General features: G+C 38.3%; 7 protein-coding genes across 17 annotated transcripts; 2 read left to right on the top strand and 5 right to left on the bottom strand.

Annotated features, from left to right (window-relative positions):
- Positions 1 to 1,015: 1,015 nt before the first annotated feature.
- On the bottom strand, positions 1,016 to 11,627 carry CAVIN4 (caveolae associated protein 4). The gene is made up of 2 exons (XM_019729237.3): positions 10,859 to 11,627; positions 1,016 to 4,404 (listed from the first exon to the last, which is right to left on the bottom strand). The coding sequence occupies exons 1-2, from the start codon at positions 11,264 to 11,266 to the stop codon at positions 3,721 to 3,723; spliced, it is 1,092 nt and encodes a 363-aa protein (XP_019584796.1). The 5' UTR covers positions 11,267 to 11,627; the 3' UTR covers positions 1,016 to 3,720.
- A 141-nt stretch (positions 11,628 to 11,768) lies between these two features.
- Positions 11,769 to 122,653, bottom strand: LOC109446118 (myb/SANT-like DNA-binding domain-containing protein 3). Of its 5 annotated transcripts, none has more exons than XM_088793231.1 (11): positions 122,374 to 122,612; positions 108,640 to 109,090; positions 60,757 to 60,866; positions 52,471 to 52,600; positions 49,293 to 49,319; positions 47,367 to 47,463; positions 35,488 to 35,636; positions 33,580 to 33,645; positions 22,617 to 22,740; positions 16,369 to 16,527; positions 11,769 to 12,885 (listed from the first exon to the last, which is right to left on the bottom strand). In XM_088793231.1, exons 2-11 carry the CDS (start codon positions 109,055 to 109,057, stop codon positions 12,801 to 12,803), a joined length of 1,365 nt encoding a protein of 454 aa, XP_088649357.1. In that variant the 5' UTR covers positions 109,058 to 109,090; positions 122,374 to 122,612; the 3' UTR covers positions 11,769 to 12,800. The 5 variants fall into 5 exon arrangements, with proteins under 5 accessions (XP_088649357.1, XP_088649358.1, XP_019584795.1 ...); XM_088793232.1 differs by lacking the exon at positions 122,374 to 122,612 and adding an exon at positions 122,086 to 122,295; XM_019729236.3 differs by lacking the exons at positions 108,640 to 109,090; positions 122,374 to 122,612 and adding an exon at positions 81,963 to 82,715.
- A 42,804-nt stretch (positions 122,654 to 165,457) lies between these two features.
- Positions 165,458 to 207,656, top strand: TEX10 (testis expressed 10). Its single transcript, XM_019729232.3, is given in 16 exon segments — positions 165,458 to 165,653; positions 169,040 to 169,228; positions 170,745 to 171,457; positions 171,847 to 172,090; positions 176,613 to 176,725; positions 184,589 to 184,827; positions 185,590 to 185,725; positions 186,936 to 187,111; positions 188,402 to 188,579; positions 192,319 to 192,407; positions 194,065 to 194,198; positions 199,524 to 199,604; positions 201,222 to 201,403; positions 206,077 to 206,287; positions 207,440 to 207,548; positions 207,551 to 207,656. Coding segments are annotated over 15 exon segments (2,814 nt in total). The 5' UTR covers positions 165,458 to 165,653; positions 169,040 to 169,048; the 3' UTR covers positions 207,580 to 207,656.
- A 547-nt stretch (positions 207,657 to 208,203) lies between these two features.
- On the bottom strand, positions 208,204 to 325,567 carry INVS (inversin). Of its 2 annotated transcripts, XM_019729229.3 has the most exons (18): positions 325,371 to 325,563; positions 322,484 to 322,613; positions 309,942 to 310,108; positions 267,375 to 267,548; positions 263,664 to 263,831; positions 259,866 to 260,046; positions 257,301 to 257,410; positions 255,337 to 255,508; positions 250,293 to 250,448; positions 249,652 to 249,881; positions 245,704 to 245,810; positions 239,307 to 239,519; positions 227,617 to 227,903; positions 218,823 to 218,930; positions 218,216 to 218,312; positions 211,982 to 212,211; positions 211,141 to 211,215; positions 209,028 to 209,310 (listed from the first exon to the last, which is right to left on the bottom strand). In XM_019729229.3, the coding sequence occupies exons 2-18, from the start codon at positions 322,587 to 322,589 to the stop codon at positions 209,162 to 209,164; spliced, it is 2,730 nt and encodes a 909-aa protein (XP_019584788.3). In that variant the 5' UTR covers positions 322,590 to 322,613; positions 325,371 to 325,563; the 3' UTR covers positions 209,028 to 209,161. The 2 variants fall into 2 exon arrangements, with proteins under 2 accessions (XP_019584786.3, XP_019584788.3); XM_019729227.3 differs by having other exon boundaries at positions 208,204 to 209,310; positions 218,216 to 218,930; positions 325,371 to 325,567.
- Positions 325,568 to 325,754: 187 nt separating this feature from the next.
- On the top strand, positions 325,755 to 385,860 carry ERP44 (endoplasmic reticulum protein 44). The gene is made up of 12 exons (XM_019729225.3): positions 325,755 to 326,004; positions 348,570 to 348,642; positions 350,328 to 350,367; positions 354,728 to 354,843; positions 364,947 to 365,131; positions 366,795 to 366,910; positions 367,198 to 367,255; positions 368,341 to 368,457; positions 371,836 to 371,947; positions 372,861 to 373,002; positions 382,758 to 382,860; positions 385,273 to 385,860. Exons 1-12 carry the CDS (start codon positions 325,948 to 325,950, stop codon positions 385,372 to 385,374), a joined length of 1,221 nt encoding a protein of 406 aa, XP_019584784.1. The 5' UTR covers positions 325,755 to 325,947; the 3' UTR covers positions 385,375 to 385,860.
- Positions 385,861 to 392,429: 6,569 nt separating this feature from the next.
- On the bottom strand, positions 392,430 to 446,250 carry STX17 (syntaxin 17). Of its 4 annotated transcripts, none has more exons than XM_019729223.3 (8): positions 446,170 to 446,250; positions 438,602 to 438,787; positions 428,632 to 428,697; positions 416,858 to 417,083; positions 408,774 to 408,889; positions 408,642 to 408,692; positions 399,653 to 399,739; positions 392,430 to 398,900 (listed from the first exon to the last, which is right to left on the bottom strand). In XM_019729223.3, the coding sequence occupies exons 2-8, from the start codon at positions 438,722 to 438,724 to the stop codon at positions 398,661 to 398,663; spliced, it is 909 nt and encodes a 302-aa protein (XP_019584782.1). In that variant the 5' UTR covers positions 438,725 to 438,787; positions 446,170 to 446,250; the 3' UTR covers positions 392,430 to 398,660. The 4 variants fall into 4 exon arrangements, with proteins under 4 accessions (XP_019584782.1, XP_074186870.1, XP_019584783.1 ...); XM_074330769.2 differs by having other exon boundaries at positions 398,523 to 398,900; positions 438,602 to 438,725; positions 446,170 to 446,188; XM_019729224.3 differs by lacking the exon at positions 446,170 to 446,250 and adding an exon at positions 445,466 to 445,603 and having other exon boundaries at positions 398,523 to 398,900.
- A 26,138-nt stretch (positions 446,251 to 472,388) lies between these two features.
- On the bottom strand, positions 472,389 to 511,329 carry NR4A3 (nuclear receptor subfamily 4 group A member 3). 3 transcript variants are annotated; one of them, XM_088792742.1, is made up of 9 exons: positions 510,833 to 511,329; positions 507,855 to 507,980; positions 507,474 to 507,647; positions 504,123 to 505,096; positions 500,343 to 500,472; positions 499,698 to 499,870; positions 489,581 to 489,780; positions 487,273 to 487,451; positions 472,389 to 475,638 (listed from the first exon to the last, which is right to left on the bottom strand). In XM_088792742.1, the coding sequence occupies exons 4-9, from the start codon at positions 505,092 to 505,094 to the stop codon at positions 475,391 to 475,393; spliced, it is 1,902 nt and encodes a 633-aa protein (XP_088648868.1). In that variant the 5' UTR covers positions 505,095 to 505,096; positions 507,474 to 507,647; positions 507,855 to 507,980; positions 510,833 to 511,329; the 3' UTR covers positions 472,389 to 475,390. The 3 variants fall into 3 exon arrangements, with proteins under 3 accessions (XP_088648868.1, XP_019584781.2, XP_074186868.1); XM_019729222.3 differs by lacking the exon at positions 507,855 to 507,980; XM_074330767.2 differs by lacking the exons at positions 507,855 to 507,980; positions 510,833 to 511,329 and adding an exon at positions 509,110 to 510,424.
- Positions 511,330 to 576,716: the final 65,387 nt, after the last annotated feature.

The following is a 576,716-nucleotide window of genomic DNA, read 5'->3' on the forward strand; positions in this document are numbered from 1 at the left end:
ACAAATGTGTGATCAAAATTCTGTGTAAACATCTTCCATCTCTACAGTGCCACCATCTTATACACAGCACTGGTTCCGTTGCTGAATTTCTGCTTGACTGTCTCCCAGAGCGCTGTGAGCCTGAGATAAGGGTTGGGAGAGGAGGAGGGGACAAGGACAGTGGTCTGGGTCATCTTTGAATCCTCAGTGCCTCACACAGAATCTGGCATATAAAGGTGCTATATAGATTCAATATATAATTAATCATGCCCTTCCCAGGGGGTGGGAGGTGACCAAGGAAAGCTAAAACGACAAAATTGACATTATCACTGAACTTGAAAGTCAACTCCCAGAATGAAAGGGAAACAAACGGAATGAGCAAAGGAGAAGCATCAAGTGGCAGGGCAGTCTGGAGCGCTTGACGAGACAGCTGATTTTAGGAAGATGCTCAAAGTACATTCAAAGCCTGAGGCTCTCCTGCTACTCCATTCCATCCTCTTGGGGATCCTCCAATGTCCTGAGACACTCAGTGAAGAGGGAGTTCTCCTAGATCTTCTGTCTACTTACAAAACACAGAGGGGTTCCGACCTGGTAAGGACAGCTACCAATCCTCAGGCATCACATACCTCGGAAGTGGTCACGAGAACAACACATGAAACTCAGCACTGAGACTTCTTCATTTTTCATTCACTACAGACCAGGTCCTAGCATGCCCCCAATTCAAATAGAACTGAGGGTCACACCATCGTGATCATTCCCCTAGTCTAGACTCAAATATGCCAGAGTCATTTATTTGGGGATCATAAAATATATAATTTTTAAAAACAGGTTTCGATAAACGCAGCTCTAGAAAACATGTCTCAGAAGAAAAAAGGCCCAGGAATTTCATATAATGGAACTGCACCGTTAATTATTCTGTGTAATATTTTACATGACATGACCCATGCTTTTCAGCTGACAGAAGCACAATAAACGTCAGGCCTTGGTCTAAAGCAAACCCTTAAATGGGGGGTACAGGCAAAGAACGAAGTCAAAATGAAAACACTGTATTTTGGTTTGTACTTTTAATCTATGAAAACTCGTTCAAAGGAGTTTACACACCACAAACACAATCCCAGCAGTTGAATTTTCACGCACCTCTTATCACTGTTTCACATTTGGTCTTCTCTCTCTAACCTATGAGCCAGAACCAGGCCACCGTAAACTCCCAAGAAAGCTCTGGGCCATCATGTGCAGGAGAGTTGCACTTCCAGACTCCACTCTGCCCACCCTATGGAATAGCAGCTTAGCTGGGAGTGGGCTCCCTGCCCTCAGTGTCTATGGGTGTCTCATTTTCTGCCTCATACAAAGAAAAGGGGGTAAACCGTGCTAGTAGTTTTATTTGAACAACTTGTTTAAAATCTAACGTGTATAATTTCAAACACCGAGAAGATTAAAATAAGCATAAAATCTGTTCTGTGTCATCTGAAACTTTTAAAATAAGGAATGCTGATTAGAATATTCCTTGCATTAAGTGGGAATGTGTGATTTGGCAGCCCATTATAAATAGATATTCTTTACATCGAGAAAACGGGGAAAGGAGAAATAAAATATGAATGCAAAATTAGGAAATGTCCTAAATATGAGAACTATTGAGAGACAGAAGTGACATGAGGGAAAAATCCTAGTCCAAGAGAACAGTACAAGGTCACCATGAACCTCTGGGGACATGACATTGTTGTAGTGTTTCTGGGTTTGCATAAAGTCTACCATGATGAAAAGCTGACCAGGCTATAATTCCTTCCTCCTCAAAATTCAAATATATCTATATGGGAAATGTTCTATAACATGTCAAGTCTGGTTATATAATGGGTCAGTAAGCAAACAGACATGACAAAACTTCCTTGACCGTAATATTTGCAGAAAAATATTTTTGCCCAATTGATATTTACTCCGCATAGGGCTAGAAATAAAGAAAAAGCTTGTAACTTCTTTACCTTCTTAATCTAGAAACATACCTATTATAAGAAAGGTTACTGTATCAAATTCACACCATACTATTTGTATTACTAGTAATAATATTTACAAATAGGACACTGACGTCAAACTTTGTAGTATCTTTTTTAAATTCAATTTTATTATGGCTTTAAGGAAATATGTGATTAGGCATCCAAGCTCTTTTTAAATGATAGTAACATTTTCTAAATTACTCATTTCAAAGTATTGTTCAATGCTGTCTACACTTCAGTTTTCAATATAAAAAGATGAAATGAACCATTTATGACTTTATGCATCATGCAGAGTGAAGAAGAAATGATGCTGAATCAAATGTCCACACTCGAATAAATATCTGGGTACCTGGGTCAAATATTTGAAAGTTGATTTGCTCTGTGTGTGTGTGTGTGTGTGTGTGTGTGTGTACAGTTACTATAATTAACTACTACATGAGCACCCAAAACTGATCCGAAAGCTTACTGTTGTCCAAATTCAATAATTCCATCATTTCTTCCCTATTACAAAACTAGAAGATTTAAACATTACCAGAAGTGCAGACCTTGTATGACTGTTTCTCTCTTTAGCAAGAATACGTACGTCCGGATGGGCTAGACCTAAAGCTAACAGGAAGCTGGCTCCCTCCCAAAGCAGCTATGATGAACTCCTATGAACACTCTTTGGCCAGATGAACCCTGAGGGGTTCACGCTCTAAAATAGAAACATCTGAGGTCATTCCCAAACCTACTGTTGAGCTGACGTTAGGAAGGCCTCATGAAGACACAGTTTCATGCTTCACACTGCTCAAACAAATGTTGCTCTAGTCCACCCTAGATCTAACTCGAAAGAAAATTAGGAAAGAATTTTCTAGGAAACCTTTTACTATTAAACCCAAGGTTTGGTTTTAGTCTTTGACAAAAAAAGATGTCACCCAAACATTTATTTTTCATTCCTGATTCTGTGAAAAGGCTTCTGAAGACCAACTGTAGTTTCTGGCCAACCTACGTCCTCACCAATTGATGCTCAGGGCTTTTTCAAAAGGTGTGATTATTTCGATTCCATTTTTGAGGAATCAGCGGGGCTTGTTTTCTCTGGATGTGTTGTTTGTTCCCCCAGAATGGACAAAGTCTCCTTCAATCTCACAACAGTCCTCTGAAACTTTTTCCATTTTACTGATGAGCTTATTAGCACACGATTTGTCAAGTAGCTCACTGTTGGGTAAAGCTGATGACAGAACCAAATGCTCAAGTCCAGAACTTCAATATTTTGTATACAAAAACATCAAAAGGGTATGTGATTCCTAAATAACAAACACATCTGTTGATTTGAACATATGGATGATATAGTCCACATGTGAGGAATTCCCCCCAGCAGTTGGCCACATTTATTTAGACCAAAATTGAGAGTTCACTTGCAGATGATGGCCAGAAATTTGCCCTTTACTTGTTTTAGATTACTAAACACCTCACTGACCCTCACTAGGAATCTATTTTTCTGGTGGGCAAGAGAAAGGAACTTAAAAATCCACACCTCCTGTTAGAGTGGCTTGAGAGAAAGCTGCTAGAATCTTATAAGCCCCAGGGGAGAAAAAAAAGAATTCCCAAGGAAGTTACTAGGAAATGTACATAATACTTGTATTAAGATTTTAAACAGAAGAAACAGTCGTGCCATTTATTATTTCCTATGTAGCATATAAATGTAAATGACTATACTATTTAAACTAGACCAGCGTGATTCAAGTTTATACTTAAAAATATATTTAATTCCTCTTTATGATGACTGCTTTAAATCTAGCAAAAGAGATTCATCATCATCTACTTTCACCTGGGGTTTAAAAGTAACTTTTAAAGGCTCGGGAGTCGGGATTTCCCCTCCTTCTCGGGGAGGACACACGGCCCTGGCTTCTTCCTGGTCTGTTTCACTGAACTCCTCAGTGTAGAGCTCACCGACCGGCCCCAGAGGCTCGCCCCTGGCAGTGATGTCCACCCCCATCTCCCTGACCTTCTCTGGGCCTTCCGCCACAGTTCGGCCTTTAGCTTTCTGAAGGCTTCGCATCTTAAAAGTCTCCCTCGAGGGAGCTGCATTAGAAATAGACTTCTTAAATCTTTCCCCTGACTGTTTCAGCCTCTCCCCTGACTGCCTCAACCTCTCCCCTGACTGTCGTAGCCTCTCTCTCCTCTCGGGGGTCACTATTCTCGTCCTAATGCGATTAACTCTCTTATCCAAGTTCTGCCGTGTCTTCTCCATGTTTTCTTTGGAAAACGCCTTCTTGATATTATCGATGCGCTCCTTGCCTGACTTTCTAAGCCTGGCAGATCTGCTTTCTTCAATGTAATATTCTTCATCCGAAGACAGATCGATTGGGGGATCAAAGATGACGTCATCCTCCTCTTGATTCTCCGTTAAGTTCTTTTCTTTAACAATAGAGAGGGATGTGGGACACTGCATCTCCTCCTAAAGGAGAGAAAAAGAAAGTACGGTAGAGATGCGTTCTTTTACCTTTTGCCACACCTTTGCAGTCTCCTCCACAGGTTGTTCCTCCTCTGCCCACTCCTGAAGTGTTGGTATTTTCCCGCGTTTTTCTCTCCTTGGCCCTTTTTTCTTCTTCATTTCCCACGCTCACCCTCAATAACGTTATGCAATCCTCTGCCTTCAGATCCAATTGCAAGCAAAACCATAAATATTTTCTCTTCAGCCTTCTTCTAAGGTGAAAACACAATTTTAAATAACAGACATTTTAGATAAATAAATTTGTACTAACCAATGCCACCACATTAAATTAGAAAAACAAAAACAAAAACATGATGATACAAATGCACATTAAATCTGATAAAATTTAAAAAACATAATCACGGCCAGGCTTCTCTCCATGTAGATGTAACACAGGCATCTCAAACTTACAGGTCCTAAACTCCAGGCCCATCCATCCTCCTCTCCACAGCTACTTCTTTTCCTGGACCTGTCAGCACCACGCCAATACCCATCCAGGTGCCACCCAGCTGGGAACCTCAGAATCATCACCCCAAATATTTCCTCTCCTTCCCATCCCCTACCCAACTGCTGAGTACTGTCGATAATACCGCTTAATAACTCCTCTGTTCTCTCCTCCTTGCCTCTACCAATGTCTTAATTCAGGTCCTTGTCATCTGAGGCCTGAACTTGTGCAATATCTTTACCTCCAAAATATCACCTAAGCATCTCCTAAGAAATATTTCTAAAGCATACCTCTGATTACATCCTTTCTCGATTTTAAAACTTGGGGGAGCTCATCAATACTCGAAGGATAGAGTTCAAATTCTTCAGCAGGATTAGAAGGCTCTTCAGCTTGAGCTAAGCCACTTTCCCACTCTTCCAATCCAATAACACATGAGCACTCTCAATTCCTCAAACACACAAGAAAACATTGTATATGTGGTTCTTGCTCCCTTAAGTGCCCCTTCACCATTTTCAGCTTTGTAAAAAGAAAATTTTCCTTCAAGAACAGATTCAAATGTCCCCAACTTCCCCCAAGCGGCTAATTCTGTCTCCAATTTACACCAAAATGACATATGCATACCTCCATTTATAGTATTTATCAGTGTTTGAATAGAATTGGAACTCTGCTTATTTATAAATGTCTCCCTGAGGCTTTCACTTGATGATAATAAGTTCCATGAAAGCAGACATGTGTCTTATTTGTTTTATGCCCAACACAACTGTTGGATCAAGTGAGAGGCTTATGCCTTCATCCAACAAATGGTTACTAAGCACCGACCATGCACCAGTCAGTGGTCTAGGAACTGAGAACCTCCTGCCAAGAAGACAGAGCAAAAGAGCTTATAGTCTTGGAGAGAGAGAAATAAACATGTTCAGTGTATAATATGTTGGACGGTGATAAGAGGTAAGTGAAAAACGAAGCAGGGAAAGGGTGCATACAGCGATTGGGGAGGATGCTTGTTAGACCTCACTAATACGGTGACATCCCAGCCTAGACCTGAAGGTAACGCATGTATCTGGGAGGGAAGGAGAAACAGCAACGCGGGCACTGTGGCTGGAGCAGAGTGATCATGGGCAAAAAGAGAAGGAGAGAGGGTCAGAGAGGTAGCAGGAGGGCCAGATCACGTAGGGCTCTGTATCCAATAACAAGGACCAGGGCTCTTATTTTGAGTCTGAGAGGAAGCCTGTCAAAGAGTTTTGAGAATAGTTAACATGATTTGACCCGTGTTGTCAAAGAATCACTCTGTTGAAGACAGGCTATGGGGGCAAGGAGGGAGACCACTGAGTTAAGTCAAGTGAGAGATGGATCAGGGTGTTGGCGGGGTAGCGGTGAGTAAAGGTCTGATTCCCACTTCACTCTGAAGGTAGGAGCCAACAGGATTTGCTGCCAGGTTTGGATGTGGAGTGTTAGACAGTGTCAAGGATAATTCTCAAGTACATGGCCTGAGCAACTGAACGACAGATTTGCTATTGAATGATATGAGGAAACAGCAGGAGGAAGCGACTGGAGGGGAAGGATGGGATCTAAACATGACTGTGAGATGCCTGCCCACTGGACATCCAAGCAGAGATGTCTAGTAGGCAGCTGAATACCGTGTTTCCCTGAAAATAAGACCTAGCCAGACAATCAACTCTAATGTGTCTTTTGGAGTAAACATTAATATAAGAACTGGTCTTATATTATGTAAGACCGGGTCTTACAGTAAAATAAGACCAGATCTATATAATATAATATAATATAATATAATATAATATAATATAATATAATATAATATAATATAATATAATGTAATGTAATACCAGGACTTATATTAATTTTTGCTCCAGAAGACGCATTAGAGCTGATGATCCAGCTAGGTCTTATTTTCAGGGAAACACGGTAGGTAAGTCTGGAATTCAGAAGGGAGATCTGGACTAGAGAGAAAAGTTTAGGAGTCATTAACATAAAGATGAAATTAAAAATCATGAGACTAGATGAAAGAGATCTCCAAGACATTAAGGAATGGGTCTATACTTCATTATTCAAAAATTGTGACTATTCACTCTGAGGCGGGATAAAGACTATACACTGCCTTGTGCTATTTCAGATCAGGTTTGCCACCAAGAGTTCAGGTCAAGCTAGGTCTGCTGCCAAATAAGTCATAAAAAAATTTACTTTTAGAAACTTTTGGATTTTGGTGTTACAGGTAGATAAGTGGATTTTGGACTTGTAGATAAAAAGGAAGAGATGAGAAAGACCCCAAAGAAGAAAGAGCAGCCAATGAGGCAGGAGGAAATCCAAGAGAGAATAGCATCCCCCAGAAGCCAAAGGAAAAGAAGTTTCAAGAAAAGAGGGAGGGACCAACTGTCAAATGTGTCACAGGATAAGGATGAGAATTGGATTTGGGAACGTGACAGATACTGGTGACCTTGAAACTAGCCCAGAAACACAGCTGCTAAAGGAACCCAACTCACTATTTAGGGATTATTTCTAAAACTAAACAGGAAAAACTTTAAAGATCATGAGACTTTTCATTGAACCCATGAGTTAAAATTTCTAAAAGAAATTTTCTCCTACAGAGATCGAGATTAAATCTGTTCAAAAAAATAAATAAGTATGAAAGAAATATATTTACACGTATTCCAAAACCTATCAGCCTGATAGTTAAGAAGGTATCCTTGGAACCTTATTTCTTTGGATACATATTTAAAATTAAAATCTTTGGCCACAGGATTGGAGCGTGTAGGAGCTAAAAACAAAACAAAACAAAAAAAAACAGGCAGGGTGGGCGTCTCATAGCTTTCTGATGAATCAGAAGCAGCAAAATTATTCCTCTTTTCCTGACACCTGCTGCAGGGAGTAGCTTCAACAACCCTGAGTGGGTTGGCATGTTCTGAGAAGGTTTAGTTAGAAAAGGGAGGAGCCAAAGAATCATTACTGCTGGGTAGGGGGAAAACCCCTGACAATCCTGCTGTGAAATCAGATACAGCTTACCTCAGGAATCACAGACCCTTCTTCAGCTGCAAAACAAACTATCCAAAAGCAGGCTTTAAAACAAATCAGAACAGAGGTCGAGTCAGAGAAAGCACTTGTCATGTCGATCTATTTGTTGCAACTCCTGTGAGTCACAGACAGCATGAGTCAATGGTGAATACACGGTAATAATAATTGAGGATCATTGGGTTGAATTACAGTTCATTTCCAAATACAATTATTATATATCTTTTTATGTGAAAGTCCAGGTAAAAAGAGATGATTTTTAAAACAAGTTCATTGGGTAAGAGTCAAGTGGCCTTGACTGAATACCAGCAATATAGCTAGGGGAATGTGGACTATGTAAAGTCTGTGACTTATCATTAGGAAATGGTCAAATGTCTCACGTGGTAACCACAAGCATGTGGTTAGTAATCAAAGTGTTAGAATGGTAAGATATGGTAAGACTCCTGGCTGGCATAACAAGAAGGTCATCAAGGTGAAAGTATGCTCAAAGAGAAATAATTGTGTGAGAAGCACTAGATAATTTTTTTAATACCAATGTCCAGGATTAGATGAAAGCTCCGCCATACACAACGGTGCGAGATAAAATACCAATAAAGAATGCCACCAAAAGATAGATCCAGGGAAAACTTTTTGAGGAAAGACCCAAATGGAAATGAACATGTCCTATAGCTGCATTACGCAGCTGCAACTTAATTTTAGTAGAAGGGGCATTCTCAATATAACCACAGATACATATTAAATATGAGGACAAATTATAAGAATCTCACTGCTAAGAATAACTGTGTGAATATTGTATAGTGTTCTACCATGGAATGAATCATCAAATCCGAGTTCTATGTCCATTGTTATTTGCCTTCATCGTTTCTCTACAAGCGCTCCCAGGAACACAGACAGCAACTGGTTGTTCACAAACGGCTACTGACCCTGAACAATTTAACTACACAGAAAGTTCAGAGCACTCTATCTTCTTACCAGGAAAGAGATCTGATCTAACCCAGTGCCTTTCAGTTGCCTTTTTGTACTATCGTCTATTCGTTCAAGTAATGATGGAGGCTCAAAGAAAGGGGAAAAAAATATAATAGCAAGTTTCAGGGAATATAGAAACATCTTAACTTTACAAACAAGAATAATGTTAACAGGCAATTAGAGGAGGAGGTAATTAGATGTCAGGAGGCAATTAGAACTTTTCAGACACTTCTTTGCTTTAGTCTGTAAATCTTGACTGGGACCTGGTTCACTATTGGCACAAAGGTTCTCAGGAGAAATGCTGGATACCAGAAATATTTGCTGGCCTGTCCCATGCAGGCGGAGGGTGATATATACACATTAGTGCGAATGCCCTTGGAGAGTGAATTGAAGAATGGATACTGCCTTCTCCAACACCAAATCTACATCCCCATTACACACACTGACATTGGGACTGGCCTCGGAGAGTAAGGGGACTGAATTTTTTTTCAAATTTTTAAGTGTGGAGGAGGGCTTCTAGGGACCTGGAAGGAAAGGGAGATGGTAAAGGGCTTCAAATGGAATCGTCCAGACTATCTACCTTTGAAATAAGGGACACTTCTCTCTCCTCCCCATTCTTCTTCCTAAATAACCAACAGGCTCTTAAAAACAGATCCAAAATACCACTCTGTAAATTTATCAGTCAACATGGGGTGTGGAGAATTGACTAATGTATAAAGAATTCTGTGGGGAGTTACGGCCCACATAGCTAGTATCTTACAAATATCTGCCTACATAATCCAACTGTGTCCCTATTTTATTTTGTTTTTATTCTTCTAGGTTTTTTTCCTATGCATATGGACAGCTATCCATTTTAAAAATACAGTATGTTAACACTGCGTATGTGCAACAATGAACATTCCCGAACACAACACTGATTTTATACTTAGAACAAATTCTTTGACATGAAATTTGGGGGCCAAAAGCTTTGTGAATTTTTAAGGTTCTTAATACAAACAAAACTCCCCTCTAGAAATGTTGTACCCATTAACACTCCTACCAGCAGAATATCCAAGAGTTTGTTTTTTCTACCCTTAACCTCTGAGTATGTTTTAGTAACTGCAAATATTTAGAAGTGAAATTCTGCTCATTCATTTTGTCTTTTGTGAACTGTCTGATCATGATGTTCCCGTTTTTCTACCATGGGAGGAAAGTTCAACTTTTTCCTTCTGATTTGTAAGAGTGTTAAAACATATTATAGATATGATGCAGTTGCCATGAATGATCGTATTTCAAAAAGTGAATGTCAACTGGATAGCAATATAGGGACTTAGCTCAGCATACAATGCCACACACAAATTATTATATGAAATCAGCAAAGCGTATTTGTAATCAAATGTAAGCAATCACTAGCGTGACTCCTACATTTATAAAACTATACTAATAAGAAAAATAAGAACTGCCTGATGCATTATGAAATATAGCTTTTCTTATTATTGACTCATATGTAAAAGTTTCAACAGACAGATTATATTCTGAAAAGCTGACATTTTGCTGTTTAGGACTTCCCTGGCTCTCCATAATACAATAAAAACCACCACACTGTGGGGTCACTGGTCCTCAGTTTGTTTGTTTATACAATACAGAGGTGTTACACTTAAAATACAGACTTCTAATATTCTAAAGTCTACAAGACTTCAGCTAATATGGCTAATAAGCTGAAAGAGCCTTACCAATATTAAGTTTCAAGGGCAAAAAATAGCCTCAGCTATGACCCACAGTTCACATTACACGAAATGGTTGAGAGGCTCAAAATACTGATCCGATCGTATGTTAGTGAACAGGGAAATGCTTTTATCCTGAGATTTCTGCCGATACGGAATTCCACTACATGAATAGATACAGGAGTCATGATGCAACCCTGGAAACCTCTGACAGGACTTGGTGGCAATTACGGGAGGCGAGAGATTACAGCAGTAATCAAGGTAAACCCGACTGCACGCTTACCTGGAATATCACCACACGGAATTTGTTTTTCTTCATTATCTCCTCTTGCTTTGTCTCAACGTTTTTCACGTGAATTTGTTGCTTCTCCACCCGGGCCTTCACGTCCTTAATGTGAGCACTGACTTTTTGGGTTTTCTCAAACAATTTGTTAATGGCATGGCTTGTATTGCTGTGTGACTGGGACAGCTTCAACAGGTCAATCTGAACAGACTTCACAGTGTTTCCCATCTCCCGGTGTCTCTCTTCTATTCTCTTCTGGCTGGCCTGTACACTGTCCACAATGGCGGCAACTTTGTCCAGCACTGTCACAATGGTAAGAGCGGCATCTTGGTCTTCATCTTCTGTTACACCTGACAGGCGATTCTGGTGGATCTTATCGGCATTTGAAGCAGAGCCATTATGTTCCATTATATTTATTTCTCAGTGAAAGACGGCCTATCACGATCACTTCTGGCACTTAGAGCAAAAAGTTCGCTTGATAACAGGCAACGGGGTTGTTTAAAGGGTTGGAAGCCCCACCCCTGGAGACTGGTCAAGTATTTATAACTACAAAAACCCATACGTGACTGTTCTGCAATATGAACCTTTGCAAAGCACTGGGGACTGTTCCAAACATGCTTAGTGACTGACTAAGGGACTCAAATAAGACTGTGGACAGAAGAGGAAAACTTTTTTCAAAAAAGTTCACTAAAGCTACTAAAGTGTTATTAAGCCTAGAAGTCAAATGACCAAAAATACAAACTCCAAATCTTGTGTAAAGCTCTTGTTTTGAGATAATTTCCAGAAGTATTTGTAAAAGCAAAGGGGAATTTTGAATCAAAACCTGCTTTTTCTATTAATTTCACATATTTGTGCAATGACATATCAATCTCAAAGAATGTAGTAAATAAACACACCAAAACAAAGGCCATATAGTGAAAACATTATATTATAACATGCTTTTCCAAATCAAATATTAAAATTAATATTTAATTTTGAACATATTCTTAAATTCTACATGCATACTTCTGAATATCTAAACTACATGTTAAATGGCTGAATATATTCTACTCACACTTCAGATCTTTAAACACCAACAATCTATTAAGATAGCTACTACTACAGGACAAATTTGGATAGAGGTCTTAGGTAATTTTTAAGCTCACTTTGAGAGCACCAATCATTAACATTTTTGTATTTTATTCACAAACACTGATACGATTTATTCATGTTAAAACAAATATTTTCTTTAAAAATTAATGTGTATTAAAATGGTTTAACTGATCGAGTAGGCTTTATTCCCATCTGTTTGTTAAACAGACTATTTTTACCATATCTAAATCTACTTTTCAGTGATTTGTTCCATCATTACTACCAGATATCTTTTTGAATTACCAGAATTACTTTTTTCAAGAGAGGAATAATCAAATTCCAGTCCATACATCTTATAAATATTTTACATCTAACACACACAGCTTTACAGTTCATGCGATAGGCAGTGTCTAAAAAAATCTGTTACTAAAGCTCAAAAACATTTTAATGTCTATTTAAACACAGTGTCTTCTAAATTTTTGTTTTGTAAGAAAAGTAATCTGTAAACATCTTTACCTTTAGTTCATGCTTGGTCATTTGCTGTGGTCATTGTGGAAGAAGTGAGTATGACTTTATAACCATTTGTGAAGGTGTCCATCTTTGCAAAAATATTACATTCCATGGGTAAAGAACAAGTCTTAGAATTACCATGTGGTACAAATTTGTGAAATCAATTTTTGCATTTAAAAACATAAAACAAACACTGCTAAACAGTCCAAAACTGTTGTAGTTGAATATTCTAAATACGAGCCAACAGTACTACACTAAAAATGTCCAAAAATAAGGCCTCTGAAATAAATATTTCCATTCTTTAAAAAAAGACATAATAAATGTATATCACATGGTCAGTGTACATATAAAAGTCATCACTTTAAACCATTCTGGATGACGTATCTGAAGTAAAATGACCTAGGTTTTGCTTCTGTCGTCGTCCTCTGTTGTTTTTAGGGCATTTTCTGTTGAATTAAAAAAAAGAAAAAAGAAAAATGTCATTTTGTTTACGATATTTCAAATGGTTTCAAAGTAATGTACATTTCACACATAACATCATATTGCATACAATCACATGAGAGGGAAACAGGATACTTATTTGATGCAAGACAAGGTGAGAACCAACACATCAGACAGTTGTTTTCCCAACAAAGCTGGGAGGTCAGAGGGTTAGACACATGATGCAGGTATGGAAATAAGCAAAATTCATTTCCAGGGTCTCTACTGCTGACTTGTATCCCCAAGAGGAATCCTCACCCTTCCTCTGGCCCAGCAACGCCCCCTGCTACAATGACTGATAACACAGAAGCCTGTGACCGTAGAAAGGATCCTGGCCTATGGACTGTCCCTGAGTGTTAGGCCACTCCCAAGATCACAAGGACAGCTTCGATGAAGGGAGACATCAGGAAGAAAAATGCTTATTTAACCTCTGATAGGAATACACAGGAAATGCCTAAAGATTTTAGAAAGTGACTCAAAAAAGTCTGCTTGGGCAAACGACAGAACGCAACAAAGAACAGCCATGCTGGGGATGAGGGATATTCCTAGACTGCTCTCATTTTACCATACATGTTGCTCCACGGTGGTATAAGTCTCCTCGCGCTGTAACTGTGCTCGTGCCTGCCCACTATATGCAAGCATATGCGCTCTCACTGCGCACCGAGTGCCGTGCTACGCAACATGGAATAAAGGAACTGGGATGAATTCTGGTCATTTTGAGCTTGGCTTCTGCTAAAAACTCGTTGTGCGACCTCCTTTCCCTATATGTAAAATACAGACTGACCTCTAAAATTTCTGCCAGCAAGGATTTTAGGATCTAATGGAAATAAAGTCCGGCAACAGTGAGTACGCCTACTCTAAAGTTCCATGTTTTTATTCAATTTAAAAGAGCACTGCTTTGCCTTAACTTCATAGCCTTACGGTAACACTTCCATTTTATGCATTGTTTTTCACAAATTTTCTCTCACTAATCCTCATTAAAAACATTCTGAGGAAAACCGTGCCAGAATCATCTCTATTTCATAAGTGGGGAAACTGGCTAAGAAGTCAAGCAACCCTCTTTAACTGTCACTAATTCACCATGACCTTGGAAAAGTTACAACTTCCTGGAGCCATGGTATTTTTTTATCTATAAAATAAGGGCTAGATGACGTTCAAGGACCCTGACAATCTATTATTCTATGAGTCTAAAAACATGAAAGATTCCAAACATAAAAGAAGAAAAGCTCCCTCATGCAGTCTTGATAAGTGAGTCAGCGGGAACATCCTTTTAAAGGAAGATTCCCCAACAAGTCACCACCACCATGGGATAAGTGAACAGCTGTCCCATAATGGACTGCGTGGGAGAGGCACGCCTTAAAAATTCATAATTATCATATTCTAAATTCGAGAGAGCAAGACATTCTAGGGGAGAAAATACCACAATAAAAAGACAGGCCTCAACGAGACATCTATGACTAAGTCAATGAGAAGCACCTTCTTCAGTCATGGAGAGGGTAGGCAGTGAAGATACTGTAGCACAGTTAAAAATACACTGATTTCTAAGGGCCTGCGATGTAGCAAATGGGTATGGAGTACACACTGGAGGGTACTAACTTGGGAACTACCAGGTAACTTTGATTTAGTACTTGAGGATTATAGCACCTGGGTACAGAAGCACAGAGCTTGATAAAAGGCTGGATTAGGATTTGTAAAAGGGCTTAACTCTCTCTATGATCTTGGGTGAGGTAATTTCCATTCCAGAGCTTGTTTGCTCATTTCTCCAGAATGAAGGAGTTGAACTCAAGGTTGCTTCCCGCTGACTCTAACACCCTTGGATATTCTTAAAGATGTCACGATCACATGGCCTCAAAATCTTCCCTTACCTTTACCTTATTTCTTTCTTTCATCTTCCAAATCATTTATCACTCCACTCCTGCTTTACTCCAATAATGTCCTAAATGGTTTCCCACGACCTCACATTTTCTCTCCTCCAATGTTTTTTGCAGATGACCTTCAGGTTAACGTTTTGAAAAATCGTTACATACCAAACCCCTCCCCATGTTCACAACCCTGAACTGCTACAAAATCCAATTCGAACCTTGCTCCTATGCCATGGTCATACTTGGCAAATATATTAATATTTCCCAAGATGACACAACATGGGCCCTTCTTTCGTTCGATGGAAAGAAGAATGGTTTGGGAATCAGGCACTTCCATTTATTAGTTTGGATGACAACAGGCAAATTCCTTAACCTCTGAGCCTGTATTAAATGGCTATAGGCAGGCCTGCTGTTGCATGTTTTTTTCTATCTTCTCTTTCTCCTGTCATTACTTTTTATATCATTATGTCCCTACTTGAATCTAGTGCCCAATTTTATACTCAGTAGTCTTGCCTAAGGGCAGATCATCTGTTCTATAAAGTCCACTGACTTTAGTGCCTGAATTTCATGAAAAAATATGTTACTTAGAGAATAACTACTTTTTTTTTTTTTTATCATTTCTACACTTATCATTTCAGCTCCAGATGGCTGAGACTACTGAAGGTCTGGCTTCTATCCATACCTTGGATAGAAGAGCCATAAATCCTTTATGGCCTGCCAATATCTGTACTCAACACGCTCCAATCCCCTGCTCAGAATAATGCAGAAAAGTATACAGATGATGTTTACGGGGCTTCTGACCCAAACCTTAAAGGACGTAAGGAAGAGGCGAGCAGGAAGAAAAGACAGGAAACTGGAAAGCATAAAGACAGTATGAACTTCATTTGCTTTGACTTTTCTCAAGCCCAGTCCAGTTCTGACTTAGCTATTTTCACTTGGTGTGGAAAACATCCACTTTACACCAACTGCACTCTAAACAGTCCTTTAATTTGGAGTTTTGTCATGATAAACTCCAATGGTTTTAGTTATAAGAGAATATTAAAGCTTAGTAGCTATGACTGTATTCCAGAAAATAAAGTGACAATAAGGCTGTGATATAGTAAGAAAAGCAGTGTTCTTTAACCTCTGGTTTCTTCCTTTCTTATTATATTATATTTCTTATTATAGTCTTAGGGTATAAAAACACCCTGCAGTTCTTCAGGGCTTAAAAACTTTGGGCGTGGCTTTTCTGTGCATGTGCAAACCCTTCTAAAAATTCTGTCACTACCATTGTTGTGCCCGACTGCAGTGCTTAGAACTGGCACACGATTCTAGATCCCTATATTCCTCTATACCATTGAATACTCTCAAGCTCCCTCTACCTGCAGCCCAGATAGACCTGTAACCTTGGGAATGAGTTCTTGCCCACCTTCTAAAGAAACAAGACAGGGAGAGGTCAGAGCCCCATGGAAACGTCAGTGAACTGATACTAGGATTTTTTCCTGCTAGAATGGTGGACGGAAAATGCCCCTATCATTGTGAGTGCGCTTCAAGGGTCCTCTTTAACACCTCTAGTTTAATGATGGGATTTCTTAGGGCATCACCTACCTTGTTATGCACATGACAATTGCTACTATAATGGCGATCTGGACAGCTCCAATAATCGCTGCAATGAGAACATGAGTGAGCTTTTGCCTACTTGGCACTACATAGAGGATACTAAAGTCTGTCTTTTCACAGTGCTGTCCTGTGTAACCAGATTCACACCTGAAAAGAGAAACAAAAGAATTCCTATGAGAATTACAAATTTCAATAACTCCAGGTTTTAAAATTAAAAGATACCGTGTTTCCCCGAAAATAAGACCTAGCTGGACAATCAGCTCTAATGCAACTTTTGGGGTAAAAATTAATATAAGACCCAGTATTATATTATATTATATTATATTATATTATATTATATTTTATTTTATTTTATTTTATTTTATTTTATTATACCGGGTCTTATATTAATTTTTGCCCCAAAAGATGCATTAGAGCTGATTGTCCAGCTAGGTCTTACTTTCGGGGAAACACGGTACAAAAGAATGATACATTTAAGCAGAATAGAAAATCAGGCACTCTCCACCCTCTGAAAAAAATTGCCATTAGGGTTATGTCCTTACATTCTTTTTGATGTGTCTATTTTACATAGTGCTTCTTTTCCCTATCACTATATCACATTAATTTTGAAGTTGTTAAATAGTCTTTATTACCTTCATTCAAAAACAGATATATAATCTTCTATTCAGTGGCTATATTATAGCTAACTTATTTATTCCTTGTTCTTAGACATATCAGTTATTTTCCATTTTTCACAATTGTGCATTAGGTGTGGTGTACATCCTGGTGAATGTGTACTTTTCTATATTTAGTGTTATTCCTTGGGCTAGATACTTGGAAATGGCATTACTGAATAAATAGGCACGAACATTTATAGTTCTTTGACTATAGCACCAAATGATACTACTCTTCAAGACACTCTTCAGTGTACATAATATAATAATTTAAGATGCAGGCAGGAGATGAAAATAAGTTATTAATGACAGAAATGAAGACAAGACAAGCAGTCAAAGTCGGTGCTAATCTTAGAAATTATCTGATTCTAATTAAAAGTAAATAAAAAGGCAACAACATCAGCTGATGATATGACAGGTGAAACATTTAAGATATTTAACAGGAAATTCACAATTTTAGCTGACAGAAGTGAAATGTATAAATTAGCCAGCCTTCAGTTGGAACTGATTAATAAAAGATCTGAATGATAAGGATAGTGGTTTTATTAATGCCTCATACTTCACTACAAAAAATAAGTTTTAATAAAGCACATGTAACAACAACAGAGAAACCTGGGGGCAGGGATGAAACAGGGGAAGCCAGGGGTGATGTGCGTCTACCAATCCCATCCCTGAGGTTCCTAGAAACCTGACAGAAAGAAACCAACGCTCTCATGCTGAGGAGAAAGGTCTGGGACTTATGTAAAGCAGGAATCGGCAGCATGTGTCCTGTGAAACCTTGAGACTCGATGGAATCATGAAGGAAGAGGACCCTGGAGCACATCAACACTAGATGGTCAGGGAACAAAAGAGGAACCAGTGAGGGAGAAGAAAACCAAGGGACGGTAATCCCTGAGGCTAAGTGAGGAATGTGTATCGCACAGGACGGATCAATCGTGTCAAATGCTGCTGATCAAATGCTACTGATCATTCAAAAGAGTGAGCGGCGCCCTCCACGACTAGACTGAAACAACTACTTGACGTGGAGCTGATGGGTCCTGGAAAAACACACTTCAAATAAGTTTTTAAAAAAAAAGTAATTTAGGACTAAGAACTGACTATTGAAGTTAACAACAAAAACAGCCTCCGGGAAGTACTGGGGGCAAATACATCCTGGGTAGATTTAAGAGAGATGGGAAGTGAGGAACTAGCGACTCTTTGGAGTTCTTCTACAAAGGAAAGAAATGGACCGGTAGCTGGTGGGAATGAGAACAAGGGTTATTTTCCAAGGTAGAAGAAATAAAAATATATTTGTAAATATATTAATAGAAGGATATATGATATGAAGAAAAGGGGGAGAATTGATGGTAGGTGATAGTGAAAAGTATATGGAAGTTCTCTTCACATTGCTTCAGTTTTCTCAGTGAACTTAGAAACAAGCTCATCAGCCAAGAGTGAGGATGAGAAAGGAGGTACTGACAATCTGAAGAGAGGAGTGATGGCATAAAGCAGATATCTAGGACAGAGAGAGAATAAATGGACTACAGTTACACAATTACTGTCTGGCAGCACGTAGGGCCCACTTTGAGCCTAAACACTAGTGACACAAGTTAACCTGATGGTTTGCTTTTTATCAACAGCCAAGTTCAGCTGTATGAGTACAGATATGCAGTAGGTGGGAAATTAGAATGGACCACGATTACAGTTTTGTCAAGTAAGTATGATGAAACAAAATAGGGACTACAGTGATCGACCATGGTGTTTAATTAAGCTGAGTGAGGAGCGGGTAAGGAGATGCAGGGGAAGAGGGATGCTGAAAAGGCAACAGCATCAACAAATTGGAGGCCTAGAGGTATGGAAGGACTGCAGGGTAAAAACTAGAACAGATATGCCAGAGATGGAATGATTCCTAAACATGTGTCTTCAACCTACATCTGTCTCAGTTCTAAAACCAACATATATCCCATAGCCTACTAGACATCCATAAGTGGATACCCCCCAGAGGCACCTGGAACCAAGCATTTTAAACTGAATACACCAGTCCCTCCTCCACACACACACAAACCTCTTTTCTCTTCCCATTGTATTTCCCCACTCAATTTTGCCTTAGTCCAGGAAACGCTCTTGATTCTTCCTTCCCATCCTCATACCCAACTAACTGGTCACCAAAACCTATGGAGTCAACCCCCTTATTGTCTCTTAGTAATGCATGGCTTATCTCAGTCGCACTACAACTCCTTTGCTGAATTCAGGCTCTCACTTCTTACTAACATATAGGCTCCTAACTTTCAGTCTTCTAATCTATTTTCCACAAAGCCACCAGGGTGGCTTTCAGATCAAATCACATCTTTCTTACTTAAATCCTTAAATGGTTTCTCGCTGCCTTTAAAATAAAGGGACGAGCTCCTGGGATGGCACAAATGGTCCTATAAGACCTGTCCCTCCTCTACAATGAGATTGCAGTGCTTTATGTGAAGTCCCAAATCATCTCATGTAGTTCTATATATGATAGCATTTTTCGTATTATCTTTTAATTGCTCATTACTTGTCAGTCTCTCCTATCAGACTGCATGTGTTTTTTTTTAATAGGTTCCCTGGATCCGTCACATTCAAATTTAAAACCCCAGTGCCAGGTAAAATTTGTTACAAAGTAAGCAAAAAACAAACAAGCAAATGGCAGGATAATGCTAGAAGATTCTAACCTAATAATAGGACTGTGGCTAAGTTTATTCACCCCTGCCCATTTACTGCTGCCCCAATACACCCAACTACTAATGAAAATGCATGTGATGTTATGGCCTCATTCTTGTAGACACTATAAATATTTAAACAAAAGAAAATGGTCAACTGCTTTTTAGGAGTTATGAAGTATGCAGAAAGAGATTCTTCAGCATTTAAGAAACACCTCTGCTCTGGAGAAAAGGGAAAAGTTGATCACCATCATCACTCAAAAAAAAAATGTACTGAGGAGCGGCTGGACTGAGTTGTATGCTGGGCACTGGGAACACAGAGTCCCTAACCTAATGGTGCTTACAGGCAAATAGCAATTACTGTTTATTAAATACACACCGTGTACCAGGTATTGTGCTAAGCACCTGACACATTATCTAATTTAATTATAACAACACTAGGAGACAGGTATTATTATCATCATTTTGGACATGAGGAAAATGAGGCTTAGAAATTTTAAGTAATTTCCAAAGGGGATAGCCAATAATTGGCTAATCGGGTGTATCTGATTCCAATGCTTTTAACCACTGTACTGTTCAGTCTTCTTACTCTCAATTACTAAAATACTACAAAGTAACCTGGTATCACTTCATTATCAGGACGTCTAGTGCTCTCATCCCTCGCTTAGTTTAGGTATCTTGAAAGATGTTCCATCCGAAGAGGACAACATGATCTGAACTTCTATTGAGATACGCATTCCAGTACGAAACAAATGAGGAATCCACTGTATGGTTTTGTTTTAAAACTGGCCTAATGTTCTGCATCAATTCTCTCGCTCTCTTTTTTTTTTTTTTTTAAACAGTACAGAGGTCTTTTATTTTTTTACACCTATGCCATGCATTCATAGGGAATGGGTTCTAGCAGCTCAGGCTCCTTTCCGTGGGGTCTCACATTTTAAATAATGATTTTTAAAAGCTGGCCTGTTCTTTCTTATATAGCTGCATTTTTTAATGTCAGGGGAAAGGTGGCGGGTAGGGGGAGCTAGCCCCTTCAAAGATAAGGAGAACTTTCAATCAGGAAAAAGCCAAACGCTTATCCTCAACAAAGAATTATATAACCATTAACAATTGATAGTATTTTGTTGTGTGTTTTTTTAAGCCAGAAGAGAGGAGGGAAAGTGAAAGAGTCAGGAGAGGGGAGCGAGAGTAGAGGAAAGGAGACCTGATTTCAAACAGCCTCTTTTACTTGGAGAGAAAGACTCACTGGCTTCTAGGTTAACAGAACAAAATAAAAGCACACTATTTCTATATCTTTTGATGTTTTGACTAAGAAAGGAAAAAGAGATTCTGGCCAAACTGCAAGAGGCAGGATTGAGCAGAATAACAGCAATCTCCCCTCATCTATAGCAATAGTACCTGGCTGACTAGACCAGGTTAGTCATTCTATGACGGAGCGGATGAGCTCCCAGCAGCAGCAGCAAGAAGTGCAATCGGTAGGCAGATAGAACAGCAAAAAGCACCAAGATCATTACGTCAAGTATTAGGACATCTGAGATCTAGTTTTGTCCTAACTCCAATTCCAACTTGTTGCTGACCTCGAACAAGTCACATAAACTCTCTGGAATCAGACAAGTTCACACCCTTTTCCATTTCCATCTCTCACCTCACACCTGGTTCAACAGCCTCATCCCCTTATTTCAGAAATTTATTTTGGTATATACAAAGTCTGATCAAACAATATGGTGAATGTTTAAATTTAAAAAAAAATTATTACAGTAAAAGACACGTTGCCATTAATCCCCCTCAAAATACTCCCCCTCATTTTGAACACACTTATCCCATCATTCTTGCCACTTTCTGAAGCAGTTCTGGAAGCCCTCTTTCATGAGTGTCTTTAGTTGCACTGTTGTGGCTGCCTTGATGTCCCAAGTCATTTTGATTTTTAAAAAAAGCCAGAAGTCACACGGTGCCAGATCCAGTGAATAAGGTGCATGAGGACACACTGTAATGTTTTTATTTGACAGAAGTTGCTGTACCAGAAGCAACGTGTGACACGGAACGTTGTCATGATGGAGGATGATTTACGGCACATTTTAAAACACACCTTCTCTCAACCGTAGCTCATACCTGACTGACTGAACCGAACAAGTTGAAACTTGTCACACACTGTTACGAAGGTTCGATGCACCACTTCCCATATTGAGGATCCCTGCCTTTCCGTTGGATGGCACTCGGCAGAAGCATTCACCGTATTTTGTGATCACAACGGAAAGGGTCCATGTCACACATCACGGCAGTTTCTGTCAAATAAAAACATGTCCTCATCCACCTTATTCACCAGATCTAGCACTATGTGACTTTTGAATCGATTCAGGACATCAAGGCAGCCACGACAGTGCAACTAAAGACACGCATGACAGCGGACTTCCAGAACTGCTTCAGAAAGTGGCAAGAACGATGGGATAAGTGTGTTTGAAGCAAGAGGGAGTATTTTGAGGGGGATTAATGGCAATGTGTCTTATACTGTAATATTGTTTTAATGTAAACATTCACCACACTGTTTGATCACTCCTCGTAATTTGAGTTACATGTTCTCTGTTCTTATCATGTTCTTTAGTCCCTCATCCACCTTGCGACAGACTGCTGAAAAACCAAAATAGTTTTGAAATACGGCATATTTATTGTTTATATTAAAAATATATATTATATTTAAAATGTTAAGTCCATAATCTCAAAACCCTAATACACTGTCTTCACACATTATTTGCCAATTTTTTCCCAAAGGATGCTAATTTATTTTTTTATATCTCTACTGTACTCATAAATAAACACTGCTTTTTAGTAATATTTAATCCATATTTCATTGCCTTCTATAGAGCAGTGAGTACTGATATTAAAAAAATGTCTCACCTCTGATATGAAGGTACTAACTTACCTACAAGAAGCCTTCTGAGTAGCATAGATGAATTCACATTTTCCATGGATGCAGTAACCATTGAGGTTTTCAGGGCAAGGCATGTGGTTTCCAATATAAACATCCTCTCTTTGATCACTAGCATCTTAAAAGAACAAAAACCAGGTCAATAAATAGTGAGAAGCAAATTGAGAAATATGGACTTTTCAAAGGCTCTGAGACAACAAACAAATTCATCCCCTGCTGGGTAATTTGGAAAGGAAATTTCGCAGATAAGGGGCTGGATAAGAATCAAGGTCCCATTATGCCATAAACACAACAGGTAGATTGTTTAGACTCAAAGCATTTGAAAATATTTATAGGATGTGAGCACTGTGAGCTACTGTAGTTTAAAAACAATCTGCAAAAAAAAACAAAACTTTAAAACTTTGTTAAAGAAATAAATGCTATTTCGAGAAGAAAGCTTCTGTGACAAAGAGATGGTATATACAGCACTGGCTTTTGGAGAATTGACTTACTCTAATCATTTACCTGGGGGCTATGAAATTGAGGTAGAGAGCAAGTTATGGGATTTTGAAATTTAGGGGTGAAAGGTTTATTTTTGGAATGAAAACTAACAAGCATATTGATTTTTTTCCAAATGAGAATAGCTTTGCTATTCATTTTATACCATTTTTCTTAGTAGATGTTAATGTAAAAAAATTCAAGTAATATAGAAAACAAAAAAATAATTTTTAAATCCGCTGAGATCCCTCTATCCAAAGATAACCATTGTAAATAGGCTGATGAACATCTGTTCACATTTAAGTATACTGATTTGAACTGAACTGAGTTGAAGTGAAGAAAATGGAAGTGTGGTGAGTAATTCCACTGTCAGAAATGGGAAGAGGATCAGGAAGGAAAGATAGAAAGGGGCAGGAAAGGTGAAGACATAGAAACCCAGTCTTCAAAATCATTCATTCATTCATTCATTCATTCATTCATTCATTCATTCATTCACTCTGTCTCTGTCTCTCTCTCTGCCTTTCTCTCTCATATACTTACATATGCACATACTTATTCACATGTTTTAGAATGGATTTTTGTACTTCTTTCCCCAGCATATACACTAATACATTAATCCTCAACTCTATGCACCCAGAGTTCCCCAGTGTTTATAGGCTTGCGCACGTGTTGGAAAACTTCCCAGGCTTCCTGCCATTTCTATCTACAGTTCCAGCTTACAGACTGTGCGCATTATTAGCTATGTGACCTTGATCATAGTACTCGCTCTAAGCCTGAGATTTCATAACTCTAAAATCAGGATTATAATAGGACCTATACTTCAGGCAGTTTTGAGAGGATTATGTGAGATGAATAATGCATGTACGAGACCACTAAAACAACCAGCTAGCACATCATACAACGGCAAAGGCTTATCTGCCCCAAATACAAATACAGTTGCTAATATAATTTGAAGAATGTTAATGGAAACAAGAAAAGGAATGATATAGGAGGGTGTGTGTGTGTGTGTGTGTGTGTGTGTGTGTGTGTGTGTGTGTGTGAAGGGGAAGAGCAAGAGAGAAGTGGGAATAGAGGTGGCAAATGTGGAAAAAACTGACAACTGAAAATGCAGATCTTCTGGCAATCAAAATTTACATATAAAAGGAAAAAGTTTTAATGATTATTAAGCTCAGTGATAGGATAATTAGAGAGATCATGTCATCCCTAACAAGAACAAACTGATGCCATTTCACCTCAGAATTTATTTATTTACGTTGTACTAATTTATGCCTAGAAAAAGAACTGTACTAGAACTCAAGAAATCCACAATGTAAATTCTCAATTCTAAGGATAGCTCTGCTATTTTGTGATCACTTCTCTCTAACGGAGTTGAATAAGACCAGCATTGTCCAACAGAAGTACCACACGAGACACACATACAGCATTTTTTATTTTGTAGTAGCCACCACATTTTTAAAAGTAATAAAAAATAGGTAAGTTAATTTTAATCATACATTTTATTTAATCTAATATATCAAATAAATATTTCGATATATAATCAACATTTTATCTTTAAATTGTGGTATTTTACACTCTTTTTTTCTTCAAAATCTGGTGAGCACCTTATACTCACAACACATCTCAGTTTAGACGAGCCACATTTCAAGTGCTCAACAGCCACATGTGGCCAGCAGCTACCACAGAAGAGATGACGTATTTATCATCTACTGATCATCTTCCATATGTCAGGCACTCTGCTAGGTGCTGGGCATAGAAAAATAATTAAGACATATCCTGACCTCAAAGGGTTCAGAAGGTCTCCTCCAGCTCCCAAACTGTAATTCTGCTGTGACAAAAGAAATCAAGCCCTCCTTTGGGGGGTTATATGCCTGAGCACCCACTAGTCTACTATAATACTCATGATAATGTCTTGTAACTATCTGGGTTTTTTTAATCCCTCTCTACCATGAGACTGTGGGCTCCTTGGAGAATCTAGATGTTTGTATTATTCATTTCTGTATAACTCCTAACACGTAGAATGCAGTACTTTTCTTGCTATGGTTTCAAAGTAAGAGTGCTATTCTATGCTTGCAATCAAGGCGTAAGTGATTCAAGGAATGCAGCTGTCTCCTGTAACACTCACCATCCTGCAACTTCTTAGAACATGGTACTTTCATGGTGTGACACAGCATGAGGTATGTAATAATGGGACTATAGAGACTGAAGTTATGTACCAACCTATAATAACAAAGTCCTATAATGTGTATAATAATAGGATTGTATAGGTCTCCAGACGCTGTGGTAACGTACTAATCTAACATAAGAAAGTCCTGTATACAGCAGGAAATTTCAAAAATAATGTGAAGGTGAAAGCTATCAGAGAATTCTGCTACATGACAGCATAAGAAAAAGGTAAGTAATTTAAGAACATTAATTAACAGACAAACTATGGCACCAACAGCACTTACTGAATGAAAGAAAGAAATGTGGCCATCAAGCTCTAGACAAAGCTACAGAAGATACATATTTTTTAAAATGTATGCATGATCCCTGCCCTTAAAAGGCTTATAATCAATTTAGGGAATCAACACATACACACAAAAAGCTGAACAATACAAGGGTCCCACATGGCACTTTATAATTAAATGCCAAACGGTTTCACAACATTAGATGCTATGGAAGTTCAACTTCAAAGGATAACTCAGGAAAGGATTCATAGACAGGGTAGGACTAAGTTAGGTCTCAGAGCATAGATAGATTTAGATGGCGGAACAGTGGAAACCAAAGGGAAGGCATAACACACAGCATTCTCAAGAACAAGTAGTAGATGAACCTACAAAGAGCTGTACATTCAGACTGGAGAAGAGGGTATAAGTCAAAATTGGAGAAATAAGGTGAAATCAGATTATGGAACAACTTGAACTCCAGGTGAGAAATGTTCTCTTAATCATATGAACATGGAAGACACTAAAGGCCTTCTAGCTGGAGAGCAATACCATGAAAGCCATGTTTTACATAAAAAATTACTGAGAGTGGTTGCCTAGGGCTAGTGGTTAGGGGGAATGGGGAATGACTGCTGATGGGTATGGGGTTTCTTTTGGGGATAATGAAAATGGTCTAAAATAAGATTATGGTGATGCTTGTACAACTCTTTAAATATACTAAAAATACATCAAATTACATACTTTAACCAGGTGAACCTTAATGGTATGGAAAGACTCAAAAAGCAATTGAAAAAATTAATTGGATACCTGCATGCAAGATAAAGAGGCAGGAGAACTAGAAAGACCAGGTTACCAATTAGGAGGTTACTACATAATCCAAACTTGTGACAATGAAAAGTTAGCTAAAGCTCAGCAGTAGAAATAGATATTAGAGATGCAGAAAACAATAAATACAGCTTGAAGAAGCTTTGGAAAGTAAACGAGCTCAAAAACTCAGATCTGGAAGGGTCCTTAGAGGCCATCTTTAGTTATAACCCCGAAATCCTCCTTCTACTTGAGCACTTCCAGCGGTACGGAACTCAACATAATACAGTTAATTCCAATATTGCCAAATTTTCCTTCTGTTAAATCTCTCTTAAACTTCATGTAGATTTCCCATTGTCTGTTCACCACCTAACTCACTGCCCACCAAATTTTTTTCTTAAGATCAAACTTCCCCAGTCCTAGCCTTTAGTTTGCAACAACCATCTTTACAAGTGGTGCCCAGGACTAACCCCATACCTTCGAGCATTTAGTAGAAGAGAACTGCCCGCTTTGTTAAAGGTGCTCTTAATACAGAATTATGTAAAATTACTCTGCTCCAAAGACGATGTACAAATGGTCAATAAATACATGAAGAGGTACTTAATATCACTAATTATTAAGAAAATGCAAATCAAAACTACAAGAGAACACCTTACCCATTAGGACGACTACTATCGAAAAACCAGAAGATAAGCGTTGACAAGGATGTGGAGAAATTAGAACCCTTGTGTACTGTCAGTGAGAATGGATACTGGTACAGCCACTGTGGAAAACAGTATGGTGTTTCCTCAAAACATTAAAAATAGAACTTCCATATAATTCAGCAATTCCACTTCTGGGTATATAACCAAAACAACCAAAAAAATGGAAACCAGGGTCTTGAAGAGGTAGCTATAAACCCATGTTTGTAGCAGCATTTTTCACAATATCTAAAACATGGAAGTAACCCAAGTGCCCATCAACAAATGAATGGATAAACAAAATGTGGTATATACAATGGAGTATTATTCAGTCCTAAAAGGAAAATAAATTCTGACATATACTACAAGATGGATGAACCTTGAGGACATTATGTTAATTGAAATAAGTCAGTCACAAAAAGACAAACATTGCATGATTTCACTTACATGAAGTACTTAGAGTAGTCAAAATTGTAGAAACAAAAGGTAGAATGGTGGTTGCCAAGGCAGAGAGGAGAGGGTAATGGGAGTTACTATTTTATGGGTATAGTTTCACTTTTACAAGATGAAAAGAGTTCTAAAGATGGATAGTGGTGTGCTTACACAACACCATGAATGCATTTAACACCTCTGAACTGTACACTTAAAAAAAATGGTTAAGATGGTAAATTTTATGTATATTTCACCACGATTTTAAAAGTTGGGGGAAAAAACTAAATGTGAGCCTTAGTGAACCTCCTAATAATAGGCGGTTCAGTAGGGAATGTAGTAGGCTGAATTCAAATTTAGGCGTCCAGTCATCCAAAAAGTATTTATTAAGCACTGTTATGTTCTAGACACAATGGAAGTTCTTGCAGTTTCAGGCAATGTCAGGACACACAAAATGTAAGTACAAAGACTCACTAGGCAACCTGAATATATAAAACTTGTGCTTAAAGAAAGATCAAGGCTGGAGAACAAATTTTCACCAATCTGATAGCTAAGAGTAGGTTAAATATCCTAAAGGAAATTAAGAAAACAACGGGGACAGAACAGACTTCTGGAAGAGTTGTAACACAAGAGAAAGCGCATCAGGGCTGAAGGTCAGAAAGTCTGAATCCAGTCCTTGCTCTGCTGTTCTACATGAGCCACACAATCCCAGTGTCAGCTTCTGCAGCTGTGATGAGCATTACATAACAACACAAATATGTGAAAGCACCTGGCACATAGTAGGGTGCTCGATTGATATTGCTGAATGGGTGAATATCCTACTGATGTTACTCATAAATCATATTCAATATGCTATAGATAAGAAGACCTTTGAGCACAGCCAGGCTACCAACACTGAAACTAGAACACAAAAGTATCAACACTCACCATGATAACATCAAAAAAGGAATTCAGCGACATAGCATTTAATATTCAGAGAAATCCTAGGCAATAGATATTACTGCCCCACTTTATAGATGTGATGATTGAGGCTCAGAAAAATCAGGCCTCTCAGCCTTTAAGTGTAGACCAAGTCTGACTCCAGAACACAAGCTCTTAACCATCACACTATTTTTTCGCCAAGCTTCCCTGGGAGATGTGTAGGGAATGGACAAAAGCAGAATGTGCCAATACCTGCTCTCTAGGCCAAGTAAATTAATAACTTCAAAAAGGAAAAGTGAAAAGGCTTTAAAGATATCATAAAGCACGGTTTCAGAAACCCAAGCAGAGACGCAGCCTCGCTCAGCAAGAACTGGGCACGGAATGGTCCCGTCTAAACAATGCCCTCAGGGAAGTGGTGACAGGCTCCAGGAACAACAGCTGCAACTGCTGGTCTCTGAACAGTGTTTGTGTTTGTGCAATACACACAGTGGACTGGTCACCCAGTGGCTCCTTCCACCACAGAAGCATTCAGAAACAAATCCACCACCATAAGCAGTGTTTACAGTGCAAAGCAGAGGCTGGTCTAAGTGATGATGTTATGAGAAAACCCCGCACCAGATGGCATACCTGCAAAGACATGTCCCACTGGCTCTTAGTCCTGGTCTCTCAGTGTACAATCCAAATAAAGCAGGAGATGTATTAACAGCCAAGACATGGACCTAGAAGGCAACTGCTGAGGCCACAACTATATCAATTCTGCAGCAGTAACTCTAGGGCTCATTATTTCTACAAATCCCTACAGTTTAAAAATTCAACATACTCTTTCTTGCTTCCCCTATATTACCCTGCACCCCAAGCTTCATCACTAACATATCCCTCTATTCATGCTTCCTCACCCCAATCTTCTCGGACCCCATCATAGAATTATCTACCTAGTATAAACTCCTACCTACCCTCCAACACCTCCCACTCTCTCATTTCTAAATCCCGCTGTTTTCCACACCAACACTAATTCTTCCTTTCCTAGGCTTTCCACTTTTTTTTAACATGAATGAACTCATCCACCTCTTCAGCTATTCCTTTAGAAAATCCTCCTTTCACCTCCAATTACCAAGATCACGTTACTTCCTACAAACCCTTTCCTTCCACCTTCCCCTGCTGTGCTCACCACCTGTCATCTGCAGATCAGAATTCCACTCTCTCCCCCAACAACCTTCCTCTCTTGGGGGTCTTTGCCATCCACTCACACAGCCTTCTAACCATCCTCATCATCACCTTCACCACGGTCCACAACGCACGCCCTAAGACGTCCTCCAATGATTTTAGCAACTGGCTCAGTCTTACCTCCTGATGAAGCAGAATTTATCAATACCGTTTTTAAAAGGGCATATTTAAAGAGCTGTATTAAAATATACAAACAAAGATCACCAAATAATGGAAACCACACTATTTGGTATCTCGGTATCTCTAGTATGCCTGGTCAGCTGGAATAGAAACTATTGAGACAATGAGGACATAGGTGGGGTGAGGTGAAGCTCAGGAAAGAAGCAAAAATGTCTTGGTAATTAAAAGGTGTTATGGTTAAACATTAGACTGTATGAAAATATCTTTCGATAAAAATGGCCACATTAAAATGTCACATGCCATAAAGGAATCTTCTGGGTAGGTGGAAATGTTATAGGTTGTGTGGTATTCATGGGGTGTATCCATTTGTCCAAACTGATAGCTAACATTTGTGCATTTCAGTGTATGTAAATTATACCTCAAAAAAAAACACCTGCACAATAAGATAATGATTATCAAGTGGGTGAAGGTATACAGACAAAACAAGAATGCTGATTAACTGTTGAAGGTGGGTATTGGGGACATGATGGTTCATTACACTATTCTGTTGTTATATGTTTGAAATTTTCTATAATCAAGGTTTTTAAATGGCACATACCCATCTCCCACACATCTCATGCTCAACCTTACATCCTTATGACTTCAGCATCTACAGCAAAGAAAGCTTCTAACACTACAATTTCACTATTTACCGACGGTTTTCCTACAGCCCAAGAAAAGCACTAATTCAGCCACCGTACTGGACATGCAAATGCTCCATGTCACGCACACTCTTCTCCAAGAGCTCAATTTAAAAGACCTTTCTTGCTCAGCACTGTCTTACAATTTTCCAGCTACTTGCTGATGCTGTGTTCCTGCTTTTCACTTTGTAGCCTCCATCCCTAGGTCCTTGGCTACCTACCTAGTCTTGGCTGTGTACTGGGATCAGAAATATTTACTGAGGGCCTCCTATAAATGCCTTCGGGAACAAAAAAATAAAAGCAAAGGGGGTAAAAATACAAAATAGTAGTACCCTTTGACCTCTGATCCCTTACTATTAGAACATATCTTAAGTCTCACAATCTGGATTTTGCCTTCATAACTATAGAAACTCCTTGGTCTCCTTGTCTTCAAATTCAAGGCTCATCCTCTAAGCAGTTTCACCTACTAGCCTACCTTTCCTTTGGCTTCTGTGACACTGTTCTTCACAGTTTCTTCCTCTGGATCCTCTTTCTGCTTCATCCTAAGTAAGACCGCCTCAACTTTCTAAACAGCAGTGCTGACAGAATTTTCTACAACGCTAGGCATGATCTGTATCTGTGCAGCCCAATACGTGGCTACTGAACACTTGAAATTAGGCTAGTATGACTGAGAAACAAAACTTTCATTGTAATAAATTTGAATTTAAATAGCCACTATACTAGACAATGCAGCTCTAGAATCTCTCTCACTCATTCTCATGACTTTAGTTATCACCTCTAGTCCCAAGGACTGACTCATAAATTTATGCGGAACAAAGTCACCTGGATGATTTCCACAAGTAATTCAAACTCTAAAATAATCACCTTCACCATTAACTCTTCCCTTACCTTACCCCAAACACCTTTCTCTTCCCACCCTCCTTAGTTTGATAAACAGAATCCCTCATCCTAGTCATGTGAGCTTGAACTCTTATTCCTCATATTCAAGCAGATGTCTATTCTTTTTGAGTCTATCTAAATGATCTCCCTGACTTCAGTCCAATGTATGTAATGAGCACAATGTTCCTGTCAGATATCACTCATTCAACTGGCTAACTTTGTAGCGTTGCCTTTTTCAAATATATTAATGATTCTCCACTGCCTACAAATAAAGTTCAAATTCCTAAAGTTCTAGGCTAATACAATATTCAAGACACTACGCAATCTGGCACCAAGCTATCTTTCTAGTCTTGCCTTCTACTTCTACCTCTTAAGCACCCTACTAACCAGCCAAAAAAGGATTCCTTACCATTCTCCAATACATCTTATCATGCTTGCATCCATATTTCTGCTCATGCTCTTTCAACCTCCTTAAATATCCGTTTACCTCTGTCTAAATCCTAATCATCTTTTAAGGTTCAGCTCAAATTCTACCTCTTCCATGAAGTTTCTCAGATTTTCACTATCCTCCACCAAACAGTAATCTCTTCTTTTCTGAATTCCCATTCCACTTTTTAATCACACTACATTTATGACAACAACCAATTTCAATTTCTACTTTGTTAGAAGTGGGTTGTATTCCTTTGTTATGTCACAAGCTCTTTAAAGATGGATGCTGTGTATAAGAGGGTACTATGCTAAGTGAAATAAAACATCTTTCTATCTACCAATAGTGTCTGGTAAATGACCACTATAAAGTAGGCACATAATAAACTGTATCTGATGATTATGATCATTTCATTTCAGTTACAGATCAATTCTTATGTGTAAAAATGTTCAGTATTTCAGAAGTAGCCTAGGCACTAAATTATCCGTGTGATTTTTATCAAGGGCAGACAAGTATTTTGGGCATACACAATTCCCCAAACTGCCTAAAGTATGAGCTTCTACCTACTGAAAAATAGCTTTCCTATTATGGACAGTATAGAGAATAAAACTGGAGCTGACCTATTATGTCTCTTATGGGACTACAGGAGATTTCCTACTTTAAATACAACACTTTGTATCAACACAGGAAACTGATATTGCAGGGGCTCATGGGATATAACTGATTCAGGTCTGACATGATTCAAGTGAGGGAAATAAATTATTCAATGATAACGATGGCCACCATTTTATGGAGCACTTATGAGTATGTCAGAAAATTTTTATGTAACTCTATGAGATAGATACTATTACTATCCTCATTTTACGTATTTTTTAGAAAGTAGACATACAAGGTAGATCACACATCTAAAAAAAAATTGCCCATTAGTATAACCAAACAAATGAGTAAAAGATGCATATGTGAAAATGCAATTATATAGAAGTCCTGGACCACGAGCCCCAAGGTCTAGACCTGCTTCAGTTCACTTGATATAACCTCATTGAACCTCAGTGTTCCCATTGGTCCTTAACCCTCAGAGTAGGTGTGAGAATCAAATGAAATAATGGATATGAAAATGAGAAGTGAAGATGTATTGGACTTGAGATCAAGGGACATGGAATCGAATCTCTGCTCTGACCTTCACTACATGTAAGACTTTGTATAAATAAATCCTACAGCTTCTTTCAGCTGCATCCATTCCGTTATGATAAATATGGGCACCTACGTATGTGTCAGACATTCTGCTAAGTGTTAGGAACACAAAAGTGAACATGATACAGTCTCCTGTCCTCACAGAACTCATAGCCTAGAGGGAGATACAAATGAGTAAAAAAGACAATTATAATTCGAGTAGGTTAAATGCTTGGGTAGGGTAGTATATAAAAGGGGCACCTAGTCTAGATTTAAGGGTCAAGGAATACTTCTCAAAAGGAAATGACTTATAAAGCTAAGCCTGAAATTATGAGTATTAGTCAGGCAAACAAGAGTTCCAGGCAGAGGGAACAAGGCTGAAAGACCTGTGCATAGAGGGCCAGTGTTAATAGTAGATTCTAGAGAAGTGAAGAGGATTTAAAAAGCAAATATGAGGGATATTTCTATATTTCTTACAACTGCACGTGAATCTACAATTATCTCAATAAAAATTTCAGTTGAAAAAGCATATCTGAGAATATTCTGTAAATTGAGAAGCACCTGAGCTATTTCAGTTAATAGTATTACTAATAATCAACTGCATCATGTATATTGCTACAGAGAGCAAAGTTGGAAGGGCTGTTATAAGGGACATGGAACTAAGGACAGCTAGTGACCATATTTCAGTAGTTGGCCCAAATTTGGAAAATCATGATTCAGTACCTTTGACATCTGGTCGATATTGTAGTCCATCATCTTTCTTTCCCAACAAACTAGTGTCATCTGTGTCTATAAGAGAAAACAGTTTTCAAATTAAGATACACAGGTTTAAGTCACACCATGAAAACTCCCAAATATTCCAAATGCTCAAGGTCCTTTCCAACTCTGTCCACTTATCCTGCTCACATTTTCCACCATTCTCTTGATCTATTGTGCCACTTCTATCACAGGCCTCAAGGCATCCCAGATATATATCCGTGCTTTGCATGATGAGCAGTCTAATTTCGTGTAGACTTCAGCTCAAATGTCATCTCCTTAAAAAGTCTTCCCTGTGCAAACTAAAATAACACATACCCTGAAGAAAAAGGATTAATCATTTCTCCACTAGACAATGGTCTCAAGATTTACCTTCTACTACTGTTTCCCTGGAAATATATCAGATTAAGAAAAATGCGGAATCTCAGCTGTGTTATCAGACAAATTTACTATCAAAATGACCCCTAATTGGAGAATTGTATTTGGACTGGGATGACTGTAAATGAACCATAAGTACCTGTTGGGAAGCGCAAGCTTGGGGTTCCCAATGCACAGTGGGGGAGGAAAGAACAGGCATAGTTAGGTTGGATGGAAATATTATAGAAGGGACCAATACAAAAGTTAAGGACCAAGTATGCCAAAGGATTCTAAATCTGTATGAATTTCCATTAACAAATTTTTCAAGCTTGGCCAACCGCTCTGAATCTGAAATTCCAAGTAGTACCATTCAACCATGCACCAGTTCTTTTGAAAAAATACTCTTTCTCTAAGCTATTCTTTCAACTTAGCTTCTAAATGCCACCCCATGAAAGAAAACAAACCATGCTACTTCTTCGTGATCAAAGCTAAGTGGACTGTCTACCTACAAGGGGTCCCTATCAGCAAATGGCTGCCTCCACCAGGCTCACAGCTGACCCCTACCTGGAAATCCTCAGATGAGTTTTCTGGGTATTCTTTGGTAGCTGAGACCAGAAGTATTGCAATCAGTTGTGCAATATTTCACAAATAATTTGTTACTGATATAAAGTAGTACCAAACTTTGGATTATGACTTTTTTCCCCCATAGTTTAGATAAAAACACACCCCTTTAATAAGTCTAAAAAAGGCAGGGGGTTGAGAGAGGGTGATTAGACCTGGTAAGCAAGAACGATGTACAATCCTAGTTCATGAGAATGAGCCCGGCCCTAGCGTGTTTTACGAAAAGATACATTATCCTAGCCCGTGTGCATATTGCTGAGGAAAGGTTTGAGAACCTCTGCCTTTAGTGACTGGATATTTCTACTAGGGATGGAAAACAAAAACTCATTCTTAGTTGGTATCATAGCTTTTAAACTATACAAAAAGCAAGAAGGGCAAAAAAGAAAATTTAACTGAAGGTAATAATTTTTCCTTACATTCTATAACTTCACACCAATAGCTCTAAAAGTAAATAATATGTAGTGGCGAAAACTACAGAGAGAATGTGAAAACAGAGTAAACTATTATGCTCTAGGAAAAAAAGATGAAGAAATACATGGCAATATTTATAGTTTTACTATAATTAACATAAGTTGACTAATTCTTAAATAGCTATAATAATTACAAATTTGAGACAACCTTTAAGAACTATAACTGTTATCTACAAATACATGTTAGAATCAGCTTATTACCTAAATAAACAACCAAAAAGCCTGGTTTGAGTCTTGAGAAGATGAAAATAAATGAAAAAAACTTGAATATAGTAACAGAACAAAGAAATTCTAAAATGTAATAAAAGAAAATAAAGCATCAAAGATTTCTCATTTTACAAATTTGGAACACTACCAAAATGTACAAATAAGGTTAGCAACATATAATATTAAAGACAGATCTCTGGATCAGCAAAATGGATTTTACCTGTGCAATGACCAAGATGCCTTATATCAATTTGTTCTTGCTTTATACAAGATGCTTCTCGAACAAAACAGGGATTATTATAGGAACTCCCATCAGAAGCACACACAGGATTAAAACTGTATCCACTGCAATCTATATTACATACACACCTGTAGGAAAAAATTGTTTTAAGTCACTGATAAAAGTTGAAACAAAACAAATGCTCAGTTAACAATTTCTTTCAGGTGAGAATTTATAGATTAGTTCATCCAGATATTAATTAATCCAGTGGTTTCTCTAGAATTTTCATATCTAGATACAATAATCGGGAGATGTCAAATGTCACCAACATTAATTAAAAAGTAACATGGTAGAGTAGAAAGGACACAGAATTATTAGTCAAAAGTCATGAATTGAAATCCTAGCCCAACTAATCACCAGATTTATGGCCAGATTCTTCTTCTAAGACTTAGTTTACTGATCTGATGGAAAAAAAAAGTGATAATAATATACCTACCTCATCAAACAATTGGGAAGATTTAAAAAATAACAGAACAACTAAATTTAGTTGGGAATATAAAAATAATAAATGCAGAGACACTCTTGTTTCTAGCAACATGGTGGACTAGCAGTGTGGACTAACTCTGCTACTGAAACAAAAAATACCACATAAAATATTTTTAAACATTTTCTCCAATGCATTCATACATTGGCAAGAAAGCAAGAAATATGCAGGACAAAAGTTAAATGAAGACAGGAACAGAGAAAGGTCAATTGAGGTTTGTTAAAGCTGATTTTTCACCTTGAAGGTATTTGCCAAACTGGGTATATTCAATTACAAACTTTTTTGGCTGTGTTGACCTCTGGGAACAGAGACAAAGATTATTGACCCAGCTAAGGTGGAGAGTCTAGAAACCCAAGAAAAGCTGGTATCTCAAAAAGCTACTACCCTAAGCATAAGGGTAAACTACAAATGAGTTACCATATTTTAAACAGGGGACTGATTAAAGGGGGGAGAAAAGCACTGCCCTGAGCCAAAGCATTGAAGAGAGGAAAGAAAAACATCTCCCCTGAGAATCCAAAACCATAAGCCAGCCTCACATGGGTAATCACAACTTGAAATACGACTTGGGTGTTCTAAAAAACCTCAAGCTCAGAATTTATTTCAGGAGTCAAGGAGTGAAAGGGGCCCTAGGCAACTGACAAAGCAAATGCAATGTCCTCTGGAGAAACCCAACTTGATTATCCTAGACCTCAAACATTTTCCAAAATACAGTTCTGAGAAAAATCGGCATCTCACACACGCACACTCACTTACATACCCACAACAAACAAGGAATTTAAACACCATGAGCACAGCAAGCCAATTTAAAAAAAAAAAAAAAAAAAGAACTTCTAATAAATAATGTATTATTAAAAATAAAAAAAAATCAATGGGCAGATTTTAACAGCAGATTAGATCAAGTAAATGTAGATTAATGAACTGTAAGACACATCAGAGGAAATCACCCAGATCACAGAAGAAAGTCAGAGACAGAACATACAAAAAAAATAGCAAGAGACCTGGAGTTAAAAGAAAGAGGCAAAGGCAATATTTTCAGCAATTTCTCATCAAACGTTCTAAAATGATAAAAAAGATAATCTAAATATCTAAGAAACCTAATAAATTCCAAACAGGATTACTGAAAAGGAATCTAGACACGGAAATATCACAGTGGAATTTTATAACAATAAAAAAGAATATTTTAAAAGCAGCCAGAAAAGAGAAAGATGACCTTCAAAGAAGCAACAATAAGGACAAGTGTCTTCAAAAACAATACTGAAGCCAGATTGTCTATTTAAAGCCAAAAGACAGTGAAATAATACCTACAATATTTTGAGATAAAATAGAATTCTGTGTCAAGGGAAATAGCTTTCATGAATGAAGGTAAAATAAAACTAATTTGGAAGAAGTAAAAACTTAAGAGAGTTTGTCACCTGCTGTCAGTAAAAATAATTCTAAAGGCAGTGGCAAAATGATCCTATAAGGAAAATCTGAAACGCAAACAAAAAGGAAGAACAAAAGCATAAATATGTAAGTAATGTTAACGAAATACTGACTATATTAAGAAAACAACAATGCTCTGTGCAGCTAGATTTTTAAAAACAGTAAATTAAAATACATTATAATGATAGTATACAAATTTGGAAGGACTGAAATTATTGTGTTTTAAAATATAAAAGCCAGCTACATGCTGCATACAAGATACAATATAAATATAATAATGACATAATAGATGGGTCATATGGTAATACATTATAAAAGTATACAATACCACTGAACTGTACACTTAAAAAGAGTTCAGATGGGAAATTTTATGTTATGCCTATTTTTCCACAATAAAAAGATTGGAAACACATTTAATGACTCAAAAAGTTGAAAATAAAAGGATAGCAAGAGATATACCACACCTGGTATGAAAGAAACCTCATACGGCTATATCTAATATCAGACATAAGAGACTACACAGCAAAAGGATTATGAGAAAAAAAGGCCCTTCATAATAGTAAAAAGTTTCATTCATCGGGAAGACAGAATAATTCTAAACATTTTAAGATAGCCTCAAAATCTATAAAGCAAAAATTCATAAAACCACAATGAGAAACAGCCAAATCCACCATAGATTTTAACATGCCTCTCTCTACAGTGATATATCATGCAGATAAAAACACCAGTAAAACTGTTTCGGGAATAGTAAAAGGCTCAGCAACAAGGGCAAGATAGCATTCCAACCCAATAAGGAGAAACAAGCGATTCAGCAGCAGTGGGCACTGCAGCGCAGCCAGGACCCGACCACCTGGGTCACATGTTTGGAAGAAGTGGGCGCTCCTCAGTGGCATGGTACCATTGCATGAAGACCAAGAACTGTGAGAACCAACCATCACTACTGCTTTCAATGACACACGAAGAAAGAAAATGAAACTCCCATCTAAAGAGGAAAGTCTAGTTCAGTGAAAGACTGAGCAGAGGAGGAAAATATCAAACTCCAGAGGCCACTGATACCGCTGATTACAGCAAGTACAGGTTTTTGCAGATTGGCGACAGTTAGCAGAGGCCTGGATGCCCAAAGTACTATAGTAGAAAGAAGTATTTCGGTAAACATGACAAATTCAAAACATTAAGCAACCATTTACTCTGCACCTACTGGAGGGTATAGTCAGTCATATTTGCCTCATTTACGCGAGGCTACAACAAATTATGAACAGGGAAACTAATTATAAAGGAAATTAAAAAGCGCAAGATCACAAACTAATAATAAGTGGCTGAGACTGTGTTCTCTCTTCTCGTCACAGCTGTTACATAAAATAGGTATCTGCATAGAAAGTGACAAATGAAAGAAGATAAGTATTTTCCACATTTATATCATGAAAAATCTTTTCACTAAACTGATTTCGCTTTTTTCTCAAATATGCTAGAGACACTCCTGCCCCAGGGTTTCCCCTCCTTCACTTTTTCCTCAAACATCCACCTGGCTCGATCCCTCACTTCTTTCAAGTTTTTCCTCAAATCTTAAAAGAATGGTTGGAAATTAAATCTCTAAGGATCCATTTAATAACTAAGAAAGGAACTATGGAGTAAATCCAGTGAAAATAAAAACAGGGAGGGAGTGAATATAAATGACATGGCTATGAATATGGGTATAGATATAGCTCAGCAGAAATAGAAAACAAAGTTACAATGAAAAAGATCAATAAAGCCAAAAGTTGCTCCTTTGTAAAAGGCTTTTAAATTGACAAAGCAGGATGAGAAAAAAAGAGAGAGAAAAAACAGTATTAGGAATGAAAAAGACTATAAATTCAATGGGAATTATGGATTAAAATAAAAAGTTATGATAACTTCATGCCAGCAAGTTGGAAAACTTAGGTAAAACAAATAACTTTTAAAAAATATTAACTATCAAATTTTACCAAAAAAGAAATAGAAGCTGAATGTACTATAACCATTAAAGAAATCAAATCAGTTTTTTTTGTTGTTGTTTTTTTAAATCTCTCAAAGACAGTATCAGATCCAGGTGTTTTCTTAAAAAGAAAATTCATGAACATATTCATTCTAATCATTCGAGAAACAGATAATTCTATTATTACACAAAGGTGTACAGAGAATAAAAAGAACACTCCCTAATTTATTTTATAGGGCCATATAGCATTACAGAAATAAACAAAAATACAGATTATAACTTATTGAATAAAAATGAATAAGAGAAAATCTCATCCTTACTGCGACAGAATACCAACTAATAAGGCACAGGCACAAAAAAGATATTGCAATCATAAAACAACAATGGGATGCCATAAAAAACAATGACCATATGAACAAAAATGAGCTCTTGAAAATGAAAAATTACAGCAGAAATGAAAAACCCGAAAAAGTACTAGAAGATAAAGCTAAAGAAACCTTTCGGAAAGCACAGCAAAAAAATTTTTAAAGTATAAAATAGGAGAGCAAAGAAAATTAAAAGACTAATCCAGATGTCCAACATCCAAATAATAGAAGCAAGCAGAAAATAGAAAAGCGAGGAAAAGAAATCATCAAAGAACTAACTGGAAAATTTCTCAAATCAGAAGTCACTAAGTTTCTAGGAAAGGGCATAACACTGTGAAATTTCATTACACTGGGGACCAAAAGAAGATGCTTCGAGAGAGAAAAATAAATCAAAAGGTTAGAATCGGAATAACTTCAGGCTTCAACAGTAATACTGGAAGCTAGATGACAACAGAGCAATGCTTTCACAATTCTGAAGGAAAACTATCTCACCTAGATTTATGTACTTGCCAAGTTACAGTGTTAGGTATAGGGAAAAAACACTTTCAAACATTAGATCTCAAAAATGTTTTACATCTAGAACACTTTTGCAAGAAGCTACTAAAAGATACGCGTATACTAAAATAGGAGAGTAAAACCAGGAAGTTAAAGGCAAAACAAAAACAAGAAACAAGAGTGTCCTATATGGGACAGAGGTAAAGGAATTTATAGAATATTTCTGGTATAACAAAAATATACAGTGCCTACTGACTTCCCCAGAAGGGAATCTTGTAAACTCTCTGGGAAGCCAAAAGCCAGGCTCTGACCCAAAGATTGTTCAATGTATTATCTTCTGTAAGTCTTGACGTAATAGTGGCACTACTGCCGTTTCTTTCCATGTCTGAGTTAATGCTTGGTACAGGTAATATGGCAATATTCTATTGTGTACCCCAGGTGTTAGGTACATAGGTGTAGTACTCTTTAAATTGCAGTTATATACTTTAAATACTTCTGTATGCAATGTACATTTGACAATAAAAGTTTTAAATAAAGCATAGACCAGTATGTACACAGTGCTGTCATTAGCTTTAAAAAAGGAAAAGAGAGTACATGTACCTGTTTGCTTGCACATGCATAAAACATCTCCAGGAGATTAAATAAGAAACAGATCACAGAGACTGCCTCTAGCAAAGGCAACTGGCTGGCTGGGGAACAGGGTGGAAAACAGACCTTTCATTGCAATGCCTTTTAAAGTTTTTGAATTTCTAACACTGCAGATTTCAAAGGCATGAATGCATACATAAATAAATGATTCAATTAATTCTATGATTTAGCTCTATTTTGGCAAATCACTACTCTGTCTTTAAAATAGGGATAATAACTCATAATACTGGTGAAAGAATCTTTTGCTTTTGTAAAAAGCCCTTTGAAATCATCAAATACTATGCACATCTGAAGGTGTATCATCAACATCATCATCATTATTACTGAAAAATATCTATCCTTTCCCTTCCTTTCTCCTTACTCTACATAAAAAGTGCCATTCTTCTCGATATGGTAAATTTATTTAGCAATTAGGAAAACTGGCTTAAAATAAGTCATGTGAAGTTCTTAAGATTTAACAAACACCTAATAAAGCCTGCAACAAGTTCGGTACAATAGTAGTCTTTTTCACATATTAAAGCCTCAAAATGACCCTGTGTGCAGCTCTAAGTGAATAACAAAGCCCCAGTGTGAACTGCCATGAAATCACTAAAGACGTATGGAGGGACCCAAAGATACCCAACCTTATGGCAAGTTCATCCGGTATAAAAATCAGCAAGACAAAGTCCCCGTCCTCAGGGAACCCACAGTCTGCTAGTGATTCCAACAGTATAACAGGTGCTATGCAGAGGTTGCTTTTTAAGACCAGGGAGGGACACAGAATAAGATCACCTAACTCATAGGGACTGTGGGAGAACAAGGGACGCTTCCAAGAAGAGGTACTTGCGGACTTCTGACCTAAGTCACGCTTCATCCAAGTCTAGAAGGAAGAGTAGGAATTAAACAAGTAGATAAACAGGAATGGGACTCCAGGCAGAAGAAATAAGAGACAGTATCAAAGAGTAACAGAGCATTCAGAAAACAGCAAGAGGTTACAGGGAAATTGCGTGTGCAAAACACACCTCTCAAAGGAAACCGTTATTGGCAGCTGTGTAGAGCTGTAAGAACACAATTTTGGACAAAGGAGCCTGTCATTGCTAACATCCAATTTATATTTCACATAAAATAAAGTTTGATGGTGTTTATTTCCTGTTATCAGAAGGAAAAGAACAGCATACAATTACTTTTCCATTATAATCTAAGGGGCCCTGGAAGGAATTTATTAAACCTAAGTCGTTTTAAATGTCTGCTATCCTATATTCCCAGAGTAAGGCAATGCTAAATGATGAAAGTTATTGTCATCTCTGATTAGGAGGAAATAAGAATAGAAGAGTAGATAATGGTAGAAAGGGTACCTCTTTGGTTCTTTTTTTAAAAAAAGTGTATGTGGCTCCCAGAAAACAGACCATAATGGAGAACACAGATTTTCTCTGCTTCAACGGGAAAAAGATTTCACTGCACCTTCTGAGGGAGAGACTCATCAGACTGTGATACTGACCAGCAATCTGTGTCAAAACTGAAAATGGTCACTAAAAAGGGCAGAGCTGTCCAGCAGGTGGGTTAACTGCTTATCAACGCTGTCTGTCATACGGCACACTTACATGACTCTCTGAGCAACTCAGAGGTCTTCCATTCCTCAGGAGACAAAATGGAAAAAGTATCTCCAATGAGACTGACATCAAAGAGGATGAAAAGCAGGAACTATTTCCATAAAATGCAGGGCAGACAAAGTCCAAAGAAATAATTTGAGGATTTTTTTATACCTCACCTGTGATGACATTATGCCTGATGATTCTATAGACTGCCTCCTCAAACCACTCGTAGGCACGGAATTAAGACAGATATTTCAAAGGTACTGAGGTGAAGGAGCTCTGTGATTACTTGGCCCCACTGTCCAGACAAATGGCTCATGACTATCTTGCAGCAAAAACGTCAGCATTGGACAGATTAGAAATACTGTTCAGAAAAAGAGGGGTGGCTAAGAATATATGGTTTAAGAAATACAACTTCTTATAAAGCAGGTACTGTTTGCAACTTTTAAGACTAAGTAGAGAGTCTATCCACTGTGTTTCACAATGGTCACCATGGAATCCTGAAACCTCACCTATTTGGGAGTCAAATTTTTTGGAACCGCAACTACCTTACCCTGAATATAAATTCAAAAGGTAAGCGTTAATGACGATAGCCATGGAAAGCCCAGTGTCACTGGAGAGACACAGTGTGCTTCAGGAGGGAAGAAGTGGAAAAGCTTTTCAGAAGCAAAAATAATTCAAATGATAAAAAATTTAAAATAGCCACTGAACAGACAAGGGAGATACAATACACGTAATTAATAAAGTTCATGAGCTTCACTCCGAAGAACCTATGTACTCTGATTTTATAGTTAGAATTTGTTCTTACATTAGATACAGTTCCTACAAACATTGTGTTTCCTATTCCAGGGAAGCAAAGAAGCAAATCAAAAGTTTGGGTCGCCTATAGTCAGGCTGACTGACAAGGCACACTGAACAGCACTCAGAAGCAGCAAAGAGCCTGACATGGGAGAAGAAAAATTATTTTTAAAAACCAGAAACAAAAATCCAAAACCCAAAGCAGAATGGAACCTTAAGCCACTAAGAACATTAGTGGCCTCTGAGAATATCATGGTGTTATCACACGTGTGTGTACAACATAACGGGTAAATCCCTCTTCTTAAGACCTGGGTTCTGGTTCTGCTGCTTAATTACAAGCCATTTACCCTCCTCTTACCACAGCCTTTCCTGTAAAAATCAGGATCATACTTCCTTGCCCTACCCACCAGACAGAACTGCCATAAAAAGCTGAAAAAATAATTCATGTAATAATGTCTGGAAACAGTAACACACTATACAATATGTAACATTAATATTGTTAAATATGTTCTGTATATTCTGTATAAGAAGACTATATTTAAATCTATTTCCATTTAAGTAGCTAAATAAAAACTTAGCACTTTTGTTACTACCATGTTTCCCCAAAAATAAGACCTAACCGGAAAATAAACCCTAGCATGATTTTTCAGGATGACATCCCCTGAACATAAGCCCTAATGCGTCTTTTGGAGCACAACTTAATATAAGACACGGTCTTATTTTCGGGAAAACACGGTAGCAGAAAATTAACCTACATGGTACCACGTGTCCCTTTCCCCAAATGCCAGATGTTTTAAAACTATTAGCAAGAAAAAGAGAAAAAGGTTTTTAAAGCTAGAGAAAGATTTTAGCTGCCCTGTGGAAACCAGATAGGTTATATAACATTTCTTCTGACAGGAAAGACATTTCAAAATGAAGAAAAGATAAAACATTTTTAAATAAATACCCATACCTAAGAGTATAACACGAAATATCATATTTATTATAGTTATATTATAGAGTAATATTTTTCAAACTGTATGTCATAATTACTAGTGGATTATGAAGTCAAGTTAGTGATTCACTACCAGCACATTTTAAGAAAATAAGATAGAAAATATTAGAATACACTACATTTAATAAAGGTAAGTATCATTTCATAGATTTTTGTTTTACTTAATGTATTATTACCATGTATATATGTACACAAGTGCTGAGTCACAGAGTAAATGTATTGCTTACATTTACATGGAGCTGTGGTCAAAAAAGTCTGAAAGTCACTGATAAAAAAACCAATAAATTGGCATGTGGTGGTCTAGATAAAAACTAAACAGAATTTAGAAGCACGTAGTACTCAGAGTGACCAGGAGATGATAAGGAAGTAAAGAATTCACAGGTGGGACCAGGCTGAAGAAGAGGGCACTGTTTTTTGAAAAATCATCAAGCAGCAGTCTACAAAGTAGGAAAAAGATAACAGCTTTCCTTCTAAGGAATAAAAAAGACAAATACAGGGAGGCAGATAGTAAGAAAAACTGTACTAGAACTTCGGAGAATCCACCTCATAAAACCCTCCTAACTTTAGTCCTCAATTTTCTCATCTGTAAAGTAAGATGATTAGACTAGAAGATAAATTTTAAGATCCTATTCAACCTTAACATTCTCTGACTCTGGTAGAGTTTATAATAAGTCATGATATGAATACCTGGTGTATAACTAAGACCTTTTGTATTTAACAACCAAAATTTTATCTTTTAATAAAAAATTATATAACATCTTAATAAAGAATAGGTCTTTATATAAAAATCAAGGCTTAATGGCTAATGTCGTATTTCAGCATCTCTCAGTTTTCTATACATAAAAAGTCTAGCTGGCTGAGTCAAAATTACCCTTAGATAAACGTGTTACTATTCACCTGGTAGCAACCATAAAAAGTACACAGAAGGTGCCTTGAAGGAATTACAGAAACTTCATAGAGCTTTCTTGGTACTATGGCCCATCTAAAAGTTAAAAAAAAAAAAAATTACAATAACCATTTAAACTGTTAAACCCAACCCCAATCGGTAATAAATGTGTTACGGACTAAAAGGTTAGATAATCGTAAAATTTCCTTTTGTCTCTCTCCATAGTAAGAACCACCATTGTCGCTTAACCCCTTATTGTCTAGGTACAGGTACCAACTGCTTTCTTAACATTCTCCTATTATTGCTTTACTTTCCTGGCCTGGACTTGGCTGCCTGTCCCATCTATGTGCTCGTCAGGTGGCTCCTCAGCCTGCATGTTCCTTACTATTGGTAAGCCCGCCCCTGGTCTGCGCTCCCCACTCCCTTATGCTTAGAGCCTGTATCTGCAAGAACCGTGGTTGCAGGCTCTCAAAGAAATAAACACAAAAAAATGAATCGAGTACATAGGCTGCCTATTATATCATGAGGAGGTGTTCGCAGAAAGGTGTGTATGTTACACATATAGCTGTCACATTTGGGGCAGCCGCTGAGACTAGATGGAGTCTGTTCTCCTTCTAAACAAAAGATCCCTTTCAATTACGGGATAAAAATGATAGCAAAGAAATGTATAAAATAGGACTGAATAGAGGTACTGTCAAAGGAATAAAAACAGATCAACAGACCAAGCCAATCAATCACTGACAGCTATTTTGACCCTGAACAGTATTATAAAACAGTTCTTAGAAAAAAGTAAATCTCTACAAAAATACACACACGCACAAAATGGTGTTTCACCAGACCGTATCATTAGTATAAAGTGAGAAGAGAGCATAGCATCTATTATCTGTCCTCTCTGCAAGTCTGTATTGCTCATTTCTCTCATCCTACACACTAATATCTACTTTGGAAAGCATGTTCTTCCAAATCAAACCACTCATTGAAATGGATGGACACATGTCAATCCAAGGACCACCATGCAGAAAGAGAGCAAATTCAGGTTTTGCTGAATTCACATTTTACTGAACTTACTGGTCTTTTGCCAATTCTCACCTACTTTGAAATATATACCAAGTAAATTATCAGACATTAATTTCACCAAGTGCCATCCAAATAGCTAATTTTGAACATTACATAATACTGAAAATGGTGTGATCTTAATTTGTAAAACCCACTTTGGGCATTAATGCTAATTGAACATATTACTACTGCTCAATGGACGGCTCCAATATGCACTTAAGGCTGAATAAAACATAGGACTGAAAAATACAAAATGAAAATACTCGTTTGTATAAATAAGGAAGAGCAAATCTTTATAAAATAAGTGTTTTAAAATAGGCACTAAGGGGAAATTGAGAAAGTGAATATCCATTTGTGCCATGAGATCCTGAAGTCAGCATTGAAAGCTTTTAGAAGCAGCTTTGCAAAAGGCAAGCACCACAGGGAAATGAAAGAAGGTTGAGACTGGGAATAAATGAACAGGAACCTGATGAATGGAAGAAACAGACATGACTGTTGACGATGTTACTGTTATTCCACCCCACACTACTATTTCTTACAGGGAGTGAATGGGAAATTGGACAAACGAGGCTGTCCAGCTATAAAACCCACCTGAGGCTGAACATGAGTGAGAAAATAAAACAATACAATGCCAGTCTGTGCAACTGGGATTTCTAGAAATAAATTGTGCTTATTATATAGTATGTACTTGCTGTAACCTAAAATTTTGAAACAGTTCTAGATGTTTTAGTACTTTGAAATATATGAGAACGTTTTTTGTAAAAACGCAGTTAAGAAGAAACTATGCATTATTCAAAGTAGTGGAAAGTATAATCGTAGGATAATTCAGAATAAGAATATTTCCGATGAATCAAATTAGCCCTTGGTATAAAATATATAAAACTATCAATTGAAAAAAAAAGGCTGAGGTATAAACCAAAAAAATTATAAATGGGTTCTCATTCTAAAATATAACACTTAAACTCACTTAAATAACTATAGTATTATACCAACTTAAGAGATAAGTCAACAGGCTAACATTAACAGAAAAATTTAGAAGAAAAACACAAAACATACAGAAGCAGCTAAATGATACCTTTCTACAGTATAATAATGCTGATGATTAGCCTCTAAATTAAGTTTATCCCTTTTCCTCCTCAGTCAACTTACCCAACATTTTCTGCATCTTCATCACACTCAGCTTTGTATTTGCAAGGTCCACATTTGGAGTGTTTTCTGTGAACTTCTGCCCCTGATCCTTCCTCTTCTGTTTAAAAAGAAAAATTAAATTTTCAACCAAAAGTCGGGATCCTTTCCCGATATGCTTCATGTTTTCAGCAGCTATTATTCTATTTCTGGGGGAAATGCACCCGAGCTCTTGAAAACAGTAACTTCCAAAATTTATCAGTGCCTGAGTCCAAAAATGTTGCCAATACATTTCTGAGTACAACATATTCTGTGAGAAAAACAAATATTGGTGCTAGCAATATAATAATAATAATAATAATCTCTTAACCTATGCACAAAGGAACAATATGGTAGGTTTTAATAATTAATTGCCTTTAAAAGAATTACTATATAACAAACATCATTTAAGAGAGAGGATAAACATAAAAATATGAGCCATAATTTTAGTCCAGTGATTTCGCTATTGCAATAGACTGTGCAATGCTGGTTAGCAAATAAGTGATTAAACACAGTAGAGTATAACCGTCACCTTTTCCTCACATCAGTTTCACCCCTGCCTTTCTAGTTGCATAACAACGAATTCCACAGTTCTTTTTTTTTTTTTTTAATCTCCAAATTTATAAAGGGGTCTCTTTACAAAGAACTTGCCCCCCTTTTTCTGCTTTGCCACAAAAATACCTGTGATGCAGAAGTGTGTGGCACGCCTATGATCCAGCTCAAAAAAAAAAAAAACACAGTGCCTACCACCAGCCCCCAACTCAGTTCACATTCCACATTTTAGGAAACCCTACATTTGTGGGTCTCAACTAGAGTGGACCCTGTTCCAATAACCTCAAACTGGGCAGGGAGATCAGTTCTGAGGCCAGTTTACGGGTTACAGTCTAGTCCAGAAATTTCTCAATCTGGTTTGGGAAAGAACACCTTGCTCAGGGGGTGTCAATCAGTAGGGAAGGTGTTAAAAGGAAAGTACACAGACCTAACATGTCTGTTTGGTAATACTTCCAAACTTCCAATTTTTAGGGCCCTGGGCTTCTCCTGTGCAGGGCAGGACCTACATTTTAGGTAGAAATCCTCCCCCAATTCTCATGAACTCCCAGACAGATTCCAGATCATAACCCTAAGGAATTGTACCTAAGGCCTCAGGAACATCATGAGCCCTTTAAGTCATACAATCACTGGGATGAGCCCACTAATGTTTGTGTATTGATCTGAGTAAACCACTCAGCCTTTCTAACTCACACTCCCTAAAAAAATCGTCAGCTTACATCTGCAGAGCAAGGCATCCAGTATTTGTGCTATATAAGCAAATCTTGAGAATAACTTCCACGTCTTTAACATAGTAACAATGACAGTTTCCTAATTGAATATCTAACCACGGGGGCTAGACCACATGATCTCTGAAAATCCTTTATAGCGCGAAGATCTAAAACTTATGATCGGATCCTTCCCACATGATCATGAAGCTTCTGCTCGAACATGTCCATTTAAATCAAATTGTACTGTTGACCATTTTAATCTTTTTTTTTTTTTAAGCCATAACTGTCATCCCTGAACTTTTTCCTCAAGATAGTGCAACCTCAAGTTAACAGGAGCTTAACAGGAGTTGTCCTCTTCATCTGACAACAAACCTTTAGTGAAAAATAACTGCATGAAACAGAATGCCCAGGTTAAGGGAGACAGAGCTAGGTTAGGGGTGATGGCAAAGGGGTGCAGGGTTTCTTTCTGATGTAATGAAAATGTTCTAAAATTGACTGTAGTAATGAACGTACAATTCTCTGGACATACTGAAAGCCATTGAATTGTACACTTTAAATGTGCGAATTGTATGGCATGTGAATTTTACCCCAATAAAGCTATTTTTAAAAAGTAAAGAAAACAAAAGCCTATTAAGGGGTACTTCAAACTTACCTCCTTCTCCAGATCCAGAGCCATTATCTGAGGGAAAAAAACAAAAACCAAGAGTAAATATGAACACTTTTCCTGCGAATTTCATTTATCAAACAGTAAAATTTTTTTATCAAAAATCAAACTGAGATACCCATTCTCATGGAGTCCTTTTCTCATTTTTTTTTTTGATATCTAACAGTTTATTTTATTATCGTTTTTAATTAAATGTATTGGGGTGACAATGGTTAGTAAAATTACATAGGTTCAGGTGTACAATTCTGTAATACATCATCTATATATCAGATTGTGTGCTCACCACCCAGAGTCAGTTCTCCTTCCGTCACCACTCGTATATTTGACCCCTTTTACCCTCTTCTATCATCCTTCACCCCCCTTACTCTCTGGTAACCACTAAACTGTTGTCTGTGTCTATGAGTTTTTAACAGTTTATTTTTATATACCTATTTTGTGCCTTTTTCTCCAAATATAAGTTCCTTGGACACATAATCATCTATACCTCATACACCACTGTAGCCCATTCGGGAAGTATCCAGGTGCCTTGCACAGAGTAAAGATCAATAAATATTGTAAAGCAAATGGCTAAATAGAAAATATTTTAATTAACTCACTTAAAAGGTAGAAGAAAAATTTAATTTTGTTAGAGCTTGAGAGGAATAATGAATAAGCTGCTTTTATTATAAAGGGAAAAAAAGAGCTTTGGGTCTTGCTCCAAAAATCTTCTTAATGAAATATATGGATAAAAATCTGAAGCCGAAAGTTTTAAAAAGCCCCCGAACAACCTCAGGGTTGAGGTTTTCATATTACTGATGGGCATCTTTAATCATTTTTAACTTCCTCTAGGAAACCGAACCAGGAGGAATCTCACCAAAATGTAGGTGGAAGACTTGTCACGAGTGAAATTAAAGAGCCTCTCTCAAAGTTCCCAGCAAGAAACCAGACTAAAATGTAATGAATGTAGAATGTTTACTTTATAATCCTAAAAGAACCAACATATGACACAGAGCATGTTGACAACAGAGTAATGCTGCAGTATCAGTAACACACAGCAGTAAAAAAGCAGAGATGGCAAGCAAAGAACTTGATGCTTTATCCAGCACTTCCCAGGGAGAGTATATCCGAGAGAACCCACTCCAGTTCTTCAAACAGAGTGGGAAAGACAACACCCATAACAGTACAGCTCCCTCCCTTCAAGCTCCTTCAGACAGTAATCAAATTCCCACGATATGGCAGAAACAGGGAGACTTGGGAAAATACATATTTTATGTAGTACGCATTTCAAAATCTTCATGGGATTGTATAGAAAGTCTTAAATTACATTCAATTTTAATTAAACAATCATAAAAAAAATATATCTTCGCTGAGTAGTAAGGAAGAAAAGAAAGACTGAAAGAGCAGGATAAAAAAGAAGGATGAATGGACTTCAACTTAAATTGTTTTTATGACCATAATTTCCTTAGGAAAACACTCCCTTTTTCCTTCTATTCACATACACTGACTGGGTTGGGTACATGTTATGTGCTAGGCAACGTGGTAAATGCTACGAATAAATTAATAAATAAGACAGTCCCAGTGCACGATATACTTACTCCCAATCTTTTTTTCAACCCATGTCCAATTTTTTAAAATATCGTATTTCACACCTTCTTTTAGTGTCATTTATAAATTCCAAAATAAATTAAATATTGTAACTGCAGAACCAGCTCAAACTGGTCTTATCCTGTTTCTAACCAAACACTGAATTGTTTTCAGCAACAACAGAACAAAACCAAAGAAAGTCATCTGCCAAAACACGTACAGAGGAGAGAATTTTGACTTTCAATAACACCCATAACCAAAGTTTCATGCTCCCCCAAGGAACCAAAGAGCTGGGATTGGACAGGACTCCATCACCGGAACCCTTTCAGAAGCAAAGAGTGTGCTGTCCAGGAGAATTGGGTGCTGAAGCCTGCCAGAGCTTCCGCAGACCAGCGCGTCCTGCCCTAACCCCTTAAATTCCACCCCAGCCCTCAATCAGGGAGACAGCTATGAGCCGGGCCTCATATGTCTCCTCGCTGGTCCACCTCACAATAAAGCCCTTTCTTTCCTCAAAAGCTGATGTCATAGCACTGGCTGCTACTCTGCATGTCAGGCAGCGAACCTTTGCTCGGTAACAGTGACTGTTGATAATGAGGTTGAGTTCTTCATGTAGATTATATTTTCACTGTACACTCACCTCCCACTCCCACTCAACTCCACTCCACCCCTGGAATTATGACAACTCCCTAGGCGGGGCGCACTCTCTTCCTATGGAGAAACAACTGATCTGGCTGGAGAGAGAGATGTCAGATAAACGAAATAAGGTATGCTACATGCATAGAAATATGCACAAAGTGTGAACAAACTTTGCCAGGAGATGCCACAGAAGACAGATTTCACAGAGGAGGAAAGGCTTAAACTCAATCATAAAGCATAAGAAAGGTGTTTTCAAGTAAGCAAAAGAGAATGTTACTTCTAGCACAGGGAACAGAACAAATCAAAGGTCAAATGACATGACCAACACTGGCCCACCCTGCAAATAACAAGATCAATATAGCACCTTATAGCTTAGCTCACTCAATCCTCCCTTAACAACCTCAGGAAATGATATCCATTTAACCATGTAGGTAATTGGGACTCAAAGAAGCTAAGTGACTTGTCCAGAGACATACAGTAAATAAGAGCTGGAATGATGTTAAAGGCCGGTCTTTTAGTCCGAGTGCCAATGCTCTTTCTAATCTACCACTCTGCCTTTTAATGTTTAACATTCACTGCCTATCAGAGCAGTTGGTGTCTCAAACATAGACGCCTCACAAAGATGCAGAATTAATGTCGGGTTGTCAAGAACTCCATATTCCTTGTTAGTCTCTAAATCAAGTCTCTGAAACGCAATGTACTTAGAGAAGTATATAAGAACCACATCAAATGGTAGTCAAGTGGCCTAAGAACACAGTAATTTCACCAAGCCTCTACTTGTTTAGTGTATGGAAAAGAACTTGGTCTTGCCAAAGAGAGGTCTGGCCTTTGTCCTCAGCTTCTGGAAGGTAATCTATGTCATACCTGATTGAAGTGTCTTGTTTAGCTGACACATCAGACCTTAGGGTGGGGCCGGCCACACTAACATTTATTTCTAACATTTATTCCGAAGAACAACACAACATACCAGAGTAGCATGGTCCTCTTGCTACTACTGTTATCTCTTTCTGGTGCTTACAAGCAGCCCTTCTGAGAAAGCATTCATTTTGATAAGTGTCCCCATTTGATCCACAGACAGGAATGTAATTTGTATGGCACTGCAAAGGAAACAAAAATAAATTCTCAGAACTAGAAATGAATACTAATAGTTTATTTCATATTCATGAATGCAATACCATAGTATTATAACATCCTTCTAATATAGAATAGTCTGTTCTTTCATTTGGTTTTAAACAAAGAAGAGTCATTTTATTTTGTCATACCTTTATTCATATTCATAATAAAAATAACTATGAACTATCCATAAAAATGAGACTGCAAATCCCTATCCTATCTACTTCATTTGCTTGCTATAAAGATTCAATGAGATAATGTAAGAGGAAATTCTTGGCAATATTTGTAATGAGTACTAATTATGAAATGTCATTTTATTATAGTCAAAATTCATGTATTCAATGCCTCTAGCACACAAAGTCCCAAGGTAAATGCTATAGAAGACACAAACAAATATATGATCTCTTTTCTCAGAGACCTTACAATCTTGTTAGAGAGCCATACAAATAGAAAGAAAAAAACACACACACATATATAGATATATATGCATATGTATGTATACATCTTAAAGCTAGTTTGTGTACTAAATCAAAACTATAAGATGATACATATAATATCTAATACCTATTACTGTAAGCTGTAGTATCCAAGAAAAGCCTTCTCAGAGAAAGTAAAATGTGAACTGGGCCTTGAAGGATGAGTAAAATAAGACAGATGAAGAAGGAAAAAAGGTGAAGTTGGAGAAATGACCCCGGACCTGTATGTTTAAAAAACTTTAAAACTTCCAAATGTCAAAAATATCATAAGCAACTGAAGTTTTAAAATCTGGGGGAAATATAACAACATAGCACAAGTTATTATCATTACTAAAAAATAGATAATAAATTAATAAAAAATGGACAAAAGACAAATTTACAAAAAAAATTACAAGTGGTCAATTAATGTATTAAAAATGCTGTCTTTCACTGGTAATCAGAGTTGTACACTAAAATGAGATGCTACTTTTAACTTATAAAATTGGCTATTAAACAGACAAAAATTTCAATTTGGTAGGCATACCAATATGCCTGTTGTGTAACCTAAATTGATTCAACGTTTTTTTCAATTACAGTTGATATTTAATATTATATTAGTTTCAGATGTACAGCATAATGGTTAGACATTTATGTACCTTACAAAATGACACCCTTATAAATCTAGTACCTACCTATCTATAAAAATGAGACTGCATATATAGTTATTACAATATTAGTTATTAGGCAACCATATATAGTTATTACAATATTATTGACTATATTCCCTATGCTGTACTTTACATCCCCCTGACAATTTTGTCACTGCCAATTAATACTTCTTAATCCCTTCACCTTTTTCACCCATTCCCCCAACCTCCCTCCCATCTGGCAACCATCAGTTTGTTCTCTGTATCTGAGTTTGTTTCTGTTTTATTTGTTCATTTATTTTGTTGTTTAGATTCCACATATAAGTGAAATCATACGGTATTTGTCTTTCTCTGTCTGACATATTCACTTAGCATAATACTTTCTAGGTCCATCCACAGTTCAACTTTCTGAGAACATATTTTAGCAATACATTTTCAAGAGTCCTGAAAAAGAGATGCAGTTTTTGATCCAGAATTACCTATTTAGGGATTTTTATGAAGGAAACAATTGTAGACAAAAGTTTATTACAGCCATTTCAAACAGAAATTTATTAACATCAAAAACATAGAAACAACCTAAATATCCAACAAGGTAATGCTTAATTAAAGCATGTTATATCTGTTCGAGGAATTAATATCGCAGCCTTTGATAATTACCTTTTAAAAGAATACCATGTGACAGGAAAAGATAGCATAATGTTAGGTGAAAATCAAGCAATACCACATATATAACTTATGAGAATTTTGCACCATTTTTAAAGGTATTATCTAGTCCACAAAACTGAATGCAAATTTTTAAAATAATATAATTATATAAATAAAAATACAGCAAAAAAATAAATTACATATATAATCTCAATTATTTAGAAAAAATAAATATTCATAAAGGAAATCCTGGAAGAAAACATCAATAAATTTTTCACATTACTTGTCATGGTTTTTTAGTTCCATGATTTTCCATATTTCTCAATTTTCTCCAATGAACAAGATTTACTTTTATCATTTAAGTGGTGGATTTACTTTATGAACCATAAATATGACATGCTACCACAGGTCAAGCACTGGTAAGAACAATTTCTAATATAATATTTTATAACCAAGTTGACTTGTTGTACATTATCAGCAGACTCCTACATCAGCTTTAATTAAAATTAAAATTTTACTTTAGGAAGCCCTCCTATATTGCTCTGATTTTTCATGGATCACATGTCTTTATTCTCTTTCCTTAAAATACACAATAACTTGTATGAAGTCTGCACAAATCAATATGTTACTTTGTAATTATATATAATGCATAACTAGCAAAGGAGACCCTAAGCTCCAAGATGTCCAGTGCTAAGTCTATGGACTTTTCATCCCTACTGTTTGCTCAACAAATGCTTAATGACTTTCTAAAGGCACGCTCTCAAAGGTGCTAACATTGTCCCCTAGGCATGGGTGCCCCACGAAGGTTCTTTTGGTTGTCACAATAAAAGAATGCTGTCATTTAGCAGATGGATTCCAAAGATGCTAGACGTACTACAAAGGAAATGACGGTTCCACACAACAAAGACAAACGTACCATACAATCCCTGACTGCTTCTCTAGCCATTCACAGAGGAACCATGATAAGACTTACCATATACAAATAAGCATGCTCAGCTATCACTTATCCTAATAGTCTAGCATCCACCATACCTCTACTTTTTTGTTTTCAAGTCATTCTAGAATGCAATAGCGCTGATCTTTATTAAATCCACGCATTCATTAGAAGTAGATATAGCATCTGATTACTATATTGTGTTCTAGTGTCATTATACATTATATTGATTTCTTTAATTATGTGTTTATGTAGGTTGTATTATCTATGAATTTCATTAGAGTAGTAAAGAAACGGAATATAAATGATTGATTATAAAAATAGGGCTGAGAATCTCTAAGATAACAGCGAACATTTACTCAAGAGTTTCTATCTGGTAAACACTGGCTACAACTTTAAATGTCCTATCTAATTTAAATATCATAACAATCCCGTGAAGCACATGACTTTGTGCTTAGAGCTAAGGCTCTGAACTAAATGTTGAGTTCAAACCCTGGATCCACCATTCACGTGACTAGGCACTAGCACCAGTGTCATTTCCCCCATCTGTAAAATAGTGATTATAACAGTATCTACCTAACAAAGTTGTGATGAGGATTAAACAAGGAAAATTCATCTTTAGTGTTGATATCCGGCCATGGCATATTTTCAATAAACATTAGCTGGTTTGGATATTCCTATGTTCATTTCTGAGTTTTAAGTAATTGCCTGGAGTCATAGCTAAATAAGTGGAAGAGCCACAATTCCTCACAAGTGATGTACTCGAACCACTACACACTCAAGTTATATGGCATTTGGTGGTAATGAGCAGGGAGCTTAAAATAGTCCAGGCGACGTCCCTGAAATTCAACCTAACAAGCACTTACCTAGGAGTGAGCATGAGATGGGACAAGTAGACCTGCTGTTCCTCAGTCAGTCTGTTTCCCGGGGTCTCTCTTAAGAACCTCTCATGCTAGGGGAAAATTAAGGGATTGGGGCAATTTTAACAACATGCAACTCCTGATGTAGGCACTGACTCTGACCTAAGGTCTGCCTCCTCTGTACCGCCACCCTTGCTGGAGGTTAAGAACTCTCTCCTATACCTTCTCTTGAGCTGGAAGAATGTGATTTGAAGTAGTTTAGAAAGGTGCAGCAGTGTTCAGCTCTGGAACCACATCCACTCAAGCATTTACTGTACCTACTGTGTGTATCAAGAACTATGCTGAATACCTAAATAAGAAAAGAAGAAGGTTGTACCGGTTAACGTAATGTGTCAATTTGACTGGACCCCAGGGTGACCAGATTAAACATTATTTCTGGATGTGTCTGTGATGCTGCTTCAGGATGAGATTAGCATTTGAATCAGTGAACTGAGTAAGTGTCCTCCCCAGTGCGGGTGGGATCATCCAGTCCACTGAGGGTCTGAATAGAATGAAAAGGTGGAGGAAGGTAGAATTCATTCTTTCTGCCTAACTATTGAACTGGAATGTGGGTCTTCTAGTTCTCAGGCCTTCAGACTCAGATGGAGCTTACTTTATAAACTCACCTGATTCTAAGATCTGCAGACTTGGACTGAAACTACGCCACCAACTCTCCTGGGCCTCCTGCTCACAGACTGTGGAACTTCTCAGCTTTCATAATTAAGTGAACCAATTCCTGATAGTAAATCAATCTCTCTCTCTCTCTCTCTCTCTCTCTCTCTCTCTCTCTCTCTCTCTCTCTCATGTGCGTATGGATGTGAGCGTACATATATGTATACACACACACACCCCTCTTGGTTCCGTTTCCTCTGGAGAACCCTAACACAAACGTCTAAGAAGAGGGCATGTCACCTAGTGGGAGTAGGCACTGATAAATTCCAGAAGAAAGAGACATAGTCCAGAGAACTCCAGGTAGAAACACAGGAAGAAAGAAAAGAAACAGGAGAAAAGTTGCAGCCACTCCTCTTTGCATATTACCCAAGTTTTAATGGGAAGATGCAATATTGATCTTTTTACTTCATACAGAATAAAAGTAGCTTTGTTTATATAATGTGGCAAGATACAGCAGCTCTTATTCACAGACAGAAAGAAACAATTTTAGACTTCATTTAAAATCCTGTTATCATTTGTTAAAATGTGTTAAAAAATTATATCCCAGGAAGCTTATATTAATACTGAAAACACACTGAATCATAAGCCAATTTTTTAAAGGAGCTAAAGATCTTGCTAAAGCATCTTCATATGTTTAATGGGCTTATGAGGTCACTGTTCTTAAACTGGCAAGAACCTACGTCTAACTCGAACAGCTTTATGAGCTTATAAGAAAGTAAAGTAATCAAAAGAAGATTCACTCAGCAGCAGGATCACATCACGCTGGAAGCCCTTGGGCAGTTTGCTCCTACAAGGCAAGGAACTTGTCTTTAAACATTTTTATATCCTCGGCATCTAGCCTTGCAACAAGTAAGCACTGGATAAGTGTCCACGGACCTCAATTCTTCAAACTTTTATTTCCCTTTCCCGCTTTCCCACAAGGGATTCAGACAGAGCATGAGAGGATTTTCTAGCTGTTCAAGTATGTTTAAAAGGTCAAGAAAGCGATTTCTTTATTATCTTAAGAGTTGCAGGGAAAGATTTTCAAAGCATGAAAAACAAAATCATAAAGACAAAAACACATAAATATGATGTGAAAATTTAAAACTTTGTATCCAAAAAAAAAATGAAAATGACACCAGGATAAGTTCTTTAAAATACAGAATTCTTTTTCTGTAATCTATATAAACAGAAAAGGAACCAGTTCTAAAGTAAGTACTATTAAGTGACTTAGTACTTAAAAGAGAAATTAAACACACATATATTTGTATAAGATATAAGCTACAAATATTTCTTAAAGGAAATACAAGAAATAACAAATATTGCCTCTGAGAAGAGCAACTGGTAGTCTGAAGTGGAACACATTTTTTTCATTACATCATATATATTTTTATATATTGTTCAAGTTATTTACTATAGGCGTAATTACTCTTTTTAAAATATCAAAACAGTACTAACATCATAGATTCTCACGAGTTTATAAATTATATAAACGTATATATAATACATATAAAATGTTTACAACAGTTAATGAATATAAAATGCTTAGCATTGTAAACAATATGTAAGTACTCAAATAATGTATTATACATCATGTATACACGTACATACACATACATACCCATATACATACATACATCTTTACAAATCAATATAAGGGAAAAAGAAAAATAATCCCAAAACAGGCAAAGAATACGAAGTATTAATTTTTAAAAAAAGTAGCCAATAATATATGGAACATTTTCAGTATCTCTGGTAATCAAATGCACATTAAAATTTTTTTTGCCTTTCAGATTTATAGAACGTAAAAAGATTGACAAAATCCACCATCAACAGGCTGAGGAGAAACAAGCAGTCTAACATATCGTCATTGGCAAATGTTTATCTGCACGTGAGTATCCCACTGACCCAACAATTCCACATCAAGGAATTTAACCTCAGAAAATATAAAACAGTTGGAAGAGGAGAAGAGTCCCAGTCTTCCTGGTACAGGGTGGCTAGAACACTAATAGAAACCCTGCAACCTTTCTGGGTTGTAGAACCAGAGGAAGGAGTTCAGGCCAACCAGGGCCACTGGAGAGTGAGGGAGAAAATCCCAGAAAGGAGCGAGTCAGAGGGAAGTCCCAGATTCTGTATATAAACAGACCACATTTCTGGCTGACTTCTGAGCCACTCATGGGGCAGACTCCAAATAGCCCAGCTAAGGCTAAAATAAATGAACTGATATTTGTGTTGCTGCCACAAAAGGGAAGACAGAATTTGCCATTTGAGTTTAGTCAATTTAACTGTTTCAAAAACGACAATACTTTTCAGAATAACGTAACAATTCAAACACTCTAAAACATATCTATCATTCACAATGTGTAGGATAATTTCAAAATTACTCAAATACAAAAAAAAAAAAAAAACACCCAAAACAGGAAAACACAATCCACTCTAAAATGAAAAGACTATCAACAAAGATGATCGCTGAGATGTCCCAGATGTTGAAATGAGCAAAGATTTAAAGCAGCACTAATATCTGTGCTCACAGAAAATATGCTTGCAATGAATGAAAAGACAAGAAATTTCAGATGAATAGAAACTATAAATTCTAGAAACAAAATATCTGAAGTAAAAAACTCACTGGATTTATTGACCTAACCTGAAGATAAATCAATAAAAATTATCTAATGTGAAAAACATAAAGAAGTAAAAGTTCATGCGATCTTGGTATATGCGCTTGCACACTACGCACATCAACACTTTCTTTTAAGGAAAGAAGCCCACTTCAGTTACCATCCCTTGTGAAAGGGTTTGGGGCAGGAGGCAGGCAGCCAGACACAACACACTGGCCAGACTACTGCATGAGTAACCGTGTAGGGGTGAGCACACGAGTGGCTAAGCCGCGCCAAACGTGGCTATTGTGAATAAATAATGGATTGTGAAGTCCCTTTTGCTCTCTGACTGGACAATAATATACCAGCTCGCCACTTCTTTTAACGAAAATAAACATGACAGTTTATAGTTTTCAAAGAGGTTTAATATGCAAGCTCTTTTCTGATTTTGATTCTCACTACAATACCGTAAGAAAGGGTAGGAAATATTCCTTCTTTTTCAGATGGATCATACAGGAACTTGACTGAGGTTACAGAGTTACTGGAAATACTGACTCTCCTATGCTTTCATCCCTGATCTGTGTACCCTTTCCTCCCCTTAAAATCCAAATGGTGGGTAAAATTAGAACACGATCACGAGTGGGGAAAAAATTCTAGTTCCTTCTTTGTCTCATCCCAAATTCTAAATCAGGAACCATCTTGTGACCAACACTCTAAAGCCAGACTATACTTCAATCAAACAAAATAAAACACAAAGAAAGAATGAAATGTAGCACATTTTGCTTCTTTTCTTTTTACTTCTTTATAGACACCAGAATCACAATGAACACAGCAGCACCTGAGAAGCAAAGCTCTTAGTTTGAGGTTCCCTTTGTGGTCCATCTCTAACCCTGACCTACCCTGAGGGACCAAGGCGGTCATGTTCTTTGGCCTAAAGAGATGAGACAGCAGCAAATAAGAAAGGAAGGGAAAAAGCCTAGTTAGAGAAGGAAAGTGTCAGCATTTTAAGTAAGAGACTCCACTGCAACCTGTACTTTATTTCCTTTCAATGACAATTATACCATATATTTGAATAGAACTTTAATACTTTTTCAAAGCATGTTCACATCTATTATTGCCAGTCTGTCCTCTTAGTTCAAGCAAAGCAGCATGGAATGTACAAATAATAGCACTTTACCTAACAAAACAAGAATCCGTGGGCTGTGAACCCAACTTCCTTGTGGGATTCAAGATCTTTTAAGGTTTTTAAAGAATGCAGAACTATAAAATATGAGAAATATGAAAATTTTCAAAATAGGTTGGGTTTCCTCACCTGAAACTGACATGCACATTTCAAACCATCTCCATCTTCTTTACAGACGCCTCCATATTTACATGATGATTCATCACAAATTCTTACATCAGACTCCCTCACATTTAATTCTGTAAAAGAAGAAAAGCAGTTTCATATATATATTTGTCTTTTTGTATCCAAATGTACAAATATAAATAAATGGGAAAAAAATCCCTGAAATATATTAAGCATCTCATCCACAAGTATAATAAGACATAAGATACAAAACACAAGTTCTATAAAACACAAAATGTTCAGGATTTCCCAATGAGACTATGCCTATAAGTAACCCAAACCAAAATAAAACTCAAAGTATCAGGATTTCACATTTCTAAAAGGTAAATCTACAAAATTTTTCTATTTTGGTCTCCTAAGATCTTAAAATAATCTCCTTACTATTGTTTTACTTAATATTTTAATTATTTTTCTAGTGATAGCTACTAATTTTAAAGATAACAAGAATAACTACAAAATGTATACAAATATTAATCATTATGTTGCACACTGAATTATGCCGTTATCATTATGTTGTTCTGAAACTAACAGAATGTTATATGTCAATTAAACTTCAATTAAAAAAAGAAAGAAAAAGCAAGTCACATCCTGAATGATGTCATTTATACAAAGCTCAAAACCATGAAAAACCAAATATTTAAAGGGTATTATTTTATTTCTATAAAATAGTATATGATAAAAAATTTTAAGCACATTCAGTTATCATTTCAGAAGTAAAAAATGATTTTTTAAAAAAGGAAAACGAATAACTAAATGGAATTTTAATTTTTTTGGTACCCAGAATAAATTTTGAGGGATCGTTATTCACTCCAGACAAATAAACTCTTTTAATTACAAAAGAATTATAAAGTGAACCTGAATTTCATACAGTATATGTGTGTGTGTGTGTGTGTACACACACACACACACACACACACACACACACACACACACACACACACACACATATATGGAGCATGTACGTGCACAAAATTAAAGAGATTCAAATCTTAGCAGACTTAAAACTTTTTAATGACTGATTTAATTTTATTTTACCCCAGGAAGCAGAGCCAATCAACAGCACTAGCATTCTGTGGTCATTTCTGCTCCTGCTCCAAGACTGTCAGTCTTGCTCTGGAAGCATCAAATTAAGTTTTCTAGGAAACCTCAGAAATTGCTTTAAGGTATCGCTAAGCAAAGCTGCCAATCACATGGGATTGGGTAAAAAACACTACAAAGCAATTTCCATATCTTCGTATGGAAAATGGGAATGACAACAAAAAATGTTTTTATGCAAAGAAATAATTGTTTACAAAACCCATCCCAGTATAGTGGTAAACACATGAGTCTGGGCACAGAGAGGCCTAAGCTAGCTTCTGACTGCTCCTCAATAACTGAGAGATTTGGGGAAGAGCACAAGGTCTCCTGCAGCTCTAGTCAAGGTGAGGTCTTGGCAAGCAGATCTCAGACAGCACTTCTTCAGCAATCCCTCATCCCAGGTTATCTACCACTTCTAGATTTCAAAGCAGGATTCCTCGGTGGCCTGAGTCAAGGAAGTTCTATATCTAGTGACATCTGTCCTAGTGACATTTCATTGCTTCTCTTTGTCCCATCTGTTCTCACTGCTCTGCAATGGTGTCTTGGGTCTCCCACGCTTAGCTGACCCTTCTAGGAGCTGGCTGTCAAGTACCTAAAATACCCAAGGCGTTGACAGTCAACAGTACCGAACACTGCATGAAGGTAGGTATATGTCTATATAACTAGAGGTTACAAAAATTTTTTCTCCTTTTTTCTTAAATGGATCTCAGGTACACAGAATTGGATTACTCTAAAGTTTAAGCATACATGTAAAAAAACAAATAAAGACATGAGCAGAAACATAAAACAACAGGAAACTAATATCCCTGCTTTGTTGTTCTCACTGTTTCACAAACTTTTCCAGGCACAGATGACCATCTTTCAATTCCTTTCACCTTGGCTATGTAGGCTTTATGCTCTTAGTTCTCCTCATCTCCCAATTTTTGCTGTCGCCCCTTTCCCCCTTGACTACTTGAATGAGCTCTTAAAGCTCAATCCTAAATGTGGGGTTTGCTTGTTTTCTACCTACTCACAGTCCTACTGGGAACTTGCATGAGGTCTGGTACCAATTACTGTCTAATGTACATCGTGAAACTCAAGGAAGATTAACTAAATGTTAATCAAGAACCTCTCTGGAAAAGAAGTTAAGAATGTATAATACCTTTCTTTGCTCAACTATAGGCTTAACCAATTTTAGGGCCACAGAAATAATAAGAATTGCACAATTTCAGAAGTAAAATTTAGTGCATTTCTCTTTTTTCTTTTCTTTGTATCCTTAAAGTTCACACTGGGTTCCAATACAACCAGACATATAAAGCAAGAATAAGTAAAGTTTTCATTTTGTCTGTGGGTCAACATCATGCTCTGAGTTACGACTTGCTATCCTGGCTTGAGATTCTTGGAGTTGTAATGTTTTACTTGGTTGTGTTTTAAAAATACAATGGGATTCGATCTAGAACCTAAACTATCCCTGCCACTAAGACTCACATATGGCTGGAGACCTAGGACTGTTCAAGTATCTGTTTGCACGATGGACTAAGGAACATTTGAAGAGAATACTTGTCCTTACTAAGGTGAGGCAGAAAAGCCTGGCCCAATAAGCAAAGCCTTGGACAGGAGACGTCCCCCAAACAGGGAGTGGTTGTCTATCGCTTAGGCTGCTCCCACAGCCCAGCCCCAAAGGCCCATCATGACAGCGACAGGGGCTACAAGGAGACTCAAGAATGGCTTTCACAAAGCTCTGAAGCAACAAGATATAAAGAGTTCTGTTTTGATGCCCACATAAGAAGATATACTAATAGGGGGAAAGGGGGTTGGGACACCTCAATAGCCCCAGCATATCAGCAATACACCTGGCAGAACAGCACAAGGCCGACGAGATAGTAGTATCAGGCACTGAGGTACCTGATATCTAGGGGGAGGTACCACTATACAACGGCAGAGGCAGCAAACATCACAATTAGAAAAAGACATGCCATGGGGCAGTGGCCAGGATACACGAGTAAGCCCACATGAAACACCCTTTGGTGAATCCAAGAATAACCTGGAGGTAAGGGGAGGCATTCTGGGGGAGCTAGAGGTCCACACTGACAGGAAAGAGTAAAAGTCATGAAATTCTGATTACACTGGTTATTAGTCATGCTTTTCTTTATGCACATCTTGCTATCAAATCCATGTTATTTACATGTGTGTTAATATGTTAAATGTGATTATTTAGTTGATCAGAAGCAATTAAGTATCTACTATGTATCTAATCCTATGCTAAGAATTTAGGATACACCAGAAAATACACAAGAGGGAGCTTATGATCTTGCTAACATATGGAACAATTAGTGATGAATTCAATAGTCTATAATTAAGAGAAGAATTGTGTTGTACAGGCTATGATTGCTCTAGGAATTTCAAGAAGGAGATAAAAATAGATTTGAAGCACAGGGTGCTGTGTCAAAAATGGCAAAACTTGCATTGACCTTGAAAACTTAGTAAGGCCTTCTTTTCTGATTATAAAATTAATAAAGGATCATTATACAGAATTTAGAAAAGACATTTAAAAATAATGTTTTAATTGCCCATAACATGTGGGTTATATCAAAATCAAGAGAAAAAAAGAGAATGTTCTTATCTAGGAAAACAGTACTAGTGAAAGTAGAGACATGCGTCATTTAATAGTACACATAAATATTAGTATCACTGATTCCCAAATCATATTCCTCAGGGAAACCTGGTGTCCTAGACTAGAGCGTACCTTCATTAAAATAAAATAAGAATTTCACTTTCTCATTTGCCATGGAAAAAAAGTCAGTGGAAGGAATTTTCTAAAATTAAGAGTTTTCTTCACTTACATTTCTTAAACTTTCAATATCTGAGATTAGTTCCTTGCTAGCTATCAACAAAACTGTTCAACAAATGTGAAAAAATATTGATAGAAAAATTCCAACAGTGTTTTATAAGAACAAATGACCATGAATGTCACAAGCTAATGAATGTATATTTTTAAATGTTTTGTTATTGTGCTAGTCACTGTTGATTGCCTACTTTGAATCTATTCTCCCCTTCTTAGTTAATAAGGAAATCACAATTTTGTTCAGGGAGACAAAGTATTCAGCTACATAACCGGTATTTCCCTAACTCCCTCACTTCATGCCACAGTTCATATATAAGCACTATCCCTTCCTCCTTCATTCCTCATTTCTTTTTCCTGCTTGGAGAATAAACCTGTGCCCAAGGTTATAGCAGCTATCTTATTTGCATGAAGATGACTGCTATGACTACAAGCTAAGCTGGTAGACCACACTTACAAGAGACTTCAGATCGAAAGACACACACAGACTGAAAGTAAAGGGATGGGAAAAGATATTTCATGAAAATAGAAATTTAAAAAAGCTGGGGTAGCAATATTTATACCAGACAAAATACATGTTATAGCAAGAGACAAAAAGGACCCAGCAATTCCACTTCCAGGTACTTATCCAAAGAAACCCAAAACACTAATTTGAAAAGATATATACATCCAGATGTTCATGGCAGCATTATTTACAATAGCAAAGATATGGAAGCAACCTAAGTGCCCATCAACTGATGAATGGATAAAGAAGTGGTACATATATACAATGGAATATTAGCCATAAAAAAGAATGAAATCTTGTCATCTGCTACAAATGAATGGGCCTAGAGGGTATTATGCTAAGTGAAATAAGTCAGACAAAGAAAGACAAATATCATATGATTTCACTTATATGTGGAATCTAAAAAACAAAATGAACAAACAAAACTGAAACAAACTCATAGATACAGAGAACATTTTGATGGTTGACAGATGGGAGGGGGTTTGGGGGGATGGATGAAAAAAGGGGAGGAATTAAGAAGTAAAAACTGGTAGTTGCAAAATAGTCATGGGGACGTAAAGTAAAGCATAGGGAATATAGTCAATAATGTAATAACTATTTATGGCGTCAAATGGATATTAGATTTGTCAGGGTGATCACTTTGTAAGTTTTATAAATATCTAATCATTATGTTGTACACCTGAAATTAATATAATATTGTATGTCAACTGTAATTGAAAAATAAAAAATTATTAAGATAAATAAATAAAAGATAAAAAGATAAATAAAAATAAAGATGGTAGACCTAAAAGACAGAAGCAAAAATGTGGAAAGAAAGAAAAATTATGGAATCACCACACCTACCCTGGATTTCATCCTTCCAGACTTACTGTTATAATAAGCAAATGTATAAATGAAACCCTTATCATTTAAGCCACTATTAGGTCATTGATAAATGTGATTAAATAACAAGCCTGATATAATGATTGCATGTAAATTTAATTGAGATAAGTATTTCTGAGCAACAATCTTGTGCGACATCACAGCCCACATGATAAAATGAATTTCTCAAGAACCTGGTGCTCTGAGTCTTTACAAATTTAAGAACCACTACCTTACCTCAAATTCAGTATAGAAGAAATTCTATTTGGGATCATCTTCTGAATGTTATTTCTTTTCAAGTATTCTATACAGTATCAGGCATCAAGAGGGTACTCTACTACCTGTCAATAATGATGATTACATACCTGCCTTCCTGAGCCCAAGATAGAAATTCAGCAAAATGGATGAGCCATTACTGAGGGCCCTCAAAAATCAATTTTCCAAATAGAAATATTTTACACAAAGAAGCACTCAAAGCAAAAAATATTTTGCTCTGGTTGCAAATCTGGCCATTATACAGTTTTCTAAATGTAAAACTTGTCTTAATTTTCATTAACATTTCAAAGCTGAGAAACAATACACACTAGGGGAAGGAACCCTACTTACTATGAACCTGAAATGCCAAAATTCCCACCTTTTGGCAGCACTAACTAGGTTCAGGCTGCAGTTCAAAATAAGACCCATTAGCCCTCCAGATTGATAAGTAACCTTTCCATTAAACAGAAGGTAGTTCTGAGGATCTTATGACTTTGCTAACATTTATGGAGAGCCAACCGTGAACAAACTTTGCAAAATGTTAACATAGGATTCAGGGCTTCTCAATCTCGGCACTGCTGCCATTTTGGGTTAGATAGAGGGCTTTGTTGTAGAGGGCTCACCTGTGCTCTAGAGGATGTTTAGCAACATCTCTGGCCTCTACCCACGAGATGCCAGTAGGACCATCCCACCTGTAACAACCATGTGTCTTCAGACATCACCAAATGTCCTGGGGTGGGGGGGGCAAAATCACTCCCCGTTGAGAACCACTATAAAAGGTGAACCAAAGGCTTTACATTTATGGTAGTTCTCTCACATAATCACTAAAGAGAAAATGAGTCAAATAAGCAGTAGTCTCGAAGATCTCTCTGCCCATTACCACAGCCATTTTTCATTTCAACAGAGGGACCTAAATACGATGAGATGTGATCAAAAAAATACAGTGAATGCTGATGCCCAGTGCCATCCAACAGAAAGGCAGGAAAGGCAGGGAAGTGGCACGTCAAACCGTGGCAACAGTGTGTGACAAGTTTCAACTTGTTTGGTACAGTCAGTCAGGTGTGAGCTAACACTGAGAGAAGTTGCGTTTTAAAGTGTGCCGTAAATCATCCTCCATCATGACAACTCTCCGTGTCACATATCACTTCTGGTATATGGCAATTTTTGTCAAATAAAAACATTACGGTGTGTCCTCATCCACCTTATTCACCGGATCTGGCACCATGAGATTTCTGACTCTTTGCCAAACTCAAAATGATTCCAGACATTGAGGCAGCCACGACAGCACCACTAAAGACACTCACGAAAGAGGACTTCCAGAACTGCTTCAGAAAGTGGCAAGAAGGATGGGATAAGTGTGTTCAAAGTGAAGGGGAGTATTTTGAGGGGGATTAACAGCAATGTGTCTTTTGCTATAATAAACTTTTTTTATTTAAACATTCAGCATATTGGTTGATCACTTCTTCTATATTGCCTCCAAGTTTATGTCAAGTCCTGGCTCACAGTGGGTGCCCCTCCTTTAATAATGCCTTAACCCCCAGCAAGCCTGGCTTCTTCCCCCTTCCTACCAAAACTCTTCTTCAAGGTCAATATGTCCTCTATTCTATAGATCCCATAGCTTTTTTCTTATTCTTCCAACTGTTCTTGACTCTTCTACAGCAGTTGATACTCCTGGCCTCTCCTGCCAACCTCATAATCTTGAGTATCCCCCAACTCTGACCAGTGCTCATTTACTCACTCTTTTTTTCCTTCTACTGTCTAGTCCATGTCCACAAGCACCCTTAGAACTTATCTCCAACTTAATCAACTCTCCAGATTAACCAGTATGCTATTCTCTGTAAAACACACAAACCAATGTCCATGGTACAATGAGTCCTCAAGGCTACTCTCTACCTCAGGTCACTCTCTAGAACAGTCTTGAATATTTTAGCTCCAACCAGGGGTGTTGCTCTTGCACTTCAAGAGTCAGTTATAGATGTAATTCAGCCTGTGTATGCCAACTGTATTTGCTATTGTAAGTATGTGGTGTCGACAGTTCATAAAAGTGAAAATAAATTGTTACTATGAAAACAAAATTGAAGGCTATGAAAAGACTTAAGAAAGGCAAGTTGCTTTTAAAAAATCGCTGCTGCATTAGGTAAGAAAAATCTAGAATTCTGCAACCACAAGTCTTTCAGTTCCTTTTTGAAGAGCTTAAAACCGTAGTTTGTAATCAATGTATTAGGAATGTGGTTTATTCAAAAAAGAGTAAATTCTCAAAGAAAAATTCTGGGCCTTCATCAAAATGCTGTTTAATAAATTTATATGTTTTTACATTAAAATGCTATATGCACTATGAATCATTTTTGTGGCTCCCACTTTAAATAACTTTCTTGATTAACCAACTAGCTACCAGAATCAAGGCACCAAGATAAGGGGGCTCCTACTATATATAAAAGCATTCTGCCCTCACCATCCCCTTGCGTCATCATGTCTTATTTCTTCTCTCTCAGCAGTCTCTTCCACTCCTACCACTTACCAACATGTGGAAATCTTTAGTTCCTCTCTAGGTGATTTCTTGACTCCCCATATGACATGTTCAAATTTTTTACCTTGTTCTTAAGACTAACCCAATATCAAAGAGTTTATACTCATTGTCTAGAGATTAATAGTGTTTGGGAAAACCTTCCCTTTTTTAGAAAAGCACACCAATCCAATCTGACAGGATCCCCGCTAGTTGGTTTCACTCCCAAAACATGCCCTGCTTGTTCCTGACTCTGCATCCAAAACTCTATGAGACAATTACACAATCTCTATATACACTGAAAACATATTTAAAATATTTAAACATGTAATATATCCCACACCAGGAAATGGTGTGGTACAGACATGGAATATTATACAGCTATTTAAAACGCTGTGTATATTTTATGTGGCAATATGGTAATATGCTGATGAATGTCAAGTCAAAAGGTAGAAGACAAAACTTAACACATTCACTAGGATTGTGTATAAAATACACATATAGGAAAATTCAGCCAAGGAAAAAAACAAAAATGGTAACGGGGACTGCGTTTACACCAATTGAACAATGGATGATTTCTTCCTCTATTCTATATGGTTATATTTAATGGGGGGGGGGGGGGAGCTCAATGTGATTTCTAACACAAGCCCAGAGACAGTGTGCTACATAACGGACAGAGCATTAGCTTGGGAGTCAATCAGGGCCAGGTTCACATGCTAGTTCTTCACCTTTTAGAACAGTAACACCTTCCCTAGATATTGTAATGATTAGATATGTACTAAAAAGCAACAGTGCCTAGAACAAGTGGGTATACGGCCAAAATTCATTTCTTTTCTTTCCCCAGACCAATCTGAGGGACACCTTTCATGACACAAATCACTGAAAAGACATTTCAGGATAAAATCAAATGATGGATTTAGTACATAAATGTTGACTTCAGTCCCAGCAAATGAGATAAATAGAAATTAAATTCTGTTCAACTTGTTTACTAAATTAACCATATTACACTAGTTATCTTCCACTAAAAGATATGGGGGGAGGGGGAAATAAACTGTACTCATATTTCATGATACAAAACCAAAAGCAGTTTACATTAACATCAAAAGGCACTAACAACAGAGAGGACTAAAACATCTCTTAAGATACATTTAACAACAGAAATTTCACATATGCCACACACTTATCTGACACCAATATTTTTCATCCCATTCTACATGCTACTGCCAAGCTAACCCTTGTTAAATACCACTTTGATGGTATCACTCGTCCACCCCCATACCTACCATCATTCCCTGCCACCTACTTCAGTTCTAACTGCCTGTCGTCAGGACCCTCAGCCAAGGTGATGGGGAGGACAACCTACTGCAGGATCGGAAAGAAAAACAGACCCAGCTCCCCAATTCGGTATTAAAGGTACTCAGGGTCTTTCTAGCCCAATGCAGTCCTAACCAAAGGTCTTGCGCTGCGATACTATCTCCCTTACCCCTATTTCTGACTAGCTTGGCAAACCGGTGTGTTTCCTCACAGATCCATAAGCTAAATTTGTTATACTGCAGTTATTGAAAAGAATGATGAAGACTCTCCACATTTCCTGACATGACAGTTTTTTGAAAACACATTTTTTTCAAAAATGTATAACAAAACTTATTTTTCAATGCCTGTTAAAAAAAATGGAAGGTATATACATCAAAATATGAACCAAAGTTATCTCTTGGTAGAATTTAAACTTTCTTCTTTAATTCTGTATTTTTTATGAACTGTTTAAGTTTTACAATGAACTTGTGAGACTTTTAAAATCAGATAAAATAATTACGTACCACACATGTAAGAATCTCACAAAAGGCCATATACGGTCTGAATTCACTCATATAAAATGTCCAGAGTAGGTAAATCCATAAAGATATAAAATCACTATGTGGTTGCCAAGAGATAGGGGCAGAGGAGGATTGGGACTGACTGTAAATAGTATGAAAATTTTAGGGGGGGGATAATGAAAATGTTCTGTAATTAGACAGTAGATAGTGGTGATGGTTGCACAACATACTGAATAAATTAAAAACCACTGAATTACTTTGAAATATACTTACTGTGTTTCTCCGAAAATAAGACCGGGTTTTACATTAATTTTTGCTCCAAAATTTGCATTGGGGCGTTTTCAGGGGATGTATTCTTTTTTCATGCACAACAATCTACACTTATTCAAACACAGTCATGTCATCTTCTTCTGGAACATCGTCATAACGTACTAAATGAGTCCATCTGGCTGACGATCTTAACTGGGGCTTATTTTCGGGGTAGGTCTTATTTTCGGGGAAACCTGGTAAAATGGTAAGTTTTATGTTATGTTATATAATGAGTGATATCTCGTTAAATAAAAAAATAATTTAAAAAATCTGATAAACCATATTTGATTTGATTTTGAAAAAAATGAACAAGCATTATAATTTGGTGTTTAAGGGACAGACCCTAGAACCAGACTACCTAGATCAGTACCCGGGCTCTCATCCACAAAGTGACCTTAGTATTGACCACTCTGTGCCTCCATTCCTTCACCTGTAAAATGGAAAGAATAACAGCACCTATCTCCTAACTCATAATATTGACAGAGGATTAAATAAAGATATGGAAAACACTCAGAGTAGTGCATGATACATAAGTGCTATATTAAGTTGGCTATTATTATTTTTTTTTTTTATTAAGACCAGTGCTGCAGAAGGTGTGGAAAAATTAACACTCAAACCAACTGTGAGAGTATAAATTGGCAGGAACTCTCAAGAAATAATGAGGCAGCATATACTAACATTTTAATTTTCTTTATCCTACTTCTACAAAATTATGACAGGTATAGAAGAAAAACACACAAAAATGTATGTACAAGATTGTTAACATCAGCATTTTTAATAACGACAAAGTGGAAAATGACCTGTGTCCATCTGTTGGGAATTAATTAAATAAATTATTGATGAAATACCATTAAGTCATTAAAATTAAAGTAGGTAGTAGAAACACGTACTGATATGGAAACATCACAATCCACTGTGAAGTGAAAAAAATCAGGTTATAAAACAATATTTAGGGTTGCAATCCAATTTATATTTTGCAACATATACATATTTACATATGTATTTTAAGATTTTGCAAGTACATTCAACACATTTTCTCCATCAAAATTTTAAAACAATAAATAAATCTAAACACAAGAATATGGCCCTCTGGCTCTATTCTAACCACTGTTCCTTAGTGTCTGCAACACTAAGTGGAATGGGAGCTTGCCAGAATCCAGGGAAGTGACCCCAAAAACAAAAATCTACAAAACAACCTGCGAGTTGGCACTGGAGAACCTGATATTAACTGCTTTTAAAGAGAACTTTTAAAGGACTTCACAAAACTGGTGCATTAGAAAGCGCTCCAGACTTGGAGCGCCAATCATTTAATTAAGTAACTCTATGGTCCTGGCCAAGCACTAGATCTCTCTTGAGAAATCCCAGTTCTTTAGAGTAAAAATGGGTTTAATAATCCCTCCTAGGATTGCCAGGACTAACAGAGATCTTTACAAAAAAACAATGGAAACTATAAAGGATACTTCTCTTTGGTTACAATAATGAAAACCTTTAAATCAACAACAACCTAAAACCCCAGCAAATTGTTGAAAAATTGTGAGGAATTAAAACACAAAAAACAAAAAACTAGGTTTAATTAAATGGTAATTAGGAAGCACTTATGGTCTGAATTAGAAGAAGAAAACAATAATGGTAAAAACAACTGCACCACCTAAAAAATATCTCAAACCACTTTAAAGAGAAAAAAAATACGATGAAAAATTAACACAGGACACTAAACAAAGACTGAACTGACTTGTGAACAACAGAGAATCTAAATATATCAATTACGCTCTAAGCAACAGAAATGATATAGAAACATCAGCAGTTTAAATTCACTTGCAAAACAATATTAGATGAAAGCTGACAAGGTGAAATAAACTGAACCTAAAAATCCCCAAAGGAGATCTGACCTGTGAACAACAGTGCTTCCTGGTTAAACAAAACAAAACAAAAAATGCCAAAGCAAACACTAGTATCAAGAAAAAAGTTCAAAATTTTTCTGGTATAAAATGAAATAACTCCAGCATAAAATTAAGTATTACAGAGGAGAATGGCAATCACCACACATTTCTTTATATTTTTCCATATTCCTCAAATTTTTACATCAAACAAATACTGCTTTTATAACTAAGAAAAAAGGTGTGGCTTTTCTTTCTTTTTTTTTTTTTTTAAACTATGAATACTTGCACTCAGAATACTTGCACAAAAATGAGAGAAATGGAGTTGTGGCTGAAAGCATAATACCTGCCAAAGTTTTTGACGGCAGAAGAATATGTTAAGAACTTTAGAACCCGACTGTTCAAAAAAAAATAATGAAACAACTGAGCCATGAAAAATACATGACACTTGTAAAAAAGAAATACATTCAAATAGTAACAAAGGATTAAAATCATCTAATAAGCTAAAAGCAAATAGGAAATTTTAAGATTTAAACATAGAATTCCAAGAGAAATAGGCCAACTCCTCATGTCTCCCACGAGAGAAGCTAATAATGGAATTAATAGTAGGAATAATGGAAATAGTTCTGTTAAAACAATGTTTCTTACCAAAAAAAAAAAAAAAAAAAAAGAGGGAGAAGGAAGAAGGGAGTAAATGGCCTGACATTATCTCCCAATCCAGCTTAAAAGGAATGGAGAATTCAAATCCAATTTAAATAAACCACATACGTATGTTCAGAATCATAAGGGATAAACAGTATGAACTTAAAAGAACAAGGTTGGTTATAATTTTAAAAAGATAATAACAAGTAATGGCTAGGATGTGGAGAAACTGAAACCCTCAGACATTGCTGAAGAAAATATAAAATGGTGCAGCCACTTTGGAAAACAGTTTGGCAGTTCCTCAAAATGTTAAACACAGAATTACCATGTGATCTGATCCAGCAATTCTACTTCTAGGTATAAACCCAAGAGAACTGATCACATGTCCACAGAAAAACTTGTACATGAGTGTTCATAGCAACATTATTCGTAACAGCCCCAAAGTAGAAACCTCCCAAATGTCCATCAGCTGACGAACAGAACAAAATGTAGTGTGTGTGTGTGTGTGTGTGTGTGTGTGTGAGTGTATTATATATGTAATGGAATATTACTCAGACATAAAAAGGAATGAAATTCTGATACATGCTATAACATGGATGAAACTTGAACACATGATGCTAAGTGAAAGAAGCCAATCACAAAAGACCACATATTGTATGACTCCATTTATATGAAATGTCCAGAACAGGCAACTATACAGCAAAAGATAGATTAGTGGTTGCCGAGGGCTGGGGGAAGTGGAGTTTGGGGAGTGACTGATAAACAATATGAAGTTTCTTTTGGAGAGAAAGAAAGTGTTCTAAATTTGATTGTGGTGATGGTTGCACAACCTCGTGGCTATACTGAAAAATACGGGATTGTACACTTCAAAAAATGATGATGATGATGATGATGATGATGATGGACAGTAGCACAAATATCATAATTACTTCATTAAATGAGTAAACGCCTATGAAAGCAGAATGGTCTGTATCAGTGCTGGGAAACAAAGCCTAACACTTAAAAACTAAAAGACAAACACAAATCCAGAAAAGGATGGGTATCATTATGACTTCAGGAGATACTTTAAATCTACGCTACACAAAAATAAAAAATACAACAAACAATGAAACAAAATTCAATGTTTCTGTTCCAAATAGAATAACAAAACTACAAGATAAACTGAAAAACTGTGAAAGATAAACCTGTATCATTGTAACTGGGGATGACAAAACAAAGGTATAGAACTGACATTAAGTATAAATTAAACCATTCCCCCCTTTGGTAGGGGCCAACTCGACAGAATCAGGTTCGGTGAGAAAAAAGGTTTAGAAGATAGATAGACAGACAGACAGACAGACAGACAGATACTATAAGGCAAATGTAAAATCTTAACAACTGGGAAATCTGGGTATACTATCACAATTTTCCTCTAAGTTTGAAATTAATTCAAAATAAAAGTTTTAAGTAAAATTAACAGTTATATAGTTAGGGGACTTAGAAGCCAAGGAAATAAGACTTTTTTTCCTGGGGTACAAGGATCTCTCACCTAATTTGTTCTCATACTAGGACCCAGAGACACACTTAGTATTAATACAAAAAGCTAAACATTCCACAACAGCAATCGTAGACCATAATACAAAATCATAAAACTATCTGTAAACATATCTAAATACATGTTTCATAACAATACTAAGAGAAGTTTTATCAGAAATCTGTACTGAAAAGGAAACATAAATATAATCTGTTTTCACTTAAGGAATTTAGAAAGAGAAAAAAAGGAAAGTTGAAAAAGGGGAAGTACTAAAACTAAGATATACAATGAATAAAGGAAAAATAGATATGATAAAAACATCATTAGAGAGTAGTTCAAAGAAAATGGTATAATCAGAGATAGCAGGGTAGCTTTCAAACACAGAGAGGTAGGGAGTGGATTTAAGGAAAGGGTTGAAAAGAACAGCACAGGGGATGTTGTTGCAAGGAGCACAGGCAGGACCAGGTACTACAGATGGAAGGATTTGCATCCAATTTGGTGATTGTGAGTAAGAGGAATGAGAGAAGAAATGGACACCCATTTGACTCTTTTCCCAACCGGCTCTCTATCCCAAATTAAGAGCATCACATTCCCCTCCACCTCCAACAGCAGGAGATCCGGAAGCCAAGGGAGAAAAAGATCAATGAAAGGCTAGCTGAGTGGGGACCGGCAATGGGAAGAGCTCATACCCCAGTATCCCAAAATATTCCCTTCAGTGCCCCCTCTCTGTGCCTGTTCTAACGCCATTCCCTCAGCCTAGAATACCCTTCCCATCTCTCCTCGGTTTCTGTGTTCCTTCAGTCATTCATTCATTCCACACACTACATTAAACATGTAAGGGGCATCTAATGTGGTGCTAGACCCTGTTCTAGGCAGTGGACACAGCAGTGAACAAAACAAAAAGCCTGGCCCTCATGCTGCTACGTAGAGGAGACATAATAAGTAACACATCACACAAGATAAGGCGCTTCGGAGCAGTAAAAAAGCATAAATGGAGATGAAGGGGGGAGAGGGGCAGAGGGGACAGAAGATGGAAAGGGCTGCAATTTTAAGGCACCATTTTGAAAGTGACATTAAAAACCTGACAGAGCTAAGGGGTAAATAACGGGACAGGAAAGTTCCCAGCAAAAGGAGCATCAACAGCAAAGGCCTCAGGCAAGTGCGCCTGGTGTTCCAAGCTCACATTCCATTCTGCCAGTAAAGGCCAGCTCAAGTGCCACTTACTCAGGCAAACTGTTTTGATGCCTGCAAATCAGAATGACTCACTGCCTCAGCACCTTCTCTGTGTCTTCCTCAGGGCACCAGGTACAGAGGAATCTCTCTTTTCAAACATTACAAAAGTAATCGCTGATCAATTCATCAAAAAAATCAGGTAAAGCAGGAAATCATTTAGAAATATAGGTACATATTTTAACCATTTTTTAACTTCAAACCGATGACAGCACCTAGACCTTTTCTTTGAGTATGTGTCTGCCACTTTCTTGGATAAGCCACAACCATAATCCATTATTTACAATGTCCATTTTTCCTTTCCTTTAAAGTAGAGAAGAGACCATAAAAAAATACTTGCAAAGTTTTCTAGGAGCAGAATCCTTTCAGAGATTTACAAGGTTTCTCCAACCTATTTGAGTTGTCTTAACCACAGTCTAATTCAGAGAACGGCAGGTCTTTCAGCCTCTTGCCTTTATCAAGTCCTTCTAAAGCATTTCATGAAAACAACTCTCTGCATTTATATCTAATCAATTTGAGTAATACTTATCAATTTATAAGTACCCTGGGTATCAATAACTTTGAGAACAAACACAACAGTCACTTTCTTGGTAAACAGAGAAATCAAATGATACACAGGCAAACCAGAGCTAACCTACCAGTTCGAGCATGTGTGTGCTGGGGAGTTGGCTAGCATGGTTTACTAAGGGCATGTTTAATTCAGAATGTTAAAATCACACTCAGTAAAAGATCTAAGTAGATGTCTCTCCAAATAAGCTACTGATATGGTCATTTATAGGGACAATAAGTACATGAAAATGTGCTCAACGTTATTAGTCATTAAGGAAATGAAAATTAAAACCACACTGATACACAACTCACCCACTAGAATGACGATAGTCATAAAGACAATCACAAGTGTTGGAGAGGATGTGGAGAAATTGGAGCCCTCAGACGCTTCTGTGAAAATGTAAAATGGTGCAGCTGCTTTGGAAAACAGTTCGGCAGTTCCACAAAATGTTTAACAGAGTTACCATGCGATCCAGCAAGTCTACGCCTAGGTATAAACCCAAGAGAATTGAAAACATATGTCCACACAAAAACTTGCACGTGAATGTTCATAGCAGCACCCTCATAACAGCCAAAACCTGAGAACATCCCAAATGTCTGTCAACTGATGAATGGGCAAACAAAACATGGTATAGATCCATACAATAAAATATTACTCGGTCATAAAAAGGAATGAGGTTCTGACACATGCTACAAAATAATCAACCTTGAAAACATTATACTGAGTGAAAGAAGCCAATCACAAAAGGCCACATGTTATATGACTCTGTTGATATGTAATGTCCAAAACAGACAAATCCATAGAGACAAAGTAGAATGGTAGTTGTCAGAGGTTGGGGGGAAAGAGGAACATGGAATGACTATTAATAGGTATGGAGGGTTTCTTTCTGGGGTGATGAAATGTTCTGGAACTAGACAGTGATGAATATATGAACTTTGTGAATATGCTGAAAACCACTGACTTGTATACCTTAAAAAATTTCACGGCTGTCAGTGTTCAATAAATGCTTATTGATGAGGGGCAAAACCCTGGATGTGTTAAATAGAAATTTCCACTGTATATATTTACAAGAGGCTTATAACCACCTCTGTTGGAAATACAAGGCCCTTATAGGTAGGGATGGCTTCTCATATACAGTATTTCCTTTAACATCTAGTATATTAGATTACACAAAATAGGTATTCATTCAATCAAGGTTCACTAAATAAAAGCCCACATGTTAGAAACCAGGGATCTAGAAATGCTCTGACCAAGATTCCATGCTAATTAGGGAAAACTCACTGTTTATTCCCCATAGTCCTGAATTGCCACCAACAAGGCACTTCTCTTAATCTAAAGTACGTATCATCTATTTATACCAGCCTTACCACCATATCACAATCTAGGACACATTTCTAACTTCCATGACATTTTTAAAACCTAGTTCAAATTCTCCACCTTATGTCTATCACCAAATGTAACTTACTGGTCTCTCACTATGTTTTTCTACCTTTCATTCCCTAAGATAGAAATATCTCACGTATTTAGCCTCCTTCTTCTCAAACACCCTAGAGCCAAAAGGGACAATTATTATTATTTTCATGTTACAAATGAGAAAAAAAGTCAATGTCCAAGGTCACCTTTCTTCAAAGTTCATCTTTCTTCACATGAATCATGTATTTCCAAACTCTTTTCTCTTTAGATGAAGAGGGAACTTTCTAATAAGTTAGATTTTCAAAAGAATAAATACAAATAAAAAGACATAAAATCAAAGCAATACGTATAAAGTCCAGAATAACTGGAGAGCGGAGGCAAGAAGGGGAAAAACAAGCTTTTTTAGAACAAGAGTTAAACAAAGGGCCCGCTGCTTAGGGAAGATGCTGTAATATCAAGAGATGACAGGGACAAATGCAGACCCATGTAGTTTCTTTGCTCTGGTTATCTTCAAGGAGCATGAACTTCAAACTGGGAAGGGTAGAACTCTGATAAAAGGAAGTTAACATTTAAGGCAAGTGGCATGGAGAGTGGACAGTGACAGGACACAGAGCTAGCTCAAAAAGAATTTGCTTTCTGATCCAAATAAATCATACTCCATGATACTGAAAAGATTTTTAGATCTGACTGCTGATTATCTGACTGCTGATTATCTAAGCTATCTTGACAAGGTGCCAAAAAGACCAGCAATGAAAGAATGAATTCTCAATTTTCAAAAAAGGAGAACTGCAAATCCAGAAAACTGTCTATGGGTAGCCCCTGAAATTCTCTAGAATGGGTACATGAGTTTTTTTTAACATAATAAAAAGAAAAAGGCACTGTAAGGTCTTTATTAAGGCAGACTATACAAGATTTGCTTCGTGATAGGATTACTAAAGTGGAAAAAGGAAGGATAATACAGACATATAGGTAACTGATTCTAATAAGACAATTTGTCAGAATCTTTTAATGACAGCCTAGTGAAAAAAATGAGAAAATGTTGAATAGCAGAAGCTTGAAAATCTGTTAAACTCTACTAGGAGGATGCATAGCTGTTTGAACCATTTGGAAGGAAGTCTCCAATAAAATATCACAGAATTCCATCCTTTTCCATGGTCTAGACAACTTCCATTAATTTAATAAAGCCACAGACCTGCTCTTCACATTTGCAAGGGCCACAAATTTGGCGTGACCCAACACACACAGCCTGACATACTCATAAAGGACAGAGTCCCCTGAAATGAGGGTCCAAAACCAAAACTGAAAATCAACAGTAAGTCAAGGCCAGCATTTAGATTTTAAAACTCAAATGCATATATACGACTAAACTGTAGTTTATGTGGGAAATACCTGAGTAATAAAAGCTACAAAAAAATCTACATACAGTCTCAAGTTGTGTTAATAAGATGCATATGTCCAGACCTGATTACTGTAGTTCTCTAATTAATTAATTTAAAAATATTTTTTTCCATATGAATCATTCCCAGATCTTCATCCTAAAAACAGTTATAACCAAAAAATCTACAAATGTCAGTTAGTTAAAACTCTAGCTTTATATTCAGTTATTCAAGTGTATCTTAGGGTTAGAAAAAATTTTATCTGACGAGCCTAATTTATGGACATTTGTATCAATATATCCTTGAAAGAAGGTTCAGATATTATTAAATCCAAGTCCACCTTTTACTACGTAGATGAGGAAACTAAAAAAATTAAGTAACTTCTTCCAAATAACATCGCTGCTTAGCAAGGGCCATGATCCCCAAATCAGTTCCCTTTTCCCACACCTCTAGGTCCTTTCTTAAAATTTGTACTATGCACTGAAGAGTTAGAAAACATACACAAAAATATATATCAACACTGTATATTGCTAAGGAAAAATCAGCTTAGCAAGAATGACCACAGCACATTAGCCAGTGAAATATTCCGACATGGTGTGACCACTTGAGTTTGATAACCAGTATGTTACCAAAAGGCACTCTAAAATACAAATGGTTTTTATTCTCAACCATTAATGTGTAATTACTTATAAAGCTTTATCCCATATCCCATTTAACATTAGAAAAATAAAGCAAAAGTTACTGCAGGGATGGAAAAGCTTTTAAGGGACATGCCATTGTTTCCTGTGCTCACAATCCCTCACCCATCATAAAACCTACTATTATGAAAATTATTAAGATTTTTCTACCTTCTAACCTAAACAGCAGGCCAAAGGTTTTCTTCATTTAGGGTAACATAAGACTCTGTGTCGAGGCCCTCATGCTCCCTCCACTCCCCCAGAAACAATGCCCCTTCAATAGCCCAAAGGTACAAAGGTTGTCTGGCAGGCAGGCTAGTGGGTCCCCTGTGGTCTAATGTCCATCCATCCCTTGTCCCTCCCACTCTTCCTCCTCTCCCCCTCCCCACCCAATGCCTCTTCTCCCACCCCCTAAAAGAAGACAAATGGAGAACTGAGAATTGATAAAAGGGAAAGTTATCAAGGCTGTGGCTCATGATCACCAGCATCTGCTAAGCGAGCTCCAGGAGGACCCATCCACCCCTAAATGAGACCTGGATGCCTCTCCTAGCCCCAGGGCTCCTCTGGGACCCGTTTTGAAAGGAAGAGGGAACTTTGCTGCCCGAATACCCTCCTCCCCAGTCTCATCCATTAGAGCCCCAGCAAGCTCTTTGTTTCCAACAGCTGTGTGTGGGGGGGGGGCGGGGGGGGGGACGGACAGGCGGCCTTAGACTGAGGGGAGAGGTCACTCCCTTGCTCCCTTGGCTGCCAATTTCCAGGCCCTCCCGCAAAACATACAAACCCCCGTACAGGATCATTCCCTCGGAACCGGTCCCCTATTTCCACAACACCTTAATAACCCAGGGTCACACCTTGCTACACAGAGGCACTCTGGACCTAATTAGCTCTTTTCTATTACCCATACCCTACAGAGGATGACTCCCTAGCTCTCTCCCTCTGAATCCACACAAACGGGGCTCGCTCCAGGACCCGTCATTCCTCCACAATGCATATCCCAGGGCATAGCCCTGAGCCCCAGGCTTCACCCAGGCACACCACACAAAAACCTAGGGTCATTTCCTGGGCCCCAGAACTACTCCTTGCTCATATCCACAGATCCAGGGTCACTCCAAGCCCTTAGCGCGCCCCCCTCTACACCCAAAGGACATATATACACGTACGTACACACACACACACACACACACACACACACACACACACACTCTACATCGCCAATCCGCGTCCTCTGGGCCTCCGGTTCCCTTTACTCACACGACCCCTTCAAGACTCCAGTTCCCTAAGGAAGAACCTCGCCAGCACATGGTCACTCCCCTGGCACTCACCCTGCCCCCCCCGTCCCTCACCATCTCACACACACGCACACACACACAGAAACCCCTGCCTGGGGCCGCCCCCCTCCCCTGAGTCTTCACAACACAAACACGCGCTCCCTAGTGCACACCCACGATCACACAGGGAGCCTTAGCAGGCTGTCTACGCCTCGATGGGTCCCGGCCTCACCACCTCCCAACACGCCGGGCCACCCTCGCCCAGCCACTGGACACACAAGGACGCACGCACGGCCACTCCCCATCCCCAATGCTGGTCCTCAAGCCCGCACCGCACGCTCTCGCCCTGCCCTCCGCCCTTGGGCCCCGTTCCCCGGGACCCCAGGGCCGGGGCCTTTCCCAGCCTGGCCCCGGGAACCAGGAGGAAAGGGGAGGCGGCGGAGGGAGGGGCCACAGGGACAGGCTCCGGCCGGTCCTACCTGAGCAGTTGATGCTCTTGCCTTTGCCGCCGGGACACTCCCCGCCGCCGCCGCTACCGCCACCCGCGGGCTGGTTGGACGCGCGGCTCCCGGGCAGAGAGAAGGTGAAGAGCAGAAGCACCGACGTGTAGCAGCAGAAGGCGAGCGGGGGCGCGGCCGGCAGCCGGAGCGCCTCAGCGGCCGCGGCGCCCATGACTGGCTCCCCTGGACGGCGGGAAGCGCAGGGAGCCACAGGCCCGGGGCATCCAGCCGCGCGCCGGGAGCCCCGCCGCTGCCTCGGCGCCTCCTAGAAGACGCGCCGCTGCGCCCGTGAGCAGACCCTCTGCATCCCCGTCCCACCAGCAGCGCCCGCCAGGCCTCGGCCCGCCGCGCTTGGGACGGAGTCGGAGGGTCCAAGCGCGTGGAGGGTCGCGGACGCGCGAGGGTGCGCGCGAGGGTGCGAGCCCACGTAGGGGAGACCAAGGCTGGGGGAGCGAGCGGACGGGCGCGCGCGCGCGCGGCGGGCGGGGGTCGCGGGGCAGGGAAGGGCCCAGCCCCTCACTAGCCTCCTTGCCTTCCCTTTGTGTCCACGGCCGTCGCCACCGCGTCACAAAGACCCCGGCCCGCCCGGTGAGGGGCGCGTGACAGAGCCGCCGGCGGGAGGGGTGGCTGCGACCCCGCCCCGCGCACACCCCCGGCGCCCACGCCGGCAGCTCCGCCCCCGCCCGTGGCCGGCGCCGCCTCCAGGGGAGCTATTGTTCCTGCGGCGGGGCGGGAGTGAGGAGGGCGGGGATCTCGGTCGCCCCTTAGTGCGGCCTCCGTGGGCTGGCCGGCGCGGAGGATGCTCCGTAGGCATTACCCTAACAGACATTTTTGCCGTCCTTTGTAAGCATTTCTGGAGCATTTCCTTCGCCCAGCAGCCCGGCTGGGAAAGAAGAGCAGGTGGTCTATTTTCTAGGTGAAGAAACTGAGCCACGGAGAGGTGAAGGTGACTTGTCCAAGGTCACATACCAAGTAATGGGCAGGACCAGAATTGGAACCCAAGTTCTGACTCCAGCTGTGTAGTTCTTAGAGATGGGGGTAAATGGTTAAATTTCTAGTATCTTCACTCCTACCCCATTTCCACATATACCAACTGAATCTAAAATACTGTCTTAAAGTAAGGAATAAAGGGAAGACATAAATGAGAGTCATTATAGTCAAGCTGCTAAATTACTAACATCAAATAGGTTGAGGTATGAGAAAATGATTCTATTGTTTTAACCAGCCTGGGAACTTACTAAACTTTTGAACTTTCCATTCCTGGGTAGGGATATACAACAAACCCACAGAAAACCCTTTGATTATCACCTGAAAGACTGACTAAGGAAAAAATGTGACATAACCTGACATCCATTATCTAGACTACTGGTCGTCTAGACGATTAGCATCAAGACCAATCCAGGACGGATTCTCAAAGATGTGCTTTTTACTATAAGAACCCTCAACTTTTCTTTCTTCTTTGGAACACTCTGGGTATTGCCTAGTAGTTGTGTTTCCAGTTTGCAAATTCTGAGACCCTTGAATAAGTCCTTTTATTTCTAGCCAAAGCGTTCTGATTTCATTTAAGCTCTGTCAACAGTATAGACTATTCTATGCTGCCCTCTCCCACTAATAATAGCTAATATATAGAGAGTAATTGCTATATAGAAGACCTGGATAAAGCTGTTTCTGTACCTGCATTCTTTCCCATTCTTTTTACAGACCTACAAGGGAGTTTTCATTCTCATCCCAATTCTACAGATGAGGAAGTTGGGACCCAGAGAGATAAAATGATCTGACCCCCAGTCCAGTTCTCTTCCTGTCCCATCCTGATAAGTGAGACCCAGCCATGGCAGTAAGATTATGGACAGGATTGTTTAAAAGTCCTTTCACTTTTTCATTCTATTATGCTGCCTCTTACCTCAGAAGGAATTTTTAAATCTCATTGAAAAACTGATAAATTTAACTCAAAATTTTTTTAACCTGTGAAGAGCCACCACCAACAAAGCCACATTAGGGAAAATATTTTCAATGTAAATAAGAGACAGTATACTTAATATAAAGAAGGAATATAAATTAAGAAGAAAACATTGACGTAACTGAAAAAATGGGAAGCTGACTTGTCTTATCACATAAAATACAGACAACGTATAAAAAGCTATTTAGACCTACTAGTAATAAAAAGCAGATTAAAACCATACGTTTTTTTTCTATAGATGATTAACAATAGAAGAATTGACAAAACCTAGCACTACTAATTTATACTTTTTGGGAGGGTAATTCAACCATGTATCAAAAACCTTTAAAAATATGTTGACCCTTTAATCTAGCAATTCCACATATTGGAATTTAACCTAAAGAAATAATTGGGTAAGCACACAAAAATGTATATATGGATGTTCAACACAACCTTTTAATAATAGTAAATATAATTTAAATGTCCATGAGAAGTAAAGTATAGTGCCCTCTTTGTACAATGGAGTGTTATGCAGCTTTAACGATGACTGGGTTAGTGTTTATGGACATGGAGAAAAGCAGGATACTAACGAGTAGGTTTAAGAAAATCCTATTTTTCTCAAATACTCATGTGTGTACACATCCATGGGAAAAAAGTCAAGAAGAATACATGGCAATATATTAACACTGATTATCTCTAAAAGGTGGGCTTATGAGTAATAGGTACTTCTTTATATTTTTCTGTATTGTCTGAATTTTTTTCAGTGAAAATTTTTATTATATTTTCAAAATGTATTTCTTTTTACATTATACTTTCATGATGCTTTTTACATAAATTCACATTTTTAACATGTTGTTAAGATACGCCTCAAATCTCGAAACTGTTAGCAGTGGCATGGCAGTTGTTGCAACCAAAATTCAACTTCTGGCTTCTGAATCAGGTGTGATCCCAGGTTCCTGACTGCTAAGCCACAGCTGAGGGCTCCCTCTCAGACCACTCCTTCAGTAACTTCTCTGGTCACCTTGACCTCTCCTGTGCTTTTTTCTTGCCCTGTGTCTTGGCTATCCCAGCCCCACTATTCTACCTTTAATTTTCATTTGACTGCTAACCATAGCCCAGGCAGAAATACTAACAGGAGACAACCCTTAAATAAAAAGCAAAACCGGTGGCCATAAATCACAAATTATTCACATCTGCATCTTTCTCCAAATTAGGTAAGACAAATTCAAGACAGATTTCTGAAAAGTTTTCAAGTTGAAAAGGACTCTACTTCAGAAACAGGATTTTTCCACCTCAATCATCCAATCTCAGAGAGGAAAAAAGATTTTACTGGTCATCTCATATCACCCCCATCACATGCTTTAATATTGGTAACCGCAAAATGTCAGACAGTAAAGAGTCTGGGACTTGCGACATAAAACCACGGAGAGTCTTTTAAAGAATGTGGATTTCTGAACACCACTCCAGACATTCTGGGGGTATCTCAAGTATCCCTTATTTATATGAAAGTTCTCTAACTCAGATGCACTGCCAATTTGGAAACCCCTGGCCTAACCTTGATCAGTCAGTCATTGAGCCTCAATAACCAACCACAAAACGTCAGTCAGGTGCCACAATAAACATTTCTTATAGGACTGGGGTTTGCCTGATCTAGGCTAGGCTTGGCTGAATGGCTGTGCTTCAAGGTCAGGTCCAGTTGGGCTTGGCTCCTGCGTGCAGGTTGAACTCTGATCTTCTCTAGTATTATTCATTTTAGTGCCTGTCTGAAGGGGCCGCAGCGACACAGGGGAACTCTTCTTACGGAAATGGCAGTGGTGCCCGGGCACATGCCCAATTGTGCAAGCACTTTTCACACTCCTGCTTGTGCATGTCTGCTACCACCCCACTGGCTAAAGCAAGTCTCATAGCTGAGCTCAAAGACAAGGGATAGGGCAGTCTGTTCTTAAGGAGATGAGTGAGAGGGAGTGAATACGGAATGAATATTTTTGAACAATAATCCATCAGAAATCCTATACTTGAACACCATTATTTATGCTGTGTCAGAATGTTTTTAGTTCCAAGTAACAGAAAGTCCAAGCCAAATTAATTAAACAAAAAGAGATTTATTGGCTCAGCTTTTTTTTAAAAGCCAGAGGTAGTGCCCTCTTGTAGGAGTTGGAAAACATTGCATTCCTCCAAGAAATCTCTGTAAGCATCAGCTGCATGCTAGGTATCTCAGTAGCCTCTGGGGTCAAGATATAATCCTGCCTCAATGTCTGGGGCAGGAAGGGACATCTGAAAATTAACAATTACAACTCAGTGTGATGAACACTAAATAGAAATGGAACGTGTGTGTGTTTGATGGTGTGTGGGAGGAGTAAACGGCAAATCCTACGCTATACTACCAGCCCAGACGAAATCCTGGCTTTTTTGGACCTCTGGCTGGAGGGTCTAGCTGCATAATAAAGCCCTGATAAATGATAATGAGACAATTTGAGACTGACAAATTCACTTCGGTAGGAGAAAGTCAGAGCACTTGAGCTCAGTCCAGAAACACTGGAATGATTTGTGGTGCAGCACGCGTGCAAGCCTGGAATTGAGCTCTGGCCCAGCTTGAGATGTTGGACCCCACTTTCTAGAGAGAGAGGTCTTTTAAAAATGGAAAGAGAGTGGATGAAAGCATTCATTCATTCAGTAAGTTTGTATTGAAGGCCTACCCTTAGTCCCTGAAAATACAATGGTAAGTATAACAGACCTGGTCCCCCCACCCCATTCCTTGTGAAGTTTACAGTCAAATATTAATCAATTATATAAATAAAAGTAAAATTGCATCAATCTTGATAAATACTATGAAGGGGAAAGTCAGGGGTTTACCTGTTTGAGTGATCCCTGTGCTAAGATCAGAAGGGTGAGTAGAAGTTAATCAAGTGAAGAGGGAGTGTTCCAGGCAGAGGGAACATGAACAAAAGGCCTGTGAATAACAGATTCTGCGTGCCAGCCAGTGTAGAGTAAGGACAGAGAGCAAGCTCACCTAGTTTTAAACTTCATTCATTGATTCAACAAATACTTCCTGAGCACCTACTATGACCTAGGCACTGTTCTAGATGTGGAGAAATGCAGTGAACAAAACGAAGTCCCTGCTTCTCATGGAACTCATAGTCTAGCAGGGCAGACGCCATAATAACAATATTGGTGGGAGAGAATCAGTGTTAGATCGAGCCATAACTATAATTCACTGAAGACCTGCTACATCCCAGGTACTGTCAGGCACTTCCTATTTTTTGTCACTAATCTTCCCACCCAGTAATGGTAGGTATTATTTCCATTTTATGCATGAGGAAAATTGAGGCTGGTGAAGTTAAGTGACCTACCCAAACCACAAAGCTGGGAAGTTGGGGTCACCTGGCTGCATCGACGCCAAATCCCCACCACATCACTAGCATAAGCAGGTAGAGGAGCATCATCACAAGATGGAACAAAGATTGGCACCAAGACTGCAGCCACCGAGGAGTATGGCCAAGCCATCCTGAGCCCCTGCCAACATTATCAGGCGACTTTTGTGGAGGCTTCTTGTGATTGCATGTAGGGATTATTATAATCACATTGCTTATAATTACAACTCCAGTTGAAGGCACTATTATTGCTACCCACATCCCCTTCGTGGTCCTCAATTACGCAGACGCCAAGGAGGCAAGGATTACCGATATCGGAACAAAAAGTGCTGTGGGAATCCCTCACTCCGCCTGAAGGAGAAAAGGCTTCACCACTATAATTCCGTCAATTTGAAAGACTTCTCGCCTAAATAGTCCCTGTGAGTGGGTAGAGAGACCGGGGCGGCATCTCTGGGTTTTCCTGCAGGTCTTCTTGTCATTCAATGGTTCGGTATTGCTCTGAATACAGAATTAAGATATTTCTCCGTCTTTCAGCAAATGGAAATTTTCAGCTGCAATTCAAAACTTTCTCCAAGGGTTTAATTGATAAGGGATTGTACCAAAGAGAGCTTCTCTGACAAAGACAATCACATATAAATGGGAAGAGGTACAGCATAGTCATTAAGAGTGTAAGCTCTGGAACTGAACCATCTGTTTGTGCGACTTAACTCTGCCCCTTGCCAGCTTTATGACCTTGGGCAAATTACTTAACTTCTCTATGCCTTAGCTTCATAATCTGTAACACGGAGATGAAAATTTTATCTACCTCATAGGGTTGTAGTAAAGATAAAAATGGGTTCGTATAGGTACAGCGCTTAAAACCATGTGTAATACATTGTCAAGACTCAATAAATAATTGGCTGGAAGTAATAGTGGCATAGTAAGTACAAAATAAATGTTAGCTATTATTAGTAGCAGTAACCATTAACTGCATGTATATAATAAGCTAAAAGCGCCACATGTGTTATCTAATTAATGCTCCCAAAAACCTAATGGGGAAGGTGCTAGTGTTATCCTCATTCTGTAGATAAGAAAACTGAGGTTTGCAAAGGTGAAGTAATTTGCCCGAGGTCACACAGTCCGTGGGCAGCAGGACTGGGACTCAAATTGAGGTCTGTCTGACTCCAAAGACTATGGTCCAAAACAAAACTCAAATACTTCAAGTCAGCAGTCAGAAGAGCTCATCTGAGCTGACGGGCTATTAGAGATGTCTGCAGGAAGGCAGCCTGGTGCTGGCAGGGGCAGCCAAACTACTGGGAGGAAAAGTTGTGACAAATTGCCAGGTGGGTCAAAGGGAAGGCCACGAGGTTACAGCCAAGAGCCTGAATACTGGAGAATGGCTTCCATTGAGCAAAGAATCACAAAAGCGAGATAAGGCAAGGAGTTAAGTACATGGAGGAATCAGAGTGAGTCAAATGGAGCTAAATAATTATATTTTACCACTGCATGTATTTAAGTATGTCAGCTTGCTTCTGTATGTATACATATGTATTGGACATATGTCATTTGCCTGTGTGTATACATATGTAATGAGTGTATCAGCTTGCCTCTGCACATATGCAATGAGTGTATCAGCTTGCCTCTGTACATATGCATAAGTGCCAAGCATATGTCATTTTACACTCTGTGTACTTATGTAACGAATTAGTATATATCAGGTTGCCTCTGTGAGAGTGTCGTATGCATGCAAATTTGAGTGTGACAGCTGGACCCAGTGTTTGTACACGCACACTAACATGTACATGCACATATTACTGTGTATAGCAATTCATCTGAACAGTACATGTAAACTTGAATTGTGTCAGCTGTTTTCTAGTTTTTCTCCCTTGGCTCCCAGTTAAAAATTATTCCCCGTATATAACCTTAAGATCAAGTCTGATGGCCTCAGGACTCAGCATTAGGGTCAATATGGTTAGACTCGGTACTTAGTCTGGGTTCCTAATTAAGGGAGTTGTAAAGGTGAAACAGCAAGACCATATTCTGAAGCTGTTCCTCTCAACCCAGAACAATAGTGGTAAGACTTGGGGCAGCTCTGGTAGTGGTGGCTTCCACAACAGTGGGAGCAGGAGTCAGGACAGGGCACAGAGAGTGGAAACAGTAGCACTATTCATCCAAAATTCATGTTACATGCCAGGCAACCATGTGAGGCAGTGAGGATGAACAAGATAGACACAATCCCTGTCCTATAGTCTAACAGGCAGACTTTAAACAGTCATTCATCATTGTGAAGAATGTACGAAAGCATCAGACAGGGAGCCCTTAAGGTACCAGGAGCTGGAGGTATTAAGGAAACTCCTCCAAAGAAGTGATATTTCAGCTAAGGTTGGAAGACTGATGAAGAATTAGAGGGGGGAGACTATTCTATGAACAAAGCTCCTCATGTAAAAATGAAATAAAGAATATGGTAAGAAACAGAGAAAAGGCACCTATAGCTGAACCCTGGAGAGTGGGGAGGCAAATGACACAAAAGAATGACGTTAGAGACTCCAGGAAACAAAGGTTGACAACACAGGGCCTTTTAAGCCAGAAGACAGATTCAGACTTGATCCTAAGGTTATATACAGGGAATAACCTGCTCAGAATTGTGTTTTTAAAAGATCATTTAGTTAAATGTGTGAACCGTAAGATATGTCAATTATATCTTAATGATGCTGTTAAAAAAATAACTTGGGCTGCAATGTACAGAATGGACTGGAATGGCAAAACGTACCCAAAACCATGGGAGAACAATTGCAGTGGTCTGATGATGATTGTGTCTTGGACTAGGGAAGATGGGGACAGGTAAATTAATTAGACTAAGGCGTTAAAATCAACAGAATTTGGTGACTGACTAGATGTGGGAGGTGAAGGAGAAGTGTCAAGCCAAGGTACAGGGGCATTTACAAAAATATTCATCTCTGGAGAAAAAGCAGGTTTGGAGAGAGGATGATGAGTTCAGTGTAGGCATATTGAGTTTGAAGGGCCAGGGAGGCATCGGTAGCAAGCTGTCCAGTAGCAGTTGGATTTATAAGTCTGGTGCTCATAAGAGTTTACACTGGACATATAAGTGTGGGAATTATCAGAGGATACATTAACTGAAGTCATGGTGTGATGACATTAATGAGATACTATAAAATTAGAAGAGGATCTAGACTGAAGCCCTGAGGAACTCCAATGGAGGGATCTATGAAAAAACTGCCAGAAAATAGGAGGAAAACCAAGGAAAAAAAGTATCACAGTGACCAAGAAACAAAAGTGTTTCAAAAAGTGGATTATATATTCTGGTCGTGCTGCTGAGAGGTCAAGCAAGATGATTACTGAATAGTGTCCAATGGTCACTTGAAGTCATTGGTGATCTTAGTGAGAGCCATTTGATAAAATGGTGGGGGCAGAATCCAGATTAGAATTTTCTGAGACATGAGCAGGAAGTAGGAAGTGGAGACAGAATGTTTAGACAGCTTGGCTGTGAAGAAAAGAAGAGAAACAAAGCTAGAGGTGATTGTGGGTGGAGGAGGGATTTTTTAAGATGAGACTAAAATATTTAAATGCTGAAAATAGGAGGAAAACCAAGACCCAGTGGGGTGGTGGGGGAGATGAATACACAACACAGGAAAAAAAGATAATCCGTAGTATACGATTCTTGAGAAGACAGAAAGGGGTGGAATTCAAAGCACAGATGGAGGGATTAATTTTCGAGTGAAGACATTTTCTTCTGTGTAACAAGAGGGCAAGTAGAGTGAATGGAGGCTGACAAAGGTGGGTTTGTGGGTATGGTGTTGAGATACTGAGGAAATTCCTGGATCCTAGCTCTATAGTCTCTGAAGAGAAAGGAGGTAGGGTGGAGTGGCAGGAGTGGGTGGAGTGAGTGGCTGTACCCAAAGGTAGCTTAAGGCAGCGTTGGCACCATTATAATCTCCATCAGCTCCCACTTAGCCTTTCCACCCCGGTCTTCATCATCATCTCTGATGTAGGCAATTGCTTTCTCTCAATCTTTTATAAAAAGTTTTTTTTTAAATAAAAACTGATTTATAACATGGACTGTACACAGAGGGTGCCAAAAAATGTATACACATTTTAGGAAAGGAAAAAACTGTATTAAAATTGTGATACTCAATATATACCGATAACAAAAGATAAATACAAGTCATGTGTGTACATTTTTTGGCACCCCAGTAAAACAGATACCATTTCAAGTATCCCAGTTCCTCCCTTTCAACCAGATTACTGGCCCTACTACCTGCTATTTTGGGTAAGAGTTGAGAAGGGTGAAAAAAATTGAAGTGGTCATTGATGATAAGGGGAGAGAAAGATTTTCCCCAGCAGAGCTCAAGAAAGATGGACAGCACCAGAGAAGACACCTGAGAAGCAACCTGGAGCAGGGGTGCCGAGGAGAAGAAAGTGAGGAGCTTTGTCTCTCAGGTGGGCATTTATCAGCATTGGAGAAAAAGCTGCCCTTCCTACTACTCACCAGCAAAGGAGTTCTAAGGGAGATGGCCTCTTAAGGAAGTTGGGGTAAAGTGGAGCGTTTCCTTTCCAGCATACCTTCTTTCCATATGAATGCTGGCAAGCGGTTAAAACTGACACAATCACCATTTTGCAATCCCTATGAAATAAGTGAGTAATGAATGAGCATCAATGGATGCTAAAACCATTGGGTGAAAGGTTGTTGGAGATAGGATATTTACAGAGTCTTAAAGTATCACCCCACAGATAACTTACTAACTATGAGTAAAAGAAAATAACTTGATAATGGAGAGATCCAGAAGATACCACCTTCACCAGGTGATGACATTTACCCTCAACAAAGGTAGGGCAGCTTTCGACCACCTGGCTCCTGACATAATGTAATGAGAGAGAGGTGACATTTGCTACATGATAGAGTCTTGCCAAAGGAATTTAATTGGAATCTAATCACAAGGAAGTAATCAAATAAATACAGAATGTAGGGCGCCTTGACAAGACATGGACTAAAAGAAATTTAATGTCATGAAAAAACAAAAAATGAGAGAGGTTTGTTTTAGATTAAATTAGACTTAAGAGACAAAACAACCAAATGCAATAAACCTTGATTGGATCCAAGAAAATAAAAAGCAATAAAGGCATTTTTAAACCACTGGAGGAATTTGAATGTAGATTACATATAGATGATATTATTGAGTTAATATTAATTTTCTTAAGTATGATAGTGGGATTGTGGTAATGTAGGAGAATGTTCTTATTCTTAGTACATGCATGTTGAAGAATTTGGAGGTGAGTGTCATCATGTCTGCAACTTTCTTTCAAGTGATTGAAAGAGAGAGAGAAAAGCAAACTGTTAACAACTGGTATATCCAGGTTGGAAAAAAAAAGATTAAAAAAGAACTCAATGCAGTCTATTTCTTCATTACTTCAAACATTTATTTTGCCATGACCTTGGATAGCTTTATGCTTATAGGATAAACTATGCTTCTTAATGTGCTAAATTAGATTGAAATTGTTAAAAGCATCATAGCAAGAAAATTGCTCTGCAAAGCTTTTTTAACATAAAAGACCTTGTAATTTGTGTAAGGGTGTAAGTGAGGGTATGGTAAAGTGGGAGAGAGAGCCACGAACTAATAAAAAGAACTTTCCCGAAGGCAGAAGATCTTTGGGTCCAGCACTTAGCCACTGGAGATGCCAGTTTCCTTGTCAGCAAAGTGGGGCTAACGGTATCCCCTTCATTAGCCTGTTGTACAGGTACAGGAGAAACAGGATGCAAAAGGCTTTATAAACTGCAATGGGGATGCAAGGGAAGCGATTTTTGTTATCAGGCCATCGTGATGTCCTATTAGCAGTGGTTCTCGAACTTCATTATAGTACCTAGCAAGCTACCGGGAAGCTTGGTAAAAGTGTAGGTTCCCATCCTGCCCTCAGAGATTCAGTAGGTCTGGGTTAGGGCCTGGAATTTGCTTTTTGAAAGCACCCCTATTCTCTGGTGGAAGGGATCTGAAAACTATACTTAGCTGCTGTGGAGGTTCCTGTGACCTAAAATCCTTCCTACTCAATGTTTGGCCCATGGACCAGCACAATCACGAGTACCAGGGAACATGTTAAGTGCAAACTCCAGCCCCATCCCAGACCTACTGTCTCAGAATCTGCATTTTTAACAACATACTCTGGTAATTCCTATGCACATTACTATTTGAGAAACACTAATGTAAAGAGCAAGACTGATGGGTGACTTCTCTTTTTTGCCTTGGTCACTGATTCTCTGCCTGCTGTCGGACGGAATTGGGGTACCACCTTTGCCATTGATACCTTTATCCTCACTTAGCTCTTCTCTCGCTCCTTTTTAGGCTGCTCAGTCCAAGCAGATCTTGATCAACATAAACAGCCAATCAAAGTGCTTATTTTCTCCCATGCCAGAAACTGACTAACCAAAGCATACTGACTCAGGATCTAAATCTAGGTAAGCCGGGTATGTGATTTGTTCTCTTTTTTCTTGTGGTGAAATAACATAAAAGTTACTATTGTACCCATTTTTAAGCATACAACTCAGTGACATTACGTGCATTCACATTGTGCTACAACCATCTCCAGAACTTTTGGTCTGTGGTTTTGAGTGAATCACTTAACCTCTCCAAGCTCCATTGTGTTATCTTTATAATATGGACAATATTACCTACTCCTGCAGAGTATTTCAAGAATGAAATGACATAATATATAAATGTGCCTAGGACGCAGAGATGATGCTGAGTAAATGCTAATTTCCTTCCTTCAATTTGAAGTAGGTTTTTAGACAGCCCTGGATGTTTACAACAAATATCGTCTACTGAAATCAAATGATAAGAACTTTTAAAGCATATACAAAAATCTACATATTCTGGGCACATTACTGCCTTAGAATGGGCAATTTGTAAAATAGAAGTATTCTATAGAATCGGGCAATTTGAAACAGCTAAAGTAGACGTCAATAATTGCATTCTGTTGGGAAAACCATATTTTAGAAAGCAAGAACCTTTTCGTGCCCATTATATAGAAATTCTTGTATTGACTATATCTAGATTGTTTTATAAACAGTTTAAGTACAATCATTATGTTAATACCAATAACTTTCACAAATGGTGCTTTCAACCTTAGGGCTGATCCACTTGGATGAAGCATTTGAATTCCATTTATATACACATTATCTTTTAAGGAGAATGCTAAATTGAAAACTTATGTTATGTAAGGTAAATTGAAAAAATTAGTATAACTTTAGAATTAGACTATTTAGAACATGGGAAGGGAATTTAGAAATCCTCTCCTCCAACATTCTTATTTTACAAACAAAGAAATTAAGTTAATATCCAGAGAGACCTAGTAACTTGGCCTCAAACACATGGTAAGTTTCTGGCAAAGCTGGGACCAGAGCTCTAGTTTCAGGAGTGCATCCTGGTGTCACTTGGCCTTGAAGGCTAGGTAACACTTCAGCAGCAAGGCGATGGCAAGGGGTTGCAGAGAGGCTGAGAGTACCCCAGCTAGAAGGGTCAACCGAAGTAATTTCAGAGCCTGGCTCTGAAACCAAGAGACTGATGCGTGTGTTCAGGGAGTGTCACAGAATGAGGAGGCTGGAAGGAGAGATTAAGCTGAAGTTTTGTGATGGGAGAAAAGAATCTTGGACTCTCTTGTAAAAGAATATTAGAAGAGAGGTTTAGGGATTTGCGGGGGGTGATTTTATACTTCATATGACTCTTCCATATTTGTATTCTCATGTAGTCATTATAGCAATCTTGGGAAGTAGATATTACAGAGATGATGGTCAAATATTCAGGAGGTCACATTCTTTGCAAAGCAAAGATCTGGACTCAGGCTCTGAGTTAGAAAAGCCTGTGTATTCTGATTCATAAAAATATTAATTTTTAATCCTGAGCCAGGCACTTGGGTTCAAATCTCTCTGGCACCATTTAGAAGCCATACAAACTTGAGAGAAAAAAATAATAGCTGAAACTTACAGGGTTTATATGCCAGGCTGTGTTCTAGTACATGGAACTAAATACATACTACTCATTTAATCCCACATCCCTATGACATATATTCTATTATTACCACTATTTTAAAGCTCCCTGCCACAATGAGAGAGAGAAAGAGACAGAGAGGAGAGAGAGAGAGAGAAAGAGAGAAGGAAGGGGTGTCTCAGTAGAAGATAAGGATATAGTAACACCTTCCCCACAGATTCCCTGTTCCTTGATTTATAATATAGTTACAACTCCTTGGTATCCCATCAGTTCTCTTCCCACTTGTGATACTGTGGTAGATTCGCTTACTGTGCAAAAATATTCACCTCCTCACCTTACCTTCTTAGGAGTCTACATCCCTCCCCTTAGCTTTGGGCTCAGCCATGAGACTTTTTGGCCAAAGAGAGATTAGCAGATACGACACTGAAACCTGAAATCTGCTTCCACAGTTGGGCTTACCCATTGGACTTACTCAGAATGAGAAGAGCTTCGCCTGGATAGCTCCTAGCGTTTTAGCGTGGGGCTAGGAGTGACCTGCCCCAGCTACCCCCCAGACTTCCCACTGGCTTAGTGACTAGAGTCACTAAGGACCCTCTAGTCCTGTAGAAAGTATAATATCAGCCCATCTAAAGACACTCTTTGGGACTCGAGGGTAAGAATCTAGATCCATATGCATTTCATCAACAGAGCACCAGCCTCTGAGTTTCCTTCTTTACTCTAGAAGCTAAACCAGGTGATGGGACAGAAAAGGAACTAGAATCTTACCTCCCACTGCTACTTAAAGTATTTCCACTATAATAAGTATCCTTTTGATTAAAACTAACCAATCTCTTAAATAATAGGATTTGGAATTTTTCCCCTAACAAACCCATTCCTATCGGTGGCAACAGTGAGAGACACTTCACACATCATCTGGGCATCTGGACAATGGAGAAATAGAAATTTCCCATCTAATGATGATAAACTGTACTGTTAGATTAATACTCAGCTTGCAAATGCAACCATTATATTGGATAACACAAGTTCAATAGATGTGTTCTTTAAAAATCTTATGTAAATCACCCTTCTATAAATTGAATCTCATTGTAAATGCACCGAAGGGCTATTTAAGGAAATGCCATGTAGAAATGTTTCACAAAGAAAATAATCACACTCTTGTATCTGTTATGGAAGTTTTCTATACGGGGTGTTCCTAAGCCATGGTGTAGCTGGGTCCTTCTCCTACAGGTAGCATCTCTACAGGAGGGCAGTCATAGCACAATGACAACAGTAATGTTAAAATGCTTTACATCACTCTTTATTTCAAAAGTGCTTTGCTAACAAAGACTAATCTTCACAACGTTCAAGGGAGGTAGATAAGTATTACATCACTTTCACAGATGAAGAAACTGAGGCAGAGATTAGTAAATTGTGTTGAAGGGCACACTGTATTGCACAATTAGGAAAAGAATGTGTTGTAATCATAGATCACTGGTGACCCTTCCCGTGACTTCTGAGTCCCACCAACACAGAAGTAGCGGATGCAGCACGGAAGCAACTTAGCGATAGTTTGGCCAGGCTAAGGCTACACTTCACCTTGTTGGTAGCAGGTGTTGACTATGCTGTCCTTTGGCAAGTATTTCCCTCACACCCATTCTCACACGACTACACTTCTAAAACGGGAGAGTGGAGTCGTCGTAGGTACAGAGGGAGGGCTTGGAGAAACAGGACCAGGAAGGAGGCAGACAGAAGGAAACACACAAATGATATGAAAGCGAAGGTGAGGAAGAACAGGGGGGACCAGCTGGGAAGCAAGCAGCCCGACAGAAAGGAAAGCCACAGCAGACAAGAAGTGTCATTCCATTTGAAAAGCTCAGACATCCAGAAATGCTATTAAAAGGGTAATTCTTAGCAATGACATTACAGAGCCACTCTTCATGGCTTTGCCAAATGTAATTATCAGGTGCTTCTGACATTCCCAGGGGGTAGAACCATTCCTTTCCCCTGGTCCAGACCAAGTGCTGATGTGATTGACCTGACACTCTGGAGGCTGCTGACAACTCAAATGCACTCTCCCACAATGCCACCTGTCTTCCTCCATTCTCTGTCTTCTTAAAAAAACGAAAGAAAAAAAGAAAAAAGACAATGCATTTTAAGAGTCAGCCTGAAAAATTCCTAGAACATTTCCTAAATTTTTGATGCATAATAGGGTAGGACTCTATGTTTGATTTTTGTAACGGGGCTGCAATAGACATACATGGGATTAACAGCCCCTTTCAGCCAATGCTCCTTTATACAACATGGGACATTAAAAAAAGAAAGAAACTGAAATTTGTAGATGCCAACTGTCTAGAAAAGAATTGGAGCTCAAGGTAAAGAAATAATCTTTTTTGATCTTTCTAGTGCGAAGTCATTATCAGAGATGGAGACCGACATACCACCAGCTGCAGTGGAAGTACTGCTGGCAGAGGCAGTACCAATGAGTGGGGTGACAAGGACCTCAGGAGGAGGGGCTAAAGTGTCAGGTGAATGGGTGGAAGAGGCAGCACAGGCAGCTGAAGAGGCAGAAGTCTGAGCAAAGAGGTGACAACCAAAGAGATGAGAGGAGGTGCTGGTGTTTGAGACTGAGTGGGAAGCAATTGCACTAGCCTGTGTCTAGGCCTCTTCTAAGACAGGTCAGAGCCAGAAATCCATCCCTTCCTTTATTTCAAGTAGCAGCATCATTCTTTCAGGCACCCAGCCTTCAAACGTTACCTGTCCTCTCCAACAAAAGCAATCAACTGCTAAGCCTGACCGACCCCACTTCTGCAATGCCCTTCACATCGGTCACTTTTACTACAGCCTCCTCTAGGTCCTCCTAGCATCTCACCCCAACCAGGGCCAAATCTTCCTACCTTGTCTCCCGGACTTCAGTCTTCCCTCAGTTCCATCATCTAATCTTCCTCCTAGAGCACAATTTTGATCACATTACTGCCCAATATGGAAACCCCCTATGTTCTCACTACCTCCCAATTATGTCTCATCATCTTGAATCTTCAGTGGCTCCTTAAATCTAGTGATGTTCCTCTCCTTTCCAAATCTCCACCTGCCAAAATGCCAACTCTAAAGACTTAGCTCAAACGCCACCTCCTCTGGGAGGCGTTCCTTCAAGTTTCTTAGCTCTTGGCTATAAGCTACAAATGCACTGCTATATGCTCTGATCAAGTACATGACAACCGTGTACAAGCCTCACGTCCTCTACTGGGCTGTCCCAGTAGATGATTTAGCAGGGTGGGGGATGGTGAACTGTGTCTTAATATTTATCTGTCAATTATCTAGTGCACCTACCAAGAAATAGTTATTGCATTTCTATCTCAGGTAATGAACTTTCTCTCTTCAAAGAGAAGTGGATTGAGATGTACCTGTTCATGAACGTAGACACTACAAATACCCTGTAGACCTGCTCCGATACTCAGGATAAAACACATCCACAATACAGTTTGACAGATGGGGGAGGGGAGCAGGCAGTTGGGACTATTTGTTTTCGAGTCCAGAGACCTGGGGCTGAGGTTCTGCTTTACCATTCATTAGCTATGGGCCTGGTGGTTCTTCTCTGAGCATCATTTCCGCACTTCGTGATCTCACAGGATTAAGGATCGAATGAAACACATTTGTGAACTTTACACCTTTTCAGGGGTAAAAAGCTGCCCAAAACTATAGCAGACCAGGCCCCTACCCAAGTCAATTGAATCAGAATCCTCCGGCAGCAGGACCCAGTGGGATTAATTATTTATAAAATCTCGTTTCTAATGCACAGCCAAGGTTGAAAACTACTGTTAAAAACTCCTAAATGCCACTAACAGTAGGACCAGGTGCTTTAGGCTGCTGGCTTAATTATCCTTGATTTGTTCAGTTAGGAAATAGTCTGATGCTTTTATAGTTCCATTATGTGTGTGAGCCGTTTTTGTGTTGTTCTACGTTGTTGTTTGTGTGCTTAAGTGGTGAATTCTTCGAGAATAATATCCAGCACACTGCTGTACACAACAATGTACCTAACTCCCCAATTTCTTTTTTAGAATAAAAACAGCACAGGGTCCTCTAAAACATTGCTACACAGTAGTGTGGTGACCAGACAAGCAAAACTGGCACAACTTGGGAGCTTATAAAAAATGCAAAATCTCAGGCCTCGCTCCTGAATCTGCATATTAACAAGATTTCCAGATGGATCAATAGGTGAAGCAAAGGCAAACTTTTCTCAGTTCATACCTATGTTCCCGAGAGGGAATGGAGAGTCAAGTTCTGTCTCCCATTAACCATTGAAGCTTGGGACTTTATCCAGAGGCTTCTTCACTAAAAGGTCCATTAGGTAAAAACCAAATTAAGAACACAAACCCTTACCAAAGGATCCTTCCTTTCAAAGAAGACCAGTCTTCTCAGGGTTTCTTTAAATAGCCAGTTCCTCTAAGGTACTTAAAAACAGGATCAATGTATAAAATAAATTGATATCCATTTAAGTTTTATGCAGTGCATAAATGACAAGTATATATGTACCTTACTGAACTGAAAGTCCCTGAAAACCCAAATTCCAGACTTATGAAGGAGGGAAGCTTAGGCAATGCAGTATACAGTTGCTCCCTGCTGACCCTCGGACAATTATGATGTCAGCGGTGCGTACCCCAGACTATGCAGACCACCTATAGTCAAGGAGTTGTAGCAGATTCTGGACATTGCCTAGGCCAACTCCCTTGCTCTATGGAGAGGAATGACCACAGGAGTTACCCAAGGTCACAGAGCACTTGAGGCAGAACCAAGCTCAGAATGCAGACCCTGACTCCTAGTCCTCCATGCCCTGTATGTGTAGCCTCTGCCACACATACTGCTCCTTCCCCGCCACGTGGCCTTGACATTTCATTCTCAGAAGTTGCTGACCTGCCTTGGCATGTAAGTGTCACTTTGCTTCTGCCAGCTACTGCTGTGCCCAACTCCCAGCTTAACCAAAACATCCATTTATCAAACCATATTTCATAATATGTTGGTAATGGATTCTTAAAAAGCCCAATGCTAACTGCATAACATAAACTACTCAGCCTTACGATTAGCTAGCACCAGGAACACGGTGAGGGAAAGGCCTTTCCATAAGTGGGTAAAGATTAAAAACGAGGGCAACCATTAGCTCAGTAGTACAAAGTAGGAAGCAAACTACGGAGGGAAGGCAAAACTGGAGCACAGTGGGGAAGGCAGCACCCTTAAAAAACATACACAGTGTGACTATAAAATTGCAAGTCTTTTCTTTTAATAAAACAAACATGACAGAAGGTAGAAATCTAAACGAACATTTCTCCCTCCCCATAGCTACATCCTTAGTTCTAATAGAGCTACCTTTGTTGCGGACATTATTTGAACTCCTCTTTGGGAAAGACCTTAAAAGGCAGTTTATGAGCCACATTAGAAAATAGCTTTCCGAATGTTGGGCTGCTTATAATCAGAAAACCCACACTTAAAGGATGCCCCCGAGAAAATGAACGAGGTGCTCAGCTCTCGTGGAGGTTTCCTAAAGACCTCTAGCAAGTGTTCTGAGCGACAGCTTCATCCCCGGAGACACATGTGGCCTCCCAACAGCCACTTTCAACAGGAGGGCATTCATTTGGATAGAAAAGTTCTGCTGTCTATTAAAAAAAAAAAAAAAAAAAAAGGAAAAAAAAATCCCCCACACTCCTTTATAGTCACACTTGCATTAAAAAAAAAAATACAACAACACTCACACATGGTTCTTGTATGAATTCTAATTAAGAGACATTACATTCAGAATTATAGCACTCATAGTGATAATTTTCAGAAGACTGTGACAACTTCTTTGCCACGTAAGGGGTACATAGGGTGCAGCTGTTTACCTGAATGTATTCTTAAATAAGTGACTACTACCGGTCTAATTTTCCTAGTTGTAGCTCTGTTACAAGTTACTGACCACAAGTTCAGGTTCCAGACTTCCTTTGCCAACACAGATTAATTACAAGGGAGCCACCCTCACAGTCTTAGGGCGAATTGGGAAAGGGCCGGTTAAATGAGGAAACAGGCCATTCCTTGGTAAAAGTTTGTAGTTTTCTTTCCCAATACATCTTCTTTTTATTGAGAACTTCCATTTTTATCCTGTGTTCCTCCTCTGCCATCTCACACTCTCGCTCTATCTGCTGGATTTTGGCCACATGCACCTCATTCATTTGTATCAGCTGCAGTTGTAAGATGGACATTTGTTGATGGTGTTCTTCCTCATGCATCTTTTTTAAAGCACCTTCCTGAGTGGTTTTGCTCCTGTAGTTTTTATTGGCTGTTATTCTGACAGCTGAACACGAGGGTTCAGGTTGAGAGGTCCCCTCACATACTGGAAAATGTATGAACTCTTTCTCATCATCGCACAGTTCTCTATTTGAAACAGCAAATGATTCTGAAAAACAGTAGCAGAAAACATACGTTCAAAGATTTTACAGGCAGAGAGGAAATCATCCTATTTCAATGACAGGGTCCCCCATTACAGGATGTATCTGAAATAGCACCTGCGTTAGCCTGCAGGTGTACAGGTACGCTTGCCACACCTGACGTTTTAGAAACCCATAAATCCAAAGCAATTGTCCCTTAAGAAGTAATGACAAAGTGTTTTCATCATGTCATTTCTAGAACTGCGAACTATAGGAACAGTGGTCAAAGACTGCACTTATCAAGAACTGGAGACCTTGTGATGTGAATGTAAATTCTAAACCGAAGCGTGCAGAACTCCAAACAAGCAGAACACCACAGTACGAGGCCAACACTGGGTCTTCAGATTAAGTTCTCCCTTTCTCCTTCAGCCATGAACACTTAGGTTCCACGTGCATAAGGGCGCCATTGCTGTTTCCTGGTCACAGGTCTTAACACTTCCCCTGGACGTAAATAAATAAATGTTTACTTATGAACATAAATATTCTTCCTTGAAATATGAGTCCACACTCCCTGGCTTAACTTCCTCAGCCTGCCATTTCTCTGCAATCTTCTGCATCTGTGGTTACCGCTAACACTGCCATCTAGGGGTCAGTATTCAGATTCCAAAGACACTTTTCAGTGTCCCTCTTAGGTGACCTCTTCCTAGCACTTGACAATCCTTCTTGAATTTTTTCCCATTAGCTTCCGAACCATTGCTCTCTCCCAAATTTCCTACAGCTTCCTTTCTGACTGCTCCTTCTCAAGTCTCCTGTCAGGACTCAGACTCTTGGTCCACCCACCCCTTACCTTTTAATATTCCCCTGAGGTTCTTATCTTTGGCTGTTTTTAATCCACCCTAAGTAACCGTCATAATCTGGATCCAACCCTCCTTTATCTTTCTTGCCTTACTCTCCAAAATGCCCCGTGCACCCTTCAATCCTACCAAAAACTACTCACATTCTTAAAGGCCATGTTTTTCCCTATAATTCTTACTCATTGTTCCTTCAGCCTTACGTTGGGCTCACTATTTGCCACCCTAGTGCCACTCAAACACACTCTTATCCCAGTCTCCCTTTTTCAACCTCCTCGCCAATTTCTAATTTTTTCAGGATCGATGCCCCTTGCTCTGTGAAACCTCAGCTCTCTCCTTTCTCTATACGTACACTTCTGTTGCAGAACTTAACACATACTGGTATTCTTTTGGGACCATGCTTTATTCATTTCTTTTATCCTTGGGACCAATTACTTTGCTTTGCACACAGTGGATGCCTGGTAAATATTTACTGGACGAAGCCTTGAACAAAAGGGGAAGAGGGCATATGGATACAAAAGGATGTCACTTTCGATGGTGCCATGTTTGCACTGCTATTTTTATAGGGCTATGACATTGGTATCAATTAGGGAGTTTCAATAAGGAAACCACTAACTCCACTAACCCATGGAGTCTTCTAGCTGTGACTCCAAGGCTTTTTTGTGAAGCTTTACACTTCCAATAATGAGAATCATCTCCTTGGAGAAAAACATCAACTTATACACAAGAGTTGATTACATTGTTACATCCACTCCATTATTCCAGAAGATGGGATGCTGGGAACGTTAATGGCTAGTGGGAGATACCTAACTCATGATACTCTGTTAATAGAAGGAAAATGGCTACTGTTTAGATTATTTCACTCCAAGGGGTTAGGTAAAAACCATAACTAGTCCTTAATTAAGGTTCAAGAAAAGGTAAAAATCTCACTTTTGAAACAGAAGTTCAAAAAGAGTACTTCTGTGGCACCCAGAGATAATGAAAATGTCTCCCTAGGAATCTTTCCCAACTCCAATGGCTCTGGCCTCAATTATATGTCCTCCCTTCATGCTGCCACTGCCTCCTGGGCCTACCTCTGGCAGAGCACTTGTTAAAACAGGCAATTTAACCAGCTCCCCTTCAGGTCTCTGAATACTTTGAAGACAGAGACTACTTCTTATTCATTGTCATGGAGAACCCAGCACAGAGCCTGGTACACTGCTGGGCACGTAAAAAATGTGTGGGGGTTGAATTGGTTGCAGTGGGTCACATCCCTCCCAACACAGCACAACTGTGTAGAAAGAACAATGCTCTGTGTGGATAGCTGAGGCATAGAACAAAAGAACGGGAAGGGCTAAGAACAGGGTCCCTGAGAGGTGCGCATTCACTGCAAAGAGGATTACCTCATCGGTTTCCTCTCTAGTCTTAGATCTGAAAGTGCCTTCTCTGAAGACTGGACACAGATCTTTTTTGGTATTGTTCGCCTCTTTCCTCTTTGATATCATTCCAGGTGATATTCCTGAGTTCATGCCCTCACAATGCTGCTCATCTCTCAATTTCTAAATGCTCGTTTTTATCTCAACAATTCTAGGCTTTAGGGACCTGATGATGATGAGGAGGAGGAGGACAGCAGCTACTATTTTCTAGGTAGTAGGCTAGTGCTTCACAAGGATTCTCATTTAATCCTTACAACAACCCTTTGAAGGAGGTATTATTATAGAATACCAAACACAATATCCAAAGTCATTTGGCCAGTTGAAAGAACCAGGATACCATCCCGGGTCTTCATCATTCCAAAACTCCAAACTCAACTCTTGCAACACCCAGCCTCTCACTACTTCACTTGCTCAGCTGATCGCTTATGTATCTTAAAATGCAGCCTCCAAGTTGTATCCACTCCACGACCATCTATTATTAAGAATATGGGTGTATATTCCAAATTTTGATCTCCAAATTTCTCTCTGGAGCTACAAACATGAAGACAGTATGTTCATGTCTGGGAGCAGAGAAATTACTGTACTTTAACACTATTATTTTTAGTTTAAATGGGTGCTATCATATAAATTTTAAAGAAAAATATCCAGGGCTCTTAAGAAGACTGGCAGAAGCTGGGACTTACGACTAGAGAAGCCCAAAATAGTAATTAACTTTCACTTAAATATTTGCTCCAATGAATGGAAGCTAGTGTTCTGATGGGGAGAATCTTCTCTTAAGCTAGTGTTCAGATGGGTAGAATCTTCTCTTAATTGGAAAAAGACCATCCTGGGAATGGCAACCTGCTGCAAACATACATCCCGTAATCTCTCTCCCAGGTAAAACAAAGCCGCCCAAAATAGAAAATTCTCAATCTTGTGCAAAATGGATATGAAGGCCTAAGGACTTTCCTGGGATGGAAGAACAGTCAAGGGGCTGTTCTTTAATTTGGATAATTTGAGTAAATTTACTATCAGCAGGAAAAACCTACTATGGCAATAAAAGAATGGGAAGGAAACTGAGTCCAGGCCAAACCCCAGCGCTCTTCAACAGAACAAAGGAAACAGGACGAGCTGGGAGAATGGGTAAGTAAAATATGGCAGATGTGTACTACAGAATATTATGCATCAACTAAAACAAATTAGATTTACACACTGCAATGGGACTAGATCTTAAAACATTATTGTAAGTGCAAAAAAAAGGCACATAAAAGAATGGTATATGACACAATTTTTAATCCACATAAATTAAAATATATGCACACAAAACAGTAACACATGCTTTCGAGAACATGTGAAAGAATACACAACCACATTAGAAGGATTAAGGTGTAGAAGAGAACGAAAGTGGTGAATGGGGATAAAAAGGGAATAAACATATAAGTAACACAAAAAGGGGAATTTTCACAGACCAAGACTGGAAATAAAGCTCAGTCTCCTGTACTCAAGTTCTCATCCCAAAAGCATAGGGTTGGATTAAATAGTGTAATAGTGGAATGCAATAAGTAATGTTTGTGTTATTTGATTATAGCTTTGAGTACCCATGATTGCATTATTCAACTATAGCTTTATAGTAGATAATAGCATATGAAATTAAATATAAGTTCTCTTAAGATACCTGAGTACTACTCGCAAGCTTAGTTTGCTTACATGTATTTGACGTCCAGTCATCCTACCCTCCTCACCACTTCTAACAAATTTTATTGGTTCCTTTAGTTTGTTTTGCAAACCTGTTCCCCAAAGATAATTCCACTTATCTTTAAAATGGGAGGTAAGTGTCAAAATTATCACATATCATAAGTCTGAAGGATATAAAGTGTTTTAATATATTTAAGGGGAAAATACAAGTTTTTTGCAAATACATTCCTAAGTGTTAAACTTACGTTTTAAAATACAGATGTGCATTTCAAGAAAGTCATTGACAAAACTAACAATATCCTGGGTACAGTGATCAAGAGGAAAAAGTTGAAATCATCTCATACAAAAACATAGTTGGAGGGAGGCCTCTAGTGGAATACTGCGAGGTTCCATCCTGGTTAAATTCCAACAAATCTCTGAGCACCTAATTCTGTAACAGGCACATTGTAAGGTGTTAGAACAGTGCAGTCCAATAGAAATATAATACAAGCTACGTATTTGATTTAAAATGTTTGTTTAGCCACATTAAAGAACTAAAAAGAAGTGACATTAATTGTAGTAATATATTTTTAAATCCAATATATCTAAAATATTATTATTTCAACATGTAATCAATATAAAAAGTATTAGTAAGGTAGTTTACATTCTTTTTTAGTACTAAGTCTCCAGGAAACGGTGTGTGGTACTTAGATCTCAATTCAGTCTACCCTCATTTCAAGGCTTCGTACTAGCTTCATGTGGCTTGTGGCTACTGTATTGAACAGCACATTGTTACAGATACTAACTAAAGTAAAACACACACACACACACACACACACACACACACACACACACACCATGTGCCAAAATACACACGATGTAATGAGAGCCATAATCCTACTGCAGATTTTCAACCTTTTTCCCACCGAGACCCAGAAGGGATGATTGATAATTCCAGCTTTCCTTTTTCTTTCTTGAAAGTAAGTTAAATACAAAATGAGTTGCGTAACGTCAAAGCTGTTTTAATGCATAGAAAGAGTTCCAGTACCTTATCTATTGGTGTTAACAAATTACTCGGACACACTTCCCAACTGACAAAGCCCCATGGTTTTCCACCGCCCTCCAGCTCTGACCTGGAAACAGGAACAGGCAGCATTTGGCTATATTTGAACAATCACCAGCAACAAGAGAAGTCTCATGTGTCATATGTGTACAAACATCCAATTTACAATAAATCTCTTTTACAAGGGAGTCTCTAGCAAATGTCACTACAATGACACTGAGAACCCTTATTTATTCCCTTCTTGCTGGAAATTTATAAATTGTGTTTATGAATAAATGGATGACATAATTTCCTCCAAAAAGAAAGAGAAAAAAATTATGGAATGAACTTTCTAGATCCTACCCTAGAATTTCAAAATGGGGAAATAAGACTATCCCCTTAGAATCGCCCTATGAAATCAATACACAATAATCTAGCTCAGAGATTTGCAAAGTGACCTGAAAGCAGTCCATACCAGCATCCTCCTCAGTAACACCTCCCAGGGAACATAGCAATTTGAAAAGCAGCCCTGTTCATTCACCAGCCTCCCTCCCCCAGCACCAGTCCCTTCGCTGTCTCACAGAGACTAACTGACTCCAACGCCAGAGGATGGAGAGTAACTGGCCCAAACTATAAACATCTCCAAAGCAAGGCCACTGTCAATCAGCAGTGAGCCCCATCTGCCACAGAAGCAGCAAGAAGGGGTGAGAGAGAGAGCTGGCGGTGCCCACGTAAACACTGTCTGCTGGTACGTACCCTGGCTTGGGAACCTATGAATCAAAACTCAGGTACAGATTTCCTACACTGGAAAATAATGCATGAGGCTCATGATATGAGCCACTATGGTTGCCCAACTGGCTCCCTGGACTGAACCTTGGTCAAATGATCAGCAAGTGAACTTTTAATCATAATTTAGGTTCCCAGAATGATCTGCCTACGGGGGGAAAAATATGCTACTCAAAATGTGTATTCAGTTCACTTGGTTATCTTTTTCACTCTATATGGTTAACATTCTTGGTTTCAGGCAGTTTCTTGTGATTTTTAATTAACCAGTCCCTCAGAGCTCAATCTACTCGGGGAACACTAATAAGTGAATGCCTCATCCTGCAAGCCACAAATCAGATTTTCTTAGGCAAATGCTTGTTGGACCCTTGGAGCACCTTATGAGCAGTCCTCTGGTCTCCCCAGGAATATTCTTCTGCTTCACGGTGTGTCCTCTGCAAACTACAATGGATCTTTATATAAAATGGCCATGCTTATCTTATTGGCAATTTACCTATATGCATTCCCACCCTCATCTTGTTGGACATATTTCAGTAGCTCCTTAATTCCAACCTTTTAAAATTATGACACACTACCATTTCATTCTTAATTATAGGACCGTCTTTTCTTTCCCTAAGAATTCTGTATGATGGATTTTTCTTTTCAATGAAAATATATAAAACAAAACTGAATTTCTTCCAGAATTTCTCAAGTTCCCTGGAGTGCCACAAACCACAACTGTGGATCACAATATCATAATGGGTAGAAATGCTTGTTTTTAATCTCGGTGAATACTAAATGGGTGTTTGCTCTTAGTCTCTGTACTTTTCTTAAGTTTGAAATAGTTCACTTTTTTAACATGGCCTTTTGAATGATTTAATGCAGTGTTTTGTACATTATAGGTCCTCAAAATTTTTTTTTTAAAAAGATTGACTGAATGCAATAAATCTTTAAACAAATCTAATATATGGGAGATAGGTTGAGATAAACAATGGAGGTACTTCATTAATAACAACTTACTAACATAGTCCTTATCTCGCCTTATTCTTAGGTAATGATAGAAATAAGAGAGCTCTAAGAGAGACAGCACAAGGCTATGAACTTCTGTTTTTATGTACTGTATGACTTGAATGTTCTATGTAATCAGGAGATTTTCAGTTGGGAAAGTCAAGTCTGATACGAAAATTTCTTTCTATAAAGTCCCTTAAAATTAAGGATTTTAAAATTAAACTGTCAACCTGGTACTCAGTGAGAACATGCAAGCTGGGCGTGGCACGGATACCTTGGGCTGCGGCCTCAGGGTGGTACTCCGGCTCTTCTTCCGGTGGGCTCTGCAGGAAGTAGAGCTGCTCCGGCAGCATGCTGGCAATCTTCTCCTTCCCTAGGACGTGGGTACTCAGAAGTGGGCTGACACTCCGTTTCACTTTCTCTCTCCTTTCATGCGCCATAATTTTTTTGGTCCGAGCCTTGATGTTCTCCCAGCACTTCTTCAGCTGTTTGAAATCCCGCAGTGACACGCTTGGCTGAGAGTTGTATTCATGGGCAAGTGCCTGCCAGGTACGTTGCTTGAGTGCAATAGTTCGTGCATCACTTTTCTTACATTCCAGCACATATTTGTACTTTTCTACTAAAGCAAGCAGGATGCTCTTTTCCAATTCTGAGAAGTATTTGGCAGGTTTTATAATTTCGTTGTTTTGCATTTTCCACTCTATTTCTTCCGGCCGTTAGCTATTCTGTAAAAGAAAATTTGAAACAATAATTATGAATGCCAGCAATAAAAATGTCAGCAAATGACTTAAACATAAACCTTGACTTGATTCCCTTGTCTGGAATACAGTAGTATGTTGTTTCCCGTTAATGCTGCCTTATGATATTCTCAGGAAAACATTCAACAGTTTACTAGGAGTGGGGTTTTACTGCAGAGGAGACGCTCAGGTAGGTCCTCTGTTGTAGGTCTTGGCCGTTCTGTGAATATCTGGTATGTAACGGCAAAAAAACAAAAGTTGAACATCTTTTGTGGAATTTCAATGTGGAACTCTTAAGTTGTTCATTTATGTGTGCTTCTTGTTAGGGAATTGATCATTCCTCAAATTCTGAATGTTAGGCAGCTTTTAAACTTAACGGCTTTCTCCATGTTTTGTCACAGCTGAAGACAGAGAAGCCACTGTATAACCAAATATAACAGATCATGTAAACTGTCAAGATATTAGAATCATCAAGAAATCACCCCCAAACATCTGACGTTTCCATCACTATGCCTGTGACCTTGGCTATGTGCACTCTCCTAAAAGAATCTCGGTTTCTTCATCTTTAAAACGAACACTTGGAGTCTGTGATCCTTAAGGTCAAAGGGCCACTTTTAAAAGTGTACAGTCCTACATAAATAATTTCTATAATTTCAGAGGTGAAAGGGCCTAGGCACTTACAGATTGAGCCCAGTACCCCTCTTTTTTTTTTCTGGATAGTTCATGTAAATGTAATTATACAATATGAGGTCTTTTGTGACTGGCTTCTTTGACTTAACATAATGTTTTCAAGGTGTATCTACCTTGCAGCATGTATCAGTATTTCATTCCTTTTTATTACCGAATATTCCATTTTATGGATGTAGCACATTCTATTTCTCCATTAATGAATTTTTATTGAGCTAAAATTGATATATAACATTGTGTCAGTTTCAGGTGTACAACATAATGATTCAAGATATACATATAGTGTATGTGAAATCACTACAATAAGTCTAGTTAACATCCACCGCACCACACAACAATGTTTTTCTTGTGATGAGAACTTTTAAGATCTACTCTCTTAGCAACTTTAAATAAACAATACAGTATTATTAACTATAGTCACCATGTTGTATACTACATCCCCAGGACTTATCTATTTTATGACTAGAAGTTTGTACTTTTTGTCCACCTTCACCCATTTTACCCACCCTCCACACTCCTGCCTCTGGCAACCACCAACCTGTTCTCTGTATCTATGAGTTTGGGTTTTCTTAGATTCCACCTATAAGTGAGACTGTATGGTATTTATCTTTGTCTGTCTGACATATTTCACTTAGCATAATGCCCTCAAAATGCACCCATGTCGCAAATGGCAGAATTTCCTTCCTTTTTGTGTGTGAATAATACATACATATCACATTTTCTTTATCCCTTGTTTCAGTTGAAGGAACTAAGGGCCAGTGAAGTGAAATGCATTGCCCAACATCACGAAGATGACAACTGGAGAAGTCAAGAACCTGGACTGTCCTAATAGTCTGATATTGTTTTCTTCCCCCATTAACACAGCAGATAATAGCCACTCTTATTATGCATATTCCTTTAAGTCTTTGTTCACATATTATACTAAGAATTACCAATCATATATTATTTTAAAAATTCAAACTGACATTACATTTACTCCAATATTATTATTACCTACCTTTTTATATTTTTAATAAAAATTATGTATGTTTAACATAACATAAATTTGATTTGATATACATATACATAGTAGAACAAATACTAGAGTCAGGCTAATTAACATATCATCTCCTCACATAATTACCTTTTTGCATGTGACGAAAGCACCTAAAATGTACTCTCTTTGCATATTTCCAATATTCAATACAGAATTATTAACCATAGTCATCACACCTATACATTAGATCTCTATACTTATTCATCCTGCATAACTTCAACGTTGTACCCTTTGTCCAACATCTCCCCACTTCTTCCACTTCCGGTCCCTGGTAAGCACTCTTCTACTCTCTGCTTCAGTGAGTTCAAATAGTCTGGTATTCTTAGTATCACTTCACAACTACCTTTTGGGCTCTCACCTTGAGTGACTTCAAACTATGACTCCATTAGGTCCTCTTGCCATCCTCCCCTGTGCGGAGCTAGCATTTTTCACACAATAGGTGCTTAGTAAATGTCTTATTCCACTGAACCTATATGCTTTTTTGTGACTCCACACTTTTCTCACATCCTTTAAACACAGGAAGTGTCCAATAAAATTAATCTCTCAAACACATTATGGCAACAGTGAGTGCAGCGATAATGTAGGTGTCGCATGTTTCCCTTGGTGGAAAGGACCAACATGCCCCAGTCCTTCTTATGTTCTCCAAGCCTCTGGTCTTTCACAGTAACAGGCAACCATTAAGATACTGATGACTTAGCCCATTTAAAACTGACCAACCTGTACCAAAAAAACTAGAAACTAACTTGAAAGGAATCCTATTGGCCAAAGATGGGACATTTGAATACCAACAAAGGTGATGGGTACACAAAAATTAGTTAAATTATCCTTTTGATATTTGTGCATGTTTGAAAAGTTAGGGGGGAAAGGGCTGTGGCTTTTAATTTATGGTACACTCGTTTAAAATCACACTATTATAAGCCAGCTATTCACATACTATGCCTGGGGAGGGTTTACCATAGATGTGAATAGCTGAAATCAGTTAGACCTGAAGCTGGAGGGGACTTAGGCCAGAAGAGAGAGCCTTGAAATTGAGGCTAAGGAGTATAGGCCTTACATGAGGGCAATAGAAGCTGACCAGGGTCTCCCACTATGTACCACATCCTCCCAAAAGGTCAGGTTAGACTGAATACTGGGTCAGTGTCTCCACATACCAGATACCCTGTCGCACATTCATCGTGGGCACATCTGGTATCAAAACTCAAGATATTTAGGTGATTTGGCCCTCAGGTCTTGGGCAAAGCTAAATGAGGGGAAATTTATCTTTGGAGAGGTGTCCCTGCACCCCTAAATTCCCAGGCCTGTGCTTCAATCATGCAGCTCTAATGTTCCCACAATGACCTAATCCAGGCCCAAAGGTCCAAAATTAATTATTTGCCTTCATCAATACTCCTATTTCCTATATATCAGTGTTCCCTAAACTGAAATTTATTAACACCCACCCCTATATCTCTTCTGCATTATCTCCATATGCCAAGATGTCTATGTCCAACTTTACTTCCTATGGTTTTTATTATGAAACCAATAGGTATACTGAACATTCTTAAACTACACAGCTCCCAGAGTAGATTCTGATCCCATTCCACACCCAACTCCTCTGCCCCAGATGTCAATATACCTACCTTCCTTCATGCCCTCACCCTTTTTAAGAATTACTTCTATATGGATTTAGAATCTGATCCACAAATGAAAAAGGGATTTTACCCCGTTTTGTTCTATTACAGGTAATGCTATTACATATAACAATATATATAATATATTGTTATAGGTATTTATATTATATATTTATATTTTATGTATATATAAAATATACATGTATATTTTTTCTTTTAAATAAATCTTTATTTTTCTATCTTTGATTATTTCTTCAAGGTAAATTGTTAGAAGAAGAATCGTTGCCACAAAAGACGAAAACACTTAAGACTTCTGTTACATCACCATCTGTCTGCCAGAAATGGTGTAGCAATTTACATTCCTACTACTGTAATAGCATATCTGTTACCCCACTTCATTTACTCTTGCTGTTAAGATTTTTAAAAATCTATGCCAACTGTGGAGGTAAAAAATGTCACTTCATTGTTTAATGATATATGAAATTCTAGCTCTCAGATAAACAAGTCACACTCTGAACAAAGTTCCTGTTATACTTGGTGGAATTCAAAATACATGGAATTAGTTCCAAGCAATTTAATAATTCTTCCTCACAATGTGTGCAGTACCATAAATTGCCACCAGGTGGTGGTGAACTCGTGTGGATTCTAAATTCACAAAGGATATTGCCCTGAAGTGTAGACAGTTGAGTCTCTACAGCAATAATAATAGCAGGCAACTTTTACTGAGCCTTATAATGTGGGTTAGGCACTATACTAAGTGCTTAATATGCACTATATCATTTAATCCTCCCCAAAATAGCTCCTGAGAGCATGATTTATAGCACTACACAATACAATGTTTTCTGTTAAAAAAAAAAAAACAACAAAAAAAAAACCCCACCAACTTTATTAAAGTACCAGATGAAATTATACAACTGCTCTCAAAAGCAAATACGCAGAATTACCAACACCTGGGGGCCATTAATAGCCTATTAACTAAACTGTTATTTAATCACTAGCTAAGTAAATCCAGAGTTACCAATTTACTTTGCTTAATTTTGTAGAACAGCAGGCCTCCCTGGGCCATGTGGTTGCACTCTGCAGGGCTATAAAGGGATTCTGGTATGAGACAGTGTATCCCAAGCAACCCCTATGGAGTCTCAGCAGCCTCATGAAGCAGGCTGTTTATCTCACTAATCAATTTTTATTCCTATTTCCCAGATCAGAAAAGTGAGGCTCAGTGACTTGCCTGTGGTCACACAAATACTAAGTGGCAGAACTTGGATTCCAACTCAGGTCTCACTCCAATGCCCTTGCCGCTGTCTGCTCTGCTTAGCTCTCTTTGTTCAGAGATAGTGACAGCCTCTAGTGCCCGCTCAAAGTACATGTCCAATTACACGGCAAGGTAATTGTCAGCAGAGAAAGGGCTGAGAGTAGAGCCACTTAGGGGCAGCTGTGCCAGCTTGGGTCAGGCCCCATTCTGGTGGCTCTTCCCCTTCCCTCCCCACCTCATCCCTTCCTCCCTGTATGCCCCAAACCTAGGACCCATAGCCCCCACCCACACCCCCATCCAACTGTACCTCTCTCCCTCCAACCAGAGTTCTGAAATAATTCCTGCTGTTGATCTGATAAGAATGTATGTTTGAAAAGTAACTGTAGAGATAATATAGAGCTTTAAAATGGGAGTCCACTCCTCAGAGGACCGCTGACATTCTGCTTGAGCACCTGACTGACAGTCCTAAGTAAAGAAGCACTTCCCAAACAGATCTCCAGGTAAAGCTTATTCTAGGCTAGAAAGCACATTCTAGCTTAAAACTACTCAGCAATGTCCATAATTGGTTATAGATGACAACATAACAAGCCTTCCCAGCAGATCAGCTTTCATTGGAGAGAGACTGGCCTTCCCTGTCCCCAACCCCGCTCAGTATGGATTATCTTTTTTGACTGTTGTTCTGCTAGACAGAGTGCTACCCATTCTCCTGCATGGTTGTGGTCCAACAAGCAGCCCCGTGACCCGCACACAGTGGGCCTCCAGCAAACATTCGATGAATGACTATATTCTGATATAGGTGTAAAACTACCTCTTGTGCACACACTGAGTATCATGTATGATAAAACATCAACACACTATAAATTGCATTAAAGTAAAAATGGTCAAATAAAATAGCAAAATCTACCTGCAATGGTAGTCCCCCCTTGACCTAGGCAACGACCCATGGACAGGACTAAATAAAAGAGCATGATTCCAATATGATAAAAGAACAAAGAGGCAACAATCAGCACAATTCCCAAAACACTAACATTGACTAAACCACCAGAAGATTATAATAAGTACATTTAATATCCACCTAATACAAAAATCCATCTGTTATAACGAAATGTTTGTATTCCCCCCAAATTTTTATGTTGAAGCCCTAATCCCCATGGTGGCTGTGTTTGGATATTGGGCCTCTAAGGAATTAAAGTTAAATGAAGTCATAAGGTTGGCTGGAGGAAATTAATGCCCTTATAAGAAGAGACACCAGAGAGCTTGTTCTCCCCATAACCCTCTAGAGCTCAGAAAGAGGTCATGTGAACACAGAGACATGGCAGCCACCTACACATCAAGAGAAGAGGCCTCAGAATAAAACCTACCTTGCCAGCACCTTGATCTTGAAGCTCCTAGCCTCCAGAACTGTGAGAAATACATTTCTGTTGTTTAAGACGCATAGTCTGTGGTATTTTATTATGACAGCCCAAGCTGACTAATATATTTTAAGTCCAATGAAGGATTATAATGCAGGGTCTCTGGTCCCACTCCCTGCACAAGAACGCAGGACATGGTGAGGCCAAAAAGGAACACACACGGAGCCATAGATATGGGGAGTCATAACTCTATATTCTCACTGGCGGCTGGGTTGGAGACATGGGAAGCAGGAGCCGCATGATCCACAACCCGCCATCAGCTTCTCTGCCAACAACCAACCCCCTAGCGCTATCATGGTGGCTAATGACTAACTGGTTACAGCTGATGGCCAACTAGTCACAGCTAATTGTCACCTACTACCCCAGCCAGCACAGTTCCACGTGAGGTTGAGAGCCTAGAAACTGCTCTCTGGGACTCTGTTCCCACAAGGATCAAACTAAGTCTCAAAATTTGAGCTAAGACTACAGAAACTTGGCCAGATTTCACTCTACTTCCCTTCCTGGAAAAGAGAGTTCTTTGAAGTCAACACTCAGAATGGGAACCAGGACTAAAGATCTGTGGCACTGAGACCTTGGACAGATATCAGGACATTAGTGAACTACTGCTCTTAAAGTGAAGTGAAATGAACCAAGAAACCAACTCCTGACTTCGGCACTCACCTAATGTGACCTTGGACAAGTCAATTAACCTGCAATTCTTCACCTGTGAAACGGGATTAATGTCGCCTACTGCTGTTTCAGATACCTAGTCCATGGTATTTTACTATGACAGCTCAACCTGACTAATATATTTGAAGTCCAATGAAGGATTGTAATGCAGGGTCTCTGCTCCCACTCCCCGCACCAGAACGCAGGATATGGTGAGGTCAAAAAGGAGCACCCACGGTGCCATAGACAGGGCTCCCTCTGCACAGCTATTCTGTATTGGGAGTAAAGAAGAAGCACAGACTACAGTTTCAATAAATTCTGTTCTTTCCACCCCTCCCACCCATATCAAACTGTTTCAAAAAGTAGAATAATAGTCTATACACAATACATAGATGCTCCTTGACGATGGGGTTACATTCCGATAAACCCATTGTAAGTTGAAAATGTTATTAGTCAAAAATGCATTACATATACCTAACCTACTGAACATCAGCGCTTAGCCTAGCAAACCTTAAATGTGCTCAACACACTTACATTAGCCTACAGTTGGGCATTTACTCTTGAGTTTCATCTCAAGAGTAATTGCCTTTCTCTTCTTCTCAGCAGAAGGACACAGATAGGTATTTTATAGACATGACTGGATGTCAAAACACAAAATACAATATCCCAAAAATGCCGGTAACACACTATACTGCAGAGTAGCAGTGGTTTACCCTCGTGATTGTGTGACTGAAGAGAGCTGCAGCTTACTCCCACTGTCCAGCATCACAAGAGAGTATCATATCACTTATCGCTAACCCAGGAAAAGATCAAAATTCAAAATCCCAAGTAGTTTCTACTGAATGTGTATTGCTTTCACACCAGGGTAAAATAAAATAAAAATAAAAAAAATCACAAGTCAAACCATCGTAAGTCGGGACCATCTGTAGACTCAAATACTTATTCGCTCTTTTATTTCATAGACACGCAATTCAACAAATACATAATACTGGTAACTCCTGCAAGAGGCTCAATACTGTCCTAAAACACGTGGGAGATACAAACACAAACAGAACCCTCTAGCCTGGAAGGAGCGCTGGCATGCATAAACTGGTAACTAAAAGGACAGGCACGCTGAAATAGACACCATAACAGAGGACAAAGCGCCTTGGGCGTTCAGAGGAGGGGACAAGTTATTTGCATTCTTAATGAACAAGAGGACATTTGAGCTAGATCTTTAAGAATGTGTAGAATATGAACAGAGTTGAAGGAGATCATTGAGATCAATAATTGATAAGAATGCGCTTGGACTCTGAGCAGTGACCATGTTCATACAAAGGAGGAGGTGCACACCAGAGACCGTGTCAAAGCAAGAATTACCAGGACATGTGTGCCCACACTCGGATCGGAGATCAAGCGAAAGGAGAGGCAAAGAGGATACACAAGGATTAACTGAGCACGAATGTGCAGGCACCAGAGATCTCCTCCTTAAGATCGAGGAGATCCTAGACCAATGAAGACACAACACAGCGGACTGTGGATGGGCTGGTGACAAGGCAGTGTGATAAGCACAGTGACAGAGATGTGCCCAGGGACACTACTCCAGGATTGGGAGGATCCAGAATAAGAATTCTTATTAGAATAGATTGGCATTAGAACAGAGCGGGACCACGACTTGGGAAAAACTGAAAGAAGGAATGTACACAAAAATAGTGGGTGAGCTGCAAAAAAATGTGGCACCCATATCCTGAAGGGAAGCCTCGCAAAGGGTTATGGGTGATCAATCTGCTCTAAAGAGATAAAAAGCTATTTCCTGTCCTCATCTGTTGACTCTGTCTCCTGACTCAGCGTCCCCCAAACAACCTTTTTGGGGAGCAACATGTATCATAATATTGCTAAAACTAAAAAGGGACCTCAGGCCAATCCTCTTGCTTTATAGATGAGGAAAACTGAGGCTCAGAGCAAAATAGGGGGCTTCCTGGGGCCCTAGTAACAGAAGAAGGCGTAAAAGTGAAACTCTTCTTTGGAAGCCTCTCACTATCAAGATGCCCTTTGGCTAGGGACCCTCAAACCTTCCCCCATTATCCCATCTGAAAACTCAAGGGCGCTGCTCTTATCTCCCACACTCATTTTGTGACATTAGGCAAGTCCCCTTTCTTCCCTGTCAATTTCTCATCTCTAAATATAAAGCTAAAGTGAGTGTTCTCTCAAGTCCCATCCAGAGCTGGCAGTGTATGCTAGCACAGCCACTACAATGGTTTTTCTGCAATCTTATTTCCACAGTTCTTAACAAAATATGCACAGATGGTATTTCTGATCATTTATAAGGCTAGTGGACCTACTAGCCAATGGAATGAGAACGTTGCAAAAGAATAAAGTGACTTCAGCACGTTAGATGATTGAAGGCCCTACTTAGGTTTAACTCTGTAGCTTAAGTAGTTCCAGGTGAACTGTCTAAAGCAGGTGATCAGATCTTGTTCACTGCTGTAGCCTCAGCTCCTTAAAGAGTGCCTGGTACACAGTAGGCACTTGATAAATATTTGTGGCATATATGTTGAAACTAACTGCTTGCCATTTGCGTTTTCTACTAATTATATCTAGATGTTCTGCTATCTTAAATTTCCCCTTTTATAAAGAACTAATCATAACAAAAATAATTTCCTGGCTTCTTCTTACAAATACTATTGTATTGTACGGCAAATTTTCAAGAGCCATACAATGCGACTCTGATGCCTTCAGGATTTCATCTCATCCAGAAGTAAGAGTAATCAGACATGACTGTTCCTATGCACACCTGCCCGTACCTGCTTTTGCATGTTCAGACCTGTCTACCCAGGATGATCACCTATGCCCTTTCATCATCTTCCTTCCCTTCAGAGGGCTTTCCAGTCTGAAACCTAGCACGGAATTTGCTTCCTCTAATGCACTGCCTCTTTTTCCCCTTCACCACCCACTCCAGGCGATCTTGTAACTTAGAAGTGTTTATTTTTACCATCTGTGTCTGAGTGTGACTGTGAGTAGAACCAGCCTTGCATTTAAGGCAAGAGCGCCCACCTCCAGATCTTCCACCCTTACACCCTTAGTTTCCTCTATAAGCCAGATGACAGTTCTTATGACCCCTTCCGCTCCCTCCCTTGCAGCTCCATGCTAAACCACCTTCCCATGTCCACCCCAGCTTCTCTGAAATTCCCTTGAAATCATTATTATTCTCCACAGAAAGCGCTTTTACAATACAGAAAGTCCCCTCATGTAGGTGTTCCCACTTCAGTCTGCTTCTCGCCTATGAAGACTCTCTCCTCTATTCCCACCACTTCAGAGCAACAGCCATCAGCTCTCAAATCTCTGGGCCCAGAACCCAAGTGTTTACTTCTTACTGCAGCACTCAAAATTACCTGTACTGCAACCTATCCTGCAGAGTCTCCCCTATCTGAGGCTGAGCTCCTGAGGTTTAGAACTACGTACTACATTTTATTTGTATCTTTAGCACGGAGTAGATTCTCAGGGTTTGTTCAAAGACAGTAGAGGTGTCAGCCTCATGCTCTCTCCTCAGCAACACACACGTTTCCAGTTGTCTACTAGCCACCTCTACCTAGCGTCCATTATGGGCACCTCAAAAATCTCCAATTCTCCATAGCCAAAAGCAAATGAATTACTCCCCTACCTCCAAAGCTCCTGATTTCTGATGATTTCAGCCACATCAACTTAGCTTCTCAAAGCAGAAACCAGTGTGCTCTTCAGTCACGTGTAACCAATCAAGGTCACTATAGGTTTTACTTCGATATCTATTCTCTTCTCTCCCGTCCTCATTGCCATGGCTAAGGTCAGGCCACCCCTAGTCTCCCAAAATGATCTCTCAAACTGCCAGCCCCTCTTCCACACAGCTATGGGGGGATCTTCCTAAAACACAGTGATCATGCCCGTCCAGCGTGTAAATCTCTGACATCTCCCCCACTGCCTACGTGACAAAGTCCACACTCCCCACATGGCAGTCAAGACCTTTTCAGATCTGGCTCCGATTACAGTACCCTCTTCCCTCCACCCCACCTTCTCCATATATTTTTCAACCCAGCCAGACCTAACGACCTTCATGCCCTTGACCCTCTGTATTCTCCTGCCTCTGTACATGGGGCTTCCTCCGGCTGGAATCCTTTACCCCAAGGTCCAAGGGCTCATTTTCATCCTTCAAGATCCAACTCCTGTGTAATTTTTGTAAAGCCTTCCTCAACTAATACTCAGGCTGTCGTGTTTATTATATTTATAACAGCTTCCTTCTAAAATGAATTTGAGGCAATTCACAAACTGCACAAACTGCAACTAGATTTCTTTTTGAGAGAATATCAGGGCAGAGATAAAATATAGGTTAAAAAGATAGAATCTAAGGGGTGGTGTAGCATTCAAAATCTCCATTATAAGGTCTCATATTCATCTTGTTAGAGGTAGATTGGCCCTGAGTTTTCTATCCAGAATGAGTTGGTTACTCCTCCATGAGATCACTGCCAGTTTCATGACTGTACCACAGCACTTCCCATATTTTTTGTAATTTGCTCTGTGTCCATCTCCCCCACTAGACTGGGAAATTCCTAAGGGAATACACAATTTCTGACTCATCTCTGTATCCTTGGCATAAAGCATATGACTCAGCATACGATTGGTGCTCAGCAGACAATTGTTCAACAAATGTCACCATGGACAGAGAAAAGCGTACTAGTGTTTGTTGAACTCCCCACCACACATTTGAAAAAAAATAAAACATTGTTTTATCCTCACAAAAAAATTACATGGCTGAGGAGTGGCTGAGCTAGGATTCAAACCCCAGACTTTCTCTCTCCAAAGCAACTGCCCTTTCCACTCACTATGCATGCTATTCCCTACCTTCACCATCACCATGTGCCTAAATACCCCCTCCATCAAGCCTGGTTTTAAAATAACCCTTCTCCAAGAATCCTTTCCTGCTTACTCAGGAGAAAAGTGAGCCTGAGTCCAACCTTGACCTTCCACAGCACTCAAGCAAGAATGGTCACAAATCGGGAGAAGAAAGGGTGCCTCGTTGGGAGCTGAGAACTGAGCAGTCTGCTTTGGTATTGTGCAGACGGTGCGGTGAAGTCAGCTCCTCCTTCTACTCTCTTTCCCCTGAGTGCAGTCCCTGGACCTTCCTGCTTTTCTCTTCCTTCTCCCCAATAATCTCCTCAGGCCCAATGTTTCTTTAACCAAGTGAACTGTGTTCAAAATGCACTCACTCATTACATCAGTTAAGTCTCTGTAATGTAAGCATCTTATCTACCTTTAGTGCTGGTGAGTGTCCCAGTCTCCTCAAACACATTAAAAGAATTTCAGGAATCATGAGAAGGGACAATGATATTTTAGGAGGCCCAATCACTTGGCTCTCAACCCATCAGAATACTTTTGGAGTGGCCTGGGAGTAAGAGACAACCTGTGTTCTCACCCAGCATCCCTCCTACTGCCTACTCCCCCTCCCCCAACACACCTCCCACCCCTGGCAGGATGCCTGGTCTCTAAGGGCAGGATGGAATCCTGATCCAGAATTCTGCTGGGGTGGTAGACCCTGGTCCCTTCCTCAACACCCTCTTTCAGAGCTTCAGAATCCTTCCCTCTCCCCCTAAACTACACCTTGTCTCTCTCTGGCACCAAACCTCCCATAGCAGCCCTCTGTCCTAACTCAGGAACTATGTTTTTGAATTAACATTCAACAATTTCCTTGGTAACACAACCAACTTATCAGACATGCTGATAATATCCTACCTCTGGTTTTTAACGTGTGACAAATATGTCCCTGCTATAACCACTCTCCTGATAATGCAGGAACATCTGTAATCTTAACTGTTACCACACCTGAGAAACACTCAACCTTCTGAATCACAATAGGGAGACTAAATTCTTCAGTTTCCTACTCCTAAATAAAGATTATGCACGCAATTTACAGTAGCCACATCATAGCTCCAGTGTGATGATTTAATTAGGTAACTCATGCCAACTGTTTAGTACCCAGGGCCTGGTACACAGAAAGTGCTCAAATTTAGCTATTATCATTTACGTACATTCTGTCTCCTACAATAGCACCTGGAAGTAGGTATGACACCACACACTCCACCCGCATCCCACTGCACCCCCATTTACAAAAGCAGAACCAAGGCTCGGAGTAAAGAAGCTTTCCCAAGGTCAGGCGGGCACGGATGTGATGCTGGGCCCTCGGCCTCCGAATGAGGGACCCCTCTCATTCATGAGGGACCCCTTGGACTGGTCACAAGGGGTTTTAAAGGGGACAAGTATGGAAAAGCGAGCCCAGCGCCCGTCTTACAGTGGGGACCCCGGGATGGGAAGATTGAGGCACTGCGGCTCACATGGGTTTCTCCCAAGTAGCTCCTCCGGGCCGGGGGTCAGAGTCCCCCATCCAGGGTGCGCAGTTAAATCTCCCCGAGGTCCGCGCCCCGGGCTTTGTACTCCGCAGGCCGGCCGACTCCCCGAGTCCCATCGCGGCGCGCCAAGGCGGCCGCCCGGCCTGCAGGGCAGGGGGAGCGGCGGCTCGGCCCGGAAGCCCGCCATGCCGGCCCGCGGCCCCCGCACGCCCTGCCCGCGCCCTGCACCCCTGCCTCTGCCCGCTGCGGCCCACACGGCTGGGAGCCTCCTACCTGCAGGGGCGGCGCGGCGGCCGCGGCGATCGGAGGAGGGGCCGGCGAGGCGCTAGCGCGGGTGGCCTCGGCTCCTCTCGCAGGCTGGGCCGCCGCCAGGAGCGCCGCGGGCTCCGGAACGCCCGGCGGCGGCGGCGCGCCCCCGGCCGGCCAGGCCCCGCCGCGCGCGCTGCGGCCACAAAGCCCGGGAGCCGCCGCCCCCTCGCGGGCCGCCAGGCGCTACCCGTCGGTCGGCGCGGAGCAGGGTGGGAGCGCGGCCCCGCGCAGTCGCCACCTCCCCGAGCTGCGGCCGCCGGCCTCCCGGGAGGCTCGGGGCGGGGCGCGGGGTGTCCCCCACCGTCCCACCCTCTTTCTCTGTGCCGACATCCTCATGCTGCTTGCGTTCCCTTTCCCACCTTTGCGGAGGAGCTCCTGAAGGGCCTGAAAAACTGTTTCATTTCCATGGACAACAAAAGAATGCGTCTGTCACAAGGGATTCGGCGACTATGGACATGAGTTAGCTCAGTCCAAGACCCTATCTGAAATGGGCCCCTTTTCTTTTGAGACTCCCTGCTACTTAGACCAGCCAACCTTCCTGTGCTGGGTTCATCACGGAGTTTTGTTTTGTTTTAAATTTGCGGGATGTGTCTCCCCCTAGGCTGTGAGCTCCCGAGGGCATAGACTACAAAACCTAAGGAAATCTGAATAGGGTATGAGCTTTAGTTCATAACATATCAGTGTTCCTCTTCCCAACCCCAAGCTGGATATAGAAGAAAAGAAAGGTACACTGACTGAAGGATGGAGAACAAATTGGGTAAAATTAATAATAATAATAATACATCAATATTTGTTAAATAATGACGTATCAATATTTGTTCATTAATTGTGATGAAGTTTTCATACTAATATAAGAGGTTAACAATAGGAGAAACTGGGTGTGGGAGTCGATGCGAACACTGTACTATGTTTAGTTCAGTGTGACCTTGACAGTTTTGAGAAGTATTAGGTATTTTATAGATGTCCCTTAGTTTTTCTCAGTATTAGGCTGGCGTTATGGATTTTGGGGAGCACAGTAGCTATTAGCATTTTTAAATGTGCAATTCTAGGTATCTAGAGAAATACTACTTGCCCATATGGAAAGAAGAGCATGAACTTTTGGGGAAAAAATTAACACGTATTGATAGAAACACAGTGCAGGCTTTGGGCTTGCGGAACAAACAGCAGAGAGTAGGCTTCTCTCAAGTAAGGAGCGGCAAGAAGTTTCCATTGCACAAGTGTTTTGTCACCCATCCATGTATTCCAGAAATACGATATGTGTTCATGACTACTATGTGTGGGGACCCACCTGGCCTGAAGACTGTCTTCCCTGGGCTCTTGAGAGACACAGCGTAACATGAGGGAGTGACAGACTGGGCGATGTGAGAGATGTTCCCTAAACCCTCCCCACACCCCCACACCTCCCCACAGACCCCAACCATCTGCCAGCCCAACATCTATAGGAGAGAATACATAATGCAGTAGGAGGAAAAAAGGGTCTAAGTCAGGGTTCATGTCTGCACCTACCAAGGAAATGGCTCCCAGGTTGTCTCTAGGCTTGCTAGTCCATTCTATCCTCCAGGGCACTTGTGCTTACCCCATCGGCATTTATGTCAGAATTATGGCAGTCCTACTTTCTAGAAGCTCACACTCTAATGGGGTTAGAACACTCGACCAAAATGTGAGGAAAAGGGGCACTCAACTGAGGGGCAAACAGCTAGCCACGGGTCTGTAGAAGGCAGACAATTAATCCTCTTGCTGGTCCCCAGGATTATCACTGATTCAACATAACTAGGTAATGACAGACCCAACATATTCAGAATATTTGAGAAAGTGAGGGTCATGGTTCAGCAAACTCACAATCTCTTTAAAAAAAAACAAGCAAAAAACAACAACTAAAGAGTAGAAACAAGAGGCTGTACTATTAACTAGGAGAAAGCTAATGAATAAAAATGAATAGAAAAGTAATGATTTTTGTTTTGCTTGCTTATTTGTGTTTTTGTGATAAATTTTTCATTGCAATTCTATTTTCTGCAAAGTTGAATAGTTTCTCAAATGTGCAGCAACCTGGGCAATTTTTGCATAAATTTCTCTTTTCTCAATGTCTACTTCATGTCACCCCTCTGCCCTCCCTCTCAATTCTTTCTCCCCATGCCTATCACCTTCCCCCAATAATTGTTTAACAAATCCTAAATTGTAGAAATGGTTTCTGCTCCCATTGTTCAGCTTTTAAACCAATACCCTTTATCTCTGGAATGTATAGTCTTTAACTCATTAAAACACAGCCAAACTTTCTTCTTCTTTTTTATTTTTTCTACTTTGCTGACTATTTTATAATTTCCCAGATCCAAAAAGGGTTTAATCCATCCAGTTTTACAAGCAAGTCATCTAGTAGATTCCTTGACACTGTTCCCACTCCCATATCTGATATATTACCATGTGTTGGCAATTTGATGTCCCCAAAATTTCTCAAACTTCTCTTTGTCTTATCACCCCCATCTACCACCTTAGTCCAAATTCTCACCTGTTTTACTGCTATACCCACCTCCGTTTCATTTTTGCCTCCCTGCCAATCCATTCTCCCCAGAGTAAACTGATTTTCTTAATACACAAATCTAATCTGTCATTGGCTGTCTAATTCCTATCAATGAATTACCTTTGTTTTAAAGATAAAAACCAAAATCCTTAATGGGACCTACAGTGTGGGCCTGCCAAAATCTTCCTCTCTTTTTCTCTGCTCTCCCCTTTTGTCTTTCCATTTGACCCACTCTGTCCTTTCAGTTCTTTAAACACTCCCTCCCACCTCAGGGACTTTGCACATGCTTTCCCCTCTGCCTAGAGTGTTCTTTTCCTTACTCGTTATAGTCTTTTTAAAATTTAAATTTTTTTCCAACCTTATTGAGGAATAATTGACAAATACACTTGTATATATTTAAAGTGTGCAATATGATTATTTTATAGACATAAACATTGTGGAATGATTATTAAGATCAAGATAACACATCTATCACCTCACATAGTTAACTCGTGTGTGTGTGTGTGTGTGTGTGTGTGTGTGTGTGTTGAGAATGCTTAAGATCTCTCAGCAACCTTCAAGTATACAATCACATATTATTAACTGTCATCACCGTGCTGTAGATTAGAATCTCCAAACTCATAACTGAAAGTTTATACCTTTGATCTATATCTCCCCATTTCCCCCTCCTCCCAAACCCCTGGAAACCACCGTTCTATTCTCTAACTCTATGAAATTCACTTTTTTTTTTTTTTTCAGATTCCACATATGAGTGATACCATACAGTATTTATCTTTCTCTGGCTTGTTTTACTTAGCATAATGCCCTCCAGTTTCACCCCTGTTGTTGTAAGTGAAAGAATTTCCTCCTTTTTTTGGCTGAATAATATTTTATTGTATATATACCACATTTGCTTTATCCATTCATCCATTAACAGATGTTTAGGTTGCGTCCGTATCTTGTCTATAATGAATAATGCTGCAATGAACGTGGGTATGCATATCTTTTTAAGGAATTGATTTTTTTTCCCTTTCGGCTATATATCCAGAATTGGGACTGTTACAGGAAAAGAGTGTTCTTGCCTTTGCACCGGAAAGAATTCAACCGTGAGCTGATATAGAGTTTAAAGTAAAAGGGAGTTTATTTAGCAGAGAGTAAGTAAGAAAAGAAAGGCCATCTCTTAGACAAAGCGGTGGTCTCTAATTGCTGGTGGAAGAGAGAATCCCTCCCTCCCCCAGGGCTAGGCTTTATATGTATTTTCTTTTTCCATGGACAATTTATTGGTATGGCGGGAAAAGAGGAAAGAAGAACAATGGTAGGTTTATTTTTAATTTCTGTAAGATGCAAGAAGAATAGATACAGGTTTGTTTTTTACTCTTGTAAAGCACAACCTGTGTTTTATTTTATGTGAGCTTAATTGCAGGAATGGCCATAATGGAATCTCTAGTCTTTGTTCTGTATGATTGATCAACATCTGCCTTAGTTTCATGTCTTACAGCATGTAGGCAGCAGGCTTGGAATCCAACCTCCTAGTTCCTTTTTTTGTAAAAATAGTCTTCATGCTCTTTTCCTACCATGTTTCCCAGAAAATAAGACCTCGCTGGACAATTAGCTCTAATGCATCTTTTGGAGCAAAAATTAATATAAGACCCGATCTTATTTTACTATAAGACCCAGTCTTATAATATAATGTAATGTAACGTAACATAACATAACATAACATAACATAACATAACATAACATAACATAACATAACATAACATAACATAACATAACATAACACCGGGTGTAATATAATATAATGTAATACTGGGTCTTATATTAATTTTTAACAGCTAGGTCTTATTTTCAGGGCAACGTGGTATAATAAGACTGCTGGATCATATGATAGTTCTATTTTGGCTGGCTGTTCCCTCAACAAAGTGTCTACTACAGCATCTATCAGGCAGGGGTCTCCACCAAGGTTTCTTTGTTTCCAGATTTAAGTAACTGCCCCCTCCTCCTTCCTCATGCCCTTAGGTTAATGCGTGCCATCAGCAATGTGGTCACATGCAGCATTATTACTTGTGGTTTCCCTAATCCCTGCTCACTAAAGGGCCTTTATAAATAGATCCTGTGTTAAACAATCCTCAAATTACTCTCTTAAAGTGTGCCATCTGTTTCCCCCAGGGACCCTGATTGAGACATTGCCTCAGGGAATTTTTCCTGTAACTAAAATTTACATCACCAGTGCCAAAACTTTTCCTGATGGCCAACAATAAGGGATTTTCTAATCCTTTATATTTACAAAATTGAACGCTCTTGGTTATTGATAAATCATGTTTTTGAGAAATAGAAACAGGATACAAGGAATATGTTGAATTTGGTCTCAATTTTATAAAACAAATGTGTGTGTATAAAAGATTCAACAAGAGAATGCTCCAACGTGGTAATAGTCACTCTCAGAGTAACAAAAATATCTTTTCTTTATGATTTTCTGTTTTTATAGTTTTCTGCAATAATACCACGTTATTATAATGAAAAATATATACATACAATGCTATTTAAAACATTTTTATTTGATCCAATTATACAAATTATAAAATCATTATGACTAATGTAAGTTAGACAATGAAAGTATATTGTCTAGGACATTACTTGGCACAGAGTAGGCATTCAATATATCAACAATAACGTATTGTTTACAAATCATTGGTTGATATGTGGGGGTTCAGAATGGGCCACCCCAAGATGTGCCTCAGTGGTATGCAGATTACTTTGAGCTAAAGGCAATTTTAGCCACAGACTCAAGAGAAACTTCTGCCCCTCCTTCTAACTACCTAGAGGAATTTGAATTAGAGACCTTGCCCATAAGACATTATCAGCTGTAACTTCTTTTGACCCAACTACAGGGCAGGGCAAACTTCCATTTACTAAATGTCTTCTACTTATCCTGCAATGACCCTTTGAAGCCCTCAAGGTACATTACCACATCCCTAGCTCAGGAAGTCTTATATACCTCAATCTCATCACCATTTCTATCTCTGAACCTCCCCTGCATGTGGGCTCTCTGACTCTCTCATGTATGTGCGGTTCCCATACATATGTATGTATTAAATTTGGTTATTTTCTCTTGCTAATCTGTCTCATGTCTATTTTAATTATTACACCAGCCAGAAGAACCTTTTGAGGATAGAGGAAAGTTTGGTCCTCCCCCCAATATACTTCTCTACCTTACAAAACAAAATATGGAGAATAGAAATTAGCCTTTTCTGAATGACTCGAATATTAATTATTACATTGTACTTTAATAGCATGATGCTCTGAACTCAGTTCAATCCTATTGAAACTGGCAGTTAACAGTACAGGAAACATGCTGTCATGCTGGAGACCCTGCTTGCTGCGCCATTTGTCGTGCGGGGCGGCCTGCGGGGTCTCTGGTCCCGCTCCCCTCATAACGCAGGATATGATGAGGCCAAAAAGGAACACCCACGGAGCCATAGGTAGGGGAGTCATACCACTATATTCTCTCTGGCGGCACTATACTCTCAATGGAGGCTGGATCCACACTGTCCACAAACCGCCATCCACACTCGCCAGCCCAGCCGCCACCTTCTTGCTAGCCCCCATTTTCTCTTCTCCTTCTCCTCTCCCAGCATAGCTACAGCAGTTATACTAGTGGCCAATGGCTCACTGGTTACAGCTGACGGCCAACTAGCCACAGCTGATGGCCATGCAATCACAGTTGGCCATTTACTACCTGAGCCAGCACCTGTCTATGTGAGGCCGAGAGCCTGCAAACTACTTTCTGGGGCTCTGCCCCCACACTCCACCCCTACAGGCTCTCGCCTCACATAGAAAGGTGCTGGCTCAGGTAGTAAATGGCCATCAACTGTGATTGGATGGCCATCAGCTGTGGCTAGTTGGCCGTCAGCTGTAACCAGTGAGCCATTGGCCACTAATATAACTGTCATGGCTATGCTAGCAGTAAATGGGGGCTAGCAAGAAGATGGTGGCTGAGCTGGCAAGCGCGGATTGCAGTTAGCACGGCGGAGTGCGGGTTGCAGATTGCAGAGAAGTGGACGGCAGGTTGCGGATAATGAGGCTCCTGCTTCCTGTGTCTCCAACCCAGTTGCCAGCAAGACTATAGTGGTATGACTCCCCTATCTGTGGCTCCGTGAGTGTTTGTGGGGGCGGAGCCCCAGAGAGTAGTTTCCAGGCTCTCGGCCTCACATAGACAGGTGCTGGCTCAGGTAGTAAATGGCCAACTGTGATTGCATGGCCATCAGCTGTGGCTAGTTGGCCGTCAGCTGTAACCAGTGAGCCATTGGCCACAATATAACTGCTGTGGCTATGCTAGGGAGGAGAGAGAAGAAAGATGGAGGAAGAGAAGGAGAGAAGAAGAATGGGGCTAGCAAGAAGATGGCGGCTGGGTTGGCAAGTGTGGATGGCGGTTTGCGGACAGTGTGTATCCAGCCTCCAGTGAGAGTATAGTGCCGCCAGAGAGAATAAAGTGGTATGACTCCCCTACCTATGGCTCCGTGGGTGTTCCTTTTTGGCCTCACCATGTCCTGCGTTCTTGTATGGGGAGCGGGAGCAGAGACCCCGCAGGCCTCCCTGCATGACAAATGGCGCAGCGAGCAGGGTCTCCCGCATGACACATGGCGTAGTCGGCAGGATATGGTGCCGGCCAAAGCTCCCCGAAGGACGGTGGAGCAGTTTGTGTGTATGAACACCCAGTCTGAGGAAGACCAGGAGGAGCAGCTGCCGGAGAGCTGGACCCCCGTGGAGGGGTGGGAGGACGTGGACGGTTCTCCCACCAGCACAGGAAAAGCCATGCAGCTGCTGCAGAGATGGAGCCCCGTGGAGAGGTGGAAAGATGTGGACGGTTCCCCAACCAGCACAGGCCGGAGAAAGCGAAGGTCGTTGCAGCCCTGTGGGCCGGGGAAGTTCCTGCTCAGGCAGCCCGGATGCAGGACTTATAGTCCCAGGAGGTAACGCTTGCTGAGTCCTCCGTGGGAGATGAGGGTGAGGTCAAGGTCATCCCTCACCCCCAGGACAGCCCTGGTGAATGACTATGGACTATGGGGAATTGCCTTCCATCCCTAATTTAATGGACCGCTTGACTGTTTGTTTGGGAATTGTTGTTAGTGGAACTGGGGGATATTTGCTTTTGTCTCTTGACTGGCCGCCATTGAGCATATGTAAGCACCTTGATTGTGAGTCGCTGTTGTTCCAGCAGGGTACCCTGAGAGGCACAGAGAGAGTGGCAGTGCCCTGAGAGCCCTGGCTGTGTCCAGGAAGTGTGGCTGTGCCCACAGAGAGTGGCAGTGCGCTGAGAGGTCTGGCTGAGCCCTGAAGATACCCTGGCTGTGCCCAGGAAGTCAGGCTGTTCCCAGAGAGAGTAGAGCCCTGGCTGAGTCCAGGAAGTTTGGCTGAGCCCTGAAGATACCCTGGCTGTGCCCAGGAAGTCGGGCTGTTCCCAGAGAGAGTAGTAGAGCCCTGAAGGTACCCTGGCTGTGCCCAGGAAGTCGGGCTGTTCCCAGAGAGAGTGGCGGTGCCCTGAGAGCCCTGGCTGTGTCCAGGAAGTGTGGCTGTGCCCACAGAGAGTGGTGGTGCCCTGAGAAGCCCTGGCTGTGTCCAGGAAGTGTGGCTGTTCCCAGAGAAAGTGGCAGTGCCCTGAGAAATCCTAGCTGTGCCCGGGGAAACTAGTGGTACCCTAAGAAGTCCAGGAAGTCTGGCTGTGCCCAGGAGTACTGGTGGTGCCCTGAGAAACCCTGGCTGTGTCCGGGAAGACAGGTGGTACCCTAAGAAGTCCAGGAAGTCTGGCAGTGCCCAGGAGTACTGGTGGTGCCCTGAGAAACCCTAGCTGTGCCCGGGGAAACTAGTGGTACCCTAAGAAGTCCAGGAAGTCTGGCTGTGCCCAGGAGTACTGGTGGTGCCCTGAGAAACCCTGGCTGTGTCCGGGAAGACAGGTGGTACCCTAAGAAGTCCAGGAAGTCTGGCAGTGCCCAGGAGTACTGGTGGTGCCCTGAGAAACCCTGGCTGTGTCCGGGAAGACAGGTGGTACCCTAAGAAGTCCAGGAAGTCTGGCAGTGCCCAGGAGTACTGGTGGTGCCCTGAGAAACCCTGGCTGTGTCCGGGAAGACAGGTGGTACCCTAAGAAGTCCAGGAAGTCTGGCAGTGCCCAGGAGTACTGGTGGTGCCCTGAGAAACCCTGGCTGTGTCCGGGAAGACAGGTGGTACCCTAAGAAGTCCAGGAAGTCTGGCCGTGCCCAGAAGCACTGGTGGTGCCCTGAGAAACCCTGGCTGTGCCCAGAGAGCCTGGCTGTGTCCAGGATATTGCATTCACCCCCAGGCTCCTCGCACAGGTCCCCTCGCGGAAGACGCTTGTCGCGTAGATTGTGAGGCGAGAGCCTGTAGGGGTGGAGTGTGGGGGCGGAGCCCCAGAGAGTAGTTTCCAGGCTCTCGGCCTCACATAGACAGGTGCTGGCTCAGGTAGTAAATGGCCAACTGTGATTGCATGGCCATCAGCTGTGGCTAGTTGGCCGTCAGCTGTAACCAGTGAGCCATTGGCCACAATATAACTGCTGTGGCTATGCTAGGGAGGAGAGAGAAGAAAGATGGAGGAAGAGAAGGAGAGAAGAAGAATGGGGCTAGCAAGAAGATGGCGGCTGGGTTGGCAAGTGTGGATGGCGGTTTGCGGACAGTGTGTATCCAGCCTCCAGTGAGAGTATAGTGCCGCCAGAGAGAATAAAGTGGTATGACTCCCCTACCTATGGCTCCGTGGGTGTTCCTTTTTGGCCTCACCATGTCCTGCGTTCTTGTATGGGGAGCGGGAGCAGAGACCCCGCAGGCCTCCCTGCATGACAGTGTTCTTTTTTGGCCTCACCATATCCTGTTTTCTTATGTGGGGAGTGGGACTAGAGACCCCGCATGACACCCTGCACGACACATGCTTAGGTATTGGATCATAATATCTAGAGATACAGGTATAGGCTTCAACTAAACGTTTCAGTTGCTTTAGTTGTCATATGGTTTATAGCCAAAGATTAAGAAAGTGTGTCAGTTATATCCTGAAGGCCTGTCTATAAAGCAAGATGCCCCCCAAAAATTATAAGTACTCTTTTTTGAGATAGTAGAAAAATATAGTTAGTTAAGCATAAAACACTGATAGCCTAAACAATAATAAAGGTCACAAGATATTTAATTTCTACTTTTTGCTTTAAAGACAACATAATGGACACATAATTATGAATTATTTTGCAGAATCTTGGTTCTTCAACCGGTAGATGACACTAGGAAATAAATGAATCAGCCTAAGGAAAACTGCTGAAGCTTGCTCAAGACTAAGCAATCAGCTCTTCCCATGACCCCTAAGCTCTAACCCTCAATCTTTCCCTTTAAAAATCTTTGATTAAAAACCATCGGTGAGCTTGGATTGTGAATGCTAGCTCACCTGTTCTCTTGGCTTGGCATCCTGCCAGTAAGCTGCCTTAATTTCTCCACTGCAAGACTCAGTGTTCAGTGTTTGGCTCTGCTGCACCTCCAGTGGGCAGACTCTCTTCAGTTAGATAACACTGTTATTTAACATACAAGAAAATCTGTAAAATGGAATCATCCCCAGAGAGATTACGTGACTTCCCTGAAGTTCATATAGAGCTAATTAGTGCTCTCAGCTTTCCTTTTCTCTCTGAAGACTTCCTCCAAGATATCCTTCTTTCCCTCTGGAGAGATACTTCTTTTCCTGTATTTGTCTCTACCTACAATTTAGGTAATCCTATTAGTCAATCCTATTACAGGGTTTTTTGTTAGGTAAGTCCATTTCTATTTTATCACTGTACATCATGTACAATTGTTTTCTCCCCTTGTCTCAGTTCTAATTTTATTCTGGAAATGGAACTACTGTGTTTCCCCCAAAATAAGACCTAGCTGGACCATCAGCTCTAACGTGTCTTTTGGAGCAAAAATTAATATAAAACCCAGTATTATATTATATTATACCCGATCTTATATTAAAATAAGATGGGGTCTTATATTAATTTTTGTTCCAAAAGATGCATTAGAGCTGGTGGTCCGGCTAGGTCTTATTTTCAGGGAAACACGGTAATCAGGTGAAATGAGTACTAGTGGTAGAACACAGTAAAAGGAAATCAAAAAGTTTCAGAGTAAAATTAAATTTAATAAAGGAAGAATGCAATCAACTCTTAGAACCCATTAATATGTCTTATACTCCCCATCAGAAATCATACAAATGTCCATTGTCACCTTTCTCCAACACTTTATGCTAACAATACTTGAGTGAGGTATAATTTATGTATTAAAAATGAACAAGTTTAAGTGTAAAGTTGAATGAATTTTGACAAACATATATACTTGTGCAACCATGGTCTAAAGCAAGATAAAAAAATGACCATCACTTCAGAAAATCCCCTCCTGTCTCCTTCCTGTCATTCCACACTCTGTACCCGCCCCCCCCAACTTCCTGCCCATGGCAAAACATGACCACTATTCTGATTTCATAGCTTGAATTTGTCTGTTATAAATGGCAAATCATATAGTATGTACTGTTATTGTACATATCAATTGTTCATTTCTTTATACTTCTATGTAGTATTCTATTATGTGAATATACCACAAATTCTTTTCTATCTATTCTTCTGTTGATGGACAATTGGGTCATTTCTAGTTTGGGCAATTATGAATAATGCTGCTATGAACATTTCTGTACAAGTCCTTCTTTGGACATGTGCACTCATTAACTTTGGTATGTGTCTAGGAGTGGAATTGCTCTGTCATGGGGCATATTTCACTTTATAAGAAACTAACTACCAGTTTTCCAAATTGGTTGTTCTATTTTATATTCTCTCCCATTACTCCACACCCTTACCAATACTTAGATTTTATCAGTCTTTTAAATTTTAGCAATTTTGGTGAGTATGTGTTGGTATCTCATAATGATTTTAGTTTGTTGAGCACATTTTCCTAAGCTTAGTAGTCCCTCAGATGTCTTATTTTGTAAAGCCTCTATTGAAATCTTTTGCCCATTTAAAAAATTAGGTTGTCTTTTTATTATTTGTTGGAGTTCTTTAGCCTACTACCTGTCCTTTGTCTGATTTATTTATTGTGAACATTTTCTTTCAGTCTGTAGCTTGCTGTTTAACTTCTTTAAAGTGTCATTTAACAAGCAGAGGTTTTTAATTTTTATGAACTTTAATTCATCAATTGTCTCTTGTCCAGTTAGTGCCTGTATTATAAGAAATATTTACCTACCTCAAGGTCATGAGAAGGCATTTTCCTGTTTTTCCTAGAAACTTTGTAGGTTTACATTTCACCTTTATGCCTCTATTAAACTTACCTTCCCTAGAATTCTGATGCACATAATAATCTTCCAATAGTATTTAAAGGCAAAGGAATGGATAAGATCACTGAGAGGGAGTATAGAGAGAGAGAGGAAGGACCAATACATGCCAATCAAATTTCCAATAGCATTTTTCATGGAATTTAACTAGATGATTCTAATATTTGTCTGAAAGAAGAATTGCTCAAGTATGGTCCAGACATTTTTGCAAAGAATAAATTGATGGGGTTTGCTCTATCAGATATTAAAATATTCTATAAAGATAGGTAATTGGAAATGTACATTATTATGGAGAAATAGACAATTTTAACAAAGGAACAAAGTAGAATTCAAGTAGAAATAGGAATGTTAAACACAGGGGAAATATACAAGTCCATAAATGGTATTGAAAAAGCTATCTATATTTGGAAAGAAAATCCTCACCATACACTAAGACAAAAATAAATTCTAGGTGGGTTGTGGAGCTTAACAGTAAGGATTTATACAAGTACTAAAAGCAAATATAAGAAATTTGTTTATGATCTTTATGAATGCCTTATGCAAATACAAAATAATGGCAATTAACTATGCAAAAATTGTCTTCTGAATGAGATCATAAACAAAATTAAAAGTCAAGCAAACTAAAACAATTAGATACCATTTTTCAGGATCAGATTAGCAAAAATGTCTTCATAAAAAAGCACCCATTATGTGACAAAATGGGGACTTGGTACATCGTTAGTGCCAATTTAAATTGATATAAACTTTTTGGAGGACAACATCTGTTAGTTGTATTTTAAATGTGCAATCCTTTCCATCTAGAAATTCCACTCCTATGTATTTATTCTAGAGTAATACATATACCTGTGAACCAAAAGACAAGTATAAGAGAGTTTATTAGAGCATTAATATTTATAAATATTAAAAAGCTATAAAGTTAACATATTATTTAATAATGAATCTAATATGACATCAACTGTAAGACCCATCATTATTTTGTGTATTGATAAAAAAAACATAATGGTGACGATCAGACCACGATACATGCTTTCTCATTATATAGAATTTATATTTTATATATAGTAAAAGATCCTTTTTACTTATTTGACCCTAGATTTACAAGTCATGTATCACTTTCATGTTCTTATAAAAAAGAAAATATGAAGGAAATAAATAGGTTAAGGAATTCTTAAAACAACTTCACACTGAGAGTCTGACTCTTCTGCATCACTTTTGATTCAGTCACCAGTGATATGCTTTCCTTCATCAAGTTGTACTGTGTGCCATCCAAAACATGGTGATACAGTATTTCTTTAAAAAAGTCCCTCTATTATAGTTTCTGAGATTTTCTACCAAGCCCCCGACACCCATTCTCAGGTTTTGATGCACATGTAAAGTCAGTTATAAGAGATGTTCACATTAAAATGTAAAGAATGAATGGAGTATGTGTGTTAAGCAACAAAGTCTTTTCTAGTACATATTAAATGAAAATAGCATGTGCAAAAAATACGTAAACTATAATTCCATTTATTAAAAAAAAAAAAAAGTGTTTCTGTGCCAGATACTCCAGATTGGCTCCCAGAGCTGTAAATCATCCTCACTTCTTTTTAAACTTCTAATAGCTTTGTTGGGATATAATTCACATACTATGTAATTCATCCACTGTAAGGGTATAGTTCAATGAATTTTAGTAACTTTATACTGCTGTGCAACCATCACCACAATCCAGGTTAAAAACACTTCCGTGCCCACTGGTGTTAGAACGCGCACGCTGGCGGGGCCTGGGAGGAGCGCTGGGAAGCGGGCAGGGTCTGGTTGAAACGGCGGTCGCTTTGGGCTTGTGGAATGATGCTCAACACAGTTTCTGTGTTGAAGAAATAGCATAAGGCTTCAGTTCCAACTATGTCTTTTTATTTCATTATTTAAGAAATATGCATGAGTGTCTACAATGTGGTGGCTCCCACCGGCAAGAGGGCTGCATTCCCTGTGTCGCCTCATCTGTAGGTGTAGAAGGGACAAGCATTGCAATGCACTTCAATAAGAGCAACAGCACAAAAATATGAGTGGGGAGTAAGCCACACTCCCTGAATCTCCACATGTGCACAATCCTGTAAGCTCCCACAAATCTTTATTTAATTTCCTTCACCATCTTCAATAGCATCCCATACTAAATCCATCAGCTCTTATAGTGTTTTCTAATTGTCAGTTTAGTTGTGAGTAATCTCCATTAGACTGTAAGCTCTTTGAGAGCAGAGACTGCATGGGAGGTGGGGAAATGGAATTACAGAATAAGATGGTGTAGGCCAAGGTCCAAACATGGCTCTCAGGACAGCCTCTAAGCAATGTCTTTTGAGTCCTCAAAGCTTTTTTTCTTTTCTTTTTTTTTGAGAGAGAGATCTTTATTTTGAATTTCTTTAATTTTTAATTACATTAATTCTTCTGTATTCCTAAGATATTTTTTTCTTTTATTGATTACTTTAATCAGTTTTCTTCATCCCAATATATGTTTTTAAAATTGTTTAATTTCACTCACTGATGCCTGTGTGGTGACATTTCTTTCTTTTTGCTTTTTATGATGCTTTTCTGCTTCAATATTAGATTATTGGTTTACTATCAAAGAAAGTAGGGACAATCGCTCAGGAACAATCAGATGGACAAGATGCATAGCGGAAAGTAAGGAGAAAGAGGTGATGAGCTTCCGTGCCCTCTGAGCGAGCCACGCTGAATCTCCACGTGTTCACAATCCTGGTAGAACCCACAAATCTTTATGTGATTTCTTTCACTAACTTCAACAGCATTCTGTACTACACCCATCCGCACTTACCATGTTTTCTAGCTACCAGTTTGGTGGTCAGTAATCTCCATTAGACTGCAAGCTCTTTGAGAGCAGAGACCAGGTCTTGCTCATAATGAAATCCTTAGCTCTAACAGAGCTCCTGGCAAAGAGTGAAAATATGATGAAGGACTAGACCCTTTTCGCAAAGGGTAGTGTAATGTGTAGCATATAAAGATCAATGAGGACTTCAGTCCTACCTTCTTGGAGTTTACATTTTGGAGAGGATGGAAGACAGATTTCTCACAATAATAAATTGAGGAAAGAAGCACTAAATGAGGGACAAATAACCAGAGATGTGCCTATAAAAGACAAGACCATTAATTCTCCTACTAGTCCTGAGGATGATCACAGTGGTCCCAAAGTAATTAGGCCCAAGATATACAGAAAATGTAAGAAAATGGAGGACTCTGCCTCAGGGAGCCCATCACCTAAAAAAGCCCAAGAGACGGTGCTACAGAAGGCTGTACTATGTTGTTAGAGCCTAATTAACTAAAGATTATATTCACATTGTAGATTGTTGCAGCAAGGCAGAGGGTGGGGGGAGTGCCCCAGAGGAACTGGAAACACCGTTCAACAAGAGGGAGGAAGGAAGCATTTTTGTAAGGTTGTAGTTCCTACTTAAGTTTCCAAGGATGGTAAAAGGGAAGTGGGGATCAGTTTGGATCGGCTGCCATTTCCAAGGCAGGATGAGAAATGGGATAAACTAGGGATTGGGTACTATCTGTTGACAGGTATCATGGTCAATCGTGGAGAGAACACCGCAAAATGACCAAACATGGAGGGGTAGGACCAAACAATGAAAAACAGCAACAAGAAACATCCTAGAAAATGAGCCTGCAAACTAAAGTTCAAAGTATAAGTGGAAGATGAACTCCTAAGGAAAGGGATGATAGAGCAAAAACAAAAAATGTTTAACATTCTCAAAGGAGTGAAGGAAGAATGTCCATAAAAGAGAACAGAATAATAAAACACTGGAAAGGAATACCATAATGAAGTAAAAATCTCAATAAACAAGGTTAAGTCTAGAATGAACATCAGGAAAAAGAGGAAAAATACTTGGGAAATACTACTGATGGATTCATCCAGAGCACCCACAAAAATAAAAACATTGTTTTCATAAGATGACAAAGCAGCAAAGAAACAGGGAGGATAGTTTGAGACATTCCAAAACATATTTAATAGTGAGTGAATGATCATGTGTGTTATGTGAACTATATCTCAATAAAGCTGTTTAAAAATAGATCTAGATCTATATCCAGATGTATAGGAGTTCCAGAAGAGAGTAGAGGGAAGGGTGATGAAGTGTTTCTGAAGAGACAGGAGCTGATAATTTTCTGGAACTGAGTAAAGTCTTACGTCCTCAGAGACAAAGCCCTAGATACACTCTAGTGAATCTGTAAAACTATAAGGAATCAGAAAAACTTAAAAACTACAATACAGAAGTATAAATTGTACACAGCTGAAGTTCTCCTTTACCTGTCCTTTCAATATCACCCCACTCTCCACAAATCATCCTTATTGACAGCTTAGTATATGGGTGTACATCTATATCTATATCTACATCTTTGTACAAATATATTGTATAGTTCAGTATGTCTGTATTTGCTTTCTTTTAATTAATAAAGGGGATCTTACAATACATTTGCTATACAACTTTCTCTTTTCATGTAACAATAAATCATATGAATCTTTACATGTAATTGTCAGATTCAGTTTTACTTTTTATTCTAAAGTTTTTCTTCTTTTCAATGTTATTTAAAAAGAATATTTGTTCATTTTTTTCAAATTCAGAGAAAAATAAAGAGGAGCCTATACCCATTGCTCATCTATTGATATTTTTAAAATAATAAAAGTAATAAACATTCATGGCTAGAGAATGGAAACAGTTCAGAAAAGAAAAACCTGGTAGCATGTGATTCTTCCAGAAAAAAAAATTGTATTTATTAACACTTACTATCTATACTATACGGTTTTCTTTTGTTTTAAAAATTAACCTGTAAGGAATCATTATAACATTGTTCCACACATGGTATTTTCACTTAATAATATAACATGGAGATCTTTCCATATCAGTATATATAAAACTATAGCATTCTTTGCTTTATAATGAATTTGCAATATTCCATAAAATGTAATATATGTACATGAGTACAACCATTTACTACATGGAATATATTTTATGTAACCAGAATCATTTATGTCCTCTAATGTTTCTTTATATTCTTCTAATGACAATTATTTAGGTTGTTTCTTTACCTCTAGAAGCATTGCGCATACTAAATATTCTTGTTCATGTATCTTTGTGCATATGAAGTTCTGACAATTAAGTTCGCGAACTCATCCTAGAAAATGTGCTACATACCTCATTGCTGAATATCAATATGGTCACCTTTGAAGTCCTCCTTTTGGGAAGTTGTGCACCGATGCCAGCGCCTAGTCCACCATTCAAAACAGTTTTGGAACTCTTTTTCTGGAATGGCCATCAGAGCTCTCGTAGTATTACCCTTGATGTCCTGAATATCATCAAAATGTCTTCCTTTCAATATCTCCTTTATCTTTGGGTAAAGAAAGAAGTTATTGGGGGCCAGATCAGGTGAGTAGGGAGGATGTTCCGATACAGTTATTTGTTTACTGGCTAAAAACGCCCTCACAGACAGTGTCGTGTGAGCTGGGGCATTGTCGTGATGCAAAGTCGTGAATTGTTGGCAAAAGTTCAGGTCGTCTAACTTTTCCACGCAGCCTTTTCAGCACTTCCAAATAGTAAACTTGGTTAACTGTTTGTCCAGTTGGTACAAATTCATAATGAATAATCCCTCTGATATCAAAAAAGGTTAGCAACATCGTTGCAACAAGTTCGCGAACTTAACTGTCAGACACATCATATATGTGAATATTTTTGTTGGACAGATTTCTAGATTTGGAATTCAGAGTTCAGGCATATGGACACTTATGTTTTTGATGATCACTGTCCAATTTCTCTCCCCAAAAGCTGTACGAATTTATACTTCCTTCAGCAAAGCATCTGAGTTCCTTTCTCTTCACTTCTCATGAATACTGGGTGTAATCAATTTAAAAAATCTTAGTCTGCATGGATAACTTAAAATGACATCTCATTGTTTTAAATGGCATTTTCCTAATTACTAGTAAGGATAACATTTCATAGACTTAATGATCATTTGAATTTCTTTTTCAAGTCCATCTTTTGGTCAATGTGTGTGTGTATGTTTGTGTTTAAATAATCTGGTGCTTGTTTTTTTTATCTCTTATGATATCTTTTTACCACATCAAAGCTTGAAATTTTTATACAATCTAATGGTCAGACTTTGCCTTATGGATTTTGGATTTAGTGGTTTTCTTATAAAAACCTTCTACGTGTCCAAGAAAATATTGTTTTATGTTTTCTTTCTAATGTATTTTTTTAACATTTAAATGTTTGGTTGGGACATAAATAAAATTATGATCTTCAAATCCATAACCAATCATCCCAACATCATTTGTTGAATCATCTTTTCCTTCACTGACTTGAAATGTCTCACTTATCACATACTAAATTCTGACATGACTTATACATCAGAGTGTGTGTAGGTGTGTGCCATATGTAGAGATCTCACTCAGATCTCTTACTGCAGGAGAGTAATTACCAGTGACTCCGGCTCTTACACTCTGAAATCCCCCATTGTTTTTGCTCTGAGGCCTCACTTCCTATGGGTTGCTCCCAGGTAGTGGTTGAGTGCAACAAAGATACTAAGGTAGGTCTGTTTCTGGGAGACAAGAAGTTCTCTGACAACTGACTTTAGCTGGAAGGCTCCCTTGAGCTTTGTTAAAAATTTCTCTATTTTTTCAGCTTTATTGAGGTAGAATTGACAAAAAAAAATTGTAATATATTTAAAATGTACAATGTGATGCTTTGATATATGTATATATTGTGAAAGGATTCCCACCACTGAGTTAATTAATACATTCATCACCTCACGTATTTACCTTTCTTTTTCTTGGGAGAACACTTAAGTTCTATATTTTCTTAGCAAATTTCAATTATATAATAGTGTTATCAACTATAGACACCATGTTATACATTAGATTCTCTGACCTTATTCATCTTATAACTGAAAGTTTGTAACCCTTTACCAACCTGTCCCTATTTTCCCAACCCTCAGGCCCTCGTAAGCCACCATTCTACTCTTCAAAATTTTCTTAGAACTGCACTGTAGGCTAAGAGCTTCCTTTTTTTATTCCCAGGGGGATCTGTATTGTGGTCTGACTGTGTGTTCCTAGTCCTCTCCACTTGCTCTCCATTTTTCTTCACAGTTATTTCCCCCAATAGATGGGAGACATCTCATCTCATCTCGGTTCTCAGAGGATCCAGACTAACACAATATATGTGGGTCTCATTTGTTTCATTGAGCTATTTGTCTATTCTAGGTCTGATATCACAATTTTAATTTCTATAGCTTTATGGTACATTTTGAAATTCACTTGAGTAAGTCCCCTACATTGTCTTTGTCAGAATATTTTTGGCTGTTCTTGTGTATGTACTTCTAGCTGAACTTGTTTCATAAAAAAGTTTTTCCTTTTTAATTAATGCATGCACATGATGACAAAAGGATTTTTGAAAAGTATGTTTCTCTCCCATCTCTGACTCTCAGTTCCAGAGGAAACTACCTTTAGTAGATCCTTCTATATCATTCCAGAAACATTCTAGATATATACAAGCGTGTTTGTGTGTGTGTGTGTGTGTGTGTGTGTGTGTGTGTTGTTAAAGATATATTGTTAAATATATATATGAATCTCTTTCTTCTTGGCTCTGATAGTAGCATATTGTGTACCTTATTCTGTACTTTGCTTTTTTCACTTTAAATCTTTATATTTAACAATATATCTTGCAAAGCTTTCAATGTCAATATTTATAGTTCTTCCTCATTCATTTTAACTACCTATCATTCTATTGTTCCTTCCCAATCACATTTATTTAAGTAGTTCCCAGTACTTTGATATAGCAAGCAATGCTACAGTGAATCAAAAGAAATTTAAAATCACCTTGTCACGTTATATTTTTTAAAGCCCCATTGAGATTTTAAATAAAGTTGCTTTGAAGTTTATAGATTTAATTTGGACAAAAGAAACATAACTATATTTAGGTCTTCTCAACCAGGCCACATAGAATCTTTTATATCCTTTGGCCACATTTCATAGTTTTTATAAATATAGGTCTTCTACTTTTTTTTAAATGTTTTCCTAAGCTTTGTTTTGTTTCTGTTGGTATCGTAAGTGGGAATTTCTTCTTGTATGATATTTTCTCTTTAGTTTTTCTGAGTTTCAGGAAACTCTTGATTTTCATATGTAATTTCTGTGTCCAGTCTCCTTTCTAATCTTTCTTATTAGTTCTTATAGTTTTTCAATTGATTATAGCAGGTTAATAGCATTATAGAGAGAAAGAACAGCATATGTGAGGATGAAGAAGAGAAAGAGAACCTCATTTGACAGAGAAATTTTTAAAAGTTCAGAAAGACGGGGAATAGTAGTAGCAAAGCTGAGATGGGCCGTGATTGTATAATTATGACATTTTGTTCAAGTTGGTGGTAGAGGCAGTAGCAAGTTAGGTGTTGTTGGTATACTATGTATGTTGGACTTTATTGTCCAGTCAATAGAGACCCATTAAAGAGCGAGTGAGCACCACTTCCACTGTCCGCATGCATTACAGACATCTACAGTAAAATTTTCATGACCATAACCACCAGCAAACACTTATTAGGTACCCACTACATGTATAACACTCAGATCCAAGTTTGAAAATATTTTCATTTTTTTTCAAGTGACAAGGCAAGTTAGAAGTAAATACGATGCAAAAGGGAAAATTAAAGGTACAAAAAATAAATGCCACAGAGTTCAAAGGAGAAAGAGAACAGTGTAAGCTGGAGTAGCTGAGGAAGGTTTCTTGACAAATTAAGGTTTGAACATGATCTTGAAGGATGGGTAGGTCTTTAAGTGTAATGCAGAAGGTGAGAGGTATTCTAGGCAAGGGGTTTAGCAAAGTGAAAAATCACATATGACACCAAAGAAAGAATTAGTAAGAGAGAAGTTAGTTGAATTGATGGGTTGAAACCAATTTATATTATTTTATAGAGAGCTAAACGTAATTAAAGATTAAAAATTTTATTTTTAGAAAACACAAAGTCATGTTTAATATGAACTTAATTCAACATTGCTTTGGGAAGGCTGCAGATTGGTGACAGAGAAAACTGCATGGCCTGAAGGAGCCATTTGTTAAGGATCTGTGAATGGCCAAACTATCAGTTAGAATTTAGGTTTTATGTTCTTGTTTAATGTGATAGAAAACTGAAGTAATGGTGGCTTGAATAAGATATTCTAGAAGAAGTTTTTATCTAGGCTGTTGAGATAACTAGGATTTCAAGGCCAAGTTCTTTTTAGTTCTCTTAGCAAAAGTTCCCATGTGCTATGAACAGAATCGTGTCTCTTCCAAATTCATGTGTTGAAGACTTAACCCATGTGACTATATCTAGAGATAGAAGCCTTTAGGAGATAATTAAGGTTAAATGAGATTGTAAGGGCTGGACTTTACATTGGGACTCAAATCTGATAGGACTGTGGCTTTATAAGAAAAGGAAGAGAGAGACATCTGTCTCTCTCTGCCATGTGAGGACACTGAGAAGGTGGCTGTCTCCAAGCTGGGAAGAGAGTACTCATTAGAAAACAACCACACTTGTACCTTGATCTTGGACTCCCAACTTCTAGAACTGTGAGAAAATAAATTTCTGTTATTTAAGCCAACTAGCTTATGGTGTTTTGCTATGGCAGCCCAAGCTGACTAATGTGCCATGTTTGTTTTCAAGTTAATTCCCATGTTTTGTTATAAATGGCTGCTATAGCTATAGCTATCATGTCTATGTTTCAGACAAACAAAGGGGGGAAAACATACCAGCTGAGTCTGATTGCCTTTTAAGATGCCTTTCTGGAAGTTCCACCCAATGACATACACTTAGATGTCACCGTTCTGTGACACACAGCCACCCTTATGTGCAAAGGTAACTGGGAAATGTACTCTTTTGGCTAAACATACTATTGTACCCTAATAAAATTGGGACTTCTGTTAGTGAGAAAGAAAAGAGAATGAATATTGGGTAGGCAACTAACTATCTCTGACATACCCAACGAATACACAGAAGTACCATCTTGATAAATATATTCAAATTAAACTAACAATGAAATATTATTTTTTTATCCCACTAGCTTAGAAAGGATTTTTAAAAGGGTGTGCCCAGTGTTGGCAAGGGGCAGAGAAGGAAACACCTTCATTATTGCTGATGGAAGGATAAATGTAACCAATCTTACTAGGTAGATCTTAAAACACGCACATACTTCGACCCACTAATTTTTATTTCCAGAAATTTATCCAAGAAGATGATGAAAGATTGGGCAAAAATTTAGCATAGTCATGTTTTTAATAGTATTTTTTGCTTTGCCGAAGTTCTCTAGATATCAAGCAATAAAAAAAAATTAAATATATTGTTGTTCATCTAGATAAAAGAATATGATATGGCCTTTAAAAATAATGTTGTAGAGTTATATTTCATGACATAAGATTACTATATATTTTTTATTATTTATTTATTTATTTAGGTTACTATATATTATTGAGGAACAATACACATCACAAAGCAATATGCAGAGGCTGCTATCATTCTTACAAAATTTTGTTTGTATATTTACATATGTAAAAAGACTAGAATGATAGATATGAAATGATAATAGGTTGTCTCTTGGTGGTGGGATTATGACTAATTTTACAGTTCTTTTTACTTATATGAATTTTTCTAGTTCAGCTGTAGCAGATATATATTAGTCACATAATGAAAAAATAAAAGGAAAAACAACAAGAGAATTTGAAATGGTAGATTGTAATAATTCATTGGTATATCGCCAAAATTTTATGAACTATCCTATATTTAAAATAGAGCTATCCTATGAAAAGACAAATAATCCAATGTTTAAAAGGGCAATTTTCTGAATAGAGATTTTTTTTCAAAGAAAAAATTGCCAATAAGCATATAAAAAGATGCTCAACATCCTTAGTCATTAGGGAAATACTAATCAAAGCCACAATGAGACAGCACTTCACACCCATTAGAATGGCTATAATAAAAAAGACATAATAACAAGTGTTGGTAAGGATGTAGAGATATTAGAACTTTCAAACACTCCTGGTGGAATGTAAAATGATGCAGTCTCTTTGGAAAATAGTTTGGCAGTTCCTCAAAAAGCTAACCATAGACTTGCCATCTGATCCAGCATTCCGCTCCCAGGTATATTCCCAAGAAAAATGAATATACTGTTCCACACAAAAACTTGTACATAAATGTTCATAGCAGCATTATTCCTAAGAGTCAAAAGGTGTAAATAATCTAATGTCCATCAACTGATTGAATACTTTAAATGAATGAGTTGTATTGTATGTGAATTATGTCTCAATAAAGCTGTTGAGAGAGAGAGAGAGAGAGAGAGAGAGAGAGAGAGAGAGAGAGAGAGAAGAAGGAGGAGGAGGAGGAGGAGGAGAAGGAGAAGGAGAGGAAGAGGAAGAGGAAGAAGAAGAAGAAGGAGAAGAAAGAAGGAAAGAAGGAAGGAACCCTCCATATTTTCCCACTGAAGCCCTACATCACCCTCCTTTTTTTATTAAGTTGGTATATGAACCGTCACCTCTGATTGTCAGTTAATTTGCAGCCCTGCCCTTTCACCTTCACTCTCCCCCAAGAATGACCAGTCTGACCTAATTACTGAACACGTGGTCTCCCTGCAGTGACCTTCTGAGGCCCCAAGGTGCATTACTTCATCCTTAGCTCAGAATGTCTTATGTTCCCTTCCTGTCTTTGAACCACTTATGCATGTGGGGTTCCCATATATATGTATGTAATAAATTTGGTTATTTTTTCTTGCTATTCTGTCTCATGTCTATTTGATTATTAGACCATCCAAAAGAACCTTGAGGGTAGAGAAAAGTTTGTTCCTCCCCTACAGTAGTATGTATATAGACTACTTGCTGTTTTGAATAGGTTGTATATGCACATGGACAAAATTCCAAAGAATGTTAAAGGACATTGCAGTCAGTACTGTTGGCACCTACCCAGGTCCTTTGCCAGTTCAGCACACCCATTCCCAGCTGCTGACTGTTGGCTACTAAGGCTCACAGCTGCATCCTTCTCTGGAGAATTGCTTTTGGCCAAATGGGAGCTACATCACGTGGTGATTACCTCCCACAACAAGGAGCAAAACACAGTCAATGACTGACCCAATGCAGTGATATAAAAAGTTGCTCCTTTGCCTCAGGTGGGACCAACTCTTTGTGGCAATGTGTGCTCCTGCTTCCACAGTGTAGAAGACAACATCCTTGCTCAGCTGCTTCTTCCGCTTTATTCTGCTTTCCTCACTCCCTTTCTCCTAGAAGAACTCCCTCAATAAACTATATGAATGCTATCTCCTATTTCCGGCTCTGCTTCCAGAGAGCTTGACTCCAAACAGTTACGCAAAGAAATGGGGTTGTCAGTAATGGAAGCAGCAACCTCTTAACTTGCTTTGGCCTGGTAAGTTGTCTCTAAGATACATTGTAAAAAGAGAAAAAAAAGAATGGAATATAACATACACATATGCTATATTAAACTGCATGTTTCAGTTTATTGCTAGACTTAGTGTACAGATTCCCTTTTGTATCCCAACCACTAAGTGTGTTGTGATGGGAAGGATTCTGAGGGCTCACAGTAACGTGGGCTTAGGGTGAAAGAGTGCTAAGTGATAAGTGCTGTTTGCTTTAGGCAAGAAATAGAGGTGTGCAGAGGACGTGGTGAGGGATAATTTTGGTGGTTTTTCTATTAAAACAAATTCTTTTCTCTTACCATTACATTTTCAGTCATATTGTTGGTGCCAAACACAATGTGGTGAATTCCTCACTAATTCAATTTCAAGACAAGTGGGTACATAGTATTTGAAAAGTACTGTACTGTAGTGGTTAAGAACACAGGTTCAAAGACAAGTGGCCTGAGATGGAATTTTGGCTCCTCCATCTGCAAATTATGTGACCGTGAACAAGTTACTTGACCTTAGTTTCTGAGTCTGTGAAACTATAATAAAAGTAGCTTTCTCATAGAATTTTATGAGACTTAAACAAATAGACTCAGGTAAAGCTCTTTGAACAGTGCATGGTACATATTAAGTACTTGATGACTATAAGCTTTTATTACTTTCATGTAATGAATTCCAAGTAGTAAAGTCCTCATCAGTGAGTGATTATTCTTAAACTGTTTTTTAAAATCAGACTGCTGGTTATTCATGCTAATTTAAGAAAAAAATCGTAAACCCTAGAATTATCATTTCTAGGCAACGAAATACAACAACTTAAACTTCTATATGAATAAATAGTTTAATAAGGCTATTAATTGACCTAATTATCTATGCTTGGTCAGCTTAAGGTTAGGGAACTTGATTCCTTCTGCTGACTGCAAATGATAATGACCTTAGAGAAGGCACTGAAGGAGCAAGGCAAACTGAAAGAGATTTAGAATTAGAGATTGCAGCTCTTAGAAATACTGATTATAAGAAAGTACTTTTTAACAAAGGTTTTCTTTTTCACCTTTGGAAGTTATTTTCAATGTTGATTTATATGATTCACTATTTTGACTGCCATTTGAACAATATCTATTTATCAAAAAATATTTCCTGAATGTTTTAATGTCAGGTATTGGTAAATATTCCATATAGAAATGCTTTGTGAGGAGCAAAAGCATGTAAACCAAAACTAATTTTAGACTGTGGTCAAGAATAAAAAGCATTTGTTTAAGTAAAAAGAGCTGCTGCCCGGGAGACAAAGACCAGGTTGCAACTTAAATTGTGCTGCACTGAGACAAAGAGGAGTCTGTCTTTTATAAAGTTCCCACCAAGTTTTTAATTTAGTGTGTTTTATGCAAATGAGGTTTCCAAATTGTGCAGTTCTGATTGGTTGGTGTAGATGTAAATGAGGATACAATTTGTGTAGTTCAGATTGGATGGGGCAGGTCTCAGTCCATTGGTTGAGAAACAAAACCAGGGGTTCCCTGAAGTGGTTGACTCAGAAGGTAAACATTCAAGGGCATAGTACAGGAGGCTGAAAACTCAGTCCGTGTCTTTTCAGGAAATGCGGAGTGTGTGAGAGGCCTCTGTCAGCAATGGCTGCTAGACTCTGGTTATGAATTTGGGCTCAGTTAACCATGAGAAGTCCATTTTGACAGATATATTTCTGTTCAGGAGTCACAAGTATATAATTTAAAACAGTTACTCTGTTTCTTTTATAAACATGTTTGTACAATGTGCAAATGACTTGAAATAATTATGACAATGTAAAAATGCTATAATATAGTTGGGTTAATGGGATTTCTAAGTAAAAAATGAAACTTTGTCATTCCCAAGAGAAACCAGAGAGAACTAGGATGCTGCTATTTTAGACAAGTGCTAATGTGGCTATTATCAGTCTGAGGAGGGAGGTACTAGAAAATTATTGCATGAATAATTTACATTTAGCAGTGTTTTTTTTCCCCCAAGCTATATTTAAAATTCCACTATGGTGAATATTTAATTGTACCAAAGAAAAATAAAGGCTATGTTTGCATTAGCATACCCCAGGTAACACCTAATCGGCACAGAAATTTCATTGAAATGCAATATTCTTCCTTCATTAACATACTTGCTACAAGAATTCTATGATAAAATAATTAACAAATTTCAAATAAGAGTTAATAGATAAGTTTATTGTGCTGAAGAGGGTTGTGGGTTGGGGACAGTTGTGGCTTCAAGAAACAGTCACAAAAGTTCTAGTTTTATAATGTGTTTTAAAAATATATCTCCTATAATCACCATTCATTTTTACACGTACCACAATTGATTTAAAAAGGAATATAAGTGCTTTTTTCTTAACTGAAGACAGTCTAAATAGTTTTTTATATTGACTGAGTTAATTGTAACAAGATCTGTAAAGTCATAGTATGCTAGTTAAATATTACAATATTAATGAGTAAATTTAAGTTTAATTTCCCTTCACACACATACAATGAATAGATAATATTTCCTACACCAAACAAGGAAATAAGCATTGTAATCGTAAGGTTAAGAGTTATATAACAAATAACTCTTGTTATTAAAGTAGACTCTCTCATGGAGTTTGGCATAAAGTATATACCCTTAGAAAATGTCAATTTAATTCCTTTCTTCTTCTCTCCTTTATATTATATTGAATTTTTCTTATTAAATGTGATATATTTTTGGTTGATCTAAAGAAGTAAAAGTTTCAGCAAGCATTGAGCACACATATGATTACCACCCAGTCTTCCAACACTCCTGGATGACCCAGGCTAAAGGGAACACAATTAAATACCTGGGGAAAGAGGAGAAGTGAACTATTAAAGTTAGACAATTACATTCGTGAGCTCATCCTAGAAAAAGTGCTACATACCTCATTGCTGAATATCACTACAGTTATCTTTGAAGTACTCCCCTTGGGAAGCTATGTGCTGATGCCAGTGCCTAGTCCACCCTTCAAAGCAATTTTGGAACTCTTTTTCTGGAATGGCCATCAGAGCTGTCATCGTATTACCCTTGATGTCCTGAATGTCATCAAAATATCTTCTTTTCAATATTTCCTTTACCTTTGGGTAAAGAAAGACATCATTGGGGGCCAGATCAGGTGAGTAGGGAGGGTGTTCCAATACAGTTATTTGTTTACTGGCTAAAAACTCCCTCACAGACAGTGTTGTGTGAGCTGGTGTATTGTCATGATGAAAGAGCCATGAATTGTTGACTAAAAGTTCGGGTCATCTAACTTTTTCATGCAGCCTTTTCAGCACTTCCAAATAGTAAACTTGATTAACTGTTTGTCCAGTTGGCACAAAATAATAATGAATAATCCCTCTGATATCAAAAAAGGTTAGCAACACCATTGCAACAAATTCACGAACTTAATTGTCAGACCTCTTAGAGTAATATAGGTACAGGGAACTGTTTCAGGCAAATTGCAGCTGAAGTACTAGACAAGGGATTTATATCCTTTCTCCAGCTCCATTTTAATATAATTTTATTATTCACGCGAGTTGATTGTATGGGGAAGGAAGAGAAAATATAGTTAAGATTTTATTTTTGAATGATATCTTTTTTGTCATTTACTGAGATCCTGAAACAACTGAACACACTTTAGAAAGCCTTAGACTAGAGAATGTAAAAATCCAGAACTTGCAGTTGGTGTATCCAGTAGTTTTTCTTTTTAATCATTCTCACTAGTAACTCACAATGAAAGCTTTGAGGTTCCAAAATTTGCTTAGTTCCAAAATATAACTAAATATTTACTATATACAGAGAAGAGAAGAAAGTAGAAAAGGATGTTTACTCAAAAGGGGCTTATAATCTAAATTCACATAAAAACATGAAAAAAATCAGAGTTGTTTATCCAAAAGATCAAAGTAATTAAGTACAAAACAAATAGATAAGATACGGAAAAGAGTCATCCCAGCAGAGTTGGTTTAGTTAGGAGAGGTTTTCTGAAATGGTAGTTGTGACCCATTTTCTCACATACTTACTCTCCTTTAAACAATTATATTTGTGTTTATTTTCCATTACAATATTTTTGAAATTTAGTAAAATACACATAACATAAAGTTTACCATTGTAACCATTTTTAACTGTTCAGTTCAATAGTGTTAAATACATTCACATTGTTATGCAATCAATCTTGAGAATGATTTTCGTCTTGTGAAACTAATAAAACTCTGTACCCATTAAACAACTTCATTCCCTCGTCTCTCCATCCCTGGAAACCACCATTCTACTTTCTGTCTTTATGAATCTGCCTAATCTAGTTTTCTCATATAAGTAGAATCATGTAATGTGACATTTCAATTAACAAAATATCTTTAAGTTTCATCCATGTTGTAGCATGTGTCAGAATCCCCTTCCTTTTTAAGGCTAAATAATATTCCAGCCTATGTATATACCTCATTTTGTTTAATCATTTATCCATTAATAGACATTTGGGTTGCTTCTGAAACCTTTTGGCTATTGTGAGTGATACTGTTATGAACATGGGTATACAAATATCTCTTTGAGACCCTGCTTTCAATTCTTTGGGGTATTTAACCAGATGTAGAATTGCTTAATCATATGGTAATTCTATTTTTAATTTTTTGAGAAACTGCCATACCGTTTTTCATAGTGGCTGCACCATTTTAAATTCCTACATAAAGTGCCCAATGTTCTAATTTTGCCACATCCTCACCAACACTTGTTATTTTCTGGCATTTTTTGATAGTAGCCATCCTAATCAGTATGAAGTAGTATCTCACTGTGGTTTTGATTTGCATTTCACTAAGGATTAGTGCTAGAGAGTATATTTTTATTTTCAATTTTAATTACTCAATTAGCACATGTTAATTTAGAAAAATAGAAAATTTTTATCTAAATAAAAATGGGGAAAAGGAAACCACCTTTAATCGCACAAACATAGATAGCTACCGCGAACATTTTGGTGAGATTTCATCCAGACTATTTTCTTCATACTCATAGAAATGAATGGGAACATACTGTGTTTTTTTTTTAAACCTTAATATCACTCTTAACTTTTCATTTGAATAAGTATTATGTACATTATAATTTGAAATGACTGCAGAATATTTCCTTGTATGAATTTACCATAATCAATTTGACCAAACCCCTATTGTTGAGCAGTTAGGTTGTTTTTAAATTCGAGGCATTATAGATAGCCCATAGCTCTTCTCTATTTGGGGTGGGGGAAAAGCAGGAAATAATCTTTAAAGAGTTAGCAAATGTCCAGTGTTCACTCACTCAAAAAAATATTAAGAGCCTACCATGTCTTTCTCCATTTTAAATCATTACTTAGGACTTGCATTCTTTTGTCCTTTATTATTATTGTTTCAACAATTGGATCTATTCTTTGTCATAAATGTCTCTTGTTTGTTTAGCATATTTCCTAAAAGTCTCTAGATTTGGAGTCCTAGTTTTTTCTTCCTTAGAAGTTAAATGTGTGTGGTTAGGTCTCTAATAATTTTTGAAAGGAAAGTTTTAGCTGACTGATGAGAATAGACGTCTTCTTGCTGAAAGCACAGTAGTGGGCGAAAGAAGTGTCAGCATTTTAAGAAATTTGAAGGTGAAGCAATCATGTTGAGTGTATTTTATAAATATCTCCATATTTTTTCTTCACCTACCTCCCAATCCCATCACAGGTTATCATCCCCTACCTGAGTTATTAAAATAGCCCTGTTTCTAGCTTCACTGTCTGTCACCCTGCATTTAATCAGGATGGCTGTGTTGAAAGAAAACAATAGACTGCCAAAATTTAGTGGCTTAAAGAACAATAAATCTTTTTCTGATCTTGTTCCAGAGTAGGTTTCCAAGTCAGCAGGTGAGTCTCCTTCATATAGTAAGTTAGGGGTTCAAAGTCCTTCCATCTTTCGTCTCTGCCATCCGCTAGGACATTTTCCTTATTTGTACAACTGAGGCAGAGTCACCATGTTCATATTTCAGCTGGTGGGAAGAGAAAGTAGAAAAAGGTTCAGCCTGGTCTGAAGGGGCTGATGTGGGAGTGGTGCACATTGGTTCCATCTTACATTCCTTTGGATAGAACACACTTACATAGCCATACCTAACTTAGGACAGGCTGGGATATGGAGTCTACCTGTGTGTTCAGAAAGAAAAGGCGTTTTGATAGACAGCTCTCAGTCTGCCACACCCTCTCAGCCTCGTCCATCCCCCACACTGCTTTCAATGCTAGCTATCTGAATCCCAACTCTGACCATGTCATTGCCCTGCTAAAAAAAATATTCAGTGGTTTTCTAGCATTGAAGAACAAATATCCTTGTTGAGTACCTACTGTGTCCTGAACACTGCACGTATGATGACAAGGAAAATAAAAATTCTGTATTTTTCCTCCTGTAACTTATAAAGGAGTTAAAATCCTGGGAATTATGCGTGGTTCTGACTTCTCTCACCACTATACCCAGTCCATCATGAACATCTGCAAACTCCACTTCCATCCATAGTACCACTCTGTACCCTTCCTCCTCTGTTTCCCAAAAGCGTCACTGTTCTAGATATTTTTTAAAATCCTAGGGTACATAGTTTCTACATAACCAGATTTAGAGGGGTTTATCAAATGATCCATGAATGTGCAGTGTGGGGTGAAATGAAACATTTAATTTTAGTTAATTTGTTGACATTACCTATTTTTATGTTTATTCTCACTCTGTTCTTGCTAGAAGGTGTGAGGGAACTTTTCCAGGAAAGCTATCAGATCTCCTTTTCCTTTGTAGAATGACTGGGGGTTTTTTGTTGTTTTGTTTTTTTAATCTATGCTTGTGGTTGATGAGATTTCCTCTTCTATTCTTACAATAAACTTCTTTTAATTTGAGTTGTTTAAATGGCTTTCTGCACCTAACCACCAAAAGATCCTTTAGTAAAACATCATTCCATTCTTTGAAAAGTGTACTTAACATCTAATGTGGGTGTTGCATGGTACTAGATGCTTGGGGGCTACCATATCATCCTTTATACAAAGTGTTTTGACAGTGCTGGTGCCTAGTTTGAAGAAGAAGACAGCCGTAATATTTTTGTATTGCTGCTGTAACAAATTACCACAAATGTAGTGGCTTAAAACAATACCCATTGATTATCTCATGGTTCTGTAGACCAGAAGTCTGAAATTGTGTCAAAATTCAAAAAAATATTTGAAAGTACATGGAACAGTGAACTCCAATTAATATGATTTGTTCTAGTTATGGAATTGAATTGTAAACTCAGTCTGAAGTAAGGAAGAGAGGATAGCATTGGAAGTGATAAGGCCTCAAACAACGTGATAAGACTTCAAACCGCAGTGACATCTTTTACTAGTTGTGCGACCTTGACTAAGCTACTTAACCTCTCCTAGCAACACACAATATATTGCTGTATACTACTACACTACTACTACTACTACTACCTAAATCATAGACTCGTTATAAAGTTATGTGCGAGTATGCGTGATAAAGTTTATGTAAAATGGCTTGGCATAAAGTAAATGATCGATAAATGTTAAACATTTTTTTTTAATAAAGGAGATGAAGTAGCTGCTTACCCCATAAAGATACAATTCTTTTTAACTTTTAAAACAGTGAAATGCACAGATCTTAAGACTATGGTTTGATAAGCTTTGGTAAATGTATGTCCCTGTATAACCCATATCCCAGTCAAGGTGTAGATGTTTTCTGTCACCCCACAAGTTCCCTTGTGCCCCTTTCAAGCCTCTTCTTCCTACCCTATTAGAGGTAACCATCGTTCAGTCTCAAAAAATTAGTTCGGCCTATTCTTGATTTCATACAAATGGAACCATACAGTGTGTAGTCTTTAGTATCTGGCTGCTTTTGATCAAAGTAATGTCTGTGAGATTTATCCATGTTGAGTGTTTCAGTTCATTCCTTTGTATTGCGAAGTAGTATAAACATATCACAATTTGTTTATTCATACTCCTGTTGATGGGCATTTGGGTTGTTTCCAGTTATGACTAAAGCTGCTATGAGCATTCTTGAACAAAATTTCTCATGATGTAAGTTTACATTTCTCTTGTCTAAATACTGCTGGGTCAAATGGTAAATATATATTAAACTTGATTAGAAACTGAAAAACAAGTTTCAAAAGGGGGCATGCCATTTTTCCATGCCAGCAAAATGTAAGAATTTTTGTTAACTCCACTTCCTTGCCACCATTTGATGGTGTCATATACATGTCAGTGAAGGAAATCAAACTATGTCACCCAAAATACGCCATGTAGGCACATTGATTATTTCTTTTCTTCCAGTTTAATAGATATAATTGACATGCAACATTGTGTGAGTTTCAGTTGTACAGCATATGACTTGGCATGCTATATATTGTGAAAAGATTATCATTACTTCACATAGTTACACAAATAGGCATGTTAGAAACAGCAGGTACAGGGACACTGTGACCCTCCTTTTTCTACCAGAAAGCAGGACGTAAAACTCCCCTGTGAAAGGTACCCTCACTGTACAGGAGAAAGAAGACATTCTTATCAGCCCAGAGATGGCACCAGACAAATCTTCAAACAAACCTTACTCTATTTACTTACCGTCCCACAGTTTGCTGACCTTGGAAGCCTAAAGCTGCTTTTCTTTGTCCTGTCATACATCTAGTGTTCTTTGTTGAAGATGCTATGTAAGCTGAACTTCAAAGCCACTATTTTGAGTTACTTTTCGTTTAGGAACACATTTATCTTGTTAATCTGTCTTTTTGTTGAAAAGTCCCATCTGAAAAACTAAGAGGAGTAGAGGTAAAATTTTGCCTCCTTTACAGCAGGGACTGTGCCCAATTTCTCTCTCTCTAAATATATATATATATATATATAATATATATATATATATATATATATATATATATATATATTTAGAGATATATTAGAAAAAAATATATATATATTTCATCCTCACAATGACCTCATAATATACTAATATCACCCAAATTTTATAGATGAGGAAACTGAAGTACAGAAATAGGAAATAATTTTCCCAGGGTCACACAACTTTCAAATTGTGGTGCAGGGAATTTTTTATCTGGTAACCTGCTTCCACCATTGCTCTCACTCTTTACATACTGATGCTCCGGGTATAGTTTATATAGAGAGAGCTATGATATATATATATATATATATATATATATATATATATATATATATATATATATATATATATATATATACATATGCCATATTTTATATTCTATTACACATATTTTATGTAATCCAGTTACTTCACTCTCATGCACAAATAGAAAGAATTGGCCTGAGTAGATAATCTTATAAATTTGACCCTTTGTTCTTCCTATATTTCAAAGCTTTGGATGCTGAGGTGTAATTTTCCCTCCTGGGTCATGGAGATGATTTCAGAAGAGGAAGGAGGACTGAAGAATAGCCCTTGCATTAGGGCAGAGTGAAACAACCCTTAGATCTTTCAACTCAAAACATCTGATTTACTGCTCTACAAAGAAAGTAGCTGCTATATAAATAGCAAATATCTGTGAACCATTTGAATGACAGGTAGCTTTCTTAATTTGTAGTTATTAGTCCCTAGTAATTACATATGTAATCATATGTAATATAAGTAATATATAATGTAACATATGTGTGTAATGTAATCATATGTGATATAAATAAATACGTAGTCATATTTCACACAAAAAGAATAAGTGGTGCAGAAAATGAAAAACATGAGTTTGAAATATTTTTTCTAGTTTAAATTGCAACTCATATAAATATAAATGTGCATACATTTGTGAGTGTATGAATGTGTGTGTATTTATTTATTTACTTAACTCAAAAAATACATTTTGCTCAAAGATTCTCTTTGTCTTCTCCTATACTCTGTGAGGACAAATGAGAGCATTTGTGTTTTCTAATATTTGAAGTCCACACTGAAAACAGAATCAAAATTTAGAATTCAGATTTAGTGATAGTAAAATAAAAACTATTAAGATTCATAAATTATGAAAATGATTTTCTTACAAAGCCTCAGAAGCTCTGAGACAATCTTATGTCTCACAATGAAATCAATTTGGTTTGCCTGAGTATTCAAAAGAAAACTTTTTCATTCCTAATTCTGGTTTTGTATAATCGTATAATCAATAGTGACAATCATATTACGGGGCAGATTTCTATGTGTGTGGAGGTGGTGGTGATTGGGATGCCCAAATAGAAATTACAAATAAGGGAAATAAAATTCCATTTTTTAGAGTTAAAGTACAAAAACAATTTACATTAGTTTCAAGTAGGGATATGTTACTTAAAAGGAAAGACTGGCTTCTAGCACTGCAAGACTGAAGCTAAATTCAGTTTATTTTCATTTATTTTTTATTTCCAGTGGAGCGTTTTCTTTATTTTCTTTTTTTAATTAAAATTATTGGGGTGACGTTGCTTAGTAAAATTATGTAGTCTCAAGTGTACAATTCTGTATTACATCATCTATATATTGTATTGTGTGTTGACCACCCCGAATCAGATCTCCTTCCATCACCATATGTTTGACACCCTTTTCCCTCTTTCACCACTTCCCCTTCCCCCTTACCCTCTGGTAATCACTAAACTGTTGTCTGTGTCTAGGTTTTTTTGTTTCTGTTTTTGTCTTGTTCCTTTGTTGCTTTCAGTTTTATATCCCACATATGAGTGAAGTCATATGGTTCTCAACTTTTTCTGTCTGACTTACTTTGCTTAGCATGATAATATCAAGATCCATCCATATTGTCGCAAATGGCAGTTTTTCATCTTTTCTTGTGACCGAGTAATATTCCATTGTGCATATTTTTCACATCTTCTTTATCCAACCATCTATCGAAGGACACTTTGGTTGTTTCAATGTCTTAGCCACCATAAATAATGCTGCAATGAACATAGGGTTACATATATCTTTACGGATAAGTGTTTTTAGATTTTTGGGGGTAGATACCCAGAAGAGGGATTTCTGGGTCTTATGGCGATTCTGTTCTTAATTTTTTTGAGGAACTTCCATACTGTTTTCCATTGTGGCTGTGCCAATTTACATTTCCACTAGCAGTGTATGAGGGTTTCTTTTCCTCTCCAACCTCTCCAACACTTATTATTACTTAGAAGTAATAGGTGTGCGGTGATATCTCATTGTGGTTTTCATTTGCATTTCCCTAATAGCTAGTGAAGTTGAACATATATCTGTTGGCTGTTTGTCTTCTTCAGAGAGCTTTCTGTTCAGGTCCTCTGCCCATTTTTAAATTGGATTGTTTGTTTTTTTGTTGTTGAGTTGTATGAGTTCTTTAGATACATATTTTGGATCTTATCCCCTTATTGAAGATGTTGTTTACAATATCTTCTCCCACTCAATTGGTTGCTTCTTTATTTTGTTGATGGTTTCTTTTGCTGTGCAGAAGCTTTTTAGTTTGATATAGTCCCATTCATTTAATTTTTCTTTTACTTCCCTTGCCTTTGAGGTCAAATTCATAAAATCCTCTCTAAACCCAACATCCATAAGTTTAGTACCTATGCTTTCTTCTATGCAATATATTGTTTCAGGTCTTATGCTTAGGTCTTTGATCCATTTTGAGTTAATTTTGGTACATGGTGACAGACAGCAGTCTAGTTTCATTCTTTTCCACATGGCTTTCCAATTTTCCCAGCACCATTTATTGAAGAGGCTGTCTTTTCTCCATTGTATGTTTTATACCTAAAGAATATGTCCATCAGAAGAGGAATTGATTGGTCTTTTAAACAAAGGAAAAGGGACATCCCTGAAGAAAATTTTGGCTGTGCTTATTTAACACTGCTCGGGGGAAGAAACTTACTTGGAAAACTTCAGAAATCACCTTCCCAGTGGCAAATCTAATCCAATTTTAAAAGTGGGTGCATCAAGTTTCTTACAAGTAATCATTCTGGTTATTTGACTTAGTCCCTTTGTTCCATTTTCATGTCCACCATTCCACCTTGTGGTCATAATTTTTCTTGTTTCCCATGGAGGTGTGCCCATCAGGGAAGAATGTACTAGGCTTATTAAAATTTAGTTTTCCGGTCTGTGTAGCAGGTATATTTTTGATATAAATCCAGACATTGACACTCGGCCTTTAAGCACCAGCCCCTTTGAGCTTGATTAATACGAGCTTCTTCTAAGTCGGCCTAGGCTAACCTTTAAGCCTTCAAAAGGTGAGTCAGACCCTGCAGACACTTTAGTGAAGTTACCAAGGTAACGGCACAAATTCCCATTATTTCCCCCCAAAAGACTTCTGCATCACTGAGCACAGTTTTCTTTCCAAACATCAACACAGTTGCCGTTCATTTCAAGGATCCATTAAGGTTATCATGAAATAATATTTATAGAGAGCTTTTCTCTCCTAGAAAAGAAAAAAGGTTGCCATTTGTTAATTTACAGAATCAAATTAATAGCAACACAAATAATTTTCTCTCTTGCGGATGGAATGACCTCTAATGCTGAAAATGAAAACGGTATCTCTAAAATGGCTCTAAAATTAGATGAAGATAAAATTGATGAAATATTCAAACTCTTGAAAACTATTTTTTAAAAACCAACAATGATATCAATTAGTTAGGAGGTAAGTTTCGAAAACTATTTAAATGTTTTGAAATGAACAGATGAGAAATATTCAAATTACACTATTCTTAAATTGCTATGTAGAAATTTTTTTAAAAAAATATGTGTTATAAGTGTCCCTAAGGATAATATCAAAATCTGACTCTGTATAATAAATCATATTCTATGTGAGAAACTATAATAGGTTTGCTTGTTGGAGAAAAAGTAAATTTGTCAGAAGCTTCCTTGAAAGTGCAATGGTAATTTCAGGTAAAATGAAAGAGGTAATGCCGTGTTAACTAACATTTAAGACTAATGCTCCCTTTGTGTCTCAGAAATTTGGTCTTTCCAATAGTTCTTATTTACAGATGAGACAGCTAGGACATAGAGAGATTAAATAAGGTTTCCAGAGTTACAATGCTGAAAAGTGGTGGAATAGGGATTTCCATATCGTCATTACAAACATCAATGATTCAGTATGTATTTCTAAAAGATAGGAACTTTAAAAAAAATTATAATTCCTTTATCATTATCCGTGATTCCTTAATATTATCAAATATCTAGTGTTCCTATTTCCCTGATTGGTGTGTGTGTGTGTGTGTGTGTGTGTGTGTGTGTGTGTATACCGGGGGTGCCAAAAAAATGTATACACATGACTTGTATTCATCTTTTATTATCAGTGTATATTAAGTATTACAATTTAAATACATTTTTTTCCTTTCTTAAAATGTGTATACATTTTTTGCACCCTTTGTGTACATATATATGTATGTGTGTGTGTATAAATAAAATTTACAGTTTCTTTGTTTGAATCAGGATCCTTGGAAGGTCCATATATTACAATTTGTTAATACATGGTTTAAGATTCTCTTACTCTACAGCTTCCTACTCAGTCTCTTATTATTCCTTCAAAACACTTTTTTAAAAGAAACAAAGTTGTCTTGCTGAGTTTCCTACATCCAGATTGGGCTGACTGCTCCTCTGCTCTTCATTGCAATAAATTGGTAGTTAGATCTAGGCTTGATCAGATTCAGTTTTGAATTTTCTGACAAGACTTTTTAAAAGGTAGTATTGTGCACTTTAATAACAAAGTACATAATGTCTGCTTCACAGTTTGTGATTTAGCAGATTGATGATTGTGTCCTAGATCTATTTATTTACTAAGGGTTGCAAAATGGTAACGTTTTAATTCTGTCATTCCTGCCTCATTTATTAGCTGGAACATTTCTACAACAAGAAAATTCCTCTGGTCTACTTTTTTGTCCAATTTTTCCACTGAAGTTTTCCCCATAACCTTAAATATTCTTTAAAAATATGATTTTAAAAGGTTTTAGTACATATTTTCTTAAGGATTTGTTGTACTTTATGTACTCATTCCTTAACCACTGGACATTTAGATTGTTTCTGATTTTTCACTCTGTAAACATTGATGGGATAAACATTCTTGTACATTTTTTATACATAAATCTTTACTTACATATTTGGTTATTTCTTTAGAATAGATGTCTACTAGTGGAAGTCCACTTTTTTAGCTTTTTACTGCATATTGAAAAGTGTCTTCCTGAAAAGCACCAGTTTATCTCTTCCACCAGTGGGAATGCCTGTTTCCCTATATGTCATTATCATTCTCTCATATTTAGTGTGTTTGTATTCCGTGTTTTATATTAAAAGTAAATTGTAGCAACTGAGTTACGAATACGTCTACTATAAACACAGTAAGAAAATTCCAGGCTCATTATTTATTTTATAGAATTCATAAAAGTAAGAAAAAACAATTGTTCACATGTGAAAAAATTAAAAATTAATCTTAGAATTTCAAAACTATGGAGAACTATTGAACTACTTGGTGGGACTCATGTTTACTCACCCATTGTTTTCAGAAACTAATCATAATTATAGCGTAGCTTTGTGTGTGTGTAATTTATTGTCTTAAAATTTTTGAGGTAATATTAAAAAAAATAAATTTCTGACCATAAATGATCTCTTACTTTGAATTTCTCTTTTTGTGAGTCAGGTTGAATATCTTTTACGTAGGGTGATTTGTATTTCTTTTTCTGTAAACTGTCTGGAAATAAACATTTTTCTACCAAGTACTTGATCTTTTTTTCTTTGTTTCTAGGAGTTCTTTATTTATTAGCACAATTAATCCTTTAGCTGTGAAATGAGTTGAAAATATTTTTTCCAAAATTGTCATGTCTTTTGACTTCAGTTTTTTTTGGCCATGCAGAAAATTTCTAAAAGGTTTGGGAAAAGCCTGTAATCAAATTTTTAAAACTTTTTTTCCGAGCATTTAAATTTTAAGTTCTAGTAGAAGTCCAAAATCATAAAATAATTCACCCATTTTGTTTTCTGGGACATTTATGGATTTGTTTTTTAAATTTATGTCTTTTAATGTAATATGTGAAGTATGGCCCCAACATTATCTTTTTCCATATGGCTCCTAATTTGTGTAAACCATTTATCTTTATACCATTGAGATGAGATGTCATCTTTGCAATATACTAAATTCTTATATTTCTTTGGTTCTATTTCTAGACTTTGTATTTTGTTCCATTGGTTTGTCTATTCTATATGCCAAAATCACATTTTGAATTTTTGAAGTTTTATATTTTCATATCTAATAGGGCTGACTCCCCCTCCCCCACATTCCTTTTCTTTTTCAAAATTTTGTTGGCCATTATTGCTTGTTTAATTATTCATATACAAATTTTAATCAGCTTGTTGTAGGTCTAGGAAAAAACCTGTTGACATATTTATTCAGATCTCATTCAATTTACCAATTAATTTAGGGAGAATCAACATCTTTAGGATTTTTTATTCAATCCTAGGAAATTTATCTGTTCTGGCTGCTATTGTAAATGGGGCCTTCTTTTCCATCGTATGTCTAACTGGTTATTGATTTTGTATGTGAAGTGTATTGACTTCTAAATGTTAATTTCATATTGCCTTACACTTTCTGAATTCTTATTGTTTGTAGTAGTTTTTAGTTGATATTTTTTCAGGTATACAATCATATCTACAAATTGAGATAATTTCACTTCCTCATTTCCCATTTTTATGTTTTGGATTGATTTTGTGGTGTAATGGTGGTTGTACTGCTGGCTATCGGCTGATCTCCTTCCTTGTTGTCTTTTTCCAAGCTTGGATGGGCAGTCTTCCTGGCCATTCATATTACTCAATATTTTCTAAATAAATTCCTTTTAATTTAAAGGCAGAACTGCTTTCTTGTTACTTTATCTAAGAAACCTGACTAAAAGTTTCATTTTGTATGAATAGGGCCCAATGACACATCATCAATAGTGATATTTGTTGTCATTTTTGGAGGACTTAACGATGCTCAAGACAGTGTGCCAAGTAATTTTCATATGTCATATCAATCAATTCCCAGAGAATGATTTGAATTTTTGTCCCTGGTTATAGTACCAAATGTCAACTCATCCTTTTCATCTTTCTTCAAAGAATCTCTGCTTTTTGTGTTAGTAATAGCTCTGAAAGATAAGGTAAGATTCAGTTTAATATGTTTATTGTTTTATTATTTGCCTTGGCATTATAAAGTCAAGTGTATTTGATTAACAGGGTTTCAATTGTTTTAGCAGTGGTACCCTATTTCCAAGTCAAATATTAATTGGAAGCCCAGTATAAAAAGACAAGCTGCAAATGTTAACTAGACTGTGTAGTAGTAAGTTTCTTAACCTAGAATCTTGGGATGCTTCCGAGCATAGACAAAAAGGAGAGGATGTTCAGATGGTGAAATACAGGCATTTCTGGACACGGATCTTAGCAGCTGTTATGGTTTGAATTGTGTTCCTCTAAATAGATATGTTGAAGTCCTAACCCCTGAAGAAGGTGAACTTATTTGGAGATAGGGTCTCTACAGAGGTAGTCAAGTTACAATGAGGTCATTAGGGTGGGGTCTAATACAACTGGTATCCTTAAAAAAAGAGGAAATTTGGATACAGACACACACAGAGGGAAGACACACAGAGAGAATGCCTCCTACAAGCCAAAGAATATCTAGGGCTGCCAGGAGCTAGGAGAGAAACCTGCAAAAGATTCTCCCTCAGAACTCTCAGAAGGAACCAACCCCGCTAACACCTTGATTTTAGATTTCTAGTCCCCAGAACTGAGAGCCAATAGGTTTCTGTTGTTTAAGCCACTACTTTGTGGTATTTTGTTTCGGTAGCCCCAGGAAACTAATATAGTGGTTTGTGTGGCCAACTGTACAGATTTTGAAGGTGGAATATCCTACAGATTCTAGAATGCATGTTCATTATACATGTTTTTTCTGGCATGGGTCAAGGACCTTGATTAGTTATATGCTTGTTATTTATCAAAGGTCTATTCTGCTCAGATAAGCAGACATTCCTTGTAATTATTTAGTTCATCACTTCGAGTTGGAAAAAGCCCATCTTCCTGTACATACTTTTTATATCTTAAAACAGAGGTTGTGAACTGGCAACCTGCTCATAAGTATTTTGTTTGGCTCACACAGTGTTTTAAAATAGGACACAAAATGTACTTGCTCACCAATCTTTAAAGATCAGATTTCTCATAAACATTTCTGAACTTGTTTTTTGTTTTTTTCCTTGAAAACGTGATTTGCATTCCCTTACCTTAACAGTTGACTATTGCTGAAGACGGGCTGCTTCCTTTAGCCAGGTCACCAGCACTTCTGTCAGCTATATCACCAGGCCCACTTTGCCACAGGCAAAAAACAAGAGTGGCTAGAGCAGAGTGCAAAAGAAGACAGTGGTAGGAGGACTGCCTGGAGGTTAAGGGACTCAAAATACAGCAGACCTTGAGGCCCTCCTAATAATACTGGCTTTTACTGCAAATGAAATGGGAAGCTATTGAGGGATTTTAAGCCAAAGAGTGACCTGACCTGACTTAGATTTTTAAAGAATCACAGCTGCTCTGCTGGTATTAGACTGTAGGGGGAAGACACTAGACTGCAATGGTGGAGGAAGGGAGACTTATTCAGAGGACTTCTACAGTGATCATGAGACGGTTTGGATAATGATGGCAGCCAGGGAGGTGGTGTTAAGTGGTGGAAGTCAGGATGTGTTTGAAGGTATAGTCAACAGATTTTTCCTGATGGATTAAATGTGAGTTGTGAAAGACAGAAGCCCGGCCCAAACCCCAAAGGTTTTGGCTTGAACGACTGGAAGGATGGAGTTGCTATTTGAGATGAGGAAGCTGGAGGAAGAGTTGATTTCAGGTGGAAAATCCGGAGTTCTATTTTGGACACGTTGACCTTGAGATGTATAGTGATATCCAACGGAAATGTTGAATAAGCTGATAAATAGGAGTTTGGAGTTCAGGGCACATGTCTGAATGGCAACAAACCTTTCATCTTCTAATCCAGTCTCATGATTTTTAATACCATACAATGCCATATAATCCTGATGATTCCCAAATGTTTATTTATAGTGGATTCAAAGAAGGCTATTGTGTGTTGCCAGGGAAAAGAGAAATGGTCATCATGGTCTGCCTCTTTATCTCTGATCACAGAATAGTCACGGTCTTAGTCCCAGAGCTTGGTTCTCTCCGTACCTCAGAAACCACTGCTCTGAATCTCTACCCAGTAACTGAGACTCATACCATTGTTAACTTCACTAAGTTTTATATCTGGTAGGCTGTAGAGACAAATTTGAATCCATACCTGGGGCTTTTTTCTCCACCCCCAACTGCCAGTCTTTCGCAAGGCTATCTTTCAAAGACCCATTCTCCTTGCTTTCTCATTCCCTTTCTATACATTTTAATCTCCTTTAATTTCCCTGGGCCCCTTTAATTTCAGTAGCAGGAATCTTAATGCTGAGAAACTGAAATATTAGGGAAAATCCTCGACTAAGAGTCCAGCTACTAGGTGTATTTTGCCCTCTGTCAAATAATTCTTAACTGCTCCATCCAGGTTAATGTCCCCAGGAATTCTATGGTCCTTGCAGTCCCAAACTTCTCCCTTTTTCAATTCAACTTATATTCTTCTTTGAATGTGCCTTTAGGTCTGAAGAACCGTGGTCGAGCGTAGGGAGAAAAGGCATGACGTCAAGCAGCTGTAACCTGGACGATATCCCGACGCAGGTCGGACAAGGTCAGGGCAGGACCCAGGACTCAGCTTTATCCTCACGTTTGTCCTCAGGTCCTGCACTCCCCCCCTCCCCTACCAGGAGCGCCATGGGCTTCCGGTGAGGGCGCTCTCCCCCTGGGGGCGGGGCCTGCCACTCCCGCCTCCCAGCCTCCCGGCCTGAGCGCGGCTGCGGGCCGAGGTCACGTGAGCGCAGCGCGGCGGAGGAGGGGCCCTATTTCCGGGCGGCGGAAGGAGACGCGGCCGCGTGAGGACGAGGCGATTTGAAAACACGCTCCAGGAGCGAGAGCCTGTGGCCGGTGGGGCACGCTGTCGCTCCGTGGGCTTCCGTTCGGACGCTCTTTTCTGCCTCTGTGCTCCAGCCCCAGCTGGGCCTTCAGGTGAGCAGCCGCCAACCATGGGGCCAGGCCCGCCCTAGGCATGGGACTGCGTGCGGAGCCGTCGCCCCCTCGTCGGGGGCCCAGGAGGGCAGGGCCGGCTGTGGCCCGTCTGCGCCCCCCCTTCCCCCGGGGCCCGGCCACCGCCCCCCGCGGAGCAGGGCTGGGGTGCTGAGCCTCCGCGGGGCGGGTGCCTGCGGGCATTTGAAGAGCCTCAACTGACTGGGCGGGTTCGAGCGGTTTCAGGTCTGAGAGACTTTCAGGCCGGTGTGCGTTGATTGGGCCCCACTTCCCCGACTGTGGTCCTGACTGAGGTCCACCGGAGTAGAAGCAACGATAGTTTCTGAAAACCCACAGGGTTTTGATTCTGGGATGCGGGACCGAAGACTTGGGGTGGGGATGAGCAGCCGTCTGCTTATCGGCCCTCTCGCCATCCAGGTGTGGAGGGTTAAGCGCTCTGTACCGAGCAGAACCCGACCACCGGTTTGTTTTCTCGAGTCGCCCCTGCCTGGGGCATTTTATTAATGGAAGTCTGGTGTCTCGGATTGGTCCCCTCAGTAGAGTCTGGGGGAATTCGTGAGCGTAAAGGGTTGGAGAGGGTATTTTTCAAAGGCTGGGTGCAGCGTGCTTTCTCCTTGATTTTTTGGGGGGAGGTGGGGGAGGGGAAAGAATTTGGAAATCAGGGTAATGAGGTGGCAGACAAATTAGCTGGAATTCGGTTAGGTTGAAATCCTGATACGCCAAGATCTCACTTTTGTTGAAATGAGAAGACCTACAGTTGGATTACATGGAGTTCAGTTTTAAAACTTTGGGGTTCACCTATGCAGGATGTCCAGTGATGAGAGAGAGTTCAGCCCTTGAGACTGGAGTACCTTCCTTCTGTTCAATACCGGCTACTGTAAGACGTGGCTTAGGCGGACTGTTTGATTTGCTGTGCTTGAAAATTTTTATTTTCAGTGAAAATAACAAAAACTGCTAATAGAACTTAAGCGTTCCTATACAAATGCTCTCTGTATACCATAAAGATAATTTTACCAGCTTCAAAAAAAGTCAAGGAAGGGCCATCTTAATTTTCCAAACGGAGGGAAAACAGTAGTATGACAAATACAAAGTGGTGGATAATATGGCATAAGCTTTGACAGACTGTGTGTTAGACACCAGTCAGGTAATCAGGTAATTAGTGGCAACAGATAGCACAGAGGATTGAAGGGTGGAGGGTAATTCATTTGATTTTTCTGATTTACTTCCATATCTGGTACTAGCTATTAATAAAATTGTAGGGAAAGCTCACAAAAGTGTGCTTGCTTAATTAAGGAAAGCCATTTTTATATTGAAAGAGGCCAGGTGAGTATTAGGTCCTTCTTTTTAGGTTTTACTTTTTTTTTTTTTGTAAGACTGGGATAACTAGAGGTGTGGGTGGGATGAAAACTTGGGAATGGCATGAATGAAATAAATTGAGCCATTTTGCCGCACAATTTCCCAGTGCTCACCTTAATTCCAGTATGTATAACATAAAACTTGTTTTGCAGACCTCTGTCATGTATATGAATCTCTCTTGGACGCCTTAATAAAGGACTGACAAACCTTCCTAAGCCACATCTTTAAATGGGTTTAGTTCCATCTTCACATGGTTTTGTGAGAATAGAGTGTTAATTTAAATAGTGCATCTAATATTGTGCTTGGTATGCACTAATCCTGAGATTTTAAGACAATATACATGTTTGTGCTTATGGGTTGTATGTTTATCAGTGTGCTAGGCACAGTCAGTTCTGAATGTTTTACAAATAGTGAACTCATTTGCTCTTCATCCTACCTTATAACAACTGTATAATGAAGTATTTTTATCCCTATTTTGTAGGTAAAAACTGAGCACAGTGGTTAACTACAGCTAGAAAGTTGCAGTCTGGATAAGAACCTGATCAGTTTGGCTCTAGAATCTGTGTAGCCAGATCCTAGCCCATGGACTCTAATGAAGTCACATGTGTTTGGACATAATTGTCATAGATCTTGAGCTGCCCAGTCTTGCATCTTCCATTTTATTACTCTCACAATAATGTAAACCTTCATTTTACTCAAATTTTTTGTACTCCTATGTATAGCATTGTGACTTAAAAAAAAAAAAAAAAAATAGCTGGGCGTAGGATAATTATGATAGGCCAGGAGAAGTTTTATTTATTCCAGAGGTACTAAACATACTCCAGTGGGTGTACAGTGGAAGGTAGAATTTATTGTTCTTGCAGCGTGTGGAAAGCTTCAAGAAGAGCTGAGCTGGTTCTACGTATAGGAGGGTATTTTTTAAATAGAAGTTAGCTTGCAGGAAGAAAAAGCTGGCGAGGAAGTTAGGAAGTACCTGATATGTCTAGCTTAGTTTACTGTAAGGGAGCACCTGAAAAACTGCGTGTTGGTCAGATTTGTGTTTAGAAAGAGCTCTCTGGTGACTAGCAAATGGGCTTCGGAGTAGACACTAGAGAGAAGGCAAGAATACCTGTGGGAAAACTTGAACAGTCTAGGGTAGAAATAAAGAACTTAAGAAGTGGCCTGGGAATGGGTAGGAGGCACAGATCAAAGATTTTGTGTGTAAGTGGGAAAATTTGGATGTAGGTTGACCAGGTTGTGCCTGAGTTATTTATTATAATAGTGGCCTAGCTGGTCTTGTTCCTTATCCCTCTGTCACACTTTATTTCCTTTTATACTGTTTTTAATCCTGTTTTTTGGAAACTTTCGTTTTTATATCTAATTTTAACTTCTGGTGTTCAAAATGCTGGCGTCTTCATTTTTGTCTGTAGGCTTATCCCCTCCTCCTGATCTGTACCATTTTCCTTGCTTGTGAATTCTCCTTGCTTGCATATCTGATTCTTACCCATTTTTTCAGCATCCCGCTTAGGTTCATGAAACTTGTCCTATTACAGACCGCATTAATAATAACATTGGTTTTCAAACTTTGTTTTGTTAGAGGTTCCTTTGGGGGGAATTCTAAGGGCCGGGAGCTTCCCACTAGATAGAAGGTATATCTCTAGCAACTCTGTGCTGCTTTCCAACCCACCCTCTGAGTCCCTACCCCCTCAAAGTTTTTCAAAAGCTTTCCATTTAGCACATTGCTTGACACAAGGTTCCATGGCTAAGAAACCTTGACAAATCAGTGGCAAGCCGGTTGCCTTATTGTTAATGATTCCTCTTTACAATCTTGGCTAAACTGATCTTTTTTTTGGCACTTCACAAAGGTATTTTCCATTTAATGTTTTCATCCTTTAGTATAGTCACTATTGGTTTTGATTCTTGATTCATTATCTTTGAATACATGGTAGAGTAATGTAAATGTTGGGAAATACTTTCTTTATTCTTTTATCATTTGTCTTTATCCATTTTTAAAATAAATTATTTTCGTTTAGCACTCAAGAATGACCAAAAAAAGAAAACGCCAAGATGATTTTCAAAAAGTGAAACTAAAAGTTGGTAAAAAGAAGCCCAAGTTAGAAAATGCTACTGTTACAAACTTTAAAACAAAGACTATACATCTGCCTGAGCAACTCAAAGAGGATGGAACACTTCCAACAAACAATAGAAAACTTAACATAAAGGTAAATCATATTGTTTTGATAAAGTTAGATTTTCTTTGAAATCATCTAGAATGTTATGTTTTTTATGAAAAGTTGTTTTAACTCTTAGGATTTATCTATAGTTGAAGTTTGGAATTCATCTGTTACCCAAATATGATGTTGCCACTGCAGCTTTCCCATCTCCTCCAGAAAGACTCGCTCAACTAAATCCACAGTGATTTCTCCCTTGTGTACTTATTTGATGATTTAATATATCATCTGGAAATATCTTGTGTTTAACTTTTTGATGTGTTTAATGTGTCAGGTTTTTGCTGTTTCAGTTTTCCAGCTGTTTTTGTAGCTCATTGAGATAAGATACTGTCTTCCTCATTTTTGAACCCTCATAGCACATAGCTTATTACAAGTTCATAGTAAATCTGTGAAGTTAATTGATGTTTGAGCAATAGTTTTGCTTAAAAATTTAACAATTTTATTGAAATGTAATTTACACATGATAAAATTCACCCATATAAAGTGTACAATTCATTGTTGTTTAAAATATTTACAGTTATGCTGCTATCATAGTGATCTAATTTTAGAACGTTTTTAATAACTTCAGAAAGAAGCTCTATACCTATTAGAAGTGATGCCCCATTCCTTACCCTCAGCTCTAGGCAGCCACTAATCTACTTTATATTTGTATAGATTTGCCTCTTCTGGGCATTTCATATAAATGGAATCAAACAATACCTGGTATTTTGTTACTGGTTTTTCACTTAGCATGTTTTTGAGGTTCATCCATGTTATAGCATGTATCAGAGCAGTATTTCATTTCTTTGTGTTGTCAAATAGTGTTTTAGTACAAGGTATGTCACTGAAGTTTTATTACTCATCATGAGTTTTATTACTCATCAGTTGATGGACATTTGGTTGTTCTCTTTATGACTTTTATGAATAATGCTGTTACAAATATTAGTGAACAACTCTGTGGGCATATACATTTTTCAGTTTTGCTTTTAAGCTCCAAAGCTTAAATAATACCGAAAAGGTATTGGCAGTCATTGTTTTTCCCCACAGATTACGTAAATTATTCCACAAATAAAGTTGTCAAATGTTATACTCTGAATAAAATACATACACACACTGAAAAACTATTTAAAATAGGCAGAAAAGGCCTGTTGGGTATATAAATGCACCTAACATATGTTTGGTACATAGTAGGTCTTTAAATAGTGATGGTGATCACTGTCATTCTAAATGATATCATGCCTAAGCCTGCATGCAGGTTATTTTCAAAAACAAAATTCTAACTGAAAATTATGTGATGTTTTTATTAAGCTAAAACTATTTTAAAGATAAAACTGTGTTTCTGATCTTAATAAAAGCTAAGTAACATTTGGAAATACTGAAGCAGTTTCCCCAAGGAGTGTGTTTACTGGCATAGTTTTTGTTAGCATTTTTATTTGAAAATGATATAATGTGTATGTGTGTGTGTATATATAAGTGTGTGTGCATGTGTATGTATACCTAAAACCTGTGTTTTTACATTTATTTATAGGATTTGCTATCACAGATGCATCACTACAATGCTGGGGTTAAGCAAAGTGCTCTTCTTGGACTTAAAGACCTTTTGTCTCAGTACCCATTTATAATTGATGCACACCTTTCAAACATATTAAGTGAAGTGGCTGCTGTGTTTACAGATAAAGATGCTAATGTACGATTAGCAGCAGTTCAACTTCTTCAATTCCTGGCCCCCCAAATACGAGCTGAACAAATTTCTCCATTTTTTCCTTTGGTAAGTGCCCATCTCTCTAGTGCCATGACTCACATTACTGAAGGAATTCAGGAGGACTCTTTAAAAGTTTTGGACATTCTGCTGGAACAGTACCCAGCTCTAATTACTGGCCGTAGCAGTATATTGCTTAAGAATTTTGTAGAACTTATTTCTCATCAGCAGCTGTCCAAAGGACTGATAAATAGAGACAGATCCCAGTCCTGGATACTTTCTGTAAATCCTAATCGGAGACTCACTTCTCAGCAGTGGAGGCTGAAAGTCTTAGTGAGACTAAGTAAATTCCTTCAGGCCTTGGCAGATGGATCCAGTAGGTTGAGAGAAAGTGAAGGACTTCAGGAACAAAAAGAAAATAACCATGCCACTAGCAACTCCATTTTTATCAACTGGAAGGAACATGCCAACGACCAGCAACACATCCAGGTTTATGAAAATGGGGGTTCACAGCCAAATGTCAGTTCACAGTTCAGGCTACGGTAAGAAGGATTTCAGTTATGTCCACACTCAGTTTTCCTATATTGAATTATAACTGCTGACCATTGATGGCTAATGATGGGAAGACATGCAGTTGTCTTTCATCGTTTTCATATAGTTACCCATGATTTGGTTTTATTTACTGATGGGAGGAGTCATTTGAAAGTATATTAACTTACTCATTTCTAGCAAAGCCTAATGAGAAGTAAAACTTGATAGTCTCTCGGCTTTGTCATCTGAGAATTTTATTTTTCTTACTAGTCTTGATCAATGTAATTATCAATTCATGGTACTTCATTTTACTGGTACTTTATATTTAAGATTTACATTAAGCAAGGAATAACAATTTTTAAGCATTGAATTTTTTTTCATTCTTACCCTTCCTTATTAGGTACCTGGTTGGAGGACTAGGCAGTGTGGATGAAGGCCTGTCATCTACTGAAAATTTGAAAGGATTTATTGAGATAATAATTCCATTGTTAATTGAGTGTTGGATTGAAGCTGTGCCTCCACAACTAGCTGCTTCTGTTGGAAATGGTATAGAACGAGAGCCACTGCAGGTTATGCAGCAAGTTCTTAACATTATTTCCCTTCTATGGAAACTCTCTAAACAACATGATGAAACCCATAAATTGGTGAGAACTAATGGGTTCTTTATTTTCTTAGTAATGCCTTTTATCATAAATAGGTGGATTAGATGTTAGCATATTACTATTAATTGGTTGTGCATTTTCCAAAAAGTTCCCAGGGTTTAACTGTAAACTTGTTTCTTTCTTTTGCCCCATACTACAAATTAAAATAGTTTTGTGAGATTACCTGAATATTTTTTTAAAAATTGAAAGTTAAATGTATAACTTAATGTGCTTGGTTTCATTTGTTTTCATCAGCTATAATTCACAATAAGGTTACAATTTGTTGATTATGGCAGGGTGATTATGTAGGAACATTGTAGTTTCTGGAGGCCTCTTATAGGATTAAAAACGTTGCTTATTAAGTAGTGTCTTTCAGTTTGTGCCACACAGCCAAGTTTAGCAGAAATGAACCAAACTGAAGAGCTCATAACCAACCCTGAGCTGTTTTTAAACTGCTGTGTTTTAGAAAAGAAGCTGCACACAAATTTGGTTAGTGTATGCTTTTCTTTTGATAAAGGATGTCAGGTCAGAAAACATTTCTAAAAGTTACCTTTACTGCAGGTAAGCTGTAGTTTAGGTAGGGTGTGAGTGAAGTTAACCAAAGTGAATTCTAAGTCAAATAGTTTTTTACTAGAAAGCTGGTAGTAAAGACATGTTTCTTAATGAGTAAATTTAACCTGCTGTTTGGGGAGAATTGAATGTTGGCATCTTTTTTTAAGTGTTGTGTTATAGCGAATATAATCTGTAGTGCATGGTACAAGTAAGGAAGAACAAGCTCTAAGAGCAATTGGTGTTAAATTAATATGGTAGCACACTTAACAAGGGCAGCTGCAGGAACAATACTTTAAAGCGAACCATCTGGTTTGTAGAAGAATTCTTGCAAGGACTTTTGACTAGGCAAGTGTGAAACCTTGAACTTGCCTACATATGTATAATAAAACTGATGAGGCAGTGTTTTGGTTTTAATTTTTTTTATTTCAAGCCGAAGTTTACATTGAGTTTGTGTGCTATATAAAATAAGACTAGGGATAAATTAAAAATAGTATTTGATCATCTTGAAAAGCATTATGTAATCATACTAAGGTGTGTGCTTAAGAGCTTGCTCTATTTCTGTTAACTACCCATCTGTAGGGATGTTTGATGAATTGTTTTTTCAAATAGGGTGGTATTTTGAGCATTTCTTAAGATTCATTGCATACATTGGCAAGAAATTGATCATGGTTAGAGGTATAGTGTATGATTTTACAAAAGCAAACCTTGTCCTTTATGGCAGTTAATCTGTGATGTAGGCTAGTGACAGTAATAATACATACAGTTTCTTAGAAAAGTATAATTATTTCCGGTCTTGAGTAGATCTATTTTCAACTGAAAGGCTAAGCCAGAGATGAAAAGTAATGATATTCAGCATGCACCTAGTCTTTCCTTCATTTTTAGAAAGCTGAGAAATAAAAATTCTAAGCATTTTGGTGTTTGGTTACTTATTGGCACTGATGTTTATTATTGCTTTAATAATAGTATTTGGTAGGACCAAATGCAAATTCATTAATTGTGCCGCTTTTGGTTCATCTCATGCACGTAACACTGACAAAGGATCTAAACACTGCCTTAATTTTATGGATATTTAAAGTATGCTTTAGAATTATTCTGTGCTATTATAACATGACTATATTTATTAGCGTTTATTAACATGAGATACTAAGTTCAGAAGACTTCTGCTTAGATTGTTGAAGGCTGTGTAGAATACTAAATTGGAATACTGTGTGAAGTTGAAATAAACTGGGGGGGCGGGGTGTTAATTTAATTAGGAATGATATTTAAAAGCACCCACTGGCAGAATTCTCTAATTTACCTTAGCAAATTATTATGTTGAACTATAGTAACTGGATATGTTAGAGACGTAGTATAAATATGTATATTGTATAAAGTGACGTGAAAATTCATTTTAGTTTATTTTTTGTTACCACTGTCCGTTCCCTTTTCTCATTCATCTTCAGTTATAGCTTAGTATAAAATATTGGATGACTGTAACAGCTCAAACTTTAGGAAGAATGAAATGGCATTCCTTGGCCTTAAACTCAAGTCATGTACTACAGGCTGAATTGTGGCTTTTTTCTCTTGGAAAATGTACAGGTTTGCTATTGATGAATTGGAATCCTAATCCAAGGTGCAATCTTAGAATCACTGACTGCTTTTAGGTTTTGCTAAATGCATTTAGTTTGTTAGTATTTGTCACACAGTTGAGACATTTCATTTTTATTCAAGTAGTATTTTTTAAAATCCTTGTTAGGAGTTTACAATCTTTGATCTCTGCTTTGAAAAGAAATCTCAAGGTACATTTACTCTTATTTGCAGTGCCTAAGGACTCAGATCCTTACTGAGCTGAGTTTGCTTATTTCTGATACAGTATGTATATCCTTAATGTATAGGTAGTTTTAGAAGTGAAATACAGTTTAACATTAACTTTTTAATTTACTTGGGTTTTTATGCTCTTGTGCTAATAGCCTTAGGGTCAGTATTATAGTTCTACACTATAGAAATTTTGTTGTGTCTTAGCTTTGTATTTTTTTTTTAACTTTTATTTAAGTGTGTTTTTTTCAGGACCCATCAGCTCCAAGTCAAGTAGTTGTTTCAATCTAGTTGTGGAGGGCGCAGCTCACAGTGGCCCATGTGGGGATCATACCGGGAACCTTGTTGTTAAGAGCACTGCGCTCTAACCAACAGGCTGCCCCTTAGCTTTGTATTTAATACTTGCTACTTTTTTGTCTATATGTCTTACATAGCTGTTGTCTTTTTCCCATGAGGATTAGAGTTTATGAAACCATGTACAATCATTTGTCAAAGATTTATTGATCATCTGTAAATGTGGCTATTTAAATTAATTCAGATTCAATTCTTCAGTCACACTAGCCATATTTTAAGTGTTCAGCAGCATGTGACTAGTGGCTACTTACTGGACAACAGAGAACGATTCCATCATTGCAGAACGGTCTGTTGAATAGCACTGCTCTACAATGTGCCAGGTGCTGGTCTAGGCTTTGGGAATGCAGAGAAACATGACTGATAAAGGGCTTGCCTTCACAGTACTTACTTTCTGGTGGGTTGATATATGGTACACAAATATATAACGTCAGTACTAGGGAGAAAGATGAAAATAAAGCAAGGTAAAGACAGACTATGTGCTGGAACAGAGTGAGGGGAGCTATTTAAAATAGGTGGCCAGGAAATGCTTTCATGACATTTGAATGTCAATGAAGGAGCAAGTCTTGTGAAGTCCTATGGGAAGAGCCTTCTAGGCATAGGGAACAGCAAGTGCAAAGGCCCTGAAGTGAGAACAAGTTAGACATATTTGAGGAGTGGCAGGAAGGCCTGTGCAAGTGACGTACTTGGAAAATGGTAGATGAGGGAGAAAAAGTGACCGTGGCCAGATCATGTGGGACCCTGTGGTCCATGGTAAGAAATTTGGATTTTAACCTGAGTGTGGTGAAAAGCATCGGATGGTTTTGAGCAGAGGAGTAGCATGATCTGAATTATGTTTATTTAACTGTAATATGTTGAATTTACAAATAGAACATTAATGAACTCACATGTGCTCACCATCCAGCTCTAACAAAATTGTGGAGCCCAAACTCAGACCATCCATCCCATGGATGACCAGCCTTGCTCTACCTACACACCTGTTCTCTTTCTCCTTTCCTGTATTATTTTGAAGCATGATTTATGTTTTAATCATGATTCTGGCTGCTTTGTAGAGAATTGACTTGTGGGGCAAGAGGAAAAGCAGGGAGACCAGTTAAGACCAGTAACCTAAGTAAGCGATAAAGGTGGTTTGGAGTAGAATAGCAGCTAGTGGTTAAAGTGGTGAGAAGCAGCTGGATTCTGGTAAAGACAGCTGGACTGCTGGTGTGCATAGTGAAGGAAAGAGGAGTAAGGATTGATGTGTTGTGGTCTAAATGACAGTTCATTTTATTTATGTTAAATGTAAGGTGCCTATTAGAAATCCACCAGGAGATGTTGAGTCTATAGGCCAGGAAGAAGAGAAGAATCCAGTAAAGGACACCAGGAAGCTGTGCGGTGACTTGCTATTTTAGCACCTCAAGTCTCACATCCCAAGAAACTCCTCAGTCCCTGGCAAAATGGAATGGTTGGTCCTCTGGATAGGAGGAAATAAGAGTGTTGTAATCTGGAATTAGACTATTTCAAGTAGGAGAAAATGATACATTCACAAATACTGCTGAAGAACGCTAGAGAAGCTCATTGCGTTCTCCCTTTTTCTCTTAAACAGTAAATAAATGCAAGTAAAAGTAATTATTTAAACGCCAAAAAGATCTGTGGGTGAAAATTGGATGTCCTAACAGTTTATTCTGGTTTTAAAATTTGTATACATACTATGTCAAAGCAGAAGAGGTAGTATAATGGTAAATTTACAGTTGAATATTGACAGGTTATCAAATTTCTGCTTAAAGTTTTATTGGTTATTTTTAAATGGTGTCTAGTAGGTTTTTCTAATCTTTGCTTATTTTAATAGGAGTCGTGGCTTCGAAAGAATTATCTTATTGATTTCAAACACCATTTTATGAGTCATTTTCCATATGCCTTAAAAGAAATAACCAAGCACAGAAGGAAAGAGATGAATAAAAGGTATCGTGATTCTTTGTCACTGTATAGACTTGAGAAGTGGTTAACCTGAAATTATCAGAAAATAATTAGCCTTAACTTAGGACTTTCTACACGGTGTTTATATCTAGATTTTGTGAAATAAAAATGAAAGCAGTAGTTTGGCTGATCTTATACAAGTCACTTTACGCCTTGGGACTGGTTTAATTTTTTATGTGTTTTCACTTTTAAAAAAAAATTTTGTTTTTTTGAAATCTGTAAAGTGACTGTTTTGTGCTAAATGAGTGTCAAAAATTATGTAAATACGAATTTAATAAAATTTGCTGAGGTGGGTGGTTTCTTTGGGAGAGGCACTGTGTAATTCTCTCTGAGCAAGAGAGTTTCTTAAAGTCGTCTAGTGTTGCTCTCATATATCAGCTGAAACTAATATCAGTATTAGTGTGTTATCAGTAACATAGCCTGAAGGAAGAATGAAAATTGGAGAAAAATAGTTTTCTTGTCTAAAATAAGCAGAAAGAAAGGGTTTTGGATTAGAAGATGGAGTTAACAAAATGTAAACCTTGAAACTATTTAAAATGTTTACATCAACTGAGAGCAGATAACCTAAAAACAAGTTATCTAGTAAAATTTGATAAGCTAGGTAGGTACAAGCTAGAGCACTAACTGCAGTTCCCTCAAGGGAGCAAACACTTGAAAGGACCTTAAAGTCTGTTAAAAGATTCTTAAATTTGCCAACAGGAAGAAAGTGCCTAGAGAATCAATGAGGCTGTTTGAGCAGGGTTCACAGGATATGCTCAGAAGTGATAAGGCAGTGTCACAGGGAGATGAGCTTTTCATTCATTTACCAAACATTTATTTTGGATGCTTACTATAAACAAAGTAGCATGGTAGAGATAGTCAGATGTCTTAAGGTATACTCCTTGTTCTCCTGAGCGATTTTATAAAATCAGTAAAAAAAAAACACCCCATAAAATTGGCAAAAGAGTGTGCCATTGCCCAGTCAGGAGGCAGAAACCACACCAGTGATTTTAACAGAATTTAATATAAAAATTGCTAACTAGGTATGAACTGAAAAGACAAGGTAACAGTAAGATACTATGGAGGTAGCAATTGCAGGAAGTGGCTACTATCTCTAGGACTCGGAGAACGGAACAGGGGAGGAAGTCTGGAGGAAAGGCCATGAGAAGCCAAAACTCAAACCTCTGGAGAAGCGATTGGTCCTCAGCTGGTGCTAATGTCTTTGAGATCAGAAGAGGGACCCCATGGAGCTGGGCTCCAGAATTCTGCAGAGGAGGTTCTGGCTGGCTGGTGCTGGTGTTTCTTAGGGATGTGAGGATTGATGCTCGTGCTGTGTCAGAAAAACTGCCAAGTGGAATCAGCTGTGGCTACTAGAATGAACTGCTGCTAGCCTGAAAAAGAGTTGTTGGGTTGCCCCAGCAGCAAAAGCTGAAGCAAACGCAGAACTAGGCAGCAAACAGAAAGGAGAGCCATCCCTTCTTCCTCCTATAGCTTTTCAGTTTTTTCTATTACCCCCTTATTGGCATAGCCTAAAAAGAAACCAGCTGCAAAAGAAAAAAATGTGGCTCAGAGTCCCAGCCCCAGGTTCATGGAGCAGAGTGTAGAAGGTTGGGTTTGAAGCTGAGAAACAAGAGCTCAAAAACTGACAGGAGGAAAAGTGAATTTACATATATAACGTAAGGCGATATATAAATGTTAGTATGCAAGAAGTGTTATAGGAATTCATAGGAAGAGACAGATCCTTGTTAGGATAAACAGACAAGCTGTATTGAAGAGTAATGGGCATGAATATGATTTTAGAAGGCAGAAATGGAGCAAGGGATGAGAAATACTACCCGGAGCAGATACCCTACAAGGTAGCTATAGGATTAGGGTAAGGGAGAACATCGGGCAGATCTGGGTCAAATCTGGTTTCTGCGGTTCACTAGCCTTGATGCGGAAAGTAATTTCTTGTCGTTGAAATTCATTTATCTTGCAGCTTTGATCCTTTTGGCATTGAAGACTTTTGGTTGGATCAAAAGTATGTTTTAGAGAGATTAATTTATGGAGTAACTGGAGATGGAGAGGACAGAGTCAAATCGGGAGAGACTTTCTTGAACAAGATGTTTTTCCCCCCACATATAATTGCTTACTAGAGCAAAATTTTTTAATCAGGTCCATAAATAAGTTTCAGAAAGTCTTTGAACTCCTGAATAGAATTGTATGTGTGTGTTTTTTCTTTTCTTTTTTCTTTTCTTTTTTTTTTTAGTAAGAGGTTCCATATGTAATTTTCATCAAAATGAGAGTAAATCATGGTTAGGATGTTTGGAATTTGGTAGACCATTAAATACAAGTAAATTATCCAGTAGTATATGGGTGTACCATCATTATTCAGCAAATTTATTGGACTCATACCGTGTTTCCCCAAAAGGAAGACCTAGTCAGACAATCAGCTATAATGTGTCTTTTGGAGCAAAAATTAATATAAGACCTGGTATTGTATTGTATTATATTATATTGTATTATATTTATTATATTATATAAGACCCAGTCTTATAGTAAAATTTTTGCTCCAAAAGATGCATTAGAGCTGATCGTCCGGCTAGGTCTTATTTTCGGGAAAACACCGTAATACGTGCAAGGCACTTGGTATAGTACTTGCTGAGCATTTATTGGTAAAGGATATAGGTGGAGTGCCAGTTCTTGTGGATTATAGTCTAATAAGGGAGACATTTACTTCTTTGATTCTTTAATCAGTGACCAACTGTGGTAAAGTTAATGAAGGAAGAGATTAGGGTAACAAAAGAGTATATAATAGGGAGCTGGTCCTGATCTTTCATGGCGGGGAGGGGAGTAGAGTCCTAGGGAAGGCTGCCCTGATCAAGTGATTTGTGCCAAGATGGAAAAGGTGAAAAGCGTTAACTTGATGAAAGAGCTGAGATGGTGAAATTGTGGAATTTTTAGTAAAAATGGATTGGTAGGGTAACTAATTCTTCATAAGGTTCCCCTGCGATTCATTTTTAGGGACTATAGGCTGCTCTTGTACTTCATAAGGAAGTGCATTGAACACTGAGCAGAAAGCCTGTGGAGGGCAACGTAAGTTCAAGTCAGTGGAGCCAACAGTGGTCTGGGCCAGTGGTCTTCACACTTACGAATGTACCCGCAGTTAAATTTTTACCTCATGTCTAAATTTTTTCATGTGTTGAAATACAGGGTTAAAAAAGGATATTTACTTTTATTGTGGTAAAATATACATAACACGGAATTTACCATTGTAACCATTTTTAAGTGCACAGTTCAGTGGCATTCAGTATGTTGTGCAATCATCACATCACCACCAGCCATCTCCAGAACTTTCTCATCTTCCCAAACTGAAACTCTACTTATTAAACAATAATTCCCCATGTTCTCCGCCTCCTATTTTCCCGGGAAGCACTGTTCTACTTTCTGTCTCTATTAATTTGACAATTCTAGTGTCTCGTGTAAGAATCATACAATATTTATCCTTTAGTGTCTGGCTTAATTTCACTTAGCATAATGTCTTCAGGGTTTATTCATGTTGTAGTATATACCAGCATTTCATTCTTGTTTTTTAATAGTCTTTATTTTTTTAGAGCAGTTTTAGGTTCATAGTAAAATTGAGCAAAAAGTACAGAGTTCCAACGTACTCCAGCTTCCGCAGATGCGCAGCCTCCCTCGCTGTCAGCATCCACACCCACAGTGGAGTCATACATTGCTTACACTGACACGTCATCAGCCAGAGTTCACAGTTTACATTAGGGTTCATTCTTAGTATACATTCTATGAGTTTTGATGTGTATAATGACATGTATCCACTGTGATAGTATCATACAGGATAGTTTCACTGTCCTAAAAATGTTCTGTGCTCTGCCTGTTCATCCCTCCCTCCCCCATGTTAGCCAGCTTACTCTTAAGCCATTTATCTAAGGTAGCAGTTCTAAAGGAGTGTGGTCTGTGACCCTTGGTGCACAAGGTGAGAACTATTTTCACAGTTATATTAAGGTATTATTTGCCTTTTTCACTATTCTGACATTTGCACTGATGGTACAAAGACAATGGTGGGTAAAACTGCTGGTATCTTAGCATGATTAAGGCAGTGACACCAAAACAGTACTAATAGACATTGTATGCTTCACCACCTTGCACTGATAGTTTAAAAGAACATGCCACTTTCACTTAAAAATGTCCTTAATAAAGCAGTGAAAATTGCTAATTTTATTAAGGCGTGACCCTTGAGAACACATATTTTTAATATTCTGTGTGCATGAAGTATTTCAGCTAGATACCAAAGAATGATGGTTGTCTGAAGGAAATACACTAGTGTGATTATTCTATTTGTGAGTATTTTCCTGTATTGGACATGGTGATTTAAATGTGAAACAGTGACTAACAGATGAACAGGTTATTCAGACTTGGGTATTTGGCAGATATTTTCTCAAAAATGAATAAAGTAAGCCTTTCAATTCCAGGAAAACCACCGATAATATCTGAGCCAATGATAAAATTTGAGTGTCCAAGCAAAAATTAATATTTTGGAGAACTTGTATCTACCACCTGAGTTCTAGCCATGTATTTCCTCCTTTATTGCTTTTGATTTTTTTCATATATCTCTGTCCATCCATCTGGGATCATTTAAGTCTGCTGGAGGTTTTTTTTTTTTTTTTAAATAATATTTCTTCTTCATTTCTAAAGGATGTTTTAGCAGAGCATAGCAGTCTAGTACTGCTTCATACTTTAGGTCTGGCAGTTTTCTTTAAGCACACTGCCAATTACACTTTACTCTCTCCTGGTTTTCATTGTTGTGCCAAGAAGTCAGCTATGAGTCTAACTGTTGCTACTTTAAAAGTTACCTGTTTTTTCTCCCCTTAACATTTTTCTCCTTGTCTTTTGTTTTCTGCAGTTTCGCAATGCTGTATCCAATTGTGGTTTTGTTTTTTATTCTCTTTGGGATTCAGTAGACTTAGTAAATCTGAGATCTTGAGTGAAATGTCTTTAAAAAAATTGTCATTTTTTAAAACATTGAAGTCCCATTTCTCTTTTTTCCTTTAAAGACTCTAATTAATGTGTACTATTTACTGAATCTTCTACCTATTTCTCTTTTATCATATCTTTCAGATTTTAATTCTTTAGTTTTGTTCAATTGTCGTTAAACACAAATCCATTGAATTTATTTTCTACGTTTTTCAGTTCTAGAATTTCTGGCCAACTGTTCCCAGCAACATTTGTTGAAAAGACTATGTTTTCTCCATTGAATTGCTTTTGATCCTTAGTCTAAAACCAGTTGACTATATTTTTGTGGGTCTATTTTGGAGCTCTTTTTTTAATTATCAGATGTGTGTTCTTTCACCAATACTATGCTGCCTTGATTACTGTAGTTGTGTAGTAAGTCTTACTGTACAACTTACTATGACTATAGTAAGTCATACTTCCTATAGAAATTAGGTAGTATGAGTCCTCTAACTTTGTTCTGCTTCAGTCTTGTGATGGGTATTCTAGGTTTTTTGCCTTTTGTTACAGATTTTAGAATCAGTTTGTTGATAACATAGCTTGCTGGGATTTTGATTGGAGTTGCACTGAATCTATATAGTATCTAGTTGGGAAGAATTGTTACTTAAATTGCTGGGATGATACTAAACTGGGATTGATTTTTATGTAAGAGCTATTTTTACTTCTAGTTCACCTTTACTCTGGGAGAGAAGAAGCCTTTAAGGGTGAAGTAGGGATAATGTACTAAAGTCCTCATGTTTGGCAGGCCCTAGGCTTTGACTTTCCCGAGTGCACTGAAAGGTTATTGCAGTTTGCAGCTTTTTCTTTCGGATTGGCAATTGCCCTTATGCCTAATCCTTGAGTGCTGGGATTTCGCTTTTTCCCAGATTTTGGGGCCCAGTAAATGTTCATTATCTTATTAGCTCTTGAATGCTTTTAGAGACTATTTAAAAAGAATTGCATCTAGCTTTTCAAGTTCTTTTCAGAAAGGGGATTAGTTCTTATTACTTACACTATCATTACTGATAATCGGAGTTTTCCCAGAGGCCTGCCTCCCTCAGAATTGACAATTGGTATGTTTCGTCTTTCAATTTTTGTATAAGTTATTGGAGGAGCAGAATGAATTTTCCCAAGTTTGCAATGTTCATTGAGGCCTTTTAGATAGTAATAGATTATGCTGCTTGAGATAAATCTGCTTAGGGTAAATCTTGGAAAGCTCTACCTGTGGTGAAGAAATACTGCAATTCAGTTTTTGGGTGGTTTAGTTAGTTTAGAATGTGCCTTGGTTTTGGGTGCTGAGCAGTTTGGCAAATAATCTAGTAGTAATTTTGGGTTTATGGCAGATTGCTAGTCATCTGGCCCAGTTTTCAGTCTCACCTTTCTTAATGATAGAATTCCCAGTTTTTAGCTGGGCATACTAGATTTCCCAGCTTCTTTTGGAGGTAGGAATGGTCATATGGGTAATTCTATTAAATAGCTCCGACTTCTGCCTTCAGTTATCAGACTTGTACGTTGAGTTGTCTGTTTGCCTTCCCTGCCTGACTTTATACCAGCGACACTTTAAGCTCAACATATCAAAAGTAGAATTAATTTTCTGGATCACTGCTCCTCTCTCTTCTATATCATTTTCATTAACCCAGTCACCAGTGTAGAGCCCTTGAGTCTTCCAATACCCACCATCCCAAAACTCACATACATGTATACATTTAAGCAAACTTCAAATCCAGCTAATTTTTATTCTTCCTAAATGTCCCCCGTTTTCCCAGTCCATGCCAGCATTGACCCTGGTTCTTGCACTTGTCATCTCTTGCCTGGATTGCTACAATACCTATATACCTGCTTCTTTGCTTATAGTCTTATAACTCGTATTTCCTGTTCCATCCACAGAATCATCCATCTGAAAGACGTTTTCAGTCATGTTACTGCTATGCCTATGGAATTAATTTCAGTGTCCTTAACCTCCACCCCTTTGTAATCTGGCCCCATTTTACCTCTCTAGGTTCATTTATCACTCCTAGCCCTACATTTGATGCTGTAATAACACCAAATTTCTTTTATTTCCTTCCCCATGTATTTGTGGTTTCCGTGTATTTGTCGGAAACCAAGATGTCCTTCCTTGTTCAGGCTTAATCCAGGATTAACATTTGCCTTTAAAATTGGTTCAGTTTGAGATATTTTTTACTTTAATCAACTTTACGTTTTTCTAAACATGAAATAAATAGGCAGTGCTGTTGAATACACTATAGTCTGAAATGAGTCTAGTCTGAGTTGCAAATACTGTTTTTATGAAGGTATTCTATTTTGAGGTTTTTTTTGACATTTCTTTCAATTTTGAAGAAATGTGTTTAATTTGGCTAGAAACAACTGATTTTTATATGTGAATTACAAGATCATGTTATTTCAGAACAGTGCTTATCTGGACCAGTCTCCTTATTTCACACGTAAGGAAACAGGTCAGGAGAAGTTAGTGATTCTGTTAAGTCATGATTAGTTAGAAGCAGAGCCAAGTTCGGCTGTGATCTCCATCAAATATTAGTATCTGCTTAAAAAAAAAAAATCTTTGTGTGTTGAGATTTTCAAGTCTTCTTATCTCCAAATACTTCTAAGATTACCAAGCAGTGTTACAGAGGCCCTTACTTTTTGTGTAAATAACAACTTAGGTAATGAACTAAGTAGTATATACTCTAATTCATGACCTCTTAACAACCCTCGTTCCGTAATGAATGGTTTATTCACAAAACAGTGTCTTAAATCGTACCTACATACCTGTCTTCTTGGCAATTTATCCTGGAAGGAAATACTGTTTGACTTATTAATAGATTATTTTAAGTATTCTAAGTGAAGCAGGCACTTACAGATGTGTATGTCTTTGTTTGTTTTTAGCATCAAGCATTGCATGATTCTCTCCAATAATGTAGATCATCTCTTACTGAATTTAACACTGTCTGATATCATGGTCTCCCTGGCAAATGCCTCAACTTTGCAGAAGGATTCCAATTGGATAGAAATGATAAGGAAATTTGTGACAGAGACCCTTGAAGATGGCTGTAGGCTAAATAGTAAGCAGCTGAACAGATTGCTTGGGGTATCGTGGAGGTTAATGGAGATACAACCAAACAGAGGTAGGTGATGCTGCTTTATCTTTATTTAGGAAAGGAGCTCTTACGCATGCTATTTAGGGTCTAGCTTTAAATGGATAACTTTCAAACATTCCATGTAGTCGAGTTAATTACCTTCAAGCCATAAAAGGTAGCTGGCATAATTATAAAGAACTGTCTACTTGAACACAAATTGTTTATGGCTCTGAGCATCCCTTTCTCAATGGATAGGTCCATTCTGAAGCAAATTGGTAAGACTTCTAGGTTAGAGAATTACTGTAAAAGGAGGTAGGTATTATTAAGAGGAAATGCCATCAAGCCTCGTGATGAAGAAATGCCCTCTTCTTACCTAGTTTGACTAGAATTTCAGAGCTTTTTCCTTGATTCTTGTAGAATGAATTCTGCTTTTCTCTTTACGTTTTTTCTAGCTTGAAGTTATGTCACATTAAGTTAGTTTTTAGTGTGACTTACTAATTCTCTCATTCAAAAACAAAGCTTTCCTATTCGGTTCCTATTCCCATCTTATTCACCTTTTTAATATTCCGATTTTTGTTATTCCTATTTAGCTTTGTTATCGCTTAGGAAAATTTATACTGTAATCTTGGATTGGTTGGGCTTTTATGTTAGGCCATTGCTATAGGAATTCCATGATAGTCATCAGTTTGTGGCTAATATCTACTTTGTTACTGGAAGACAGAAAACTACCTCTTTGCTTTTAGAGGAATTGGGGGGGCTGGTGAAGAAACGTTTTTTATTCACATGTAGTTGGTTTTTCTCTGTTTTTAGAGGGTACAGAGTCTCTCATCAAGGCAGTTTATACATTGTATCAGCAGAGGGGCCTTCTCCTTCCAGTTCGGACTTTGTTACTGAAGTTTTTCAGTAAAATCTATCAAAAAGAAGAAGTGAGATCTTACAGAGTCAGGTAAAGTTTCATTTATTTGGCATTTCTTTTTCTCACCAAGTTATTTTGCAGTCTATTTAAATAAGTTGCTAGAATGATTAAATCTTTGGAGAAGGTCACTCTTGTTGGTTGCATTTAAGAAGAGATTTAAAATTTTATGAAGAAGCATACATAATAGTGCCAGCAATCTTTATACGCATAACTGAGCAGGTAAAAGCCTCTTTGAGCATATATTTTCACTTGTCCACTTACAGCTAAAGGATAGTGGGAACAAGCTATAGCAGTATCTTTTACTTTCCATAAAAATTAAGAAGGTTGAACCCTAGCCCTTAGTGACATATTGGGGCATATGGTATGAGAATGAGGACAATAGAAGATGACGAGAGTTTGTGGCTTAGCTTGGTGTTATCAGATGAGACAGACAATACAAATGGTAGAACTAAGGAATTAGTTTTTTGATATGGTGAGTTTGAGGTTTATTTGAGACAATCAGGAAGAGGTGTTTGACTGGAAGATAGAGATTTTGGACACCTCAGCATATGTAGGGAGTTGTTGGAATATATTTGAGTCTTTACTATAAGCCAGGTGCTTTTCATAGTTTTTATCTAAATCTCATGCTCCTGCTATAAAGGGTACGTACTGTTACTCATATTTTACAAAAGGAAACAAGCTTAAGTTAAATAAATTGGTGAGTGACATGGTAGAGGTAGTGGCTAAAGTGTAAATTCAGGTCTGTGGCAACAAAGGTCATGCTGAAACCACTAAGCGTCTGGGGGACAGAAAAAGTGATCGCTGTTACCTGCGTAAGGAGACATTAGAGCTTTAGCAGGTATACTAAAGAACTGAAATGACAAGTCAAAGCCATTGAATGTGGGGACACTCTACATTGAATGCATCATGAGTTAATATAGTTTAATAATTAACACTAATAATAAGATAAGTAGTACACAAAGAGTTAAGTAGTGTCTGTGTACTTTAAGATAAAAATACAGTTTAGATTGTGCCCCAAATTACATGAACTTTTTAATTTAGGGAGTAAAACCTTAGAAAATGCTACAGCTGAATAAATGATGCCGACAATCTCAGAGGCTCTCAAATGTTTAAATGAGTAAATGTGGTGTTATTGATAAATGACTTGTCTTTTTATGGTTTACTTATATTAAAAAATCTTTAAATTTCTCTCTTGTCTTTGAAATTGTACTTTATTTTGTTCTTCCTTGGCCTTTCTTAGATATCGTAGTAAAGTGTTATCCCGTTGGCTGGCTGGTTTACCACTGCAGCTCGCTCATCTTGGCTCCCGAAACCCTGAGCTCTCAACACAGCTTATAGATATCATCCATACTGCTGCAGCACGAGCACATAAAGAATTACTAAAAAGCTTACAAGCTACTGCTCTCCGAATCTATGGTAAGAGTTGGTTTAACTGTAGGCTATCACTGGTCTACCCTGATTTAGGAAAAGTTTCTAAGGGAAGCTCTCCAGACTTGCCTTCCTTTTAAATTATTATGAATTAGTTATGTCATGATTAGATTGCTGAAACAAAAGCAAACATCAAACTATAAATTCATTTGCAAGAGTAAGTATTCTTTATTAGAATGATTTTAGGTTAATGGTTGTAGGTGCTTTTTGCATTCTTAAATTGTCTTTTAAGTTTCACCTGCTATTCACAAATTTAAAACTCAGGTGTTTAAAAACCTTTGAAGCTTTGGTGGGAAATTATTCATTTTAACATCATGGATATCTTGTATAACTTCCATATATTAATATTTATTCATCCCTGGAACTATTTAATATTTTAAGCAAAAATATCAAAAGCATTCTAGGATATATACATATATATAATTTATATTTATTATTGAGATGTAATTCATATGCCATAAAATTTGCCATTTCACAACGTGTACAATTCAGTTATTTTTTTAACATATTCCCAAGGTTATACAATCATCACCATTATCTAATTCTAGAATAATGTTATCATCCCCCAAAGGAAACTGTACCCATTAGTAGTCCCTCCCCATTCCCTCCTTTCTCAGCTCTTGGCAACTACTAATCTACATTTCTGTCTCTGTGGATTTGCCTGTTCTGGACATTTCATATAAATGGAATTATATAATATGGGGCCTTTTGAGTCTGGCTTCTTGCACTTAACATGTTTTCAGGATTCATCCATATTGAAGCATGTATCAGTATTTCTTTTTATTGCTGAGTAGTATTTCATTGTGTGGAAATACCACTTATATTTATCCATTCATTTCAGTGGTGGACATTTGGTTTGTTTTCACCTTTCGGGGTATATGTTTAAATTTGTAGTTTTAGTATTGCTTATATGAAGGGGTCTTTTGCTTTAGATTAGGCTGATACTGTTAATTGTCACTATTTAGCAAAAGTACTTGATTTTTACTGTTTTGCATTGTGTCCAATCCCTTTACCCCCATCAAAGTTCATAATTCAAATAAGACACTTGGATGTTATGAAATTAATTACAGTAAATATATCTTTAAATGAATAATGGTTATGTTTTACTTTAGAAAATAGCTTAAGCCATACATACATGCTTTATGATAGAACTTAGTCATAACAGTGAAAATAATAGCTTTAGCATAACAGTGAAAATTATCAGTCTGCTTTATTAATTTAATCTCTGGTTTGTAAATTGACTGTCGTTGAATTTAATATGTCTGTCTACCCCACTAGATCCACAAGAAGGCGCTGTGGTGGTTCTGCCAGCCGCTTCTCAGCAGTGTTTGGTCCAGCTTGTATATTTTCTGCCCAGTTTGCCTGCTGATTTGCTTTCTCGGTTAAGTCGTTGCTGTATTATGGGAAGACTCAGTTCAAGTTTAGCTGCCATGCTTATTGGGATACTGCACATGAGGTAGCATGCTCAAGTGAGCTGTATTTTAAGTGTATAATCTTTTCCCTCATCCCTTCTTTTGGCAATTTGTGAAGTACAGGAGGCTTTTAAAATCACAGTGCTACTACCTTCGTTTGCTCTTAATGCAACAGTTAAAACTGTTGATGTTATTGCTAGCTAAAGTTCACTAGAGCAAGACTGTTTTGAGTTATTTGTTCAATGATTTCAATAGATAGATTGGAAAAAGGGTTGAAATAATCAAAAGCGTATAGTAAGGGTTCCATGGTAGGTGGGAGTACTATGCTTAAAACCTTTGGTGTTAAGGAATTGTGGTACAGACCTTCCTTTCAGGGAGCTCAGAAATTAGTGTAGCTGGTGCACTAAATAAGTTTGTGGACTCAAGACAAGGAATCACTTGAAATCGTGTGTGTGTGTGTGTGTGTGTTAAAACATACTTTTAAGTGTGCAGTTAAAACTGGACAGTGGCATTAAGTTCATTCCTGTTGTGTAACTAGCACCACGATCCATCTTCAGAACTTTCTCATCATCCAAACTGAAACTCTATACCCATTATAGAATAACTTTTCCTTCACCTTGCCCCGCCCAGTGACTGCTAACCGCTGTTCTGTCTTCATGATTTTGATTATTTAGGTACCTCATGTCAGTGGAATCATACAATGTTCGTCCTTTTGTGTCTTCCTTATTTCACTCGGCATAACTCTTCAAGGTTGATCCTTGTAGTATGTGTCAGAATTTCCTTCCTTTTTAAGGCTGAGTAATGTGCCATTGTGTGTATATACTACATTTTGTTTATTCATCTGTTGATGGACACTTTGGTTGTTTCTATCTTTCGGCTATAATGCTGCTGTGAATATTGGTGTACAAACCTCTCTGAGTCCTTGCTTTTAATTCTTTTGGCTATATATGCAGAAGTGGAATTGACAGATCATATTCTGTTTAATTTTTCAAGTAACTGTCAGGATGTTTTCAACGGTGGCTTTATCATTTTACTCTGAAAGGTTTTATAACTAATAGTGTTTCATATTGCGAGTGTTCACAGAATCCTTAAACATCTTGTTTGTATCACCAGACATAGTATTTTAGTATTCAGCAATATTTATTACTTATTGTGGCTTGTGGACAGGGTCTGATACGGTTTTGGGCAGAAATTGAAATCTAGGCTGTAACTGTAAAATTTACAGACTAGCTTCCTGTAGCTTTTTGTGTAGATCCCCTACCCTAGTTAGACAGGAGCAGCTCACTTTATTGGTAGACTTTCTTTATCTTTGTTTGCCAGTCTTTTCACACCAGTATAGGACATATATTTGAATCTGGTTACCCGAAGTATGCTTCATAACTGATGATAACTTTTCCTTTTAGCAGAAGAGAGCTATTTGCAATGTGTTATATGTGAAAATTCAAGGGTTATTCTGTTGTGTGAGCATTAGAGAGAGACTTGGTCTTATTTTTAAGTATTTTAAACATCTATTAGTTTCCCGTGTTTTTTTTTCCTTAGAAATTAAAAAAAAAAGAAAACCCTACTCTTTGTCTAATGCAAACAATTATTTAACAAGCTAGGCCTTTAAAAAAAAATAGATGTTATTTCTTTTTATGTAACTCAAGTGATCTTGTGTTTAACTTCCACTAGAGGGCACTCTGTTCCTTTGATGTAACTAATGGAGGATCTGTTTTAACATTCAGTTTAAATTACCTTTTGAACATTTCCCTTTGAAATTGATTCTCTTTGGAAGGTGTATTTTTATCAACATCAGTTATGTTTATGCCTAACTTTTGTCAAGGAAGTTTTCAAAGGTCTTTTTTCTTTTTGTGGAAATGTGGGGTGAGTGTTGAGAAGATATATTAACTTAGAGATAATAGGGGTTCATGATCATTAAATTAAAAGCTGATTGTCTTTGTAGTTGAAAGTTCACCAAGTTGAAATTTGATTTTTAGTATTTACAAAGTCTGTTAGATCTCTCTCTCTGTAGCTGTATTGTTCCCATTCAAACTAATCTCTTAAAAAATAATAAAAAACTGGGATTTTTCAACTTTTCTCAGGCAAATAGCATCATTGTATCACTTTTCCTAGATTTGAATTTAAGAATAATGTTTAGTTCCTTTCAACATATGCTGGGGTTATTTCATATCTTTGGTTTTCTCTTCAAACTATCCCTTTCTGTTCTTGACCATGACGATAAACTAGCTAACTTTTTCATTATCTCTCATCTGTACTAATAGTCTTCTTAATCCCATCTATTTGTGCACTGTTGCAAGATTTGCCTGAAATATTTCTTTAATCATTTGTGATTTTTGTTTGTCACACTAATGGGACTGAAATCAAGTTCAGTTCAGGTTTGGGAGTTCTGATACCCTGTTCTATCAGGGAGTTTATCTAAAAGCAGGATACCACCAACGAATATCAGTTCGTTCCATGTGTGGAAAAACCCATCAGCTAAAAACTATTGGTGTTCATTTTGTTTTTTTAAATGTATTTAGAGTTGCTGCCCCTACCTTTTATACCACTCGCTTAGAGCTTTTTAGAGTTTGATGTTTTGTCCATACCATTATACTTGTGGTGTTCCTCTGGCCTTTGCTCAGTCCTGTTCTCTGCCCCTAGTTTGTTTATAGCTAGATTGGGGAACATAAGACATAAATGTTAGATAAAAATCTCTTAAGATGGGAGAAATTCTTGGACTAAGAAATTTGGCTTGGTTTTAAGGAGGGTGACTATATGTTCTGGCCTGTGAGGAGCAGTTCGTTTACTTCTTTTGTCCCAGCAAATTAGTACTGGCATCCCCTATCACTCTCAGAAGTGTCTGGCTTGAACAGTATATATGGGCATCATAGTTTTAAGTACAGTGTGACCTGTTGCTTGTCGTTGGTCCAAAATAGACTCTTAAATGGATTTGCGACCTCTTTTAGCCACTGGATGGTGCAGTTGATTCCTGTTTTCATTGGGTTAAATGCATTTAATAGTAAAAATGTTTATTAATTAAGTGCTTCTAGTTGAATTAGAAACTCCTAATTTTGTCTGATACTTATTCAGATATCTGTGATAAAATTTGTAGTCTCAGCGTGTTGGATCTGATCTTTCTCAGCCCCTTTTGCTATATTATTCCTGGTTGATACTTGTTCTCTTCCTTCTGAGCCTTACCTTGAATTGAGTTTTTAAAGGAGTCCCTGGAAACCAGTCTCATAGCAGGAACCAGATAATCCTCATTTAATGAGAAGCTGCTTTACATTTAGCTGTTCCCTTGAGTCCCCTTCCAGTACTTTAGCTGTGCTATTGTTAAGTAGACCTAGTTACAGCTTTGCAAAGTATAGGAACACATAGTCATCTTAGAGTGGTGTTAAATGGAAGTATTCTTCGCCTAATTAAGATATTTTGGCTTAGGTAGGAAGCTGGAGCTTGTTTAAAGTAAGCAAGAATAAGACTCCATAAAAATCCAGTAGTAAATACATAGCTACTGAAAAGCAAAACTGATTTTCAAATGGTGTGGAAATTTTCTAAGTTATACTATATACGTAAACCAATTAGGCTTTTTAACAAAACTACATAAATATAAATATGTGAGACGTTAAATTTTCCATACTATGGTACTTGAACCCCCTTATATATCAAGTAGATACATACTATGGGTTTTAAGCTATTAAATCAGACTCGTTTTCAATAAAGAAAGAATGGTTATAGACTGTGCTATTTTTGAGTCTTCAGGTTGGTCACTTACGGTAATAATAGTTCTTCCATTGTTTATTATAGATCATCATTTTCTGGATGGAAGTATTCAGTTAAAGACTGGTTGATGAGTGATGTAGACTATTTCAGCTTCTTATTTTCAACACTTACAGGTAACCACATTTACCTGCCAAGTTAAAGGGAAAAAACCTAGTATGAAGATTATCCTAAAATCTCCTGTCTTATATATTTGGTTCTAAGTTTTGAAGATGATAAATTATCTATCTTAGAATGATTTTTATTGATTAATAAGTGGAAATCTTTGAAGGAATTTTATTTGTACCCTACATTGTCAGGCTCTTGAGGTAGGGAGATGCATGATTCGTCTTTCAATCTCTCATAGTACAAGTACCAAAAACTTGGGGATTATTTGAATGTCAAATGATTATTTTTTCATTTTCTTCTTAGTCTTATTTCTCAGCTTTATTTTTATCTTTGTTTATAGAGCAGTGGAGATATTTGACTCTTATATTCAAATAGCCAGAGGACGCCCCATTGCATACTTTAAAAATGTGATGAACAGAATATCCATTTTAAACATATTTAAAATGTTCAACTTGAGCATTAGATTTTGATTAAACATTTTCTACATTCTATTTGCCCTCAAAAATTAGTAAAATGAGTCTAGAAATAATGTAAGTTAGATGTGTAACTAGTAACTATTGTTTTAAATGATTGTACTAGTTCAACATTTCAGTTTTGTAGTTGGGTAATAAAAATGAGATTCTTTGAAATTTTTTGAAGACTTGTAATTAGGAGACTTAATTAATATGTTAAGTCAGAATCCAAAAAGAACTTGACAGATTCTGATAATGAACTGAATCTTGCAAGATAAATACTACATAAAAAGATAAATGTAGACTCCTACATATTTATTTGATAGTTTCGGATATACACATTTGAGATGAAAGTGGGGGCTTTATGTTGTAATAATAGTATCTGGCAAAAGGTTTAGTGTATATCCTGTGCAGTGTCATAGTAGTACTTGGCAAAAGGTTTAGTGGTTTTAGAAATCTCATGAGGAGTCAGTGATGTGATGTGGCTGTCAAACTAGGTGATGCCTGTTCAGGAAACACAGTGATCTGAACATGAAAGCAGAAAGCTAGGCTCAGACGACTCCGCAGGTATTCTGATCATTCTGAGAGCTGTCTTTCAGGAGGGACTTCGACAAGTTTTCTGTGTCGGTCAGGCCAAGTGTAGTAGGAAGGTAAGAGAATCAGAAATTTTGTATAAGGTGTAGTTGTGAAGGAACTACATGTGCATTATCAAAAAAAAGAAAAAAGAGATTTAGGAGGGAAAGAGTAGTTTTAAAACATTTGAAGAGCTATTATATAAGAGAATATAGTTTGGTGTGTGTGTATATATATATATACATATATATATACATATATATATATATATATGAAGGAATATATTATTTTAATGTTCATTTGCTTTTTTTAAGCTACTATTAATTGGAAAGTTACTCCTTTCACTTTTTTTGGATAAAAGTGGTAAACCCCTCTATATAAGGGGCAAAAGCTATTTCTTGCTGTATTAGAGATTGGATCGACACATCATTTGTGTACATAATTATATCACTGTTACTGTCTTCATTGCTAGCTATTCATTTTTTAAAATACTACATGAGATGCAGAAATTCAGAGAAAACAAGGTAGTTTAATGAATTTAACTTAAGGTACATGTCATCTCTTTTTTATAAAAATTTGAAGACTGTCACTTGGTTTGTGATTAGTTTTTTTAATTTGACTTTCTTTGTACCTAAATTAGGGTTTTCAAAAGAGGAGTTGACTTGGCTTCAGAACCTCCGAGGAGTTCCTCATGTCATCCAGACACAGCTTTCCCCTGTGCTTCTTTACCTTACAGACTTGGATCAATTTTTACATCATTGGGATGTAACAGAGGTAATAGTGCATTTAAAAAGAAATTGATGGTTATTCAGTTCATCAGTCACCAATGGTTACTATATATAGGATTTCCGCACAGCAGATACTCTGAGTTGTGTAAGACATGATCCATGTTCTGAAGTGCTTATGAGCTTGGAAAGGAGTTGTATGTTTCTAAAAGAGAAGTGTTTCTTATTATTAGAAATTGTGCCACTAGAATACAATAAATTAGCAATTTGAATGACAGAGACAAATTTATTTAGCGTAAGATGGATACATATATGGAAAAGAAAGCTTTCATGGGAAAGGAAGAATTTCACTTAGGTATTGAATGGTGAGGAAGACTTTAGGATTTGAAATCTTTGAAGGTGGCTTTTTTTTAAACAAAAGATTGTTCAGTCTCTTTGGTTGTAAGAATTAATATGTAGTGTATTAAAGTTAAAACCCTGGTTTTTCCTCAAGCTTTAAAGTTCAACTTAAAAATATTGTTAGATAAATGTAGTAAATTTAAGCAGTCACTTTAAAAGGATTTTGATTATATTTTATTTCTTTTACAGTTAAAATTTTAAACTGTTTTAAATAACTTTTAATATATTCACTATTTGTCAAGTAGTTCAGTTTTCTGACAAACCTACACAAATGTTAAAGTAAATCTTAAATATCTAATAAATTTAAACTTAAACATGATAAATCTTAATACCTTAAGTTTATAGTGAAATAAACTAGTTCTTAAGGCACTGTTTATAGTGAAATTCAAATTATAATCAGTAGTCTAAATTAATTACTGACATGTTTTATATTGGAATTTTAAGGCTGATTTTTTACCCTAATAGGCAAAATTATCTTATATGGTACAAATACATAAATTAAATATGCAAAAACAAACATTAATACTAAGGGTGTGATTCTCTAAAACATTTCTACATTAATTAATTTCTATTATTCATTTCTTCAACTTCTTTCCCTGCATTGAAAGATACTTGCTCAGTAAGAATGTATTTATGTCATCCCAAATGATTTTGGTTTAAATCTTTCTTGCAAATTATGAGGTTATCTTCTCTGCCAGCTAATTTTCTTTTTAATGATTCGGAAGGCCTCTATATTCTCTGACTATATTCTTTCCTTGTAACTCATAATTGCCAGGCCAAAAGTCTAATTTTTTTTTTAAACCCCTTAGTCAGTGGTCTTAACAGGTTAGTATTTAGATTCAAGTTACGACCTACTTCTGTTTTGTTGTTATATCAGTTGATTTTATTCAACTGATCTATTTACTTCTTTCATTCTATTTTGTATTCTGTATACTGTTCGTGTTCTTCCCATATCTTAGACTTGTAAGACTTGTAATTAGGCGACTTAATATGTTAAGTCAGAATCCAAAAAGCTATATAGCCCTATATCTTAGGGCTGTCCCTTTTGTAGATATTAAATGCATTTCTTTCATGACTTTTTCTGACTCTGATCACAACACTTAGGTCAGGTCATGCCAATGACATTTATCTTCTCTCTATTACCTTAGTGCTTGGTACTGTGTTTATGTAGGTTCTTCAAAAATAATGGATTTTAAAAAGTGAGAAGAAATAATGAATTGGGCACCCAATCTAATTATTTAAAACCTAAAATTTTATCTTATTCCATCCGTGGTAAATGAAGAAAGCTAAGAAAGACTGAGTTGAAGGCCTTTCATACTAGATTGGGGAGTTTGGGTTTGCCAACAGTAGCAAGGGAGTCGTTTTAAAGACAGGCTATTTCTAATATATTTAAACTATCATGATGTATTAGAGAAAACATTGTGTGGGGATTAATGGGTCCCAGAATACAAGTATAGATTTGCCAGCGTCTAGTTTGGTAACTTGGACAGCTCATATAACTTTTTTCTGAAATTTAAATTTTTCGTAAGCACATCATTGTGTAAAGCCAAGACACAATATGAAAATGTGATTAGTTATATTTCTGAAGTGAACATTTGGCAGGGACATTTATTAAACTTCAGGGTTGCTGTCTTTAAAATGTTAAGACACAAATTAGGAAAAATCTGAAAGTCTCATTTTTAGTTTTTGAAGTTCTTAAGCAAAGATTTCAATTTTCTTTTGGGTAAACTTTGCTGTATTTAAGTTGACCTTTTCATGTTAAAGTACGTATTGGAAACACACAGTTTTTGAGATCCTTAGTCTAAAAACTTACTTTTCTAATTATTTCACTTGAACAAGTTACTAGCTGGTAGAGTTGAGATTTCTTAGTTGTTTTGTTGTAGTTTTATCTGCCTAGGCTGAAGTGATTTTTTTTAAAATCAGACTTTGTGACTAGGTATTATTCAGAAAGTATAATTCAGAAGAACAGAAGGAGAATAGTAAAAAGTCTTCCATTCCTTCTCAGCCACCCATTTTTCCCTCCCCAGTTTCTAAATATATTCTTTCAGATGTCTTCTGTGTCTTCACAAATGACTACATACATTTTTTTGTTTTCCTCCTTTTATAGAAATAACACTCTATACATTGCTCTGGACTTTGCTGTTAATGATGGAAACAGTAGTTAACAGGGAAAGATCACAAGGGAAAAGGAATCTCTGGACAGAGATATTTTTCCCAAATGGAGATTTCTGTTCCAGAGCCAATGAAAGATTTTAAGGTTAATGTTAACTGTCCCTTATAAAATATTGAATGGTTGTAAAAGAATATTTTTAAAATGGATAAGCTCTGAATAATAATAAATCGTAAATCCAGTTAAAGAAATAGAAACATTTTTCATTATATTTCAAACCCCTATGTGCCTTTCCCATCTCCCTTTGGAGTAACACTGTTTTAAATTTTATCATACTCTTACTTCTTCATAGTTTCACCATATTAGCATGTAACTCCAAACTATTGTTTAGTTTTACATGTTACTGAAGTTTTTAAAAGTGAAGTAATTTGCTTCAAAGTGTTTACTCTTTAACTTAACAAAGTGTACCTTCATATTATACTATACCATTTGCTACTGTAATGTAACATGTAATGATAAGTGAGGTCATTCTTTGTTTTTCTGCATGTAATCCGTCTTTCTCTACGTGCTGTTTTTCCCTACATATTTTAAAGATTTTTCCTTTTATCACTTTTATCAGCAGTTTGATTATACCGTGGTGTTATTTTCTGTGCTTTTTTCCTTAGCTTGATGTTTCCTGAATATTTTATTAGATTTATAGTTATTGTGTTGGGAAAAAATGTCAGCCATTATTTCTTCAAAAAATGTTTTTGAGCCCTTCTTTGGGACTCCAATTTATGTGTATGTTAGATCACTTGATATTATCCTGGCGGCCTTTGACACTTTTTTTTTTTAAACCTTTTCCCCTGTCTGTTTCAGAAAGTATTCCGTCTTCAAGTTCACTGAATTTTTTCCTGCAGTATTTAATCTGATCTTAAATTCAACCAAAAAAGTTTTTTTTAATTAATAGTATTTTTAGAGCAGCTTTAGGTTCACAGGAAAATTGAAGGAACAGGTATTTCCTATATCCTCCCCCTCTCATCCCCCAGCCATGCATAGCCGCCTCCATGAACATTGCCTGCCAGAGTGGGACATTTGTTAACAATAAATGAATCTACATCGATACATTGATATCACCCGAAGTCCGTAGTTCACATTAGGGTTCACTCTTGGTGTTGTACCTTCTGTGGGTTTGGACAAATATATAATGACATGTATCCATCATTATGGTATAATAGAGAGTAATTTCATTGCCCTTAAATCCTCTGCTCTGCCTATTCACACCCCACCTCCCCAAACCCAGTGATCTTTTTACTGTCTCTGTAGTTTTGCGATTTCCAGAATGTCATATTTGGAGCTGTATAGTTTAGGATATAGCTTTTTCAGATTGTATTTTTTTCACTCAGTAATATTCATTTAAGGTTCCATCCGTGTGTGTGTGTGTGTGTGTGTGTGTGTGTGTGTGGCTTCATAGCTCATTTCTTTTTAGTACTGAATAATAATTCCATTGTCTGAATGTACCAGATTTTTATCCATTCACCTACTGTAGGACATCTTGGTTGCTTTCAGATTTTGCCAGTCATGAACAAAGCTGCTTTGTATATATATATTTATGTGTATGTTTTTGCATGAATGTAGGTCTTTAACTTCTCTGTCTATAACTACTCTCCTTTTGGTGCCACCCCTCTCCTGCGTAGGTATCTTCCTCACCCCATTTGAACTCCACCTCTCAGGGACAGTCTTCCTCTGTTTATTCACGGATGGCTTGCTCTGGGCCACTATAGTTCTCCCATCCACTGTACTGCTGATGGTTACCTGGCTTTTGCCTACCTTTAGAACTGAATTGTTCAGGAAGGGAACAGGAGACAGAGGAAAGGAATTATGTGGTCAGTGGTCATTTGTTATTAAATGGGCCTATTCAAACGTGATTTACCTTTTGGTAATGGAAATACTGTGCTCATTTTGAAGTGGGAAGATGGCAGTGGAAATATGTTATTTACATTGTTACAGGTATAAAAGGTAAAGAAAATTGCCACTTACAGGTATAAAAGAAGAAAATTTGCCATGTGAAAACTGAGTGGTATTAATCCACGAGAGGTTTTACAGAAAAACAAGGCATAGAACTATTGATTTTTGAGGGTTGATTGACAGTTCTCTTAAAGGTAGCTTGACTAGCCTCTTTCTAGAGTGACGTTCTTCTTTCCGCCAGTCTTGGTCTCGCCATGAGATTTTTCTGCATATTTCATTTTTGGCACTATATGCCGTCAACTTCTGAAGTTCCGTTACGATGTTTCTGAGAACTTGATGCTTTCCTTCCCTCTTCTTTTTTTCTTGAAAACTTAGAAAATGGAAAATATTAGGTATTTGACTCCCACCTCCCTCATTATTGTTCTTCTCCTATAAACTATTCTCTTTTACCTTTGGGGAATAGGAGACAGTGTTATAATTAATTTGAACAGGGTGTTAGTATTTCCTGAATCATAAGTATTTTTGTATTTTTTCTACCGAATGGAAAAAAGACTTTAATCAGCCTTTTGTTGACATCAGTTAGATCTTTTTATTGTTGTACTTAATAGAAATATAGTCTCTGCCTTGGTAAATTAAGTAACTTGAGTGCTGTTAAAGAGAAGAGTTTCTCATCTCTCATTCCTGTACATGGCAGCGAATAGAAGAACTAAGTCAGGCTCAGTACATGTATAAGTGAATTACTTGGAAAATTAGCCCATATATGAGATAATTGTTTGACCTTTGACTTTTGCATCTTCAGAGTCATTTTTTGTTAAGTTTCCTGTAAATATGTAGAGCAGGTGGCTAAAAAAAAATCTCTTGAACTTGTTTCTGACTTAAAATGTCCTGATTTGGTTACTGGTTTTCTCCTCCTGACAGACAGTTTGTCACAGTTTATTGGTTATCCCTGCCCGAAGCCAGAGCTTTGACATCCTGCAGAGTGCCATCAGTAAGCATTTGGTAAATATACTTACACTTTTATCTGTTACACAAGAAAGCATATAGATTCGTTGGTTAAGACTGAGTTTGCCATAGCCAAGAAGAGTGAGAATCAAGGCTTAATAATAACCTTTCTCAGCATGATGCTATGGTCAGAACTGGGAGATCTTGGTGTGTTTCCTGGCTGTTGCTAATTAATTTTTGAGCTTGAGGAAACCCCCTTTTGCCAGGACCTTACTTTTTATATCTGTGCACTGAAAGACCTTAAAATTATGCCTCAGGTCCTTCTGACTTGTAATACTTTAACATGTGCTTGGTGTTAGTGTATTGGAAATCCATCATCCATAGTAGGGCGTAATTTCTACTTAGAGGATTTGGGGTCTAAAATAAGGATGTCACCTAACTGGCTCAAGGCCTGGTCACTGGAGGGAGTGAGCTCAGCCATGAGAGACTGACTTGTCTTCTGGCAAGTGGGTGTCTCCTTTTCCCATTGGTATTAAATTCACACTAGGTATGCCTGGATTTTTGTTTTTTAACTTCTTCAATGTTTACACTTGGACCTTTGGCTTTTTATAATAATAATAAGAAGAATGTAGTATAGTGCAAGGGAGGGATCCCAGATTTTATCTTCCAGGGACAGTACTTGTTTGCATAATTTTATAGGCACATCCACACCTCTTTTTCTCCTTTAAAATGTTATTGCCCTTGAATTGGAAGAATCCTGCTTTGAATTCCCAGTACTCTTTTCTCCCCTATCAAACTTCTAATCCTTATCCCTTGTGTCCCCGCCTTTTTTTTTTCTCCCATCTCCACTCCAGAAATATAGGCCCTCTTTTAATTATATTCATTGTCCTAGTAGAAGATCAACGTGCCAGTCAGTCTAAGCCACTGTTTTCAGACAGCCTGATAGAAAGGTTAAGACCTCAGAGCCTGCAGGCTTTTTAATGATTACTCAACAGGGGTTTCTAGGAGATTTAAACCATGCATACATACAGTTACAAGTTAAGAGTCCACCTGAATGACAGTTAATACAGTAGAGTCCAGATGAATTAGGATAACATGGTGTCCCTTACCTGAGTTTTGGAGCAGTGAAGCAGTCAAGTGTTTAGTAATAGCTTCCTGTCTCCATTGCAAGTATTTTTCTTAGTCATGTCTTAATGACTAGCTAAATCAAAGGGCAGGGGAAGGTTAATTGCAAAATGACCTCCTGTATAGGGGTGGTGCCAGTTATTAGAGTTTTCCAGTCTGAATAATCTAAAGATCATATAAGTGTGATTATTGGTATCAAGACTTTCTTTGGATGCATGAAGTAATCCTTTTAAATAACGGTATTTCTGACCATTAGTAGGAATTATAACATCTAGAACATTTTAGAAGACTTCGTTATGAAGGGGAAGTAAGTAGTGGATTCGGTTATAGTACTTTTCAAGTTCACATGTTTTCAAACTCATTAAACATAGGGATTAAATTCTGAAAGGAAAACAGGACCTCAAAGGTATGGCAGGTGACATGTTTATGTATATACTAGTTTTCAGTAGAGGTGATGTAGGTTAACAATCCAGTTAGTGGGGTTTGATTTTATCTTGGGGAAGAGGGCCTGTTGAGAAGAGGTCATTAATCTCGTTTTTCTCTGCCTAGGTTGGGTTGGCTGTAATTCCTGACAGCACGGCTGGCTGTGTTTTGGGTGTTATCTGTAAGCTCCTGGATCATACGTGTGTACTAAGTGAAACTCTACTGCCATTTTTGGCTTCTTGTTGCTACAGTCTTCTGTATTTTCTGCTCACTTTAGAGAAAGGAGAAGCAGAACATCTAAGGAAGAGGTAATAGTTTTGTATTCTTCAACTTTAATTTTTTTCCTACCTGTACTACTCCCCCCACCAATAATCAATAAGTTAATTTAAAAAATAAGAGTGAAAGAGAATTAGATTTAGAAATGTCCTACATTCTCTTTCAGAGTTTACATAAACCTAGTTAGCTTTTCCTGTTTTCCCTCATGAATCCTATGTGTTGTGAGAATTTTTATATTTTCTTTTAAAGCTACAAATTTGAAAAGTTAGTTTCTTAAGAGCTTCCCTTATTAACATTGCTATAGGTCTAGCAAGAAAAGAAATTCTGCCTTGAGAAGGATGTGTTTATTCGTACAAACCTTTGTGTTTTGTTTCGGCCTTCATGAGAACTGCCAGAGTGGGATTTTAAATTCTTGGACTTAAGAATATTGTTCTAAGATGCTAGTGTTTTCAGTTAGTCAGTACTTTTGCTCCTATATGAAATTCAGACTAAAGCTTCTAGGATAGTTTGGAAGACGTCACTTTAATTTTTAAAAAGTGTTCTCAGGCTTATGTTCTTTTAGGTACGCATGCTAAAATTCATTGCAGAAAGTTTTTTTTTTTTTAAATCTAACAGATGAACAAATATTTCTTATATTCACCTGTTAACATTTTGATGTTTGCTTTTCTAGTCTTTTTTGAACTTTTAAAATCATAAAAATATATCGTGCATATGCTTATACAAAACATTTGTATAGTTTAAAGAGTAAGTATAATTGGAACATCCGTCTAACCAGCCTCCAGGTGCAGAAATAGAATATTGCCAGCAGACACCACCATGCACCGTCACAGTTACGTTTCTCTCTACAACCCCCAGAGATCACTTCTGTGATCATCACTTCTTGCCTTTTTATTAAAACATTTTATGCACATTTGTAAACAGTAGCGTTTTTGTTTTTCATATTGAAAGAATTTTATATAAAAGGAAACATACTGTATGTATTTTTTTTGTGGTTTGATTCTCATCATTGTGAGAGGCATTTGTGTTGATTCAGAAATGTATTTCATTCATTTTTGTTTCTCTATACCGGGGGTTAGCAAACTTTTTTCTATAGAGTCAGGTAGTAAATATTTTAGGTTTTTAAGGCTATAAAAATCTCTTGTCAGAACTTCTCAACCCCTTCCTGGTGTGAAAGCAACAAGTAATACGTAAATGAATAGGTGTGGCTGTTTTCTAGTAAAACTTTATTTACAAATATAGGCAGTGAGCTGGATTGGCTGCGGTCTAGGACCCCTGCTTTATAGTAACACTTTGGTAAGAAGTTTCAAAGGTCTTTTGTAGTTTCTGTAGAGGAACATCATGTTTTGACTTCATGTGGCTGAACAGAACAAAATTAAGTGTATGTGATACTTTTCGCCTGTTTTAAATGCCTAGTTTTAAAAGTGTTTTATACTGGGTGTTGAAAAGGTTGATGTTTTTACATCTCTTGGGATGACTGACGTTACTTAGTCACAAAGAAATGTTGTCCGAGTCTTAGTACAGGTTTCCTCCATTATGGGAAAGTGGAGTGTTCCTATGAAAACTTTCCAAAATGGTGTCAAGTGAAGAAGCAATTACTGTTAACTTAAATGGAAAAATTTCTGAGTGTTCCCAGACCCAAAATTCAACACATGCACAAACCACAATCGATACGCTTAATTATGTTCACTTTTACACTAAGCATAACACCTTAAGAGCTATCTTAGGCTTTTCTGGTACCTTAAGACACGTCTTGATAACGGACGCTCAAGTTAAATCGAGGTAAAGCACAGGTGCTCACAGACATCGTCAGAGCTCGGGCAACTTGCTGCTGGTGAAGGACACTCCGCTGCCGGGGGTGCTGCCGCCTCTACCACAGCTGTAGTAAACCACACTGCACTCCATTCCGCTTTCTGCCTTTTTATAAAAGTGGAAATTCTCTTTGGTGATCTTTCGATTAGTGAAAACAGGTACCAAGATAGGTCTTTTCCTAACAATGAAGTGGTGTAATGTGAGCTTTCGGAAAGTGGGGTATACCTGTACTTAAACTTTACTTTTCAGGCTACTCCTACCCCCTTAGAGAAGGCATTTGTGAGGTTACAAGTAACAAGTGCCAGTCAAATGACTGGGAGCCTTTGTTTTCACAAGTGCTTGCAAAATAAATCAGGCATGACCAATTTGAGTTGTTCAAAACTGTGGCTACTGGACTTTGAAGAAAGTCCTGTGCTTTTGACTTCCTGACTCGTTAGTAATGGAAAATCTGCTGTTCGACTGAGCCCTTTTGGTTTGTAGCTAGGACTCTATTCTTTTCTATGGTTTTACTGTTTTCTCTTTATCGTTTCAAATCAGGATGTGTCCTGGTATGAGACTTTGTGTGCTCCTTTAATTTGAAGACCCAAATGCTTTTTTTCCTTCAGGTCTGGTAAATACTGTTTATTATTTCTGTTGTCTTTCCTATTGTTTGTTCTATCCTTCTAAAAATCCCTTTTAAACATAGCTTCCCTTTCTGTCCTCTATGTCTTAACATCTTTTATTTAATTCTCCTATTGAGTTTTTATTTCATCAGCTATTGTTTTGTTTTCTTTGATATAATTTGGGTTTTTATTTGGTTCTTAGTCATTCTTGCTTGTTCTTGATTTGTTGGTGTTACTTTAAAGTTCCTGTCCATTTGTTATATTCTTTCCTTTTTTCTCTGGTGTGGGAATTCTCCCTTATTTTGGGGAGCAGGTGTGGCCCTACACATTGTCTTTCATGGGGTTGAGCAAACTTGTTTTGGATGGGTACCTTTTCTCTGAGTACACCTATATGAGTTCTGTGGAGACTGCCATGGGACATTTTCCTCGCTTCCAGCTATACACAAGGAACCTAGTTCTAGCTCCCTGCCTCCCACACCTGGTGCATGAAGCCTCAGCTTCCAATACTGTTAGTGTTTGAAAACCCAGCCCTAAAATTCCACATCCAGTCCTGTACCCAGTGAGCATCTTTATATGAGTTCTGTTCTAGTTTCTAGCACTCAACAGATTTCAACTGTTCTGTCTTTTGAGCTTGGCGGTAGTATGTGTGTTTTAAGTGTAATATCTGTATTTTTCTTTGTTTGCGGTAAGAAGTTGGTATTATCTGAGCAGAATATATCAGAAGTTTGTGGAGTTAGCAGAATTCCTGGAAATTGTATGCAAAATGCTAAAATTTCATCAGTTTCTCTAGAGTGGTTTAAAACCATTGCTTTATGTTCAGCTGAAACCTCAACTTCATTGGTTCCAGTTCTGTACTATAAACACTTTATAGGATAAGTAAAATTATTCTTATATGTGAAAACTCACAGAACACCCAAAAATGGCTGTCATGTGCTATTTCCTCTTGTATCACTTGTGGTATCCAGGTCTCTTGTATTTCTCTTTGGCTTGACAGTTTTCTATAGTTGTGTGTGAAGGTGGAATTCTAAACTTGACTCACCTATTAGTATACTTATATTTGGTTTGATGTAGTATGTGTAAGCCCTTTCATCATAGTTGTGGTTAGTGAAGAAAATGAATGTATTGGAACATTTCAGGAATAACTCATAAAACCCAAGGGCTAGGAATTGTGGAAGTAGGAATTTGAAACCCAATAGGAACCAAAGTAGCTTTCTCTGTTCCTTTTCTTTTAGGTTGCGTAGTCTTTATCTCTGTGCCTTTGCCTCATTAGCTGTGTCTACAGGCTGGCTTTCTCTTCTCTTTGCACATGGCTATCCTACCCTGGCTGTGCATGAATCAACAAGCTGAATAAAGTCTCCCTAGATAAGAGGTAGAATGGACTCAGTGTCCATCTTTGATGCAATTGCTGTCTGTGAAGTTGGGGAGGTTGGTCAAATGATGAGAGGGCTGCTCCTACATCTGGAGGTGGCCAGGTTCACTTAGGAAGATTTGGGGACTGGGAGGATTATGCATTTCTGGTAAAAAACTAACAGACTGAGGTCAGAGCCTTCAGCAGCCAGTGGCCTCTTCCTTTAAAAGGTATCACATTCCATTTAATTGACATTCTTCTAGAATGTGGTTAGGCTAGCTACACATCCACTTCTATCATAAAACATTTTTATCCCTGCTGTATAATATACCAAGAGAATGATTCTTACTGAAGTTTGGGTTTACCATTTCAGGCCTTCCATGACCTGGTAGTGCGGTAATATTCTCCTTACTGGCTATCTTCTGAAATCCATTTGTTCCCTTGTGAGCACATCTTGCTTTGCAAATCTGCACTGTTCAGAAACATTGAAGAGGCTCCCAAACCAGGTCATAGACTTCTTAGAGTTTCATGAAGTTCTCTTCTTTCCTTTTTACCAATGGGATATTCTTACTCTTTTGATACTTGGTGTTACAGACAGTTGAATAATGTCCAGTGGCAGAGAATGGTATGCTTGTGTAGAGCATTCTGTTCTCTAGCTAATTCTGCCTTGTGTAAGATCACGGGGGCTTTAAGAACATCTTGTTAAGCCCAGGAAAATGCTAGTTGCTAGGCTTCCCGGAACCCATTAAATTGGGGAGAGCGGCTAATTCTTCATTGGATTTGCTTATTGAGCTCTGATGAAACCCAGTTCTTCTAGTTTTGGTTTTTGGGGTTTTATCAGAAAATACCATGTTTCTTAAAAGGACATTTTCGGTTTTGGGAAATCTAGAAAGGGTACTTTCCCTGTGTGTGTTTGGCTGACTCTCTTCTGCCTGTGTTGTTGCAGGGACAAGCTGTGGGGGGTCTGTGTCTCGGTCCTGGCTCTGCTGCCTCGAGTCCTCAGATTGATGCTGCAGAGCCTGCGGGTGAACAGAGCTGCACCCGAGGAGCTGCCGGTGGTGGGCCAGCTGCTGCGCCTGCTGCTGCAGCACGCACCCCTCAGGACGCACATGCTGACCAACGCCATCTTGGTGCAGCAGATCATCAAGAATATCACGGTAAGAAGCATGTGCTGTCAGTGCGAGAAAGGATTCCTGGGCAAGGCACGCCGCGCTCCTGGGAGGCCAGGGATCCTGTGCGAGGCCCATTCCTGCAGTGTAGCCCCGTGTGGCGATTTCCCACGGCTTCTGCCGTCTAGTACCGGTCACTGAACCGGGGCATGTCTTTGATCCCAGAATGAGCTGTAGAAGCTTTAAAGTACTCAGTCTGAATTAAGGTGGCAGGCAGCTTCGTTTGAAAAGGTACAGGCATCAGAGTCACTGCTACCTGGATTCTAGTAGACTATTGGATAACTGATAGTTTGGCAAGTTGTAAAACCTATCCGGCTTGTTTTCTTAGCTGTAAAAATGGGACTAAAGTAACTTCGTTGGGTTTTGGTGACCATTAAATGAGATCATCCAAGTAAAGTTTTTAGTGTAGCTGACATTTATTAAGTGCTCTACAAATGTTAGCTGTCATTAGGAAATTATTTAGCAGGAATAAACTTCAGGCCAATATCCAGTTAGTTCCCTGGAGAGTGGGAAGTAGTTGGAAGAAGGAAGCTGCAGGCTACAGCTTTGTCTAATGGTTGGTTCTCTGTGTTCAGCTGTGTCTGTTTTGGGGTGGGGGGCAGTTCTGTTCTCTAGAATTCCTTTGGTGTTTTCAGTTTGGGGAGAGTTAGGGAGGTTTTTTGTAGAGGTATTTGGGGGGTTATTAATTGGTACATGTAATAGTAAGTCAGAAATAAAAGGGAAGAAAATCAAGAATTTGGATTATTCCAAGGTTGGAGAATCAGCCCATCTCCGTAAGGAAGAGGAGGACAGAAATCGTCAGTTGGTCCTGTAGAATGATTCTCAGTTGATGTTAGTACAAACATCTAGAGACTCCAGAATCCTGAGGGGAGGACGTCTGAAGTGTGGGGATGGTGATGATGAAATTTCTTTAGTCCCTAATCTGAGCGGGAGGGAACAAACCAAACAAGTGGTAGCACTTGGACTTGAGGAATTTTCACTGCCTGTGACGATGCCCAGTTAGTGGGTCCCCTTTTCCTGTGGTGATTTATAGATGAGATGCTGTTGCAATGGCTCTGATCTTGTTTGGATGTGAAAAACACTTCAGGGAGCATAGCAATTTTGGTAGAATTCTCAAATTACTCTTGCTTTTCTCTGCAGACATTGAAGAGTGGAGGTGTTCAGGAGCAGTGGCTCACAGACTTACATTATTGCTTCAGCGTGTATATCACTGGGCATCCGCAGGGGCCCAGCACATTGAACACAGTGTATTAAGAGGTTCCATGGCACTTCCTGTTTGAAATTGTTTATTCGCATCTAATTTTGAAGAGAGACTGATGTAATAAATGTTTGTCATTAAAGCTGAACTTTTAAAGAAGTTGTTTATGGACCTTCTTTTGTACAAAGGTAGGAAAATAATGCAGGCTGGCTTCCTGGACTCGCACGTGCTATGGGGTAGTATATTTTACATTTTATGGGAACTGAAAATTTATATAATACAGAGTGATCATATGGTATATTATTTACTAAGAAATTAGCTAAATTTTTGTGATCGCATCTAGGCAAACCTCGTTCTTTGTGGTGTTCTCAGCTCCAGTTTACTCAGACAGCAACAGAAACCAGTTTTTTTGTTTGGTTTGGGAGTGGTTGTCCTTATCCATCATGACTTTGAGCTTCTCACTGTAGAGTTCTGTTATTTACGGAGGTTTTGGAGCCCTGTATGCAGGAGCAAGATTTCAAGACAGTGCTACCGTTGTTCTGGATTTTCCTGTACCTAAATGGTGGTTGTCTGATAGAAGTAACTACTGTCAAAGTGATTTTCTATTAATTACCCATTATAGTTCTTAAAAAATTATTAACTATACATAATTATTTCTATGACATTTTCATAATCATGTAATAATTTAATTAGCAAAGTAAAAAGCAAAGGTAATTAACATTTTATTGCTTCCTATCTCTTACTGTCAGGACAAGGGTGGCAGTAATCTTAAGAAAATGGAAGCAGTCCTAGAAATCTTTGTGAGCCTACTGTGTCACTGTTTAGGCCTCCTGTCTATATTCTTACATTAGCTTTGTCCTTAAAAATGTAAAAAAGCCCCCAGTCTCTAGATTTCGTGTTCTTATAGAGCTAGAATGTGTAGTTAAGTTTCCCCTGTCAGTAGGAATGGCATTTTGATAAGACCTCTGCGGGTCAGGCAGAAAACAAGTGGAATGTTAAGGCCTGAATTGGTACTTTGTGCGTAAATGGCTGATTCCTTGGTGCTGTGATACTAGTCATGCCGTTCACAAAGACGTGGCAGCAGCCTGTGGCCTTCCGGGATCAACCGAGGTGAACAGAGCACCTGTGATGGTCTTACAGAAATCCCTCAAAGCAAACACTGGATCATGATTCTGGCCTAAAACTGATAATGTTGGCCTAACAGGATGTGGTGTCTGTAATGAAGTTGTTGCATTAGATTCCAGAAAAGTGGCAAAATGAAGGTGGCTGCTGTAGGACAGTTTCCTCCCATCTCATTTAGGTTCTTCACTGGAGCCAAAAAACCAGGCCTGTGCCAGCTGCCTGGCAGAAATCCTAAGCCAGTAGTCCCTGTAGTACTCACATTCTTAGTTAGACTTAGACTTAAGACTTAGACTTAATTGTAAATTCTACCCATGCTGACTGAGGTGAAGGCAGACAGCGAGGCAGTTACCACGGGCATAGTCTACCCTGCACCTTCCAGCGCGGGTGAAGAGAATTTACAGAACAGTGCTGTGTGAGAGCAGAAAGCAAACACTCTGAACTTTCAGTTGTTGCCACATTTCCAGGCTAATAAGGCTTCAGGCATGGCTATTAAAGTTTCCCCGAGATGTGAAAGAGAAGCAGCAGAGAAAGAGAACTCCGCACTAGCTCTTGGAGCTGCCCCGGACTCGGTCTTCCTCTACAGGCACTCGAGGCTTTGTTTTGTTTTTTGATTGAGTAGCTGATTGCAGGTTATAAGAAAAATTCTTTGATCTTCCACAGTCAAGGAGGTGTATACATTGCAAGTTGCTCACTGTTAAAAACAAATACCAGATAGATGTTCAGGTTATTAATTTTAATGCTGTAAGGAAGAGTTCATTGGTGGTAAGGAAATAAGGGTTTAGTTTTGGACTATCCATGGTGCTCAGTAAAGTGACAGTTTCTTGTAGAGACAGAATGATTTATCAGCCTTACATCTGATAAATTGGGAGCAACAATCTTCACTCATCAAATATTTGAGTACCTGCAATGTGCCAAACAACTTCCTAAAGCTAAACAGAAGAGTGAGGAAAATCAGAAGATCGTGAGGCCCCATGGAATTCTCTAAGCAAAAAATGAATTAACATTTCCAGCCAAGGTTTGAACAAGACCAAAATTAATGATTTCTTTTTGGTTCAATTTGGCATCTGATTTCACATTGCAGAAACTTCTATATATGTTCAAGTCATGTCTATTTTATGGAAATTACAGACATGTTTTCTGCATAAAATACACAGCCTTCAGCTAAACTAGTTAGCAGTTCTTACCATCTGCCTTATTCACTGGTTAGTGGTGACTGGGGATGGGTGGGCCTAATAAAACCTTGTGTTGCCCCAAGTGTAGGTTTAGGAAAAGATTCTCTTCAGTCCTTGTCCATTTGTAAGCCAGTCACAATTATATGTGTAGCACAAACAAGCTGTTGGTTCATATGAAGTCCTAAGAAACCATTATGCATTTCTTTGAATTTATTCTTTGCTTTAACTGTGAGTCCTTTAAAAACCTTTTATGTTGCTAAATACCATTTTTAAAGATTTCTGATAGTACTGGATTTTCTTGACAAAATGCTGATTAATTTATAATATTTACTTGTCTAAATGCTACTTCTCTGGTAGTTATATCTGACAGTTCTGTTTTTGAAACTTCAAGTCACTCAAGTATAACGAGTTTTTTTACATACTAGAACCATGGGCCTTGATTCCTTTGAAAGTTTCCAATTACCCCACCAACCATTCCCCGATCAGCCTGCCTATATTACATGAGTTGCCCAACTCTTATTAAAGGTTTGGCAGTAATTACTCTCCCCCTAGCTCCAGGTCTCCCCCTCCATCAAAAACTAAATGAATGTTAAAGTTCATGCTGACAGTCATTGTTCACCTTCCCAGCTGCACTCTGTCCTGCAGGATGACGAGCTCAGGGAGGCTGGGGGGAGTGTGTTGCCATAGTCACCCATGAGAAACTGGACCTGGCATTAACTGCTGACAGCACTGAACTTATCACCCATATTTAATGCTGGTGTGAATGAAGGGGCCCTGAGTAAAACACTCTTGTTTTGCAACTGAAAAGAAAGTTCCCTGAGCTGCTCCTGTATGAGTGAAAGTTTGCAGTTGAGCCTGAGCTGCATATGCTATTAAATATTAATGTCTTCCTTATGGGGTCCTAAAAAGCAAAAGCCAGAATTTGTGGTTAAGAGCCTCTTCCCGTCCTTAGGAAAGAGGTGGAAGATCTTAACTGTGGAACCAAAATGGATCAAAAACTCTTGCGGTCTTTGAAGAATAACAGTATTTTCATTTCCCCTCCCTTTATGTGAACTAGTAAGTAAAGGTGATCATAACAGCTACCAATTACTGTTTCTACTGGTGGTAATGTTAACAATAATAGCTTCAGGTTATAAAAGTAACTTGCCTCTTCTGGAGATAGAGGTTGACTGTAGTAATAATTACATGAAAGGGGGCATGAAAAACATGCATACCTGAAACCAAATGACCATTGGAAACCCTTCAGTCTCTGTTCTAATGTCTTCTATCTTTGAGGATGAAACAAAAAGGGAGCCTTCCTCCCTGCACTGTCTCCCCAATCTGTTTTGCCAGTGCAGTGGTTGCCTTACCTGAGTTGAGACGCAGTGCAGAATGGGCTTTTGAAGATCTTGCGGGATGATGTACTTTCCCTTCTTGAGAACAACCTGAAACCAACCAACAATGATCACCTATCTTTCACCAATGACAGCTGTGGCCTGACCAGGTTCTGAGTTCCTTGAGGTGAAGGCTTGAGCCTGCAAGTGTCAGCCAAGATAAATTAGGTATGGTGTGGAAATACCATGAAGGCCCACGGTCAAGTCCTGAGATTTTGCTGCCTGGGCCCCAGATCTGTTTCTAAAGGTGCCTTGGCTCAACTTTTTTTCTATTGGGGAACTAGCCAGGCTTGTTCTCTGCTGAGTTTATTTGGATGGGCTCTTTTCCAGAGCTGAAAATGTTTTAATTTGCAGCAGTTCATCTGCTAAGCAAGTACTTACTGTAGTACTTGGGTTTGGAGCATCCCACAGATAGGTAACCTTGTACTCTCAGCATAGGGAAGGTCAAAGTGTGGCAGGCACGGTCTCCCTGTGCCTGGAGTTCTCCAAATTGATAACGTCAGGGGAAGACCCAGGTAGCAGCCTGAAGAGATTCCAATGGTGAGGCTTTCAGTTATGAGGCCCAGCAGAGAATCTCATGGCTAGAAGGCTCTCTGGGTTGAGATGCCAGGATGCCTCCTCACACCAACTCGGACCCAGAATTGCTGGAAGGGAGGCACTAAATGTGCTGAGAATTCTCTGGGTGCCATGAAGTATAATAAAGTTCCTACCTGACCTGAATGGGGTTTGCTCAATGTGATTAAATCCCATTTCAGATTCTGACGTGACACTCTGAGGGTGCTTGTTGTAAACTACAAGTGCCCAGAAGGACACTTACCGTAGATTTGCTTGAGCACTGAGTGCCTGGTGGGCTTTGTGCCCGAGCTGCTCTTGGATGGATTCTTGGCAGTCCTGCTTACTGTGATGGTCTTCGGGGGTGTTATTTCTAGTTCCTTCCTCCAAACCTGGAGGAGCAATGCCATGCACTCTCGGTTCCATCTGTCCATGTCTCTGGCTCCAAGTTGCTTCATATGCAGAAGGTAGGACAGGTGCTTCCTGAGCTGATAGCTGGTGGGGTCAAAGGAGGGGAGAGGCTTTATGATCACAGTATTGAGAAAACCACATTTCCTTAAGGTTCCTAGAAGCTATAGAAACAGTATTTGTTGAACTCTTGGGAGAGTCATTTAAGCTCCCAATTCCTAATTTCAGTGGCAATATGTTGAATGTTGAATTCTCTTTCCATCAAACACATCCTGAACTAAGAATCAGGTAAGTCCTTGTCCCAACTGGGATAGGCCAGTGTGTAAACAAGTAAATGGAGTATGAGAAGTATGTGAACAAGTAGCTATGTGGCATGAGATGGATGGGCTGATCATTTGTGGTGGTTTGGTACGGCTTCACGAGGCTGATATTTGTGCAGGGCTTTAAAGGATGGTTAAGAGCTTACCAGTCAGAGAAGGCATTCTAGGCAGAAATGGCATGAGCAGACGTGTGGGCATTTGTGCAGGAAAGTCAGTAATGAGATGTGTATGAAGCACTGTATATTTGGTGAAAGATGGAAGGCTGGGCTGCACTGGAAGGAGCCAACATTTGTTCATAGCCTGTTGTGTAACAGGCACTTACCCTCTGATTAAGCTGGAAAAGAAATCTGTGACGCAGACTGAATCTGACAAAGGCTGAGTAGAGGTGATGTCACCAAGACAGTGACATACATCATTCCTGATTTCATTCTCTTACAAGAACAACTAACAACTGGACAAGGTACCACTGAGAAAATCCTAACTACGGGGATGAAGCTGAACCACCCCCTGCACCACAGAGACCAGGACAGACCACATTAGAAGGGAAAGAGGAGCTGCTACATGAGCACAGCACCACTGAGAGGTCTACCTGAGCCTATAGTTCCTCCACTGAGAAAAGAGCCCAGAGAGGACATCCAGCTCCCCTAGCGTTGTGTGGGTTGCTTTTTGGGAGCCCCCACTCCAGTCTTGACCCTGGGGATTAGTGGGGGGAATCTGTGGTGCTGAACAACTGGGAATCTGATTGTGATGCAGAAGAGGGGAGGGACTTGGAACAACCAGCATGGGGACCTTTGCAGGCTGAATTCCTACCTGCAGAATCCAAGTAGTAGTCCCAGCCAGTGGCTTTGCTCATCTTCACAGCCAAGACGGTGCTGCAGTCTGACCAGGGAACTCAGGAGCATGCAGGTCTGCCTGATTCAGCTCCTTAAGAACCTTGCTGGCCCTGGAGGGTAGTCTGACCTCACCCAGGCAGGGGAGGTGAGTTACAGCTTGACACTGCTGAGTATAGCTCCTGGCCCCTACCTGACCAGACCACCTGGAAGCTGCATCTTCCAGCAACACTCAAGGAGAGTATGGCAGGCAGAGCTGATCGTCTGCAGAGCAAAGCCAGCACCATTCGGCCAGGGAACTTGCAAAGCAGGATGGCTTGAATCAAGATCACAAGGAAATCTGCCACCCTTGGAGACTGGTTCTTCCAATCTGCTTGGGCAGAGCAAGTAATTAATAGCCCTGGGCATTTCTGAGTACAGCCTTCAGCCTATTCTACCGATGAACCTAACCAAAGCACACCAGAAGCTACACAGCTCATCCAACAATCCTTATAGTGGCACTTGACCAGAAAGCACAGCCTGTGGCTTTCCTCATCTGCAGAGCAAAACCAGTGGCTGTGTCTGACCATGGAATTGAGTGTGTTGCCTCATTCAAGTACCCAAATGTTGTGCTGTGCAGGTCCGGGGGTCCGTCCTGCTGCCCTGCCAGGGCAGGAAAGCTAATTTGTAGTCCTGCTTATTGCAAAGTATAGTACCCAGTCCCAACTGTCTAAAAACCTGATCAGAGAACCCACACAACTACAGAGCCCATCCTACAGCCTTTCCTGGGCAGGGAACCAAGCCAGCCATCCTATCCAACAGTTCTTAGCTAGTGGCACCGCCCCACCTCTTCACCCTCACCTGACTCTTGACCTCAGAGCTTGGGCAGTGAGTGGCCTTGTCTGAAAAAGAGCAAGCCTCACCTGCCCAAGAACGTTACCATCTGACATGTCGGGAAACCTAGACTGAGATGACTGGTGAAGAACTGTCTCTGCCAAAGCAAATCTGGAAGAGGAGACTGCTTACTCCAATGCACACATACCAACTTCAGGAATCAAGGATCATGGAAAATCAGGTGAACATGACACCACCAAAGGAAGCTAAACAAGCTCTGATATCTGACCTTAAAGAAATGGATATCTATGAAGTGTTCCACACAAAGAATTCAGAATAATCCTCTTAAAGAAGTTTAGTGAACTACAAGAACACACAGACAACTAAATGAAATTAGGAAAACAATGCATGAACAAAATGAGAAGTTCAACAAAGAAATAAGAAATTACCAAAAAAGCCCCAAACAAATCCTAGAGCTGAAAAAATACCATGAACCGAAGAATTCAATAGAGAACTGAATTGAAACTAAAGAATTCAAAAGCAGACTTGACCATGCAGAAGAAACAATCAGTAACCTAGAAGACAGGACATTTGAAATTATCCAGTTAGAGGAATAAACAAAATCAAATCGAAACAAAACAAAACAGAAAAAGTAAAACAAAAAAGCCTTCAGAACTTATGGAACACAATTAAAAAACAAACAAACAACCGATATCTACATTATGGTAATTCCACAAGGAGAAGAAAAAGTATTTTTAAAGCAATAATGGCTGCAAACTTCTAGAATCTGGGAAGAGATCCCAGATCTACATCCAGATTCATGAGGCCTAAAGGACCTCATGAACCTGAACAGGGCTACACTGAAACATTATAATTAAACTGTCAAAAGTTAAAGACAAAGAATTTTGAAATCAGCAAGAAAAAAGAAGTTACATACAAGGGAACTCCCAGAAGAACACTGGCAGATTTCTCAACAGAAACTTTAGAAACCAGTATGAGATGGTATGTTCAAAATATTGAAAGAAATTAAAACCTGTCAAACAAAAATTCTATACCTAGCAATGCTGGCCTTCAGAAATTAAGGAGCAACAAAGACTTACCCAAACAAACAAGCTCAGGAATTCACCACCACTAGACCTGTCTTACAAGAAATGCTAAAGGGAGTTCTTTGAGTGAAAGTAAAAGGATACTAAGTGACCTCATGAACAGTTCAGCTTCTTCTGTTTGAGATGCCATGTGTCTTCCACACCTTCTGCTTTCCAGGCAGAGAACTCCTGGGGAGCCCAGGTGTTGGCGGAAACGGTGACAACTCTGGCTTTAAGTGGGCACAACTTCCACCTAATCTACGGAGGCCTGCAGGTCAGAGTAACAGCCTCTATTCTTCCCCCACTGAGAAACTGACACGCCCGATTGTCCTTTCAGCCCTGGGCTCAGGGCTCTATGGTCCAGCCTATCCTTGTTTATTCCCCTCAAAACATGCCGGAGAAGAGTGGGCAGGAAGGTGACTTACACGTGCCGAGGTAAAAGGAAGTGTTTTACACAGCAGCTGCTCTTAGCCACAGCAACTTTCAGGCCCAGTTTAGCTTGTTCAGTATCTGGTTTCAATCTTTAAAATAGTCAAGTCTTGACTGGTAATAAAACTCACACTTTAAGGCTAAGTTTCATTTTTTTCCGGGCCCAAGGTTCAATCTGCTCACCCGATCCCTGCGCTTCCCAGTCTGCCTTTCTCCCTCGGCGACATGTCTCCTATAACGACAGCCTGCACTGACAGGGCACTTCTGTGCCAGGCCCCGTTCGCCACTCAACCCCTCGGAGCTCCTTAGGTTTGGTGTCAGACACCACACACTGGCCCAGCACAGCTCCCTGCGGTCCTGTACTCCAGAATGGAAGATGTATAATAAGACTACAAGAGAATCACTACAAGTGTATTTACTGTCACCAGACGTGCAACTTCCCACAATGTGCAGCTTCTGGGAAGCCCTCTGGGAGTGGATGTCGCAGGTCTCAGGATTGCACAAGGGTGCAGCCAGAGGAGGCCTGTGTAATTGCCTCCCCAGGTGGGCAGACTATGAGCCCACTGTTCTTGGGGCAATGACTGAAAGCTCATTTGCTGCTATGGGCACTTATTGACAGGACCTGTCAGCTTCTGACTCTTCAAAGGAGTCAGAGAACAGCCTGATGGGAAGGCATTTCAGTGAGAGCACAGCTGCGGTGCCTGACGTGGTAAAACTCACTCGCTTATTTAGATCCCAGGTTTCAGCTGAAATACTTAACAAAAAGTTCCTCTGGGATGGTAGCCAGTGCACGTCCTGGCAGAATTCCCCGAGGAGGGGGAGCAAGTCCCAGTCCCATCTGTGGCTTCTGAGGCAGACTGTCTCAGTTCAAAGCCAATGCTGGTACTTCCTACTGTGTTTCCCTGAAAATAAGCCCGAACTGGAAAATAAGCCCTAGCATGACTTTCAGGATGACATCCCCTGAACATAAGCCCTAATGCATCTTTTGGAGCAAACTTTAATATAAGACCCGGTCTTATTTTCGGGGAAACACGGTAGCTCCGTGACCTTGGCGTGTTTCCTCATCTGAAGAATGGGATAAGAAGAGTATCTACTCACAAGGTTATTGTGAAGATTAAATGAGTTAATACTACATGTAAAACTACTTAGAACTGCATCTGGCACAAGTGCCCAATAAATGCCAACTACTAGTAATAACAGCCCCCGTAACAACATTGCTATGACGACTGTGAGCCCTTCCAGGCAGCCCTTCTCCTCCAGCCTGCTCTCAGCTGATGAGCATGAGGCCTGCTCTGCCTCCACCACCTTGACCACAGCAAACACTACCTTTACTGAGAATGTAAGGGAAAGGCCTTGGACTTGATTCAGACACAGCTTCAAGTGCTGGATCTGCACCACGAGGGCAAGTCCTGTTTCCACTCTGAGACCATTTGCTCGTCTGAAAATGGGGACACTAACCCTTATCACGATGGCTTCCTGGTGTGGTTGGGAGAACAAAGGTGTGAGACGACTGTAAACGGCCAAAAGCTTGAACAGACTTAAGGGCACACTATAGCAAAGGCTGTGCAAGCACGAAGCAGATGGCCTGGCTCTGGGTTACACAGTCTTGGGCACAGCAGACCCTGACACCTCTCCTTGGGTCTCACAAGAATCGCTCTCTCGCACTCTCTTCGTCTGCCAATGTTAGGTGCTGTCTGGCCCTTTTATCTTCTGACGGGGGCGTTGACATGCAACACTGCTGCACTCCCAGTGTCTGGCTTGCTTTGTTCCCCCATCACCCTTCCTCTCTCGAGATGGAGACCATGTGACCCCCACCTGTTGGCAATGGCCAGCCCTGGCCTGGGCACTGGTCGTCACTGTAAGGCCTAATCTGGATTTAGGCCCTAGTGGGGCCTGCAGTGTGAAGGAGATTATGAGATATGTGAAAACTTGCAGCAAAGGACTCCCCCAGCCCCCCATAATTCCTCCCTGGAGGTATCTCAGTATTCTAGGAAGCCTCCACCCCTACTCCCAGCACTTACCCCACATTCTCGGGGGCCTTGCGAGATGCTTACACAGGATTTTGTATACATTTCAGTCACTCAATCCACTGTATGTGCCCTGGTTTAGGTCTTTGGGGTTATGACTGGGTAGTGAAGGCATAAAAAGAAGCAATATAAAACACCTTGCATGTGTAGGGCTTTAGAACTTACGAAGCGCACATTACCTCATTCCACAACCTGCCATAGGAACAGGACCGGTGCAGCGACTGTTAAATCCCATTTTCCACATGCGGAAACTGAGGGTCAGGGAAGCCAAGTGACTTGCCCAAGGTCAGACAACCTGTTAGAGCGTCAGCTAAACGCAGGCTTCCAGGCTGCACACCAAGGGCTTTTGTCTTTACACCAGGCTATCCTGGGAGCTTTCCTATCTTTCTTGGCAAAAACCACCTTCCAAATAGCTTATCCAGCATAAAGTACTAGAATCTATACGTGTGAATTTCATGGGTAGGCTCAATTACATTGGCCTTGTCACGCCAGCACATGGAATTCACTGGAAAACATGGCGGTGCTCAGGGGTGTCATGTCGGGGGTAGCGGGACAACCACAGAACCAAAGACGCTGCCACTCCTTACCCTCTCCAGGCCCGCTGGATGACTGCCGCTGCCCTGTTCTTTCTGCGAAACAGCTCTTTCCTGCTTCTTTCTCTCTGGATTATCTGCAGCCGCAGCTCTACAGGGAGAAGGTCAATATTCACGCTCTGCGCAGAGAGGGGCGCAGGAGCTGGATGAGTCTCCTTGGACGTCCGAGCGTCCTCAGGCGGGGTACAGGTCCCCAGCTTCCTGGCTCCTGACCTCAACACCTCTGTGCTCTGTGGCAAATCTGAGTACATCTCTCCTTCGAGCTTGTCCTCTGTTGCTTTGTTTCTCGGTGTCTGATGGTGGAGAGGATTCTGCCCAGCATGGACCACCTCCCCCCTGGCACTGCCAGGTCGGCTAGAACCAGCTGGGGAGCACCTTCCTCCTCTGAGCTCTTGAATGCGCCTTTTCTGGGAGGTGCCCTTGGCCTTGGGTGCTGTGTCATGCCGCCTGCTGGGCTTCCGGTGGCCATCCTGCTGTGGAAGGCTTGCAGCTGCCCACCTGGGGTCCTCTCCTTTCTCACCAGGCCCAGCCACCCTGCTACAGGAGGGCTGCTTCAGGAAGCCTTTCCCCTTGTCACACCGCTGCTCGCCAACTGTCTCACCTCTGGACTTTTCAACAGAGACTCCTCGACACCTGTTTCCATCGTTGCCTTCACTGGGGTTGAAGTGGACACAGGAAGATCGGCCTTTAGAATATTCTCTGGATGTTTCTTGGGGAAACAAGGGAAAGAGGAAAGCATTTAGTGTCCAAAACTTGCATAGTAGGGCAAGTCTGCTCATCTGTTTACATAAAATATTCAGACCCATCCTATAGCATCACCTGATAGTGGTGATTATGATTAGAAAAAAATACTTTAACTTCTATTTCTAGCAGTGGTAGGTTAGATAACTTGAAAGTCTTCCCACTACAAGTACCTATAAATGCTGATGAAAGTATAGTAAGCATCCTTTTAAAAGCACCAGAGTGCCTTCAAGAAAATGAAAGAAATTCTGGGAGCCAAAAACAAAGAAAACTGAAAACCAGTAAGAAGTGTGTGAGCTGATCTAGGCAGGTAGTGACGGTGGAGTGGGCAACAGCTGGTGTTATTAAGTATCTGGTTGTGTTTTCACATCCAGGTAAGAACAGAAGATGAGGCCTTGCCGGCAGGAAGTTACCTAAAACCAAGAGCCTGCATGCAGCCGGGACTCTTGAGGTGGCACACCCAAGGGAAATAATAGTCCAGGTACAAAACTCTGCTTGCCGGTGCTGGGAGATGACAAGGAAGTCTGTCTCAGCCTGGTTCTGAATAGGGGAAAGTCTCCCGTGGGTTTGGTATTATTTTCAACCTATTGGAAAAATTAATATAAAAACTGGTCTCCGGGTGGCGATGTCATAGAGGCAAAAGACTCATAGAAGCGAACACAGTATTGCTTTCATGTGGCGTGACCTCAATTCAGGCTGCACAGAGGGGTCCTCCTGAAAATAACTTCACAGTCCCAAATTATAACACACATGAGGACACACTCTACCAGGATCGACAGTGAGCAGGTCCAACAGCAAGCTTCGATCAACAAGAACTAAAGCTAATCGAACACGGTGCGCACGCACACACACTAATTAAACACACAAAAGAAATTAAAATTTGAGAAAAGGATATATTGGAAAAAGAACTAAAAAGAACACCTAAAGTGAAAAATTTAGTGTAAAAAGCAGTGAAGGAACTTAAGCTTCTGTACTGGCAGGACTGAGGCATAGTCACCATTGCGGACAGTAGAAAAGTCGAACATAATATTACAAACCACCTGTCTGAAGGCATCAAAAATATGAAGCCAAGATCCAGGAGATTCAGAACACCAAGAGAGATGAGAAAGGCATTGAGGGGTACACATCCCGAGGGGAACCAATACCTTGAGGTTTGAGGACCATAACCTGCCCAAAAGCAATCTTTTTGCCGGGACCACGGAAGGCTGTCTTAGGAAAAAGGCTGAATTGATAGTAAATTGACCCTTGCAGGGCCTGAAGCCCAGCTTTGCATCATCTCAGCTCACCGACTAAGAAACGTACAGCTCTGGAGTAGGAAGTTAGTGGGGTGACAGGAGTTCACAGGAACTCTCTGTACTCTCCGCTCAATTTTTCTGTGAACCTAAAACTGCTTTGAAAAGTAAACTCTATTAAAAGGAAAAATAATGAAGAGATTGGTAGATATTACTAGATACTGTTGACTAATAATGATATAAATAATGTGACCCAAATCACATTATTTATATCATTAGATGATATAATAGACCAGTTGAAAGGAACAGAAAGCTAAAAATATACCCATATGTAAAAATATATAATGAAGATAACATTTGGAATTTGTGCTGAGGAGATGAGTTGCACTGAGCTCCTGGGTAGGAACCCAGAGGGGATGCTGGACTCGTCCGGAAGCCATTATTCACAAAGCCCACAGCCAGTCGCAGATCAGGAGTTTTCCATGTCTGTGGCTAGAACAACTGCTTATTGTCTAAAAAGAAATCATTAGATCCCAATTTCACTATAGAACAAAATGAGATCGTAAACATTACAAAGTACACGTGTTTATCAGATCTTGAAGTGTGGAAAACCTTTTCTTAGTATAAAACCGCAAGGAGAAAATTCTCAAAAGAAAAAAAATTAAACAATTAAAAGGCAAACTAAAAAGAGACATTCATTACATATGACAGATAAAGGTTACTATTTTTATTAGATAAAGAGCTTTTAAAAATTTTGGGAAAATTTAAGACCAATGTAAAAACTGACAGAGGATATCAGTGAACAACCCAGAAAAAAGCCAACAAAATTACGAAAAAATTCCCCGCTCCTTGGAGAAGTGGCTGAGTCCAGGGCCCTGAGTACGGGATGATATGATGACATTTCATTTTGAAGACACCATTATGTACACAGAGAGGTAAATGGATTAGGGGAGTCAGTAGGTAAGTAAGACCAGCAAGGAAACACTGTGATAGCTCAAGTTAGAGACAAAGGTAGTATGTTAGACTACGCGGGGGTTGACAGTGGTGGATGAGACAGACAAAATGGATTTGAAAGATATTTAAGAAGTAAAGGTGACAAGACCTGGTGATTGACTGAATATGGGTGGTAAAGGAAAAGAAAATGGTTAGATTTTACTCCTGGATTGAACATACAGATGGATGAGTATGTCACTAACCAATTTCGGGAGCAGGTTTACATGAAATCATAATCAGTTCTGTCTTGGAGAGGTTGAGTTTGAGATGCCTTTGGGACATTCAAGTAAAGATATAAGTAGATACTTGAATATATACAACTGTAGCAAGGAAAAGAGGCCAGGGCGTCTTGGCATGTAGGTAGTAATTTGCTGCCTTAGCCATTACACGGGTACCAAATGGAGGGCCCACTTACACTCCCACCAGTCAGACCCATTCGCGCTGGTAGCCCACATGGTGAGAAGAAGAGAACACCACGGATGGCCCTTCAAACTGAGTTTCTCCTCCACTACACTCTCCTGAAAACCACACTGCTTCAAAGACAACTTCATCCCACCACCTCCCACAAACGATCTGCTTGCTACCATGTCATCTTAATTCTACCTCGCAAGTCCACCCCATACCCATCACCCTACTGCTGCTGTATCTGGGTGTAGGCCCTAGTTGGTCACCCACATCCACCTTCCACTCAGCCACAGTGATTTTCTAAATACTATGGCTCCTTCCTTCCCCTCTTTTGAAATAATAAGGATGTTAATTATAATAACAGCTTGTATTTATAGTGCTTTGGGCACTGTGTTTAAATCTGTACATTAATGTTCACAACTTATTATCTCTTTTACAAATGAAGAAGTGGAGGCTCGGAGAGGTTAAGCAACCGGCTCAAGATTATACAGCTTATAAGTGGTAGGGTCTAAATGTGAACCTACGTTATTTGATTCCAACGCTTGTGCACTTAGCCATTATGCTCTGCACGCATCATACGTAACAAAAAGGAAGGAATTATTATGAGAGAGAAGAAAGGAATCCCTGTTAAGGGACCTTGGGCAAACCCTTCTTTCATGGCCTCAGTTTCCTGACTTATTTTGACGATCCTGTAATACATACTTTCTAATGACCCTCAAGACCTAACATTCTCTACTTCTATGACATAGGATGAAGGAGTCAAAGAAGGGGTCAATGATTTCCATCTCTGGGTTCCTGGTGGGATGTCCACCCCTTAAGGTCTACACTGCTTGAGCACTGATCAGTTGAAGCAGCTGTGACCCTTATTTATGTGGCCAAACATGAAGTGGCTTGGGATGTCCTTTGTCCAATTTATGTTGGGGTTTCCTGGGAATACTATGCTACAGAAGCTCCAGTCAATGGCTAGTCTTAATTCCTAGAAGTATCTCCCTACTGTTTTTCCCTGAAAATAAGACCTAACCAGAAAATAAGCCCTAGCATGATTTTTCAGGAGGACATCCCCTGAACATAAGCCCTAATGCGTCTTTTGGAGCAAAAGGAATACAAGACGTGGTCTTATTTTCGAGGAAACACGGTATTTTCCTTTGTACTCTGGCCTCTGAAGCAGGTGAAGTGGGGCAAAAGCTGCTCATGAAACTGGAGCTCCCTCGCCTCACATCTGAATCAGGCTCACTGGTCTCCCTTCAACTCTCCCCAAAGTCTGGGTGCTGGGCTGCTCTGAGGTTCTGTTTGCATATTTGACTCTGGTTCTTCCCAAATGTCTCTTATTCAGGATAACACTTCCTGTGCTCAAATGAATGAGGAGCTCCCCTGCTTCAGAACTGTTCTAGAACAGTAACTTTCAATTTTTTTTTACAATAACCCATAGCAAGAATTAAATCTTCCATTGTGGCCCAGTATACAGCTATACACGTACACACACACACACACACACACACACACACACACACACACAATAGACATGCAGACATCCATGTACACAGATAACTGCAACAGAACTTACTAACTTTATAATGTGCAATATACTTTGATATTTTCTATTGTAGTCTATTTCATGAAAATTATCCTGGCCCAATCCACTAAATTAATTTCATGACCTCCACATGGCTTGAAAATCATTCTAAAACCATGTACTTGATCACCTTTAAACCAAAAGTGAGGAAAGGCAGTCTTAACTAGTATCAGTGGAATGAAAGGCAGAAGGATTGGTTATTCACAACTGAAACTCCATACTTGTACAGGACGTGAGGGGACTGCCAGTATGTGATCAGGTCCACAGCAGGTCTGATTGGCCTTTCAGCACAACTGTCGGAAGGTGTTTTATAAAAGCATGAACACGATCCACAATCATGTGTAGTTGTAAAAAGTCTGAAATAACTGTGCTCCCCCTTCTCTCTGCTCTGTAGAGCACAGGATTAGGGGGAAAAGTGGTCCATTTGAAGTTGAAGGCATTAAATATAATTCTTAGGATACAGAGTAAACCCCAAGCCAATCAAACTTTGAGCGGGTGCTTTGCAGGAGGAGTCAGGTTAAGAACTATTTACATAGGTAACCAATACTGTGCTTACTGCTATAAGAAAGATGCTGCTGATATGGTCCTTAGCCTTAATTATAATTCAGTGTGGCTGGCACATAGTGTGGGCTCAAAAACATACCTGTGGAATAAATGCATACATCAGTGATTTAGTGAACAGAATAGACGCAAAGCTTTGCCATAAAAATAGATTCTTACAGAAAACGAGTATACCCAATGAACGCTTTTCCTGTCATGTTTAACAATCTGTCTTTCATCTCTGAATCTCAAGCACCCAGCTAGTACCATTCAACAAATATTTATCATATCTCTTCTGTGCCAGGAACACTGGTAGGCATTAGGGATACAGGAGAGCACACTGCTCCTTACGATAGATTGTTCAATGGCCAAAGAGTCTTCCCGTCCCAGTATGCACTCACCTTTAAAATGGGGTTTGGCAACATCTTCCATCCAGAGGTGGAGTCTATGTCTCCAGCCCCTTGGACCTGGGCTGGCCTTGTGACTTGCTCTGAGTAACAGAATGTGGTAGAAGTGATGTGAAAATTGTGGAGCCTAGGCCTCATGAGGTTTCGTAGCTTTTGCCTTCTCTTTCTCAGAGCACTGGCCTGAGAATGATATGCAAGGAAGATGGTCCAACGTACCAGAGGATGAAGGGTCATGGAGAAGAGAACTGAGACACTTTAGCCAACAGCCAGCACCAGTTGCCAGGCACATGAAGGAAGCCATCTTGGACATTCCAGCCCACCAACCTTCTAGCAGCCACCTGAATGAGCCCAGGTGATCCAGTAGAGGAACTGCCCAGTTGACCCACAAACTTGTGAAAAATAATAAATCATTGTTGTTTTAAGCCACTTAGTTTTGGGGGTGGTTTGTACTGTCACAAGAGATAACCGACACAGAAACTAATTCCTAAAAAAGAGCAGTGCTGGCCTAACAAAAATCTAAAACCATGGCACTGACTTTGGGACTGGTTGGTGAATGGAAGCTGGAAAGACAATGAAGAGACTGTGAGTGAAGCCTGGAAGAGCAAAGAAGAAATTGCTATGAAGTCCAGAGAAAGGTGAACTGTGTTATTCAGTGGCACTTTTTTTTTAAAAGATTTTTTTTTTTTTTATTGGTGAAGGGGAACAGGACACTTTATTGGGGAACAATGGTCAAATTGTTGTCCTTTCAATCTTAGTTGTGGAGGGTTCTGTTCGGCTTCAAGTTGTTGTTCTTTCAGTCTTAGTTGTGGAGGGCGCAGCTCAGCTCCAGGTCCAGTTGCCGTTGCTAGTTGCAGGGGGCGCAGCCCACCATCCCTTGCGGGAGTCGAACCGGCAACCTTCTGGTTGAGAGGACGCGCTCCAACCAACTGAGCCATCTGGGAGCTCAGCGGCAGCTCAGCTCAAGGTGCCGTGTTCAATCTTAGTTGCAGGGGGCGCTGCCCACCATCCCTTGCGGGAGTCGAGGAATTGAACTGGCAACCTTGTGGTTGAGAGCCCACGCTCCAACCAACAACTGAGCCATCCGGAGGCAGCTCAGCTCAAGGTGCCGTGTTCAATCTTAGTTGCAGGGGGCAGAGCCCACCATCCCTTGCGGGACTTGAGGAATTGAACTGGCAACCTTGTGGTTGAGAGCCCACTGGCCCATGTGGGAATCGAACCGGCAGCCTTCGGAGTTAGGAGCATGCAGCTCTAACCGCCTGAGACACCAGGCCGGCCTCAGTGGCACTTTTTATCCATATACATAGAGGACAGAATTTCAGTTTAAATTTACTTAAAAAATTTAAATCAGTAAACTTAAATAGTAATCTAAAAAGGTACAGCCTTTTAGACACAGAATACAACCTTTCTATGTTATATGCCAAGCCCTCAAGCTAAGAAAGAACTTGAGGAAATTCAACATGGCTTTCACATTATGGGAGTTTGGAGAATGCTGGCTGAATGAGTAAATGAATGAACATATAACAAAGCATCATGCCATCCTTATGGCATACATCACTGATGCACTGTTTCTGTAAAGTGGGTTATGGAATTATAGTCTAGAAGTGTTTGTGGTCATTCATGTATACTTTCATGTGGTTATTCTTGGCTCGATCAGCAGTGTGGTTTAATAGTAGTAGTTACTGAAGACTTACTATGGGTCATGTGCTATAACAAGTACTCTACATTAATTATTTTATTTCTATTCACAACTACCTTGCTGGGTAGAGAATATACCCCCATTTTATAGCTCCCGTAAAGAAGCTGAGGTTCAGAGAGATAGACTGAATTGTCCAAGCCCTGAATTATGTGACCATGAGATTCCAGAGACCCTTTCTGGGGGTTCACAAGGTCATATTGTGCTTCCCCGAAAATAAGACCTAGCCGGACAATCAGCTCTAATGCGTCTTTTGGAGCAAAAATTAATATAAGACCCGGTCTTATTTTACTATAAGACTGGGTATAATATAATATGATATAATACCAGATCTTATATTAAATTTTGCTCCAAAAGATGCATTAGCGCTGATTGTCCGGCTAGGTCTTATTTTTGGGGAAACATGGTAATTTTCATAATAATACTAAGATATTATTTGCCTTTTTCATTGTGTTGGCATTTGCACTTAGATTTCTGGAGGGTTCTCACTATTCTCTAACCAATTAGAATGGCTCAATGTGCTTAAATTGCATTGTATAAATAATACAGTTTATGCTGAATATCTGCTTTCCTTATGGGAGTCTGGAGTTTTGGTATACGTTAGGCAGAGATGGTACCTATGTGACTGACTTCTGATAAAAATCTTCAAGTCCTAGGTTTAGTTCGCTTTCCTGGTAGAAAAAGGTTATCTAACTGGTTGTCACATTACATTGCTGGAGGATTTAAGTATGTCCTGTGTGAGAAGAAGTTCCTAGGAGAGAACTCGAAGTTTGCACCTCGTTTCCTTCAGACTTCGCTCCCTGTGCCTTTTCCCTTTGCTTTGTATCCTTTTGTTATAATAAATTATAGGCATGAGTACAGATGTATAGCGAGTCTTATCAGTCCTCCTAGCAAATTACTGAACCTAGGCACGCCCAACATACTAAGTGAACTCCACACAGGATTAACTGCAAAAATCCATGCTAAGGAAGTCACATCCTATTCAACTCTTGAAAACCAAAGATAAAGTAAAAACCTTGAAAGCAGCCAGAGAGAAATGACATGTTACCTAGGCACGTTACTAAGGAACACCAATTCGAATTTGTCACAAGACAGAAGGAAGTGGAACTTTCTTTTGAAATGCTAACTCAAAAGAACTGCCAACCCTGAATTCTAGATCTGGTTTAACAATTGTTCAGGAATGAAATACAAACATTCTCAGACAAAGGAAAACTCAAAGAATTTGTTGTTAGTGGACCTATCTTTTAAATTGACTAAAGAAAGTTCTTCAAACAGAAAGGAAATGATAAAAGAAGGAAATTGGAGCAACAGGAAGGAAGAAAAAAAAATATGGGTACATATGACTACTCTTTTCCTCATGAGTTTTATAAATTATATTTGAGGATTGAAACAAAATTATAAAACTATTGATAGCAAGCAAAGATATTTAAAAGGGGGGAAGGTAAAGGTACCTAAATGGAAGTGGGTTTCCACATTTCACTCAAATGGTAAGACACTGATACTAGTAGACTCTTATAAGTCACTTGTGTATATCGTAATAGTCAGAGCAACAACTACAAAAACTATACAGATGTACTCAAAAACACTATAAATCAATCAAGGTGGAATCCTAAAAGATGTTTGAGTAACCCACAGGAAGGGAAGAAAAGAAACAGGAATGAGAACCAGAGAAAATAAATAGAAAATGAATTAAAAAATGGCAGACTTAAGTGCTGACATAATTACCTTAAATGTAAATGGTCTAAATACACCAATCAAAAGGGGCCCACAGCCCATGGGTTGGTATCAGATAACAAAAGCAATACACCTACCGTTTGGCTTTCTGGGGTCTGTTCCCTGCGAATCTGGGGACAGACGCTGCTCCTTCTGGGTGGCTCTGCTTGGAGACCCTCTGCCTGGAGACCCTCTGCAGGCTCTCTGCTCAGGACCTTGGGCCAAGATGCTGGTGGGAGGCTGTGTACTGGGGTCCCAACTCTGCCTGTGGGGCTCAGCCTGGTTGCTAGGCAGAGAGGGAGGGGCTTGGGGCCTGCCGGAATCTGGGCTCAGCCTTCCCTTCTGCTGTTCTGCTTCTCTTCGCTTGTTTTCTTCTTCTCTCTTCCTGGAAGCAAAGCCAAGGAGGAAGAGTTAAAAATTAAAAGAGTGTGTTACCTCTCAAGTCTTCCTGAACAAGATTTAAATTTTAAGAAGAACTACCACATCACAGGAGGGATTTGGAAATTCACAGTTTTCAGGAGCAGTCTTTCGCCAAGCTTTATAGCTCATAAGGTGATGGAGCTGAAAAGAATCTTAGAGGTCAGCCTTTGCCCTGTTGAGACACACACGACAGAGAATCAGGGAGCTTTTTGTGAGACAACACAATCCTAAGGTGTGTATCTGCAAGCTTGTTCTCCTATTTCAGAAAGCACATCAGAACACAACAGAATTACAGTCATAATGATAACCTTAAATCTCTATTAAAAAGACAATTGGCAAACCTTAATGATTATATGAAAAAAATTACAAAGCACCTCACAATTGATTATACCACACATGTGAGTTGCAACCCTGCCAATCGAGAGCTCTAGCTCATGAGTCAAACCCACTCATTTTGCAGATGAGGTACAGAAGGTAGGATGATTTTCAGTCTCTGGAGTCCAATTCACAAAAACACCCCTGAGACCAACGTCCAGAAGCTTAATGGTTTCTTTTAAATATGTTCACTTTTAAGAATCTGTGTTTTCTTCTAGGATAAAGGGGGTCAAATATATGGTAATGGAAGGAGACGGGATTTCTGGTGGTGAGCATATATAATTAGAGTATACAGATAGAGAATTACAATGGACAACTGAAATTTATGAGGTAAATTTGAATATTACTAAATTTATTGAGGTAACATTAAATTTAACAATACATTTAATAATAATAAAAATCATATACTAGTAGCAAGTCATATACTAGTTCCTGGCTAAGCTGAAACCTTTGGACAGCAACAGAAGAGAAAGGAGGCCAGGTCTGGAAATGAGCAGCAGTGTTAAACAGATGGCCTGAGGCAGCCCAGGTCCAAAAAGGGGCAAATGCTTGAGGATAAAGGGGCTGAGTTAAGGACAGGATTTGTTTGACAGACACTATTAATGTGTAGGAATTTCCAAGGGAAAGGAGGAAGAAAACTAGCATTTTCTGAGCCTCTCCTGTGTGGGGCACCGATGGTACAGTAATGAGGACAACAGAGTTCAGTCCTCTCTTGAGGAAACTTCTATCAGAGGGGACCAGCTAGGAAAAAAAAGACCTAACATATAATGGAAGAAATGTTTTACTAGTGTGCTTGCACAGAGGAAGCAGTGATTAATTTCGTCGGGAGGAATCCAGCACACGGTCCCAGCTGTTGATTCTCCAAGATGTGCATGCAGGGTTTTGCCAGGCAGACAGGTGGGAATGAATGAGAATTTCAGTCCAAGGGAGCTGTGTGGGCAAAGGGAGGTCGTGTGGGAAAAATAGGCCCGCTTTGCCTCTCCTGATCTTGGACCAGTGTTTGCTATTCATAGCAGGCACCCAATATGTATTTACCTCCCAGATGACTCTTACTGCTCAGGAAGAGAATCCGGTAGCCACTGAAAGGGTCAGCAGAACGATGAGGGGTGTAGTGGTGAGAAGCCTGCACTGGGAAGAACTTTTCTGCTCCTGTCTCTGCCAATAACCACAAAATGACCTCGAGTGAGTCACTATCATGAAGAGTGATATGCGGGGTCTCAGCTCCTGCTCCCCATATAAGAACGCAGGACATGGTGAGGCCAAAAAGGAACACCCACGGAGCCACAGATTGGGGAGGAGTCATATTACTATATTCCCGCTGGCGGCTGGGTTGGAGATACAGGAAGCAGGAGCCACACGATGCACAATCCGCCGGCTGCTTCTCTGCCAACCAACCTCACTTGCTAACTGCAATCCACACCTCTCTACAATCCGCGCTTGCCAGCCACCATCATCTACTAGCGTAGTCATGGCAGTTATATTAGTGGCCAATGGCTCACCGGTTACAGCTGACAGCCAACTAGCCACAGCTTATGGCCATCCGATCACAGTTGATGACCATTTACGACCCGAGCCAGCACCTTTCCACGTGAGACCAAGAGCCTGGAATTGCATTCCAGAGGACCTTGTATAGGCAAATACTTTATTATTAAGGTTGGAAACAGGATTGAGGGCTGGTAGAAGGTGAGACCTCCAGGTGGTCACTGGCTCTGAGGCTCGAAAGAGGGCTGCTCTGTCCTGACACAAAAAATGTGTATGCAGCTCCACAGGAGAGAGAAGGGAGGGGGAAGAAAGAGAAGAGGAGAGACTGGGTACCGCGCAGAGCAAGGGCCAGGGCCGAGGACCCGCCTACGGGAAGGCGACAGGAAGGACGGTGGACCTGTGCTCCTCACACTGTCATGAACTGAGTCCCCTGAGATCTAGCTAAAATCAAGGTTCTGATTTACACGCCTGGGGTGGGACTCCAGCTCCTGCACTGCTGACAAGCACCCCGGGCCTGCAAGTGCTGCTGGCTTCTGACCACACCTCGAGTACAAGGCTAGGAGAACAGGAAAGTGCCGTGCGGTCTGTTCACTAGACCATTATAGGACAGGAAATGGGATGCTCCTCAATGACACCAACTTTTTGTAAGGTCTACTACGCTCATACATGCTTTTTTTTATAAGCAACCTGACAAGTTGCAGAGCTAAGATACCAGACGAGGAAGCAAGAGCTAAGGCAGTGACCCTAAGCCCCCAAGAAGTCATAGAATTCAGATTTCCAGACTGTGGAATTTGAAACAAAACTTACTTAGATCTCAAGGGACAGAGAAGACCCAGATGATAGCTACCTGGGTCTTTGATATGAAGCCTTGTCAACTTAACTACCCCTTCCGAAGGTCTTCCTGTGGTGAAGCCCTTTATCTGGGGTCCAGCCCCACTGAGTTCCTTCCCAGAGAAAGTGGCTAACACCTGTACAGCTCTAGTATTTTTATTTGATTCTGGTTTTGTTACATGCTTTGCCAACGGCTGACACTTGTGCGTGCTGCACTGCAATTGATGGGCTAGTTGGACAGCCTGTCATCATCAGGGCTCGAGGTTCAAGCAGATGCTAGCAGGTGCCATTTCAGTGTGATCTTTCTGGAAGAAGGCTGCTTTTCAGAAGAAGGTAGAAGCATCTGGGTGGTGAAGTGCTGCTAACTGATCTATTAGCCTTTTTTTTCCGACAGGCAGAGGGAGTGCTGCTCTTTTTATTTGCATTGATGAAGAGAACTGCTTTAAGAGAATACTGGTCCTTTAGACAGACACGTGTGTGTGGTGGTCTGGCTTGGCAGCTACATGGATCTCACTGCCATTAACAGGGGCATTAAGGTGATAAACTAGACTTTGTTATATGAGCAGTCATTTCTATTTCTTTTAGGAAACCAAACAGATTTCCTTTTCAATTCTAAAAAGTCACAGTACAATCAGCCCCTGGGCAAACCTTCTTACTGTAGACCTTTCTGAGCCTGCAGCAAAGACAAACAGGGCTCCAGGCTTTTATAGAGATCAGGATATCCAGAAAGAAAGGAGGCTCTGCCTTCTGAAAACTTTTTGTAGGGGGAGGTGTGCAGGAGGTGCTTTTTTCATTTTGGTAGAACCACGTAAGTACATTTGGGAGAAAGAATGTAATCATCAGAATAAATAGTTAGACCCTCAACTTATGAATAGAAGTATATTAATGATTTTTAAAAATTGACGCATTTTAAATTAAAAAAAAATTCTTCCAGGTGGCATACAGCCCATAGTTGTACAGTTCTCCAGCGCTATGATTCTTGCTGTAAAATAGTGATCATTGGGGAAAAGAGGGGTGGGATTACTAGACCTGGGAATTATGCATAACCTGCATCCTATTTTATCTATACTGCTACCTTAAAACAAAGGCACCACCGGCACCACCACCACCACCACCACCACCACAACCACCACCACCATCGTGCGCACACACACGACATAGCTGCTGAGAGTAGCACATGATCCCACATCTACGTGTCTCCCTGGGAAAAAATGGTCCAGAACCACTGCTCATAGTCAAAGAGGCTGAAGGAACCTCAGTTTACTGAGGGCAACACTTTTATTTGGTAGATAAGGAAACTGATGCAGAGAGATAAGTGACTTACCAAAGGCTACATGGTAAACCACACACACAGCTGACACAGAACTCAGTTGCTTTACTTCTTCCTGTAAAATTCATCTAAATGACAAAATTGTTTTTAAAAATTTCACTCAATCTTTTTCCATCATTTAACAAGTTAATTGGGTCATATGAAGAAACTGGTAATATCACATCAAAGTAACCATTAACAGCATTTCAAATTAGATTCCAGTGTGGCTTTTAGTCCTAAACTCTTAGACTCAATAAATGTCCTGAAATGTAAGTGTTTTTCCCTCCAACTAATTTATTACAAAATTCCAAAGACCTTTAATCTTCATGGTGGGCTATGCTATAAACTTGACCTATTTTTGTAAAGTTTAGGAAACAAATACCAGAAAAAGAACCATTGTTATTCTAGTTTATATGAAAATGCAAAGAGGAAGAAAATATCCTGTCCATGACACAGCAAGTAACATTTTAGCAGGGAATTTATTAACATCACAGAATCTTAATGTATAAAATAGTCCCACATTTTCCCCTCCTTTTTTTTCTATTATCTTAAGGGAAACTGGCCAGACAACAGCCTTTGAGGGGCTGCCAATTAGTCTGGTTTATAGTGTCTTTTCTACAGCAATTTTTGTGGCTCCCCAGAGCCTCACAGGATAACAAGGTGAGAAAGTGAACCAGGGATCAGAGCTTTGACAGCAGCTACTTCAGGTCCTTCCTGGCAACACAGGGTGAGGGGGGTCTACAAATGATGGGCTGAAGGAACTGGGGCTGTTTTGTCCAGGAAAGAAGAGATTTAAGGGACACAAGGCTCCTTCAAATCCCCGAAGGGCTACTGTGGAGCAGAGATGTACCCCGGAGCCTCCCTACCCAAACCATATCGAAGACCCAAAGATGGGGATTTCTACAAATTAGTTGCCTAGATGACAACTGCAAAACAAGGGCCAACAAGAAACTAATCAAAAGATTGCTTGACGTGAAGGGAGCCAGATCGAGGGCAGTAACTTAAATGACTTGAACATCCAATGGCTTCAGCATCTCACCACTGGATGCAACGGCACAACATGGCACAGACCTGTATCTGGACTTGGAAAGTTTAAGTCCCAGAAGTTGACGGGGTGTTTTCTACCCTGCTATGTGGCTTCCACAGAGAGTTGTATTTGCCTAATTTTGACAAAAGAAATTAATTCTATGAGACACTGCAGAAAGAGGCAGCCTCTTTCTCATTCAATGAGTATTCAAGTTTTCATTGCCATGAATACAGGACCTAAGAGAGATTTGAGAGATGTGATTAAATGGTTTTCACAGAAAATGGAGGTCTAGTTAGTGTGTCCCGTTGTTGTATGATTTAACCTGGCTTTGCGCCAATGCCTTTCGTTCATAGTCCTGGTATAGGCTTGGGGCCAACTAATTTTCTTAACTTTCTTAAGGATTTAGGGAAATATTGGTATGCTCTGCTGTTTAGCTCTGAGAATAATAGGAACATTTTATTGAACTATGCTTCAGAATTGATGATGGTGGCTTGGCACCACTCTCTGAACAATTACTGGAAACAACAACGGCAGAATTGAATAAGCACTGGGTCAGGAGAAAAGCTGACTTAGGGGTCTGGTTCTGCCCCCAGCAGTTATACCTCTGGGTATGAGTCAGAAAAAAGAAGCCAGGGCTGTTCCATGCTGGCCTATCAGACAGGTGCTGTAGGCTGGGGACAGCCTCTAGCACAAGCATGGCTGGTGGGGTGATTCCCCTGAACCAGACAATGAGGGGGACCCTGGCTTGCGGTGGGACAAAGGTTCATGTGCCATCTCTCTCCCTTACAAGATGTGTGATTTCAGGCAAATTAACTTCAGTGTGCTGTTTTCCCATCTATGAAGTGAGATTAAGGAGAGTTAATCTGTCTTCTTTGTTGGGTTATTGTACGGATTTAATGAATTAGTGTATAAGAACTTTGTAATCTGTAAAGCACTATATAAAGTAATAAAAATAATATGAATTATATTACTTTTATCTAGAGGTAAAGCTGTTAAGATAAGCTGCCCTGTGACTGGATCTGGTTAGAAGTGGAAAAATCTGGGTGTGGGCCTACAGGGCTGGGACTAAGAATATTTTTAGAAAATGCTCCTTGTTGAAACCACACAACTAACTCCCTTTTCTGTGGAAGCCATTTTAGTTACATATCTTGAACCTCTCTTAGGTCCTATACTCGGGGCAATGGAAACTTGAATATTCATGGAATGCAGTGTCTAATAGAATTCATTTCTTCTGGGCAAATACAACTCTCTGTGGAAGCCACATAGTGGGGTCTAAGGTTCAGGTACATGCAGTGATAAACTCCTTTGTGCTTATGTTTCTTTTTAAAATCATAAACCTGTCAAATGATCGTTTGCTCACAATAAATACGGAGGGAGTTGGAAATCTAAATGCACAAATATATAAGCGCTTGCATGCGTCCTGAGGATAAATGTGTTTGCTGCCTGAGTAAGGCAAACAAGTTAAAGTAGTAAACTTACAGAGATTCACAGTATTAGGCGGAAGGAGACCTAAGACAGTCTTGGGTCCAACACTTCCATTTGACAGAGTGGAAAACTACGGCCTAGAATGACGAGTGACTTATATAAGGTCTTAGACCCTGTGTAGGGATAGTTATCGAACATTTATTATTATATGCTTGCTATATACCAAGTACTCTAAAGCACTGGAGATATGAAGATATGTAACAATCCCCGCTCTTAAGGAACTGACAATCTAGTGCGGAATCAAACCCATACATTCCTGCAGATAGTGAGTTCTAGATGGGATGAGTGCTAAAATAGAGGATGTGAGAGCCTAATTAACTAGGAAGAAAAAAAAAAAAGAATGTCAAAATGAGAGAGGAGGGAAATGAGAGAAGATTATTTGAGGCACAGAGAGAGCATGAGCACAGACACGCAACATAGCTCTCACAGAATCTTTGAATCAGAAGAGATCTTAGAGACCAGCTCTTCATATAATCTTAAAAATTCCTTATATATTATCCTGGAGAGATGATAATTCAATTTCTGCTGGAACATTTCCAGTGAGAGGAAACTGACTGCCTCACCAGACAGCAAAGGTTTAGTTCTAACCTTTTCAGTTGGTATCGCACTGTATGTAGGGGGTCTGTCAGATTCTATCTCTTCATTGTCGCTGAATAACAGGCCTACTAATATTTGGTCTTTGACTTCCTCTCAAGGGACTAAGAAAATGTCATGTGTTTTAGGACCTCTGCATTTATAGAATGTTACAGCTGGGAGGTACCTCAGATATTACTTAGTCCATTTTTTAAAAAATCTCTTTGGGACTCATGGACTTTATTTGAGAATGGAATAAAAATCTACAGGTCCCTTCCCCCTAAATTCACATGTTCTCGTGATACACAAAAAGCTGCACATAGTTTAAGGGCATTCATGGAGCCCAAGAGCCTGTCCTGGATGAAGAAATCTTTTCATCTTACTGATGGGAAACTGAGGCTCAGAGAAGGAAAAGGCATGCAGCAGAATCATGGGTCAGACCACAGTATGAGCAGAAGAGTCAGACCTATGGGTCAACCTTGGCACCGACACTGACAAACTGAAGGTGTTTGGGGAGCAGGCTGCAGTAGGATCTACTATGAGGCAAAAAGGACACCAGGGTATGAGTGGGAGTGTCATGAGCACTTTCGTTAATTATCTGAAAGTGGTTTATGGAAAAGGATTGAGACTTTTCTCTTTTGCTTCAAGGGGTAGCTCAAAACCGAAAGGTAGAAAAGAACTTCTGCCAGATAGAACTGTCCACTAATGGAATGCACTTCTTGAAAGGTACAAAATTCCTTGTCATTTGACTTTTTGAGGACACAGGACAACGTCCTGCAGAAGGGACTTAAGCATCACAAGAGTATGAACTGGGTGACCTGCACTGGACTTGACTATATAACCCTAGGAGACAAATTCAATCTCATACACTAGCCAGAAAGAAGCTAAGGTCTCCCAGAGAGTGTGGTAAGGAAAGAAAGTGGTGTGAAGGGAAGTAAAGCAAGGTCAGGATGGCCGACACTTCAAGTGGGAGCGTGTGGGAGGGTGATAGTAGTGGAGAGAAATGAGACTTGGAGATATAAGTGGAAGCAAAATGTTGAAAGGTCTTACATAGCATCATGGCTGGTATTCAAGAATGGTGGCCTGTATAGAGTGGTGGGACAGAGAATGAAAGCCAAAGGACATAAAAGTGCATTTCAAAAGAGGAATAAACAGAATCAGTGGTGGTGGCACTAGCGGGGAAATAAGGATGTGAGAAGAGAGGTTGTGGTGAGCTGTAGGTTTCACACAGTGAGTCTGAAGTGATACTGACAATAAGATATGCAAATGAAAATGTCCAGTGATCTGAAATGCTGGCAAGTAACAAAAGGAAAGTCAAGTGGAAACGCCCAGTAGGAAACTGATGAGTTGGGATTAGAGTTCCAGGAGGTCAAGATGTGAGACAGATTAAGGGGTTATCTACAGAGATGAAGTAATTTAAGTTTTAGGAGTAAATACATTTTCAATGAAAATATATAGCAGGAGTGGAAGTCTAAGGAGTTAGCCCACGGGACTGTCCTCAGTGTGGAGATGGGATAATTAAAAAGATGTGAGAAGGAAGAGTCAGCGAGTTAGAGGAGATCTGAGATTAGAGAGTGAAATAAAAACCTGGCAAAAAGGAAGCTTCAGGAAAGAAGAGTGATCAACATAAATACAGTCTTAATTTAGTGTGCATTCAACTGTGTGCTTTGGCGGGTAAATTATAGTAATGTTCATTTTGGCAACAACACAGGTGGTGCAGTATGAGTTATAAAGTGCTTTTAAATGGATTATAAGTATTCCTTAAATAGCATTTTCTAAAAAGCACGCCTTAGAAAATATGACTAAAACTTCTCTCCCAATTTTTCTATCAGTAAATTAGAAATCATTTTAAGTTTAATACGTTCCTTTCACATCCTTGCTTTAAGGAAGGTGATTTTTGCCACCCTGTCGTGAGAAATGGGGAGAGTTACATTGAGGTAACAGGATGTGCCTGGGCTCCTTTAGTTAACGAGGCCGTGGCGGCACAGACTGAATTTAACATTCTGATTTCTGTTCCTTAAAACAAAAACCAAACTAAAAATTAAACACTGACTCGGATGTTAAGAAATAACTTTTGAGAAATAAAATTAAAACAAATTCAATCAGTTTCTTTAACATTTAAATATTTCACTTGGAGAGCTATGCTACAATGACTATAGGAGGTGATAGTTAAAAGTGTAAGAAACTTGTTTCCGTCCAATAATGACACCCACTAAAGGAAAGATTGTGATTGAGAAAAAGTAAAGGAGATTATAATTTTTCAGTTTTGGCAATTTCAAATATTATCATAGTAAGCACAGCTCCAATTTAAAAGTGTTTTAAAAAATGAACTTCAGAAACTAAGAATTAAGAACAAAGAATAAATAAAGGTGAACTAAGTGTTTCCTAAATCTAGTCATTTCAGACCCTCTGGGCTGGGAATTATATAAGGGCAAGTTAGGGAAAAAACTATTGTAAACCATTATGTACTTTATTGAGGCTCATTATTTGAAACACCTCCCTCTGTAGAGGACATCTTCTGATAAATGTATTCTTAGTTCCGAGCTCTACACTGAATCCAAACTCCTGACCCCAGGTAGACAGCCTCTGGGCAGCACCACAGACAAAAGAGAGGAGGAAGAGGCTGAGCTCACTAAACATGAAGACTTGGGAGAGCGCCTAGAAATCAACTGGTCTAAGTGATCATGTTTTACACATCAAGAAACTGAGGCTGAGAGAGAGAAATTCATCACAAGTAAATATCAGAGGCTGGATTAGAACCCAGGTCTTCTTTCCATTCTCCCACAACCCTCCTATTCTGCTGGAAAGGGAGTATATGGGGGAAGGATTCCAGCGTCCCCTCTCTCCAAAAAAAAAGTGGAATGTGTGTGGATTAATACAGTTCTTTGAGGGACATACGAAGTCAGTCATGCTGCCATATTCAGGTGGATATGACTTCAAATTCTGAAAACAGATTCTCACATATTAAATTGAAGTTTATAGAAACATCAGTTGAAGGAAATACAATATTCTATCCCTTGTAGAGCATATTTACTTGCAACTCAGGATAATTTGTCATATGTGTTACCCACTGGCAGTTGTCACTCACATGCACAGAACTTTCCTAAGAAGGCTGGAAAAAGATGCATGTAGAGGCTTTAGGTTAACACTGGATTCGTTGGCAAAGGTGAAGCAAAGAGAGCCTCAATAAGAGAAAAAACAATGCAAAATAATATTCCTAGGACGCCACTTACTTTGGTAGCTTCAGAGACACAGAAAATAATGTGTTTCTGTCAATCTCGTGCAGCAAAGGCTGACATTACAGCTAGCATTCCAGTTCATCGTGGTATTTAACTTCTTACTACCATGGTTTACCCAGCATTTTATTATTATTTTTAGTTGTTATTTATCACACTTATGCTTCCCCCTTGTGGGCAAGATATGGAAGGATTCAAGAATTGGAAGAACCCAGGATTTGGAAACATTCAGGACACAGCCAGGAAGTTATCCTATAGGAAACTGCCTGTCTTTCACATCTTTATCATTAGAAGTTCTGGGATCTATACCTGCTAATGCAATACTCTCCTGCTATTTAAGAAAAGGCAAACCAAAGCAAAATCTAAAATCATTCATTTATGGTAAAATAATCACAATGTATAACAGGCATAAATGACTATTTTGCACATTTTGTATCATTATCCAGACAAGTGTGAGGTCCTTGAAGCAAGTATTTTGCTTTTATAGTTACTATTTTCTGGGTAGGTTCCATCCAATAGTTTTGTATTTATATTAAAAATTCAATCAATGTTTCTTGAATAAATTACATTTATTTAGTACATATTTGTTAAGGACGAGGTGGAGAAAAGCAAGTTATTTATACAAGTTGGTTGCTTTAATCACATCAAAACTAGACTGCGACTAATCTAGTGAAAGTAGAGTAGACATCGGTGTTAGTTACTTTTGCAAAGACAGGAAAGGCGAGAAGACCAGTTACCTCTTTGTAGCTCACTGTGGCAGCACACCCACCCTCCGACTACTTGCCATGGGTGGGGTGGCAGTGGTTTGTCCCTGGGTTAGAACATCAAGGACTAAACAAGAGGAACAGCCACAAAGTAGAGACTAGGCCTTCAGCCTTCATTTTAGCCACAGTCCTCTGAAAGACTGGTGAGCAGAAGGGTGACATGGGCACAGGGTTCAAAATTATCTCAGATTCTCTCCAGGTTCCCTGTCCTGGCCACGCCCCCCACCCCGCCCCTTCCACTCTGATTCTTAGTTGTGAGAAAACAGTCTCTCCAGCTCAAACTTACTTGGCAGCAGCATCTTTTCTCAACTGCTCATGCTTCATGAGGAGATTCTTCCGGTCCCGGAAAGCTTTCCTGACCTTGTACCCTTTGTAGACAGCTTGGATTTTGAAGGCAGCGATGTCCTGTATGGCTGCGATGGACAGGGCACCGTGCTCCAACATGAACTGGATCACCTCATGGCGTTCACCAAGCAAAGCGTAATCGAGGGGCGTGTACCTGAAGCAGGAAGAGCTTTTGTTGTTGTTTCAAGTGTTGGAATATAATTCAAGGCAGTTAAACTGGCAATATTACGCAGCAGAAGGAAACCTCATTTTAAGACGTGGAATGCTGTCAGGCAAAGCTATTTTCTGTACTCCAGGGCTGTTCCTTTTCTTCTCTGAGGGGCATAAAACAAGGGTGAACGTGGGGTCAGGTGCTTTGGGCTGCTGATCATACCCATTCCTGAGTTTTGCTCACTGCTCACAAACCAGGGCCTGTGAGAACACATGCTCACTTCTCCTCTTGCCCAGATTCCAAGTAATTCCTCGCTCCTATCTGAAAATGTACTGCAAATAATATTCTGCGAGATTCAGATGTCTGAGCCCATGATTACTGACAGTTAGCGCTTATGGGATACAAAATATACCTCCAAATGGAGAGACTTAGTGTATGATAAGGATGGCCCTTTAAATCACTGCCGAAAGAATGGATTATGAGACAGTGTTGGGGTAACTGGCTAGCCACGTGGAAAAGATCCTTATATCACATTTTACTTCAAAAGGATGAACCAAAGACATATATATATATATATATATATATATATATATATATATATATATATATATATATATATACATATATATATGAAAATGTTAGAAGAAATCATGGATGGTTTTTTTTAAATTGGGGTGGGAAGTCTTTTTTTTAAGCTACAAAACAGAAACTTAAGCATGATAAATCCAACTACATAAAAATAACAAAAATTTGCAGGGCAAAAACACCAAAGACAAAGATAAAAGATGGTTCCCAAGTAGGAAGTACTAATGGCTCCTAAACATATGTCCAGTCTCACTCATTTAAGAGAAACACAAATTAAGACTCACATGAGAGAGCACTTTAATAACTAGATTAGCAAAGATCAGAAGTTTAAGAACATACTGTGCTGGCAAGGATGGAGGGAGACAGCTTCTCTCATATACTACATTAATCTTTAGGGAGAACAATTTGGCAATATCTGTCAGAATTACTCATGCATCTGCCCTTCAACAGAGCCATTTCACGTGTAGGCCTTTATCCCACAGATCTGCTCTCATGTGTGAAATGCTTTATGTACAAGGATATTCATAGAAGCACAGTTTGAAATAGTAAAAGAATGGAAACAACCTCAATATCCATCAACAGAAGTCTGTTTAAATAAAGCACCCGCCATCCACGCAATGAAGTCATCGGTATAATGCAGCCATTACTGCGGTATATGAATAAATAGAGAACGATCTCCAGGATGTCTTGTTAAAAGAAGAAAAAAGTAAGAAACAGAACAGTATTATGGCGTGCTCCACTTGTACAGAAAAGAATATATCCCTATATGCTTTTCTGTGTAAGATGTATCTCCAGAAGTTTCCCAAGAAACTGGTAATGGTGCTACTTCTGAGAGGGAAACTGCTTGTCTGAGAGGCAGAGATAGGAGGGACATTGACTTTTCACTAAATGCTCTTTTATGCCCTTAAATTTTGTACAGTGTGTATATAGTACCTTTTTGATAAATATATTGTTTAGAAAAGATGGGTATTATTGCCATAGAGTTATATGTTTAAATCTCAACTGGTTACTTTCTAGATGTGTGATTTTAGGCAAATTCCTTCTTAAAAATGTATCTTCTATTTTTAGAAATATAAAATAAATCGGATAAATACACAGAAGAAAATAACAATTATCTGTATTCTCACCCTCACAATTAACCACTGTTAATATCTTGGCAGATATGTTTTCCTTTTTTAAAGAAAAAATGACTACTTGGTAAAAATGACACATTTTTAAGAATTCAAACAATACAAAAAGCTAAAAAATTGAAGTAAAAAAACAAAACAAATCTAAATTCTACCATCCAACAATGCTAGTGATAACTGTCACTTCTTAAACAACCTACTTGATGTTTCTAAGACCCAGCTTTCCTCATCACAGACTTGGCATGAGGAAAAAAATGTAATAAATGTAAAGAATGCATTGTATTATACATGATACAAAGGAAGGAGTTCATAAATGCCAGCTATTATTGTTATTGTTATAGGACATACATTGCAGTATGATCTATGATACCACAGTCACTCATTATAAATATTATTTCCATAGGACCCAAACTAGTATTTATAAGTGGTTATAAATGGTTTGGTCACTTCAGTAAGGAAACTCTGAATTCAGAAGGAAGCCCCAAATACTGAAACTAAGGAACCCCCATTTTAGGACAGCTTGATTTGCCCCTACTGTTCAGGGACCAGAGGCCATAAGTAGAAGTCCCTATATAAACTTTAAAATATTATTTATAAGTAGGTAGCATTTTGTAAATTTAAAAAATTTAACTACATATTCAATGGAAAAGGTTATCAGAGTCACAGAACCACACAACAGTAGAGCCAAACTGAATTTTAGAGGACGTTCAGTGTAATAAAATAAACAGACCCCGAAAAAATAAGTACCTTGCTGAAGGTTATGTAACTAGTTACCTGCAGAATCTAGACTGCAACTAAGATCGCATGACTCCCTGTTTAATAATCCTTCCACAATACATCTGTCAATTACTGAGTATAAGTCTCCTATAGAATGAAACTTCTAAAATCAACATGCAAATAACATATATTTAGTAAGCTTGATCATTTCTTCTATAATTAAAATGTAGTGTCTTTCACATAGTATACAAGCAGGATTATCAAAATCTGGTTTATGAAAGTAAGGGCCCAAACTATACCTTTACTTACAAATATGACCAAAGGAAATAACAGGGAGCATAATACACCCGAAAGAACGCAGAAGTGGGAGTCAGCAGATCTGTGGGACCCTGGGCATTCTTTTTACTTCTCTGAGCTCTGTTTTCTCATTTGTAAAAGGTGGTGAAAGGAAGGTAAGAAAAACTAGATCTCTTAGGCTGCTTCTGGATGGAAAATTTCATTTCAAATAAATATTTTTAATGAAAAAAATTATATTTTTATTATGAGAAAATTCAAACATAAACAAAAGTAGAGAGAATAATACCATAATCCTGTAAATACTCATCATCCAAATTTAACAATTAGCAAGATTTTTGCCATATTTGCTTCATCTAAGCCTTTCCTCTTTATTGTTGCTAAAGTACTTTAAAGCAAATCCCAGAACTCCTATCATTTCATATCTCTCCATCTCAGTATTCATCTATAAATAATATAAGCATAACCACAATGTCTTTCTTGTGTTAACAAAATTAACTGGAATTCCTTAGGAAGATCTAATTCCCACTCCATATTCAAATTTCCCCAATTTTCTCAAAAATGTCTTTTTACAATTGGTTTATTTAGGATTCTTAGTCAATTTTTGACCAAGGAGACACAATTCAAATATCTAGCAAGGTTTTAAGGTTGAAGTTTATACCTACAGTTTAAGCAACTGACCGTATTGTGTTTATTACTTCTGAATCTTTCTTCATCCCCAGTTCAATTTAGAAACATTCAAGTGCTGTGAATATTCCCATCGATGTCAGAGTGTAGCTGTCAGCTAGTTATTGACTGAAAGCCAGAAGTAGCTGGCAAAAATTATGTCTATGCTGTGCACATCAAGCGGTAGTGTCGATGCACCAGAAGTAAAAATTAGCTCTACATTGATGGTAACCAGTCAAGAAACAATGTAGATAAAGACAAGAACAAGACACAATTGGACCTGCCATCTGGGAATGGTCTGAGGGGATGAGCAGAATGCCTAAACTAGAATGTCAATAAACATGAAAGGCAGTGCCAAGTTCTGACATTTGCACAGCAAGGTGCACTGCTGATGAAACATTAAAGGAGGCTGGAATATTGCACTGTCTCTTCATCTGTATGATTGGCAGCACAGGTAGGAGGATTTTTCCTTTCGTCTTTAGGTCTGTAATTAACATATGCTTCCTCCAGGAAGCAGTAAGCATCTTCATTCACAGGCTTACTTAGGTCTTAAATTCAAGGCTGATTAGCATATAAATGGGAATTGAATTACAAAAAAAAATTTTTTTTACTGTTTCCTAAAAAACTAGTAGTCAGTTAACATTGTTAGAGAATAAATCCTTTCTAGAAATAAATCATTACTAGCACTTAGGATTTGTAAAGTTTCCCTTTTGATTTTTTTAGGATTTCAGAGGGAGAATTCTTCAGCTTTCTCACATATCTGCTTTAATATCAAAACCTCAGCCTTGAAGATTCCACTTGGCTTTCCAGCTTCCTTACATGTCCAACCCCCTAAATCTTCAAATCTTTTTTGTTTTGCAGTTGTCATCTGAATATAATTGCTCCTAAAGTAAGACATACTAGTCTGCTTTATCTAATTCTGCATGTGCTCTAAGAATTCCAGAAATTTCTAAAATAGATATGGAGCAGGGTCATGCTTCTAGGAGCCTGAAAACATCCACTTGTAGTGCAGGTTATTTACTGAACTGCTACTACATGAAAAGCACAGTGAGCAATACAGAGATGACCATGATCTTCAGGAGTTCTCTGCTAATACAAAGGACAGATTACATAAAATGATAACATAAAGTGAAACGTGCCACATGCTATAGAAATACACCATGTACAGGAGAAGAAAGTTTGGGACACATGACTGTGGAATCAGAACACTTTCCCTAGATGAGGCTGCATTCTAACAGAGGAATGACATGATTAACAATGACATTAGAAATATGATTTAGGAAGGCTACCTTGGAAGTAGGTGAGTTGAATGAGGAAAGATCAAAGGAGGGAAAACAGCAAGGAGACAGTGCAATAGTTCTAGAAAGAGTCAAAGAGGGCTTGATTTAGACAATGGCGCTGGTGATGAAGAGGAGATGACAGTGTGAGCCAAGGAGAGAGATATGCTGAGTCTGAAACAGAGTTTTAGAACTCAGCAGTGCCCAGGTGACTGCTGACGCAAAGGAGACAGATCCAGGCTTTGAAGAATGTTTGTATTTAAAAAATAATAAATGGAAGAGGAACCAAAAGAAATGGAGAAGAGCAGACAGAATTAGAACAGGATCAGGGAAATATACTGTCACAGAAGCTTAAAAAAGGTTTAGTCTCAATAAAGTAAAGAAGAGGAAGCAACAGAACTAGGTGATGCAGAATAAGCCAGTGAGAGCGGACAGAGAGGCCAGTGTACGATTTTTCAGTTGGGAATTTGTCAGTGACCATTTAGACACAGATTTCAGTACAAATGTGAAGATGGAAGCCTGATTACAAAGGCATGAATGGTGAGTATGAGGAAATGGAGGCAGTGAAGAGAGTCTGAGAGAAGACTTTATGGGCAGAAAAGACAAACTTCAGGGAAAAAGTTTCGGAAAATAATGGATGGAGGATATAATTAATGGGGTATGGTTCTGAAGAACTGGGGAAAATGAAGGGGTTGGCCCCAGAGAGGAAGAGCATGTTCCCACTGAGACAGCTGGCCCACAGAGAAAGTCCCCCCTTCTCCTCAAAGTTTCCCACCTCCTGACAGGAAGAAAGAATTGGTGGTGGCTAAGAAGGTGGGGATGGTGTCATTTTAGTTAGAGCATCCATGGACAATGAAAACTAAAGCACAGACCTGGGTTGGGGAAAGCTCAGGGATGGAAGTCTGACCACAAATTTAGCTGTTACCTACAAATTACTAGAATCTTCCTAGATGCAAGAACACCAAGAATCTGTTCTGCTTCAACTTCACACTGTATCTGGTCCTTTTTCACTGGGCCTGGGTCCTTGGAGAACACCCCCAGCCTAACCCTGTGGATCTCATATTATTCAAGAAATCTGTATTTAGACTAAAGTCCCGAGCTTTCATCTTAGTTTCTCCTTATTTTTTTCATGTTATATCACGGCACCTCTGTCCACTAACTGATAATATCCTCTTCATCAAGAGAAACTTCTTGAACCTGTAACACATTCCACTAAATTCCTAGTTTTGGTCAATCAGAAACCCCTGACTTGATGCTAGTCACCAGCCAGAAGAAAGGAAGTTACCTCATCTGTAAAATGTAAGCTCGCCCTAGGTAATCTCTAAAGTTCTAAATAGCTTTCCAATCCCATGAGCCAAGTCAACATGGCCTGGGCCTTTTACTCTTTTCTTCTGGTTTAGGATTGCCGTATAAATATACTTACTATTTTTGAACCAGTATTTAAACTTGAGATTTTAAAAATCTAGCAGAAAGGATGTGAGATGCACAATAGTACACACTTTTTATCAACAGTTGACTTACCTCTCTTCATTGTTTTCCATCTGATTAGGGAAGGCAGCAAAGTCTAGTAGTAATTTAATGGCATCTAGGTATCCATTGTTACAGGACCAGTGCAAAGCTGTTCTTCCCTACAAGCACGAGCAGAGATCAAGTACATCTGGAATCAGTATTTTTGGACGTAGTTATTTAGGCTAACTAAAAAATATATATAATTCTCTCCCCAAAGTACGAAGTGGAGAAGATAGACAGTACTTTAACCAAGTGATGAAAATTAGCACAAGTTAAGGGGCATCATATATCTCCAGAGGTGATCTCCGGAGAAGGATTCAATATCACTTATGTAATATTCCAACCCAAAATGAAAAACTTGAATCCAATTGTGAGGAATCATAAGCTAAACCCAAATGGAGTGAAATGCTATAAAACAAATGACCTGCATTCTTAAATAATTTCAGTGTCATAAAAGATAAAGAAATCATGAAGCATTGATAGAGATAAAGAGGGATATCTCATGGTGTTAAAGCAAAGAGGAAGATAGCACAATCCTAAATCTGTATGTACCTAATAACACAGTTTCAAAATATATAGGCTGAAAACTGACAAATTAAAAGGGGAGGTAGTCAAATCCATAATTACAGTGGGAGATTTTTAACCCATCTTTTATAATAGTTGATAGAATAAACAGATAAAAGAGCAGGAACGTTATAAAAGACCTGAACAATACAATGTAAAAATTTGACTTAAGTGATATATATAAAACACCGCATCCAAACAATGACAAAATCAGTATTCTTTTCAAGTGTACATAGAACATTTACCATATCAACCATATGCTGGAGCATAAAGACAGACTTAAAAGATTTTGAAAGACTATGATAATTCAGAGTATATTTTCTGACCACAGGAGAATTTAAAGTACACATCAGTGTGGTAGGCAGAACAATGCACTACCTAGCAAGGATAACTACATTTTAATTTCTGAAATCTGTAACTATGTTATGTTACATGGAAAGGGGGAATTAAGGTTGCTAATCAGCTGACTTTGAGATGAGGAGATTATCCTGGATTATCCAAGTAGGCCCAGTGGAATCACAAGTTTTTATAAGTGAAAGAGGGAGGCAGGAGGGTGAGTGTCAGAGTGATGTAGTGTGAAAAAGTCTCAGCTAGTCATTGCTAGCTTTGAAGATGGAGGCATGGGGCCCAAGCCAAGGAATGAGGACACCATCGAGGTGCAGGGAAAGTCCAAGAAACAGATTCTGCCCTAGAGCCTCCAAAAGGAATGTAGCCCTGTGAGACCCATTTGGTCTTCTAATATCCAGAACAGTAAGGTAATAATTTGTGTTGTTCCAAGCCACTAAGTTTGTGGAAATTTGTTACAGCACCAATAGGAAATTAATGCAATCAACAACAAAATGAGAATAAGAAAATGCCTAACTGTCTGGAAATTAAACAATACACTCCTAAATAATCTATGTGTCAAATAATAAGTCAATATAGAAATTAGAAAATGTTTGAGCTGAATGATAGTGAGGGTATAACTTATCCAAACTTGTCGGATACAGTTAAGCAGTGCTTAGAAGCAGCAGCATGTGTAAATACATAGATTGGAAAAGAATATGGAAAAAAATCAATGATTTAAACTTTCATCAACAGTATCTTTAAAAAAAACAGTAAATCAAACCTGGGGAAAATAGATGGCAGGAAATAATAAAGGTAAGAGTAAACACGAATGAAATAGTAAAACTAAAAACTTAAAATATAGCAACTCAACAAAGACAGAAGTCAGTCCTTTGAAAAGGTGAATAAGCAAAGTGGAAAATGTTTTAAAGAAGAGACAAAACACATTACCAGTATATGGAATGAATAAGAGGAAATCACTATAGATCCTACAGACATAAAAAAGGTAAGAGCATATATGACCAACTTTATGCATATCCATTTGACTTTTTAAATAAAATGGATAAAGTTCTCAAAAATGCAACTTACTAAAGGGGAAATGAAAATAATTAGAAAATCTAAATAGTTTGGTAATTGTTAATAGCACTGAATCATTATTAACAACTTTTGCACAAAGGAAACCCCTAGATGTGATGACTTCACCAGGGAATCCTCCCAAACATTTAAGGAAGAATTAACAACAATCTCACACAAATTCATTAGGAGAATAAGAAAAGAGGTACTACTTCCTAACTCTTTTAATAAGGTGAGTGTAACCTTGTTACCAAAGCCTGACAAGTACAATACAAGGAAGAAAAACTGTAGATCAAACTCTCTCATGAACCTAGCTGCAAAAATCTTAAAATATTGGCAAATAAAATCCACTAATATATATAGTTTTAAAATATATCATAAGTGGGCTTACTCTAAGAACCAAAGGGTGGTTTAACATCTGAAAAACAATGTAATCAATGTAATTCACCATATAAACAGCACAGAGGAGAAAAATAATATGATCACGTTGATAGATGCAGGAATAGTATCTGACAAAAATTAAACAGCTAATTGTGATTAAAAAAATCTTAGCAACTAGAACTATAAGGGAACCTATAGCAAACCTTGTATTCAATGGTGAAATATTTCAAGCTTTCTCCTTGAGAAGCCAGGATGAGTTAAGAACGTTAACTATCACCAATTGTATTCAGCATTGTGTTGGAGGTCCTAGCTAGTTCAATAAGGTAAGACAAGAAATGAAAGGCATAAGGATTGGAAAGAAATAAACAAAAATGTTATTATTCACAGATAGTATGATTGTTTATGTAGATAATCCAAAACAATACACATTAAAACAATACATATAAAAATAGAAATGGAAAGTGGATTAATATATACAACTTGTGTAAGAAACTGACAACTTGTAAAAAATGTAAAAGATACTGTAAATTATAAAAGATGCATTTCTAATAACATAGGTACAAGGACCACATTTTACATATTTTCATTATGTTACTTTTATATGTAGTAATAATCTTGATAAATATTTATTGAAATAATTAATATGGAATATATTTTCTGACATGGAAAACACGCTAGTATTTTTAAAGAGTTAAATTAAACTAGCAAAAAAGTCAATACTGGCTAAATTGAGAGAAATCAATACATTACTACATAGCTGGGGGAAGCATAGATTAACCCATATGTTTTAAAAATCAGTTCAACAGTATCCTCGTATATCAAAGCCTAATTACATTCATATACCATTCATTACTCTGATTCAATAATCTCACTTATGAGAAACCATTCTAAGGAAATAATCCAAAAGAAAAAAATATTAAATGCACAAAGATGACTAATGCCACATGATCTGTAATAACGAAAAAGTGTCTAGCGATAGGAAGTTACTTATTTAATTGTAAAATTTGAATCATAGGCATAGTTTGGACAGAGACTCCCTCCAACTGCCCTGCCACTGTTGTTACCTTAGGGTAATTATTTAAGTTCCATGAGCTTCAATTTCCTCATCTGTAAAATGAGGGTAATAATAGTAAATACTTTATAGAGTTACGATGAGGACTGATCTTTATGATTAAACATAAAGTTCTTAGAAGTTTAGAATGTTTAGCATCCATGATTACAAAAAAGATTACATACCAAGTGAGAAAATACTTGTGATAATTTTAAGTGAACAAAACAAAATGTGGTTTGTAAAATCATACAACTATATGTATATATATGTACATATATATACATATATATATACTCACATACATATATATACATATGCATATGCCATGTATGTATATTTTATAAAAGTTATAAAATTATTCCCATCCTATATTATGACTTTGTTAAATTACATAGACAGACCAGGACTTGAAAAGAACGTGGATAAATAAAAATCATTTTTAATTAACAGATAGATTTGTGAGCGATCTCTTCATTTGGCAAATTGTCACTTTACTCAATTTTAGTTAACAAAGTAAAACTACTCTAAACACTTAGAAACAACAGAAAAAGACCCAGAATTCCTACCTCTTTGTCTTGAATGTTAGGGTCTGCATTATTTTCCATGAGCACTGCCATGCAATTGATGTACCCCCCATATGCAGCACACTGCAAAGGGGTTCTTCCTGCGTAATCTTGCACATTTGGATTGATCTTATTTTCTATCAATATCTGGCAAACATCAGCATTTCCTCCCAGTGCTGCCCAATGGAGAAGAGAATGTCCATCTTGGTCTACTAGATCTACCCTTGCTCCACCTGAAAAAAAGCAAAAATAGAATAAAAATGTCTAATATAGAGGGCATTTATCAAAAAGAATAAAAGCTTAAAAAATATAACAACAGCTTTCGTCTCAGTGAAATACTTCCACGTATATTATCTACTTCAGATTTTTACAATAAGCCTGTTAGTTGATCAGGGTAGGCATTATTTCCCTGTACATAAAAGGAAACTGAGGATCAGGCAGATGAAGTGACTATTCCAAAAATCACACAACTAACAACAGGTGGAGCTAGGACCTCGAGTTTCCTGTTGCCAGGGGTGGCGTTCTTCCCTCCATCCTTCTACCCAGGAGGCTCTCTGTTCCGTAAGGCTGTATATTTCAAATGATGAAAGCAAGAATTCCTACCTTTTGAGAGTGACTTATGAGGAGCACTCTTAATAACTAACCTTTAATAAGTGTCTGAATCACATCTTTGTGTCCCATCTCACAGGCTCGGAAAAGTGGAGTATGTTTCATGACATCAGTAGCATCTACTTGAGCATTATTTTCCAATAATAACTTCACAGTGCTGACATGGCCAGAAAGGGCAGCAGCATGTAAAGCTAAGAGGGGAGCAAAAGAAAGTGATGAACGCTGTAATAGCAACTTTACCTCTTTATTATTCGAACTATGTCTCTTTCCCTCGTTTGACCTCCCCATTTTAGCTAAATGCAGTCTAATCTTAAGGATTCTCTATTTTTCCCTTTTATAGATTTCTATCTTCCTTCTATTCATATGTGTTACTCACACTTTCCCCCTTTCCTTCTACCTTTCTCATCTCACCGTTTTCTTCCTGTCCTGTTGGTCTGAAATGGTCCCCTCTTCTCAGTTACTAGTTTATTATCTTTTCCTCTTTATAAGAGAGCAAGAAAAAAATAAATGACAAAGAGAAATAATTTAAACGATGTAGGCAATTCTGCCCACCAACCCACTCAATAAGCACAAGCCCCTGAGGGACTGTGTGACAAGACACGTCAATCTATGGTTCCTTCACGAGCTATTCCTGTGGTTGGTCTTTGTACCCACGTGATACTGAGAGTTCGAGCACCTTACTGCATTGAGTGCATTTTTCATACAATGTGCCTCCAAAGGCAAGCCAGCTATTTCCTCAGGGCCCAATTTAAGAAACAGCAATTTGTTTCAACACTGGAGAAAACATTGAGATGGAATGTGGTCTCTTCTCTGGTGCTTTTGTGAGGGGTTTGCAAGAGTAATTGTGACTATATATGAGTTTCATGTTATGCTGATCCCTTACCTATGTTATACCACTCTAGTGCTTGACTTATGCCTTCAATCTTTAGATTACTCTTTAAATTCTATTTAAATTCATCACTCTTTAAATTCTTCTGAATTTGCCAGGATAACTATTTAGAGGTCCGGGTCAGCTCTTTCTAAGTATTATGGCTCTATAATGCCTAGAACAATGTTTCTTTCATACAGTGTGATCCATGGACCAAACCTAGGAAGCTTATAAAAATGCAGATTCCTAGAGATTTGTTGAGAATGCTATGGGCTGGGTATGAATGCAATGAGGGGAATTCAGCAGGGAACAAAATAGGTAATGTTACATTCTAGCATGGGAAGCAAAAAAAACCCCCCAAAACCCGAATATATAAACAACAAGTATTAGCTAGTAATGGATGGTATAATTGAAAGTAATAAAAGGTATTTTGATTTGTAGAATGACTGGGGGACTACTTTTGATTGGTGGTTAGAGAAAGCCTTGCTAAGGAGCTGACATTTAAATTGAGATCTGAATCATAAAAAAGAGACAGCAATGTGGAGACCTGCAGAGAGACTAGTTTGGGCAAAGGGAACAGTTAACATAAGGACAGGAATGAATCCGTGTGCTTTAGGAAGGCAAGGAAACTGCAGCACAATAGGTAGAAAAGGCCAGATCATAAATGGACATACAGGGCAGAATGTCAAAGACATTGAGGGGCTTGAAATAGGTGAGTGATATTATCTGATTTACGGTTTAAACACAACACTTTAGTTGTTCTGAGGAAAATGCATTGTAGCAGATTAGAACATAAGCAGGGAGACCAGTTAACACTATTACAGTAGACTGGGTAAAAAATGATGGCTTGAACTAGGGTGGCAGGAGTAGAGATGGAGAGAGATAGAAAGATTTAAAATACATTTTGGAGATGGAGTCAACAGGACTTGTTGACAGAATTTGAAACAGGTTCTCTGCCCATATATTCTGGAAATCTCCATTTAAACAAACACCCCTAGTAATTCTTCTGCATACTTGAGTTTGAGAGTCCTGAGCTAAATGGATAACTGTTAATTTGACCTAGATGAGATTCAGACTAGTGTGAGAGATTTCACATATTTGAAGTGTTGTCATATGGAAGAAAGCACAGAGTGGAACATTCAGTTTGACAAATTTTGGTGCAGTATAAGGAAGAACATTCTAGTAGAGTTAGTTAACCTAACTAAGAGGCAAGGAGTGGGTTCCCTATATCGGAGCTGTTCAAACACAGGATGAAAGACCACTACTGAGAATGTTATAAGGCAGATTGAAGCATGATATACCTATGATACTTCAGTGATTTTCACATTTTAAGAGCATAAGAATGCTGTTTCCTCCAAATGAAATTTTATAAAACACTCCACATATAAAACCGGTAAGAGTTGTTCTGACTAAAGCAGGGGTGGAGGGTTATTCACTTAAGCATCTGTGTCCTCAGCAACACTTCAAGTACCTCTATAGAAACCCGGTGCTCTGGAGAACATGGCCTGGAAAACCCTGAACTAGATCTAATTTTAAGGTACTTTCTAATTCTGAAATTCTACAATTCTGTGATATGACATCAGGATACAATAGATACTCTTCAGACAAATATCAATGTCAAATAAAACAAAATTAGACAAAATGTCAATTAAGCAAAAGACAGAGCAATCTTATTAAAGGAAATTATCCATTTCTGACTATTTACATTTACTTTATATTAAAATAACCTTAGACTTAACTGTTGTTGCTCCCTCTTTGAAAAAGTGCCACAAGTTTACACAGGAATGCTATATTTTTAATTTAACTTTACGTTACGGAAAATTTCAAACATATTCAAAAGTAAAGACAATAGTCCAGTAAACTCAGTATAGCCATCACCCAGCTTCAGCAATTATCAGTACACGACTAATCTTGTTTCATCTAACTGCCATCCAGCCCCTCTACTTGTGATCATTTTGAATAAAATTCTAGAGTCATATCCTTCCATTTGTAAATATTTTGGTAAGTGTATCTGAAAGACATGTATTTTGTTTAGAAACACAACCACTGTATCAGCCAGGGTCCATTTAGGAGACAGAAACCATGCCAGATACTTGAACAGGGAGAATTCAATACAAGGAATTGTTAGCTGCGAAATGAAGAACTGAAAAAAGCAAAAAGGGAACACTAAGGTATCACAGATGTAGTCAATGCAGAAAACAGCTACAAATTCTAGGACTGGGGGAACAAAAACAAGAGGATGGAATTATTAAAACTTAAAAGCTTAGAAGTGGAGCCCTGCGGAGCTCAAACTCTGACCTCTGAGGAGGGTGCACTGAGGCTGCTACTGGGACTGACGGAAAAACTGCACAGTGAAATTAACTGTTGCCATTGGAACTAAGTGTCATTGCTGTGCTGAAGAAGACTTACTAGGGTGATGCTTCCAGGAACAGGAAACAAAGACATATGGTAAGCAAACAGAAAGATGTAATCTCTTCCAGGTTTCCAGTCCCTCTACTGCCCCCTATGGGCTGGTTCGAACAGGGCGCCTGTTGGCAAAGGCGAAATGAGCTCCAGGCCCAGCACTGCAAAGTCCCACTATTATACCTAAAACATACTAACGAAAATTCTGTATTACCAAATATCCAGACAGTGTTCATATTTTTCTGATGACTTTAGCATTTTTATAGTTTATTTATTTGAGTCAGGATCCAAATAATGTCCGTATATTGCTGTTGACAAGAACTTTTTTTTTCCCAATAGAAAGGAGAAAAACAACAACAACCCTATAGAGGGATGATGCAGAGGAAGTCACTTTACTAGACGAGAAATGTCAGGAAGCATCTCTGGTATATAATAAAATCCCCATAGGAGAAAGAGCCCAGGGAATTAATGAATCTGAGAAGAATTTACGTCTGAACTCCAACCATGGTGCACATCCAAAAGACACCGTTGGTCAAAAGGATTCAAATATCCTCACCTATACTTTATTAAAATACATGAAAAAGTTAAGCTAAAATAAAGGCTAGTGATAAAGTGAAAGGGTGCACACTAATGGAAGTCAGACAAAAAATTAAATGTTCGGACCATTTATGAATTCAATGTCCTACGTGTCTGCAGTATACCTCTTAAGAAGCTTAAGGTCTGCTGCGAGGCTTTGATAAAGAAATCTTTTTGAAAGTTAAAGACTTTATCAAAATTGATATTATCTAAAAACTCTTAAAAATAATTTAGAGGGTATGGTGGTGTAGATCTCTCTCTCTCTCTCTCTCTCTCTCTCTCTATATATATATATATATATATATATATATATATATATAGAGAGAGAGAGAGAGAGAGAGAGAGAGAGATTATTAGATGTAATTTCCTCTCCACTCTTCCCCCCAGTGCTGGATCAATAGTTTGGTGGCCAAGGAAGATTGTATCCAGGACAACAGGTAGCTGCAAATGGCTCTAGTATGTTTCTACAAATAAGAAAAAAATAACATTGAGACGCTCATAGCTGAGTTTTTATTCTCTTCAGTGCTGTTGTGTGAATTTTCTTTCTTTCTGACTTGCAATTAGGATACAGAACACAGGAGAAGACTGCCAAGTTGACAGTGAATGCTAAAAAACGTGTACCTCTCTCATTAACTAACACATAGTTAAAGGGCTCTCTTATTAGAGAAAGAGATTGAAAGAAACATCTAGTAAGAGATTTTTATGCAAAGCTGACTTGAAGTTTTGAAGCTTTTAGAGTCCTGAGAGGTTATCTCTAAAATGGCAGATTCAGGATGAAGTAATGCTATGCAATTCTGAGTAAAGAGCATATTAAATGAGACTGGTGAGAACATACTTAGATGTGTGCATTCCTTAAAATAATGCTAAATTTTTGAAAATATAATCAATAACTACTAAATATGCACAGTTTTAAAGTATAGGTTTATGCTTTTTTAACAAAAGATAATCAGAAGAGTTCCCATGACCATGTCTAAGAAACAACTAAGATTTTAAACCAAATGCCATCATTCAGCAGGTAGAGAAATATACGCTAATTTTAGCCCTAATGCCTGCTGGAAATAAAGTCTTTGGAGTGATATCCTGGCAACCTAAACTGAAAAAGTGAAGATGAAAAGTCAAACAATATTAAATTAGGAACAATGATTTTAAAGTACTATTGTACAAGTTTTATAGCACCACCCACACTTCAGAGCCTGAATGAAAGCAAATTCATTATGTCTCCCAGTTCTTACCTGTACCTCCATATTTGTCTGCCATGTTAATGTCAATGTCAGATTTTAAACTCAGCATAGTCCTAAGGACATCATCACTGCCTTTCCCAGCAGCCCACATAAAAGATGTTCTTCCTTCAAGGTCTGAATCATCTTTCACTGAAGGATGTTTTAAAAAGACTTTAACTGTTTCCTGTTAAGAAAACTTCATTTAAAAATTTGAGACAAGAGAGTAGTATTTTTTTATGGTAACAAAGCCACTGTTACATGTGATTGCCACTAAGAAGCAAAGTATTTTTCCGTTTTTGAATCAAATAATTGTTTTTTTTTTTACTGTTGTTGATGATGTTTTTCAAAAAGAGAATTGCAACCTCTTGTGAAGTAACAGAGACTGAGAAAATTAAGGGGCTTCAAATTGAGCTTAGAAAATTTGCATAATTGTTAAAAAACCATCTCTGGGATTGGAAGATTATCCAAAGCAAGTATTTTTTGAATAAACATCCATATGTTCTACCATTATTTCTTACACCCATTAGCACAATTACTTAATTACTGGTATCTGTACATATGTTAAATTTGGAGCCTAAGACTTGGATTGAAGATCTTGGGCAAGTCACTTAATCTCTTGGAACCTTGATTTCATCATCTGTAAATAGAGATAACAGATCTTATCTCATAGGTTTGTGTTGAAACATGGATTGCCTTCTGATTTCCATAGATTGACTAGCCCGGGCCAACTGAATTTCTCATCTGTTTGTAAAAAGAGATCCTCTTCAAAATCTACTTTGTATTTTTTTGAGATCTTGGAAGATAAAAGATAATAGCTTGCCAAAACCCTAGGTGGTAAAATAATTTTTCATGAATGCCAGGAAGGAAGGACTATAGTTATAGTTGTTCTGAGTACCAGAGAGAATGAAGGATGGGAAATAAAATACCGGGGGTGCCAAAAAAACGTATACACATGACTTGTATTCATCTTTTGTTATCGGTATATATTATTACAATTTTAATACAGTTTTTTCTTTTCCTAAAATGTGTACACATTTTTTTGGCACCCTCTGTATTTTAGCAATCTGAGTACTCAGGTATTCAATGTTACATTTGTGGAGGTCAGGAAGATGGAATTATGCTATGCTAATGATAGCATTCTTATAATTTAATGAAACCAAGGGTTTCACTATGCACACCATGTAGAAGGCAGCAAAATCAAATGTGGTTGCTTTCATATGTGCCTCTATGGACAAGTCTGCGGTCCTTGGTGGCCACTCATACTCAGGAAGCTGAAGCAGCCTAGACACTACCACGTTGCTGGCTGGATTGAGTGACACAATGGCTGGAGTAAACTATAAAGGGGGGTTAGGAAAGAACTGCTAATGATATCCCATATCTTTGAAAATATCAATAATTCATATTATTGCTTTCTCAGATATATAATATACATACCGTGTGTTTCCCTGAAAATAAGACCTAACTGGACAATCTGCTCTAATGCGTCTTTTGGAGGAAAAATTAATATAAAACCTGGTCTTATTTTACTATAATGTAAGACCAGGTCTTATATAAGACCACGTATAATATAATATAATATATAATATAACATAACATAATATAATATAATACCAGGTATCATATAATATAATACTCGGTCTTATATTAAATTTTGCTCCAAAAAACACATTAGAGCTGATTGTCCAGCTAGGTCTTATTTTCAGGAACACATGCTATTAGGTTGGTGCAAAAGTAATTGCGGTTTTTGCAATTATTTTTAACCTTTTAAACCGCAATTAAATGGCCAGTAGACTGTATCAATGTCAATTTCCTGTTTATGATATTGTATTATACTTTTGCAAGCTGCTACCATTGGGGTAAATTGGGTGAAGGGTACATGGGATCTCACTGTTTTATTTCTTACAACTGCAAATGCATTTACAATGATATCAAAATTAAAATTTAATCAAAAGAAAAAACTGTCATGTGTTACTTACAGCAAAGTTACTCTGAGCTGCATAGTGCAAGGGTGTTGCTCCTTGGCTGTCAGATGGAATTGTTCCAGACTTATTTCTTTCTAAAAGGAGATGGACAATCTGTGCGTGGCCTGAAAGCAGACACACAAGGTAGCTGTCACATACCAAGGACATTAATTTATATTCTATGTAAAAGAAAGGGGTTAGAAAAATCACTCGTACATAATACGGCATTCAAAATGGTTTCTGAATAGCAGCCCCAGTGCAGCCTCTTCTAACTTCTCATTAAAATACTATGATAAAGTAGAACAAAGGCAGACACAATACTAAAGATTTAAATGTTCAATCAGGAATGAAACGACACTAATTATTATTAACAGATTGAGAAAAAAATGATATTAGGTATCAGCTCATTGCATTCCTTGGCTTCACTTTATAAAACTTCCCATAAGAAAGGAGGACGTTGTATCAGAAGCCAGCCCCTCTCAGCCATCAATGTCCCTTAGTCTTCAGGTTCCACTGCATAACCAATCAGGAGTGCATGGCTACTCTCTTCTACTGTTCAGGAGAACAAACTATAGTACGATCTCCTGCAATCTCTAAGGTATCCTATCCATTCCCTCTAACCTCCCTCTTCCAGTCTTTTAACATGTAGGCAGTGATTTCAAATCCCAGAAAGCAAGTGAGCAGGAATAATGAAGTGGTGGTGTAGAAAATACTCTACAGTGCATTCTGGAGGATGTGGTCTCCACAAGTGAAGAACTGTAGAAAGAATCAAAGAATGAACAAACCTGGCAGTCGTATATTTAGGAAACCTGAATTTCATAAATTCTCTTGCTTTAGCATACTGGGGAACCAGGCAATGAAGATGCCACATTAGCAGAGTAAGGAAACACTGCATGAGAGTTAGGCAGAAAAAAAGAATTTAGTGAGAGTTGTTCTCATCTACCTGCTCTCCAGCTATAGTTTAAGATCAAGTTCTCCACAACACAGATGGACAAAAGTAGGATCAAAGGCAATCTATGCCACACAGTCAACTGAAACACATCTTACCTTCTTTGAAGGATAAAGAGAAACATTCAGTAAAGGCTACATGAAAACACTCTACAGGACAGGGAAATCAGAACACCATCAGACAGATGAAGCGCATACCTCAGAAAATGATCTAGAGAAGGATCCCGAGGAAAATTCAGGAAACTGTTTGGCATCCTCAATTTAGTGCAAAGAGATGGCCTCTATGAAATGAAACAGAATATCCTAAGAAGAAAGTAGACTGAAATGAAAAGGTAATGGTAAGAGGTAAAAAGGGAAACAGACTGAGACAAAAGGAAATACGGATGAGAGAAGGAAATGAAATAAAATCTATAAGGGGTAGAAAGAAAGCAGAACTTGCGGAACAAAAAATCAATTTAGTGATGTGGAGATAAATTTGTAAAGTCCTCCCAGAATGCAAAAAAAAAGAAAAAAGAATGAAACTGCACACTGAAATGAACTCTAAGTAACAATTATAATTCTGACTATAAAACTGAATGCAAATGTAAAAATCACTTTCCAAAGAGACAATGTGTAACTTAAAAAACTAAGATCACAATAATTGGGGGAAAACCTCAGGTTATATTAACAAATAATAAAAAAGCAGTAAGTGCGCTAAATTCCTCATTTTACATAGGCAGTAACTAACAGATGCAGTTTTACTCTTGACTCTGACTCAGGCTTAACAGAGTTCTTGGTCAATTTAAAAATAACCACTAACAAAACCTTAAAAACCTCCTGAAACATTAGGTAATTCAAAACCAAATAACAAACCTAATCCACACACCAAAAGGCAGAAAACAAACAGGAAAACAAAAGAAAAATTAAAAAAACAAAACAAAAAACACAACACTCAAAGAGATTTGAGCAGAATATCAAGAAAAGAACCAAATTACATATATTTTTCTTTTTTTTTTAAGGAGGGTGCAGCTCACCACAGTGACCCATGCGGGGATCGAACTGGCAACCGTGGTATTATCAGCCATCACGCTCTCACCAACTGAGCTAACCGGCCACCCCCATATTATATATCTTACTTATAACAATGAGTTTTAATAGGTAAAACTCCTTCACTGAAAGAGAAAGACTCTCAGATTGCCCCCCCCAAATCATACACATACACATATATGCACCCTCTCACCTAAAAAAAGTGATCTCCAAAAAGGTTAAGTAAAAGGTATATCAGGAAAATATGAAGAGAAAAATCAAATATGATTGTTTTAGCACAAACATAAAATTAAAGCTTTCTTCCCTAAAAATAAAGGCATTGAATGTTAAAAAAAGGTTTATTTTACATTTGTATTTGTCAATGAATGCGCATTATTTTTATAATAAAAATTAAGATATGATGTTGAAATTAAAACTAATATATAACAGAGAATACATTTATATTACTAAACTTTAAGCATAAATAGATTCAGATATAAAACAATGTCACATAATTAAAAATTAAAATAATTAAATAGGAGATGGGAACTAGGGAAGAGCAGGCATAGTTTCCCATACGCATGCAGTTTCTCCTACTATTGATCTTTTGATTCACATTCAACTCACCCAGTAAAGCTGCCCAGTGAAGGGGGGTTCGAAATAAGTTATCATAAGATGTTATGTTGCAGCTTTCGTATGAGGTTAAGACATCAACCACTGTCACGTTCCCATCAGCGACTGCAAAGTGAAGAGGAGTTCGACCCTCGTAGTCTTGCCAGTTCAGTAAAGACTCCGTGGGAGCAGCATCCTATTTTTAAGGAACCAGAGACTTCAGACAAACAGAATCCTCAATAAATCACATTTTACATAAGTATTAACTAAGCAATTTCCTAAACTTCTATATTCTCTTTCAGCACAAGTGATAAAATTCAGAAAAAAGTATACATCAAAACCTTTAAAAATTATTTTCATACTTAACTATGAAAGATAATAAATACCATGTACTGACTATCTAGATTAAATAGGTATCAATATTTTGCAGAATGTGCTTTTTTATCTGTTATGGATTGAGCTAAAGCTGTATGTTTTGTTCTTTTGCTACATATGTATATGTCATAAACATTACATGAATTTCATATGTGTGTTTTCAATATTTACACTTATGAATTATGCTATGTATATCCTTTGGCAATTTTTTCTTTCAACACTATACTTTAGGGTATCTAGTTCATTTGTTAGACCATAATTTGGTTATCCATTCTCCTATTAAGGGATATTTAGGCTATTTACATTTTTTCCACTATTAACAATTATGCTGCAATGAACATGCTTCCTTTACTTGTCCCCTTGTAGCACATATGTGACATTTTTCTTTAGTTTAGACACCTAGAATGGGAATTGCTGGGTTGAAGGATATCTGCATCTTTAACTAGATATTGTTAAGCATTCTCCACATGGTTGTACCAATTAACAGATCCATGACAATGTGTAAATGTTTTTATTTCCCTAAATGCTGGTACAAATAAACCATTTGGTATTATCAAGCTTAGTATATTTTTCCCTTATAGGTATGAAAGTCGTTTCACTGGTGTTTTAATTTGCAATTCTTTTATAAATGAGGTTGAGATTTTTTTTTATCATATGTTTATTGGCTAGTAAGTTTTATTTCTCTGTAAACTGACAGTTCACAACATTTATTCATTTTTCTACTGGATCTTTGTAGCAGATATTATGATGCACTGCTTAGGTTCCCTTTCAAGACTAAAGGACTTATTTCCCCATCTGCTGGGAGTGCTGCCAGCAGATGACCCTCAACAGTCAGCCTTCTGGAATTGTTTCAGCTACAGAGAGCTACCTCACCCAAGGCCATGCCCCTTCTCAAATTAGGTCATATCCAAAGCCAAGCCTTCTTGCCCCAATTTGCGAACTGTCTGAAGGGTCATTCCAGATTTAGAGCTGCTTGTACAGTTAGCCGATTTATTTTACAAAAAAGAGTATGAAAGGTATTATAAAGGCTTCAAAAAAACAAAGAAATAGAATATTACCACAATAGTATTTTAGGTCCTTGAGTTTCCCAAGGACTAAGACATGTTTACAAGTAAAAAAGTGGCAAATCTGTGAGGAAATAAGATATTAAGACTGAGAATTATCCTCCAAGGACTTCAGATATTGGAATCAACACATAAAGAATATAAAATAACTATCAATGAAACATGTAAAAAAATAAAACTGAAACAAAAAGTGAACAAGGACAAAAACTATCAAAATGACCAGGCAGATTTGAAAAAACCAAATAGAACTTTTAAAAGTGAAAATATAATCACTAAGGTTAAAGATTCAATGAATACGATAAACAATAGATTGGATTCAGCTGAAGAAAGACTTAGTAAACTGGGAGACAGATCTGATTTAATTACTCAGAACATAGCAGAGAGAGACAAGATGATGGAAATGTAAAAAAGAAGTTAAGGGCATGGACAATAAAATGAAAAGGTCTAAAATATGTATAATTAGAGACAATAAAAGCAACAGTAGAGAGAATGAAAAAGAGTCAATATTTAAAGAGATAATGGCTACATATTTTCCAGAACTGAGATGCAATAATCAGAATGTATACCAAACAAGGGGGGAAAAAAAAGTCACATCTAGACACACTGTAGCAAAGCTGTAGAATGCCATATAGAGAAGAATTTAAAAGCAGCCTAAGAGGAAAGACAAATCATCTCTAAAGGAATGACAATTAGACCAATAGCAGACTCTTTAAGAGGAACAATGAAAGGCAGAAGGCAGCGCAATAATAGCCTGAAAGAGTTGAGAAAAGTAATTGCTTAGAATTGTGTGTACAGGAAAACTATATATTCGAGAGCAACATAGAAATAGAGACATTCTTAACAATTAAAAACAGAGAGTTTACTACCAATAGATCTACAGTAAAGGAAGTTCTAAGATTTATATTTCAGGAAGCAAGATAACTATAGAAGGAAAATTTGAGGTTCATAAACAAATGCAGAGCAAAGAAATTAGTCAACATGTACATAGAAATAAATAACCATTGTATACACAAAATAATATCTTTTAAAGTCTAATTTGTGTTGCAAGAAAATAGGACAAAATATGAAAATTTCATAGCACATAAGTTGGAATCTGGGAAAGGGTGATTAGAAAACACCCCTCCAAAATCTACGGATATTCAAAATTAGTAAAAAAGGATAGAAAGTTGGTTAAATATATACTCAACAAACAAAAATATTAATTGCATTTCTATACACATGCAACAACCAGTTAATATATTTGTCTGCCACAGACCAATAATTTTATGACATACATTAAAAATGAACAACAAAAAAGAACAATCCAATTAAAAAGTGGACCAAGAACTTGAATAGACATTTCTCCAAAGAAGATACACAAATAGCCAACCAGCACGTGAAAAGACGTTCAACATCACTGATCATTAAGGAAATACAAATCAAAACCACCATGACATGGTACTTCTCCCTTTTGGATGCTATTATCAGACACACACACACACACACACACACACACACACACACACTAACAAGTGTTAGTGAGAATATACCCATAGATAGGCTAAAAAAAAAAAGTTCAAAGCAGCACTGTTTGTAAATAGCAAAAACCTGGAACAGTTACAAATGGCTGTCAATAGCAGAATGAATAATGTGTGTTTTGTTTATAAAATGATACCAAATAGCAGTAAAAATTAATATTTTATAGCTAAACACAGCAATATAGATAAAATCACCAGCATAATATTGAGCAAGAAAATCATGTTGCAAAAGAATATGTAAAATATGGCTCCATGTATATAAAATTCAAAAATATTAAAGACTGAACATCATATTTTTTAGAAACATGAATATATATGGTACAACTATAATGAAAATCAGTGGAATAATAAATCCAAAATTGAGGATATTGTTTGCCTCTGAGAAAGAATGGTACTGGAAGGTATCCAGGGGATTTGAAAGGTAATGGAAATGCACTTTTTCTTAAACTCAGCGATGAATACATGAATATTCATTGTTTCCTTATTCTTTACATTTGACATGTGTTTTACAAATATTCCCTTACATCTCTTCACTAGTTAATAAACACAAGTATAAAACAAAGTCAGGGGTTGATAAGTAGAAATTCAGGAAAGTAGTTTATGGGGGACAGAAATGAGCATGGCACGGGGAGAGCATGCATTTGGAAACTAGCACATAGAAAACTTCTCTGTGGTCTTAAATAGCGGTACTAAAATGTTTTATTTCTTGAGGGATGGGTTCACGTTTGTTGCATTCTTTTGCTTCATAATTTGCTTGTGTGCCACGTACAGTATATGCTTTTGTGTATATTGGATATTTCATAGAGAAAAATGTTTTTGGAAAGGCCATCCAGGTCTAGTGGCACCACCGTACTCACCAGAATACATCGCACTGTATGCACAGCACTCGGATCCTTGTGGTTGGCTGCCCAGTGCAGTGGGATCTTGCCTTCGACATCAGGAATCCCAATGTTGGAATCATGCTTGATAAGCAGCTTCACATGCTCAGGGTTGTTGTAGTAAGCACTCCAATGCAGAGCCGTTTGCTGCAAAATTGAGCGATTTTCAGAACAACAACAGTAACAACAGTAACAGTTAACAACGCAACAAGCAACTTTCCCCAAGCTTTTACAGTGTAACAGGCACTGTTGTAAGAGTTTTATATATTTTATCTCATGTAGTCATCACGACAACTGGGAGGTAAGTACTCCTGAATTTACATGATTGAGGAGGAAACTGAGCATGGCATCTTCTCAAGAACATAACGGCAGTAAGTGGCTGAATTGAGATTTTAACCCAGGCTCTCTGACTCCACAATCTGCCCTCTTAATCATGGCAGGCATTTAGGTCAGCAGGTACTGATAAATGATAATACTGAGAAAGAGAAAAGCAGCCCAGTGATTTATGAATAATTAACAAAGTAAGTGATGATCTTGATTTTGCACCAAGTACCTTAAGAATGGGATAGAATGTTTTGAATTTTAATATCTATTAAAAAGAAGATCCATACATAGGAAATCATACATCAAGAATCTGTTTCTTACATCAAAGGATAAATTTAAGTGTAACTATAATTTTACAAGATAAATTGTTAGACCTAGTTATTGATGATACATTTTAAAAATATAGCAAGATTTGCTTTATTTTAGATAAAAATTAAAAATTAACATCCTCAACTTGTTTTAAAATTGCTTTTGTATTCTCATCAACATACCTCAGTAAGACTGGTTTCCTTACTAGGAAAGTTATTAAGGAGACACATAGAAACTGTTTAGATATACATTATCCCTTTCTAGTAGCACTGTCATCAATCCCATCTAGAAGTAGATCAATCTAGAATAAGCAGGAACCAAGCTTATTTGTCACATTAAAAATTTTAAATACTGACATATGTGGTATTCATTCAATGTGCACCTATAGGCATTAATATGAAGAGTCATTTAACTTATTACTATTTATTGAGTAATAATCAGAACAAAAAGTCACAAATAGCAATTAATTGCCTGTGATTACATTTTCAATAAATAACATACAGTTTCATGATTCTTTTCTTTTCCCATGTTATATTTGTTCTGAATATATTTACTGAAATTTATTATTATGTTTGTTGAGTCTAGGAGTAACAAGTTTGGGGTTGTACTTTCTATATCTTTGTTTTTTATTTTTCCAGTAATTCTTTTGTTTTCTTACTATGATAAAATATATTAGGCTGGTGAAAAAGTAATTGCGTTTTTTTTGCAATTATTTTTAACCTTTTAAACTGAAATTACTTTTGCACCAACCTAATACATAACATAGAATTTATTATTTTAAGTGTTTTTAAGTGTACAGTTCAGCGGCATTAAGTACATTCACATTATTATACAACCCTCAGCACCATCCACCTGTAGTTTTCATCTTCCCAACCTGAAACTCCATCTCATTTAACAATAATTACCAATTCCTACCCCCTCACAGCCCCTGGCAAGCACTGTTCTCCTTTGTCTTTATGAATACTCTAAGGTACCTCATATGTGGACTCAGACAATATTTATCCTTTTGTATCTGACATTTCACTTAGCCGAATACCTTCAAAGTTCATCTAGGTTGTATCATGTGCCAGAATTTCATTCCTTTTTAAGGCTGAACAATACAGTACTGTAGGTATAAACTACATTTTGCTTATCCAGCCATCTATCAATGGACATTTTGGTTGTTTCCATTTTTTTTACTATTGTGAATAATGTTGCTGTGAACATGGATGTACAAATATCTGTCCTACTTTCTGATTTCAATTCTTTTGAGTGTAAACCCAGAAACGGAATTACTGGATCATATGGTAAGTCTATGTTTAATTTTTTGAGGAACTGCCAAACTGGTTTTCACAGTGGCTGCACCATTTTACATTCTTACCAGCACTGCACAAGGTTTCAAATTTCTTTATATTCTCACTAACACTTGTTTGTTGTGTGTGTGTGTGTGTGTGTGTGTGTGATAATAGCATCCAAAAGGGTGTGAAGTACCATGTCATAGTGGTTTTGATTTGTATTTCCTTAATGATCAGTGATTGAACATCTTTTCATGTGCTGGTTGGCTATTTGTGTATCTTCTTTGGAGAAATGTCTAGTCAAGTTCTTGGTCCACTTTTTAATTGGATTGTTCTTCTTTTTGGTGTTCAGTTTTAATGTATGTCATAAAATTATTGGTCTGTGGCAGACTGGAAATTAAAAAACAAAGAAACTGATCCTTCCCCTCAGATATTTTGAGAATCATTGCTCTACGCTTTTTGTTTTGCTCTCTTTTCTGTGCCTGCCTGGATGGTGTAGATCCATTTTCCACCTGTCTGACTGGATAACCTCCCATCCCTGTTCAGTACAGAACAATATACAAATGCTGAAAGACAGTAGAAAGTTTCTAGAATATTTGGGGAAGATATTATAAAGTCCAAAGACATTCATAGCTTTTTAAGTAATTAAATGGGTGTTTGTGGATTTATCAAAGCGCTCTTTTCAGTAAAATATCAGCACTAGAAATGCTGTGAGTTAGGCATATTAGTTTACAGTAGTTGTAACATAAAGTTGATCACAGAACTTTGGGTCATGTGAGTGACTACTAAATAACATCTGCAAACTACATAAAGAACACTATGACAATGAAAGGATTATTGAATATAAACCTAGTGGATTTAATCATAAGAGTTTTAATTACATGGGAATGTTAGAGTTAGCAAGACTCTATAATTAAGTGCCTGGAGGAAATGAAGAGGATTATTGCATTCGTCTAATTAAAGACCACATTTTTTTTTCCCTGTAAAGAATGATCAGAGCAATAACCAGTCGATCAAAACAATGACCAATGGATACAATATGTTAAAATTCAAGGGCAGAGAAGATAGCAGATCTTAGCAACAAATGCCAGAGCAGATGTTAGAACCAAAATGAAACTAATAATAATTATTTTATAGCTAACATTTGTTGAGAGCATATTCTGCCCTGGGCATTGTGCTAGATACTTTATATATACATATATATATATTATGTGCTCAACACTTTATATACTGTATTATCTCATTTTCTCTTCAACATCTATTACCCTTTTTTAACATATGAGAAAATTGAGGCATAGAAGAGTAATTTGCCCAAGGGCACAGAACAAGTAGGTGGCATCTCCTCGATGGAAACCCAAGAAGTGTGATGCTAAAGCCCAGGCCATTCAACAGCTATGCACTGAGTACCCTGCTCCGGGTGCTGGCGCCCACCATCTAACCCCCATGGTCACTGTTCTGCCTAGCTGTCAAATAATGGGTTTGGGGGTTAGACAGGCCTGGGCTGAATTCTAGCCCTGCCACTTAATCTCAGACAAAATTTTCACTTTCCTGAGCTTCAGTTTCCTCATCTGTGTAAAGGAGATCATACTACCTACCACACATGGTTGTTAGATGGATTAAATGACAGAATTTAAGTGAAATACTTGACAGGGGTATGGAGACTTGGAATTGTCCTACCATGTATTTGAGCGGTAATTTGGGCCTTTTTTCCTTGAGGTTTCACATCATAAAAGGAAGCAATTGCTTTCTGCTCTTATTTGTCTTTGATTTGGGCAGTCGTTACCTTGTTTTTATCCTGTGTGTCTACTTCTCCTGGTGCCATAAACTTCAGCAGAAGCGCCAAACACTTGGGGCTCTTGTGGCGGGTGGTCAAGTGCAAAGGAGTCATCTCTTCCAGATCTTTCTGCATCCAGTTTGCTCTACGTGTTAGTAAGAGTTTCATGAAACGATAATTTCCCTAAATGAAAAACAAGGGACGGTAAGAAGAAACTTAGTTTGGAGCCAATTTCTTCTTTTTAAATTTTAAAACATTTTAAGTATTTTAATTATTCTGCTAGAGTCATAACATTCAGATAAATTAGTAAAAGGAAACACACTTATAATTCTGCTACTCTATCAATTGTTTCATTTTTCATGTTTCCTTCAAACCCCTTTTTATATGCATATTTCGTTGTGTTAAAGCAACATAGTTTATTTAACCCTTCTAATATTGTTTCTAATATTTTCTTTATAGAAAATGTTACAATGTACATATTTTTTGCATAGAGTTTTCTTACCTTTTTCATAAGAATAAATTATCAGGGACCAATTTACTGGGTGAAAGGAGTCTGTACATTTTATGGTTTTTGGTGTATTCTCCAAATTGCTACTTAGTAGTAGCAATAAGTATATTAGTTTCAGCACATCAAACCAATAAAGTACATATTATTTATATTAAAATACAATGACCTCGTGAAATAAGCCTTCAATATGCTTAGTACCACAGATATTTCAAAGTCAACATGGCCCAACTGTATTACATGATCAAGTTCTCTGGCTGCTTCATGCCTATTTATCTCTCCCTTTTCAAAGCGTAATGGGCAGGGTTATCTGTCCTTTTCATCTTCTGAGATCCTCTCCATCCTTAACCTTGTTGGAACTTTAACATCATAATGCATTGATGTTCTACTGTGGAGGGCTATGAGTATTAGTAATGAAGACGTTGGTTAATTAAGCAGCCCCCACGCCCCGCGATCATGAAGACTGTGAGGCTGCAAGGCGAAGGGGACTCGCTAGAACAAGGAGGAGTAGAAGGACGAGTGGGAGTTGCCTGCTTGTGCACAGGGGCAGACACAGGATGCAACTCAGCTCAAGGGTTAGGACGGAGATCAGAAAGAACGAGGCTAGAAAAGGGGCCTGAAAGACTGTGATTAGGTGGGCAGACTTAGAGTGGACTGAAAAGCAAACTGAATCAGCTCAGTTACTTCCTCTCAGAGGCTTGTCCTTGCGTGCCCCAAGTTGAACTTACTTTGTCCTTCTTTATTCTAGCTTCCTCTCATTTCGTTCATACTGCTTTTCTCTGTTTGTACTGACATGAATTTGTTTCCCTTCACTGTGATCTCCCTCATAAACTGTAAGCTACATGAGGGCAGAGATTAAGCTTTAGTGACCACTGTGCTTGGTGTTAATTCCTGGCACAAAATACGACAGGTGCTTAATAAATATTACGTGAAGGACTGAGTGAATAAGAGGAATGAAATCTCTTGTAGAGGTTTTGTTTCTATTTAAAAATTCTTATTTACAGTTGCTACATTAGATTGTAACCATTCAAGAATACTACTTCTCAGATATCTGGTATTTCGTTCCTCTTACTTTCTAATGTTCCACCTAATGTTCCATGTATCTGAGCCTCGACTGTAGTGAACATCATTTATCTGGACTTCTCATTTCACCCAGTGTCAGCTTTTGAGATGGAAGGTACTAAAATTTCCTCAAGAGGGCACCCTGCTCTAAATCTCTTGCCATCTTTTCTTTGAAAAGGAAAAAGTGCCCAGGAAAAACAAATCTATGTGGTACTTCATACCAAAAAATAACGCTTGACCTTTCTGAGTATAACATTTCAAATATTACAGAATAATTCATCATGACCTTTTAGAGGTATTAAATCAGACAATTTTGATTCTGAAATTTAGAGGAGAAGGAAACTAGAATATGTTGGAGGGGGTGACTAGTGAGTTACAGACAGAGTGCTTGGCATGTTTACATTTTACATTATTCTGAGGATTCTACCTACACAAAACACGATATATCTCAGTGATAATTTGCTCATTCATTCAACAAACATTCATGAGCCTTGTTCCGAAGCAGTAAAATGTTTGCACTTAATTTCACTTATTACAAAGCTCTTTGACATAGATTGCATCTTTGCTCCTCACAGAAGTACCACGGAAAATTTTTACAGGTTAAATAAAGTATCTTCCTGTGCCTCTACTGCCTCTTCTGTAAAATAGGAATAATAATAGTAGCTGACATTTTCATGCATGTGAAATGATAAAGATAATATTTGCAAAGTTCTTAGAATAGTGCATAAAGCAAATGCTCAGTAAATTTCTGCTAGTTTTATTATGAACAGTTTTCCAATGTGGAGGAGGCAACAAAACATCACTGGCCAAGCGGAGCCAGGAGTGGCCTATGACAGAAGGCATGCAGATAGAAAGATGTGACTGTGCATAGTCTCCATAGTTCAGCTAGTGTTTCAGGAGAGAACCAAGGTTAGGGACAGGTTAAAGTAAAAATAGTTGGAATATAAATAATGGTTTTTCTGATTTTTTTTTTCACATGGAGAAAGATGTCCATACGCTGTCTATAGATAATGATGATTACAGGGCCGACAAGGTCATACCCAATAGGAATTTGGCTGGTACCATGGGAAGGGGTCAGCTATATGATCAGGTCAGCTTCTCCTATTCCCAAGGACAGAGACACATCAGAATGCTGTAACTAGAAACAACATAATCCATTTGAACCAAGGTCAACATCCTTAGTCTCATGAATGAGCATTTATTAAATGTCCAGTGTATGTAAACTCAATTCCAGAAATAAGCGGAGGGGACAGCGAACTCTTAGAGCTAAAATCAGGAGAATATTTCTAGTGTTCGTCGACACGGGGAAGATATTAGTTTGAGGCCACAAGCTAACTGATAACTCTGTGAAGGTTGTATGACTCTGGGGACACGTGACAGGCTACTCTGCTTCCTGTAAAGCCCCCTCAATACAAAAGCAAACAAACAAAATGTCTAAACATTTCCTCACTATTGCTTCAAATTAGGAATTCTTAAGTTTTCTGGTTTATTCTTGTAACACAAATACTTGGGGGAGGATTTGGAAGTTAATCATTTAGGATCACTCTTAGGGCCACATAGAACCTGATCCTGAGCTATAGACTGTTTTAGGATCTGCTTTTATAATTTCTGACTGGGTAGAAAATAGTAAAGAGTGAAGGAGGTTACAGATCAAAAGAGTGTATGTTGTTAAGAAAACTCTGGTAGTAAGTGAGCAGAAGTGAGAGAGCTGACGTTACAGAAAAGTCCTCGTTTAGTCACTAAAAAGAAAAAAACATTAACTCTGATATGATCAGGTCAATTATGCCACTGAAATGTGAAAAATTTTCTAATGTCGCTGAAACAGTGACATTTTTTTTTTTTTTTGTTAGGTAGTCATAATCTTCTTAATCTTCCCATAATTATTAACAGCAAGAGCTTCTTTTGTCTGTAATGTAAATGATTACACCATTTGGATTTTCCCCAGATGCATGAGAAGGAGTATAATCTCTGCAAGAGTGAAATAATGAAAAAGTTCTCTGACTGACCTGGAGAACAGAACTTGAAATGAATCTGGGAAACCAACCAACCCAAAATGCTCCTTTAAACTTTATACCATAATTTTGTCTGTACAGTTCCCTAAGATGAACCCTTTTAGAAAAAACATATCGTCATTAAATCTTAAAATAATATAGAAGTTTTGAGTGAAATACCTTGATATTTTGCTTTAGATTTTTCATTTTTAAAATTGTTTATTTTTCAATTATAGTTGAAGATTTTTCATTTTTAAAGAAATAAAACATAACAGATATGGTTAACGTTCCCTTTTTGCCCTTCCCCAATTCCATTACCTTCTCTCCCTCTTTAAGAGACTACTATTTTGAATTTGTGTTTATCATTCCAGTGTTTTAATACTTTTATTTCTTACAAATATATGTATTCATTAGCTACATAGTATTGTTTTACATGTTTCCAATCTTTGTATAAATGGTACTACATGAATCACTCGCCACCTTTTACTCAAAGCAATATTTCTTGAGATTTATCCAAGTTGCCTTGGTTCATACATTCACACTGTGGAAAGTATTCTGTCATATGAAAGTATTCTGTCATATGAATTTATTTATCCTCTAGAGGAATATTTAGTATTTTTCTCATTTTTCACTATATAGACAATATTGTGATAAATTTTCTTGTACATATCTCCTGGTAACACATTTCTGAAGCTGGGTTGAAATTGCTTTCTAAAGTGGCTACTCTGATTCACATTTCCACCAGTAATACATGAGAATTCTTATTTCTCTACATCCTTGCCATACTTGGTTTTGTCAGACTTGCTAACTTTTGCCAATAAAATGCGTATACAATTGTGTTTTACCATGGCTTTCATTTTCATTTCCCTGATTGAGGTGGAATGTTTCTATATATTTGTTGGCTATTTGCTTCTGCCTTCTGTGAATAGTCTTTTTGTGTTGTTTACTCATTTCCCATCTTAGCTATTTGTTTTTTTCTTACTGATCTGTAGGAGTAATTTATATATTCTGGTATTAATTCTTGGTTGGTTTTGCAAATATCTCCTCTCTTTGTATGGCTTGTCTCTTATATCTTGTTTATGCTTTTCCACTAGTAATGAATTGAATAGCGATGTTGTTAGCTTTTCTAGCATGAGATTTCTTTATATATTTTGGAATTTTTGTTTGCATGCTCATTTTAAAGAGAAGACTGTTTGCTATTGTTTTTCTTTCTTTCTTTCTTTTTTCTCTTTGCTCACCCTGATAGCTGCTAACACCCATCTCTTGATCTGTTATAAGAATATGTTCTTACAATGATCTTTTGCAGCCCTATTTCTAGTGATATGAGGCTATCACTTATTGTCACTGAGCTTCCTGGTTCTGACACTTGATCTTTGTCCTGCTCCTGCCACTTCCCTAGACAAACAGTTCCTCCTAAAGCTTCTCTAGACAAACAGCTCCTCCTAAAGCTTCTCTAGAAAAACAGCTCCTCCTAAAGCTATGGCTTCATAATAAAGCACAGATTACCCCCCCAAATTCTAAGTATTTTTTTTTCTTTAGTGTAAATATGACCACTTTTCACTCACTCAGTGTGAAAAAAGGGAGTGTATTTCTTAACAAGAAATATCTGAAATCATGTGCTACAAAACTACTGTCTGTTCCTGGTAAGTGCCTTAATCATTAACTTCCAGACAACTGGCAGCTGATCATCAAAACATTCTAGATACCCACCTCTATGTTTCTTCCCAAAATGGCTACCATAGTTTGTACATCTGGCTCCTAGGAGCCTTTGCTTTTTGCTTCTTCTTCAGTTGAAACAATTACTTTAACAGCCTCCAATATTCAAGATTTGGTCAACCCTGACTATAGCAGCCCCCCTGGAACACCAAAGAGAACAGATATTTTACCCAAACCAATATTTTGGGACATACATGTTATCTGATTAATAGCTTTGCATTTTTGTTCTCTCTGTATCATCAGCACTTAAGAGTTATTCTCATCGTAGTTGAGAAGAAAAGCAATTGTTCACTATATATACAAATGTTCACTATATTTTTTATTCATTTATGGCTTTGTATATAATTTTGTCCTGGGAACATAACTATATCTCTAAGACCACATAAAAATATAAGGTAGGCATTCTGCCATATTTTATTGGGAATCCTAATCATATTAGGTACCAAAAGATACATTGTTTAATACTGAAATGGAAATAATGAAACATGTTATTAATTCTAATGATATTTATATAATTATATATTTATAAACTCTCAAGGCATTTACCATATTAATTTTTTAAAAGAATCACCATCCCTAGGAAGTCTATAGGTCACAAATATCAGTAATGGCTGTAGACACCAATGAGTCTTGGAAATACCACAATAGCGTTGGGAGAGGCAATGTGCCATGACCCTGAGTGTCCCTGCATGTCCTTATAGGGTATGCCAAGAATGCAAAGCCTGGACTCCTTGTTACCTGGGCCATTTCTCAGAGCTGAGTTTGCAGTGAGCAATCTTAGGGAATGAGGTAATATCACCCTTCTGGACATTAGATAAAAGCAGGCTTGCTTACTACTGACTAAAATCTGGAGATTCCCAAAATTCAGCATTCCTCAGATGTCATGTAAACCCATTGTGTGCTCAGTGTCCATCTGGGCTCTGCAGGTCAGGTTCAGGAATGAGAAGACTCCCTGAGATCATGTCCAAGTAGTGGGCAAGGTTGGGGAGGTCAGGGACCCCACTGTCTTATCTGTTCATGAGTCTGCATGGTGAGGAGTAGCATTAAAACAAGCAGCCTTAATGTCTGGGCAGAGGAAGGGATGCTAGCCTGCCAATGGGTCAGCAAGCTGATAGGCAATGCGGTCATGGCTGCTGAGCCAAGGAATCTCCGAAGTGAAAATAAATGGTGAGAGCAATGAGGACCGTGCTCTTCAAGACAGAACTCTGGGTGGACTGGAAACATTAGAAGTTCACTTGGTTGAGACACGAGTGAGCAACTACTCAAAAGCGAAAGTGAATGCAAAGCCTAGTCCAGAGCCAACTGCACTATATACCTACCCAATCGCTACCGTAGCCTGACTTGTCTAACTTGTCTGGCAACAGCACGGGGTGTATAGGCGGCCACTGTTCGAAGCAAAGCTGCTCACTTAATGGTGCCCTTGATGCACAGAGGTTCCCCTGAATGCCTCGGCCTGGTTTACTGATGGGAGGCAACCTCCATTGGGAGGCAGTCCAACATCAGTGACAACTCTGGAAGAATGTCTGTGGTTAGGGCAAGTCAGCCCGTGGGCTGAAATGGAAGCCATCATCCTTACCTTAGACCTACTCTACAGACAGGTCTGTTTCTATGAATTCTTGGGCTGTTGTCAATGCTCTGTCATGTGATCTGCCACTTGAAAGACTATAGATGGCAAATTAAAGACACCCCTCTTTGGAGACAAAAACTGTGGAAATAAATTGTAGCTGCAAATCGACCAGTCTGGGTTACTCATGTAGGTCCCACAGAAAGGGTCTATTCTCTGATAAGACTGACTGGAATCACGTTGCTGAATAAGATTACACTCCCCGGGTCACTGGCCATTTGCCACCTGGATCCATCACTGCATTGAACACGGCAATGAATCCATCATCATAGACGGGGCACAAAGTAAAAGGTGTTTTTAATATAAATTAACATTAATTTGTATTTAATATTAAAACATAAATTTTAATATAAAATGTAATTATTATCTATTTAATATAATAAAGTTATGTTTATTTCCTAAATTTATACATTTAACATAGTAAAATTTTAATACAGAATATAATTATTTAAGTATACAATGTATTTAGATACCAAACATGAACCAGACTGTGTATTCTTCTAGGGTGGCCTATTTTCCCTGTGGTGAAGGACACCACATTACACAGGGCATTGCCCCTGCTTCTTCCTGGCAGGGACTGCTAACCACTCCCTCTCAAAGCCACCTTGTGTGTCATCACTGCAGACATTTTTCAGGTTACCATGTTGCTGTTCCAGCCTGATTACCCTAACTGCCCACAGCACTGAGGCCCTGACACTAAACTTTTATATTTTGGGGTTTGATACTACCTGACTGTCATAGTCTGACTATGGTGTACCTTTGTCACAAAGACCGTCCAACAAAGAGCCAATAGCTAAGGTATCTGATGGACATGCTAAGCTTCCTGCCATGCTCAGGCATCAAAACTGTCAAGAGCTGGCATGGCCTCTGAGAAAATAAACTCAGAAAGATTTCTGACTCTATCTCAGTTGACTCCTTTTGGTCAACATACCTAAGTGAGGCAGCTTGGTTACCGATTGTGGCACCCCCAGAAAGGGTCTGTCTCCTCTTGGCAGTCTCCTGGGAAACAATCATCACAAAAGGATGGGGGAGGGGTGTCTACACACCTATTTTGAAAATTTGGGATTCTTCCCTGCCCATCTCTGGTTATGATGTTTCTTTCTTTTCCCTAACAGGCATCTCAGCTGACCTGGTTGGTACATCCCATGGGCGGCAGCCCTGCCAAAGGGGGGCTTAGAAATGCAAACTTAATTCTGGTTTAGCCATCTGGATTTGTTTTTTAAGTTGACATGGTCCTAGGTCATTAATATCCATAATAACCACTTGACTGAGCTCAATGGTCACCAAGTCCTCCCACAGGGTCCATGTGGTCTAAGGTGGGGGACAGAACGGTCTCTGTAAATTTGTCCCATAGGCACCTACCCTTCCAGAGGAAAGGTATGGATGTCAATAGGGGATGACCGGAGAAAAGATGTAGTTATAGCTATGGGACATACTGATTTTGTGGCTAAGGAGAGAAAGTAACAACTTCAGTAGCTGAAAAGGGTACCCCTTAGACACTGGGAGGTATAGGGAGGGAAACAACAATTAACGCTGCCTTTGTCCTCTGGAGCCAGTATTACATCCTGGAGTTTTTTTTTAAAAAAAAAGATATCGTTTGCTGCCTGAATCAAACAGTAGCTGAGGCTAGCAATCTGACCTGCTTCTGTGTTTGTCATCCCCATCCATGAAACAGAAAAATTAATGTGGACGTGATGGTCCTACATTTTTCTGCTGTGCTTGATGCCACCAATGGCAACTCCTGAATGTGGACCCCTTGCACATGTACAAACACAGATACTGGCACAGCCTTAGTTGAATCTGATGGATACAGATTAATATGCTTCTCCTGATGCACGAGAAGCCTTGGGTTATGCCATGTATGACAACTGAAGCTGCGACTACTTGGTGTTACTGCCTGTGGCTTAGCCAAAGCAGTGTAATGAGGGTCCAATTTTAACAACAAATCCTGAACTAATGTGACTTGTGCCTCTTCAGGTTGTATGTCTGTATATGGTGGGGAGTGGGCCATGAAATAGTCCCTCGCTGGGTTTGGATTGCTTTTTAGTCCATGTAGAGTCTCTTGGAATTATTGGCAATGACACCAAAGATCAACAAGCGAGTCAAACTTCCTTGCATGAGTCATAATAGAGAACACGCTGGCCTCAGAGTATATCCTGGTTGTATAAAAGAAGACGTACTGTCTCCCTTGATGCTTATGAATAGTTGACTTAGTCCAGGATACTACGGGGCATAGATGAAGTCAATACTCAATACTACAGGTTGTTCTCATCCTGCCGCGAGGCGTGCTAGTATTAGGTTGGTGCAAAAGTAATTGAGGTTTTTTGCAATAATTTTCAACCTTTTAAACCGCAATTACTTTTGCACCAACCTAATAATTAAATGTGGTATGAGACATATTAAACAGATTTGTTCCCAGTCTCTGTTGGTCAGATTAATCAGATTAGCTGATGGAATGGCATGCTCATGTCAAGAACATGTAGGGCTAAGGGACGGATTGTTGGAAGAGGCAATTTACCGTAAGTCCGGATCATCACTGCATGTAACGCAATAGGTCGTGACCACTCTACCTAAGCAACTTCTCAGCGTTGTGTCTGCAGCAATCAACCTGAGGGATGAGGTCATGTTTTCCTCTGGGCTTCCCGCTTACTACAAAAGCAGTAGATTCCTGAAGTTCAATGTTCCTCAGCTATAATGGAAACCCACTGGGTGTGCAGTATCCCTCTGGGCCTTCTGCGACTCCCTCATGGTTCTTGGGGGAAAGGGAAACCAATGCAGACATACAGGAGCTGATGCTTTTTGCTGTGCTGTGAGTAGCAAACTCATTAGTCTCTGACTCTGGAGTCTCTTGTTTATCGTCAGCATCCATGAAACAGTGACAGACTCCCTTCTTAGCGTACAGGGTAAAATCAAACCTCAGACTCTGAAAATAATTCTACATTACTATAATATGAAAATGTAGTATAAGAGGAAGTGAAAGCTATGATTAGAGGGGCGAGAAAATGGAAAGTTTAAAACAGAATGATAAAGAGTGTAAAATTTATTGTATGGGTAACGGGAAACCAATGAAGAGTTTAAGAAGGAAATGATATAAGTGGATTTGTATTTTTAGAAAATATCTGGAGGCTGTGTGAAGCTTTGGTTTAAGCAGAACAAATCTTTAGGCAGGGAGACTAGTTAGGGGGTTACTACAGCAATCCAAAATAGAAATGTTGAGAGCTAAATGGAAGGAAGGAGACGTTAGTGAAATATATAAGAGGACTCCTGAATTAGTACAAGATGGAGAATGGTGCCAACAACTGAAAAGATGGAAGGAAAAATAGGGAGGGGGATGAAGATTTATTAAGTTCTGTTTTTTTAACATGTGGAGTTTGGGGCATGTGAGGGAAATCTATATAAAGACGTCTAGCAAAAAAAAAGTATATATATGGATCTAAAGATTGGAAGAGATGGCTAGATTCAAGATAGAGGGTTATGAGTCATCTATATTAATAGTTGCTTCAACTTTTTTATCCAAAGACAGCAATTTCTGGAATAAATGAAAGTACATAAAACTGGAAAAATAAACCTCTACATGCTAACTGAAATATAAACATAATTTAAATATCCACATAAATAGCTCAGTACAATGCAATCTAGTATTATTGTTCTTTTACCTAGACCATGGGATACCAGTACCGTATCAAATACAGAGTATAAATGGATTGGAAAGGAGAAAGGCCTTTACTCATTATTCTTATCTGCTTGGATCATTTCCTTGTTTAAATTGGTTTAGGTGCCTGGTTGTACTCTGGTTTCTTGGTCTTTTATTTAACAGAAATCTTTATAGGAAAGCAAATAGTTACAAAAACCAAGTTTTTGAATGACATTTAATTCACTGAGCTAGAGAAATGGAACAGAATCTGCACTGCTTTCCCCAGTCATGGACATTTTCCCTCTTAAATTTCTGATTGTCAAGCCTAAATACCGTGTTTATAGCTAAAATTTCTAATTACTCAATGACTATGATGGTAATCACATGACTAATCTGCCATCTAAAGCAAATCTTTAAAAACGCTTTTTTTTTTTTTTTTTTTTAGCTATTTGACAATTCTCTAAGGAAAGGCTAAGAATGGCACGTCAAAGACAGAAAAGGAGCTTTACTTGTTACTTTCCAAGTTTAAGATGTTCATCCATCTAGCAGAACAGTTAGACAATACATCAGCTAACAACATCTTTCTGGCTTAAAACAGATTTTGGCTCTCAAAGAGGATTTGACTGAAGGAAAGGCAACATCTTTAGTTGCTCCGTGGCTGAACTCTTCTAATATTTCTCCCCAGTGCCTCCCCCAAGCCTCGGCTCTATCCACTAACTTGGTTTCCATAGGAATAGACAGAGCTATCAAGTGGCACATAGTCAAACAACACAACAGAAAGAGAAAATGTTACTGTCCAAAATAAAAAGTAGATAGGCTTTTCTCTGAGAATAGATGGAAAACTATCCTTGACTCTGAATGTTCCTTATCCAACGCCAGACTTTTAATGTGCTTTTCCTGCCTAATAGGGCCTATTTTTATGTAGATAGTTATAAAAACTTAGTCCCTCATATAAAAAGTAAATATTTTTAAAAGTTATAAAATGCTTATTTCCACAAGTACAATTCCATTGTGCTTGTGTGAGGTACGCTCATTTACTTAGAGTGCTCTTTTAAATTGTCACAGCCTTTTGGGATGATTTTAAAACGTGTTTTGTTTCTCATAGTTGGTCTTTCATTTATTGAAAACATTTATTTTATCTTAAATCAGTAGTTCTCAAATTCTAGCATACCTCAGGATCACCTGGAAGGCCTGAAAACACAGGTTGTTGAGGCCTTCCTCAGAGTTGTTCACTTCACTAGCTCTGGTGTGGGGCCCAAGAGTTTACATTTTAAACAAGTTTCTGGGAAATGCTAGTGTTGTTGGGTCCAGGAGTCCACATTTTGAGAATCACTGTTTATACAAAGAACCTAATGTCAGAGTTCTCAACCCTGAACAGCTTAAAACAACAATAACTAGAACAACAAAACAGGGTAGATGAGGGTAAAAGGGATCAAATATATGGTGATGGGAAGGAAAACAGACTCTAGGTGGTGAAAATACAATGTGATATATAGATGATGTATTACAGAATTAATTGTATACCTGAAACCTATGTAACTTTACTAACAATTGTTGCCCCAATAAACTTTAATTAAAAAACAACAACAACAAAACAACAAACCACCAAAAAAAACATTCTTGTTCCATCCCAGATCAATGAAATCAGAATTTCTGAGACTTTGGAATTAATATTTTCTAAATGCTCTGCAGGTGATTAAAAAATGGTATCAAGACTGAGAAATGCTGACTTAATTCAAGCATTCATTCAACATTCACTAGTTATTTACTATGTAATTACTCTGAATTAGACACTATGCTAAGGGCTTTGGAAGCTTTACAAAAATAATTAAAATACAGATGTACACTTGTATACAATACAATATATAGTGCAAGCAGTGGGAGGGGGTAAGTACATAACAAATACATGAACAGACCATAGAGACAGGCAGCTAGGGGATGTACTTTCAGCCTTTTGTGGTGAGGCGAAAAGGTTAGATCAGGAAAGAATCTATGAAGAAGATAGCAGCTGAGTTGGATCTTGCTTTGGAATCGCCAATACTTTAGCGCTCATCCATGTCGCCATCTTGTTCTGGCTCCCCATTTCTTTGATATGCACAATAGCTATTTTGTAAATTTTATGTAAAGTGCTAAACAAAGATAGCTTTGGGTCTTATTCCCACCCCTTCCAATTAATTTGTCCCCATAAGCTCCTCCTACACAGAAATTCTGAAGCCAACATTAGTTCTGTATATCAAGTCTCTTGAATCCACTTACTGCATACACACTGCAATAATTCCCACTATCCCTCACTTTGGCCATAAGATAGTAAATCCATCTGCAAATATTATTCACTATTGTAATATAATGAATGAGATTAGTCCTATGTAAGGACAGACAGTGACAAGATCTCTAAAGACGGGCCCCTCAAACAGATTTAGGGGGCCAGTAAAGGCTTCTTAGAGAAAACAGTACCTGTGCTGCATCTTAAAGTATGTATACAATTAAACCAGTTTCAGTGGGAAGAAAGTTGAATGTGAAAAGGCACTGTGTGTGGAGAATGAGGGTGAGGAAGAGATGATCAGAATAAAAGCTTTAAAAAGTATGCCTGACGGGGTGGCTGGTTAGCTCAGTTGGTTACAGCATGGTGCTGGTAGCACTGAGGATGCCGGTTCGATCCCCGCATGGGCCACTGTGAGCTACTCCCTCCTTTAAAAAAAAAAAAAAGTATACCTGAGGATGGAGTAAAAAGGTGGGTACATGAAGCTGAAGCCAAAAAGGTAAGCAAGGAGTTGATGATGATGAAAGGTGCCAGACCAAGGAGTCTGGACTTCTTCCTTGAAGTTTCTGAAGTAGTACTAGAGGATTTAAGTAAGTCGTCGACACGAGAGCAGTCTCAGCCAGATCATCTCCACGCAATGAATTTCTCCTCACCTCAGGTTCCTCTCACAAGACAAATGGGGAGGTTGGTTTATGATCTAAAAGCTCATACAGCTTAATGTACTTTGACTGTGATTCTAAGAAGCCAAAGGCCCACTCTTTATAGCTACGTCAAAATTAAAAGTGTTTTTAATTCTAGCTGCCTCAAGAATAACTTCATTTCTAATAATTTTTACTTTTCTTAACCACAGGGTAATAGTTTTTGAGTCTGTTTCTTTTTTCCTGATACAAAAATTCATTTTCCTAACAAAGAAGTTCAAGCTGTAAGGGAATCAGAAATGCTACCCTATGGGGAGGCAGCATGGTATCATTCAATGAGAATATATATCGGAACCAGTCAGATCAGGGTACTTCATGGGCTGTATTAACTAGAAGCATGTTACTGCTCAAAGCCTCAGGTTTCCCTTTGGTGAAAAAAGAAGAGAAAAAAACCCATAGTGACTGGTTCACAGAAAGGTCTTAATAAATATTGGTTTCTTTCTCCGATACCATTATGGTTTTTCCCTCATCATAAAAGTAGTGTTTGTAAACAAAACATTTTTTATTTGACCATGTTTGTTTCAGATCACTTCTAGTGTTCTCATTGTTTGATGTCACTTATAATCTAGCTGGTCTGTTCTCCTCACTGACCCTGATCAGCCTTCTGAGTTACGTTGCAAGCAGTTATTTTAAAAATCATGTTTAAACATTAAATTCAGAAGCTAATTTTCACAAATCTTATTTATCTAATGGTTCCTTTATCAGCACCCCAAGTCCTGTGGTAGGCTCCATCCTGAGTCTTCCAACAAGGTGCCTTAGTTTTATTGATACTAACAGGCAGTTAAAAAAAAATCAATTCATCTACTCAGCTAAGATATGTGCCTTTGGGGGAACTGTTTCAAACAACTGATTGAATCCATCTGTTGCCTTCTCTACTTCAGTTCCACAGTATGGATGGGATTTCTTAGATAGTGGAAAAGATAAATGTATAGAAAAATGTATAAATAAATTCAGTTAAACTCAGAAATTCTTAACGAATCTCATTCAGGCTATGCATTAAAGGATTTAATTAAATGCTGAGCACTAACTAATAATCTGACTTGGTAACTATTACCTACTTCCAAAATAGTCGCCAAGGCCCTTACAGTGGTAATACTTGAATCAAACCTGAGTCTTCTAGTCTCAAACCTTTTGAAAATCGCATCATAACCCACCTCCACCTACAGATCAATCCCTGAACTCTGTACCACTCCTCACCTTCCTGCCACCATTTCTATAACTTTTATCTTTGAGACAGACAGGCAACTGAATTGGTAAAGAATAATGCTAAGGTTTAGAGGTTAATGTGGAGAATCAAAGGAGTGGAGTGCAAATCAAAAGCTATTTCAGTTGTTCCGTTTTGTAACTTATCCCAAGTAGGTGTCCTGTTTGCCAGAGCTATGTTTTAATTCTAGTTTAACAGGTGTTCTAAGTTCAAGCACGTCACAACTGTTAAATCAACATTTTAGTATCTCCCTCAAGCTCTTTGGGGACCAATTGTAAATAAACAAACATATATTTTAGAAAAACATTAAAAATTAGGACTTATATATTTTATATGTATGGGAAAATGTTGAAAATTGGGAAAATAAAGTAAGAAGAAAGAGTACTGACAATCCCACTACCCAAAGTCTACCACAAGCTCTGTTAGCATTTTGGTGCAATCTCTTCCATTCCTCCTTAGCTTTTTTGTTTAACATGAGAGGTGATTTTTATAGTGTTCGTCAAACTGTACATCTAATTTTATATCTGGGATAATCAGTGATTTAAAAAATAACTTTTACCATTTGGCAACTACCATAATGACTGATTCAGGTGGGAGTAGTCAAAGGATGCTAACACTAGTGGATAAAAGTTTAAGGTGTAATAAGATATTTACATAGTTTTTAATTAGCTCTCTACAAAATACTTAGTAATCACAAAGGAAAAAATAGTATTAATAATAGTAATGTTACAATGGAGTACCAAGTGATCAAAGTTAACATCACCATGGGTTTTCTTGTATGATATGCTGAGCAGAGCACGGCGCCTGTGGTATTTTTACCAAAAGTGCATAACCTGAATTTAATTATGAGGAAACATCAGATAAATCCAGAATGAAAGATAATATAATTGGCCTGTACGCTTAGACAATGTCCATGTCATAAAGCGTGCATGTAGCATGCATGCGTGCAGGCGGGCACACACACAACACACACACACAAAACTAAGGGACTGTTGCCTGATCCTGGATCTTCTTTTACATAGATGACATTATTGGGACAACTGGTAAAATATAAATCAGGTTCATGGATTGGATAATAGTATTTATGCTAATTGCCCTATTTTTATAATTGAACTCTGGTTATATAAGAGAATTTCCTATTTTTTTAGGAAATAACGTACTAAAGATTTGGAGGCAAAGGAGTATCACATCTACAACTTACTCCAAATGGTTCAGCAGACAATGTCTACACACACACACCAAGAAAGAAGGATAAAGTACATGTGGTTAAATGTGTACATTTGGGAATTTGGGTAAAGGATATACATGGGAATTCTTTGTACTATTCTTGCAACTTTAAATCGAAATTATACCAAAATATAAAGTTAAAAGAAAAAAGAAAAAAAATACCTTAATTTTTATTGTGAAAGTAATATCATTCATTGAAGAAATTTCAAAAACAAAGAGAAATATAAAGAAGAAAACAAGAACCAGCCTGCACCTCACAAACCTGAAGTAACCACGGTTTATATTTTGATATACTCTTTCTATCTCTTACCTACAAAGAATGTTCCTTATCCTTAGATTTGCACTTAAATTGTGAGATGCTCCATAATATCATCTTAATTAATATTCAAAGTATCCCTGTTGTGAAAGCCAGAATTATTGTCACTTCATAAATGAGAAAATACAAATTCAAAAAATTAAACTATGGGTTTATTTTTTAAAGTTTATCAGTTTCCATCACACAACAGAAAAAAATAATGCCACTCAATAGCTAGTTGTGATTCACATTTGGAGATGATTTCAAGAATTTCTTCTAACATTAAAATGCTACAATTCTAACCTCTTCTATTATCATCAACTTATTTTTTTGTATACAAAATCTGTACAGCCAGCACAGTGCCTTATACACAGTAGGCCCTAGATAAACACTTTTTAAATGAATAACAAATACCTTACAAATTATAAAATAGGTAGTTATGTTGTAGAGGTAATGAGGATTAAACTATATATATACATATATGTATATACATATATACATATACGTCTATATATAAGTATTTTGTAAAGTATAACTTATAATTAATTGTTATTGTTGATTATTTGGAATAGAAAACAATATAAAACTAATTGCTTGTTCCAAAAAGAGATTAAAATGAAGATATGCTAGCCCCTTTTTTTAAAATAAAGAGATGTCATCTTTTTGTAGGAATCGAAGAAATTTACTATGAAGTTTATTTCTATTTTACTCTTGTTTCTTGTTTCAAGTATAATTCACCTTATTCTCATCAATAACCAATTTAACTGACTGTTTACAGACAGGTGGAGAGACAAATGACAAATTAGTACTCCCCAGGTTTGTGGCATGGACATAAAAAGTGAATTTATTTTTCAAATATCTTTTATAGCCATAGCCTTGCAAGTAGAAGACATCTTATCTGGTTTACTATTGATCCAAATGACAAAGCTGAGCATCAGATTAAGGATCTGTCAGAAACCTGAAAGGAGGCTTCCAATGGATGCAGCAGGATGGCAGCTTCTTTCAAAATGATCTATTAAGGTTACGGTGTTTACAAAGGCCGTTGAGAAAACACAGCACAAGATACCAGGTTGTATCAAGTAACCAGAAGGGTGCCCATAAAAACTTCTGATACTAACGAGAGCCCCCACATACCAATCGTGATACATTTTATTTTAGCAATAAAAACTATGCACAGATTTTTGATGACCAAATAGTAGACACAGAGCTTTTTCTTCACCTCACATCCTTTTCCTATTGTCACAATTTCTTTCTCTGCAAATGGTAGCATTTCTAAGAGATGATATGTCTTTTAAGACGGTGGGAGATACTATCTAATTTAAACTGCCAGCCAGAAAGGTCAAGCACAATGCAAGAACTTAATTCTAAGATATCTTCTTTGGTGACAGTGAAATATAACTTAGCTAAGTATGGTAATGACCAAAACGTATCATGTCAAAATGGAGTCCTAAAATGTAAACTTCCAAGAATGTTTCTTATAGATAGTATAATATTTTGTGAAAAAAGAAATGCCTTGGGGATAAAATACAAAGAATGCTAAAAAAAAAAAAGCAAAACAAAAGAAGAAACTTGATCAGAGAAGGGACAATGTGTCTCTTGTGATCACTTTGGGATTAGCATGACTTTAAGGAAGATCCATTACTTTCTAGATTGGAATGAATTGAAGAATTTTGTGAGAATCATGGGACTAGAAAAAGCTTCAGAAAATTCCCCTTTCAGTTGGCTTTCGACAGACTTGAACCGATTTTTCAAAACCCAGAGCGCTGTCACCAATTTCAAGGGGACAACATTTGAGACTGTTATAGACTAAAGAGATAGAATCGTAGTCTAAAACTATTTAAAATCTCAGCAAACCACAAATTTTTAGTTTGTCTCTTTTATTTATTTTTCTGGTTTATACCAGGGGTGCCAAAAAAATGTATACACATGACTTGTATTCATCTCTTGTTACCAGTACATATTGAATATAACAATTTTAATAGTTTTTTTCCTTTCTAAAAAGGTGTATACATTTTTTGGCACCCTCTGTATATACTTCATTTGTATGCAAATGGATTAATTTAATGTGACACCGGTGGACAATGGAATCTATGAGTCAGTCTATCATGGAGAGAGACAAAGTACTTTCACAGAGGAGCAATTTTTAGTAGTCTTTAAAAAAGCGGTAGGTGCCCTGATACTTTACAAGCAGAAAACTAAACAAGCCCACGGATGGGGCACTACAAAAGAGAATACACAAAATTCATTCTGTATAAAATATTAAAATGGAATATTTTTGGTATGGTCTGCACGTGAGCCATTCCTACCCTACCTATTCATAAAAGGGGAGGCTGGGTATGGGCGTAGGGTGACCTGAGCCAGAACTGGGGCTGCATGAAGTTGGGGTCTTAGAGATCTTGATTAGCAAACTTCAGGGTGTAAGATAGAGGATAAGAGTGTTGTGAAAATAACTGTTAGAGGAGGAATGAAAGCGATTTCCTCTATCGCTCTTTAGGCCAAAACTTGGCCTAGATTTGATTTCATTCCAGGAAAAAAGCTTTTCAGTATTGGTCACAAAATTCATCTTAGCTGTATGCTCGTCAAAGTGTGGTCTGTGGACCAGCAGCATTAGTTATCATCTGGGAACTTGTTATGAATGCAGAACTTCACGGCCCCCACCTCAGATCTGCTGACTGAAGGCAAACCTGCAGTTTACAAGGTCTCCAGGTGGCTCCTACATACCATTAAAGTTAGAGAAGCACTGATCTAGCTTATTGGTCTCATGTAGTATTAGTTATAGAATCATAACTGTATTTCTATGACTTGGGTGAAATTTGTGTAATTGTAGTCCTCATTGGTATTGCTTAAAAAACAATATCCTTTGTAGTTTGCCTTTTTAGCTAGTATGTAACATTTTTTACAGCAATAAAATCTATTTTTATTTATCAACAGCATAAATACTAGTGAATATAAGTTTAACTGTATTATCATTATGAAATGCTGTAGATATAAGTGTTAAGTCTTGGTCCTGGCTCTACCTAATGATCTAAACAGGAGCATGTCACTATTGAGCATCTACTTTGTGTAATGTAAGGCACTGTTTTTAGATGTGATGAGTAAGACAACTTTCTGGGCCTCAGTTTCCTCAACTGTGAAATAAAGGAATTCAATTAAGTTTTAAACTGTTAATAGTATTTACCAAAGCGTTTTTCAAATCACCATATCCTTAAGATGCTATTAGTTCATGCTAAAAAAAAAAAGTACTGCAATCAAATGATTTTGAGAAATCCTGAATAAAAAAAAATAAACCAAACAAGTTTCATTACTGCATGACTTCTCAGAGCCTTTAAGTTGTGAATATGCACTATAAATTTCCAAGAAGAAACAATCAGTATTTCCCAAACTTATTTGACCATGAGACCCATTTTTCACACAACATTTCATGAGAATATTGTTCTAAGGAAGAAGCTTTAGGAAATGCACAGGATGATTTTCAGGGTTCTCTTAAGCTTTTATAATTTATATTGCTTTTTTATAAGAAACATAGAGCTGCTTAATACCTAGTCTTATTTTTGTTGGATGGAATAAACTTGGGAAACTCTACTTGAAAAAAAAAAATTCTCACAAAGCCAAGGAGAAAGTTACTGGAGACTACAGTTAACAACAAGTCCCAGTAGTGGGTTATGGGTAACATAAAACATTGAGAATGAATACCAGAAAGCATGGTAAGAAAACAAATTTACAAAAAAAACAACAACAAAATCCAAACCTAAAACACCTGAAACAGGGATTCATTCCAATCAAGCCTCCTTTCAATTTACTTTATCAAAAAGTAACTGAATTGGTAGGTACTTCACAATGGCTCTCCAAACACTATAGATGCTAAACATCAAATATTTATTGGACTTTATGTCTTGGACTTTAGGAGATATAATTTGCCTGTAGCTATAGTGAAGTGCCTGTCTTATTCCCTCCAACAGGTCTTCAAGTCCATCACATTCCTTTTATGCCCCAACTCCCAGTCACATCCTTAACTCTCCTCTGCCAATGGATAAGAGATATTGCTCTCGCTAGAATCAGGTGGCAGAATACAGGGTTGTAAAGCTCAGAGCTTCCAAGCGCAGTCATGCACATCTGAGAGGATTTCTGGTAGCCCACAATAAATCTAGTTAGTCCAAGGAGACTAAATTTATGAATGAGTCTGCTCAGTAATAGAGTCATGTTCAAGAATGACTCCTGACGACTTAATAGTGGAATAGTCAATGGAAAGGACAGAACTTTGGAGATGAAGCAACTTCTTTCATTCTGAAGGTCATCCAATGCGTAAGCAATGTCTATAGGTGCTACTGTGTGAAACTAAAAGGTTTGAGCTATAGACAAGTGATATGGGGGAAAGAAAGGACCAGGAAGAGAGAAAGAAAGGCAATGTGAAATGGTGACACAGAAATAAAAATAATTAAGACTAGATAGGAAAGAAAGAAATTTGTACAGTAGGAAGCTCTAATCCATCTCTCATTCTCTTCTGTAATCAATGTCTGCGGTGTTTCTAAAAAATGCCATGGCTATTCCTGCCTTTCAAGCTTTGCTCACTCAAGTCCCTCTGCTTGAAATTCTATCCCCCACCTATTCTTTGTCTAAGTTTGACCATTTCACGAAGGCCCACCTGAAATTTCAGTTCCACCATGTACTGGGCAGGTTCAGTGCAGAAAATAGCAACTATTTTAGGTATTTCAGGCAGGGAGGACTTTGATACAAGGAATTTCATGCTTATAAAATAATTGGAAGAACTTTAGTGAGGCTTCGAGGAATGAGTCCCTGAACAATGCAAAGCCACCACTGTAACTATTTCAGTGCCTGTGTCTGCACCAGGAAGTCAGGATAAAAAAGCTTTAGGAATAACTGCTTCTCAACACCTAGCAGGAAGAATAACAGACACTGGACTGCTCCATAAATGCTTCCCTTGATGACTGCTTCCCTTACAGCCTGACTTCCTTACAAGGCATACATACTCTCAGCATACCAACACTGTCTTGTGAGATCACTCTTCAAGTAGAGGCCCATGTTCCTCATCTTCAGTGTAAGGCCCTTGTAGCTAAAATCATGGTGTATATCTCTAGTCTCTTCCTCTTCTGATCAAATCAAACTCAATTCCTTTGGTTAGTTGCTCAAAGTATTACTAAATTGCTAATTATAAACAGATAATGCCTTTGCAGGCCACACCTCTCCAGTTTAGTGTAAAGGAGCGTTAAGTCCAAGACTTCTGAGGTAATCCTGATTCTCAGCTTTCTATCTTGTTGTGGGATGAAAGATTTAAAAACTACTTTGGAACTTTAAGCTTATAATTAGCATGTAATTGAGATTTCTTTTTTCCTTTGCAGATAGAAAGGGGAAGGATGAAATGACCCGGGGAATAGATGAAAACATTTCTCTTACTTCTGAAATCACTCTCAAACTTGACCAAAGCTTTGTACTTTGGTCCTTGTATTTCTTTGGAGGCAATTCCCCCTCCTGTTTCTACATGTCTAGTAACTAGACTATCTTTTTAAGGATGTCTGTATAGCAAGTGACCTTGGAAGCTAAAGATAATATTTCCCTTCAGGTCAGAGGATAGATTTGACTTGCTAACCAGAATAATAAAAATAATGTCTCACTTGGGGACAAAGGTTGGATTTGTTTGTCTGAAACCCTGATGTAAGATTGGGGGTTTTCTACGCTCATGTTTCCTCAGGTGTGACAGAGACCCACTGTCTGTGCAGCATCTACCTGGACCTGTCTCCACATCACCCCTGCAGGTCTTGGGGCCAAGGAGAACCAATGCAAACATAAAGCTCACGCTGCCAACTGTACTGTGAGTAATAGACTATATAAATAAATTTGGTCCTGTGGTCTTTTTACCAGCTGAACCTCTGTGGCAAACCAACCTAACAGCTTCAATAACTTAACTGCTTGACAGTACTGTCTTTTGGGTGAGTGCTCATCAACTATTTGACAATTGAGTAAATGAGTGAATGAAATCCGGCTGCAGCATGGTGAATGGTTTGAAGAAGACAAAGACTTGAATCAGGAAGATTGATAGGCTATTTCAGTTGTTTAGACAATAGATTATGGCAGACTGGATTACAATGATGGAATAACAGATGGAAAAATGAGCCAAAGCGTGGGAGACGTCAAATGCATATAGACACCGCAAAAATACTCAGCTGACCCCTGAATTGCAAAGGCATGAGGAGACACCAAGAAGTCTGCAGAAACCAAAAAATGGAAGGTTGGAAAAGTTGTCAGAGATTTCAGCTACCACCCAATGCAGAGAAGATAGAACTTGGAGTTGAGTCCCACCTAGTTAAGCCTGGTATACCTCTCAGGATTTTCACTGAAATCTCAGAAGAGCCAGGCCTTAAAAGTGGAGACTTTTTGTTTTTTTTCTTGTAGAGAATGGACAGGTCTAAGAGATTCAACTAAAGACTATGGGAAAAACTGAAATACTAAACAGGTTCAGTGAGAATAGCCAGTTTTAACTGCCTGAGAAAAACAAAAACAAAAAAAATCAACACTCTTTAGGGGGATGATAAAAGAATGAAGAGTCACAGAATTATCTTCCAAAATTCTGAGTATATAATAAAAATTACTGTACATGCAAAGAAACAGAAAAATAGGACTGAGTGTTAAGAAAAAAAAATAATTAATATAAACAGACCTCAAGATGACCTGGATGTTGAAATTAGCACACAAGGACTTTAGAGTAGTTATAACAGTTGAACAGAAAAGATGGTCATCATGGTCACACAGATGAGGAAATCTCAGCAAATAAAATGAAACTATAAAAAAAACAAACTGAAATTCTAAACTGAAAAGTACACTATCTGAAATGTACAAATCACTGGACTTTTTACATTTGATTTTACTGCTGAAAACAAAACCTAAAGAAAGAAACCAGTAAACAACAGCCATTACACACATGGAAATAATAGGAATGATGGTGGATCAGAAACAATGGAGGCCAAAAGACAATGGAATGACATATCTGACTTAAGTTTTATGAGAAATAGTACAATACTCCAATGTGATAAGTAAAAGGTATACATTGTCAATCCTAAAGCAACTCCTTAAAAATAATACTTAGGCATAGCTAAAAATCCAATAGAGGAACTAAGATAAAATATAAAAAAATATTTGATTAATCCAAAAAAGAGCAAGAAAACAGGTAGAGAGGAACAAAAACAGATGGTTCAAACAGAAAAAATAAATAAACAAAATTGAAGACTGAAAGGCAACCATATCAACAATTCATTAAATGTAAATGGACTAACAATTCCAACTAAAATGCAGATATTGTCACATTAGAAAAAAACGAAAAACAAAAAAAACTTCATGCTGTCTACAAGAGATGCATTTTAAATATAAAGACACAGATAAGTTGAAAGGAATAGCATGGAAAAAATGTATGCCTGAAACAGTAATCATAAGAAAGTTGGAGTGACTACATTAATATCAGATAAAGTAGACAATAAAATATTTACATAGTTTCAAAGTACCTCCCCACAAAATATTTATAATTACAAAGAAGAAAGAGTACCAACAGAGTGGAGAAAAGCAAGCACTACTTTAATCAAGTGAGCAAGTTAACATCAGAAATGGGGAAAATCAAAATTGTGTGACACCTGATAAGATCCAATGAGAAGGACACAGCATCACTTCTATGATATCTCTGCCAATAGGAATACCATAAATTTAATTATGTGAACATATGTCACAAACCTAAATTGAGGGGCATTATATAAAATATCTAGTCTGTAATCTTCAAATGTGTCAGCACCGTGAAAGTTGAGGAAACACTAGAACTTTTTCCAGATTGAGGGAGACTAAAGAGACTTAGAAACTAAATGCAAGGTGTGATTCTGAACTTAATCTTTAAGGATATTACTGGGATAATAATGGAGTCTGAGGATGAGATGAGATGGTAGTTCTGTATCAATGCTCACTATCTGATTTTGATGGTGATACTGTGGTAATGTTGAGGAATGTCCTTATTTCTAGAAAATGGCACACTAAAACATTTGGAAGTGATGAGGCATCAAGTCAGCAATTCACTCACACTGTTCAGGAAAAATAAAGTTTGTTGTACTGTACTTGCAATTTTTCTGTAAGCGGGACATGTTTTGAAAATAATTTTTTCATTGAAGTCAATATGTACATAACAGATTTGAACACGACTATCAACCACATCTGCCTAACTGATATCATATAGATCACTACACCAAACAACTACAGTATAAACGTGGATTTGTACCATGCGGGTGTTTTGCACACCTGGGCTTGAAGATAGCATTTAAAGTTAGATAGCTTTATTATCTAAAGGGCTATCTAACCAAATAAAAAAGGGAACGTGTTAGCTGAGTCGACTTCAGGATCTGTTCCTTTGTATAAAAGAGCTTTCACATGCCTTCCTCCTCAATTCTGAAAACACATGGTTCCTTATTCCCTTCACCATGAATAAGGCCAACATTTGACAGCTTCACAAGGCTGACAAGGTTACCCAACAGCCCACCCTCCCTATTCGCAATCCAATTAGACCTCTAATCCTCTAGATGAAAGGCCCAACTGCTCACGTTCCTCATGACAACGACAGCTATTGATTATTTGTCACTGCAGCTAACACCTTCCCTGTCGAGGCTGCTCTGACAGAAGCAAACCTACCAAATTAGACAGCACTTTATCTGCCCTGAAGGCCAAATGGCACAACAAGTAAAGGCTAATAAATGGTATAAAAATGAACAAATCATAACATTATGACAGGTTGATCGTTGCCAGCCGCCCCCCAGCTCAAGTTTGATGTTCGGTTAGACTGGCTCCTTCTCTTGCCCCTCTGCTCCAGCTCCAACTTTGACTGAATTAAAGGCCAGAACAATTAAGGCATTTGACCAGCAAAGATAAGCCAATTGAAGTATCACCAAGGGACATAAATGTCAATAACTGGCTGCCATTTGTCAATACAAACATTCTGGAGATGCAAATGCTCAGGCCCCGGCCCTCCACTAGGCTGCACTAGCTCACTTTCCCAGGAGGGTCAGCGCCAATGGACAGTCTGTGGCTATTTCACCCGAAGGAAGAAAAGGAAAAGAAATATGCAGTCTCAAGAGAGGAAGTATTCTATGAAGAACAAGCAGGAGTCATTGGGGTGAGGGCAGAGGGTTGCATCAGAAAAAGACAGATAGCAAAGCAGAGCTATTCTTCCTTTTAAAAAAATATTCTATTAGACGACTGGAATATCATCATACATTGTTCAGTCAAGAATACATGCATAATGAAAAAATGCTGGACCTCCCGGGAAAATTAATAAAGCTGTAACGTTAGAAGTATACTCATTCATTCAACAAATATTGTTTGACCACCAACCAGGCACTGTTCTAGGCAATAGGGAGAAAGTAGTGAAAAAAACAGGCAAAAAAAACCTCTGACATTCTGGTGGGGTGAAAGACATTAAACAAGGTAAATAAGTTAAAATATATATATAGTATTTTAGATAGTAAAGGAAAAGGAAATAAAGCAGAGTAGGGGGACTGAAATGTGAGAAGTGAGGGGTATTAGATAGTATAGCCAGGAAAGGCTTTTGAGTAAAGAACTGATGACAGTGAGAGAGTTAAACACAGAGATGCCCTTTGGAATGGCCTTCCTAGCAGGGGGAAGAGCAAACTGCAAAAACTTTGAGGCAAGAGCATTCTTCGCTTCTAGGAGTAACGAACTGCACTGAGGCCAGAGCCACTTATGCAGAGAAAACAAGGGGAAGGTTAGAAATAAGATATCATATACATAACAGGGGACTCAAAACATATAGGGTATTATAAGTAATAGGAATTCCTTGGGCTTTTACTCTGAGATGGAAAACCCTTGGAGGGTCTGGAGCAGAGGAGTGACATGATTTGACCTGAGGTTTAAAGGATCATTCTGGCTGATGTGAGAGGCATAGACTGCAGGGGACAAGAGCAGAAGTCAGAACGCCAGTTAGGAGGCCCCTACAAAAATCCAAACAAGGCTCCCACATTAATCCAATCCAAGACGCTGGTCCTTATGACCAGGGTGGTGACAAAGGGGCATTGACAAGTGGTTGACTTGTAAATAAATTTCAGAATGTAGGGCTGACAAGATTTGCTGATGGACATCAGTCTTACACAAGAAAACAGAATCTTGCATAAAAATGGGCACTCAAGACCTATTAGTTGAATTGAATTCCCTGGCTGGAGTTCTGTGAAAAATGCCATGCTTTGAAGCAAGGGAGCTGTGTCAAGCCAAATTTTTAGAAGACAAATCTAAGCAAAGACTTTGGAGTCATATCTATGTTTGAATCCTGGGCTCTGCCACTTCATGAAAAATGACTCAAGCTCTCTGAGTTCCCATTTCTTCATCTACACAATGTGATATTCTATCACTCTCAGCTGGGTGAGAAAAAGGAGTAGAGATGTAAGATAGAAAAGGTTAAGTTAAAAATAAACACCATAGTCCTGAATTAGAATAGGAAGTGACAAAATCATATTTTTACGACAAAAATATTTCCAAGCAGTGTCTGCTGTAAGGCTTAGAAACAATCACCAACCCGGTAACAATGAACACCACCTAGAGTCTAGATTGTGGTCTCCAAATTCTTTTTTTGACCATAAGGAATCATAGTTCTTAAGAGAAATGGCTGATTCCAGATCTGGAACAAAAAATATAAATGAACCAAGAATATCTGGTCATAGCAGATAGCAAGGAAGTTATCAAACAATAAGATCATGTCAAAATTACCCATAAAACACCCTGAAGGACCTCTCACAACCAAAGATGGAGAAATTTGAATATCAGTTAGTTAAGGATAATAATGTTATTGGATTCATACCGTAACTATGTTAAAATGATAAACAATCCTATGCCTTGTACATTATGATATTAAAAAGGAAAAAAACATTAAGTGGTCATGATGGGAGGACACAGGAAATCAACTCATTATTTTGAAAACTGGTAAAGAGAAAGAATCAAGGATTTATTCCTCCTTTTCTATATAAACTGTACCATTGAGCAATCTAATAATAGATAAGGGGAAGTTTCTCTTCAATGAATTATTCCAGCTCATAATTATAGAAGGGATGGTGGAATTAGAATATCACCATTTTTCAACTCCCAATAAGCAACTGGCTTTAGGCACTGAACATCAGTAACTGCTAATGGCACAAACATAGAAACAATGAAGCATCATGTGTCTCCTGATGAGAAATGTATCATAATAATAAAGTAGTTTAGCTAAAAAAAGTTGAACCTGAATCAGATCAAGCCTATACAGCCAATAACTAATTTACAGAGAATACAGAAGACAGACAAGTTAACTATACCCAGAGAGAATCAATGCAGGCTAGACTGAGACAATCAGTTTAGAATTAGACATCAAGTTAGGGTAGGAGTTAAGCCACTATTACAAAAAAATTGTAAGACAAAGAAAGAAAGAAAGAGAGATGGAGGAGAAATCTATAGATTAAAAAAGACTTGAAAGCCATAAACCAATCACAATATATAGTCCTTATTTGGATCCTGATTCAAAGAAATGTAAATAAACAAATAAAAACAGTTGTTAGACAACTCAGAATTTGAACATTGATGAACTATTTTATGATACTATGATTTTAAATAATTCTTGTTAAATTTTTAGTATTACCATGGTTATACTTAAAAAGATTCATTTTCTTTTAGAAATAAATGTTCATATAATGATATAATATCTGGGATTTGCTTCAACATGGGAAGGGGAGAAGTTCTCTGTAATAAAACATTTAAAAAGATAATGAGGCTTTAGAAAAAACCTTAGTGTCAAATTCATTGACGCCTCCTCTCATTTCCATGGTCCATCAGTATGTTCAAAACGTATTTAAAACTGAACCACGTCTTATCACCTCCAACCACTGCCACTCTGGTCCAAGCCAACGTCATCTCCCAGCTTCCTAATTAGTCTCCCTTTATCTGCCCTCATCCTTTTGACAGTCTACCCTCAGCACAGCAGTTAGAATGAGTCTTTCAAAATATGTTAGATCATATTTTCTGTACTCAAATACTTCAATAACCTTCCTCTCTCACGCAGAGTAAAAACAGAATCCTTAAATATCCTACAGGCCCTACGTGATCTCTGACCTCATCCTCACTCCACTAGAGCCACAGTGGCCTCCTTGCTGACTGTTCCTTGTAAATACCACGCATGCTCCCATCTCAGGGTCTTTGAACTTGGATTCTCTCTCCCTGAAAGGTTTTTTCTCTCATCACCTTTAGATCGCTTAAATGTTACATGTTCGCTTAGTGTTACATTCATAAGCAAGGTTTATTCTGATCACCCTATTTATATTTGCAACCCCTAGGCTCCTTGCTCTAGATCTGCTTTATTTTTTTTTCCATAGGAGGTATCCCCATCTGAAATAACACTGTAGGTATTTTATAACTCTCATTCACTGATTTATTTTCCACCAACGAAATGTAAGTTTCTTGAAGACAGAGATTTGTTTTGCTTTGTTCACTGCTATATCCTAAACATGTAGGACAGTACCTTATGACTAGTAAGTGCTCAATAAATAACTATCTGTGGACTAAATGAATCCTTTGCTTTTCAGACCAGTGCTCTTTACCTATACTTCTCCAAACTGTGGGTTGAAGGGTGGAGCAACATGCTAGATGATGCCTATGTTTGTTACATACAAAACTAAGCAATTTGGTAATTCCCTTATTTGGGAGCATTCAGGAGGACATATCCACATTTGCTAAAAAACAGGAGGGGGGACATCAAAGTCGGGTAGGTGTTAAGCCACGCCCATTGTAAGCAGAGTTGGTATGGCTGGCGTTTTTTGTAGCCTAGAGCGGAAGGGCAAGGAATTCCACAAAGATGGCCTATGTTCATTGCTTTATATAGCAGTTAGTGTCCCAAGGAACTGTGGCGACACCAGAATGCCTGCCTAACATCTATGCCCATCTTCCAGCATAACAGAACCCTGATTTTTGTTGGTCCTCCTCTAAGTGCTTATGTCCCCCAGAGCTTGGACCCGCAACAAATCCATACAGTGACTTTGACTGATATAAACCATCATGGTGGTTTCATTTTCCTTGCCAAGAGAGTGGATTAGGTGTGGGAGTCAAAGAGATAGAAGGAAAGTCTGCCGCAGGGCTCTGGGCAAGATTTTCTAGCCATTCAAAAGGTGAACAAGATAAGGATGTTCAATTTTTCTGATTCTAGATATTGTGGTCTGCATGCTGTCCTTCCCCCACCTTTGGAACGTACGTTGACCCTAATTAAGGAAAATTTTGGGTCTAGCTCATTGGTGAGATCAGTGAGTCAAGCCAGCATGGATGCCTTAATGTTATGATCTAGATCATGTAACCGCGTTTTCTATCTTGCTCCTGTAATCTAGTCCCAATCTTATAACTCAAGGTCTAGCAAATTGATGCCTATATATCCATCCATCCATCCATTCAACAGTATTATGGTCTTAGGCACTGGGAATCCAATTATGCTTTTTATATACTAACTTAAAAACCTGCCTACTGGGGGCCAGCCCGGTGGCTCAGGTGGTTGAAGCTCCATGCTCCTAACTCCGAAGGCTGCTGGTTCGATTCCCATATGGGCCATGTGGGGTCTCAACCACAAGGTTGCCGGTTCAACTCCTCGAGTCCCACAAGGGGTGGCGGGCAGCGCCCCATGCAACTAAGATTGAACACGGCACCTTGAGCTGAGCTGCTGCTGACTGAGCTCCCAGATGGCTCAGTTGGTTGGAGTGCACCCTCTCAACCACAAGGTTGCCGGTTCGACTCCCACAAGGGATGGTGGGCAGTGCCCCCTGCAACTAAGATTGAACATGGCACCTTGAGCTGAGCTGCCTCCCGGATAGCTCAGTTGGTTGGAGCGCACCTTCTCAACCACAAGGTTGCCAGTTTGACTCCCACAAGGGATGGAGGGCTGTGCCCCCTGAAACTAGCAACGGCAACTTGACCTGGAGCTGAGCTGCGCCCTCCACAACTAAGATTGAAAGGACAACAACTTGACTTGGAAAAAAAGAAGTCCTGGAAGTACACACTGTTCCCCAATAAAGTCCTGTAAAAAATAAAAAAATAAAAAACCCTGCCAACTATCCAAATTTTTCCAAGTCTTGTCTTTTGTGAGTTCTTCTAGGGAATGCTATGTTGTCATGCTTCACTTGCTCTTTCAATTTTGTGGCTGAGTTCTCGGTGACAGATGACTCACTTTCCTCATCTCTACAACTCAGCATGTTTTGGACTCCAGGATCCCTTTAGCTTCACTTGCTGGGATATCACCCACTATTTCTGGTTGGACTTGCCATCATTTTCTGCCCATGCCAATGTTGTAACTTCAGTCCCAGCACTCCAAGTCTAGCCTGTTCACTGTCAACTGAATTATAAGTCCTACATAATATTCCACACTTTTTATTCACTCCAGGATATTGTTTTAAAATATTACATAAAAATATTTCTCATCACTTTTTACAGCTACATAGCATTCCATTGTGTGGAATACTCTTATTCAGTCAATCGCCTAACAAAACATTCCCTTTATGCTTTTTCTTTTACAAATAATGCTTCAATTAAATAGCCTCGTACATATATCATTTCTTATTTTTACCAGTGTATGTTTGGGAGAGGAAATGTTGAGTCAAAGGTAAATGCATAGGCTAGCTAATTTTGCAGGATATCATTAAGTTTCCCTCCATAGGGGTGGTAACTACTTTTCATTCCGTCCAGCTATAGTTCTGCCATCAGAGCACACTGCCAAACTTTTAGACTTTTGTCAGCCTGACACATAAAAAACATGTTATCTCATTGTAATTTTAACTTGCATTTCTCTTACAATGAACAACGTGAGCATATTTTCACGCATTTAAGGGCCACTTGCATTTCCTTTTCTGTGAACTATCTATTTATATCTCTTGCTCATTTTTTAAATAGAGTCATTTGTCTTTTTCTTCTCCATTTTATTTTTAGGGATAGTAATCCTTTGTTGATGATATAACTTGTACATAAATATTGATTCTCAGTTTGTCTTCTTTTTCTTTGTTTATGATGTTTTCTGAGAGGGGAAAGTCATTCTTATTTCTATGTAGCCATACTTATTAATATTTTTCCTATAGCATCTATGTTTTGATTCACAGATAAAAGGTTTTCCCTATTCCTAGATAATGTACACGAAGATTAAACCTTCATGGTATATTTAACATTTGATAATATGTATGCACATTACCATTCAATTAAATAACAGTTTAAAGCATGCACCTGTGTGCACATGGACACAAACACACACAGATTATACTAGTTTACACTCTGCACAACACTAAAATGACCAGTTGCATACATGGTTAGACGTCTACAGGAATAACTTCAAAGTATAGTCTGATATTTTAGCTCAAATTCCTAACAAATGGTTTGCAAAGAGTCAGTCTGATGAAGCACAAAGAGATAGAAAGGATTTGAATAAAAAATTTAAAAGGATATAAACCATATCTTCTGAAATCTAACATTATTTGAGATAAACTTAGTATACTCAATACATTTCTCGAAAATGACTAGTTTTATTGGCGAAATGTTAACTTCAGAATCTGAAGGACTTTAAATATTTAGACACAGATTGAATTTAATACTTCAAGACATATTGTACAATGCCTGACACATATTAAATACTAAAAATTTATTTGTTGAATAAATGAATTACATACTCATCAGAGCTGAAAGGGCGAACAAGTAGACTCTGACAGGTCATACAAAATTTTTCAAGAAGCCTAGTTACCACTGATGACATTGTATAGACAAGAACAAGGAAAGAATAAAACAGTGTTTTAAATTGGTGAAGCTAATTTTAGAAGTAGTATTGCACTGATTAAACTTTCTGCAGGCAGGATCTATTTTGATATCAAAGATTAGGATGAGAATTCTGGTGACTCATATGTGAGAGAGATGACAACTATACTGAATGACAAACTCAAGAATCAGGAGGACCGTGACAGGTTGCATGATGAACCCAATTCAATTCACCAAGCATTCACCTAGTATTTGTTAACTACTAGGCCCTGCAAACAAAAAAGATGACCATGATACTCTTCCTGATATGAAGATGCCCACTGTCTGTGGGGAAATCAAATGTGTAAACAAATTAATATTTTTCAGTGTGACAGGCGATATAACAGTGGCACACAGGTACTGGAGGGCAAAGGAGGGAATGGTAAACTCTACCCAAGTAAGTCTGGGAAGTTCAAAAAAATGATTAAATATGGATGCAATAAGATGCTACACTTGGGTCCAGAACCACAACAACATAAAAACAGGATTAATTTAAGCAGTAATAAGTATAAAGCAGACTTGGAGATTTTATTTGAAAAAACCTTAAACATGAAACAACTGTATTTAGTTCCCAAAAGGTTAATGTACATCAGACCGGCACTGCATTCTGTTCCAGGAGTCTTATTTCAGGGGAATTTAGGTAATTGTGTGCAAATATGGTAAAAGGGATTAGGATGGGGAAGAGTCTTGAAAGTACATTATATGAAGAAGGAATGAAGGAACAGATAAGAGTAAACCTGAAGAAAAATTTCTTCACTTGGCCAGAACAATTATTTTATCAAGACGTATGTCAGATCATGTCCCTCCTTTCCTCAAAACCCTCCGATGCCTCCTTGTCCCATTCAGAGTAAAACATATTCCTGATGATGGCCAAAACGCCCTGCAGGATCTAGCCACCATGTCTTTCATCGCCTACTGCTCTCCCCTGGCTCACTCATTCTAAGCACATTGGCCTTCTTGAAATTCCTCAAACATTCCGGTCGTGCTCCCATTTTAAGGTGTTCTGACTGTTCCTTCTGCCTGAAACGAAAGCAAGTTCTCCCCTCAGCCGTTCACATGGCTAACTTCCGCATCTCCTTCAAGTCTTGTTTCAAATGTCCACATCTCAATGAAGATGATTTTGGCTGCCTTATTTAAATTCACAGGCCACTGCTCTCCCCAGTCGCCTCCTCCCTGGCTTTCTTGATTCTCCCTTACTTTGGCATTTTCGTTATTTTTTTGTTATCGTATTAGTAAATGATTATTTGGCCTTTGTAAAAGCTTAACAGTCAAAGGAGGTGTAAAAAGCCCTAGGACTGGTCATAGGGAAAATGTGCCCAGGCACTGACAAAATCCAGCCTCAAAATAATAGGCCCTCCGATTCTCTCTCTCTCTGTTTTGAACAGTAAAATATGAGTAGGAAAAAAAAAAAGACGAGGAAATTATATAAACAAATATGGTCCTATGACATAAGTAGGTAATTAGAAAATTAACGCTCAAGTTTTCTTTGGAATTGATGTTGAAGGGGTTCAGAACAGGCCTCCCCAAGATGTCCCATTTTGGCATGTGAATGATTTTGAGCTGAAGGCAATGGAGACCTTGGGGGCTCATGAGAAACTTTTACCTCTCCCTTAAAGAATTTAAATTTGGGGTCTTGCCCATAATAAGAGTTATTACCAGAAATAACTTTTCATGATTTATCTATGTGGCAGGGCAAACTTCTAATTACTGAACATCTGCTCTTCTTACAGTCCTGCAAGTGACTTTCTCCCCTCTGCAGCCCCAAGGTGCCTTACCTCATACTTAGCTCAGATTGTCATATAGACCTTACTTTAACTTTCTGTCTCTGAATCTCTCACGTATGTGGGGTCTCTGACTCTCTCATGTATGCGAGGTTCCCATATAAACAAATTATGTATGTAATTAAATTTGGTTACTTTCTCTTGTGAATTTTTCTCAAGTAGATTTAATTATTTGACCAGGCAGAAGAACCTAGAAGGGTAGAGAAAAATTTGTTCCTCCTCCACAATGTTATATACAAAATTAATTTTTTAAAGTTTAAATGAAAGTAAATAGATCTGAAGTTTCTTTTTATCAGCTGAAAAAATATTCACTGGCCTTCTGCCCAGAGTTTAAAAGAAATCAGCATGAGTCTAATGAAAAACAAGCTGCAGGTCTCAGGGAAATTCAATATATAATCTTTCTTTTCCTTTTAGTTTTTGATTGGTTTCCATGGGAATCTAGGCTTGTGGGGATCTCTAATCTATTCATGGAAAGCAGATGCTTGTATTTTCATAACTTCGTAAAAGTGGGGGTCAGTGAAGAGATAAAGATGATTAGGAAATGAATATGGTTGTAGGAAATATGATCATATTCAAAACAAAATTCTTCAAGCCACAGAGATTTTAAAATCTGCAAGTTGCTCTATTTTATTTGAGAGGTATTGTGTCATAAAGAAAAAACACTGGACCTAAAAGCAGAAGCTCTTGGTTCAAATTCTGAATCTGGCCCACGAGAAAGAAACCCTTAAGTACTTCTTTGGGGGTTTGACTGGGAAACTGGATTTGGGAATTACTCTAAGATAGAAAAACCAGAGACTGAGAGAGCAAGCTGCAGAAGCGCATGTAAGTTGTCTTTCAGTGAAGCTTTATCGGGAGCACTGAGCTGAGAATCAGCAAAACAAAATAATTTCTGATTCTACAAGTGACAAAGTGGCTTTGAAGAATTCAAACTCAGTTCACTCATATAGAAAATAGGTAATATTCAACTATTCTAACTGCTATGAAGCTACTATGAAACTAAATGAAATATTTTTTCCTTATTAGAGCTATGTTAGAAAAATCCAAAATAGTGATTTCAATCAAGATTTGTTGGCATGTTGTTCCTCGTGACTGTAAATTTCATCCATGCAAGTAAAAGTACATTAAGTATAATCAAAATATTAAAGGCAGACAGGTTTTTACTCCAATTCTCAGATTTGTTTAAAAACAGACTAACTCCAGTTTTGGCTGGAACACTCATTTAAATGTAAGATCCTAAATATTTGAAATCAGTTTCTAAACTGGGAAACCAGAGGACAGGTTTAGAGGTAGTTTCTAAATACTCAGAAGAGGACAAACTTGATGCTACTTGCAATGTAAAAGTTAGAATGCAATGAAGCAAAGATTCTTTAGATTAGGACTTGGCCTACCTGGAAAAGGCAGCCGAGGTAGGGCTGAAGTCAAATGGGGTGAACTGTAACTAACATTGCCCATCTAAGTCCAGAGATTTCTTGAGAGAGCATTAAGATTCCAGAACATAAGGGTTTCTTTCATACACTCAGACCTTCATACGTTTCTAAGTAATGGCATTGCAAATGTCTTCTGGTGCTTTCTTTTAGAAGCACACCAACAGCTAAAACCTTATTTGCTTACTCTTCAGATACCCACTGGCTACACAGTTTGTGGTCAAGTGTGTACTTATTAAATTGTTTTTAAATGCACTGAGTGAATACAGCCACAGAGAAGCCTAGAAGTACCCACTAAACAACTCCAGGTGATTTTGACTCCTGTTCAAATTTGAGAACCACTGGGTTAGAGTATAGATACATGATTGCATACAGTTCCTGAGGCTAAGGCTGGGGAAATGCAACCTAAGTGCTTAAAAGCCTAGGCCAGGAACCATTCTTGATTCCATTCTCCCTTATCCTCCTACAAATCATAGTCACTGATTTCTGAAAATTTCACCATTTTTATATTTGTATTGGTGTAACATATACAATTAGAGAGTATAAATCTCAAGTGTAAAGACTGATAAAATTTTAGGTAACCAACACACAGATCAAGATATGGAACATTTCCCGTACCCCTGAAAGCTTCCTCAGGCCTTTTCAGTCAAAGCCTATCCCTTGGCTAATCACAAATCTGATTTGAATCACCATATAGTGTTATCTGTTCTTGAAATTCATATGTATTGGCATATGAGTCTGACTTCTTCCACTCAACATGATGTCTATGAAATTCATTCATGTGGTTGAATGTATCTGCAGTTCATTTTTTATTATTATGTAGTATTCCACTGTAGGAATATACCACAATTTATTTACCCATTGTCTGTTGATAAGCATTTGGGTTGCCTGTGCTATTAAGAATGTTTGCTATTATAAATAAAGCTATCATATACATACGTGTCTTTTGTTGGAAAGAAGCACTTATTTCTCTTAGATATTATTGAGGTTGGGGTGTGAACTGCAATGATGTTGGGGGTGTGTGTGTGTGTGTGTGTTTAGCTTTAGTTGAAATAGTCAGTTTTCGAGAGGGAATGCACCAACTTACATTCTCACCAAAAATAGTTGACAGTTCCAGTTGTTCCATATCTTTACCATCAATTGATACTGCCAGACTTTTTCATTTTAGATATTCTAATACAAATAGTTGTGTGGTGGTATCTCACTATGATTTTAAATTTGTATTTCCCTAATTAATAATGATGAGCACCTTTTCATGTGTATTTTGAACATTTGGATACAATCTTTGTGAACAAGGGCTGCATAGTTTCAACATGAATAAATCTCAAAAACATGATATTAAGTCAAATATGTACATATTTACATATATAAAATGTTATTTTACACACTTAAAATCTTGTAGCGGTGCCAAAAAATGCATACACATGACTTGTATTCATCTCTTGTTATCAGCATATCTTGAGTATTACAATTTTAATACAGTTTTTTCCTTTCTTAAAATGTGTATACATTTTTTTGGCACCCTCTGTGTGTGTGTGTGTGTGTGTGTGTGTGTGTGTGTGTGTGTGTGTGGTAGAAAAATATGCATGGGAATTGAAACCATAAACATTAAGATAGATTGAGGAGGCAGAAAAAGAGGGGAATGGGACTTTGGAATATAAATAAAAAACTTCAAGCTTGTTTTATTTCATTAAAAAAATCAGAAGCAAATTCTTAAAATCCAGTTTTATCGCTTCTGAATATTAGGTACACAGTGTTTTAATACTACTTTCAATTCTTATCTATATGTTTAAAATAATTAGTTCAAAAAACAAGACAAAAAACATTCTGGTATATGCAAAGGCATAGAAAACGATGAATAATGTATTAAGAAAATTGAAAGGAGAATTGACTCAATCTCCTCATCCAATGATGAATTGGACTAAGAAGATCCTCAAGGACCTTTCTATCTCTGACATCTACTGATTCCCAAAGAGCAATTTCATGTTTACACTTGTATTGCAGTATGATTAATAGCAATAACATTGATAACTTACACTCTTTTCTTTGTTTTTGTTTCATTTGATAACTTCCACTCTTGGAGAGTATATTTCCCTAACAAGCAAAATGCTTTATAGCTAAGGGTTCATCTTTTCTACACAGCAAATAGGGGAAAGTATTATCCCATTTTATAGATGAAGAAATTGAGGCATACAAGAGTGATATCTGTTGAGAAATTAAGCTTACGGAGTCTTGTAAAATCCTACTTACCAAATTATAATGAGGTGAGTGGGTAATGAAAAGTACAACTATTAATTTAAACTTCAACAATTTTGAAGACCATACCATTCATAACAAATTCATCTGATGTTCACATTTATTGACTGAGTGGTTCATTCCTTCATTCATGTATTAACAACTGAATCCCAATTAAATGGCAGGAGCCGTGCTAAGACTGGAACTATAAAATCAATAAGACATGGCCTCTGCCCTCAAATAGCATTAGAAGGGGTGAAATACAGGTAAGTGATTAGCAGTGGTAGGTAAGGAGTTATGGTAGAGGTGTACATGTACTGAGAGGGAATACAGGAACATGGAGTTGAAGGGGCCTGGGGAGCGTGGATTGCTTGGTGTGTATGTGTGCAAGTGTGAGTGTGTGTACAATAAGGAAACCTAATACTGTCACCTGGTATTAAGTTTCCTTGAGAGGTTTCAAAGGTTTTCTACGCTTCTTCATTTTTGGTAAATCATTCACATAGAAACATATTTTAACATATTTTGAAAACTGAAAATTAACATTCAGTTTTCATTGATGAATAGAGAATTCTGGTTTTGATTTAAACCAGAAAAAAACAAAAACTTAACCTGAAGTTTCTTTAATTTTTGCATTGAGCATGATCTAATTTTTCAAAGAGGGTAGTCTTAATCTTTTTGAAGCCAAATTAATAACCTCCTGGAAGATTAAAAATGCATAACTATGAACACTCAGTAAGATTGCTAAAGCTTTTGTATCTTTATTAACAAATAAATGTATCTGTGGAAGTCAGAGAAATAGTAGTTTCCCTTGAGCAAAACAATTCTAACAATTAGATATCTTTTGTAAGAACCCAGGAAAGGTATGACTGATTGCTTTCTTGGATTAAACTGAGGGTACTAAATGAAAAACAAATTAGGTACAGATGTTCAGTAGATTGAGATTAATTTTATTCTCATGGGTAACATTTCCTTAGCTGCTTGGTCTAACAGCAATTTGTTTCCAGAGAAGTGAATATGTGTCAAAAAACTAAGCCAATCACCAGAGTAGAATAAGATTTTTCCCATATATGTATTTTGAAAGTGGATAAATGTTTCTAATAAACAAAATGTCTAACATTTGTATTAATAATGACTTTCTATACACGTAGCATACCATGCATTCATTCATTCAACCAAGACATGTCAGACACTGTGTTATATTCTGGGGGATTCAAAATAAATAAAACAAGGTTCTTGCCTGGAGCTCCAATCTCGCGTGAAAGAGACAGGTGAGCAATGATTACAATACAAGATAATGGGCTCTAATAGAGACATGAACAAAATGTTATGGGGAACATGAGTTTTCCTATTAACCATCTTCAAGAAAGATAACATAGTATATAGTTCACTATCACACAAAAAAGCAAAAACATAGCAAATAACATATGAGAATGACTGATCTTCAGGTCAATAATAATCACTATTTACATGTCATGGCTGTTAATATAAAACACTTAGGTATTGTAAGGCACATAGACCAGCTTTAATCATCACTTGATATCTTTATCCATGATCTTTGTAAACAGCTTAAGAGCAGGAATCATGTCTTTCACCTTTGTATTCCAAGGTCTGGCACAGGACCTGTTTTAACATATGTTGAATGAATGCATGCATGCAATATATGTGAATATTGATGATTACATAAATAGCACACTTCTGCATTCACACATAATGGAATAGGAAATACCTGAACAGAATATTTGACATCTGATATATCAGAGGTTCACTAAACAAAGGAACTGAAGGTTAATAGGGATTGGTACTGACGGTACTTATTTATAGCAGACACATGTGATTCATTTTTCATGTTTTTTTCTAGGTATATAGTCATGACTACATAGTAGACATTTGGCAACTACTGTTTGAATGAATAGTTCTACCTCCACAATATATCTCTTGGATCCAACTCCTCCTGTCTACTGGTCTGAACTATAATATGTTTCTATGTACCTCCATTCTCTTTCTCTTCCAAAGTAGCTTTAGTTGCCATATTAGTCTGCCTAAAGTACTTGATCCTGTAACTTTCATTTTCATATTTCCTAAGTGTTTCCCTAGTAGTCAGGACCTTTCATTTAAAAAAATATAATTAATCTTGGACAGACAAGGACCAAAATACCAAATGAAACCTCAGCTAATTTTATTTAAAAGAAATATATAGAGAGAGGGTGCCAAAAAATATATACACATTTTAAGAAAGGAAAGAATTATTAAAATTGCAATACGCAATATATACCGATAACAAAAGATGAATACTAATCATGTGTATACATTTTTTTGGCACCCCTGGTATAATTTTAAAAAATAGGATAGGAATTGCACAGTATAAAACCCTGGCATTGGCCCACATCGGATAGTAAATGGCTAAAAATTAATGAGCTAGGTTGTTCTGAGAAAATTAATTATTCATATGTTTTCAAGTGAGAATGGATCCCGACACAAAAAAATCTAGTTGTTATATATTAAATGACTTAAACAGAAGAGATAATATAGGATAATTTTAAAACTATTTCTGTTTAGGTCTTTAGAGTCCCAGCAATTGTTTATTGCTGGGTTTCTGAGAGCCTTGCCCTATAAAAGCACAGTTTAGGAATTTGCTAATGATTTGTGAGGAATTTGTACCCAAGTTTTTGGGTTCCTTCTCTGTAGCCCCCTTCTCTCCAGGATTTTGCCCTGCAAGTCCCAGGCACTGCTAACTCCAAACTCCATCCAGGTTTCTCAGCCTAAGATTCCTGCTTCCTGCTAGGGTCTTATTCTTTTGGATTCCAATTTGGAAAATGCCTTAAACGAAAAAGGCCAGACGAATGTGGGGCTTCCCTTCTCTGAATGATCGTAGTTTCTTAGATACTGCCTGTGCTGATTGTTCTCAGTGTCTTCAAACAATGTGCTGTATATATTTTGTTCAGTTTTTGGAGATGTTTTTGGCAGATGGGTTATTCCAGGGGTGTCCAAACTTTTTTCAACGGTTTTCACCGAGGGCCATATGCGGTAAAATACACAAACAGCCGGGCCACTCACTTGAGGTGAAGTACGTATTGGTTCACCTGGTTTATTTAAGTAAACGAAATATATTTTTGGAATTTGCTGCGGGCCAATTAACAATGGATTGTGGACCGCAGTTGGCCCACGGGCCGCAGTTTGGACACCCCTGGGTTATTCTAAAATACGTAGTTATGGCCAGAATTTATGCCTAGTTATGAAAGTCTATTATGGATTGCTCATTTTTATGATTTCTTCTTTTATATCCTTAAACATTCCATCAATGGTTATTTATATTGTGTTTTCAATGATGCCAATATCTGATGTTTTTGATGGAATAAATCTACTTATTGTTTTTGTTCTCATTTGTGGTAGATTGCTTCCTCATGTATTTCACTGTGAGATCTTGTTTGATCTATTTTAATATGAGGGAATCCTAGAAGTTTAAGGTGAAGATGTTTTCTCTAAAAAGCATTTGTGATTGTACTGTCTGATCAGAGGCAGGGTGTGCTACACACCTGGGACATATCATCTCCAAGTATTCTTTGAAAATTATTTCTAGATCCTTCACCGTCTTGTTCCTGCCTGATCTATACTATCCTGGCTTCTTAATAAGGGTGCTTTTGTATGAAGCACAAAATCAAACACAATACCCAGGTTTGATAGGGACAGAGCACTAAAGAATTATTACCATCCTTGTTCTGGAAATTCTACTAATGCTAGTATAGCCTAAAGATATATTACTCATTTTCAATTATACCTCTACAAAACTGTCATACTGTTGATCACCAATTTAAATCCTCATTTTCCCTTCACATGATCCACTGATATTAACTTAGGTTCCTCCAACTTAACATTTTTGAAGTTGAGTTTTAAACTCAAATGAATCACAATAAAAAAATCTAACTATCAAATTCTTAATATTGAGGCTATTTCAAATATGAAATGTTTACTTTTTTATGATAGCAAGTTAAATGGAGTTACCCCTCCCGAGTGAATAATTTTAATAGCTGACAAGTCTAGGTGAAAGGTTATAGATATCCGAGAAGCAGTTAAAAGTGAGATTCAAAATGAGGGAGAGTTTAAAAAAATTACTATAATGAAATGCAAATTCAAGAGCAGTAGCTTTGGAACTAACCTGACAGATGCGACTGATAGGAGCATATAGCTAGCACATTCAGTAATATATCTTAATGTCAGTCTTTTTTTATGTACTCAACTAATGAACAGGTATTTTTCTAACCCCTCAATTAATATGCTTTATCTGGTTCACATTTTTAAGTGGGAAATAACACTAATAGTTTCTGCTGGATCTAACTAATTTCCATTGCCTTTTATTAAAAAAATATACGTCTAAAATAACAAAAAGGAAAATACCAGGCAATAACAATATATTTTATACACAGAAATTTTATGCGGGAAAATAGTTTTCAGGGAAATAAGTCTTTAAGTAAATTTAGTAAAGCTTCCCATTTCATTTTTTTGATATGTTTAATTTTAAAAATCTGAGCTCTTGACAATGCCTTTAAAAACTTGAAATCATAAAAAGCTGAAAATATATTCAGAAAATAAATTTATTTTATGCCCCCAATACCACTTATTTTAAGAGATTACAGATTTTTCTTGTAAAAGTAATACTAATTAAAGGAAAAATTTTAAACAGTGAAAAAGTATAAAAATTCATATATATTCCCAATGTTTAAACCCACTACTACTGACATCTTAGTGGGGTTTGTTTGGGTTCTTTTTTCTTTTGTCTTTACTTTTCCCCCATGCATAAATTGATTTGTAACATAGTTTAATCGTACTGTACATATAATTTTGATTCCTTTTTCCCGACTTAATCTTAGATCATAAAGTAAATTCTATTGTTCGAAGAACTTGGATAAGTGACAGTAGTCACTGATGATTGTGGTTTACTATCTTATCTGCAGCTTAAAGACTGTTTTTACAGAAAACATATGAAACTAAGAGTCATGTACATGTGATTTTTCTATCATCTGTCCATTGTACAGTTCCATTAAGCAATTGATAAGTAGCACACAAAAGGTTTATACTTCAAACTAATTTTAAATCTCACCTTTTGAGCTGCAAGATGGAGGGCTGTTCTCTGGCTATGGTCAGTTTTATTCACATCTGCTCCTGCCTTCAGGAGAGTATCTGCACAATCCAGTCTGTCAGCCAACACACAATACATAAGTGGTGTTCTCCCAAACTGATCTTCTTTGTCTTTAAGGGCAGAGTTTCCTGTGAGTATAAAAAATAGTGATATTTGATCATTGTAATTACTACTATGACTAGGAACTACGTTTACTGTTTGTTATCAAGCACTAAATGCTAAATGCATTAAATACATTATCTCATTTTGCTTACCCTATGAGATAGCTATTACCACCCGTATAATACAGGAAACTGAGACTCAGAGACGTTAAGTAACTTTTGTATATTATACTGAAAGTAGGTGGTACAGCTAAAATTCAAAATGATTGTTGACTCTTGGTCATATTCTTAACTACTATGTTATGCTAAATTAACATTTCGAGATAACGAAGCTACTCATTTTCCTCCCTCACTCCTTTCTTTTGTCAACAAATACTTAGGGAAGGGCATACACTAGGCAATGTGGTATGTTTCTGAGAGATACAAAAATGAATCATAGTTGGCTTTCCATTTTAGATAATATGGAGCAAGTGCATATTTTCCTGATTCTCCTGATAATTACAACTAAACACTCCAGACAAAATATACGAAAGGTCAAGAAAACTAGGCATACTGGCTAGGGAACTATGAAACTTCAGGAACAACCTGATGGTGAGTTCCCTGAAGGTTTATTGCCTCCCAGATATACCGTAGTCAGCCTTGGTGCTAAAGTAGCACACCAGAAACACCAATGGGCATAGACACAAAATTCTACAAGAAGCCTACTCTTTCTAGTCAAAAGATTGGCAAGAGGGTAGCCCTGCAGGTATGAACTATTTTGACTATACCGGCTCTACCCAAAGCACATATAACAAAAGAGACTGCAACTCCTTTCCTCCCTGCTGGATTCTGCAGAGAATGTAGGGAGGAGCCCTGTGAACCATGGGGCCTTGAATTAAGCAAAGAATAGCAATGAGGTGGTATCTTACCCCTTCCAAGTAGAGAATGGGGGAGTACTATGGAGAGGCAGAAGCTGGAGAAAGCAGTTCCTTAAATAGACACATGAAGTTGTAGACAACTCTGAGCAGCTCATGTGTGAAACTGATCAGAATCAAAATAGCAAACTCTCTGAGACTTGAACTCTGGGTGGAATATTGCCCAGGTTCTAAATTGGCCTGGGTATCACAGAAATGGAGCAGACCGGAAGAGCCTTACAAGTGCTTAGAAAAATAACTTGACACATGAACCACAGTTCACAAAACTGGAAAGAAATGTTCATTCAAAACCTAAATAGATTGTCAGTCTACTAAAATAGATTTAAATAGGATCCAGAGTCTCATAAGATAATACACAAAATACCCAAGATATAATCCAAAATTACTAGATAAATCAAGAACCAGGAAAATATTTACTTAACCAAGAAAAGACAATCAACAGGCACCAACATCAGGAATATACAGATATTAGAATTATTTGACAAGAATTTTAAAGCAACTATGATAAAAATTATCCAACAAGCAACTATGAATACTCTTGAAACAAATGGAAAAAGACAAAGTCTCAGCAAAGAAAGAGAAACCATAAAAATGAACCAAATGAAAATTTTAGACTAATAAACATTTAATAAATAAGTAAATAACCAAATGAAGTAACCAAAATAAAAACCTCATTCAAAAGGCTCAATAGCAGAATGAAGATGACAGAGGACAGAATCGCTGAACTTTATATAGACCAATAGAAATTATCCGTTCTGAACAACTTACAGAAAATATAGAAACAAAAATAATCAATAGTCGCAGGGTTCTGTGGCACAACAAGAATGTATCTACCATTCATATCATCACAGAAAGAGAGGAAAAGAATGAAGGGCTGAAAATATATTTGAAGGGATAATGACTGGATATTGCCCAAATTTGGTCAAAGACACAAATCTACAGATTTAAGAAGCTGAGTAAAGCTCAAACAGAATAAACCAAAGAAATTCATGCTGAGTCAGTCATAATCAAATTTTTGAAAACTAGAGATAAAGGAAAAAATCCTGAAAGCAGCCAGAGAGAAACAATACATTATTTATAGGGGAACCGCAATTCAAATTATAGTATATTTCTCATGAGAAACTATAGAGACAGAAGGGAATGACAATATTTTTCAAGTGTTAGGTGATGGGGAGAGCTGTCAACCCAGAATTCTACATTTAATACTTGCCTAGGGCTGAGGGGAAAGGGGGAGGCGAAACAGTATTTGACGGGTCATAGCTAAAGGGTCTAGGGTTTCTTTGGGGAGTAATGAAATTGTTCTAAAATCAATTGTGGATGTTTTTACAACTCTGTGAAAATACAAAAAACACTGAATTGTACACTTTAAATTGGTGAATTATATGGTATATATGTATGGTGAATCTCAATAAAGTGGTTACAAAGAGCCTCACTGCATATAAATTAAAATGGACTACTAAGACATTCAAGAAATGCAGAAGAAGATGGGGAAGGGACAAAAGAGGAATAAAAACAGGGAGAACAAACAGTAAACATATAACAAATTGGAAATCTTAAATCCTAACATTAATAATTACATTAAGGTAAATGGTATCAACACATCAGTAAAAAGATAGAGATGGATAAAAAAAGAGGATCCAACTATATGCTATTCATAAGAAACTCACTTGAAATATAACAATATAAGTAGGTTAAGAGTAAAAGAATGAGCACAGACACACCATGTAAACACTAAACAAAAGAAAGCTGAAGTGATTATATTAATATTTGATAAAGTAGAGTTCAGAGCAAAAACAATTACCAGGAACAAATAAAAACATATAATGATAAAAGGGTCAATTCACAATCTTAAATGTGTATGTACCAAACCACATAGCTACAAAATACACACAACAAAAGCTGATAGAATTGTAAAAAAAACACTTGAAAAATTCACATTTATAGTTAGTAACTTCAAGACACCTCTCTCAATAATTGCTTGAGCCACTAAAATGAAAATCCGCAAGCATAAAGAAGAACTGAATAATACCATAAAGCAGCAGAATATAACTAATATTTATTGAACATGTCACACAGCACCAGCCAGATATACAGTCTTTTAAAACACCCATGGGGCATTCACCAAAATAGACCATATATTGGTTCATAAAACAAATGTTAACAGATTTAAAGAAGTAAATCACACAATGTATGTTCTCTGACAGTAATGTATTATAACTAGAATCAATAACAGAAAGATAATGGGAAATCATTGAGTATTTGGGAATTAACACATAGATAATCCAGGGGTTAAAGAGAAAGTCCCAAGGGAACTTAAAAAAACATAATTAAATGAGTGAAAATAAAAATACTGTTTCTACCCTACACATGAGGGGGGCTTAGAAAGAAATATACAGCATTGAATACTTATATTAGACTAGAACAATAGTTTTAAGTCAATGATCTATGCTTCTACCTTAGCTCACTAAAAAAAGCTGAGCTAACTTAACCCTAAACAAGCAGAATAAGTATATAATAAAGGTAAGAGCAGAGATCAAATGAAATTAAAATCAGAAAAACACTAGAAAAAGATCAATGAAGCTAAAAGTTGGTTCTTAGACAATAGCAATAAAATTGGTAAATCTCTGATCAGATTGATCATTAAAAACAAGCACATTGAAATTTCCAATATCAGGAATGAAAGTGGGGACATCACTACAGAGCCCGCAGATATTATAAGGAAAATAAGGGAATATTATAAACAACAAACAATAAACAATTTTATGCCCATAAATTCACAATTTAAGTGAAATGGCAAAAAAATACATAGGTTAATAAAACAGAATCATGAGTACAGAAATAGACTCATACATACGATCAATTGATTTTTGACAAAGGTGCAAAAGCAAACCAATGGATAGTCTTTTAAACACACGGTGCTGGAAATTTTAGAATCCACGTGTAAAAACAAAAACCAAACAAACCCAAAACTCAACCTATACTTTTCACCGTAACAAAAATTATCTCAAAATAAATCACAAATTTAAATGTAAAACCTAAAACTACATAAAAGTTTTAGAAGCAAACAAAGGTGAAAGTCTCTGTGACCTTGGTTTAGACAAAGATTTCTTAGATATGATAACAAAGAACAATCCATTAAAGACTGATAAGTTGGATTTCATCCAAATTAAAAACTCTGTTTGAAAGACTGTTAAGAAAACAAAAAGACAAACCACAAATTTAAATATTTGCAAAACGTGTATCTGAAAAGCCTTCTATCCAGAATAAAGAATTTTTACAAGTGAATAATAAAAAGACAGATGATGAAATTAAGATGGGCAAAGGTCTGAATAAACATTTAACCAAATAGGCATATGAAAAAATGGTCACATCATTAATACACAGGGAAATGCAAATTCTAACCACTCATCTGTGAGAATGGCTAACACAACAAAACCAAAAACAAATCTGACATTACCAAATACTGGTGAGGATGTACAACAACTAGAACTCTCAGATATAATTGGTAGGAATACAAAATGGAAAACGGTCAGTTTCTTATTAAGTTAAATATACACTTACTACATGGCCCAGTAATCTCTCTTCTAGGTGTTTACTCAGAGGAAATAGAAGCATGAAAACTTATGTTCATGATAACTTATGTTCTATTTCCTTTATCTTTAGATTTCAAGATATAAAAACCTGTATGTAGATGTTTATGGAAGTTCCATTTATAATTACTAAAAATTGGAAACATCTCACTTGTCCCTGAACTGGAGAAGGACAAAAGAAACCGTAGTACATCCACACAATGGAATACTGCTCAGCAATAAAAAGAAATGAACAACAGACCCACTCAACAACGGGGAGGGGAGGGGAATCTCAAATGCGTAATGCTAAGTAAAGAACACAGTCTCCGAGAGTATACGTTGTATGATTCACTTACACGGCATTCTGTAAAAGCTTAAACTATAGGGACAGAAAACAGCGTGGTTACCAGGGGCTGAGATGTGGGAGGGACTGGTTATAAGGGGACATGGGAATTCTGGGGTACGATGGAACTGTTCTATATACCTTGTTGTGGTGTTACTACATAACTATATATTTGTTAAAATTAAATAACTGTACACAACAAGGGAGAAGTTTACAGTATTTACTGTATTTATACCTCAATAAACTTTACTTAACAAGAAGAATAACAAAAGATACCATGGCTTCTGCCATGCGCTTTAAGTGAAAACATTTTGCTACTTTCACCACACGTAATGATCAGGTGCTCATATACTAGCTGAGGGTAATCGTATATGAGTTGAGCATGAGAGAAGCCAGTTACTTTTTAGGTGTTTTAGCATGAACTCTGCTCGTGGGGGAAAAATACTGGCCAAATATTTTCTTTGGGGAAATGGAAATTTTAGATAAAGAAAGAGAAGGTGTTGCACTTCTGTCTGAGTTGTTTAGTGCCTGAAACTAAGCTACCTTTTTAGTTCTACATATTTTAATTTATATTTAAATCTTGGATATACTGGGACCCAGAAGTACTTTACAGCTGTTCAGATAACTCACTTTGCTAATCCATGTTTCCACGTAATCTGGTAATAAGGCAAGAAAGGTCATTGCTCTTGAAATTTAAAAGAGCCTTACAAATATATTCAGATTGTGTACACCTCCTGGATGAAGCAGGTGTTCCTTTTCAAAATCTTGGTTTTGAAGATGGAGGCAAGTTTTGCATTTGATGCAACATATGTGATAACGAAAGCCCCTGTGCACAAGTCTTCTGAGTGGTAAAGCAGAGGTAGGTACTATTCTCTCCATAAGGGCCTCCAATATCTAATCCAGAAGGTTCCAGAGATTCTATCGCTGCACTTACAGATAAGGACTGATTTAAACCCAAACTCCTTTACAGAACCAAAACGTATTATAGGTAGAGAATGTTCTTTTTATCGTTTGAGCCCTTCTGGAGTCAAAATGATACTTTCAGAGAATACATATGCCATAATAAGGCTTGTCTCTAGTTGTCTTTTGTGATTAAACAGCTCTCTCTACTAGCATCTTATTTGTTAGTGTTAAACAGACAGTAGTACCTAGTATTAGCAAGAAGATGGTAATTCATATTCTAATTTCCCCCTAGAGTGTGATTCCTCCTCCTCAGAAGCTTTAATAAGGGAGAGGATTTAGGAACTGTGGTCACAAGAACAAATGCTGAGAAACGGAGGCAATCATCACATACTGGGCTAATGCTAACTGATTAGACTTCTCAGGGCCAACGTGAACGCAGCACCAGGGGCTAATAGGTAACTCCACATCGAGGACACAGAGCTTTAGGCCAAATGCTATGCTCTTCCCAAGTCTGCTATAAGATACAGGGAAACTTCAACCTTCTCCTCAATACCTGATATACTTGGTTTCTTATGTAACTGGTAGTTATACTTCCCAACAGAGAAGATTGAATTGTATGTTCCTGCCACTCAATATGTTGTGCCTATAAGGTAAAATTTGTGTATTTGAGGAACCTGAAGGCATGTATCCCCTATTCGTGCAATAGCAGCATTCAGCCTCACTTGGGTCCTGTTTGGAGTTGCTCTAGGGGGACAGTGGCTTTATGGCTAGTTTCTGAGTAATGAAGGTCCTGTCAGGTTCGGAGCTTCCTGGCTAACTGAGGCTGGTGCCTACTCTATCTACCTACTCTATCCTCTTCCTTAGTTTCTTCAATTCTAAGATTCAGCCAATACCTGTCCAGCCTACACAACAGCATATTTTGATGTTCCAGTGAAATGATTTATTTTTTGGAAGTGTTTGGTAACTGCAACATGTACAAATGTAGGGCTTATAATGTACACTAATATTCACTGGGTGACAGTGCACTTAAATTTGCATTGCTGTCAGGAACAGCTAATCTAGAAAGCAGCTGGCTCGTGTGTTGTTTTAATTATTCTGGCAACTGTAGAGAGAGCCTCTAATCCCTGACCAATTGGTGCTTGCCTAGCTGGGGCTGGCATCCTGCATGCGCTCAGTCTGAACATAGCTCAGAAAGCTGAGCTGGACCCTCACTGGAAAGCCGCTGCTCTACTGCATGCAGTTATTTTAAGGTTTGCTGAACCAGAAGAGTCTGTTTGGTTAATGGACTGGTATGTGGGGAAATCAGAGCTCCAACTCCAGCAGTTATAGGAAACGACTGTCACTCCTAGTGACAATTGTGCCAGACTACACAATAGCTCTGGCATCACACTCTCCAACACAAGTAAATCCATCATTCTCTACTGACATCTTATTTGCTTGTTCTGCAATGTTACCTTCGTGTGACATCAAAGATGCATTTCACCTGCTTTCATCTACTTATGTCACATCTTTTGCATTGTCACAGTTTTGGTCATTTAAAAAAATATTTGCTTATTGTTTAAAGGCAACATGAGAACAATGAAAAAGAACACAGGATTCGTAATCAAAAGATTGAGTTTGACTCTCAAATACTTTGATAACTATATTTCAATATAGCTGATTTTCTTTGGATTCCTATACATTATATTTAAGCTCTTAAAAACATATTTCTGAGAAGGGTTCCAAATTGCCAAAAGGGCTTGTAGCACAAAAAAAGTTAAGAAAAATCTAATTTAGATAACCATTAAGTTCATCAGTCAAGGTTAAGACCTAACCAGTTTCCTTATCTCTCTCTTTCTCTCTGATTCACATACGAAGGTGCTTGTGTACGCAAAAAACAGCCCCATAGTTTAGTATTTAAAAGCATGGGCTTTGGAATCAGACTTCCAGGCTTCAGTTTTCTTCTAGTTATTAGAAAAGTTACTTAATCTCTATGCCTCAGTTTCCTCCCATAGGAAATGAGAATAATAGTACCCAAACTCTGTAGTGTTTCGCTATTAAATGAATTAATGAGATGCAAAACACTTAATACAGTGCCTGGCACGTATGACAAATTTATAAATGTTGGATAATTTTATTACTATTAGTAGTATGGATGCATACATACGTAAGTATATTGATATACACCTATGTATGTAAGGAAGCATTTATAAAACATTTAGTGACCCTGACATTTAAGGTCAGGGTTCTTTGGATTCCTATACATTATATTTAAGCTCTTAAAAACATAATTCTGAGAAGGGTTCCAAATTGCCAAAAGGGCTTGTAGCACAAAAAAAGTTAAGAAAAATCTAATTTAGATAACCATTAAGTTCATCAGTCAAGGTTAAGACCTAACCAGTTTCCTTATCTCTCTCTTTCTCTCTGATTCACATACGAAGGTGCTTGTGTACGCAAAAAACAGCCCCATAGTTTAGTATTTAAAAGCATGGGCTTTGGAATCAGACTTCCAGGCTTCAGTTTTCTTCTAGTTATTAGAAAAGTTACTTAATCTCTATGCCTCAGTTTCCTCCCATAGGAAATGAGAATAATAATAATCAGCATGGGCTTTAGTATTTAAAAGCATGGGCGTACGCTTGTGTACGCAACCCTGACATTTAAGGTCAGGGTTGAGGTAAAGGAAGAAATATCCTGAAATAATACCACTACTTACTACTTACGAGGCTCCTTGCATACCTAACTACTGTGTTCGGGAGATGTCATAAACAAGGAGAGAAAATGATACGGGAAGACTTATACTTGCTCAGAACATGCACAGGGCAACAAAAGTTGTGGTGGAATCAGCATGGTGCGGCCTGGTCACTTAACCACTGCCAATAATCCCAAACACTATTAGCAGTAGTGACAATATCAAACATTACACTGTGCATATTTACAAATGATTTAGTTTGGTTTTCACAAAGAAAATAGTATTATTCTTTGTTGTATTTAGAGCTTTTTCAATTCGAGACATCTCTGAAACTATGTAACACTTGATTATTTTATTGGAAGTCCAACCTGATACAACAATAATAGTAACAAGGTTCTAGTTATTGTCTACTATGTCAGGTGTGATGGTATTAGGTTGGTGCAAAAGTAATCGCGGTTTTTGCAATCATTTTTAACCTTTTAAACTGCAATTACTTTTGCACCAACCTGATAGATTTTTTTTGAGATATAATTGGCATGTAACATTATATTACTTTCAGGTGTACCATATAATGATTTGATATTTGTATATACTGTGAAATGATCACAGTAAATCTAGTTAACATCCACCACCACTCATCATTACAACTGTTTTTGTGATGAGAACTTTTAAGGTTTACTCTTAGCAACTTTCAAATATACAATACAGTAATATTAACGATAGATGCCCTAGATGTTTCATAGTCATTATCTCATTTAATTCTCACATAGGCAGAGTATTACAATCTATAGCATGCAGATGAGGAAACTGAGGCTCAAAAAGATTAAGAGGCTTAGTCAAGGTAGTACAGCTAATAAATGACAAAGCCAGAACTCACAACTTAGGTTTACCTGACTTTAAAAATCCATATTCTTTCTACTACACTATATTATATAGGATTAAAATGAATCTACTAAATTCTATTATCAAATATAGCGCTGGTATTCATTCAAATTATCTGAGTTTGATGTTAAGAGAAAAAGCTACATATCTATTAATGATAAACCACAGCATATAAGGATTTTACTATGCATGTTTTTACTTTTAGGTCCCAGGACTAAGCCCTAGTTCATATGAATCTAGGATGTAATAAGTTATGTTAAAACATTAGTCCACTGTATTAGGTTAAAGACTAAAAATTGTTACTAAGATGATGTCTCACTCAGGGAAAGCCTCTTCAATCCTCCTCCAGGACAATGGGCAGCACAGAAAGTGTTCGATATAATTAGTTGTGTATGTAGAAAGAGATGCTCATCTGTTTCCATGGAGTCAAACACATCACTGACATACTTCTCCATGGAAACAGAGAAGGGAAAATAGAAAATGCTAAAGTGAATGAATTCACTGAGCATTTGGTGAGCAAAGATTCAAGAAAAACATAATTCATCTGTAGTACTATGTTACTAGTTTAGAAAAGAGAAACGTGCTACATAAAAGAATATATAATATATATTGAAATGTAAGATGAAACAGTTATTATTTTAGTAGGAATATACAAATTTTGGGAAATACCACAAAGCAAAGGTATTACTGTTTTTGCACCAAAGACATAATGGCAGAATTCTTACAAAATGAGCAATGTTATAGCTCAAAATAAGCAATGAGACAAGATGACAGAATAGGGAACCAATTTATAAATAAATTTATCAGTTTTATATTGGTTTCACATCATCAATTTTCTGTTTTTAAGGATTTTTTTCCTTGGGGAATATAAAAATTATAGGAATATTTCAAGTTTTATTATGTAACACATTAGTTAATTTGTATGACTGAGCATGTGTAAGTATTTTTAATTTATAGCACGCTTCACGTTCTGTTTCCTTCAAAGGTTATATTTTTCATTAAAATAATAAAGAATCCATTTTATAAGATATTTTCTCTTAGGTATTCTGGCTTAAAAAAATTTTTTTTCCATTGGAATTTAGTCCTAACCTGCCTCTCAATTCAATTCAAGTCAATTCAATTCACATTTAATTCTGGCCTTCAAGGTGATTATAGACTTCTTAGAAGGGAAGATACTCAAAATGATTCCAATATTTATTCATTCCCTTAACAAATATTTATCATGTGCCTACCATGTGCCAAGTACTGTGCTGGATCTTGTGAATATAGTGATGAATTAAACAGACAGTCTATACTCATGGAGGCTACTAGCCTACAGAAGAGACACATGAAAATAGTCATACATATAAAAACACACAGTTAGAATTTGAGACAAGTTCTATGACAGGAAACGACAGAGTTCCAAGAGAGAACACAAAGAACAAATTTCACTGAGATTGGATGGTTAGAGCAGGACTCTTTGAAGAAGTGACCTGAATACTGAGATTTGAAGGTTGAGTAAGAGTTAGAGAACGGAGAGAACGGAATTCCAGGCAAAAGCCCTGAGATGGAAAAGGGGTTGGCAAGTTTGAGAAACTGAAAGACAGCAAGTTTTTCTAGGAACAGAGTGGTGAAAGGTGAGATTAGAGAGGGGAAAAGGTATAGGTACACTTTTAAATTAAATTTTATTCCAAATATAATGGGAAGCAATTAAAGAGTTTTGAGTGGGAAAATGACAAAACTGTATACACAATTTTCAGTCCTAGTAAACATGGAACGTTTAGCAAAAAAAGTTCAAAAAGCAGAGTGAAACTATAGTGTTTAAGACCTATACCTCGGTGGTAAAACTATAATGTAATTATTACTATCAAAGTCAAGATAGCAAATTATTCCAAGGGGCAGGGAAGGACATCTAAGGGGCTTCAGGGGAAACGATATCCTGTCTCTCGACTTAGTGGGGCTTACATGGATGTTTGCTTGCTTTATGTTTCTTTGTTAACCTGTACATGTAAGTTGTATGTACTTCTCTATACCTTATTTCAAAATAAGAAAGTATGTTTTTGTACAGCATAGGGAATGTAGTCAAGAATATCGTGCTAGCATGGTATGGTGTCAGATGGGTGCTAGACTTATCATGGTGATCATTTCTTTAGGTGTAGAAATGTTGAGTAACTATGGCGAATACTTGAAACTAATATAATATTGTATGTTAGCTATATTTTAATAAAAATCTTACAAAATATATTTTAAAAAGAGAAGTAGGAGTTCGTTTAGTAGAGAAGAGGGTAAGTGGGAAAAGGGTAGAAAAGAGGAGAGGTAACAGATGTATAAGGAAAAGTAAGAAAAATGCATGGCATATTGGGGAACAGAAAGCCTAGCCAGAGGTTAGGGTGCATGGATAAAAGTTCTTGGAGACACAGGAAAGGTAAGGGTAAAAACAAATTCTGAAGGAACAAATATGAAAGTTCAAGTATTATGGACTTTATTTTAAAGCCCAAGTTGTCAATCATGATGTAACCAGACACTGGTGTGTAAAATGGTCACAAATAACATACATTTTTATTTTACTTATTTTTCTTTGGGACTAATGACTTGTGGGTTTTACAACTCTGGAAAATTCTTATCCATCGTGTCCCGGAATACTGTCTCTCTCCCATGCACCTTGTTCTCTCTTTCTAGAACTTCTATATCTCTATACATATGATAGGTAGAACACTGAATCAATTTCAATCAGTTGAATCAATGATAGAGAGGATACTGAATCAATTTTCAATCATTAACATTTAAAAATATTTGTAAACTTTAGTATTTTTGGTATATATTAAATGTTAAAGATCATTATCTACTATCTCATTCTAGATCTTTGTTATCACAAAGATGAATTCTCTTCGCACCTTAGAGTACATATCCAGATTCAATACCAAATACGCCGATATTTCTCAAGTACTTTTCACCTAATCCTAATCCATATTTTTAAGTTTCAGGACTTAATTTCTTTCTTGTTCAAGTTCTGGAACAAAATGTAAATAATAATGTATTTTTATTAAAATGTGTAAGTACAGTGCGAATTAAAATTAAGATTAGCAAACTTCCTTAGGACAAAGAGTTATTTTTAAAGCTTCGGTATTTACAGGGACTGCTTACCTATGATGAGCCTGTGAAGAGCACTCTTATCTCCATTAATAGCAGCAGCATGAACTTGGGATGCTAATGAGGAGCCAGTAAAGAACAAGTTCTCTGACCTGTTCATAGTCTTCTCAACAACGGGACCAACCTGAAACGATGATGGAAACAATGAGCATATGCAGGAATCATTTCTGAAAGCTGTCTCATCAGTTCTAAGTAGGTCTATTATAAATGTGGTTTACTAGAATACGTGACTAGAATTCAAAAAATCTGCCATCCTAAGATTGCCATCTGTACAAGTTGTACAAGTTGCTCATCCGTAAAATAAGAGATTTTAGATGCTTCTAAGACCTTTGTCAGGAGCTATCTGAGGGAATAAAAAAAGGGAGGAGGCTCAATATTTAACATTAGGCACAGGGCCCAGAAACCACATTGATTTCTAAGTTATTTCTAATAATACAGGTAATTTGATTCCACATAACACTAAAAATTAGAATTGGTACTGAGAATAAAGGTGACAGCCAAGCCACCAACTAGGTATGATGTGACCTTAATTGTTAGGTCAGAATTAACTAGGTTTAAGTGCTAAATTAAAAAGTACCTAGTTCTTTCTTTCATGCAGACAAAAGGAGGAATTTTTATTTGTTCTCTCCTTTCCTATGTCCACCAGGGATACAAACCTAGCTTGAGATCTTGACCTTAGGATCTTACTTGGAACACCATACCCTTAGGATTAACCATATTTCATTAAGGAAAATTTTGTTCTGACTGGTAGTCAGATAGATGTGGTTTGCTAGAACCGCCTAGAAATGCATTTTCTGCATAGGAAAATAGTGAATTCTCTATCATAAGAGTATGTAAGCAGAGGCTGGATTATGTCAGAAGTGCAGCAAGAATTCAAGCACCTGATGGAAAGAGGGGTAGTTTGCATCAGTGATCTTAAACTTCTTTCCTAAACACAAGATGTTAGATCAAAGTTTCAAAGTTGAATGTCTGCAAGAACCACGGAGGTTAAAAACTGTAAGAAACACAGGGAATCATGGGGATCACGGTACACTAGAGCATGCATACTTATCTAAAGAGAGCAGCTATTAACCAGCTACACTTAATAGCTGTCATAAGGTAGTTAGGCCCTCTTCTTATTTTACCAAAAAGAGTCACTCCACTTTCTGTGACTCCCGAGAATCTGAAAGTTTTGTAAGACAAACTTATCACTATTGATGAGCTAGTACTTGTGTTGTCATTGACAAGGATTTTAGGTTCAAATTCTGCCTTAGAGGGAAAGTGTTTTCATTTTGGTCAAGGTCAGCTCTTCACATCTTTATTTTTTATGGACATTGAGAGACACTGCCGTCATTCTTAGCGTTACTGTCATGTCACAAAAAACCACTGTCATATGCAGGATTATATTAAAGTGACTTGAAAGAAGATATAAAAGAGGGATGGAGGTGGAAACACCATAGAGGAGTAATTGAACTTGGGCTCTAGGCCTGGTTAATAACAAGCAGCATGCCCTTAGGCTAACTCACCTCTGATTTTCTGTAAAAGATGAAAATGGAAAAGGTAGACAATGTTGATTCATTCAACAAGTTGAGTATCAGCTAGGTGCTAGGCACTGTTCTAAACTCTAATACATGTCATTTTAGATTCTAAGTGATCAGAGTTTTAGGCCCATCAGAATCACACACACAAGAAATACCCCCAAACTCTTGATACTCTTTGTAAATACACTAAAAATTAGATCTCAGTTATAGTTATATATGTTTCACCAACAGGCATATAGTTAGTGTTCAGTAAATATTTGTTGAATGAAAAGTTACAGGCTGAGTACTAAGTCCAGAGGGTAAGCAGGATCAAAATTTAATTTCTTGGAGTAATAAGTTCATACTCATGAGTATCGGCTCTTTTTAAATTCCTCATCTCTATCTCCTCTGTCAGAGAGGCAGGTGTGTGGTATACAGAGCAGCCCACTGGATTGGGAAACAGGAAAACTAACTAAAAGTAGTGGCTTTGCCACTGTCTAATTTTGTCACCCTGGGAAAGTGATGCTCTAAGGTCTTTTTTTTTCCAGCTCAAATGTATTTTTTTAGCTATTGTATTTTGGAAATAATATTTATAGATGAAAATCAAAACCAGTCAATTATAAAATGCTATAAAATGCAAAGGTATCATTATCATTACTAATTATAAAACAAGCTAGTGTAATAAATGCTCTAATAATTGTAACTGTACAAAACTAGTGGTGCTGTAGTCACTACCAAAGGAATAGTAAATCTGATTAGGACTAAAGGGTGGCAGCTTGGGAAGTTCTCAGAGAGTGTGACATTTGAGATGGAATTCCAGATAGAAAAGGGGTTACAAGGCCATTCCAGGCGGCAGGAGAGCTGGAGCAAAGGCAAAGCATAGGGAGAACCACAAAAAGCAGAATGCCTCCTGGGGACTTAGTGATTGTTTGGCTACCATTTGGGGCACGTAAACCTGGCTGGGTATTTGTAGATGAGGCTGGAGAGCTAACTGGGACCAGGTCAAGAGCCTCAACTGCTTGGCTAAGGAATTTCGTAATTATCTTGTGGGGAATGATCCATGCATTATTAGCAATCACTCTTCACACGTGAACTTTTCAGTTTACAACGTGCTTTCCCATCCTATCCCATAGCTGTTCCTCACACAAGCCCACAGACACAATTAGGGATAAGGGACAATCATTTACTTATTCAACTGAGACCGTGAGAAGCCTCCGACTTTATAATGCAGTAATTAGCACAGAAAGAAGAGGCAGCAGGCGAGGAGGCCAGTGATGGAGGCTCAGGCCACAGCCCAGGCCAGGAGGGCCGTGAGTCTAAGGCAGGGTACAAGCCAGTACAGATCGATCCGAGCCTCCCCATCCAGGCCCCCTCCTACTCACCCTTGCCTCCTCCAGGACTCACGTCCTGGGGGCGGCTCCAGGAGGCACGACCCCCACCGGGCCGCCCCTCCAGCCAGGACAGTACACTACGTCCGGCTGGGACAGACCCCACCGTGCTGAAACTAACAGAGCACCTCGGGAGGCCGTACGAGACTCTCAACCGCACAACTTTCTGGGAATTGTGGTTCCCACCCTCTGAAACACAGTGGTACACCCGCTCTCCGCCCTTTTTATCCCACAAGGCCCCGCGCGTAAAGGACTCTGTGGTCCTGGGCGAAGAGCCTTATGGGAAATGAGTTCTGGATGCCCGGTGACGTGCTCAGTGAGAGTGGTGCAGGACTACATTTCCCGATATGCTCAGAGGTGGGCAGGACCCGGAAGTGAGGGTTGCGAGGCCTCTCTGGAAGTTGTCCCGGGTGTTCGCCGCTAGAGCTCCGGGTCGAGAGGACGAGGTGCGGCTGCAGGGAGAAACCTCCGCTGCTGCCGGCTCCCGGAGCCAAGCCCTTTCTTAACCTAACCCAACCCTGCCCAGTCCAAGCAGCCAACGCCTGTCCCTGCCGCGGATCCCAGCGTTACCATGAATCCTGCAGTCTTCCTATCCTTACCCGACTTGAGATGCTCCCTGCTGCTCCTGGTGAGTGAGTGAAGGAATGACAGACACTTCATTAGACGCAGGGACGTTTTCCCTTACTCGCCGAGGGGGACCACAGCCGCTCCTACCCCTGCTTTCGTATCTTTCTCTCCGGTAGCAAGGAGTGCACCCTCCTCCGCTGCCCTCACTCTTGGCATCCGTCTATCCACTCTCCAGGCCCAGGGTCCCCGAGGCCTGAGAAACCATGGTCGGAGGTTGGGACCTGTAAATAGAGTTATCCTGGAGGAAGGATACATGGGTGGGTCACAGCGAGGAGCTCCCCCTTTCTCCGGAGTACGGAGTTTGTTTCAGTCTCCAGGGCTCCTGGACCGGGTGGTAGCCTGAATCGAAAAGGACGGGGGGATAGACCTACTGTCCCCTCTTACCCCCTCCTTTTGGAAAGGGTGTGAGGCCGACAGGTGCTGGGGTCGTGTGAATCTCACTCTAGAGTCTTGAAACGGTGCCCGGGTTGGCAGAGCCTCTGTTGTGGCTTGATATGATTGGTTGGGAACCCGGAACTGGAGACTGGTTTGGTCTCCACTGGGGAAATAAAGGTGGAAGCTATTATTAAGCTGAAAGCCTCAGCTCAAGGCCTCCCTCAATTTTTGTTACAACCGTTTTCCTCCCAATTTAAGTAGAGTTCTTCTTCTGTGCTCCTGATTTGAGAATGACCAGATCTTTTGTATACATAAGCATTCATTTCTTAACTCCTTCACCTGCTCAGCTCCATCCCATCATAAAGGAATCTTTCCTCTGTCTCTTTCCTCCAAAGTACATAATGAGTGTGCAACGCAAGTAAGCCAGGGGGCAAGTCAAATTGAGTGAAGGACTCACTCCAAAAGTGAAGGACTCAACTCCACATGGGAAGAAGTGACATATGTGTATTGAGCTGTTACTGTAATACAATATTTGAAAACAGTTTAATTGTAGCAGATTTTTAAAAAGCCAAATTTAAGCTAGACATTAAGTCAAAGGTACTTTTTTTTTTTTTTTTTTAATTTTGGAAACATGATTGACTCAGGCTCATATAGCTAGTTACCAGCAGAACAGGGACTTGATCAGGTCTGTTGACTTGCAGTGCTTATTTCACCATATTACATTAAATTTTTAATATTTGTGTTTAAAATAGTTTCTGTTTCTCCTCCTTTTCACTCTGTGATTTGCAAGTCATACAGTACTTGGACCTGTTCAGAGGAAAAACTGTATGAAAAACTAAAGGGGATGTCGAAGTACTTCTGAGAACTAAAGGTTGTATATAAACACGATAATGTTAATTGATAAAATGTCTTATTGACACTTCTTATACCGTAATGAAGGAGTTCTGTAAAGAGGGAAATATTCTGTATAGAGCTGGTTCTTGGTAATTTCAATATACAATGTGGCTCTCTTTTCCTTCTAGAAGTACTGGAATAATACTTATTGTTATTAGAGAGCATTCTCTCTTTTAAAGATTCTAGATAATATTCTTTTCCTTGTCCATAAAATGGCCTGAATATGGGTTGTCTGCCAGAAATTACTTTTAGGTTACCAAAACATGTGAAGGGAAAAAAATCTTAAGACATTTGAAAGAAAAGTTGAAACAATGAATAGGAAAACTACATCAGATACTCTTTTCTGGAATGGTAAGTTTGGTTGTAGAGCTAAGTTTAAGAAGGAGAAAGAATTTATTTTGAAATAACTCATGCTTTTTATAGAAAACCAAATCCTGTTAAATATAAAAAAGAGGGAATTTTTTCTAATAATTTTAAAATCTAGTTAACATTTTGTATATATAAATAAATGTAGAGGAATAGAAACTTAGAAGCTGTTTTAGAGAATACCTATAAAGATTAATGGGCTGGAAAATAAAGCCAAGAAAAGGTTTAATAAGCCGAAATTTCAAGACAAGCTAGATTCAGTTGGAACACAGTGTATACCAAAGTAGTTTTAATAATCACATACTAGTTATCACATATTTATAAAACATCTGTCTAATCATAATTTGAGTTACTTATCTAACTGGTAATTATGTCCTAGTGATGGAACCTGCTTACTCAGTATCTTTCCTGTCTGAAAAAATATCCTTTATCTTCCCCAATGTACTTTGTTCCTCCTCCCTCACTTCCCCTTTCAGACTTCATTTATTCCCTCCCACATGCAGCCACTGAATATCCAAATTCCCACCTAACTGAGGTCATCATTTTTTCCTTAAACATCCTGCTCTAAAAAGCCATTTATTCTCCTACTACAATATTTTTTTTCAGGCAAATTATAGCTCAGCTCTAAAGAACTAGATCTGTTCAGACTTAGTGATGTTCATAAGATGACAGCTGAAACATATAATCCTAAGCTTCTGTAGGCAAGTAGTTTTCCCCGATCTCAAAGGCATTTTGGAACATACCACTTTATACCTAAGAAGCCTTTCTGGGATGGGTACCTAAACACAAAAGGTTAGTGTGATATTTTTCTCCCCTGGCCATATAAACAAAATTATTAAAAATGTACAGAAGGTACACATACAAGGATATTCACTGCAAATCTCCAAATACATCCTCAGGTAACTTTTCTAGAATTATATTTCTTGGATCATATAGTATGTCTGTTATTTAGGATTCCTGATACATTGTACCAAATTGCTCTACTGAAAATATACATTGTACCAATATGTATTCCATTAACAGTGTATGAGTATGCAAACTGCCTCCTCACTTGCTAATCAATCAGTGGGTGTTTTTGTAATGTGCCAGTTTAGTAGACCAAAACTGATAATCTGATTTAAATATACATTTCTTTGATTACAACCAAAGTTGAATATTTTTTCATATTTATTAACCATTTATAATTGTGTGTATGTAATGTAAGTGTCCATGTTATTTGCCCTTTTTCAAAAAGATGATTTACTTCCTCCAGTAATTCAGAATAGATGTACTTACAAGATACAGTTTAAAAAACAATGGAAAGTGTTACTTTGTCTATTCATTTAGTGTGCCTTCAAGAGGTAGTGTAGTGCAAAGAATGCTGGACTAGATGTCAGGGCATCTATGTACAAGTTCCAAGTCTTTCATATACTTAATGCTTTCACTTTGGATAAATCACCGAAGTAAAATTTTTAGTCCAGAAGGTAAGCACACTGGATTTAATGATTCAGTGATTCTGTGTTTAGTCTGTTTTGTTTTTCAAAAAGGATATTCATCTAACTCCCCTAATAATAGACTTTTTATTTGATTGGGTATTTCCTCAAAAAAACTCTGCTAGTTTTTCAACAAGTTGCAGGTCTGTGCCCCTCACCCTTATCCAGTGTAAGGAATAGCATGGTTTGGTCACTGCTTTCCTGATACTGACCATTGCTGTGCTGTTTCATCTAATCAAGTAAGTGATTAAAAACAGTATGACTTTTCACAGCATTTATTGATCTGTAGCCTACCTTTCATTCCATAGAGAGGAACTATCTGTGGCCCAGGCTGCAAGAACTTTTAATTTCATTGGTATTATTCTTTCCTCCTGTCATTTGAATGCCTACGTACTATCTACAATGGAAGAAAAAGAATATTGAGATGCATGTCATGCTTCTAAGAAATTTATAATTTGGTGGGGAGAGAAGATGTGTATGTAAATAATTAGAATTTCAAAAGGAACGTGATAGGATGCCCTTAAGGTATTGTAGAAGTGGGTTATAGATCTTGCTACACAGAAGTGTGGTTGGGAGCCTAGGGATCTGTATTACCTGGGAGATTCTGGCATTTTCCTCCCAGGCTACTGAGGCAGAATCTGCCTTTTTACAGTGTACCTGGCTGATTCATATATGCCCATTAAAGTATGAGAAGGACAGCTTCTCATGTTTGAAAGAGACAAAAGACGTACTTCGCAATGGGAGAATCACAGAAGTCTTGAAGAAAGCTGAGAGTAGGGCCTCGAAGGGTTAAATTGATGGGTTTATTTTCAGTCTTCAATGGAATGAATAAAAAGGGTTGGATAACTTACTAAATCTAATACCTGTTTTTTTTTTTGTTTTTTTTTAAAGAAGTCTTGCTATATGGCTTGCTGACATGGCCAGATGTCAGAATTGGCCCTAAAGACGCTAGAAAATCCTTTGGCCAGTTTCCATTAGAACAGCTCATTGTTACCTTAGCCAAAATAAAAATCATGGTCTTTAGCGGATTCTCACTGGCATTCCGATTATTCCATTCAAGAGGGGAGGGAAAAGTGCACTTAGGAGAAAGAAGTCTTCGTGTGTAATGCCATGGATCTCAGGTCTTGGCTCTGTCCTTGACAGACTGAAATAAAATTCTGACTGCTTTGATTCCCTTGGTGATATTGTGGTCAGATCTCTCATTCCTCCAGCCCTGTGATTTTTCGCATTATGTTGAAGCTTGAGCATTGTGTTTTAATGTATGTAATTTTTAGTCACCTGAGTTTGTAGACATGAACATTACTAATATAATAATGAAAAGAAGGAAGAAATCATCTCAGAAAATCATTCTACCGTGTTTCCCCCAAAATAAGACCTAGCTGGACCATCAGCTCTAATGCATCTTTTGGAGCAAAAATTAATATAAAACCTGGTATTATGTTATGTTATGTTGTATTATACCCGGTCTTATATAAGACCGGGTCTTATATTAAAATAAAACCAGGTCTTATTTCTATAGGACTCTACATTAGTGTCTTGCTCAGTTTAGTAGGTGGGAAGGGATATAGGAACCATGAGTAGATTACATGCAATTGTAATGACTGAAGTTATAGTTGTCTAGAGTTGTGTTTTCAGAAGAATATTCAGTTTAGGAGTCAGAGATTTGGGCCCAAACCTTGGATCTGCTGCTCCTTACCTTTGTTTTCTTGCCTATTAACTCGTGAAGACTAATACAAGTATTATATCTGACTCAGGAGGGGTTATTTGCATGCTTCTATGATTTTGTGTACTAAAAAATGGTAAAAAGCTATCACAATTTCTTATTCTTAGATCTCAGTTTCTAGTACAATACCTTACAGAGGTTAAGTGCTCAGTAATAATTGTTAAGTGTATGGGAAGAAGAAGTGGTAGAGCTAGGGTAAGGAGGGTAAGGAATGCATAGCAAGTTGAAGTTTGTAAGAATCACTGAGAAGGTGAGCCTTGAAGTGGGTGAGGCAGTTAGTCATTTGGATTTCTTCAGGGAAGAGCCTCCAGGGAGGGTGTTAGCGCGTGCAAATTCCCTAATGTGAGACTGTCCCAGGCCTATTCAAGGAGTGGCAAAGATGGCAATGTGGTTGTCATACTGTGAATAAGCTACAGCATATTGAAAGATTAAGGCATGTCGCTAAAACATTTTCACAAAACTGTACTGATTTCTTGCTATGTACGTTGTTTGCTGATATTTTCTTTTTTTCTATTCTCTGCTTAATTTAAGTTTTAAAAGTTGCTGATCTGACCCAATAAGGTAGAACTTCCTAACAGGGTTGGTGATAATATTGATCTCCGTAGCCCATGGCCCAAATGCCTCTGCTGGGAGTAGCCTTGGCTGTTCACCCCAGCGTCCCCCCAGTGTGTCTCTGTGTGTGACAGGGTGGGTCACAACCTGTAGTTGTCACAACTTAAAATGTTAAAACAAAAGATTTCCGGATACATTTTTTGATTCCTGAAAGCAATATGCTTTCACAGTATAGGAAAGCATCATGAAGAAAAAAGCGCGTACCCCAACTATTGATAACAATTTCACGTACAGCACGGAGGTTAGGAGTGCCGACCTCCCGCACAGTTGCAGATCCGGATATAACTTTTGACTCCTCCGAAACTATACTGATACTCTATTGCTGACCGGAAGCCTTACCGATAGTACACAGTCTATTAACACATATTTTACATGTTATTTTTATTATATACTGTATTCTTAAAGTAAGCTAGAGAAAAAAATGTTATTAGAAATCATAACACAAATACATTTACAGTACTATATGTATTTATTGAAAAAAAAACCATGTACACATGGTTCAAATCCATGTTGTTCAAGGTCAACCATATAGCCTTACATTTTTTTCTGTGTATATTTGAAAGGACTTTTAATAGTAACATGTATATTTTGAACAAGGTAGGGTTGGGCTCTTGCTTTTGTTTGATCCTGGTGTAGAGTGTTAGACCACTGGTTACGTGGGAATCTAGAAGGAAAAGATGCCCACGTGTGTACATGTATTTGTACTCGTACAACTTGGAAATGACACCTAGCTTGACCACTTAATGTAAAAAAGTTATTTAACTTTTCTGAACTTCCATTTTCTCGCCTACCAAATGGGGATAAAGAACTCTACTGTAGAGTTCTGGGAAGACAAAAATGAGACTCTTTGTGAATGAGTCCATGGTACGCTGTAGGCACTTAAACTTTTCTGGTTTCTGCCACATACTACATGCTCAGCAAATGCTTAGATGAAGGAATCAGCGAATGAATGAATGAATGAATGATTGATTCCTCCCCCCCCTTTTTTTTTTGTATTTTCAAATTGTCCGTGCGTGGTATTAAAATTGTGTGCACTAACATAATGAGCTGGTGTGACTACTTTCAGGCCCTGTGCTCTTCTAATGCTGATACTGCACCATCGTTACTGTACTAACAAAAGCAGCCTATCAATGTGACTATTAAGTCAACAATTTATCTGCCTACCTGTTTTATAACTATTTAGTTTTGTACTTAAATTCAGTATAAATGATGAAAATAGTTTATGGAAATAGTTGTATTTTGTTGTATAGGCCATTGATTTTAGAATTAAAAGAGACCTGGGTTTGAACGCACTTCAGCCACTAGTTTGGACAAGTTACTTAGCCTAGTTGAGTCTTATAATTTAACAAATAACTGCACTTACTATATGTCAGATACTGCAGAGTTTCATTTTCTTCATTTGTAAAATGGGAATCAAATAATTCCTACCTTTGCTTTAGAGTTGCTATGATGATGTGAAAAATAAAATTAATATGTATGTTTGTAAACAGTAAATATAAGTTGTTACAATTGAAATATTTTTGTGTGCTTCAAGCATATGTTTGTACTTGGGATTCTTTTCCCAGAAGATTAGGTATGCAATGTACATCCCTGTCAGGGAGAGTTGATGCATTATGGAAATAGTTCTAGGATCTGTAATTCCAGGATAACTGACAATACTAGAAGGTAGAGTGACTTCAACGCCAGAAAGTCCTATTTAGTTCATTCCTGGCCCTCAAATTTCCTATTTTAAACGTGGGGGTTATTATTTCACACAGTTGTATGGTTAAGATACATACATGTATCATATATCATATAGTGCTTTATATATATGTGGTACTCTCTCTGTATACATATATGTATGTATGTATAGTATTTTGCATCGTCTGGCATACAGGACATATTTTTATTTTGTAAGGTAGTGAATAGAGAAGGAAAGCTTGGCAGCGGATGGGGTTGTCATGAAATGGAGAAAGGACCTTGGAGGAGGATAGTGCTTGTGCTGACTTCTTTCTGGGCTTGTTCTGCCTTTTTAACCCTCTGAAATGAGTAAATGAGGCTTTTTATTTTAAAAGTCTGATTCTAAATATTAGTGGTTTCTTAAAGTACATATTAAGTTGTCTCTTTCCCCGGTGAGTTATGATGTAAACTTATTTAAAAAGTGACAAGTGCTACTATGATTGATAGAAATAAAAATCTAACTTGATATGCTTTTCTGCTTTTAATGCAAAAGCTAGTAAATTCCTGTAAGTGGTATAAATGAAGGTGGGGAAACATGCTTTATGTTGTGCACATTACTTTGTACACTCAAAATCATTCAAAAATTATCTCTGACTGTTGTAACTGAATAGGTATTTGGAAAATGATGATGAGTTTTAAAAATATATAATCTTTCTCTAGCTGAATTTAGTAAGGGAAGAGATTATCACAGCCGACTTTGGTTCACTGAAAAGATGCAAATAAAAATTCTATTTGTGTAAGGGTGGAAGGTCTCAAATTGCTGGTTGTACAGCTTCATTTTTCCCTATAAACCTAACTTACAGATACCATAGTTACCCTTAAATATTGCTTCCAGTGGTTTGTAAAGTTATTTACACACAGCATGTATAATATCTACTACTTTTAGTAAGTTTTGGCCATTAAACTAAATCTGTTTATATGTTTGATGAAAACTAAGGGTATAACAAATATTTTTAATTTAGATACTGTGACGAAGGTATTTGGTAAGAACCTACTGGCATATAAGATAGTTTATGATGGGTATTTTAACTTTGATGAAAAAAAGGCCGTCATATTGCTTTTCTAGTCTCATTAATACATCTACAAAGCTCTCCCATTGGGAAAGTGGGTACTTGGTTAGAAACGAAGGGTAAATTGTGTTTTCCAGTCCACAATGCTATAAAGACTTCCTTGATAGGTAGACACTGGTTATTATCTTGAACAAAAGAGTGGTTTAAGGTATATAATAAGATGAGTCCTCAAAAAATAGTTTTAGATCTGAGAAGTATCTAATATTCTGCAGGAAAATAATCAGATCTTCGGTCTTCTCTTTCTCATTTGACGCATGAGGCAAGAGAACCACCTGACTAGATATGACTGAAGTAGTTAATTGTATGTAAGGCCGTTGTGTTTGATGCCTTAGTGAGTCTTTCTTAGCTTACTTTGTTTGGGGAATACTGATTTGTACTGTAGTACTATACTCACTTCCCGGGATCAGCTATAGTTGTTACTTCGAATGCAAAATGGATTGTGATATTGGAGGAAATTAGTAGAGAGCTTGTCTATATTCCCATATGACGATTTTTGAAGCTTATCACTTGTTTTGGAATACTACAGTACTTTGCAGTACAGCAGGTCCTCGAATAATGTCATTTTGTTCAATGTCCTTTCATTACAAAGTTGATGAGATGCAGGTAGGAATTGAACTCTTGTTTGTATCAATGAGCCTGTGGTAAAACTGGTTTCATTATATGTTGTTTCCCTTAAAGTCACAGAACCTATCGATGCCATTCGTGAGGACTTACTGTACTGAGTAAATAAATATCCATGAATATTGTAAAATAGGATAGAAGATATTTTCTTAATGGCTTAAAATGCACTTTTATTCAGGTTGTTTAAATTGTTTCTAGTTTTAGAAGGGAACAAGGGTGTCTTCAGGGTACATTTTCTTCTAAGAGAAATACAGGACACTTGACTTGTATTATTAAAGTTTATGAACCCATTATCAGGACTGGGGTAATTCATATCAGTAAGTTGTTGTTGTTTTTTAGGTAATTAAAGCCAATACCATTCAAACAAGCCAAATGTGTGTGTGAGTATAACCAATTTTTTTTTTCTGGAAATCATTCAAGAATATGAAGAGGCATTTTTCTTTAGATTCTGAAATAATGTTTGTTAATGCCCTGGTTCCTAAGTCCAGAGTGACACGTCATACAAGGAATGGCTAATTTCATCTGTTGGTGGCAGGCAGAGTCTATGTGGTTTTGTTTGATTTGCATACGTGAAAACTTTGAAGTTTGTAGATTGAAAGTTTGTAATTAGAGGAGCTGGTGTCTGCCTTACCGGAGGCTACCAAATATGACTTAACTTTTTAAAAATGATGATTGTGATGTGTTCCAAGGGTAACAGTAGCCTCTTAATTGTGAATTATATGACCCTTAAGTAAGTCTTATGCTCATAATCTTTATAGCATCTCATGCTGTTACCTACCCCATTTCTTTTTTAAATGCTATTTCCCCTTCTTCTTTTATGCTTCAGTAGTTCGTTTTCAGTTTCTTTCTGTTCCTCGCTGGTTGGGGAAAGGGAAAAGGCCTACCTTTAAGAGACAGAAGACAGTAAGGAGGTAAATGTGAATATTCTGTCATGTAGTATCTAAGAGTTTCTCTTCTCCCTTCTCATCACATCTTGTCATCTGGTCATTTTAACCCACAGCTTTTAACTATTGCCTTTTAAAAGATTGGAGTCGCTTGGGAGTCTGTTAGTGTTTTGGTTAGTACATTGGGCTCAGTTACTTTCTTGATGCTTTAGTCCTGGGTATGAAAAGTAGTCAGATACAGTTTCCAAACTCTGTGTGGCAGTTGGTAGAAAGCACCTCCTCACTGTCGGCTGTTTTCTCATTAACTGGGCAAGGCATATAGCTAGTGAAATTGAAATAGATCAGTGGCTACACACATTTTCTCCAAAATAGTCTTACTCCCCCTTTCGGCTCTGCCAGTCACCTAGGTTTATAACTTTGGCTTGTCGAACTTTTCAGCTCTTTAGTTTGTCGTCATGACCTATGTGTCTTTCCTTTGAAAGTTTCCCCAAATTTCCTCCACCCCAGTCCAGGCGCTTCTTTCCCTTCCCTGGATTATCATTGCACTCTCTTAGCTGTATAGTCTTACCTCTCCCCAGTCTCTGTCGTAAAGCGTGGAACACTAATCTTCCTTAAGCCTTGAAATCATTTTGCTCTTCCTTTACTGAGAAGTCTCCATTGGCTTGTTTTCTGCTATAGTAGATGTCAACCCCTCTATCTGGTTTTCTCTTACTCTTCTAACACTCTGCCCCCAACTTACCTAACCTTCCAACTTCATCTTCCAGCACTGCACTTGTGAACTTCCATAGTCAGGCTTTGCTACTCACCTTCATCCTTAGAAACGACTCTGCTCACCTAACCCATACCATATTCTGTGCCTTTTTCTACCTTATGTTTCTAGTATACTTTCTTATAGTACTTGCATCACACAGCTTGTGCTAACTTTTCATGCACAGTCATGAAGCTCTTGAAGGACAGAATGTGCCTTTGAATTCCCTGCAGGCCCTACCTACCTGGCTCAGTGCTTCCATCCGCATGGTTTCTCATCCAAGGACGGCCGTAAGCTTTTGGAAGAGTAGGTGGATATGTTCTTGGTGAGCTGTTCGTGATAGGGTTATGGTGAATGTGTAGAATGGGAAGGTGAACAGATGTTCAGCCCGGTAAGGTCAAACTTTCTAGTGGCCCTACTTTACAGCGGATCACAGTAAGGTAGACATTGCTGTAAGCTGTCTATCGTAGCAAGTGGTCAACCACAGACTACATGGCCATTCTGCCAGGGAAGCTGTCAAGAGGAGTTCTGCATGAGGTAGGAGGGGAATATTATACAATTAGATAAACTAGGGCTCCCTTCAACTTTGTAATTCTAAATAACTACTATTTTGACCTAATAAAGTAGAGGCCAGAGAGGCTGATGAGAATTGAGGGATTAACTAGGGTAATGATAAGAAATTAAACAATAATACTCATAATTTATAGCTGAGTGGTCTTTATAGTTTAGGGTCCTATATTTCAGTGCTCTCTTTACAGCTCATGATGTTGAACACAGAATTTGAAATTATAAAATATATTTCTGTGGCCTTCACACTTGGTCATTTGATTACTGAGAGTTCCATTTAGAAGACTGTCTAGCCTACAGTCTCTTTATCTGAAAACTATTGTTTTGAATTACTAAAAACAAAACGTTCATTGAAACTGCTGCATTCATTTCACATATTGATAAGTAGGAAAATTACGCTCATCCCACAGCAGTAGAGGATGAGAACTTCATCAGATCGAGACTTGCTGTTTTCTCCCTTTTTAAACCTAATCCAGTGGTGAGTACTGTATTTCTTTTTCTTTTCCTTTTTCCTTTTTTTTTTTTTGGTACTCACTCTGTAAATTTGATTGTAAATTGATTTGTCACGTTTTTACTTGGTAGTTTGTGCTAAGGCAGGCTAAGTATTTTTCTCGAGTCTTTTTGAGGTGGGAGTTCTCTTGAATTCTTACTGTATGATGAATTATGTTTTTTTCTATTTAAAAGTAATCCCTTTCACTGTCATAATGGGAGTTCTAGTCACCAAACAAAGATTTTAGAAAATGCCTTCTATTCTAACTGAAAAATACATGTCATTCATGGCCTCTCCCGTTTAAGTAGATTCGCTTCTTTTGTGTTCTCATAGAATTGTTGCATGTCTAAAAATGGAAGAACTTTAAGGTTAGTTGGTTCAGTCTCTTTGTTCATTTAGCAAACATTGTGGAGTTTCTACCATATGCCAAGCACCCTACTAGGTACTAAGGAAACAAATGAATAAAACAATATAAAACCTATACCTCCTTGCCAAAAGTAAAATAAAATAAAGCAAAAAGAAAGGCATTCCCACAGCAAAATAACTTTTTCATTGTAACAGTCTTAGGTTTTTCAGATGCAAGGTTATTAGCACACAACAGGGCTGTAATGGTCAGCATTTCTTGCTAGTGGTATATGTGCTTTGGCAAATACATACATAAGTGGTCGTGACTTCTCTTGTATATGGGTACCAAGGTTACGAAACCTTACTGAGCTCTTTGTACAGTGCTGCCAGTGTAAGCGCATGGTGGCAAGTTCATGAACCGAATTGCCAGACCTCATAAACGTGGTTTGTGCCTCTGTGTTAGTTTCCTAGGGTTGCGGCAACAAATTAACACAAATTTGACGGCTTAACACAAATTTATTCTCTCACAGTTCTGGAAACCGAAAGTCCGAAATCAAGGTGCTGGCAGGGTCACTGTCCCTCTGAAGACTTTACAGGAGAATCTTCTTTGCCTCTTCTAGCTTCTTGAGGATCCTTGGCTTATAGACACATCATTTCAATCTCTACCTCCATCTTTATATCGTCTTCTCCTCTATGTGTCTGTGTGTCTTCTCCTCTGCTTTGAAGGGCACCAGTCAGTAGATCTTGTGCCCACCCTAACTCCAGGATGATTTTATCTTGAGGTCGATAACTGATTATATCTGCAAGAACCCTTTTTCAAATAAGGTTACATTCTAAAGTTCTGGCTGACGTGAATTTTGGGGGACCCTGTTCAACCACGTCAGCCTATATGGTTTTTTTTTTCTCCAAATCTACATTTACCTAGATCAGTAGGCAGGAAGAAATAAGCTATTTGTGTGCATCTGTGTACATCTCAAATGTTATTCCTTAGATTAGAAAACAATAAAAGTAGTGAATTAAGTACATTTGTTACCACATGAAACTAATAAAAATAGAAAAGAAAAGAAGTACTTTTGTTACATAAAGGTATTTAGGAAAATAACTTCATTTGCATTAATAATGACATTAGAAATAGTACTTTTAAAAAATATGCTTTGTTTTTTAGAGCAATTTTTGGTTCACAGCAGTGTTGAGGGCAAGGCATAGAGATTTCCTGTCTGTTCCCTGTCCCCACACATGCACAGCCTGCCCGATTAGCAACATCCCCTGCAGAGTGGGGCATCTGTTACAGTGGGTGAGCCTACATTAACGCATCGTTATTACCCAGAGTCCATAGTTCCATTAGGATTCACTCTTGGTATACGTTCTATGGGTTTGAACAAATGTGTAATGACAGGTACTTATCATTGCAATATCATGCAAAGTGGTTTCACTGGCCTAAAAATCCTCTGTGCTCTACTGATGCATCCATCTCTCCCCTCTAAACTCTGGCCACTGATCTTTTTACTATCTCCATAGTTTTGCTTTTTCCCCCTTGTTCCTCATATAATCCCGTATAGTTGGAAACAAACAGTATGTAGCCTTTTTAGAGTACCTTCTTTCGCTTACTAATACACATTTAAGTTTCCGCTGTATCTTTTCATGGCTTGATAGTTTATTTCTTTTTAATGCTAAATAATATTTCATTGTGTGGATATACCACAGCTTATCTGTTTGCCCATTGAAGGACATCTTGGTTGCTTCCACGTTTTGGCAATTATGAATAAAGCTGCCATAAACATCCATGTGCAGGTTTTTGTGTGGACATAGTTCTCATTTCCTTTGAGTAGATACCAAGGAGTGTGATTGCTGGACTGTATGGTAAAGAGTATGTTTAGTTTTGTAAGAAACGGCCAAACTGTCTTCCAAAGTGGCTGTGTCATTTGCATCCCCACCAGCAATGAATTCGAGTTTCTGTTGCTCCACATCCTCGCCAGCATTTGGTGTTGTCATTGTTCTGGAATTTGGCCATTTAAGAAGTACGTAATGGTATCTCATTTTAATTTGCATTTCCCTGATGACATATGATGTGGCTCATCTTTTCTTATGCTTATTTGCCATGTGTATGTCTTTGGTGAGGTGTCTGTTGAGGTCTTTGGTCCATTTTCTAATCAGGTTGTTTGTTTTCTTATTGTGGAGTTTTAAGAGTTCTTTGTATATTTTGGGTAACAGTCATTTATCAGATATGTCTTTTCTTAATATTTTCAGTCTGTGGCTTGTCATCTTACTCTTTTGACAGTGTCTTTTGCAGAGCAGACATTTTTAATTTTAATGAAGTCCAGCTCATCAATTCATTTTTTCATGGATCATGCCTTTGGTGTTATATCTAAAAAGTCGTCACCAAACCCAAGATCATCTAGATTTTCTCCTGTGTTATCATCTAAGAGTTTTATAGTTTTGTGTTTTTACATTTGGGTCTGTGATCCATTTTGAGTTAATTTTTATTAAATGTGTAGGGTCTGTATCTTGATTCTGGTTTTTTTTTGTTTTTGTTTTTTTTGCTTGAGGTGTCCAGTTGTTTTAGTACCATTGTAGAAAAGACTGTCTTTTCTCCATTGTATTGCCTTTGCTCCTTTGTCAAAAAGATCAGTTGATTCCATTTCTGGGCTCTCTACTTTTTCTCCATTGATTTTGTATTCCTTTGCCAGTACCTCAGTGGTCTTGATTACCATAACTTTATAGTGAGTTTTGAAGTCGGGTAGTGTCAGTCTCCAATTTTGTTCTTGTCCTTCAATACCGTGTTGGTTATTTTGGGTCTTTTGCCTTTCCATGTAATCTTTAGTCAGTTTCTCAATAGCCACGATAAATAACTTGCTGGAATTTTGATTGAGTTTGCATTGAATCTCTAGATCAAGTTGGGAACAACTGATCTCTTGGCAATTTTGAGTTTTCCTATCCATAAACATGGAATAACTATCCATATATTTAGTTTTTCTTTGATTTCATTCATCAGAATTTTGTAGTTTTCCTCGTATAGATCTTGTACATATTTTGTTAGATTTATACTAGGTATTTCATTTTTTGGGGGGTGCCAAGTTAAATGGTACTGTGTTTTGAATTTCAAATTTTACTTGTTTATTGCTGGTATATAGAAAAGTAATTGACTTTTGCATGTTAATGTTGTCTTTTGCAACCAAAATTCCAGGAATTTTTTTGTCAGTTCTTTTGGATTTTCTCCATAGATCTTTATGTCAAAGACCATTTTATTTCTTCCTTCCCAATCCATATGTTTTATTTCCTTTACATGTCTTATTGCATTAGTTAGGATATCCAGTATGATCTTGAAAAAAAATCGAATGAGAAGACATCCTTGCCTTGTACCTGATCTTAGGGGGAATGCTTCAAGTTTCTCACCATTAAGTATGGTGTGGGTTTTTTGGTAAATGTTCATTAACAAGTTGTGGAAGTTCTTCTCTAGTCCTACTTTACTGAGAGTATCGTGAATAGGTATTGGATTTTGCCAAATGCTTTTTCTACATGTATTGATATGATTATATGATTTGTTGATGTGATGGATTATATTAAATGATTTTCAAATGCTGAACTGGATTTTCATACCTGGGATAAAGCCCACGTGGTCATGATGTATAATTCTTTTTATTCATTGTTGGATTTGATTTGCTAGTATCTTTTTGAGGATTTTTGCATCTATGTTCATAAGAGATACTAGTTTGTAGGTTTCTTATAATGTTTTTGTCTGATTTTGGTATTAGGGTAACATTGGTATCATAGAATGAGTTAGGAAGTGTTTTCTCTACTTCTGTCTTCTGAATGAGATTGAAGAGAATTAGTGTAATTTCTTCCTTAAATGTTTGGTCAAATTCAGTAGTGAATCCATCTGGGCTTGGTGCTTTCTATTTTGAAAGGTTATTAATATTGTTTCAATTTCTTATTCAATAAATATAGGCCTATTAAGATAGTCTATTTCTTCTTGGGTGAGTTTTGGTAGATTGTGTCATTCAAGGAATTGGTTCATTTCTTCTAAGTTATCAAATTTGTGGGCACAGAGCAGTTCATAGTATTCCTTGGTATTCTTTACTGTCTATTGAATCTGTAGTGATGTCCCTCCTTTCATTTCTGATATTATTGATTGCTAATTGTGCCAATGCTTAATACGTCTTTCTTTTCCTCTATCGCATGGCAACTAAGAAAAGGGAGACAGAAGTGCGCAAGGGAGATAGATTCTTAAATTCAGATTTCATTTTAACAAACCTTGGTCAATACCTGATTACTTTTTTGGTAGAAGTGCTTAGAAAGCTAAAATACTACATGATAGTGATGGAGGTCATGAGATAATGACTGTTGGTATATATGAAAGGTTAGATACTGTTACTGGGGGATTTTAGACCAAATGAGGGACAGAGAAATCCATTTGCTTTACATATTTAACTAAAACAGTATGTGGCATACGGGGCAGCATTAAAGATTCTTTTAATGACGATTTAATTAGGATAGGTATCTGAGCAAGTATGACCTTTCAAGGACTACTTCTGATTGACATTTAGAATTGGTTGGTTAAAAGTAACCAAACAAATGGTTACACAAATTATAAAAGTAAGCAGTGGATCAATACATTAGGCACATACAATAATGGAATCATTTTTGGATTCAGTAATCACAGTATTTTACTAGAATGTGTAGTATTCAGGAATAAGAAACTAGAAAACCTGAAAGTCATTCTAGAACTAAGTTAATGTGGAAAATAAGACACCAAAGATTTCACTGAAGAACAGTTTTTCATTGAAGGCTGTTGACTCACCAAAAAATAGTCAGGGTCATTTGTTAGTAGTGAAATAAAGGCATTCTTTGACATGTGTAGGAGATATTTTCTTCACATTCTGCTGTGTAGAAATGCATATGCCACCTGGAGAAGCTGGTAATAAGAGAGTTAAAGAATTTAAATTATACAATTTAAGAGATATCACAGTCTACTTGGTATAAACCTTGAAAAAATTTTTAACAGTGAAAACATTGGTATTTTAGTTCACTCTCTTATATGGTATGTTGGCTTTCTTCCCCATTTCTCTATGAGTACTTCCTTTTTCTCCCAAATAAACTGGTTGTATTCACGGGTTGCTTGTCACGGGATCCACTTCTAGAGGGAGCCCCAATGAAGATAGGCTGTCATTTTTTCTATAAAATTTTCTGTATTTTAACATGGCTGCTTGCATCCTCATGGTGTCATTTTACATGTTCTTCTGTATTCATTGTTTTCTATACACTAGTTCTTAGGCTTGATTAGATTGAGATCAGGTTCAGTTTTGGGGGGGTTAAGAATACGTCACAAGTAGTGCTTTCTATTTCCTATTGCATCTTATCAAGAAGCATTAATATCTGGTTGTCCCACTTTTAGAGATATTAAGATTGTTCAATAACTGTCAATGCATTTGTTCTGCATTAAGATTAACTCAAAGTTTTTTTAAAAGCCTAGTCAAAAAGGAAGTATGACATATATGTAATTCTCATTGTTCAGTGCCCAGCACTTTTCTTCTTTTAAGAATAGATAATAACTTTGCTGGAATTGTGGATGACTCTTAAAATGCTTGAGAGAATCTTCTCGCGATTGTAATCTGAAAGTGAAATTGTTAAATTTGATGATCTTGCCAGATGTACTGCAAACATCTATATATATTATTCACACCCCTATCTCCAGTGCCTAGCATGTAATAGATGACTCAGTGAAATATTTGTGGGACGAATGAGTGACCTAACAAAAGAATGTATGTACTGACATGTATATAGATTCTCTTAAAGGAACTCACTTTCACTATGCATCCTGGGCAAGCATTACAGTGTAGCACAAAGAGCAGTCGTAATTTTTTCCTGGCATCCACTCGTGTGTATTTGTTCTGGACTGCTACTTATAAGATCCAGTGCAAGGTACTAATTGGGAAACCATGACGAAAGAAACAATGTCACAAACATGTATTCTTCCCCCACCACCCTCAGATTCCAGAGTGTGTATAGAAAAAGAAGTAAACAATTCTCACTTGAATTTTCTCTCAGTTCCCATGCTTTGTTAGTACCGCCATTGCTAGAAGTTTGGATTTCAGAGGAATAGTATGGGGTGAATTTAAGAGAAAAGTCTTGGTTCATTCCTGGTTCTGAAAATCTTTTTATAACAAGACCATTCTTCTCTGAAGGTCAGAGAAGTACAGTGTCTATTCCAGGTAGATTAGTTCATCCCATTTTTAGAATACAGTGAAGAACAAAACACAGATGGCTTCAGTTTTTAATGGAAATCCATGCATGATCAAATAACTGATATGCAGGCGAAAGTATGAATTGCAACAATTTATTTTTATTTTCTATGGTTTTTACTAGCAGAATTTGAGTTTAGGGATTATATTATCTATATTTGACTTATTATTATTTTTGCATAGAATTTGTTTTACCAAACATGTCTGCGCTTACCATATTTTGAGTTATTTAAGGAAGAATGTTGTTAATTCTAATGGTTCTTTACAAAGCAGATTAGTTCTGACTTGTTTTAAATGGGTTGCACTGATATTATAGGAAGGTTGGTCGTATCACTGAGCAATGTAAGGGTTAAAGAAGCTTCCCAGTGTTATTCTGTACTTAGTCCTGTTTTCCCCCTCTTTGAACTTCTAGTTCATTGTAATGCCTCTGGGAACACTAACAGTGAGATGTGCCTTGACTGATACTCAGCTGCGAGGCTCTTACAGTGCCTGTCAGCCTCAGCTTCTTTTCTCCCGGCACCTTTCATATCTCTCATCTCTGTGCAGCCATCTGCAAATCTCTACGCTTCTGTCGCTTGCCAGCTTGATGCACAACTGAGAGGGAGAGAAGTGGCCCAGGGAGGAGAAGCAGTCTGGGTCCCGTGTGTTGGAACTTCAGGTTGGAGGCTGATTTGTCAATCCGGGTTAGAAATGGAAGGGAGCTGTTGCCTGGTACCTTACTTATTTCTTACTGTAGGAGACACCTAGTTCGTAAAGGGCTTTGAGAATCTTCCAACAGAAAAAAGCAGGTAAAGGAAAGATTTCACAAGAGTACACTAAGCTATTACTGAAGAATGCCCTGCAGGTGTAATGCCAGTGGAGAACAGGAATGCCACAGGGAAGGAAACATTCTCTATTGATGCTTCTGTTTTATGCCAATAATTTTGATGTAGAAGTGTATTCAAACAGAAGGCAGTATACTTTCAAAAATTAACATACATGTAAATTTCCAATAAGATCGAATATTCCACATATTTCTAAAATCACAGTAATTTGCATTTTAGTGCAGAATTCTCACATATGAGTTTTACTTGTTCTTGTGTTCATATTTGAGGACCAAAAACATGGTACAGAGTTTAAAATGAGTTCACATGCTTGTTTGTAGAGTAAAACAAGCCTACGTTTACCCTTTTTCTATCTTTATGGAGTAGGCGAGGCTTTTCAGAAAGAGAAGGCATTTTCTACCAGGAAAACCACACCGTGCTCTTTAGAAGAGAGAATCAGAGCTGGAAGGATGGATTATGCAGTAGTGGTAAAGAGGACTCCAGGTAGAAGAAACCATGTACGCAGAGATGGAAGCAGAAAAATTGTGGGACATGTTTTGGGGAAAAGCAGCTGGCTGCTAGGTGGCTTCAAAAATGCTATGGAAATAGCCCTAGTGTACTGGCATCATCACTAGGCAGCCAGGTGGTCATGGAAGGGACGGGGAAATTTCAGAAAAGAGAAGCTTTTTAGTTCCCAAAGATACCGCAATATTTAAAAACCATCTAATGGAAGAAAATATTCTTTACTTGCTGAAGAAGTTCCTGTTTAAAGCTAGCCTGTCACTTTATTTTTTTAAAATCAATTTGGATGCAATATTTACTATTTCACTGATGTACCTTTCATATAATATATCACTAGACATATCTCATTGGAGAGCTGTTATAAACATTGGAATGTTTAATTTGGTACAATAAATGCATGTGGAAGGAATTATCTAATGAATTATAGATGACTGGAGATGCCTCTTAGTTTTCTTGGCAAGAAAATAAGCTAATGAACTGAAAAGAATGACCAATTTGTAAAATAGTTCATGTTTATGTCTATATTTTTATATATTGTCTGAATATTCCATCATTAGAGGCTGTATTCTCTCTCCATGACTAGTAGTAAGGTCTCTATTCAAAATTTCTGTGTAGGTTTTTGTTGTTTCTTTTTAAAAATTTTTAAATTACTTCAAGTCTAAATTAAAAAATTAAATTAATGATTACCCTCTTCTTGGTTTAGAGCTACTTTTATTAATACTTAAGCACTATAGCATTTGACACATAAAGATGTTTCCCCAGGAGAATCTTGTTTCTGCCCAGGGCTGACATGAAAAGAAGCAATTTGTCAGACTCGTGGAGCTTGCTAACAATTCAAATAAACAACCTGTCTTTCCCTTCATACTGCATATTAACAGAAATGGTAATGATAAAACGCCTCCTTTACACCCTATGGGGAGGAGTGATTATTGGGTCAGAGACAGTTTTCTTGCTGTAGGCCTTCTTAAACACAGCGTTAGCTGGCTAGTCTTATCAGTTGCATGCTTATTAGTACAATGTTTCTTAAGTAATTGTTATCCATTTAATATAGGCAAATTGATGGTTGCCTCATTTTTGTCATTACCTAGCACGTAAAAAGAAGTTAAGTTTAGAGTATAGTTCTCTGTGAACATATTTTGATAGGTAATAACTATTCAAAAATGGGCTTCCTTGGATTATACAACTGAAAACCATTATTATATCTTCATTTTCCACGTTTCTCCCCTCATTATGCCACTTCTAGTTTGAGAGCTCCTTGAGGTAGAGCACACCTTGCCTAATACATTTGTGCCCTCAGTGCCTAGTAGCTACTCTATAAATGACTATTGAGTTATTTAATGACTTGACTTTGATAATGACCAACTTTGTTGCTTTGTGATACTGTTTTTGCATCATCGTCTTGAATTTTTCTTCAATACACAATCTACTCTAAAATCTTGATGACCAATAAATCTTGATGACAACAGGCCCAAAAAGGAGTCACTTATGTCAAGCTCCACATCACCAAACTAAGAATTACAGTTTCAGTTCTTCTAGAAATGGAATCTTAAACCAGTCAATCAGGAATTGCCTAATCAGCATTAGTTAGGTCATCTGCCTGGTAGATCCCTGCCATGCCCTAAAGGAAAGTAAGTTTTCAGTAACCAACTCACTTGTTTGCCTAGTATAACTTTCTTGTTCCCACTCTCTTCTCCCTATAAATGTCATTTTGTACAGCTCCTTGAAGCTCCTTTCTGTCTACTGGACTGGATGCTGCCTGATTTGAATTGATATTTGCTCAAAATCAGCTCTTAAGAATTTTAATATGCCTCAGCTTATCTTTTAAAGGTTAAACAGTTATCTGGGGCTAGTCATACACTGATGAGGGGAGGATCTGTTAATTGAGATGTGGATAGTAAGTAAGGACTAATGAGGGAAGTGTGATCTTTACAATTAATTTTTGAGGTATTGAGAATAATGAAATTAGTTATGTAAGTCAAATATTCAGGGATTTTAAGTTCTCTATCTTTTCGGAGAGTATAATTTATTAGTTGTTAGAATACTATTAGCTACATTATTATGGTAACTTGAAAATAAGATGTTATTTTTAGGCTTTTTCTAAGAAACAAATAAATTTATAGAAATATTTAAAATAACTAGTTGGGCTTATTTACATGCTAGTATCAACGTATCTCTTTATATCATTTAGAAATGGAATTGTTGGTGAATTATAAAATTTTTGAGTTGTAACTGTTACGAGTACTGAAGTGACCATGAAATGGGTAGACAAGGGAGGAGTCTTTAATATTAATCTTAATCAGGGCCTGACATTAGTTGTCAATCAATACCAATGGTTCAGTGAATAAATTTCCACATGCAAACTCTGGCTTGAACAAAAACTGTGTAGGCATCAAAAAACACATAGTGTGTCAAAGATGGAAGCTAAAGATAAAATACACTAAATAGTACTTTTAAAAATAAATTAACAGTTGCTAGTTTAGTTTTAAAATTTTATCTTTTCTTTGTTTTGCAGGTAGCAAACTGAGATTTTCTTTGATAAACTTGAACTTTGGGTAGACAAGTTAAAGTGAGAGCAAAACATTCTTATTCTCTTTTTTAATAGCCTCTCACTTAACACATTGTTACCACCAGTAAGTGAAGATGAAGCGAGAAGGGCTTTTAGGGTCACAATTTGAAAGACTTTCTTGAATTCGCTTCATTTTGTTCTGTTTTAGAAACAAGGTGGGCTAGAACCAGCAAACTTAGCTTTGCTTTTATATTCCTTCAAAACTGATAATCATCTGGCACATTTTTTCTTATGGTGCAGTAGAGATGAAGTTGAAAGTATTAAAACAGTGAGTGAAACTCTCAATTCACTTGTTTAGAAACAATCTCTTTTATATATTTGGAAGTATAGGAAGTCTTATTTGACCAGTTTTCAGGCTTGAGAAGTTGTACTTCTCCAATTTCATTGATCTAGTGAAGGGTTTGAATCCATAATAAAGATTAAAACCAATTGATGGATGATTTTGTGACTAACAAATGGAACCAACTTTATTAATACATTTTCTGTTTAGACTTTCGTTATTTGCCTTTGGTGGAAACATTTATTAATTTCATTGTTTTGAAATTTCCAGGTAACTTGGGTTTTTACTCCTGTAACAACAGAAATAACAAGTCTTGATACAGAGAATATAGATGACATTTTAAGTAAGTACTATGATATTTTTAAAGTACACTTTTTTCTTTATAAAGAGTTTATATACAAAAACAAAATAAAATCTCAATCATCTAGAACAATTGAGGAGCTGGTGTTCTGATTAATTCCATGGTTTAACAGCACTGAATCAACAGCACTTTTGGTTTTAATTTTTAGGATAATTTCTTAAAATATGTAAGTCTACTTTCCTGTGTTACAAGTAAAAACTTGTAGTCTTGTTTTATTTCTTTGCCGTGCCTGAAGTACCATTCTTAACAATTCATAAAGTATTTTGCTAAAGCCTTCGTAGAGGCCAACATTTGTCACTATGCAGTATTAAATGTTAATGACTTTAGGACACAGCTAGAATTTTCTTTTTTAACTTTTAGCTAAATCACTTATTCTGATCTCTTTTATTGTCATTGGTCCAATTAAGTTCAATAGAGTTTTACTGAGCGCTTTGTTCGCAGTGCCCTTGTAGATACAATTAACTTTGGGGAACACATTTCTTGTTCTTAAAAGTAGTAGAGGAGAGGTGAAGACATGGTTGATGGAAGATCACAACTTGGGAGAATTTAAGAAAATGTACAGTGTGTATAAATTGTTTTTTTAAGCACTCCATTTCAACCCACTGATTTGAGCATTAAAAAAACAAAAATAATAGAAGTAAGAGGAGTTTATTCATTGAGCATCATACAGTGTTTTGTGTTTTTGGAACTTGTTTTAAATGCTAAAAGTCTATTCTCACATTATGGGGATATCTTTAAGGCAATGGTTCTACAAACTATAGCATATACCAGAACCACCAGGAGGATTTATTAATATCTGTACTGCAGACCTAGCCCCAGTTTCTGATAGGAACTGCTGGACTCACCCAGGAATTTGCATTTCTGTTAAGTTCCTACGTGATGCTGGTGCTTCTTGGTCTAGGGACCACTGTCTGTGAACTTAGAGTGAATAAGCAAGTGGATAAAAAGTGCTTTGAAGGTTAAAAAAAAGAAGAAGAGAATTGAAGCTCACATAGTCTCATTTCCTTTAATCTTCCAAATTCTAGAATATCTTTGTGTTTTATTTTTGTGAGTACCTGAGGAGTTTCTGTTTGTCTGTATTAGGTTTAGGGGAAAGGAACATAACTTTCTCATGTCTTCATCCTATGCAAATGATACTAAGTTATTTTTGCAACAGAGAATAACTGTTAAGTGGATAGGAACCAAAAAAGGTAACATTTTTACCCAACACTATTATAGATTACTTATTATAACCAAGTGGGGCATCTCAGTTTCATAATGGAGGTCTCGTCTGTGAAATAGGATTTTACTTGCAAAGCTAATTTTGTTATTCATAAATATAGAAGGTCATAAATAGATTATTAAAATCCAGATCATCTTATTTCACTTTATAAGAGTAGGCTGTTTAGTAGCTCACTTGCCTTATCTGGGTCTGATTCCTCTTTTGTTTTACATTCATTTCAGGAAGGTATAAAGATGGAGGATATAGAGTAAAGGAATAGGGACTCCCACAAATTATAAGGCATCCATGTATGGGTTTTTGAGCAAGAGGTAACTTAATTGCTATTGTTTATTTTTAATGGATCTTTACAATGGAAAAAGACCATGATGAAACCATATCTTGAATTATGTCAAAATTATGTAGACACAAATAACTTAGGTTGTTTGGTTTTGTTTTTCAATTGCAGATAATGCTGATGTTGCTTTAGTAAATTTTTATGCTGACTGGTAAGTAATAATCTTATTTTTGTGGTTTAACTTGGTAAAAGTGAATTTTTCTTTGCTTCCTAGGAAGGGGTGAGTGGGGAAGCCTTTTTCTTTTGTGAGACAGTATTCCATCCACAGAATCACTTTAGGTTCATTCACAATTTGAGCATAATTTGAGCATTTGTGTTTTAAGCAAGAAATATACCTGATTGCATTATCCCACATCTTAAAGTAAAAGCAGGTAACAACACAAAGATTCAAATCTCTCTCTCTCTCTCTCTCTCTCTCTCTCTCTCTCTCTCTCTCTCTCTCTCTCTCACACACACACACACACACACACACGTACATGTTTCAATTCTGTATTTTTCCTGACTGTGGCGATAGGGCAGTGTTTGGCAAGTTTAGAAGGAAAAAGAATGTTGAAATTTTTATAATATATGGTGATGGAAGGAGAACTGACTCTGGGTGGTAAACACACAATGTGATATATAAATGATGTATTATAGAATTGTACACTTGAAACCTATGTAATTTCACCCCAATAATAATAATAATAAAATAAATTTTTAAATATGTACCATCTACTACTACTTCTAGGAAGCCTTTATTCATTCTCCTGTCTGCATCACATTCTGTCTTCTGTGTTCATATAGTACCCTATGTACTACTTTCTTTTCCTTGCTACATTGTTCTGTCTTTTATCTTTGTTTGTGTCCTAGCAAGCAAACTCTGAAGGCAGAGATATCTTACTTAGTACTCCGAGCATCTAGAGCAAGGGCATAATATGTGATAGATGTTAAATAATGTGGCATGGGGACAGGAAGAAGGCAGTTTCAACTAGAGAGAAGCTTGAAACACTCACATAATCTTTATTCCTAGACAACCTGTATCTTCTTTGACCCTTTTAGGTTTACCACCTACTAGTTACCATTACCCTATTTCAGGCCATAGTCCTGCAATTTACCTAGATTCCAGCGACAATGTCCTAATTTATTTTCTGTGCCTCTAGTCTTATGTGTCTCCATTCTATTCTCTACAAAGTAATCCAGAGTGGTCTTTCCTAAAATGAAAATTGGGTCAGTTTACACCGCCTCTTAAAATTGGTGGTAGAAGGAGAACTGACTCTGGGTGGCGAACACACAATGTGATATATAGATGATGTATTACAGAATTGTACACTTGAAACCTATGTAGTGTTAACTAACCATTGTCACCCCAATAAATTTTATTAAAAAGAAATCTTTAAATGGTTTCCTGTTACCTTTAGGTAAGTCTCTTACCTGATACCTGGTCCCTTCCTACCTTTACAGCCAAATGTCTTGCCTCTCTGTATTTCCATATTTCTTTTCTAGTTTTACTAAATGTCTTTCAGTTTCTGTAGTAGTCTAGAGTTTTCATCTTGTACTTTAAGTCGTGGTATTTTCTCTGTCTGAATGGATCACTCTTCTCTCACCGACTTACTTACCTAGTTAAGTTTTAATCATCTTTCAAGTCTTAGATTAGATGTCTTTCTCCAGGTCACCTCCCTAGATCAATACCTCTACTCCTCCTCTCCAGTCAGGTTAGGAAACCTTTTTATATCTTCCTGTAACACCCCTTCTGAACCCAACCATAACACTTGTTTGCTATCGTTTAGTTGTTGGCACCCTACACTACTTTGTTAGCTTTGTGAAAAGTTATCATCTATCTTTTTTCAACATTAATTCCCAAGCACTTTGCATAATAATTGGCAGATAAGTATACAGTTAATATTTCCTGAATGAATGATGTATAGATATTTGAAGAACCTCAGTAAAATGTTGAAGGTTTATGGAGAAAATACCATTTGTAAAATGTATAACAAAGGTAGCATTTTCCAAGGTAAATTAGGATTATCCAGATGTAAAAATAGCCACAAAATTTCATAGAAGATTATCTAGTCCAACTATTTAAGAACAAAACTGAGATCCAGAGGAATAAAGTATTTCCCCAAGGTTTCCTGACCACATTGTGGCAGAGTTAAAATTAGACATAGTTCTCTTGATCAAGGGATTTTGTACGTTGTAAGAAAGAGAAGTAAAATGTGCCACTGACCTTGTTGCAAAAACTGAATTGGAAATGTGGACTAATTGCAGTTATTTGGGAAAACATATTGCGCCCAAAATACCTTGAGTCGTTCATGAATTAGTACTCTTTTATTCAACTGAAAGAACTTACAGTGTGGGGCCTCAAAGACTAGATTCTAAGTTCGCTCTGGAAGATAACGGACGTGACACAGTTTAAGGAAGAGTTCTGTAAACAGAACTGCCTAAAAATACTGATATGTCTTGGAAGGTATTAATAATAAACCATAGTAGGTACTTCCTAATGATGTTATGTGCCAAGCTCTTACATACATTGTTTTTAATGCTCAGAACTACCCTGCAGGTAGGTACTATAATTTCCATTTTAGGTTGAGGAAGTTCAGGCTCAGAAAGGTCATACGGCTAGTAAGTGGTGGAACTGGGATTTAAACTCAGGTACGTCTAACTCCAAAGCTTGTTATTTTTATTCACTAGGTCATATTAGTTAGTGCCCCCAGTTGTCCCCTGTGAAAAGACTTTTACCCAAAGGGTTGATTCAAGCACCAGATTGGAGATTGGATGCAGATGACCATGAAGGTCCTTTTAATAGATCTATTGCTTGTTATTTTTATAAATGTTACTTTTATAGTACTTTTATAAATGCAATTTTCCATATGTAGAGGGTACATGTGTATGAAGGTACAGTAATATTGCAGTTGAACTTTTATTTCATCTTCCTCTTCCACCCTTTGGTATTAAAACCAATCCTATTTTAAAAAAGAACCAGTGCTTCTTAAATGCTGACTTGGACAGCAAACTGGACAATCCAGACAGAAGGAACCCTCAATGTATGTCTGTACCTTGCCCGTAAGCCAGGAGCCTGTCCACTGATCTTTACTAGGCCATATTCTAATTCTTCAAGAAATCATTAGTCAGTCCCTACCCTTGCCTCCCCTGTCCTCCAGCACCCTATTTCCAGCAAACTGTAAGAACCCACAATCCTGTGGTTCTAGCCTGTCTAGTTTCTCCAGTCTATCAGTTTATTCATTTAACAGACATCTATTGAAATGCTTATTAGAATATGTAGTCCAATAAGACACGGTCCCTGATGTCCACAGACCCCACCCACCTATCCCAGATGGGAGAGATTTAAGAATGCTAAAAGAGGAAAGAGCCACTTGAAAGCAAGAGATTGAAGATACAGATTGTGTCTCCTTGGTATATTCTAGGACATCTCCTTAGGAAGTCAGGTGAGTGGGCTAGAAGAGATACATACACATAGAAATAGGGAGGAAGTTTAAAGTTTGCATCCTCTCACAGACTTGATGCTATTTCTGTTGAATTACAGTTAATATGTGTGGCTTAATCACATACAGTTTAAAGAGTTCACAGGCTTCATTTACGTATATTTCTTGGTGGAAAAGGGCTCTGGAAGCAATGGTAGCAATTATAGTTTGTTTTTTTTGTTGTTATCAGAATCTCAATACCTTTTTCATATGAGAATGACCATTCTAACCCAGCTGGTTGTGCGCTGATTCTGATTCTTCTTTTCTTTCTTATCAGGTCCTTTTAATGACCCACAGCATATATTTGTGAAGTGGTTGGCATGACTAAGGGACAGTCAGAATTAGAAGTGTCAAGTTTCTGGAATATTGTGGGGTTTATGCCCCTTTTTAAAAATAAAAATGAAACAAAAATGACAAAGGAAACATGGACAGGAAATTTTCTTAGAAATTTAAGATTTTTGCTCTTCGACTGAGTATATTTGTTTATAGATACAAAAGTCCATTTTAACCAGGGGTAAATTTTGAGGGGAAGCAGTTCATTATATACTGTATATCCTTTTTATACACCTTACTTATTTAGTATGCTAACTTGCTTATAAGATTTGATTGAACTAGTCAGGTGAATCAATCCAATATGTGCAATAAACTTACCATTTTAAAGATTTTGCACAGTAGTTTAAAAATAATGTTCATTATTTAGAGAAAGCTCATTTCTTTTATAAATGCCTGAGTCTCAGTAGTTGCAAGTCCAAGCAGATACATCTTACAGGGCTTATTTCACGCTTGTTTTATGGCCTTTTTGAGAGATCCTTAGCTCCATAATGTTGGCCATTTTCCTAAGGTGAAAGAAAAAACATCTTTTAATTATTTGTACGGTTTTCGAATTCAAAATTGTCTTCAGTGAATGACATCAGAATTTATGACTAAATTAACTGTGATTGTCTCAAAAGCTGTTTATTGTACATATGCTAAATATCAATGGATAATAACTGAAATGAAATTTTATTACTTAAATGCTTTTCAGTTTTAATTGGTAACCTTCTCTGTGCATAGGTGTCGTTTCAGCCAGATGTTGCATCCAATTTTTGAGGAAGCTTCCAATGTCATTAAGGAAGAATATCCAAATGAAAATCAAGTAGTGTTTGCCAGAGTTGATTGTGATCAGCACTGTAAGTATCTCAGTAGGAAGTCTGGAAGAAACTCCCCTCCCCACCTCTCCTGAGACACACACACACACACACACACACACTTTTCTTTGTAAAAAAATGTTCTGCTTTAAGTGGAGAACAAATGAAAAAGGTACTAGTGACCTTGCTCAAAATGTTGATATTTAATCTTTATGTACTTACAGCGCTACTTTCCATTTTGCCTGTGTGAAGCGTTTAAAATTGTTTTTCATTAAAATATAGTAGGGCAAGCATATAGGTAGTAAATCATAACTAGCAATGTTTTCTACCAAAGCAAATACCAAAATTAATAAATAAAGTTGAAATGTACTTTAGGAAAAAAATGGATTTCTGTTAGTTTTAGAATCATGCAAAAATACCATTTGTAGTCAGTCAAATAAAAAAAAAAATCTCAGGTTTTTTGTGTTTCTGTTATTTATAAGATTCTGTTAAGATTGGCTTAGGTTATCTTTGAGGTGTAAATAACTATAGTTACTGATTATAATTATTGAGAGTGTTGAGAAACTTAGGTTAGAGTCACTTAAAATCCAGTCTCTTGGATTTCACTTGTCCTAGTGGGGCATTCTCTATGAAATCCTCGTGGTTTTCTGTATACATGACAGATTTCTCTAACTTGAGCTTGTCAGCCTCCACTGGTATTTCTTCCTGAGAGCTCCCGTTACACTTGAACTTCCTTCTCTCAGTATCAAACTCATTGCATTTTGTAACTCTGGTTCATTGTGTCTTAGTTGTCTCACCAGTTGCAATGTCCGTTCTTCAAAGGCAAGAACTTTTTTCTTTTCTTTATTTTCAGTTCTTTTGTTTTAATCCCTTTTAAGTGGTTACCAAAGTACTCATTAATCTCTGAATCTCAAGCCTCTGACAGTTTGTGGGAGAAAGAGAGCATTACATTGTTGGTAAATTGGCCTGAATATAGAACTCTCCCATTCTGCAGATTTCCTGTCCTTTACACGTAATCTGACAATTAGAATGTGTGTGTGTGTGTGTGTGTGTACACTAACTTTTCGTTTTACTGATGAGGAAATGTAAATAAAGTGGCTTAACCAATGTCTCACACAGCATAATGTCTAGTCAAGCCAGATTTAGAATCCAGATCTCCTGACCAAATGCCTTCACAGACCTACAGTAAGTCTTCACTTAACATCATCGATAGGTTCAACAACTTTAAGGGAAAGGACATACAATTTTAACGTAGTTACATAAATATAGTTTTACCATAGGCTAGTTATATAAATGAGTTAAATTTGTACGGCATCTATCTCATCAATGTTATAACAAAGCATTGAACAAAATGATATTTGAGGACCTGCTATATTTACTTCTTTTCTGTTCAATTCAACAATTGTTTTGGGAATTGATTGGTAAAGCCCTGTGCTAGACAGAAATGCTAACCGCAAAGCATTTCAAAATCTTACACGCCGTACCCCACATTTCTGTCTGCTGAGATTCATAACTAGGTAGGATGAAGGGAGCAATAAAAGGTTGTCAGTGTAAGTATGGACTGCATTTCTACTCTGCTTTCTGGATCTTTCCTCCCACCTCTTATTGACAGAGAACATGATGCTTTTTATGTGGGCTCTCATTTCAAATCTTTCTATTCTTTATATATTTGATTGGACATCACAGTGAAGACAACAGTCCCTACTCTGAATTTGGGCCATGAGATCTGAAATTACGCTCTCAAGCTTACAGTTGTTGGGAAGAAAAATTAACTGTTGATGTTAAATTACCCTTAAATACTTATACTATCCTTTAAAAAAGATCAACTTTTCAGATAAGTCTGACATCATTGCTAATAAAGTTCTCTTTTAATGAGAATAAATGGCCATAGTTCAGATGCTTTTTGATCTACCAGAGAGATCTACAAAATTAGTTTTTCACTAATGAAAGTTACAGTGCAGGTATTGTGTGTTGTCTCTAAATATATATTACCTTCTCTGTAAGTCTTCACTTTTTAAAAGTGACATTATGAAATTCCTATTGATGATTTAATCACATCTTCCACTCTGTAGAGACAGTAAGACAGATTGTACTTTTGGTAACCCCCTATGTGCCAGTTGGATTGCAGAGGTTTTGAACTGGAGGGACCCTAAGCATCTTGCGTTCTGGAGAGGATTGCCTGTTAGGCAGATTGTAGGATTCATTTTATTTAATAAAAGAGATTTATTGAAGTATTATTGACATATAATAAACTGTACAATTTTATACAATTTAATGTTTTGACACATGTACACACCCATGAAACCATCACCACAATCAAGATATCAACATACCTGTCATCCCCTGATTTTCCTTGTGCTCCTTTGTGGTCTCTGTCTCCCTCCATCATTCCCCAGGGGACCATTTGTGTTACTAGATTAGTTTGCATTTTCTAAGATTTTTTGTAAGGGGAGTCATATATTATGTGTTCCTCGCATGTATATGTTGTTTTCCTCTTTTTTTTGACTCAGCATGGTTGTTTTGAGATTATTGCATGTTACTCATTTTTATTTATTGAGTGGCATTCCATTGTATGGCCATATACCAGAATTTGTTTAACTATTGACAGACATTTGGGTTGTTTCCAGTTTTGGTCTATTACAAATAAAGCTGCTATGAACATTCAGGTACAACTCTTAGTACATATGCTTTCATTTATCCTGGGCAAATACCTAGGTGTGAAATACCTGGGTCATATGCTAGGTATATGTTTAACGTTTTAAGAAACTGTCAAATTGTTTTCCAAAGCATTTGTACTGTCCTACATATCTACTAGCAGTGTCGGAGCATTCTAGTTGTTCTCTGTTCTTGCCAACACTTGATATGGTCAGTATATTTAATTTAGCATATCTGTTGAATTACTAACAGGTATAATAATTTCTTATAGTAATTTCTTACTGGGTTTGAGAGCTCTTTATATATTATGAATATAAATTCTTTTTCAAATGTGTAATTTGCAAATATTTTCTCCATTCACTCTAAGAGTGTCTTCAATTGTAAAATATACAGAACATAAAATTTACCATCTTTACCATTTTAAATGTATAGATCAGTAGCATTAAGTATATTCACACCGTTGTATAGTCTCTAGAACCAGTCTCTAGAAGTTCATCTTGCAAAACTGAAATGCTGTACTCATTAAACAATAACTTCTATTGTCCCCTACCCACTCCCTTGGCAACCACCATTCTACTTTCTGTTTCTATAATTTGACTAGATACCTCATGTAAGTGGAATCTTATAGTATTTGTCTTTTTGTAACTGGCCTATTTCACTTAGCCATGTTGTAGTATGAGTCAGAATTTCCTTCCATCTTATGGCTGAATGATATTCCATTGTATGTACCACATTTTGTTTATCCATCTGTGTATGGATGCTTGGGTTACTTCCATCTCTTGGCTACTGTAATTAATGCTGCTTGAACATGGGTATATACAAATATCTCTTCAAGTCCCTGCTTTCAATTCTTTTGGATATATATACAGAAGTAGAATTAATTGATGGATCATTCGATAATTCTCTTTTTTAATATTTGTGGAACCACCATACTGTTTTCCATAGCTGCTGCACCAATTTCACATTCCCTCCAGCAAGTCCAGAGGATCCTAATTTCATCACATCCTCACCAGCGTTTGTTATTTTCTGTTTTGGTGATAATAGCTATTCTAAAGGGTGTGAAGTGCTACCTCATCATAGTTTTGATTTGCATTTCCCTAATGATTAGTAATGTCGAACATTTTTTCATGTGCTTCTTGTCCATTTGTATATCTTCCTTGGAAAAATATTGGTTTGAGTCCTTTGCCTATTTTTAAATCAGATTATTTTTATTGTTGTTGAGTTGTAGGAGTTCTTTATGTATTTCGGATATTAACCCCTTTGTCAGATATATGATTTGCAAATATTTGCGCCCAGTCTGTAGGTTGTCTTTTCACTCTGTTGATTTTTTTGTCCTTTGCACAGAAGTTTTAAATTTTGATGTCCAATTTATGTTTTTACATTTGTTGCCTGGGCTTTTTGTGTCATATCCAAGAAATCATTGCAAATCCAATTTTATGAAACTTTTTTTCTTAGCGTATTATAGTTTAGGTATAGTATATATAGTTTAGGTCTTTTCCATTGAGCTTTTTTTTTATATGGTTCAAGGTAAGGATTCAACATTATTATTGTGCATGTGGACATCCAGCTTTCCTAACATCACTTGTTGATAAGACTAGCCTTTCCCCATTGAATGGTCTTGGCACCCTTGTCAGAAATCAAGGGTTTATTTCTGGGCTCTCTGTTCTGTTCCATTGGTCTCTGTTCTGTTCCATTTATACCAGTATCACACTGTTTTGATTAATGTAGTTTTACAGTAAACTTTGAAATCAGAAAGTGTGAGACCTCCAATTTTGTTCAAGAGTGTCTTTAGAAGGGTATATATTCTTAATTTTGATGAAGTCCAATTTATCCTTTTCAAAAATGGATTATGATTTTGATGTTGTATCTGAGAAATCTTTGCCTCACCCAATATCACAAAGATTTTCTGCTATGTTTTCTTTCATACACTTTATAGTGTCAAGTTTTACATTTAGGCCTGTGATTCATTTGGAGTTATTTTATTAATATGTGTGGCACAATGTATGGATTGGAATCCATTTTTTTGCAGATAATTATCAAGCTGTGCTGACATCATTTGTTGAAAAGACTGTCCTTTCTTCACTAACTGACTTTACATCTTTGTCAAAATCAACCAATTGTATATGTTTGGATTTATTTCTAGTCTCTCTATTCTGTACTGTTGACCTATTTGTCTGTGACTTGTCTACTTGTCTCTGTTCAAACCAGTACCACTTTCTACATTACTTTAGCTTTATAATAAGTTTTGAAGTCAGTATAGATCTTCCAACTTTGTACTCTTCACAGTGGTTTGGCTATTCTAGTTGTTTTGGATTTCTTTATGACTTTTGGAATCAGCTTGTTAATTTCTTACCAAAAGATGTGGGGAAAGACTGCTGGATTTTAATTGGGATTACTTTGAATCCTTAGACCAATTTGTGGAGAATCGTCATTTTAACATTGTTGAATCTTCCAGTCCATGAGCATTGTATGTCTCCCTATTATTGAGATCTTTTCAGGTTTTATCAGCAATGTTTTGCAGTTTTAAGTAGTTTTACAATTTACATGTCTTTCACATCTTTGTCAGATTTATCCCAGGTATTTTTTGATGCTATTATAAATGGGATTTTTAAAAAAATTATTTTTGTTGTAGAAAAGTTGCAAAGATGATACAAAGAGTTCCCGTATGCTTCTTACCTACTATACCCTAATGTTGACATCTTACATTAGCATGGTACATTTGTCAAAACTAAGAAACTTACACTGGTATGTTACTATGAACTAAACTATTGGCTTCATTCAGATTTTTTTCAGCTGTTCCACTCATGTCCTTCTTTTCATCTAGGATATTGCATTTAGTCATCAGGTCTTCTGATCTCTCCATTTCTCATTCTTTCCCCTTTTTCCACAACCTTGATACTTTTGAAGAGTATTAGTCAAGGTATTTTGTAGAACATCCTTATGTTGGGTTTGGCTGGTATTTTTTCTTAGGTCTCACACATCTTTTGTGAGATCTAGCCCTAAGTTTTTCTTATTTTTGATGATATTATAAATGGCATTGATTTTTTTAAAATTGTAATTTCTGGTTGTTTGTTACTATTATATAGAAATACAGTTGATTTTTGCATAATGATATTATATATTGGTACTCAATTCTAATAAGTTTTATGTAGATCCCATAGTATTTTCTACTCAGACAGTTATTTTGTATGCAAATAAAAACAGTTTTACACACACAATGGGATTTATAGATGATGTAATACAGAATTGTACACCTGAAATCTATGTAATTTTACTAACAATTGTCACCCCAATAAATTTAAAAAAACAGTTTTACTTCTGTGGTCTATATTTCCTTACAGTACTCTTTCCAGCCAAGTGTACCCACTTGCTGCTTCAGGATTAGTTTCTGTCAGGCAGAAAATCTAAGTGAAGCTTCCTAGCAAAGACAGAAGGTGACCTGAGAATCAAGATACCATCCTTCCCACAGATGTCTCATTCTTATTCATCACCTGTCTGGTATTGTGGCAGCCTACTCTGTCCTGCCCTCTAATACTTTAGTCTGTCTGCCTTGCTTCTGACTCACTGTGTCACCTAGACTTTCCATTCAGAGTAATAGTGTTATTTCTTGGAGGGGTGGGGGAACACACTTATATACAGTTTCTAGTCAGATTACCAGGGAAACTTCTGTTTATGTTAATTAGTGCTCAGATTTAGGCATGCTGTTGCGTGTATTATTTCAGTTGTGTTTGCCACAACCCCTTGAGTTAGATAGTATTTATTCATTCAACAGTTTTTTTTATATGCCTACCCTTTCTAATGCAGGGTGATAGGGTCTAAAGATAATAGCAGTGAACCAAACACACCCAAAAAGTAAGAGCAATAAATACACAACTGCTCATCGCGATAACTGCTGAAGGGAAGGTTTCATGTGGTATGAGAGAATATGGTCTGGGGGGATAGAGAAGTCCTCTCTGAGACAGTGATACAAGACCTGAAGGAAGAATAGGAATTTTTAAGGGGAACGAGAGTGTTTCAGACAGAAGGAGGAGTAGGTGTCAAGTTTCTGAGGTAGGAATGAACATTGGGCTTTCAGAGAGCTGGAGTTTATTATCATTTTACAGATGAAGACACTGAGAGACTTAGAGAAGCTGAGAGATTTACCAAGATTACATAGTAAATGGAGGGAGCTAGACTGTAACCCAGGAGGATGCAGCTTTTACCAGGTAACTGTTTTGAAGGTCAAAATAATTTAAATTGGATTTCTTATAGGAACACTTTATCACTGAAGAAAAACAAAAATTGAACTACAACACAATGCTTTATCACTTAGAATTTTTATATGTACTATAAGAACTATTTTAAACTTACTTAGATACAGATATTTTTTGTCATATAATTAATGTGTGTAACTAGAAAGAAAAATAAATTCGTTCAAGTAATCCTGAAACAATTTCACATTCAGAATGTGACTCTGGTGCATCACCTTCCAGTTCTGAGTTACTGATTTTTGTATTTTTTCCACACAGTATCAACTTCTGTGTCATTCAGAGTGTTGCAAATGCTCTTGATTAAAGAGTGTTACTTCACTCTTTCTAGGATTTTCTTGCAAGCCACTAATACCCATTCTGCAAGTATTGATGCTTTTACTATTTGACTAACCTCAGTTTATTTTTCTCAATTGAAATGTCACTGCTAGTTAAGCAGCTTTTATTCAAAGTTAGCAAGACATAACCAAAATGTTAGTAGTGGTTGGATTACAAAGGTTCATGTTTTCTTCTTTGTGATTGTCTTTGTTTTCCAAAATTTCTATGTACACACACACTTAAAACTTACCCTTGCTTCTACTGTGGATCATGATCTCACTTTATCTCATCTTCTGCAGCCTCCTCATTTGGGGAGTTTGGGAGTAGAGTTTATCACTCTCCCTGGTGGTCATGCTGCCTTAGATGTAGGACGTCCCATCCATTTGCCCCCGGTGGGACCGGGTTCTCTGCTGACCTCCAGTGGCTATAGGCTGCATGGCAAGAGACATTCCTCACTGACTTGCTGGTCAGTGCTGAACATTCAGAGTCCTACTGGCATTTTTAGGAAAGTACTTTGTAATTGTCCTTGAATTAAGCAAGCACATGCTCCCAAATACCAGAGTTACTCTTACCTGTCTGCTTTCCAATGCTAACTGAACCTTTCACATTGTAAATTGAGAAGCTTTTATAAGAGCTATGTATAGATGAGGCATTAAGAATATAGTTATAGGCAACAATATTGTATTAAAAACATTAAATTTGCTAAGAGAGTAGATCTTAATTATTCCTATTGAAAAAAATAGTTATGTAAAGTGATAGAGGTGCTAGCTAATGCTAGTTACAATGACAATCACACTGCAATACTGCAATGTATAAACGTATCAAACCACAGTGTTGTATGTGAAATATATCTCAATTCAAAATAAAAGTTAAAAAAAATACAGTGAAGAATTCATGTACATAAAATAGAACTTAGATGTTCTGCAGGCTTAACCTGAGTCCTGAGTAAGCTTCTAGGCTTTCTTGGTAATTGTTCTGTTTATGGTTTTATTTTGTTGTGTTTTTGTTTTGTGTTCCTCATAGGGGGAGGGCATGGTTTGGGAATGGAAAAAGGTACATAGGTAGCAGTGGTTCTTAACTCTGGAACCTCAAGAACAGTAAGACCTTCCTGTTGAATTATTTGCCTCTTTGTATTGTCTGCTGTGAATACGCATAGCAGGAAGAGACACTACTGAGAAAAGAGCATGAGGCAGTGCCCCCATTTGGAGTCCTGCTGGGCATTAGTGAGGCAGGCAGGAGGCAGAACCCATCAAGGAAAGTAAGGGACCACTGAAGCAAAGGTACATGCTAATTTTCCAATTAGCAAGCTATTAACCTTTTGAAATTTGTAATTCTTTTGACATCCATTTTAACATTTCTTCCATCTAGTTAATAAAAAATAATTATTATACCCTGTAAGTCATTCTTAGTTATATTGTCAAAATGTCACATTATAATTATCTTAAAATCACTTTTGACCAAAGCTTGTAAAAAATCACCTTTATGTCTGAGATTATTGATCAATGTAATTTTAATGTTCATGGTTTTTAATGTTTAAGGATTTTGCTTCTTAATAATTAAAAGCCACCTCGTTGTAGCACACCTGCTGCCATGATGTTGTTTGAGAATTAAGGAAGCATCGATTCCTCATTGTCTTAAAGTATTATTTAATCTTTTTTATCCATAGCTAGAATTTTAAGGCACCCTAAAGATTGTAATGTTTAAGTTTGTAGACAGACTTCTCATTATTTCTTTCAGGACTATTGCAGAAGATTCCCTGGAGTACAGTTGTTTCTACCATCAAATCTCCTAGAAAATTAAGATAAAACAAAATTGCCGTTCTGTTTGTTTTGTTTTGTTTTATAACTTCTAGAAATGGAGGTGGGGTTAGAGAACTTTCATGGTTTTTGTGTTAACCATTTTAGAATTCTGCCCTCATTTTAGCTCAGTTAAAAATAATTTCATCTCTTTTAGACCAATTCAGTGTTTCTCAGGTCAGCTTCATTCTAAAAATTCAGTGCATCGTTTATCATTCTCATATATGACATTTGAGCTTTTCTAGTGTCTAGAAAACTTTGATGTCTTCTATTTGCCTTTGATTTCTACTATGTACTGTTATTTTTATTGAAAATAACAGCACAAAAATTTAAAGGTTCTTTCATTCTGACTGAGTCTATATCTTAGTAATTGTGATTCCTAAAAAATGAGATCATGACTTAGGTTCTTATTTAGAGACTATAAACACAAATTTTAATGATTTTTTTTTTTTTAAAATTTCACTGCCTATGAATATACACATAGGTCATAATAAAGGGATTTTTTTTTTTTAGTATATACTGCTGAGTTTTGGGTTTCATTGTATTAGCATGTGCAAGATTTGCATATTTGAGGTTATAAATTATTCTAGCAAAGAATCTAATACTAGTTTTTAGCCTTTGAGAGTGCTTTTAATTTAAATTTAATTTTCTTTTATTAAATGTTATAAGAGAGCCTCATTGTATAAAGTGACTTGAATGAATATTTTAAAAATTGGAATTTTGCGCATTCTAATTCTTTTCAGGAATTTATAATAGTTTACTAACATTTGTTAAGAGTTTACAGTGCCATGCATTTGTATTATCTCCTGTAGTCCTTAAAACAACCCTATGTGGTAGGAATTATTATCCTTAACAGATGAAAAACTAAGGTGTAGATAGTTGAAGCAACTTACAAATTCAATCAGTAAATAGCAAATTTGGGATTTAAACCATGCAATGTATGTCCAGAGCCTGTCCTCTTAGCTGATGTAAACCTGTCATGATTAATTTTTTTTCTCTAACACCATAAAAGTATTATTGAACCCAAATGTTCCCACTAAATAATTGTTAAGATTTTGGACTCTTGGGCTAATGGGTTCACCCAGACCAAGTACGAGGGTGAAGTTAATTTTTGTTTTCTTTCTTTTAGCTGATATAGCCCAGAGATACAGGATAAGCAAATACCCAACCCTTAAATTGTTTCGTAATGGAATGATGATGAAGAGAGAATATAGGGGTCAGCGATCAGTGAAAGCACTTGCAGATTACATCAGGCAACAAAAAAGTGACCCTGTTCAAGAACTTCATGATTTAGTAGAAATTACCACTCTTGATGTAAGTTGTTAACTTTTGCTGGATCAAATGAACATTGCCAGTTTAATTAATGTAAACAAATTCTTTTTTTATTGTTTTTATTTTACTTTTTATTTTTATTGGGGAATATTGGAGAACAGTGTGTTTTTCACCCATCAGCTCCATGTCAAGTCATTGTTTTCAACCTACCGGTTTCCCCAAAAATAAGACCTAACCGGAAAATAAGCCCTAGCATGATTTTTCAGGATGACATCCCTTGAACATAAGCCCATAAGACGCATTAGGGCTTATGCGTCTTTTGGAGCAAAAATTAATATAAGACCTGGTCTTATTTTTGGGGAAACACAGTAGTTGTGGGGGTGCAGCTCAGCTCCAAGTCAAGTCGTTGTTTTCAATCTAGTTGTGGAGGGCGCAGCTCACTGGCCCATGTGGGAGTCAAACTGGCGACCTTGGTGTTATGAGCATTGCACTCTAACCATGGAGCCAACTGGCTGCCTGTAAACAAATTTTTATTCAATCAAAGAATCTGGACATCTTATAGTTCATTACAATGGATCTGACATATACATACTTAGTGAATTGAATTTTTCTTGAATTATTTCTCAAGGTAAATGCTAATGTTTTACTGAACCTTTGGATAAAATATATGGCGTACAGTAAATTGCACTAATTTGAATTAATTGAGGGCTCAAGATAGCCTGAGTTACGAAGAAATAGATGTTTACATCAGGCTTATACAACCAAAGTTTCCAGATTTTTCTTAGGGGAGAACCTCAGGGTATCTGGCCTAAGTACTCCTATATCAGCTCTTTTGATATGTGTTTTAGGGTCCACTGAAATAGGCCCCCTTAATAATAAGCTTAGCAAACTCTTTTCTTTGTACACTAAGTAGTGTTTAAAACAAGAAACAATTAAGTTTGGGCTTTAGCTTGTTGTCAGGTTTGAGATTTTATTTGTACCCTCCTTACAAGCTAATACATTAGCTATAGTTTCATGGATGCTGTTAGAGACACAAGGCTCCAGAGTAAGACATAGGGCTATTGCTCACATCAAGCCAACAGCATGAGCAGGTTTGCACTGGTTTGCTTGCTTCCCCTCCAGTACTTATAGAGGTGACACTTAGTGCCCAGGTTGCTGCCTACAGACACAGGAGAAGAACTCTGGACTCTGGGAACTCCCATGTCAGAGCCAGCAGTAAGCCTGCCCTCTGTCCAGGGGGAGAGATTACCTCAGACCTCAGTGTTTCTAGCTGCAAATACAACCCTGACAAATGGCCTGGGGAAGAAGTGGTCAGGGTCTTGCATTTTGGGTATAGACGTGTAGGAGTGACAGACCCCTGGAGGAGTCTCTGCCTACAGTCACATGTTAGGAAGTGATGTACTATTTTAACATATTTTAGAATGAGTCACCTTATTTAGGAAAAGATTTCATTGATTAAAGTTATCTATTTCTTGACATTTTAAAATAAAATGCTTGAAGGAAATATTTATAAAATACTAGACTGTAGTTAAAAGATTATTTTCAATCCAATGTAATTTTTAATAGTTTTGGACTAAATTTTAAAAGCCAAATATGCATTTATATCATACTTTATTTGGAGATAATTGAACAACAGCTGAATAAGTCAAATAACATATTTCTAGAACTATATGTTTGTAAAATAATTACATACTCTATTTTACAGCGCAGCAAAAGAAATATCATTGGATATTTTGAGCAAAGGGATTCAGAAAACTATAGAGTTTTTGAAAGAGTAGCAAATATTTTGCATGATGACTGTGCCTTTCTTTCTGCGTTTGGGTAAGTGTCTTAACTGAGAGTGTGTTAGTGGGAGTGGGTTAGTTTGGCTGCTATGGTTAAAGTAAAAAGTAGAGAATTCGTTTTTATTTAATAAATTCTAAAAATATATGCTTTTGTTGGTATTGCATAGTCTTATAAGTAGGAAAGATGATGGTCAAGTATATATTTCAAGTATGTAATTTATACATTGCAAAAACAACTAGCCAATTCTGCTTCATTCAGGTATATCATTGCTGTGTGTTTTTTTTTTTTTAAATGTATTATTACTACTTTTCTCGTCCTATTAGGACTGTTTCAAAACCAGAAAGATACAGTGGAGACAACATAATCTACAAACCACCAGGGGTAAGTTGCTCCTTCTTAGTGTGTATAATTTAAATACATGAATTGACTAACAGTCTGTCACTACAATTTTTCACACACACAAAAACAGAAATCTATAAGAATTTTTCCAATTGATAATATTTATTTTAATGTTTACAGTGTTTTGACACACTGAAGTTTTTAGTTTTTATATAGTCATATGAATGAATTCTTTGCTCAGAAAACTTATTTGCTATTCTGAATTCAGATAGGTATTTGCCTGTATTTTCTGCAAGGGCATTTCTTTAGTAGTAGCTTACACAGTGTGATCTTCTCTAGATTATCATAATCCAGTCTGGTGTCTCCAGGTGTAGTTTGATTGTTAAGAGCATAGGCTCTGGAATGAGACTAAGTTTTAATGTCATATTTGCCACTTTCCTAAGTGTATATAACTCTGGGAAAATTTCTTAGCTTCTCTGGGCTTCAGTTTGTTCATTAGTAAAAATAGCCACAATAATAATAATACCTGCTTTATGGGGATATTTTAAGGAGTAAACGGGTCAACACGTACAAGATGCTTACAACAGTGCCTGGATATAGTAAGTTTACTCAGTTAATGTTAGCTATTATTTTTACTGTCATTTTAGGCACTTCATAAATATTGATTTTTGAGTCTAAGTGGAAACAGATACTGTAGGTAATTAATATTAGAGGTAGCCATGCCTTCAATTTGTATAGTATCTTGTAATTTTTAGGGCTTTTTCACTGGAAGCCTCCAAATTTTCTTCGAACATTTTCAACTATAAGGGATAGCTAAATTAATTCATTTGGATAATTCTTTTTCACAATGCCTGCCTGCTGTTGGTGAAGATACTGATAAACAGTTAATTGACCCAAATCCAAGGAAAAGCAGAAGGCTTAGACATCGTACGTTGGATAACCATGTTTCTGATAGTCGCAGAATTTCCAGCTTTTTACCATCTACAGCCCTCTTTCTCAGAAGTTCCATGTTTGTTGGTTTTCTTTGTGTCCCCTGAAAATTTTCTGGGCCCCTAAATGGCTTCAGGAATGTCATTTTGCCAGGACAGGTTAGATTTGTTTAATACTTTTTTCTGTTTTTGTAACAGCATTCTGCTCCAGACATGGTGTACTTGGGATCTATGACCAATTTTGATGGGACTTACAACTGGATTCAAGATAAATGTGTTCCTCTTGTCCGAGAAATAACATTTGAAAATGGAGAGGTATGGGCTTTCTAATATGTGCTGTTATTTTTAATTCAGATTTCTGAAAGAGCAGACTTCCTCCATTCATTTTACTACTTGACCACAGACTTACCAGTTGTAAAAATAACATAGTGACCATAACAACATCATAGCTATTGATATTTCTGTAATACAGGCCAGTGGTTCTCAACTGCGTTGTCCCAGGACCCCTCTGTGGCATTTCCTGCAATAGCAGTGGCTCATTGCAGTCTTAAAAATGCCTCTCCAGTGATTCTGATACCCATCCTTGGCTGAAGATCCCTGTTTAAGGGGATGTCCTTCAGAACAATGCTCTGCCGATTTTTGTTACAATTAATTACATGCAGTGAATCATCCTTTGCCATAAAAAGGTTTTTCTGATTTCCATCTATCCTAAAAGAATGAAGTTAGGAAAGCATTTATCAGTTTTTAGATAACTGACCTCAGTGATCCCGTATGCCTGAAATAAAGCACATGCAAACTCTTACAACCCCCACAAAAACAAAACAAAAAAATCTACGAGGTTGGAGGAGCAAGTGCAAAGGGCTATGGCTGTGAGGTTCCTCTCGCTATTCTTTACTGTGTTTGAAACACGTCTCTCATTTCATTTCACCCTAGTTTTAAAACCTATGGGCTAAGAATGCAATTTTTAAGAAATATTTTTAGTGCAATTAAAAAACACACACTTTTTTATATGCATATACACTTCAAAAAATTATAACAAGTGTATAGCTCAGATTTTAAATACACAGCTCAAGAAATTAGCACATAGCAAACACACCCCTATAATCACCACTTAGTCAGAGGTTAGCTATTCTGTAAAGGAATCAGATGATAAATATTTTAGGCTTTGCAGTTCATACAGTTTCGGTCGAAACTACTCAACTTTGCAGCCTTAGACAATACATAAATCAGTGTGCATGTGTTCCAGTAAAGCTTGCTTGCTTGTGTTCTTTCTTAGTTTATCAAATGGACAACCCTGCTACTTTTCTCAGTTCTCTAGGCTTCAGGTGCGCTTACCTGAATTACTTACATTTTTATTATATTAGCTCATTTAGTCCTCAGAGGCTCAGAAAGATTTAGTAGCTTGTCACAATTTTTCACCTGCTCGGCACTTTTTGCAGGAACAGTTTAAAAAATAGAGTTTAAAGGTATAGGCTGGAAAATCTTAAACAATAAAACAGAAGTTCCAACTCCCCATAAATCATTTAAACTATGGAGGAACCTCTAAATCTAGTTGTCTTGATATCATTCTTCTGAATCTTTTAGTACTTGCTTGGTAGAGAATATGTTGGTTGTGGACATGGATAAACTTGGAAGCTCAAGCAGCAGAAACTACCAGCTACTTTGTTAATGTATATAAATTAGTTTAGCAAACAGATATTTTCAAACTATTAATCTGCTTATTACTTTTCTCCTAAGAGTTGTTAGTTCCTCCATACTTTTGTTTAATAAAGTAATATATTTGTTTTTACTTTTAACTTCCCAGCTCTTAAATTTTCTAAAAGATGACTGCTGAGTCTTCTTTCCCAATTAGTATTTATTCAGCAACACTTCTGTCTTCATTTATTCAGTCATAGGTTGATTACACATTATTATGTACAAAAAAATCTATGAGCAGAAGAGAAGTGAAATAAGATTCTCTGGGTTACCAGTCCAGAAGTTCACATATATTGTACAGATAATGTAATATAAAGACAAGCCCCATGCCATGTGCAGGGCACTGAGAAAATGTTCTGGAAATTCAGAGTAGCAAATTCATTTCCACCTTTGGCAGAAATGAGGTAGAATCACGGATGGTTTTCTAGAAGCGGTATTTCAGTCCTGCAACAAAAGGGGTAAGAGAGAAATATAGTGAAATACTAATGGAACTAGGGAAGTAAGAGGAGGAGACTGTGCATTAATAGTCTTGAAAGTATTTGGTTAGACTTTGAAATGGAAATATTAAGCAGGAACTTGGAAATCTAGACTTGGATTCTGAACTAGAAACTGGGCATGGAGACACAGCTAAGGGACCAGTTAGTGGAGGTGATTAAGATTGTTGAACTCATTGAAGTTGTCACAGAACTTCACACAGAACACAGAAGTCCAAAGACAGAACCATGGGGAGTAAGTAGTAGCAGTGTGTGGGGGCAAGAAAAAAATGTGAGGAAGAAGAAACTTGAAATCAGCTTCCAAAAGCTCCATGTGATGTCAGGGGTTGGGGGAGGAGAGATTGGGAGTGACTGCTAATGAGTATGGGGTTTCTTTCTGGAGTGATACAAATAATCTGCAGTTAGGTAGTGTTGATGTTTGCAAACCTTGTAAATCTAATAAAACCCACCCAATTGTACACTTCAAAATGGTGAATTTCATGCTATGTGAATTATACTTCATTTTAAAAAAGGTAAACATGACAAGATGCTTAATAATTTATTTTGTATATGAATGCGACAGGCTTAATTGTGGAGATAGGAACCAAAAGAAAACTCTACTCCTACAAAATAGATTCCAGTTTCAGTTTTTTTAGGGTAAAGAACATTTGAACTTTCTGCAGAGGCAGTTCGTAAATTACAGAGAGACACACAAAGGATAAGTGATGGAAATAATTTTATTATTAGGCCCTTTCTGGACTTTTGCTTGAATCAGGATTTAGCATTTGTCAGAGAGAATAAATGATTCAAATCTGTCTACTCATCATACTTCTCTTGTATTATTCTCTAATAATAATTTAAAAATTTAAAGCACCTTATAATTTTCAAGGTGCTTTTGTGTATGTATATATACAAAGTACATATAAACACACATGTATAGTGGCAGGTATTTGTTAACAATGTTGAAAATTGTGTATTGGTTGAAAACTGGCTATGTTATTGTTATTTGCTCTGAATCAAACACTTTTCAGCTTTGGGTAGGTCTCATGTAAGTTTTTGCAGTAAACCTTAAACATAAGCTTGCAAATCACTCAGATTTATTTACTGCTGGTACACTCAGTTTTTCAGTGTTATCTGTGAAAATAGTTTACCCCACCCTAAAATCAGAATCTTGATATAGAACCAGCATAGTTCCTCCTTTGGTCAACTCATTTTTCAAATGCCATGGCTGCATCCAATACTGTAAGATAACAGCCCAGCCCAGTGGTTACTTTTGGCAGATCAGTTCCTATAACAGAGCAGAACAGCAGGTCCTCTGAATGCCTGGGTACTTCACTCAGGTGGAGGGAATGAGTTCCTTCATCCATTAAAGCTAATGTTTATTTACACCACTGGGCCTTTTTTTCCTGGGATGTTGCAACTGTTGCATGTTACATGGGTTGGGTTCAAAATTGTTCCTACCTAGAAAATAGCTAGAACCGAATGGAGAGGCCTGATAATTCTCACTGAATACTTCTTTATACAGGAATTGACAGAAGAAGGACTGCCTTTTCTAATACTCTTCCACATGAAAGAAGATACAGAAAGTTTAGAAATATTCCAGAATGAAGTAGCCCGACAATTAATAAGTGAAAAAGGTAGACAGATTAAGGTGTTTATTTTCATCCTTCCTCTTTGTTTCTTTCTTTCTCCCCATCCCCTTCCCCCATTACAACCCCCACATTTACATGTAAACATGGGGGTGGGAGGCATTAGTAGAGAGCTAATATGAAGCAGTGGTTTACAACCATGACTGTTCTAGCTTCCTAAAATCAAGTAATCCCTAAAATCAAATAGCATGAAAAGTGGGCTCATAAGTGGACTCCATTAGTTTTAGGCACTTTCTTCCAGCACCTTGATATTTGTCTGGTTCCTTTCTAATCGATAGTCCCAGACATATTGCTGAGAGAATTCACAGTCTGATTAACATTTATTTCTAAATGAAAGAAAGTTGAGCAATTCCCTGTGGACTTCTCCAAAGCATCAAAAAACAATTTAAGGTATCACCGACGTTCCCTTTGTAGTTAGAGAAGAAAGTCAAACATAATAAACTGAAGGCATTGTACAGAGCCTTACCCATATTAGTCACTTAGTAAATATTTTGGGAGTTGAATTACATTAAAAATCACCAGTAGGAACTAGAAGAACACCCTTGATGACATGAAGGGGGTCCCTTGAGAATAGTTCCCATGTCAGTTTCAGGAACTTGCTCCCAGACCTGGGTATTCTGCAGAGCGGATGCCCATTTAAGACAAAGACAAATCCACTGTAGCATTTGAATTCAAGTCGAGTTGATGTAATTTCTAAGAAGAGTGTACTCTCTGCTCTAAGAACTAAAATCCTACCTCTTTTAAGTGTTATAATATTTAGATTTTAGCTTTTGTGATCTATATTACTTTAAAGAATGTTGGGGGTTTTTTTAGTTATGCCACTTTTTATGAATTTGCAATCTTACGAGAATATAATCAAGAAGATTCTAATCTACCTCTTCAAATTCTGTTTCTTCTAAAGGTACAATAAACTTTTTACATGCCGACTGTGATAAATTTCGACATCCTCTTCTGCACATACAGAAAACTCCAGCAGATTGTCCTGTCATAGCTATTGACAGTTTTAGGCATATGTATGTGTTTGGAGACTTCAGGGAGGTATTGTAAGTATTCATTTTGGTTTTCTTAAATTACTAATATGTGTCTCAAACATGAACTGAAAAACAAGTGTTTGACTATTTTAAATCTTACATTGAAACAGTAATACTTTGTTATTTGGGTGGAAAAAGTTTGTTTTGTTTTGTTTTTTCACTCTAAAGTGTGATATAATTGACTATGAGGATTATGATAGAGCCTTATAGAAATGCCAGCATTAGGTGAGCCTCATACTTGGAAATTAATCTCTGAAAGAAAATGTTTGGCCTTTGAGAAATTAGTTCTGAATTGAGTGTGGTCTTTGTCAGCACGTCATGGTAAGTAGACTAGAATCCAGGTCAGTTTAAAGGAACTCGGTACTGTCGCTGCTCATTGTGACTGGGTATCGCAAGCATGTTAGTGGCATTTACTGCCCGGAAGATAGCCCTGACTGCGCATTTCTCAGGGCATGCGGCTCTAGACCTCTGCAAGAACAGGAAAGCTTTCTGACTATCCTCATCTATTCATAGTATTAATAAACATAGAAACCTTGTAACTACTGCAGATTGTACATTTTTATCAATTTTTGTGATGTTAAATACAGTGGTACAAAATGGAGATGTTTCTTCATATGTGAAAATTTAAGCAATACTGGTGTTCATTCAAATTAGACCTTTTTTTCCTCAAATTCATTTAAATACTCTTTTTTATGTCCAAAGATGACATTGCACAGTGAGAGGATGACCTGAGGTCCGATTTCAGTAGAGCTGTGCTTGGTTGGTAGATGTTCAGTCCTAACATAGAGGAGGCCTAGAGCTGAGTCCTGCCTGAGCAAGCCCTTCAACGTCTGTTCTTGTTCTTTACACTCAAAGTGTGGTTGACGGTACAACCTTCCTAATGGCATTGTTATGAAAATTAATGAGAGCTGATGGTTGTGTTGTAACTCATAGAGTACTAACAGACACGAGTTGCTTTTAACTTTAAGTGCACTCAAAAGAATACCATTTAGCTACGAACTCATTAAGTATTTACCCAGGTCTTCTATCTGACAGTCACTGCATATAGACCAATGGTTTAAAGTATACTAAGATTAGGTCCCTGCCCTCAGGGAACTCACAACCACGTAGAGAAAGGAAATACGCAGGGTAACAGGCACTTGTTTTGTGATGTAGTAAGTGGTCTGACAGACTTCAGCAAAGAGGTCCCTGAGAGACCTCTTTCGGGAGATGTTGATGCCTGTGGTACGCCCTAAAGCTCTGCAGAAGTGTGTCTGGAGGCGAGAAGGAGACAGGGCGAGGAGAAAGGGCACAGTGGCAGCAACAAGTACAGAGACTGCTGGCTGAATGTGAGTGAACGGGAGGGGGCCGCAGGGGGATGAGGGCTCATGAACGCCCTCATGTCCTGTGTTGAGGAAGTTTGATACCTTGAAAACTAGGAAGAGCCAATGAAGGGTTTTCATGAGGGGATTGTTTTTTAAAGATCACTTCAGGATGCAAACTGGAGACTAGATTAGAGGGGCTCAGAATAGAATCTTGGAGACGGTTCAGCAATCCAGGAAAGAGTTGAAGATAGATAACCAGTAGATGATTCTAGAATAAATGAATTACCTAAGTAAATTCTGGCAGTAGCACTAGAGCTAGAGAGCAGCAGGATTTTTGAGACACTCGGTAGCTTAGTAAATGGGGGAGGGGACGCCAGCCGTGATGGCCAGGAATCTGACTTGGGCCCCTAACTTGGTTGTGTTGTCGTTAACTGAAATGGGGAGCTCACTAGAGGAGCAGCCTTGTGCTAAATGTAATGAGTTCCCTTTCTTGGCATATTGAATTTGAGGTGCCTGTAGGCTACAGAGAGGAGTGTCCAGTAGCAAGTTTACATGGCTCTGGGATTCAGCAGTGAGTTGAGATAGGGGCTGCGTCTTAAACACATAAGGATATAGCTGAAGTTATAGAAACAGATGAGATGACCTAGAACGGGGATGAGAATGGAACCCTGATGAGTAGCAACATTTAAGGGGAACTCACAAGAAGAAAGATGTAAAAGAGTGAGGAGAAGGAGGAATTAAAGAAGGGGAAAAAAAAACAGAAAAGAGTAATATGGCAGTTGAGGGAGGAGAACTTCTATCAGGAGGGAATGCTCAGCAGAAGAAAAGGATGAAGCATCTGTTAGATTTGACCAAAGAAAAACAAAACCCAAAATTAAAAAACTGTATTGCAAAGAGTTGAAGAGGGACTATTTGGTGAGGAAATGAAGATTTGACGTGAAAATTCTTGCAAGAAGCTAGCTTCTAAAGGGAAAGAAAAATAGGGGGATAGCTCAAGAGAGACAGGATGAAGTAGTTTTAGCTTTTCTTTTTTTCCCCCTTGAGGGCACAAGAAATTAATGATTAAATTCTTGTGGTGCAAAATCAGATGGAGTGAGGAGTTATTGAAGAGCTAGGGAAAAAAGAGGCTGCTGGATAAAGCAAAACCATAGGAGCACAGAGGGAATGAGAAGCAAAGGAAAGGAAGTACCCTCCTTCCTCTCTAGTGAGGAAGAGGAGGGGAGAGTGTGGTGTGTAGGGACTGGCGGTAGTGACAGCAGCCAAGACCGCAGAATTTCCTGTCCGAGTCTCGTTTTAACTTTGGCTAAGGAAGCAAGAACATGTGTGAGTGGGGAGGTAGGGGGTACTTGCGGGGGCAGGAGGAGAAACCCACCTTAGAGATCCACATCTCCCTACCGTCCCGGCATTTACTTAAACATTGGGACTCATTTAGTCCCTTAGCAAGTGTGTGGACTTGGACGGTGGGGCTAGATGGAAGTGTCCGACTTCGCTGTTGGGTGTCCTGTTCCTGTCGCTCCTTCATAGGCTTGCTTCCTGAGGCTGCAAGCTCAAGCTAAAAGGACGAATTTCTTAGGAGAGAGAGAGGTGGTAGTTATTCTAGTGGCGGGGCTCACTGCACGGGCTTCCCGGGAGAGTGACTGGGCTTGGAATCACAGTGCTACCTTACTCTTGGGTCCTTTCCATGAACTGTTGTCAGCACATTTCTCTACCTCTAGTAGTGGAGAAACCTGGGCTGGTTTATATACCTCTTCCCTTTCACTGGAAATTTACAGCCCTACTTGTAAAGTCTCAAATGAGTGGAAGTCACCAGGATGCTCACTAAAGGGTTAGGTTTACTCATTGGCAACCAAACTATATGCCCAACTTTGGCTTTTGGTCCTTAGAATGTGTTACACATCAAGGGAAACCTGTGAGGAATTCCATCTTGGCTACCTTCAGTTTTCTCCTCCAGTTCTGAAGTCAGATTTAAAACACGCTAGCACTTCTAATCCTATTTTGGTGTCTGTCCGAGAACCCAGACTAACAGGGGTAGTATTCTTTATCATGTGACCCAGTCCCCCTGCGCTGCAGTTGTACTTTACTGACCCAAGAAAAGCTAATCTTAGCAGCCGCCAGCGTTCTGTTTATGCCCTCATGCAAAAAGAAACTGAGCCAATAGGATTCTCCTAAGAAATCTGGAAGTAGGAACTATTCCTCTCCCGCCCCGCAAGTGTTTAGTCCCATCAGTTGGGAGGAAGATAACAGAAGTGACTATATTTGAAGCTCTTTGAAACAAATTACTTCTTTAATTTCTCTCTTAGGTACTTGATTTCACCTCCTAGGCACTGTTCTAACTAATATTTTTTTAATTGTAAGGAGGCACATGCTGTGTGAACAACAAACTGAGCCTATGTAAATAGATGTTAGTGTTAAAAATCAAATAAAACATGCAGCAAAGTGAATCTGACACATTTAATGGCTTGCATAATTGTTATTGTGCTGCATGGCAATTAAGGCTTAAATGATAAGCAGTTTCCATAAATTACTATAATTACTATGACTTAGTAACTCAGCATTTCTGGGGTCCAATGGAGGAAGTATGGTTATGGTAAGGAGAGCGAAAGCAGATTTATGGTCCAGGCTCCTCCTGTGCCAGAGGTGGGCCTTGGGGGTAGGGTGGGTTGCCACCAGTGTTCTGCTTGCCTCTTCCTTTTCAGAGGAACTGAGTCTTAGGGAGGCAACATAGCCAGCAAGGCCATTGAGCTGATTAGTGGCAGGGCTAGGATTCATGTCAGAATACACTAAATCCAAAGTCCAAGCTCATAATTTCATACCAAAAGCAATTATGTTTTTAATACATATGGAAAGCAGTGTAAGCGTGAAAGTGAAAGATGTTTGAAGAGAGAGTACTTACTGGTACCTGAAATTAAATCACATATCTATGAACCTTAATTTTTTTCCTATAGCTTGACATAAAGAACAGGGTATGGTGTAAAGGCCGGTGAAGGACTTTCAGGGGAAACTTACCGTCTAAAAAACTGGCCAGCGAACACCCTGCCACCTGTACGTTTGCTGAAGAGTTCTTTTCTCAGCTGCCACAGGAGCCCCAGTGACTGGGGGAAAGCAGGACAGGTTTCAGTTTACTCCTAGTAAAACGGGACAGGCTACTCTAATGCTAATGAGCTCCCCAATTCTGAGCTCTAGGTAATTTATCCCAAATCACTGAATCACTGAAAATGAGTTTTACAATTTCAGGTCTCACATTTAAGTCTTTAATCCATTTCAAATTGCTTTTGTATGTGGTGTGGGATAAGGGTGCAGTTTCATTCTTTTGTATATGGATGTCCAGTTTTCCCAGCACTGTTTATTTAAAAGACTATCCTTTCCCTATTGTGTAATCTCGGCACCTTTGTTGAAGATTAGTTGACTAGAATATGTGGATTTACTTCTGGACTGTCTATTCTGTTCCATTTGTCTATGTCTATTTTTATGCCAGTGCCATAATGTTTTGAATACTGTAGCTTTGTAGTATATTTTGAAACCAGGTAGTGTGATGCCTTCATTTTTGTTCTTCCTGCTCAAGATTGCTTTGGCTTTCAGGGTCCTTTGTGGTTCCATATGAATTTGAGGATTGTTTGTTCTATTTCTGTGAAAAGTGTCATTGGAATTTCAATAGAGATTGCATTGAATCTGTAGGTTGCTTTCGGTAGTATGCACATTTTAACAACATTCTTCCAATCCATGAGTACAGGGTATCTTTCCAATTATCTGTGTCTTCTTTCATAAGTGTTTTATAGTTTTCAGTGTGCAAATATTTCACCTCCTTGGCTAAATTTATTCCTAAGTATTTCACTGTTTTTGATAAAGATGTCCACTATCACCAGTTCTATTTAGTATGATACTGGAAGCTCTATCAAGTCAATAAGACAAGAATATAAATAAAAGAAAGTGTTCAGACTGGAAAGAAACTGTCTTTTTTCATAGCTCATAATTGTATATGCAGAAATTCCCAAATTTACGAAAAAGTTTCCAGAACTAATAAGTGATTTTAGCAAGATAAAAGTTCAACTTTTTAACACTTTTATTTCTATACACTTTTATTTCTAATTGGAAACCAACAAGCTGTTAAAGTACCGTTTATAAAGGGGGAAGGAAATTACCTAGGAATAAATTTGACAGAATATGTGCAAGGTCTATTGCTGAAAACTACAAAACCCTTACTAAAGAAATCAAAGACGACCAAAATGAATGAAGAAACATACTGTATTCCTGGATTAGAAGACTCAATACTGTTATCAATTCTCCCCAAATTGATCAATAGATTTAATACAATCTCATCAAAACCTCCACTAGATTTATTGTATAGACAAGCTGATTCTAAAATTTATTTGGAAGAGTAAAACTAGGATAACGAAAACAGTACTGAAAAAGAAACTTGGAGGACTCATACTATCTGATATGACAATTCAATGAAGAAGGATAATCTTTTCAACAAATGGTACTGAACCACCTGAACATCCACATACCGAAAAAAGAATTCCTATGAATTTAACTCAGATTCTAGACCAAAATGTGAAAGGTAAAACTACAAAACGCTTAGAAGTAAATGTACTCCTAAGAGAAACTCTTCATGACCTGGGGTTATACAGATTTCTTGGATAGACCACCAAAAGCACCATCCATAAAAGAAAAAATTAATCAATTGTCCTTCATCAAATTAAAAACTTTTGCTCTGCAAAAGATACTATTAGAATGTAAGAGATATATGAATGGCAAATAAGAACATGAAAAGGTGCTCAAACGTCTCTAGTCATTAGAGAAATACAAATTATTACATTGTTACAAAAGTAATTGCAGTTTTTTCAATTATTTTTAACCTTTTAAACCTCAATTAATTTTGCACCAACCTAATAAAACCACAGTGAGATCCCATTCTACATCTTTTCGAATGGCTAAATTAAAATACTGATAATACCAGGTGTTCTTGAGGATATGGAGCAACCAAAACTCTCATACATTACTGGTAGGATTGCAAAATTATACAGCCACTCTGGAAAACAATTTGGAAGTTTCTTAAAAAGTTAAACATATACCTCCCCTTAACCCAGTAGTTTTCCTAGAGAAATGAACTTACGTTCACACATAAACCTGTGCACAAGGATTTGTAGTAGCATTGTTTAGAATCCCCAAAATCTTGAAAGAACCCTAATGTCCTTCAGTGGGTGCGTGGATAAACTAATTGTGGTATATCCACTTAATGGAATATTATTCAGCAATAAATAAAGGAACACACATTTGGATACATGCAACAGTATGGATGAGTCTCAAATGCTAAATAAAAGAAGCCAGTCTCATGATTACATACTGACATTCTGGAAAAGACAAATTATAGGAACAGAATACAGATCAGTGATTGGCAAGAGTTAGAGGTAGGTGGAGGGTCTGACTTTAAAAAAGGGTGTAGGAATTGTTCTGTATCCCTACACCATTTCTGGAGATGGTAACAAGATGCTTACATGCATATTTTAAAACTCAAAACTGAACCTAAAAGAGTGAATTCTATATGTACATTTTTTAAAATAATAAAAGTACTTCTCACCATGTATGCATTTCTCAAAGCTCGTTTAATGATATACTTAACATTTGTGCCTAAATTTTGCATCACCTAAAAATAAAGATTGTAAACAAACAGTGTTTGGAGGACGGGAGAGAAACACCTAGGTGTTCTAATTAGAAAAATTAGAACCTAAAGTGTGAAAATACAATCGAATTTATTATGGCAAAGGTCCATTTATTTTCCTTCTCATTAGAGTACCATGTTGTCTGTTTCCTTGACAATACATTGTTGATTCACCAACTGCTACTTAATAATGACAGTTTCTGGCCACAACTGGATACGACCTCTTTTGTGATCTGTTTCTCTACCACATCAGGTCAGGTTTGTCCTGTCTCCCATGTCCTTGCCTTTTGCTCACAGTTCCTCCTCTCTTCTCATCTGTCGACCAAGGGGATACAAATCATGTTAGGGAAAAATGTGGTTTGAGTGTTGTCTATGAATTTGTTACATTTAAGATTTAACTATAAATTATTTCTTGACGAGCAGAAGCAATTCACATTGTGTTGGTTGTGGTCATCTTTGGACCTTATAAAATAACAAACTAATAGGGGCTTTATCTTAAACATTATAGACTATTTGCAATTCTTTGAATTGACCGGTTCTAGTTTAGCACTTTGCTGTGGGTGACAGTAGATGATGTCAGATTAAATTTGAATTGATCTCCTTTCATTGTTTATCTCTGGTGCATGTGCATTTTCTTCAGCACCAGAGAACCTTTCAGAGGCATTCTGTCAATACAGCTACCTGACAGTCATTTGTATTTGGAAACTGTGCATTTGGCACCTACTGTTCTCTGTTGCATTGGAGCTAGTGGGGAGCCACAATGGGCGTGCAGTGAAGTTATTGGTTGGTACATCTCAGTGGGAGTTATTGAAGGGAAGAAACAGCACTTGCAGGACCTCAGGAGAGGATGAAAAGAAAAACTGGTAATATTCTTCGCTACCAAAAAATAATGATTTAAAAAGTCAGTCAATTTTACTGACGGAATGAAAGTGTTTGTCAACCTGGATTTTAATTCTTGTAGTAGATATGAAAAACAAAGGGTTTCTATTTAAACATATATAATAAAATGTAAAAACATCAAAACTCAGAAGACAAATTATCTGAGCAGAAATATAAATTAAAACAATGGAAGAATGCTCAATTTCTGAAGAAATGGAAATTAAAATGCAGATGTCTTTTACTTATCAAGTTAGCAAATTTTAATAATAATAAAAAAGATGCTGGCAAGACTTCAAAGAATAAGCAGGTAGACAAGTAGCAGCAAAAATTGATGTTTTGTAGACATAATTTGCCCATACTTTGTTAAAAGTTCTTATTCTTTAACCTAATACTTTGTTGGTTATAACTCAAATGCAAAGAAAAAAGGCTGTTACAGGTAGGTCCTCACTTAATGGCATTACATAGGTTCTTGGAAACTGAAACTAAGCAAAACGATATATAATGAATACATTTTTACCAGAGGCTAATGAATATAAACACATTAAATTCTCATGGCATATTTCTGGTCTCAAGAACATCACCAAACTTCTAAATGAAGACCCAGAACACTTCTAATATTAAACATTGAAATAAATGTGAGCTGTACATACATTTAAGAATGATTAATGAAAACAAGATAATGATTTTCCAACCTGCTTATTCCAACTCAGGAATAAGCTGAATTCAAAGCCTGTCCTGGCAGCTCCAATTCAGAGCCTATCCTGGCAGCTCAGGGTGAAGGGTGGGACCCAATCCTGGATAGGACGCCCTTCCATCACAGGGCCGCCCACACCCAAACCCACACCACTCAGAGGGGGACAGTTCAGATATACCGATTCACCTCACCTGCACATCTTTTGGATGTGGGAGGAAATGAGCGTACCCAGAGAAAACCCGTGTAGACACACAGAGAAAAGGCCGGGAATTGGTTTTTTTTTCCCTTCTTTCACATTGTAATGAAACGTTATTCAAGGACCTGCTATATATAAATCTGCTTAGCTTTATAATGGTCTGTTTTGCTACAGTGCATGTCTGTACTGCAAATTTGCTTATACCCTGATTAGTAATTAGAGGAATGATGTTAATATAAAATGACTTGTGTTGGTTCATATGCTGTTTTCCTCGATGTTTTGAAGCCATCAAAGAAAGCTTTTTCACCATTAAAGAGGATGGCATAGTGGTACATGAAGACCTAAAAAAAAAAAGGACAGTTTCATGGCCTTGAGAGGTGCTTTTGCTTTTCACAGTGTTAAGTGATCCAGTGAGGCTGCCCGTGTGGTTAAAGAAGTTGTGTTTAGGAGAAAACATGAAAAAGCTATCCACTACCTTAGATTCTTTGATAGAATTGGTTCTGCCCTCAAGGACCTAAAGACCCGCATCTCAAAAGAGGACTCGGAAGCTCCAGGTTCAGGCTGACCCAGGCACCGGTCCTGGTCGGGGCTAAATGGTGCTGTTTCTGTTCTAGGTACTTCCTTGGACTCTGCTTACAGTGCCACAGAGTTTTAAATGGTTTGCACTGTTTTTCCCTTGAGCCCTGTTACTTTTAGTGTGATTTTGCAGAACAGAAGGTTTTTTAGTTACTTACATTAAGGAAAATATGTAAATGTCCAACAATAAGGGATGGTTAAGTAAGTTTTAGGAAAGCATCTTGACTCTGATACATCTGTTACAATGATAAGCATAGAAAAATTTCTATGAACCAAATGCAAGAATTAGAACACAGAACTGAGTGTCTAGATATGATTACAACTGTGTGAAAATGTTCGACTTGTTACCTGGACTGAAATAGTATTGCAGTTAAAATTTTAAAAAAAATATTTTTTTTATGAAGTTGGTAAAATAGAAGTAATAGTGTAAGCTAAGTTTTTATGTGACTTTGGTTTCAGAATTCCTGGAAAACTCAAGCAGTTCGTAATTGACTTACATTCTGGAAAACTTCACAGAGAATTCCATCACGGTCCTGACCCAACCGATACAGCCCCAGGACAGGTAGGACTCCTTTTTTCCAATGGGAACTTTTTTCCTTTTTCAGTTAGTCTTGAAGAGGATCTAAAGCTCTTGCATAGGCTTGAGTTTCTGCTCCTGAATGTCTTTGTAAAGAAATTCTGAACAGACTCTAGATAATATGCAAATTATGTTCCTTTAAAAAATTTTTAAATTTCATTCCTTCAGAAAAGTTGCAAGAATGTTGCAATATATGTTTTTGGTCTGAGTATGCCTTTTGTGGATATGGCTTAACTATGGGTTAAATACAATTGGCTTCAAATAGAATAGGAGGTAGGAAATGGAAGCATGTAGATCAGTGAAGAAATCAGTGGGTTCCATTCCTTGTTCACACCGTCCTCTGTAGCTCGGAGATTGACCACACTACGAAGAAAAAAATGATTTGGTATTCTGGCTAACCCATCCTAAGAGCCCTCACCAGTACAGTATTCATAATTCTGAAAGCTTATGGTTTCATGCAGCTTTCCATTTGAGATTTCGAATGCTTGACATTTTGTATTTGCTTTGTGTATATATATTTTTTATTTTATTGGGGAAGGGGAACAGGACTTTATTGGGGAACAGTGTGTACTTCCAGGCCTTTTCTCCAAGTCAAGTTGTTGTCCTTTCAGTCTTAGTTGTGTTGGGTGCAGCTCAGCTCCAGGTCCAGTTGCCGTTTTCTAGTTGCAGGGGGCACAGCCCACCATCCCTTGCGGGAGTCGAACCGGCAACCTTGTGGTTGAGAGGACACACTCCAACCAACTGAGCCATCCAGGAGCTCAGCGGTAGCTCAGCTCAAGGTGCCGTGTTCAATCTTAGTTGCAGGGGGCGCTGCCCACCATCCCTTGCGGGACTCGAGTTGTTGAACCGGCAGCCTTGTGGTTGAGAGCCCACTCGCCCATGTGGGAATCGAACCGGTAGCCTTCGGAGTTAGGAGCATGGAGCTCTAACCGCCTGAGCCACCAGGCCGGCCCCTATATATATATTTTTAACCTGAGAATTTTGCTATTTCTACCATGTAACTTGTTACAAGTAATTTCTATGTTCCTGCTTTGTTAAACACCCCTAAATTTGCATTTTGATACATTATTGATTTACATCATGTCTATTACAACTATAATGAGAGGGAAGATGATATATACCAAACTCTCTTTTATTTCATATGCCCAGAACTTTAATGCACTATTTTGCCCAAAGAAACTCCACATATAAAAGAAAAAGAAAAATTAAGTGAATTTTTCTTCACTTTGAATCAAATTAAGTTGAGAGTCAAGAGTTCCCTTTAGGAATCTGATGACAGATTTTTCCCTTAAAATCTGAGGTCAGATTTTTCTTTGGTAGTTAAACAACTATAGAAGCAGGCAAACCTTTTGTCGGCAGTAATTCACAGGTGATTATTTTCTTCAGAAAAATGGGCCTGCATAGTATTTTACCAGATTAGGGAAAGATGTAGCTTACCATTATTGTATTATCCTGCTTTGTCTCAACTTCTCCATTAGACAGTTGAACTCCTTGTATTTTACTTATTCATCTTTGTATACTAACTGGTACTAAATATGTTTGTTTCAGAGTAATATTATTTCAGCTAAATTAAACCAAATCTATATCTCAACAAAAAATAAAAATATGCATTGGGGGAAATGGAACATGACAAAGTTATATAGGAAGTTTGTAGACACTTTATTTACCATTATAATGGGAATGTGCCATTATGTGTATGATATCATATATGCACCATGTGCCTGTGTTAACTACAGGGGATATTGAAACAATGACAATCATGTTTGCTCTTGAGGAGCTTACAGTGCGGAGATAAAGGATAGACTACACTGCCTTTTCTTTGAAATTCTTGGAAGTCGCTCTTATAATTCCACCGTGTATTTTTGTCTGCTATTTGTACACAAGTAAAATAACTGCAGAAAATAATTTCTTGCAGTATTGAAGTGTTTATTTTCTTCCTTATGTCAATTAAGTTTTGACATAAGGCATCCAGGTAATTGTTAAATAAGAATTCCAGCTGCAGAGTAAGGTGCCTTTAATTCTCTTAGCAGTCATTTGTAAGAGGGAAGGGTTTGGGCCGACTTATTATCAAGGGTTGTGCTGCCTCTGTAGAATATTCTAGGAAAACACCCAGGTGTCGGGTGCCTTGTTTCCTTCCACTACACCTCAGGAACTGTCAGTGGGCCTACACTTAATAGCTCGGTGGCAGCTCTGCCCTGGAGAATCTGAGGAAAGGCATAGGAAATGAGGAAAGCAAGATTTCAAATGTTAACTCTTGTTTTTGGCACATAGTAGCTATCTTTTATTGAAGATTAAGCAAATAATTACAGGGCAACTACCATTCATCTAATACTCTTATTAAAACATTATAACTCCATTAAGTATGTTGATGTAAAAATGTTTTATTCTCTCTTGTAGGAAGTCCAAGATGTAGCAAGCAGTCCACCTGAGAGCTCCTTCCAGAAACTAGCACCCAGCGAATATAGGTACACTTTATTGAGGGATCGAGATGAGCTTTAAAAACTTGAAAAACAATTTGAAAGCCTTTCAAACAGCAGCATCAACTTACGTGGTGGAAATAGTAAACCTATATTTTCATAATTCTATGTGTATTTTTATTTTGAATAAACTGAAAGAAGTTTCGGGTTTTTAATTTTTTTTCCTCCCCTGACTCAAAATGCATTGTCATTTAATACAGCCTCTTTTTTAAAAATCGGCTAGGGTTAAAAAAAAAACACAAAAATCAGAGGCCTCTCTTTGCTTTCAGTCTGTCCTGTAAAATTTGTATGAATCAAGTGAAAGGTGACATTGCCAGAAGCATCCCATTAACTTGCAGTACTATTAGGTTAGGCGGACTTAGGGCTTTTTCCTGTGTACTGTGTGCTTTCCTTTCTGCTCTTTACATATGATCAATTCTGTTGGTATTTTCATTATCACGTTTCTCAAAGCTAAGGGGGTACGTATTCTGGATACTTGGGAGGGGAATAAATTAAAATTTTCACACTGTGTGCTGTGTTTTACTGACTGGTTGGATATTGCTTATGAAAATTCCATAGAGGTGTTTTTTGGATTCTTAATGTGTAACTTAAAAATACTATGAAGAGGAGGAGAGCCATAAGCCAGCACATTTGGCAGTAACTGTCCTTATGAATTAAGAAAAAAATGAAAGGCGTTATTAAATTTCTATGTGTTTTTCTAACAAAGTGGCATATGGATGGCATTTAAAGCTCTGAATTATACCTAAACCTGGGAGAGGAAATTACTCGTGGAGCAGGTTACCAGTGTTGAACTAGATGGCTTTTAAGGCTCCTCCTATCGTGACACTTCCATTTCCAAAGAGGAAAAAACAGCAGACAAATGGTATTTCAATAATTCTAAGCACCTTCTATCTTGTACTCTTGTTATAGTTGTATAGATCAAAAACAGACAGTAGGCACGTAGGTTTTTAATTTCTTTCCATTGTGAAATTGTCAGAGGACCCTGCCCCCTCCAGATTCTCTGATTTCTTAGGCCTGCAGGGTACAGTCAAATGGGTCCCTGTACCAGGCCTCAATACTGCCAGGGAACAAAAACCAGAGGGAACAAAAACCTCGGTATCCTATCAGGAAGCCCAATGCCAGAGGACAGACACGTTCAAAATTGGCTTTCCTCTGGGCCTGGGTTGGTGCTATAGGCCAAGAGTCATTTTATATTTGGAGTCTGTCGATCCCAGTTTGGGGAAAGATTATTTTTAAGCTTAAAAGGCTGACATGTGCCATTATATGTAGTATGTAATATATGTAACATCTTCCAATTCTTTCAAAATAAAGTGAATATTTATAATGGATATTTAATGATTGTTCTTTTTAAAACTCAGCCTAGAAGTCTTAGTTAAGTTATGCATGACTTATCCATCTTTGATTTAGAATAATAAATTTGTTAATGTGATAAAGGGCATGTTTAGTATATTTCACCAAATTAACTAGAACAGCAGGACAGAGTTGCCTAAAGGTTGGATCTTCATTGCTTGTAATCAGTAACTTTGAAATCAGAGATGTCTTCAGGACCAAATCTGAGGTGGCCAGAATGAAAATTCACAAACATTCAACAAGATAGTACACAAAACCAAAAGCAGCACATGCAATTAACTGGAATAAATTCGTAACCCTGTAATTGTCTTTCCAAAATAATGAAAGATAAGACGCAAGTACTGGGTTGCGAAGTGCTGGCTTGAGAGTAGTTAATATGAGAAAGGGCTCAAGGAGCACATGTTCCGTGTGATCTAAGATGAGTGAGTGGCTGTTACAACAGTGAGTGGGTTTGAGATGCATTATTTAGCATTCATTCATGTTGGGACTTAGTGCCACTATAAGTGTCGTCTCTCGACTGAATCTTATGTCTGTATGTCCAGTTTCTAGCAATTCTAGAGTCATCATCAAATGTTTATTGAATGAATGAGATGCAAAATGACCTTGGGTAATTTTTGTACCTCTGAAGGACTCGGCACTCATCAGGAATCTGCCCAATTTTATAAAAAGTCATTAACAAGCGTAAATGTAAAACAGCAAAATGCATGACAGAAAATAAGTTCTTGTCATAGAGCAAATGTGTGGAGCGTGGGGAAGTGACCTGTGGGTAGGGAAATGAGAGCCAATTCTGCAGGGCTTTGTACACCAAGCTAAGGGGTTTGTACTGTATGTTGTAGGCAGCAGACATCCATCAACAGGTTTTAAGCAGAGAAGTATGTTCATATTTAAGTTTGAGAAAGAAGATGGCACCAGGTCTGGGTGTAATAGAATGAGTCCAGCAGAGGAGAGAGAACAGCCAGAACTAAGACAGTGACAGCAGAGATAGAGAAAACAGATACGAGACGTGGCAAAGATGTCGATCCATAGGGCTTTGCCACCAGCTGGATGTGTAAAGAGAACTTCCAGATATCTAGAACTCACAAGTTAGACGTCTTCCCTTTGAACCATGAGTCAGAGACTATTCCAGGTGGAAGGAAGTCTTCCAGTCTACTCTGGGCATCAGGCTCCTCAGCTGTGAAGAGAAGGGGATGAAAGACTAGACTGAAGAACACAGTTGAATGCAAAACCAAAATGAAAAGCGGGCCCTTCCTGTCAACCCGCCACCCTTTCCAGTTTTTCAAACATTGTTCCAGTAGTGAGGGAGGCCATAACAGGATGAAAACTGTCTTTAGATGAACTTATGAACATTTAGAGAGTGGGCATATAAAGCATCTCATAAGAGCTCTCTGATGAAGTCAAGTGGTCAAAAAATCATGTGCAAAAGAAGGAAAAACGCATGGAAAAGGCCAAAAAGAAGATTGAAATATATAACTGTTTGAAGTGTAAAAGCCCAGAATGAACTTAAATTTGCAGAAAACACTCAAATTGCCAAGAAGGCATTTGAAAAACCAAAAAGAATGGATAAAGCAGTATAATGGATTAATAATCAGGAAAAGCAGAAAAACTGAACTTTTATTTTTTTCTCTCAAGGAGATGTAGTCTGGCTGGACAAAAATAAAATGACTGACAAAACTGCAAAAATGAGAAGTAAAAATCTTACCCCTTTTAGTAATTTCAGGGCTCTTAGACCCAAACCAGTATTCTAGAGAGCTGGAAGTTTCAAATGCTTTCTTTGTTTGCATCTGTTGGGAATCTGAGAAACCATGAAGAATGACAGAAGACTTCAAAATAATTATAGGAAATAGCTACCTATTTTTCTGAATGAAAATATGAACCCAACTGAAATGTTAGTAGTCTATATTCGGGGGAAAGATTGAAATGGGTGTAAAGAATAAAACAAAATTAATTTTTAAGGCCAATATTTAAAGACCCTGAGGATAATAAGTTGTTTAAGGAGTTAAGTTGTTTTATGTTGATTATAACTGTTTTATGTGTTCATTAAAACAGGTTGGGTAGGAACTCTGCTTGGCAACTGTTTTTTAGCTGTTTGAATTTTTGTATGTATTTCCAAGTAATAAAACTATATTTATAAAATATTTCTATATTTGAGACTTTTTACTAATTCAGTTTGTCATAAATAATACCATACTGTGAAGATTTTACTCAATACATATGACCAGAGTCACAAGCTTTTCCGGTTTAAAGTTTTTTAGATCATTTAATTGTGCTCGAATTGGAATGAGAAGCTGTATGAATCCATGTGCTGATAACACAAACCTAGCTTTCAGGTGAAGTGTCAGAGCTCCCTCTTGCAGAATACCCTGGGGAAGGGCTGGCCTGCCCACAGACAGTAGGCTTTTGAATCACTAGAAGGGGAACACTGCAGTTTAGAAATGGCTTATTTAAACCCCCTTTCCAACCCCCTCCCCTACCTTGCCTGGGAAATTCCTTCTATCCATCCTTCAGTGCCCAGGCCAGCGCTCACCCCTGTGGTTCCACAGCACTTTGTGTTGTAGAGTTCCCAGTCTAATACAAAGTCGGAAGTACACGTATCCCTTTTCCTTAACACCGTGCGAATGCCCTGGAAGCTGGAACTCCTCTATATTTGTAATCTTAGCAACATGAACAGTAAATCTGATGGGGTAAAAAGCCAAGTGACATAAACATGAACGAATGAATAAAGGAATGGACCCTGCTGGCTCATCTGTCAGTCCCAATTACCTGACGTCTAGTTATCTTTAATCCTATATCCTAAATTGGCTATGGGGTCCTAAATTTTAGTCTAGAATAGATTAAAATCTTACACTCACCCAAAGATACATAACTATCAGAATGACAAGTGCTCTGTTGGGCAGAGGCCTGCAGAGATGCTGGAACTCCTATGAACACTACGTTTTCCGTGAGGTAGACTTGACCCCTGGCTTAGTCATTCAGCCTTGGGGAATGACAGACTATAGTGAGTTGACAAAATACATTCTGTGGTTTACAAAACACATTTACCATTCAGCAAGTATTAGTTATTTACTGTTGCCAGGCTAAAGATGCAACAGTGAACAAGAGACTGCCCCTATCATCACAGGGCTGAAAGATGAGTGAAGGAGCAAAACAGATGGGGGAAAAGGTAACAACCTTGTAGGAGCTACGCTGTGTGTTAACACAGGAGCGTGGAGGTGTATGTGTGGCCTGGGAGTCGGGAGCCTTCCTCCAGGAAGTGGTTTCTTGGCTAGGAACAGAAAGAGCTTTACTTTCTCCAACACGGCAGGTTCCTTCTCCCCTCCAGGGGAATTATAGGGGTAGAGGCTGTCACTGTTCTGTTAGCTCACTGTTCCAGCAAAGCATTGTTAGGTGTTGCTGCCCTGTTTCTCTCTCAATTCTGGGCCATCAGGTAGAAGATCACGGACTTGCCTCTCTCTGCTGTGTCTTGTATGTTTTGCCGGTTGAGGGGGTGGGGTGGGGGTTCCAGGGAGGAACCTGCTCACTCTCTTGATGCCAAGTGGAAACCTGACCAGGTAGGAGCAGATCCCTCTTGGAAGCCTGCTACTGTGACCGTTCTCTTGCCCTGACCACCAGCCAAGACGGGGACTAGAGCTCCTGCTGTGTCCTCAGGCACATGGAACGGCATCTGTTCTGACTGACCGGTTAGTGCTTCATCATTGACAATTATCTGTGTCTTCATAATGAGCACGGCTTCCTGATTTAAAACACTATTTAACAGTTCATTTCAGACATTTTCTAGGGTTAGAAGGTAAATTCTTTGGTGTGTGGCTTCTGGAATCCAACTTCACCCTTTAAATTTTAAACTTTTGCCCAAGCTCAGTGTTCTGGCACCTTTTCTGGTTCCTGGTTCTTGAAAGATTACTGGTAGTATTTTACAATCAACCTACAAGTTCCCACTACCTTAGGATATTCTCTTACCTGAGCCTAGATATGATGAATTATTTTAAAACACAGATGCTTTTTGGGGGGTTGAGGGAGATAACTTCACACTTATTTTCATTGCCTTTATAACTAGGGTGACCATGTAATTTTTTTCATGCAGACCAGGACACTTAAGAGTAAAAAGGCACATTAGTAATAATTTCACCAGGACAACAGATGTAAATTAAAACTGTTCCAGACATACTGGGATGTTAGGCTTACCTTCCTCCTAACCAGATCTTACACATTTTGGTGTTTGAATATCATTCTTAACAGAGATGAAAAAGATTTAATTTCTACCAGACATCTGTCATTGTAGCACCTTCTTAATAACTAACCCTTAAAAAAAAGTCACTTTAAGAATTCTTAGTATTTTTATCAAGGCTTCACTCATTTTAGATGTCTCCCTAACACTATTCTTGCAGTTGCATGATACAATGTGCCTTTCCTTTAAACTTCAGGAAAAAAGAATGGTAGTAACAACTGCAATAACAGTAGTGACATTTATAGAGTTCCTATGAGCCAGGCTCCATTCTAGGCACTTCACACATACTAATTCTTTCCATCCTCCTGTAAGATGGGCAAGGTGTGAGTGCGCGCAGGGGGACACAAGGCGGGGAAGGCTGAGGAAGTCCTGAGTTTTTGGTCCCCACCGTAACCCAGTTAAGAAGCAGCCATTTGTTATGAACAATAAAACCTAGAAAGGAAAGCTAGGGAACTGACGTCTGTGGAGAATTAGTAAGTGCTGAGCACTTTATTCCTTTTCATTCCTATCAAGTCACTGAGAGGTGGTTTAGTGGGAATAGTAAATACATGAACCTGAGTTTCAGAGACCTTGGTTCAAATCCTGTCAGATGCCTACCTCTTAGCTTCAGCCCGGCCCTTGCCTACTTCCAATGTCTGCTTGCCTGGCAGAGCACTTAAGTTCCTGCTGCTGCTGCTGCTGGTGTTTCAATACTAAGCCATCAGACTATATATCCAACTTGGGTCCCTATTTGTCTGACCACTCCAATCCTATGGTGAGAAGGTAAACCCAATTTTTCTGCACCATTTCTTCAGTGATTCAGGTCCTATATCCTCTCTTTTCCAAGTCGTGACTTGTAATTGAAAAAAGAAACATCTTTACCGCCAAATTCTGAAATTTTTAATTCATGACTTCCAAGTTCTAGAGATGTTTTCCCGATTTCTTCTGTTGCATCATTCATTTCTATGTTAATATACAAAAGTGAGTACTGAGCAAAGGTTTGATATGACTTAGAACGTGTTTTCACATTTCAATACATCTCCCTGAAAGAAGGCAGAACACACCTACTGTGATCTCCTCGGGGAGTCAGTAAGGGGAGTGTGGTTTCTCTCCCCTTATCACTGTCCTTCATATGACGAAATACTCCAAGAAGCAGATGATACGGACCCTGCCCTCAAAGACACTACAGTCTACTTGGGGAGACCACACCACCACAAATGAAAGACTTTTACAGCTATTAAGTTGGAAGACACTGCAAAATTACCCACTAAGGAAAATGGGAGCCATTGAATTGCCATGGTCAAGAAATACTCGTGTAGAGAAGGAAAACTGGAACCTGAAGGTCTTGGACACTAAGCAGTAAATTTCATGACTATTTTCTCAATGGGTTTTCAATAAATATTTATGGAATGAATAGAAGGACAGGAAGAAAGCAAGCATTCGACACTAAGCTTGGATTCTCAGAGCAGAGGCAAGGAGAATTTACGTGTGGGAAAGAAAAGCAAATAAGCCAAATACACCAAGAACCCAGGAAAATGTGAAGTTTATTACGAACTTCCCTGGCAACAAAGGCAAAATGAAGAACTCAAGAGGGTTATAACAGTTTGATGTGATACAAAGCAATACATGCAGCTTTTAAACAAAATCTCTACCCTGGTCTGTATATCCATCTGACCAGCCTCATCACTCACAGTGAATTTCTTGGTCTTCTCTAAGCACACTGTGCTTTCATGCCTGGAGCCTTTTGTACGTTCGATTCCTCTGCCACTTGAAAGCCCACACCCCTGCTTCAGTGAGGCACATTCGTCTTTAGGGTGCTGCTCAAAACTACGTGTTCTACAAAGCCTTCCCCGACTTCTCCAGGCAGAGCTGGTCTCTCCATTCTCTGTGCCCTCTATGGCTTTGCTCATTCCTCTGTTAGGGTACTTACCATGTTTTATTGTCACTTACATTCTGTTGGCATCTGAATTCATTAGCCTGAATGGTTGACAAAGGTAGATTCTATGGGTTTAATATTTTTCTATGTATGGCCCAGTACACAACAGGTACTCAGCTAAATGTTGAATGAGTGAATTTATTGCATGTTTCCTTATACAAGCACCACTCAACAACGTAATAAACAAATTCAGTAAGCTTTACAAAATACTTAGAAATTCTCGCCATTCGGCCTTTTCTTCTGCTGACCCTTGCTAACAACAAGGGTTTAATAATAAAATGGAAAATATCTTTAGGGGGTTTAATTAATGCAGCCCAGGTAAGTATCGCTTCAGTGATTAACCTTAATACAAGAAAATCTCAGGTACTTGAGAAACTTATGGATAACATGTACTCTTGTTTTTCTCAAATATTCATTAGTCAAGTTTCTCACAGGAGCTGGACAGTGGTCCATTCAAAGCTGGAGTACCCATGCTGTTGAAGAAAAATTCTCATGCTTTGGCTATCAGATGCACAGGTGACATTCTTTTGGGGGTTAAGATATTGAATGTAATTTCTTCTGGGGGAGAAAAGATTTATTTTCCTTAGGAAACAACTTTTAGTCTTGTTCAAGAGCTTAAACAAATCTCAGCTATTTTCATAAAATGTGATATGACAGAAATTATTTTAGTCTGGAAAAATGTAAACTTAGCATATCACCAGTTTGTACTTTCACCATAGAGAACCCTTAAGATCCTTTTTGTGGCGCATGTCTGATTCTTAATGGCACTGTCAGATGATGAGTTGTGAATCTGAACAGGTAAGTCTGGGGCCAGAATGCCAACCTAAGGAATTTGAACTTGGTCAGGAAGCACTGAAAACATTTCCTTCCTCTGGCAGTCAGTGAGGAATGGCTTAAAGTCAGGAAAGATGAGGTAGAGAGCATGAGGTAATAAAGTCCTTTACTAGAATGATGCCCGTGAATATATTTAGAAATTGATGCCACTGACAGAGCAGAATGAACAGGACCCGGGGAGAGGCCAGACGTAAAGAATGGGTGGGGAATCCCTGGCTGGAATGCGAGAAGGCAGCCACCCCTGAGAAAAAACTTAACTACAGGAGACAAAGCCAAAACTAGAACTCTGACTTCCTGACTCCCCATCCCATTCTCTTTCTACTGTATCGCCTGATTGAGAATGTCGAGGCTGGTCTTTCAGACCCACAGGCAACTTGATATGGTGTAACAAGAACTCAGTTAAATTACTTGGAGGGTTTTTTCTTTTCTTTAGCACATGGTTATACTGCTAGCTTTTATGTTAACTAGCTTTGATCTTGGGCAAATCATTTGCCTTTGACACTTTCCTTTCAATTTATTTCTTTAGTTAATATAGCACATATATATTTCTTGTCTCCCACAGTAAATAATTTTTGAGGGCAGTGATGTGGCTAATAATATATGGGTCTTTTACCACTGACTGTTTATAATACCCAAGAAGTTTCTCTGTAAAATGGTGTCAAATTAATGAATATAAATAGTGAGAACCACCTGTTAGAAACAAAATGAAGTGTTAACAAAAATACAAATGGAACCCGAACTGTTCACGTGAATTTAGGCTATCAGGGAAGCACCTCTACATTTTTTTATGCCTCTGACTACTTAAGAACATTGTCTAACATTCGTAAGTACCTGAGAGCCACAGCCACTTTATACTTTGTTACAAGAGAAGAAAATGTCCCATTTCACAGGAGAACCTTTCCCCAGGCTTTTCGTCATCCTTCCTCCCAAAGATTTCATATGGCAGCAATGAAGGGCAAAGGGGACCCTAAAAAAGACCTTTCAGTCTTAAAGTGGACACACAGTATGGCTTGGCTTTGTTTCAATGGCTTGGTACTTTCAATGGAGAAAAATGTACACTGTATTTTTATATTTCAGGTTTCCTCAACCTCTGGTGATTGATAGTACCAGTATTCAGTCCTTACTGCTGTGCAAACTACTACGGCACTTACGGGCAGGCAGGCAGCTCACACAGGGTTTTGGGACTTGTGGTATTCTCCCTCTACAGCGCTCGGCTTCAGTATAACCTAACAGTTCTTGCTCCAGCAACTCTGCCAGCGTGGCCCCTTTCTGGGCATCCTCAGGTCACTGGCTTCAGCATAAGCGGTAGGAGAGCAAAGCCCGCAGAAGAAAAGCAAAACAGGAAGGAAGAGAGGAGAGGTCATAATGACAGGGAGTAGAGTCTGACTAATAAACATTGAGATGGCTTTTTTTTAAACGTAGGTTTGCAAAATGTCTTTGGAGGCAATTCCAAAAGAAAAGTTTCAAAAATGTTCTAAGTAATAGTAGCGTCATCACAGGAAGCGCATGGCTTCCTAAGGGTACCATTTGAAAGGATAATAATCACTTGATTCTATGAGTTATGATAGATTTGTCTTTAAAAAGTTTATTTTTTAATTAAATATAAAAAGCACTGCTTAAGTGATGGCTATAACCCATGAACATAAGGAAATTTGTAGGATGTGTGGGTGGGCTAGAAACACTTTTCATTTTAGAGTCTAAGCACTCATGTGCTTCTGCATTGGCCCCCATAAAAAACTTTGAGGAAAGAAAAGATTGAAAAAAAAGCAAACCAATGGCACATGTAATTTAAAAGGAAGCCTGCCTTACAGAGTATGTGAGTATTGGGGTGAAACAGCATGAACGGCCCACCTCAATTTTATATTTAGAAGCAGCAGAGAGTAACGGGAGTTTTTGCAGGACAACAGACCTAGTTAACATCTCGGCTTCCCCCATGGGTAGCTGAATAACCCTCTGCAAATTACTTAACTTCTTTGAGACTCAGTGTCCTTATCTGTATAATGTCTAGAGAAGTGCCTGGCAAACAGAAGATATTCAACGAGAATCAGTTCCCCTATAAGGGTGTTTTGTTTTATTTTCAAACTAAGGGTCTCAAGATTATGAAATCAGTTTAGTTAGGTTACAACCAGCATATTTTAAAAACTGAAAAAAAAAAAAAGTGCACTGTACATAATGGTAAGTATTGTTCCATCATGGATATGCTGAGTTTTGATGGAAGTGCATTTTTTACTGTGGGTTACACCAAAAAGTTTCAGTCTCGGCTCTACAGAGAAGTTATCAGATTATTATACCAGAGTTTAGTAGCTCTTCCTTTACACAAATGAGTCTCTATAAACTTGAAGAACTCATTCAAAGTGTTCCTCACCTTTTAACTTGTTGCAGTGAAAACATGAATCATAGAGATGAATTTAATCTGATATTGTAGGGCATTAAATTCAATTTTAAGATTGGTTTCTGGGTCATATTGACTAATTTATACTCCTAACCACTTTGTAGATTACAGGTATATCATTTATAGTTGATTAAACACTTCTAGAAATTTCTACAAAAAGTTGGCTATTAGGTTCCAGGATGGGAAAATTAGATACAATTTCTCAATAATTTTAAATGATAAAACTTCTTTAAAGAACTGTAACTTGCCTAATCATGAAGACTGCTAGAGTAATAGTCTAATCCTATTGAGTAATAAAAACCAAAGGCCTGTAGGAGCACAGTCATATCCCCACTGCCTCAGTAAAAATGAGGTCCCCAAACAAAACATGAGCTTCAATTATAGGCCTCGTCTCTCCTTCAGGTCCTGATGTAAAACCAGCCTGACTCCCTGGTTGTGTTAAGATCATGGGCTAAAAAGCATAGCCGGTTGGGGGTTGGCAGAGTGGGAACCATATGCTGCGATGAAGAACGGGACGTGTTGAAGGTAGAACACCAGTAAGTACAGAATTCAGTGGCACAGCTGAATCTTGATGTAACTATATCTTCAATTTATTTTAGCTGACCAGGCCAGACTGGTCATTATTAGCATCGTCTGTGGGACTGAAGTTTAGGACTCTTGTTTTAAATACGCACCCAGGTGATTCTGATCCTTGTTCTGGTTTGAACCCCCTGTGCTAAAGGGACAGCAAGGATCAGAACATGAAAAAGGTGGAGTTCAAAAGTAATTATCCCAACCTCACACTATCAAATACTGGATCAGAATCTGACACTTACTCAGAGCACTTCCTTCTTGATATTACATCAAAGACACAGGTCATAGCAATACAAGATTTGGTATTTTCTAGTTATTTAATGACAGTAAGAAATGGTGCTTTTTCTCTTTGGAATTCATTGGTGAGAGTCAAAAAGCATGAAAGAGCAAGGTCTCTTTAGATTAGACACTGAAGTAAAAAGTAGCAATCAATAAAAGTTATTAAGAGTAAGCAGCAAAAGAGAAGTGATAAACCATTCAACTGCCCGATTAATCTGGCTCCTGAGCAGAGAAAATTCACACCTTATGTGGTATAGGTACCCATTCCTCTAGCTTCAGAGAAAAACAATAAGGCAACAGGTGGTTCCTTCCTATTTCAAATGAGCTGGGGTGCAGGATGAGGCTACCTGGAATCTTAAATTCTTTTTTTTCTAAATTTAAAAGCTTTTTGCTGTTTGGATAATTTGGTTGGGTTGTGGCAAGCTTACTGTCAGTGTCAAGTGTTGGGATTAGCACCACAAATCCTTCCTCGGGACCAAGTCTTGGCACCAGGCTTTGTGCATCATCATCTCTGAATGTGAGAAAAGGCAAGCATGAATGCCATCCTTGGGAAGAAATAGCAAGGCCAGCAGAGGAGACAGCAAAGCCTGGGGAAAAGGGTGGTAGTAACAGAAGTGAGGTAGAAAGCTAGTTCTTAGCTTCACCAAGGGCTGGTGGAAAGACTTGGGGTCAGAGAGTCCCCACGTGGCAGGTACATCAGCTCCTTGAAATTGGAAGACGCCCCAAGAAATGATGTGATGTTCCCCTCCCCCACTTATTTTTTAGCTCCAAGTCTAACAATGTTGGAAATATTTGGATCTCTCTCTCTCTCTCTCTCTCTCTCTCTCTTTCTTCATAGAAGTTATAGGAAAGGATGAACAGAGATGGGAGACAACACAAAAAAGCAGATTATGAGAAAAGCTCTCATTATATATGGGTAAAATTCACCCCACAACTCAGAGAACTTTTCAAAATTACATGGAAAGGAAGGCAGAGGGTACTAGATCTTTGAGGTATTAAGAGACAGGCTGACAGAGCAAGCTTAGTGATTGCCTTAGTAATGTTGTCTCCTACCACTTGAGAGTCTTTATTTAAAGAGAGGCAGAGGAAAGGTTCAGAGAAGGAGTCGGTGTCACAAATTAAGATACTCGAAAGAGAAGTTGGGCCTTTCTTTCCACTTTCTTACACTATGAGTTTCCTTCACCAGAAAATATGGATGGATCGAACTGCAATAGGGTTCACCAAACGGACTCCATGGCCTCGGTCACTGTGCCCCTCAGCAGATCCTGATTTCCCTATTTGATAAGAAAAGCTCTTGAACTTTTCTTTGCTAACAGGCCTAAATACTCTTCTACATGTAGGAGACAGATAAGCATGTGAATAATCTGCGAAGCCTTAGGGTCTCCAAGTCAGGGTTAGGAAAGAAACTATTCTTCCATAACCCAACATGTCCACACATCTCATATCCTTATCGAAGTTCATGGGTTCAGTTTTCACATTTCCAGGCAGAAAATCTACTTCCTTTCAAGTCTTTCAACTTCACCTGACAAACGTCATACACCCTCCGCCCAGGCCCATTTCTAACATCTCCATTAACATCCCAGCAAACGACAACATGTCTCCACTTATCCCAGTTCCATCCCACTTGCATCTATAGTCACTAGCTGGATACAAGCACGTTCCAATGCTGAGTGAGTGTCCACCAGCAGCGAAGGTCCTCATTAGGATGGACGCGTTGGCACCAATAATCCCGAAGTTTGGTTTTTAACTGCATTTTTTGTCAGTTTGGCTGGGAAGATCTGGACAGCTGGAAGTGAGCTTCTCCATCATTTTCTGTTTCTTTCTTTGTATCAGTTTTCCACCTGTGAAGCCCAACACCCCACCACCAAGTGCAGCTGCAATTCCTGCCACTTTGAAGCCTGCAAGGAGGCCGAGCGGCCCTCCCACCACGCCTCCGATGAGTGCACCTGCCACAGGCAGAGCTGCCAGCTTGTATTTTGCAGCCTGTAAAAAAAAAAAAATTCAATTTAGAAATTGAGTTGAGAATATCTGCCTGTGGTGATGTGCATTTTTCTCCCATTACTTCTGGCAATGCCTCTTTCACTCTTGGTACATAATTACCCTTAGAGACTGTATTCAGGGGCAGGAGGACAGAAAGTATTGCACGGGTACTACAATTACTCCGGATCTCAGAATTTAGAGAAATGGGCTACAAAGAGTGGACTGCGACAAATTGATTTTACTTGCAAAACAATCCATCTACTAACTATCTAGCTGGTTTAAACAGTTTTAGCAGCCACAGATACCCCCAAAGCTTTTATGTTGCACAGAGATTATTCTGTGCTCTGTACCTGGGGTTAAATAAAAGCAACATGCTATGGAGAATAGATTGTCCCACTCCACCCATGCTGTCACGTCCTCAGACTTGTGACCCTACTGGATTCTGGCAACCCTCTCTACTCCTCTCACCGAACCTCTGCAGCTATCCCCTTGTAACGCCAAATGCCTTGCGTTCTGGTGAGGCTTTGGTTTATTCTCTCTTTGAAAAAAATGTCTCTGCCGACAGAACGAAGAGTAGAATATTGGAGCAGAATATTACAAAAGCCATTGATTTCTTGCACTACTTGTGTCATTTCTTCCTTATTTCCTTAATTGCTGGTTCCCTCAACATTAGAGAGAGCAGATCAATCGGGTTAATACTGCAGATTCCTGGGAGCCGGAGGACCATTGATTTGCCAGCGGGAGCGGAATCTTACCTTCCCCAAGTTTCGGGTTCCCTCCTCAACATTCACAGCAGCGCTGTTGACATGGTCTTCAATGGCGTCAATCTTCTCCTGCTGAGACTAGATGCAAAGGAATTATGAGTGAGCGGTCCTGCTGGGAGCAGCGGAGAGCCAATACACACTATTTTAATTCCTGTAATCAGGGCCCATGGACTGCAGCCTTGCAGTCTTAATAGCAGTTCATGAACAGCATCTGATAAGCCACGTCCTAAGTACAAATTCACTTGTATGAAAAAAAGAGCGTGACTTAATTATTAGGTAATAAAACGGTGGCACCTTTACAGGAAAAAGCATCTCATGCTAAAATTGATTCAAACATGCAAACATATTATTCTCCGAGTGAATCTACTTTCCAGGAGAAAAATAAAATCCAAATAAGCATTTATATGTCATGTTGTGTTTGACAGAAAAAAAAAAAAATCCACCCAAGAAACCTCCCTATTTTCTTTGAAGATTCAGTTTAAAACAAGCAAATCTGCCTTAGGAGTAAAACACCCTTAATTTAATAAATACAAGTTATTACGTTTTAGGAATAAGAATACAATATGTGCCATGGAATCTTTCCATGGGTGATACGCAGTAATGAGCAGAGAATGAATATACTGTCCTGTGTTTTACACCTATACAATTTTAATACATTTTAAAATCATGATGAATTAAAATGTTTCAGATCAAAATATTAACAAATCATTCTACATAAAATGGCAACACTTACAGTGACACAACAGAAATTGTGACTCATGAAATCTCTGGGTAGAAGGAAGTTTAGGAGGAAAATCACATGTGATTTTCCTTTCAGATATGTGGAAGCCCCACTACAACATTTCTGACAAGTTACCAAACCTCTGCTCATACACCTCCAGTGACAGGAACTCATCACTCGCCACAGAAACACATTCCCATTTTTAAATCAATTTCATCTGGACAGAATTTACATACAACAATATGCACCCATTTTAAGGGTATATGGTGAGTTCTGACAAATGCACAAACCCATGTAACCACTATCACATCAATATATAGATTATCCAGTTTTTATTTAATTCACAGAAAAAAGAGAATCCCTCTTTGATCCAGCTAAATGCCACCTCCTACAATGATTGTGACATAATTCAACTTTAATCCAGAAGTATTTGATTGCTCTTCTATAGCTGACCTCTTCACTTGTACTGAAGCAGACACACACACTTCTAATTCTAATCATCATTTCATCTGAGAACATGATGCCCAAATAACAGCTAATTGCCCCCGACCACCAGTTGCTTCCTGCCAACATTACTGACATTCCTTCCCTTCTCCTACGCCCAGTATGTACCTTCTGACTGCTAGACCTTTCAAGGTAACCCTTCATTCTTATATTTTCCACCACTATCTTGACATCTCCAACACAATCCCCCAAAAAAGTCTTTTATCAGTTTCCCTTCTAACATCTCTGTCAGAAACAAATTTGAGCTGTGATCTAAAACTACAGCAAATGTTTAAATAAAAATTACAGTAAAAGACACATTGCCATTTCCCCCCCTCAAAATACTCCCCCTCGCTTCGAATACACTTATCCCATCTTTCTTGCCACTTTCTGAAGCAGTTCTGGAAGTCCTTTTCCATGAGTGCCATTAGTTGTACTGTCGTGATGTCCTGAATCATTTTGACTTTGGTGAAGAGCCAGAAGTCGCATGGTGCCAGATCCAGTGAATAAGGTGGATGAGGACCCACCATAATGTTTTTATTTGACAGAAATTGCCGTATCAGAAGTGATGCGTAACACGGAGTGTTGTCACGATGGAGGATGAAAGACACTCACAGAGGAGGACTTACAAACTACTTCAGAAAATGGCAAGCACAACGGGATAAGTGTGTTTGAAGTGAGGGGGAGTCTTTTGAAGGGGATTAATGGCAATGTGTCTTACTCTAATAAATATTTTTAATTTAAATATTCACTGTATTTTTTTATCACACTTCATGTAACAGTGGTTCTGACACTTGAGTATGCACCAGAATCACCTGGACAACTTCTCAAAACATGGATGGCTGGGTCCCAACCCCGGAATTCCTGATTTGGTGGGTGTCCAGTGAGGCCTGAGAATTTTCATTTCTAATAACGAGTTTCTAGGTGATGCCGATGCTGCATGATGGTTCTCACTTTAAAAACCACGAGTGTAGCTATTAGGGAAATGCCAATGTAAACCACAGTGAGATACCACCTCACCCCAGTCAGAATGGCTATCATCAACAAGACAAATAGTAACAAGTGTTGGAGAGGCTGTGGAGAAAAAGGAACCCTCATACACTGCTGGTGGGAATGCAGACTGGTGGAGCTACTGTGGAAGACAGTATGAAGGTTCCTCAAAAACTTACGAATAGAATTACCATATGACCCAGCAATCCCTTTCCTGAGTATCTACCCAAAAAATCTGAAAACATTTATCCATAAAGATATATGTACCCCAATGTTCAGTGCAGCATTATTCATGGTGGACAAGACATAGAAACAACCAAAGTGTCCTTCGATAGCTGACTGGATAAAGAAGTTGTGGTATATATACAATGGAATATTTCTCAGCCATAAGAAAAGATGAAATACCACCATTTGTGGCAACACAGATGGATCTTAAGATTATCATGCTAAGTGAAATAAGTCAGACAGAAAAAATCGAGAACCGTATTATTTCACTCATGTGAGATATAAAACTGAAAGCAACAAATTAACAAGATAAACAAAGAAAGAAACAAAAACTCATTAGACACAGACAAGTTTAGTGGTTACCAGAGGGTAAGGGGGGATGGAGGTGATAAAAGAAGGTTAAGGAGGTCAAACATATGGTGATAAAGTATGTAATTTTACTAACTAATGTCACTATAATACATTTAATTTAAAAAACAAAACAAAAAAACACTAGTGTATATACATGACAGGATTAAGAACACAACCTTTAGTCAGCTGTCCTGTGTTCAAATCCCACAATTATCACTGTGTGACAATGGACAAATTACTCAAGCTCTCAAGGTGCCAGTATTCTCATCTCTCAAATGAGGATAACGATATTTATATCTCATAGAGCTGAAAGGATAAAGTGAGACAGTGTCTGTAGAGTATGAGGGGGAAAATAGAAAGAAAGCTTATCTTCCATCTTCTTTTCTATCAAAAAATATATTAAATTTTTTCCTATGGTAGTTTAAAATTCCAGAGCACTAAAACATTAGATCTCTCTTAGCATTCATTTATTCAATGTTTATGTTCCTCGGACAACAAAACTTCTTTTAAGGTTGGCTTTCTTTCCCCAAATCATAGAAGCATAAGTGCCAGCACTTGTCTGGATTTCTGTCACCCTATCATTGTTTCTATCTGAGACATGCCCAACAATTTCCATTCTTGCCTGGAAGTCTACCCTAGTAGATAAATCATAGGTGTAAAACTCTATCATCAAACTCCTTATCTTGATGAGTTGAAGGGTAAAGGGAAAATAGCCAATGTGTCTCCTTTATCTCAGCCCCCAAATAATTCCATCAAGATGGTGGGGCGGACCAGGATTATCGCCATTTCTATACACCAAGAGTTACCTCAAGGCCTCAGGGAAATATCTCTTAAAACTCTTTCCTAAAAGGTTGGATATTGCAGCTTTATGACTTTTTTTTTATGAAGTAAAATTTAAAAATAATTTTATTTGAATTATTTTCATAAAAATTTAATTTCATAAAAATTTCATATGAAATTAGAGACAGAACCACAAGACAAAAGGAAGCCCGAGATTACTGATTATTTGAACTATAATGCTCCCCATCACTGCATCACCAGTACTTAATGAGGCCTGTCTCACCCTGCGGAGTACCCCACACCTGTAAGTACTGATTCACTGACACAAGGAAGCGTGCTTAAACACGGGCACGGACATAAAGCAGAGGGTACACCAGCCCCTATCCTGGGATCCACAGCCATCCCTTAGTTGTGCAGATATGCCTTCTTCTTCCCCTATTTTGCTTGGTTTGAATCCCAAACTTTGCCCATATCTTCAAATTCTGCTTCTTGAGTTAGTAGGACCCAATGACATAATTAGAGTTAGGCAGCAAACTGGTGTCAGAGTTGTCAATCACGGTCCATAGAATGACCAACCAGACTCCATTCAGAGCTGAATCTGGTCCCTTGTCCACTGTGTCCTTGGCTCTTTATGCCGGGCCTAAGCACACATACACAACCTCGCCCCAGTACAGGAAACCAAGCTCCTAACAACAGTGGTGGCTCAGAAGCTTCCTTACCTCCATCTACCAACATCCCCTTTTTGCTTCCGATTTGCTTATGTTTGTTTTCACCTGCCTGGACCTCCCACATCTGACAATCTTCAAACTGTCTTCCTGACATTTTATACATTGGCACCTCAAATATGTTCTCAGCATCCCTTTAGCAATGAATTAAACCATTTATGAGGGTCACTGCAGTGTTTCTCAGACTAGAGCTATGCATAAACTTTTCCCTTTTTAAAGGAAAAAATTCTCAAAAGACTCCAAGAATGTGTCTGTGAATTTCGTTTTAGGAAAAACATTGAATTAGGTCCCATATCTGCCTGAAAAAAATAACTGAATCTTAATTAGCAGTGAAGAAAATGTGATTCATTAAGTTAATATTTGTCAAATAGAAAGCAATTTGGGCATTTGAAGTCAAACCTAATGAAGAATTGTTTTTCCCTTGAATGCTTGTTGTGGACAGTTACAGGCCCAGCATCCGCTGTATCAAGCAATAGTAATACATTCAACAAATCCATCCCTAAATCCATTTACATCAATAAAAATGCTCTCCCTTGAAGAGTCTTGTTAGTAATTGTGCAGATTTATGAATGTGTGTGAAAAGCTATGGGTGTAAAAAGCTAATGCCAAAACTCCAGGTATTTTCCTTTATTCCTCACTAAATTCCAGCCAGTTTTCAAGGCCAGCTCTAATCTTAGATCTTGACTTTTCCAGATAACACTGAGCTATCCTGCTTCTAAACTCCAAAGGCAGTAATCTCTACTCCTTAAGCACATACAATCACATATCCAGAGAAGCCCAGAAACAAACATGCAAATGCTATGATATACAGGCAGAATGCAGGATTATATTGACATAGAGTAGGCAATAAACAGAGTAAGTAAGTAGGATGTTGACATCAGGGGATTCAGCAATAAGAAAGAGACTATAGACACTACAATGGCTATACTAAATTGGCTAAAGGTACTGTTGGTGGCAAAAGTAGAATTCTAAGCAAGGCGTCAAAGAGGGAATCAAATAAGGGAGGGACAAAAGCAGAAATGCAGCAGGGGTCAGTAAAAGGGAAGGGGATGGGAAGTAATAGACATTATCCCATTTAGTCGTCCCATGAATTTTACAAAGCTCTTTGTTGTCAAATGACATCCCGAAGGTCACACAGATCATAGGAGAAATACAACAGGAGGAATCTGATTGAATCCATTACAACCCAGTGTTTAATGCAGCCAGAGTAAAACTGGATTTAAAAAGTCACAGGAATAAGGCAAAAGGTAGAGACAAAACTGGACCTGCAGCGAGGATGACATGCTATTGAACAACTGGCCCAGAGTTCCTTAAATTCCCCTTGACTAGGAATAGGGCTGGCCCCAGAGGAAAGAGGGCACTTGAGCAATAAAGGCTGAAGAGAAATGAAGCAGGGTGCCTAGGAGATATTAATTTATTAACATCTATTGGACCACACCTGGATCTCTCAATAGCTTTGTAGATTCTTTTTTATTTGTGGTAAAAATATACATAACATAAAATTTACCATTGTAACCATTTTTAAGTATACAATTCAGTGGCATAAGTACATTCAGAATGGGCAACTATCACGACTATCCTGTAGATTCTTCTTTATACTGGTCTCTAGTCTTCATTGAGCTGAGCACAGTACCACGCATGTAGAAAGTACTCCATAGATAAATGGTTAATTTGCCTAAATACTATCATGTCCATGTGATGATAATGAGAGGATGTGGTCACTCTGGTTATGTTCCCAAGTCATTTGGTGCCTAAATGGAGCTTCTGTGAGTCCTGGACAATGTGGTCATGAGAACTCAGTCACCCTGGGAATAGTAATCAGGGGTTCTCCTTTGAGCTTTAGCCTCATAACATTCTGTTTCATGTCCTTACAGATTATTATAAATAGGACATTTGTATAGAGCTATGGCTATAACCAAAGTCTTACTGCACAAACCTTCCTTACATTAGAGGTTAGGAACTGCTTACATAACCTAATCAGACATGTAACTGTCAAAATGGCCACAAACCCTTAATTTTCCTTTCATGTGCCTATCCCACTGGAAGGGAAATGTATTTGTCTTGAATGAGAAGAACTTTGTACATGTTTAGTTTGGTTTTTAAGTCAACTTTATTCAAGTATAGTTTACATACATTATAACACACATTTTAATGTGTACGTGTTGATGACTTTTGACAAATGTATATAACTGTGTAACCATACAAGTACAGATTTTACAAACTGCATTAGATCACAGATTATGAGTTACAATAATTGAATAAATCTTGATTCTAAAAACAACAAATATTTTGGGGTTGTTTTATCATTTCCTTTTATATGGAATATATTAATAGACTGTACAGACAACTTAGAAACTTGAAACATTTTGCTTCTTCCAACTTAGAGGTATCAAAAAAGGAAAATGCTTTAAACAATTTACTATATTTAATTTTAGGGATTACTGAAGAAACATGCACAAACTAGAAAACAAGCAGAGTAAGGGACTAGTACTGAAAAGCCTAGAAATCATATTCTAGAAGGAACACAATAGAGAATCAAGGATTTTCAAGAGAAGAAAATATGGTGAGGTGGGGTCGGGTGAGGAAGGATAATGTTGATCTCAAAAGTTGAAAACTTATATGGAAAAGAGACAAAACGTGTTTAGTATACGGCCCCAGAGGACAAAAGTACCAGAGGGAAGTTATTATAGGACAGAGTTTATACACGTATAAGGAAGAACTTCTGAGAGTCAGAGCCTCCAAATGGAACGGCTGAAGCATGAAGTGTCCCTGCACTGTTTAACTGTTCAAAAAGAGTCAAAAGACCATCTGTTTGAGAGGTTGGGGCAAGAATAGAAGGATTAGGTTAGTTGGCCTCTTAAGTCCTTTCCAATTCCAATTCCAATTCTGAGATTGTGTGATCTAGGAACTTCTTATAACTTAAAGCCAGGTGTCAGGGAAACCATCACTCAAAGATGTACAACCCCAACTCATGACCAAGAACGAAGAACTGAACCTGGCTAGAAGCACAAGCAGAAACAGGCTTGCACATATGTACACACACACACACACACACAGACACACACACACACACACATTCACACATCCAACCTTCCCATAATAACTGGGAAGGAAAAATAAGAATAATTTAGAAAAATAATAACAGAAAATTTATTCTATCTTCCCCACCGAATCTGCTTTATGTTCCCTAATCTGTGTTAACTGTATCACTGGCTACCTGCTTATGCAGAATGACGCCTTAATGTTTCTTTGACTCTTCCATCTTTCTCCAATTTCTACCTAGTCTACCCCAGCAATACCTCGCAGCTGTCCCTAACCTTCGTACAGTACTCCCCTTTGTCCTTGGGGGATACATTGTGAGACCCTCAATGGATGCCTGAAACTGCAGATGGTACCAAACCCTACGTATACCACGCTTTTTCCTACACATACATGTACCGGATGGCCTCTCTTTCGCATGTCTGCATTGCCAGCATGATTACTCGTGCACTTTGGGGCCATTATGAAGTAAAATAAGAGCGACTTGAACACAAGCACTGCGGACGGTGACAGTGGATGTGATGACCTGAGATGGCTACTAAGTGACTAATGGCAGGGAGTGTATATGATGGACTGAGGGATGATTTACGCCTATGTCTTGGGTGGGACAGAGCAGGACAGCATCAGATTTCATTATGCTACTCACAACAATGTGCAATTAAAAACTTATGAATTGATTGTTTTGGGAATTTTCTCTTTAGTAGTTTCAGACCGTGGTTGACCGCAGTAAATGAAACTGTGGAAAGTGAAACCACAGATCAGGGAGGACTACTGTACTTGTGTTGCCATTGCTGTTGGTGGAACTATTGCAGTGGATTCCTCACAAGTCAGCCCACCTATAATAGTCCCCCCTCCCCAAGGCTATCATTCATACTAGGCTAATATATCGGCCCCAAGGCTAACATGATCTTTCTGACACACAGGCTGGGTCACATCACTCTAACCGGCTCAAAAATCTATGTTGGCTCCTCAGTGCCTACAAAGTAAAGTTCCAATGCTTTGGCATGGCCTGAATGCCGTCTCAATCTCGCCCTAACCCTCCTTGCTTTGCTTGCCCACAGTACCTTATGCTTTGATTACACTGCAGAACTTATCATTCCTGAAAGACCATATACTTCTCTACTCCATATCTTTGTTCAGCTGTTTTCAAATGCATCCCCTCTCTCCACCTCTAGACATTTCACTCAGTTTTCAAGGCTCAAGCAAATGCGACCTATCTTGTGAAGCTATCCTTAACGTTTCCACCTCACAACCCCTGCCTCCCTCCCTTGAAATTAAATGCTTCTTCTTGGGCTCATAATACTTCTCATCTACCTCATTGTTGCATTTAATAATCATGCTTGAAATTTCCGTTTTGGGGGTCCAAGCTTATCTCTACACACTGTGAATCTCTGAAGGCAGAGAGCAGGCTTCATTTATTTCTATATCCAACCTTGTCAGACACCACTGCCAAAGATCTAACACAATACCTTTTATGTAACAAGAGCTTAATAAATGTGTATTAAATTGATCTGGAATTTGAGAACAGTTAAACTTCTATCCAGGGCCTAAGACCAGTCTTAAAAGTTGTAACTTCCATTAAAATTTGAATCCAAAGCCTAGTGACCGATAAACCTCTTATCCTATTAAGCTAAAATCTCTGAGTCAAAAATAGTTATATACTTACATTCACTAGGAGAGAAAATTCTGTGACCAGTTCGCTAAGTTCAATTAAATCCTTAAAAAGAGAGAGAGAAAGAGGAAGTTATTTACTTTCATCCCTCACAGTTACCAAAAGGAAAAAAAAAATTTAACATACCGCTTCTAAAGTTTCCCATGATTCTGCAGCATTTTGATCTCGAGGAATTTCAGGCAATGCGTATATCTGAGTCATACTCTGAGGATCAGCTTCAGTTTCAGTGGTGTGAAGTGCTCCTGGACAAACACAGTTCCATGTTTAGAGTTTATCTGCTTAGTTAGAAACGCAATAGCATGAATAAACTCCATAAAACATTGCCATGTAAAATGCTTACTAACTGAATTCAAGCCGAAAATAAATTATGCTACAAAAAAATATATATCTATGGGCACATTGTTCCCAGGTTAACAAATGTTTTTTTAATTACTCCAGAAAGCTACCTCAAAAAAAAAAAAAGGTTACAAATACTGTCTATCCAGTCTGAATAACCAGGGCTAGAAGTGGAAGAAGCACCAAAGGAAAACTTCAATTTGGCCAATGTTCCAGGAAGAGATAGGTTTCCAGTAAAAATACGTTCAATGCTTTTCATTGCTAAATCATTAATCATTTCTTTGCCTATTTTAGTAATAAATACCAGACTCTTAAGGTGTTAAAAGTAGAGAAGTGATGTGTTGTTAGCAGTGAAAAGCAGTCATTTTTGTTAACAATAAATTTGTCATCAAACTAACACCTCTTACTACATGTATCTTTTTGTATTAGGTTGGTGCAAAAGTAATTGCAGTTTAAAAGGTTTAAAAAAAAAATTGCAAAAACCGCAATTCCTTTTGCACCCACCTAATACATATTGTTACTCTACTTCTCCTCAGACTCATCTTTCTGGCCAATGCCTCCACTGGTTCTCTATCTTTTCTGAGTTTTAAAGTCATCAACTCACTAAAGCTTTCCTCATTAAACACTGCTATGATGACAAATTAATTTGTGCTTCAGACTTCACCTTCAGGTCTTTTTTATTTCCTTGTATTGGTTTTATCGATTATTCATTCATTAAATGGATATTTATACAGTGCCTACTATATGCCAATCAGTGTGCTAAGATGCTGGGGACACAGTGGTAAATCATAGAAACATTTCCAAGGAGTCAACTGGGCCTCGTCTGAAAGACCTGGATAAGAATCCTGGTCTGGCTATTTACTGGCTCTGACTTGGGAAGGTATTTCATCTTTCTGACTTATCTTCTTCATTTGTAAAATAAGATGATATTTACTTTGCACTGCGCTTGGCTTATGTATCAAGTACAGTGGTTAATAAAGAGTTACCACTACTGTATTGCTACTGCTGCTATTATTAGTGGAGCTTCCTAAGTAATATGTGATACAGACATGTTAACAGGCAAGCTCAGTATAGTCTGATAAGAACTATGACGGCTAAGTACGGAATGCAATGTGAGCACAGAAGAGAGGTTATTTAACCTAGACTTGTGGATGGGAGAGTGGTTCGACAAGGTTCCGAAGCTATAGCTTGAGGATGAACAGAAATCATATTAGTGAACTGGGGCAAAGGTGGAGGGAGAAGCTGAGAGTATTCATGTCAGGGAGAATAATATGTGCATAGGTTTGGGAACTGAAAGGAGTCTAGTATAGCTGAAGCACAGACGACGACAAGAGAAAAGCGAAGGTTGAGGTTGGAAATCTAAGGTGACATAACTCATAGCACTCTAAACCATGTTAGAGAGTTTTGTCTTTCTCATAAGATCAATTTGGAACTATTAAAAGGAGTAGGAGACTTTTGGGAAGCTGGAGGGTGCCACATCCGATTTCAGATTTAGAACGGGAACCATAGCTATAGTGTGAAGAATAGATTGAGAGTGGAACTGAAACGCAAAAAAGAGCGTGAAAAATCAGTTGGGAGGCTTTTCAATGTATCTGGTGCAAAATGATGATGGTCTGTCTGCTCTAGGACAGCGGCAGCAGAAATGGAAAGAAGAGCTCTTTAAAAAAAAAAAAAAAAGAAAGAAGAGCTCTTTTGTCCCCCTTACTTCAAGCTCAAAACACCTACCACTTTAATATTTTCTGATCACCCATTATGTATTGTGTTGAGTAGCAGGAATGAAAAGGTAATACAAAGCAGCTGCTCTCAAGGAATTTATATTCTAGAAGAGTTAGATATACAGAGACAATCCTAAAACAGTAAGAGAGTTCATTAATATCTAATAAATATAGATACATATTATATTTTGTGGGAATTCCAAGCTGGGGGGTGGCATCTGACCCAGCTTGGTGTGGTGTGCAGTTTATAGGACAGCGTCCTGAAAAAGGTGATCTTACTAGACAAAGAAGATAGGAATATAAATTCCAGGTAGAGACACCACCATGAAAAAAGGCTCTCAAAGAAGAAACAATATAGCTTAACATAAAATCAGCAGTTTGGTCTTGCCAAATCATACAGTAAAAGACAATGTTACAAGTATAACACATTATAGATGGTTAGGAGGGGACTTTCAGGCCACTTAAAGACCTTGGAGTTTAACTGATAGACAGTGGAGAGCTACTGAAGGGTTATAAACAGGGAAATGACAGTGACATCTGATCTACTCCCAAAAGCCATTATACCTCTAAGTTCATCTTCTCTCGCAATTTGTTTTTTCATCCTTGCTTATAACTGAATGGTATTTTATAAAATTGCATTACTATTTTACTTTCAAAATTTATGAATGCTTTACCTCTCGAGAAAAAAACCTGTTTAATTTGTTTAGGAAGGGCACAGTCAGTTGACTAAAAAGTAATTTAGTAGGCTTATCAAAATTGACTGTGTTCTTTTAATTTTTAATCTTAACTTATCTGAATATATTTTTTCATCTTAATGGAAAAGCAAAAACATCAGATATAAAGTTTTACATTACAACATTATGGCAAGTATCTGATATTGTAAAAGCTCTCTATGATTTTTACAAATGCTTCAGAGTCATTTACCGTGTCCTAAGTTATCCCACAGACACTTCCATTTTCACTTCAATCGAGATGAATGAATTACTCTAAGGCCTTTCTTCCACGTAATATTCCTATTTTATAAGACCTCCAACTTCTTTAATAGGATGATGAATAATGATAACTTCATTATTAACAGACCAAATGTAAAGCATAACTTCGTAAACGCAACACTGACTCTAAAGATTTTTTTATGCCACAACCTTTGTACTACTAGAGAGGATTCACATAAAGAATGCCAGGGTATATAACAAAATGAAGAGAGATTATCATATATAAATTCTTGATCCAAAAAAATGAAGGGATGGGAAAGGTCTGACATTTTAAGCAAAAGTAAAGATTTCCCTCAGTAAAAAACAAAAAATGTTTAAGTCATTTACAATCTCACTTGAAACCAAACTGCGAATGCATCTTAGTTTAAATGGAGTCTTAGAACAAAGAAATCTGTTCTCTTTCATGGAAAATCCTGCTGTAAACTTACAACTCTGAATATCACTCATCAATTTGAGGCACGACTAACAATTAAGAAACCTTTTAATTTCTACAACTTCCATAATTCATTTATTTCAGCTTGTATTAAAAATCAGATCCTCAGTGGTCATCCACTGACTTTGAACTTTTACAAATTGCTACAGACGTGAGGAGGCAAAACACTGAGACCGGTTACAGCTGCAGGAAAGAAGGCTAAAGAACTCCTATCTTGTCCACGTAAGTCAAAATTGCTATTGTTTTATATGACATAATAATCTCAGATAGTTCCATCCACATGCAAACAACTTCAAGTATAAAGTGTATATGCTCGTGCATGTCACTCACCACTGTTTTTCAAACTCCAGTTTTAAAACCTTATTATTGACTGCAAAGTCAAATAAACATTAAGATAGTTTTAGTGTAAATGAGAAGTAAGTTAAACAGCATAGACATAAGGCTTTTCCCTTCTCTATATATGTCTAAACATTCATTTGTTCACTTCTGTATTCATACTCATTCTCACCCTCTCCCCACACCCCCTGCTTCCTTTCTCCATACTTCATGAAGGGTAATGATTCTGCCAAGAATTATAATACAATATACAAGAAATTTCCACTAAACTTTACTGTATTAGAAAAAGTGTCATTATGAATCTAAATTAATTCAAAAGTATTTCCTGAATTTTTTTCATGTTCTGATAGCTTAAAAAGAAAGAAATGAATTTACTGATCATCTACAGAAGCCTATCTATCAGAATAAAATGACTTCTAAGTCATGGCTTAACTTAGCTGCAAAGCAGGATTTCTAAGAGAATTAAAACCCATAGAAAACACATCTTCTGAATAACATACAAAAACCATCTACACTTTTTACAAAAACGGTTCAGTACCTGTATATACCTGTGATAAAATCTAATATTTCATTAAATTCAGTATGTTGGTCTGAAGTTCCCAGCAGTTTTAAGATTGGATTCTTTTCTTTTGTGAATATTTGTTTAAAATGTAATAAGATTCTGTTCCTGTTGTGCTAGTGAAGTTGTGTGCTGGATGGAAAGTAAGGAAGACAAAGATGGACAAGAGCAGTGATTCACTCTGTATGACTTGATACACCTTTCCAAGTACAAATCCGATCTGTAGGCTCATCACTTCTCTGGGTGGGAAGCAATATGCTAAAATTGAAAGTAGACACACAAGTGAGACAGAGGGGGTTTTTCAGATCAAGCAAGATTGGCAGAGAAGATGTGCTTTAGGAACTCTCAGAATCTGGACAAAAGAAACAGCAAAATCATCACGGCTTTCCCCTAAACTTAATAAGCTTCTTTGATTCTCCAGAGAACATAAAACGTCCTAGCCTACTTGTTATTTCTATCTGTAAATGAAAAACTATTTTCGTATTTTGATCTCACTCATGGAAATGTGGCAACATTGCTCATGAATCTCGGCTGATGTTTCCAACCAATTTATTTAGAATCAGATTGAATTTTAAAGGAAAAAGTATTTTAAGGCACTTCTATGCAAATCAAACACATTTTTTTTTTTTTGTATAGGCTGTCACTACTATAATGAGTATCTGAGGCAAAAATAGGAGAAACCAGAAAACACTGGATAAAAACATATAGAATGACAGAAAAGAGACTATAGCTAAAAGACGACCACATATGGAGCAAATCCAATTTATACCCCACTACTAAAGTCTTATGTAAATTAGTTGCTTTCTTTTCATATTCTCCTTCCTTCCTCTCAATTATTTGTTACTAATACTTCTGGATTTAAGGCAACCTAGTAGAAAATCTCATATCTGGTGAAATACTCAGGCATTTGGTGAGACAGTTAATTTAAACTGCTTAATGTTGGCAATGGATTCAAAGTCAAAGCATAATCTGACCAGCAGACCATTAAGAATTTGACATTCTAATATTATTTTAGGTATAACTTAGGTATTTGATTTTATAAATGGAATGACTGTCTTAATCAAATCGGTATTTGCAGAGATCATTTTTGTAGTTTCTCCCAGTGACAAGTAATTAGATCTTAGGCCAATTTGGTGTTCCATGAATTAAGAAGTCTGAGAATCAAGAAGTCTGGAAAATGAATTTCACCTGTTATATCTTCTCCTTCATCCTTTGGCACTGCCCCAATCTTTTTCATTTCCTCTGTACACATACATGCTTCTTCAAATTTTACCAACATTTTTTTTTATACCAGTTTCCTATGGAGAAAGTTAATTGCCAACAAACTGGTAAACTGCCTTCTAATAATCACCCGATGCCTCAGATAATATATAAACCCAAATTTGTTGAACCCAAACAGTCCTACCGGTAGAAACACAAAACATGCAATAATAAAATGCAAATTAAAGCAAGTATTAGAATAGTATCATATTGTCAGAAAACTCTAGGACAGAACTCAAAATTTTTGTTTGCTGCTGATGGGCAATTCAAAGTTAAATAGTGAAACAGATTGATGCCAGCAACTCTCTCCAGAAAATCCAGCGAATCTTCACTGTTATTACTGCTATCACGACTGTCAAAATGTCTGGGTGAATAAGATGGCCCCTTAATCACAAGTAACTATAAAGCCCAGTTTCTCTATACATGCACATAAAGTATCAGTTCATACTAAATGATAAGAATAGCATTCAGCCCCATCAATATGGTGGTGATAACTACATATGAACAGAATAATGTAAACAGTAACTATGAACTATCAAAAAGCATTCTTCCCAAATATTCTTCAAATAAGGGTTGAGTGCTAACATTTCTTTCTCCCTCAAACAACATTTTATCCACAGAGTGAAGCAGTTATATCTGAAATTACAAAATTGCCTCTAAAAAGATATTTACTCATTCATATTTATAAAACATTTTTTAATGGTCCACTGTGTGCCAAGCTCTATGTGCTATGTACTTAGTATATGCTAGGTACTAAGGATACAATAAAAGCAAGATTACCCACAAGATCAGGATGATAGCCTAATGTTTATTCTTTTTTTTTTTCCTATGTCCCTATAAATTACTGGATCATTAGCACTGAAAATACAACATTAAAAATAATCTGGTTTTGGAAACAAGGAGTGGTACAAGAGTCTCTAGGTAAATGAAAAGAGGAAAACAGCACAGGTATAGTATCTCTCAGATTCTATGCTAATCTGTAATTTATTTATACGCCACCCTTTCCATAAAGACTTAAGGCAGCTTAGAACATATATAAAATGTAAAAACGCTATCACCTCACACCTTTAGAATGGCTATCATCAACAAAACAAGTAACAAGTGTGGGAGAGGCTGTGGAGAAAAAGGAACCCTCATATACTGTTGGTAGGAACGCAGATTAGTGAAGCCACTATGGAAAATAGTGTGGAGGCTCCTCATAAAATTAAGAATAGAATTCCCATATGACCTAGCAATCCCTCTTCTGGGTACCTACCCAAAAAATCTGAAAACATTTATCCATAAAGATATATGTACCCTGATGTTCAATGCAGCATTATTCACGGTGGACAAGACATGGAAACAACCAAAGTGTCCTTCGATAGATGAATGGATAAAGAAGATGTGGTATATATACACAATGGAATACTATTCTGCCATAAGGAAAGATGAAATAGGACCATTTGCAACAACATAGATGGATCCTGAGATTATCATGCTAAGCGAAATAAGTCAGACAGAAAAAGTCAAGAACCAGAGGCCCTCACTCATATGTGAAATACGAAACTGAAAACAAAAAAGGAACAAGACAAACAAAGAAACAAAAACTCGTTAGACACAGACAAGTTTGGTGGTTACGAGCAGGTAAGGGGAGACAGGGTGGTAGAAAAGGGAAAAGGGGGTCAAATATATGGTGATGTATGATAGAAATGTACACTTGAAACCTATCTAATTTTACTAAATGATGTCACCCCAATAAATTTAATAAATTGAAAAATAAAATGTAACAAGATGGCATACATTAAAAATAAAAAAGAAACTCTAAAACAAAAAAGGAAAAACAAAGGCAGCAATTATAAAATAAAGCCAGGATAGTTTAAAAATTTGGCTTTTGGTAGTTAAAAACTTTGGATTTAAGCTTTCTAGTAAACGACTCAAATAGAGAAACCTTATCAGTGTTGCCATTCTATACCCATAAGTTTAAAAAAGAAAAAAAGACTGATTGCTTTGAAGTACTACTACTACTATGCATCAAACTAAGAATTTCTTTTCAGGGTTCCTTATAAAGAAATTACAATAATATGCTCAACAATTATAAATTTCATCCTTGGTAGAGATATAATGAAAAGTTTCACTGAGCTGTTTCTTAAAGTATCACTTCATAAAAGTCGATGGCATGACCTCCAATGTTGTTTTTTTGTTTATGCTGTCAGTTAAATTCAGAAAATGGGGCTGGAAGATAGATCTATCCTCCTCTGTGAAAATCAGAATGCCTAAGAAAGACACATGACTGACGAGGCCACCTTTGTCCAATACCTAGAGATGAGGGACGAGTACTCTGCAGGCAAGGAAGACATTCTCCTTAGGAAATACTTTAAAATTTATTTTCAATATATAGACAAATAGATACTTGAAGTCCTGAAGTTCCACTTTATCCAGCCAGCATAGCCCCAAATTTTTCACCCTGCCAAACTTCTAGGCTATGCATTTCCAGGCACACTCACAGTCCAAGAACTTATACATTATCTGCAATATCTATACAAGGAGGTGAACTTTAATTAACGGCATTACTATGATCAAGAATTAGAACAGTACATTACCACCAACAGTCACAGATCTGGTCAGAGAAGGCTGTAATAACGTTTCTTCATCATTAAATTGTTTCTGAAGTTCTTCTACAGATTCCAGATGGAGTTGGAGAAATTCGGCTGTTGCTACTGATGCTTCTTCTTTAACAGGATCTATCATTCTCTTCAGAAGTCCAAGGTCATCTTTTCGGACTTTCAAACAAAGCTTCTCCATTTCTCGGATGTTGGAGCGGAGTTGCTATAAAAAGAAGAAAAAAAAAACGTTATTAAAGCCACCATATGTTTTAGTATAAAATACCTTTATTTTCAGAAGTAATTTGTGATAATGGCCGTGAATGGAAATGATTACAAGCATTCTGTACAACAGAAGGTATGCATAATACTTTTCTATGTTTCATGTCTCTGGCTAAATCCAGCTTCTTTAGAACTCACATCCTCATACTTGGAATTTATTTAGCATTTTTCATTCATTAAATGATTAGTACAAAGGTAATAATCTCTTCAAAGGTAATAATGTTCTTCATAATATATCACACACGAAAGAAACATATCAAGAAAAATTTGATGATTTCCATACTTCACCAGTCTCACCTCTCTTAACCCAGATTTCTCATTGCTCAAGCAAACACTGACAAAAAAGATTACATTATGCACACTAATATATAATTTGTCATTCTACACCCCAACTTGACAATACCGTCATGGCTGTCCCTCCTGGTCAGTGGCTGTCCCATATTCCACAATATGGATGTAATATAACTTATTCAAACAGTTCTCCGGTGATCAAAAGTCAGTCATGTTGTTTCTAGTTTTCAGTTTAAAACAAATGTTCTTGACTATAAATCCTAATATGCTAAAGCAGTATATATTCGTAGCATAGTATATACTATTATACTATATTTTGTAGGGATGACTTTCAAAAATGACAGCACTCAAAGGATAATATGATACTGTGCATTTTTATTTCAACAGTTATTATCAGTTGTCTCCCCAAAAGGTTGTAACACTACCACCAAAGCAGGAGTGTCCATTTTCCCACTGCCAGTATCCTACCAGTATTACATGTTATATAGCTCAGTGTTTTTACCTTGCATTTCTCTCTGAATGAAGCTGTTGGATTTTTTCCAAATGATTTTTCCCTCTTTTTAAAATCATCTATTGGCATAAACAAAACTTTTCCTCTAATGTGTTGATATAATGAATTATGAGCAGGTTTCATGGTATACAGCCATATTTGTATTTCTTTGATAAATCCTTCCTGGTCAATATACATAATCTTTTAATACACTGTTGCATTCAATTTGCTAATATTGTATTCAGAATTTTAGAAAATGTATGTATATGCATACCTGTGCACACATGTGCATATGTCAACAGTACAAGTGTCTATACTATCATTCCTAGGTTTAAACACACTTTAACAGGTTTAAGGTGTGCTAGCTTCATAAGATGAACTGGGAAGCTTTCCATCTTTTTCAATGCTCTATACTTTGAAAAACATAAAAAGAATTCTTTTACAATTAAATAGAATTAACTTGCAAGAATAATCTCAGTATGATGATGTAAAATATTATAGATCTTGACTCACATAATATTTTAAATTCTTTTCCTCTAATGTACTTTCATAAATACTAATGCAAATCCTGTGTAGTAGACAGGACAACAAATATTAATTTAATTTCTCAAGTGCCTACTCTGAGTAAGGTGTTACGTTCCATATTATTACATGCCACATTATTACATACAGAGAAATCAAAACAAACAAACAAAAAAACAGTTCAGAATTTACTTAATTATTTAGCAGCAAAGCTGGGGTTAAAATCCAAGTATTCTTACAAGTCCAGCAATTTTTCCATTAAACTATAAATATAATCCCTATCTGTATGGTAGCTTAATACATTCTAAGGTATCCATTTTATTCTAGTAAAATTAAAGCTAACTCAGGAAAAAGTAGTTTAGCTACAACCTAAAGCATCTTGTAAGACTTTCTGAGCGAATCAAAATCTTGTGCCTCTACCCTACGATGAGTCCACTCTTCCTTTAACATTACGTCCAATCATACCATTCCAATGTGAGCTGGAAAATCTAAGGATAACTGGACTGTAGATTAAAAATATGTGGTACACAAGTATTACTATGTAAAAATCATAGAACCATGTGAGCATCTAATCCATCCTCATGATTTTACAATAAGGAAATGAGTCCAGATGAATGCCGTGGCAAAAGGAGGACTACAGCTCATTTCACAAATCCTGAAACAATACTGTTTTCAACACACCACCATCCCTTGGCTCTGAGATTCCTTTCTGGACTACAGTTGTAAAGTTTGGTTATATAGTTGCCATAGTCCATATTCCATAGTCCATAGAGATATTTTAGGCAACATTACCTTGGAAAACCATTAAAAGTCTCTGCAGCCAATGAGCATTGCCTGTCACACATTCTTCCCTTGTTATAAAATTTATACATATGTTTATGTCCCCAGAACAATTGCGGTGTCCAGCTAAGAACTCTATTGCTATTGATGAAGGGGAAATAATGTTAGTGTAGAGAAAGAAAATACCCACTGAACTATAAAATCTGATACCAGATTAACAAAAACACAAATAATGGCTAAATTTTTACCAACACTACTGTCAGCGGTTCATTGTATATCTCTGATATATATATAGTTTGATTCAATTAAACCTGGTCATTGAATGAACGCTTTCTCATTATTATCCATAAAGCAGTGGTCCAACAACAGGGATCTCCAACTATCAAGAAACCAACTAGAATTCTTCCCTAGGAAAGTATAATGTAAATCCTCAGTATAGGAAACATTTCCTCTTACATGGAGAAAATAATGAAAGGAATGATTTTTTCAGAATTAATTCTCACATACAGGCATAAAACAGTAAAGTGGGAATGAAACCCATGAGAGAAAGCAATAGTGCTATCTTGAAGTTCATAATATTTAACACAACGATACACTGGAAATAGTGATACTTTCGGAAGTGAATCAGTTTAGAGAAAAGAGTTGTATGATGCCATATCAGAAATTATATTGCGGTAGGAAGATCTTTTTAAAAAAGAGAGATAGTTTCTAAAAAGTAAAATTCTGACACTATGACAAAAAGTTAATCTGAAAAGACAGTGGTACCTTAAGAATCCAATATAGTTGTGTAAGGTGTGCTGTAAGTTCAGAATTTTATGAGACTTGTTAAAAAAAAAAAAGGAATGGAAAGAAAGGCATGTGAACAAGGATAAACACAAAAGAGTGGTGTGAAATGAGGAGACTCATGTAAGTAAAGTAAGAGCCCATAATGAGCGGAGGCTGGTGAAAAATGTTAAGAACAATAAAAAGGATTTAAAAAATACATGTAGAGTAAGAAGAACAGGAAAGAAGGTTTGGGCCTACTGCTTAGGGCAGATGGTATAACGTTAACAGATGATGCAGAGAAGGCAGAACTACTTAACTCCTATTTTGCTTTTGATTCTCTATTAAGGAGAAATATTCAAAATTGGAAGGAGCATAAGAACCACAATCAAAGGACACTTGAGACATCTTACTGTAAGGATCTAGACAGGCTTCATGAAGGAGGTGAGAGCTGAGCTGTCCCTGAAGAATAGTATTGGGAAAACAGAACATACCAAATAGAAAGAATAGATTGGGAAAAGACAGAAGTGGAATAGAGGATAGAAGCTTTGTAAACACTGTATTTCATCAATTTTAGGACAGTATCTTTTTGAATATCTCTGAAATTGGAATGTGTCTTTAAATAGATGTTAAAAAAAACAACCCTTGCTTCATCCTTAATTGGCACCACGTTTTCTTTCTTAGAGGTACTTCAAATAATGGTGGGTCCTGAAATTGTTGGTGCCTTAGATTTCATTTCCTCCCCGAGGTTCTATAGTACCTACACCAGTCAGAGTAGAGGTCAAAGATCCTAAGTCCTGATTAATCAGCTCATAAATATTTCAAGGCAGAATTTAAGTTTAAATTTCTCTGAAGCTTATAATAACCTAAAACAATTTACCTTCTAACATCATTCATTGTGGCATCTACTTTTCTGTCTTCTCTTCCATTCTCTACCTGGCCTTGCTTCTCTCTAATCTTTGCTTTTCTCTTAACTTCTGTCTACTGTCCTTACTTCTCCCTCTCTTTTCCTCATTCCCTCTCTTTCTTACTGCTTCTCACTTAAAACAAAATTGTTTTTTAATTAAAAAGTAGATAGCTCAAGTGTTCTTTGCTACGTTTTTATATGTTTGAATGATGTGTGTGTGTAATTTTTCAAAAAGGTACTTCAGCGCTAAGGTCATGGTAGTTCCTTATTCCTCTGTCAAGCTTGTTGAGTTCAGAATCATTTACCAGAGCTACAAAGAAGGTAAGTAAAAATCTAACATATTAGGCTCCACTTGTAACATTCTACACAAATTTGTACATATGTGTATCTGCATTTTTCTGAAAAGTAAACTCAAGTATGCTGATTATTATTAATCAGCCACCTAACTGGTATTCTTGCTTCCATCCTTGCCCCCTTAGAATCCATCCTTTCCATAACAGTCAAGGTCATCTTTAGAAGTCCTGTCAGGTCATCTGCTCAGAACGTTCCAAAAGCTTTCTAACCAACTTCAAATTCCCACATGCTGCAAAGGCCTTTCATCATCAGACCCCGCTGATCTCCCTGACCTCATCCTCTATACTCTCCTTGCTCATAGCAGCCACACTTACTACCCCTTGAATATGTCAGGCATCCTCACACCTCAGTCTTCACACTTGATTTTCCCTCTGCCTACAGAAGTCTGTTCCCCAGGCTTATGCCTTTACTTCCTTCAGGTCTCTGCGCAAATGTCAACAGAAACCTTCCACAACCACTCTCTATATAAAAGAACACTTATCACCTTCTGTGAGTCTTCGTTCCCTTTAACTTGCCCAACTTTTACTTTGTGGCACTTTTTATAACCATCTAAATATTACATATTTGTTTATAAAAAAAATATCTGCCTCTGCTTTCTCCACTCACCACTCCAGAATATAAGTTCAATGAGAACAAAAGTTTTCTTGTGTTTTGCTCAGAGCTATATCCCCATTATCTAGAATAGTATCTAGAACATAGTATATATGTTCAAATGTTTCTGCCCTTCTAATAATCACGTTAGAGAAGCAGATATTAAGCCTCATTCTGAAAACTTTCAGAACTATCTACAAGTTAGATAAATGGATCTATAATCAATGAAGTAAGTTTTAAAGGAAGAAAGTATGCCAACTCAGTAATTAATAAGCTTTGCAGTATGCAAGTAGTAAACTGCAAACTATGGTGAAACTTTCAGCAAAAATAAAGGTGACCACGCTCTGTCTCTTCAGTTTTTAAACTAAATTTAATAACTAGTTATGGCTTTTTTTCCCCTTTCAGAAATATCCTGAAATTCCTGTCAAAAGATTAAAAGATATGTTTAAGTACATACTTGTCTATACTGATAATTGTAAAAAGTAATTATTCTGAGTTAATTGAAATTCTGAAAATGGCTAATTATGTGTTTAATGATTAAAAGAAGAGTGGCTATGCATATATTTGCCTTTGTTAAATACTGATTTAAGGATTCCTAATGTGTTTTGACAACATGTAATTTTGAGAGCAAACTGTGTACAGCAGAAAACATTTGGTTATCTGAATTCATCTGATTTCTTTACAAACATAGAGCACAAGTCCACTGGTAAACATTTAAACAACTTAGAGTAAATACATCTAGACGTCATATAATTTATTAAAGGCTCCAGAGTTACAGCTATTTAATTAAAAGAAATCTAGACTATTCTTTACTTGTATTACGTAACTACTACATTAAAGTACTGATAGCCATGTAATGACTTCACACACGTATTTCAACATCAAAAGGTTACTAAAAAGAATATACATAGCTTTAAAAATATTAACTGAACCACCAAAAGGAATAAAAATCATAGGAGAAAAAGGTCTCCATTCATTTACTCAACAAATATCTAATGAGAACCTATTACATAGGTATTAAGTGCAATATTCCATTTTCTATCCACTTGAGTAACTACTAAAAATAATTCGAGATTGGATTTCTGCACTACCACTTATTAAGGCCTTGTGCTGTAGACATATACTAAGTTTCTCTGTTCTTCAGCCTTCTTTTGTCTCAAAAATGAGGATAATACCGTCTTTATCCAGCATTCAGATAGCTGGCACTATATCACTTCTGGTCTCTACAGTATATTGGACAACCATACACTGATGTACATTACCTCTTTTACTAAAGCTTTAAACCATTATTTAAATATTTTATTTAACTTTTTGTGAATTCCTATCCAGGTTAGTTCCTACAAAGGAGAAATTTTGATATGTTTTTCAGAATCCTCTATTATCACATAGCGTTATTACCATGTGTTAAATATTTGGGGAGGGAGGTAGGGAAGACTGAGCTTTTAAAAAATATACATGTTATACTTTTGTATGACAACCTAACCAAAATGGGGGAAACTGATGCAATTACATGTGTTTTAAATTAAACTAACAAAAAGCCAACAAATGTTTTTAGTTTGATTGAGCAGTTAAAAGTGGGAGTATCCAAAGAAGCTTCTTGGGGGGGGCCGGTTTACTCAGTGGTTAGAGCGTGGTGCTCTTAACAACAAGGTTGCTGGTTCGATCCCCACATGGGCCACTGTGAGCTACGCCCTCCACAACTAGTTTGAAACAACTGGAGCTGATGAGTCCTGGAAAAACACACTAAAATAAATAAAAGTTTAAAAAAAAAAAAAGCTTCGTACCAACTCTCATTTGCTGAATATCTACTGTGAGCTAGGGTTGTGCAGGGACTTTGCACACATGAGTGACAGTCCTTACAACCATCCTGGATAGAACAGAATGAGATCTTACTTTCAGAAAAAACATATGTATAATTAGTATTAAGGATTCTCTTGCAAAGGGAGCTAGAGTCATTTATAAGGTCTTTTTTAAAAAAGATAAATTTGAACAAGCTTATTTATAACTAACTGTTTCTTCTAATAACTAGTGAGCCTAACTGAAAAAAACAAACCACAAGAAATCAGTGTAAGAAAGAAATCAGGAAAAATGGGTACTATTACAAGAGAGGAAAACTACTACTCAAAAAACCCCAAAACAAAAAAAACCTACAAATAAAAAGTCCAAAGGGTTTAGACCAATTATTAGAAATAAAAAGAGTTTAAATATACTTGGCCACAAGATGTAGACATGAAAATTAACTATATTTCTATATATACCACCAAAAGTTAGAAAGCGTAATTTAAAAGACATTTAACATCTTCCCCAAACAAACACACACGCAACCACCCACCCTAAAATTGTAAAATACTTAAGAACAGATTAATGAAATAGGCTGAAATAGATAAACAAAGTAAATGTAAGCCCTGTATTCCAGTCATCTGTTGCTGCATAACAAATTCCTTCAAAACTTCAGGGCCTAAAACTACCATTTGATTTTGCTAATGATTTTATGGATCAGAAATTGAGGAAGTCCTCGGTTGAACAGTTCTCACTAATGCAGTTGAGTCAGACGTCGGCTCAAGCTACAGTCATCTGAAGTCAACTGCACTGGACGTCCAAGACGGCTCTCACGTGGCTGGCACTCAAGACTGGAAGTTCCTAAGAGCTCAGCTGTGGCTATCTCCCATACGGGGGTCTCTGGATACTTGGACATTTTACATGATGGCCAAATTCCCCCAGAGCAAGCATCCTGAAAGAACATGTGGAAGCTATCTGACCTTTTCTGGACCTGGCCTCAGAAGTCAAGTAGCATTACTTCTGCCTCACCCCAGATTCAAGGGAAGGGGAATCAGATTCCCCCTGTTGAGGGAGGAGTAGGAAGGTCATACTACAGAAGATCATGTAGGATGGAAGATGTTTTGCGACTATCTTTAAAAAGTACAATCTACCACAATCTACATTCAGGAAACCATAGACACAAATATTAAAGGAGACATAAACAAGTATAAGAATATTTCATATTTATAGGTAGGAAAACTAGGTATTGTAAATATGTCAGTTTTCTCTAAATAGATGAATAAATCCAATGCGATTTCCAAATTCCTGATAAGACTGTGTATGGACTTTGAAAAGCAGATTCCAAATTTTATAATGGAAGACTAAAGAGCCAAATATAGGCAAAACACTGGTGCAAAGGAAGAGTAAGGTGGAAGTATTTTCCTATCAGATATCAAGCCTTATCATAAGACTGTCTTAATTAAGACAGTGTAGAACTTGGTGGAGAAATAGACAAATTGACCAGTGGAATGGAATAGAAATACCAGAAACAGACCATGCATATATGAAATGAACACTGCAGAAATCAGCTAATAGTGAGAGACAACTGGTTTTTCAAATGGAATAAAATGAAATTTTATTTCTATCTACCTCATACCATCAATTCTAGATGGATGAAAGACTGAAATGTTAAAAGCAAAACATTTAAAACATCCAATAGAAAATACAGGAAAATAACTTCTTGATCGTAGGACAGAAAGCATTCCTTGAACAATACACCAAAAACATGAACCAGAAGAGAAAAGATTGATAAATTAAGTTGCATTTAAATTAAGAACTCCTTTTTAATAAACACACTATAATGAAAGTGAAAAGATAGTCCTTACTAGATTAATCTAATAATGATAAATCTAGAAAATCTGTAATTGCTCATTAAGTTGTCCAAAAATAATCTTTACACAAACTAGCAAAGAACAAACTATACACAAAATTCAGGGCAGAAATGAATAAAACAAAGCAAATACCTACATCTAACCACAGTTTCAATTGCACTATTTTAATGGTACACATAAATCTTTTGTGCCAGATGGAGGTCAATAATGTAAATAGATATATTTTTTGAAATCAGTAAACAAACACTTTAACCATACCATTATCTCAAGAAAATCATAAGTGATTCTTAATGACATATTAAACAGTGAAGATGGTAAGAAACACAAGTCATAATAATCTCATTGACATTAATGTGCTTAGTACCATTCAATAATCACTGAATCTTGCTGAGCACCAGGTACTGTGGGATACACAAATAGTGGAGACATACTCCCTGACCCTTAGGCCTGTAATCTAATTAGCAAGCAGTAAAATACATATATGTGTATATATATATATATATATATATATATATATATATATATATATACACACACACACACACACACACACACACACACACACATATAGAGAGAGAGAGAGAAGTCAAATTTCTATCTAGATCTCAAATCAATCTGTTTTTCTCCATCTTCACTATTTCTGTAACCCCCTCCTAATCTCTTGCATTCATCTCATTCTGTCCCCATCTACTCAGTATACTGCAGCTGTAGTAACCTTTTTAAAATGCAAGAGGACCAGAGATGCATTTTTCGGAGAAAAAGACTATAGATTTAGAAGCATCAGGCACGAGGCTAAAAGAAGGGATTTATGTAAAAGCCTGTACTGAACAATGAGAGCCTAGCAGCCTTCACCTAACCTGCTTCTATAACTGAAAAATAAGTGCCTACTTGCCTGAGGAGGAGAATGAGGATTCTTCTTTAGAAAACTAAACTATAATAGTAGAACAACCTCCAGATTCTGATATTTGGAGGTTCCTCTACGGAAAATGCCAGCCTGCCAAAGCACCTTTAAGCAAAGTCCACCAGGAGACAAGCCATCAGCTTTTTAGTGTCTCGAAGAGCAGGAGAAGTTATTGTCTTTGGAATATATCCAAAGACAAAATGCTATTAAAAGAAAATACAATCAAAAAAACAAAAGCTCTTGGAAATTAAACATAATAGCAGAAATAAAGAATTCAGTAGGAAGAACTGAAGATAAAGCTGAGGCAATCTCCCAGAAAACAGAAGAGAAACTTAAACACGCAATCCAAGAGTCCTAACATCCAGTAGAACAGGAATCAGCAAACTTTTTCTGCAAAGGGCCGGAGAATAAATAGTTTAGGCTTTGCAGGCCATATGGTCTCTGTTGCAACCACTCAACTCTGCTGTGGCAGTGTGAAAGCAGCCAAAGACAATATGTAAACAAATGGGGCATATGGCAAGCCAGATTTGGATGGTAAGCCACAGTTTGCTGGCCCTTGCAATAAAAGATTAAAAAAGAAAAAAAATAAGAGCAAAGAGAAAACACAGAGGGAAAAAAATTATCACATAAATAAGTTAAGAAAATTTCCCAGAACCAAAGAACATGAGTTTTTAGACTGAAAGGGTCCAACACAAAGCACATAATCATCAAATTTCAGAACACCAGTGATAATTGGATCACAAAAGCTTCCAAGAGAAAAACAATAGGTCCTAAACAGACTAGGAAATCAGATGATATCAACATTTTTAAAAGCAACACTAAACGGGAAAGTCTAGAACACCTTCAAAATTGAAAGGGAATTATAACTAAAATTCTATACCTACTGAAATTAGCAATCACATGAGGGGAGAAAAAGGTCCTTCTTAGACACGTAATTTAAAAATTATTTAAAGTTATTTAGAGAACTCCTGAAAGAGGTACTCCAACAAAACAGTGGAGTAAGCCAAAAATGAGGAAGACATGAGATCAAGGAAAACAGGGACCTGAAACAGAGAAGCAGCTAAGAAAGTCCTAGAACAGCAGCTGTGCAACAAGCCTAGAAAATGAGTCCAGAATGGAACTGAGAGAAGAAAGGCTCCAGGAGGAGTCTTTAGGATAAAAAAATGGAAGTGATGTATTTGAGTATGTAAAAAATATGATTGATAGCATGTAGCAGAGATGTGGAAAGTTTAGTAAAAAAACAAAACAAAACAAAAACTACCAATATACAGAAAGCCAGGCAACAACAACAAAAGAGGCAATTAATTTCAAAGAAAACAAAAGGCTGTACTGTATTTCACTATTTGCTTTAACAAACAACAATATCTATATAATCAAAATAACAGACACTAATTACTAATTCAACCAAGAATTCTAACATACGTAATTAAATATGGGGAATAGCAAAGTGGAAAGCTAGATCCCCAGCTACCATGGCAAGAAGTGAAGAAAAAATGCCTAAACCTGCAAGACTATGAAATACCAGTCTACACATAGTATTCAGGGATAAAGAGCTAAAAACCAGGAAAAATGGCCAAAAGGATTAAAAGTGGTTTCTTCCAACTAAGACTTAGAGATGGATAAGGGAAGGGTACTATCAGCCTTTTAATTTTATTTTGAGTTTTAACTATGTAAATATATGATTTTTAAAAATTAAGTTAAAATAATTAAAATGTATTTATTAAAAAGCCAGTAACTAGCAATGAATATTTACAACACTATATTAATTCAACAATATTACAGTGGAGATCAATATCTTCAAATTATAAGGACAACAACATGATACAATATATGCAAGGAACATGAACAGGCAATTTCCAAGGTGCATATGAAAAAAACCTTTCACCCTTCAAAGCAATAAAAGAAAAAATCCGGATTAAAACAAAAAAGCAGCATTATTTTAATAATTAATTAGCAAAAATTAGAGAAATGGGTAATACTAAGGTGGATAAGGTTTTTGGAAGATGCAGTGATTGTGAGAGTGTAAGTTGACATATAATTTCTAGAGGAAATTCTGGTAATATGAATCAAAATCTTAAAAATATGTATGACATTTGATTTAGTAATTCCTGCTAAAAATGCATCCTTAAGGAAATAGTTACAAATATGCATAAAAGGATTCATCTACAAAGGCATGTATTTTAGCAAAATTTTGTTAAGGCTCTTTTTCATACTGATTTACTAGAAACATTATTATAACTTTACCTGAACTGTACGTCCTGCGTTGATATGCTCTTCGTGCAACTTGTCCCACATCCTGCATCTCTGATACTACAGAAAAGAGAGGGGAAAGGTATTGAATTTTTTTTTTATCACGAAAGTGATTATTTCTAGTTACCACAAAAATCCCCACTCATCTACCAAAACTTAAACATACCAGTTAAAAAAGTTACTGACTTAGCAGTGGCAGTTAATTGTCCAAAGACCATACAAGTAGGAAATTCTCAAAAACATTACATAATTCTGGCAAGTGGCAAAACAAAAAAAAATCACTAGATACTATTTAGTTTACCAAATGAGAGTATAAACTTTGTCTATATTGCAAACTCTTTGGAGAGGAAAAAAAGTGAATGAGAATGTGAAAAATAAAGATTAATAGCATTCATCTGAGATTCTTAGTATATATGAAGAATTTTAATTTCTGTCAATGATAGTGTCAAGTATTGGAAACTAAAGTCTAATTGAGAGAAAAAGTAAAATTGATACTACAGATAAAAAGGATGTAAAAATGAGAATAAACATTTAATATATATGTTTTAGTTTTTACCAAGGCAATGTTCAGCTTTTAAAGTTTCATCCAAGAAACTCTGGATGAGCCTGATAATGGAAAATGTTTCATTTGACAGGAACCATAGCAAAAAATGATAACAGTATAGCATTACACTATACAAAATGGGAATATCAACACCAAACATCACATATTATTTTTGGTTGGAATAAAAAATACAAATAATTAAGATGTTAGCAGATGTGGATTAATGACATTAAACACATTTTCAGTATACTACACATAAAAAAAAAAATCAACCGTTGAAAGGACAGAAACATGAAAACGCCCCATTCACGTATGTAAGGCATAATAGATTATAAAAATAGAGCTATTCTGCATATTCTTGAAATTTAGCAGTGAACAGTGCAGAGAAATAAAAAACCACCTCTTTTGAGACTCTTAAATTGTTTTACATCACCTAAGACCTCAACAATAACTATTAAGCTTAAAAATAATTGAACTATATTAAATATATATTTACAAACATAAATTTAAAACCATTATCCAATCAAATACATTTAAAACAACTATCAAACTGCTTTAATTTATAAGAAAAATTGATGTCATCAGATCCAGTATGAATGCTTTTGGATAGTGTTACGATATTAATAAAAAGATGAGAATGGAAACCAAAGATACATGTTTAAAAATAAACTTTTAAATTTATTACTCAATATTAATCTGTCATGATATTTTAAGAAAAATTAATGAAACAGAGCTGAGAATTCAGGGAGGCCAGAGTTGCTAGAATTCTTGGGGCAGAACATCAAAGAGAAGAGACCTGCATATGAGGAGACAATTGCAATGAGAGGAGAGGCCTTGACTGACAGCGCTCCAGAGACCTACATGGTTTTCTTTTCAAGTCTATAGCTGAGTGCAGATCAGCGCCTGCACACGAGGAAACTACCTGAGGTTAGAAAAAGAACCACTGAAAGGGAACATGTGAACTCAGCCCCAAAGATCACATAGGCCAGAAACAGTTACATGACCACAAGTCACAGAGGAAAAACATTGCAATACACTGGACATCAGGTAGAATAGTCCAAAGTATTGGCCTTTACGGGGGAAAAATCAGCTCTGGAATAAAGGCTGTTCTGATGCTACACCAGAAAGTTTAAAAGAAAGCCTCAAAAATATCAAACTGTTCCTAAATAACTTAAGTGTGTCTCAGAATAAAGCTCAAAAATACTTGGGTTTATTTAAAAATATTCAGTATACAAGGTAAAGTTCACAATGTTTAGCATCCAATAAACAATTATCTTGCATGCAAAAAAGCCGGAAAATATGACCTGGAACAAGAAAAACCATTCAACAGAAACAGACTCAGATATGATAGAAATTAACAGAAAAGACAAGGATATTAAAAGTTATTATGATGTATACCATGTATGCAAGGAAGTAGGAAAAAATGTGAGCATACTGAGACATGAAAGGTATTTTTTAAAAGATTGAATTCCTAGAGTTAAAAATGCAACTGAAGTGAAAAATGCACTGGATGGGATTAATAGCAAATGAAACAATGCAGAGAAAAGATCAGTAAATTTAAAACTATAGCAATAGAAATAACCCAAAATAAAACACATGAAAAAAAGATGGACAATAAATGAACAGAGTGTCCACTGAGTAGTCATGGGCCAACTGAAAGCAACATAGCACGTAGGTAATTGGACTCTCTAAAAGAGAAAAGACGACAGAAAAAAATATTTGAAAAATTAAGGCCAAAGTTTTTCCAAATCTGATAAAAACCTATAAACCCATAGATACAAGACATTCAAGGAATACTACAAACAAGAAAGATGAATAAAATTATATTAATGCACACCATAATAAAATTACTTAAAATAAGTGAGAGAGAGGAAAATCTTAAAAGCAGCTAGAGGAAAGAAAGATGTGCACGCTGAAGTACAGAGGAACAAGGGAAAGAATGACAAAAGACGTCTCATGAGAAAAACGCCAGAAGACAGAGAGTACTGAAAACAAATCTAAAACTCAACCTCAATTCGATACCAAGAGAAAATATTTTTTTAAAGCGAAGGCAAAAATGTTCTTTTTCAAACATAAAAAAGTCTACAGAATTCATCACCAGCAGACCTGTAGTGCAAGAAATGTTAAAGGAAGCCCTTTAGGCTGATGAAAAAATGATACCAGATAGAAATCTGGTTCTACACAAAGGCATGAAAGAAGCACTGAATATGGTAAATATAGGTACATACAAAATGTGTCTTTTTCCTTAGTTTTAAAATCTCTTGGGAAGATAACACTATTTAAACAAAAATAACAATGTATTGTGGGATTAATAACATACATAGAAGCAAAATACATGACAATAACACTACAAAGACCCTAAGAGAGAGGAAATGGAAATATATTGTTTTAAGGTTCGTATACATGAAGTGATATATATATTAGGAAGGTAGAGTGTTATAAGTTAAAGAGGAATACTCTGAACTATAAAGCAATCACACACACAAAAAAAACACACACCAAAAAAAACAGGTACAATTTATAAGCCAACAAAGAGAAAATACGGAATCATAAAAAATATGCAATTAGAAGGGAGCAAAAGAAGAAAAATGGGACAAACTGACAAAAATAGCAACATGGTGGATTTAAAGACAACCATGTGACAAATCTAGCCAGTACAATAAGGTGAGGGGGGTGGAGAAGAAGGCAGGGGAGGGAGAGAGAGAAGGAGAGAGAGAATAAAATAGTTTGTCTTCATAGATGATTATCTACATAATAGAAAATAGACCCTAACAGAAAAGCTATGTAATATAAACAGATGGCACAAGATTGCAAGCCATAAACTGAGAGCTACTCATGTAATGAAGATAAATATTAATAATAATTAATAATAGTGTAGGTAAACGTGATTCACCTCACGGTGCCTACCAAATTATCAAAAATACAAACTCCAAAACAAACACAAAGGATAGAATCCCAGAAGTGCTGTAACTCTCCTAATGCATTAGAAACTATTCACTGACAGTGCCAACTCTGAGTATTCGGGTAGGCTAACTTACTTGTGAAGTAATCCATTTTCAAGTATCTACCTTGCATTCAGGGGCATTTCAAATCTTAATCCTCACAATAATCCTATGAGGAAGATTTTAATTTTACCTTTACAACTCTCTAAAGATCATGGGCATTTGCCGTTTTCCCCTGAATGGTTACATCAGTGAATATTAAATCTGTGAACTGTAAGGTCCATTCCAGTGCGGTGTGAAGATGGTGTGTTTATATTTGACTGGGGATGGCATCAATCAGGGCATGTTCCACAATAAGTAACTAAATTGAGATTTGAACAAAAAACAATGTTTTAAAGGTGGGCAAATGGAGTAGATAGTGTTAACAGACGTACGAAAGAAAGCAAAAGGATTCAACTCTATTTTTTCCTTCTTCCTTCTTCATTGAGAAAAGTGATCTTCGAAAGAGAACAGTCTACAATAAACATGATTAAGAGGAAAATGAAAACCAAGAAAGAGTAATAACAAACCTAGATACTTCAAATGAGTCCAAGTCAACAGGCCCAGAGAAATTACATCAAGTGAACAAAAAGACCTTGCAAATGTGATCACAGAAACACTTTTGCTTATCTATGAGGAACTGTGAAGAATTGGAAAGGCTCCTGGAGACCAGCAAATATTGACCCAATTTTCACAAAGAAAGTACCTTTAAAACACTGCAGACTGTCAATCTTTGGGAAAATTCTATACCAGATTATCAGAGAGATGGCTTGTGAGAACTTAGAGAAATGGTGACAGCATATCAGAGTACTCTGTCCCTTTCCTGTCCAACATTTTTTATCAATGCCTTGAAAACAAAGAATGCATAATTACCAAATTTGCAGATAACGTAAACTAGAAGGAATAATTACAAAAAGGAAAGATCACAATTCCACATGATAAGAAGAAATGTAACAATGACAAATGTAAAGCCTAACATTTAAATGAAAAAGAGCAACTGTACAAGAAATAGGTATTAATATGTTCTGGCCCAAGAGCTGAAGTGCATATAAAAAAGTCCTATGGATTTTATTTAGTTGATTATAAAACAAATAAAAAAGCCAGCAAGATAAAGCAGCTTCTAAAACAACTGATGTAATCTTAGGCTGTAAACACGCATACGTATGTTCACTCTTTCAACACATTTTTATTAGAAGCACACTATGTTTCAAATACAAAATTAGAAGTTTAACACATTAACCAACATAGTAATCTCAAGAAAGTAATTTAACCACTCTAAGTCTGCTTCCCCACATAAAAAAGGAAGGCAATAATAAGGCGAATGTATAAGGATATTGTGGATATTAAATGATATGCTATACAGAAGGTGCCAAAAAAATGTATACACATTTTAAGAAAGGAAAAAACTGTATTAAAATTGTAATAATATACACCAATAACAAAAGATGAATACAAGTCATGTGTATACATTTTTTGGCACCCCCAGTATATAAAACCCCTAACATAGCACTCAAATAAAAACAATAGCTACTCCCTTTGCTATTATTATTTGCTCATTTGTCAAGTAAACTGTAGAAGAGATTAGTGTCTTGGGTGGCAGCTGAACTAAATGACCTTATCTCTTATAACAAAATTCTAAGGAAAATAAGGAATAAAATAGTTCAGACTTCTTTCTACTTGCTATACAACGTTATAACTAAATTAGGTTACGTTATTAAAAACTATTATTCCAAATCTTTGGAGAGGAGACAAAGGTTAAAGTGATTTAATATGTCTGAAAAAAATTACAAGAAATAATTCCTTAAATTTTTAGTTAAGTTGGGACCACTAACAAGCATTTCTAAGCTGCACTGTTTTTACAAAATATCGTTTTTGTATTATCTACTTGCACAGTGGCACTACAGAGATAGTTTAAAACAATGCTATCTATAACTTAAAGCAACTAGGATGATTTTGGTAGCAAGTAACAGAAAACTCAAAATTTAAAAATGGCTTTAATAATAAGGACATTTATCATCTCACATTAGATGGAGCCTAGAAGTAGGATGACAATTCGAGGGTAGTTGAGTTCAGAAGCTTAGAAGGTCATCAAGCACCCAAATTCTTTCTGCTTTATTATCTTCAACAGAGTTTTGAAGAGTTTTGTCCTCAGACTTGTCGCCTGCTGGCTATAGTTCTGGTTACAACAGGGAGACACAAGACCAGCAGAAGCAGAAGGACCATTTCCTCCCATGTATATCTTTATAACAGTAGAAAAATCTTTTTCAGAAATTTCCATATTCCAAACAGGCTTTTCCCTCAAGTCTCATTAGCCAGAACTATAGAATACATGACATTGTTCAGCTAACCAATGGCACGAATGAAATTACCCCCATTACTCCCTTCATCAATCACCACCTGGGCTGAAGCTTTCCTATCCTGAAACCCAGAGGAAGGCAAAGTGAATCAGGGTTCTGCCAGAAAAAAAAAGACTAGAGGTGGGGAAATGTGATTACAAGATTGAAATAAACTAAAAAGAGAAATGGAAAAGATTTTTGCTGTAATCACAAGTTAAAAAACAAAAACAAATCAATCAATAAAAACATCCATAAGACTGATTATGTCTGATTTTGTACCATATACTTCAGGCTTCATACTTCCTGACTAAGCCAAGCCACTCATTTTCACACGTATACGTTGCCTTTTATCATGTTCTAAATATTTCCTATCTTATATACTTAATTGAACTGTAAACTTCTTGAGGATTAGAAACCTATTTTTTACATCATTTTCAGTGCTAACAATGCAAGAAACAATGAACACCAACGCTTATGAAAAGCTGACATACATTTATTTCCTGTGATAAATAATTTCCCTCTTAGTAAACCTGTCAAATAGAACACATTTATCTCTACTCTTTTCCAAAATCCAACTAAAATGACAGTACAGAACTTTCAAAGGTATAAATTCACAAGAACAATGAGAATACAATGGAAGATATCAGTTGACAAGAAATTTTAACATTTTGGAAGCTGAAAGGATTATGCAGATGTTGCAACTGACTTAGCTGACCTGAGAAAGCTGAAAACTAAGGCTGCAGAAGGGGTGGATGGTGGGGGTGAGAGGCAATAAGAAGCAAGCCAACAAGCATAGCACTACTCCAAAAAAGACTTAGTAACCAGAGATACCACCTACCAGGTAACCAGACAGATGTGTGCCATGGGGCTAAAAGCAGCAGGATTGGTTTAAAGTTTATGTAAGGAACAGGTAGTCCACCAGATGCCCTCTCCGCAGGCCCAAGCAATTGCATTGCCCCTATCACCAGAGAAGACCACACTTGAGAAGAGTATCTGGTGGTTCCCCATTAAAATAGATCCTCACCCGTTCACCCCTCCAGGTAATAAGGCCCCCACTACTACCTTGTAACACACACACACACACACACACACACACACACACACACACACAAATACCTTCCAATTAGCACTCTTAAATATCAACAGCTAACCAAGCAAAGCCTGTAATTCTGTAGGCTACCACAAAAAAGGAAAAGGAAGAAAGAAAGGGAGAAAGGGAGAGAGGAGAGAGGGAGAGAAGGAAAGAGAGAGAGAGAAATAAATGAAAAGAAAATAAAGAAAAAAGGGAAACCGGGAAAACAGACAAGCTAAAGAGAACAAAAAAATAATAATACCACCATAGAGAGACGATATGATACTGTATCCATGAAACAAGAACAGGAGTCGTCTCTTTAAAAGAATAAAGAGAAAGAGAGAGAATTGAGAGAAAAAAGGAGAACAAAGAAGAAATACGCTTCTGGTTATTTAATCTTAACGGGAACGTGGATGTGCGAGTTAGAGCTGGAGCTGCCATTTTATATGTAATAGAAACAAGCTGAGCATCAGACAGCAAGTTAAAAAGAGCCTGGGTCTTTAATGACTGTTGAGCTGCCTAGACCATCTCCATAAATGAAAGATTAAAAATGAAAGCAAAAACCAAAAAAACCTCTGTCTTGTTTCATACACTGTTTTGGGGTTTTCTGCCACATGCACTTCAACCACATACTAACTAATACAATACATGCTACACAATAAGTTTTCCCTCAACCCCCTACAATATGAAACAAAGAAAATGAAGTTCCACGTTTACTATCTTGTTGTTCCTATTCACTATGCTTAAGTCTATCCTACATTAGCCAAGAAAGCTGAATGCTAACACTTCAAATTTCAGGATTACGTTCTAATCACGTCTATCTTGTGTAATAACGTGTCATGCTGAAGGACCTATGGAACATAGCCCCAGGTGTCCACAACACACTGCTCTCATTGTTTTCGGATGTTGCAGAATCACTCCACTAAGGCTTACCTTCAATTTCCCTTCAGTCTGACTTTCTTCTTTGAAATTCACATTGGATGACTGATGGCTAACATAATAAATATTTTATCTTTCTACACCCTTCCCCCAGGAAGAATATGCCTTTCTGACAGTGAGGCATCGTTAGACACCTGGCCTACAAACGTAGTTCTTAACTCTTTTGTCCACAGTGAATACTGCTGCTTTTAAATGCTTTTACATCGCCACAAACTATGTACTAAAATACGCTAGTCATTCTCATATAGATAAAAAGTCACTTTCATAACTAATGAGAAATCCTAGAGGCAGTAGAATAATCAAGAATATGGAATAAAACATAGATAAGTATGAGTTTAATTGCTTAGTTTCAGACAACATCACCTATACGGTAAATTGTAATTATTCTGATATTGACTAACATTTCCACAATAAGTAAAAATTTCACCAAATGCTAAAAGAAAACTGTTCCAGCAAAGGAAGATCAATATAATCCTAGAATAATTTTCTTATGAAGTCTGGCACAACTAACCAAATCAGTAATACACCCATTCCTGTCCCATCCGCCTTTCTCTCTGACTTTGCCACTGATAATCTTTTGGGTGGTACATGTAATTAGGCTCTGAGGGTAATGACAGCAGGCACTTTCATGTAAAATGAATGTAAGAAAAAAAGAAATCTAAAACATGCCAAACCTCAAAGGTAAAATAGGATAATAAAGGAAAGAAATGGTCTCAGCAGACCACGGTCTACCTATTTCTGCTTTTCAGAATCAATTCTGCCAAATTCTTGTCATCTTTGTAACTGAATACTTCAATATGAGCTCAGGACTTTGACACACCTCCAAAGTGTGTCAAACCTCCAACCCGGATCTGATCAATCAAACGTAAACAAGTCTATTTTTATACTGTTAGAGTGCTAACAGAACAAGCCCTCCTCATTCATCCAAGCATGGAACCCTTTAATTTGTTTTTGGTCATGACCAGAATAACCAGTTTACCAGACAACTCCTCCATCCTTAAAAGTCACAGTACTTATTGTTCATGGATAAGAAGAAAGAAATTAAGAAATGACAAAATATTAATCTTGAATATGCTAATACCTTCATATTTGCACTGAAATTTTCATCATAATATTCTTGGCACTTACTTTCTATAGTTTTTAAAAATACTTAAGTACTAGGGAGACAGACGCTATCTATGGGAGAAAAAATGTTTGATATTCTTTTTACTTGTATAAGGTAGTCAGTTGAGGGTGATAAATATTGTTTATATTGAAAGGCTTAATGATCACTTCCACACCCCGCCACCCCATCACCCCAGGAAAAAAAAAAAATCAGTGAAGGGCCACACAGATTAAAAATGATACTGGGAGAGGTGTTTTTTTTTTTGAAGGAGCAAATACCAGTGACCTGTCCCACAGCAAACAAGACCTATGAAAAAATATAACCTATCAAAATCAATGCTCAGCACTCAGTAAGCCTGATGGTCCCATAAATGGCATCACCATTCCACCAGACCCTGGCCAGTCCAGGCTCTGCAACCTCCACCATAGTCCCTGAGACTAGTTCTTCCCTCTTCCTGGTTCCTAAACTGACCTCTAGGCAGTATTTCTCAATGTTGGGCTTTCCTCAAAGGGAAGCAGTGAAAGTGGGAAATTCCCTCACATCACACAATGATTTGCCTCTTTAATCTACATGCACCTGAAGAGGATCGGAGTTACTGATAGACACACAGTCAAGGTTCAAAACACTTGCCATCGGGTGAATGAAGTTAATGTAGCCCCTTAGCCAAAGTTCGCCGCCTCCACACTATGGTACACTATGAAACAGTTTGCAATTTAATTATTAACTGCCTAATACATCAGTATGTACAACTAGAAAAATGTAGATTCTATTCTTATATCCCTTCCTAAAAAAAGGAATGAGAGGTGTCTTTGTAGAACAGAAAAACCAGATTTAAAAACAATGAATAATATTGCTAAATCAATAGGAGCTAGATGTGGCAGCAAAGCCTCTTATCTAATATTCTGAATTTAGCTAAAATGTACAACAAATATAAATCAGAATATGTAACTGGATTTTTTGTGTGTGGTAGAAAATGGAAAAACTTACCTTCTCAATATTTATCTGGTGCTTTCTTAACCTCTCCAGGTCTGTTGGGATTACTATTTTAATAAACTTCTGGATAGCTGGTTCCAGACGGCGTAATTTCACTTTTTCTTCATCGTCAGACATCCTAAAAAAGTGTTATGTCACTTCTACTTGCAACAACTGTCTTCTCTACTCATATAGAAAAACCTAAAAGGGAAATATTTAAGAATTTTTTAAATGAGTTCTTACTATTTTTAAAAGCCAATTATTAGGTAATTTTATAATTTATTCTAAATATGTATTCAACTTAATGCTAAACTTGAATGACTTGTTTTTTAAGAAACATTTTATTTTAAAACCTTTTTTTCTCTACAAAAGTAATGTATGTTCACTTTAGAATGTTTAAAAATATGAAAAGAATAAAATAAAATCAACAATCATCTGCTTACCCAGTTAACTTCTCTTTCCATGTTTTTCTCCTATCCCCTCCTCTTTCCATTTTGATGTATGTCTTTCCACATCATTTTTTACATAAGGATGTATGCATGCATGTATAGAAATACCTTTATAAAAAAACTAGGAATATACTGCCCAAGTTTTCATTTCCAAATGTATCTGGGATATTGAAACCTTTTTGAAAAAGGTGTCAAATGGCAAAATTGGAAGAAAAAATTTCATTCTTACCATTTCTGTTTGTTATCAAACTTAATTTCCAATATCATAATGTATCTACGTAATTACATACTGTAAGTATACCACAGCATCCAACTCTTCTTATTGATGTCCTTTAAATTAACTCTTCCCTTTTCCACCAAGTGATTAGCATTGTCTACAACTAATACAAATAACCATTGGCACAGCTAAAATAAGATCCCAGGATTCCTCAAAGTACAATCAAATGTTCTAATTCACCAGCAGTTTTCTACCAGTGTTCCAGGAAGTCCAAGGGTATGGCCTTTGGGGCCAGGATCGGAGAGGGCAGGGATTAGAAAATGAGGCTCTAGGACCCCACACTTGCTCCAACTGGGGAAAATTTACTTATATCTATTTCATAAATTTGAGTTTATTAGATTTTATATACATAAAGGGCTCCACTGCTTAACCATGCTTGAAAACCACTGCTGGGCACCATGGTTTCATGCCATCTCATTAGCCACAACCACCTCCATATTTCAAAAAAAAATTAAGTTGACCATGTTAATCCCATTGGGTTATGGTGTTGTATACCAGGGTCCATAGAGATAGGGGTTCACAAAAAGGCTTTGTGGATTCACTGAATCTTTATGAAAACTTATGAATGTATTTTTTAGTTATTTTAGAGGACCCAGTCCATTGCTTTCGTGAGATTATCAAAGAGGATCTATCATTCCAGAAACATTACAAACTATTACTATAAATCATGTTCTGTTTCTCTTCTTTCTTTCATATTTGAAAATCTTTTTTTTTTCCACGCCATGTTTATTTACAAATATGTCTAGTATGTAGAGTTCAACAGTTTGATCCATTTCTCAAAGTGACTGCACCGCTTAAAATGCTCCCCTTCATATCTATTTCATGGATTAAGTAAAACAACCTTATTTCTTAAGCAGTTGGTATCTTACTATAAAGAAAGGTGTGGCAAATCCAGATCCAAAGTACATAGTCATCATAACAAGCAACCACCCCTTGTTTTCCATTGAAAATGGCACATTTTTCCCTGGGCCCTCCTCACAGTGGCTCCTACGAACGACAGAAGTTGTGAACCTCCCAACACAGCAGCACTGTTGGGAGGCCGGCGAAAGGCACAGAGACCGAAAACAGATGACATGCCAGGACCACACCAAGTGCTCCTTTCTTCTTGAGCTTGTTCCCCTGCGACAGATGAAAATCTTGAAGTGTTGGTTTTACAGACTATCTCATCTTCTTGTAATTTGGATTTTATGTTTGATCTAAGCTCAAAAGCAAAAAAAAAAAAAAAGAAAATCTCCATTCACCAAAAATGGAGTCCTACAGTAAGTAGTGCATGGGAACTGGAGATACATAGAGAAGTTAATTGCCAAAAGTTAGTCCTCAGACCCAACAAAAGAGGAAAATTCATAGCGAAGGGACTAGAGATAGTAATCTAAGAGGCAAATTAAAATAGGTACATTTTAGACTATTCAAAGATATAAAGGAAGAAATAGAATCTTTTTAAAAATTAGACAATTTTATGAAACAGTAACAGGCCAATCTAAAAATAAACCAAGTTAAAATTCTACTTAAAAAATCCTACTCAAACACCTAAAAAGATGGGTAAACAGTAAACTGTAACTGAAGAGAGAATTATTTGTTGGAAGATATCAGTTAGAACACAGAGGACTAAAAGATACAAAATGTAAAAAGAAGATAAGGGACATAAAGGATAAAATGGGAAGCTCAATAACAGAAGTCCCATAAAGAGGGAATAAAAAAAGTGGTGAAAAGGCATTATTCAAAGAGAATATGCTGAGAATTTATAGGACCTCAAACTGAAAATGCGCATAAGCCCCAAATAGCATAAATAAAAAAACAAATTTACCTGAATACATAGAACTGTAGAACATCAAGGGCAAAGAAAAAAATCTTAAAAAAGCAAACCAGGGATAAAAGACAGATAAACTAAAACAAAAGCAGCAAACTTTTCATCAAAGCAAGACACCAAAAGACAGGAACAGCTTCAAAGTGCTGAGGGAATTGGTAAATACCCAGGTAAATTATTCAGAAATGAAAGCAAAATAATAATTTTCACATATATAAAGACTGAGTTTATTACCAAGCCCCTCATTAAAAGAACTACTAAAACACATACTTTAACAACAAAGAAAATAAACCCAAAAGAGTGGAATGGCAAGTAGCAACAAATATAATATACTGTTATTAGGTGAATAAATGAATAAATGAATGAATAAACAAAGAAAAAAAAGGTTTATTTTGAATAATCTAAGAATAATGTCTTTATTTAAATTATTTTTCTATAATGCATCTTTTTATAACACAGAGTATTACATTACATAGACGTTACATAATTCAACTAATCATCTACTGTTTGCTAGTTAGGCTGTTTCTAATTTTCTACCATTATACACTATGCCACAGTGTAATTACCCTCCTTATACATAAATCCATAGTACATCTATAATTATTTCTGGAAATCGAATTAGTAGGTATACACAAGTAGGACTTTTGATAACAAATGTACTAAAAAAATATTGTGCCTATTTACAATTCCTACTAGCAATACATCAAAATGTCCATTTATCCATACTCCAACCAATACTTGGTATTATCATTTTTATTAAACATTCTACTGGTGACAAAATGGTGTCTCATTACTCATTATTGTTTTATTTTGCAATTCTTAAATTATTAATAGGATTGATTTATTAGCCATTTACATTTCTTCTTTCCTGAATTGCCAGCTTGTGCAAAGTGTCTGTTGTACTACAAGGTGTATCTTTTTCTTATTATATTTAACATATAATAGACTCATAAATTTTAAATTATTTAACATTAATGTTTTCCAGTTTATCACACTGCTTCTTGTGTTTTCTTCTACTATGCAGAGTAAATACTGTAGGAATGTATCTTTATACCTATCACTATTCCTATCAAAATGTTTTTAAACATCCGTGGTGCTCAATAGATGCTGATGAAACTAAAATGTTTCTTCACACGCCCCTTCTTCACCATTTCTAATCCTATCACTCTAGTCAAACAGCACAGTATGTTTAGCACACTACAAGTGTCCTAATTGGCCTGCCTTTAGACATTTTGCCTTCTCCAATTTTTCCCCCGATTACCAAATTACTATATATCAAACACCAACTGTAACATGTTCCTGCTCCGAACGAAAACTTTTGCAAGTTCCCTATTATTTTAACAAGAAAAGACAATGTTCATAAGTAGATCCGCCTAATTTATTATCACCCAATCTCTACTTTTGGCTTTGCAATGATGTTCCCTCTTTCTAGATCCTCTTTTCTATCCCATCTGCCTTTAAACTTTATGTATCATTTGAGACATAATTCAAATGATTCTGTCTTCTCTTCCACTAATGTTTATAATGCTTAACAATCTCCAGTTACTGGATATGTGGCTTGTTTTCAAGGTTGCCCTATGCTGATTAGCTTTCTTTTTTGAGTTCCAATAGTGGTATTTCCAGGTCAGAGTTATGCATGACTCTGCCCCTCAGCTTTCCATGTGCAAGAAAAACCTATGGCCTCATAAGGGCCATCTCTCAGGGAAGCCATTCTGCCCCCAGAACCTTCCAACTTGTTTTCCAACTCTTGGTCTCCTTCCAGCTAATATTTTTTCTTCTCTCCAGCATTTCCATTTTTATGAAATTATAACAAAATGCCTATATAAAACTAAGAAGAGAACATAACATTCAAATAATTGCCTAAATCATGATGCTATTGAAACACAAAGTTGTCCAGCAGTGGCTGATGATAAAATAGCTCAAATAATGTTTGTAAGCTCTTAAGGGAAAATCGTAATTCAATATACAAATGTGATTTAAAAGTGCAATTGAATAATAAATGAAAGTGTATTTAAGCATTTCTTGATTTTTCAGTCAGAAAATTGGAACATATTTATGATATAATTAAAACACAAAAAAACAAAAAATACATTTACATCAACATCAAACTATGTAACTATGCCTATGAAAAAGACAAGAGAAAACACAAAAATGCCCAATTTCTCAAACTTCTGTAGAGCTGTGTTACTTTTAAAATTTTTTTAACAAGTGTAATGGAATATTTGGGGTGATAGAATTGTTCTGCATCATGACAGTGGTAATGGATACACAATTATATGTATTCATCAAAACTCACAGAACTGTATACTACAAAGCGAATTTTTATAAATTATAAAACAAAAATAACTACAGTATGTGGGGAAACCCAAATGGAATACACACTATAAAAAATAAAATTAACTGTATTATAAATAGCATAATCATACTGAAAGAAGGGATGGAAGAGAATAATCTAGGTAACTTTACAAAACTGTATTTAAACTGGATACTACAAAGCTAAAAAGGGTTACAGAAAACTATACCATACTCTAGTCAGTAAATTTGTTTCTCATAGAAGTATGGGTTAGAAATACTGAAATTATGTGTATTACTGGATCGAACAAATAAGAAAATATTTTGTAGAACACAAAAACCAGACTTCTGTCAAAGAAAGAAGTTACAAATAAGGGACAAGAAAAGAATGAACCCTGTGGTGTTAGAGTCAGAGGTATCAGAATGAACTTTTTAAAAAAAACATAAACAGAAAAAATATATATATGTGTGTGTATGTGTGTGTTATTATATATGTGTATATATATACACTCAGGTATATATATAGAATATATATATTCTATCTGTATATATATACAGATGTATGTCTATACAAATATAAAAATAAATCTTTGTGTATGCATGGGTATGCGTGTGTGTGTATATATACATATACACACTGATATATATGCACATGCCAGGCATTAGAAGCAATGATACCTCAGTAGCAATGAGCATATCTAGCCCCTAGATCTTGGTGTTTAAATGCCACTCTCCAAAAAAAGAAACCAGGGGTCCTTGGAGAAGTGATTGGTCCCAGGGCTGGGGCAGGGAAAACACAAGATAAGCCTGGAGCATCTTATGGTGCCAGAAAGGAAGGAAGTTCTCAAAAGAGGATAGCGGGTTGTCAAAAGGGCACAGGAAGCAACTGAAAAAATTTCCAATGGCCAAAGCTGGAACAACTTGAGCCATAAAATAAATAACAAAAGGGTAGGATAATAACAAGTAGAAAAATAAAAGATTCCATACTGATAAATAACTGAATAAATAAATGAGAAGAGACAGCTCTTCCTTACAGAACATTAATAAATGAAGAAATGGGAAACAAAGTCACCATCAGATCATCACAGTAATAATTACTGAAGGCAAGATCCATCAATGGATGCTAAAATTAGCAAGTGAAAATTTAAGGAGAAACAGGATATTTGCATAGTTTAAAAGTTCTCACCCAAGATATCGATTAATTACAAAGGGAAAAAGAGTAACTTTACATTAGAGAATCCCAGGAGACACCGCCTTAACTAAGCCATTAATAATTGAATGCAATGTGTCATGTCAGGCACCCCTCAAATGATTGAGAAGGGCACATACACACCTGTGGTAGCAACAGATTGCATAACCTTAATCAAATCATAAGGGGAAAAAAACAAAAACCTAATTGAGGGACAGTACAAAATAACTGACCAGGACCCTTCAAAAGTGTGAAGGTCATAAAAGACCAAGACTGAGGAGCTGTCAAATTGGAGCTCCTCAGTCTTGGTCTTGGAGGAGACTAAGGAGCCATGCCAACTAAATGCAATGATGGGTCTTAGATTGGACCCTGGAACAGAATAAAGTCATTACTACTAAAAAAAGAAAAAAAAGAAAAGAAAATGAAATCTGAAGAAAATTGGTAGTTTATTGTATTGTACCGATGTTAATTTCTTACTTTTGATAATTGTACCAGTCATATCAGGTGTGAACATTAAAGGAGGCCGTAGAGGACTCTGTATTACTTTTCTAACTTTTCTGTAATGTCAAATTATTTCAAAATAGTCTTTTTGTAATGTATGGATTGATGTTTCACATAACCCAGGGCAAACCTTTAGAACTGAAATCATATTCACCACACTAACACCTGGGGGGAGGGGTTTCCAGATGTTACAGACTTTACCATTTAGCACTTACAACTATTATCAGCTGAGTACCATAATATTCATGTTTCTCGTGAGAAAAAAGTACTGGGAAGTTAACTAAATTACTTAAGAGGTTATTGATAACAGAAAAGCCCCATTCCCCAGATAAAGTCCAAAATCGCTGAAACACCCCCCTACACTCACCCAAGAGTAATGAACACCTTCCATCGGCTTAGAGATCCCACATTTCTCCACACTGGTGGCACCGAATTTCCTCAAGCACGTCACCCCGTGTTTCTGACTGGGGGGCAGGGTATTGACTTTGGAAAGAAAAGGCCTTTAGTCCTACTATAAGGTCTCCTCTCTGAGCCTAGGATCGCGAATTTACAAAAGGAGGGAGTTAGATGTGGGACCGTCTGTGAACCACCTCCTAGTCAGGCTGACAAGGGGCTCCGATCTCTCGCTCCTGGTCCACTCCGCACCACTCCTGAGCCTCGCGTCACCCCCTCGCAGTGTCACCCCCTCGCAGTGTCACCCACGGCGCACCTAGGCCACACACAACAAACGCCCCCCACCAGAGATCGGATGGGCGGGCTCGTCTCCGGAGGACCCCGGCGACCTAAGGCCTACAGTGCGTCACGGGCAAGGCAGACGCCAGGAACTTTTCCACCCCGCGACCCCGGGAGGCCATCACGCTCGTCCTGTGGGCCGCCTCCCTATACCCGCTTCGGACAGTGCTTCCAAAAACGAAACTGCCACTTCTTGGAGCCGGGAGGAGCCCCAACGGCGCTCGCACTTCCGATCTGATGCCCCTCTTTCCCGCAGGGGGGGGGCCTCTCCCGCGGGCCGGGCCCACAATGCGGGTCAGGCTCTGACGACCCTACGGCGGCCTCCCGCGAGCCCCTTACCTCCCGCCGGGGCGCTCGAGGGTGGTCGGTGCGTAGGGCGCAGGCGCGGGAGCGACAGGGCGGGGAGTCGCATTGGGCCGGCCGGGCTAGGCCCCGCCCCCACCCGCCGCGTCCGAGCATTGAGAGGTGTGACCCACGCGCAGGTGAGTACAAACGCGGGCGGGAATCTTTTTAAAAAGTGGTCTTGGTTTATGTAGTGGGGTGGTAACACTCGAGCCAGTAGGAAGGAGACACACAAAGGTTTTTTTCGTCCGTTTGTTGACTGTGAAGTATGAGACAATTCATATTTGTATAGCCCTCTACGTTCTGCAAAGTTTTTGTCCCTTTTCCTCTGTTCTCCCAGGAACTTTATTGACTGCGCTGGCCCTGTGTTCTTAGCTCCTTACACGTATGGAAACTGAAGCTCAAAAAAGTTGTGCCTTCTTCCTCTCGCCACTGCTCCCAGAAAGAAAAGAAAAAACAAAACCTGAGGTGGAGCCGGTACAAGTCTTAACTCTAACAGGCGCAGAAATTGAAGCTCAGAAAAGTTTGATAACCACCCCCCCCCCCCAAAACAAGTTGAGCCCTTAATGTCAATGTCCTTATTCCAGTTTTATAGCTAATGACACTGAGGTTCAACAAAGATTTTTTCAGTGACTCACTCCAGTGCAGCCAATGAGTGGCAGAGTTGGAACTCCAGCTGGATATGCTAATTTCCATCGCAAGTTCTTCCAGTTATACCTGCTACCACCAATGAACAAGCAGATTAGCTGGCTTTGAAGCCCTGTCCAGGTTACAGGTCCTCCGCTTTGGATGGCCGAACTTCCAGACCCAGCCTTTTTAACACATGTTTGTCAATGTTCAGATGACTTGCTTAGGATGTATCCACTGATGGTTTTGTCCTCAGAAGGAATAAGGATAGTCAAGCCATAGCTAAGGCAACTCAATTCTTAGGATCTTCCAGTGGAGTGGGAGTAGAGGTAGAAATTGTGGACCAAGGAAGATTAGAGGCCTGTAAGAAAGCCTTGGAAGGCAATTTCTAAAATAAAGCACAAAATCTAAGAAATTTGGATTTTCTTTGTGGGTATAATAAATAAATACTGATGTTTGTTTTTTACTCTAGGAATGAGGTACTTATAAAATTTTAATTCTAAGGAGAAAAATTAAAGTATTTGACAATGCCATGTGAAAATTTTTTTTATTCAATGGTCAGTTAAACATTATCTTTTGAAGTAAAGGTTATTCAAGTTAAGTTCTGAAAAAGTTATCTCAAGTACAATAGAGAAGCATAGCCCTCAAAGATTGTAAATTTGAACCTAGCCCTCCAAGTTATTAAACCTATGTTTGCTGTAAGTTAGGTGTGTCAAGGTAGCAAGATAGAACTTTTAATCTGACAGTTTGTTAGCTTGATTTGTAATCTTTAAATATTTAAACATTTGGTATATAGACCTCTTTTTGTACTCTTGCTCTGGGCCCTGAAATTGTTAGGAACAGGCCCAATACTACTAGCCAACATTTTCCTGAGGTCCTAACTGAACCAGGAAAGCCAAACATGTGTGTGTGTGTGTATGTGTGTTTGTGTACACACACACATATATAGGGGAAAAAATGTTCGGGTATTATGATTGCTTATTGAAACAAGTTCAAAAAGTGTCCAGAGAAATACCTTTCCTAAGCAAAATTGCCAATTTAAAAATGTAGTGGGCAAAAAGATCACTTTCAAAAATAGCACAATCAAGTTTGTGTTTCTAGGGAATCACAGGACCTATTTGAAGAATTCAGAATACTAGCTAAATGGGGTGGGAGCAGAGGAAGGGATTACAAAGGGGCATGAGGAAACTTCGAGAGTGATGGAAGTGTTCATTATCAGGATTGTGGTGCTAGTTACATGGGTGTATGCATGTCAAAACTTACCAAATTGTACACTTTAAATATGTGTGTATGTGTTTATTGTATGTCATTACACCTGAATAAAACTGTTTCTTGGGGAAAGGTATATATTATGATTTATTTAGAACCTAGCACAGTGCTTGGAACAGACTAAGAGAAAAATATGTATTATCTATATGAATTAAGAAATACTTTTCCCAGTATCATAGGGTAAGTATATGGAGAACCTGAGAATCAGATTCAGATTTGGCGTGATAATATAGGCCTCCTAAGTTGTCTTCCCAGCCCATTCCTTCTCTGGGAACTGTTTCTCCACACCAGATCTGCATGCTATCAGTTAATGAGCCTCTGGCAGCCATTTTGTACAGGCATGAATCCACACCCCAGGCCATTGAATTGTTCCAGGAGTAGACACCTGACTCAATCTGGAACAATAAAATACCTTTCCAGGAATTTGGGGATAGGACTCTAGCTTTAGTCGGGATGGTTTCTTGAGCGGAAAAGATGCTCACAGCAGAGCTCTTGGTGGCCGTGTTTTTTCACTCCATAGTCTGGTGAATCAGAGGAAACCATGCTGCTCATACATCCTGTTTAGAAGTGTGGAGAGATGAGTATATGTAAATCCTAGTCATGGTATTAAAAACAAGTTGTTTCTTTAGGTCATGTTCAAAAACATTAAAAGCCACTATGTTCACTAGGTTCTTTCTCTAGTGATGAATTATTGAAATATCTACTGTAGGTCTGAATGCATTCTATTTCTTTGTGCATTTTATCATTCCAACCATCTTGTGAACTGAGATGAAGAAAGATTAAAAATAAAGTGATAAAAGTGGTTACCCTGGGAATGGGATTAACTGGGAAAGGGCATGAAGTAGCTTTCTGGGGTGTTGGAAATGTTCTATATATTGATCTGGTGAGATTTCATGTGTGAAAATTCATCGAGCTGTACAGCTAGGATTTGTGAACTTCATGTAAGTTATACCACAGTGAGAAAGGAAAATATAGAACTAGCAATTGTTGATTTAAAACAAATAAAACACCTTTCTAAACAAGGAATAGATACTTCCTTAATATTATTTCTCTCTATTACCTCTGTCTGAAATAGTGGTGAAATAGCAGCAGTAATCTCGACCTTTGTTAAAGCCTTCACCCCTTTGAAAATATAATCAAAAGCCACGCAAGAGATAGAAAGAAAGGGGAGGGAGGGGAGAATGATTGGATGCAGAAAAAGGAAACAGAGTTTGCAGCACATTCAAATTCCTAATTCCAGTTTATTCTCAAGGTTTAACTGCATCTAACACTTACGTCTGGTTATACCTCAAAACTTTCTAAACCCTACCATTCCCAACCCCACTTTTTGTTAATTGCTTAAACTCGTTCCGGGGAACTACTTTTAATCAAGAGAATTCTGTTGTAGACACAAAAATCCCACTTATTTCTACTCTTATAACATCTTAAAATTATATGTAGTGGTCACTGACTGTAGTACTTCATCCTCTCCACTTTTTGCTTTGCTGTCCCCCGCTACCACCACCACCACACACACACCATTATTGTCACCGTTGCTGTCACCATCCCCGTCACCATCACCATCACCATCACCAGTCTATTCGTATAACGTTATAAAGACCTTATATCAAACCAAAAGGAGTAAACTCTGCGGCAGCCAGTAACACTAGAATTCTCCACTCATCAACCATTCACCACATAGGAATTTGATAATCATTTTACATGTAGAGTAGCTTAAATGCCCAGACATATGCCTACAGACTCCTACCCCCACCTTTTGTTCTTTTAATTACCTTAATTATTCTCAAAACATAGTGTGCCCGAGAATTATTGCATAAGGTAGTATTTCTAAAACCAATGCTTAATGGACCTTGTGAGCAATATAACAATTTTCAGGGGCAATTTTGACTATAAATTTGTTTTGTTTTATTCACTGACTTGAATTCTCATACTCACACCCCTCACCCTCCAACTTACCCTCAAAAGATGCTACTGTACACTATGCTTTCAATTAAAACACAGTAAACATACTTAGCATTAGAATTACTTTTGCATCAGCCTAATAAATGCTATTTAAACTTGGGCAATTAACAAAACACCTTGAATTTTGTAGTAGCTTAGTTATTCTGAATGTCAGTAATATCACACGATAGATATACAGTCATGCAAATAGATAGACATTCCACATGTGTCCAACCTTGCTTTCTAGCTTTATTTCCTATTATACTTGGCTCTCCATGTCTGTGAGTACATAACAGCTTCTCAAGCCCTGTGCTTGAATGTGTTACAGGTGTGTGGAGAGATTAACTTCCCCAGCTCCCAGTGTAAGTAAACCAGTGGCAAAGGCTGAGAGCAGCTTTCTCTCTTAGTTCTGCTTTACAAATATCATTTTCTATTTGTGCCATGATAGGGAAAAGGTTGTAAAGCACTGGAGGCGGCAACAAAACACATACCAACTTACTGGAATAAAATGTAGACAGTGATGCGTCAAAAAAACATCAGATTGTAAAATAGGTGTTTGGAGGAAGGAGACATTAAATCTAGAAATTCTAGAAATTGGGGTGGACATGGAAAGATGAGTTGGATTTGGATGTGCAGAGAGGGAAAGGCAGTTGGTGGAGAATATTCCAGGTGAAAGACACAGGGTAGGATTGGAGAAAAGATTGGGATGAAGAATACTGAGGAGTTCAATTTGGTTAGAGCAGAGGAGGTGTGAAGGGGAGTAAGTTATCCCTTGATATCTATGGGGGTGACTAGTTACAGGACCCCTCATGGATACCAAAATCTGGATGCTCAAGTCCCTTATATAAAATGGCATAATATTTGCATATAACCTATGCACATCCTCTCGTATACTATAAATCATCTCCAGATTACTTATAATACCTAAAACAATGTAAATGCTATGTAAACAATTGCTATACTGTATGGTTTGGGGGAATAAGGACAAGAAAAAAGTCTGTACATGTTTAGTACACACAACCATTGTAGGCCTAACTACATAGTACATATCATCAACAAAATATAACGTTTTTTCCCCAAATATTTTTGATCTGCAGTTGGTTGAACCTACAGATGCAGAACCCATAGATACAGAAGGCTAACTGTAATTGAGTAAATGACAAAATACTGTAAGTTTGCTTTTACAGAATTCTAAGGGCCTCCAGTTTCAGGTCTGACTTGTAAAGAACTTGAAAGTTGTCACTCGTATCCTTAGAAGAAAAAAGCTAAACAAACTTAAAAACAGTTACTTTTCTTGGACTCTTCAGAGAATTGAGATTGCAGGTCAAACTGCCCCTCTCACGCCCCCCCCCCCCCCCCCCCCAAAATCTGAAGAGCCATGCAAATCAGAGAATCACAGCCAGGATCAGCTTACCCGGAAGTAGAAGTCCCTGGAGCCTTAAGCTGGTAGGAACATTTAAATAGTGACATTGACAAATTGTTGGAGGTGGAGTATGGTCTAGTGTGAGAGTGAGAAACTCCTGGGGACTGCAGTCTTAGGGAGACCCTACACTTCCTTGGATTTTACCTCCAGGAAGCTCACCAGATTCTCAAGGTAAAAAGCCAAGAAAAAAATCCTCATGTTTCTGGTAGAGGATGGGAAAAGAAACCGTTTTGAAATATACCAGAGCCTTCTCCATAACGAAGGTCTACTCAGCAGGAGAAAAGACTTAGTGAGAGGTTTGTGGGGGGCAGGAGGGCATTACCCAACTGCAGCACCCCCTTACCCTTCCAGTCCCTCTTAAGGAGGGAAAAACAGAAATACTTGTGAAGGTCACAGCCCAAGAACACAGGCCCACTAAAGACTAAAAGTTAATCATAGGATTATAAAATGCTTTCCCTCTCCCTATACCTTACCACCACATCCACAGGGCTCCAGTAAAATAATGGCTTACAGCTGAAAGAGTTGCAAGGTCCAATCTCTATATAAGAAGGAGTTTTGGGAGAAATCCAAAGACAACAAAGATGCTAGAGGAAATGGAAGCCTCTGATACCTACTGGTACCGCAAACATGAAACACAGTCCAGCTCCTGAACAGATTAATTTAAAACCTAACCTTAAATGCTTAATCACCTCAGTTTTCACTACCAGATACATTATATTTGGTTTTCAACAAAAAATTACAAGGCCTATTAACAGGCAAGAAAAGTCATAGTCTAAAGAGACAAAGCAAGGATCAAAACCAGACTCAGATATGGCAAAGATTTTGTAATTATCAGTCAAGGAATTTAAAATAACTATGAATGATATGCTCAGGGGTCTAATGGAAAAAGTTGAGAATGTGCAAGAACAGTTGGGTAATGTAAGCAGAGAGGTGGAAACTCTTAAGAAAGAATCAGAAGGAAATGCCAGGAATGAAAAACATTGTAATGAAGATGAGGAAAAAGCATTCCTTTTGATGGACTTGTCAGTAGACTGGACATGGTCCCAAGGAAAAAATCAGTGAGTTTGAAGATACATCAATAGAAAATTTCCAAATTAAAATGCAAAGGGGAAAAAAATGAAGGAAAAAACCCGAACAGAATATGTAAGAACTGTGGCACAATTTCAAAAGATGTAACATATACATAATTGGAATACCAGAAGGAGAGGCGAAAGAGAATGGAATGGAAGAAATATTGTAAGTAATAATGGCCAAGAATTTTCCAAAGTTAATGACAGACACCAAACCACAGATGCAGGAAGCTCAGAAGAAAACGCACAGGATACATGCCCAAAAATCTACACTTAGCTATATCGTATTCAAACTAAAAAAAACCGAAGACAATGAGAAAATCTTGAAAGAAGCAAGAGGAAAAGCAACACCTTTCCTATAGAGGAAGAAGGATGAGAATTACATCAGAAACCATGCAAACAAGAAGAGAGTGGAGTGAAATATTTAAAGTGTTGGTAAAAACAACAACAACAGCAACAAAATACAAACTTGAGATATGCAGCAAAATTATCCTTTAAAAGTAAAGGCACTCAGGGTGGCTGGTTAGCTCAGTTGGTTAGAGCGTGGTGCTGATAACACCAAGGTTGCCGGTTCGATCCCCACATGAGCCACTGTGAGCTGCGCCCTCCTTAAAAAAATGGGGTGGGGGATGGAGAAAGACATACCATGCTAATTAATACCAATCAAAAGAAAGTGGGAGTAGCTATATTAATTTTAGACAAAGCAGACTTCAGAACAGGAAAATTGTCAGGGATAAAGAGGGGCACATTGCATCATAATAAAGGGGTTCAATTATCCAAGAAGACATAACAGTCCTTAATGTGTATGAGCCTAACAACAGAGCTTCAAAATATGTGAGGAAAAAACAAATAGAACCTCAAGGGGAAATGTCAGCGTGCCCTGCAAATAGGATATGAGAGCAACAGGGCAAAAATTAAGCTCATGAACGTTACCGTTTATTCCAAGGGCAGCAGGATGGTTATAGAAGAACTAAAAAAGTATAACAATAGGGCAAAATGATTTCCAAGATACCAAATCTTTCTAGATTTCTGTTGGAGAAGCTGCCGGAACTCTCTTTTATAGGATTGTAGAATCTGCCCTCAATCCTTTGACAACTAACACTCTCACCAGTAAACCTTTTAATCCCCCAACTAGTGAAATGTATGTCAGGAATTGGAAAGCAACAGAATTCACAAAGAGCCCCAACCTCCCTCTTCTCAGCCGTAAAACCCATTGTCATACCCCCAAGGGGATGTTTTCCCCTTCTGTAGGCCTCACTGGATTGTAGGTGCTTTTTGAGTGATACTTATGTTTCCACTAGCCAAAGGCATATTGACTTTAATATTTCTTTGGCAGATTATTACCAAAGAAAGAAATATTGCTTGCTATATGGAAATAAATTGATCGGTTCAACAACTGTCATTTTTTTAGATAAGTAAACACTTCAGAAGAGAAATGTTTCAAGCCTGAGCAAATGGTTTTAAATATGGAAATTTTTTTTTCTAAATCCCTATACTCAAACATTAAAGGACATAATTGCTAAGTTTGAATCTTTCCAACATCTGGTAGATGCTTTCCCATTCAGCCAGCAAGTCTGTACTGCAACATGCCAGCCATTGTGCTGAGTCCTGGTGATTGAAAGTTTAAAAAGATCCCATTCCTGTCTTCTAGGGACTCACAATGTGGAAGGAAAGGCAGACATCTCAATAAATACAATACAATTTACAAGCACTATTATTAGCTATCCCTGCAGAAGTGCTGTATAGAAAGAGGCACAGAGAAGGTGATTTCAGAGTTTGATCAGTAGACAGGAGTCGTCAAAGAAGGGAGGAAAGAGCATTCTGAACAGAGAACATATGTAAACAGCACAAAGAATGCAACAGAGGTGTGTTCAGGTCCCTAAAAGTAGTGGGCGTTAAGCAGAGAACAGGTTGCCAGAGGGCAGGATGAGTAACTACCTCAGATGCATTTATCAAAGTTCATGTTGATCATGTTCCCATTTGTTTCAGATCTGGTCATGCACTATTGAGTTTTAAACCTTTGTCGTGGCCCCCTCCATCTAAGACACGTGTCATGCAGACTCACACACCTGTCTATTCCTCACGGGGGCTTCTGAGGCTCTCCAAGTTTTCATTTAAATTTCCAGCAACATAGCCCACCGTTTCTTGAAGCTCCACCAGATTCCTATAACTTCCTACCATCCCATCCACTTCCTTGCTCCTATGCCTTTGCTCAAGCTATTCCTCTCTATGGAATGCTTTTTGCCTCCTTTTCATTGATCAAATTTTACTTCTCCCTGAAGACCCATCTCAAATCCCTTCTGTCCCCCCATACCTTTCCTTATTCCCCCAGCCTGTGCTCCCACATACCTCAATTTAATTTTGCTCTGCAGTGCAGTCCTTCACATATCTGTTCTTTCCAACTAGAGCAGAAACTTGTTGAGGGCACAGGCAACTTGTGTTATTTATTGTGTGTTCCCAGCCCATGGCCTGGAATGTGGAGCTTGATAAATATTTGTTTTGAATGACATGTTGTCTCATCACCTTTGTGATCTCATTGGTCCCTTCTCTAGTTTCACAACTGAGGTGCTCCAGCTGGGCAAACCTTCTGAAGCTCAGTTTGTCACTGAGGGTGAGATCAGAGGAGGAATAAGAAAACCACCTGAGGCATTGATTCGCAATGCTGATGGCACAACAAAGCCACTTGGGGACCTTTTAAAAAATATAGTTGCCTGGGCCTCACCTTCAGAGATCCTGGTTTAATTGAAATAGAAACCAGGCATCAAAGTGTTTTTTAAGGTTCTCTAGGTAATTGTAAAGTGCAGTCAGTTTTGAGAACCACAGTCCGAAAGGGCAGGTGGGAATAGTCACCAGGCCCCAGATAGGAATTAGAATAATTTCTAATTCACTGTTCTCAAAAGGTGATGCTTTCCTCAGGAAAACATAGCTAAAAGAATGGAGGCCACACATGCCAGGTGAAGTTGACTTTTTCTGGGGAAATCTTTGTCACAAGGAGTTGGAGTTACGCTGTGAGAGGAGTCACCCCTCAGGCCTGGCCCTGGTCTTCACGTTCCCATTCAGTATGTCTGGAGAATCCCATTGTGTCCCACACCTATGTGGGTATCTTTAACAGGAAGTGACAGGAAGCCATTAAATAAACTGAAATAAAAACACCGAACACTAAATCATCAAATGAGTTATGAAAGCCTGAGCGTGTCCTGTTCCGTTGAGGGTCTCCAACATGGATGTCTCCTATGGCGCTCAGTCAGTGGAATGGAGGGAAAGAGCCAGACACAGAGGGGAGGACCTCTTCTTGCACAACTCCAAGAATACCATGCATATTGTGTTCCATTTGAAGAGTATCCCCTGGAATTGTGTAATGCCACATCTTGACACAGATTTTTTTCTGTCCTCAGACCCAGGAGATTCCTGGTAGTAGCTTTTATCTTGGTTCTGTTCCCAGCCTTCTTCTGGCCTGAAGCTGTCACTCTGAGCCAAAGTGAGGAACGAAGAGCCTCATCATCAGAATACCTCTGCTGGAGTCTTCCTACCTGATGATGTCATCATCAGAAATTTCCCTAACTGACAGCTCTTGTCAACACATCTCTGATTCACCTGATGTGTTACACTATCGTGCTGAACTCCAGCCAGAATCGGTCCCTAAATGTGTCAGTGCAGCAGAGTTTCAGAAGGGGTGTCAGTTCCTCCTCAGCATCACTACCCTTTGGCCTTATGACTTAAAGTATACACAGAGGAAGAAAGTACATATTTCTAGAATTTGGTTGGTGTGGGGTTTTTTGAAGGGAAATCAAATTTAACAATCTAAGAGCAAAGCAGGGCTAAATTGATGTAGTGGTATCCATAAAAAATTATCCCAGCAGCACCTGGCAGAGAGTAGGGACCTAGAAGTTAGTTTTTGTTGTTCTTGGAGGATGATAAAATGAGTGTGGTAGTATTTGTGGGTGGTGTAATCTGAGTATATTTTTAGAGAGTGTGGAGCACAACAGCAGGATCCTCAAGGTAAGGAGAGGATTATTTTTTTCTTTAAATAATGTTGTGGGAATGAAAAAGAAATAGGCATTTAGCATGAGAAAGTGTTTTTGTAAACTGTAGCACTGTATAAAATGTATGTAGTTATTAGTCACAAGAGATGTGTAAACCAAATGCCACAAGGGTTTGAAGGAGAGGAAGAAACCACATCCCGTTATGGAAATCGGGAGGAAATGGCATTTACCACTTACTAAGGAGGTACCTTCTACCAGATGTCTTCTGCATGGTAGAGCAGGGTCACGATCACTGCTTGGCCCACAAAGCAACCTGGTTGTGAGAATAGATTCTAATTTTTGTGTCAACCGTAGAGCACTATACAAATACAAGGTGATGTTATTATAGTTATTTTTGGTGACATTATCATCCTTATTATCGACTTTGAGGATGCTGGTCACCATTCAACAGGTAGAGTTGTCAGGGGAAAACCTTATAGGTAGAGAGATGAGGGCTGGAGAAAGTTCCACAGATTTTCTTGGCTGATGGAGAATCCTTCTGTGTAATATAACATCTTTGAGCATCAGTTGTCACCTGGTCTATCACAACGGTCTGTGACAATGCTGGTAACACAATGTTGAATAAGAAATGCCATCTGCCTTCAGGGAGCGCACCTCAATTTGGTTTTGAGGATGGCCTCAAATGGCAGAACAAAAAATTTATAGGCAATGGAGAACTTTTTAGAGCAGAGGAGTGAAATGGTCTGAGTTGTACTTCAGGTATTCCTGACCAATTATGTAATCCCACTTTCAACCACCTCAGTGTACCACCAGGAAATATTTTAAGTTAGCAGGCGATTGATTGAGCTTTTCTACCCTCAGACTTCAGAACCTAGAATGTTTCCCCCCTCTAAATAGACTTTATTTTTTAAACTTTATGAATCATGGACTTGATTGTGTCCTTCTTTTCAATGGTTGTTAGAATGCCTAAGTCAAATTTGACAAGTACATGGGACTTCAAAGCATGAATGTGAATACTTATGTCAGCCCTGGCTTACTTCTCCCACATTTGTTTTCTTTTTAATACTTCCTTTAATACTTGCTTATAAAATATCTTGTTGAATTATATGGAGTTTTGTAAATCATCTTTAATCCTCCTGAAATAAGGTTAAATTATAAGTAAAGATCATTTCTTTTCTTTTTTTTTTTTTAACTTCTTATTCAATTAACTTCTGGTATAGAGTATTTGAAATGTCCCCTGGGGAAATTTGCATGAATGAGGCATACTGGAAAAGTAACATTACATGCATTTCTTTCTGGTACTACTTTTGATCTTCTAACTTTTAAAATTTGGTTCAAGTCATGTATAACATAACATTTGAATATAATGTGAATCAATTGGTAACTGAATATTTTTGCATTTAGAGTTAAAGTTTGAATTTTGTTTTCAAAAGAATTTAAGAGAAGGTACAAACTTAAAACTACCTAAATCTTTGTTCCTATGTGTTTTAAAATTTTTATTTAAGTTTAAATAAAAGAACTAAGATTTGCACCCTATCAGAACATTAAAAGATAAAATCTGTTATCCCAATTTTCAAAAATCATATATATATATTGGTAATGCTCGGATTACATTGCTAGGTCAGAAGAAAGGAAGATATAGAAAAGTCTGTATGTCTTCCTATATTCAATCTCCCTTATCATTTTAAACTTACATTTTTAAACATTTGAAAGTAAGATAATCTGTAAAAATTCAAAAGTAGTAAGGACATTTTCCTCCATTAGAAAAGCCCCGTTTAGAGATTGCTTTTAGGGCCAATTTATAAGACCCTCAACTAAATCTGTTTCCTTGGTTTATGTGTAGACCCTTAGTCTTTGCCTTCGTTACTTCCTCACCCTCTCATTCAATTGACTAGGTGATCAGAGTTCATCTTTTTTTCTTGTTTTTAATAGACTTGACTGTTTCTAAAAAATTTAAAAACCCATTTTTCAAAGGACAATGACTTTCAACCAGTAACGAAAGAAAGTAAACTTCAGAATGGAATTCTGAAAGCAGAATTTATATATGTTTTCAGTAAAGGCAATATTATCAGAACTAAAAACTTGCCTTCAGGGTAACTGCAGGAGGTGGAGTGGGTATTGGTCAGGACAGACCCACTATAGTTTCACCCAGACTTCGGAAGAACACATTATTGCTGCTGCATTCACTGGTTTGGGACCTAGAAAATTAACTACCATCCAGTTGATTTTATGATGTATATTTGAGTTTGATCTTAAATCTGATAAACTAATACATAAATATGTCTGCTAATATCCCAGCCTACAGTGTAAATGACGAACTGGTTGTAAGGCTGATGCCTTTGTAGTAAACTCGTGTTGCTTCCTCAGGATCGCTGCTTTCTTTTCCATGCCCAACAATCTGTCTAAACGTTTCCAGAGGTTTATGTTAGACTTACTTCTTTTTCTGTCCTTTCAGGCTCAAATCATTTCTCTATTTAGAAAAATCAAAACATACACTTGTTTCTTCTCACCTCTATGATGTCTCATAATGCCTCAGAAGACAATCAGCAGTGTTTGTGTTTCTTGTATATTATGGGATAGAATATATCTGAGTTTAGAGATTTCAAGTCCTGCAGAGTCAGTAAGGGCACTCTTCCTCCTCACACATCTTGAGCCATGGTTCTCTACTGTTGTGGTTTGTCTGACCCTTGTGAGTTCCTAGTATGCTTCCATTTGCACCAGAAGACAATGGAAATTAAGTTGAAATTGAATATAAAATGTCAGATCTAGTAAAGCTATTAGATTAAGTCCAGATAAAGACACAGTGAGGGATGTAATCTGTCTTGTTCCTTATGGAGACAAGTGCATTGGGCTATAGCAAAGCTAATACTATTAAATACTGGATTCTAATTCCCTTTCTTCTGAGTCTATGCTTGTGTGCAGCAGACTTTTGATGATATTTTGGCTTTTTGTGTAGATCTGTCTATAGATGAGGAATATACTTCTCAGAGGATCCAAGTCCCTAGTTATAAGTTAATAAACAAACTTCCTGGTTTATATATCAGGGTGTATTAGTGGGTTTCTACCTGAGAGAGAGAAAGAAGAGAGAGAGAGAGAGGGAGAGAGAGGGAGAGAGAGAGAGAGAGAGAGAGAGAGAGAGAGAGAGAGAGAGAGAGAGAGAGAGAGAAATCAGTCTACTCTTACCATGCTGTTAAATCAGGTTCCCAGATGTAGCCCTGGGAACGTGGAGATCACACCAGGGTGCTCTGAGGCCTCTTTGGGCACCTAGCAACTCTTCAGCGTGGGGTACTTTGAGTCCATCTTATTGCTAGTTGTCCACAAACACCTGCTCCGTGAAGACAGTCCACCTCTTGGTTTGCAAGGCCAGAAATAAACACAGCTACTCCTCAAGAAGGAGTTACTGATCACAATAGGTCCTTTCTTCCTAAGAGCAAAAGCTGGAATTCTCCCACCTGTTAACACCTGTGAATCTTGAAATGGAACAAAGACTGTTGTTTTTCTTTAGACATATGACATGAACAGCTATTTTACAGCCATACAATGAAATATGCAGTTGTGTGGAAAGCTTCAGGAATAAAGAAAGATTACAGCAGATCCCCTTCCAAACCTTTTAGAGATTCTTCAAACGGTGATGTCTAATTTGAGAGTTTGATACATGTTCCAAGGACTGAATTGAGGGCCTTTCTTAACAAGTAGGAAAAAGGATTGAAAATGCCTAAAAGCTCGAACACGTATTCTTTTTAAATGCTTACAAAATATAATTATTGAAAAATACTATTTGGAAGTATGTCATGATTAAGGAAGCATCTGAAAATAAAGTTGGTTGGCAATTTTTAGTTATTTTCCCGCTAAAAACTCTATTTAATGGACTTTAAAATGATTTTGTATTTGTGTTTAAAAAGTTTACATCTCTATCCAGTTTGACAGCTTAAGTACCAGGCCCTACCCAGAGAAAATCTGAAGTGACTGAGGCAGAGCTTCCTAAATAAGAGCAAATTGGAACAGCCATCCAAAATCACTACCATCTCTCCTGACAAGACCAGATTAGCACTAACTCTCATCTGATGAGGGAGTCACCCCAAGCTTGGAAACAGCCAGTTTGGATCACCCAGCAAGTACAGGGTAAAAGCCAAAAAGGATCCCAGGACTCTGTGCTTTGGCCAGCTCGTAGAGAATGGAGACTCTTGTAGAGGTCATGTAGTCAACACTTGGATACAGTTAAGAAGACAGCGTGACTCTAGCTTCTTTTCTGTCTCTTTAGAGACCACGCCCCTGCCCTTGCTGACCTTTAACGGTGAGTGACTGTTGTTTCTTGCTTGTTCTTGCTTTATATATCCTCTTCATCTCATTCAGTTACCTGACTTTGGTTTGCTTCCATCCATCTGGAATGGGTGTTTGAACTTGGTCTCTGTTCCTTTGCATCCGGGATTTTCCTAATGGAGTCTAATTTGGTTTCTTCTGTTGGCTTTCTATGCTCTGGTCTGTCGTAGTTCTTGCCCATCTGAAGCTAACTTGCAGTATAGTCCGCTCGGCTGGCTGGTGGGTATTCTCTGTGTTTATAAGAGTATATGTTGAGTATGTGGGAGCAAGGGGAGGGTATGTACACAATTTGGATAATCACTAAAGAGAGAGAGAGAGAGAGAGAGAGAGAGAGAGAAAGAAATAGAGAGAGAGAGAAAGAGAGAGAGAGAGAGAGAGATAATTAATGAATATCTAAATAGAAACAAGGGGAGTAGGGAAGTAATGCTATTCCTTATTAACCATCCTGGGGTTTGAGATAAATTCTTAATTAGGTGTTTACTTCCCTGCCAAGAATTTTATCTCACCTCTCAGATTTTGCTGCCACCTGGTGCTAAAATGTTCCAGGTAGTGATGACTAACTAAATAGTTTGACAAACTCCAGAAAATGCATCTTAAATTCAGAAATAACATAAATTAGGATACGGGATACTTGGTGTAATAAATAAAATATATAACATTTTAAAAAACCAACTTACTATAAGAAGAAATGAATGTGATATACCTGTTACAACAAATTTATAAGAAGTAATAGTAAATTGCTATGTACTTTTGAGGTTATCACCATCTCTTAATAAGTATGGTCCGCGTCTGAGCTGTCACTCCTAAATATGACAGAAAACACTTTAACAACAAATAATTTCTCTACGTTAGTGGACCCACTAGTTAAAAAGTTTGCTGCCCACTCCTTATACGTTAAAATTGGCTAATTTTGCCCAAGGTTTATGTATATTTCACGGAAACAATTTTTTCCTTTTGTGGCCTTCATTGGTCTCCCATTTCTCCCCATTCTTTATCCTGCCACCATTGTTCTCCATTGTTTCTCTAGGCAGGATCAGCTCCTATTGCTTCCTTCTCTTGGAAAATTATGTTTTGACTCTATTCTCCACTCGCTGTGTTGGAAGATATTTTTTTCCTGCCAGGTGATAACATGCAGCCAATTTTCCCTAATCTAACTTTGAAAGGAATGCTGTCCTACTAGACTCCCAAATGGAACAATGCTTGGCTCACATACAGTGTTACCCCTCCAGGATTGTTCTCTAAACTCACACTCCTTTTCAGCCTCTCATCCCAAGTTGTCACCTCACCCCCATCTGATAGTTCCCTCTCCAATTTGCATCCTCAAACCCAGAGCGGGGAGGGAGGGAGGACATGGGAGGGGAGGTGCAGCCCACCATCCCATGGGGGAATTGAACTGGCAACCTTGTTGTGAAGAGCATGCGCTCTAATCAACTGAGCTAACCGGCCGCCGCAATGCATCAAGTTTTAAATTCGTTTTAAAATAGTCTTTTAAAATTATGAACTAAATTGCACACGCAAAAGAATAAACATAATTTATATATACCTGTTAAAAATTAATACACAAAACCTAATATACCTGATTATGCTAGGTCAGCTTGGTTAAGCTGGGAACTGTGTTTCCCAAAATTCCCTTTACTCTATAACTCGGAATTAGAGTTGGCCGAAAGAAGAATGTGCACAAATATGGAAAATGGAAGTGGAGTATTCATAGTCAGATGTGGTGATGGACAGATGCAGCGGTTTCCAGCAAGTTCCAGATTATCCTTGCTCTCGTCTACTCTGCCAATAGTTTTCTTCCCAACTGTTTCGATGTGATTTCTTTACTGAAGCAAAACAGTATGTCCTCTGGCAGCTATTGATATGGCAAATGCTTTTCTCTCAATGCCCATTAGTAAAGACCACCAGAAACAGTTGTTTGACTCATCAGATTCAATGGTTCTTAGAGTGTCTTGACAGAGGTGCATTGTAGAGAATTGGGCAAGCCTTTGTAGGAGAATCACAGCATAGACCTTTGGAGATTTTGAAGCAAAATTGTGTGATCCTTTCCCAATTGCTGTTGTTTTGAGAAATAGCTTCTGGCTGGTTGCTGGGTCCTAGTAGAGACTAAACACTTGACTATGTAACCATACAACCTGAGACGCCCATCATAAAGTGGGTGATGTCTGACCCAGCAAGCTAGGCTGTGCCCAGCAGCACTTCATCATCAAGCGGGAGTGATATGTAAGAGATCACGCGCAAGCAGGTCCTGAAGACACAAGTACATTGCATTAGTAAGCAGCTCACGTTGCCATAAATGCTGCTTCTGCTACTGTGAGTCTTCTCTCCTCATCTGCACCTGTGGCCTCGTGGGGTAATCTTTATGATCATTTGATTGAGGAAGAAAAAAAAAAAAAACGGGTCAGATTTATAGGTATAGCTACCAAAAATGTTGGCAGAAATTGAAACTGGATGCCTGCAGCACTAGAGCCCCAGTCAAGTGTGGCCTTTGAATGACAATGTTGAAGGGAAATCTTCCCAGTGGCAAAACTCCAAGCAGTGCACCTGGTTGGTTAATTTGCCTAGAAGGAGAGATGACCAAAGGTATGTATCTGTATTAACTTTTGAGCAGTGACTAATGGTTTGGTTGGCTGGCTTTGGACTTAGAAGGAAGATGATTGGAGAATTGGAGGCAGTGAGGTCTAGAGAAGAGATAGGAGGTTAAACCTCTCTGAATGAACACAGAATATGTTATTTATGTCCCCGGTGATGCTCACCAAAGAGCAATCTTACCAGAGAAGGTTCTTAATAATCAGGTATACGAGATGACCTGTTCTGTCGCTGTCAGGCAGCCTCTTTCCCCAGTCACTCCTGCCTTTGCCCAGTGAACTCATCTATAAAGTGGCCATGGCTGCAGAGTGACATAGAGTTCCTCTCACCAAAGCCTGTCTGGTGATTTCCACTGTTGAGTTCCCAACTGCTAACAGCAAAGACCAATACCAACTAGAGATACGGCACTACTTTTCAGGCCACCTGACATCACATTGGGCTGATTATATTGGGCCATTTCCACCATGGAAGAGGAAGTGCATTGTTCTTACTAGAATAGATACTTATTTTGGACATGGATGTGCCTTTCCTTCCTGTGGTGTTTCTTCCAAAGCCATCCATCTGCCGACTTACAGAATGCTTTATTCATCATCATGGTATCCCGTACAGCCGTGTTTCTTACCAGAGAACTCATTTTACAGAGAACGAGTGCAGTACTGGTCTTTCTATCACCTGGAAGCAGCGGACCTGACTGAGTTATGTCATAGCCTTTTGAAGGCTCAGTTCAGTGCCAGATGGGTGGCAAAACCTGGCCCTTCAGAATGAGTGAAGTTGTGTGGATAGTTGAATCGTGTTATACAATAGCATGGTCTTGTTGATGTTTTCATTTGGAAATTAAATATGGTTAAGGAAGTGTGTGTAGCTACCAAGTTGACAAAGGGTGGACTGTGCTGGATTGTGCTGTGTCAACTTGGATTATCTGAACCACATTTCCAAGAATTCCTTTTTTTTTAATTTTTATTCTGAGTTAGAGTTGGCCAAGAGAGGAACTTGTGCTGGATTTGAAAGGCAGAAGTATAGCAGTGACCATTCTTCTCTGAGGGTTGCTATGGTCAGCTGTGGTGATGGACAGATACAGAGGTACCTAGTAAGTCCATCCTACCCTTTCCCATTAACATTTAAACATGTCTTTCCCATCTTTAAAAATCTCACACTGGACCTCATGTCCCCTCCCATACTACCCTCTTTTCTTTTATGCTGTGTCCATTTTTACCTTCTCCTCAGCCCTCTGCTACTGGCTTCTGTCACATCCTTCCCCCTAAAACTCCTCTCACTGTTTTTCTCCCAATGCTCATTCTTTCTGGATTTTCATTACTGTTACATGCTAATGGTGCTCTATAGTATCTCTCCAGATTTCTTCTCTGAGTTTTATACCTGGCCACACTGCCACCTGGATGATAGACACCTACAACTCAGCATGTCCACAACGAAACTCATATTTCCCCTCAAAAACTATATGTCCTTATAGCTCAATGAATAACATCATCTGCCACTCAGGCGTCCAAGCCAGAAACCTGGTTTGAAAGTTTCCCACTTTTTTCCCTCTCACTGCCACTTTCCTTGTTTAGGTTTTCTTTATTTCTTGCCTGGAATACAACAGTCATGCTTTCAGAAGTAAAGTTTCAATTAAATAATACAATTGGAATGCACCATAAAAATGCTATGGTTTATCTTGAGTGTAGACCCATCTTAACCCTGAGTATATGGGACAATGAATGCATTTTAGGTGAGAAGTTGCATCCAATAACGGGTGAAAGTGAACAAAAGGGGAACACACTTGCGCAACAGTGGACATTTTCAGTGTGTTAGTCCTGGCTACAATGCTCTTCATTCCATGGATATTTACTAATTTCCTACTGTGAGCTAAGAACTGTGCCTGCAGGAGGCACTTCCAAGCTGTTGGTTCACTGTGTAGTGTTTTGGGTCCAACATGATGTGACACGAAGGGAATATAGAGATGAAAACATCGTGGCCCCAATGATTAAGAGGCTCTCAGCTTGCGTCATTCACTACCCACGTTGAATGATGTCTCAGGTGGTCCTGTGATACTGAGTTCCTCCTTCATACAGTGTTGCAGTAAAGTTCTTTCCAGAGCTCATTATTTTTGGAGAATAAATTAGCTGCAGAGGAAAATAAAGTCAATCTGTAGACATATGTAGCCTGTTGTCTAGATGCAAGGATTCTTTCCTGGTGACACATAGGAGCTACCTCTTTGGGCCCTGAATTAAATTGCAGGCAGTCTCAGTAATGAATTCAGCCCTGTGCTCATCCCATTCCCAGAACCTCTGGCTTAATTATGAGAAGAAAACCTATTTATTCTGGGACATCACCACTTTGGTATAAATTCCTGGAAGCCATCAGAAAAGCAAAGGGAAGACCTTTCTCAGCGTCTCTTCTCTGGATTTCTGAGAAAGAAATGTTTCATGTTTGGCCTGTCAGGTTGCTTTTAATACCAGTCCATGGATTTGTCCTTTATTTAATTTGTTTGACCTTTGGCCTCCCTATCCATGCAGAGGCCTGTGTCTCCTTCTCCGGGAATAAGTCAGACTTTTCTTGTGTTTTCCTCAGATATCATCTTTCCCTGCTTTCTTCATATGATTAGTTACAAACTAATAAAAATAATAGTACTTACATAGTACATTTCACAAAACTCTTTTCATGGGTTTTAGTTCACTTAATCCTAACAGCATCCCAGACAGGCAAGTGCTATGAGGAAACTGAGGCCCAGAAAAGAATAGCTTGTCCAAGATCACACAGTTATCCGATGACAGACTTCCCAGAGAGCCCAGATATTCTAACTTATATCCTCTTCCACCATTTCTTCTGAAATCCATCCAGTGGCCAAAGTAATTTCCAGCCTTGATCCATTGCAAAATTATTCTGAAACCTGAATAAAACCATGTTGATCCTGGGGGCCAATGAACACTGATGTTTGTCTTGTGGACTAGCTTGTTTGTGGGGACCCATGGTGGTCCCCTATAAACCAAGGCCCCCAGGGCCTACCAATGCAAGGAAATGCAGGAGAAATTCTCCAGAGACGATGGTTCTCAACCTTGGCTACACCTTGAAGACACCTGGGGAGCTTTAAACACTACTGAAGCCTGGGTTCTAGCCCCAGAGATTTTTATTTATTTGGTCTTGGGGACAGACTGGCCATTGAGATGTTTTAAAAACTCCATTGTGATGAACACACAATGGGATTTATAGATGATGTAATACAGAATTGTACGCCTGAAATCTATGTAATTTTACTAACAATTGTCACCCCAATAAATTTAATAAAAAAATAAAAAAAACTCCCCAGGTGATACTAATATTCAGTGAGATTGAGAAACATTACCTAAGATCAATGTTTACTTCCACACGTTTACTTGTTCCCTGTAGGACCTCTGGACTCATTCTCTTTTTCTCTCTCTTTTCTAAATGCTTATTACATCATACATAGTTATTGAATAAAATCTAGAAAATACAGACTAATCTTTGGAGGTTAATCATAATTATTTCCCAGAGAAATAAATAGTTAACAATTTGGTATATGTCTTCCCAGACTTTTTTTCTATATAGAGGCATATAAATAAGCCTATAATCTTTTTAAAAATCAAGATGACATACATAGTGCTGTCTTTGCCATTATTTTCTACATCAGTAAATTCAAATCAATACTATTTCCAAAGGCTTTATAACATTCCATTGTTTGGCTGTACCTCATTTAGTCTTTAATAATAACTAGGAGTTTTCTTTGTCTCTCCATATCCACTTGCTTTCAGACAGTATGACACTTGAAATCTTAGAATCTGGTAAGAATGATCAAACTTTGTTGTTTTTCTTACTTCTGAGCCACCTTGAATTTTTCTGTAAGAATTTACAGTTAATTAAACAGTATGACAATTGTAAGAGTCTTTGTGGGGGGGAGTTTGGAAACTACTAACACTTAAACCCCAATAATCTTAAAGAATGAAAGAAACTCTGGGCTCTGTGACCCTCCAAGTTACACCATGTCTTCAGTTGTTTGGGGTCTTTTCTCATTGTTAAAGCCTAGCCAACTACCAGGGTAGGCTCATTGAGAGAGTCTATGAAATAATGCTAAAATAATGACAACTATCATTTGATAGCACTTTACAGTGGCTAATTCTAACATAAACATAAGAACTAATTGCCATTTATTAAGTAAGTATCCTTATGAGAATCAGTGTGCCACGTGCAGGGCTAGGCACCCAATAGAGTCCTCTATTTGATCTCTCACATAAGTCTCCACAAGGACATTATTATCCCCATTTTTCAGATGAGACATCTAAGTCTCAATGAATTGTTAGAGTTCACCTGTTCAGACATGGATTTGTGTCATGCTTTTACTCAATATTGGATCTCAGAGCCTAGCTCAGTGCCTTGCCCTGTGGCAGAGAGTAGGCACGCAATACATAGTTGGTGGATGAAGGAATATTTAAATCACGTACTGTTTCATTAACTCATGCCGCCTCTGGCTGATGCAGAAATACTCTGCCCAGAGGAGATTTGGTTCCTGGACTTTCATTCTCTGGCAGTGATTACTCACATAGTGATGATTTGGTGGGTCATAGAGATGTGCCGGAATTGTTTTCATTCTCCAGGGCAATTGTCCTCAAAATGTGGTCCCTGACACAACAGCATTGGTGTTACCTGCGAGCTCATTAGAAATGCAAATTCATGGACCCTAGTCCAGACTTGCTGAATCAGAATTTCTGGGCATGAGTCACAGAAAACTGTACTAATTAAGCTTTCCAGATGATTCCAAGGAACATTAAAGATGAATGTTAAGTTTTGAGAACCATGGGGAATAAATGTCCTGTCCTGAGACTCACAATAGTTTAGCTTGGATGATTGGATGGGGGGAGGAGCCATTTATAGAGACTGGGAAGACAGGAGGGGCAAACTTGAATGGAGATCACAGATTTGGGTTTGGTATGTTCAGTGTGGAGTGGGATATCCTGGTGAAGGTATCTGTAGGCATATGGAGCCTCCAGGTCAGGAGCTCAGGGGGAAGGACTGAGTTAGAGATTCAGGAGTGGTAGTTTAAGCCATGAATGAGACTGTCCAGGATAGTGGAAAGCATTAAAGAAGAGGCGACCATTGACAAACCCTAGGTAATAGCATTATTTAAGGAGAGTGGGGGAGTGGTGCTCAGAGAAAGCAAAATCTGAGGACAGTCATTTTTTCTTGCAAGTGTTGTAATGTTTGTCTCATCGTCCCCTCTGGATTATAAGCTCTTTAAACACTGGGTCTATGTAAACTTGAATAGGTCCCTCAAACAAGGGTACATTGCATCACAGTCTGTGAATAATCAGTGAATTGCTACCAGGATTCTGCTTTCAGAAATCTAATGTGATCAAAGCTACCAGCAGATGTTTCCCCCAAAACATTTATATAATTTCCCAATGGACAGTGTGGCAGATTAAAAGTGAGTGAATAAATAAAAGGGATCATGTGTAATCCACTGATATCCATGCTAATCACATTAATCAGAATGAATTAATTACACCTGAAAACAGATGCAAAGTTAAATTCCCTAGAAAATCAATTCATTAAACTCGTATTGGAATGCACAGTCAAAAAACTCCATGTTTAGAAAGTCAAGATTTGTGGCAACTTCTGATTTACTAATGAAACTGCTAAAACATTTTTAAAGGCAATTACAATTACTGTCTAGCATTTGATGGAAGGAAATCTCATCAGCATTGTCCCTTGTGTGTCAACCGTCACAATTTTCTAAAAATTTTGAGGTGAAAAATAGGCAGGCTCTACTATTTGCTAGCCTCGATTAGGGTTAATTCAATGTGTGTCTGCAAATAATAGTGTTTAATGTAATCTCTCTAATTACAGATAAAATGCATTTTCAGTCATGCTCATCACTGACAGTATTTTGGGATAAGTTAAACTGACAGCTGCTTTCTAAAGGAAAGGAAAAAACAAACCTTCCTTGGGATTGTGTTGATTCCTCCCCCTTCCCATTAAAGTTCAGAAAAATATGAAACGAGACACTTTGGCTCTAGATAGATACCGACTTTGGAAATCATGACATAGTCTATCTCTTGAAAGTGTGATGTTTTCTATGTCCCACCCCCATTGATGAATATCTGACTTGAATTCACTCAACAAGCATTTTCTAAGGGTTTCCAGAGAACCAGGCATTGTTCTAGGCACTAAGGAGAGCAAGAAGGAATGAGTCTACCAAAACTGCCCTCCACAGCTGGCCCCATGAGCCAAGTCAAGCTTCCTACTCTACTAGGCGTGATAGTTAACAGCGCGACTATATTTGCAGCCCTGTCAGACTGAAACTATTCAAGTCACAATATTTTCTGAAGGGTCAATGCGTGTTCTTCCTCAACCACAGCTGATTGAACTAGAGATGACCCAAGGGCACTTCGTCCACAGATTGTTCAAGGACCTACAATTGCCCTGGCCTGAAAAGTTGAGCTAGACTTACTAAATTTTTGATTCTCAGGAATAGGAATTGGAAAAGACTGAATAGGTGGTTAGTTGTAAAAGTGAAATTAGAAGGTGATAAGAGATAAACCACAAGATAGAAAGAAGTATGACCATGAGAGGGCAGGCAGGCAGCATCAGGTTATGAGGTTATGAGGAAGCAGAAACCGAGGACCTAGTTCAAAGTTGAATGAATCAAGGAATTAAGAAATGAACAAATAATTGTGACCTAAAGTGTCTTTGTGTTTTTTGGTCGTCTCAAAATATGACTGATTCACACTGAATCACTATCCTTAATAATCCTGACTTTTTTTTTTAACCTATGCTGCAGATAGGGTATTTTTCTTGCACCTTGTGTTTCTTAGTTGGGATATAGTTCAGTAATGGAAAAACTCAAAATAACGGTGGTTTAAACAAGGAGTTTATTTCTCTCTCATGAAAAGTTTAGGTATAAACAACCCAGGACTCAGAGGGTAGCTCTTCTCCACAAAACCCTCAGAGACCTGGATTCCTTCCAACTTACTTATCTACACTCCCTAGGAGGAACCCTTACGTCCATAGTCAAAGGTAGCATCCGCGTTCCAGATAGAAGGCGGAGAGGGGGATGAATAAGAAGAGGTGAATGACACCAGCTATTGCTCAAGATTGGTCTCTAGAACTTGGGAATTCCAGTCTTATCCATGATTTGAGGGTAGAAATTAAGGGAAAGATCTGAGTTGTGCTTCTAGAGCGACACCAGAAATAGGGATGACACCAGAAAGCACAGCAAGATGGGCCATTAACAGAGCTGAACGAACAGATGTAGGACCCTGAACCTAGGGCTAATGTAAAAATCTGCAGAATTGGAAGATATTTTGAGGAGGTCTTTGGACTTCCCTATTTGTGGAATAGGGAATTAAAAACAATTCCTTCTAGATCCTAAGGAGAAGAGGCCACAACTAACATGTGGGTTACAATATAAATCCGACATAGAAATTCTAAGACCGGCCCTATACACAAGCCATTCTAAAATATCCCCTATTTTGATACTGCTGTTGATTCTTTTCCAAGTTGACATTTACACCCATAGAGCCACTTTCTGGGGCCAGACAATAATACTGTTGTCTCTAGAAGGCCGCTGTCAAATGCCATCTGGAAGTGGAGAGTGGCATATAGGACATAATAACCAGAACACTGTCACTTCTGTCCCACGGACCAGAACATGTTGCCCAGTCCACCCCTAGCTGCAAGGACGTCTGAGAATCATGTTTATCCTGAGCATGCATGTTCCTGGCTAAATATTCTAATTCTATATAAAAAGGCTGGGCAGCTTTTTATAAAGTGAAACCTACACAGCGATTCCACTCCTAGCATTTATTCTATAGAGAAATGAAACGTGCTCTCACAAAGACCTGTAGTCATGTGTTCTGCAAAATGGCAAGTTCTGAAGCCTGGCTAAACAACATGAATGTACTTGACATCACTGAACCATACACTTAAAAATGGTTAAGATGGTCAACTTTGTGTACTTTAACAAAATTTTTGTTTAAAACTCAACAGTTAGCTTTTTGTGTTATCTCTGTGCACTTAACTTATGGAAATTCAACTACAGGCCAAGTTCCCCTTGTTGAGCGCTGACCTTCCTGCCTCCCTGCCCATTTAAACCAGACTCTTGCCCTTAGTGTCCCCAGAGAAGTCTCCTTTCCCCCACTCCCTCCATTCCTCCCTCCCTTCCTTCCTTCCTTTTTTGGCCAAGTACCTGTATTTGTACTCATGTGCAAGATGGTGCTTCACTATCTCTCTCACTTTTTTCTTACTAATCATATTTTACCACTGAGGAAATGAAAGTACTGCTGAGAAGCAGGAAGAAGGAGTTGGCTTTTAGACCACATATGGCATTTAGCTTCACAGAAAATACTTCATGTACGAACTGATGAAGTAAATCATGAGATCTCCACATTTCTTTTTTTGAACCATCAACACACACACAAACATATTTGTACTAACCCAGTATATGGTATTTGGGGTAGAATTGAATAAAAGTTGCATTGGCAGTGCCCACAGAGAGGGGTTTCTAAGCAATATAGTAGTAATGACTTCAGCAAAAAGGCAGAGTACTGATCAATCTTTGAGAACTCTAACCCTGATTCTTGTAAATTCTGGTTCACAAACAATTGGTATCACACCATCTTGATATAGAAATAAATCCTTCATACGCTTGAAGAATACATTTAGTCAACAAATTGTTAGTTCCATTTAAGTTGTATATAGTTGGAAGAAAAACAGTTTCACACACTGTGCATTTGTATCTCCTCAAATCACCCAACAGTGTTTTGCCCACAGGAAGTAATCAATAAATGTTTATTGAATTTAAAATGTCCTTTTTCCCAATCAGTGAGGTTTAAATATATTTCCAATTGGAATGCCTATTAATTTTTCAGCATTAGTAAGCCTTTTTAAAAAAATCCATTTGGGGACGTGTGTAAGAGTTCACAGCAAACGTTATATAAATGATTAAGAGAATACTGTTAAATGAAGCATGCCTATTCAACACACCAGTAGCCATTGATAAAATGTAATTTAATTTAATCATTTAAATTTACATTGTTAATGTACAAGAGCATTTCTTTCATACCACAGGTTAACACACACTAAAGAGCAATGCTGTTTGAGGAGCAGAGAAACTCTGGAAAACTCTGCTGTCTGAAATAAAAGCAAGGCACTCTCCATTAACAGCTGGTGGATTCCTGATTTCTGCCCGCAGAAGGCATGTTCATACTAAGAGAGCTCTCCCACATGGGAAGAATCACCTGCTTTAATTCTTGCTGTCCTCTTCTGAGCTGGTTTGGTCATCCACTCTATATAAACTTGTGTGTCAATAGTAAGACCAAAAAAAAAAAAAAAAGAGTTGAGTTGATAGATGACTTGGGAGGCCCTCATAGTTGTAATAACTATGGAAGACAGAAGAACACTGGTTATCATCTTTATTTTCAACACTAGTATCTGGACCTATAACTAAAAACCTTCTTCATTCCGTCCAGCCAGTCGACATCACGGCTAAAGAGTCTTTTGCTTAAATCTGCAGGGTGTCAAAATGAAAAGGAACAGCATTTCTCTGGGGCTCTGTTTTTCTGTTTTCTTTTTTCTTTTGCAGACATGACAAAAAAACAAGGATTGACTTTCCAATACTAACGGTGCACAAAAGGGTTATGTACGCACAGTGCTTCTAATTTATGCAAATTCAATTTGAATTTGGTCTGAAGCTACCTTGTATGAAACGTTAGCTTTCCTGATATTTAATAATGTTTATTATGTTTGCACATAAGCTCAAAAAATTAATGCAAAAGTACTACTTTACTCATGGTTATCATCAGGTAAAATGTAAGTATTAGTGGTTATTTTTAAAAGCCTCTTTTCCTATAGATGCAGCAAGTTGAGTAAAAAGACTATGGAAAGGAGAATTAGGTCCTAGTTTTGATTCTGGTATTAGCTGTTTGACCTTGGGTAACTCTTTACCTTGCACTGGGCCGCAGTTTTTTCCTCTGTGAATTTCAAGGGAAGTAGGGTAAACTAGTTGACAAGTCAGGCCCCTTCCAAGTCTAACGTTCCAAGATCCTAACATTTCAGATCCTATCATCTTGATATAAAAATAATAATCTTCCATAAAAGCTCACAAACATAATACATGATCAAATATCAGAATGACTCTTGGAAAAAAACACATATGATTTGCTATCTGGGTTATCCTTTGCAGCAGTTAGGCAATTCATTTGGCATTTGTTTGATTGTATAATTTAATGACAATATAAACAGCATAGTTTTGTTATTTTTCCTTTAAAAAGACTAACTGAAAATGATTTAAAGCTAACAAAAACTACTGTGACATCAGTTTGACATTCAAAGTTTGTTTCTTAGCAAAATGGCCAAAGATATTTTGACTTGATACAGAATATATAATATAAAGACTTTTAGACCTAAAAATCTTCAAACATTATTTGAATTTAGCAAAACATAAGCAAAATTTTAATATCAAAGTGCTAAACAGTACTGCCTTAAAAGTCACTGCAAATGAACCATAAAATAACCGCATGGGAAGTAACATTTATTGTACAAATGGTTAATAAAAAGACACATTATAAATATATATGTAACCTGCTATATTTATATATATATTTGCTTATTTAATTTCTAATTGGTGTATCCAAGTCACTGTGAACACCCCATTTAAGTACTCTGTAACTCAGCTTCCAGGAGCTGATGGTCTTGCAATAAATACAGGCAAAGCTATTACAATATAACGTGCATACAAATGTTTATACAAATAAAGACACTATGCAACAAATCATCTCGTAGTAATATGGCATTAACAGTATAAACATACAAAAGGGAGTACGAACACGGAATGTTGAAACGCAGCCCACTAATCCTTTCTAGTACTCACATTCATACTAGTTTTTTTAAAAATAAGACTTGCTTGCTCTCCAAAATTGTCTCTTTAACCAATAACAAAAATTAAATTATATATATTTTTAAAAACCTTATTACCCCTGGTGTTTACCCTGTATGATCCAGTTCCTCCTACTTATTTGCATGTTCTTATCTACGGATCAAATACTTGAGACTCACTGAACACTCCTAGGCTTCTGAATGAACGTCTCAGTCAGTTGCTACAACTAAAGCGAGTTTGGGGAACTCTGTCTGGTCTATACGATGCAACCAAAACAGTTGTATGCAATCCATTGTACAATCTGAGCCCCCTTTGGGACAGCTGGACAGTCAGGGCAGGGATCTGGATCCTTTAAGAATGGCCTGACATCTTGGACGGACCATACCTCAGAAAGGTCTATAGAGCAGGTGGACAAAGCCTCTGCTAGGAAAGTAGCGTGTGTCATTGGCTAATATGACTGCCTCCTCTTTACTTCTATATAAAATAAAAGAGAGTTCATAAACAAGACTTAGTAAGACAGCACTTTAAAAATTGCACTTGTATATGGAAGCGAACAGCCATTATCATTTTACTATGTCTGATTTATAGGTCATCCTCCATCTTTCACCATTTGTTAAAATAAAGGAAGAAAGAAATTAAGAAGAGGGAATTTCTGCCTTGTTTGCACCACATACGTACCCTTGATACAGGAAGTATATTCTAAAGGGGTCATCTTAAGACGCATCCTACCCTGGCGAACAACCCTTGGCTGTTCTTGTTTTTAAATACAAAGCAACTATAATTGTATCCCCAGTTATATTATCCTTTTTTTCCCCCTGCTGGGATAGCATCATCCAAAAGTGCTTTGTTAGCAATTTCTTAGAAAACCCTCATGAGCTAGAACACCCCCACCCCAACCCCAAAGACTAAATATAAAACACAACCCCAACACAATACTCTGCGAGTGTTCTGGCTTTAGGTTGTAAGGAAAAGTGCCAGAAAGAAAGAAACCAAAACCAAAAGTCTTTTTCTCAGGAGCTGCTTTTCCTCTTAAGGAAGGACAGGACCGGTAGCTGTCCAGACGCGTCCGTCTGCTGCTTAGCAAGTGGGCGCCGGCAGGCCAGGCAGCTCCCGCTCAGAAAGGCAGGGTGTCCAGGAAGAGCTTGTCGATGACAGACGGTGGAGACACCAGGTCTTCCAGCTTCAGGTAGAAGATGCGCTGCAGGCCCAAGGTGCAGATCTTGCGCAGTTCGACCAGGGCGCCCAGGACCTTGGGCTCGGGGGGCTCCAAAGCCTGTCCCTTACTCTGGTGGTCTTTCAAGCTGCTTCTGATCTTGTTGCATAGCTCCTCCACTCTCTTTGGTTCTTTTAACCCATGTCGTTCTGCAGAGGGATAGAAGAGGGCACATTTAGGAGGCCATTAACACTTTAAGAAATGTGGAACCCCCTAATCAAAGCCGTATCCTGTTCTGCATTTTACAATCAAAGTGCCCTCCTCTTAGTGGTACTTCAAGCCCTTTGGTATCAAACAGCACTAGGGTCTGAATCCTAGTCTGTCACTCGCTGTGTGCCCTGGAGTAAGTCCCTACATTTCTTCCCTTAAGTTCTGAGCCCCCGTTTCCTTATACAATGAAGATAATAACATACCCAATTCCGGATTTCTGGGAAGACCCGCCTAGGTGATTGACACAGAGGCAGCATGCAGTTTCCGGCATGTAGCCACACTGAATGCATGACAGCGTCCATATTATCTTGTTGAGGTCTTACAAAAGCTGTGGCAGGAGGTAACTCTTTCTCAGAGTGACTAGCATCACATCCAGGCCAACGAATTAATGTTCCCATCTTGTCAGACTTACGTGGTGGCTAGAAGTGCCATCTGCTAATCGGGGCTGCCCCGCAAGACCCAATACAAAGCACACTCATGTTTTCATGCCCACCAGCATTGAGAAGGGTCCGGCTTTTCTTTTCCTTGTATTTCCTCCCCCCCCCCCCCCCTGAAACACCTCTTGACCTATACCTGACAGTCCGTTCAAAATACACATGTCCTCCAGCTGTGGAGATGGCCAAGTCAAAGAAAAGGGGGGGGGGGGGGCAGCAGGAGGCAGTGCAGGCATTTTCTAAGGTAGCCAGACATAAATACCAGTATCTTATTTTTGTAACACAAGATATAAAATGATCCCCATGGCAAATATGATGATCTCTTATTTGATGTATAAGATACAAGTGATTTTCCCAAAGTCATACAGCTGCTAAAAGCTGGGATTTGAACCCAGTCTTCTGAGGCAGATTCTGGCATCAACCCAGAGCAACGTTGCATCTCCCTGTAATGAGAAAGGAGCCTGACATCCGGTACCAATTACTTTGCTCTCCCTCAGCATGTAGATATCAGAGCATCTTTCCTGAGAGAAGACTTTGGCCCCAGTTATCTCAGTCAAAGTTTTCATCTCTCATTACATGTACATGTAAAATAATAATTCTTGAAAGATGGAAGACATCCATCCAATGGGAAATCACGTTTTAGTTTCTAATTTTCCCCACATTAATTTATTTTTTCAGTTGGGAATATTTTTGTTAGGAAAGTTATTTCCTTAAAGGAAAAGTCACCAGAAAATCCAAGCACCTATCCAAGACATGTTTTTCTTTTCTTGCAGTAAATACAAGGAGACCCAAGAATCAGATCTGCATTCTTCTCCAGCTGGGCTAGTTGTATATGGCTTGGGTGAGTTTTTCCTTCTCTAGGGCCCATCCTAAAAGGACGAGGGGTTGGATTTAATTCCAGGTCTGATGTGTTATTATTAAAGTACAACCATGAGTATTGCCAGCAGCATTTCAGTGGATTGTAATTCATAGACATCTCCTCTCAGCGCAGCATAATATAGAGAAAGGGCACCGGGCTTAGAATCAGACAGACCCAGGTTCCAGTTTTGGTTCTGTCGCTTACTAGTGGTGTGATCTAATCTCTCTAAGGCTCAATGTCCTCCTAGGCTAGGAGAATGGGGATTACAGGGTGGTAGATCTGCACGTCTTTGTTGTATTCTTCTTTCCTTTCCATGTGTCTTAAGTATTATACAATAAATCAAAAGAAAAAGTACAATTGTAAAACCCCACCTCCAGAGGAAATTGTGAAGCTCAACTAAGATGATACATGAACTGTTCTGTCAGCTGTCAACACGCCCAGTACAGTCAGCACCTGAGAGAATGCCTGACCCATGGCAAGTGGTGGGTAACTGCAGGGCCAAACAAAAGACAAAGAAGCCCCCCAATTCCCAAGCTTTGAATGTATGATTTTGCTTTCCGCAGGAAACTATTAGCTAATCAATCCAGATGCAAATCTGTCCTCTGTGCTTTGTTTTTACTAAATACACAGTCCTCTTGTTTCAGTCTCAGAAGAAGCACCCAAGAGTGAACTTTAAGAGTAATCCAGCCTGCAGTGGTGTCCTGACTATGAAAGCAAAAAGAAAAGCAGACTGCAAATTTGGCAGGAAATTTCGAGAGCCATGAAATGCTCATAGCCTCTGACCAAGTCATCCCACTCTTGGGAATTTATCTAAAGGAAAAATTCAACAGAAGAGTAAAACTATGCATAAAGACATTTGGGATAGCATTATCTATTTTAAAAACTGGGGAAAGATAAAAGGTGGAAGAATAGGGAAACTGTTAAATGGTACATACACATAATGGAAGATTCTGTAGATATCAGAAAGGACAAATACTAAGGCTATGAAGCAAAATGGAAAAATATATAACATCATATTAAATAGAGAATAGAATATAAAATAGTATCTAGGCATGATTGTATCTATGCAAAAATTATTTCTGCATATAGAGAAGGATAAAAGAAAAGTGAAAATATTTATGAGAATGTCCGATAACTCCTTTCTTTTAAAATTTCCAGGTTAATGCTATTTGTGTAATAAACAATGTTAAAATAGAAAAACAAGGATTTGGTCCTTTGTGAAGCCTCTGGTAGCTGTAACATGCTCAGTTGTCTTGCTGATAATACATTCATTCTATTAATACTGAGATATATTAAATTAGTTCATAACCCAAGGAGGGATGCTTTTCCCAGAACAAAATACAGTCCATTGACTTAATCTTTCCCTTTCTTTCAGTGCCTCCTGTCTTGCATTATATTCAAAATCCCATATTCATTATCAGGATAAAGAAACTGAGCCATGTGTTGGCCAGATTTCGGGAGGGGGTTGATTATGGAACCTCGTAACCAGACTTTCTCATGGCCAAACTCACAAAAGGTGCCTCAGAGTTTTTCCCTGCTCTCCAACCAGTTGTGACTGCTCAATAACTATGGCAACCATTATTTATTCAGTGAATTCAAGTGGAGATCGATACCTCCTGCCAGCTGGATCAACCCTAGGCCTGGAATTCCTTGAGGAATTCAGAGACGCTCCTGTTAGAAGCCAAAGACACCTTCTTTGTTGTTTTGAACAGCTACTGGATTTGTGGCTTCTTTGCTTTGTAAAAGCGGCTGAGATAAAATTCAGTCTCCATGTAAACTATTGCCAGAAGCCAGCAAGATTTCCAGATCACTAGGGAGTCACTAAGTGTGTAGGAGCTTCCTAGTAATTTGAAATTCCACACCACTCCAATCACTGACATTTTTGTTTACGGGATGTCCTTTCTTGTTGCAGCTTGGTAAACATGGCTGCAGAGCTGATATTCAGAGAGTTCATAAATTTCTGGGGGAAATTAGATATTTGGATTTTCCCCCTTCCTAGAGAATTACACACAGATTTTGGTTTAAGATCTTTGTCCACCATTAAACAAAACAAGCTTCTCGGTATTTCTTGCATTTTGATCAGCATCATTTTTATCCAGTACTTCTGTATTTTCACTCAGCTTTACGTATTTATAACTTTAAAATACAAGTTATAGAAATGGTTAAGTAATGGTTAAGTCATGGATTTATGTGTCATAATCATAGTCTATATGAGTTGTAAGAGTCTGAGTCATTTAGTTCAAACTCCCACCTAAGACAAGACTTTCCACTACAAGATACCACAGAGAATGCCAGACACCAGCAACCAGAGTCCAGTTCACTACGTGGGAGTTCAGTATTTCACCCTGATAATATTTAAAAGCACTTTCTATTACACTCTTTTACCTAGATTATTTTATCATATCCTCCCAAGTACTCTTTGAATTAGGCAAGACAAAGATGATCTTTATTAAATAGATAAGAAAGCTAAGGCTCAGAATGTTAAGTGACTAACCCCTGGTCCAAGTTAACAAGTGGTTAATTTCTTTCACTCCAAGTCTATAGAGACATTTCTATGATACCAGGTGGCCCTGAACATTACGCTAGAATGTGCCTCCTCATCCTGAGATGATCTCAGCCTCCCTGTAACTTCCTCCCAGTTTTTGTGTACCTAATTAACTAATTGATTCATTACTTCTTTCAACAAATATTTATTGAGTACCTATTCTGTGCCAAGCAGCGTTATAGCCACTGAGGTTCAGAGCCGTGAACAAAACAGACAACAGATCACACTCCTAACCCGCATGGTGTGAGTATCTAAAGATGCTGTTGGATTCCTGTGGATTTTAGCTATCCAAGCCATGGACACCTCTGCTAAGAGAGACAGGAAGGGAGGCAGGGAAGACGAGAGCGTCTGGGGCTTGAGATGCGAGAGGGAAGGAAAGAGAAAGGGAGGGAAGAGGGAGGGGAGAATTCAGTGACGTAATAGAGCTATTTAGGTCTGCACTCGTGTTTTTCCCTCTTCGCTTCCTTAAGACCTACTCATCCTTAAATCACAGATCAACTATTTCTTCCAGGAAACTCTTCTCTTTTTACTCCCAGTCTAGATGATGTTCCCCTATAGCACTCTCTTTTTTCTCTTTGAAGCATATAACAGGTTGAACACAGATGCTTGTGTGACTATCGCCTGCCTCCTCCTTTAAACGTAAGCTCCATGGGGGCCTGGGCTGTCTTTGCTCACCATTGTATCTCCAGCACCAAGCCTGCTACATAGGAGACACCCAATAAATATTTGTTAAACGAATATGTAAATGGAGGGTCAAAGACCTGTAGAATAGGATTCAATGAATACTAAATGTGTAGGTTGCTCAGAGTCAAGTTATTAAGAAGCTAGCAACCGTCAAGAACTTTATAAACTCAAAAACCTACCACATCAGACGCTTTGGAACCAGATTTCCAGGATATAAAAGCCTACCTCTGCCACTTATTAGCTGGGAGACTCTGGGTCTGTGTCCACATTTGTAAAATAGGGCTCAAACCTGCCTCATGGGTTATTGTGAGAATTAAATGAATTAATATATGTGAATTATTTGGAACAAAACCTAGCATATAGTAATATTTAGATATTAGTAAGTATCCTCTGTATCCCATACTCAACTTGTTAACTGCCCCTTCAAATCTGCCACTTCTCTGAGCTGGCCTATGAATGATTCCACAATCCTCCCCATCACTCTCATAATCATCTCTTAACTATTCGTCCCCTCTCGGCACCCCCCCCCCCCCCAGCCCATCATATTTAATCCACTGCAAGAACTCTGGTTATTATCGCTGTGATGTCCTTCCGTCTATCTCCTCCTCTCAATCTCACTGCCTCTGGACCAGGTCTTAATCTGTTACCCACATTTTTTTAATAGCTTTTGACTGGTCTCTCTGCTTCCCATCTCTGCTGCAATGCATCCCAAGTCCTTTCAAATTTATTTACTAACCAACGTTAAATAACAGAGCGCACATAGAGCCCTTGGCACAGTGCCTGACACCACATATTTTTAAATGGAAGCTGTTATTAATTTGACGGGCTCCTAGTGACCAATAGGTTCCCTTGTCCCTTGCTACTCAAGTGTGGGCCCCGGACCAGCAGCATAACATGACCTGGGAGCTTGTTAGAAATGCAGACTTTCAGGCCCTGCCCAAGAGCGACTTAATTAGAATCTACAATGTAACAAGATGCCCAGTGATGTGCATGCACATAAGCTGGAGACGTCTGCTCTGGTCACTCCTAGTCCCCGGAAGACTCCTGACCCAGTCTACACCTAGTGTTCATCTAGTCTCTGTTTGTAAACCTCACTCCCCAAGACGGGAACTCACTCCCCATGGCCGCTTATTCCAATTTCAAACAGTTCTGTCTGTTGGAAAGTTTTTCTTATATTGAGCTAAGTTTTGCCTTTCTCCAGTTCCCAGTTCTGCCTTTTAGGCGCACATAAGAAACCTCAACTCCTCTTCCTAATGGCAAGGAGCCCAGGGTGAAGAAAGGGATTATGGGACCATCAGGAGCTCCAGGGAGGAAAAGCAGCTCTTTCTGAGCAGGTCTCAGGGCACAGGCCAACCCAGTGACAACAATAACACAGGTCCGGCCAAAGGGGAGCAGAAGAGGGCTCCTGGGGAGAGAGGTGTGTATAGCTCACACACCAACAAACAGGACTTCCTGCTCTGGGAACTCAGGCCACTACTAGTTCTCATGTGCTGTGTAACATCCTTTACTGATGGGCAGTCCCAGAGGCACTGAGCACACACCAATCAGGAAGCGACAAGTCAGTGTCTCCCCCAGTGAGAGCACAAACTCTCCAAGGGTAAGGGATTATATGCCTGGCACATAGTAGATGCTCAATTAATATTTCTGAATTAATATGAATCGAAATAAGGTAGTTCTCAGGAATTTAGTCTATTTTCTAATAACAAAGCGGTGGGCTGAAAATAACTAACTCAGAGTTTCCTAATTTGGGAGACTTTCTGATAGTCACAATTAACTCATTCATTCAACCAATATTTGCCATGTGGCAGACACCTTTAAATGCTAAAATAATTATAAAGATGAAAAGACTCTCCCTGCCCTTAAGAAACCCACAGTCTAGTTGCAAAGAAAAGCACAAAGAAATTACTTAATATGTATATATGCAATTGTAGGGATGCATGAACATTTTTTATGGATTCCGAGAGAGAGGAACAGCTAGCTTTTCCTGAAATTAAGACACATAACATTCAGGATAATAATAATGAAGGTTTGTCTAATATTCTTTTCTGTAAAGTACACATTAGCTCATTCCATCTTTACAAGAAACCTGCAGTAGACATCATTATCCCTGTGAAAAATGAGAAAACAGATTCCAAGAGGGTAAGAAACTTGCCCAAAGTGGCAAGTTGGACTTGAACTCGGATCACTAATCTCCAAACCCCATGACAACCTCTCCACCCCTGCCCTACCTTTTAAGAACACTATGTTGCCCCACCAATTTTACACTTAATTTTCCTTGCAATGTAGCTGATGGCTATACATGATACAAAACCAGGGTAACCAGGTAACCATTTAGGGTGAGTGGGGGAACTCGGGGAAGACAGGAGTGGGCAGGATCAGGGCCTGCTTGGTCTTGCCAGGTCACTGCTTCATGGCTTTCTGCCCCTGGTTCTGCCTTCTTTCCTCTTTCTCAATTTTTAGAATTCATGTTCTAATCAGGCCAGGAAAAAGACTATCGGCAGAAAAGAAAGGAGTCAAGTTTCTCACCTGACAGAAGTCTGGAGTAAGGAAAACAAAGCCATGGGGAACATTCTTTTAGCGCAGTGATGAGGAAAATGGCATCTGGGCACTCAAGAGTCCCTCCACCATCTATCTGGTCCAAACCTGCCTTTCCAGTCTGCTTTCCCTTTTAATTATAGGGGAAATTTTATTCTGAGGTTAGGTCATAATACTAGGCCATAAGATAAACATCACATAGAACCATTGTTTCCCTCTAAAAATCCTTTAAATTTCCCCAAAGTGCAGCTCTCAGCACCAGAAGCAGAGAGACCAGGACCCACAGCGGACTCACGCTCATGCTCACTGCAGGACATATAGTCAGTCATTGAGTATAATAGTCTGCACTCGTCATGTTTCTCTTCTTACTATTGAGATGATAGGCGTCTGTGCGATTTAAGGCATATGTAATGCCAACTCCACCATACTCGCTTTCCCCCCAAAGGTGAAGGAGGACGTTGATCTGGAATGTCCTCCTTCTATGTGTACATGCCAAATCCTTGGGAAGCCATTCATGACCAACACCTCCACATTTCTTCACCCCCCAAAACTTAGCAGTCCTCTGGACTTCCCCTGCACTCAATCTGTCCCTTTTAAGGACGTGAGCACTCACCACCATACATTGAGTTCATTACATCACAATCATATGACTTCCTCGTAAGCTATACCTTTCCTGACAGCAGCATTCATGCATTGCTCATTTTTGCATCCCGAGAGACTGACATCATACCTGAATATAGAAGGCCTTGACTATTTACTGAATGAATGGATACTTATAAAATGGTCATTCTACACGAAATTTTTTATTAGGGGGCTTCTTATTTATTAATCATAATTAATTGCAACTAGATATCACCTCATTGGTATCCTATCAGACACAGAGCTTTTCCATGACTCCGATGTCAGGGACGTGGCACTGGCCAAAGGGTAAATGAACAGGAACCTAAAAACATTTGACAACCACAACTGTGGGGAATTCCCTTTTACTGCAGGGAGGGAGAGTGATCTGAAAGAAACCATTTCCTGCCCCACCTCACCACCTAGTTTTTCACATAGAGGCAGAGGAAGAAGAAAAGAAAGAATTAGAAAGAAAGAAAAAAAAAGCCGTGTTTGTGCAAACTATCAATACTATCCAGATTCTTAATAACTTTCCTGAAAACAAGACTGGTTAGACTTCTAAGACCCCATTTCCTTTTTGTGAGTTCTTCTCTGTGGTTTAGGAGCAGATAGTTTGGGGATGTATTTTCTGATGCCAATAGCCCAACGGATATTCCACAATCACCCTTTATGATCAATGGAGCTTATTCAGAAGTCAAGATTTCACGGGAGCCCATATTGAAATGAAAATTAATATCCACGACAACGCACACTGCTGTTTCCCAGGCATTGCCTTTCTGCCACTTCCTGAGGCTTTCACACAGTTCAAACCCCCTCCCAGAGAGAGCAAATCACAGAGAATACTGTGAGGTCCAGAAATGAGAGCAGAGGGGCTTCTTGCTCTTGTACGTTATACCCACAGCACCTCTAACAACCCGCTCTGGCAGGCTGGCAGGGCTGGGGACAGGAAATGGAACTACACCCTAACAGACTTGGCCCATTTTAAGTGCAGCTTAATTCCTTCAATATCACTGTCCTTCTCTGAGCCTCTCTCAAACACCCAAGGAGATAGTCACCCCACATACTGACTTCTAAAGCCACCACCTGTTTCCTCATGCCACTGAGACTGATCTGGGGCTCCCTGGGGTTCCCAAGGGGAAGGGGGCAGGCATGTGCCAAATTTGAGGGAGTCCCTGTCACCATCCTTCCAGGATGGATCGAGTGCCCATTCTGAATCCAATTTGGCTGCATCACAAACCTAATTTTACATAATCCTTACTGCCGCCTCGTGGAATAGATGTTCTTATCCCTATTTTACAGAGAAATAAAATGCATCACTCAATGGCACATACTTATTAAATACAGGACCCCAGGTTAAAACCTGGGAGTGCTGGATTGCAAAGCCCACGCTATTTCTGCCATGCCCAACTGCCTCCTCCCTGAGCAAGTCTCCACATAAATGGGCAGCCAGGCTGAGCAGATGTAACTACAGGACACACAGCAGCAAACTGGAGGCAGCGACAGCACTGACACACCTCTCCTCCTTCCTACTCCGTATTCTCAGCCCTGAGCTGCCCAATCTCTCCAGGTTGGGGCTGCCTGGCCTCATAGCTGTCTCTGAATTTCTACTTAAACAGTAAAACACAAAAAGACATACACCTCGGACCTTCCTCTTCAACTACAGCTCTCACACCTGGACTGAACTTTTCCCTCTTAGGCTCTTTCCTGCTAGTTTGTGCTCAAAAGCAGCTGTCAGGGTAGATTTTTCTAAAATGCAGACTTTGCCACGATGCTCCTCCGGACAAAACTTTCTGTAGATCCCCAGTGCTCTCAAGATAAACTCCAACCTTCTCACTTAGGAGTGAAAGGTTCTTCATGACCCATACCTATCATACCAGTCTCATTTCTCATCACTCTCCTTTTTTAGACATTTCCTTGCTGAAACTGATGACATCCATAACTTCAATGGCTTTAGCAAATTTTCGTTTATGCCTAGAAATCTCACTCCTTCCATTTTAGCTTGGAACACTGTATGCTTTTATCAAGGCCCAGCTCATGTTACCTCTTTGGACACGACCACCCCTACCTTCAGTCTCTCAGCACTTTGTACCCACTCCTGCACCCCCACCATCGTACTCAGCACCTATATCATATGCATTACTTTGCAAGTTCTGTCTCCCCAGGGATGTGTGTGTTCATCTCTGAAAACCCACTGACATGCAGCAGAGTCCCCAGATCAATGGACTCTTGATTAACTAGACTCAACACCCATTTCCAGAGATGTGGCAATGTCCTGGTTTTATTTCCAGAAAGCCAAGCCAAGGCTGGCTCTAGTTTTTATTTCGTTTGTTTGTTTGTTTTTAACTAAACTCCATACTTTCTAGTTTTGAATGTTTCACTGTCCTAGGAAGAGCTGAATGGTTTTGAAATTGAGCTGAAGAGATTTAGTTGAAAGGCAGTCTTTGAACCAATTTCATTACAGTCCTGCTGGAGTAATGTGCTTGTGCCTTCAATATGCTTATTTTCTTCAGGGGGCTCCCATATGCCATTTGAAAGCCCTCTAAATGGAATCCATACTCTTGGAGATTGCCTCTATTTTGGTTTTGTTAATGGCTCCCTTGGAAGTCTCTGACAGCTCCCATCAAAAGAAGGGAATTTCTTTGGTCTATACAGGACCAAAGACGCAGAGGAGGTGGGGTTCTGCTTGGAATACTTAGGGAACAAGATAGTGTCTGATTCCTACTGTAGTACGTGCCGTTTACTTTTCTTTGCCTTCATGTAACCCATTATAAGATGAATCAGCCTAGCCTTTTCAGGTACTCAGACATCTCTCACGGTAGCTAACAGGAGATGTCCCAAGAAAGTGCATGGAAACAACACACGTTTCTGACGTATCAGAAAGAAGGGCCCATCTGTGCCAAAGGATGCATTTGGTCCTCTGTGAAATTCACCACCTGCCTGAAAAACGTGTTTTCTACAGTCAAGAGGGTATCAAATCTGAACCTCAATTCTTAGTCCTAGAGCGTAGGCTGTGGTTCATGCTCATGAATAGGATGGGAGGTGAGCCCCAAGTCTGGGTAGCCTCCTCTGGGGTCTCTACCTGCTGTCACTGCCTCATCATGCCCCAGTGTGACTGAGAAGGATAAGATCAAACAGGAAACTCTGAAAGTATGAAGGAGCAAAGGGGCGGCCACAGGGAGATGCTGCATTCCCTCTCTTACCCGACATGCCTTTCTTTTTCTCTTTCTCTTCCTCTTTCTCTTTCTATTTCTCTCTTTCTCTCTCTCTTTCTGCCTTGGGATCCTTTATTTCCCAAAAGATAGAAAGGGAGAGACATCTAGGAAGAGAAAGGCATAATATAGAAATTGAATATGTTTTATGCTCTATTTCTTAACTTTTAAAAATTGTTGAGTTGAGCCATTTTTTGCTATTTACAAATACCCATTTTTCCTCAACCCACTGCCAATCAAAGTTGTTAGATAAAGTTGTAAATAAATAAAGGTGTGTTTTATATGGGTCACTAGTCGAGGACAGGGAAGAGGGGAAGACGTGCCACTCTGCTCCACAGGAATAGACTGGGTAAGGTAATCTTCCTTTGAAACCCTCTGTACAAATAACCCTGGAGCAGCTAGTCCAAGTGTCAGCAGAACTCCTGTGGAAATTTAGATTTTCACACATTGGGTTCGTTACAATGATAACTCAAGACTAGGAATCTTCTTTCCTGAAAGTTCGTGACAAAATATTGCAGATATACGTCTCGTTGTTTAAACTAGGTTAACTGTAGTAGATTTCAGAAAAATGGCAGTCACTTTCCTCACTTGCTGGTGAGTGTGACAGCCAAAGCCAGAATGCAGCTTCACACAGGAGAGGAGAGAAAAGCGAACATGGTCACTTCCGGTGACGGCAGGGTGGCACTTACCTGTGACCATGCTCATCGCTGACAGGCAGGCTAAGGCTTGGATATCAAGGTTCAGGCTCTGCAAACTTAAGGAAAAGTCTTTAATGGAGTCGAGCCACTCCCCAAATCCACGAAGGCACTGAAGTCGGTGCAGGACAAGTCCATTGCAGAACACAAACTTATCTTCCGCTGTGTTCGACCTACAAGAGAACGTGTGGGGGGTGAAGGGAACGTGTCAAATAAGTCTGTTCAGTCTGTGCAATGGGATCACATCGTAACACACAGGCATCCAGACAGCCGTGGGGCAGCATTCAGAACCCCGTGTGGTGCTGTGAAACCTGCCCCCACACCCTTGATGAACAAGACTGTGCTCCTGGGATAAACCACCATCACCGCTTCTCTATGCTAACTAACTTCCTTGGGGAAGCTGCTGGACTCAGCTGCTGGCTGGCCCGCGGACACAGACAGTGGAGGTGAAGGCCCGAGCACCACCTCTCTCTGCACCCAGACTGTTCCCTTCCGTGCTCCTTCGCCAGGATTTCTCCCTCATTTCGTAAATGTCAAAAACCAGTAAGGCCTGAGGCTAGACACTACAATTCCATGTGCAGACTCTAAAAACACCACATCCCTGCAAGTGCCAGAATTCCATCCCAAACTGCAAAGTGGCCTCAAGTGAAAGGAGTCCTTTTGGATGACCTAGGCTTTTGCCAGTGGGGCTACAGGAGGGCTATCTCTAAATCTGCCCCGATAGTGTATATTCTGGAACTTCTAGCTGACATCACCACTTAGCTGTGGGGCCTTGGGCACTCCTTAACTCTCTCTGGGTTTCCGTTTCCTTATCTATAAAACAGGAGTTCTCACTGCTACCTCCTAAGATGGTTGTGGGAATCAAATACAAGAAAGGACTTGCTACAAAATAAAAAAGAAGAAAAAAAAGGACTTGAAAGCCCATGCACAGTGCCTGGTACACGAGAGGGTCTCAGTGAGTATGAGGTGGAATTAATTCTGAATTCTGTGTAGTCTTTAATTTAGCCTTCCTTTAGTTTTTAAATCTCTTGTCACACCCTGTCTCTTTCAGCCGACTGCCTTCACAAGCAGCATCTCTTTCACTGTGCCTCTTAGATGGACAGCTTCACTCATTCATTCACTTGGCAAGTATTTCCTAAACACCACGTGTGTGCCATTCCGAGGGCCAGACATAGGAGAAAACCTGGTGGTTAGGGCATATATGGTGTCTGCCCGCAGGCAGCTCGTCACTGACTTCTTCCTTTGCTGCCTGCCTGATACAGGACACATTGCTGGCTTGGCTCCTGCGCACACTGGATATTAGCTGTAATGATGCTAATTACTGGCACATTGTAATTCCACCTCTGTCTCTGCCACAGATCCCTCCACAGTGGCTCATAAGGACAGTATGGTTCAAGCTCAGAGTTTAAAACCTGGTCCTCAAGACAACCGGCATCAGAATCGTCAGAACATGAGTTAAAAATGCAGATTTCAAACTGAAATAGCTGGAAATGAGGCATGGGAATCTGCACTTTAAACAAGAGTTTCTGGTAACACAGTATGAAGTTGGGGAGGGAGTGGTAGGGAAGAGATTGAGGGGAAAGGGAATGTTTTTTCCTATAATACTTGGTGAAAGGTTGCTACCATCTCCTAAAAACACATACCTGCCAGGAAACAAGGAAGATGGAATTTAAAATGCTACACGTGGACTTTCCTGAGATGCGCTGAGGTCCTGGGTCCCACCTTTTGGAAAAATCACTTCTGCTTTGGTGTTTGGTGTCACTGAGTTTGACAGGTTGAACCAGAGTTTTGATTGAGAAGCTATGCTCTTGGAGTAAACACTGGGGGTTGAGAAGCTGTGGGAACTCTTTACAGCCCCATCTCGTGTACTAGAACAGTGACTTATAAATAGAAACTGTGAGGTAAATGCAATGTTCAGAATAAATACTTGTTCCCAGGAAATCCTTTATGCACCATGAGCCTCTTCCTAGAACCACAGAAAGCTGGAGCTATACGAGGAGCCGCAGGGGTCACCAAACCCAACCTGCTCATTTCACAAAGAAGGAAACTGCACTTCCAGTAAGGCAAGTGACCTGCGCAGGGTCTCACAGCAAGTCCGTATTAGAACTGAGAGTAGAACCCAGGAGTCCTGGCTACCAGTCCAGTGTTCTACCCACTGCTTGTCATGTTTTAATGCCTGATCATATTTTACATTTCCTTCTGGAGCAGACTTTTCCCTGATGACTCATTTACAAACACAGCAGTTTCAAACTTCTTTAAAAGAAGGAGTGGACTGAAGGGACAGTAAAATAGCAGTAATTACCTGATGGAAAGTCTGAGAACAAACAGCTCCAAAAAGGCTGATTCTATAAGTAAAGTCTGATCTTCTTTGGGGAGATCAGTAAATCCAGGGATCTTCTCTGCCCAGCTTCTGGATACATCAATGGAGGCTGTCAGAAGGTCGTAGAACTGTTGCACGTGCTCAGCATCGGTGCCCGCAGTGGCGTGGTCAGTGGGGCAGTACTAGAATGCAAACCACAGAGAGCAGTGTCATCTCAGAGCAACGGGGATGAGAGCATCACTTGCAAGTTGGCTCTTCCAAGACTGTCTATGCCCAATCCTCACGTTTAAGTCCCACAGTTTATAAAACCCTTTTGCATTCAGTCTCATGTGAGTCTCACAACATCCCTGTGATATAAATAGAGTGAGTTTTGTTACGAAACAGGCAAAGACATTTGTTGACGTCCCGTTAGTGCAGTGGTTTTCAATCTTGACTGCAATCATTTTGGGAGCTTTAAAAAACACATCTGGGTCATTGCCACACAGATTCTAATTTAATTGGTCTAGGGTGGAGACTAATTCTCAGGAGTTTTGAAAGCTCCTCAGGTGATTCCGAAGGGCAGCCAGTGTTGAGAACCAATCCCCCAGGGGTCTGTGTCCGAGTGGGCTTCCAGGACCTACTGATTCCATTAAAGTACAGGTGCCTTCAAGTAAGATGCTTAGTTAACCCGTGGTTCTTCAAGTGTGGTCCCTGGGCCAGCAGCATCAGCAACACCAGGGAATGTGCTAGAAAAGAACATCTCAGGCCTTGCCCCAGACTGACAGATTCAGAAACTCTGAGAGTAGGCCCAAAAAACTGTGTCACCAAGACATCCAGGTAATTCTCATGCACGCTGAAGTTTGGGGATCACAGAATTAACCAACAGGAGAAGAGAATGACTTTTGCTTCCTGTAGGTGGATTTCTGTGAGTTACAATAAACCAGGAAGGGGAGCGGGGGATGGGTGTCTCCTTGGCAGGGCCCAGGCTGCTGTGTGCCATCAGAGTCAGTTCTTGTGGCTACTTACATTAATGAAAATTAAATACAAAATTCAGCCGCTCAGTCACACTAGCCATATTTTGAGCTCAACAACCACTTGTGGTGCAGAACGTGTCCATGAGAACATTCTATTCGACAGAACTGACCTACAGGGTCCCGGGAGAAGAAAAATCTAAGTGGGAATCAAGTTTATACCCAGCGTTTGGATATTCTAGTAGAGTCAGGGTTTTGCTTGAATCACAGGAAGAAAATCTTGCCTGCTTTTAGGCAGGAAGATTGATACAGCAAGGTAATAATCAAGGGACAACCAACCACACAGAAACTTAAGAGATAAGCAGAAACACTCATGTCAACATGCATCTCATTTCCTTCACAATAACAGCCAGATGCGCTTTTGCCTCCCTTCACTCCGTTAATACTCGTGGGGCATGGATTTTAATTCTTATTCTCCAGATGAAAAAAATGAGGCTCAGACAAACTAAGAGATTTCCCTAAGTTACACAGCCAACAGTGGTACAGCCAAGACTTAAAAGTGGCCTTGTGATTTCCAGTCCTACACCTCCTGGCTGGAAATATGTATGATGTTACTAGCTAGTAGACTGGGGGAGCGTTTTCAGAAGTATTTTGCCTTGCTCTAATTGGAGGTGTCCAGATATGTATTCATCTGGTCCCATGTTTTGCAAGCAGCACAGTGACTGGCACATAATTGACCCTCAGTAAATAGTTGTTGAATATTGTTCAATGAAAGAATAGTCAAGGGAGTGACTAGGCTTGCCCTAACCTGGCTGGAGGAGAAACAGCCAATAGGCAGCCAGGTACTTATTGTAGAACTACTTAGGTATGAGGGAATGAGGCACTTGGCTTAATTGGATCTTTTTTTTCCTTTGTGCTTTCCCAAGAGGTACCGTGAAATAACAAAAGAAACATCAGAGAAGGAGCCCAGCTACTTTAATCCTAGATTTATTTATCCAGCCCCTAATTTTTGAAATAATGTAGCTCTGCCGCTTACTTTAGTTATCTGGGGTAAATGACTTCACTTTTCTGAGACTCAATGTTCTCCTCTGTAAAATAGGGACAATAGACAATACCGTCCTCAATATTTTGTTGCGATGATTAAATGCGATAATCCATGTGAAGGGCCTCACACGTAGGACATGCTTCCCAAACAATGACAGCAATGACTGATAACGGTTATGATACTTGGAACTCTCACTGCCCCTGTTTCCATATTTATAAAATGGGGGAAGGGGTTGAACCAGAAGGTTTCTACTTTTCAGCCCTGACTCTCTAGGATCTTATAACATCAGGTCCTGTTCAGAGCCCTGGCTCCTCTGTGCCCAGTTGTCCCACCCAGGCAGGGCCTGGGTTCTGTGAAGCCCTGGATATTTCTGTGATGTAATGGACCATGGGAGCACAGTCTGGGAGAACTCCTTCCCACGGATATTCAAGGATGGCAGCCTGATCCTGGTGTCATAGACACTTCCCACCATCTCCTTTCAGCTCATATACTGTTAATAGGAGGAGAGTAGAAAAAAGGGATTTTATTATTTTTTGCTTTCTCCTCTGATATGAATCTAATTCCATATGCTCTCCAAGGGCAGGATAAAATTCAGGGCAGAACCACCTTAGGGAGCTGACAGCACTACGTGTGACATTCCCGAGTGAGTGGTAATGTGGAGTAGAGGCAGCAGGCCATGGGGTCCTCCCCCAGGCTCTGGCACTGACTTGCTGTGCAGCCCTAGACAAAATCACTTAACTTCTCTGGGTCTGCTTCTGCGTCTAACGTAGGAAGTGACCGGGCTAGCTGTTCCTTAGGAGTCCTTCTGGCTGTTGCATTCTGCTGTCTTTCTGTTACTGATTTCTAGTTTAATTCCACTGTGGTTTGACAGCATACATTGTATGATTTCTGTTCTTTTAAATTTGTTCAGGTGTGTTTTATGGCCCAGACTGTCATCTGTCCTGGTGAATGTTCCATGTGATGGCTCTTGCATTCAATGAAAAATGTTGCTAATCACACCAGGTATGATATGATTGCCTAGAATTTGACATTGATTCAGCTTTATTTTGTTTTAAAATAGTGTGTTAAATGGAGAGAGAAAGGTTAAATGGAGAGAGAAACTTTTTCCTGGGAATGAGACTTCACGGTTCCCTCTTGCACTGACTTCCTTGAAACCATGGCTCACAACTCAATAATCTCTCTGGCTCCACTACTTGCTCAGAATCCTCCAGAGTGCTTAGTGTTCACCCTGGGTCCTCTGCAGGCCTCTGCCCCTGCTGGGCTCACATTGTGTGCATCCTGCATACAGGGCAATACAGGCCCTGCCTGCCCTGTGTGTGCAGTTTTCTCTGATGGAGCCCAGCAAGGAGGGAAGCCAGCAGGCCTGGCATGCCAGACTCCAGCCAGACCCTTGGAGCTTCACCTGCAGTGACACTAGTCCATGTTCTAGAATTCTGGGGCCAAACTGGATTAAGCCTGAGCCACCAGTAACTTGGGGGTGACTGGAGAGTCAGCATCCTATGCTGAGGGAAAAGATAAACCGAGTATTCCCTCTATTGAACATAAGATTTAAAGAAACATGAAACATTTTAGATTCTTTCTCTGTCTGGCCTAGCCCTTCATAAAAACCTCACCAGGGAATACTGGACCTAGAGCTGGAAGAGCCAGACCCCCACTTCTGCCTCTGTGCTCCTGTACGTCCATGTCTCAGAGCTAGGCAGGTATGGGGTTCACCAAAGAAAATCTAAAAATATTTGTTTATTGATCATTCCAATCAAACACAGGCCAAATAGTGGAAGACTTTAGAAATGAGTCTTTTTTCTTGTTTATGCTAACGTTTTGTTCCAGCCTATGTGGATAATTGATCCATCAAAAATCTGGCTTTATCACTAGTCAGTGACACAGTATTACATTTACCAACAGCTAATGTCTAATGGTTAATTTCACCAAAGCACCCGAATGAGAATCTAGACCTGCAAACAACAATGGATGTCATTGAAACTAAAATGAGTCTACACATTTCCTATGGCAGTAACATGACTGTACAGGTCAGATTTCAGGCACACCCTGGGCCTAAAATAAGTTATTTGAATGGGAACACCAGCCCTAAAAAATTAGCAATGTGATGCTTTCCTAGCAGCATGGAATCTGATATTTACTCTATCTCACTGTCAGTGCAGGCTAACTATGTAAAACGTCCTAAGAATATTTTATGTCCCCTTAGAATGTTACTTTTCCTTGGGTGTTTATATTTCTTTGTATATTTTAGATGTGCTCATTCTACAAGCCAAACTACATGTACATACTCTTAGGTTCTTACACTTTAAAAAGTGATACTTTAAAAATTGGCAGTGAATATATTTTCCCCCAATTTATTTTTTTCTTATCTAATTACCTCCCCTTAAAAACAAACACAAACAAAACCCCCCAAAGTCCCTCTCCTCCCCCCAAAGTCATCACTGCAGTTAAGTGTCTGTTTACTTCCTCTTTCCTTCACGGCATGGAAATGCTATGAGAGCAGGAGCTTCTCTTGTTCAACAACGTGTCCACAGCTCTAGAACAGTGCCTGACACCCAGGAGCCATTCCATCAACATCTGTTAAATGAATTCATTGCTTTCTGGAAAGCTGGGAAAGAGGAGGTTCGAGGTGAAATTGAATTGTTCTTATTAAACTGCGTTGGTGGTTCTCAAAACTTAGCGTGCCAGAGAATCATCCAAGGCACTTGTTAAAATACAGATTCCTGACTGCCTCCCCCCTCCGCCCCAACCCCTGATTCAGTAGGTCTGGGTGTGGCCCAGGAATCTACATTTTAAGCCAACATCCTGGCTCTTTTTGACAGGGCCAGTCTGGGCACCATCCTTTGGGACCTGCAGACCTGCAGCCATAGTGGAATTACACGTAGCAGGTTTGATGGTCAGCGGGTCAGGGAATTAAAAAGCTGGAAGGGATCATGGGAATGCACTTAGTCCACTCCCCACACCATTCAGAAGAGGAAGCAGGCCCACAGAGGGGCCGGGACTGGCCTGAAATCATCTAACAAATTGAGAGGCAATTTGAGAGGATCTTCTGAGGAGGCCATGAAACCACCCTCTTTGCAGTTTTCATGCTGTTTACTCTGTAGGTCTAACATGTTAGGCTTGGTGTTTCTCGGGCTATCTTATAAACATACGTAAATGCCATTTGCTGGTGCCTGATTTTATCTGAGCAGTTATCTCTTGTATTTGGCTCTGTTACTATACTAAGTGACACCAATTACCAGAAAATATCCTAGTTTGCTAAAAACAAAACAACAACAACAAAAACTTAAAATGACCAACTAATGAGGATGTTAAGTATACTTTCTCATTAATAATTATGCAGGCTCTGATGCCAAGCCCAGTATCTATATATACTTGTATTGCTAAATTAAAAGCAACTGTGGGGCAGAGAATAGCAACATTTCGAGAAGAAAGAAATCAAATGTGACATGTTTTGACTGCACTGATATACAATGATCTGAGCTCAATTTTGAAGGAGAGAAGCTTGGCCCAAAGGAAATGTGAAGGTCCCAGAGCCAGGAACGCTTCACAGAGCAAGGAACTCTCTCTCTGGCCTCTAAAACATTTGTTTCCTCTGAGGCTTGGAACACAACTCCTCCACCTCCTCTTCCCACAAATGGGGAAAACCGCCCCACTGCTACCTGAAAGGCACGTATGCTGGTACATGAAGATCTGAACATCCCTGCCTGGCAAACGTTTCCTCATTTCTCTATTCGCCTGATTCACTAGGGGAAGCTAATACCTTTTATAAATTCTTTCCGGCAAATCAACTGACTGACAAGGCAAATTTGTAGCAAATTCTTATATAAAATGTAATAAATTATGGATACATATTAAAATGTTAACATGAGCTACTGCTGACGCGTAGGATTAGGCAGGAATAAATGAGAGGAAACTTTCATTTTTCACTTTATCCACTTCTAAATGGTTTGCCTTTTTAAATACCAGTGGATATATATTACTATTATAGTAATTTTTAAAAAGCAAATGAAGTTTTTATTTTTTTAAATATCTAGTAAATTGCCATTAAATATAAGTAGCAGTATGGTGAAATAGAAACAAATCACCTTGAGTTTGGAGAGTTGGATCTAGCCTAGCTCTGTCACTGATCTTAGGCAAGCCACTTAACCTCTGCAATCCCTTCCTTACTCTGAAAATGTGGGGGGTTGGAGTACATGATCTCAAAGGCACCTCCAGTTCTAGAAATTTATAAATATAAAACTTTAAGGAGAAGGTATTATGAAAATTGAGTTTCAATGAATGACATTCTTTAAAAAAATGACTGAAACCATAAATTATATCACATAAAGCTGGAGCTTAAGTGAAATTATATAAGAATATATGTGACGGTGCCTAGCCCAAAGAAGGCATTCAGTAAATTCATTTTGCTTCATTCGTTTTATGTTAATGTTTATTTAGAGAACAAAGCAAGTTCCATCTTGTTAAATAATAAGTTACTTCACAACATATATTCTTATATGTATAGATAATCCCTTGCATTTAGGGTAACAAGGTAAATCCCAGAATCATAAAATCTTACAGTTGGAAGGAACTTAATATCATCCAAAATAACCTCTCTGCTTGTGAGAAATCTTGTTACGTGTTCTTCTCAGTTACTTGTGTTGATGAACTCACACTGCCACAGCAGCTCTTGCAGCTAAGGGGGCTCATCTTTGTTTTCAGAGTGATCTGAAAGGGGCCCCCTCCTTCTCCCTGTAGATCTATCCTTGGGAGCAACAGTCCTCTGCCACAGGGCAAAAGAGTGACCTACTCCTGGCCAGAGCTTCTCCCTTCCTGTCCACATATTTCCATTTCCTCCAATCGTCTCGTACAAGTTTCTAGAAACAGTATGTCCACATCCCTCTTAAACCCCAGCTTAGAATTGGACTCAATCCTGAAGTGTGGTCTGATAGGACAGAGTTCGTGGGACCATCACCAGCTTGGCTCTGGTCCCTTCCTTCTGCAGCCTAAGGTAATTCAGCATCCCTCCCTTCCACCACACATATACTTTGTTGGTTCACAGTAAGTGTGTATGGAATAAACTCCCAAGATCTTCTTAACATGAACTACTGACAGGCCAAGGCTCTCCCGTGTTTTAAAATTCTAAATGCTTCACTTCACATTTATTTTTGTTAACTTTCTTCATGATGGTGTCAGCCCATCCTGTTCCAACCTGTCGAAATCACTCTGAATGTTGATACTGACATCCATCATATTAGCGATCCCTCCCAGATTTCTGTCATCTGTAAATGTGATCAGCATGCCTTCTCTGTCTTCATCCAAGTTTCTGATAAAAACTCACTGTATTTTTTAAAAAGTCTTTTAATTTAATTGATTTTGGTCCAATTTTTGATAATTTTTTAAAGCTATCTTAAAGCAGGAGAATCCAAACTATGAGGTTCAACCTGACTCCAAAACAATGCAATTAAAATAAATACGCTTTACAAAATTGAGCCAGGCCCCAAAGGTGGTATCAATGTGACCCAGACTCTGGCATGGTCAATCTGCTATTTTCAACAAAGCTAACAATTAAATTGGATAAATGTTTGTTGATGAGGATGATGACACCAGTCTAACACATTCAATGGTGCAGAGGTAAGCAAACATGGTGGATTGATTTTTCAGTGTGGAGAGTTCCCAGCTGGGACAGCTCCAAGTTCCGGGGAGGGTTTGCCACTAAATAACTAATTAGCCATGTAGACTAATAATCTGATAATTTGGGGCCCAACAAATCATCTTTGGGGCCTAAATTCTCTAGACTGACCATCAATAGTGATTTCAAATGCCCTCGCCCAATAACAGATTCTGTGCCTCCATGTGGGCAGTGCGGCAAAGCTTCATTAATTCAGAAAAATTGCAGGAGGGGAGGCTGAGGTTGCTTGAGGGAGAAGTCTTTATTCCCTCATGCTTTCCCAGCACCCACTTTCACTGAAATCAGAGATGCAGTAAAGCTTGGTATTTAGGAGCACGCACTTTGGGGTCCAATACACTTAGCTTCTAATTCACCTCTGATGCATATTAGCTGTGTGACCTTGGGCAAGTCAGTCCTTTAGCCTTTCTCAGTTTTTCTCTCCACATCCGTGAAGCAGGAATCGTAATACTTACCTTAATGGTATTGCTATGTGGCACCTGACATGTGAAGTGTTCATACTCAGGACACTCAACAAATGGTAGAATAAGGTTTGGCAAGGACATAGCAAACAGGGAGGGCATTCTGCTGACGTTTTGACAAGTATAATCTTATTTAATCTTCACAAACCCCAGGAAGTAGGTATTATTATTATTCCATAACACAGATGAGGAAACTGAGGCATTAAAAGGTATAATCAGTTGCTCAAGGTCACCCAGCTACTGAATGATGGTGTTGGGATTTTAATCTAGGGTCCTGCATGGTTCCAAAGCCTAAGGCCTTAACCTCTGCATTATTCTGTTAGACTATTGTTTGAGACTTGACTTCAGTCAAGAGAAGCTACTTGAAATGAGAATAAGAGTCCTCAACCTTTGGTGCTAAGGATCTACCATGCTTCTCGTATGAAGTCTTGTGATCAGGTGCAGAGAGGAGGCTTCACAACTGATAATCAGGGGAGGGGTGAGGGAAGGAGGATCATAGCAGGTGTGCCAATCACCCTTTCATTTCTGTCAACATTGCAACCTAAAAGGAGGACACATAACAGACACATCCACACTCTTTGCCAGTGGTTCAGTCAGAAGTTTGAAATACTGAGTAGGCCTGGGAAGGGCAATCTGGTCGCAGCTGCCAGGCCAGATCAGCCAACTGGGGATCCCTGGACTGGAATCTCTCTGACCTGTGTGCAAACTGTGTTTCTAAGTTTTCTCGTCTTAGAATGAGTGGGGTTAACGATCCCTATAGTTCAAGGTTCCTTAAATGGTTGAAGGAGACAATGTCCCACAATGTCTAGCGTGTAGAAATTGCCTGAGAATTGTGATCTTTTTCCTTCCTTTCCCTCTTTGGCAGGACCCTGTCTTACTAGAAGTTCACTTCTCTAATTAAGCCTTTGTAAAAACTGCCTTCCAGTAATGTTTATACATCTGCTCATAAAACCTTTTCTCATGGTTCTTCCCTGTGTTATCCAAGTTTCTGGCGGTTTGCAGAATTCTAACTGGTATTTTACTCTCGCCCATATGACATAAAAATGTGCCTATATTTTGGTTGACTTAAATAACAACACTGGTAATCATTTATGGTTTTCGAATGTTTTCTCAACCATCGAATGATGTTCAAAACCTCCCTCTGAGGGATCATCTCTCAAAGGGAAACAAGGAAAATTCACCATCACCATTCACCAGGGATGAGAAAGCCAAGAGCAGAAGCCGGGTGACTCAGGTAGGAAGCAGCAGAGGAAGTGCTGCGTCCCAGTCCTCCTAATGCCTCCCGATGTCAAGGCGAGAGTTTCCTGCTCTACATCAATGGTCTAATCCCTCTGAATAAGCAGCAGGTCAATCAATGCTAGTGCAACTGGGCAAACTGCTTAAGGATAACTTAAAGCTCACCCAGATGGTTTGATTACAATATGGAAAAACCAGTAGTCACTTTGTCTAAGCCATGAAACAAATCTATAAATTGTAATTCACCTGTGCAAACTTTCATTGGCATAACCACCGGGAATCCTGTAACAATGGCTATGACAGGTGCAGCACTGTCAGCGTCATTTGTTAAGGCATTTAGAGATCCAATAAGGCAAAAATTATTTGGTGCAATGGATGCACTGGAATTGCTAAATGAAGTGAGAAATGTAGGAAAGGTACCGTGTTTCCCTGAAAATAAGACCTACCCCGAAAATAAGCCCCAGTTAAGATCTTCGGCCAAACGGACCCATTTAGTATGTTATGACGATGTTCCAGAAGATGACATGACTGTATTTGAATAAATGTAGATTGTCGTACATGAAAAAATAAGCTATCCCCTGAAAATACGCCCTAATGCGTCTTTTGGAGCAAAAAATATTTTCGCTCTTATTTTTGGGGAAACACGGTACGAAAATTGTTTAGCACAGTGGCAGGCACAAAGTCATTCAATCAACTCTTATTACTAGTACCATCAAAAGCAGGACATCATAAAACTTACTCTGGAATAATCAAGATCTCTGGGCGTTGAGTCTGTTAAAGCTCGGACAAGGGCATTCATCATACAGATCGGAGGGGAAGGTGGGGAGGGCTGAGAAGGTTCCTGCTGTAACGGGCTCTTTGGTTTGGAAGGCAGCCGACCTCTCCTCCCCTTCAGACTATCTGTACGGACAACTGGTACCAACAGAAAGAGAGAAAAAAAATGTTTTCAAACATATTCGTGAATAGCATGCCATAAATCACAAAAAGGAATCAAAACACTTTATAGTTGAACAATCATTAATGAGACCAACCATTTAAAAGTGGCAATAAGTTTGGAATAATATTCACAGAGTGATGTAATGAGAGTTGAAACAAGCAGCATAAAGCTCACCCATATACTTACATATGGTAATGAATTAGCCCCAAGAGTCTCCTTCTTAAATAGAACAAAAATGTGTGTACACAAGCTCTCTATTGATTTTGAGAAATTAGAATACGTAGTCCTCAACTATTTTTAAATGTAAACATACACCGTAAAAATAAAATGTTGGAAGGAAAGGGAAACAAGGAAAATTCACCATCCCAACGTAAATATTAACTTTTTTTTTCAGTGCTATCTGAGAATACGTATATACAAGTGGTATAAAAAGCATCATATCCATACCTTCTTTAACCATTCCGACACTGAGACACTTCTGAAATCGACAGTACTGACAGCGGTTTCGACGTCTCTTGTCTACAGGGCAGTTTTTATTTGCCAGGCAAACATATTTTGCATTTTTCTGCACCGTTCTCTGAGAAAATACAATACAGAGATAGTCAACTAATAGTTTCTGGAAAGAGGTAGGACCTGACAAGATGTATTTTAATTACAATGTGAAAAGTGACAGTGCAATTCGTATAATTAGATAAATTTAATTTCCTAACACGCTAGCCTGCAGGAAAAACAATTTTATTAGTGTTAGCTGCTGACACGGAAAATCATCTTGGATTATTCTGAAGCAAGTCTCAGGAGACATCCAAGTCTGAATGATAAAATCATATCTGAAATTACCAGGTCAACATATCATACCTTGGAGGATTAGATTATCTCCACTTTTAATATCCCTTTGGGAACAATTTTCGACTTGTTCTATTCCCCTGATTATTGCTGACCTTATTAAAATAAAATCAAAGTTATCTGGGATGTACTTTGTTGGCTATCACTTTTGTAAGTCAAATATCATAGTAAACTGGCTTTGTTCCCCAATAGAGATGAAATCATAAAAAGCAAAAATTAGGATTTGTCTAGTTAAAACATACAGGAAATGATGTTTTAATGCAAAAAAAAAAATCACTTAATTAGGCTGTGTGGTTTATTTTGTCTTTAAAAGAATATATATGGCGAACTGGCTGATTGCTGAAAACAAAATCTTAAAATTGGATGCTAAAAACCATTATCACATCCAAGAAAGAAAAAAACAAAAACAAAAACAAAAAAGAATGAGAGAAAGAAAGGAATATGAGAGCCATGTACTTTCAATGAAAATTCCCATTACTAGGTTATTTGATAAATAACTATTGATATAGGTATCAAAATAGCCATATTGTAAAATATAGATAAAACTTAGACTTGGATATAAAATAATGTTGTATTCTTCAGAATCACATATAATTTTTTAAATGACACATGGAAACAATTAATAAATGAAAACAATAATTTTATGCTCCAAATATTATATAAGTGAGGCTTGAGTTTTTAAAAACTAAAAACTTCTGTGCAAAGGTTGTGTATTTACCACTTAGGGAGAAATCATTCAGAAATTACCTGAATCTATACAACTCTAAATAGAGCAGACAGTTGGAATTTATTTGGTAAGCCTAAGAAAAAGAAATCCAGGTAATTTGGGATTGGTCATCTATTTTGTGCCCAAAATTCGAGATCTATTTTCAATGTTTACTTTCAGCAATCCTCAACCCCCGTTTATTAGTTTTCACTCTATCACCTTTTAATTTCATGTTCAGAGATCATTTCTCAACTGCTCATATAAAATTAAAAAAAAAAAATCTAACAAAGCCAGATACATTTCCCCTGCTTTAGTTGGTGATTTTAGTTTAAAACGCAAAATTCCAAAACACAATCACCCTTCTGAGTTTCCAGCATTTAAATTCTCAGCAGTCTGTAAGGGTAGGAAAGTTGTATTTCCTGAACAAAGCTCTCTTTCCTCAAACATGCAGTAATTTCTAAAACTCTGTTTCTTGCCATTATCCTCAAGGCTATATGCCAATTGCAGGGCTGGTGGCATTTTGCTTCAGGTATACATTTCTCCAATAACCTGAAACCTTTTCTACCGTTGCATGTGCCTATGCAGTTTAAGGACAGGGAGAGATCGTTACAGTTCAATCACTGAATTCCATCATTAACTGCATTTCATGTCACATTTTTAAAGAATTCAATTTAATGGTAGAAAGCCACTGGGTAAAACCTGCTCCTGCTCCCTTAATTAACAGATCTGTGGGGTAGTTCTCCCTCATGCCACCCCCCGCCCTTTCAAGTATAGATTTGTTTTCAAGGGATTGCTGCAGAAAAGGAACGCTGTTGGGGAAACTTAATTGACATTTCTAGACTAGGAATGTATTACCACTCCTGTATTTTGGTCAACTTTCAATTATTCAGGGATGATTATATTTGAAGTTACTTGTATTCCTCTTAAGTGTTTTTCTTTCTTTTTCCTTTCTTGGCTGCCCATTTCACTGCCCTTCAGCATTTCCACTGAAATGCTGTACACATCAAATCTGGGAAAGGAATGCCGTTCCTTGAAAGTAACCCTGGTAAAGCTTGAGCAGTTAAGGCAGAAAAAAAAAGGCTAACCTGAGAGTTCTACGTTTAAAACATCAGAATCATGCATACCTTCAGTATGGCACTTAACAGACTGCAGTCTTTCCACAAGCATTTTCTCATTTTTCTGCAGAATTTAATTAATCACACGATTCCTATCTCCAGGTCAAAAATAACTTGTTGCCTGTTGGTATGTATGCCAATCCACAAACACGTGCATTTTAAAAAATACTTGGCAGTTTTCACTTATAATGAACTGTAGTTTTAAGTGCTTTCATACATGTTGTCTCGTTTAATACAGCCTTTATTCACCTGATAGGGAAGCTGAGGCCTCGAAAGAAGTGTCATGCCCAGTGTCATACAATTGGTAGGTGACAGATCAAGGACTCCTATTTGAGTATTCTGACTCCAATTCCAACCTGCTCCCAGATACATCCTATTCGCCTCCCAAATCCTAGGTTACCCAATCAGCATCCAGCTTCCTCTCTCCCTCCACCTTGACCAGCACTGGAGGCTAGAGACTAATTATCATAGGACATTTGTGCGTTGGCAAGTTCCTGAGACAATGGCCAGGGGAGTGGGGAGGGTGGCAAAGAATTAAGTGTCTGAAGAAATCCAGGAGTCAATACTTAAAGCAGAGCAGCAAGAGAACAAGCTCTCTTTCCCCTGAGTGGTGTAAAGAGCACTGAATTAAAGAATCAGAAGAAACCAGCTGGAACTGTCCCATGTGCTGATAAATCACTGTTAACAGGCTCCACAAGGCTTCACCTCTCCAGGCTTCAGCTTCCTCGTGGGTAACATACGAGGGAGTCTGAAGACCCTCCCACTATAAAATTCTCCTTTGGGTCTATGAGATAATGAACAACTTCCACACCTCGTACTGTGGGGCACAGAAGTAGAATGGATTGGTGAGACTCCAGCTTCTATCTTCTAGGGGGGAGCTGCCCCAAACTACATCAAGCTAGTTGCCCCGTCTGTTCTGCAGCTTGCAGAGCTGTGAAGATGCTCCACACTTTGGGGCCATGCAAACATGGGCTGGCATCCTGTCTCCATCTCACTCTCTGAGTGTATGTCCTGGGCAGTTGAATAACCTCTCCAAGTTTCCATTTCCTCATCTACCAAACGAGGATAATTAAGATCTACCTTAAAGACACTGTTAATCAAAATAGCTACTGAGTGGCCAGAATTCCATCTCAAGTCTGTTTGATTCTAGAGTCCTAGTTCTTACTATGAGGAACAAATGAGATACAAATGCCCAGGACCTGGCACACATACCCTATCCCCTCAGGATGGACAGACGAGGAATGTAATGAGGTTTTAGCACTTTTGAGGTCACAGATCTCTTTGCAAATCTACTGAAAGCTCCCTCCAGGAAAATGATCATAAGGCATTGCCAACTCAGAAGTTCACAGGCCCCTCAAGTCCATCTGGGCGGCCTCCTGTAATAGACTTCAGGTTAAACCAACCTGAGAAAATGGATGTGAAGGTGCTAGGAAAGGCTGCAGGAACGCAGGGTATAACAATTACACCTCTCAAACCCGGAAGGACCTACTTAGATGCTCACTTGAGCGGGTGGCTGAGGCTGGCTGCGGAGGGAGGGGGCGCCAGGAGAAGGCGTGTGCTCACCTTGAAGAAGCCCTTGCAGCCCTCGCAGGTGCGCACGCCATAGTGCTGGCAGGCGGCGTTGTCCCCGCACACGGCGCACGTGCCCTCGCCGGACGACGAGCTCCTGTTGGGCGGTGAAGGTAGGCTGGGGCTCTCGCCCAGAAGGCTAGACGCGGTGGGGGAGGCCGTGAGGCCGAGCGGCGGGAAGGCCAACGTGGGCGCCCTCTTGGGCAGGGGCAGCCGGTACGGATGACCCTCGAGTGCGCCGGCCTGGCTTCCCGCGGCGGCGGCGGCTCCCAGCGGCAGGCTGAGGGCTGCGGCGGCGGTCGGGTCGTAGCCGAGGTGGTGGCCGCCGGCTGGGCTGGGCGCGGGCGGGTGCGACAACGAGGGCTTGAAGTGGAAGAGTGGGAAGCGCGCGCCGGACACCGTGGGCACCGCCTTCATCGGCGGGTCGAGAAGCGGGCCGGGCGCGATGCAGCCCTGCGCCGAGGGCAGAGCGTCGTCCCACAGCGCCCCCGCCTGCGGCGGGAAGCCCGGCGTCGTGGGGGTGGACGGCGGGGACTGCTTGAAGTACATGGAGGTGCTGGGCAGCACCTCGTCTTCCGGGCCGGACGGGGGCGGAATGGATGGCTGCTGCTGCTGTTGCTGGTGATGGTGGGGGTGGGGGTGGGGGTGGGGGTGGGAATGGGGGTGATGGTGGTAGCCGTGCGCGCGGCCCTCCTCCACCTTGATCAAGGGTCGCGGCCCGGAGGGCTGCATTTGGTACAGGCAGGAGGGCTTGAGGTCGTAGTTGCTTGAGTAGCCCTCCATGAAGGTACTGAAGCTGGGCAGGGATGTGGTGGCCGTGGCTGTGATCTCGGTGCTGCCGAGGTCCATGGTCAGCTTGGCATAGTCGGGGTTCATGATCTCCGCGGTGTAGTCTGAGCCGTAGGTCTGCGCTGCATAACTGGAACCTGGAGGCGAAGGGCTATACTGGGCTTGCACGCAGGGCATATCTGCAAGGACAGGGGAGAGGGTCTTTGAGAAGCAAGGTAGCACTCTTTCTTAGCTAATAGGCAGCACTGGGTACATTGATCTTCAGTCTGGGAAATAGAGAGGAAGAAACCTCCTTTCCTCCTGGTAGCGCAGATTGAAAACCCCCTCCTTCCTTCCTTCCCCCTCCCTTCTCTAACAAGAAAGCTGAATCCCGCCTTGATTAGACTGTCAAAAGAGGCCACAGAATGCCAAAACCCGGCTCCCTGGGGACATTTGTACCCACCTTTCCTTCCTTGCCCTGTCTTCCACCAGATATGGGAAATTTGATGTCTTCCCTCATAGGCCCAGTGATTTTTTTTTTTTTTTTTTTTTTGAAGAAGGGTGCAGCTCACAGTGGCCAATGTGGGGATCAAACTGGCAACCTTGGTGCTACCAGCACCACACTCTAACCAACTGAGCCAACCGGCCACCCCTCCAGTGGTATTTTTAAAAGTGGTTTGGAGCCCAATAAATCAATTGGAGTGACCTCAGCCACTAGTTGGGAGGAGAAAAAGAAAGCCAGTGAATGCCCTGTTGGTTTATTTTGGGGAAAAGAGGCCACTGGTCCCCCTAGTCACACACATTGATCTATAAACCTCTAAGTCAGTCTTACATGGGGCTTACTGGCCAAGGGAAACAATGACATTCTAACATGTGATAAGTGCCAACCAAGGCCACCCACACAAAAGTTGTGGTTGATTTCTTCCACCCACTCCTCCAGACAGGGCTAGCAGCCTACAAAAACTGGATCCCTGTTGATGACTTCAGCCAGCTAGGTGGTGAGGTGGGAACACAGGCCCAGGAAATGGATTTGGGGGAGTGTGCACCATCTGCAAAGAAAAAGATCAGCATCTGCAACAAAACACCCACCAAACCTGCTCTCTGCCATATACAGTGTGTGTGTGTGTGTGTGTGTGTGTGTGTGTGTGTGTATTCCCCACAAATCTGACTAATAAAATATATCAGTAGCTGTTGTATGACAACAGTTTACAGCTATCATAATAGGTAAATTAGGTGACATATTTTCTTACGACAGAATCAGTACCCCTAGAAAATAAAGCAGTTTCTTAATAGATTTAGTTTCTCTGCCAGTTTGACTCTATTGAGCCCCCAAAACAACTGGTATCCAGGGTGTTTACTACTGTTCAGAGAGGTTGGGCTGGATGAGAAGAAGGCTCTGAGAATGACTGGATCTAGTGGATGAATTATCTAATTATTTCCTTTAATGGCTAAATGTAAATGGTAAAATGGACAATTTTTGGTGGTTGGTTTTTCTGAACCAAGGGAAAACCAGGTTTAATGTCTATATTTGGAGCCTCTGGTGTAAAAGATGTGACTAATAGAAAAGTGAGTGCTTCACATTTCCTTTGATATCTTTCTATACCCACATTTCCAAATCTGATTGAGTCATGCCTGTAAGGGATAAAATCTTGACTTGAAAAAAAGGTGATGAGGGCCTGTTGAAAGAAACAGTGATGAGGAGAGGCCTGCTCAAGCCTTTATTTTCCAACCAGGCCTTCAAAACACTCACTAGTTTGAAGTTAAAGGATTATTTATCCTGCAGTCCAGTTGTTGGGGTGAAATAAAAGGGTAATCATTTAAAATAAAGAACACTGTCTGATGTTTCACGTATTCTCCTTCCTTCAGACATCTAGGATTTCTCCTCCATTAGTCTTTTCTGTCATTCTTCTTTGCCATTTCCCCCTACCAATTGCTCTTGTGTCTTTCTGTGGTTTCCAAATAGACTGTGGCTTGCTGGGACTGAGTTCTATTTATCTGCATATCTTTGGTGCCTACACAGGCCTGGCACCTGGTATCCCTTTAACAAATACATAAAGAGGTGTTACAAGCCAAGCCTGCAATAGTTTCTTTTTGCCAACTCAAATTTACTCCTTGGTTTTCAGGTCAAATGCTTTTTCTCTTTCCCTCTGAGCTTCAATAATCCACACTTCTGCACCCAAATGATTTGGGTTTTATACAAACAAAAATGCTCTGTATTGCTCTAAGTGACCTGACCCATGACTTTTAAATGTATAAACTAGATATAAAAGAAGAGTAAAAATGGAGACATAAAAATGTATTAAAAGATTCTGATCTATGGTATACTTGCATTTTTCTTAGAAAAAATGTTTCTGAGAAATGCAATGCTTAATGTAATCTGGCTGCTCCAATCAGTAGCAACAGGGTGTGGTATCCAGAGGAGCTTCGTGCAAGGAAGCCACCTGTGTTGTGAAATGCTCGGCTAGCAGTCACTGCCCTGGCGCTGGGCAAGTCGACCAGCTTGCCTGCTCATTGTGTAGCTCCTCCAGTCACCTCTCCCAGCCGGGGAGACATCAGGGGGAGTGCCTTCAGACGTACCTGGATGATATCTTGCGCGCTGAATGGTGGGGCTGTGGGTCTCTCCAGCAGAGGCCGAGAGTGGAGGAAGCAGAGACGTCTGGCTAGTCGAAGCGGCGGTGGTGCTGCCCGGCTCCACCGAGGGTACAGTCTCAGGGCCGGGGCTTGCCGGGCTGCGCACTTCCGCAGTGGACTCTGCGGGTACCAGGAGAGGACAGAGGTTACAGTCAAACCAGGCTGGGTCACCGCGGCCTGGGCTGGGCGTGTTAGGAGTTGGTGGGGGCCTCTGGAAATGCTATGTTAATTACGAAGAATTATAAGGGTAAGAAAGCAGTGCCGGGAGTCACCAGGCAAAAAGCATCACACCCTCGAGGAAAGGCTGTCCGCACCCACCGCGCTCACCGCCGTTTTGTGGCACCCGAAGGGAGGCTAAAAAGGTGCAGTCTGACGTCGCCCAGAAATCGATCCCTCTGCCCCCACAATTGGTTCCGAGCTCACGAAGTCAGGAAAACCAAAGAAAGGAAAACACTTGAGGAAAGACTTCCGCCCGAATTCGGGGGTCAGTGAGTGTGCACGAGCGGAAAATAGTCATTTTCCCAATTCCACCCGCCACCACCCCTCAAACACAAATTTTACACGTCGCATAGGAAATGCACAAGGTCTGGAACGAATGCATGAATGCTCCGAGGAATTAAGAAAGTCTGAGCTTTTCATTCTAAATGCTAATGGAGCTTCGCTTCTATTAGCCGGGAGTTTCGGGGGCCAAGGGTCAAGCAAACAAAAGGGCACAGTGGAAATAGGCCCCTGCTGGAAGCAAGGAGACAAGGCGGATGGGGTTCGTAGCTGACGGGGAGGGCCGAGGCAACTAGCAGGCGGTATCCTCGAGTGTGGGCGACTTCGAGGCTGGGGGCTCTCCCGCGGCCCGGAAGGGGCACATTCCGGAGGGTGCCTGAGCGGCTCCGAGGCCAGCGTCTCTGCGTATTGCTTCAGCGAAACTTTGTAGCGGAAAGCACAGCTCGGCGGGCCTCAAGGAAGGATCCTAGCGCCCCAAACTCCGGCCTATAGCGCCCCCTTTTCTGGGATCCACTCACAGCTCCAGGGGTGGGAACTTGGAGCCGAAATAAACCCCGCAAATCCTCGGTGGTGCACGGCCGCGAGGGTCGTGTAAGTTTCGTCTCTCGCAGACCCTGAGCCCGGGGCTTCCCCCAAGGAAGAGAGAGGGACTTGGAGCCTTCAGGTCCGGGAAGCCCTGACGGCCAGGAAATAAGGGATTCCCTTGCCACCCTCAGCCCCAGCCCCAGCTAATCCTACGGAAAGCTTGCGCGAGCTCTAGCGCAGGCACGGACGGATCTTCCCACGGCTGTAGCAAGCGCTTCCTGCCCCCCACCCTTCGCATCTTCAATGGGGGTCTCCAGCAACCTCCCAACCACTTCCTCCAGTTGGTGCCCGCATTCCCGCCCTTCCCCGGGGCCTTTCAAGCCGAGCCCTTCTCTGAAGATTAGCCTCTATGACTCCGGTGGGCGATGGTCGCTTCAGGGATAGGGCTCCTCTCGCGCATCAGCGTTTGCTGGAGAGAGCCACACCACGTATCTTACAGCTGAGCGGAGCGCCCCTCGTCCCCCCCTCCCCCCCAACCCATACACAACTGGCCGGTTACCTAGGCAAAGACTCCGCGCCTGGAAACACGTTCTGCGGCTCCCGCTCGCGGTCTCTGGGGCCGGGAGCACGGAGCCTCGGGGTTGTAAATTAGGAAGAAATAACTACCTCTGTCAAAGCCCCTTTCTTTCTCATAGGCAGACGAAAGGAACACCCCCGTGTTCCCCTCCCGGTGGTGAAGCGTGTGGAGGAAACCGTGAAACGCACCATTGTGACCCGGGCTCCTCCGCGGAGTTTCCAACCCTGGGGAGCGGGGGCGGAGGTTGGGCGGGGGCGGGAGGCGTGGAGGAGAGACCGACAGAAAGGGAAAGACAGAGATTCTCAGAAAGACGGAGGGAGAGCGAGGAGACAAGCGGCGGGGAGAATTCCTGAGAGCGCACGGTCCCAGTGAAGGGGGTGCGTGGGTGCAGGGAGAGGGAGCCGGTGTGGAGGCTGCTGTGGCCTAAGGAGTCTTCGATATTCACGTTGGAGCATCTTGTTGCCCTAAGACAACTCGAATAAACTCTAACTTCACTCACTGCGCCCAGTAGACGCATTGGGCAGCTTTTTCTTTCCCCAACTTAGTTCTACAAAATATTTCTTCGTCGTGGGAAAAGAAGATTCAGGATTGAATTTGTGATGAAATGACTAAACAGGCACCCGGCACCTCTCTCCTGGCACCCCAAGGCCCTGGGATAACAGCCCGAGATTTCTGATTACCACCCCCTTTGCAGCTTTCCTCTGGAGTATCTAGAGGCATAAATACACGGCTGTGTTCAAAAACGTTCTTTGGATTCAATGGACAAACGCTTTCTCCCTCACGACTGCCCCACGTTTCCAACAGGTTCTAGAGGTGCCTTTGGAAGTCAGTCTCCACTGACTGCATTGGCACGACTGTTCTCTCACCACCGAGAACTTTCGTTTCTATTAAGAGTAAAACACTCTGAGCAACTTCTCCAAAAGCGCGAGTTCTGTCAGTTAAGAGTAAAACATGCCTTTCCCACACGAGCCAAGCACGGAGGAGAGGAACACTGTCCCCACGCGTGTCGGGGCGCGGGAGTCCACAATTACACCCGATTACCTCCGAAGGGAAAAGTGTAAACCGGCAAGTCAGCGAGGATGGGCAGACGTGTCTAGTGGAGCCCTAGGCTCATTTCAATACAATAAGTCACATTCTTACAATTATGCCCCCTTTTCTGAGATCCTCCGAGCGCTTTGCAAACTCTGGCTGCTGCTACCCAGGCCCACTGCCTCCCAGTCAACCACTCAGAGTCACCATTAGGTGTATTAACTAGGATCCACCAAAGCCCCTATTTTTAAATCCTAGTTAAAAGGCAGGGAAATTACTGCCGTTCATCACTGGAGATGCAACTCCCTGCCGCTGCTGCCGCCGCCGCTGCCGCCGAGAGCATCATTACCATGACAACTAGAGCCGAAATACCCTGAATTACATCGCTGGAGCTGCTATTGCACAAATCCTGGTCCTCCTCTTTGTTAGAGGCTTTTCGCCTCTTTGGGTGGGGGTTGGAGGGAGAGGAATCCCGCGAGCTCCAGTGATCCCCACGGGCCCGCTACAGGGGAAAAGTTTCAGATAGGAACCCACTGGACGCTCCTCGAGCAAAGCCTCAGTGAGGAGGTGAGGGAGAAACCCCCCGCATTCAAAGTTGTCAATTTCACAGCGACGCTTCCTAGAGCGCCAACTTTTTAGCAAGTCCCCCAATTAACTGGGCGAATCTCATACGTACTTGAGTACTGTGGCGGTTCCGTCTTTAGAGCGAGTTTCTAGAAAGCTGTCCCGAAATCTGCACTGAGGGGGAGTCACAGCTGCTGTCCCGGAAGAGCTGCGGTGTATAAGCCCAGCGGCTCCCAGAGGCGGTGAGAGGCTGGCAGGGGATGCTGTGATCCCGACTCATGGGAGAGCGCCGCCGAGGGGTTCCACCGGCGTCCCGGCTCCGGCTGCGACCAGCGGGAAGGATGCCGCCGCTGTTCCCACCTCCAAGTCCACCGCCGGCACTGTCAGCGTTGCAAAGTGAGCTCTGGAGGGGCGTCCGGCTGCCGCGCGGTGCTGCACCCGCGAGGACGCCGGGCGAGAGGGGTGTGAGCGCACGGGAGACAGTGGAGTGTGTGTGCGGAGCGTGTGTGTGCGCGCGTGTCTATGTGTGAGAGTGAGGGAGCGGGTGTGAGCTTGTCTGTGTGTGGGGAGCGGAGGAGGAGCAGGAGCTGGAGGGGTGGGGGGCGGGAGGCAGGAGACTCCGCTCTCCCGGCTGCGCGTTAGCTCGCTCTCTCGGCACGTCATTTATGCCACAGGAGCCCTAGCGGCCTCTCCATAGAGTGCCTGGAATGCGAGACGTCAATGTGACGCCATGGGACGCTACGTCACCCTCCTCCTCCCTCCCCCTGGCCCAGCCGGTTCCGCGTGTGCGAGGGAGGGTATGTGTGCATGTGAGCGCGCGCTGTTGCCCGGCCATTCGCCGGGCGGCACAATGGAAACTACGCTGCGCAGCCAGCCTCAGCCTGGGGGCCTTTCGGACGCGCGCTGGCAACCCTTTTGCAGTGGCGCTGCTCGCCTGGGCACGAGTCGGCGAGTGGGAGCAGCAGCCCGCCGGCGGGTCAGGCGGGACCGCCCAGCTGTCAGGCTCGGGTGGAGTAGAGTTGGAGGAGTGCTGCTGGCGCGCCTCCGAGGCTGCCCCGAGGCAGGGAGCCAGGGCGAGGGGGTAAGGGAGAGGACAGCTCTTCCGAAAGGGAAGGCTCCGCTAGCCAGCTTCTCCGAGTGACCTGGCAGCCAGTGCAGAAGGAGTCAGGCACCAACCCAAAGACTCCCTGAGGTGCAGCTGCGCTTTTTGCCAGCAACTGTTCTAAAACTGTTTGCGTCTCTCTGGCCCTCTGCGCCTAGGCTAATCCCTGATCTCCCATCATTTGCTGGGTGTGTGTTTCACACAGGGATGTAGATAGCTCCGGGAAGAGAAGGTTTTACTTCTTTATACTTAAGGTGTGAGTTTCCTAACTGGACCCATATAACCCAACTAAATGCACAGCTATCATCCACATGCGTGCTGCAGCAGAAACTATTTAGATGTGTGTAAAACGCACACGTGTTGAACAGCTGAGCAGGTCTGACTGTTGCAAGTGTTCCCCCCGCCCCTCCCTCGTCAGAAATGGAACTCTCAGCTCGCACTTTCACTTTTTGATGCTTGTAGACGGGCCTTCCTTCCCATCTCCTAAATTAAACATTTTGAAATCAATCAACAGGATTTATTAGTCAGTCCCTCCCTAAGGGATTTGATCTGGTCTCCTGGGATACATTTGTCATTAAGTGGTGTGCTGAAAGCCTGGGCGACTGTGTGAGGGAGAGCAATTTGTCCCTGGAAATGATGAATTTAAATGTGAATTTCTTGCTGGAAACAAAAACAAAATTTTATCAGTTAAAGGCTCCTACCATAGTTCCAAAGATTGCATCTGAGTGAAAGCAACCTCTTTTACAGAAACGAATTTTTGAGCAGAAAATATTTGAAACAATGCAGACAGACATGGCCCCCATGGGTCCACTTGAATCAGATGTGACATATTAGTTCTTTAACCTGTCACAATATTTGAGTGTGTCAGGGGGCGGAGTGGAGGAACGATCCTGTTGTCCACAGCACACGTTTCAGAATCGAAGAAGATTCTACCTAGCACCAGAAACTTGAAAATAAAACTAATGTTACATATATGACACGGGTATATTTCTTCCCCTAACTTCCACTTGAGACAGGGTGGTGTGGAAAAGACCGTGGGAGGATGCCCCGAAAGTTGACCTGGCAGAGAGGAACCGAGTCTCTGCGCTGCCCTGGGTTCCAACCCAGTCTCGGAAGGAAGGAGGGCGCTGCTGTATTGTATCCATTCAAAGCTAGGAGGTGGGGGCAGCAGGACCTAGAGCCGCGCGTCGCTGACGCACGCGAGGCGCGTGATTGACGCAGGCGATGTTACTAAATTCGGCGGTTGGCTGGGCCCAGTCGCCGGCGCGCGCGGCAGATAGCGGAGTAGGTTCTCCCTCGGTCACCCCCGCCCCTTCTCCATTCAGCGCTGCGCTGGGCGGGGCTCGCCAGGCGGGGCGGGGTGGGGTGCGGTGCGCGTGGCCGCGTGGGGATCCGGCCACACCAAATATAGTCGGGCCTGGCTATTTTTAGCTGGGCCTCGGGAGCGAGCGCGCCGCGTGAGGGGGCGCCCTGACCCCGCCAGGAGTGCGGAGGGGGTGGGGGCGGAGTCGCCATCTTGGACTCTGCTCGACCCCGTCTGGTGACCCGCGACGCTGGGCCTGGCTTGGCGCTGCGGGTCGGGGTGAGTGGGTGTGAGCTGTGGGAGAGGGCGGTGCGGGCTGCCACGGGAGAGGAGGAGAGGAGGGCGAGGCGCGGGCGCGGGGGTCCGCCGTGAAGGGTGGCACGGGCGAGGGAGCGGGGCGCCTGTGTGTAACGGACGGCGATCCCTGCCGCGGCAGACGCGGCAGTCCAGCCACCCGGCGGCCTGGCCTGCCCCAAGTCGCGTGGGGGCGGAGCCGCCCGCGGCCACCACTTCCTGAGAGCCGGGGATACCCCTCCCGGACGTCACGGAGGAGCCGAGGCGGCGGTGGCGGCCCGGGGCTCATCCTGCACTTGCATCACGGGTGCAGCAGCAGCTGCTATGCTCCTTTGTGGCTTTTTCCCCTGTTGAGTAACTGCTTTGTTAACTGAAAATACCATGACGAGCCAGTGTGATCACCAGCTCCAGACCTCAAAGAAAGTGAAGCTGTCAAGCAAGAAGAGGGAGACTCCCCTAGCCGGCTGCGATGGTATCTGGTGGGTGGGTGTGTAGAGAAGCACTTGACAGTTTCCACGTATTACTTCTTGCCTAACTAACTCTTCACCCCCAAGAATGTTTAAAAATACTTTTATTTCCATGCTGTAAAAATTTCATGTGTTCTGCACCTCGCTCATTCCCCCTTCAATTTGAAATCTCAGGCAGAATTGGAGTTACAATTTTGTAGGAACCCTAAAATTAGGTACAGTTTTTAGGAAACAGGACTCATTGAATTTATTTAATAAGCTACGTTTTCTAAATGTTAATATATAAAAGGTCCTTGCCCACTCGTGGTAGTTATAAAGCTACTAACCATATTCGTATTTATTGGGCATCCTCAGTGACAGTTTTAAACCTGTCTCTTTGTTTACCTTGAATTAAAAAAAATTCCATTCCTTGCTGATTATCTCCAGGTAAAGCATTTCTCTCTTTGAGTAGGTGTATCTTTCTGGACGGCTGTGTTGGTTAATTCTTTGCTTTCCTCCCCCCCCCACCCACCCACTCCTTACATCCTTCCCTTCCTGAGTATGTCACCAATCTTTGTTCCTTAATGGCTATTAGGCTGAAGGCTGTTGTCTCATTGCCCAAAGCCAATCAACTGGCTTAGTGCTTCTCTGGGTAGGAAGCTGGACTGACTGTTGGAGAGGTTCCAGTGGTCCCTGATAAGTGGCAACATTTTTGCACTCAAATGGAAAGTCATGGAAACAGAGATGAGGCTCCATGACAAAGTGGGACACCATCCTCTGCTTAACCCTAGGTCCCTGAACATGTGCAATATTTGGGTGACCTCAAACATAATAATCATTCTGTTCTCTTTTTCAAATGTCTATTGTTCTATACCTTTTCAAAAGTCTGATTTACTAGAAATCAGGCATAATATTCTGTAAGGCATATGTGTGACTATTTCAGTCATCGAAATTACCTTTTTGATGACTATCTTTTATTAAATGAAAATTAATATTTTATAATTAAATCTCTTCTTTTAGGAAATCAGGTGGCATAAGACTACCTTAATCAATGAAATGTTGAGCATTTACCTGGTTTGGTCCTTTTTCTAGAAGAGGGACTTTCATATTTATGCCCTAGTTTATACACACAAAGCAAAGAAAGCTGTTAGTTTCTGCTTTTATGATACTTATGGCAGCCAGTCTGTTAACTCTTTCTATGAAATAAATGTTACAGGTTCACTGGATAGTTAACTCATTTTGTTTTGATTTTGTTGATAGAGTATGTATGTAAGAAAGAAAGGCTCTTTCTCTTGGAAAATAAAATAACGAAATTTGGGAGAAATTTATTGTGTGTGATACAAAGCAATTGCTATAACAGTGTGGGATTTAAACAATTGCTTTAAATCCTCTTGTGATCAAGCAATGACATATAATCTGTTGGTTATGCTATTATGTAAAGGATGGTGAAAAAAAGAATGATGATGAGTCTTATAATACAAAGATTGGGTGAGGAAAGGTAAAATAAAAATTCCAAGCCAGAAGTTGTTAAGTAGGGTGAATATAGGAAGGAAAAGTAAAAAAAAAAAAAGTATGAGTCCAAGTTTTCTAGAATCAGCGTAGAAGTTCAGTACTATATTTAAGATATGTATATAAAATTTTATAACTTGAGCTGACATTGACTTACATACTTAAGTGTACTGGGCTCTAGAAGGTGGACTAATGTAAGTTTTCTATGTGACCTCCCTGCATACTATCCCTTCTTGATCAATTCTGTCATTGCCAGATTAATCTTCCTAAAATACGCCTTTTGTTATGTCATTCTTGGGCTCAAACATCTTCAGCAGCTGGACGTTGACTCTACAATAAAACCCCAAAGCCTCCACATCCTGGCCTTAATTTTCACAGGATTTCCCTGTGCTAGTCAAATTGGTATCCTCACTGTTGTTCAAACATCCTTTCACCCTCCTACATTTGTTCATAATTTTCCTTTTTATGGCATTCTCTTCTTCCCCTTCTCTGCTTATTGAAATCTTACTCTTCCTCTAAAACTAGCTCAAGAAATGAAGTCAGATTATGCTTTAGTCTTTCATAAGGTTCTCATTTTACTGCCTTTTTATGTTCTTGTGTCCGTTGCTTATTCCCCTGTCAAACTATCAGCTTCAGAAGCATGCCTCACATATCTTTGAGATTTCTTTGGTACTTAAATTTAACATAGATAGTAAAAATCCATAAAATATCCCCCCATTTAAATTTGAATATGAATTGAGAACGGCCATAATATAAGTAACAAATTGTATGGGTTAGGATATCCTTGGTATGAATAGACGTATATGAGGTCATACAGTAGTTGTTTTCTTTATCTGAACTTTTGATACTCTTGATTGAATATACCTTGTCAAGGTGCCCCCCACAAGCCCAGACAGCTGCATGGTATTACAAGGATATGCAGTTTGGCTTGTACCTGTTATACCTGCGTAGATAGATTTGCTATCATTTTTTCTTGATAAACTTTTGGTTTCACTCTTCTTTTCCCTCTTTCCTCTTCTATGTGTACTGTTTCTTAGGCTGCTGCTTCTCAGGGATGAACTGGATGCTGTAGGCTAGGCAATGTCAATATCAACTTCTTTTGAAAAACTTCTTAAGGTTTAGAGAATTGAGAATCATGATATATATGTATAACCAGTTAAAAATAAAAATTCTTGAACTTCTTACATTTTCCTAAATGTATTTAAATAGATTTTATGACTATATATGTGTGTATGTATGTATATAAATATATAGATAGATGTATATATATAGACACACACACGCTCTCACACACGCTCACACACACAGAAGTAAACTAGGCAAAGAAGTTTTGGAATTACGATTTGTCAGAAGTTTTAGAGAAACGCCCATGTGACTTAGAATATTTAATTTTAACAAAGAAGAAGTAATGTTATAGATCAGGAAAGATTTTCTCTGTTATAGAAAATTTTGGAAAAGAGTGCAAACCCAAGATAGAAAGATTGCTTAGTAGTGTAAGTGCTAATAATATTTTAACATCTCATTAAGTAATATTTTTCTATTCATTAGTAAATAACAGGACATGCTTGCAATCTGGTTAAAAAGATAGTTTATTTCTTATGTTTTCCCCAGTCTCTTGTAAACTCTGGAAGACCACAATGATTTAGGGGAGAAAAGCTATTACTCGTGTGTAATATATCAATTCAGTATATTATTTCTGCCTGGGAAATAAGATCTGCATTTTAGCTAGAGTTGACAGATGAAGTAAATATCTCTTTCCACATATAACTACGCAACCCTTTCCCATCACCTAACAAAAAACAAACAAAAAAAAGATTGCCTCACATACACAAGAACGGTTCCTTCAGCATATTCTCCAAGAGTGGGATGCTGTATTTCACAGAGACCACTTGATTGCTTCTCAGAGGCCTGCATCTGGCTTTGCTGCAGTGATGCTGCCCAGCCTTGGGTAAGTTAGTTAATCTTTTGGGACGCCTTAACATCATCATCTGTAAAAATGATAGTGTTGGGCTTACAATATGATCTTTAAGGATGTTTTAGGTTGTGAAGTTGAATGCTCTTTACGTTGGTTAAATACTGTGAATCATGAGTCAACTCTGGCCTGTTCTAGCACTGCCTGATTGCTGTAGTCAGGAGGCTCGTTAAACTCTTGTATTTAACGTGCATGCTTATAGTAGTAATATTGGTAGTAATATTATATTAAACTGCTTTGACTTGCATGATCTAATAATAAACTGTAGGCATTGAGTGGGATCTTGGTGGCCTGAGAGAGTTAATGTACCTCCAGCGTCATAGCCTTCGCCTGTCCATAAAGTGGAAACAAGCAGAAACCTGGATAGTCCAAAAGTCATTTTGTATTTAGCTTTGAAATTTGTTTTTGTGCAATCATTTGAATATGGCTGAATCACAAACTAACTTCATAAAAATGAATAAACTTTCATTGGAATGGATTCTCTTGTTTGTTCCTCTTCAGTTCTTTTCTGATCGTCACTGCATGTTAGGCATAAGCCATTTCATCTTAAATGTTGCAGCCAAGGCAGAACTGTCCTTTCTGCTTTTTTCTAGAGAAGGCCTGATGATGGTGGGGTTGCAAGTTTTTATTTTATATCTGCTTTTAGAGATATAAGTATGAGTAGAGAAAGTAAAATAAGGCAGGTCAAAAGGAAAGTACCAAATAGGTATTAAGTTGCAAAAATATCAAAGCAAGCAGAAAGAATACAATAAATTTTGTTTGCAAACTTGTTAGGTTTGCATTTGGGTACATCTTTATGGGTAAATGTGAGCTGAGTGGATAAGCATTGGGAAATACCTTAGTTTTAACACATTGCAGGTTGATGTATTAATCTAAGTTTACATAGTAAAAACATGGTTTGTCCATTAATTTAGGGCTATTTTTTAAATGCCTGTTCTACATTTTTATGTATCTGGTTTCCTGCTTAGATCATGTAATTAGCAACTCATTCTGATTTTTTTTTTCTTACCATAATACATTTTCCAGTATTTATTCCGCATGTTTATAGTTCACTGGAAAAATTCCTTTCTAACATCTGTTCCAAATTAGTTCCCTTTTCAGTTATGTTTTCTTGTTTTATCAATTGCAGTGATGAGAATAGAAGGCCATATTTTTAAAAATTAAATTTATTGGGGTGACAATGGTTAGTAAAATTACATAGGTTTCAAGTGTGCATTTCTATACTATATCATCTATATATCCCATTATGTGCTCACCACCCAGAGTCAGTTATTCTTCTGTCACCATGTATTTGACCTCCTTTACCCTCTTCTATCATTCGCCCTCCCCACTTACCCTCTGGTTACCATTAAACTGTTGTCTGTGTCTATGAGTTTTTGTAGAAAGCCATATTTTAAAGATTTTTGCTATTGAAATTTAGTAAAATTGAAATAAACTACCTGACTATTTTTAATTTCTGAAAATGATTCTTATTTAAATTCACATGTTAAATCACTATTTTCACTTTTTAAAAATAATAGAATAAGTTGGATAAAATTTGAAAACAATTTACCACAGTTTTGTAGCACTTTACAGTTATCAATGGACTTTTTAGTATTTCAAACATTTTTTCAAAGAAGCTTCTATTAATCTCAAAATCTTTTTAAAGGCATTTTTGTTTAAATCATCGTGGCCATATTTATTTTTGGAGATGAATTGATTGAGCTCTTAGAACACTTGGCACAGAGTAGGTGCTCTATAGACATTTGATGAATGAATGAAAGCAGTTTCAAGAAGCTTTATTCAAAATACTGTGTTTTCTTTGTCCTAAGCAAACTCATGGCCTTATTAACTTCTCCAAGAGAGTTTTACTCGGGGGTTAGGCGTAAGGGAGGAGCAGAGAAGGCCTTCTGTGTGGTACGTTGTCCTGCTGTTGCTGCATCTCTCTGTCCCACTGTTGCAGCTCGTCTTCTAGTTGCCCATATTGAGGGCAGTACCCCCAAGTTACATCACTCTGTGACATCTGTGTTTGAATTGAGAACCCATTTAGATATCCTAAGGAATTGTGTCACGTTTTGACCCCAGTACCCCCAAGAATTAAGCTCTGGCTTATCTCTTTGTTTGGACGTGCCACTTTAGCTCTGACAGTCTCACAAGATTGTGTTCTTCCCTTTTGTCTTCACTGTCTCGGCCCTGGGCATGCAGCAGTGAGTTTTTCTCTTGTAGTCAACAGATTTCCAACTCTAACCCTGACTTGCTTTCCAGTTCTGGATGCTGCTAGTCAAGGCCTCCAGGTGCAGTCAGTTATGTGCCACTTATCACCCATAGACTAAGGGCCCCAAATGTAGAATATTATCTAGGAATTCGAATTATATCTACTAAACATTTAATCTATGAAATATTTTAAGGCTTAACTTTTAAAAAGAATGAATTTACAGGATTCAAACAACAAAATGTTGAGTGATGAAAAGTTTCCCTTCCACCCCATCCCCCATTTACTCAAGTCCCATCCTTCCAGAGTTTTTAAATGTATATGTAAGCCAATACAAATATAAATTCTCTTTTCCTTCTTTATTCAAATGGAAGCTTGTATGTATTCTGCCTTTTTCATTAAACAGTGTATCTTGGAGTTCTTTCCATAACAGTGGAAAATATCCAAGATGTACTTCACTTTAACAATTTACCTTGGAGATCTCTTCCACATCGTGTGGCTGTAGCATCATTTATTTAACCAGTCCCACGTTGATGGACTTTGGGGAAATTTTCAGTCTCTTGCTATTATGAACAATGCTGCAATAAATGCTTTTGTTACATAGATTATCTCACACTTGTGAAATATGTTTGTAGGGTAAATTCCTAAAAGTGGAATTGCTGACCAAAGAGTGTATCTCATGGTAGTTTTATAGGTCTGACCAAATTGCTCTCCATAGAGGTTGTACAATTTACAACCCCACCAGAAATGTACAAGACTGCCTGATTACCCATATTCTTGCCGTCAAAATATGTTATGAACTTTAGGATTTTTTCCAATCTCATGTGAAAAATGTTATCTTAGTGTAGTTTTAATTTCTATTTCTCTTATGAATGAGTTTGAATATCTTTTCATATGATTAAGAGCCATTTGTATTTACTTTTATGAAATGTCTCATATTCTTTGCCTATTTTGAGAGGGGCAAGGTTGCTTAAAAATAACCATGTGGCCAACATTTATTTATATTATGGAAACTGGTCCTTTTTACTATGAGTTGCAACATACCTTCCCTGCCCCCCAGTTTGTCATTTGTTTTTTGTCTTTGCTTATGGTGTTTTTGCTTTGTAGGTATTTTTCTAAAATGTAGTTCAATTTGTCAGTCTTCTCTTTTATGACTTCTGGATTTTGTGTCATAGTTAGAAAAAAGCCTGCCTCACTAAACGTTGTAAAAGAGATTCCTCATACTGTCTTCTACTACTTTTATGGTTTCTATTTTACACTTAAATTTTTGACCCATTTTTCTTGGTGAATGGTGTGAGGAATAGGTCCAACTATTTTTTTCCATGTGGCTATTCAGTTGCCCTAACATTAGTGAATAGTCTATCTCTATCTACATTGTTTTGCTTCTTGCCCAAAACAAGACTGTTTCATTTACCTGTTTTTCACATCTACTTTGCTGTGACTGAATATAAATACAGTTCTCTGTTTTCCTTCCGATAGAACACCTTTTTTAATTGCAAAGATGTCTTTCACTGTGCTACCTCTCTGCTTTCCTCAGCAACACCACCAGCCTGGCCAACAATATTTGAATGAAAACAGGCTGCTCAGAGCTCTCCAGGATTTTCCATTGAGCAATAACTGGCTAACAAGAAATCCTAACTATAATCAGGTTCCTTTGAAGACTGTTCAAACCAGAGATGTCTTCTAGCTCTGTCTAGCCATAGTACCAGCTATCGCAGAACCTGAAAGTTACTATCTGGGTCCTTCACTCCTGAGGCAGTCTGGTTCAGATTGCTTTTCCTCTGCAAATGTACCTCACCTACCACCTCTGCTTTGTCTGACAGTATGGGGTATTACCTTTTGTAGTTTGGAGTGGGAACCATAATATGTCAAGAAAAAAGTCATTTGGATTCCCCATCATACAGTGACCCGTCCAGAACCTCATTTATTTGGGAAAGTGATTGTAGATGAATGATTTGGGGAACATGCATCCTCAACTTGAACCCCCAAGTTTTTCATCTAGGGAACCTAGGGAAAGCCATAGCATTGTTCTACCTAGGAGAAAGTGTCCAAGCAGGCAGATGAAATTGAATTTACTTATCTCCTTGCTAGCACTTTTGAAGCTACTTGGGCTAATTGTACAGCTCCTTGATAAAAGACTTCCTTCCACTTTGAACCATTGCTCCACGTGATCTGTATCTGTTAAACTTGTCTAGGGCATCTTGCCTGTTCTTTATTGTTGGACCTTTTTTGGGGATAATTTTTCTTATCTTTGCCTTCAGACTTGCCTCTGATTCTGGTAGTATATTCGCCCAGTACCAATTTCATTTAAAGTTATTTTGGCCGAAACCAATTTTGGCCAAATACAATTAAATTGAAAACAAACTGGTCAACTGGACAAATTCGGTAAAAAATGAGTGTCCTAAGTTTTTTGAGTAGTGGTAATTTTAGTGTGTTATGGGGTGATTAAATACTTTTGATTCATATCCTAGGGATTTTTCTAATTTTTCTTTTCTATTTCAAATTAATTTTCAGCTACAAGAGTACTTTTTTCTTGTGATACCAAAAGTTAAAACAACCTAGTTGACCAACAATAGAATATCTGAATAAGCTTGATCTTAAATATACGGCAATAAGAGGTTAATTGGAACAATCAAAACATCGAGCGATAAGATAGAAGCATGTTTCCTTTATTGTTTCTTTCTCCTCATTAAAAAGGCAGTGCATGTGCAGTACAGGACACTCAGAAAAATGTAGATAAGGAATAGAAGGACAAAAGAAAAAAATAAAAGCCGAAATTAACTCACGCCGGAATAACCACTGTTGTCCTTCAGTGTCTTTTCAAATACATTTTATAGACATAAACTCTGCATACTGTTTGTGACCTGCCATTATTTAAACATTCTCCAATTATTGATTAGTCACCTTTGTCCAGGATTTGGTCCCTTTCTGCCTTTTGTCTTGCACCTGTGAGCTAGTCCACCTTAATTGGGAGTACATTTCTATTCTCTTTTCTTTGTCCCTCAGTCCTGCCTCGGTTCACATATAGACTGGGCCCCAAAGATCCCTTTCCTTTTTTTAAAGGAGACAGTTTGTAAATGAAGCCATTCTGCCAAGCTTTTCTGTGGACTTAGGAAAGGGACCCAGTTCTAGAATTCCTGTGGAACGCTCCCAATATATATAAAATCGTTTTGGAGTTCATGCTTGATGTATATTATGTGTGTATGTGTGTAAATTAGATGTGAGTGAAGTGAGGGGAGGGATTACGTTGGATTCCCACTAAATGAAAATAAGGAAGCATTGAAACAAATTCATTATCATTGGAGGGAAATTATTTAAAGAGACTCTAAGTCAGTGTTGGTAAATAGATGCCATGTGCTATGCCTAAACCCAAGCCCACGGTAGACATCAGTAATCAGTCAGGGCACTATTTCTCATTGGATCCACACTCAGCTTTGAATCTTTTTCTGAAATGGGGTTCTAGGTAGCTGTTTCTATTGGAGTTGCTGTGGAGGACAAAGTTTTTACCATTCTTGCTCTACAATGTTGCATTCAAGTTTTTTTTTAAATAGTGGGTTGAACAAAGTTATAAAATGTTTTATATCTGATAAGTAATTTTCCAATGATATGATGGGATGTGAGCAAAGAGTAATTATCTGTATCTCAGGCCGAGCACATGCCTCATAGTTAATATCATGGAAGCGGCATAATTAAATTATGGGTTTGTTAGGGAGTAAAAACAGTGTCACGATAATGCTCATCATTATAAATTGCCCATGGTCATGGTGATTGACTTTGCAACCATTCACTCCACCCCAGATGATTAGTCTAAGCAATCATGGTTAATCCCATTTGCTTTGTCAATGAAGGGTTAGGAATGGCCTGTAACCTATTCTGCCCAATGAGATGTGAAAGGAAGTCTGGAGGAGGGCCAGAGTGCTTCTTGGAAAGGGTTTCTTGTCCCTAAAAAGAGATAGAAGAAAGAGATGGTGCCTCTTCTCTGATGATGATGTTCTGTCTGAATATGAGGGCTAGAACTGCCCAAGCCATTTTAGGAGAAACTAGCTTTGGGTGAATCTGATCTAGAAGATGGCAGAACAGAGAGAGAAGAAACCTGAGCCCTTGATGACCTTATTGAACTGCTGATTATATTGTACTTGGTCTGCCTTACCTCCGAACTTCCAGTTCTGTGAGATAATACAGTTCCTTATTGTGTAAGCCCGCGTGCGTGATCTGGGATTTTGTCACTTGCAGCCAAAAGCATTCTGAGTGATGGATTTACTACTTTGTTCCAAGCAGATTCACGTCAGATGGGTTTGATTTTATTCTGATAAAATCAGGGGTTCTTCCCTCCCCTGTCTTCTGGCTTCATAAAGGGGGTGCAAATTCTAACTGGCGTATTTTTGTCTCATTCTTAGACCAGAGTTTTTCACAGAAAGCAACAAGGAACAAGCCTGGAGCCGTGTCTTCTGGAGCTTTTGGGACTGTTCAGATAGCTGGTGGTGGGACTGCTCCTGTTTGTTATTCGTTCGTTCTTTTCCTGATTCTGATTCTGATTTCTTGCTTTGATCTTGGTGCCTGCTCTTGCATATTTTGCATCTTAGCCTGTCCTCAAGATTGTTTAATAGATTTATTTTCCCCTCTTCCTTCTCTCTTTCCCCAAATCTGTCTCATCCACTCCTTCCTCACTTTGTGGCTTGACTTTGTGGCCCCAGTGGGGGCTATTCTAAGCAGATATACTCTTTGCCAGAAGTAATGGTGAATTAAGTTAAATAAGTAATCATACGGATATTTGGTCTAGACTGGCATGGTAAAAAAGAAGAAGAGGTCAGCACTTGCTTCATTCTCTCAGTAGTGCCTTCTACTCATGGCGTAGAATAAGAAGCACCAGAAGTGATCTAGGGGTCAGGGCACTTGAGTCTGCCTTGTGGCTTTACTGTTTGCTACCTGAAAAATCTTGGGCAAGTCACTGAGTTTCTTCTTTGAAATTTGTTACTGATTCTTGCCTAATTTTTTTAGTATTACTACGATTCAAATGAAATAGGGTGAGCATGGAAATGAAAAAAGCTTTTTAGAAAAAGGAGTGCTCAAGCTTGGTTGGATTTTCTGATTATTTTCCGGTGAACTAATGTCAAAGGCCCTAGAATCAGTTCTGTGTAGCTTGTTAGTCTGTTTGTAGAAAGGTAATGGAATATAATGTGGGGCATAATAATAGAAGTAATTAGGGATTGAAGTTGATATTTTGGTGGCAACCTATAGCCTGAAATGAAAAGAAAGAGCCACACAATATGCAAAAGGAACTGAAGGTCAGGATGTTGAACTTGAGGCTTATTTGTAGTTCAACCAGAAATTCCGGTGAGCCAAGGCAGGGGAAGGAGAAACCAGCAGGGGAAACACCCCCCTCTAGTGGCGAGGAGCCAGATTCTATACTTGATTGCTAAGATGGGGGACTGGAGAGTGGATGACTCCTTAGGATGTTTAAGTTTCTAAGAGTCCTGAGGATCTAGAGGTAGGATTCTTAGGAAAGACCTTTAGCTCCAGCTTTGTTTATCAAGAGAGGTAACACATTTCACAGAATAAGTAGTATCTTGGCACTCTCATGTGGAATTGATTGAAAAATGTAGAGGCTATGGTTATTGGAAGAGGTTCAGTTTATTTTTATGCAGGCCATCTAGAGATCATGAAAATTAGGAGACTTGTTGTTAAATTTCTTACTGTTTCTGAGATGATACAGTGGGTACCTTTATAAACCCATTTGTAGGGGGAGAAAGCCTGTATTTAAGTTACGGATAATGCCATAGCGTAGTTTTGTCTATATTCATATAAAATAATGGCTGTGGATTTCCTAAGTATGATTTTTGATTTGAAAGTTTCAGTGGCTATCCTAAGAACTAAATGTTTAATTTGCATCTCAAGAAGTGATTTAATTGCTACCTGTGGAAAAGTGGTGAAATTGAGTATATTAAAATAACATATTACCCACAATTCAGTGGCTTGATAAGGACACCTAATACATTCTTGAAGGACAGCTCCTCCTAAGGATGCATGTTGTTGATAATAATTGCATGTAATTATTACATTACAAATGTCAAAGTCCATTGAAGTTTTTACTTCTGTTTGGGAAGAATTCTTTTAAGTTTTCTTAACGATCTCTGAAGAGGCAAAATTTCAGAGAATAAAATTTTTATGGTACTGTGTTAGATCTAAGGAAAAGTTGAATTAGTATTCACATCTAATACAGAAAAGAATGATGAAGGCACAAAAAAGTAAATTCTGATACAAGATACAAGACTGCATTATGAAAGTGTCATTTAAAAAATTTTTTTAACTAAAGTTTATTGGGGTGACAATAAAACTGAAAACAACAAAGGAACAAGACAAACAAATGAAGAAACAAAAATTCATTAGAAAAATTTTAGTGTCAAACTTCCTTACCCCAAAGGAAATAAATTTGAAGCATATAATAGAAACAGCCTCTCAATAACTTGACTTTTCTTGTGAAATAAAAATGGAAAAATTATTTAGAAAATATAAACTTATACTTGGGTAAAGGGAGATTATAGAGTTATGAAATTAACCGTTGTGCATAGTTGTGGAACTAATGTCCTTAGTTTATAATGTCCTTTATACTTTATAAAGTCCTATATACTTCATAAACATACTTGACTTTGGGAAAGAAGAACGAGGTCTGGCAGTAGATCAGGATGTGCCTACTCGGCAAAACCAGACATAGGAGGAGGTTTGTAATGGTTCATTCTTAGCTGAGAAAAATTCAGCATGGAATAATTAAGGTCAGAGAGTTATGATTATGTTAAGTGATTCACAGATATTGTTGAAAACAAGTCGGTTAGAACTGATTTGCTAATATATATGGGGACAATAAACCAATTAGATGGTCTCTATTAAATTAGTGTGACATTAGTAGAAGGTATCTGAGGGAAGTGAAATAGATGATATGGTGGGTGGTAATTAGACCTTCATCAAATCCTAGCAGTAAAGAGGTACTACAATATGTACATTAGTGACAGTTTAATTCTATAAAAGTTTAATATTAAGAATCGATACAATGTTGGCATTGCGAAAATTAGGCAAGTATTGATTTGTGTGAATTGCCAGTCTCCAAACCTCACTTGAAATGTCAGATAATGTATGAGGATATTAATTCACATTTGTATAGGATTGTACAGTATTTGGAATGTTTTCACGTACATGATCTTATTTGATTCCTATCAGAACTCTGGGTGGGGGAGAGAAGCACAGGTTTGATTATCCCAGTTTTACAAATAAGGCAATGGACGCTCAGAGGAGCTAATAGACGAAAGAGTAAATAAGGACTAAATGACGGAGTGGGACTTAAACCCAGAGCTCCTTACCAAAATGCCTTTGTTCACTGTATTAGTTTCCCGTGATTGCTGTATCAAAGGACCAAAATCTGGGGAGCTTAAAGCAACAGCAATTTATTCTCTCACAGTTCTGCAGGTCACAAGTCCAAAATCAAGGTGTTGGTAGGGCTGCACTTCCTCTGGAGGCTCTAGGGATGAATCCATTCTTTGCATCTTTCAACTTCTGGTTGCTGTTGGCATTCCTGAATTTGGGGTCACCTTACTCCAGTCTGTGCCTCCGTGGTCACATAAAGTCCTCCTTTTTTCTGTGTCTTTTCCTTTTCTGACTCAAATTTCTCTTTGTCTTTGTTTTACAAGGATTCCTATAAGACTGACAAGCCAGGATGATTTCCTCATCTCAAGATCTTTAATTACATCTGCAAAGACCTTTTATTCAAATTAGATTAATATTCACAGGTTTCAGGCATTAGGACATGGACATGTCTTTTCAGGGGCCATCATTCAACCCACTACATTCTTTATATGCCATTTAATTCTGTGTTTTCCTTTTGTATTGAAGAAATATTCTTCTGTCTGAAGATGGGCAGTGGACTATGGAATTTTTAGCTAGTATGTAGAGAGGAACATTTAAGATATTTCCGGTTGGTGCTAAGTGCTTAGTAACTAGAATTGAAATAATTAACACAAGAATTCCACCAAATTGTTATGCTAGCTTTTGCATTCACAGAACTATAAAAAATGGGACTAAATTAAGTTAAAGTAACATCTGACTATTCATGATTAACATTATTAAAAGTTGACTTTTCTGTTTGTTGTATGATTGGGCTAAAAGGTACGCGCTATGCGCGTGTGTGAGTGTGTGAGTGTGTGTGTGTGTGTGTGTGTGTGTGTGTGTGAGAGAGAGAGAGAGAGAGAGAGAGGTATTTTGTTAATGGCTTTAGTCAGTATGATCAGTTTCTTATATCACATGGGTATTCTAATTTGGATCATATAAATCGAGATCCATGTATATACAAGTATATGCAAGTAAACTCTGAGGGAAGGGATTTTATGAGTCTTGTTCTCAGTTAGATCCCTAGTGCAGTTCCTGACACACAGAGGTGCTCAAACAATTTGCTGAATGAATGAAATAACTTTTTATAATGCTCAAATCAGGCAGCCGCGAGTCCCTTACTGGTTCACTCTTTGGACGGTCCTGAATCTCAATAACAATAGGGTCTATCATTGTAGGAGAGTCCTCACTGACCCTCAGAGATTCTACTGTGAGTCTGTTTACTTTTTTATTATTATTAGTTTCAGGTGTGGAAAACAATGTACTAGTTAGACATTTATACCCCTCACAAAGTGATAACCGCCCTCCCCCAATCTATATGCTTCTGAGTCCCTTTACTTTTGACAGAGCCTACAACTTGTTCATCTCTGATTATCTTGAGCTCCCGGCCAAAAAACTGTCGTCCTTGCCTTATTCACATTAATAAAATTCATCAATGAGATTCCTCTGTCCCATAGGTTCACTTTTCACTAGCATGAGCAAGTGTACCCTTAGAGGCATTAGAATGGGGCTCTGTATACAGTACTTCCGATCATTAGTGCTGTACCTGAAGCTCGGGAGGACTCAGGCTTTTATCCTCTCAAAAGTCTGCAGTTTTGACTCTCTGGTCTGGCTTTTAGTATTAACAGATAGAAGTCCAGCGATTCTAACTAACTAGCTAACTGTGTGCAGACTCGTCTATGTAGTATCTCAAATACTGCTTCTGACCAAGCTTGGGATCCTGTCATCGTCCCTATTTTACAGAAGCACAAAGAAGTTAAGTAACTTGCCCAAGTTCACACCCAGACGTGGGGAGTCTTTCTTCACAGCCTGTGTTCTTATCCCTCTCCAGTGCTACCCTTATGCTTATTCATTTGTAGTAACCTGTTCTTTCTTTTTGGAAGCTTATATGTTTTTTCTTTTTAAACTTCATTTTACCAGGATATTATGTCTATGCGTGTACTTTTTTTTTCATTTCTCCTCCCTGGCACTCAGTGTGTGCTTTTGATCTAGCTACTTTAGTCTCTTCCTGAGGGAAGTTTCTTGTACTGTTTTGATTATTGCTTTCTCCATTATGATTCTTCTTGAACTTTTTAAATTTGCAATTAGGCCTCCTAGACCTATCCTCTAATTCTCTTCATTCGGGCATTCCATTTCTTTTTGTTTTTGCTCTGGATAGTGGGATAACAAATTTGTTTTTCAGAAGGGTCTGTTCTACTTTTTACTTCCTTATTGGACATTTAAAATTTATAAATCACATTTAAAGAATTTCCCGGTCTATTATTGTTTTCTGGTTATTCCTTTGCATTCAATAGCATATAAAAATACCATAACCAAGTAAATGCAGTGTATATAAGAAATGCGAGGCTATTCAATATTAGGAAGTATTAATGTAGCATATCACTTTAAGAGATCAAAGGAAAAAAAATCTTAGGCTCATTTCCACAAATATTAAAAAGGCATTTATTTGAAAATCGATACCATTCTTGATTTAAAAAAAAAAACACACAGTAAAAACAGCTATTGATAATCAGGAATAAAGGGTACTTTCTTAATAGCCATTGGCATACTTAACATTGGAATACTTAAGCAATATTTCCTAAGTGTGTCCTGTGAACTGTGGATCTGGGGTTTTATATAAAAAAGGGTAATCTTGCTATATTAGGGTAAAGCAAGGTGTTATAACAAATACCATCATTTCAGCAACTCAATACCATAGAAATTTATTTCTCTCCTATAGTAGTCCAGTGTGGATGTTTCTGGTTGATAGAGTTTCTCTGCATCACATGGCTCTGCCATTGCCTAGGGCCTTGAAAGCTTCTGTTTCCAGCTGGTGGAAAAGCAAAGATAGGGTGCAGAATGCATACCATTTCTGTTTACATTTCCACATCCTATGGCCAGACCAGTAACTCACCTGTTTGAAAGGTATGTGTGTGTGTGTTTGGGGGGAGGGGGATGGGAAATAGTATCTGGCTGGGCAGCTATCCATGGGGAAATAGGTAGGCGTCCTCATTTGTAGTTGGCAGGAGGGCCACCTGAATGGAGGACACTGTGGTAATATGTTTCCAGTTTTAAAATATACATATTCTTTCACCTTCAAACTCCACTTGTGGCAATTTTCCTGCAGCTATATCACAAATGTGTGCATATTTATATTTTAAGGATATACCTAGCAATACTGTAATAGCAAAAGATTGGAACTATTTTGAATGTCCACCAAAGGGGACTGGATGAATAAGTTCTTGTATATCCATGCAATGGAACACTCTTCCGGCACGAAAGGGAACAAGACGGTGATATGTGTATTGTCTGAGGAGAGAAAAGCAAAGTAAAAAACTGTGTGCATGGCTACCATTTATTTAAAAAGAAATATTACACATATACTCGTATATTCATAGAATATTTGTGGAAAGATCACAAGAAACTAGTAGCAGTGTTGCTTCTGGTTAAAACTGTAAGATGATGGGGGTTGGGATGGGGGAGAGACATGCTTTTACTGTATACTCGTTTATATATTTTGATATGCACCTATTTAAACAAATATAAAAAGTCAGTTGTTGAAGTACAGTAAATAACATGGAAAGCTGGTTGTAATATATTGTTGTCTGAAAAAAGTTACCTCATGAAAAGAATGTACAATGTCTCATTTTTATAAATAAAATTTTAAAATGGCATATACAAAAATATAGTGGTTTATTTGTGATATTTTGCTTATCTGTATATAAAATTTTTTAATAATGAACATATATCACGTTTGTAATTCAAAAAAATTACAAGAATAAAAAGGAAACATAATGAAAACTTTTCCTAGGAGTCCCAGTTAATCCTGCCATGAAGTCTTTCCCCATTTCCTTTGTTAAGATTAATGAATACCTCATCTTTATTTCCATGCGACATTTTTCATACGTTCATCACAGTCTGAATAGCATTATCATGTATACATTTGGCCCACCTACTCTGTGCACCCTTTAAGGGCTTGGATCATACCAAATTTATTCAGGTATTTCTGTGCCAAGAACAGTGTGTTTCCCATAACAGGTGTGCAGTAAATACTGGGTTGGTGCTTAAAGCAGGGAGCACAGTGAGTGAAGTGGTTGTGCATTTTGTTTTTGTGTAACGCAACTTGCGTTCACTACTATATCAGATTTACTATCTCCTTAGTAATGCCAGTGGCTAATTAGGTACAGTGCAAAGCACGTAATGATATTGGTTGCCTCCAGGGACCTCTGTCTCTACCTCTTAAATTAGTTAGCATGGGTCTGCTATAGAAATATATGTAGTAAAAACTGACAGTTAAAAATAAATTTAAGAATAACTGAACTGCTGATGACATGGTCCATATTCTAATACAGACGAGACACTCCTGTCTGCTGAGTATTTTAATTTAGAGTAGTTTCCTCCTATTCTCTCCATACTATTTTCTTCATTTCTATACTTTTGCTACCACCTTATAAATACAGCCGTATTTTTGATTGGTGATCAGGGGTCAGTTATGAATGAATGAAAAGAAATACAAATAGAATAATTGGGAGCTGATCATATTACTTGCAGCAGTCAGATTTTTTTAAAATTGAAAATTGAGAATAAACTTGATAGTCTGGATTCTCTGCAGTTCCCCCTTTTACTGCCAATATGTCCTTAGCCTCTGTGTTTCTTTCCTATGTTTGTAGTCATACTTACCATACCCCAAAAGTTCCATCTGGGGCATTTCTTCAAATCTTTCTTCCTGGGAGGGCCTCTGTATGTACCCACTGACCCAAGTACTACTCCCATAGAGTCAATCAGATGCCACCTCCTCAAAGAAGTCATCATAGACCCGCTCAGTTTCACTCTTTACTCATTCTTCCATTCAGTTGTTATACCTCCGTTAGAGGATTAATTACAATTTTTTCATTAATTTGTTTACTCATTCTGTACACATTCATTGAGTGCCTACTGTGCATATGTTGTTTTGGGAGACCACTAAGACAATTTGTGGTCTAAGGATGGAGACCACTAAGACAACTTGTTCTTAGGAAGCTTATAGAATAGCGGAAGAGGCAGATAAGCAGAACAGTTTCAGTACAATGTAACAACGAACGTATTCATGATTCTGTAGAAGCACAGAGAAGGAGCATCTGATCTAGCAGGGGATGGGGAATTACAGAAAGATCTGAATTGAACGTTGAAGTTAGAGAAATGGAGGTAGGAAAGGGAATCTCCCAAGTTGATAAAGCAGCACATGGTAGGTCTTGGAGATGTGAAATGTCTTGCATATTTGAAGAATAAGTGGCTCAGGTTGGATTCTGGAGTGGCAGGAGAAGAGGCCAGAGAGGCAAGAAGGGCTAGAATGTCATGGGCCTGTTATGCTAAGCTAGGGATGTGACCTTTCTGAAAGCGGTATAGAACGCTTGCAGGATTTTAAGGAAGTAAGCTTTGAATTCTGTGAGTTTCTTGAGGGCAGGACTCAAGTCTTACACATCATTATATCACCTTAGCCCCTAATTCAGAGCTAAATACACAATAGAGGCTCAGTAAAATTGAATTAGATTTGCTGGGTACCACTCCAATTATTTTTTAAAGGATTGATTTATATGAAATAACAGTAATTGTGTTGAACACTCTTTGTATAGTCCATCAAGTCTACAAACATTACCTTACCTAATCCTTACAACTACTCTCTGAGGTAGATATAGTGATTTAGAGGGTTTAAGTAAGGGGATTGTAGTGTAGTGGTTAAGTCTGCTAGGTGTGAATGTCAGCTGCTCCATTTACTAGTTTTGAACCTGAAAGTTACATGTGCATCAGGTTCCTCATCTGTAAAATGATAATGATACCTACCTCATACTGAATTCATAGGTTATTGTGAGGATTAATGATACATGTAAATATATAGAAAGTGCTTGGCCATATAGTTGCTATATGATTACATGCTCAATAAATGTAATTTTTAACTATTGTTAAGAAACATACCCCAAAGACACACGAGCAGTTAGTGGTGAAGCCCAGGGTGAACAAAACAATCTGATTTCAGAAGTTTTAATTACTATACTATGTTATAACTGCTTCCGTGGTTGTAGTGAGATATAAAGATGGGTTCTGAAGCAGTGAAACAAACTGAAGAATTTCAGTCAGTATGGGAAATACCATTTGGGGTAGGGAATTCTTAGGAGCTCTTCAAATGACCCCTTTTCTACCTTGCCTGCACATAAGGGAATTTTAAGAGAATGCATCTCTATAATTTATGCAAATGCCATTAAATCCAGATTCACAATGCACACGGCTAATGACACTGGAGAGTGTCTTGCCAAAGGTGCCCTTTAGGGGTTGGTCTGCTAGTGCTGACACCTGGTATACCGTGTCAAGTCTTGTTGTTCTGTTCCCTTTCTTCATACTCCCTAGATTTTTCCAACTTTAGGACCTAAGTGGGAGTCTTATGTTGGAGGATGTTGTGCAAACCACATGCGTAAAGAAAATAATTTACATTTTTCCTTTCTTAGCTTCTGGAACATCAGTGATTCCATCCTCCCACTTCTATTGGGCAGAAATTGAGGTATTCTCCTTATGCTCCCTCATCTTCTCCAAAACCCACCAACACACACACACACACACACACACACACACCCCACACACACACACTCACACACTCCTTGCCGTTCATGTCAGAAGGATCCAGCATAACTACTTCATTCTTTTTTCTGAGGACCCAAGAACATATAAAATCTTCGGTAATAAAGGAACCTACCAGCAATTCACGTTCTTTTCTCCATTCCTACTCTTTCCTCTTATGACTGTCTTTTAGCTTTATTTTCTCTGTTTCTTTACTCACCATTTTGTCCCTTTATCCCTTGTACAATGCCGGATGATGTATAGTAGGCATTCAGTATTTTTGAAAGAATAAAAGAAAGGCAAGGTGCATTGTATATTCAATACCTTAATAATATTCCATGACAGAAAAACGTGCAAAAATATTGCCATTTTAATTTTTTTATGAGAGAAGATTGTTCTCAGCAGGTGTGCCCATCTTAGCCTCCACTGCCACATTAGAGCTCATACAAGTTCTAGATTTATTTGAGTTCCCCGAGTATAGTTCTGGTGGTAAAGGAACTGAATGGGTATCTCACAAATGGATCTCCAGGTTGGAATCAGGTCTGTCTCATGGTATCTGTTATTTCTCCAAGTTCTTTGCATTTTCATGACTTCACAGTGGAAAAGTTTCCACAGATTTAAGTCTATAAAGGAAATTATTAAATCATAGGAGACATATGACTTACTGTTAGGGGTGGAGAGAAAATAATCTCTGGAAAGTAGAAGATATCCAGAAAACCCAAGTTCATTGTTTCAACTCACTTTCTAGGTTTAAAACCTTGGAAATCACTGACTTCTACAGACTTGCAACCTGGTGGGATGGAGCAGCAGACCTAATTCTCTTAGTTTCCAGTTTTTTAACTCCTTGCTATATCATCAGTTATATCTGAAACCGTAGTAATCTCCGATAATTGTCTTCATACCTCAGCCCTCCCATACACCTTTCACCCACTAACTATTAACTTTTTAGAATTTTTAATTCGAATTTGTTGACATCACTTAGTGATCACGGTGCTAAAACCTGCAAAATTATAGATACAGATATCTGGGCCCATGGTCCAGAATAAATAACACTCATAATTCTGGTATCTATAAGAACTCAAATTTACGTAGACAGTGATCCTTAGACAGTCCTCCTCTCACTGTTTTCCTAGGCAAACCTTTAGAAATGTGAAAAAGAGGCTTAAACTTCAGGACCTTATCTTTGCCTGAAAGTCCAGACTCATGTTTAGTCATGTTTAGACAATGCACTAGTGGACTATCCAGACATGTTCAAAGCGGTGAACCTAGTCTTTTAGGACTTTGGTCTTGGATCTCATGCAATGCACTGCAATATGCAGAAACACTCAGTGTGTGTCCCTAGATGAAGAACATCTGCTCCTAAAGCCCAAGTATAGTGTGTGTGTCTACAATCTGGAGATAGGCTCCAAGACTTCAAAGGAAAGGGATACCCAATCTAGAATTTGTGCTTCACACACAAATCTTGTTCGCTGCCTACTCTGTATCCAAACCTATTTAAGAAATTGGAAAATTAAACCCAAAGCAAGCAGATAAAGATTAGAATAGAAATCAGCCAAATAAAAAGAGACAATAGAGAAAATTAACAAAGCCAAGTTTGTTCTTTGAGAAGTAAAATGAAATTGATAAATCTCTACCATGATTGATAAGGATAGAAAACAAATTAACAACACTAGGGATGAAAGAGGAATATCACTATAGATCATATTAACGTTAAAAGAATAATATATAGATGACGTATTAAATAATTGTACACCTGAAACCTATGTAGCTTTACTAACAATTGTCACCCCAATAAACTTTATAAAAAAGAATAATAAAGGAATATTACGGACATTTTATGCCAATAAACAACAAATTAATGTTTTCAAATTCCTTTAAAACAACTTACTAAAGCTAATACAAGATGGAATAGAAAATCTGAATAGCCCTATATCTATTTAAAATTTTGAATTTGTGATGAAAAACTGTCCTGTGAAGAAAACTACAGGTCCAGATGGCCTCTCTGGTGAATACTATAAAATATTTAAAGAAGTAATATGAATGTTAAGTTCAGAAAATAGAGAAGATGGGGACATTTCCTAACTCATTATGGAGCAAGCATTATCCAGATACCAAAACCTGAGAAAAATATTTTTAAAAAAAAGAGAATTTCTGATCAATATTTCTGGTAATGATAGACACTGCAGTAGACTGAATGTCTGTGTCCCTTCAAATCCATACGTTGAAATCCTAACGCTCAAAGTGATGGAGAAGTCAGCGGTCTCAGCCTGGAAGAGAGCCCTACCAGATGCTGTATTTACTGGTGCCTTCATCTTGGACTTCATAACCTGCAGGACTTTGAGAAATAAATGTTTGTTGTTGAAAGTCACCCAGTCTGTGGTATTTTGTTATAACAGTCCAAATTGCTTAGACAAATTAAAATCCTTAATGAAATATTAGCAGGTTGAATCCATCCAGCAACATAAAGAATAATACGTCATTTTTAAGTGGGTTTATTCCAGGAATACAACATTTTTTAATCCAAAAATTAATGTATTTCACATATTAACATAATAAAGGAAAAAATCATATAATCCTCTCAGTACATAAAAAGCATTTCACAAAAAATCAATAATTCTTGACTCAGCAAATAAGGAATAGAAACAAATGTATTTAACCTGATGAAGAACATCTACATCATATTTAACATGAAAATATTGAAAACCTTCCCCCATGACTGAGAACAAAGTATGGATGTCCTCTCTTATTACTTTTATTTGATATTGAACTGGGGCTGCTAGCCATTGCAATGAGGCGAGAAAAAGAAGTACAAGCTATAAAGCTTGGAAGGGAAGAAGTAAAATCCCCTCCTTCATCTAGACATGATTCTTTACATAAACAATTTTAAGGAATCTGTGAGACAGCTATTAGGACTTGTAAGTGAATTTAGTAAGGCCATAGAACACAAGGTCAATTGTATTTTTATAGATTAGCAGCAAACAATTGGAAAATTAAGGATATAATTCTATATTAGATAACACCCCCAAACGTAGAATATGTAAGAAATGTATCATAGATTCAAACATAAAATCAAAACTATAAAGCTTCTAGAAGAAAACACTTGAGTTAGGCAAAGATTCCCTAGAGAGAGCATAAATAGCACTAACCAGAAAGGAAAAATATTGATAAATTTGAGTTAAAAGCATTTGCTCATCAAAGGTTTCCATAACAAAAGTGAAAAGGGAAGACAGACTGGGATAAAAGATTTGCAATACTCACATCTTCTATAAATCAATAACCAATAGATGAAGACAATACAAAAATGGGCAAAAGACTTGAGCAAGAAGTTCATAAAGGAAGATGTACAACTAGCCAATAAGCACATGAAATTGCTCAATACCATTAGTCTTTGGGGAAAGTGCAAATGGAAATTAAAATGAGATACCATTTCATGCCCACCAGCATGACCAAAATTAAAAAGATGGACAATACCAACTACTGGATGTGGAGAAATTTCTGGCAGGAGTATAAAATTATACAATCATTTGGGAAAAAATTTTGGCAGTTTCTTATAAAATTAATCATTTACCAAAATGCTGTGTGGCTCAGAAATTCTACTTGTAGGTATTTATCCAAAAGAAGTGAAATGCCCACAAAAGGAGGTACATATGAATGTTCACAGCAACTTGATTCTTAATAAATGCCATAAACTTGGAAAAAGCCCAAATATCCATCAACAGAAGGATAAATAATGGTATAATTCATGTAAAACAATGCTATTCACCAAGAAAAAAGAACGAATTATTGATATATGCAGCAACAAGAGCAAATTTCAAAAACATTTTGAGTGAAAAAGCCAGACACAAAATAATGCATGCTGAAGGATTCTCTATATAAAATTCTAGAAGGGGCAAAAATTATGTTGATAGAAATAAGAACAGGGGTTGCCTATGAGGATAATGGTAATTTTCTGAAGTGATGGAAGTGTGTGATATCTTGTGGTATGGTGGTTAAATGGGTGTGTACATTTACCAAAATTCATTGAACTGTACCCTTAAGTTTAGGTATTGCATTATATATATATATATATACTCTATAAAGACCAAACCAATAGTTAACTATATGTCATTACAGCAATGACCTGTTGGGCAAAAATTATAGTAAAGAACAAATAAATGGGTGGTAATACTATCCGATACAGTAGATTTCAAGGCAAAAGCATTACATAAAATGTTAAATAAAACAGTGAAATGCACTTTGTAGTAATAAAAGGTATAATTCATAAATATTTATATCTGGAGGATACAACACTGAAATATATAAACCCAAATATTATAAATGAAAGGGGGATTTGAGCTGACCATAATAACTGCAACTCATTAATTGTCAGAATAAGTGGAGAGTAAGTGGATAGAAAAATGAGGATATATAAAATATGAATGAGAAAAGTCAATGATACATATTAAACTCTATGCCTTATAAAATACAGTATTCATTGCTTCTGGATGTCCACATTAAACATTTATATATTATAATAATATATAATTTATAATAACAATAATATATAAATATATATTTATATATTATAATAAAATGATATTATAGTGAGCCAGACAGAAAACTTTAATTTCCAAAAGCAGAAAATGTATAGGTGACATTCTCTGACAACAATACCATAAAAATTTGAAATTGATTAAAGCAGAAAAGTCTAAACTCAGTAATTTAAAAGACACTTTCCTAAATTACTTTTTGTGGCAAAGAGAAAATGTATATATTAATGAAAATAACTGCTCCAAAAAACTTAAGGGTGTGGCCAAAGCAGTACTTAGAGCAGATTTGTTGCCTGCAGCATATATTTAATACTAAATATGAAAAAGAGAAGAGTAAATGATTGAAGAAATTAAAAATATAATAATAAATACAACTGAGGATGTAGGGAATAGAAACTAACACAATTCAATGCAAAAATTACAGAATTGGTAAATGTAAAGAGAGTGGACTGATAAATTCATGTATACTGTTGAGAAACAATGAAACCTAATTAAGGCCAGTGAAAGAAGAGGAAAGGAAAACCACAACAATAGGATTGGAAATGGGTATGAAACCACAGATATGAGGGAGATAATAAATCACAAGTGAACGTGATACTTAGGATTATGGATCTGAAAGTCATGATAAAATGCATGATTTTTCCAAGGAATAAATAATCTAGCTTTCAAAATTAAGACCTGCATATACCAGGACCCCTACAAGGAACTGTAAAAGATTGTCAATGATGTATTCTACCCAGAAAACATCAAATTTTGTTGACTTTCTGGGTAATTCCTAGAAATGTTCAATGTTTGTTAAATATTTTGGGTATTAGAAATATTCAGAAATCTCAATTTTTTGGAATCAGACATAATTCTGATATCTAAACCGATAAAACTGATGCACATACACAACTGTATCAACCTCACCTATGAAAATGGATGTAGATATTCTATAGGAATATTAGAAAATTGATTCTTGTACTATGTTAAACATACCATAACCATGTAATGTGGGGCTTTGAAATTTCAGGTGTCTGTGAATAGTTCATCATGAAATTTATTAATGTAATTCATTATATTAAATAGACTAAAAAAGGAACAAACGTACCAGAAAGGCATTTAACACAACTTACTACCTATTATTGATTTAAAACTTGTAATGAGACCAGAAGGAGATTTTCTTAACATTTCTTAAGCCTATTATTGAGAACTTAAGAATAAACTTACTTAATGATGAACCTTAGAAACATTCCATTAAAGGTGCCAAATATTACTGAAAATATTTAAGAACACTGTGGCTTTCTTAGCCATCGTTTTAAACAGAGAAAATTAAACTATAAATATTGGAAAGGAGACAAAACTATTACCTAGAACATACTTAGAAAATATAAGCTAATCAAATAAACTTTTAGAGCTAATTTAAGTTTTCGGAAGGCTGGTGTGTGTGTGTGTGTGTGTGTCCCCATATACATACACACATATATACACACATGTATAGATGTATGTATACACATGTATATACATTTTGGTTTCACATACACATATGAAGCAACACAAACCAAAACAACACAAACCAGCTAGAAAGTACAATAGAAAACACAATTCCTTTCACAATTGCAATAAAAAAAAAATACAGAGACCTAGGAATTAATTTAGCAAGAAATATGCAGGACTGTATGAAGCACAAAACTCCCTGAGGGATAAGAGAAGATTAGAATGAAAGACATCATATTTCTGGATGAAAACGCAAAATTATACAAATGTGAATTTCCTCTAAATTCTAACCAAATCCTAATGACAGGTTTTGGGAATTTGACAAAATGATGCCAGAGTTTAGATGGGATTACAAACATTCAGAGCTATCTAAGAAAAATATTTTTAAAAGTAAGGGAGGGTGACTTGCCCTATAAGTTGTTAAAACACCTTATTATAAAGCTATGATAATTTGTTCTGTGTTGAACTGGTTCAGAAATAGGCAGATCACAGGAACAGGATCAAAAGTCTAGAAACAGTCACAAGTGTATATAGTATTACATACAATAAAGTTACAAATTCACTTAAAATTAGCAGGAAGAATGCTGTGTTGTTTTTTTTAAGTAGCATTGGGCAGTGCACTTGTTTACTTATCTTAGAAAAATCATTTTGGAACTTTCCTGCTCCAATTGCTCTTCACGATGTCAAATTCTTCTAACTTCCAATATTTCCCCCATCTGCAGCTGCTTCCAATTTACTCCATTATCTCTTTGCCCAAAATTTCTTTCATATTCTTGTTTGGATCCAGCTTTATCTTCTTTCTCCCTAACGTTCCCTTTCCTGGATCTGTTTTCCAGCTGCTAATTCTCTCCCTTTCCAGTGTAAGATCTCACAGTCTTTTTGGCTTCATGCACCTATCTACCTTAAAAGCCGTATGACTGGATGGGACAAAACCATCTTTTTTTCTTTTCTCTTTTTTTTTTTTGAGGCATGTTGAGTGGGGTGAATGAATGGGATCAATTCGCATTAGACAACTGCAGAATTTCCTTGTGGGTTTAAACGAGAAGAGGCTGTGAATACTCAGGGGTTGATATTTTTGTCACCGTCAGAGTTAAATAAACTGTCGGTCATTTATGAACTGGAGTGCAGTTATTACAAATGGAGTCAAGACAGTGATTTTCAGGCTGCCGAGATACTCTTGAGATGGCTCAGAGACTGCCAGAGGTGGACAGAATAGGACTAGCAGATGACACGACTGCCTAAATATGCTTTAACCAGGGCAGTGTTTGTATATTGAGGGTTCACATAACATTTTGTTTCAGGAAAGGTCATTGCTGCTACTAAAAAGTTTGAAGACCACGTCTTATAAAAGCAATTACATGGTAAATATTGATACGTTCAGTAGAAAATAACTGGTTTAAAAAGTAGCATGATTCATAAATTAAAAAATACGTGGCTACAAAAAGCTCTTTAATAGTGACATCTGTGTGCTGGGAAGTGTTTTTTTATTTACTCCTTTTGCTTTATTTAGAACACTTTACAGTGATAAATATTAATGTTATTTGTTTTTATTTTATACATGTAGAGATATAATTTAGATACAACAAAATGCCCATATTCTAAGTGTACAATTTGATGACTTTTCACACCAATATGAACACCACCAGATCAAACTGTAGACTATTTCTGTCACCCCAGAAAGTTCCTCATGTCTCCTTCCGGTCAATAGTTCCACTCCCTGTATCCCATCAGAGATAAACACTGTTTTGACCTAGTTTAGATTTGTTTTTGCCTGTTCTTAAACTTCTTGTAAATGAAATACAGCACGTACCTTTGGGGTCTGGATTATTTTGCTCAACATAATATTTCTGAGATTCATTCATACTGTTGTGTATGTTACTAGTAAGCTTTCTTTAAATTGCTGGGTAATATTCCATTTTACGACAGTACCACAGTTTGTTTATCCTTTCTTTTGTTAGACATTTGGATTATTTACAGTTTTTGTTATTAGGAAGAAAGAGGCTCCGAACAATCTTGTATGACTTTTTTGGTGGACGTAGCCATTTCTCTTGGGCATATATTTAGAAATAGGATTATAGGGTTCGCGCATCTTTAACTTTTCAAAATTTTTCCAAATTTCTCTTCAAAGTGGTTGCATGAATTTGCATTTCTATTAACAGTGTTAGGGAGTTGCCCATTCTCTTTTTTCTCTCTCCCAATAAAGTAAACAAACAAGGCTGACTTTCCTGTATGGAAGACCAAAACTAAGCTTGGGGGAATGTGGCAAAACCAGCTCCCATCTGGTCCAGCGTCCAATCCAAGAGAAACATGCAGATCTTGGGGTCAGCAGTAGTTCTTGGTGTCCCTGTGTGTCTGGGTTGCAAACCCAGGAGGAGTGTGGGAGGCAGATTGAGGGGTGTGGAATGCCAGTCTCAGGAACGGACTGTAGACATTAGACAAGAGATCAGCTTCCCCTGGCTAACTGGTTAGGATTACAGCTCCTTCAAGGAACCAGGAGATCTTGGATATGAGGGGTAGATTCATGAACCAGCCACATGCTCGATGCTTACGTGATTCAGGTTTCATCTGACGTTTGCACCAGCGTCAGACTTGTTGTTGCTTGCCTTTCTGGGCACACAGGGTTAGGAAGCTCTTAATGTGCCACTAAATCTGGGCTGACTTCACCCTGCAAGTAGAACTGACAGACAGATAAGACGGAGCTGATACAGACAGGGACATCAGTACCCCAAGCCCAAGTGTACCGTTGAATCTAATCCTGGGCACAGTTTGTGTCAGTTTTCTAGGCAAGAGGCTACCTAAACGCATGGGGGAAGCTGGATCTAAAAATGTATGAACCAGGTAGGCATTGCTGCCCAGGTGAGTGGAACTATCTTAATTAAGTAGACATTGGTGGGTCCTAATAATGACAGTGACAATGAGGTCCAGTTTTCCGGTATAACCCCTATACAGGTTACTCACCTTTGGTCTGGTGATAGCCTGGATCCTGAGGTCTACCTGGATGATGCCCGAATTTATTACTGATGACCCAGATGACAGACTTTGGCTGACTCTGACTCTACTTCCAAAATATATCATGAATCTTTTTGTTTTATTCCAATTTTATTGCCATCACGTTAGTTGAAGCCACCATGACGTATATGCTTCAGTATATTCCAGTAGTCTCTTTTGGTCTCCTCCTAGCAACTTCAGCCCCACTCAGATTCATTCCACACAGCATTGTTCATCTGATCACATTATTTCCTTTCTTAAAATCATGTTGAAAATTCAGGAGCATGTATTTGAAGGTAGATAATGTGGATACTAGAAAATGTGCCAGTTTGGGAGTTATAAGTCTCAGGTTCTAATTCTGGCACAGTCACTAACTAACCATATGATTGAAAAATCCTCACACCCCCCTGCCCAGTTCTGTTTCCTCACCTGTAAATAAAAGGATTAGACCAAATTATGAAGTCTCAAAGGGCCACTGTAGGTCAAATATTCTGTGGGGCTGATTCAAAGGATTTTTATTGTGTTCTTAGCTGGGATTGAGAAAAGTGAGATCCTGGGGTGGTATTTCAGTCAGCTTTCCTATCTCTCTTCTCAGAGATGGCTGGCATCTTTGAAGTTTTAAGACATTTCCTATACACTGAGGAAAACCATACGAAAATGTTTCAAGAACATTTCCTCATTTCAGCAGGTGTGCCTTGAGGACTGAGTTCCCTGTGGTTTCACATTGCTGATGTAGGCTTTTGTCAAGTTCTCTGTGCTTGCCTGCGTATTTATCTTGGGTCATGGGGCTTCTCAGAAGCTACCCAACCCAGCCTTGTTGGTAGAAGGTCAATCCACAAGTTCCACAGAGTGCTGTTGCTGTCTTCGTAGGATTCTGACCGAGTGGTAGATACAGACATATACATTTGTCCAGCTGCGTGTTTTAGAATATTAAGTCTTATGGCATAGAACTACACACACATTGTGCAAATGTCAATTTCTTGGTTTTGATGTTATACTGTAGTTACACAATGTACAACCATTGGGAAACTGGGGGAAGGGTACAGGAGACCTCTCTGTTCTACCTAGCAACTTCCTATGAATCTTTATTTCAAGAACTGACTCTGGGTGGTGAACACACAATGTGATAGATAGATGATGTATTACAGAATTGTACACTTGAAACGTATGTAACTTTGCTAAACATTGTCACCCCAATAAACTTTAATTTAAAAAAAATCCTCCACCGTAAAACAGTTCTACAACCAATCCAACAGCAACAAATATTTTTAGCTCTCAGATTGTGATCTCTTAGTACTATTTCCTGTTAAAAGGACACAAAACATTTTATTTTTTAATTTAAATCTTTACATGGTGGTTAATAAGATGAGGGCTGATTCCATAACATCTTCCATAGTATCTGAGTTGGGGCTTTTATTCTGTAAAGCAAAATGTAGATTACTTGACACTGCAGTGGCTTTTCATAATGTCAACTACAAAGTCTGTTTCCAAGGAATTTTCTGCTGAAGGCTCAACCTGTGTGTTTATGTCACGCTGGATCAGCACCAAGGCCATTCTTAGCAATAGTGCTGTGTGTGCTGGTCTTTCTGGGTGCTTGGATTTCACACCAGGTCCCACCTTTCTCTTCTCCACGTTTAGGCTCAGCCCTCTCCAGCCATATGCAGGCAGAGGGCTGTGGAGCAGTCTGGCCAATGTCCCTCCCAGATCTCTGAGGAGAAAAATCCCTAAATGACTGGTGGGGCACATGTGGTGAGATGTGCCCCGTGGTTATTTAGGGATTCAGTCAATCTGGAACTCATTCTTTTCTAGGTCAGAGTGGAGGGTGTCAAGGGATGAAGAGAGGGTGTTGACAGGAAGAGGAAAGATTAACATCCCCCAAAGATGTCCCTGTCCTCATCTCCAGAACCTGTGAATACATTGGATGACATGGCGAAGGGAAATTAAGGTTGCAGGTAGAATTCAAGTTACTAATCAGCTGACCTTAAAAAGGGAAGGTATCCTGGGTTATTCTGGCAGGCCCAATGTAATCACAATGGTCCTTAAAAGGAGACCAGAGAGGCAGGAGAGGAAAGTCAGAGAAAGAGATGCGATGATGGACGCAGGATCAGAGAGATACCATGCTGCTGGCTTTGAAGATGGAAGAAGAGGCCATGAGTCAATGGATGTGGGTGGCTTCCAGAAACTGGAAAAGGCAAGTAAATGAATTCTCTGCAAAGCTTTCAGAGGGAGTGCACCTTGATTTTAGTCCAGTGAGACCCATGTCAGATGTCTGACCCACAGAACTGTAAAATAATAGATTTGTGTTGTTTTAAGACACTGACTTTGTAGTAACTTATTACAGCACTATGGAACACTGATACAATAGAAAACTGATATACTATTGCAGTACGTAAGGTTTCAGGGTAAGAACTGAGTGAAGGATGTGCAGGGCTCAGGAATCAGAGAAGAGAGTCCTGGAGCTGGATGGCGTGCAAGCTGAGACAGGAAGTGGTGACTGGGTAGGACAAGAAACCCAAGATTTAGGGGGATGGTCTTAGAGAGAAGAACAGTGCTATGCCAGGAGGAATTGAGTTAAGAATCAGGAAAAGAGAGGTTCAGCTCAAGCAAAGAAGCAATTTTGGGGATTTGGTGAGACTTGGATGGGGAAGGTGTATGTGGGAACAATGGGTTTGTATTAAGCTATGGAACAGAAGAAGGGAATAGAAGGAGCACGGGGCTCGGACTCAGGAAATCTGGATTTTAGTCATTTTGGTGGCTGAGATGTCTGACCCAGGCAAGCCTTTAAACCCCCCTGGCCTCAGTTTCCCCATATGTAAGATGGAGGGCTCGGAATATTGGGATCACTTTCCAGACTGAAACAAATATTACACAATTTAGTGAAGGCCCTTAGTGAACTCTTTAGGGATAACCTGACCGTGATTACAGCATTTCAGCTCTTTGTCAGTAAGTCAGTGTCTTTGGACACAGCTCCTTGCCGTGCGTGTAAGTGACAGTACAGTGTGGCTTCCCCCTTAGCAGCATAACGTCGTTCCACTTGGGAGTGTTCACTGTGTTGCTTCAACATGGAACTTATGACGGTGGCACACACAAGTTGCCCTGTGATCAAGTGCAATATGTCGATGATGTATTATAGAAAGGTACACTTGAAACCTGTGTAATTTTACTAACCAATGTCACCCCAATACATTTAATACAGACAAAAAAATATTTTGCATTTTTCGGTGTGTGTGTGTGTGTGTGTGTGTGTGTGTGTGTGTGTGTGTGTGTGTGTATATATATATATATATATATATGAAGCTTTTTACAGGGCAAGTTCAAAGTCTTTGCAAACAGTCATCTCTGATTCCTTTTGGGATAGAGAGTAGCCCTTTTGAAGTTGGTCAAACAGAGAAACACAGGGCTATGGATCCCCCAAATCTCTCTTAATTCTTAAGCATTAAGTATTCCAGAATCCTGAAATACTGAAGTTAGTAAAAATGTCTTTGCATTCTGTTTGATTTTGTACACTTTTCAGTTTCTCACAAACCTTTTACTGACAGAGCATCGTAGCATCTGCCAGTGATAGGGCAGCCAGAGGGTTTGGCAGCTTGTGGGTGGGAGTTTTAGGGTTTGGGGACTTGGCGGCAGTTAGATTGGGCTGTTGGTGTGGGAGGATGGAACTGTGTATTGATGATGGTCTTGGCTTTTCCTAAATCACAATTGCATCATATGAGATGGCTGAATTTATGTTGAGCTCTACAAAAGCCTCCTGGGAAAAGGGCAAAACTGGTTTTAGTGCGTAAGAAATTTATTTATGGCAATTATGGTACCAAACTGAGACTGGAGACTGTTGAGGATCTGGACCATTTTCTGGTGGAGAAAAAAAAAAAGTAGTTTACTTTTGTAAGTAAAAATCATAGAGTAGAATCACTCTGTAGTTGCCGTGGTTTTGTGGTTGCACTTCTTGTCCTTTCAATAGGGCAGCAGGTAGGATATTCTTGTCAAACTAATTCAGTTAAGAAGGGCGTCTGGAAAGAAATTTGAAGGAAACAAAAGAATAAGGGTGAGTGGAAGGAAAATGGCCAGCTCCCAGGGAGGTGGTTTGAGGATGTCAAGTACAGTTGGCCACGTTTCTTATGACTCATCTGCACAGCAAAGCCACGTGACTGGTGCTGCTGGAAACACAGGGTCACAGCTTTCTGTAGAACTAAGATGACTCAGAGAAGGGGGCCGTAAGTCCCATCGCAGGTTATCTGATGTGCAGAAATGTGACTTATGTCTTTGACTTAATTTGACTTTTTAACCTGTGGTGCCCTGATTGCTAGTGATAAAATGCCATGGAAGGAAAATTGTATGAAGTAATTTTTTTTTTTTCAAACAAGAAGATTAGAAAACCTGAGCATGGCTCAGTCATCTTTGCACATTATCCTCTAAAATGGGTTACTTTCTATAAGGTTCTGATAAGAGTTCTTCCAATATAGTGCAATATAATGCAATCTAGCTATTGATGACTCAGTTGGGATATATTAAATTTTTTAACGTTTTCCCTGGTCACTTCTTTAAGTTAACCTCTTTTCCCTTCCTTTAAAGGCATCTGAAGTAAATATCAAAACATCCTGATCATTTTTGATGAGTAAAGCTCAGTCCAGTACTCTTTAACACTCTAGTATCATATCCAACTTAAAACTCTTCCTTTAATCCATTGCTTAAGGGACCCAAGAAGTGGGTTGGAGGGAAGGGGGAGGGTTGAGAAAAAGAGGAAGGGAGGGGAGAGAGAGATAGAGATAGAGAGATAGAGAGACAGAGAGAGAGAGAAGGAGAGAGAGAGGCTGTGAGAGAGGATGTTTCACACTGGACCACCTGCCGGTTGTGGGAAGGAGCCTGTGGTCACTGGTTCTCTCTGCTTCTAGCAGCCCTGGCTTATGTAATGGTCTCTATATGATGGTTTCTTGTTAAGGCCAACCTGACCCACTCTGTCAGTGAGAAGAACTCCAGTCTCCTTTCTGGTGGGATGTCATCTCATTTGTCCTGGCCGTCTGGATAGCCCTTTTGTCTCTTTGTCCCTCCTCTGTTTTGTACTTCTGTCTGAGGACTGTTGGGAACCACTGAGGTTTTCTTCCATATCTTCTGTCATGAAACGGGGGTGGAGGTGCCATGCATTCTTTTCTTCCCAGGATTACCACTCTATACTTCCTTGGTATGCTGCTGTGGGGCAACTGCAGTAATCCTCTTGCCTTCAGAAGTCTACAGAGAAAAATAGGCATAAGTCTCTGTGTTCAACTGCATGCCCCCATCTTCAGGCCAAGCCCTGCCCAGAACATTCTTACCAGGCTCCACTCTGCTCCACTCATGGCACAGTGAGATGCTGGCAGTCTCCCTTTCTTGGCTATTCTCAGCTCTGCAGGGAGCTCTCTGGGAGAGTGCATACCCTTTCTTCCCAACAAGTTGGCTTTGTGGGGTAGGGGAAAGAAAATTCCCACTATTAACACTGTATTCTCCATTCTTTCTATGGTAGGGACTGATCACTCTCCTTTTCCTGCCCAGTCTCTTATGTAGACTGGGAAGAGGTGTGAGTATTGGGTTGATGGCTCTCCGTCATGGGGTTGGTTTTGCCTACTAATAAACCTCGTATCTGTCCCCTTAGATATGGAGACTCAGCTTCTGTAGATTTCATCTGTAGACACTAGTGCCAGTTCCCGGACTGCAGGCAAAGTTCAACTCCACATCTTGGCCTACTAATATCTGGCTCTAGATATGACTGTGTTCTCCTGTCAATCAGTGGCCTTGCAGTATTACGGGATGATACGGCAATTTTTTGTTTTTGTATCTGCCAATTGGTATTCCTAGAAAATTCATAGAAAATAATGGTTTATAAAAAATAATATAAGGCTCTGTGTACTTCAGTACTGACTTGTGTCCCAGGAAATATTTTATTTACCTGGCTAGATGCTGTAAATGTGGTAGGACTTTATATTGTTTATTATAATAGGGATTTATTCTGTAAGTTAAATCATCATCTTAAAGATGTATTCCATGTAATAAAAGCCCAGGGAGGCAGTAGAGTGCATGTTAGAGTTAAATTGACTTGGCTGGAGTCAGCAGCTATGTGAGGCTGGGAAGTCACTTAACATCTACCTCACAGGCAACATAAAAATACTTCTACTTATTCATCTCAGAAGGTTATAGGATGCAGTTGAATAATGTATGTAAAGCATTTCATATATGCCTGGATCGTAGGAAGTGTATAATAAGGTTAGCTACTTTTATCAATATCTTTGAGGTATAGATAATGCTATACAATCTATATGATTGTATGATTCTACTGCGATTTGAATTAAAATACATTACTTTGGGCAGGAGAGGCCAGGACAGGAAATTCTACTAGATGTAAGGAGATTTAGTATATATCCTGTTAGCAGGAAAGGAGTCAACTTCAGGAGAACAGATGGACTGCAGAGGTTAGGGGTTCCATCTAAAGGAGTGAGAGACACAAGATGAGGGATTAAGGTCAAAGAGTGTGAATAACTACAAATTAGACCTAGCACAGCGAGGCTAAAGCCTGGTAGTTAGGGATTTGAAAGGTCAAGTCCAGAACACATCTCAGAGTGTGAGCTACCTGGGATTGTAGACTGGACCAAAGCAGGTCCTCTGACAGCAGTGCTGCTTGGAATGTGAGAGCAGGTAATCCCCTGTGGCATTTCTCCTTTTGCCAGAGGGACCCTTAAATATGTTTTCCTTGTGATCAGCAGGTCTCACTTCCTCTGTTAGTTTCTTTTCTACTCATGCTGGTAGGGTTAAATAGAATTGAACACTTAAAAAAAATTATTGCTAATTAGATAAAAACAATCTTATTCAAATTTTTACTTTTTGATTGTAAGTGGCGTTTAACATATAACCCCGTATAAGTTAGTTGTCTGCATTACTTCTTTTGTAAATTATCTGCTCATGCCGTTTGTAATTTGTTTATTGATATTTTAGGGATTTTCTTATTAATCTGCATTCTTTTGATATGGTGACTTTTTGTCAGTCAATTTGCTGTATTTTTCTCCATTTGTATTTACCGTTTCATTTTAGATTTTACACTTTTAGGGTATATGGAATCAACAAAATGAAAAGGCAACCTATGGAATGGAAGAAAATATTTGCAAACCATATATTTAATAAAAGGTTATTATCCAAAATATATAAGGAACTTCTACAATTCAATAGCTAAAGAACCCTAACAACTGGATCCAAAAATGTCATAAGGACTTGAATTGACATTATTCCAAATGGCCAACAGGTATATGAAAACGTGCTTCCCTAATCATCAGGAAAATGCAAATCAAAATCACAATGAGATTATCACCTCACGCCTGTTAGGATGGCTATTTTCAAAATTCAAAAGATAACAAGTGTTGGCAAGGATGTGGAGAAAATGGAACACTTGTCCACTGTTGGTGGGAATGTAAATTGGTGCAGTTACTATGGAAAACAGTGTGGAGGTTCCTCAAAAAATTAAAAATAGAATTACCATATGACCCAGTAATCCCACCTTTGAGTATGTGAAATGAAATGAAATGAAATTAGTATCTGGAAGAGATACCTGCACTCCCATGTTCATTGCAGTATTATTCACAATAGTCAAGATATGAAAACAACCGGAATGTTTGTTGACTGATGAATGGAAAAAGAAAATGTGATTATATATAACGGAATATTATTCAGCCTTAAGAAAGAAGGAAATCCTGCTACTTGCGACAATACAGATGAAACTGGAAGACATTATGCGACGTGAAATAAGCCAGACATAGAAATACAAATATTGCATGATCTCACTTATATGAGCGTATGTGAATCTAAACAAACAAACAAATAAACATTAAAAGCTGATCTCATAGTAATAAAGTGTGGAATGGTGATTACCAGATGCTGGGGTGTAGGCGGAAAGGGGAGACAAAATTTAAAAAGTAAAGTAAAATGTTGGTTGCCAGGTATGGGGAGAGGAGAGAGGAGGTCCTGGGGAGTTGCTTTATGAGTACAGAGTGTTAGTTTTTCAAGATGAAGCGTCCTGGAGAGGGATGGTGGTGATGGTTGCACAACAATATGAATGTACTTAAATACCACTAAACTGTATACTTAAAAATGGTGCAGATAATAAATTTTATGTTACGTGTATTTTACCACAATAAAAACATTGAGAGAAAAAGGACAAAAATTGCACAATATATTTTGAAACATAAGAAAGCAAAAGGGACATATATTTAGATATTGCAGAGATTAAACAGATAACAAGATATATGGTGGAAAACAATTTGGTGATTCCTCAAAAAGTTAAGCATAGAATTACCATATGCTCCAGCAATTCCATTCCTAGATATGTACTGGAAATAATTAAAAGCAGAGACTGAAATAGGTATGTGTACACCAATGTTCATAGCAGCATTATTCACAATAACCAAAGATATAAACAATCTATGTTTGTCAACAGATGAATAAACAAAAAATATACATACAATGGAGGATATTCAGGCATAAAATGAATCAAGTTCTGATTTATGCAACAACGTGGATGAACTTTGAAAACATTATGCCAAGTGAAATGAGCTAAACACAAAAGAACAAATAAACACAAAGGACAAATATTCCAAATATATAAGATAGATAGAATAGGCAAATTCTTGGACACAAAAGTAGAATAGAGGTTGTCAGGGGCTGGGGAGAGAGGAGAAAGGGCTGTTGGTTGTTGCTTATTGAATAAAATATCTGTTTGGGATGAAAAAGTTCTAGAAATAGTGGTGATGGTTACATAACATTATGAAAGGAGTGAATTCCACTGAATTGTACACTTTATGTATATTTTATGTATATTTTGCTATAATAAAAGTGTTTTCAAAAAGAAAAAAGGCAGTATCATTTTATTACTTTAAAAAACTCTTTCGTGACTTTTAAGATGACTTACATGATTTTTTCCAATGTACATTTTTTATATAAAATTTCTTAGATTTTCCTCTAGACAAAATTCATTTTTTGCATGTAACTGTTATCCATTTGAAATTTGTGAGATAAAGATACAAATTTCTCATACCATAGTTCATTGTGAATTACTTCTCTTCTGCACTGATTAGTGATCTTTCTTTATCATATATTAAACGTATATAATAAGCCCTGTTTACATGTAGTTCCTGTTATGTATTGGTTTCAAGAATATCAAAGGAACTTTTTGCCTCAAGTGCTTTTGTGTATAGAAACGTGCATTCTAAGCTTCTGGTTGTGTATTTATCTAAGGCATCTCTTTTGGGTGTCATAGCTGTTCCATGTTAGTATAAACTCAGTGTTTTTAGAATGTAATTATCAAGCAATGCTATAACTCATTCAAGTTCATTTATAAATACTAGGCTTTCCACATATGGCCAAAGCTCCACACCACTGGTGTTGATAAGAAACAGTGGAGATCCCACTCAGTTTCATCGGCAGGGATAGGTGAATTAAAGAAGGAAATCTGCTTCTGTACTATTTGTAGAGCCATTAGTTGTCATTGTGTCATATTTATTCTTGTAAGTAATGCCTTTCTACACTATTCTTCCAACTAGGCTGGTGGCTGTTAATTCAGCAAATTTAATTTTCCAAGTGAGAAAAGTTGCCCTTGCCTCAAACTCATGAATATAATGTCTGGTGGTGGAGATAATTCTTCCATTATCAGCCTCATTCATCAAACCAAGACAAGTGGCCACAACTGTGAGACTGAACATGTCAAAGACTGGTAAAGACTCTTCTTGCTTAATTTCACTAGTGGATTTTATTCACTTTAACAACAATATGTCTATTTACATATAGGACTGTACTTAGAGGGTATATAGTCATATTTTCAATATGAAGCTGCTTCAGCTATTTTTTAGAATACCTCAATCAGAATTATTCTCTAGATATTATTTATCAAGTGACCTTGTCCATTTGAGTATGCTGGTCTGGTCTCTGGACGAAGGTCCTGCTTGCCCAATGATACCACATCTAAGTTTTGTAACTGTTAGATTATGCAGGCAGGGGTGGGGTTCAAACTCACAGACAGGGACTAGAACTACCGTATTTCCCCTACCGTGAAATAAGACCTGCCCTGAAAATAAGCCCCAGTTAAGATCATCAGTCAGACAGACACATTCAGTACATTATAACAATGTTCCAGAAGAAGGTGACATGACTGTATTTGAATAAATATAGATTGTTGTACATGAGAAAATCCCCTGGAAATACACCCTAATGCATCTTTTGGAGCAAAAATTAATGTATGACCCAGTCTTATTTTCGGGGAAATACAGGATAAGACCCGGTCTTATTTTTGGGGAAGCACACTATTATGTGTTTTTTGGGATTTGACCCATCCTAGCCAATTTCTGCCTCCATTTGGATTCTTGTTCTCTTATATCTAAGGGATTCAAAAGACATAGTCACTTTAATATTGCTGCTGGGTAGAGCATCAAAACTTAGTGATTGTTTCTTAAATTTTTCTGAGCTTAAGTTCCTGGTGTGGTGTGCAATATTTTTTTTGGACTTGACCACCTGACCAAATTATTCCACCTCCTCTTTCATTCTAGTGAAAGAATACCAGACAGAAGCAGGACTAGCATTCCCAGTGGGTTAGGAAATCTGGCTGAGGCTTGATTCATGGATTCTGTGGAGGAAAGATATTTTATTGGCGTCACTGCCTGCTGATTTGGTGAGGTTACAGGAAAAACAACAGAAGGTTTCTGTGGAAAGCAGGCAGATTTTTATGGAGTTTAGGAATCAGAATTGGTAGTTTGAGTGTTCAGGGATTTAAGGAGAAATAGGCCTATATTTCTGGAGCTTTGGCTATTTTCTAGGATTTATGGAGAAGGGAGGTTTTTATAGCCTTATCTACATATCAGAGGTTTCCTTTGTAGGTTCAGGACAGGATGGGGATAGAACCTATTGTACAACCCGACGACGTGGGGATGATCAGTAGTGTCCAAGCAACGCAGGACGAAGGGTTCCCAGCCCTTGGAGATGTAACTGTGATTGGGGTCCTAGGTCCTGACAGATATGGCCTGAAAGTAGGGTAAGCAAGCAATAAGAGGGCTGGAGGCAGCTGAAGCATCACTTCATAAGTTTAAATCTTTAATTATATCTGATTTAATAATGGAGAGGTGTTTCCTGCCCCCGGCCCCCCGTACCTTTAAGGGCCTACTCAGTACTTGATTCCATTGCAAGAGTGATCAGGTGAAGCTGAGAGGATCAGACCTTAATAGTTCCAAGTGCCAAAAGCGAAACAGTAAGGATAGGAACCCAGGGTTAGAGACTGGAGAATGAAGGGTTTGAAGTAGTAAGGATTCCAGTGTTTAAAGAAGGACAACCTGATAGCATCATCAAGCAAGGTTATGCCTAATAGGCAGGCGTAGGGTAATAGCAATAACAGCAGAACTTTGGGAGATAGGGATCTTGTTCAGGATTTTAATTTTTAGAAGAAAAGAGTAGTATATATTAAATAACAGAATCCCAAAGATCTTTTACTAGATAATTTGAAATAAAATTTGGTCTCTAGAACTTTCAATAATACAGATTAAAAGCTAAAAAGATACAGTCTCACCCCAAATAGACAAAGCAATCTTAAGAAAAAAGAACAATGCTGAAGGTACCACACTCCCTGACTTTAGCTTGTACTACAGGGCAACAATAATCAAAACAGCATGGTATTGGCACAAAAAAAGACACATAGACCAATGGAATAGAATTAAGAACCTAGAAATAAAACTACATAAATATGGACAGATAATTTTTGACAAAGAAGCAAAAAACATACAGTGGAGAAAAGACAGCCTCTTCAATAAACGGTGCGGGCAGAATTGGAAAGCCACATGCAAAGGAATGACACTGGACTGCTATCTGTCACCATGTACCAAAATTAATTCAAAATGGATCAAAGACTTAAGCATAAGACCTGACACAATAAACTGCATAGAAGAAAACATAGTTACTAAATTTATGGACCTTGGGTTCAAAGAGCATTTTATGAATTTGACTCCAAAGGCAAGAAAAGTAAAAGCTAAAATAAATGAATGGGATTATATCAAACTTAAAAGCTTCTGCACAGCAAAAGAAACCATCGACAAAATAAAGAGGCAACCAACTGAATGGGAAAAGACTTTTGCAAACAGTGCCTCCGATAAGGGGCTAATATCCAAAATATACAAGGAACTCATGCAACTCAACAACAAAAAAACAAACAACCCAATTGAAAAATGGGCAGAGGACCTGAAGAGACATTTCTCCAAAGAGGACATACAAATGGCAAATAGACATGAAAAAATGCTCAACATCACTAATCATCAGAGAAATGCAAATAAAAACCACAATGAGATATCACCTCACCCCACTTAGAATGGCTATCATTAACAAGACAAATAGTAACAAGTGTTGGAGAGGCTGTGGAGAAAAAGGAACCCTCATACACTGTTGGTGGGAATGCAGACTGGTGCAGCCGTTATGGAAGGCAGTGTGGAGGTTCCTCAAAAAATTACGAATAGAATTACCATATGACCCATCAATCCCTCTCCTGGGTATCTACCCAAAAAATCTGAAAACATTTATATATAAAGACGAATGTGCTTCAATGTTCATTGCAGCTTTATTTACGGTGGCCAAGATATGGAAACAACCAAAATGTCCTTCGATAGATGAATGGATAAAGAAGTTGTGGTATATGTACACAATGGAATACTATTCGGTGGTAAGAAAAGATGATATAGGACCATTTGTGACAACATGGATGGATCTTGAGATTATAATGCTAAGCAAAATAAGTCAGACAGAAAAAGCAGAGAACCCTATGATTTCACTGATATGTGGTATATAAAATTGAAAACAAAAAAGAACAAGACAAACAAATGAGAAACAAAAACTCATAGACACAGACAATAGTTTAGTGGTTACCAGAGGGTAAGGGGGGAGGGGGTTGGTAGATGAGGGTAAAGGGGATCAAATATATGGTGATGGAAGAACTGACTCTGAGTGGTGAACACAATGGGATTTATAGATGATGTAATACAGAATTGTACACCTGAAATCTATGTAGTTTTACTAACAATTGTCACCCCAATAAACTTTAATTTTTTTAAAAAAGATACAATCTCACCATATTTATGAGTATTCCTTGCAAAAATTTCTCAAATTATAAGTAGGCCTGTATTATACACTTACAAGTTTATTTTATCCATCTACCATGTATCATGTATCTATCTATAGCTATAACACAAATTAGCTGGATTTCTTTCCTGATTGTGTACTTTTATTTTTGGTTTGTTATTTTGCAATAAGTGACTCAGAAACAGAAGTGAAAAATTATTTTACAGTTTGCCTAGAGATTAGTTTTTTTCTGTTAGGGTTGTTGTAATGCTTACATACTATGAATACAAACCTCTGAATGTTTATTAGATGTCTGGTGCTACGTTTCTGTATAAAACAACAATACCAGATCCTTAACTTCCATGCCTCTCTAATTATATATAAACTTGTTTAAGATCATCAAGTACAGTGATTCATCACTCCAAGGTGCTCTGAGAAAGGCTACATTGTTGTAAGACTATTGTTCCCTACTGAATATATTTATTTTGAGCTTTGGTTAATTTTTTTATTTTTAACATAAGCTCCAGATCTCTATCTGTACTTGTTATGTAAGAAATAATAAATACTTGGATTCAGTTATCTACTGTTGAACATTTACTTCTTATTAAAAACAAAAGACTAGTGTCCTCTTAGCAATGTCTATTTAGATTTATTGCTATCATCATTACCAACATCATAATTATTATCATCATCATTTGTTAATATTCATTGCTACCCATTTAGTGCAGAGGTTATTGTAAATTTCAATAGCATTTACAAATAGTATATGTCAAATAACAGAGTCCTTGCCCTTAGAAAACAGAGAGAGAAATGAATGGAGTAATGGTCAAAATTATAAGCAGTTTCTTACTTTCAAATCGGTTGCTAAATTTTGTTTGTAGGTAGTTTTTTAACCTTGGAACCCTTTTTATTTATTGATTGATAAACAGTGTTATGTATGGGTTATATATACCCAGTTTTGTTTCCCAAAACACGCTCAAGAGTTCAAACTTTATCTGTTGAATCCTGTGATCGAGTATTTGAATGTGGGCCTACTGGTAAAAATTTATCAAGACTCAACCCAGAGCCCTTCCACTAGAGTTGGTGGAGAATAATACTTCTTTTCCTGCTGTCTTTACCTACACCACCAAGGAAGACATGAAGACGTATTTATGCCATCTGCTGTGGTTTTAATTATATCTCTCCAAAAAATATGTTGAAATCTTACCTCCAAGTACCTGTGAATGTGACCTTATTTGGAAATAAGATCTTTCCACATGTAATCAATTTAAGATGAGGCCATATTGGATTAGGATGGGCTCTAGTCCAATGACTCGTGTCCTTATAAGAAGAGGGAAATCTGGACACAGAGACAGCATACATGCCATGTGACAAAGGAGGCAGAGATTGGAGTGATGCATCTATGAGCCATAGGATTGCTAGCGACCACTAACACTAAGAAGAGGCAAGCAAATAGTCTTCCCTAAGAGCCTTCAGAGGGAGGATGACCCTGTTGAAACCTTTATTTCCTGCCCATAACCTCCAGAACTATGAGAGAAAAAATTTCTGTGTTTTTAAGCAGTCCAAGTTTGTAGTAATTTGTTATGGCAGCCCTAGAAAACTGATATACTTTCTAAATAAACGAAACTTGACCATTAGAGATTACTCACATGTCTATCTATTCCACAGTAATCTGAGAACAGATTTATTACTAAAACAAAACTTGGTGTGTATATGGACTGAATGCTTGTGTCTCCCCAAAATTCATATGTTGAAATCATAACCTCATTGGAAGTTATAGTATTAGGAGGTGAGGCCTTCAGGAGACATTTAGGTCCTGAGGATGGAGCCCTCATGAATGGAATTAGTGCCCTTGTAAGGGGATCCCAAAGAGCTCTTTTGCCGTCTTTCTACCAGGTGAGGATACATGAGAGGATGGTTGTCTATGAACCAGGAAGTCGGCCACCACCAGTTATTGAACCTGCCAGCACACCTTGATCTTGGACTTCCTCAGCCTACAAAACTGTGAGAAACAAATGCTTGTTGTTTTAGCCAGCCAGTCTATGGTTTTTTTTGTTATAGCAGCTCAAACAGATTAAGACAGCATGCTGAAAATTTGATATGTGGTTTAGTTTGCCATCTTAAACACAATTGTAGAGATAATATTTGAATGACTATATTGTTAGTGCTTTTAAACTATAATATAAATCCTTTAGTTCATTAAGCATTTTAAGATATGTGATGATATATAGCAAGTCCTATAATTTGTAGAATTACTATGACAGACTTGAATATGTGAAAAATATTAAAGACTGTGTATAACAGAAACCCATGTATGTCAATCCTGACTTTCAGTAGAGAACACATATTAAGTAAAGATAGATTAGATATATGAGTAGTTAAGTTTTAAGATTCTTTTGTTTACTACTCTTAATTGTTTTTCAATTCAAACCTTGCTAAACTCCAAATTTCCAAAGTAGCAGGAGTCCATTATAGCCTTGGGGTTTCCTCTCCCTCCAAAAATGGACTAAGAATCCAGAGACCTTAATGAGTTCAAAGAGGGCAGTCACCTTTCCAAATATCTCCAGAGAAAGAAAGAATTGGAAACTTATGTCTTCTGTTGGGTTACATTTTTCATCCGTCATTGTTTTTATGTCCACAAGTTACAGGTAACAACAGGGCCTCATGGTCTGATACATCCTTTTCCATTCCTGCAATGATGCACTTCCTGGTCAATAACCCAGGGCAGCAGTGTTGTGGTTCACACTCGGACCATCGTTCTTTAGTTCCCACTCATTGGTTAAGAGCACTAGCTGACAATCCTGTGTTTGAGTCCCAGATCTGCCACTTACTAGCTGTGTGGCCTTGGAAAATTAATGTAATCTCACTAGGCCTCTATTTTCAGAACTTTGAAATAGGTATACTCTTCGTATCTTCCTCATAGACTAGTTGTAAGAATTAACTGAGAAATACACATAAATTACTCAGGAAAATGCTTGGCACATAGCAATATTTATAATAGTGAAACAGAGGGTTATACCTATCTGTTTATGAAGAGATTTAATGATGTGAGGAAATGCTTATGATACAATTTTAAGGGAGGAATAAAATTAGATATAGTATACTTTTAATGTGACAAAGAGGGTAGTCGTCACCAAACATTCCACTTTATTTCCTTGACATTTCCATCCTTCCACCTGTAATTATTTGACTAGTTGTAGACAATGGACTGTGGGTGAAAGTTACGTGTGTCACTTCTGGGCTAAAGCATACGAGAGCTGATATGAGACCCTTCAGCTGTCACATGGTCGCCCAAGGTGACTGTGTTCTAGATCTAGCTATAGGATGGTTTAGTTTCCTAATCATCCTTAATGGACGGGTCACAGAAGTGAGAAACAAGCCTTAATTGAGTTAGGCTACTGGCATTTAGGGGTTAATTTGTAACCACAGCATAATCAGGCCTATCCTGTCCAATACCCTTATCTTTATTACAATATATGTATAAAGACTTGAAGACAATTCACCTAAGTTGTTATTGTTAGTGTGATTGTGCGTACTTTTTTCTTTAAAACTTTTTTCTGTATTAAAAAACGATGTTTTGAAGGGAGGCAGTGATACGCTTCATTCATTTTAGAAAAAATTTTATCAAAACTGGTTCAGTTAGAATCAATGACTCTGAAAGGGTAAGCTTTAGCTATTTAGAGACAATTATTAGTGAGTTATTTTACTCTCTAACACTGACAACTAAATGAGGATTTAGTGTAGATTAGCTGTTGGCAAGCTATAGCTTGTGGGACAAATATGGCCTGCAACCTGTTTTTGTAAATAAAGTTTTATTGGAACACAGCCACACTCATTCATTTAAGTATTGTCTATGTTATTTTTAGCTCTACAAAAGCAGAGGTGAGTAGTTGTGACAGAGACCACATGGCTCAAAGCACCTAGAATATTTACTATCTGGCCCTTTTCAGAAAATGTTTTCCAACCCCTTGTGTGGATTGTGAACTCCGAGCAGGGCCAGGACGAGGATGAGGAGAGTGAGGCACTTGCCTAAGATGCAAAATTGAAAGGGGCACTGAAAAACTCCAGTAATCAAGATTAAACAACTTTTGGAAGCAATATTAAAAAATAGATATTCATGTGAAAAATCCATGATGAAAAAAATGTCAAAGTTTAGACCAAGGTAGAATCAGCAATAGCGTCATGCTGAGCCATGCTTCGACAATCCTAACCCTGTCATCATTTAGAATTTTGATGTTTTGTCCATCGTGTAGGGCAGAGAAGTATCCTAAACTCCCCAGCACAAAGCTTAGCATCGAGTGGGCTTGTAACAAGTTTTTTCTTTGCTTATGAATTTGTCATCCCATGATACTACAAAGAATTAGGAAAACTGGGTGAATGTGAGCAATTTGACCTAGTTGTTCTGGTACTTAAGTACTGACCTACAATTTGTAGAATTACTATGACAAGACATAAAAATATAAAAAACTGTTCAGTAGTTTGGGGCACCAATAAATATTGATGATGGGTTTTGCCTTAGTCCTAGACCCGTGGGCGCCATCCTAATTTATATGACTGTTTTAAGGTGGTGTTTGGGGGACTTATTACACTTTAAGCATAATTTTAGACATACTTTTTGAAATTTAGATTGTAAAGACTTGCTTGTAGTGTCCAAATGTTTGACATACTACTTTTTAGCCAACTATTTCTGGCGTCCTCTCCCATTTCTTCATTGATGCATTCATCAGGTAGACTAATCTCATCCTCTCCTTCGAGGTTCTCCCTGTAATATCGCCATGTTGACTGGAAGATGGGACGTCCATTCCAGAAGACAGATTTATGGGGATTCTAAGCTGCATTTTCAGAGTTTAATGGTTCATGTACTATGTGCACTTGAACTTTACTCAATAGGATATTTGGATATAGCTGCTCCCAAGGAATGAATATTATGTTGTTTACTCTTTGGTATAGAGACCTACGTTGAGCAGTACAGAGCCTTGGACAGGATAGGCAACATTCACCTTGTCTTCTGAATATCCACTATTTGGGAGACAGAGGTAGATTTTGGTAAATGTTGGTGAAGGAGGCACTATGTAAGTAGATGCTGAAGTTACATAATGGTCATTAGACAAAACAGTTTAAAGGGAGTAAAATAAATGTAGAAATGGAGATCACAATTATACATTTAGTTTACCATCGAAAATCAAAATAAATATACCCAAATGGTAGTCACTCAAATGCTAAAGAAAGTTATTCAGGAAATTCTGATAAACTTACAAGTAGTTTAGTCTGGATTATACTTAGAATGTTAGCTGGCATTTTGTTAGATGTCTTTGTTACCAGACTTCTGTTACCTAAAGGGAGAATTTATGTTTCTTCATGTAGGGAAGTAGAGAAAGAACAAGAAACATTCTCTTTTCTTACCTTAGTTCTTTCATGTGGATGAGGTATGGGTGGGAGAGTGTAGGAGACAATGAAAGGAATAATCAGAAATGAGGTTTTAGGAAGAGAAGGAGAGAGTGAGAGGAAGAGATTGGAGGAGAAATGTTGAGTGGAGAGGAGGAAGAGGGCAGAGATTGTGAGGAGGGAGCAATAGACAGGAGTCAGTCTACTAGCTCCATTTTGTGTATTGGCTGGAGATAATATGATATAGATACCTAACAGCTGTTGTCAGTGGAGACTCATCTGACTCATTATTTACTATACAAGTGTCCTGCAAATCAGTTGTATAAAGAGGGGGCAATAATTCAGATTTCTTGCCACTATGATGATTCCTTCTGAAGGGACTAATATTCTGGGGTTTGAGAAAATTCCTGTCTCTACAATGAAGTGAACTAAGGAGAACTAAACATTTATCACGGACACATAGAAAGATCTGTGAAGAGTTTTCCTGAGAATTAAGGTTCCAACACTTCAGTTACTCTCACTATCCTAATTTTCCTTTTATTTTTCCAATTTTCTGACATATTTTTGGTGAGGACTCTCTCTAGCATGTGGAAAAATGCGAGGGTTTTTCTGAAGAAAAATTTACTCACCCCTCAAACTTTGAGGAAATTAATATCTTAATTTTTCTCTATTTTAAAAATATTTTGAGAGAAAACTTGAAGATTTTCTACATAGGCAGTTTTCTAACATCCCATAGCTGAGTCATGTGGAGAGAATATTTCTGCTGTTCACAATGATTGTCTTCTCTCTGGAGAGAATAAAAAGTGTATTTCTTAGTACCTCCCACAACATCTGGTCACGTGCTTTGTTTACAGAGGGTTCTCAATAAGAATTCACAAAATTATCAATTTTAAGGTCTTTATAAGAAATGGTATATACATGAAAGGATTTTTTTCTGCCTAAAGAATTACAAGAATTGTGAGCCCTTAAGCCAACTTATGTATGTTATATTTTATGTTTGAATCATATTGCTGGCTTTCTCTTTTTAATATAATTTGTATTTTTATCAAATTAATATAAATGCGTGGTTAAAAAATTCAAACAAAATAATACAATGAAAAACAGCAGTATCCTGTGCCATATTTTCTTACTCCTAATTCCTGTCCAATAGTCTTCATTATTAACTGTTTCACCTCCTTATTCTAAATGACACCCTTACACTAACTTAAATTTTTTTTCATTTTATGTACTAATGACTTTCTGCTATAAATGATGGAGCTTTAGTTCTCTTCTATCATCCATTCTTTCCCTCCTCCTTCCACTTTCCTTATTCTCCTAATATAGTCATATTACAGTGTTGGTTAAATTGATATTTAAAAGTTCTTTTATTAAATATTCTTTTTAATGGTTCCACTCTTTGCCTTTTCAAGTATACTTCTGGGAATTTATTTTAAGATAACATCAGATGTGTGCACAAAAGATTTATATACAAGGATGCTCATTACAGACCATCAGTAATTATAAAAAAAAGTAGACAAAATCTGAAATCTAGCATTAAGACTTTTTTCATTAAAAATATATTACTACCTATTCACACAATAGACTACTATTAAAAATAATGTTTTCAACCATTAATGTTTTGGAAGGCTGCTAATGGCATAGACAAAGGTTCATGACATAATGAGTAAAAAAAAAATAGATGCTAAGAAACCAGTTAACAGTATACCTAGTTTGATCCAATTATTTTTTTAAAAGAAAAGAAGAGAAAAGAAAAAAAATGTACATAAGAGAGTATGGAAGGTTGTGTACCAAAATGTTAAAAGTGGTTTTCTCTGGTAGTTAGTACGGAAAGTAATTTTGTTTTCCTGTTTAGGTTTTTCTGTATATTCTAAAATGAATCATGTTGGTAAATTGCTTTCTAAAAGAATTTAGTATTTTGCAATACCATCAGCCATTTACAAGATTAACTGCTTTATTGTATTCTCAGCATTATTTGGTCTGGTGCAATTATTTTTAAAATTCTTGATATTAGGTGTACTCTCCTTTTTGTTTATATTTGGACAGCTGTGGAATTTTGACAAGAATTAAATGTGTTTCCTTTTAGTTATATTTTATAGGAAGACAAGAAATGGTCATCAGAAGGTACATTAGTCATTCTAAATTTATTCTTTCTAATTTAATTGACAAAAATTGCACCTTAATTTGAATTTTGTTTCTTTCACTGTGCTCAAATGATTTTTCATAGCTTTCTTTTCTTACTGTGTATTGACTGCTTTGGAATTCCTTTTCTGTCTGTTCATGTTTTTTGGATGGTAGATTTCTAGATAGTAAAATGGTAGAAGAGATTATTCTAAGCAGAGAGACCAGCATGAGCAAAGGCACAGAATTATAAAATGGTGGACTGGGTTTTTGAGATAGCAATTCCTGTTTGACTGGATTGTCATGTACAGCAATTCCTGTTTGACTGGATTGTCATGTACATGTAGGAGAATAAGGCAGGAAAAGTTGATTGCCTTAGAGATGTTGATCATTGCCTGTCCTAAAGGATTCCTTTGAAAGGAATTTTTTCTGCCCAGAGCCCTGTTTCCAAAGGGTTCATCTCTGAACTTGTTATCCTGCCCATCCCCCATGTGATTGGCTCACAGCTGATTGGGCATCTGATCCAAGTGCAGACAATCCACAGGCTGTTCTGTGGCATTTCTGTGATCCAGCGTTAAAAGACAGACTAGGGCATTTGGACTCTTTAGAATTTAGAGCTGGGAAATCAAGAGCCGGAACTAATTAGCAGTGAGGGCAGAAACTGCAAGGAAATGTTGAGAGTCACCAAGGTTTAGAAGGTATTGGGAGTGGTCCCATTGTTCTGTACAGTACCTGAAACTGTGAGGGAATGGAAACTGAATAACCAGAAGAAGCAGGGCAGTTGAGAGAAGGGAAACTGAAAAGAGAAGCAGAGACACTGATAGAAAGAGAGAGTGGTTGAGTTTTAGAACTTGTTTTCTGATAGCTATCAGTTGATCAATAATATTTTTCTTTTCTTGAGGTAACTCGAGTAGTTCCCTAGTCCTTCCATGCATATAGGTATCTTAGAGGCCATATGATGAAGACCTTTGGGTGCTAGGGCAAGGCATTTGTAATTTGCTAGGCAAAGGATAAATACTATTTTGAGATGCAAAGTATTATCATTAGAAGTGTGCTAAATGAAGAATAAGCTGGAAGTAGTGTGTAGGGGAGACAGAACTGATTTGGGAAGCTATTACAATAAGATGTGCGGGAGGTAATGAAGGACTTGAATGACAGAAAGAAAGTAAATGAGTAGACATATGTAAAAACGTAATGAAGAATCAATACCACATGATAATTTATTAAATATAGGGGACAAGGAAAAAGAACACATCAGAGTTGGAGCTGAGATTTTAAGGCTTGGAGGTTAGGAGTTGGAAATGTCATTTAGATAAATAGGGAAGTTAGGAGGCTGGGGTGTTTGGGGTTGTGGAGGGCTGGGCAGCTGTTTAGTCTTCTGTTTAGTTTCAGGTGCTGGTGAGAAATACTTTTGAGTTCAGCTGAAATAATTTTATTGAGTTGCTATGACCCTGTTCCTGACCCTGGATGGTGGAGGTGGGGAATTGAAGTACATGGATGTATAAAACATGGTTTATGCCTTTGAGGAGTCTCTAGAGTTATGGATGAAAATTGTCTGTCAGGTAGACATACATGTAACACAGCGTGAAAGAGAACTTTTGGACAGCAATCCAGATGAGATCTCAATAAACCCCCAAAGCACTGGACTATCAAAGGATAGAGTGAGGTGGTATAAAGAGGACAGAGAGTAAAACCACGGGGAATCCCTGGCGTTATAGGGCAGGAGAAGGAAGAACTAGGGCGACTCATGACCAGGACATTCTTGGGAGAAACAGGATAGTACAGGTTCGCAAAACCAAGGGAAGTGGGGGTTTCAGGAGACACACGTCATCCACAGTGTTAAATACTGCAAAAGCTTGAGACAATGAAGTTGGATTTCACATGTAGGGGTGGCCATTGTGATATTAGAAGGAATCTCGAGTAAAGGGCTAGTGAAGAAATGCAGGAAACAAATATAGACCACTCTTCTAATAATTTGGGTGTTGAAGGGATGGTAAGAAGTGGAAACTTAAGGGAAGGGCAAGGTCAAGGTCGAGATTTTTGCTTGTTTCTTTTAAAAAACTGGGTCTGTCTGAGGAGGCAGAAGGAGAGATGATTGGTCAGGAGAGATTAAAAAAAAATAAGGAAGGGCATTGAAAGAGCAAGGAAGTAAGGAGATGGGAGGGTTTATGATTAAATATAGAGATGAAGATAACATTACCAGAAGGAAAGCCATTTCATTGTGGAGGCAAAGATTGGAAGGAAGAATACAATTTACTATACAGAGGAATTCAGAGGGGAAGAGAAAGGAAGTAAAAAGAAAAATACCTCACACGGCTTTTATTTTCTCAGAATAGTAGCCTAGCAGTGGAGTCTTGTGATTGGGGATTTTAGGAACATAGAGGAAGAGAAAGTTTTGAAAGGCCACTAAAGGGAATGGAACAGGGAATTAATAAGAGGTGAATGACAAGGGTTTTGAGTGGTAATCAAGAGACAAATAAGGATGAGAAGGGAGAGATGAATCAAGAAAATAAAAATATTTCAAATAGTAGCACTCAAAGAAATTCACAGTTCCTCCTTCCCTCACCCACACTATTTTACAAATAAATAATTTAATTCCAAGCAACTTACTCATGGATCTGTTGGAGTTTCAACCCCCGACCCTCTTTCTGTGTGAAAAGAGATGTGACAATTGATTATAAGGTTAATTGAGGGAACTGGTTAAATCTGAAATCTGACTAAATCTGGAAAATATAAAATTGACCCAACCAAAAGATCAGTACATATGTATGTTGAACAAATGTGATAACTGGTCAGTGAGTCACAGGAAATGATTCAGGAAGATTCTTTAAACTATAGTGTGTATGCTGGGTAAGAATATTTTTTCAAATTTTTAAACAATTCTGATTTGGCATATAAATATTTAAACGTCTGATTTATACAAAATGACTGCCAATTAACTTATCTTAAAGAAACCCGGTTGTCACAGTGCCCATTCTGTAACGAAAGGCCAGTTTTCAGTGTGAAAGTTACACTTGTGGAAGATAGTCCAGGAAGTTATTATACATTCAGAAGTAATCAATCACTTTCAGCAATGCAATAAGAAAGTTATTTAAAATGTTTTAAAAAGTATTTAATTTATTCCCAGATCTCAAGACTTAGTCTCTTAAGTTTCTATAGATCATCTTAAAGATGAGACTGAATTTCTGAGGACTCGTTTTTCAGCAGAGCTCCAAGAAAGGTTGATTTTCCTTAGAGGTAGTAGTGAAGTAATATTTGTATTCATGGACAGGATGAAATAATAACTCTGTATTGAATTTCAATAGTGACCATGAAGGGCCAAATAAAATGATTACAACTCTTCTGTGTCATTTTCACTTGTAATTTTAGTAGCTACAGACAGAATAGACAGAATCGCCACAGCAACAGGCAGAGTATTATTATTACTCCTGACTAGAAAATCCCCTAGACATTTTGTTTTTGGTTGTTGAAACTAAAATCATTCCAGTAAAAGATGAAAGTTTTGTTAGACATTTTGTGTTTTCAAAGCACTTTGTGATTGTTGCTTATCTTTTATCCCGCTGTGACAGCAGATGGGAAGGCCATCAGTGGCTTCAGTGTGAGGTGGGGGTCAGTGATCACTCGGGCCTCTTGCCCAGGAGATGGAATGGAGTGACTCAGTTTTCTTGGTTGAATTCCAAGGAGGCCTCTGGAAAGCCCTTCACACTGAACTGGTACTGAAATGTTTAACACTTGTCTGAATTTGTAGAACTTGTGTTCAGGGTAGAGGCAATGCTGGTGATACACCTATCTCTATTGGGGTGTGTGTGTGTGTGTGTGTGTGTGCGTGTGTGTGTGTTTGTGTGTGTGTTTCCATTGTTGTTGGCAGTCCACACTCGTGACCTCACAAGGGGAGGGCTGGCCTCTGACCCTTACTATCTCTTAGTCTCAGTTTAGGAAGGGGTGTTCTGCATTTCAGAGGGATTCCTAGCCAAAGAATCCAGCTTCCATGACAAAGCATTGGGCTCTGTGGTGAAGCTGTGGTGTAGCAGGCCAGGCTCCCTATCTGACTCAAAAGCTTGGACATGGATATCCTTATTTGTGAGGCCACATTCTAAAAAGAACTCCTTTAAACTGTGTCTGAGGGGTAAGTCAAGAGTGCCGGGGGCTACTTTTCACTGTACACTCAAGCTACTTTAACTTCTCCTGAAATCTGCTCCAGGCACCTTTTAGTTCACTTTAATGTTCTACCACCAGTATTTCCTTGGTACTTGGTTACGTGCCGTCCCTTTTGCTACCTCTGTGCCAGGAATTCTGAACAATTCTACCATGTACAGTTGAGAATTCTCAAATGGGAAGGCAGAAATCTTCCCTTGCCTCTGCATTCTGTGCCCATCATCAGGATGACACGTGATGGAGCTGGAACCCGGTGTTCCTACTGCCATAGAACCAAAGCTGTTCTTTGTCTTCAACCCGAGGCTGAAGTCCTTTTAGAGTATGACAACACTTACGGTGAAGGATTTATCAGTTTTCTACATCTCCCGTAGGGGTTACCTTGGTTCTCTTTAATAAGAAAAAGGATGGTGTTTACCTGTTCTAGCAAGACAACTGTGACCCCAGCATGCTCATCATATACGACCCTTAGTAGAAGAGGCAATGTAGCATAAAGCAAAGACCACAGGCATTAGAACCAGTAAGATCTGGGTTTCACTTCTGGGTCTTCTACTTTCTAATTATGTGGTTAGAAGTTGCTATAAGCATTGTTTATTCACCATAGGGCCGTTGTGAGAATTAAATTAACCAATACGTGTACCGTTCTTAGCATAGGGCCTGGCACGTGATGGGTACCCAACAAATGGTAGCTATTATCATCATTATTACTGATCTTCCTGAACACAGGGCATCAATCTTTATGAAATTTGGCAGCCAGGACAGTTATAACTTTCTTCTTGGAAAAGTAGCAAAGAAACCATATTCTTCCAGGCATATTTTGATGAGTCTGAATATATTGTGAGGCTGTTTGGCATCTGTACTCCTTGGCCATCTTCCAACACCCATGGAACAACATCTTGGATAATTGCTGAGACTGAGGAATCATAGGCTTCTTGGGTGACATGATAAAATTCTATGACTTACTGTCATGTAAGTCCCTGCTTTACAAGCCTCCTGCAGTATCTCTAGGTCAACCCTGAAAAATGTGTATTTGAGAACCCAAGAGTGAGACTCATTTTGCCCTTCAGAGATTTGCCAAGTCAGAGAACTATATCATGTCAGTAAAAGGGTGGTTGGCTTTATATCCATACCCAAAGTGTTAGAACTCTATAACGTAAACAATTCTACCTGTCATTCAAGCCACTGATATCAGTCCACAGAACGTTTTGGGATCTACCTTTCTCATTGCCATAGACGTCTCATGCCTCGACTTGCTCCTCTCTTACGGCGTTCAGTCCCATGGCTGCTGTTGTTTGCCCCCTGATCCTTCCCTTCACCTCACTGCATCTCTCATATCATGGATGGCTTTCATGACCTGGGCAAAATATAAGCCATTCAAAAGTGCCTTCAGGACACTCTAGCTATCAAAGCCCTAATACAAGAAGTACTCAGATTAGCACTTGTCCTTCGGGGAGAATGTCTGTGTGGGTTATGTTATCTGTCTTTTCCTATGTCTACTTCCCACTTGAGGTGAAAGCAGAGTGTTTCCACTCAAAAGTCTTTTGAGGGGGTTGCTCTCTCAAATGTCATTACACCAAGTGAGTCATCCAGACCTGTGTGTGTGTGTGTGTGTGTGTGTGTGTGTGTGTGTATTTTTCGTGTTAAAAATTGTCCCTTTATATGTCCTATGCCAATTTTTCTACTGGTGTGCAATTTTTCTTATATTTTAAAAATTTTACAAACAAGTACATTTTATAATTGAGAAAAGGGTGAAAATAAAACTAAATTGGATACAATCCAGGCTTATGTCCTTGGGCCTCCTCTTTGTTATCCTGCACACTCCCCTAGATCATCTCATCCAATGGCGTGGCTTGAATTATCACCTTTCTGCTCATTGTTTCAAATCTCTTTCTCTAGCTCAGACCCCCTCTGTCCCAAATGATGGACATGCAGTTTCAATTACCTCTTGAGCAGCTTCTCCTAGACCTACCACAGGAAATATATTATGTCCTAAATTGGCCTCATTATTGCCTCCTTACAAACGTTCTCCTTCCATATTTTTGTTCTTGGATTGTGGCACCAACATATATTCAGCTGGGAACTTGATAATACTTCTAGTCTCTGCCCTCTCCCTCCTTCCCAAGATCCAAATCCTATTTCTTCTCCTTAAATACTTTTGAAATCTCTCAATTTTGATCTTCTATCATTTACCCCACAAATTAATATACTACTCACCTATAATTGCTCTCATTAGCTTCTGGCCTGTATCTCTTCAGTTTATCTCCTCAATACTTTCAGCATGATTCTTTATAACATGTGAAAACTGCAAATATAATGATTTTTTTTCTTCTCCCTCATTAATTCCCAGCTTTAACATGTCCAGGGGCTTCCTATCATTTTCAGAATGAAGATCTAATTTGTTAATATGGCCTATGATTTGACTTCTGCCAGCTTTTCTTACTGCATCTGCCCCCTCCTTCCCATTTGTATTCTCCATTCTTCTTACAGTGAACTAATTGGCATTCTCAGGCTTGTTCAGACCTCTGTTTTTGCTCATAGCCTTCCCTTATCTACAATTCCTTTACCTGCCCTGTTCTCTTAGTGAAAACATGAAGCTGTTCTTGACCTCCCTAAAGGAAGAGTTAAGTTTTTCTCTCTGTTTGCTTCCATGGATCCTGAATCATTTAACATGCATTTACTGAAGATGTATAACACAAGAGAATACTACACATTAGAAAATTAAATATTATGCCATTTAAAAATTCAGTAGATGAATAAATATGTTTTCAATAAAAATTTAGACTAACCACTTGGAGTGGGATAAATTGCTAAGTTTTAGCCCAAAGACAACCTAATTCTTCTTTGATTCAACTATTCCTGTATCTTACCTCCAAATTATTTATGATACATTGGTGGTATTGAATAATAAATGCAACCCATTTAAAGGGAGTTATTTTTGTTTTAAGCAAATAGTGAATCTTGAAGTTGTTCCTAACTTCCGTCTTTTCACTTTGTATAATTTCATCAGAAAGTGGGAGGTTGGGCTTATTGGACTAGACAAAATCTCATGTGGTATTTTGGCTTATTAGTCGGGAAGAAACAGCTCACCGATAGACTGGAGATGGTTGGATTAAGGAGGTTAGGCTTTGGTCTGTATTACATGCGGTGTTTAGGTATGAGAATTGAGGGGCCAGCATATTTTAGGACTAGTATGACATATTTATCTAAAAGAAAGCAGTGGGAAGAAAACTCTTTCCACACCATTAGGCGTATGCTCTCGTCATCCTGCATCAAGTATCTCCCTTAAGCTTTCTCTTCCTTTCAGCCTCTTCCTCTTCTTTTACCTGAATACGTCATTTTGAGGCTCTGGTTGTGCTATGTGTAGTGAATCTCTGTTATTTTGTCTGCCCAACAGTTGTCAGTCTGCTTCTGGGAACATCATCCACCCCTTCCTGCTCTCTACCTGTGCCTTCCTCCACTCGAGACAGTTGATTTGGTGTGAGCAGCCATGTTCCTACACCTGGCCAGTTGATGGCTGATGGGTGATCAGAGCTCATTATTTGGATTTGTGAACTAGGGACCAGTGACAGCATAGTCTGTTCTTCTCTCGTGTAAAGCTGAAATGAAGTCTGGTAGCTGCTGGCAATTTTTTCCTCATGATATGCTTTCAAGTAGTTTATAAGAATGAAATAAATGTTTAGAGAAAAGCAATGATGAGGCAGAAAATCCTGGTGGAATTTGGGTGTCTGGTTCCAAAATTGCTTGTACTGAAGTCTCTATCTTTGCGGTCCAGCAGTAGTCCTGCCCTTCTTGTAGCACTCAAACCAATACATTCCCCATTGGCCTGATCTAATTCAAGCTGGACTTCTATTACTTTGCAACCTAGAGTTTCAACCATTCCACTTTTCTCATCTCTTCCTCTGTATAATCTATTCCATGCATTTTGATAATATCATTATTAATGTCCTTATGGCATTAGATGATTTGCATTGATAACACTTTTGCTGAGTGTATACTGAGTGTTCAAAGTGAGCTAAGTCATTAGAAAATCAGGTAGAACAAGTGAGGTGACTTAAGAATACCTAGAAGAGTAGTCAGGAGGGCTGATTCACATCTAAGGTCAGTCAAGATTTGTTCTCTAGAAGATAGGAGACCAGAATCTTATCTAGAAAAGAATGGAAAGATCTGGGGTTTGAACTCTGAAGTTCAGAGAACCAAGGAAAAAAGAAAGATGGCCAGAAGATCATATGTACTGCTTTTTTTTTTTCTAGTTTTATTGAATATAATTGGCAGACAGCAATATATAAGTTTAACGTGTACAGCATAATGACTTGACTTACATGAGGCGCTGATTTAGAACAGGGGGAAGTGATGTATATTGTTTTACAGAAATGTGTACATGGACCAGGGAGTTTAACATTTGCTTAGGAATTCAACATTTGTATACACCCACTGTATATATCCCTGAATATACAGGTTCTACAGGCGGAGTAGGAGGTTTTAATTTGTTCTAAAAAGAATTTGATGAAAAATTGCATTTCAGTTTTTTAAAAAGGAAATTACAGTTTTTATTAATCTAGGTACTAATATGACGAAAAATGTGACTTGGGGCAGCCCAGTTCATATATCTTGCTTTATGAAGTTGAAAGAGTTCTTTTAACTTGGATCTTATAAAAGGCATCATAATAATAAAAAGAAAAGCAACCTAATAAAAATGAGCAAAAGATTTGAACAGATACTTCACAAGGGAAGATATACAAATGGCCAATAATAGGGCATGAAAAATGTGCTCAACCTCATTAGTCATTAGGGAAATGCAAATTAAAACCGCAATGGGTTAAAATCGAATACCCACCAGAATGGATAAAATTAAAGAGTCTGGTATTACCAACTGCTGGAGAGGATGTGGAGCACCCAGAACACTCATTCATTGTTGGTAGGTGTGTAATAAAATGGTTTAACCATTTTGGAAAACAGTCTGTGAGTTTCATAGTTAAGCATACAACTTCTTCATGACCCAGCAATTCCACTTCTAAATATTTACCCAAGAGAAATGAAAAATATGTCCACAAACACTTGGACTTAAATGTTCATGACAGCATTTTTTCACAGTAAATAAAAACTGGAAGCAATCTAGGTGTCCATCTATAAGAGAATGCATAAAGATACTTTGGTATTTTCAAACAATGAATACTACTCAGCAATAAAAATGACAAACTACTTATACGCATAACAATATGAAAAAAAACAAGCCCCAAACTATATTGAGTGAAAGAAGTATTAAAAAGAGTAAATATTTTAGGATCCCATTTACATGAGGTTCTAGAATAAGCAAAACTAATCTATGGTGAAAAACATCAGAGCAGTGGCTGTCTTTGGGGGGTGTAGCTGGGGTTGATGGAGAAAGAACAAGAGGGAACTTTCTGGATTAATATTAATATTCTGTAACTTCACAGGGGTTGGGTTACACAGGTATGTATCGTCAAATTCATCAACTATTACACTTAAGATTTTCACATTTCACTGTACATATATATTATCTCAAAAGAGAGATAAATATTAAACTTTATAATATTTATGTAAATAAATATTAAACTTTATAATATTTATGTAAATAAATATTAAACTTTAGTTAATGATATGCTCGCCAAGTGTTTTGGGGGAAAGTGTTCTGCTTTTGCACATTTAAAATGCATTAACAATAAGATGGATTGCTATATGGGCAGAAGGATGCATGGATATGGATAAATATGTGATGAAGATATAGCAAAATGTTAATTATAAAATTCATTCAGTAAGTGTATGGATGTTCACTGTAGAATTCTTTCAACTTTTCTCTGAAAATTTTCATTACAAGATATTGAAAAAAATAAATAGCAAAATGGAAAATAAAGGACATCCAGTATATTAGTTAATGGAACTGATTATATATTACTGACTGGATTATATACAGTTCATTAAACAGCCAGCTTAAACATAAATGTATTCCCACCACATAATAAATTACAAATAATCCATAGGCACACCTTTGATAGGGCTGCCCCAAACGGTGCCGATCTGAAATAGTGATGACTAGCTCAGAAATATTTTTATATTAGACATACGTATGTATATACATTCATTATAGCACTGAGCATTATAACAGAACCACCAGATGCAAGAGATGGAGAGCCATCAAAAGCTCAGTCAGCCGGAGCTGGTGGTTGGGACTCACCACCCAATGTGCTTGTTCTTTCTATTGTGATTTCTCTTTTCAACGTTGTTTCCATTATTTCATTCTGGTAAATAGGTTTGATCCACAATAGCCAATAAAGATGTGCAAGTGGAATTGTTGGAGATGCTACAAAAGTATTGTGCTGGGTGTTTAAATTGCTAATTTTCTGTAGCAGGTGATCTGATCAAGAAAGTAAATGGTAAAGGCCAGCAGCCTTATAGAGCTTGTTAGAAATCCTCTCAAAAGGGAGGTGGTGAAGAGGATAGGTTCCGTAGCCTGACGGCCTGGTTCCAGCCTTAGCATTGCTGCTTACCTGCTATGTGTCCTTGGGCAAGTTAATTAACCTCTCTGCCTCATTTTACTCTTCCATAAAATGAGTGTGATCCCAGTACCTACTTCCTAGGGTGATTGTGAGAATAAAATGACTCAGTGCATGTAAAGCCCTCAGCACAGCTCTGGGCACTTAGTAAGAACTCAGTAAATGTAACTATCATCATCGTTATTATGAAGGCATCTGAAGCATCACCGCAGCCTAGAAGGAAGTAAGCAACATATGTCTGAATAGGTGTGGTAAGAAATTATAACCACAGGCATGTCATAACTTCAGGGACTTTGAAGGGGGTGAAACCATCACTGCCAATCTATGACGTAGGAAATGTTTCTTCATGGGACCCCTGTGGTAATAGCCCTATGCAGCACTGATACAGTTCATGCTCTCCTTTCCAGGAATGCATCCCTCTTGCTAAACAGGGTTAAGCTTGAGATATAATACCCCTTCCTAGATTTTGGAGGTTCCTCTTCCCTCTCCCCCCAGCTTTAGGAAAATCAGTCCTAATCTAGTTCTAGATCCTTTTCTCAGATTGTAATTTTGTAGTAATCTTTTTCAAAAATTGTGGTCACCTGGCATTCAGATTCACTTTCTGTGTTTGTGGGCTCTCATGTGAGATGTGGGAGAAGCAGGGCTCACCCTATGGGGGAGGCCCAAAAAGCCAGGTATCTTTTTTCTCCCTTGCAGCTTGTTTAGGCTTGCTAACTTCAGCCATAGAGTTTCCTGCCCAAGAATTTGAATCTGTGGTAAGTTACTTAAAGAAGCAGAGACAGTTTGGAATCTCTTGTGGTGGTGGTGGCTGTGACATCCAGCGTCCAGTGGTGGTTGTGTCCGCAGTTTTAGTAGAGTTCCCTAAGGGGTCAGGTGGTGGCAGTCCCCTCTGTACCATCCAAAGTTCAGTGATGATGGCTTAGCATCAACCCAGCGATTCCTGGTCTGTGGCCTTGGCGGTGGTTCTGGTTACCTACGTTTTCCTGGTTTCTGCTTATATTTAAAGCCTAACTCCATAGCTTTGTGTTGTTTCTGTGGATTACCCAGTAGCTTTCAACGAATTCATTTTTCTCAGTGATTAGCCAGGTTGTTTCCAACCTGACACAGTTCCTCCCGCATGGATTTTCTGTAACCCACTGATCCTGGTCTATACCTTTATTTCAGCGCAAATGTATTGATTATAGGAGTGTCTGACTTTTGTCTGTTGCAGTCTTTTAAATCTCAATTTTTAAAGTACATGCTTTTGCGTACCCAGACATAATCAACTGTGTTTCTTCTCAGAAATTGCTGTATTACGACAACATGCATTAACTTTTATCCAACTCATTTCAATTTGCCAAACACTTACTGAACACTTACCTTGTGCCAGGCAATGGTTAGGCCCTGGAGACACACAGTCAAATAAGACATGGTCCGTCCCGCACGTATTTGGGAGGATAGCTGTTTAATTTGTTATATCATGGTGAGATGGAACAGACCAAGTCAGCCACACCTAAAGGGAGGGAAAAAACAGTCAAACGAATGGGTAGGAGGAAGGGTGAGGCAGGCAGTGTAACATGGTGGTTAAAATTTTGATACAGAAATCTGACCAGCCTTGGTTCATATTAAGGTTCTTTTTTGCTGTGTGAAATTGGACACATTTCTTAACCTCTCTAAACCTCAATCTATTTATCTGTAAAGTGGGGTACTAATACCTACATCCTCGTATTGTTTTGAAGTTTAGTGGGATAATGGACATAAAATGATTAGCACCGTGCTCGGTACACAAGTAAGCGCTTAGCGAAAGGGGAACCACATTCACATACTGGAACAGACTGCTCAGAGGGACTGTGTCATCCCCAGGTTAAGTACACTCTCAAGAGCATAAACTTGGCCTTGATGGGCTACAGTAGTTCTTTAACCTCCTTGACCATTAGTTCCTCCTTTTTTTTTTTTTTCATTTTCTAGTCCAATTCTATTATATTATTCTTAACACCAGTAGTCAGAAATGAATGTTTTCTTCCAGCATGGATAAACCACAGTTTTAAATAGAAGTAGGCAACATTTTCTGCTTGTTTTTCTCTACTTGATGCTGTTTAGCAACCTTTTTAATAGAACATTTTGGCTACAGCATCATGTTGACGCAGTGTCCTTCAGGGAATGCCTATGTCTTGTCTCTAGGTTAGAGTGGTGTCATGATACAGGCTTGAGGGTATTTTTTTTCCTCAGTTGCATAAATATGTACTTTACACACATTGAAACCTCTTTGCCCCTTTTCTACTCACTCACTCACTTGTGGGCATTTGCCAGTATTTGATACAGTAGGTCTGACTTGTATGTTTCAAAAGACATTGATTCTGCATGAATCTCCCCTCTAGCATTTTTTTCCATATGAAGACCAAGAAAAATGATTCATTTATCCAATTTGCTATCTGATGTTTTCCCTGAGTGTACCTCTTTTAGACCCTGATCATTAAATTGTTATTCAGATTCTTCAGCCCTCTATTTTTTTAAATGTCTTATAAAAAGTGTTTTATTGCCTTTGGCGTCCTTTTCAAAGTATTTCTCGAGTTATATTTGGTCCAGTTTTCAATTTATAGCTAACCTGCTATATTTTGTGGGCTCCTTAGTTTTCCTTATATGGGCTAATTTTCTATTATTAAAAACTAATTTTTTAACCCTTGTAATTGTTGTTTTGGCCATCAGTTAGTCAAGTGTGGTTTTCATTTGTTTGTTTATTCTTGGAAGAGTTTAAAAAAAATTTTTTTTTGGAGTCCTCCCTTCCCAATCTCTATACAACTTCCTTTTTGGCTTCTGATGAGTTTGAGAGTAATCTCCAGGCTCCTATTTTATTTTTGCTTCTCATTCAATTTTCTGCCCACCCCAACACCTGCATTTGCTTATGTTGCAATCAGTGGAAATGATACCAAATGAGGAATTGTAGACTGTCGTTCCAGTGCCAGGACTACTTCAAAGTTACTGTGTGACTTTGGTTAGGTCGTTT

Source organism: Rhinolophus sinicus, chromosome 16 (assembly GCF_057876585.1).
Source record: "Rhinolophus sinicus isolate RSI-liver-muscle chromosome 16, RSI-T2T, whole genome shotgun sequence".
Taxonomy (NCBI): domain Eukaryota; kingdom Metazoa; phylum Chordata; class Mammalia; order Chiroptera; family Rhinolophidae; genus Rhinolophus; species Rhinolophus sinicus.

What these genes read in the sequence shown, in the direction of transcription:
- CAVIN4 (XM_019729237.3), bottom strand. Translation starts at nt 11,266, where the DNA reads ATGGAACATAATGGCTCTGCTTCAAATGCCGATAAGATCCACCAGAAT. An exon ending in TCCGTGTGGTGATATTCCAG is followed by an intron (nt 4,405 to 10,858) that starts GTAAGCGTGCAG and finishes TCTCTCCTTTAG; the next exon opens with GAGGAGATGCAGTGTCCCAC.
- LOC109446118 (XM_088793231.1), bottom strand. Translation starts at nt 109,057, where the DNA reads ATGCAAAACAACGAAATTATAAAACCTGCCAAATACTTCTCAGAATTG. An exon ending in AATGTGCATGTCAGTTTCAG is followed by an intron (nt 52,601 to 60,756) that starts GTGAGGAAACCC and finishes TTTCCTTTGCAG; the next exon opens with TGCCATACAAATTACATTCC. An exon ending in AAGAGGACCATGCTACTCTG is followed by an intron (nt 49,320 to 52,470) that starts GTATGTTGTGTT and finishes TTTTTCCCTCAG; the next exon opens with ATAATGGCTCTGGATCTGGA.
- INVS (XM_019729227.3), bottom strand. Translation starts at nt 322,589, where the DNA reads ATGAACAGGTCAGAGAACTTGTTCTTTACTGGCTCCTCATTAGCATCC. An exon ending in TCACTGGGCAGCTTTACTGG is followed by an intron (nt 257,411 to 259,865) that starts GTGAGTTGAATG and finishes GTCTGCTTTCAG; the next exon opens with GCCACGCACAGATTGTCCAT. An exon ending in ATGGAAAACAATGAAGAGAG is followed by an intron (nt 239,520 to 245,703) that starts GTAAGTCAACTG and finishes TTCCTGCTTCAG; the next exon opens with GTACACGCCCCTCGATTACG.
- ERP44 (XM_019729225.3), top strand. Translation starts at nt 325,948, where the DNA reads ATGAATCCTGCAGTCTTCCTATCCTTACCCGACTTGAGATGCTCCCTG. An exon ending in GATGCTCCCTGCTGCTCCTG is followed by an intron (nt 326,005 to 348,569) that starts GTGAGTGAGTGA and finishes TGAAATTTCCAG; the next exon opens with GTAACTTGGGTTTTTACTCC. An exon ending in CCGATACAGCCCCAGGACAG is followed by an intron (nt 382,861 to 385,272) that starts GTAGGACTCCTT and finishes TCTCTCTTGTAG; the next exon opens with GAAGTCCAAGATGTAGCAAG.
- STX17 (XM_019729223.3), bottom strand. Translation starts at nt 438,724, where the DNA reads ATGTCTGACGATGAAGAAAAAGTGAAATTACGCCGTCTGGAACCAGCT. An exon ending in ACCAGATAAATATTGAGAAG is followed by an intron (nt 428,698 to 438,601) that starts GTAAGTTTTTCC and finishes TCTTTTCTGTAG; the next exon opens with TATCAGAGATGCAGGATGTG. An exon ending in CAGATCTGTGACTGTTGGTG is followed by an intron (nt 408,890 to 416,857) that starts GTAATGTACTGT and finishes GTGTTTGTCCAG; the next exon opens with GAGCACTTCACACCACTGAA.
- NR4A3 (XM_019729222.3), bottom strand. Translation starts at nt 505,094, where the DNA reads ATGCCCTGCGTGCAAGCCCAGTATAGCCCTTCGCCTCCAGGTTCCAGT. An exon ending in GAGATCTTGATTATTCCAGA is followed by an intron (nt 489,781 to 499,697) that starts GTAAGTTTTATG and finishes TTTGCATTCTAG; the next exon opens with TACTGCCCCACTGACCACGC. An exon ending in AGCGATGAGCATGGTCACAG is followed by an intron (nt 475,639 to 487,272) that starts GTAAGTGCCACC and finishes ATCCCTCTGCAG; the next exon opens with AACGACATGGGTTAAAAGAA.